This window comes from Triturus cristatus, chromosome 4_2, assembly GCF_964204655.1.
Source record: "Triturus cristatus chromosome 4_2, aTriCri1.1, whole genome shotgun sequence".
Lineage (NCBI taxonomy): Eukaryota > Metazoa > Chordata > Amphibia > Caudata > Salamandridae > Triturus > Triturus cristatus.
Genome location: NC_140586.1, coordinates 89,249,022 through 89,825,737, shown reverse-complemented (window position 1 = coordinate 89,825,737; position 576,716 = coordinate 89,249,022). Strand labels below are relative to the sequence as shown.

General features: G+C 46.5%; 2 protein-coding genes and 1 non-coding gene across 3 annotated transcripts; all 3 read right to left on the bottom strand.

Moving 5' to 3' along the window:
* Positions 1 to 76,218: 76,218 nt before the first annotated feature.
* TRNAA-AGC (transfer RNA alanine (anticodon AGC)) lies at positions 76,219 to 76,291 on the bottom strand. Its single transcript has one exon. It is a non-coding gene; the product is annotated as a tRNA-Ala (tRNA).
* Positions 76,292 to 99,979: 23,688 nt separating this feature from the next.
* On the bottom strand, positions 99,980 to 401,872 carry LOC146833058 (beta-1,3-galactosyltransferase 2-like). Its single transcript, XM_085600682.1, has 3 exons — positions 401,750 to 401,872; positions 171,432 to 171,571; positions 99,980 to 101,007 (listed from the first exon to the last, which is right to left on the bottom strand). The coding sequence occupies exon 3, from the start codon at positions 100,943 to 100,945 to the stop codon at positions 99,980 to 99,982; it is 966 nt and encodes a 321-aa protein (XP_085456808.1). The 5' UTR covers positions 100,946 to 101,007; positions 171,432 to 171,571; positions 401,750 to 401,872.
* Positions 249,386 to 291,433, bottom strand: LOC146833059 (beta-1,3-galactosyltransferase 2-like). The gene is made up of 2 exons (XM_085600681.1): positions 291,353 to 291,433; positions 249,386 to 251,744 (listed from the first exon to the last, which is right to left on the bottom strand). The coding sequence occupies exon 2, from the start codon at positions 251,680 to 251,682 to the stop codon at positions 250,714 to 250,716; it is 969 nt and encodes a 322-aa protein (XP_085456807.1). The 5' UTR covers positions 251,683 to 251,744; positions 291,353 to 291,433; the 3' UTR covers positions 249,386 to 250,713.
* Positions 401,873 to 576,716: the final 174,844 nt, after the last annotated feature.

Genomic DNA, 576,716 nt, shown 5'->3' with positions numbered 1-576,716 from the left:
ATGTGAATGCGGTCTTGCGTAACCCTTGTGTAGGAGGCAGTACTTGTCGGTTCTTTATGGGGAGCCCTTGCCTCATCCGCCATTCCGGATGGCCCTTGAGCCAGGTTTTCCACTTAAAGGAACTTACGCCTCGCCGTACCTCTTGCAAAAAGTCATCAGTGTGTATGATACACACCACCCTCCTGGGTTCGATTATGGATTTCTCGCTAGTACATGTATCCGAAAGCGTGGTGTCTTGCCTGGTCAAGGCATCCGCCTTTTTACTTTGGATCCCCGATCGAAAAGTTATCATGAAATGATACTCAGCAAAGCAGAGCATCCACCGGAGTTGACGGGGGGTTAGATGACGAGCCGCCTGCATAAATTGTAAGTTTCGGTGATCCGTGTACACCGTAACCTGATGAATCGCCCCCATCAGCCAATGTCTCCATTCGAGAAACGCTTCCTTGATCGCCAACAGTTCCTTCTCCGCTATGGTGTAATTCCGCTCCGCGGAATTGAACTTCCGTGACATGAAGGCGATAGGATGAAGACAACCTGCCTGTCTCTTCGTGTCTTTGCGAGAGTACTGCTCCCACGGCCACTTCCGAGGCGTCTGCTTCCACTATAAACGGCAAAGATGGGTTGGCATGCTTGAGAACCGGAGCTGTAGTGAAGGTGGTTTTGAGTCCGTCAAATGCCTCCTGGGTGTCCTCGGTCCACACAAAGGGCACCTGTTTTCTGGTCAGCCGTGTCAGAGGGGTTACCAAATCAGAAAACTGATGAATAAATCGACGGTAGAAACTGGCAAACCCTAAGAGGCTATGAATTTCTTTCACTGTACGCGGAAGGGGCCAATCCGTAATGGCTTTCACTTTTCTTTCTGCTATGATCTGGCCTGAGGGGGTGAGCATTACCCCTAGGAACTCCACAGTGGTGACATGGAACTCACATTTCGTGATTTTGCATTACAAGGAATGTGCTCGAAGGGAGTGCAACACCCTGCAAACGTGATCCGTGTGTTCTTCTTTATTGTTGGAATATATCAAGATGTCGTCGATATAAACCACGACAAACCGGTCCAAATATTCCCGCAAGACCTCGTTGAGAAAGAACTGGAACGCAGCGGGGGCGTTACATAACCCGAAGGGCATGACTAGGTATTCGTAAAGCCCATACCGGGTCTTAAACGCTGTTTTCCATTCATCCCCTTTCTTAATTCGAACCAGATGGTACGCCCCACGGAGATCCAATTTGGTGTATATGCCAGCCGCCCGTACTTGTTCGAGAAGCACCGGGATCAGGGGGAGAGGATACTGATTCTTCACCGTAATCTCGTTTAGCGCCCTGTAATCGATGCAACAGCGCAAATCTCCGTTAGCCTTCGGAATAAAAAACAAAGGGGAGGCTGCAGGTGAACGAGATGGTCTGATGAAGCCTAGCGCTAAGTGTTTGTCTAAATAGGTCCGAAGATAAGTAGTTTCGGGTATCGTAAGAGCATAAACCCTTCCGCAGGGAACGACCTTACCGGGTATCAGGTTTATCCGGCAATCGTACTCTCTGTGGGGAGGTAACTCCTCTGCCTTGGTATCACTAAATACATCAACATACTCTGCGTAGCAGGTTGGCAGCTCCACTTCCTTTTCTGCAGCCGTTGCGACGTGATGGATAGCAGATAAGATTTGGGCAGACTGAGGACCATGCGGGCTACAATGGGTTTGACAGTATTCTGAGTCAAATTTCAGCGTCTTGGTAGTCCATCGAATATTCGGATCATGTCGTTGTAGCCATGGTAGACCTAAAATTATCCCATAGTCTGGTGCGTCTATGATTCCAAACGACACTGCTTCGCTGTGTTGTTCTTCGTACGCTAATTCGCAATCTGGTGTGCTATGGGTGATGGGGCCAGAGTCTAATTCTTTGCCATCCACGGCATACACCGTTTCTGGTCTATCTTTGCGTACCAAGCGAATTCCTATTCTTTGAGCCTCTCCTTTGTCCATGAAGCAGCCCGTGGCCCCTGAGTCTATCATGGCCATCACAGGAGTGCTTGTGTGGTTTATTTCCAAAGTCATCGGGATGAAGAAATGGTCTGTTTTGGTAAAGACTAGGGTGTCCACAGAAGGGATGGACTGACCGCTTGAGACCCTCCCTTCGTGCGTACTCAAGCTTTGAAGTTTCCCTCCTCCTTGTCAGTGGACAGGGCTACCACCTGTCCTTGTCGAGCTCTACTGGTCTTCGGTTTAACGGGACACTCCCTCAGGAAATGGCCCTTCTTCCCGCAGTAGAGACACAGACCTTGCTTCCTGCGATAGACGTTGTGGCCGTCTTCTCCAAGGGGAAAACACGGTCGCCATTGGGATTGTGGCAGTCTTTTTTCTTATGGTCTCCTCGTCGTTCTCGCAATCGATGATCCAACCTGAGGGTAAGGTCTATGAGTGCAGAACAAGTTCTAGGTTGGGGGTCTATTTGGACTAATACGTCTTTTAAATCGTCAGATAGACCTTGATAAAAGATCGCCGACTGCTTTGCTTCTGGCCAGTCGGTTTCCGCGACCAGTCGTCGAAAGTTGTTCAAATAACTGAACAGCTCAGAGGACCCCTGTCGTAGTCCTAACAAGTCTCTATCCGCCGAAAATGTTTCTGCTCTTCTGTCAAATGTCTTTTCAAAACACTCACGGAATTCGTCCCAATCATACAGCTTCGGGTCGTCTCTTCTTACAATGGGGACCGCCCACTGGGCAGCCTCGCCACCCAGATACGAAATTAGAAACGCCACCCTTGCTTGGTTTGTGATAAACATTTTAGGTTTGCAGGAGAAATGTAGGAGCACCTGTGTGAGAAACACTTGGACTCTTTTATATCCCCATAGAACCTCTCAGGGGGGGCTAATGGGATTTGTGCCGGCATTTCTACTACCAATGATGGTGGGTGCGAGGTACCTCCTACATCAAAGGGGTTTCTTTGTATCCTGTCTATTCGGGCATGCAGCGTCGCGGTTCCTTGTCGCGAAGTAACCAAGTCCGCTTGGACCAGTGCTAAGGCGGCCATTACGTCTTCTAGAATGGCCATCCTAACAGTCAACACAACCGGGAGGAGACTAATTCGTGGACCAATTATTCTGTCGCGCCTTCCAAATCCGAGTCCTCAGGGCTGTGTCGATGCTCTATGGGGGCCCACCTCTGAATCGACCCAAGTCTGGCGCATATAGAAATACACAGACTCTTGGGGCAATTGAGCGGGGGAAGGAAAGGATGGGGACTGCGGGGAGGGAGACCTGTAAAGAAAAAAAAGGTTGGCTCGGAGAATGTTCTTAGAGAAACCCAGGGGTATTGAAGGAGGCAAGCCAGGAGTGATTCAGACCAGACATCAAGTGTCACCACTATACGTCTTCCTCCGGGATGAGTTGGAGTTGGTTCCTGAGTGATAGCAAAGAAAACAAAAGAGACAACACTACCGCATATTAAGCGCACTTCTGCAGCATTATATGAGGGAACTCTCGTTTTGCTTATAAGGCCCACCGGGCGTTTAGTATCCAAGGGAGCTTTAAGATTCAAGCCCCACGGCACTATTGATGCGTGTTTATTCAGCTCACACACCTCCTGTCAATAGAACAAAGGTGAAAAGTACAGAACCGATAACCCCTTTGCTCTCAATTCAATCCATAGATCTGGGGGTGTGTTTTTCCATTGCTCGAAAGTCACTTCACACTCCCACTCTTACTGATCAAAACGTCACTCTGAAGTACGTGTCTTTTCCTTGGTTCGGTAGGCACCGTACCTTTCCGCACTCACACTGAACAATTGCGCAAATGTAAATGCGTAACTTTCCCAAAAGGCACGAATCGCACCGCACACACACCCACGCTCACTATTAAGGGCACACATCCGGATGTGTGTCAATCGCGGGCACTATACCCTCCCTGCACCACTGACCACGTCTGGCCGTTTTCCAACAGGGAGAAAGTTGCCCAAGTGCCACTACGGGCGACAACTCCCCTCTGCAATGTAACCGCTTAGGAAAGCGTGTTACCGCCAACAGAGGAGATAGGGTGACCGGAGCTATCCGTCACCGGACTGAAGCAAAGAGCTGGTGGTTTCAGGAGTCAGCACTCCAGAACCCTCTTACCCCGTTAGAAGAGAAGCCGGAGTTCCAATCTGCGCGGGAACAGGTTACAGGGAGAAATAATCGGCAACGCCGTCCGGGGCTCCAGCCGCTTTGTTCCTGTTTTCGGCTCCGCCCCTGCGTTACGCACGCCACGTCCCGCTAAGGATTCTGGGGAATGTAGTTCCTGGCCGGAAACACGCTTTTACAGCTAGCGTTATAGCCGGCCAGGGAATCGTGACAGGGCCAATGAACTAATCCAAGAGGGTAAGACCATAACCAATACCTCTATACGCTGTGCCTTAGACGCAGCAGACACAGCTTCCAGGGCCATTAACACCAGTGTCCTACTCCGTCGACACGCTTGGCTGAGAGTGTCCGGCTTTAAACCCGAGGTACAAGCCTCTATATTAGACCACCCGTTCGATCAGGAACATTTATGCGGGCCAAAGATAGATGAGGCCCTCGAGAAGATGAAAAAAGATACAGATACGAAATCTATGGGAGCCCTACAGTCACACCCTCCTAGACGCTCCTTTCGCTGCTCTTCCTTTCGTGGCACGGGCAGAGGCTACTCCTCAGATAGCTTGTCCACGTCCTACAAATCCCCTCATCAGTCCACCTTCACAAAAGGTTATCAAAGAGGCGGATACAGAGGAATTAACAATAAAGGCAGAGGCAAAACAAATACTACCCGCTCTGCCACACCGCCTACCCAATGACTTGCCCCTGCTCCCCCCAGACCATCCCACTCCGGTCGGGGGCAGACTACAAAATTTCCTTCACGTCTGGGAGTCCATCACATCAGACCAGTGGGTGATCCACATTATTCGTTCAGGGTACTGCCTAGAACTCACATCTACCACCCCAACATTCCACCCAGGCAACGCCCAATGTCACAAGAACATTCTACGTTACTAAAGCAGGAGGTGATTTCCCTCTTACAAAAACACGCAATAGAACAGGTCCCCCACAATAAGCAAAATGTAGGGGTCTACTCCCTATATTTTCTAATACCAAAGAGAGACGAGACTCTACGACCCATCTTAGATCTCTGACCTCTAAACACATACATACATTCGGACCATTTTCACATGATAACACTTCAGCAGGTACTTCCGCACCTCTCCCAGGACGACTTTCTCACCACACTGGACTTGAAAGACGCGTACTTTCACATTCCGGTACACCATGCCCACAGAAAGTACCTCAGATTCGTAGTGGATGGGCAACACTACCAGTTCAAGGTGCTCCCATTCGGGGTCACAACAGCACCACGGGTATTCACCAAGTGCCTAGCGGTAGTGGCAGCACACCTCAGAAGACAGCACATTCACGTCTTCCCGTACCTGGACGACTGGCTGATAAAAGCCGCGTCCTACAACCAATGTGTACACCACACTGCCACTACAATCCAGCTACTTCACCAACTAGGCTTCACGGTGAACCACCAAAAGTCCCAGCTAACGCCATCCCACATAAAGCAATACCTCGGTGCCACCATAGACACCTCAAAAGCCATTGCCTACCCCAATCCGGCAAGGATCGCAAGCATTCAAGCTTTGCGTCAAAAATTCATACTTCAACACTCCCTCCCAGCAAGAGTGTTTATGCAACTAATAGGGATGATGGCCTCTTGCATTTTTATAGTACCTCATGCAAGACTCCAGATGCGTCCACTCCAAGAGTGCTTAGCGCGCCAATGGAACCAGGCCCAGGGGCAACTGACAGATCTGGTGTTGGTAGACGGTCGCACCCATCGCTCTCTGCAGTGGTGGAACACCACAAATCTTTCCAGAGGTCGACCGTTCCTGGACCCGGTTCCACAAATAATCCTGACAACATACGCATCGCTCTCCGGCTGGGGAGCTCATCTACTACACCTCACAGTGCAAGGCACATGGACGCCGCAAAAAAAGTTACTCCACATCAATCATCTGGAGCTACTGGCAATCTTTCTAGCCCTAAAATCCTTTCACACACAAATTTTAGGCAAGGCAGTCCTTATCCGCACGGACAACATGACCGCCATGTACTACATCCAAAAACAAAGCGGCACACACTCTCCACAGCTCTCTCAACTAGCACAGAGCATATGGAGATGGGCAATTCCACACAAAATCTTTCTCCTAGCCCAACATGTCCCAGGAGTCCAGAACACCATGGCAGATCTGCTCAGCAGACAGACGCAGCAGATCCACGAGTGGGAACTTCACCCGCAAGTTCTTCACCCGTTCTTTCAAATGTGGGGGCATCCACAAATAGACCTATTCGCCACCCACGAAAACAAAAAATGCCCAAGCTTCGCCGCCAGATACCCAGACCCATTGTTCAAAGGCAATGCGATATGGATGAACTGGTCAGGCAAATTTGCATACGCCTTTCCACCTCTCCCACTAATTCCATTAGTGGTGCGAAAGCTACAACAGCACTCCCTCACACTCATTCTAGTAGCTCCAACATGGGCCAGACAACCATGGTACACCACGTTGCTGGAACTCTCAGTAGTGCCACACCAAAAATTACACCTCTCACCATGCCTCCTAACCCAGAACCATGGAGAGATCAGATACCCGGACCCTTGTCAGCTCAACCTTGCGATCTGGCTCCTGAAATCCTAGAGTTCGGATACCTTAACCTTCCCCCCGACTGTATGAATGTTATCAGAGAAGCTAGACGTCCTACCACTAGAGCCTGCTACGCTGCCAAGTGGAAAAGATTTGTTGTTTACTGCCATAACAACACAATCAACCCTCTAGACTCATCCATACAGCACATCATATGCTACTTACTACACCTACAAAGATGTAACCTAGCATATACATCCATTCGGCTACACCTCGCAGCAATTGCTGCTTACTTACAAAACAGACAGCACCTGTCACTTTTCAGAGTGCCTGCCATTAAAGCCTTTATGGAAGGCCTAAAACGAATAATTCCCCCCAGAGTGCCACCCTCACCTGTGTGGAACTTAAATATAGTGCTCACAAGGCTAATGGGACCACCTTTCGAACCCTTGCATAAATGCGAACTGCAATTCCTCACATGGAAAACAGCTTTCCTTGTAGCCATCACCTCCCTTAGAAGGGTCAGTGAAATACAAGCACTTACTATACAAGAACCTTTTCTCCAAATGCACCCGAAAAAGGTTCTCCTACGTACCAACCCAAAATTCCTACCCAAGGTCAGCTCACTCTTTCATCTAAACCAATCAGTTGAACTACTCGCAACCTCAAACTGTTGCAGAAAGGGCTCTACACACACTGGATGTTAAAAGAGCCTTGCTTTACTATATCCATAGAACACAACCTTTCAGGAAGACAAAGCAATTGTTTGTCTCTTTCTCCCCACCTCATAAAGGCAACCCCATCTCTAAATCAGGGATAGCTAGGTGGATTGTAAAATGCATACAGATTTGCTACCACAAAGCAAAACGCACGCTATCTGTTCCCCCTAAAGCCCACTCTACAAGAAAGATAGGGTCTTTTATGGCTTTTCTAGGGAACATCCCATTAGATGATATCTGCAAGGCAGCTACATGGTCAACACCGCACACTTTCACTAAACATTACTGTGTAGATGTGCAAACCAAGCAACAAGCTAGTGTGGGCCAGGCTGTACTGACAACACTTTTTCAAACCACTGCAACAGATACCGGTTGTCGCCGCTAAGGTTGGGAACTGCTATATAGTCTATGCAAAAGTGTGTAATCTGCAGCTCATATGCCTCAAACGGAATATGCTACTTATCAGTATGCATCTGTTCTTGGCATGTAGAGCTGCAGATCTACACACGCCCACCCGCCTCCCCGGCTACCTGTATCTGTTCTGGTCTATCTTATTTAGATACAACACACATAGGTTTCTTCACTGTTATTACTACGCTCCATCTTTCCCTGCTGGCGAAAAACAATCTGAGGATGGAGCCGAAGCCCATGCGCAATACGAACCAAGGGAGGAGTCACCGACCTCGTGACTTCCAAAGACTTTCCAAAGGAAAAACAATCTGCAAACATCTGGGCCCAACACCAGATGGCGATCTATGCAAAAGTGTGTAGATCTGCAGCTCTACATGCCAAGAACAGATGCATACTGGTAAGTAACATATTCCTTTTCACTCGTAGGTATGTTTTTAGTTAAGATTTTACATTTCTGATATATGTAAATGGTGATGGTCGAAGGTCATGGGGTGGAATGTAATGAAAGAGCAACTCTTGTTGTTGGTCACCCTATGATGATCTCTGACTACCACCATTTTACCTGACTTTAGTGTGTTATTTTACCCTAGCTTTAATGTAGGACAGTCCTGAATATGCCTGCTTCTCTTGTGTCTTGTGATCTTGCTGTCTCTTAGTGGGAGCTGTATATTATTGACTTTGACATGGCCTCATGTCATTTTGCTTTCAGACTTCACCTTGCTTCAAACTTTTCTGTGTGCACAGTGGTGCTTGCAAGTTGTGTGGATGAGAATTATAGGTGCTTACTATTGGCTTTGACATAGTCTCATGCCTTCTTGTTCTCTGACTTTGCCTTGCTTCTGCATGCAAAGCAGTGCCTGCGATTCATATTCAAGGTCTTTCTGCTTCTCACTTGCTTTTTGCACCTCACTGACCAGAGTGAACTGGATATTATCTGTGGAATGTACAACTCTGTCTCAGAGTCAAAACACGGGAGCTTGGCCAGCCTCCGTCTTGGCCTTGACGCAGACTGGTACTAGCCAGCTCGGTTTTTTCCAATGAGAAAGGGGGGAGGTTTTCTAGAATCTTTGCTTCACGTTGAATAATGGTATCAAAGCTGGGTGCCTTCGGGGGCCAGGTGAAAGTTCACCACAGAATAGACGTATTGCTGTGGAGGTGACGGAACTTGAGTCCTGATTAAAACTCCTACCTGGGCTTTTGACAGACTTCCCAAAGCTTGAGTTGGCAGGATGTTGCAGAATCAGTCGGTGAGGTGTTCCTAACCATTTATATGTATATATTTTCTATTCTTTGCTATTTGTATATATACTGCATTTTATTTTACTTGTTCATTTAAAAGTGTTTGATACCTGAGGATCTGCATTTACTGATATATTATTTGGCGTACCCTTTTAAAATATTGCATTAATAAACTTGTGTGTGTTATTTGAAAAAGCACCTGAATTTGTCTTTTTGACTCCAGAGTGGGAGTGCTGTGCAAATGTGTATTATTTAGAAGATGCAGTGGTAAATCTGCCTCCGAGGTGGGAATGCAGGGTTTGGGTGTGTCCTTTAAGTGAAAAGCACATTCATTACAAACCTTAACTCACTTTTCCATAACTTCAGTATTTATTGTGGTTAAAGCACCAGCTATGTTAATAGCCAAACAATGTATCAACATAGACAGCTTTCTAATCTTAAGATCTTCTAAACCTACACCTACAGAAGATATCCTAGCACCAAATATGTAGCCTGCAATTTGTGAAACACCACATTTAGGGTCTGATTACAAGTTTGGCGGTCTTTTTGGGACCGCCTGCGCATCGGCATTGGATTGATCGCCACGCAGTTGGCTGTCTGACCACTGGATTACGATGTTTGCAGTCTGTCAAAAGAAAGACCGCCGGAGAACAGCTAGCTATTCGGAGACCACTGCGACACAGGTAGCAGCTGCCATAGGATGGTACAGAGAATTCCCCACTGCCGGAATTATGAGTTTCCTTTACGACAAGCCATCCATGGCGGGAAGAACACTGACTTTGTGTCAAATGTAATCGAAGGAACTGGGGAGCATACTCACCCATTTCTTTTTCTTCCCTTCAGTCTCTCATGTGGATCCTTTCCTCCAGGGCCACCCTTGTCAGCAGCATCGTGACCCAGAAGAAAATAACACTGTTGGCGCCAAAATCTAGGTAAGTCTGTTCCTTACTATTTCCCCATTAACTGAACAGAGCACATATGGTCTGGACTATTTTCCCATTGACTGGACTGGGCACATATGGTCTGGACTCCAGCAATGAGATGGTACTCGTAGTAGGTATTTTTCACGTGTCATGCATATATGTACATTTAAACATTGTGCAAAAATTATGCAGTCAAAATATACACACGTACATCGGCACATATGAAAAAATATTCCCTGTCATCAGAAACACAGCCGCTGGGTCAGCGGTGGTCTTCTTGGGGCCACAGCCTTATGGTTGTCTGACCGACAAACTGGTAATCAGGCCCTTAGCCTTTCCAGGAGCTACTGCTGTTCTATCGGATCACTGACATAATATCGATGCATTCAATAACAAAATAGAAAAATATTGGAAAATAAATATTGTTAACAAAAATATTGTCTTCCTATACTTCTCTAATAGAACAACAAACATTGACAGCATAAATATCATTGTTAAAAATATAGATATTTATTAATTTCCAAAACACAAATATTCTAAACAAAAATATTGTCACAGTAAACATATAATAAGTCAAAAATATTGATTCACCTATTATTGTCTACAATAATATTGCCAAAATAATAACATTATCTTTAAAAGATATAACAAAAACACTTTTTACGTCACATATTATTTAAGATAAACAGAAAGCATTAGTTTTAGTTATGTTTAAATTAAAAATAAATATATTACATCACCAAAAAATATTTACAATTCACCCCATAAAAATATATAACTAAAATCATGACAATACAACCCCAAAACTTATTTGCATTAGCTACAAACATTTATCCAATTTAGATATTAATAAATATTAATATTTAAATAAAATTATAATCAAAAATATCAAACTAATATCAAGTATTATGAATAAAATCTTAATTAGCATTTAGCATAGAAGGACATAACTGATAAAAAAATACATCATAACCCAGTAGAAAGATATAACAAAGTAGGTATACATAAATTAACAAAAATATAAACTCACCCCAATAGCAAGTAAAAATAAACCTAACGACCTCAAACTCTACAAAGTACCAACAAATTAACATTTAAAATGATACTGCCACTTTTTTTTCTTCCAGCAGAAAAGAAAGCACCTGCTCCACCGTAGAACACCCCCGGAAAATGTTTTAAAACAATGTGAAACATCTTAACAGAACATACATGTAAGTATAAAAAACATAGAAGCAGTTACATAATTTTGTATGTAAATAACAAATGTATAAACTTTATAAGATTTTATGTATTTATACTCTCACACAACTTTCAGATACAATGACAGAGAGAGTTAAATATATAAAGTCTCAGAAAAGAAAGCAGTTACTAAGGGCCTTATTATGATGACTGTGGGACCGTACCGAAAGGCCGTCGGTGGTAGTCCCACCGACATCCAGAATCGTGGTCCAACTGACGCATTTCGATGCAGCAGCCCTAGGTCACATGGGCTACACCTACAACCAAGAAAGTGCATCAACAGAAAATGTGAATTGGAAATGTACCATATATTATTCTAATGCATGCTGCGGGAGGGCCACTACAAAAGATAAAGTAGTAATTCATATAAGGGAGCATAACCAATTCCCAAATGTGAAAGATATAGTAAAAAAAAAAATGTGAAAGATATAGTAAGGGAGGTATTAAAGGATGCAAGAGAGGCAAATAGTAGCTCCCAGGAACCGTCAACAAAAATACTAAAAGATATACTGCCTAAAGTCCCTGAATACATCACAGGCCAACTACCACCTACGCCCACTTTAAAATGTTCTATTGCACAAACTGTATAAGCCACCAGGGATACTCCTCCTGACTCTAGAAGATTCCAATGCATAGAAATACCTGAACATTTAACAATGACATCTAATGAGGATCCTTTCCTTTCATATAGCAACCTAAACAATGATAAACAAATTATAAATATTCTCAACACCTGATAACTTTCTAAACCTACGCCATTGTCGAACCTGAATGATGAATAGGACCTTTAAAATGTGTCCCAAACCATTCAGTCAGATATACACCATACATTGTGAATATCAAATCACAAATATCCCTTTTATGTGTGTCCTACTGCCAAATAAACACAGCAGCACTTACTATGACCTGTTAAACCACATTAAACGTAAAACAAATAAATACTATCCGCAAAAAATAATCATAGACTTTGAACAAGCCATGATTCAAACCCTTTTAAATCTTTAACCCTGTCATTTCAAAGCATATGGAGACACCGCCAACAATCTGTTCAGAGGGCAAGTAGCTTGTGATTTATGAACACTATTTAGTTGATTGCCGGTGAGTGCTGGAGCATTTTAAAATGGCGCGAGTCGCCTTTATAATTTAGCCCAAATGTTGCCTCTCTTTGAAATAATGACATGGATGGTTAAACGTGCCGCCGTGATTGTAACTATAGACATAAAAGTGATATATTCTTCTAAGTTACCTTAATTTATTTTTATCATAACTTGTGGGCATGTGGTGCAGAGGGATAATGACAGAATTAGCTACATTTGTCTTATCAGTGCTCAATGAAACATTTTAAATCGTGCGAGTTACCTTTTGAAAAGGGACTGAATGTTCCCTCTCTTTTGGACACAGCGACGTTGAAATTACTCATGTTTATGACAGCCAGGCTACAGAATCCTCCCAGAATGCCCGGGGCACAATGCAGGCCTGTTGGCCACGCTGCTCTGCGCACTGCTAACCTTATACCCCGGAAAATGCAGTGAGTATACTATTTTCATTTTTCTCCTGTTTTGCTCTAGCTGTCCTTCCTCCCCTGCTACCAATGGGAGAAAGCAGAGGTGGGGCAGCAGCACAGTCAGTGCATCAACAGGGCAGGCCTTACCTCTCAATCTCCGGTGCCTGCTGCTGGGCTAGGAGGGGGTCACTCACATTACTGGTCGCTGCTGGAGGACTTGGTCCATTTTCTGCGATGCAGGGACCCCAAATACTGGTGATGGAAAACACAAAAGTAAGGGCGAGTATTCCACACCCACATTAGCAGAATATATATGTACCCATTTCCCACCTTTGTTTGGGAATGAACAGTGCCTCGCCCGGGGCAGACACAAGGAAAATAGTTGATTTTGGTGTATTTCCCAGATGGGTTCTTTCAATTTATTCTTTCCAATACTGCGCTAGATCCTGCCCCAAGTATAATCCGAATGTGCCCCTGATTTTACAATTTTTCCACTTTTTGGAAGCAATCGGTATGTGAACCATTCCGCTTATTTTCCGTATTTGAATAAGAACATTAATTTTATCGGAAACAATGAAAAACGTTACTTGTATTTATACTTTATACAGCATATGTAAGTGTGCAGTGCCCTCTAGTGGCGATTTTTTTTATTAATGCATGTTCTTCACTGTACATTCACCTAGCATTCAAAATTTAGTTTATTAGATCACATCTACTCCACCTGTTTGCAGAACTCAGCGGAATTTCACAGAGTTTTTTGGTAGATTCCGTGGAGTGAAACTCCGCGAACTCCACCCAGGCCTACTTGTTACGAGTTTTGGGGTCCATGGACCGCGGCCCATGGTCCGACCAACGCAAGCTCGGCAGTCTGACTGCTGAATTACGAAATAGGCTGATTGGCTTAGTGATCATTGTGGCTGAAACACTGACACCACCAACCAACTCTGACCGTGACAACCGCGGAATGGACCTAGGAGGCATGTGGGACGCTCGGACCGGCCCAATTGTGAGTTGCTTTATAGCTGGTGTGACGGTTGCGGTCCAGCCACCATATCCGAGATGGCAGAAAGGGAGCGATATAAGGCCAAAATGCACTTCTACTCGTTTACTACTGTCATGGAGCACATTGGACACGTCCTGCTGCTGCTGTATGTGCTCGACCACATTCAAAACCTGCTCCATCGCGAACGAAATTGCTGATAAGTCATACAACTACTAGTTTCCGCTACAAAACAATGCCCCACCATGTACAGGAAAGAGAGTTTGGGTCCCTAAGTAATTTGCACGTTTTACGGGACACTGTCTGGGATTGTTTTATGTGTGTAACAAGAGGGAGAGAGAGGACTAGTTAGCTAGTCCGAGTCCTCGAGGGTTTATATGTGATTAAACAAAGAGGACTAGCTTAAGTTGACCAAAGTGTTACAGTACTCAAATTAGTTCTGTTACGGGCACCTTGTTGGTGTATTCATGAAGCCCTCACCCACCAACCTAGTTGGTGGCATGCTTCATCATCGGGCCCACCCAGTGACACCTAGTATGTCCCGGGTGTGCTACGACGCCTGATTACAGCGGAGCTGGTATATTGCTGAGAGTGCAGTGAGGTTGGGTGAGTTGTGATTTAAAACGGCTTGGTGGTGGTCCCAGTACCCGAGGGTAAATTAAATTTTAATAACTGGGCGTCTGAAGGACGCAGGGGGCAGTAACTTGCCACCCTCACGCGTCCTGTAGCCTTACTTTTAACCGCTGGTGACGGCCCAGTTATTAAAATTTAATTTACCCTCGGGTACTGGGACCACCACCAAGCCGTTTTAAATCACAACTCACCCAACCTCACTGCACTCTCAGAAATATACCAGCTCCGCTGTAATCAGGCCTCGTAGCACACCCGGGACATACTAGGTGTCACTGGGTGGGCCCGATGATGAAGCATGCCACCAACTAGGTTGGTGGGTGAGGGCTTCATGAATACACCAACAAGGTGCCCGTGACAGAACTAATTTGAGTACTGGGATTGTTTTATAACAATAATCAAAAATACATCTGTAGGATGCCCTACTAGGCTAAAGCACTGGTACTACACAGGCACACTGTACACAAATGGACATGTGTTTATAAATTATATTCAGTGACAGGAATGTGTGCATTATGTTGTATTCCACAACAGCACCTCATCATCAATATCACACCTAGTAATGTCTGTCACACTTCTTTTGCCCATTATCAGTTGTCTGCCACGTTACTATTGATCTTCACTGTTCATGCAGCTTATCATTTCTCAAGTGTTGATAAAGTGAGATTGAAGTGACTACAACTACCATAAGGCCCTATCACTCCAACTCTAACCAAGATGCTAGACTCTTTTTTACCCTTCTCACTTGTCTCCCATGTTACAACTGATCTTTAATGTTCATGAAGCTTACCATTTCTCAAGTATTGGTAAAGTGAGATTGAAGTGGCTACAACTATCACGAGACCCTCTCACTCCAAGTCTAAACAAAATGCTGTAGTGAATGTGGCACACTCACATTGCACACATCCCAGGTCCTGTTTTGATGTAAGGAAACATCTATTTGCAATTGAAATGAAACACACCTTCTCTGCTACAACTCTGGGTTGCATTCTCACACATCACCCACATGAAAAGGCAATATCAGCCAATGGGATGACATAGAATCAGTATGAGAAGCATTCTAAGGGCACAATGGAAACACTCCCTGCAGGATAGCAAGGCCTTCTATTAGGGGGCACCCTGAAAGGCTGAGGCCCAGGGGCACAGTACATTTTGCACATATCTGACAAATTCTATGTGCACTAGACCTGGGAACTGAAGTATACCAGGAACAAAAATAGCATAACCAAGTGCCAGGCATGTGAGGGCAATGGGTAAGTTGAACCTATGAAAGCAAACATAGCACTAACAGCATCTGGCACACATCTAGATGCAGAAGCTGTAAGGTACACACTGCAAAATGGATGCATATCCATGCAGAACTTCACAAAGGTATGACAGGTTGACACCATCCATGTTTGGATGCACAAAAATCTAACTTCAACACATCAAACACATATCCAACCTACACCATAGGGAGAAGTGCAACCTAAATGATATTGACAGTGGCCAGGCCAAGCTGAAATACTTACCATATAACATGTCACACAATGCAATGCCTGCTCCATTTGGATGTCATCCCATATAGACATCCATCCAACATTTTCCCTTGTCTTGTGTAACTCCAGCACTGGCTCCAAGGTCACATCAAACAAACCACTGCAACTGGATCAGCAATCAGGGATGAACAAACACAACTGTACTCACACATCACTAACTATACAGTAACATCAAATAGTCAGAAAAGTAATGGCAGGACCAATGTGTTCCAAACTGTGAAAGTTTTTAATGCATGGATGAAAAGAATCATCAAATCAAACAAATGCCAATGGGCAGTCCATATTTAATAACCTGTGTCACAGCACAATGCGTGCCAACACACTTGCTCTTTCTGACACTGCCAGGGAACCTCCTGACAAAGGGGCATCCATTGAGCATAGTAGGCACTTCGAGATGGTACTTAGCAGGGGGGGGGGGGGGCAGAGGTTTAGGGATGGTGGTTTATTGTTGGGAGGGGTCTTCTTGGATGTGGTAGCTTTTGGGCCGAGTTTAGGGTGGTGGGGAGGCTGTTTTTGAGGGGTGGAGTGGGAGGTGGAATTGATGGAATTACGTTTAGGAGGGTTTTTTGTTTTGATTTCTTTTTTGGGCTGGGTTAAGGGGGGTGGGGAGGCTGTTTTTCAGGGGTGGAGTGGGAAGTGGAAGGGATGGGTGTGGGGGCGGTTTATGGGACTTTGGGAGGGGGGTCAGGTTTCAGAGGGGTAAAGGCAAGGGCAAACATAACATTCTCTCGGGGAAAACGTGTATGGTGTTCAGGATGGATTTCGGGTTGAAAGGAAGAGAGAGTGAAAGATGGAGATGGGTCTGCTATCTGCACAGAGTGTTGTGTTGGTGTCTGTTGTGTGGGTGACTGTAAGCCTTTGCGTTTCTTTGGTGGGAGTGATGTGGATGTGCTGGGTGTTGTGTAGGGGTGGACAGAAAACTCTGCTCCGCCTGCGGAGTAGGCGAAGTTTTGCCAACTCTGCGCTCTGCTGGGAGCACAGAGTTCAGCAAAAAACTCTGCTTCTGCCGCTTGGGGGAGTTTGCCCCCTCCACCCACCCCTGAAGTTGAAATCGTTGGGCTCGGACACATTTAGCCCCTCGATGTAGCTACCGGACTTCTGGAAGCTAAAGGCGAACCTGGCATCCCGAGCATGGACCTGTTGCATAAATGGCTCCACCTGTGACAGAACCCCTTGTAGGGCTTGGGATGTGCCCTCCCTGATGAGCAGGACTCGGACCTCCAGGAAGTTCTGAAGAACCCCAATGTCCAGCTGGCCCAAGGCTCATGTCTAGGGATGGGACTAGTACAAGGCCCATCTGGTCTCGGGGCCTGCAGGAATGGGCCAGGGAGGGCAGGAGTCCACCTTATATACCGACATATCAACACTTTTACTTTCATTTGTGGGAAGATTCTGCCTCAGGGCAGTGTCATTAAATCAACATTAGAAACGCCGGTGGCCAACGCTACCCCTAAGGCTGGCATCGCCACTGCCACCGACAGGTGATGCTGAGACTCTTAACATAAGCACTAGAAGGAAACCAAAATTTCAATCACCCCCTAAGGGTGAAGAACCTCTATGTCACACACCTAAAATTGTATGTCATAGAATTTTTACATTTTACAAATGAACTATTTACAAGAAAGACAGGTTTTTCAAAGATGGTTGCCACAGATGCCATCTTTGCCTGCGTTACATTAAAGTATTACCAAAATGTATGCAGGTTTGCACTCACAGGCGGTCATCATGAGTCAGCTCTCGCTTTCACCATACTCCCCGCTCCACATGCTGAACCTTATGTAGCCCCTCTGCTCCCACAAAGCACTGCTCCAACTGTGTGGGGGGGGCAGCTGCAACAGTACCATCCCACAAGGCTCCTTTCCAGCACTGAGTGTTTACCCTTTCACTGTGGACTGTGGAGCCGTGTGCCCTGCATAGCCCCTGGGCTCTGATCAATACTGTGCATAGGAAGTTCATAAGTAAGGAAGGTGCACTCTGATAGAAGTCAAGCAAAACGAGACAAGTATAGTCCATCAATCTTCTTTTTATTCAAGGTTGCTATTTAAAAACTGGCACACAGCCAATGCGTTTTGTTCCCTGATGCCAAGGGAACTTCGTCAGTGCTTACATATAAAGTAAGAATTCAGTATAAGAACAAAAGCTGACAGATGCATGTCATCAAGGTAAAGATTACAAAGCGTATGAATATATCCCAGTTTATTGATTCCAATATGTAGTCTTCAGACTATATGAGGTGTGTCAAGGAAGATCACACAAGGCCCATATTCGGCTCCCATATATAGTAGAGCAAGTATAAATAATTCCTGCTATAAGTTTCTTTAAACCGATAGAGGTGCAGACGGCAGCATGATAACCGGTATAGACCTTGTGGATGTGGAGTAGGGAGTGTGGTGAAAGGGGGAGCTGACTCCTGATGACCGCCCGTGAGTGCATACGACTTACGTACACGCATGTATGGCAGGTATATTTCAGTTTTTTTGGGTGATATTTTAATGTACCCCAGCAAAGATGGCATCTGTGGATACCGTCTTGTGGGACAGGGAACTTGAAGTAGGGTGAAGTGGAACTCCGTGGAATTCCACTGAGTTTTTATGCAACTCTGTAAAATTCTGCGCAGTGCAACTCTGCGAACTCTGCCCACCCCTACTGTACTACACTCCACGCCACTTTACTCCACACGACGACAAACCACGCTACGCCAATCCACTCTATGACACTTTACTCAACTCTACGCTGTGCCACTCCACCCTACTCCACTCCACTCTAGGGCACTCCACTCTATGCCACTATAATCTATGACACTCTACTCCACTCTATACCCCTCTGCAATATTCTACAGCTTTAAATGCCACTCTAGGACACTTTACTCCACTCTATGCCACTCCACTCTATGCCCCTACACTCTACGCTCTCCACTCTACAACACTCCATGACACTCACCTCAACTCCACTCCACTCCACGACCCTCCATTCTATGACCCTCCACTCTACGACGCTCCACTCTGACACTCTCCGACACTCCGCAGCACCCCTCTCCAGTCTACACCACTTCACAATTCTCCACTCTGCAACTCCATGACATTCTATGCCACTTCACTCTACTCCACTCAACACTACAGCACTCCACTCTACGACACTCCACTCTACAACACTTCACTGCACTCCATCCCACTCCACTCCACGCCACTCTCCTCTATGCCACTAACTTTTAATCATGCTAAATAGCAGCCACACCAGACTACAAAATGGCTCTGGCATAGGCAAGAGCCCTTGCATAGGTGAGACCTATTGGCTTTGCCAATACTTGTTTGTCATAGACAAACACAGATCATGTGTGTGTGCCAATGACAGAGGCCTGTCTCATGGATTAAGGTCTTGTTGGACCAGGGGGGGGCCCAAAAGCACCCCCCTCAAAATGGTGGGAGGCTACCCACTTCATCAAGAGTTAAAGAGCACGAGCACAGTGGTGGCAGCATACCGTGTAGTGATCAGTAGAAGACATCAGGTCCTTTTTACCCTGGGTACCTGCATTGAGGCCTACAGGCTCACTCATCTTTTAAAAAGTTTGGTTGCTGTGTGCTTAACTCATCCTTGGCCTACATCAGTTGGCTGTAGAGTGCTGCTCAGCGCAAAAGTGGTGACTCTGCGCTGGATATATGTGTAACTGGGACGGGTACAGTACAGGGAAAGAGTATTGCTGTGCAGTACATGCATGGTTAGTGCATGGACTGAGAGTGTGTATGCCTGTGAGAAATACATTACATATAGAGATACAGTGCTGTGGAGTACATGAGCAATGAAAGAATGTGCTGATTGTCTGTGTGCTTGCGAGGAATACAATGCATGAAGTGTGAAGTATTGTGCAGCGAGAGCATAAGGAAATGTTTTTGCTGGCAGTGTGTGTGCTTGCAAATAGCACATCATGGCACAATACAGAAAGTATACAGTTGTGAGCAGTGTGTGCAGAGGGATTGTGTGACCAGGATGTATGTGCACCTGGGGTGGAAAAATAAGTGGAGGTGCTAGTACTGACAGTATGTGTGCTGTGTATGTACACTAAGTTCAAGTGTGCCGCCAATGGTACATTACATGGATGATCCTGGGTTTTCATTTTGGGAAGCCTAGGCCTACCTGGTGAAGGCATGAGGAGTAGAGTAATCCCCCAGACAGATTTGTGAAGGATTGCTGCATTCCTGTGAGCTGGGTGGGACACACTGGAGGAAGGGAGAGAGAGACTCACCATATACTCATCAAAAGGTTGCTCTTTGATTCAGTGATAGGTCACAAGAAAGGGGCGTGGGCACATCTCAGGAAGGAGATGTGGCTAATAAGGGAATCATAAAGAGTAGGCCTGGGACCCCAGGATTAACCTTTTGACGCACATACCACTGTGACTGACATTCAGTTGTGAACTCTAGTCACTCCCATGGCCTGTGTTATGGGACTATCTGCTTCGGAATCTCTCTTGCTATGACAGACAGAGCCTTTCAAGAGGAAGAATAGCGATAAGTATACACTTCAAAAGAAGCAGGACCCCAACATAAAACTTCAGAGACCCAGAGCCTAAATCACATTTGTTGTCTGGAAATAGACTATAAGAAGGGGAGGCTGACTTCAAAATTTGTCATCTCCCAAGCAGTCACAAGCACGCTTTGTGAGAAGGGGAAGCTCTGTCTTTGACCAGGACTGGAGGCCATGGCCTTCTAGATTCCCTGCTGGGTGAGGGGACATGACCCAGGGAAACCAAGACCACCTGACATGGATCCAGGAGCACCAGCGCCTGCCTGCTTGCAAAGATCAGTGTTCCCTGTGAGGAAGAGGAATGTGTTGGAGGAACTGAGGTCCAGTGGGCAACCCTATTGAGAGGACTGCCTGTCCAAGGTGTGGGGAGGCTATACACTGATCGGATCCTTGTCCATGTGTAGGAGTTGTTCTATAGCTCCCGTATGCCAGGAGAGGGCCACTGTGAACTGAGCCATGCATCATGGGCTGTGGGGGGAGTGCCAAGCTTGTACCGCTTCTTTGCATAGACCCCGTATGCCAGAGGAGGCCACAGTTGAAGTGATTGTGCCGCAAGTACGGCAAGACTCTTGTTTGCCTTAGCGGTAATCCCATCTGCCAGGAGGTGCTCCCATGGTGTGGGTGATTGCACCGAAGTGGTGTGAGTGCTTTGCCCAGAAGTACCACTGCAACCCTGCATGCCAGGAGAGGCAGCTGGCACTGAATTTTGCTAAACGTTTGGGCCGTTGCCCAAGAAAGTACAAGCTTCAACCTGCGGGTTGAGCCAGGGCATCAAAACCAACGATTTGCCAATGACCAACCCCAAAGATTTTGGAGGACACCTAGGAGGACATGGCACCTTTGCTGGGAACCTGTTGGAGTGTGAAGATTAACCTTCCTCTCCCCAAGACTAACTGCGCCTACAGAAGCTGGGAGACTCTCCGATCACTGAAGAAGCTGGTAGGGACACTTAGGCTCTCTCCTGAGCGACACTGCCAGATGATGCCACGTGCTGCCGCGTGGTGCCAGAGGCTGCCAGGTGGTGCTGCATGTACTGCAAGCAGATTTCTCCAAGCAGGACCAGAGCTCCAAATGCCCGCTGAAACGCCGGATGCTTCTGTTCTGCAAAAGCGGGTAAGACTTGAATGGGGCCTGCTGGGCCACAGGGGACTCGCTGCTAAAGGTGCTGTGGCACCATAGACACTTTTGACTATATCTTAAGAGTCAAAGGGGAACCTTTGAGTAAGGCCTACTAGTGAGCATTTCCCTGGATGCGGCCACCAGTGAATGGGGAATAACCCCAACCACATTGCAAGGCAGAGGGTGGAACAGGGATTTGCCAGTCAGTTACTAGCAGCTGACTTCTAGGGGATTACAAATGTTATGATCTCTTTGAGCGTAAACTTAGAATTCAAATACTTCTTTTTCATGCAAAAACAAGTTTATGACTGGACAGTGATTTATTGACATTGCTGATTGCACTTTGACTTATGAATGGTGTTCACTAATCTGTATCTACACTACCCTCCCAGGGATCCTTTGACAGCTGATCCACAGCTATCACTGAGAGTCAAGCGAAATAGGGGGTTCTTGACCCAGTTGCTTAGGCTCCATAGTAGGGCAAGCTCCAGGACATCAGGAGCTAAAGGCCTCAGCCAACAAGGTTGGGCTCAGTAGCCCCTGCGTGCCCATGGCCCTCTGAAATGGGTTCTGACATCCTTTTAATTCTTCCCAAGTATTTACTCCAACCATTAATATGTTTGCAACTGGTCATCATCAAAGTTGATGGTGCCTCATGATTAAATGTACGGGACTCAAGAAATCAATATCTAGCCCTTTTATTCGCATAGCAGTTTCCAGCAGTAACAAAATCCCATTTGCTCTTGTGGGCTGCACATTTTACAACTGATACCTCTTTAGACAGCTGCAATGCCTCTACTAAATTCATGACGTAGTTTCCATTCCTTATGGGGGAACCAGAGGAGGGTAGAAAAGCCTTCTGTGACCACAACTGTCTGAAGTCGCAGACCACACCAAAACCATTTTCAGGGTAAATGGTGACACTCAGGGAGAGATTTACTAAGATTCTATGCCGTGTTTATGTCACAAACGTGATGCAAATAGGCGCAAAATCTTTTTTTCCAAATTTACTTTCCATTGCTACATTTGTTTAGCGCTGGAAATAACAGAAAAGTAAAGCAAAGCAGCACATGGCGCTACTTTGCATTACTTTGCGCCATGGGGTGTACCAAGGGTGGTGCATGGGGGTTCTCATGCAACCACCCAAGGTTTCTCAGGCTAAACCTAATTTACTAAATAAAGTAGATTGGGTTTAGTGTGAGAAAACTGCGCCATTTGCAAGTAGGCGCTAGGAAGGATAAATGCTTTTATTTCTCCTTCCTTTTCCGACTTTGCATATGTATGCACTGTACAGCACACATACTAAGTTGGAAGAGGTTTAAAGTGAGTCTCAGCCTAGTATTTTGTACTTGAAGGGTACTTTTCCAGTACAAAACCAATGCTAGACTCAAGGAGACACTCTTGAACCATGGTGCAGAAGTGTCTACGTGGCGTACTGCAGCTGATTTCAGCGCTGGCGCTAGTGAGAGGGAAGGAGAGTGCCTTATTGTATTAAATAGGGCACTCTCCTCCTCTCTCCTCTTCATGTAGTGCAGCGTAGCATTTGCGGCTGCTGCAGAGCACTACGTGAAAAGTTGCAAATCTCCCCGTTAGACTGTTGGCAACGTATCATGCACTGACAAGGGCAATCAGTACAGCTACCTTTGTGAAAGTTACATTTCACACACAGAAGGCTGCCATGACATCAATTATGTCATCTCGTATGTCAGGTCTTGGCTTGGTGAACAACTCGGTAACATCAGCACAGTCGTAGCCAACTTCGTCGTTATCTGAATCACTCTGGAAAGGGCAAAAGTGTAGCAGTATTCAGAACTTTGCACCTCCTAAGGGAGTAATTTTTCTGCTGACAAAATTATTTGTTCATATTTAGTCAACCTGCTGTTCATCATGTGCTTAGTGTATTTGGCGTTTCAGTGCGTGCAATGAAATTCGTTTTTATTTATTTATTTAATTAATTACATTATTCCGGTTGGCCGTGAGCCGGAGTTTATTACCCCCCACCCTGCCCCTCCCCCACCCCGCCTCTGCAGAAACGGTTCTCTTTTCATGTCCCAGGGAGGTTGTTGCGTTCCTCCGCTCTCCGTTTGGCAAAGGTTCCTCGCTTCTGCCGGCATAGACTAGGTGACGGTTCCCTCGCCGTTCTGGCGGCCTAGGCTTGGAATGCCCTACCGCTGGTGCTTCGCAGTGTTGAAGATCCGGTGGTTTTTAAAAAACTGTTAAAAACTCATCTTTTTGTCTGAGTTTGGTTATGCTTTCAGTTTCTCTATGCTATGCTCGCGCCGGGACACTCCTTGGAGTAGCTGTTCGCGTTAGAAGACTAATTAACATAACATAACATAAACTTACAACATTTTTACAACTGCACTATAAGAACTCTTCTGCCTCTTATCAAACCCGATGCACCCTAGGCACTATGATTTGCAAATCAATTCCTGCATCAAGCTGGCATGACTGTTAATGTGGGTGTGTGCCCAACATTTGCTGCTGCATGATATCGCACCTCTCCTTTCTGGGTGTAATCCGAAACTCGATTCACCCCTGGACTTCCTTGTTAGCCTTAATCTTTTACCTAGAAAACACCTTTAAATATTTCATGTAGCACTGAGATATTAATCTGTTTAAACCTCTAACTGCCAACAAATCAACTTTGATCAATGCTGCTGAATAAGCAATTCAAGTCTCAGAGCCAAGTTTTATGAACAGTGAACACACAATGGGACGTGGCATGTACTTACTGTTTCCTCGAAGAAAAAAAAACCTTTAATGGAGTAATTTAGGAGCCATGGAGACCAGTTGAGCAGGGCGCAGCCACCTCGCAGGTGAAAGGACCAGGGCATACAAAGTGCTTGTGAAATATTTAATTGAACAATCAAATGTAAAATCTCCGTTATTGCTGTTACAAGCAAAATACGACTTCTCAGGTCTATTGAAGTGCCAGAGAAACTTTAACAATTGTTGTTTAGTTAATACACTTTTGTCCCAAAGAACCAAATTTCCAATAGAGAGTAGTCTTATACAACTAAATCATTAGTTTGTGTACACACCCACCCACCATTCTCTAGGTGATTCCTCTGGGTGGGCAGGAGTGGTGAGTGACATAGGAATCTCCTAGTAGAGCCTAGAGAACTGGGTGTCGTATCCAGTGGTGGCTGCCTCTGAACGGGGGTGGTGAGGTGGGGGATTGGGGGTTGCGGGTGAAAAAATAAGTAAGAAATAATCTTACCTTCTTTGCCGTCGCAGGGCACCCCTCTCCCACCGCCGCACGCCTCTCCTCTGTCTGCTGGCCGCACCAGAAGCACCCAGGCTTCCAGACTCTACCAATCAATTATGATGCTGCCTGAGCAGTGTCGTGATTGGTCTGAGTGGCCTGTTTGGCCACTCAGGCAGTGCCTGGGAGGCTAGGCATGTTCTCCCCTGGGCTGTGCAACACAGTCCAAAGGAGAACATGCCAAGTGCACATGACGGTTTGGCTGGCCTTAAAGGGCCGGTCAAGCTGTCATGTGCACGTAGGGTGGGAGTACAAACCACTCCTGCTCCCTCTGCGGCGAGTCAGCCCTGCCCTGCCCGACCTGGCTGGAGCAAAGAAAAATAAAATGATAATAACTTCTTGCTGTTATCATTTTCTTTTTCTTTTGCACTGTTCAAGGAGCAGTGGGGTGACGCTTCTCCGCCTTAGAGGAGTAGCCGCCACTACTTTCTTTACATCTACTTTTAGAGGGATTTCCGATCACCTTTCAAATTTTTACAACTGCACCATAAGAAATCTTCTGCATCTTATCGAACCCAATGCACCTTATGCACTATGATTTGCAAATTATTTCCAGCATCAAGCTGGCCTTCCTGTTAATGTGGGTGTGTGCCTAACATCTGAACCTTGCACCTCTGCTTTCTGGGTGTGATTGGAAACTGGATTTACCCCTGGACCTCCTTGTTGGCCTTAATCTTTTACCTGGAAAGCACCTTCAAACATTTCACGTACCATTGAGATAATAAGCTGTTTAAACATATAATTGCCACCAAATTACCTACAATGAATGCAGCTGAGTACGCGATTCAAGTCTCAGTGCAAAGTTTCATTAACGGTGAACGCACAATGTGCAGTGGCATGTACTTACAGTTTCCTCGAAGGAAAAAAACCTTTAATGGAGTCATATAGAAGCCATGGTGGCCAGTTGAGCAGGGCGCAGCCACCTCGCAGGTGGAAGGATCAGGGCTTGTGAAATACTTAATTCAAAAATCAGATGTAAAAGTTCAGATATTGCTTTTACAGGCAAAATAAAAAAATTCAGGTCTATGGAAGTGCCAGAGAAACTTTAACAATTGTAGTTTAGTTAATACACTTTTGACCCAAAGAACTCAATTTCCAATAGAGAGTATTCTTATACAATCTAATCATTAGTTGGTGTGCACACCCACCCACCGTTCTCTAGATGATTCCTCAGGGTGGGCAGGAGTGGTGAGTGTGACATAGTAGGCTCCCAGTAGGGCCTGGAGAACTGGGTGAAGTATCCAGTGGCAGCTGCCTCTGAATTGGGGGTGGTGGGGTGGGGGGTTGTCGGGTGAAAAACTCAAGTACTTTTTTCGCCCCCGCTGCAAGCCTCTCCTCCATCTGCTGGCAGCATCAGAAGCACCTAGCTTTCCAGACTTTCTCAGCCAATGACGATGCTGCTTGAGCTGCATCATGATTGGTCTGAGCAGCCTGTTTTGCCGCTCAGGCAGTGCCTGGAGAAGCTGGGCATGTTCTCCATGGGGCTGTGCAACACATCTCAATGGAAAACATGCCAAGTGCGCATGACGGCTTGGCCGGCCCTAGAGGGATTGTCAACCGTAATGTGCATGTAGGGAGGGAGTGCAAACCACTCCTGCCCCCTCTGGGCGAGCCAGCCTCGCCCCGCGCAACCTAGCTGGAGCAAAGAAAAATGAAATGATAATAATTTCTTGTTATTATCATTTTATTTTTATTTTGGTCTGCTCAAGGAGCAGTGGGGTGACTCTCCTTTGTCTTAGCGCAGGAGCCGCGTCTGCCTAGCACTTGCTTCAAAATGCCCAGATGTGGATTCAATGACAGGCTTAATTTGGGATACCGCCTCAGCTTTGAAATTGTATTGGGGGGGGGGGGGGGTCGAAGCTTCTCTTGATTAGGCTTAACTGTGATTCTTACTGGTTAAACGTTTTTACTCAGTCTAGTGTATCCTGTAAAGTCTCAGGCTTTCTCTTTCACAATACATCTTAAATCAGGAGATAAGTCTCCCTTTGTTGGACTGAGAACAACAAAACTGCTGCGTCTTGTGATTTCAACTTAAAGACTGCATCATCCCTGTGAGTCTGAAGGTCTACACTGTCAGGTGTGCATATATCACACAGCTTCATTTGCAGAGTAAATTCCTGCCCAATAGGAGTCAGGGCGACCAGAGGGCTGCCCTCTGGAGTCATTGAGAGAGCTGAATTCACCTCCCACGACCAATCCTTTCTTTACTATCAAGCTCTTTATTAATACGAACAGCACGAGAGCAATACAAGGATTGGTTCTGGTTATGATGGTTTAGGGTGGCCTGTCCTCACGCTCAGAAGGGATTGTGGGGGTTGGAGTGTTACAGAATGGGGCCAATCATTGTGTGACCTGATTTTGAAGCCATATTGTGATTAGTTGTGCTTCTGCCTGGGTGATGCCAAGCACAGGGCCAGTGAAAGCAGTGTGCATGAGGGGAGTTGAGGACAGCAGTTGCTTTGTCATTTTCCTGTCCAGCCCCAGTGCACATGCTTCCTGGCCCTGCCTGAGTGGCAGTCCAGGCTTGCTCTTCTTCATGCAGTGTGTAGTCAATCTGGTGGGTCATGCCAATTAAACCAAGCAGAATCTAGTGAAGAGAGGCACACAAAATGCAGAGTTGAAACTTCTGCTCATTGTGTGAAGAAGGGCACATTCTTGAAGCAGATGATACATCGAAATAATTTAAATTTTTGATGTGCATAGGAAAGATCGTAAGTGCCAGCCTGCCACCCTACACCCAGATGCCATGAACAGAAGCATTTAGATGACTGATATACATGTCACCATCTCTGCTCTAATTTAAAATAATATACACAGGAAATGTGGATAATATTTTAATATATTCAGAGTATGCTGAAACGGTTCTCTTTTCATGTCCCAGGGAGGTTGTTGCGTTCCTCCGCTCTCCGTTTGGCAAAGGTTCCTCGCTTCTGCCGGCATAGACTAGGTGACGGTTCCCTCGCCGTTCTGGCGGCCTAGGCTTGGAATGCCCTACCGCTGGTGCTTCGCAGTGTTGAAGATCCGGTGGTTTTTAAAAAACTGTTAAAAACTCATCTTTTTGTCTGAGTTTGGTTATGCTTTCAGTTTCTCTATGCTATGCTCGCGCCGGGACACTCCTTGGAGTAGCTGTTCGCGTTAGAAGACTAATTAACATAACATAACATAAACTTACAACATTTTTACAACTGCACTATAAGAACTCTTCTGCCTCTTATCAAACCCGATGCACCCTAGGCACTATGATTTGCAAATCAATTCCTGCATCAAGCTGGCATGACTGTTAATGTGGGTGTGTGCCCAACATTTGCTGCTGCATGATATCGCACCTCTCCTTTCTGGGTGTAATCCGAAACTCGATTCACCCCTGGACTTCCTTGTTAGCCTTAATCTTTTACCTAGAAAACACCTTTAAATATTTCATGTAGGACTGAGATATTAATCTGTTTAAACCTCTAACTGCCAACAAATCAACTTTGATCAATGCTGCTGAATAAGCAATTCAAGTCTCAGAGCCAAGTTTTATGAACAGTGAACACACAATGGGACGTGGCATGTACTTACTGTTTCCTCGAAGAAAAAAAAACCTTTAATGGAGTAATTTAGGAGCCATGGAGACCAGTTGAGCAGGGCGCAGCCACCTCGCAGGTGAAAGGACCAGGGCATACAAAGTGCTTGTGAAATATTTAATTGAACAATCAAATGTAAAATCTCCGTTATTGCTGTTACAAGCAAAATACGACTTCTCAGGTCTATTGAAGTGCCAGAGAAACTTTAACAATTGTTGTTTAGTTAATACACTTTTGTCCCAAAGAACCAAATTTCCAATAGAGAGTAGTCTTATACAACTAAATCATTAGTTTGTGTACACACCCACCCACCATTCTCTAGGTGATTCCTCTGGGTGGGCAGGAGTGGTGAGTGACATAGGAATCTCCTAGTAGAGCCTAGAGAACTGGGTGTCGTATCCAGTGGTGGCTGCCTCTGAACGGGGGTGGTGAGGTGGGGGATTGGGGGTTGCGGGTGAAAAAATAAGTAAGAAATAATCTTACCTTCTTTGCCGTCGCAGGGCACCCCTCTCCCACCGCCGCACGCCTCTCCTCTGTCTGCTGGCCGCACCAGAAGCACCCAGGCTTCCAGACTCTACCAATCAATTATGATGCTGCCTGAGCAGTGTCGTGATTGGTCTGAGTGGCCCGTTTGGCCACTCAGGCAGTGCCTGGGAGGCTAGGCATGTTCTCCCCTGGGCTGTGCAACACAGTCCAAAGGAGAACATGCCAAGTGCACATGACGGTTTGGCTGGCCTTAAAGGGCCGGTCAAGCTGTCATGTGCACGTAGGGTGGGAGTACAAACCACTCCTGCTCCCTCTGCGGCGAGTCAGCCCTGCCCTGCCCGACCTGGCTGGAGCAAAGAAAAATAAAATGATAATAACTTCTTGCTGTTATCATTTTCTTTTTCTTTTGCACTGTTCAAGGAGCAGTGGGGTGACGCTTCTCCGCCTTAGAGGAGTAGCCGCCACTACTTTCTTTACATCTACTTTTAGAGGGATTTCCGATCACCTTTCAAATTTTTACAACTGCACCATAAGAAATCTTCTGCATCTTATCGAACCCAATGCACCTTATGCACTATGATTTGCAAATTATTTCCAGCATCAAGCTGGCCTTCCTGTTAATGTGGGTGTGTGCCTAACATCTGAACCTTGAACCTCTGCTTTCTGGGTGTGATTGGAAACTGGATTTACCCCTGGACCTCCTTGTTGGCCTTAATCTTTTACCTGGAAAGCACCTTCAAACATTTCACGTACCATTGAGATAATAAGCTGTTTAAACATATAATTGCCACCAAATTACCTACAATGAATGCAGCTGAGTACGCGATTCAAGTCTCAGTGCAAAGTTTCATTAACGGTGAACGCACAATGTGCAGTGGCATGTACTTACAGTTTCCTCGAAGGAAAAAAACCTTTAATGGAGTCATATAGAAGCCATGGTGGCCAGTTGAGCAGGGCGCAGCCACCTCGCAGGTGGAAGGATCAGGGCTTGTGAAATACTTAATTCAAAAATCAGATGTAAAAGTTCAGATATTGCTTTTACAGGCAAAATAAAAAAATTCAGGTCTATGGAAGTGCCAGAGAAACTTTAACAATTGTAGTTTAGTTAATACACTTTTGACCCAAAGAACTCAATTTCCAATAGAGAGTATTCTTATACAATCTAATCATTAGTTGGTGTGCACACCCACCCACCGTTCTCTAGATGATTCCTCAGGGTGGGCAGGAGTGGTGAGTGTGACATAGTAGGCTCCCAGTAGGGCCTGGAGAACTGGGTGAAGTATCCAGTGGCAGCTGCCTCTGAATTGGGGGTGGTGGGGTGGGGGGTTGTCGGGTGAAAAACTCAAGTACTTTTTTCGCCCCCGCTGCAAGCCTCTCCTCCATCTGCTGGCAGCATCAGAAGCACCTAGCTTTCCAGACTTTCTCAGCCAATGACGATGCTGCTTGAGCTGCATCATGATTGGTCTGAGCAGCCTGTTTTGCCGCTCAGGCAGTGCCTGGAGAAGCTGGGCATGTTCTCCATGGGGCTGTGCAACACATCTCAATGGAAAACATGCCAAGTGCGCATGACGGCTTGGCCGGCCCTAGAGGGATTGTCAACCGTAATGTGCATGTAGGGAGGGAGTGCAAACCACTCCTGCCCCCTCTGGGCGAGCCAGCCTCGCCCCGCGCAACCTAGCTGGAGCAAAGAAAAATGAAATGATAATAATTTCTTGTTATTATCATTTTATTTTTATTTTGGTCTGCTCAAGGAGCAGTGGGGTGACTCTCCTTTGTCTTAGCGCAGGAGCCGCGTCTGCCTAGCACTTGCTTCAAAATGCCCAGATGTGGATTCAATGACAGGCTTAATTTGTGATACCGCCTCAGCTTTGAAATTGTATTGGGGGGGGGGGTCGAAGCTTCTCTTGATTAGGCTTAACTGTGATTCTTACTGGTTAAACGTTTTTACTCAGTCTAGTGTATCCTGTAAAGTCTCAGGCTTTCTCTTTCACAATACATCTTAAATCAGGAGATAAGTCTCCCTTTGTTGGACTGAGAACAACAAAACTGCTGCGTCTTGTGATTTCAACTTAAAGACTGCATCATCCCTGTGAGTCTGAAGGTCTACACTGTCAGGTGTGCATATATCACACAGCTTCATTTGCAGAGTAAATTCCTGCCCAATAGGAGTCAGGGCGACCAGAGGGCTGCCCTCTGGAGTCATTGAGAGAGCTGAATTCACCTCCCACGACCAATCCTTTCTTTACTATCAAGCTCTTTATTAATACGAACAGCACGAGAGCAATACAAGGATTGGTTCTGGTTATGATGGTTTAGGGTGGCCTGTCCTCACGCTCAGAAGGGATTGTGGGGGTTGGAGTGTTACAGAATGGGGCCAATCATTGTGTGACCTGATTTTGAAGCCATATTGTGATTAGTTGTGCTTCTGCCTGGGTGATGCCAAGCACAGGGCCAGTGAAAGCAGTGTGCATGAGGGGAGTTGAGGACAGCAGTTGCTTTGTCATTTTCCTGTCCAGCCCCAGTGCACATGCTTCCTGGCCCTGCCTGAGTGGCAGTCCAGGCTTGCTCTTCTTCATGCAGTGTGTAGTCAATCTGGTGGGTCATGCCAATTAAACCAAGCAGAATCTAGTGAAGAGAGGCACACAAAATGCAGAGTTGAAACTTCTGCTCATTGTGTGAAGAAGGGCACATTCTTGAAGCAGATGATACATCGAAATAATTTAAATTTTTGATGTGCATAGGAAAGATCGTAAGTGCCAGCCTGCCACCCTACACCCAGAGGCCATGAACAGAAGCATTTAGATGACTGATATACATGTCACCATCTCTGCTCTAATTTAAAATAATATACACAGGAAATGTGGATAATATTTTAATATATTCAGAGTATGCTGAAACGGTTCTCTTTTCATGTCCCAGGGAGGTTGTTGCGTTCCTCCGCTCTCCGTTTGGCAAAGGTTCCTCGCTTCTGCCGGCATAGACTAGGTGACGGTTCCCTCGCCGTTCTGGCGGCCTAGGCTTGGAATGCCCTACCGCTGGTGCTTCGCAGTGTTGAAGATCCGGTGGTTTTTAAAAAACTGTTAAAAACTCATCTTTTTGTCTGAGTTTGGTTATGCTTTCAGTTTCTCTATGCTATGCTCGCGCCGGGACACTCCTTGGAGTAGCTGTTCGCGTTAGAAGACTAATTAACATAACATAACATAAACTTACAACATTTTTACAACTGCACTATAAGAACTCTTCTGCCTCTTATCAAACCCGATGCACCCTAGGCACTATGATTTGCAAATCAATTCCTGCATCAAGCTGGCATGACTGTTAATGTGGGTGTGTGCCCAACATTTACTGCTGCATGATATCGCACCTCTCCTTTCTGGGTGTAATCTGAAACTCGATTCACCCCCGGACTTCCTTGTTAGCCTTAATCTTTTACCTAGAAAACACCTTTAAATATTTCATGTAGCACTGAGATATTAATCTGTTTAAACCTCTAACTGCCAACAAATCAACTTTGATCAATGCTGCTGAATAAGCAATTCAAGTCTCAGAGCCAAGTTTTATGAACAGTGAACACACAATGGGACGTGGCATGTACTTACTGTTTCCTCGAAGAAAAAAAAACCTTTAATGGAGTAATTTAGGAGCCATGGAGACCAGTTGAGCAGGGCGCAGCCACCTCGCAGGTGAAAGGACCAGGGCATACAAAGTGCTTGTGAAATATTTAATTGAACAATCAAATGTAAAATCTCCGTTATTGCTGTTACAAGCAAAATACGACTTCTCAGGTCTATTGAAGTGCCAGAGAAACTTTAACAATTGTTGTTTAGTTAATACACTTTTGACCCAAAGAACCAAATTTCCAATAGAGAGTAGTCTTATACAACTAAATCATTAGTTTGTGTACACACCCACCCACCATTCTCTAGGTGATTCCTCTGGGTGGGCAGGAGTGGTGAGTGACATAGGAATCTCCTAGTAGAGCCTAGAGAACTGGGTGTCGTATCCAGTGGTGGATGCCTCTGAACGGGGGTGGTGAGGTGGGGGATTGGGGGTTGCGGGTGAAAAAATAAGTAAGAAATAATCTTACCTTCTTTGCCGTCGCAGGGCACCCCTCTCCCACCACCGCACGCCTCTCCTCTGTCTGCTGGCCGCACCAGAAGCACCCAGGCTTCCAGACTCTACCAATCAATTATGATGCTGCCTGAGCAGTGTCGTGATTGGTCTGAGTGGCCTGTTTGGCCACTCAGGCAGTGCCTGGGAGGCTAGGCATGTTCTCCCCTGGGCTGTGCAACACAGTCCAAAGGAGAACATGCCAAGTGCACATGACGGTTTGGCTGGCCTTAAAGGGCCGGTCAAGCTGTCATGTGCACGTAGGGTGGGAGTACAAACCACTCCTGCTCCCTCTGCGGCGAGTCAGCCCTGCCCTGCCCGACCTGGCTGGAGCAAAGAAAAATAAAATGATAATAACTTCTTGCTGTTATCATTTTCTTTTTCTTTTGCACTGTTCAAGGAGCAGTGGGGTGACGCTTCTCCGCCTTAGAGGAGTAGCCGCCACTACTTTCTTTACATCTACTTTTAGAGGGATTTCCGATCACCTTTCAAATTTTTACAACTGCACCATAAGAAATCTTCTGCATCTTATCGAACCCAATGCACCTTATGCACTATGATTTGCAAATTATTTCCAGCATCAAGCTGGCCTTCCTGTTAATGTGGGTGTGTGCCTAACATCTGAACCTTGCACCTCTGCTTTCTGGGTGTGATTGGAAACTGGATTTACCCCTGGACCTCCTTGTTGGCCTTAATCTTTTACCTGGAAATCACCTTCAAACATTTCACGTACCATTGAGATAATAAGCTGTTTAAACATATAATTGCCACCAAATTACCTACAATGAATGCAACTGAGTACGCGATTCAAGTCTCAGTGCAAAGTTTCATTAACGGTGAACGCACAATGTGCAGTGGCATGTACTTACAGTTTCCTCGAAGGAAAAAAACCTTTAATGGAGTCATATAGAAGCCATGGTGGCCAGTTGAGCAGGGCGCAGCCACCTCGCAGGTGGAAGGATCAGGGCTTGTGAAATACTTAATTCAAAAATCAGATGTAAAAGTTCAGATATTGCTTTTACAGGCAAAATAAAAAAATTCAGGTCTATGGAAGTGCCAGAGAAACTTTAACAATTGTAGTTTAGTTAATACACTTTTGACCCAAAGAACTCAATTTCCAATAGAGAGTATTCTTATACAATCTAATCATTAGTTGGTGTGCACACCCACCCACCGTTCTCTAGATGATTCCTCAGGGTGGGCAGGAGTGGTGAGTGTGACATAGTAGGCTCCCAGTAGGGCCTGGAGAACTGGGTGAAGTATCCAGTGGCAGCTGCCTCTGAATTGGGGGTGGTGGGGTGGGGGGTTGTCGGGTGAAAAACTCAAGTACTTTTTTCGCCCCCGCTGCAAGCCTCTCCTCCATCTGCTGGCAGCATCAGAAGCACCTAGCTTTCCAGACTTTCTCAGCCAATGACGATGCTGCTTGAGCTGCATCATGATTGGTCTGAGCAGCCTGTTTTGCCGCTCAGGCAGTGCCTGGAGAAGCTGGGCATGTTCTCCATGGGGCTGTGCAACACATCTCAATGGAAAACATGCCAAGTGCGCATGACGGCTTGGCCGGCCCTAGAGGGATTGTCAACCGTAATGTGCATGTAGGGAGGGAGTGCAAACCACTCCTGCCCCCTCTGGGCGAGCCAGCCTCGCCCCGCGCAACCTAGCTGGAGCAAAGAAAAATGAAATGATAATAATTTCTTGTTATTATCATTTTATTTTTATTTTGGTCTGCTCAAGGAGCAGTGGGGTGACTCTCCTTTGTCTTAGCGCAGGAGCCGCGTCTGCCTAGCACTTGCTTCAAAATGCCCAGATGTGGATTCAATGACAGGCTTAATTTGTGATACCGCCTCAGCTTTGAAATTGTATTGGGGGGGGGGGGTCGAAGCTTCTCTTGATTAGGCTTAACTGTGATTCTTACTGGTTAAACGTTTTTACTCAGTCTAGTGTATCCTGTAAAGTCTCAGGCTTTCTCTTTCACAATACATCTTAAATCAGGAGATAAGTCTCCCTTTGTTGGACTGAGAACAACAAAACTGCTGCGTCTTGTGATTTCAACTTAAAGACTGCATCATCCCTGTGAGTCTGAAGGTCTACACTGTCAGGTGTGCATATATCACACAGCTTCATTTGCAGAGTAAATTCCTGCCCAATAGGAGTCAGGGCGACCAGAGGGCTGCCCTCTGGAGTCATTGAGAGAGCTGAATTCACCTCCCACGACCAATCCTTTCTTTACTATCAAGCTCTTTATTAATACGAACAGCACGAGAGCAATACAAGGATTGGTTCTGGTTATGATGGTTTAGGGTGGCCTGTCCTCACGCTCAGAAGGGATTGTGGGGGTTGGAGTGTTACAGAATGGGGCCAATCATTGTGTGACCTGATTTTGAAGCCATATTGTGATTAGTTGTGCTTCTGCCTGGGTGATGCCAAGCACAGGGCCAGTGAAAGCAGTGTGCATGAGGGGAGTTGAGGACAGCAGTTGCTTTGTCATTTTCCTGTCCAGCCCCAGTGCACATGCTTCCTGGCCCTGCCTGAGTGGCAGTCCAGGCTTGCTCTTCTTCATGCAGTGTGTAGTCAATCTGGTGGGTCATGCCAATTAAACCAAGCAGAATCTAGTGAAGAGAGGCACACAAAATGCAGAGTTGAAACTTCTGCTCATTGTGTGAAGAAGGGCACATTCTTGAAGCAGATGATACATCGAAATAATTTAAATTTTTGATGTGCATAGGAAAGATCGTAAGTGCCAGCCTGCCACCCTACACCCAGAGGCCATGAACAGAAGCATTTAGATGACTGATATACATGTCACCATCTCTGCTCTAATTTAAAATAATATACACAGGAAATGTGGATAATATTTTAATATATTCAGAGTATGCTGTTGTAGACCAGCAACATTTCTGATGCACCGGTCCCAAACTGCTCTGTGTGCAAGATGTGCTCAGAAAATGCTATTGGGAAATCACTTTGAGCTGTACTTTTGACAATTTTAGGTCCAGGTGCTGTTGCTTGGAAGATGGTATGTTATTTAAAAAAAATAACTAAAAGGGCTTAGAGCCTGCCCATTGCTTACCATTGGTTGGTTTAATTGTCCCTCTCATTTTCTTGCTTCTTAATGGTCAGTGCGTGTCAGTTTCCCTTTTTAGGTCTCGGGACCATCCGGTCTGCCGAAGGCAGAACCGGAAGTCCGGAGATTTAATGTTTTGGAGAAGAGGGGCTTGAACCCGCCCCTCTTCTCCACTCTTCTCCATTGGCTGGCCTCTTGAATGCTGGCCAGCCATTGGAGAAGAGGTTTGTCTCTCCGAACAGGCCCCGTCCTTTTCGGATTCGGGGGCGTGTTTTTTGCTACTTTTCTGATTATCTCCTCCAGCCAATGGCAAGAGGAGAGAAAAAGAAAAACACGCCCCGAATCCGAAACCGCCGCTGCCTTTCTCCGAGGCATTTCTGCTTCGCCTCGGAGAAAGGCGGCGGCACTGGGACTGATTTCTTTAGGTTTTAATTTTTTTTTCAAACAGGCATCCCCTCTCCTCGCTTCTTCCGTCCCTGGCCGGTCTCTGCCTCCTGGCCGCCCTCTCCGCCTCGGAGACCGTCAGCCCGCAGAGGAGCTTGGTGTGGGGACCAGGGCTGCGGGCGGACATCGTCATGCCCGTCAGGTACTTCTTCATCCAGGCCGTGAGCCCCGAGGGACGGAACCTGCCGGTCGGAGCGGGACGTGGGGTTCCATGGGGTGATCGAGTCCGGGATGATCTGGCGGCCCTCGGGTAACTTGTATCGGTTTCTCTCAGAAGGGTTTCAAATTAGTGGCTTTTGTTGCAGGACAGCGGTCTGAAACCCTTCTATCGATTCCGGCCCTTAGCTCTCCGCTCAAGCATCCACAATGCTGAGAGGATGGCTCAGTGGGTTTAGCGACTAATGATGGGGATCTCTGTGCAACCTGCAACCAGCCGGTTTGATTGGGGATGCTGAGCATTTATTTGTATTTACGTTACAGCGTTTGGGAGCTGCAGCCTGAGGCACACAGTCATCGGCCAGCAGGAGCAGCGCAGGGGTCCTTACCAGGGCTGCCGATGTGCACGGGTGCGCCGTTGGCCGTCTGCATGGGATGCGTGGCTCCCACAGCCACGTCCAGTTTATCCTCAGGCACCGGCCTCATGGTGACCACCAGCGGGCAGCGAGCGGAAGCTGGCAACGCTGAAGCAAGGCACCGTCGTCTGACAGGACAGGGAAGGAAAGAGCACAGAGTGAATGCACCGAGGAAGAATCTCAGACTTGTCATAATAATCGCATTATAGGTGGGCAAGCCGGAGAATTCACAGAAAGCCACACGGAGGCCTCAACCCCCCCCCCCCCCCATCCCCCTTGGGGTCTCGGAGAATGGTGCTACAGCGACGAGGGGGATGCAGAATAAACAGAAGCTACAAAGTCTCGGCTCGGCTCTCTTTTGTCTCAAGATTCCCAGGTGACCTCGGGCTTAGCCAGAGCCGGTCACCAGGCTCGAGCGAATCCGAGCCTTCAGTGGCTTGCCCCCCACTGAATGCCACCCATACAAGTCGTTTGATTTCCATGACAAAGAGAACATGGAGCGACACACAGACATGTTTTCAATATACATATAATGGCACATAAGCACTATAACAAGTCATACAACTGGTTAAACATAAAAAGCATTGACAATACATTTTAAAACAGGCACTTCACAAAGCCAATCAAAGAAATTGATAAATGGCCACGCAAAAGAGAAGAATGTTACACAATAAATGCACAAACCTTTACGATTACAAGGGAAAATACGCGGTTGGTGTGGAAGGGGGGAAGGGGGGCGTTGTGGGGGTATGTTGGCTCAAGGCAACAGAAATGTCTGGCTAATGCGAAGAACAGAGTGACTGCTCATTATACTAGAAATATTAGTTCATAACACCCCAATGTTACTCATTTTATCACTCTCACAAAGATGAAAGGCTGAGCCTGCCCTGCTGGGATTCAAACCTGACACCCACAAGACACACACAGATCACAGCAGCAGGCTCGCAACGCGTGGAGTGGAGCTGCCCAAGAGTGGTCTTCCCCAGCGAGTAAAGTGGTCTCTTCTGAAGGACAAGTCCCACCCGAAGCATTCTGGGGGATTGACTGGCCCACAACGTAGAATACCAGATTCATAAAGTCATTTTATTTTTATTTCAATAAAAACATCTCTCTCTCTCATTTTCTAATTTAGCAGATCAAAATTATCACTGCGCAGGCGCCATCTTTACCCCTCCTGGCAGCTCTCTGACACCATGAAGTCGAAAGATGGGTACAAGTTACTTTATGTGGATGCGTTGTCATGAGTACTCCACAAAAAGTAACACGTGTCCCTCTCTTCCACTTCAAATATTAGAGAGGATATAGAGAGTTTGGATTCTTTTTTTTTCTTTTTAAACGTCACAGGTATTCAGTCTCTAACGTCTGACACCTACCTTGCACCCATATGGATCTGGTGTAACTGGTGTAAAAGTGCTAGAACGTGCAAAGTATATGAAAACTATTTGAGGAGGAACAGCAGACAGTACAATAAATAAAATATTCCACATTTTTGCTCTTATTCATACATTGTTTTCTATGAGTATTTGTGGATTACTCCTATGTTACCAGAGATTTACTCCTGAATGTTCATTGCTGATTCACGAGGAAAGTTTATGAATAATTGTTCTTTAATTACATCCCGCTTAAGCCGGAGAAAGACAAGTCTTCCAGTATAAAAAGCTTTGCAGTTTGTGCCGCATAAGCCCTAATGCATGTGTAATTTACACGATACATTCATTGCACAATGGTTTGGTTTATTAGGAAAGCAGGTGTAAAGTACGAATGAACGTGAGGTCATCGACTGCATAAACGCAAATGCATATATAGTTTAAATATTAGGACGTTATACACATTTGAAAAAGTTTAAATTCCACACATGGGATATTACACAGTCCAAAAGCCTTCTTACTCATTTAATGTGGAATTGTGTGCATTATACGAGTACCCTCTATGGTTGGCCAAGAAGGACTGAATCCCCAACGCATGACTCCATGCACAATACAGTGCCTGCGCCTCGGTGTAGGTGTAAAGTACACCAAGCATGCTTTACACACATGCAGCGTACGGCAACGAGCATGTGTAAATCACCAGGGTACTGTAATACTGCACAAGGAGCAGCTGGAAGGGTCAGAAAGTGCTCAGGGAATATCAATGCGTTATGCGCCACAATGCACGTACAGGAAGGCGCTATATGGTCACGAAAACATGTAACTCACCGGTGCACCACAACAGCACACGTCGCGTGAGTCCTCACTGCAATGTAAATTATAGTTTTATAATGCACACGTGCCAATGCATACATTAAACAGATATATAAGATGAGGACTCAAGCTGTGATTTAGCAACGTACATATATGCCATACGCTGCGTGGATCGCAATGTAACACCTACTGACCTGCATAGAGTAACTTACTTCCCCCTAATTAATGAAGGTAGATATATTTGCAAATACGAGGCGTGGCTCCGACATAAACGTTGTGACCCTGGACAGCCACAAATGTGACAGCCCTTCTTGTACAATGTGCCTCTGGGGTGTGGACACGCCTCCCAGATCTGGAATGTCAGGTGTTTAACCCCTTGGCTGCGGCAGGAATTCTGCCGCAGCGCTGGGGGGGTTTGGGGGCAGCGCGGTGGGGCTGTGCTCATGACGGAGCCACTCCGTCATGAGTCACGGTTGAGCTGTGCTCATGACGGAGTGGTTCCGTCATGACTCCGCCCACGGCGCTAATCGCCCGCACAGGCGGGGAATTAGCGCCGCGTGGGAGGAGCGGCCGCCAACGGCCGCGGCATGACGGAACCACTCCGTCATGAGCACACGGCACCCGTGGCTCATGACGGAGTGGTTCCGTCATGAGCGGGGAAGGGGTTAAAAGTAAAATGTGTTGCACGGGCGGGTGTGCCGAGCAAACCGCCGTAAACCAGCAATGACTTTGGAGACGGGCTAAGAGGAGCTTTAAATATTGAGTGGTGAATAAAGGCGCCATCTGTTCCGGCCGTAAAGCTGTCATGTACCGGGAGATGGGGAGGGGGCGGGGCAGGGAGGGGGCGGGGGCTGCGAGGGACGGGGCGCGGGGAAACGTTCCTTAAATGAAGAAACATTTCACAGGAGGGGGTACACACGTTTCCCTTAGTTTGTTTTGAATATATTACCCGACTGTCAGTCTCCAGCTCCGTCCTCCCCACAGCTTGCTCAGTAACGCGCAAGGATTTTATGGGCTTCGTTTAAATGATCATTTTGCCATTGGCGCGCTCCCTGTTTTCTACTTATTCGTGTAACTTTCAGTCTCGACAGGGAGTTGCTGCCTCCTTTCACCATATAGAACCAGCAGCCCAGCGCTGTATGCTCTGTGTGTGTGGGTGGTTTTGTGTGTGTGGGCGCAAATGCAATAGGTCTAGCATTTGAGAGTGTCATGAGCAATGCCAATAGCTCTAACTTTAACAATGCCGAGACCATTGCATTGTAAATGCTTGTTTATTCATGTGTTTGTCCCTTAATGAAGCATGGGCCAGGTACAAGTAATATGTTAGTGTCCTTCCTCTGCTTGTGCTCCGATCGAGGTACCTTTTTTCTCCTCTCCCTCCTGCTCCGTTGCTTGTTGCCATCGTCCTTCCTGCCCCATTGCTTGTTGCCCTGTCCACACTCATTGCTGTTGCCATGTCGGTCCCGCACACACCGTTGCTTGTTGCCCCATTCCTCCCATTCTGTTGTTTGTTGCCCCGTCATTTCACCCCATCCCTCTCGCCCTGTTTTCCTGTCCCTCCTGACATGTTGCTTGTTGCCCTGTCCCTCACAAGCCCTCTGTTCCAGCATTGTTGCTAGTTTCCAGAGTTGTGCTGGAGTCAATGGACTGTGTAAGAAACTGGGCCTCTAAAGCTTGTGCATAAATATCAGGGGTCTCCTTTACCTGAATGAGGAGGTCTTTATGTCAGAATGGGCTCTGGGCATGGACGGAGACTGAATCAGCTTTTGGTTTGGGAACTGCTGTGGTTTGTCACAGGAATTATACAGATCTCTTTGCAGTTGTACATTCCAAAATAATATACAGTCAGGTTCTAGACATCTTGCCTCAAGGCAGCAAAGGATCAGGGCCAGCTCATCCATTTATCCTTAGTGTTCATGAAGTAAATGCCATCTGACTGGGTAATAGCAACTACCATTCTTTGCGGTGCCTAGAAGGCGTGAAATGTGCAGTATGAAACCTTGTATAAAATCTAGTTTGTATTTTCAATATTCAGTAGTTCAGTAGTGTTGAAGTTTTTTGCTTTTTTATTTTTGTGCATTATTAGCAACATGCATAACGTGGATTTCCTCTCAAATTTACATGTTCACACTGACATAGAGCTAATGCATTTGAAACAAATTTGCTGTGGTTTGTAAAAGTGTGTTTTCCTGGTTTATATTATTTAGGCCACAATTTAGTACTGAAAGCCATCTTGTCCAGAATGGATCATTCCTCCTGTATGTTCACTGTTCGTTATTTCTGCAGTATACATTAAAGCGGAGTCATGTTTGTTTATTTCCATTGACGTTGTTCTTGCTTTTCTCAAAGAAAACATGTCAACATCAACACAATAATGTTGCATTTTTCATAGCGCTTCCGCTAGCTCACTGTACTCCATTAATTCACAATAGTTTGTTGTTGTTCTTGTAACTAATTAGTCCTGCCCTCTCAGGATGACATTAGCATCAAGTAGGCATAATCAATATTCATGTAGTGTGATAGTGCTTAGATGCTCAGGCAATATAAGGTTTTATAGAACTGTGATCTGATTTGCTAAGAGTATAATTCTTTTGCTCAAATTGTGATGATTTTGCAGAAACGAATGATTTCCTATGCAATTAAACTGTATATAAACTCCAGATTTTAGGGGTGATCCAGAGCTTTCCTGTGATGCTTCTAGAAATGCTGACTATATTCTTATTAATTTTGTTGCTCACTTTGGACTTAGAATATTTAGATTTTGCACTTTATTCTCTCTGTCCTATTACAGAGAACATTCCTGGCAATTACTTTATGCATTTGCCTTTATGATTTCTGTACCACACCTTTTGAAGTTTTGTAATAAACCCTTAAAATGTATCAGTGGCCCAGAACTTAGTTATTGAGTGTGCCCCCAGTTAATTGTCTGTAATTTGATGTGCTCTATGGCACCTTATCTTGGAGCAACATCACCTCATGAAAGTCAGGTTTAACACAGTCTCCAATTCCTCCATCGGTGGGTGTCTTGTTGAGCTAATTGTTTGGGGTGTCAAACATTAGAGGTTCCCTGCCCCCACAAAATGGATGTTAGCAGAGGATGGTTGTGAGATAAGATCGCCTTCTTTCTGCTTTAAGGGATCTATTTTTGCCCTGTTCTTAGATTTAGTTTATTTTCCAAATTGTATTTTCCTTGGTGGATTACTAGCTGAGTTTCTGACCTGTAGTGCTGTTCCTGAGCAAAAAGTATTGTAAGTATAAATAGGGTGGAATAATTCTTGTAATTGAGAGTGTTCGGGTGTGTTATTGAAGTATTGCAGTTTGTGTTGAGTGATGGATGATTATCATGCATCATTTAAGGATTTTAGATATGCAATGTTGATTCTGGGTTCAATTGATGGTTTGATCACAGTGTTATTGATGTCCTTTTCTTACTCGTGATTTGCGTTGAAGGAGTTTTGATTTTATTATTTTTTGATTTGTAAATCGGATTTGTCAAAATCAAAGATCTTGAGATATTGTTGTTGAAACTGTCTTCAGCAAAGTGTCTTTGAGTGTGTTTGTGAGGCACCACATTCAAACAGATGCTGATTTTTCTGAATTAATACGTTTCTTTTCTAAGGTTTGAGTGTCTAATTAGATTGGTGTTATTTGCTGTTTGGTGCACAGGAGTAAGTACACTGGCAGGCGGGGGATTGCATCTGGACAGGAGTCTGCTTTAGTGTCAATAGAGTTTGCAAGTGCCACGAAGATGATAGTCTTGTGTCTATTGTTTGCGATATTTATTTGATTCCAACTTGCTATTTTCCTCCTATTAAGGTTAAGCACTCAAGAGTGCTGTACATTAAACGAACGTATATTTTCATATGCCTAAGAGTAAAACCCCCCTGAATGTCATTTTTACTGTGAAAAGGCTAGTAGCCCCATTGGCAAGTAAAGGATTATGTGCTGACAACCCAGCCTTGCTAATTCCTCAATGAGACTACTAAAGTTGGTACTTTAGGGTATCAAAATAATCAATACATCAAACCTGTAGTCAAGTAAAAAAAGTTGCCACTCTGTTGCCCAAGATTTCCAGTGGCCATGCACAGATGCTGGCCACAAGACAGCCCTTCTGCCCTCCTGGGGGGGAAGTGTGAACAACTTCCAGGAAAAGAAACAATATAGAGGCCTGCTGGCGGAACAGCTGTCATCTCTCCCTGACATGAAGCTACGTAGGATGTGAGCCCAAAAGGCATTCTTCAAAGGAAAACCGCCTTAGAAGGGCTCATTTCGGACACACACAAGAGGGGCTGCTCTTTCGCTCTGTACACAGGTTGACGATGGGGACAGAGATGGGAAAACAGTTGTCAAACTGTTTTCCGATTGGTGTTTAGCTCCCAGGTGGCGGGTAGACTACTGAGCTCCACACACCAAGAGATGGGTCTGCCATCTCATGAGAGGACAGAATACTGCATTCTGGGATATCTAATTGGCTAGTAACACCTGGCATCCAGGCCTCAGATCACGTCTTCACTGGAGAGAGGATTGAAGAAGGACTGCTCTGCTGTTCCCTGAACTTGGCAAAGAGAGGCTGCACCTAAGACTGTACTGCGTCTACTGCTCAGGGGCTAGCAAAGATAGGACTTTGCCTGTGTTGCCCTGCTCGGGGAAAAATTATCTCTGAGCCCCAGATATAACAGGGAATTCCAAGAATCAATTGGCTGGCTTCCAGTTACAGCTTCAGGGCCACACAAGTCGAAGAAGCCCACCTTGGCTAGTCAGGAGCTGCAAATGCTTGATCGCCACCGACATGCAGCCTGGGAGACCGAGTGTCGATGCTCAAAGGTTCCACCCATGTCTGCTGGACCCAGGAGAGTCGCCAGAGTGCAATTTTGGCACCCAAGAAGGACACTAACCTCCACTAAAGGGAACTGCTGGTTTCAGAGATCAGTAGCCCAGTGGCAACTGGACTTTTGCTACACCCATCAGAGCTTTGAGGGACATCAACCCCTGTGGCCAAAGTCACTCCACCTAGACCGTGGACCAAGGGGTAGCCCCAGGAAGCCCCTGTTTACCCCACAGCATCCTTAAAATCCTACAGCATCCTCAGCATCCTGCATCCCTTGTATCAGGACAACTCCATTGATGTCTATTGCAGTTCCCCCATAGACTCTGGAACTAGACTGGAGACTGCTTTGGTGATATAGTAACTGTTCTTCACGTCCTCACTGGCCCTCTTGAGGTGTTCCCCCCTCCTGGAGTTGGTCACTTAAAGTGGGTCGCCGTACCCAAACACAACTTTATAAATGTTTTACAAAGTTTCCAAACTTTCTGTTAACCGTGGTAGTTGAAAATCACTCATTTACGATTTACTTAAAAATCTGTATCTTCAGAACCCTCCAGTGGATTTTGTTTGCTGTGGTATCTAAATATTCATTCAAATAAGATCTACTTTTATAAATCAGTGTTCGATTTCTTTCAAGTTGTGTGACTTTCATATTCAATTGTTTTGGTACTTCTAAATGCTTTGCACTAGTTCCTTTGTTTAAGCCTCGCTGTTCGAAGCCACAGCTACTAAGGTTTGAGCTAAGGTTTTAAAAATGAGCGTGACTGGACCCAAGAGGGTATTGTGAGTGTATTACACAATGACGTCCCACAGCCACAACATATAATACAACACCTTTCACACTCTTTTTTAATTATCTTGTGAATTCTAGACCTTCTCCATATACTGAATGAATAAAAGACAGATCCAGGTCCCCACAGTACCTGATATGGGTGAAGCAAGAGAGGATATAAGTGTGCAGCCACCGGGATTGACAGTGCCTACAGTAATGGATGCATCAGCCAGTGCTCAACCAGAGAACACATTAAACACTTTGTCAAGTACTAGCAGAGATCCTACTACTGCTGTCTCTCCAGATTCAAATGGCTTGTATGCTTTTGTTCCTGATTATCCTCCTAAACAGAGGGGAATTCATATTGGAGTTTTAAAGATTAAATTTGGAGACGTTTTACAGGGAACATTTGATTTAAATAGACTGATGTCTTATTATGTGGATGAAATGAGATGCTTGATCAGAGAAGCAGAAATATTGTGAGTAAAGCACAATATAAACTTGAAGACTATATGGTTGACATGAGCAGAATGAAGAATTTACAGGGAAACTATGAAATGGATTTGACTAAAGAAGAAATAAAAGAATTAGGTTTGGTGACTACTAGCTCACAATAAGGATCAAGTTGAGAAAACTAAAAACTCAAGAGATTTGAAGAAGTACAGGGAAAAGAGGAAAAAGAAAGTTACTACTAAAAGGAAAGAAATAGTGGCATGAAGAAAAAGGAAAGGTGATTGGTAGTAATTTAGAACCAGACACAGTGACAGAATTTCTCTGTGCATTGAGGGAATTATGTGCATGTAACATGGACTAGAGGTGATCTTCGTGCATTTACGAGAAATGTTCCAAAACTGCAAGGGGAACTTGACAAATGGTATAAAGGGGTTCATAGATTGGAGACAATTTCAAAAATGCTTTGGATTCATTTGGATACGACATTTGAGAAAATTGATTCTAGTGCTCTGTGAACTAAGCGTAAGATTACAGTTACTTGGCCAACTAGGGAACTAGTTAGAGGTACACTTAGCAATGCTCCCTCAGAATTGTTTGCAGAAAAATGTTGGGCAATGAGAGATCATTTGAAAAGGAACGTGCCAAAGAACGAAGTGAACTGGGCAAAGATTTTAGGAGCTACACAGGAGTGGAAAGAGTTGGTGCATGCCTACTATGAAAGGCTTATGCAGATTTATAGAAATGCAGCAGAGATGAAGAGCCTGAGAAACAAGGTGTCAGCGGACTCGTATAACCTTTTGTTATGAGTTTGCACATTCAGCAGAGTCTGATTTGTTGGATATTGATGAAATCCTGAAATATGCGAAGTATAATGGTGATTGGTTTGAAGCTAAGCAGAAAAGGATTAAAAAGTAGTTACTAATCACACAGACAAAGCAGATTCAGAGAAGTGGCAAGAATGGAGGGCATCTCATGCAAGGTGGGCAATAAGTTATGCAGATGCAAGGTCGTGGTATGGGAGTTGTGAAAAATACGAATATCAATTTGTTGAAGAAGAGCACTACTTGTCATGTCTGTGGTAAATTTGGGCACCGGATGCGTGAATGTAGACAAAATCCAGATAGATTCCAAAATAATTTGTTTCCCCAATGTAGCAAAATGTAATTAAGATACATCACAGTCAATTGCCCCAGTCCAGGCATCTCCCATGCAGAATATGCGAAATCAAGGGAAGTTGCATAAGAAAATGCCTGTAGTTTCAGAGATGCAGTAGAACATGAGAAATAAAGGGGCAGATTTACAAGCCCCTTGCATCACTTTTGCGTCATTTTTCCCATGTTAAACATGATGCAAAAGTGGTGCAAGGGGCTTGTAAATCTGCCCCAAAATGCCTTAAAGTTCATGGTGCCAGCACAATCCACTAATTCGGACTAATGATTTCCCTTGGTTTTCCCCAGAGTACAATGCCCAATGATGGTGCCTGAGGAGGGAGGAAGAGTGCATGCTTAGTGCAGTCATGGAAGTAGACTGGAGTGGTCCTGATATAGACGATGAGGTGAATTGCCACTTGTATCATTTCTAATTGAAACTGGTGCTACCTGCTCCACTGTTCCTGCAGTGGAGTTTCCAACCCTGCATTTCTCTAGGAGAGAAGTCCAAGTTGTAGGCATTAGCGATAAACAGATTTTTAACCAGATTACAGTAATTGTTCCTGTTAACATAGGATCGATGGAGAACAATCATCAGTTCAATTTGTGTGATTAAAGTCCTGTTAATCTACTGGGCAGAGACTTGCTTTGTAAAATGAACTAGAACTGTGTGATTTTTTGCACACTGTAATAAGCCTCGCTCTTTATATAGTATACCAAAAAGATGTATGCTGTTTAAGAATCCAGGTATCTCTCATAAGTGGACAGGGGCTTGTTTTAACAATCCTAAGGTGCTCTATTTGTGGTAGTGTGGCTGAACAGCCTTAGGCTTATCAGTGGGAAGTGTTAGGCATTTGTTGCATACACAGAGTCAATAAATTATATGCACACTCAACAATGAGATCCATACCAATTTAGAAACATGGCATGTATTTTATACATATTTCAACATCAAGAACATTGTATTTGGGTAAGTACTTTTCAAGTTATCACTTTTACAGTTTTTAGCAATGTTAGCAAACAGTGATTTTTTTATGCGGCAGTGTTTTCCTATGGAGAGAACGACATTTACTGCATACATTTGCAATAGGAGTTTAAGGGTCCCCTTTAGGTCATGAGGTGTTAGGGGGCCACGGTCCCAAGTTCCACAAGCAGTTTGGTTTTACCTGCCCTGGTGTGTCCAGGTGAGGAGGTGCTGTACGTGTTGATAGCCTTGCGCACTACATCATGGGCAAAGAGGGAGACCGCCTAGAAATAGGCTGCAAAGGGGGACTTGGGGACAAGTGTGGTCACTCCTAATGGGAGGCTCAGTTTGTGAGAGTCCTGGGAGCAAGGGGGAGTAGTCAGTGTTTGTGGACCAGGGCCGGGGAGCTCGGGAGCAGAGACTTTTGGTCGACTAGCACTCGTGCGTCATAGGCGGTAACGGTTCTTGGTCTGGACCTGCAGAGGGGGAGGAAACAAGACAGCTGGGCCACTCCCAGTGCTGGTCTCTGTGGCACTGACATCCCTCCTCGGTCTTCAGATTGTTAGAGTATGGATTGGACTCTAAGCAAGTGTTGGTCTCAGCAAGGGGTCAGGTAGCCCAGGTATTGGTGCAGGGAGGCTTGTAGGGTTCCTGATGTGTCTCCAAACTTTGTAAGGAGGTGGATCTGACCTCTTTGAGTATGCTGACCTCCTCCTTGGTGGCTATTACATCGGTGGAACCGGTGGTCTGGAGCCTTGTGGAACTGGACGTCTTGGTCAGTGCCTGCAGGATGCAGGGAAGTGGCACCTCCACTCCCAGGGAGATGATGGCCAATGTTTGAAGTACTGGCAGCCCTCTGAGGCTTTTGGAGGATGTAGAGCTGGAGGATGAGTCGGGTCTTTGAAATTGTCGAGTATGAAGCACGCAACCAAAAGTCCACAGCAATCTTCAGTTCTCGATTTGATCAGCCCATCAGTGTCCTCTTCTTCTCTAGTCAGTTACATCTAAAGTTCTGGTGTCTAGGAGCCACCTAAATAAATAATTAAGGGGGATTGGGGGCTGTAGAGTAGTAGCTAATGGGTCAACCTTTGGGGTCACCACACCCCATATTTAACCACTTCCTTTGGGAAGTGGACATAACCCTGTCTCAGTGTTACCATTTCTGCCATCACCAAAATGGCAGAATTTTCCTAGAGTGGGACACATCAGGCAGCTCACCTTAGGGGTATGTCTGACCTGGTTGTGTTCCACACCTCTTCGCATAATTAATTTCCCACCTGTCATGGTGCTAAATGGGCCTCACGGCTGGGGGTGGCATCCCCAGGGCTGGGGGACGCCGGGGCTGCATATTAAAGGTGGCAGAGGCTTTGAAGCCTCTGTCCTTGGTATGTATTCTGATTTAGTAGCCATCCTGCTGGAGGGGGTGTAAACACCTCTTGCTAGAGCAAGAATTGTTCCTGACCTCTGAGAGCGGGGCTCTCAACTCCCAGGGGGTCAGAAGCGCATATGTGGTGACTGGTTGGACTATACCAGTCAGTCAGCACACTAGAGGACCAATAGGTTTCAGGGGGTACCTCGAAGATACCCTCTGGGTGCATGTATTAATAAATACATCACTGGAATCAGTGTGAGTTTATTAATATCGGGTGTTTGATACCAAGCACCTTTGGTTTCAGTGAATCCATCATGTAGCTGGGGAACTCATAATCACCAGTGCCCAGGACATATACTCAAGATGGCTTCCCTGGTCACTTGCAATGTCAAAGAATCAAATTATATAGTGCTTATATGTGTATTTTTCTTAATGCCATAGGATTTTGCTGCCTTTTTCAATAGGATTTTGCTGCCTTTTCCCCCCACATGTGATATTTAATATATTGTGAAAGAGTTAGTGATATAATCATCTCTCTTTGTTTTGTTCACCTGCCCCGATCGGACCATTGTTTTTCTGTATCAAGAATCAACTTAGGCATCACAAGGGCATATCTGCTCATGCAGATGTGTCCACACATGTAATATAATGCATCCTGCCTTATGGCTGTAAGGCCTGTTGTAGGGGTGACTTACATAAATTGCATATAGTGTCCATGTGCATGCCTCATAGGAGGTGTGCCATGCCGTGTTTTCACTTTTGTCTGCACCATTTCATGCAGTCTGCAATGGCAGTCTGCATGAGTGTGGTGATGGGTCCCTTAGGGTGGCAGAATTCATGCTTCAGTCCTTAGGGACCCTCTTTAGTACCAAATGCCCTAGGTATCAGTGGTACCATTTAAAAGGGACTTACAGGGGTGCTAAAGGCCTTTGCCAATTGGGGATCAATTGTGCAGTTTTAGGGAAGAGATCTGGTGCTGGGGGGCTGGACAGCAGGAATCCCATGCACTTCTGTCAAAATTGCATCAGATACCAGGCACAAATTGAGGATGGCCATGTCAAAAAGGGCCACTTTCCTACACACACCAGATGGTGTTGCAATCAAAACTCAAGGTGAAGACTCATGTTCTTATTTAGAGTTTAGCAGACCGGTTACTCCGTCACAAATGTGACAGATATCCTTTTCCTCCATATCACAATTGCCATTGGATATAATGCACTGATAGTACAGGGAACTGGATATCTGTCACATTTGTGGCAGAGTAACCCATCCACCAAACTCTAAATCGGGCCCTCAGTGTTTAAATAAATCACAGGAGTCAAGAGTTCAGTTGTTCTCAGTTATCAATATAGATCACTGATCTCACAGGACTCTCATGGGATTGTGAATAGTAAATAGGAGTAGATTAGTTCTCAATGCACTCTATTAGTAAGAATGCATATGTTGTTCCTTGTTTGGAGATGAAGTGTGTAGGAGATTAGTACTGTGATGATTAGAATGTTAATTTTTTTTTTTTTTTTAAATCTCACAAGACTCTTGAGGGAGTGTGAAAAGTAGAAAGGAGTAGGTGATCTTTTTTTTTTTTGACCTCATCTCACCAAGAGACATCAGCAGATTTGACAAGCCGTCTTACTTTACACCTGGACGTCTCTCGTCCCGACCTGCCTCACGTAGTAGAGGCTTGGTGTAATCATAGGACCCAAGAAGGAGATCATCACTTAAAAAGTCGCTTAAAAAGTTAGCAATCGCAGGCGCCATGCCCAGCTTAACAGCGTGTGCCAGATACTATGCGAGGTTTCCTTACTACCTTCTTGTTCTGGGCGTGCCATGGTCAACGCAGCTTTGAGCCAGCCCTCTCTGTTGAGGGGGAGCGGGTCTTTCCATTTTATACAGATCTCCCTCCGAGCTAGCAGTATAAGGTATAACATCAGCCCCTTAAGAATCTGTGGTAGTGCCCTGGCGATAAAATCGTTCCCCCCAAAAAACACCAAATGAAGATTGATCTCAACATTAATTTCGAAAATGAGCGATAAAGACTCCCCCACATCCTTCCAATAAGATCTTAACTCCGGACATTCAAAAAAGATGTGAATATCGTCTGCATTAGGTAGTTTACATCTAGGGCATTTTGGGGGAGGCAGCGGAGCAAACTTAGTTATCTTAGCCGGGGTGTAGTAAAGTCTATTAAGCACAAAGAAATGATTATTTTTTAAACTAGCTGGTTTGATATATTTATAAAGCAATTTAAGGGATGGCTCAAAAAAGTCTTCAATATTGTGGGCAAAGGGTGATTGATTCCAAACCGATGTTTGAGGGGGCATATCCGAATCATCTGCTTCAAGGAACCTTGTATACCACGTACATATTTCTTTCTTTTTTGGCTGGACGTTTTGCAGTAGCCGCTCAAGTTCCCAGTTCCCAGAGATTTCCCCCACTTCTGCGTCATGCCACGATTTAAGCTAGAGATACTTAAACTTAGAGAGTGTGGGGCCTATCTTAGCTCTTAAGAACTCCCATGGAAGAATCCCATCTATGTCCACCAGATCCGACCATTTAACTACACCAGTCTTTTAATCGGGACCGCAAGCTATTCCCCAGGCAAAGCGGGGTCCCGGGGGAGTCCCATATGGGAGCAAAATCGGAGAAAATCCTATACCCCATCTACGTCTCACTTCATACCATGTCGTCAAAGCGGCTTTAAGAACCTTGAGACGGACACGTTTGAAAAATCTTGGGGCCTCAAACTTGTATAAAAACCCTCCTCCTCCACTTCCTCCCTCACCCATTGCCATCTCACCCAGGAGCCTGCCCCATGTTGTATCGTCTGGTATTGAAAGCAACATCCTGATACCCTTAAATTGAAAGGCCGTTAAATACCAACTGATGCCCGGGAGAGCCAAACCCCTTTTAAGAGTTTTCTTCTCAGTTTTTTCCAGGACATCCTAGCACTTTTATGTCCCCAAATAAAGCTCCCAATTTTCCCCTGGATCTTACTAATGCTCTTATTGGGGAACATTAAGAGGACTGCATTGAATAGGTACGTCAGCTTGGGTAGAATACTCATTTTCACCAGATTGACCCTCCCATAGATTGTCAGGGGGAGATTCCTCCATCTGGCGAAGAGGTAATCAATTTCCTTTTCGATTTTTTTCCAGGTTGATCAAGGGTATTTTATTCAGGTCCTTAACAATTTTTATGCCCAGATAATTAAATTCATTACTAATGGGGCCTCCCCTATAATCGATATTCCAGCACATAGCTTCAGTTTTCGCTGAGTTAGCTAGGTACCCTGAGATTGAGCCAAACTCCTCCAGCAGATTTTCAAGCCGTGGAATAGTTGCCTCTGGATCACTAGTGTAAATTACAACATCGTCGGCATACAATGCTATTTTACACTGATAGTTTTGTGATTTAAAAGGGCTAATTGAATCCTCTAGCCTGATAGTTTGTGCCAACGGCTCGATGTAAATGTTAAATAAGAGAGGGGACAAGGGGCACCCCTGTCTGGTCCCCCTCTGGATGTCAAAGCTGGGAGTCAAGGTGCCATTCAGCAGGATCTTCGCGGAAGCTCCCTGGTAACAATTCCTTAAGGTCTGTACAAATACAGGGCCCATACCCATACCAGTGAGAACCCCCCAGAGATACCTCCAACACACCCGATCGTAGGCCTTAGCAGCATCTAAGGCCACTAGGAGTAGGTGATCTTTGAATACACAGTAGTAGGCAACTGTAGGAAGGAGTAATACTGCAGATGGGGTCTATCAGAATCTACGAATTATGCCAATCACTTGGTAAGAGTTGCGATCAGAGAGTACAGTCTCTCTCACTCCCTACTATGCACACCTATTATCAGAGAGAGGGCTTTTTACAGGTAGGACAGTCCTTCTCCACTCACTACTACACACACCCATCATCTGAGAGAGAGGGATCAGTGGAGAGGGGAGTCTCTATGAGAAGCCCCTACTATGCACAACCTTTATCTGAGAGAAAGGTCTGACATTCTCCACACTATACTATGCACAGCTGTCAGTCAAGAGAGGGGGTCTCAGCCGAGAAGTCAGTCTCTCTCCACACACCCTACTATGCATATCCGTGATCTGACAGGGAGCTGTCATTGTAGAGGGCAGTCCCTCCACACATCCTAATATACAGACCTGTCATCCAAGAGGGAGGTCTCAGTGGAGAGGGCAGTCCTTTCATATACCCTACTATGCATACTCGTCATTTGAGTGAGAGGTTTGAAAGGAGAGGGCAGTCTCTTCTCACACCCTACTATGCACACCCATTAGTGAAGAGGTTTGTCCCTCCCATGTAGTACTGTTACCCTACAAGTATGTTGCGATCTTGCAAGAGTCTCGCAAGAGTAGAGTGCAAGCTTCAGGGAGCAACGCTTGCCGAATGAGGTTGGTGCGATCTCAAGCGACCCGTGTAGAAAATTACTGGCCATACCATGAGATGTTTTACAATCCTGCAAGAGTCTTGCAAGATTGCATGGTGAGAAGTATAAGAAAAGGGCCAAGGCTCATCCAACAGCTACCATACTTATTCCATGGCCGGATAAATACTGTGATGTGATTGTGTGGAGAACCAGAGATAGCTCAGTTTGTCCTTGGCACTTTAAAGGAGAAGGAAGTCTGTTTGAGCTGTGCTCAGCAGCGAATTTATGTGGAGCTGAAAGAGACTGGTGTCTTTATCTGCATTTAAAAAAGAACTTCAAGTTCAGGTATTTAATGATATATTTTATAAACTTTGTTGTGTAGTGAGAGTAAGTGTACTAATGTTGGTTAACTTATTTTACGCCATGTTTACAGAGTGGAGAAAACTCCCAATCTGGCGGGCGTCAGGTGGTCGACTTTGGCGGTGCAGGAGAGGAAAGATCGGTGACGCCCCTCTCCCACACCATCATAGTCACAATCCGTCCCTTAATACTTATTACTTTAAACTATATATATATATGTATGTTAAAAATATATATTTTTGTATGCTTTCGACAATATTAATCGATATTTTGTTTCCGATATTTTTGTACTTAACATTATAAGTATAGGGACACGATATTTTGGTAAACAATATTTTTGATAGAATATTTATGGCAAACGATTTTGTTTACTTTGTAATTTTATCAGTGATCCCAATACTTTATTACTCTGTTGTTTCCAACACACTTTATTATTTTTAACCTTGTGTAAAAGATTGTTTGCAGAGCACGATGGAGGATTAACTTTATGAATAAGTGAATATTCCCTAAAACATCACGTTTATATATGCAATCAAGGGCTTTGCCAAATGGCTGACTTTTGAATATTTAGGAAAGCAGGCCCTGTTTGTGCAGTGTGTCCGCTGAGATAAATGACAGGCTGTGAAGTATGCAAACTCCACAAAGAATTTTCCCAACTTTCATGGCCATCCACTGTGCAGACTTTTGTCTTAAGTTTCTCAAAGTTTGAGGTAAGTAGTTGGGACTGGGAGCACCATAGCTTTACAACAAATATGCTTACTGAAAACTGCAGACCCACACTTGCTTTTCAACAACTTTTTTACCTCTTCTCAGTTTGGCTGCTGTCTATAAAAAAAGGCTACACGTATATTTATTAGATCTTGTGTACCGTCTGTTCTAGACCTTTTGTTTTCTAACAGTTGGACTAGAGGCCGCCCATTGCTTACCATTGCTTGGCTTCATTGTCACTCTCAACTGTTTGCTTTTTATTGGTCCGGTGCCCTAGGCTTCCTTCCTCTTCGGGTGTTTCTCCCTCCTCTGGAGCATGAATGCATTACTTATGTCCTTGAACTGCTCACTTTTTTGTGTTCAAGCACTCTACCAGAGTGCATTTTTTCAGCTGGCTCCCTTGTGTACTTCTACCCACTCTGTATTTCTCTCACCCTCCTTGGTCTGTGTTGCCTGCCCCCACCTGTCATCCCTCACTCTCTGGCCTGTGTTGCTTGCCCCCACACTCCCTCACTTCATTCCTCGTGAGCGTTGCCTACCTCCATTGCACAAGTTGCTTGTTCCCAAATTGATCGACCTCCATCGTTGTTGTTGCTTCTTGCCCCCAGTAACCCTCTGACCCTCTGTGTTGCCCTCCCACCTGCCAGCAATAAAAAAAGCAATAAAACATGGTCAGCACTGGCCGCATTCTTGTGCATTGTGTTAAGCCATGCTGTACACCAGCCTCGCTCTTCTACAACATGGATAAACATTGACAAAGCCGATAGCACCCGTCTTGTAGGGAAGACCTATTGGCTTTGCCAATGCTCGTTCTTTGTGAAGCTGTGAAATAATTGAATGTCTTGTCAGGGATAGTAAACACTATATATATCCGATTACAATAAAAATGCAATGTTAATCGTTAAATTGTGCAGCACACGTCATGCAGTCTCTTCAAATGTGTTTTAGGAGTGTCTGTTTATTTTTTAACATGCCGAAGCGTTTCACCTTAGTAGATTATATCACTTAGTTGAATGGCTTTTGTCAAAAGCTTATTAGAAGCATGCAAGTCCTCCCTCTTACAACAAAACCATTTGAGAACTAAGGGGCATGTCAGTTGTCATGTGCACCCAATATGTTGCCCAGATATTTATACAGAGAGCAATATTATGATTTATTAAATCTAACTCAAGAGATTTTTGTAAAGCACACATCTTAAGTTATGTATTTGTGGATCAAATCTGTTTTATTGGTTTTGCACAGTGCAACAAACTGGAGAAAACCTATCACAATAGATCATTATACATGAGCCATCTCCTCCCATGAAGGATTGACAGTGCCATTATATGCTTTTGCAAAACAAGAAGGAAACAAAACCAGGTTAACGATCCCAAAGGTCCCACCCATTCATCTCGTTTTTAACCAGCTACCAATCCCAACCACTCTGTATACCATGGAAGGACTTGTCCCTAGTGGGAAACCCTCCTCGTGACAACCCTAGTACCTGGATGAATTCTAGTACATGTGGATTCCCCTCTCTGGGTATCAAACAGAGCACCTTGAGGTATTTGGGACAGGTCAGTTCGTTGAACTTGGAAGAGAGGACAGCAATATCTGGGACTCAAAGCTCTGGGTATCACTCCTGATTCTGTGATGCAGAGTGATAGTTTCTCTATTCCTAGTTTTTGCCAAATCTTGTCGACCCATGCAGTGTGTGTGGGGTCTTGGTCTCTTCCCCAGAGGGAAAGAATCGTCAGATTTGGCAGATCCTCTGAATATATGATGGGATTGGGCATTCCAAGAATGATTTCTACCAGAAATCTAGGGAGCTGTGTTCCCATGTGTGTATCGATGTCATCAGGGACCCTTTCCCAATAGTGAGATAATTGTGGGAAGGTCCATGATAAGTGGAGCAGCATACGTGTGGCCAACACAGCACATTATGGGCGGGACAACCTTTATAGTCGGGCTGGGGTAAGAGACCAGTGTGTCAGTATCTCAATAGCAGTTTCTATGCTAGCCTCATGATCTGCAGTGTGTTGCATACAGTAGTACACATCCTTTTTCAAAGGGGTGTCCTTATTTCCGCCTCCCACCGTAGCTCTCCCGGGTTTTTCTCTTTGGGGGTGCGTTGTGTAAGGAGGGTTCTGTTATAATGCGGTTATTCCCGTTTTTCAGAAATATCCATTCTTCGAAGAGGTGATCTGTCTGTAGGGTCGGTCTGATGGGGGGTGTATGACCCAGTGTCAGGTCCGTAGGTACTGGGGGCATTCCATTTCAGTGAGTCCACAGTCAGCCTTCAGTTTGTTGAAAGGGATAGTCCTGTTTTTATCAATGAGTGGCCCTATTCATTTACAACATACCTGTTGCCATTGGGAAAGATCGGTTGGGTGATGGCCGGGGTGAAGTCGGGGTTTCCCAAGATTGGTGTCATCGGTAAGGGGAAAACTGTAGGAGAGTAGGGTCTGCTTTCTATGTTCACCCCCACTTTTTGCTTTTGCTTTACTGGTTTTCGACTTAGATGTGACTGTGGGCCTGCTAATCAGACCCACAGCCCTGCTGTTCTCTCTCTAAATTACTACTATGTACTTTAGGTGCATAACCCATTTGGATAGGATCATCTTATTGGCCCCTGTACAGTGTACCCTAGGTACCCAGGGCATAGGTGTACCCTAGGCCTACCAGGGGCTGCAGCATGTATTGTGCCACCCCTGGCCTGGCCTTCCATTTTGACACAACTGGCTGATCACTCAGCTGGGGCAGGGTCGTGTAATCACCCCTTGCTTAGGTGTAGTATTCCTATACCTAACTTACATATAGACACATGTGTACCTATCAGTCACTCCTATGGCAGGCCTTGACAATCCTGGAGGCAGAGTGCTTGGTAACATGTGAGATGGTGCTCTAGCATGAGCTGAGCCTGTCTGCAGCTTTCGGAACCATGTCCTTATAGCTGTTCTATGATATAGCCTACCATATACTCTTAAAGTACCTTATAATCTTAGACGGTTATGGTAACTATGGTTTGGCTTTATCAAAACATGTCGTGTAAGGTGTCTAACACTCGGGAATAATACCCCCATGCCATTTCTGGACATGAGAATATTATTCCCCCCTTCTAGAGGGAAAGACATGTTAAAATCATACTTCAACTGTTAGCCTCTGACCAAGGCCTCAGCATCACAAAATGGATGCTGCTGCCACGACACAAGTCTGACCTCCTGCAGCTGGGAGTGATCCCAGCCAGGGAGGCCTGGACAATAGGTTTCCTGCTTGGGGAGGTGCTAGCACCTCCCCAGACAGCCTTTAGTGTATTGGGGCAGGGTGGGCTGAAAGGAATGAGACATGCCTGGGGCACACAAGGTGTTCCTTGCATAGTCCAGTTCAAACCGGCGCTGGGGCACTCCAGCCCCAGCTCTGGCGCGAAACTGGACAAAGGGAAGTGGGTGTAACCACCCCCTCCCAGGTCCCACCCATAAGGCGTGACCTAGCAGGTATCCCAGCCCCCCAGATTAGTATAAGAGTGGGAGTTGGGCCTCAAGACTTTAGATTATCCTGAACCTGCAAAACTGAACAGAAACTCTGGACCTTCGACATTCGACGAAAGAAGAAGACTGAAGAATCTCCCTTGTAGCCAAGGAGTGGCTACCCTGTGCAAACAGGCACCATCAAGAGACTACCCTTTGCTTTGTGAAACGTTCGACGAGGAACCGACTGCAGAGCCCAACCAGAGCCTTGATTTCCAGACTTCTCCGACCCTCATCCACATCTGCAGCAGAGCTGAGATCCGTGGAGGCGACGAGCGACGTGGGACCGGCTACCTGGGAAAAGTGGCTAGTAACTTACAGCGCAGCTTCTGAGGTACCCTCGAAGTTGTGCACCGGGGATTGAGAAGCCCCAACCCCAAGCACCATCTGCACCGAAGACCAGCCCCCCACACTCCACGAGTCCTGCGTGGGGCCCTTCAGCATTTTCCTGCTTGCCGCGTCTGTCCGGTTGCTTGCCCGCTGGCTAGTGGCCTCTGTGACGACGCTCCCTGAAATCTTCTGCGCTGGTTTGGCTCCTCCAGACTGGCTCCCGCTTCTCTGCAAAGAAGAAGCACCCCAGACCTTCCTGGTCTACACCAGAAGCAAGTCCCTTGTTCTTCGTGGGTTCCGCTTGCCAAGGCTTGGTGAGTCCTAGTCCAACTTCGACGCCGCCGACAGCAAGAGCCTTCGTGGGACAGCTCGCCTCCTGATCCTGGTCGTCCTCGACGCTTCCTGGTCCTCCTGGCTGCAGCGACAAGCTTCACCTTCACCTGCAACTCTTCACGACATCGCCTGGTTCCTTCCTGGTTCCACGTGGTCACTGGCTAGTGACCTTGACTCTGTCCCCTCTGCTTGCAGGTTTCTTCTCTTCTTGATCCCAGCCTTGGGATCCACCGGACACTCTTCACTGACTGCCTGTCAGCATCTTTCTTCAGGCATCCATAGGAGTCGACGACGAAAACGACGCATCTTCACCCCTATGCACCCGCAGCCTGTGGGCTAGGTAACTTGGGTACTCCGGTGCTCATCAGGATAGTGACTATCCTAGTGTCTAGTTTTCAAGTCTCAACTTCCTAGCTACTCCGGAAGTGTCCTAAATCTATCTATTTCTAAACTGTAACATTGCTATTGACTTTTACGCATTACGCGTGAGTGTTTCCACTCTGCACACGAATCCCGTGGGCCTCCCACTTCCTAACTAACGCTAGTGTAGTGTAGCCCCAGCGATTCCCTAGGCCTGTTGTACTTACCTCTAAACTCATAAAGAGTGCTGAGGGTTTGCTTAGAATAAATACACTTTATTTTATATATATATCTGTTTTGGTGTCCTTTCATTTGGTATTCAAGGGATTATATATGGTATCACAGCTGGCTTCACATGCCATTCAGAGTTTAGCCTAAGACTGCTCTTGTCCATGCTACCACTAGGATAGCTGGTCTATAAGGTTGACTTTACAACCAATCACCATAAGGGTATTTGGACTGATATAAGGTGTACACTATAACTAGTGACATCATACATCAGGCCAACTTCTCACATTGGTGAGCAGCGGTTGGGATCTGAGCTTGCTGTTGTAATACCATTGTAATCTTGAGATACTAAATTGAAAGATCACACAGATATTGTCTAGGTACATATAACATAGATTATTATACTTAAGTCCTACTGGACTTTGTAGTTGTAGGTTGAAGGGAATAACACACCCTGACTACAACTACTAGAAAGGTTTAGTAGATACAACTAGTGTAGGTAGGTGCACACACCACACCCTCACTAGATCATGCCTCTGGGAGGAGATCAAGTAGATGCTCTCTCAGGAGGGGCAGGTCTGCAGAAGACCCCCTCTAGGTATGATACCTTAACATTCCAGGAGATGAGACAATTGTGTACCTCCAGAGGAATAAAACAGGGTGCAAACCCTACCCTCCTTCAGTTAAGACAACTCCTAGAGGAGTATGATGCTCAGAGGGCATCACAGGAAGGTGCCCTAGGCACAGAGGAGGGTCTACCCACCACAGAGGAGTCAGATGGGGCTTCAGATGGGGAGGTAGACAGCCAGAGCCAAGTAAGGAGACTTAGCCAGGCTAACTTAAGTTTACATGGGAGTTTGCATGGGGTCCCCCCATACAGACCCACAAGTAGACATTCACAGAGAAACAGGAAGGACAGATCCCCTTCAGGGGAATCCATCCACTCCCATGTCTCTAACATCTCTAATGCTTCCTCTCACAGGGGAATGACTTCACCTGAGAGAAAGGAGCATGCAGCCAGAATGAGGGAGGCTAATCTGAGGATTCAGAGGGAAGAACTTGCCCTTGCCAAAGAGAAGCTTGCTCTGGCTAGAGAACAAAAGTTAAGTGGGTTAGAACCCACTGGTGGCAGCAACATTCCTAGAGATAGAGACAGGCACTATGATAATAGAAACCTGAGCAAGATTGTCCCTCCCTACAAGTGTGGGGATGACATCCACAAATGGATAACTGCTTTGGAGAGAGCTTGCAAAGTACAGCAGGTACCCCAAAGTCAGTGGGCAGCTATCTTGTGGCTCTCCTTCTCTGAGAAAGGAAGAGACAAGCTCCTCACAGTTAGTGATGAGGATGCAGATAATTACACTGTCCTGAAGAGTGCTCTGATTGATGGGTTTGGCCTAACCACTGAACAATACAGGTTGTTGTTCAGGGATACCCAGAAGACACAGACTCAGGACTGGACTGACTTTGTAGATTGTGCCACTAAGGCTCTGGAAGGCTGGCTATTGGGAAGTAAGGTTAAGGACTATACAGGATTGTATAATTTGATCATGAGAGAACAAATACTTAACAACTGTCAAAACCAGCTATTGCATCAACACCTGATTGATTCTGATCTGACTTCTCCCCAAGAATTGGGAAAGAAGGCAGATAGATGGGTCAGGACTAGAGTTAAGCAGAAAAACCAGAACCAGGGCGGTGATCAGAAAAAGGCAGACCAGAAGGGTAATGAGCAGAAACAAAAAGACCAGAAGTCTTCACCAGGCCCCCAAAAGGCTCAGGGGGAGGGTGGTTCCAAAAAGGATAAGAAGAAAGAAGGCCAAAAGAAACCATGGTGCAACTATTGTAAGTCTACCTCACATTGGTTTAGTGAGTGCACCAAAAAGGATAAGCCCCCAGCCACCATTGCCCCTAAGGCAACTGTACCCCCTAGTTCAGCTGTAAGTGGTGGTTCCCAGCAAAAGGGTGTAGTAGGGTTAACCCTGGGAACTGAGGAGGATTCTGGCCTAGTCAGAGTACCTACTCAGGCTGTCCTGATCTGTGATGGGGACTTAGCTTTGTCCTCTACTGTAGGCCCCAGTAACCTGGGCAAGTACAGACAGACACCTTTTATCAACCAAAGAATGGCTCAGGCCTACAGGGACACTGGGGCTAGTGTCACCATGGTGACACCTGCTTTTGTGGACCCTGGACAGATCATACTAGGTGAGAATTACCTAGTGACCAACGCTAGCAATGCCACTACCTCCCATAGTGTGGCTATTGTTAACTTCTCCTGGGGAGGGGTAACTGGCCTCAAGAAAGTTGTTGTTAGTTCAGACCTTCCTGTAGAGTGTTTACTGGGCAATGATCTTGAAACTTCAGTTTGGTCTGAAGTGGAGTATAGGACCCATGCAGAAATGCTGGGGATAGATGCACATGTCCTTGCTGTGACCAGGTCACAGGCCAAAAAGTGCAACACTGAACAAGTGCTGGATCCTGAAACTATGGACCAGTCACAATCCAAGAGAAAGAGCAGTAGGGTTAAGGCTGTGCCTTCCCCCCTGCCTCAGGTGGTGGATCAGCCCTCCCAGGAGGATGATTCTGAGAGCCCTGAAGGAACTGTCCTAGAAGAACTTGAACCTGATCAGGTTGAGTTTCTTGGGACAGGGGGACCTTCAAGGGCAGATCTGAGGCAGGCTCAATTAGACTGCCCCTCTCTTGAACCCCTCAGACAGCTGGCTGCTGCTGAGGCTGCAGGGAATGCTCAAGGTACCCATAGAGTGTATTGGGATGAAGGGCTACTGTACTCAGAGGCTAGAGACCCCAAGCCTGGTGCATCCAGGAGGTTGGTCATACCACTGAAGTTCAGAGGCTTCCTTCTAACCTTGGCCCATGATATTCCCCTTGCAGGACATTTAGGCCAGAACAAGACTTGGGACAGGCTTGTCCCTCACTTTCACTGGCCCCATATGTCAGAAGATACTAAGGAGTTTTGTCGCTCCTGTGTCACCTGCCAAGCCAGTGGCAAATCAGGTGGCACCACAAAGGCCCCCCTCATACCACTACCTGTGGTGGGGGTCCCCTTTGAAAGAGTGGGCATAGATATTGTAGGACCAATGGACCCACAAACAGCATCTGGGCACAGATTCATACTGGTGATAGTGGACCATGCCACCAGGTACCCAGAAGCAATTCCCCTGAGGACCACAACAGCTCCTGTTGTGGCAAGGGCCCTGCTTGGAGTATTCTCCAGAGTGGGCTTTCCAAAGGAGGTCATTTCTGACAGAGGTGCCAACTTTATGTCAGGATACTTGACTGCAATGTGGAAGGAGTGTGGTGTTAACTATAAGTTCACCACACCCTATCACCCACAGTGCAATGGGCTTGTTGAGAGATTCAACAAGACCCTAAAGGGAATGATAAAAGGATTACCAGACAAGCTTAGGCGAAGATGGGACATCCTTTTACCCTGCCTTCTGTTTGCTTACAGAGAGGTCCCACAAAAGGGGGTTGGCTACAGCCCTTTTGAGCTTTTGTTTGGGCATCCTGTAAGAGGACCCCTGTGTTTGGTGAAGGAAGGATGGGAGAGACCTCTCAGACAACCCAAACTAGACATAGTGGATTATGTACTTGGTCTCCGCTCCAGGATGGCAGAGTATATGAAGAAGGCTTCTAAAAACCTTGAGGCAAGCCAAGAACTCCAAAAAGCTTGGCATGACCAAAAGGCTGTACTGACTGTTTACCAGCCAGGGCAGAAAGTGTGGGTGTTGGAGCCAGTGGCCCCAGCAGCACTCCAAGACAAATGGTCTGGACCCCACACTATTGTTGAGAAAAAGGGAGAAGTCACCTACTTGGTGGACCTTGGGACTCCCAGAAGCCCCCACAGGGTGCTTCATGTCAACAGATTGAAGGCATATGTTGACAGGGCAGACATGGGGCTACTCATGGCTACAGATGAGGGGCAGGAGGAAGAGAGTGACCCTCTCCCAGACCTGTTGACTCAGAACCCTGATGATGGCTCAGTTGATGGTGTGGTCTTTTCTGACAGCCTCACTTTCCATCAGCAACAGGACTGCAGACAAGTTCTGCAGGCCTACAGACATATGTTCTCTCTGACCCCAAGTCAGACAAACTGGTGCACCCATGAGGTGGACACTGGTGACAGTCTGCCTGTGAAGAGTAAAATCTACAGGCAACCTGACCATGTCAGGGACTGCATAAAAGTTGAGGTACAAAAGATGTTGGAGCTGGGAGTCATTGAACCTTCAGAGAGCCCTTGGGCTAGTCCTGTAGTCCTTGTGCCAAAACCTCACACCCAAGATGGTAAGAGAGAGATGAGGTTTTGCGTGGATTACAGAGGTCTCAATGCTGTCACTAGGACAGATGCCCACCCAATACCTAGGGCAGATGAGCTCATTGACAGACTGGCAGCTGCTAAGTTTTTGAGCACATTTGACCTAACAGCAGGCTACTGGCAAATCAGACTAGCTGAGAGTGCAAAGGCCAAAACTGCTTTCTCGACCCCAGGAGGACATTATCAATTTGTGGTAATGCCCTTTGGTTTGAAGAATGCACCTGCCACTTTCCAAAGGCTGGTGAATCAAGTCCTTACTGGGTTGGATGATTATTGTGCAGCTTATCTTGATGATATTGCTGTCTTTAGCTCCACCTGGGAGGATCACCTGGTCCACCTGAGGAATGTTTTAGAGGCCCTGCAAAAGGCAGGCCTCACTATCAAGGCCACTAAGTGCCAGATAGGGCAGAGCAAGGTTGTATACCTGGGCCACCTAGTTGGTGGGGGTCAGGTTCAACCACTGGAGAGCAAGATCCAGACCATAAAGGACTGGGCTCCTCCAACTACCCAGACTCAGGTCAGAGCTTTCTTGGGCCTGTCTGGGTACTACAGAAAGTTTGTTAAGAACTATGGGTCCATAGTGACACCACTTAATGACTTGACCTCCAAGAAGATGCCAAAGAAAGTTCAGTGGACAGCAAGCTGTCAAAAAGCATTTGATGACCTGAAGCAGGCCATGTGCAGTGCACCTATTCTGAAAAGTCCAGACTACTCCAAAGAGTTCATTGTCCAGACAGATGCTTCTGAGTTAGGTGTGGGAGCTGTTCTTTCACAACTGAATGTAGATGGTCAAGACCAGCCCATTGCTTTTATAAGTAGAAGGCTGACCCCTAGAGAGAAACGTTGGTCAGCTATTGAGAGGGAGGCCTTTGCTGTGGTTTGGGCCCTGAAGAAGCTGAGGCCATACTTGTTTGGCACTCACTTCAAGATTCAGACAGACCATAAGCCCCTCTTGTGGCTAAATCAGATGAAGGGTGAAAATCCCAAACTTCTTAGGTGGTCCATTTCCCTACAGGGGAAGGACTTCACAGTGGAACATAGACCTGGGACTGACCATGCCAATGCAGATGGACTCTCCAGATATTTCCACTTAGAACATGAAGACTCAACTGGTCAAGGTTAGTTTAATGTCCCTAAGTTTGGGGGGGGGGGGTTGTGTAGGAGAGTAGAGTCTGCTTTCTATGTTCACCCCCACTTTTTGCTTTTGCTTTACTGGTTTTCGACTTAGATGTGGCTGTGGGCCTGCTAATCAGACCCACAGCCCTGCTGTTCTCTCTCTAAATTACTACTATGTACTTTAGGTGCATAACCCATTTGGATAGGATCACCTTATTGGCCCCTGTACAGTGTACCCTAGGTACCCAGGGCATAGGTGTACCCTAGGCCTACCAGGGGCTGCAGCATGTATTGTGCCACCCCTGGCCTGGCCTTCCATTTTGACACAACTGGCTGATCACTCAGCTGGGGCAGGGTCGTGTAATCACCCCTTGCTTAGGTGTAGTATTCCTATACCTAACTTACATATAGACACATGTGTACCTATCAGTCACTCCTATGGCAGGCCTTGACAATCCTGGAGGCAGAGTGCTTGGTAACATGTGAGATGGTGCTCTAGCATGAGCTGAGCCTGTCTGCAGCTTTCGGAACCATGTCCTTATAGCTGTTCTATGATATAGCCTACCATATACTCTTAAAGTACCTTATAATCTTAGACGGTTATGGTAACTATGGTTTGGCTTTATCAAAACATGTCGTGTAAGGTGTCTAACACTCGGGAATAATACCCCCATGCCATTTCTGGACATGAGAATATTATTCCCCCCTTCTAGAGGGAAAGACATGTTAAAATCATACTTCAACTGTTAGCCTCTGACCAAAGCCTCAGCATCACAAAATGGATGCTGCTGCCACGACACAAGTCTGACCTCCTGCAGCTGGGAGTGATCCCAGCCAGGGAGGCCTGGACAATAGGTTTCCTGCTTGGGGAGGTGCTAGCACCTCCCCAGACAGCCTTTAGTGTATTGGGGCAGGGTGGGCTGAAAGGAATGAGACATGCCTGGGGCACACAAGGTGTTCCTTGCATAGTCCAGTTCAAACCGGCGCTGGGGCACTCCAGCCCCAGCTCTGGCGCGAAACTGGACAAAGGGAAGTGGGTGTAACCACCCCCTCCCAGGTCCCACCCATAAGGCGTGACCTAGCAGGTATCCCAGCCCCCCAGATTAGTATAAGAGTGGGAGTTGGGCCTCAAGACTTTAGATTATCCTGAACCTGCAAAACTGAACAGAAACTCTGGACCTTCGACATTCGACGAAAGAAGAAGACTGAAGAATCTCCCTTGTAGCCAAGGAGTGGCTACCCTGTGCAAACAGGCACCATCAAGAGACTACCCTTTGCTTTGTGAAACGTTCGACGAGGAACCGACTGCAGAGCCCAACCAGAGCCTTGATTTCCAGACTTCTCCGACCCTCATCCACATCTGCAGCAGAGCTGAGATCCGTGGAGGCGACGAGCGACGTGGGACCGGCTACCTGGGAAAAGTGGCTAGTAACTTACAGCGCAGCTTCTGAGGTACCCTCGAAGTTGTGCACCGGGGATTGAGAAGCCCCAACCCCAAGCACCATCTGCACCGAAGACCAGCCCCCCACACTCCACGAGTCCTGCGTGGGGCCCTTCAGCATTTTCCTGCTTGCCGCGTCTGTCCGGTTGCTTGCCCGCTGGCTAGTGGCCTCTGTGACGACGCTCCCTGAAATCTTCTGCGCTGGTTTGGCTCCTCCAGACTGGCTCCCGCTTCTCTGCAAAGAAGAAGCACCCCAGACCTTCCTGGTCTGCACCAGAAGCAAGTCCCTTGTTCTTCGTGGGTTCCGCTTGCCAAGGCTTGGTGAGTCCTAGTCCAACTTCGACGCCGCCGACAGCAAGAGCCTTCGTGGGACAGCTCGCCTCCTGGTCCTGGTCGTCCTCGACGCTTCCTGGTCCTCCTGGCTGCAGCGACAAGCTTCACCTTCACCTGCAACTCTTCACGACATCGCCTGGTTCCTTCCTGGTTCCACGTGGTCACTGGATAGTGACCTTGACTCTGTCCCCTCTGCTTGCAGGTTTCTTCTCTTCTTGATCCCAGCCTTGGGATCCACCGGACACTCTTCACTGACTGCCTGTCAGCATCTTTCTTCAGGCATCCATAGGAGTCGACGACGAAAACGACGCATCTTCACCCCTATGCACCCGCAGCCTGTGGGCTAGGTAACTTGGGTACTCCGGTGCTCATCAGGATAGTGACTATCCTAGTGTCTAGTTTTCAAGTCTCAACTTCCTAGCTACTCCGGAAGTGTCCTAAATCTATCTATTTCTAAACTGTAACATTGCTATTGACTTTTACGCATTACGCGTGAGTGTTTCCACTCTGCACACGAATCCCGTGGGCCTCCCACTTCCTAACTAACGCTAGTGTAGTGTAGCCCCAGCGATTCCCTAGGCCTAGGCCTATTCTATTTCCGTGACAGTGGTTCTTATACCACTTATTTAGTATATGGTTTGCGTGGCCCCTAGGGTCTAACTGTATTACTTACCTGTGTGACTTACTGTATGCATTAATAAGACTGTGTTGTACTTACCTCTAAACTCATAAAGAGTGCTGAGGGTTTGCTTAGAATAAATACACTTTATTTTATATATATATATCTGTTGTGGTGTCCTTTCATTTGGTATTCAAGGGATTATATATGGTATCACAGCTGGCTTCACATGCCATTCAGAGTTTAGCCTAAGACTGCTCTTGTCCATGCTACCACTAGGATAGCTGGTCTATAAGGTTGACTTTACAACCAATCACCATAAGGGTATTTGGACTGATATAAGGTGTACACTATAACTAGTGACATCATACATCAGGCCAACTTCTCACAAAAACCATCAGGCCCTGATTCAATGTCACCATGTCCCCACACTGCCAGTGTGGCTTCATGTGAAGGGTAAAAAGTAGAGGCCACGTGTCCTGTGTTTTTGAGGAACCAGGGGACTTTCCATACTTGTGCGGTCCCATTCCACCATTAAGCGGAGTAGTAGTACTGTGAAAGATTGAGCACTCCTAGGCAATGTTACTTCTAATTTTTTTCCTCTGTGTGTGGCAGAGTAAGGTCTCTGTGCGCTGCAGCCAAGGCTATGTGCGCCAAGAACGCGACCGAACGTGTAGATCATGGCTTTAAGTGGGATGAAAAAACGAGGGGGTCTCTCAAAGTTGCGTGACCGATGCAATTAAGGGCGTGGCTTTAAAGCATTTAAGCTAAAAAAATCTGTGCTTAGCATACTGTGCCACCCAACTGATATTTTGCTTCTTCTGTCATTGCATCCAAATACATAATAAAAGTAACATTACACCTACAAGAAGCCAGGACTATTAGCTTTGTCAATGGTTGTTTGTTGCATAAAGTTGTATATAATATTAAAAATGCTTCAGCTCTTGTGGTAGAGGTTGTGGCTTAATTTTCGAGGTGCCAACTTACGAGATAGGTTTTGAGTATCGGGTCAGCTTTACATCCTGTGATTCTGGGCAAATCAATTAATCTCCACATGCATACCAAAAAAATAAAAAAAATAATGTAAAGCCCTCCAATACTTTTGGGTTGAGTTAACACTATATAAAACTTGCAGAATTTCTTTTCTAAATGAGGGGCTGATGGTTTGCCTTTTGAAAGTATTTATGTGAAATGCAGCCCTTGACGGGCGCTGTGATTAACATAAATACTTTCAAAAGGCACACAATCAGTCCCACACGCGCTCTAGTTAGAAAAGAAAGGCATCAAGTGCAGGAGTATTTTCTGCCTTTCGGCGCACAAACGCTCTCCCCGGATGTGCTGTGTGTGTGTGTGTGTGCTTCACACACAGCACTGCGTGCTCGGGAAGACAGAGGTGCGCGCACACCTTACCGGGAACAGTGGTTATAACTATGGCACAGAGTCTCCTGGCTACTAGGAGCAAAAGGCCTGCTGTTTGTAAATGTGACACTTTGAAATGGGAGAGAATTTTAATGAAGAGTTCACCATTAAGGTAACTTATAATTTTAATTTTCTCCCATCTAAAAGCAGCCAGAAACATAATTTTGTTCACAGCTCCAATATTGAGTTGACAAGGACTTTTATTTAATACTTAGACATGTCAGTGCTTCCTTTGTTCACCTCTGTGCCCCAGCTGCAGCCTGGGTCATAAATCTGACTGAGAACTGCTTGTTATCGGCTCTTAGTCCCACGTTGTTTAATATATATCTGACGCCCTTGGCTACTCTTGCTGTGTCCCTGGGTACAAAAGTCATCTCCTATGCAGATGACATGCAGCTTCTTTTCGCCTTCAAAAAGGGAAATGACTTAGATGGCAAGCTTATCTCAGTGTCTCGCCAGGGTGTTCCATTGGCTGGACATGCACCATCTGAGGTGCAACCCAGATAAAAGCGAAATTGTGATTTTCGGAGATGTCCCTCATAATTTAGTGAAAACCCGCTGGCCGAGCGATAAACCACACCCTGGCTCCCCCCAAAATTGTGTAAAGAACTTAGAGATTAAAATTGACAGCTCCCTCTCCTTCCAACCGCAGGTTCAAGCCCTCGCTGGCTCTGACATCAGCATGCTCTGCATGCTAAAAAAAAAATTCTACCTCTTCTATCAGAGTCTGCTGGGAGAAAGGTAGTGCAGGCCCTGATTACTATGGGAATGCTCTTTATCTTGGTCTCCCTGATTACCTCCTTAACAGACTGCAGGTGATGCAGAACGCAGCGGCGAGACTGCTACTCAGACTCCACTGTCTCCCTATAAAACAAGCATTGGCATAGCCAATAGATCTCGCCTTTGGAACCTTATAAGTGTTTCGCCATGCAACAGTTGATGTTGTTGTAGCAAGGATATTGTGCTGCATAACTAAATACTTATAATGTCCCAAAAGCGAGACCTATTGGCTATGCCAATGCTTATTTAGGACTTTTGCCCTTACAGTACCTTGTTACATCTGCTGTAGATTGAAGTCGTCGTGAGACACCGTGACTTGAGACCCATGCACCTGTTAAAGGAACTCTGCGCCTGCTCTCACCATGACAGGACACAGGCCACTCACCTCCATACACACAACAGGGGAGCACGTGTCTCGGAGGTTCGGAAGGAGACGTCTTGTCCTCCTATCGTTTAACATAGGTGGGCAGCAGCTGCAATTCCTGGGGGCCTGCAGGAGTTGCCGTTATCCAGTATTAGGGTATCTTTCATAGATTCACATGCCTGAATCATTCCCCGTCGTCGGGAATGGGAGTCACCGGTAAGTAACAAAGTAATGTCCAGAAGACATAAGACAGCCATAGGCCTCAGAGGCCTTAGCTTAGTAAGCTATCCACGTCCTTATGTAAAAAGGACCAAATTTTGGCCAGAGCCAATCAGCTAACACCACCCTCTAGAACCTTCCTGGTAGGTGCTCTAGTCCCTCAGATTTTCTACCGCACGTCGTGCTAAGGGAGTCTCCACTGAGCTCTGCTCATTTCTTTGGATTTGACAGTATTTCTTCTCAACTTTCTGGATTTTCAGCATGGCTGATACACCTAAGAAGGGTTTATTCAGGCCCTGCGCCTCTTGCGGAAAGAAGAGGCTACATATCGACGACCAACACAAGGACTGCTTGTATTGCCTCTATCCCAGTCACAGTTCTAAGGACTGCAAGGTATGTCGGACTTTCTCTTCTAAGACCTTGAAAGACCGAGAGGGGCGCCTTTTAATCTGGCTGCAAAGGCTAAAGGACAAGGAGGATGTGGTGTCCTCTGAGGAGAGTGAGAGTTCCTCAGTTGCGTCTCACTCCTCATCTAAAAGACCAAGGGTGGCATCGCCGGGCCCTTCGTCGCAGCCACCTCAAAAGAAGACGCAGAAAAAGTCTTCAGAGGTCCAGGATTCGCCTGTTCCAGGGAGCTCGTCTCCTAAGGTGATGCCCCACACCTTCAAAAAGCCTATTGCCACCTCGTCGACGACAACAATGTCGACAGTAGCGTCGACGAGAAAATCTCATTCGACAGCGATTTCAGTTACATCGTCGACGACGACTCTATCGACGATGACATCCCATTCCATGTCCTCGACGACGACAACTCCATCGTCGACGGCAGGCAAGACAATTCCGTCGACGTTAGCCATAAAAAAGTCGTCGTCGAGTAAGCTGTCGACGGGAGGGTCGACGAGAGCTTCATCATCGTCGACGACAACATCGTCGACGAAGCTACCGACGACGAAGACACCGTCGACGACGAGGGTACCGTCGACGAGAATATCACCGTCGACGCCGTCGTCGACGTCATCGTCGACGTCATCGTCGACGAGGAGACCGTCTTCATCATCCTCGTCGTTGACGACGACCCCGACGACGATCCCGTCGACGGCATTGATACCTGTAACGTCGGTTACAGCTATACCATCGAGCCCCTTGAGGGGTATGGACACGGACGACCAGAGTACATTTGTGCATGTACAAATAACCAAGCGTGCATTAACTCCGGCCCTCACTTCGCCCAGTAAGGTCTCAACCTTGCCTCCCACTCGCCTCTTTGAAGAGGAGGATTCGGACGACGCTAGTCTCTTTCCTGCGGCGACTAGTCCATCACAGCTCCATGTAAAGTACCAGGATGTCTCGGATTACGAAGACAATCCCCAGGATTATGAGGAGGTTCCTCATCAAGAATACATGCCGCCTCCACCTTCCATGGTGTGTCTACCGGCAGCCTTGGTCACAGACCTTCAGCTCTTAATAACGGACTATAAGCAGCGTTTTCCGACTCCGGCACCTCCACCGATGCCTGCGGGGCCTTCCACTACACGGCCACGACCGCCTCCACTGCTTTTGGAGAGGACGGCACCTCCACCTCGGCCCACCTCGGACGACGAGGAGGAGGAGGAGGAACCTGAGGAAGGAGAACTCCAGGACGTCCAATCCCAACAAGATGAATGGGACGATTACATCCTTCCGGCTCCTGTTTCGCCTGTCCCTACCACAGCCGACTCACCGCCCGACGACATCGGCTGTTTCCACAACATCATTGAAAGAGCGGCCCAGCGCTTCCAGATCCCGATGCCTTCGCATCAACAAGACTGTTTCTTATATGACTTTAAGGAACCCTTCAAGAAGTCCGTCCGGGCAATTCCGATAATTGATTATATTTGGGACCAGGGCATAAAGATAATGCAGAACCCTTCATCAGTGCCACCGGTTCTACCACGCCTGGACAAGAAATATAAAGCTCCGGACACTGCTCCGGTTTGTCTTACAGGCCATCCAAAGCCGGACTCGGTTATCACTCAGGCTGCGCAGAGGAGGTCAAACAACCCAGCTGCGCTGTTGACAGCTCCGCCGGATAAAGAAGGGCGACGTATGGATAACATAGGGAAACGTTTCTCCTCTATGTCAGCCTTGACAGTGCGTGCCTCCAACGCTACTGCACTATTGGGACGGTACAACCGACAAATGTGGGCGGACATTGCCCCATATCTAGCGGATTTGCCTTCTGACTTAAAAGAAGAGGCAAGGAAGATTCTGTTGGAGGGTGAACGATCTGCCACGGAACTGATAGACTGTGCAATGGATATTGCTTCCACAGGTTTTAGACAGCTGGCTGGGGCGGCTGTTCTCCGGCGCCAGGGTTGGCTCAAGGCAACTTCTTTCAGGCCGGAGGTCCAGACAAAAGTCCTGGACATGCCTTATGATGGCCAGCTTCTATTCGGTTCTCTTATTGACGAGGCATTGCAAGGTATCAAAAAAGATACAGATACTGCCAGAGCCCTGGGGTCTCTGCAATCTCGGAACCCTTCCTTTCGTGGGTCAAGAGGAAGAGGTCAGACTTCCTCCAGAGGAGACTTTCAACAGCGTTCCTCTTTCTCCTCTTCCCAGCAGTACTGTCCACAATCTCAGCAGCGACAACAGTCGTCTTACCACAAAACTTCCTTTCGTAACAGAGGAGGAAGACAAAAGGGTGCCGCGCGGCGGCAATGACTTCCAGATGCAGCCGGTCTCAAACTTGTCTCCACCCTACAAGATTGGCGGAAAAATCTCCCATTTTCTCAAAAATTGGCAAACGATAACTACGGACCGATGGGTCCTCCAATTAATACAATTCGGCCATTCCCTGGAATTCATACAAATTCCTCCTCAAACTCCTCCCCGCCAAAGGGCTCACAAAAACCTACGCCCATTACTCCAAGAAATAAAGATTATGCTTCTAAAGGGAGCTATAGAGAAAGTTCCCCTAAGCCAACGAGGGAGAGGGTTCTACTCCCATTTCTTTCTCATCCGAAAGAAAGAGAAAAAATGGAGACCCATATTGGACCTCAGAAATCTCAACAAATTTCTGAAAAAACAGTTGTTTCGAATGATTACCATACAGGAGGTTTTGCATTTACTCAACGCAAACGACTACATGGTGTCGGTGGACCTTCAAGACGCCTATTTTCATGTCCCAATACACCGCAACCACAAGAAGTTCCTGCGTTTCATGGTGGCGGGCAGGCATTACCAGTTTCGGGTTCTGCCATTTGGGCTCAAATCGGCACCACGCATTTTCACCAAATCCCTAGCACCAGTGGCGGCGTACCTACGCCGTTTCCACCACCAAGTCTTCCCGTATTTAGACGACTGGCTTATCAAGTCCCCATCACAAGAAGGCGTGATAAGATCTTCCAACGCTTGTCTGACACTCTTCGAGTCACTGGGGCTCACTCTCAACCACGACAAATCTGTCCTGCAACCATCCCAATGCATGCAATTTTTGGGAGCCACACTAGACACCATCCACAGGAAAGCATTCCCGTCACAGGAACGCCAGGACAAACTTCAATCTCTGGCACTCCAGGTAATGACAAGAAAGACACTCTCGGTGCGCCTCTTCAAATCCCTCCTCGGGATGATGTCCTCCTGCATTCTATTAATCCCACATTGCCGCTTACGGATGCGACCCCTACAAGAGGCTCTGTCGAACCAGTGGATCCAGTGTACAGGGTCTTTCGACGACGTCATCCAAGTAACCCCGGCGATCAAACAGGCTCTGCAATGGTGGGTTCGCCCCAAGAACCTTTCGCAAGGCTTGCCTTTCTTGCTTCCTGCTACTCCTCATATAATCACCACGGACGCCTCCTTGGAAGGCTGGGGAGCTTTCCTTCAGGAGCTACAGATAAGCGGAAAGTGGTCCCTTTCGGAGAAAATGCTTCATATCAACCTTTTAGAGCTCCGAGCAGTCTACCTAGCTCTGGTGGCTTTCCTCCCGAGGATAAAGAACTCAGTAGTGCTTGTCCGGACAGACAACACCACGACAATGCACTACCTGAACAAGCAGGGAGGGACTCGTTCACTGACACTTTCGCGCGAATCGCAGAAAATCTGGAACTGGCTGCTCCGCCACAACATCTCTCTCCGAGCAGATTATGTTCTAGGCACCCACAATGTGTTGGCAGATTATCTAAGCAGGAGGCAGGCAGCGTGCCACGAGTGGGAACTGGATCAGCAGGTCCTCAACAATATCTTCGCCCAATGGGGCACACCTCAGCTGGACCTATTCGCCACCCAACGCAACGCCAAATGCCAATACTTTGCAAGCTGGCATCCCCAACCAGGATCCCTGGGGAATGCCTTTTCGATAGCATGGTGCAACGTCTTTGCATACGCCTTTCCGCCATTTCCCCTGATCCCCAGGGTACTACGGAAGATGAAGGCGGAACCTTGCACTTTGATATTGATAGCCCCAGCTTGGCCACGCCAACACTGGTTCTCGGAACTTCACCTCCTCTCCCAGGAACCTCCGATCAGGCTGAAAACGTTTCCATCTCTTCTGACGCTCAGCGATCAGCAGATTCAACATCCGTATCTAGCCTCTCTCAGGTTATCAGCTTGGCTCCTGAGTTCAGAGAGTTTCGGGGCCTAGACATTCCTCCAGACTGCAGACGAATTCTAGCTCGGGCTCGAGCAGATAGTACCAACAAGACCTACTCACTCAAGTGGAAAAGATTCTGTATCTGGTGTAAGACGAATAAGTTGCATCCTTTCTCTTCCACCCCAGGACAAGTCTTACCCTACCTTTTACATCTGGCAGAATCTGGTCTTGCTCATGCCTCCATTAAAGTTCACCTAGCTGCAATCTCACGTTTCAGAAGATCTTCTTCCGGCCCCTCTTTATGGTCTCATAGACTCATAAAGCAATTCATGAAAGGACTGTTTCGCACATACCCTCCAGTAAAGCCTGTTCCACCGGCCTGGCACCTTAACATAGTTCTAGCTCAACTAATGAAGCACCCGTTTGAGCCCATCCACAGAGCTGACCTTAAATTTGTTTCCTGGAAGGTGGCACTTCTACTAGCTCTTACCTCGGCAAGGCGAGTGGGAGAGCTCCAAGCATTCTCTATCCAGGACCCATTCCTGCAATTCAAAAAGGATAGAGTCCTTCTCCGCACAAATCCAGCTTTCATTCCCAAGGTTCCATCTCACTTCCACCTCAACGAACCTATTGTTTTACAATCATTCTTCCCAAATCCACAAACAGTGGCGGAACGAACTCTACATTCACTAGACATTCAACGTTGCTTGAAATTTTACATTGAGAGAACGAAATCTTTTCGTAAATCAAATCAGCTATTCATAGCCTACAGCAGACCTCGAAGAGGGCTTCCGCTCACAAAACAGAGCATTTCCCGCTGGATTTCTTCGGCCATTTCTTTCTGTCACCAACAGGCAGGACGTCCGTTGAGAACAACGGTCCGTGCCCACTCCACAAGGGCCATGTCTACTTCCATGGCTCTTTTTGCTGGGGTGCCCATTGTGGACATTTGTAGAGCGGCCACATGGAAGACGCCGCATACCTTCACCAAGCATTACTGCCTGGATGCGGAGATCATGAAGGATGCGTCAGTGGGCCAAGCGGTACTACGTCATCTTTTTAAATAGAGGTGAGCCCTTTCTTTCATCCCACCATCCTGAGTTTATGCACATTTCGCACTATAATGTATGCATTACTTATTCATTGCTTTACAGTAGCACTGTTGTTTATCTCAGATAGATGTGGTTATCTAATACCTGTATGTTATCCATATCTTTCGAAATGTGCTTTTTTCACTGCTTGCTACTCTGATTCAGGCATGTGAATCTATGAAAGATACCCTAATACTGGATAAGGAACGCGTTACTTACCTGTAACTGCGGTTATCCAGTATTGGTATCTTTCATAGATTCACATGCAACCCACCCGCCTCCCCTGGAAGGGCTCTCTCGGATCTCTCAGTATACAGCTGCTTAGCACTGTGCTCACGAAAATCTGAGGGACTAGAGCTCCTACCAGGAAGGTTCTAGAGGGTGGTGTTAGCTGATTGGCTCTGGCCAAAATTTGGTCCTTTTTACATAAGGACGTGGATAGCTTACTAAGCTAAGGCCTCTGAGGCCTATGGCTGTCTTATGTCTTCTGGACATTACTTTGTTACTTACCGGTGACTCCCATTCCCGACGACGGGGAATGATTCAGGCATGTGAATCTATGAAAGATACCAATACTGGATAACCGCAGTTACAGGTAAGTAACGCGTTCCTTACTGTGGGTTCATGCAATCAATCAGCTTGCAGGTCTCATAGTGATCCAGCTCTATCCTCAGGCAGTGCCCAGTTTCCTTGCTGCTGCACCTTCTGATTATTTGGAAGATAATTCAGTTGGTGACAGCACAGGCACCCACACCCCATCCTCCCCCTCCGGTTTTGACTCCATGAGAAGCCCATACTAGTCCCCATAATTTTTTTTCCTCTTTACACACTACGTTTAACATAACCAAATGAACCATTTTCCAAACACCGACGGTTGGTTTTGGCAAATTTAACGTATAAAATTGCACAAAATGTTTCTTATTTTAATAATAGCACCTAAATGAGCACTTAATCACATAACACTCTCTGAAAAACCAATAAGTGCAATTAAATGAGTAAAAGGCATAAAGTTGGAGAATGCGGGTATCGATCCCGCTACCTCTCGCATGCTAAGCGAGCGCTCTACCATTTGAGCTAATTCCCCTTCCGCCTAGCATGCGGGAGGTTTCTGATGGATACATCTGCCAGTGGATTCCTCACCTTGTGAATATCCCCTGCGCCAGCAACATTCGGAAACTTTTGTAGCAGTCCACGCCGATGGGGTCGACGACGACGTCACAGAGACACGGCTCCGCTCGCAACTCCGCTGACGTCACCGGCTCCATAAGAAGACCTCATCGGCGTGATAACGTCAGTTCCCTTTTTTCCGCGCCGTCGAAGCCAACGGATTTCGGGAATCGCTGTTGTTAGCGTCATTGATACTTTGTGTATTTTCGTTGTTTTTCCTGTCTTCTTTGAAGATGTCGACAAAGAAGTCTGGGTTTAAGCCTTGCCGGGAGTGTGGCAAGCATATGTCCATCACTGACCCACATGAGGACTGTGTGTGGTGTTTATCCTCGGACCACGATGTGGATGGCTGTACCAGCTGCCGAAAGATGAGCACGAAGGCTCTGAAGGAACGGGAGGCAAAGCTCTTTATTGCCAGAATGAAGAAGGACAAGAGAGGGAGAAGGAGATCGAGATCGAGGTCTCGATCGAAGTTGAGGTCGGCGTCGAAGTCGACTTCGGGGCATGCTTCTCGAGCTAAGAGGCACAAGAAAAAGAGAAGACACTCCTCTCTGCACCATTCAGATAAGAGCAACGGCGCCGAAGCCGAAGTCACCTGCTCGGCGTCGAAGGGACTCTGTTTCTCCTTCTCCTGTGCCGGGTTCGCCTGCTAGTCATTCATCTCCGGTGGTCTCTTTGTCTCCGGCTTCGCCAGTTCCAGCCCGGACTCCGATGCCGGTTCCATCTCCGGCTCCGGTTCCGTCTCCGGCTCCATCTCCGGCCCCGGAAGATCTTCAAGCCCCGGGTGAGCCTGCGACGTCGTTTATTCCACCGTCGGCGCCGGTTGGCCCGAGTCCGGTGGGGTCTGGCCAGTATCCTGCTTTCCCTGGGCCAGGTCAGGACCCCTTGCATTACTTAAATGCGATGTATGGGGTTTTTGCTCGTGCCATGTATGTCCCTGGTGCACCTGCAGGTCCGACGGGTCCTTTGGCATTTAGTTTATCCTCAGGCCCCTTTCTATCCATTTTATCCAGCGACGCCGTCTTGGAATCCTCCGGCTCCGAGAACGTCGACGCCGCTTCCATCCTCGCCGACTCCGGCTCGACCTCGTTCGCCGCCGATGGCTCCGCCGGATCCACGTTCGACGCCGGCACCGGCGCCGTCGGAGTCGATTACGGCGCCGCCGACGCCGAGGATTCGAATTCGCTCCAGAAGGGAGACTCAAAGGATTATTGAGGAGCAGAGATACCTTCAGGAGGAAGCGGAAGATGGAGAATTGGTGGAGTCGGATGAGGTTTTTGACGAGCTTAAGGAAGCTAGTGGCTTGGACCTGTCTCCTGAGTGGGAGATTACTCCGCCATCAGATGAGCCATCCAAGGACGTTGCACCCTACCATGCAGTCATAAGAAGAGCTGCGGAGTTACTTGATCTCCAACTTCCAACAACGGAGTTTAAGTCGAACTTCTTGACTGAAGCCTTTGCTTCCATTTAATGAGGCCATTGCAGAACCTGTGTTGGAGGTGTGGCGCAAACCTTTTTCTGCTCCTGCGGTGTCTAAGACTATCGCTAGGAGATACAGAGCGGCCCCAGGGGATCCAGAATTTTTGTCGTCTCATCCATCGCCTGAGAGCTTGGTAATTCAGGCGGCTTGTTCTGGGAAGTCTAAAGGAGCTTATCCACAGGTCCCTGGGGACAGAGAGGCAAAAAGGCTGGACCAGTCGGCAAAGAAGGTGTTTTCATCAGCCAGCATGGCTTTGAAATCGACTAACGCCACATGTCTTTTGGGACGCTATGTACATGCGCTGATGGATTCGGCTAAGAAACTGGTGCCGAAGCTGCCTGATGAGGATAGATCTGGTTTTAACGACATCTTGGCTGATGCTCAGGCGGCTGCGCGGCAAGTGATCCAAAGTGGGCTGGACACTGCAGATTCTGTTGCAAGGATTATGGGGTCGTCTGTTGCAACTAGAAGAAGTGCTTGGTTGAGAACTTCGGAGTTCTCTCAAGATGTGCAAGCAACCCTATTGGATCTACCGTTTGATGGGTCTGACCTGTTTGGAAAAAAGGCAGATGCTGCTCTGGAAAGATTCAATGAGAGCAAGGCAACTGCTAAATCTTTGGGACTCCAGTCTCAGTCGAGAGGGTCTTTTAAGAGGTACAGAGGTTTTGGAAGGACATCTTTTCGAACCTATAGGCAGACTCAGCAGCAGCAACAGCAGCAGCAGCAAGGTTCCTCGTCGAGAGGTTACAGAGGAAGAATCAGGGGTCGCACACGTGGCCGTCAGCTCTCCTCCTCCTCTTTCTCTTCCTCAGCCCCTCCCACCACCGCAAAACAGCCCTAGATCCGCCATTCCGGATCATGCTGGTCCTGTGGGGGGCCGGCTTACCCATTTTCTACAAGATTGGGAATCTGTAACTACAGATCTCTGGGTTCTAGATCTTGTGGAAAATGGGTATGTCCTTCCCTTTCGGGAATTCCCTCCAAATTACCCTCCTTGCCAAGGGGCTTGCTCGGAGGACCACCGTCTTCTCCTGCAGGAGGAAGTCCTGAAGTTGTTTCAGAAAGGTGCGATAGAGGTGGTTCCAGAGCAGGAGAAGGGTCAGGGATGCTACTCCCGGTATTTCCTGATTCTGAAAAAGGACGGCAGATTGCGTCCGATATTGGACCTCAGGATCTTGAATCTTTATCTAAAGCAACAGAAGTTAAAGATGCTCACCCTTGCTCAGGTTCTTCAAGCGCTGAATCAGGAGGACTGGATGGTGTCCATCGACTTGCAGGATGCGTATTTTCACATCCCAATCCTGAAGTCGCACAGAAAGTATCTCCGTTTCACGGTAGGGTCGCAACATTATCAGTTTGCGGTCCTCCTGTTTGGTCTTACTTCTGCACCTCGGGTCTTCACGAAGGTGATGGCAGTGGTGGCAGCCCATCTCAGAAGGTCAGGGGTCTCGGTTTTCCCCTATCTGGATGACTGGCTGATCAAGGCGGAGTCTCCAGAGAAGGTGCTGCATCATCTGCGGGATACAACTCAACTGTTGTACAACTTGGGTTTTTCGATAAATGTGCCCAAATCTCACCTGGTGCCCTCTCAGCGCAACCTGTTCATAGGTGCGGTACTAGACTCTACTGTTTGTCGAGCATTCCCTCCTCCTCAAAGGATTCTCGACATACAGGAAATGATTCCTTTCTTTTACAACGGAGCGGTTGTTCCGGTCCTGAAGGTCCTTCGCCTGCTCGGTCTGTTTGCTTCTTGCATTCTGTTGGTCAACCATGCACGCTGGCACATGAGGGCGCTCCAGTGGTGCCTCCGCAAGCAGTGGTATCAGCACAAGGGAGATCTCAGGGAGTCTGTGAGGATCTCCAGAGAAGCTGCGGCGGATCTATCTTGGTGGGGCATGGAGGGCAATCTGTCTCAAGGAAAGCCTTTCCATCTTCCTCCATCGGTGGCCACAGTGATAACGGATGCATCCACCTTAGGGTGGGGTGCACATCTGGGGGATCTGGAGATCAAAGGTCTTTGGTCTCCAGAGGACAGGTTGCTTCACATCAACCTTCTGGAATTGCGGGCGATACGTTTGGCGCTCAAGGCTTTTCTCCCTTCCCTTCGCGGTCAGTCTGTTCAAGTCCTGACGGACAACACTACCGCGATGTGGTATATAAACAAACAGGGAGGAGTGGGGTCTCTTTGTCTCTGCAGAGAGGCCCTGCGTCTATGGTCCTGGGCTCAGGACCATCAGATTTGTCTGATGGCAAATCATCTGGCCGGGGTGCTGAACGTGCGTGCGGACAGTCTGAGTCGGCAGTTCTCTGCCGACCACGAGTGGAGGCTCCATCCGGAGGTGGTTCGTCACGTCTTTCGGACGTGGGGAACTCCTCGGGTGGATCTATTTGCCACCCGCGAGAACGCGCACTGTCCGTTGTTCTGCAGTCTCCAGTATCCGATGCAGGGAGCGTTGGGGGACGCGTTTCAGCTGAGTTGGGGCTCAGGACTCCTTTACGCGTTTCCTCCCATACCCTTGATTCCTCGGGTTCTGAGGAAGGTTCGCCAAGACCGGGCCCAAGTCATATTGATCGCCCCGGATTGGACAAGAAGGGTGTGGTACACAGATCTTCTCCACCTCTCCTCGTGCCCTCCGCTCCGTCTCCCTCTGTGGGCAGACCTCCTCTCGCAGTCGGAGGGGCAGGTTCTACACCCCCACCTCCAGAGCTTACACCTTCATGCCTGGAGATTGAACGGGGCAACCTGAATTCTTTCTCTCTCCCGCCGGATGTGGTGGATGTTATTTTATTGGCCAGGCGACACTTCACCAAATCTATTTATTCATATAGGTGGTCTAAATTTGTTCTCTGGTGTGGAGAGAGGTCCATTGATCCTTTGAAGGCTCGTCTGTCTAATATTCTACAGTTTGCCCTTTCTCTTGCTCAGCAAGGCTTTGCTGTGGCTACTGTGAAAGGATATTTATCGGCTCTATCGGCTTTCCTTTGTTTGCCGGATCAGCCGTCGCAGTTCAAGTCACCTATTGTTCTTCGTTTTTTAAAGGGCCTTACAAACAAGTTTCCTCCTACTCCCTTTATTGTGCCTCAATGGGACTTAAACCTTGTACTAACCTATCTTATGGGTTCTCCCTTCGAGCCCTTACACAAGTGTCCCTTGAGGCTGTTGTCCTTTAAGACAGTTTTCCTCGTTGCAATCACCTCAGCAAGGAGGGTAAGTGAGCTTCAAGCTCTGAGTTCAAAACCCCCGTTCTTGACCATTCATGCTGAACGAATGGTACTCAGGACCAGGGCTGCGTTTTTGCCTAAGGTGGTAACTCCCTTCCATCTGGGGCAGTCCATTACCCTTCCTTCCTTCTATCCTCCCCCTCACCCTTCCAAGGAGGAGGAGAGACTTCACCGCTTGGACCCTAAGAGGGCGGTGAGCTTCTACCTGGACAGGACAAGGGACTCCAGGATTGATGACCAGCTCTTTGTGGGCTTTTCTGGCTGCAGGAAAGGTCGAGCGGTGCACAAGCGCACCCTTTCCAGGTGGATTGTCTTGTGCATCAAGATATGCTACTCCCTAGCTGGTAAGGAGCCTCCGGAGGGTTTGAGGGCTCATTCTACCAGAGCAAAGTCTTCCACATCTGCCTTAGCTAGAGGGGTTCCGGTGGAGGACATTTGTAGGGCGGCAACTTGGGCATCCCTCCACACCTTCGCAAAGCATTATTGCTTAGACACCGAGGTGAGGAGGGACGGACACTTTGCTCGTTCCGTCCTTCAGGAATTTCTGGTATAGAAGGGTGGACACCCTCCTCCGGGAGTGGGGACTGCTGTGGAATCTATTCTCAAGGTGAGGAATCCACTGGAAGATGTATCCATCAGAAGAACAAGTTACTTACCTTCGGTAACGCTTTTTCTGGTGGATACAGTATCTGCCTGTGGATTCCTCACTGACCCACCCGCCTCCCCGTTGTCCATCCTTCTTTACCGGTATTTCTATGCCTGTAATTCTATTGATGGGTTTCAAATGTGTTTATCACTGTCAAAGGCATTATTTTATTTCTTGTGCTTTGTAATTTATTTTCCACACTGAGTGTGTTGATATGCATATTGTGTACTGTGTATACTGTGTATATATATTGCTGTCAGTCCGTTCCGTGTGCCTCGAAGGCACGGAAAGAAGGGGCGGAACTGACGTCATCACGCCGACGAGGTCTTCTTATGGAGCCGGTGACGTCAGCGGAGTCGCGAGCGGAGCCGTGTCTCTGTGACGTCGTCGTCGACCCCATCGGCGTGGACTGCTACAAAAGTTTCCGAATGTTGCTGGCGCAGGGGATATTCACAAGGTGAGGAATCCACAGGCAGATACTGTATCCACCAGAAAAAGCGTTACCGAAGGTAAGTAACTTGTTCAGCGGGATCGATGCCCGCATTCTCCAAGCTTGTTCATTTTCATCTTAAATCACATTTTCCTTCCTAAAATTAGCCACTAGACAGAGGTTTGCTCTGTAATTACCAGTTGCTCAAACTGTTGCCATCGAAGCGTCTGACACAGCTCGTCTGCATATCGTGTGCTCGTGTATGGCTTCAATGTAGAAACCAACCCCATGCACAAATTACGTAATAGGAGTTTGGCATTAATCAAAGTGACTATGTTGTGCACACAAGTGGCAGAACGGGTGGACTTTGCCACACATCACATTTACTTCAAGTTTACCTCACTTATCTGCAGTGCACTTTAAACGAGCCTCTGCAGGGTGTTGTTTTGTAAGGGTTTTCTGTGCACAATACGGCAGGTCCGCGTTTTATAAATATTTCTGTAAATTGACAGAACTGGCAAAATATGAGATAATCTTATTTGAATCATTGAACCTGCTGCTATAGAAGCGTCTGGCACATAAGGCTGGCGCATATTGTTTCCTGTAGATGGGGGCGTTCATTTAGCGTTCTGCTGTAATCAACCCTATGCACCAATTATGTAATAACAGTTGGGAATTCATCACACTGAGCATGTTCTGCATACGAGTGGAAAAGCTTGTGGTATTTTCTACACAGGCATCACATTCACAGCAAGTTTATCTCACTTATGTGCAGGAGACTTAAAACTGCCATTTGCAAGGTGTACGGGTTTTCTGTGAACGTAATGGTACCGTTGCGATTTTACAGAAATACAGACACAAATCGGTTTATTTATGTGTGCAGGAGGGACGGCAGAGCCCAGCATATAAGGGGTTATTTGTGTGTGATGTTTGGGCACACCACGGTTTGTATAAAATAGAACCGGTGAGTCTGGGGGCTCGGTAATTGGCATCCGATCCAACAGTGCTTAAAATGGACAAATAAAAGTGCAGGCACTCTGTAAGAGAGTACCTGCTTGTTTCCGAGAAGTGTCTGTACTCTCCAATTAAAGCCCCCAGACTCACTAGTCCTATTTTATACAAACCGTGGTGAGCCCCGCCATCACACACAAATAACCCCAATATGCTGGGCTCTGCCCTCCCACCTGCACACATAAATAAACAGATCTGTGTCTGTATTTCTGGCGGGCTTTTCGGCGGGGTCTTTATACCTTTCCTCTTTCTCTACAGTACTCCTTTAATTAAGCGTGTTTCAATCCTACCTCCCCCACCCCTCTCTTTTCTCATTGCCTCTTTATCAGCCTGCCTGCATTTCACAAACATCATTGGATGCCAGTGCTTTAAATGGCCGGGTGAAAAAGAGGCAATGAGAAAAGAAAGGGGTGGGGGAGGTAGGATTGAAACACGCTTGATTAAATGAGTGCTGTAGAGAAAGAGGAAATGCAGGAAGAAAGCGCGGTGCAGGGCAGATTGGGGGGCTTTTGTTTAAGTATGCATGTTAATTGCAGCCCCTTCACGAGCTGTGATTAACATGAATACTTGAACAAAAGCCCACAATCTCTCTCGCAGACGCGCTTTACTAACTAAAGAGCACAGTAAGTTTAAAAAAACAGCGTGTACTTTCTGAAAGTACACGCTGTGTTTTAAAACTTACTGTACGGCACTGGTCTAGGTATGTGATCGTCCAGCGCCTTACACTCCCAGCTTACCTTTGAAACTTCTCCCCAGCACGTACTCCTGTCATGGACGACCAGAAGTGGGAGCGTGGAAGGAGAGTGGGTTGGGCACATGAGGGGACATCTAAGCGTACTCGCAACTGCAAACATTTGAGGAATTAGTGGACGCATATAGGTTATCACAGGGTTCCTTTTTATTACATGCCTTGCTGACACGCCAATCCGTGCAAGCATGGGACACTGATCGGGCAGAGCCCACTATATCACACCTACTACACACACTGCTCACACACGGCCGCGGCCAACGAGCCATAACAGCCATTTATACCTCCATTAGATTGGATGATCTCCCCGTTCTGCCGACATTGCGTGAGTATTGGGTTAGCGAACTGTCCACCACCCTGACTGATAAGCAATGGTTGCAATGTCTTAACCAACCAAAATTTATTTCTGCCAACCCTACTTAATTTAATTATTTACATCACACGTACCTCACTCCACACAGGTTGGCACGCATGTACGCCGCCACCGTGTACATATGCCCCAGATGTCGGGACCAGGGAGCCACATTCACATGGTGTGGAACTGCACTACCATTCAAACATTCTGGTCTGAGGTGGCCACTGTGCTTACAGAAGTGGTAGGAGCACGGTTGGAGGCGGAGCCCCTTCACTTTTTGTTGGGAATCATGAGACGCAATTCGTCCTACAAGGGACTGAACACATTTCTGGATCTTGCTTTGGGCTTGGCCAAGAGCAAGATTGCCATGACATGGAAGGCACAAACGGGTCCCAAGGTCAACGCGTGGCTACTTGATCTTCGTAGGGCATTGGTCTCGGAGGGTATAAATCAGCAAGAGACTGCGGCCTGGGCGTCAGTCCCCTCAAGACAAACCCCTATACAATGGCACAAATATTTATCTGTGATCGAGACTAAACTCTCTGCGGACCCCCCCTTCCTAAATTTGCTTGCTTCCGCTGTGACCCGTGGCTTCTCCTCCTCTTCGCTTCCCCCCTCACGTCTGCACCCCCCCCTTGATACACACACCTATACACGGCCCATTACACCCCTGCAATTATACATATGCTACTTATTATTGCATCAGATCGACAAACGCACTCACGATGGTACTTCCATGTAGAGATCAGTTCTTATTTTTTTTTCTTTTTTATTCATTAATTCTTTTATCTTTATTCTTTGTTGTGTTCCTCTTGTTCAAGTTTATAATTTACTTTGCAACTGTATGCAATCTACTGTAGAACTGGTTTTGAGGAACAATGGCCGATTCTCTTTTTGGTGCTCCTGATACAATTTGACTGCGTTTGGCACTGAGGAGTGAAGCAGCAAGCCAGCCAGCAAAATGGACACTAAATGTTACCTAAATGAGTGTCTCCTTATAACCCTACCTATGGCATTCGATTTTATTGCTATTTTATAATGTTAAAAGCCAGATTGAATCGTCATGCCGATGTTATTGATGTTACTTTATTGAAATTAATAAAAATCATTTTAAAAGTATGCAAATGTTGATCCTGTTGGAGTGATTTTCCTGATCTTCGGCGTGGGCTTGTAGGGCAGCATACCGTTCTTGGAGGCTTAAGACTTCTTGCTGCAGCTGTCACACTTCTTTGCCTCTCATGGTTTTCATTGTCCTTAAGCGTGGAAACTCTATTGCCAACCACCTCTAGATCTTGTTTCATCTCTCACAGATTTCGCAAGAGCTTGTGTTTCATTTTTTGGAGTTCTTCATGGATGAAATCAAAATGAGACTCCACGAAGGCCCCAGTGATGGATGCAGTGTCATCTCCCCTGTGCTCCGTAGAGTGGCATCCTAAGGTAGACTGTCCTTCCTTACGGGTTCTACTGGTCGAGCACGTGAGCAGATCCCTTAGGGTGTGGCCTTTTTTGCCTTCAGACATTGCCATGCTTGGAGCACTGGGCTATTGAAACAGTACTAAACTGTGTCTTCATTGTTGGGGCTAAGGGGCCACGGGGTCGGGAGTGGTAAGGAGGATCTCGCTTCGTGTCCTAACCATCATGGCTGTGTTAAGCGCATCCTTGGCAGTATGCCTTTGCCACCCAGTCTACACATACATTGTGGTGCCCTATTAGGTGGCTCGCTATATGAAGTAGGCACAGGCTCTGTATGTCTATATCCCAGATAAAGGATGGGTGGGCTTGCTCTTACCACTTTGTGTGCTCCTTCTGGGTCTGGGCACTCTTTTCTGTTCTGTGCATCGATTGCCTTGCATATCTTGACTCTGTGTGGGCAGTGATCTGCTGTCTCTATTGGCTGGTAAGGTATATCGAGTGGCGTGGTCAGCGGTGCCGGCAGCACAGGCCTCAGATTTCTGGTCAGAGGCAGCCTGACCCGCTGCGTGTTCCGTCTACACTCAAGGAAGGCACCGTGCCTCGCTGGGCCGACCAGGCTGCCTGGTGGCTGAACCTGAGAGCCTAAGGGGATTACCCAATGAACTGCCCTCATTCGCACCCACAGGCCTACCACTCTGTTACTCTCCTCGGGGTTACCATGGTCGGGTGAGGCCACGCTGGTCTCAACACGCAGCTACGCAGGCCCTACATGCCCTGAGGATGACTCCTGCAGTGCAGGGGGACCTTCACACCTCAGTTGCAGCATTTCTTGCCCCGTGCTCATTGCCATTATGGTGTTATTTTCAGCCAGAGGACGGAGTGGAAGAAATAGCGTCTTAGGCGGTCGCCATCTTGACCACACCCCAAGTCATGGGTCACGTATTTGAAGGGGCTCTCATGTGATAACGAAGTGAAATAATGCTCAGTAAAATAAAACATTTGCCTAGGATCACACAATATTGGGCAAGCATAGAAGCAGAGTTTATCCCACGTTTTTTGGTTTTACTTTGTGCAATTCAGCCACTACTAGATGGGCATCTCTTTTTCCTATTTTGGCTCAAAGTGTCTTTTAATTCTTGGCACAAGAGTTTAAAGCATGGGTGGCAAACTGAAGGCACATAAAGCATAGGCTCATTTTGGGGTGAAGGAGTAGGAAGCAGGCATCTGGCTCAAGTCCCCCTCTATCTCATAATTCTATGAAATGTAGTGCTTTTCATGCTACTTTAATATCCAACACTCTGGCAGGCAGGGTGCCAGGCATGCGCCTGGAGGAGTTTCCGCCTACATTTTGGTATACAGCTACATTTGAGGTGAGATGACAGTGTACTTGCTACAGACAATATATTAGGTGCAGGCACTATTTCTTTGTAGACATAGTCAAAAATGTAACAATAAAACTGAGGATCGAAGTATGTGACAGGCATCCAGAAGAAGTGCAGAGACAGCCATGTGTGCAGGTAAGATCCTTCATCGTCATCATAAATCTTTATTCAGAAAAATTGACATAATAGCACATAGTAAAAAAATAAAAATAAAATATCAATTGCATAATACAAAATCCCCCATTATGATCAAGTGATTTGAATTAATTGAAATACATAAAATTCATTCAATGTCAAAACATAAATAGATATAAATAGTTACATTCATAGTCGTTAAAGAATGAACAATGAAAATCGATTAAAATACATATAAAAATCAATTCTTAGAGCAAAATTCTTCAAGAGGCTAACTTCTTTTGTCTAGTTCTCCACATATATGTAACAAAAATTGGGAAACAGTAAATATAACCAGCTCACAGGCATTTGTTCTCAACATCTTGGTTGCAAATCTTATACCTTCAATCCCCAGGTTATTACAAAGGGGCAAAATCCACTTCTTCCTATATGCATGATAACCTGGACAAAAAATAGCAACATTGTCAATTGATTCTGTGACCATAGGATAAAAAGGACATGGCACATCTGGATCAACAGAGATGTGCTTTGGTGAGAGGAGGCTCAATTTTATCCAAATTAACATCAAAGGAGTAAACATGTTTAAACTCAAGAAAAGCAGCAGTGAGAGAACCCAACCTCCCATTATTTTGGAGAACAGTATCTACAAAGCACTGATGTAAACCCTTAAGGGTCGACTTTGAGATCTTGCAAGCGATCGATCTCATGGGTGGTCCACAGAGTCTCACATTCCAGCTTTAGGCAACTTTTTATAAACTCCAAACAAGGGATCCTAGCAGCCTCAAGTAGCTTCAAAACCTCCACCAGTCCCAACAAATATGACAACAGATCTGCAGATGCCAAGCCCTACACCAATACAACAGTGATCGAAGACCCACTTTATTGGTAAGTGAAATATGGAAGAGGTCTGACCATAGGGGGAGAGATGAGATGTGTGCTGATGGGGGGATTAGTGAGGTGACCTAGGAACCTGTTCTCAGCTAGCTCCATATCATTAACGCTCACGTGGCCCCAAAGCTCCCCACCATACAATGATGCTCCAAGGGCTTGCAGATTGTAAAGCTGGAGTGCTGGGTAAACAGGGCGAAATGTAGAGGTTCGTAATGCCCTTAAAATACCCACTATGTATTGTTCCAACTTGAGTCTGCACTTCAGGGTATGTGGGATATTGGGATCTAATCAAATTGCTGCCTAAGGGGGACTCCTACATAATCAAATGTACAAACCCTTTACAAGGTGACCAATAAGTGCAGGATGTGAGCGGGGCATCGGGCAGGGATTGAAGACCTTACACATGGGGAGCAATTCACTTCTTCCATCCACTCATGCAGTCTCTCCAAAATAATGAGTAGTTGCTGCTACATATGTAGGTAAAGGCCATCGCCATAACCTATTTTCGATAGTACTAGTGAGGTGACTACTGTTTTCTTTGAATCGGGAGGAATATATGGGAGGATTTTCTTTTTTAGTCCTTAGTTTATAGAAGGAGGTATAGACGACAACATTGACTTGATCACAAAAGGTACATTTATTATCTACTATCACTCCAAGATTTCTAGCCTTTTTCACTGGAATCGGAAGGATTCCCAATTCCTGCAGCCCCCAGGACGAGGACAAGAAAGTGACCTGATTTCCAAACAGGATAACCTCCGTCTTCTCAGAATTTAATTTCATGCAGGTGTTATTCATCTCATTGCTCACTGCATGTATGCAGTTATGGAATTTAGTTCTGGTGTTGTCACTGCTGGAAAGAAAAACAACAATCTGAGTGTCATCAGGATGCTAACGAGAATGCAAAGGATCTGATGAGTGTGGCCAAAGAGGTGACATAATGTTAAACAACGTTGGGCTTAACGAGGATCCTTGTGGCACCCCACACTGTAGTGCAAAGGGTATGGAGACAAAGTCCTCTAGTGCGACAGATTGTTCTCGCTCAGACAGAATGGATCTCAGGAGGTCAAGTGCAGCCCCTCTGATCCTTATAGTGTGAAGAAGGTCAATCATCAGTTCGTGATTGACCGTATCGAATGCTGCCGATGGATCGAGCAAGACAAGGGCAGCTCTTCCTCCCTGACACAGGGCAGACCTTATCTCTTGTGTTTCCATGGTCAGGCAGTTTCGGTGCTGTGACCACTTCTAAATTCGAACTAGTATAGGTTTCAAGCTTGAATTCATACTCTTAGATCCATCAAGGGCTAGCAACCCACCCTCTCCCAGTGAAGGAAGGCGTCAATCGGTACTATCAAGGTCAGTTAAGGGGAGGTATCTGTTTGCAGTGGAGACCTAAAAAACCCCAGGCTCATCCAATTGTGCTGGCAAAGAGACAGTTACAACCCACTGCCTGCGAGGAGCAGGTTTGTAGAAAAACCCTAGGGGAACAACACTGACGGCTGCTTCCAGCTTGCTGATTCTGGATCCAGATTGGATTAATCGCGGGGCCAGACCCAGCTGTCTACAGTTAACGAGGAACCAATCCTCCCAACTCTCCTCACTAGTAGAATATCATTGTACTCAGAAATGGAAAAATCAGTTTGTTGAGACACCCAGTGGCATACCTTTGTTTTTAAGCTGTAGAAATGACTCCCAGTTGAAGGAAGAGGCGGTACTCCAATCATTACTGTCACATATGGACAACAATCAGGGGGCAAATCCAGGCACCGCTGTGTGTGGGGTGGGCATCTATACAAGGTTGTCGCTTGGGCGCTGGTTGGTAGGGGTTTATTAATCCCTCCTTGCCCTCGTTAACTATAACCATCTGATCCAGATCTCCAAGTTTTCATGTTCTCGGCCCCCATATCGGATGTCGCCTAGTTATCAATCGTGGAAAGTGGACCAGTGGAGGACAGGCGCCATGTGTCGGCAGTACATCTAGCGGCATCAGAAGCGACCCAATTGATGCTGGAATGCTGGGCAGCGGGGAGCTGAACAGGGGGCTTGCTAGATACTGGAAGAGCCAACAATACGTAAAGTTTACTTGAAAGATCCAAAATATCATCCTCTAGTGATCGTATTCTATGCACCAGAGGAACAATTGAAGCAGGTGCAATAGATTTGACTTTCTCCATGGCACTCACCCAATCAAAGTTTGACAGTGCACCGTTCCCCCACTGACTGCAATGACGTGGGCCCTGCGAGAGTGCAGGAATTGTCTGCGGGATGAGCAGCCGATCTATGTTTTGAAGCTGACACAGATGACCGCAAGGATTAGTGTTTGTAGGAACAGAGCAGCTCGGCAGACTATTTGATATACTACCAGGGGAGAACAGCAGAGCTTGAGCTGTGGCAGCAGCAAGAGGCACACTGTAAAAATTACTGGAACCACCATCAGAGACTTCGAGAAGATGAGGTGCCAGACTCGATATTGGATTGCTCAGCCCCATGCCATGATTGAGGGATAACCGCCACTCAGCCAAGTCAATTTCCTTAGTGATAAGACCTACAGCACAGGCTAAAACGGAATTAATCGTAGTGCCCAAGTGAGTCTTTTTAGTGCCACTGTCCTTATCCCCGATCTGTTTCCTTTTACCCATGATTCCTGACTAGGGTGCACAGGGAGCACAGATGATGAACTAAGGCAGCGGAGCAAAGCAAACTTGACAGATAGACTCACCAGTACTACTACCAGCCGCTGCCATGAGGGGTGGCCCAACCCAGCCTCTTCCTGGCGATGGCAGGTGAAGACAGGCTGGGTCTTGGCCTTGTCTTTACCCATGCACACGCCAGGGTATGTCCCATGCTGTGAGATCCTTATGGCGCTTTTAAGCGTTATGTATAGCCTTCTGGCCCTGCTTGCTGCAAGGGTGGCTGGGAGATGTAGTCCCACCCTAGTCATGAGAGAAAGCAAAGTTTGGCAATCCAGGCTGGGGAAACCACTGTTGTTGACACCAGCGCTGCGGGATCCTTATAGCGCTTTTAAGCATGATGTGTAGCCTTCTGGCCCCGCCTGCTGCAAGGGTGATTCAGGGACGTAGTCCCACCCCAGTCATAGATGAAAGTAAAGTTTGGCAATGCCTGCTGGGGAACCGCAGTTGTAAGAGAATTAAGGGCTAGATGTACGAAGGATTTTTGCACTCGCAAACGGCCATTGAGATGTTTGCGAGTGCAAAAATGCTTTTTATGTTTAAATCTTTTATTAGTTTTAACACAAACAGATTGTCATGGACAGCATCAGCAACTTCGCCTACAACCCTGCGGGCCGGCTTTCTACTGTGGCCGGGGGGCGGCCTATTCATGCTCCTACCCAGCCCCGTGGGAGATCAGTGGTAACACAGCATGTCGCCTACAACCCCTCAGGGCCGGCCGCGTATCCTACAAAAGGAAGCACTGTGGGCTACTATCTGTGTATCGGATATTCTGTGCCATCAGACCCGCAAGGCCCCCCTCGACAAGTAGCTCTAATGTGGCCGGTAGGCGCCCAATCCCTGCAGCGGGCTTTATGGCTGAGACTGGTCCAGCAGGACTGTTATCTGCCATGACATTCAGAAAACCAAAAGAACAAAATCCAATCCCTTCTCAACACTCCCCTCCCTCTCCCTGTCTTGCCCTCCCCCCTCCCCATTCCCCCCTCCCTCCTCCCCAGTCCAGTGCGTGCTTCCAGCAAGCCTCGCTCAGCTGCGTTGCCTCGTCTGGGTATCTCGTCCCGCCCCACCAGCACGCCCCATCAAGGGGTGGTGTCCTCTTGTGTAGTAAGCCTCAGTAGGCGAAGGTATCTGGCGCAGGTGAGTTCCCTGAATTCCGTGACCAGTAAGGACCGGAATAGCTGCCAGAGGTCATTAAACGTCTCCGCGTCTCCTGCCAATGTCAGTGAGAGTTTCTCCATGCCCAAGACATGCCATAGTCTGTGCAGCCAGCCCACGATCGTAGGGATGGTGGGAGAGCGCCAGTGCATTAAGATGTTCTGGATGGCAGATCCCAACGCTATGGCGATCTGTCTGCCTCTGCGGGATTTCAAGGGGTACATCAAGTCGTTGGGGAGGCCCAACACTATGTAGGCTGGGAGGCGCGGCAACTCAGTCTTAAAGTGAGAGTCAACCTCGTCGAGCACCTCCTTCCAGTAAGCTCCCAGTAAGGGGCACTCCCACAGGATATGTGTCAATGTACCCGTCCGCCCACAGCCCCTCCAACAGGTGTCTTCCTTACTACTGTCCATGGCGTGTGTCCGTGCAGGGGTGTAATACCAGTATGTGGAGACCTTGGTGAAGGTTTCTGTAAGTCCCGTGTGATACGCCGAGTGCCTAGCTCTGTAAGCTATCCGCCCCCATTCGTCGTGGCTCAGGGTCCTTCCCAGCTCCCCCTCCCATCGTTCCCGCCCTGGGTTGTAGAAGTGCGAGGGGGGTACCTGGAGGAACTGGTATAGGTCACTGATGAGTTTTGAGTCGGACGTGCGTGTTAACAACCAGCGTTCGTAAGGAAGAAATCGTCTATTCGCTGTTTCGCGCACCTGTGGGTGAAGAGCCCAATGGCGAATCTGCCAATACCGCATTTTCTCGGTTTCCGGCAATGCGTAGTCCCGTCGGAGGTCTGTGAAGGAGATAATCCCTTCTGCATTGTACATATGGCACAGGGCTCTACATCCCGCCGCTCGCCAGCGGCTGAGTGCACCTTTCTCCATCCCCGGCGCAAACTCAGGGTTATCCGCCAGAGGTGTCAGCGGAGAGGGGAACGTGGTCAACCCATGGAGGAGATTCGTAGCATCCCAGACTTGGAGAGGCACTCTGGTGATAAAGGAGGCATATAAGTTAGCAGGGCGGTGCGCTCTGCGGAAGAACGGTATCTCCTGCAGAGGTCGCCCCGCCACCGCCTGATCCTGGAAAAGCCAGTGTTTGTCTGACTCCCATCTGCTCCACTCTACCAGGTGTCGCAGCTGTGCCGCGTGAAAGTATTTGCGGAGGTCCGGGATGCCGAGCCCCCCCGCCTCCGGCGCCAGCAGTGAGAGTGCTCTCCGCATTCTTGGCTTCTTGCCTTGCCAGATGAAACGTCCCAGATCCGACTGCATCTGCCGGAGCCAGCCGGCTGGTGGGCGTAACGGGAGTGCCCGAAATATATAGAGGAACTGCGGTAAAATTGTCATCTTGACCGCCGCCACCCTTCCGAGCAGCGACAGGGTGCCACGATCCCAGCGTGCCAACTCCTCCCTGACCTTCCGGCCCAAGGCCGTGTAGTTGGCCAATACTATTGCGGGTAGCGTTGGAGCTAGAAGTACTCCGAGATAAGGCACCGGTTCCCGGGTCCAGACTATAGGGACTCGGTGTTGCAGAAGGGCTCTGGTCGCCGGTGCCAGGGAGAGATCTAAAGCAACCGACTTGCCCATATTCATTTTAAATCCTGCCACCTCTGCAAAGGAGGTCAGTTCGTCAAGGCACGCTGGCAAGGCCGAGAGCGGGTCGTCAATGGAGAGTATTACGTCATCAGCATATAGGCTAACTGCATGGCTGAAGCCACCGAACTTCACTCCTTTCACTGCCGGGTTATCTCGGATCCGCTGAGCAAAGGGTTCCATATATAATGCAAAGAGTAATGGGGACAGCGGGCACCCCTGTCTCGTGCCTCGTTCAATGTCGAAGCTTTTCGAACTGTACCCGTTGACTCTTAGTATGGCCGTCGGGGATCTGTAGCAATTAAAAATCATGTGGCGAAATTTGTCCCCCACCCTCGCCAACACCTGCTCTAGGTACGGCCAGTGCACACGGTCGAACGCCTTTTCGGCGTCCACTAGCAGCAACATCCTCTCTCCCTGGACACGCGACGCTTTCTCAATGAGATGAAGGATTCTTTTGGTGTTATCGACCGTTTGTCTCCCGGGGATGAACCCCGCCTGATCCGGGTCGACAAGCCCCGGCAGGAGAGGGGCGAGGCGCGCTGCCAAGATCCCTGTGTACAGTTTGAGATCGATATTGAGAAGAGATATTGGTCGATAGGAGCCGCAGTGTGACTTGTCTTTACCCGGCTTAGGGATCACCGCAAGGGACGCCCGTAATAGATCCGGCGGGATGGCTCCTGGCGTCGCAAAGGTGTTGAACAGACGCGTGAGGATGGGCGCCAGCAGTGTACAGAACGTTTTATAGAAAAGCGACGTAAAGCCATCCGGCCCCGGGGATTTACCATGTTTAAGGCGGGCAATTGCGGATATCACTTCCTCCGGTTTAATGTCCCGCTCAAGAGCCTCTGTCTGGGAGGGTGTTAAGGACGGCAGGGAGACCGAGTTCAAATACCTTCGAGTAGCGGGAGCATCCGGGGTGTCTCCAGCGTAGAGGTTCGCATAGTACCTGCGGAAACGCTCCGCAATGCCAGCGTCGTCTGTGACCGTGGATCCCGAGGGGTCGGTGATCGCCTTCACCGTGTGTTTCTGGCGGGCGATCCTGAGCCTACTCGCTAGTAGTCTGCCACATTTATCTCCCCCTGTATAATAGGCATGTTTGAGGCGCAGAGCCGCGTATTCCGCGCGGTCCATATCTAAGGCTGTAAGGAGTTTTCTCGCACCTTGAAGTTGCCGCCATATTCTAGGGGCCCCTGTCCGGCTGTGCATGTGCTCTAGTTCACGGACCTTCCGCGTAAGCTCCTCCCGCTTCTCTCTCCGGTTGGCGTTGTCCGCCGATGAGATCGCGATAAATTCCCCCCGGAGTACCGCTTTCAGCGCTGCCCACTGAGTCGCTCGTGTCGTGTCTGAGTTCTCATTATGTGACAGGTACTCCCTGACCGTCTTCGTCATCTGCGTGACCACATCGCGTCTGCCGAGGAGTGTGTCACGCAGCCGCCAGACCCGTGGGGGACAGGAAGTCGGCGGGAAACTGAGGGTAGCCGACACCGGAGCATGATCCGAAACCGAGATCACCCCCATGTCTACGGCCGTCGCCAGCGCCCGCACCGGCCCCGAGACCAGGAGGTGGTCCAGTCTCGCATACGTCTTGTGTGCGTGCGAGTAGAACGAGTAGCTTCGTTCCATGGGGTGCATGTGATGCCAGAGATCCCAGACATCCATCTCTGCCATGATAGCCTTACATCCCGCCGAGAACTCACCCGCCTGTGGAGAGCGGTGGGCGGATCTATCGGCCGCCCCATCGAAGACCATGTTAAGGTCGCCCCCTAGGATCACACACCTGTCCTGCGCCGTCGCTGTCTCCTCCAATGCTGAGCGGAGGAACCTTTCTTGCCGTTCGTTCGGGCTATAAATGGACCCGATCGCCAACGTGAGACCAGCCACCCGGACTCTGTAGACCAGAAGCCTACCCTTCATTTCCGCATGTTTATGGAGCACCTCCCCTTTAAAGTGCCGGGCTATGAGGATCGCCACCCCCTCGGTTTTAGTATTGTTAGAGGAGAAGAATTGTGTAGGGAATGCTGGGGAGCGCTGCCTAGAGCAATCCCGGGATAAGAGGTGGGTTTCCTGGAGTAGACAGATATCCGCTCCGGTGTTTTCTAGGAGGGATAGAACAGCACGCCGTTTTATTGGATTGTTTAGGCCCTTGACATTAAGCGTGACAATTTTAAAAGGTGTCTGTGTCATGTAGGAATGTCATCAATACCGCCGTGTCTCCTGAGCCTCGACAGATGGTAGCGTGTACGCCGTTATGAGAACGGCCGCCTCGGCCATGCACTGGACTGCCCCCCCCACATCCCCAATACTCACTGTGCCCCCCCCATGTGCCCCAAAGTCCCCCCTCCCCTCTCCCCTTCCCCCAAACGCCACGCAAAACTCCCTAATACCCCAACCGCCCCTTCCCCAACAACATGCCCACAACACCTCTCTTCACACCCCCAAGTTCAGGAATATCAATGTCCAAGTCCGGCTCCCTGGTATAGTACATCCGTGGACGTCAGGCCCCTACCCCTTCCCCGCCCGTCCCCCCCCCCCCGCCCCGACCCCCAAACCTGCATTTCGAGAAAGGCTGTGTTGAACTCCCCCCGGAGCGTTCTCAGGCAGTCAGCGCAACGTCACCGACACCTGTGTTTCCTGCCACCTCCATGACCGCGTCGTCCATGCCGGCTCTGATGATGGGTGAGGCCGGTCGCAGGGTCCGCCCCCGGGGTCTGCGCCCAGACACCTCCGCCAGCCGTCCTCTCGGGAGCGACCCTGCCGCTGCTCGGCCGTTTCGTCGTCTGGTGCGGCAATGCCCAGGACTCCGCAAGTCTCCCGCAGGGAGCGTAGTTGGTGCATAGTTCCGTTCCAGCGGAAGATGAGTCTAAAGGGATGTCCCCAGGTATAGGGCACGCCTTGTGCCCTTAAGAAGTCCGTGGCCGTCTTGAACGCTTTCCGCTTCTGCAACGTGATGGCTGACAAGTCTTGGTAGAGGGCCACTTGATGGCCTCGGAAAGTCAGGGGCTGCCTCTTCCGCGCCTCCATCATGATGCGTTCCTTGAGCGGGAAGTCCGGGAGGAATGCCAAAATGTCCGGAGGCGGCGCCGTCGCTCCGCGCCGGGGTCCCACTCTGTGCGCTCTGTCAATCCGGATAGGGAACCCCTCCGCCTCTCCCAACACTTCTCGGAACAGGGCCTGCAAATATCCCGCCATGTCCGTCCCCTCGGCCTCAGACGGCAGTCCCCGAACCCTTATGTTGTTCCGCCGAGACCTGTTTTCAAGGTCCTCAGCGTGTGCCTGGAGATCGATCTGTTGGTCTCTGAGGCGCAACACTTCTTGTTGTAGCTGTTCAAACTCCTCGTCTCTTCTGTGGCTGGCGTCTTCTACCACGACAACCCGGTCTCCCAGGCCGTCCATCTCTCGGCGTAGCTCCCGCACCTCACCTGCCACCTCGTTCTTCAGGGTTTGGAAGTCCTCCCTGAGAGTGCTGAAGAGCGACTCCATAAAGGACCTGGTGATGGGGGGCTCTCCACTTCCAGCGTCCTGTGCCCCACCGGAGGACCCGGGAGACTGCTGCCCCCGATCTGCTCGCTGCTGGTGTCGTCCTAGCAGCTCGGGGAGGGTGCGTTCCCCCCTCTACTGCCGGCCATGGCTTCTGTGGCTCTCGGCCTCTCACTCCTAGGGTCCGCTTCCTGCCGCCACCGTCTCTGCGGCCCCCCTCGTTCTCTGCTCGGCCTCGACTTTAGTGCGCGGCCCTGTCGCTCCTCTGATGTGAAAGGCTACCTCGGCTCCCGCCAGAGGCCGCCTCTGGCTTCGTCCTGCTCTCCTCCTGAAGGCACCGCCACTGCTCTTCCCAGCCGTGCTGCACCTCTGGGGCTGTCGGGTCGCACTGTTCTCCGCCCTGTTCCCCTCTCCTGCCAAGAGGATCTCTGGGCTCCAGCTCCCCTCCACCTCACCACACTCCTCAGGCTCCGAGAGCCGCTCTGCCAATGCGCGAGGGGGGCTATTGGCTACTGTCGGTCACTCCTGCTCCCGGTTGCCGGCGGCAGAGCCCCCCCCACGAGCCGGGCCTCCAATTGGGTCTCCCCGGGTCTCGCCCGCTATGCTCCCTGCTGGGTCGTCGCGCCTTTGCAGTGGTGTCGCCAGTATCGTGGAAGACCCCCCCCGGCCAGGGGCCGCCCCCGGGGGCCCGTCGATGCTCCCTCGTACCTTGGGTGAGTCTGTGTCGCTCAGTGCTGGAGCCCGCGCGGGCCGCGGACACCCCCGGCGGAGGCCGCCCACGCCGCTCCCTCTTGCAATCGCCGGCGGAAGAGCAGCTCCACTACCGGACCGGGTATCACTCCTCGCGTTCACCGGGCTGTGTTCCGCGCTCCGGGTCGACCTCCAGCAAGGGCCCGAGGCCGCCGCCACTCGCCTGATGGTCCCACCACGGGCCCGGGTACTCGCGTGATGCCGCAGCCGGACTCAGCCTCACCCGGCCCGGCGCGAAGCTCCGCCCCCTCTCGGCTCCTCAATTCCGGCCGAGCGCTGTCCGTCTCTGGGCCGCCGTGGGTGCTGGAAGCCCCCCACTGGCTTGCTCTCGGGTTCCTCCGCCCCCGCCGCTTGTGCTCTCTGGAACCGGGGGGAGATTCAGCGAAAGAACCGAGGCTGGGGGTCTAACGGAGCGGGAGCCGGCAGGAAAGGCGTCCGCTCACCCCGCCATCTTGGCCACGCCCCCCCAAAAATGCTTTTTGAGACGTACCAAACCCAAATTGCTATTCAGTAACTTGCTACTAAATCACAATTTGGGTGTTACGATTCGGTATTTGGAAGGCGTGTGTTGAGGGTGTCCCTCCCTAACACTGGATAGGAATGTATATACAAATGTTTTGCGACCGAAACTCGCGTAGCATTTGCAATTTACCGGTTGGGAAAATATTTTTTAAGAGCATGCAGTGGTCCACTGCCTACACTTAAAAAATGAAACTTCAAAGTTTCTTATAAGAAAAATAGGCTGTGTTAAAATAAAATAAGATTGGTTTATATAAAAGCAATCACAGAAATGATGGTCTGCTGAACCCAGCAGGCCACCATCCCTGTAATGGCAGCGAATCCCAGTGGATCACAAATTGGTACCTACCTCATTAGGTAGGTCAATTTGCGATGGGTAATGTAACTCAAAAGATTATCATACAATAGGACTAGTGATTTTCTAATTGCGATTCGCAAAAAATCGCAATTAGGGAATCACTACTTGTATTTTCGGACATCTAGCCCCATAAACTGTGGCACAGAAAAATTTGCAGACTACAATAACTGTTGAAAACATTTAAAGCTGCAATATATGGGGCACTCTTTCTGGTTTTTAAATATTTTAAGACTACACCTTCAGAATTTCTTAATAAACCTTATTGTTTTTTCACCATATTATTTAACAAAATTAGCTCCAAATTGACCCTCCCCTCCTGAACCCCTCTAACATCAGTGGCAGCACTCACTTCCCTCACTAAGTCACACTCACCCACAAGTTTTATACCCCACAACTTTGAAAAGTCACTAGCTGCTGTTGCTCAAGCTGTACATCACCACTGAGTCCCAATAAGACTGAAATATGCCAGGGATTGCCTGTGCTCCCTCTGTAGGGGGAGATGGGTTAGCAGTTGAGTTGGGTGGTTCCCATAGGAGAGGGGCCAAGAACATTTTTTATAGTTGCTCCCTATCTGTAATGTCACAGATGAACTAAGATTATGGAATGGTTGTCCCTGAATCATTATCAGTGATTTAAATAGGATCAAGCATTTCGATTCACCACTTATGAATGCTGTCTTAATGAGTGACCCTAAGTGACACAGGTATGTTGACACATCTCTCTCAAGCTCATACCACATTTCAGTAATGTGCGGCAATAGAATTGACATATATCTGGGTTACCTTACGTTCCTGTTCGGTATGGCCTATATGGCCTATCGGTTCTAGCTTAACTTCCCCCTTTCAGGGAGGACCTAATTGATACGATTAGAGCCTTTCTCCAACCATACAAATGAATTAAAAATGATGGAATCAAATGAACCCTGAGTAAATAATTATCTGTGTTTGAAATTAATTCAAGCATCTCCATCCATCACTTATGTACTGAATCTCCCTTGATGCACTTCATTGATGAAGTCCAAATTGGCTGAAACACATCTTGGGGGCTTGTGTACTCATTCAGCATGGCTCGGCGATTCAGGCTGGGTTGTCCCTATTAGTGTGTGGCCAAGACTGCTGAGTAGGTAACAATACTTCAGTTTGATTTAAGCATTTCCATTCAATATTGTTGTGTTGTCTAATCTCCCTGAAAGTGCAACCTTATAGGTAATTCATTGAATGTGCAATTTTTCATCTGACCAGCTGATGTCCAAACGTAAGAGCATGCAGATTCTTCTAACTCCTTTGGTTTGTCATGACTTTTTGAGGTCTTATATTTGGCCAGAATAGTATTCTCCAGTTTTCTTTTGTTTGTGCAAAGCTCAGCAGCTCTTTAGCGCCTCCACAAAATCTGGCCAGAGATGTTCAATTTCCTCCTTTGTGTAATGATGCACTGTGATCAACTTGGTAAACTTGCACCGCTCATACTCTATTCGATTTAAATTAAAGAAAGTATTTGGGGAATTGGTGACCTGTATCTGCAGTTTCTCTAAGCACAATCCCATGAATACATCCTCCATGTGGATGGGTCTCACTTCAGGAGCAATATGGTAAATCTTTGCAGCCAGGTCACCTGAAAGCACATACCCTGTTCCTGAGCAGTATGTGGGGTAAACATCTTTGGGGTAGACATCGCTTGACACAAACCATTTTGAGTTTTGGTTACGAAAAGGCCTGGCCCACCTTATGACAGAGCCAGTGAAGTAGCTCTTCTTAGCAGGAAGATTTGGCTGGAGAAGATGGTTCACCAGAAATAACGGATTGAAGAACATGTCAGAGTCAATTTTCATGACATAGGTGGCATTGGGGCAATAGGTGGCCACCCACTCCATGCCCATCATGGTCTTCAAGGTCAGGTTGTTGTACGTGTCCATGAAGTCCTGCTGTATGATGTCCCCGAACTTAGCGCTCTCATTCTTCAACAAGGCCTGCTTAGCTGCAAAGACGGCAGGTGGTTGAGGAGCACCAAGAAGAAATATCCTCATGATGTCAATGCCGGGCATCAATGTCTCGTTACCCCACGTCTTCCGAATTACATCCCGGGTGGTAGATTCTTCTGGTATGGAGGGTATTAACAGCAATAGAAATGGTGTGCGGCCTACGCACTTGTGAGCCTCATCAAAAAGGAATGAAAACTTCTGTGGTGGTTCCTTCGACACTCCGATGCTTGGTGTGACAAAAAGTTTATTTATCGATGTGGCTTTGTGTATACTGTAATTTTGCCAGCTAACCAAAAATGAGACGACCATAACCACTCCGATGTAGACCTTTTTGGACATTTCTAGCATTTGTTACTGACACAACCTCCTTTTTCCCTTTTCTGTCAGAATGCTTCAGGTTGGTGGTGTATCTATAGTGCATAAAAAGAACAAAGTGTTACAAGGGAAGAACAAAGACAGACATTCAGATATAATACAAGCAAGCAGCAGAGCACTATTTTCCAACAGAAGAGGCTTGCTGCTGCTGAGAAATAATGGTTCTGGGAAATGAGGATATCCACTACAGTTTGATGGATTAGGCAATCTGTCAAACTCTAACTCTAGGCCCTTCATTTCAGAATGCCATGCACTATATCACTGTGTTTTTATAACTCAATACATATGGAGAATTTTACTTTAAAATTAGTGATGTTTAAAATTGGCATAATCTGCTTTTGCGTAATTATGTGAAATTATGGCAAAATTACACAAAATATAAATCTGTCATTTGGAGCCATATATTAGTACCAAATGCATTCTTGTGGCAATATTTGGTGTGAAGATGCATTTAAACAACAGCACTGCAAACAAAAGCTGTTGTTCCTGGGCATTTGCTGTTAATTTGTATTGCGAACACTGCAAAATTACGCCATATGCCATAATATTGGGAATTTCATGAAACCAGAGTAACATACAATTCCTGAAATTACTTGAATTACACTAGGGTTATTTAAATTTGGTAAAGACCAATTTACAACATATGGTTTATGTTATTGTGGTTGGGAAGATCTACCCTTGGGTGATGTTGAGCATTTTTATTGCCACAGATGACTTAATTTGTCCTTATAAAATGAAGAGCCTGCACTACATATATAAAAACACTGTCTCTAGGCTTATTATTACTACTTAGTTAAGACTTTACTAGCCACCAGTAATTATTAAATAACACAACTGCTGTAGATGAAAACAAAATCTTCCCCTCTCAATAAATTACAGGAGTCTTCTGGTATCGGCGTGAAATATTTAATTAAAAACTGCAAAGATCATTGGAGTGCATTCTGGTAAGAATCACCCTAAGGGCTTTCTTAATTACTCAAGCATTAACATTTTATATATACTCAAATTCTCAATAGAATAAACATGAGTTTTCACAGCTAATAAACATCAAGTACATGTGGCACTATTTCTGTTTCATTACTACAACTCGCGAAACGCATGTACACATCACCCTTCAAATTGATTATTATTTGTTATTTAAGAACAAGGAACTTTAAATAAGTGTGGCAGTAACATATGTTTTCCATTTTCTGGATATGAATAATACATTGTTAACTAATCGTTTCCTTGACTAAGTGTGAAACCTTAAAATCTGAATCTCTCATTTTCTTAATTTAGCTGTGCTTCATTCATACTCACCTTTGATCTGTTTTCAGCCTGATTCTGTCCCTGACGCTACCTGCATAAACATTAGGTCACAAAGCTAAAGTTGAGACATTGTAGGCTGCGTAAACATGCAGAGTCAGCTTGCTCGAAGGTTTTCAGGCAATAGTTAATCCTTAAGTAAAGTCTACTCAGAATAGCACATTTTGTTGTTCAGCCTTAAAACGTAGAAACTGCACAAGACACCGAGGCTGTCAGATTCTTGCCTAAGCTCATTTGTGTGTTCTTTCCAAAGATCTATTTACCTCTGGGCGTTCCTTGTTTGTGATCTTCCCTATAAAAACCTATGTAGCCATTGTTCAAGTGTGCTCCTTTCCTTGAGTAACTCCATGGTGCTCGTTGGATGGAGACCCATTCTGAATGCTTAATAAATTACCTATGGTTTGTACTTCGCTCCACTGTTGATTCATCCTTACTTGATAAGTGGCAAAGTGGTGATCCCTGCACCAGCAGGTTATTATTTAATCTGCTCCACAAATTGGCGTCCAACGTGGGGCTCCATCAAGCGCTTGCAGTCGGACCAGTGCAGGAGATCAGGTTGGTAAGACGAGCTTCGCTGAGGAAGCGCCCCACCTGATGAGATTAGTGTTGCTCGTGGTCCAAGGTGATTTTTCCGCTCTCCAACTCTGATCTTCCTGGCGGCTGCTAGCCTTGACTGGGGCCTTCGGTTGGGGATTTTCTTTGGATCAGGGAGGATCGACAGGTGGGAGGCAAAGACTACGCATGAGGTAAATCTGTATTGAACAGGTTCATTTGGTTAGGATTTGTTTGGTATTTGCTTGACTTGATATTCGTCTTGACTTGGTATTTGTTTGGGAATCCGTTCGGAATTGGTACTCCGTTCGGAATCTGTTTGGAATTTTGAAACCTAGGATCTGTTTGGTATTTTGAAACTTAGACTCTGTTTTGGAACTTGCTATTTGTTTTTGCTAACATTTTTCCTTACAGGTAATGTGAGAATATTTTTTATTTCTCTCTGTTTATAAGTTTTAAAAAAAATATCTTATATAACATGCCTGTGATTAGCACTCTGTGGAAGTTTTGTTGTTGCTGCTGCGATAAGCAGAGCATTTTGGAAGCAAGTTAGCCGGCGCCACCAGAAGGTATGCCAAATTTTGAGATGTACATCAAATATGGTATTTGATCCATCATGTATAAATGCATTTTGGAACAAATATACAAAAGGGGATCCCCAGTTACAATGGCCATTAGAGGGAACCATGGACCCTCACAAGCTTGAGTATTTAGAGAAACTATTGTTTTTAAAGAAAGTTAGGCCAGCTATGTTTGACAGTTTGCGTATGTGGAGAAAAGAAGTGAGGGAGCGGCAGCTCAAGGCAGAGGAGGTACAAAGGAAACAGGAAAGGAAAACAGAGTTTCAGAAGTATAAGGAATTGATGGATAAGGAAGTTCAGGAGAAAAAGTAATGTTTAGATAGTGAGCATAGATTATTAATATCTAAGGAATATATAGTTAGACCAACTGTAGCACTTCAGGTCCACCAAGAAGATGGGGATTCAGATATAGATAGGTTTTTGATAGAACGACCCCCACCCCCATATGTACCTTTAACACCTCTTCCCCCTGCACCATTGAATGTTGTTCCCCTTGTACCCCCGGTTCCACCTCCTTTGCCTGCGGTTGTTCAACCCCTTATTTTTCAACCAGTACTGGTACACTCTTTACCCTTTCCAACTCAGGCCACTGCACCCCCAACCCAAGCCACTGCACCCCCATCCCAAGCCTCTGCGCCTCCACCTCAGGCCACTGCACTTCAAATGTCTAATGGTTCTGTACTTTCTGCATCTGTTCTAACCCCTCGAGTTCTTCGCTCTACTGTACCTCAGTTTCGTCAGGATGCGATGAGATTGATGGTATTAAATTGGTTAAGTGATTTAGAAATAGAAGTAGAAGACATGATAAACCAGATTCAGGATTTTTCTGAAGGTGAGCTTATTTGTCTTATAAATAAGCTCTCGTCAACTTATGGTTCAATGGGAGATGACTACAGGGCGAAATGGCCCGGATGATGTTAGAGCAATTAATAGACAGTGTCAGATAGGGGCCTTCCCTGTAGATAGAATTAATAATGTTATTGCAATGATAATTGGATCATTTAATGAACTTTCTTCCTCTCCTTGAATAAAGACCTATGAGGGAAGCTGCGCCACAGTTCATTCCTGGAAGAGGGAATGAGGATAATGATGACCCAAATAGTCCTAATGCTAGAGCCCATTTTTTATAAAATTGGATATATACGCCCTGGAAAAGGATGGATGTACTTACTTTAAAAGCCTCCTTACCAGACATAAGGAAAAATCCTAGGGGATTTTATGATCATGTATAGGCAGCCATTGATTCCTGTATCATGATTTTAGCGGATGTCGATATTTTTTGTTTGGTATGATCCTGCCACCAGATATGTGGCGACTTACCTGGAAACAGGATCATGCTGTTGATTTGGGAGGAGATTGGACTGCCATTATAGCAGCTGATAGAGATAGGAAACTTGGTCAGAAACCTAGTCAGCTCATTGTGGATCTACCATGGTAACATACTTACTTATATAAAAACGATGGTTCCAGCTAGGAAAATAGATTGGGCACTCCGTACTGCTTGTAAACAGAAACAGGGAGAGGCCGTCCCTGATTTCTTTACTCGCTTTGAGGAAATTTCCTCTAATGTATGTAATAGCCCTATTCTTCTTGTCCTTAAAAGGGGGGATGAAATACAGGATAAAGGTTTATCAATTTGTGATTGATTTGAGAGAAAAGTAACAAGATAGTAGTCACTCAATATCCTGTTGTTTCCCAGGTAAAGTTAATACACCTATGGGATTTTCTGACATCACCGTTCAAAGCCCTATTTCACAACAACTAAATGTTAGTACAAGGGTCTCCGACATTTTCTGTGACAAAAGTTACTAGTAATGTAATATGAGCACCCCATCCAAGAGTATCAGCAGTGATCACATTGGTGCATTAGGCAGGGTTTTCAGCAGTAATGAAAAAAAAAAGCAAGGCTTTGACAATTTAAACTGAAGAGCTGCATGTGTAGTGCATGCAAACCAGAGCTACAATACCCCTTGCGCCAAGGTATAAAAATGAGTAATAAACATCTCCAACTGAAATAATAGTTTTAAACACATTTTTAAAATGTTACCTATTTTCTCTGTAGACATCAGTTTATGAGTTGTGAAAATATAAAGAGATGTTGTTTTGAATGCCTGAGTTTTATTTTTTAAAATACAGGTTGGACCGTACACTGGTAAGCTACTCGTTGGAGACATAGCAATACAGCAGAAGGTTTGAAACAAGTTACAGTGAAATTATTGCATCACTTAGTATCCTTGGGACATAAAGCATCTCTTTTTCAATAACAGTATTATCAACAGAAGATCACCTATTTAGGTCTCTTGTGTCAAAGGGGGGGGGGGGGGTGAGACGATACACCAACATAGGATATAATTGGTGCAGAACTTGCAGAAACCACTGACTCAATCTAATATCTATGCGTTTATTACCAAATTTTTCATAAATTACAAACCCCCTGCTTGCCTTAACATTAAAGCACGTATGCATGCCGTTTTCTTTGGACTAATCAGTGTGAAGCTGTCTTTTTGCAATTTAGAAATGCTTTATGTAATGCTCCTGCTTTAGGTAAAACTTGATTATTACAAATTTTTGCATGTAAAATATGTTGCAACTTGGCACAGTCCCATGTAAGAAGGAATAGGTCATGTGCATATTTCTCCTCCACATTGGACCCCACTGCGATAAAGCAATCTGAAATGTATATTTAAGGTCACAATTTGAACAGTTATAGTACCACATTTAGTGGATATCTAAAAATTTATTCAGACCCAGCACCTGACCAGTGCAATATTAACAGGGTATGAGTTGATACTTTTTGCTCCAAAACATCACTCTGAAATGCTGTAACATTTTGAATCCACCCACTGTACTACCCCTCTTGTAGTCCCAACAAGATGATGATTGCATATTTTATTACTGAGAAGGAGACTAAGGGACGGGTAGACCTGACGGATACTCCTATATCTGATCCACCAGGGGAACTGTCCGTGGATGGTGCATGTTACAAACTACCTGATGGCTCTAGTACAGAGGCTTATACAGTTACTCCCTTGAAATCTGTGGTTGAGTTATGGAAAATACAACAAATGTCAACGCAATCTGTGAAGCTGACAGCTTTGACTAGAGCTTGTGAATTAAGTGAAGATTTGACTGTAAATATCAATATATATACCTTTGGAGATGCCCCCTCATTTGGATGACTTTGAAAAGAAAAAAGAAAAAAAGAGGTTTTATTTTATTTTGCATGGTGATAAGATACAGTATGGGGAATGAACAGTAATGATACTGGATACCTTGATGTTACCAAAAAGAGCTGCTATTGTTAAATATGTTGTCCACAAGAAAATTATAGATGAGGTAATACAGGGAAATACTTTTGCCAATGAAACAGCTTAACGATCAGCCTATTTAGAGTATAGTTTAATGTATATTGTAGGGACAGTTAGATGGACACCAAAAGTGACTATGTTTAATCAAACTCTAGATTTTATTAGGGAAGTACAGGAAGAAGCTACGGAGGAACAGAAGGAACAATGTAAAAAATATAGGTGCCAGGATGCAACAGGATGTTGGATAGATCTGTCAGGAAAGCAAAGATGAATGCTTCCAAATTATTATGTGAATGTTATTGTTACCATGGCCCTCATTTCAGCCCATATCAGTGCTAAAGGAATAGTGGCCATGTCAGATCATGTATGGTTCAATTATCTGATTTCCAGGGTGGCAGAGTTCTATGTCAAGAAGTGCACGATGTGCCATACTTATAGCACAGGAAAAGGTACCCCGTTTCAACAGGATATTTTGCACCCCCAGATCTGCCCTTTGAAGGTCTTGCAACCAATTGAGGTGGTTATGGGGAGGTCAGCAAATGTATAGGGTGTACCAAGATCAAGGACATCTGACATTGAATTTACCATTCTTGTTGATTACTGTGTTGACTAAATATCTGCATTTGATCCATTCACAGGTGAAGGCCAGTCTCTCTCCCAGTCTTAAAGGTCCAGGTCACAAGCTGAGGCCTAGAGACGGAGTCTTTACCCAACAGTTTCAGAGGCCAGTGCAAGTTCTCTTCACCACCCAGACTGCGCACAGGACACAGACACCAGCTCCATGCCAGTGATGTGGAGAAAGTAAGCGCCACTCCCTTTGCCATATGATCAGTGGATAACAAGAGGAATACCTGAATATGATCAGATCTCTCAGCAAGTGCCTTTTGGAGATGCTGATCTTTTAAAACATGGTGAAGTGGTGTCATTGGAATAATAACTTGCTGCCATCATGCCTGACCCAGATGAACAGATTCTGTTTGAACATCCTGACATTGTTCAGCCCTGATACAAAGTCCATCACCAACCCCTTTTGTACCGCTTTGTTTGCCATAAGTTGGCAGGGTATGCTCAGACGTGAGTCCCTTGCTCACTTTGCCACTGCATTCAAGCAAGCCTGGCTGAAGACGGCTGAAATGCCAGAAACCAGTCCTAGGAAGCTTGTTTCCGGTCCAGGGAAGGCATGGTTTGGCAGTTCGGGCTGGACTGTTCCCATGAGGCACAGGGTCAGACTGATTTGCATATGGCCATGTCTGAACTGGGGTGGCAGAGTGGGCTAAAGAACGGTGATGAATCAAACCCAGATCTGTTGACTGGGTGTGAGTGTTTGATTGGTTCTGATGCTCCGTCCATCACCACCCCCTTTTGTACCGCATTGTTCGCCATAAGTTGGCAGGTTATGCTCAGACGTGAGTCCCTTGCTCACTTTGCCACTGGATTCAAGCAAGCCTGGCTGAAGACGGCTGAAATGCCAGAAACCAGTCCTAGGAAGCTTGTTTCCGGTCCAGGGAAGGCATGGTTTGGCAGTTCGGGCTGGACTGTTCCCATGAGGCACAGGGTCAGACTGATTTGCATATGGCCATGTCTGAACTGGGGTGGCAGAGTGGGCTAAAGAACGGTGATGGATCAAACCCAGATCTGTTGACTGGGTGTGTTTGATAGGTTCTGATGCTCCGTCCATCACCACCCCCTTTTGTACCGCTTTGTTCGCCATAAGTGGGCAGGGCATGCTCAGACGTGAGTCCCTTGCTCACTTTGCCACTGGATTCAAGCAAGCCTGGCTGAAGACGGCTGAAATGCCAGAAACCAGTCCTAGGAAGCTTGTTTCCGGTCCAGGGAAGGCATGGTTTGGCAGTTCGGGCTGGACTGTTCCCATGAGGCACAGGGTCAGACTGATTTGCATATGGCCATGTCTGAACTGGGGTGGCAGAGTGGGCTAAAGAACGGTGATGGATCAAACCCAGATCTGTTGACTGGGTGTGCGTGTTTGATTGGTTCTGATGCTCCGTCCATCACCACCCCCTTTTGTACCGCTTTGTTCGCCATAAGTTGGCAGGGTATGCTCAGACATGAGTCCCTTGCTCACTTTGCCACTGGATTCAAGCAAGCCTGGCTGAAGACGGCTGAAATGCCAGAAACCAGTCCTAGGAAGCTTGTTTCCGGTCCAGGGAAGGCAAGGTTTGGCAGTTCGGGCTGGACTGTTCCCATGAGGCACAGGGTCAGATGAATTTGCATATGGCCATGTCTGAACTGGGGTGGCAGAGTGGGCTAAAGAACGGTGATGGATCAAACCCAGATCTGTTGACTGGGTGTGCGTGTTTGATAGGTTCTGATGCTCCGTCCATCACCACCCCCTTTTGTACCGCTTTGTTCGCCATAAGTGGGCAGGGCATGCTCAGACGTGAGTCCCTTGCTCACTTTGCCACTGGATTCAAGCAAGCCTGGCTGAAGACGGCTGAAATGCCAGAAACCAGTCCTAGGAAGCTTGTTTCCGGTCCAGGGAAGGCATGGTTTGGCAGTTCGGGCTGGACTGTTCCCATGAGGCACAGGGTCAGACTGATTTGCATATGGCCATGTCTGAACTGGGGTGGCAGAGTGGGCTAAAGAACGGTGATGGATCAAACCCAGATCTGTTGACTGGGTGTGTTTGATAGGTTCTGATGCTCCGTCCATCACCACCCCCTTTTGTACCGCTTTGTTCGCCATAAGTGGGCAGGGCATGCTCAGACGTGAGTCCCTTGCTCACTTTGCCACTGGATTCAAGCAAGCCTGGCTGAAGACGGCTGAAATGCCAGAAACCAGTCCTAGGAAGCTTGTTTCCGGTCCAGGGAAGGCATGGTTTGGCAGTTCGGGCTGGACTGTTCCCATGAGGCACAGGGTCAGACTGATTTGCATATGGCCATGTCTGAACTGGGGTGGCAGAGTGGGCTAAAGAACGGTGATGGATCAAACCCAGATCTGTTGACTGGGTGTGCGTGTTTGATTGGTTCTGATGCTCCGTCCATCACCACCCCCTTTTGTACCGCTTTGTTCGCCATAAGTTGGCAGGGTATGCTCAGACATGAGTCCCTTGCTCACTTTGCCACTGGATTCAAGCAAGCCTGGCTGAAGACGGCTGAAATGCCAGAAACCAGTCCTAGGAAGCTTGTTTCCGGTCCAGGGAAGGCAAGGTTTGGCAGTTCGGGCTGGACTGTTCCCATGAGGCACAGGGTCAGATGAATTTGCATATGGCCATGTCTGAACTGGGGTGGCAGAGTGGGCTAAAGAACGGTGATGGATCAAACCCAGATCTGTTGACTGGGTGTGAGTGTTTGATTGGTTCTGATGCTTCGTCCATCACCACCCCCTTTTGTACCGCTTTGTTCGCCATAAGTTGGCAGGGTATGCTCAGACATGAGTCCCTTGCTCACTTTGCCACTGGATTCAAGCAAGCCTGGCTGAAGACGGCTGAAATGCCAGAAACCAGTCCTAGGAAGCTTGTTTCCGGTCCAGGGAAGGCAAGGTTTGGCAGTTCGGGCTGGTCTGTTCCCATGAGGCACAGGGTCAGACTGATTTGCATATGGCCATGTCTGAAATGGGGTGGCAGAGTGGGCTAAAGAACGGTGATGGATCAAACCCAGATCTGTTGACTGGGTGTGAGTGTTTGATTGGTTCTGATGCTCCGTCCATCACCACCCATTTTTGTACCGCTGATACAAAGTGTGGCCAAGGGCCGAAAACAACTATAGACTTTGACTGAAGAAACTATCTCTGGAGAGATAGCAACCCACCGCCAACGTCCTGACCAGTACATAAGCTTGCCAGTGAGGCTTTGAAGCAAAAGACACTTGGGACTTAATGCTCTCTGATAGTGTAGTGAGGACATTTCGGGAGAATTGAGACTACATTGCTCTGTTTCTGGCTGATCGTTGCTCTACTCTTTGTTACCTTGGCAATCAAACTACAAATACTACAGTAAGAGGAAGGAAGGTTAAGAAACATACAGGTTGGATATAAAAGATCAGTATAGGGAATAGTGTTAGGTGTTCTTCTGAAATAGATATTTGTATATAGAATACGTTGAAATAGGTAGAGTTGTCGGTCATTAAGGCCCTTTAGGAAGGTGTTTTTGACCTATTATAATAGAAGTACATGCCCCGAATGCCCCCGCTAAAAGCCGACAGTTTTGGATTAGAAAGAGAAAAATAGGGATATTTGTATGTTTTCTATTGTTAATATTGGGATTTTTCTTTGGGTCTATTTTTGAGGCTTAAAACATATTACCCTGTTCATAGCCTAGTGCCCCCTACTTCTACCGCATCTGAACATTATCACTTCACCTTGTCCTCTCTTAAGGATTCACACTGTCAAATACATAAAACGCCCTTCATGTTAATTGAGCCACACAAAAGCTTCATCAAATAACTGCAGAATTAAACCCAGGAAAAAGGAACATGGATTTGGTCAGAATGGTGTTGAGGTATTGTTTCTGCTTGGGGCTGGACATAATTAAAGGGAATAGTGATTATAGGAGCCATCTTTCTCACTTGCTGTTGCTGCATTCAGCATGCCCCTGTGACATGTACAGCTTATATAGCTACCTGTAACAGTATCAAGCCTTTCCCAATTAATGTTCATGAATTAAGTAGAGAAATGATGGTACAACTTGAAATTGATGAAAGAATGAAAATTGATATATGTACCTTCCTTATGGATTCAGCACAGCTGAAAAGGAAGGACTGTGAAACCTTAAAATCTGAATCTCTCATTTTCTTAATTTAGCTGTGCTTCATTCATACTCACCTTTGATCTGTTTTCAGCCTGATTCTGTCCCTGACACTACCTGCATAAACATTAGGTCACAAAGCTAAAGTTGAGAGATTGTAGGCTGCGTAAACATGCAGAGTCAGCTTGCTCGAAGGTTTTCAGGCAATAGTTAATCCTTAAGTAAAGTCTACTCAGAATAGCACATTTTGTTGTTCAGCCTTAAAACGTAGAAATTGCACAAAACCCCGAGGCTGTCAGATTCTTGCCTTAGCTCATTTGTGTATTCTTTCCAAAGTTCTATTTACCTCTGGGCGTTCCTTGTTTGTGATCTTCCCTATAAAAACCTATGTAGTCATTGTTCAAGTGTGCTCCTTTCCTTGAGTAACTCTATGGTGCTCGTTGGATGGAGACCCATTCTGAATGCTTAATAAATTACCTATGGTTTGTACTTCGCTCCACTGTTGATTCCTCCTTACTTGATAAGAACCCGTGGCGAAGTGGTGATCCCTGCACCAGCAGGTTATTAATCAATCTGCTCCACATAAGGTCCAACTGACCTCCCTATCATGAAATACAAAAATGCATGTTGTTTTGCTGAAATGCAACCCATCTGACCTTATGTTCTAGCTTTTGCTGACCAGTTCCCCCCTCCTTCCTATTTTCCCAGAACTGTTGTTCTATTGTTTCTCAGAATACCTGTAAAGTGGTTATTTGTCACCAATATCAGCTCCCACTCCTCCTTGCTCAACTTGATTCCTACATAGCTGCAGGCTGCAGTCCAGTCTATTGTTCAAAACCACATCCTTCATCCCCGAAAGTAGCACTAACATGTCTAACATTTTTCATATAGCAAAGTAACTCAGTAATTTATTAAAAGAGAGAATAAAAAAGCAATAGAGAATGTATTGTAATGTTTACTTCCACGATCCCCCATTTGATCCATTAAAGATTACATAGATTGCAAAGATTACCATTATTTTATTGTTTTCTTCTCTTTCCTGTTCCTTTTGTATTGCTAGAATTTGCTTGATCACGGTCAACTGTATTTCTTGCATATCTTTGCCAGCTTTCTTTATAAAGCATTTAATAAGGCACACAAATAATTGCAGCAAATATAATGCCTCCAATCACTGCAAACACTATCTCTCTACTGTAAGTTTCCCAGCTACCCAGCCAACAGCTGTTTGCCACAGATGTGATGTTGGCAGTACACGCAAGTTCCTAACTGCATCGTTAATGTCGCAAATTGCCTTGAGTTTGATACCTGAATAGCCTGGGATGAAAATGCAGCATTCTAGTCCAATTATCTTACAAAGCCTACCTTTACTAGCTAGTATGTAACCTAGTGCCATTATATTGTGTACTACCTTTGAGCTCATTGCTATCATTTCTGCTGTCATGTTACTTTAAATGTATGTAGTAGAAGTAGCTATATGTTCTAAAATATCAGAGTTCACCCATATTCCTGGTATCATCACATTCAGGACATCAACAATCCCTTACCCTCTTCAGTCTCTTTGGTCCTAACTTGCGAACTTACCCAACATGACGCAAAACTGGATTATCGTGAGCTAGGTAACAGGATTCTCCCCAATCCTTGGGCAGCATGGAGAATACTCTTTAACTCCACAAACAAAGTAGAACTCCTTGATGGCCAGGGGACACCTTTTTGTGCATTATTTGCTAAGCTATAGATCGAGGCACATTGACTGTAGCCCGCAGTCTTTATCTCCCTATTTTAATGCACAACTCTCCATGTCATTTCTAGTGAGCTTCAAAAGTGAGCAGTCCTGGGACAAATGTTGTTGTCAAATTGACAATATAGATGCATCCCATCTATCTGTTGAGCATGATCAGCACAATTATATGAATCAGAAAGTGTTATGGTAGTTGTATTTTCATAATGGTTCTTCAAAATGTCTTTGTACAAGAAAGCTGAAGCACAAAAGGGAATAGGAGAATCCAGTATAGGTATTTGACTACTAGTGCTCTCAGGTACATGTGCACATATCCAACAGTCGGAGACATTTAAAGGTTTCTGATAACCCTTCACCATATGTACAAGAAAGTATCTTCAAAACTTGGGTCTTGTAATGTTATCATGGGTAGAATTTCTCTCTGCTGCCTACCCAAAAGACACGTATTAATACAGATAAAAACACCACCATATATTTTCACCATTGCAAACCCAACATAATGCCAAATAGTATTATGCAGTGTCTCTTTTTTCTCTTGATATCCCTTCTCAACTCTTCACCATCATCCGGTATTGGTGTCAGTTTTTAAGTCTTGCTGTTAGTCCAAAGATAATAAGTCTGGTGCTCGTGGCCTTTGGCCATGTGCGGTGAGGGTTGGTTGCAGGCCCTGGCCTGCGACCAGTCAGGCCATGTGGCAAAATCCCACAAAGACAGCCAACCCCACGCTGTGCAGCGCCTCCGGTTGGGTGAGCTGGGGGGTTGGCCACAGGGTCTGGCCTGTGGGCAAGTCCAGTGGCCAACCCTCCGCATTCAGCAATCCCCATACTGCACACAAACTTTAGCTGTGCGCTGAAGCGTGATGGCCCATGGCCAGGACCTGTGGCCACTCCCCAGACACTCCCTTCGTCTGTCTGCAGATGGAGGTTGAGCCTTTGCTATGAGGTGTAGGATTGGTCTTTGGCCATAGGCAAACATAACAAAAAAGGGAATCGGGCCATGCGTCCCTTTTCTGAGCCTCATTAGGCACCGGAACCCAATCCCCCAGGGCCCTAGGTATTTTAAAGGGGAGGGCGCCTGTAAGGCCCCCTCCCAAGCCTTAGGCCCTGGAGACCCCATCCCCCAGGGCCTTTTTTTTAAAGGGGAGGAGGCAACATGCCCCCCTCTCCGAGCCACATTAGGCCGTAGGGACCCCATCCCCTGGACCTATGTACATTAAAGGGGATGAGGCCATGTGACACCCCCTCACTGAGCCACTTTTGGCCTCGGGCACTCCATCCCCAAGGCCTCTTCTTATAATAAGTGGATGTCCTAGCACCGACCATACACTCGTTAGGGGCTGTGGGGGAGTCCATAAGCGCCTGTGGCCCCAGCCAGCTCCAAGCATGCTGCGGGAGCTAGCATTGCTCCCACCCAGGATGGAGCAGCAATTTATGCTTTTCATTCAGGGCATGAGCAATAACTTGAGCAGGTCAAATGTCTGCTCCCAGCTGCCAGGAACATTTTTAAAGCGCCTGCCCTCTGGGAGCAGACTTTGTGTTTTCTCCCGTTTGGTAGGAGTTTTAAAAATGTTCCCACCGCCTAGGAGGGAAAGTTTCCCTGCCCTCATCAGTTCGGGCAGGGAAACTAACTAATGTGTCCCGGGTGGGCTCCCATGGGCACAGTATGTGAGCCGGACCCAGGGGATGGGGTTCTCAGGGGACATTAATAGCTCAGACAGGGGGACAATGCCCCTCTTGGACCCCACCACCAGGCCTAGGGGATCAGAGTATCTCTACCCTGCCCCTTCTGTCTTAATTTGTGTTTTTTCTATGTTTGGGACTGAGTCCTGAGTTCCAAGATGACTGCCACCACTTCCTGGTTGAGGTAGTGGTAGCCAACGTGATCTCAGTTTGGGATCTGTCAGCTCCGTGGATCCTCTGCGGAGTGATATATATAATTTCTTTGCACCTTAATTTATCTAAAGGAAAAAATGGAAGCATGAACCTAAATGTAACTACTCAGTGGCCACCGCCACTGGGTAGTTATGTTTAGGCCAGCTGCTGCAAAGCCTTTCTTCGAGCAATAATAGGCCACCCTCCCTCAGGACCTAATTTAATAAGGGAAGAGGAACACGAAGCCCCCCTTCCTTGAGCCATTACAGGCCCTGGGGAGCCCACACTGGGACCGAACTTCACCATGATGCGAGCAGGGAAACATAACATATATTGCGCCCACCCGGAGGAGTAGCTTTTTATGTTAAATATCTTGGTCTGTTCCCCTGCCCACATTAGTGTGGGCAGGTGAACAGATCAAAAGTGTGCTCCCAGTTGGTGGCTGCATCTTCAAAGCACCAGCCCGCAGGGAGCAGGCCTTGTGGTTGCTCCTGTTGGACGGGAGTTTTGAAAATGGTCCCATCAAGCAGGAGCAAACACAAGTTTCCCTTCCTATGCCGGTGCCAGTGCCGGTGTCCTGGAGTGGGCTTCCAGGACATAATATGTAAGCTGGCCCCAGGGGAATGGGGTCCCCGAGGCCAGGGAAGGCTTAGCAAAAGGGGCAGCACGGCCCTCTTCCCTTTTTGGAAAGTTAGCGGCCCTGGGGGATGCGGTTCCCATGGCCTTTTGAAAGCTCACAAAGGGCAGCTGCGTGGCCTCCTCCACTTCTTTGGTAAATTTCGGCCCTGAGGGTGGGCTTCCCAGGGCCTATAGTGGCTCCGGGAGGGGGGCACCTTGCCCCCTCCCCTTATTGAATGAGGGCCTAGGGCTGGGCCACCCCAGGCCTATAATAGCTTGGAGTGCATGGCCCCCTCCCCCTATGGAATGTGGCACTGGGCTCCTCGGGGTCTATAATGACTTGGCAAGGGGGCCCCCTCCCTTTTGATGTAAGTAGTGGCCCTGGGTGAGGGGGTCCCAAAGGCCGTTTTATGGCTCGGGGAGTGAGCCCCTCTCCCCTTTTTAAATACACAGGGCCCTGGGGATGGGCTCCCCAGGGCACAAACAGCTCATGTTTGTGGCCCTGGGGTTTGCGGAAGGCAGCGCTACTTGTAGAACGCACATTGTGATTTCCTCCACTTTATGCACTTTACTCAGCTATTTGCACATTTTGGGAGGCACTCAGGTCATTGGGAATCAGACAGGTACGAGTTGCAAATTGAGGCTCACAGACATAAAAAGTAAGCATCATTTAGAGGAGGATTCTATGGACAGCCGTAAGGTGCATCCGGTAGTAACAAGGAGGGATCAGGTCGACCCTAAGATCAAAAATCCTACCCGAGGGTTGTCATGTGCATTGTTAAATGCGTGGTCACTAATTAAACATAAGCATGAATTTGGGCTTTTTGTTAACTCCCACGCCCTGGACCTTATTTACGTCATGGAAACCTGGGCTGATGAAACCTCAGGGCCAGATTTAGTGATAGCTATCCCACCAGGGTTTGCAATAGCCAAGAAGGACCATTTGGACAAAAAGGGAGGAGGTCTGGCAGTAATCTATAGAGATCAATTGAAAGCATCTTTTAAAGTTATTCCCACGGACACAGAAGCCGAGGTGCCCTCCTTTAACATAGCAGCCCGTCACGTGTTCTCATTCAATGGGTTGCTAGTGTATAGACCGCCTGGATCCAGAACTAACTTCATGCAAACTATGGGCCAGCTCCTAGAATATAAAGTAAACTCACAAGATTTCACTATTCTAGGCGATTTTAATTTCCATCTAGATAACCTTTCTGATAAAGATTCTCAGGCCCTGATGGACCTAGTGACAGGTGCAGGCCTACAGCAAATTGTAGTAGGACCCACTCACACAGCTGGACGCCTTTTGGACGCCGTTATTTTGGATTGTCCCCTGTTGAAATATAATAACAACTTACAACTTCACTGGTCCGACCATTTTGCAGTGATCCTAACCCTCACTCTGCCTCCTTCAACGGGCTATAAGCACGGTCCAGCTAGTAGCCATAAAAGATACTTGTGGCAGCGTATAGATAAAACCGAATTTTCTACTCAATTGAGTCAGAACAAACCCTGCCTCTCCAGAGATCCAGAAGCAGCTTATTTACAATATCATAACTGGATTTCAGCAGCGGCACATACCACCATTGCCCAGAGAGCTGGGGAAACTAGCAGGACAGCACCTACTGAACCTTGGTTCTCTGAAGAACTAAGGCTATCAAGAAGACTCTGTCGTAGTCAAGAAAGATGCTGACTCAAACACTACGATCCCAGGGAGAAATAAATATATAAGTCAAGACTGGCACAATATAAAGAATTGATTAAGAAAACTAAAATCAGCTATTTTTCAGAAAGAATAGAAGGAGCAAAGAATAACTCCAAAGAGCTTTTTGCAACGGTTTAGAAACTCCTCCATTTGCAGGAGACTAGTCAAAGCACAATAGACCAAGCTTTTTGTGATAGTCTGGCCTCCTACTTTTGTGATTACGTTTCTTCCATTTATAACACCTTAACCTTACGCTCTGTAAATGCCCTGAATGTTCAGGCTCCACCAACAGATACTGTAAATTTACTCTCAGACTTGTCCATCCTATATCCTGGACTCAATCCATCCTGTTTTTTAAATTTTACATCGATCTCTTACGAACAAACCTCAAAACTTCTTTTAGCCACTAAGTCTGGATCCCCTTTGGATCCATGTCCTGCTAGAGTAATTCATATGCTAGTGGAGACAGTTGCACGTCTACTCATGGAGGTTTTTAACACCGCTATTGAAACAGGGACCTTCCCCATGATGTGGAAAAAAACATCAATTCTACCTCTGTTAAAAAAATCAAACTTGGATAAAACAGATGCTGGAAATTATCGCCCTATCCCCCGTTTACCTCTACCAGCAAAGATTCTAGAGAAACATATGCATCATGAATTAGTCCCCTTTATTGAGAACAATCAAGTTCTGGATTCCGCCCAGTATGGTTTTAGAGCACAGCATAGTACTGAGCTGGCCTTAATCACCGCAACTGAGGAAATTAGATTAGCAGTTGACAAAGGACGTTCGGCAGCTCTGATACTACTAGATTTATCAGCTGCCTTTGAAACGGTAGATCATGGTACTTTAATATATCGGCTTCAAGAAGCAGGGGTAGCAGGCCCAGCTCTGGCACTCATCAGGTAATTTTTGCTTGATCGTGAACAATTTGTTGAAGTAGGAGGTTTTAAATCAAAATGTTTCAAGCTCCCATGTGTGGTGCCACAGGGCTCATCCTTGAACCCCACCCTTTTCAACATTTATGTCGCTCCTCTGGCACGTATGAGCAACACTCATGGTTTTGAATTGGTATTATAAGCAGACGACACTCAGATTATCATATCGATCTCGAGCAAAAACCATGATACAGCCCATAATTTTTAGGAGTGCATGAGATGTGTCAGTGACTGGCTGGCCAAGAACTGCCTTAAGTTGAACTCAAATAAAACAGAGGTTCTACTTTTTGGTAGAGTTACATCATTCTGGTCCTCAGAATGGTGGCCATCCGAGTTGGGGACTGTTCCCACCCCAGTTACCAAGGCCAAAAATCTTGGAGTCATCATAGATACCACCTTATCCTTTTCCCATCATGTAAAAATGCTTACTGCATCTATTTGCTACACTCTGAAAATCCTGAGGAAAATTCTTCCATTTATACCGGCAAATCTGCAGAAAACAGTGGTGGCAGCTTTAGTGTTATCAAAACTCGATTATTGCAATGGGCAATACTGGTTGGCGCAAACAAAACAGTAGTGAAAAAACTCCAGAACTCTACAGCTAGATTGCTTTTTGGACTAGCTAAATATTCATCAGCTAAACATGCTCTTAACACTCTGCATTAGCTACCTATGGAGAAGGGCATCAGGTTCAAAGCATTATATATTGCCTTTAAGGCATTACAGAATTCAGGCCCTATCTACCTGATAAAGCGCTTCCAGTGGCATACCTCAGCACGTACACTTTGGTCGGCCTCACTGAAGTTGGTGACAGAGCCAACCTCCTGTCTCCAGAGATGGGGTGGTAAAAGCTTCATTAGTATTACAACTAGATGGTGGAATAAGCTACCTTTTTATTTAAAGACTTCTTGTGACCTACTGTCCTTTAGGAATGGACTTAAGACATGGCTTTATACTCTATAATCTTGTTCAAGGACTGGAAATCTAACATCCCATTGGTGTTCTGTGTGCCAATTCCTCAAGCGCCTAGACGCCCTCGGGTAATAGTGTGCTATATAAAAATATAAATAAATGGAGGGGGGCCACATTGCCCCCCATCCTTTATAAATACATTGGGCCCTGGGGGTTGAGGTCTCCGGGGCCGAATATGGCTCAGGGAGGAGGCTGCTTGCCCCCTCCCCTAAATAAGTAAATTGGGCCGTGGGGATGGGGTGCCCAGGGTAGACTAAATCTCAGAGACAGCACCCTGCCCCTTTTATATAAATTTTGGCCTGAGGGGATGGGACCCCCGGGGCCTAATTAGGCTTATGGAAGTGGGCTGCAATCCTTCCTATCTTTGTTAATTACATCCCAGTGGAAGGGGTCCCTATGACCTAATAAGACTAGTGGGAAGGGGGCCGTGTGACCTCCTCCCCTTTTTAATTAAATACAGCCCTGGGGATGTGTCCCTAGGGCCTAATAAGGCTCAAGAAAGGTGGCCACGTGGTCTCCTCCCCTTTATAATTTAATGCAACCCCAGAGGATAGGCTTTTCAGGCTCCCGGAACCCAATAAGGCTCATGGAGTGGGGGCCATGCGGCCCTCTTCCCCTTTTAAAAACAGATGGCCCTGGGGGATGGGGTCCCTGGGACCTAATAAGGCTTGGGGAGTGGGGCTGCACATCCTTCTCGTCTGTTTAATTGTATTTGGTCCCAGGGAATAGGGTCCCTGGGCCTTTCAAGGCTTGGGAAGGAAGGCAAAATGGCTATCTCCCCTCTCTATTAGAACTGGGATAGGGTCCTCAGGCCAATTAGAAGTAAGAGAGGGGTGTTCCATGCCCCCTCTCATTAATATATATATGCTTTGCCCCAGGAGATGGGGTCCAGCAGCCTGAAGGCTAACCCTAAGCTGTGCACGACAAAGAATTTGGGGCCTATTTACAAGCCCATTGCGCCATCGGTGCGTCACTTTTTTTAGATGCACCGGCGGCGCAGTGGGCATGCCCATATTTACACGGGTGAGTACAGTCACACCCCATGACTTTTCATGGCCTTGTAAGTATGGGCCCCTTTCGCGCATTACTCTGCGTGAAAGAGGCGTTCCATGGGTGTTGCTGTAGGCGTTCCCACGCAACATCCATGGAACTTGACGCATTCCCAGATTTGCCCAATTGTTTTTAAACTGGCAATGCATCAGAATCCTATGCCCCCCACGCAGTGTGACTTTACATGGCCTTGTAAATATGGGCAGGCACACTTCGCTGCGTCCAAAAAAGTGACGCACCTGCAGCACAATGCGCTTGTAAATGAGACCCTGAATATATAATGTGCCAGATTCCCTTTCTCAGATTCAACAATTTCCATCGGCTTCTTACTACCCATTCTTACAGAATCCCATATGTGGCATGCACTATAACGGAACAGGAAAGGAAACTCTTTGAACCTTTCTAAGGTTCTGATATTTCTCTGTTCAGTGGCAGAACAACTTAATCGCCCTTAATCACCTCAGCACAGCAACCTGCCAGGATGTGGAGGAGGCGTGGCTAAGCTGTTTCGCGCATAAAGTACTTCTTAGCATCCCACAGCATGGCACATATGCAGATGAGGTATGGTATGGTGACCAACTGACATAGAGGTCAATTCTAGACAGGAGTGTAAAAAATTCAGGACAAAGGGTCAATTTTATGGACACATCCAAGGAGAGGCCTTACTCCATTACTTTGTCAGTGCATTTATTTACTAATTTCTACATAGCACTATTTATTCTCTATGGCCTTTATGGGATTTTCTTTAGGTATGCTACATTTAAGTGCCACATTATGTCCTTGTTCAGTAGTAAATTAATGCCCTTGAGCACGCTGTCAAAGGCATCACCCCTATCCAGATTTACCCAAACTTTCTTGGAGAGAAAGCAACAGCAACATTTTGATTATGTTTGTAAACATTTTAAAACTTATGGCAAACAGTGTGGAAACCATTAGGGTAAGTGACTACCTGCTAGTTTAGAAAAGTTGAATAAAAACACCTAGCTAACGTCAACCTCCACTCAAAGTTAAACCAAAATTAAATTAATGAGGCTGGGCAGCTGGGGTGAGCAACATTCTCACACCTAATATCAAGATGTGAGGTACACAAAACTTGTCTGTAGTCTTACAGCACTAGAGTGTGCTTCCGGGACTCTACATTTAGTTCAAAACTGGGAGCTTAGCATACCAGACAAATAAAACCAAAGAGCAGGATGAAATCGATATCAGTTTGGAGATCCATAGCGACTGATTCAAAGGGTTGTTGCTAAGAACCGGACAAATAAGTAAGAGAAAAACAATTCCTTCAATTAGACAAGTCAGGCCCGCCATGAGTATCGGAAAGTATTTTGTACCTGGGCATTTGTCTCAGTAGGGAGGAAACAGAAGAGGAACTGTCAAGTGGATGAACAAGCAGCACCCATCCACCCTGACAAACTTTGCTGTTACAATGGTCCACTGGTTGTGCCTGTGAAGAGTGAGCAGGGGCCAGACCCCTTGGAAGGCTGTACTGGGCAATTGCACACTCTGTCTATGTCTTAAAATGGTTCTGCAGTTGAGCCAAGGCCGAATCAGTGATCTGGCTCATCCTTAAGTGCCAAAGTACATGCAGAATCTTCAAAATATTCTGGATGTAAATTACAGAAGCAAAATGTAAGAACATAATAAAGCTTTTATAATATAAGAAGTGTTTATTTTACATATGGTGGTGTTTTCTTCTTTATATTCAGTTAAACCCCTGATTGACCTGGAAATCGGTTACCTTTCGATATCTAGGGATTAATATCTACTATTACTCCCTCTGATTTGCAGGATGAACATCTGGGCAGAGTGACGCAGTCCTTCTGATTCCATTTAGCTTTTTGGTCTTCTCTTCCACTTTCAGTAAAGGGTAACATTGCACCAGTGAAGATCGTGGTGGTACCCCAGTTATTGTATTATTTTGAAAATCATCACCTGCTCATCCCTTGTTTCTTCTTCGTGCCACTCAACAACTCCCACGTCTGTTTGGAGGCTGGTGCGTCGCCGGGCATCTCTTTTCACTCTAAAGCTACCCCTCACTGCATGTGGATTCACTCGTCTGGACTTAGAATGCCATTATTTAGCTGCATAGTTCCAATATGTGTTTTGCTGGCGCTCTGGTCACCGCCTGCATCAGATGGGGTTTACCCGTTAAGACTTTAAGGAGGCTTACTGCACTACTCATTGTTTCCTATGGACCATTCTACCCTACGTGAACCAGGGTTAGTCAAACTCGTCCTTCTTTTACCTTACTAGAACCCGCAAACTCACTAACACGAAGAAACCCTGCACTCCTGCAATACCTTTGCTAGGCCTCCACACTTTCACAGGATGGCTTCACTCAAGGCAGCTCCATCAGGGGCATGCTGCAGGCCTCTCAAAATAGGGTTTTTTGTTTGTTGACAGTGGGTTACTAAATTTCCAATCCCTTATGCCAGACTAGATTCTTCACCCGGGTCAATTCCTTTCTTACGAACACCTTAAACAATCATTACATGTCCTATTTCACATCTGCCACCTAGCACCAACCCCACATGAGGTTTAACAAAAGCACTACACCATAGGGACTAGCAACAAAATGATAAGAAGGGTGTACTGAGCTTTCCTGCAACATGGAGACCAGTACAGAGCTAACTGTGAGACTGGCATGGCCAAACCGCTGCAGGATTTGGAATGGGCTAAAGTATTGAAATATCCCCACGTAGTATCCCACGCGCCTGTTTTAAGTATATTTAATTTAATATTCAATGTAATATTCTTAATGTAGCCTACCTAACACCTGTCCCAATTAACAAGATATATCCAGGAACTGCAGCTGCATGTCTTCGCTGTATGCAATTAGGTGCCGATTTGCTTCATATGCTTTGATCTTGCCCCACATTTCTTTCATACTGGCAGAGAGTTCTCTAGGTGCTATTGACCATGATGGATCGTGTACTAACGAATTTCCCAGAAGTGGTCCTATTGGGCATATTTCCCATCCTATGTTCGAGAAACCCGCCACCAAGTTCCTCGACCTGGCTCTTCTTCGAGCAAAATGCAATATTACTCTGCTCTGGAAGGATTCACTTCCTCCGGCTCTCATAAGTTGGGCCAAGGTCTTGCTCTCTTGTTTTCGACGTGAGAGAACTTTGTTACACAGGGAGAAATGAGCCGGTCTGTTAAAATATTTTAGTGTTCATGCATGGAATATTTTGATAGAGAGCTTAAAAACTGCACCAAAGATGATACTCTCCCTCCATAAACCACCCGACACATGCATTCTTGGTTTGTATACAGTAGGTATTCTTGCCACATCTAGGAAACTACTAAAGGCAGTGATTTAAGGGCGCCTATCTTCGACTGCTGTCAGGATTTCCCCTCTAGAACACTTTCTATTAAGCACCACAGGGTTCATTGCTCTGCTTCTCTACGCTGATAGTTAAAGCAACGGCAACTGGTCAGGTGGGCGAGTAGGGACAGTGTTCCATGGGTCAGTTTGTTACACAGAAACAAAGTAAAAATTGTATGCGAACTCTTCATAGATAGCCCAGGACTGTTCTTCTGTAATTGTAAGATGGAATCTATTGTTACAGACCTGGATATTATCAAGCTATGTAACCTCTTGTTGGCATGCAACAATAAAACATTTTTAAAAACATACGGTAGTGTTTCAGTTAAGTGCATTAGATCACAACATTGCATTGACCTTGATTTGAAGTAAAGATTTCTAAACATGAACTTTAAAACATTCTTTAACCCTCCCCTTTGACAACACTAGGAGTAAACAAAGTGAACCAATTATCTAGTGTCCCTTACATATGGACAATATTATTGTCATGGATGGTGAAACATTCCAGGCTAATAAAACATACATGTGATTTTTTTGTACACAGTCCTTAAACTGAATTACTTGAAGGTGCTCACGAATGTCACTATCAAGTAAATTAGACTCGTGAAGTAAATTGATTTGACTAAGATCACACAATTTAGCCATGCAGGACATCTGGGATTTGAACAAGGCCTCCCGGTCACACATAGTGCACCTACGCCACTGTCTAGATTAATTTATTTTTCTCAATCCTCTTTAAAACCAGAAGGCAATGTTAATCTGACACAATATCTAAAACAAACAAGAATTGGCATAGCCAATAGGTCTCGCCTTTGGGACCTTATAAGTGTTTAGTCATGCAACAGTTGCATAACTAAATACTTATAAGGTCCCAAAAGCGAGACCTATTGGCTATGCCAAGCAGACGTGCGGACGCTTGAGGTTCCAACAGGAGCTTGAGCCTGAAGCCTGGCTCGAGCTCCTGTTGGAACCTCAAGCCCATAATGAGCCGAGCTTTCATGTGGCTTCTGCCTGCCTCATTTCCTCTCCCAGGAAGTGGCCTTAGGGACAGGGCTGCCGACTTTGAAAATGGGGAACCAGGTTTGAGTCTCAGCATCAACACAACATCCGGTGATTCTGGGCAAACCACTGAATCTCCCCATCCCTATAAACAATTAATGTGACTTTGTGGAATGTAAGTGGTGCTCATGTAAAGGGCTCCAAAACCTTGGGGTCGAGTTTACAGGATACAAAAACTGCCAGAAAATATACAAAGAAGTAAACACAAAACCTTAACATAAGGAAAGACAAATGGCATTTCCTGGCTGATTTGTACAGAGTTAAATTAGAAAAACAGACTAAATCGTGGCTCTCCTGCTTAAATTGTGTGATCTTAGGCAAATATTTTACTTCACCAAAACTCTTTTTTTTCATTAATGCGTATGAAAGCACTTTCAAATTCGTGAATTCCGAATAACAGTTGTACAAAAACAGATTGTATTTGATTTAATAGACTTCAACGTGACGTATTAATGCCAAGGCTGCACATGCCATCGGAAATACACTTCTCTCGAATTTGATTGCATTTTACATGGTGTTTGTTATATGATTTACATTGCAAACACATACGCCCATCACAAATCTATTCAATGCAGCAGTTGAAGTGCATAAAAAAAATGTACGAATACTGCCATGGGGATGGGTAGGTGAGCACGCCGGTGGAATCAAAGATGTGGTTAAAAAGAGCAAAATATCCTGTAACCATTTTGTTGATCTCTCCCTGTCAGGTAACTAGATATAAAATAACACTCAGCTTAACTGAAAAATATATAAAAGCTAAACTAATCAGTGGAAAATGCACTATTTAATGTTATGAAACCTAAATTGGTTAATGCAATCCCCATAGGTATATGTGTGCAAACAGAGGCCCAAAGAATTGAATCCTGTTTGGTGCAGCAGGGAAAAGTGACTTGTATATTTTTAGTGGTCCTTGAAGGCACAGTGCGTGTTATTTTAAATGTACATTATACACAGTATTACAGGCTGCCACTGAATGCACATATAAATTTAAAATAAAGATAAAAGTTCAATTTTATTTATAACTCTCCATTAAATGCACGGCACCCTCTCAAAATAAAATGTCTGTGTCATCAGGAACCTTCACGTGACTTCATCAATTAACGCCTCCCAAGCAGCCTTAACGTTTGCCAATTAACCAATTGCACTCATTTGCATTTCTTTGGGGAAGCAGACACCATGACAAGAACACTCATTTCTTTTAGCTGTCTACCCCTCCCTCCCGAATGCAATACAGGAGACTCCCTCCCTTCCACTTGAGCTGGGGAACCTCTATTGTGGAAACTAACTCTTATTCTTTAGCTAAAATTATGGACAAATGCCGGCCATTAAGACATCAATCGCGGACAACAGATGGTAGGGATAATTTACAGAGTTTGTGAAAATTACGGACGGTTGGTCACACTAAGACGAGGCACGGGACAAGACTGGGCCCAGTGCGTGCCTGTTAGTGCCTGTTAGTGCCTGACAGAGGCTTGGCCAGGCCACCCCTCTCTCATCCCGTCATTGACATGTGTGAACGCAAGGCCAGGAGCCATCGTTTCTCCGATTACTAGAGAGAAAGCCATTTATCGTTTTCTGCAGCGGGCTGTAGGGGTTCATCTCAAAAGAGATTGAACTGACTGAGAGGAGGTTGTCTTAGAAGGAAGTGTCTTTGCCCCTTAGACTACTCTCCAGGTGAAGATTCTTGTGTTGATACCCAGAGTGCTTGCACTGCAAGCAATGCAATTGTATCTTCTGACTCGCCTTATATTGCAGGGTCTATCTCTTTGGGTTATCCTCGCCTATTGAACCCGTAGTAAAACACCAAGAGAGGGGATTGTGAAGCAGGGGTCAGCTTGCTGGAAAGTCAGGTAAAATCACAGAAACAATGGGTCAGTCAACTCTCCACTCATCTGCCCTGCCAGATGTTATGGACAGATTTTTCACAGGATGCATGCTCTTATGGGGGGACCATTGCTTTTAAACACAACAAGGTACTGGAAGATTCCAGTTACCTAAAGGGTATGAGAGGTGGTTATAAGTAGAGTATATCCTCCCTACAAGTAATTATATTCACAAAAGATACTCTAGTTGACCACTCACTGGGTGGTGGTACTAATAGGCCCATAAAGGGGGTCAGAAGAATTAATTGAATTAAGGGGAAGAGGAGATGTGACAATTCTTAAATAAAGGTTGTACCTAACCCAACCATGATTGTGGGGGAAAAAAGTTTTTCTTTAAGTTACCCTCACACACCCTAGTGGTGTCATGCTTCATCATCGGGTCACCCAGACCCCTAAAAGTCTGGGTGGGCTCAACCACAGTGTTGGGAGCTCTTTTAATATGTCAAAGACAGAGGGGGTTTACTTAATAAAATACCTCAGGCAGATCCCCGGTTTCCCTTTATTCTTGGGTCTGTCTGGGTCATTAAAATAAGTTAAAATGGGTCTTTATTGGAGTGTTATGGTCCTAGGACCCTAGTGCCGACATGTTTCAGTCCAAAAAGGCCGTAAAGGTCCAGGACTTTCTTCAGGGCAAAATTTGAACCCCCCTATGTGAGTGAAATTACTGGGATGGGAAGTCCCTATCCTGTCAGTAAGGTGGGGGTAGAGTAGCTGCTCCTCGTGATATATCTTTAAGAAGGGTGTGTGTCAACTGCCAGGCTCCATCCAATTCGGGGAGGTTGACTGTTTCTCACAGGACCAAAATAACAATGAGGGCGGTCTATATTAAGATCGGTCACCCAGCATGCTACCTAATCTGGTTCTGGTCCTCGGCTTTTGGGACCATTGCTTCCCATTCGTGATAGGCTGGATCTTCCGGAACTTAAGCTGAGCCACTTGCTGACCAAAAAAGATGCAGCCTCCTTGTTACCAGTCACTTCCGGTGTATCTTCTGGATCATGGCCCTGTTCCTTGAACTCAGCTTGTGCGGGGGTTAACACTTCCATAAACTCTGAAGGTCTGTCAGGTGAGTCTAGAGGTGGAGTTAAAAAGATGACCATACTTGCCTGCAGATTCACCATTCCCTCACACAAATGAAGTTCAGGTATGGATCAATTCTCTGATTGTAATGGCACCAAATCATCTCATATACCCGGCTTTCTTAACCTACCCCCTCTGCATTCCCCACTGCATGCCCGTATGGTGTACTTTTGACCAATGTGCCATACTAAATGGTGGTCAACGTGAGGGCTACAACCAACTTCTGAATGAATAAAAAGTATAAAAAGATCTTGGTCCCGCACTCCTTATTACTACTCATTTAATCCAAAGGTAATCCTTAGAGGGGAGCAATCCTGGCTTGCACTACGTCCTAAAGCGCCGAATAAACAATGAAACAGTCGCTGATATGAACGATATCAGTCCCAGGATGCATCGCGAAATGTACTACAAAAAGACGGAACTTTAATTATGTCAATTATCAAACTTTTTTGCCACAAAGTATTTGAACATCCGCTGCTAATTATTGTAAATGAATGTGTTGACACCGTTTGATGTTTTATATAACTGTTATTTAAATGGTGCAATTTCTTATACTCTAGGGAAGGGCGGGACATTTTGAGTTACCAAGGAGGCTTGTTATAATTAACATTTACACGAGAACTGCTAGAGTTCTATAGACAAAATTGGAGGGTTATGGGAGTTGAAGTTTTTACAGGCTTGCTCAAGCAATTGAGCCATAATGTGGGAGTGGTCACGTCGTTAATAAGTTCCGTTCCACACGTGGGCGAAAGTGTTATCATTAGAAGAGTAAAGCGGGAAGTGCTGTGTGCACATTTGAATATGAAGGTATCAAACATTAGTTTGTTTGATCCTTGAGGAACAGCAGACCTTATCTTTGTAATTTTGATTGGGCAGTGATTCTTTCCATGAACTTCCCATAATGATGGTGTAGGATAGGTTACTTGGTAACACATGTTAAAAGCGCTAGTCTACGTTTTAAAGGGAAAGTGATATTGTACAAATTATTCAACAATCACAAATGGTGTATAATGTCGATCGTTGTAATTAGTCTACAAAATACTGATGTCAATTCATTTGATTAATATTTTTTCAGAAAAGAATCCCTGACGAAGGGCCGTCATGGCCCGAAATGCATTGGATGATACTTTTCACAATCGTTAATTGAACTGGGTATTTCGACAAGCTGTATTAAAGGCGATTGGGCATTATGCAGGCTTTTGAATATCGAAATCACCTCGTTCTGCAACCTCAGTTTTACAAATAATAAAACTATGGATTATCGATTAAACATTGGATACGATGATTTTTGATCTCACATGGCGCGATGCATCCTGGGACTGATATCGTTCATATCAGCGACTGTTTCAACTTCTGAATGAAGCCATTCACTGGCTGTCTGCACATAAGGACCTTTGCAATAGCAATCAAATAATTTCAGTTCCCTGAGTTGGTCTTTCAATAAAGTCGTCAGGTGGGGATTGTGTCGTAATAAATTTCAGAAATCCCATCTATGTCCAAAATATGTTACTTTACAAAGCATGAACTACTTCTAAACACAGTTGCATTTCTGCATTACTGCTTGTGTTTTTTTTATAGACCTCTGACCCAAGTGGTACATTTGACCCAAAGACCAGCTGCGCTTAATATCCACTCTGTAGATTGCAATTCTAACTTTCATTTCCACCAGGTCTCGATGTCAGTGCACAAAGGGTCAGATGTACGACCACGCAATTGCGAGTCGCAAATTGGGATGTACAACAGTGTCTGAGATACTGTTTGCGATTCCCAATGGGGTCGCAAATTTCATGCCTCATGCATATTAATGAGGCTGTCGTAATTTGCCACTCCACTGGCGATGGATGGCTGCTGATGTCAGCAGTTCACCATGTCTGGGACTGCTTTTCAATAAAGCAGTTTTTTTTAATACAGCCCGTTTTCCATAAAGGCAAACGGACTGCATTTAAAAAATAAAAATTTAACTTTTCTGTTTCATTTTTTAAGGGCAGGCAGTGGTCCCTGGGACCACTGCCTGCCCTCAAAACATATTTTTAGAGCCACTCACAAAGGGGAAGGGGTCCCCTGGGAACCCCTTCCCGTTTGAGAGTGGTTTACCACCCTTCTGTGAAGGGTGGTAAACTACAACTGTTTTGCGACCGCAATTGCTGTTGCAAAACAGTCATACATAGCTTTTGGGCTCACTATTAGGAAGGGAAGGCCCCTTCCTAATAGCGAGTCGCAAAACACTATTTTGCGAGTCGCAAATTTTTGTGAGTCGCAAAAATCCATCATATATCTGACCCAGAATTGATTGTGATTGCGAATGTGGTTGAAGCAGATTGACTCGATCCTCCTCTGGTCCCAATCTGTTCTGACGCAGATATACCTTCCCTGCCTAAATCTGATGTAACAAGGGTGGCTTGAGGCACAAGGATCCCCTCTAACTCACTTAATTTCATTAGTTGAACCATAGCAGCATTACCCTCAAAGTGAAAACAATCCGCATGGCTTTTCTCCGATTACTAGCTTTGATGTAATCCTGATTCAGGAGACGTGTGTACTACCCCTGTGTTTAATGATGGCTTTTTATGCTATTCTAACTCAGTTGTTTCTTCAGACTCAGGGCCAGCAAAGACAAGGCTCACAACTTGGTTCAAACGTTCTCTGAACTCGAAAACTACTCCTATTGAGTTCAGTAGGAATGTTTGTCAAATATGTTTTTTGTGTGAGGGGTATGTATGAATTTAATTTCTATTTAATTAACTTCTTTAATGATGATTTTGGAAATCAAAATAATCCAAACTCTGTCCACATTGTGGACAAATTATTGTCCCATAAGAATGTTTTTAATATAATAACTTGTGGTGATTATAATTAGGGCTCTGGGTTTTATGGAATTTATATTTTTGTCATTTCTGTGTGTATTTATCCATATTTTTATTGGTGCTAATTTTACCTGTATTTATCAATATTTATTTTAGGTTTTGTGAAAAGATGAAGCTGAAATGTGTATATATCTGCATTTATTTAACCAGTTAATGTGCGCTCGTGCCTGAATGCCAGACAGTATTCAATGATATATACACACTCAGATGGTAAAATACGTACTTGTAAGGAAATATGTAAATTTTAGTATCAATGTTGTGCAAATCTACTGCTGTTTAAGGCTCTTTACTAAAATCCCTATGTGTTTTTAACCCCCTTGCCTGTCAATCTGCACTATTATTGGCCTGGCAGTCATGACTGACAGCATTTAGAATCACTCAAAAACAACTCAATTTCCGTTTTTATCCACATTTAAAAATAAATACAGACAGGAAAATAAATGGTTTTCTGTCTGTATTTATCTGTAAAAATCAGGGAGCCTTAATTATAATGCTCACCGCAGTGACATTCCAGCACCTGGCACTATGAGCAGATTGCCAAGGGGAATCATGCTGTCATTTTACACTGATCCAGGGGTTAGTCAATACACAAGAAATAGACAAGTCCATAACTACAGCTTTACCTGCCTATTTTGGGCGTGATTGTGCTTCTACTATAGATGATATATTTTTGTCACATTGGCTTTTCAAATATTTCGTAAGCAGCAATATTCTACACATGAGCCAGACCCTCAGCATAACTTTTTGAGACTAATGGCATCTTTTCTAACACTTCTCTATTTTCAGAAGAAAAAAAAACCCAAACCTCAGCACTTTTATGATCTGCCTCGGTGCCACAACTAGTCCTGATCAAGTTATGGAGTCATATACTGTTTTGTGCTGCTGTTAAAAACACGAGCCCCTTTGTCGGCAGTAGCCCTGGGTTGGTCTGGAGCCCAGTGCCGTCTCAATGCATGGGCACGCTGGGCAGTTGCCCGGGTGGCCCACGAGCATAGGGGCCCCATGCACACCAGAATTTAACACTAGTTTTCCATTAAACATTTTTATTCCTGTGAGTGGTTGTGTAGGCAGGGCCCAGTGCACTTCTTTGCCCGGGGGCCTATAGTGCTGTTAAGACAACCCTATGGGCGCACCCTGTTCCTCTGGTATTAGACAACTGCGCGAGGCCTTGGCTAGAAAACTAGGAATGAGAGAACAGGCTGCAGCGTGCCAGGAGTCTATTATGTTTCCCCTCAGGGCAATTTTGTCTTATTAATATATTTGCTCTTGTCCCTGTGATGGTGTTTCCAACCAAACTTTGTTGCACTTTACCTTATTTTTCACATTATTTGAGCCTTTTGCAGTGCCTTTTGAGGACCCTTATTGAGAAAGTGCAATTATAAAAAATGTCGTGCGGCCTTGTGTTGTTTGTTTCAGATGCTTGCTTAAGAATTTATTTGCTCTGCAGTCGGTGCATTTTTAAAATCTGCAGTTTGATGCTGAAACTCTGTTATTTTATTAGATGTTGTATATTTGTTTTTCTAAATCTGTTTGTACTTTTTATGTGTGTCTACGACACCTGAAATAAAGTTTTTGATGATAAAGTCTCAGAGACATGGAGACCAGAAAACAATCTGTACATCAATGTGAAGGTAAAGGTGAAAGGAAATTGTGAAGCCACACAAACACAGTTTCAGTACATCAAGCAACTAACATCTAGTGACTCATTGTGGCACAGACACCCCTCATTATATATTGGGGTGGGGAAGACTCTGAGGTTATTAAATAGGTAGGAAACACAGTGTGAGGAAGGATGAAGGGGTCACATGTACAAAGCATTTTTGTAGCCGCAAAACCTGGCACGACCGCAAAAATGCTTTTTCAAATGCACATAAGGCAAAATGTAATTTGGTAAACTGTTACCAAATTGCAATTAGCATTTCAGATTAATTATTTGGTTGCAGTGTGTTTAGGGCGCCCCTTCCAAATACCGAATCAGTATAGTGTGCATTGCTGTTTTATGACCGAATTCCTGGGGTAAAACAGTAATGCACACTATACTAATTCCAGTCGCAAAATTGTAATACCTTATCACCAGGTTAAAAGTGGTGGTAACCCATTCTCAAATGGGAAGAGATCCCGTTGGGACCACTTCTCCTTTGCAAATGTTATAAAAAGAAACTGAAACGTTTCATTTTCTTTTTTATAAACCGATCCCGGAAACTAGCTGCATTAAAAAAAAAAAAAATTGCTTTATTTAAAAAGCAATCACAGACATGGTGGTATGCTGACCCAAACAGGCCTCCATCCCTTTGATGGTGGTAATTCCTAATGAGTCGTAATTTGTGATCTACCTCACTAATAATCATGAGGTTGGTCGATTTTATATCTACTAAGAATCAGTATTTGTGAATACAAAAATTCACACATTTGGAAACAGATTTCCTAATTGCAATTAGGAGAAAACTGAAATCAGAAAAATGGTATTCCTAATGTTTGTACATCTGGCCCCAAATTCCTAATGAAACTTCCCATGGAAAAAACACACAGGGGCATATTTACGAGGAGCTATCACTTCCGCAGCATAATTTTTTGACGCAGCGGCGGGCACAATCAGTGCTCCACACTGCTCCGAATTTACAAACTGATGCATTGGGGCTCAATGCATCAGCTTGTAGAGGCCTGCGTCACATTATACCTGCGCCAGGTATAATAAATGTATGGTACACATTCCCATGTTAAATGCCACGTAGAACTGACGCAGTGAAATTTACAACTTTTCACTGCGCCACTCTGCAACTTAACTGCATCAAAATCCGTATGCCTTCTCAAACCAGGCTTAGGAATTGACACAGGGCTTTTAACATGGGACTTGCCTCTGTGTTCTGATGAATTTCTGGAGTTGTAGCAGTCTTACGACCAACTCCAACAATGAGTCACTTTAGCACCAAAAGATGGGTCAGAATTTTCGACGCATCCGTGAATCAGCACTGTATTGTACATTTGGTGCTCTTAGGGCATTTGTGGCAGGTGCCAGAAATGTGACGCATCGTTGCTGATATGTCAGTTCTTGTAAATATGCCCCACAGTCTTTAAGGAGAGGTTTGAAACATACAAATGATGTTACCCATGGAGAAAATCGATTCGCTCCATATGATACGCTATCCACACGTCTAACCCTTGTGAACACTAATGAAGTAACACCATAGAAAAACAAGTAGACACAGCAATCACATCTGACAGGCCCTTCTCTTCAAGAAAGAATTAGGCTAGCATCTTTGAGTATGTTACTCAAGCTGAATGAGAGAGCACCGCTTACCCGTTCATAAGTCAACATTCCATTAGAAGTTCTAGAATTGTAACCTAACACATCATCCCCCTACACAATTATGGTTTCTAAATAAAACCTATCCAATAGAACAGATCAACAGAAAACTAAATAAATATTAGGAAAAGTTGTAATATGAGATATACCATGTAAATAATATTTACTATAAAGATTACACATAATCATGAAATTTCACGGGAGGGTCTTCTGCCCGATGAGGTTTTCTAGGACCTATCAGCAATGTTCTGAGGTTCCAAGATCGAATTACCTTCCAACTCGGGTACTGTGGTTTGAAGAGACAGTTGTTCTTCATTCCACCATTTCCCATCTTCAAGCACTACAACACACGACTTGGCCTGCACCACTCTTTTAGTATTTGAAAGAAGACGCAGGCAAGGATCTTTGAGTATTTTATTCATGCTGTGAAGAAAGCTGCCGGCAGAGCACAGACCACAGACCAAAGAGCACGGCTGCAACTGGCTAATCATTCATAAGTCGACATTCCATTACATTCTAAATCTGTAACCCAAGGGTCATAAAACCCCGCTTCACCTTTTCACATTGCTCCCAGAGTCATAAATACCAAATTAGACAGGTGTTGAATAACTGACCCGAGGATGACAATTATCTCCTTGCAATGCAAGAGCCTCAAAGGAAATTCTCACACCTTATTTGGTGTGCCTTAGGAGTCTTGTATGAAGAGCAGCTCACTCATTGGTTCCCCCTGAGCTCCTCCCTCCAGCTATCAGATCCAGGCGCTATCCCTGCACGCCTTTCAAAATTGTGCAAGAAAACAAACTCTTCATCTCTCAACAAATTCCTCTAGTATCAACATGAAATAATTAATAACTGCTATGCTCACTGGAGAGAAGAGCTCTCTCGATTCATTACACAAGCATTGACATGTTTCTACAAACCCAAATTCTCAATGGAATACGTGTGATTTTACACAGCCAATGAAAATTTCTGGATATAAATAATACATAATTACCGAGACATTTCCTTGCTCGAGGTCCAATATGACCTGTGCCAGCCCATGATTCAGAAACTCAAAGGGGCAGATTTACAAGAAACTGATACATCTTTATGGATGCGTCAGTTTCCCTGCGCGAAAAACCCTTGCACCACCATAGATGCGCCGTATTTACAATGTGGCGCAAGGATTGACAGATGCATCAGAAATTCTGACGCATCTGTTGGTGGAAAAGTCACGCATTGCTGGAGTTGTGTCGCAAGCACGACGCAACTCCAGCAATGCGTGTTCGGGCCTATTCCCAAAACACTGCGTCACTCCTTACGCCTGCTGGAAGATTTTGATGCAGTGGCGTCCTTAAAGTCACACAGTGAAATCTTGTAGATTTCACTGCGTCACTTTTACGAGGCTTTCCTGTGTGGGAACGTCTACCCTGCATACATTATACCTGACGCTGGTATAATGTCACGCAGGACTTTACAACGTGACGCATCTCCCTAGATGCGTCACGTTGTAAATTGGCCGCATTTTTTTACGCCGCCGTTGCGTCTTAAAAGTGATGCAACGGCAGCGCAAAAGTGTTGCAAGGAGCTTGTAAACATGCCCCAAATTGTTTTGCTGAAACTCCACCTATCAGACCTTCCTATTTTCCAGAACTGATGTTCTATAGCTTCTTTGGATCCATGCTCTGAGTCCACTCTCACAAAAGACAACTCCTAAACTTCCTTGCTCAACTTGATTCCAATATGTATTCAGACTGCTGTCCAATCTCTTTTCCAAACCACATTGTTCATCCCTGCACATAGCACTATGATGCAGGAGTGGCCCGTGCAGGTAAGAGCAGTGGGGCGGGAAGGGGAGGGGGTTTCGACAGACGCTGCAGAGGGAAAATTAAATAAATAATTACTTTTCCCTTGTTGTCTATTGAATTCCCATCCCTCCCCCCTCCCCCCCCCCACACACACTCTGCCCCATCGTTCTTACCTGCACGGGCTACGCCTTCTATGATATCTAACATTTTTCGTATAGTAAAGTAGCTCAGTCATTTCTTAAAAGAGAGAATGCAAAGACAGGACATGGGGCAGAATTTCAGGTGCTCTTTAAACAAAGAATTGGAGAGCTAGCTTCTCAGCTCCTCTGAACATGTTTCCCTGACATGCCAGTAACTAGCTGAAAGGTGACATTTGAATTAGCACTTTTTTTACAGGGCTGATTCCATTACTCAAAAGCAGGGTTCCTTGTACCAGTTACCACACATTAAAAACTACAGTCCTTTCTGAAAGTGATTTATATTGAACTCCAGGAAGTCTGTTTTGGTAACACGTAACTAGCTGCATATTGGTGTGTTTACTTTTGCAGTTCAGACTTCACCTTTATTCTACATATGTGCAGTCATATTTTCTCTTTCATGGGAAGGAACAAGAGATCACGGTTGGAAGATTTTTTCGAGAAACGGTAATTGTGTTGCTATGTATTATAATGAAAAAATACCCTCTACTGTACTGTATAAGGATATTGCAAGTCACTAAAGAGTATAATGACCTTATGTTACATGGGAGCCTGCCATCCCCGTATGAAAGCCGGTCTATAGTTTTCTTATTACAGTTGACTTGTGAGGTCTCTAGTCGCCTGTAATAAAGAAATTACATAGCATAGCTGCTCCACTTTAATAAGTTATGACAGTTGAGTTCTGATATCACAATTCTTGCTACCAAAGTCAGCAGCTAAGAGGAAAGACAGGAGATGGAGAAAAATTCAAGCTGCAGTTTAAATATCGAAATCGAGGCTTGGCTTGTATTTATTCTAATCTGCTTTTGTACATAAACAGTGATCAGCAGGGGATGTTTATGGCACTATGTTTAGGAACGCTTTAGGGTACTGTCCGAAGGAGAGAATCTCAATGCATATTTTTTCACATTCCACGCTACAACTTTTTTAAAATTCTGACTTACGTCAAACTGGTTCTAATATCTTTTGCAAAAGCTAGCTAACTGCTTTTGGTGTGCTTAATTTTGCACTACTCTTTTGCTTGCCATGTCAACCCCAGTTTGGACCCAGCCATATGCAAATCATTCTTGACCCTGCTCCTCATGGGAACAGTACAGCCCAAACTATCAAACCAGGTCTTCCCTGGACCGGAAGCAAGCATCCTGGGACCGGTTTCGGGGTAACACCCCTCATCAGCCAGGCTAGCTTGAATCCATTGGCAAAGTGAGCAAGAGACCCACATCTGGACATTCTCTGCCAACTTAGGGTGAACAAAGCAAACACAAGGAGATGATGGACAGAGCACTGAAGCTTTTCAGACACTCACCCCCAGTCACAGATCTGGGTCGAATCCATCATCTTTCTTTTGCTCACTTCGCCACCCCAGTTCAGACCCAGCCATATGCAAATCAATCATTACCCAGCTCCTCATGGGAACAGTGCAGCCTGAACTGCCGAGCCAGGTCTCCCATGGACAGAAAACAAGCATCCTTGGACCGGTTTCAGGGTATCACCCATCATCTCTCAGGCTAGCTTGAATTCAGATTACTTTTTGCTCCCAGAAGTGGAAGCTAAGATATTTAAATCATTTCACCCAAGAGTGTTTACTACTCTAGCTCAAGGAAATTGTGTCATGATTTTCATGATTTAGTATGTCTCAATTTAAAATTACCATCGTATATTTGTGTAAATATTCATCTTATTTGCAATTATTTAATATCATACAAACCTCTTGCTGTTCTATAATCACTCCCTGTATCATATAATCTATACTCATTCAGCTTACAACGTCCAATGCCCTTCTAATATATAGTCTTTGTTAAGCCACAGTAGGTTGAAAGATTCAAGATCAAGAACATGCTATGGCTCTCCTTTTTTCAACTGGGCTGTTGTTCCATTGCCCCTCTAATCGGTGGTGGCACCTTCGCCAAGGTGGAGGAGTGTTTCCCCCACAAGAAAAATATAATGATAATAACATTGTTATTATCATTTATTTTTCACTATTGTAGTGTGCTGTAAAAGTGCGGGTGGAAAGCACACTCTAAAGTGTGCATGACTGTTTTGCTGGCTATCTTAGGCTGGCCAAACAGACATGCGCACTTTGTATGTTCTCCACCAGGCTGCATTACACAGCCTGGCGAGGAACATACAAAGCCTCCCGGTCCCCGTCTGAGTGCCGAACCATGACGCTCAGACCAATCACAACGCTACATTGTGATTGGCTTAGGGGAGGGAGCCTGAGTGCTTCCTGTTCCTGCTTGCATCGTTGGCGAACAAGACGGAGGAGAGCCGGCAGCGGGGAAGATAAGTGGATTTTTCTTTATTTTTTCCCCCTTTTCTTTTTTTTAACACCACCACCACTACTCCCTGGTAGCAGTCGCTACTGCCTCTAATATGATATTCACTCTGTTTTTATTAACTTTCAGATGTTCAAAGATTCTTTTCTTTAAGGGCCAAGGTGGTAGGTCCAGTTCTGCTAAATAATTTTTGCACCTGCAGCTGGGAGTGCACTCAACTTTCCTTGCGACACGTAGAGGGGAATATTGTGATTTTTTTTCCAGTGGGCTCGCCACCGGGAGTGCACTATATTAATTAAAAACAAATGTTATAGTTAGGTGTTGAAATGAGTTAAAAAACTAATGCTTAAAAAAACAAAAAAGCCAGTAGTAGTTCAGCGAGCTAACTATAACTTGCGCCTCAGTCATGCACGGCTTAAGACCTCACATATTACATCACTCTTGACATGTTAAATGACATCACTGATGACATCTCAAATGACATTGATGACATCACTGAGGGCATCATTCAACCTATTGCAATCCATTGTACCGTACAAACTAGTGCAGCCTTTCAAGTATATAAACAACTGCTACATGGCTCTGAATCATGTAAAGCATAAATTACATGAAGATATATGCTTGTGTAAAATAATTATACTATAGCCCACTCTCTCTACACATAAACACCATTACGTACAAGATTACGTAGAAAGCCCCTCCTACACTCATTCTTCTTCCTTTGTTCAGCTCTTTGTGAAGAGACCACTGTGCACAACTATTTACTGAGAGTCCAATCTTTTCAGACCCAGAAGCCCCATTAGGTGGCTATTCTCCTACAATGCACAGCCTTCACCCTGCGCACTACTCTTTACGTTGATGTCACTAGGTCCAAGCCAAACACACGCACACACACACACACACACCCCTGTGCACACACGGACACACACACACACACACACACCACTATTTGGTGCAGAAACCCCTACTATTCACAGCCTTCAACTTGCGCACAACACTTGATGGATAGGACACTCCTTCCAGACACCCAAGCCCCATTCAATGTCAAGTCGCTATGATGCACAGCCCTCAATGTGTGCATGGATCTTCACCATCAGCGTTGCCTCTTCACACAGCCAGTGCCATTAGGTGGCCAAGCCCATAGTACACACTCTCCTAACAGAAACTCCACACTATTCTAACACACAAACCTCTTTAGTAGGCCAAGCGCATTGCAAAAATTACGTCTATTAGGAGTACAGAAGGTAAGGAAAATGTGTTGTAAATGAAGCTTTCTAAATATATTTCAGTGTGATAAGTGTATAGCAAAGGCTTACACTCATTAGATGATATCATCATCATCATTGATGTCATTTGATATGTCATCAATGGTATCATCAATGATGTCACTGAACATGTCATGAGTGATGTAATATGTGAGGTCATAAGCAATGTATGGCGGGGCAGAGGCTATAAATAGCTCGCTGAACTACAACTGGCTAATTTCTGTTGGTTTTTTTTGGGGTGTTTAAGCGTTAGTTTGTAACTATAAAGTTACTTTAATCTTTGTTTTTTCAGTGAATGTCTAGGGGTTTGTTAACATAAACTAAGATCTTATTACCATACCCAGTTTAACCATTGTGTTTTCCACTGAAATCCTGGGTTTTTGAATGTCAGGGAAGAATATATTACCATACTTGGCTATAATGTCTATTTAACCTTTGTTGTTTTTTATGAAATTCTAGGGTGTATAATATATTTAGCCAACATCTCCATTGCGCTCAGTCTTCTGCCATTCACAGTAGGTTGTTGCCACAGACTAACACACTGTTGATGGCTAATCCCCCAACAGCCTGCCATCCTTGATCGGCTTGCTGCCCCACCCCTGCTCCCCTCCAGTTTGCCTTCCATTCTCCATCTGCGTGCCTCTGCCCTCTCCTCCTACCTTTCGTGATCAGCTTGCTGACCCTGCACAATTCTTGCCTGCCCTCTGTTCTCCTTGTGCTACCTCTAGCCCTGATGCCTGCCCTGTCTCCTGCCCTCCATGGTCCGAGTCTGTGCCCCTACTCCATCCCTCCTAACCTCTATGATCTGTAGTTTTGAGTTCGCCCCGCCTGCCTGACCTGAATGGTCTGTTGTGCTGCCACTCCTCACCCACCCTGCATGGTCAGCATGCTGTTCCTGCCCTTGAACCTCTGTCCTCCATTGTCCATGTGCAGGTCCTTGCACCCTCCCTTCCATGATCCTTTGTGTTGCCACTACCCCTCTTGCCCGCCCAGAATTGCCAGCTTGCTGCCCTCGCCTTCCTCCTCTGTGCCCCCAGTCATCCATGTGCATGGTCCTCCCCCCCCTCTTATCCTACATGGTCTGTTGTGTTGCCACTTCCCCTCCCTCCTGCCCTCCATGGTCCGCTGTGCTACCACCCCCCTTCCAGTTACCCTGGATGGGCCATGGTGCTTCCACTGCCCCTGCCACCTGCCCTGCATGGCCAACTTGTTTCCCGCCACTACCCCTCCCCCTCTCTCTCCTACCCCCGTTGTCCGAGTCCATGCCCCTATGCCCTCAATGGTCTGTTGGCATGCCCCTGCTCCTCCTGCCCCTCATTATCTGTTATGCTGTGGCTGCCCCGCCAGCTTGCCCTTCTTGGTCTGCTTGCTGGTTTTGTCTCCCATGCCCTCCGCTTTCCATGTGTATTCCTCTGCCCCTCCCTCCTTCTCCATAATCCGTTGTGCTGCCACTGCCCCTCCCACCTGCTCTGTTTTGCTTGCTGCCCTTGCCCAGTTCACCCTGTCCTCCGTTGTCCATGTGCGTGCCACTGCCCTCTACCTCTTGCACTCCATGGTTTGGTTTGCTGCCACTTCCCTCCCTCGTCTACCCAGTGTGGTCTGTTGTGCTGCCACCACCCCTGCTGCCGGCTCTGTGTGGTCAGCTTGCTGCCCCTGCCGACTATCTCCTGCCCACAACTTTCCATTGTGGTGCCACTGCCCATCCCTCCTGCCCCTGTGGTAAATTGTTTTGCAACTGCCCCTCAGATTCACCCTGTCTGGTCCGTTTTTCTAACACTGCTCCCCTTCCCCCATCCCCAGCGTGGTCAGCCTCCTCTGCCCCTATTCCTTTTTCCTACCCTCTGTTGTCTGAACCTGTGCCCGTGCTACCTGCATTCCCACAGTTCTGTAATGAACAGGGCTAACATTCTGTCATCTTGATGGAATTAAAACTGTAAAACCTAAAACATTTCTTTTATAAATATTCCAAATAAGATTGTTCTTTTCTGATAGAAATTAGTTCTCATCCAGGGGATACTCATCAATAGTCATAATCTATGAATAATCCCCGCCCACGTGCGGGATCCCGGAGCATATAGAAAATACATATATATACATATGGTCCAGTTGAAGGCACATCGCCGAAACGCGTAGACCGTTTGTATCCCCTACCTTGGTGATGGAATAAATTATAAGATAATCTAAAACTGCTTCGAGTCCTGATTGGGCTGCTGTGGATGCCTGCTACTGCCGGACGGGCAGTTTGGTGATATTCTAAATATATACATATATATGCATATGTGAAAACATATACATGCAGCCTAAAAATGTTTCAAACATGGCAAAGCTGTAAATTACATAGGTTTGCATTGCAGTGCCCCCTAACCCATAAGGAAAAACGGAAGCACCAAGCCAATTGTCACACAACAATGCTTTATTGCCATAAAGCAAACCTGTAATTGCAGGCATTTGCCTGTAGGCTGCAGTAGAGTATCAAGAAACAAAGAAAACTGACACCTTGCCTTTAAGGCATTAGAGTAGGGGGACCGTGCCTTTAAGACCTGCAGGAGACCCCCTGCTCCCATGATGCACCACAGGTGGCAGTTGGGCCAGTTCTTTTTTCCGGCTCCTTCTGTGAGGATCCTGGAGCTTCAGCTCTTCAGTTTTTTGACTGAAAGTTTGGTAATTCGGATTTTTTCTGAATTTTTGACATTTTCTGGCTCCTGAAGGTGTGTTCTGCTGGTTTCCTGAAGAATCATATTTTTTCCAGTCAGAATGCCTGCTTTATTCAGGAAATGCCCTTCCTGTGGCAATAAGATGGCACTGGCGGATCCACACTCTGTGTGTATTGTGTGTTTGCCAACTTCACACAAGCCTGACCGGTGCCCCCACTGCCAGAAGTTTTCCAAGCGCTCTCTGCAAGATAGAGTGCGCATTAAGCTACATGCCCAGCTGGAGAAGGAGAGAAGCCGTCGTGAAGGCGACCATTCATCCTCAAAACCACCTTCTTCAGCTTCACAATCTCAAAAACGGCGACACACCACCTCTCCTGACTCCAGAAAGACCAAGGTTCCAGGAGATTCGCCGTCGACGTCGAAGGTACTGTCGAAGAAGCAGAGGACGACTTCTGCGTCTAGGGATTCATCTCAACGTCGAGATTCTCCGCCGCGAAGAAGTAAGTCGGCGTCAAGGCGCTGTCCTTCAGGCTCCGGTGAGATCTGGACTGTCTCCGTCAACGTCGAGGCTTCCGTCGACGTCGAGACACTCTCCGTCTCCCTCGAGGGGGTCGGCGTTGAGAGATGCGGCGACGTACGTCTCGCCGCGAGTGGGTCGTTCGACGTCAACACAAACCCCCACTCGGCGACATGAAAGGTCGACGTCGAAGTCACCAAGTCGACGTCGTGGAAGGTCGACGTCGTGGTCGCCAAGTCGACGTCGAAGTCATCAGGCCGACCTCAAGCACCTGTTCGGCGACGAAGATAGACGTCTATGTCTCCGCCACGCCGTAGGCGTTCGGCGTCGAGACCGCCATCGAGGGCTGAACGCCATTCTCAGCAATTGGCACCGATGGTGACACAAACGTCATCGACGTCGAGGGGTTCAACGTCAAAGGATACAGCGGCAGTGGCCACGGAGAGAGGAGTGAGATCTAGATCTTCTGGAGATCGATCATCCTCTCCAGGCCTGCATATCGTGCAGATCTCTCCGGAAGGATCACCTAAGGCACCAGAGAAGTTCGGACTTTCTCCTCGCTGGTTGGAGGGTGTGGGTACAGGTGACTGCAGAAGTCTGGGCTCGGACTATTCCCGCACGTACTCTCCCTCCAGGATTTCTCCGCACAGGAGCAAGTCTCCACAGGGTAGTCGAAGGCCGCCTTCTCCGCGCCGGTCTCGATCCAGGGACTGTCCCTCTTCGCACAGAAGGCCAAGATCTCCTTCAAAGCACAGATCACGGTCCAGAGCTCACCACAGCGACCGCCCCCACAAGAGGCGATGCACCAGATCCCCCACCTGTTCTTCCTCCACAAGGTCCTCGGTCCGGGACTACTCTCCGACCTTGTCTTCTACACCTCCGTCACGAGTGTCCCCAGTTGATGATATCACTACTTTCTCTGACGTCCTGGGTAGAGGTGCGCAGAAATTGAATATCATGCTGCACACCCCTCTGGCACCCACTTCAATCATTTTTGATACATTGCATCACCGGTCAGCACCCAGACCTTTGCTACCATTGGTGCCAGGATTGTTGGAGCCAGCTATGGCCACGTTTCTCACCCCCGCTACGGTGGGCTCTGTGCCTTCAAGAATAGCTAAAAAGTATAAGGCTCCTGCGGAGGACCCTTTGTTTCTGAGGGCGGACCCGCCAGCGGACTCAGTGATCGTGGCAGCTGCCATGAAGTCCCATTCTGCCTCCGTGTCGTCTTCTGTTCCCCCAGAGAAGGACAGCAAGCAAATGGACTCGTATGGCAGAAAGATGTGCAACACTTCTGCCTCCCACATGAAAGTGGCTAGTGCTTCAGCCCTGCTAGGGCGGTATGATCGTTCTCTGTGGGATTCCCTCTCCAGATTTGTTGAGAAACTGCCAAGAGAAGACAGGCAGGATTTTACTGAAATCCTCCAGGAAGGTGGGATTGTAGCCAATCAAATCATCAGTGCGGCTGCTGATGCTTCCGATCTCGCCGCACATGGCTATTCGCATGGCGTATGTTCTCGGCGATCAGCCTGGCTAAGGCTAACGGGCCTCAAGCCTGATGCGCAGAAGAAGATTCTTAATCTGCCATTTAATGGGTCATCTTTGTTTGGGGCTCACGCTGATGATCAAATAACCAAAATGAAGGCGGAGTTGGACACCGTTAAAGCGGTGGGACTGGAAAAGCGCAAGGAATATCGCAAGCGCTTTCGGCAGGGCGGCAAGCGTGCCTTTCATCAGCGCGTTCAAACACCCCAATGGTCCTCTCAAAATCAACAGAGGTCCCAGTTTCAACAAAGGGGCCGTGGCAGAGGGAGAGGAAGTTCAAAGCAGCAACAGTCCTCCACCAAACAGCCCTCAAAGCAGTGAGATTTTACTTCCTCCGCGCTCGTTCGCCACTCCGGTAGGAGGAAGTATCAGTGTTCACCTGGCAGAGTGGGAAGCTATTACAAAAGACAGATGGGTGCTGAATATTGTACAGCATGGCTACTTCCTGAGGTTCAAGTCTCCCCCTCTGCAGGTATCCCCACGGAGGCAGTACCTCCCTCAAATCCAAAAACGGCTTTTACTGGACGAAGTAGCCACTCTCCTCTCCAAAAACGCCATAGAGGAGGTTCCGCTCCAACAGAGAAATCAAGGAGTATACTCCCGGTACTTTCTTGTTCAAAAACGAGGAGTGGTCAACGAGTACAGACCCATTCTCGATCTCCGTCTGCTCAACGGATTTGTCAGGAGAGAAAAGTTCAGGATGCTGGCTCTACATCAGATCTTCACCAGGGGGACTGGATGTGTGCCATCGACCTACAGGATGCCTACTTCCATATTCCTGTCTCAGTGAAACACCGCAAATTTCTCAGGTTCCAGATCTCTCGTCTGCACTATCAGTATAGAGTTCTGCCATTTGGCCTCAAATCGGCTCCAAGGACATTCTCAAAGTGTATGGCGGTGGTAGCTGCCTTCCTCCGCAAACGGAAGATATTCGTCTACCCTTATCTAGACGACTGGCTCCTGAAGAGTTCCACTCCTGCTCGACTCCAGAGCCATCTCTCGTTTTGTCTCAATCTTCTGCACTCGCTGGGATTACAGGTCAACTACAAAAAGTCTGTCCTCAATCCCACCCAGCGGATTCACTACCTGGGCGCCTCTCTGGACTCCGCAAAGGCTAGCGTGTGTCCTTCGGAGGAGAGGTTATCATCCATGCTTTAGAAATGTCACACGCTTCTCAACGCGGCACTTCGCACAGCCAGGCAAGTGTCGTCACTTCTGGGGTCAATGGCTTCGTGCATTTACATTGTACCCAATGCACGTCTTCACATGCGACCTCTGCAACAAGAACTAGAAGATCAATGGTCGCAGAGGTCCGGCCGCTGGGAGGATCGCATTTGTCTTCACCAAGCTGCCAAAGACTCCATCAGATGGTGGATGAAACGCTCCCATCTACTTCACGGCGTCCCTTACCATCAGGCGCCTCCGGCACAGACAGTGGTCACAGATGCCTCCATGCAGGGCTGGGGTGCTCATATGGGCCAGCTTCAAGTACAAGGTCTCTGGTCCAATACCGAACAGAGTTATCACATCAACTTCTTGGAGCTACGAGCAGTCCATCTAGCTCTCAAATCCCTGTATCCGTCCCTCCAAACCAACCATGTTCAGATTCAGACAGACAACACAACAACTATGTTCTATCTGAACAAGCAAGGAGGCACCAGATCACGAGTCCTATCTCTGGAAGCTCAGTCCATCTGGCGATGGCTTCTGGCGAGAGACCTGTCCATCATTGCTGTTCACCTGGCAGGGACCCTGAACGTGCAGGCAGACGGTCTCAGCAGAGACTTCGTCGAAGCGCACGACTGGGTGCTCAACGAAGACGTCGCTCAAGAGATCTTCCGGTTGTGGGGAGTACCGGACATAGATCTTTTCGCAGACGCGGCAAACAAAAAATGCCCCGTCTTCGCCTCCAGGTTCATCCCAACGGGGATCTCAGGGGAACGTACTTTTGATCAGCTGGTCACGGACATTGCTGTACGCTTTTCCTCCTCTCCCTCTCATCCCAGCTGTAATACAGAAATTCTACAGGACCAGAACTCGGATGATCCTGATTGCTCCGGAGTGGCCCCGTCAGTGGTGGTATCCGGATCTACTCCAGCTGTCAGAGGTGCCACACCGGAGGTTGCCTTGCCTACCGAACTTGCTGACCAAGGACCAGGGGAGAGTGTTCCATCGCAACCTCCCCTCTCTTCGCTTGACGGCATTGCTCCTGAATTCATCCAATACGGACACTTAGATCTTCCAGCGGACTGTATGAACATCCTCCGGGAGGCAAACAGACCCTCCACTAGGAAGTCTTATGCCTTCAAGTGGAAGAGGTTCTGCATTTGGTGCAGAGATAACGCCCTTGATCCGATCCGGGGTCAAGAACAGGTTATTCTCCCCTACTTATTGTACTTGGCAAAGTCTGGGTTGAAGTACGCTTCCATCAGAGTCCACTTAGCTGCTATCACAGCTTATAGGAAATCTCCTACCCAGGTCTCATTCTTCCAGATGCCGGTAGTCAATGATTTCTTAGAAGGGCTTAAGAAAGTATTTCCACCAGTGAGGTCTCCTACCCCTTCCTGGGAACTCAACATTGTTCTCTCTAAGTTGATGGGAGCCCCTTTTGAACCGATTCATAAGGCATCCTTGCAGCATCTGACCTGGAAGGCTGCCTTCTTAGTAGCCACCACTTCTGCCCGCAGGGTGAGTGAAATTCAGGCCCTCTGCTGCAAGGAACCTTACACTGTTTTCCATGCTAATAGAGTGGTGCTACGTACTCATCCGAGCTTCCTGCCCAAGGTGGTCTCGGACTTCCACATTAATCAGGTGATCACGTTGCCCACCTTTTTTCCTCAGCCAACCACTCCCCCGGAGAGAGCTTTACATTCTCTCGACCTCCGGAGGGTATTGAAATTTTATCTTGCTAAGACCCTTTCGCTTAGAAAGTCTGACAGACTCTTTGTCAATTACGGTCCAACGAATACCGGGCTGGCTGCCTCCAAGAGGTCCATTTCTAGATGGATTGTCTCATGTATAGCCTTGTCCTATCAACTGTCTCACAAGGTTCTGCAGGGTAGACCAAAAGCACACTCTACTCGAGGGAAAGCTTCAACTGTAGCTCTCCTTCGCAACGTTCCCATGTCTGAAATTTGCAAAGCGGCTACATGGCGCTCAGTACATACTTTTACACGCCATTATTGCCTAGATTCAGACGCACAGGCCGACGCCCAGGTGGGGCAGGCCTCTTTGAGGAATTTGTTTGCATAACTGCTATGCTAATGTGATATTAATGCATGTTCTAAATGCTTAACTGCTCGTCCGCGAGACTTTGGGTATGGGCTTGCTACTCTATTCATAGATTATGACTATTGATGAGTATCCCCTGGATGAGAAGGATTAGTTACTTACCTGTAATCCTAGTTCTCATCCAGGGGTATACTCATCAAAGTCATAAGCGACCCACCCACCTCCCCGGAGGAACATTTTTTCTCCTTAAGTTAGTGTTGCAGATCTACTCAGGTGCGAGTGCACCGTCAAAAAGAACTGGCCCAACTGCCACCTGTGGTGCATCATGGGAGCAGGGGGTTTCCTGCAGGTCTTAAAGGCACGGTCCCCCTACTCTAATGCCTTAAAGGCAAGGTGTCAGTTTTCTTTGTTTCTTGATACTCTACTGCAGCCTACAGGCAAATGCCTGCAATTACAGGTTTGCTTTATGACAATAAAGCATTGTTGTGTGACAATTGGCTTGGTGCTTCCGTTTTTCCTTATGGGTTAGGGGGCACTGCAATGCAAACCTATGTAATTTACAGCTTTGCCATGTTTGAAACATTTTTAGGCTGCATGTATATGTTTTCACATATGCATATATATGTATATATATGTATTTTCTATATGCTCCGGGATCCCGCACGTGGGCGGGGATTATTCATAGATTATGACTTTGATGAGTATACCCCTGGATGAGAACTAGGATTACAGGTAAGTAACTAATCCTGTTAGTGCTTTAAAAAGCTTAAATGAGGACACATTTTCTGTGCTCGCAATTAATGAAAAAGGGCTTTAAAAATAGTTGCTATTTTACTATTTTACTGTTTTTTTTAAATCCAGTTGATCGCTTGATTAGTTTTTGTATGAGTTACTTAAGCGTTTTGCCCATTTCTACCATTGGGCTAAATTTGGGGGACATTCATGCTATACTTGTGCTTTTTTTCCTCAGGCAGCCATCCTAGGAGACTTTTGTTCTCAAACTTCTTCATTTCTAAATTTACTGCAGGATCCTCTGTGGGAAATGCTTCCAGTTTTACAGCTCTGATTCCATGAAGATGGTGATTGTTCAGGTGATCCACATATTTGTCATAAATACAGAATGTTATCACTGTAGTTGCTCATTAAAACACTGTGGTAAACCCGCAGTTGATCACCACGGAGTTAACTGATAGACTGCCAATGGTGTTGAAAGTACATGTTTCAGTTTGCGTGTCACAATTTATTTTACTGAAATGGGTGATGAAGATATTTGAGAACTCATACTGTTGCCTAATTTTGCCTAACCATCATTTATATCCCAAAACAATTCCCCTCATTTTGTGAATTTCTAAAAGATTCTTTTCTGTTTTACAGCTTTGATTTAATCAGGGTGGCTTCAGGTGTGCCACACTTTTGCAATAAATAAGAATGCTAGTGCTGCCACTGCCTCTCAGAACAGCCCTGCGTAGTTAGCTCGATGCCCCTGCCCCACTCCTCCTGCCCTCCATGGCCTGTGAGCATGCCCCTCCCCTACCTCTGTTCCGCCATGGTCTGCTGCGCTGCCACTCCCCCTCTTGCCTACTCTGCCTCTTGCCCTTCATTGTCTGACTCCGTGCCCCTACCCCATCCCTCCGGACCTCTGCGCTCTGTTGTTTTGCCACTGTCCTCCTGCCGGCCATGGCAAGGTCTGTTTTGCTAGCACTTCCCCTCCCGCCTTCCCAGAGTGGTGAGTTTGCTTCCTCTGCTCCTTCCCTCCTGCCCTCTGTTGTCTGAGCCACTGTTACCTCCTTTCCCACAGTGTTCTAAGGAACAACTAGAGTGTTAACATATCTCCTCGCCTTGAAAAACTAATTTCTCTCTCATCACTTCAGATTTGTCTGTATGTGTCTCTTTCCAATCTCATCTAATCTTGTTCTCCCCTGTGTCAGTCCCTCTGTTCCTCTCCCTTCTTAGTTTCTCTTCATCTCTTCTAGCTCATTTGTCTCCCTCCCATCCCTCCCTCTTACCTGCTCTTTCATTGCTCCCACACCTCCATTTATCTATCTTTGCTTCCCTAATAATTCGTCCACCTCCTTTTGTCTCATTCCCTCTCCTTCATTTGTCTCGCTTATTTCTCACATTCTCCCTCAGGTGCTGCTATATTGTTGGTGGTATCCAGAGAGACAATCTTTGTTGGTCCCCCAGTAACCTCCTTCTTCAAGGATTACATCACAACCACCCTTCAATGGTGCCCCTAATCTCTTTTTAGCCCCTCTCCCACAATTATTTATTTTATTTAGTGCTACTCATTCCATTGTATACTGTACCTCACAAACATAGTATGCCCAGAAAATTTGTCAAACGCTTGTGTAAATCAATGTTTAGGAAATGTTACTAAAGATAATGAGGACTACAAGGTGTAGGAGTCACTTGCCATCCATACTGGTAGGCATCATATTTTAAGAGGAGTGCTTCATCTGGAGAAAAGAAGGTCCGGAATAACTAAGTTCTTAATATTCGTAGTAACTAAAATTGCTGTGCTGAGCTGTGTTGCGTGAAAATGAGAGAGCTCAGCAGCACTGTATCGAGTAAGATATGGTTCTTTTGCTCTCTCGCCAAGTGGTGGGTTACCTTAGGTTGCCTGGTGCCAATGCACATACCCTTGGACCACAGTGCATGGTGCAGCACACATGCAAGGTTGGAAAGGTTTGTAAAAAAAGAAATCTTTTCTCCAACTTTACATCTGCCTTGAGGAGGCATAATTTATTGTTCAATCCCTTTCTACCCAAATTACCAGATAGGGGTAATCCTCAAAATCCATGAGTAAATGCATGGGAACGTCCAGGTACCTCCTGTGATATGCCTACATAAGGTAGAGTAGTGCATAGTGCTACTTTGTGTTACTTTAGGGCTACTATCCAATGCAATTCAGGATTTATGCTGGAAAGTAGGCCCCAAAACAACATTTTGCACTAGGTTTGCATCACTTTTGTGATGCAAACCTGGTGCAAATTGTTAGTAAATTCACCTATAAATGTAATACAATGATAGGGGTGTCAAACTGATAAAACTGTATTGCTACCCAAAGTAACCCTTTTCAGCAACCGTAGCATGATGAAAGATTGACGGAAAAACAATAAGGTTATAAACCTATGTTCGCTTAGTGTACTGTATTGGAAGGTTTGTTATTTATGAACACCAAGTAACTAAAGGATATCTGTGACAATATCAATAACCCACTACGCTCTTAGATTAAATTCTAATCTGAGATCTGCATGTCACAGTTTGTGCTTTGCAGCAGGAATATTAGCCCTATATGTTACTATATTGTGAGTCAAAACCCTCAAGTGCATTAACCACCAGAGCTATCATACCATTATAATTATCCTCTGAAAAATGAAGCACACACAAAGATCACTGCAGGTTGTTCTTAGCTCAGTTAAAGCCTGTCACGAATAACTTGCGTACTTGGCGCCCGCTGTGACGGCACCGGTTGCACTGCCCTAAAGCTGTCACTGCAAATAAGAGCCCTCTCTACTGCATTGCGAAACGTATCCATTCTGTACCATGTAATAATATTGTAAATACAAAACAACTAACAATAAAAGTAACATCAGGGCAAAAACAATGATCAAGCTGAACAAAGCTATAAGTGGAAAGTGATAACAGACACTATCAAATAAAACAGGGACAGTGATGTCCAGACCTCTGGGCGCCTGCAATCACAACTCAAGCTCTAAAAGCGGGCTCCACAGGCTATAGTAGAAAGTAAAATGCAAGAAGGTCAGGAAAATGGCCATTAGTTGCAAAAAAGTAAGAATTATAGCATTAAATGGGACCCTTAAAGAGCAATTTAACATGGGCCCCTGGAAACAGGAGAGCATGCTGAGATACAGTGAAGCAATAAAAGATAGTCATGAGTATGCCATCATCCTTACATGCTGTCTTTACATTACACTTCCTTCAAGAATGGTTATTTTTTGGATTCTGTTAATCATAGAATGGATACATCTCTCTTAAAGAGTTCATGTACATACAATGTGCTACAAACAATGGCACATTGAAAATATGTCTTTGAAAAGTATTTACAGTAGTATGCAGAACCGCTGTCTGCAACTACTACTGATGTCTGCTACCTGAAGCAGTAGAGGGTGATCTCTCAAAATGTAACATATTATAATTTGGGAATAAATTCTACCTGCCCTGGGCAGGCTCTAACTACTCCATTCTTAGCTTTTATTATTTATTCATTTTCAAATACATTACACAGCAACACATTAGATAGTATAATACTCATGACATTGCAGATCATTCAACATTGTTAGCACTACAACTAGAGACTTGCCAAACATTTATGCAAGGAAGATTATAGGTTAAATTACACAAATGTACAGCCCTTACATTCCATACCAAGTTAGTTCTTTATTGGGCTTAGGAGGTTCTCTCAGTTTCTGCCCCATTACTAAGCCTGTGTCTGTGATATCAAATTGTGTGAGAGTGAGCATCTATATCTCTAGGTCTTGATATAGGTAGCATGAGTGTGGTAATACATGTCCGAATCATTGTTGCAGTGTATTAAATACTGTATTCACTCATTCCCCTTGGTAAGTAGACCCCCTACCCCAGCGCATCCCTACTCTATGCTTTGCTAAAAAAAAGTACCAATGCTGTTTATTTCCCAAAGATATTTCCCTCAATAAGACTGAATCTCAGGACACGACCAAGCGAGGTGTATCAATTCTTCGACACTATCATGAGATCTGTCACATTTCAGATGTACAATCTGTCTTTTGGAAATTACCATTTTGTGTGTGGTGTACCTCCAGCTTTGTGCCTGGTCTGTTTATGCTGGCTATAGCACTCTGTGCACTTTACACCTGCTAACCAATGGTAAAATGCTCCCCCTTTCAGCATGATGAAATTAGCATACCCCTAATTGGAATATTTAAGTTGATTCTAAGTTCCTAGTATATGGTAGCGAGGCGTTCCCAGGGCAGTTAAATGTCACAAGTGGACTATTTCTCCTGTTGTGCCTTCAACTACAGTGGAAGTCTAAACATGATTGCAGGCCTACAATTTGCAGCCTAGCTGGGCAGGTTTAAACTGCAAATTCAATCAAACAAAATAACCCCTTTTGACAAGCCTAAACCCTTTAAAATATATTTTTAGGTCACTACTAACTCTAAGTGAGCCTTACTGCCCATAAGGTTGGGGCATGGTATTTCAAATGTAGGACCTGTAAAGGTTTAATGTTAAATATGTCCAAGTGAAAAGGCCCAAAAGCAATGTTCACAGTAGTATGTAGGCTGTCCTAAAGGAAAGCATTAGGATCCAACATTACTTTAATAATGTTATCTCCAGCTAAGAAAACCTATAAAATGAATTCTTGGACATTTGAAATGTCTATTACACACCCAATTAACTGGTGGAGTCGGATTTGTAAGAAATATTTTGTAAAAGAACATTTAAGAAAGGTACATTTGCCCTGCTTAAAGCCTCTGGAAGGTTCACTGAGACCATGCCCAGTGGTTATCTGACATTGTGGAGCCCTCTTTGGCTACAGTCTGCTGCAGTGACCTGACTAGTAGAATCTTTGAGTGAGTTTAAAATTGATAAGTCTGTACTTACTTTTGAAGGAAATAAGTCCACTGCTCATCAATGATTGAACGGTCTAGGTGTGCCTCCCATTGTAGTCAAGCTCCATGCAGCCCTGGTTTGCTTATAAAATGTACCTCTTTGTAGATGCAAGACATAATGTGCTGTGGGCTGTTCATTTCTATCTGCAGGTTTCGTGATTTAGATACTCTAGTTCCGTCAGGTAGTCTGGGAGAGTAGTCCCAAGGACACATTTAAGCATTTAATAAATAAATGTTTCTTGTGAGGTCGGGGTGATGACATCCTCCTTGAAGTACTCAAGTGTCATAAAAATATTATCTTGAAATAGATTATAACTTCTGTCAGCGGCTGACCAACTCAACATTTCAAGGGCAATGGCAAACATGCACACTATTGCATGGACATAATAGGCGAGGAGAGCATACCTACCCACATTCTTTCCAGGCAAATCTGCTGCACCTTACTGAGCTCTGGTCCACCTGTGGATTCCACTTGAAAGAAAAAGCACTGCTGCAAGTGACAGTGGCAAGATCGCATCGTACTTAGACGCAAGGTGGAGGGGGTTTGGTGGTCTTTGGATTTCCCAACATCCATCTGCACAGGAGTGGCCTCACTGGAGTTCCCATAATTCATTTGCACAGGAAGTAACATCACTTCTCCTGTTATCAGTACCTACTTAATTGGCTGCCATAGCGTGGATGTGCAGTGTGCGCGCCACTGGCGTGCCAAAGCCAAGCCCTTCTCTGCCCATCCATGCCTAGACCACACCAAGTGCCAGAAACTCTGGTCCTTCCCCTCCTGCCACTACCACTCTGCTACCCTCTGCACCCTTAACCTCAACTGTCCCTCTACATACAGCTGCCTCACCTCACCACACAACACCGAGGGAGCATTCTTCTGCACTTTCTGCAAGTTTTCAAGCACTTGCCCACACCCAGCACTCACCTCACTAACAGCCCACCCCACTCTCTCACACTCACATAGTTCTGCAACCACCCACATACAACTCCACACTCGCATGCATGCTCCTCAACACCCATTCATTCACCAAACAACCACTGACATCTGGGACCTGCTACACAATAGTGTCGCCGACCTACTTTTCCTCACAGAAACCTGCCTGTACCCTGCATCGGAACCTGACAGCACCACAGCCATCCCCCCAGATACAAGATTGAAAGGCAAAGTAGTCTTCACAAGCCCAGAGGTGTGATTGCCATCATCCACAAGAACACAGTCAGCTCTACCACATCCACGGACACGTCGTCCTCCAACCTGGAACGCCTGTCGTTCAAGCTTCACTTCACAGCCAACCTCACACTAAGTGGTACTTCCAACTACAGACCACCGGGATCACACACCAACTTCACCAGCACATCATGGAGTTCATTGCACTACTCACCCTCAATGCTACTGATTGCATCCTACTCTGAGACCTAAAGTTGCACCTGCAAGACAATGCCGACCCCAACTCAAGGGCACTCAGTGAGGACCTTGAAAGCCTGTGCCTCACCCAAAAAGAAAAGGGACCTACCCACATTCCCAGACCCTCTTGGACCCTGTTTACACAAACTTCAACAAAATCCGAGGTGACAAACCCACACCAGTCCCCTGGACAGGCCACACCCACATCAAGATCCGCATCTTCGTCCTGGTTCACTGCACATGTACCACCACTAGACCAGCCCACCAAAACTGGAACAGCATCACTGACAAGGACTAGAACACCGCTCTCACTCACTGACCTAATAACAGCAACAGCCTCCCCAAACCCATCAAGAATTTCAACAATTGGATCACATCCTTGGCACCCCTCAAACATAGCAATACAGCAAGATCCAGTTGGTACACAGAGGAACTCAAACTGATGAAACACCACTGCAAACAACTGGAGTGCAATTGGACAATGAGCAGGGGCAATGCAGACAGGAACAGTTTCAAATCTGCCCTAAGATGCTACCACCAAATGATCTGGACCACCAAATACGCAGCTCTGATGGAATGCATAGATGCCAGCACCAACAGAAGAAAATAAATATTTACCATTATGGGAGATTTCACCTCACCATCGGCCACCTCCAGCTCCATCACCCCCTCATAGGACCTCTGCAGCAATCACTCTCAATTCTTCAGCAACAAAATCACTGCCATTTACAGCCACTTCAGCCCGCAGCCAGACCGACTGATCTCGCCAAACATGATCTTATCCAAAGAACCAATGGTAACCACATGGCCCATCATCACCCCAGGAGATACCACGCCACCTTGAAGTCCACCCACTCCGGTCCCTATCAGACCCCTGCCCCACCACGCTACTCTCCAGAGGACCGAAAACTACCAGACCAACTTTATCCTTATCTAACGCCTGCATGATATTGGAATCCAAGGACATGCACTCTGATGGATGATTTGCTCCTTCCTGACTAGAAGGACCCAGTCAGTCAACTTGGCACCGTACACCTCGGAGGCCCTTGACCTCATCTGTGGAATTGTGCAAGGATCCATCCTGAGCCCGACCCTCTTCAACGTATACATGATCCCTTTAGCCAGCATCATCCACCCACACAACATCAATCCCCTCTCCTACGCCGATAACACACAACTCATTCTCTCCCTCACAAACAAGATGCCCAATACCTGGATCAAGTTTTTCACAACCAGGACATGAAAAACTGAAAAGTACATGTCTAAATGTTTTATATACTGCACCCTGCCCTGTGGGCTGTTTAGGGCCTACCCTAGGGGTGACTTATTTGTATTAAAAAGGAAGGTTTAGGCCTGGCAAACATTTTATTTTCCCAGGTTGAAATAGCAGTTTAAAACTGCACACACAGGCTGCAATGGCAGGCCTGAGCCATGTTTCAAAAACTAGTTGAGTGGGTGGCACAATTAGTGCTACAGGCCCACGAGTATCATATCTTTTACAGACTCTGGACATATATAGTAGCACTTTACCAGACACTTACAAGTAAATTAGCACTGGTTAGCAGTTGTAAAGTTCACAAAGTCCTGAAAGCCAACAAAAATGTGTTCAGAAAACAGGAGGGTTGAAGGCAAAAGGTTTTGGGGTGACCCTGCAGAAAGGGCCAAGTTCAACAATACCCAAATTGCTTCAGAGTCATATAGAAATTCAGTTCAAAATTGAGAGCCGATAGATCTTCCTGCTGGGTAAAATGAGATAGGACCAATGTATACTGGGTTGCTTACTGACCCAAGCTAGCTTGGTCATTAGGCTTTTTGATGGGGTGAAAAATGTGTGTGTGTATTAGGATTATTGAATAATAGATATACTATCATGAGGAGTACAATCATTATTAATGTAATCCAACCAACCAGGAACAGTGGTAATTTAATCCAGCTGTGAGTTTTGTCTGTCAATTGTGCCCACTTTAATTCTCAAATATTGTATTGAATAGTTCTACTGTAGTGGAAGTTCCAGAGGGCAGCACGCTATGATGTGTGTTAATAAAAACATCAGGGTTTTTTCCAGTTTATTTGCAATGCTAATATACCTCAAAATGATTATATTTGCATATGATGGGGGAAACATACATTTTTGGATCTCTAATATATAATAGGATATCATCTACATATGCAGATATTAAGTGCTTCTTGCTGGAAAATCTTTAGCCCTAATGTGTAATATATTCCTAAACACCACACGCTATATACTAGTGGTGACAGGGGGCATCCCAGCCATGTGATTCTCCTTACATAGATAGTATTATATATTGGTCATTTACCCAAGTCTAAGATGTAGGATCTGTATATAGTAGCATCACCCATTTTATTACGTTATCCCCAATTCCCAGTCTCCTGAGCATGGCTACCATGTATCTAAAAACTCTGCAGCAGCATTTGTACTTGGTCCTAGTTTGAAAACAAATGCACACAAGTTATAAGTAGTGGATCTTCCTGGTATGAAACTATCTTATTCAAGCAACACAAGCACTGTAATTTAATGGCAAGTATTGAAGAAGTTGTATGAGGGTGGTCACCCTCTTCAAAGTCTCCAGCCACAGCATATTTTCCTTAAAATGTAATTTCTCGCTTTGCCGTGTCCTGAAACCCCTTGAGCTTAAGTATGATTTTGTTTAATATTTTATAATCTCCTTAAACAATGCCCGAGCTTCCAACATTCCACATCTGTTTTCAAATTGTTCAGGCTGTCCTGAATCACTTTCAGAATGTCTAGTTGTGCGACTGTACTCTCACTTTGAATGTATTCTTTAAATGCCTCCCAGACAGTGCTGTATTTATCTACCACATCTAGGATAATTCAAAAGTATTCTGACAGCTGTGCCCACTTCTGCTTAATATACATTGTGAAGTAGGTCCTCGGATAGGAATCTCCAAGCATCAAACCAGTATATTTTCCCTGAAAGTACTAATCTCATAAAAAGTGGTGAGTGATCAAGGTACCGGCCTGCTATATGTGTGCATTCTTGAAAATATGAAACAGCTTCTTTGGATACGGGCACTTGTTCTATATTTGAGTGCATATTGTAAACTATAAAGTAAGTGTGAATTCTGTGATATGCGGGTTTGTGTCTCCATACGTATGTCAGTGTTTTGGTTTTGAGTACATCACCTAATTTTTGGTGATAGCTGATAACCTCCTAGGGGCTCTTGGAGACCTATCTAACCCGGTGTTGAGAATAGTTAAAGTCTCCTTCCCATACCACTGGCCTAGTATCAAAGTAATTCTCTAACTGGTACAGATCAGTATAGAATTGTGGGTTGTCATGAATAAGACCATACATATTCATCAGTGTGACAAGCACTCCTTCTTTCTCCCCCAGAGCTACAATATTTCTCTCATTAAGGTCTGATATGGTTTTAATTATTTGGATGATTATACTCTCCCAAGCCATATCAATACTCCCCTAGCATGCCACCTTTAGGATGTGCATATGTATGTACCACACATCCTTGTTTTCTGTTTTTGTACTATGTGGTGTAAGATGAGCTTCCTCAAAGAAAGCAATTTCTGTGTTTTTGAAGATATGCTGCAGCTTTTCTGGCCTTCCAATGACCATCTAACTCTCTTATGTTCAAGGTGATTAGATGCAGAATGGACCCGCTTCATTTACATACACATTGTTTCCTACCTGTAAATGTTGGCCTTCACTTGACCATGTTTCATGTTCGTTGCCTAACAGTCTGCCACTAGTTCATAACTGTGCATAATTACCTCTGAAAAATGTCATAACCCATTGCCCATCCCCCCTCACAATTTGATTCCCCAACTGACATTGGTAGCAGCCACCCCCCTTTCGACACTATTGCACTCCCCCAACCCTATCATTGCATTGGTTTTTCAGGTCACGCTCAGGGACTCTGGAAGCCGATCCCCATTCCCACCTATTCACAGCGACGGGCGTATCCTGTGACTTATGGCAAGTTCCCAGCCCATATTGTTTTTCTAGTCACATTTTCTAGTCAAACCACATGCCAAATGCTTAAAACGATCTACCTGTTGTTCTTTACATATTTCTAGTAGGTAGTTCTGCTAATCGTGGCAAGGCTGTATTGTGCTTTCTAATTACTGAACAGTGAGTAGCGTATTTCACCTGTAAATATACAGTTAAACTCACCTATTCCTCTATCCTCTTCTAGAGCAAACTATAAACAGTGTATGAGATCTGTTAGCAATAAAAGGTAATTAAGCTAAGGATACAATTAGTTACACTTCAACCATTATTATCCATTTTGCCTGCCTGCCTCTCATCATCAGTGTCCTTCATTTTGTTGCTGCATTCTTTCATGTATATTAGGGCTTTGTGTGCCAGTTGTGTATCTGTGTAGATTTCTGGTTTACCCCCAGGGCAACTCTGAGCAGAACAGGGAAAATCATACTGCAGTTCATAGCTTTGTGCTTCATGTGAACGTTCTGCAAAGTGCAGAAACAAGGAAAGTGTGACTCCAGAGTATTGCAAGTAGCATTTTTCTTATGCTATTTGGAGTGTAATATCTCTTCAGGTCAAAAGTGCTCCGAACCACAGCTTACCTGAAACCCTGCACGCCAACAAGAGACTCTGCATTACACTTCTGTCGGAGGGCGGGACTGCGAGGACCAGCTTGCTTAGCGCCCTCCTCACCATCGGTGCAGCTGGGTCCTCTTCCCAATCACTCCCTGCTGACAGCGCGGCAACGACCCGCTCGTGATTATAAATTGCTGCTCCATTCTTTGAAGTGGGTGCTCTGAACCACAGCTTACCTGAAACCCTGCACGCCAGCAAGAGACTCTGCATCACACTTCTGTCGGAGGGCGGGACTGCGAGGACCAGCTTGCTTAGCGCCCTCCTCACCATCGGCGCAGCTGGGTCCTCTTCCCAAACACTCCCTCTCTGAACCTCCTCATAAATACCGAGTACTCCATTCGCTTTAGCGGAACGCGCGCGGAACGAAGCACGGAGCGAAGACCGGGCAAAGAGCGGGCCGTTCGAGGACGTAAGAGGCAGGGCCTGGGCCCCCTACTGAGGAATATTGCTGTATATCTCTTCACGAAATTGAATCCCGAAATGTCTTCAAGGGAAACGAGAAGTAAAACTACACTGGCTGCTGGGGCGGTTAAAGGTACTTTGGACACTTATTTTGCCAAAGCAGGTTCACTTTTAATTGATGAGATTTCAATTTTAGAAAGGCGAATATCCCAAGAAATTGACTGGGTCAGGAGATCCTCTCTAGGCCCCCTTGCACTTGCTATTACGCCAGAACAAAACTGTGTTTATACACCATCAGTGACTGGAGGGATGAATGGTACATCTGATCCAGTTGGTACACGTAGCCCCATTTCAATTGCTACTGACTGTGATATGTCCGATAACACAGAGTTAAGCATTTTACCCCTCCCCGCTGTTAGGCCTCCCTCGCCTCCCTCTAGTACTAATCCGACTCTCCCTAACATAGATACAACTATTGAGAGAGCTTGCCATAGTGCACAATTTCTACGATGGGAAAGGGAGGGAGCTATTTCTAAAAGAAAAAGAAGGGTTGAAACCATAGGGGGGCGTAAGGAGAAAGCACCTAAGTGCAACTCCAAAAACGAGGCCAACCACCAGAGTTTAACAAACAAGGGGTTGAATCAGCCTGGGAAAAAAAAAGGTGCCATCTACCCGTACCCCGGCCCAATCCCCCCCCCAGCTCAAATATTACAACGAGGGAAGAGGTCCTTACCCTCTTAGATATCCGTGCTCTTCTTAAGGAAATTTTTAATCCCCTAGAAGATCGTATAACTAGGATGGAATCATTTTTATCGAACATCCATAAGGGACTTACACAACTAGTGGATGCAAAGCACATATCCAGTGGTTTTACCAGTGGAGTTATGACCAACAAGGAGAGTGAGTCTACAATTGAGTCCCTATCTAAGAAAGGGCTTCCTTTAACTCAGTTAAATCCAACGCAGCACTCCCTCTTAACTGCACCAGAAACCTTAGCACCACACATTGTAACATGTGCAAATGTAAACTCTCAAGATGATCTGGTTGCGCCTCTAGCAGGGGCACCTGCAAATGATTCACAGCACAGGATAGTAAACTTGCCACCGGAGGCTATCCCATACGTAGTGATCTTAGCAGGTATCCCTGAACTAAAACCATCTATTAGAGAACCTGTGGGGGCCCTAAAAAATAAGGTAATTCATTGGCTCTCCATCAATAGACCCCTTCCAGAAGGCAAACATAGTGAGGTCCTTATGGTGAGAAGAGTCCCATGGTTAGGCACCACCAGGAAATCTATCCAGGGCGACTGTGTTGTGATTAACTTTAGGGACCCCGTTACTGTTACGCACATATGTAGTTGGCCCCGGTATGATCAAGAGTCGTCCATCCAAACCCTCCCCCTATCATTCTTTTACCCTTCGGCAAGGTATGGGAAATAAGAGGAGGGGTGGGAATTTGTGTCCAGAAGAGGACGTAGATGGAGGCCAAACGTAATGAGAGACTACCCCAGTCATAGAATTCCGTTGAATGATTATTTTCCCACATTTAACAGATTTAGCTACCTAGATATGGTGGACTGACTGGGTAGGATAGGGCTAGGGGAGGATCCGGGTCACAAAAGGCCTTCGTTTTATAACGCACAACCAGCCACCCCTTTACAGGAAAAAGTTCCAAGAAACTTGGGCAAGGGAAGACCTTTCTTGTACAGGCTTTGCTGCATTTTCTAAAAATGCAAAGTGGAGGGGCAAAGGCCGTCCTTCGGGGGGCCATGCAATTTGGGTGGCCACGGATCTGGGCTGCAGGGCTACTGTCTTTTCATTGAACTCGGAGGACATTCTGGCTATACTACTGGAGTGGCCGAACTCCCATAGTCTTCTGGTACTGAATGTATACTCTAGGCCAGATAACATCTCGCAAGAATCGTGTACCATCGAGGAGCTTGACCTTGCCTTAAATGCAATCCCGAAAGGCACCCCGTATGTACTAGGTGGCGATTTGAACTGCCACTTTGAGCCACTCCTGGGCTCTTTGGATGGATTGGCTCAGGATGAGGATCTCGCCTGGTCCATACCACTTTCGCAATTACCGCCCCCTAGAGTTTGGTCCCCTTTGGCCCTGCTAATTACATCCCTCACTTTGAAGCATGGTCTCAGGGCCTGCAACGGAAGGTTAAAATCTGATATTCCACCAAGATGCACCTTCCAAAGAGAGGGTAAAGCATCAAGACTTGATTATATTCTGGTTCCTCTGCCCTTGTGGTCACATATAAGAGATTTTCGGGTAATACCAAGAGAAGACAGTGACCACAATGCTCTGGAACTAGAGTTTTACCATTCTGGTCTGGAGCCTCGGGGGAAGAAAAGGGACCAACCCGAGTCGGGGCTATTACTCTCGAATAATAAATGCAGAATAAAGTGGGAGAAACTAGCAGCTAAACCAGGGACGATATCTAAGCTGTACGCTTTACTAATCCCTACGTTTGAGATGGTTCAGGGTTTAAGCATGCAAGGTAATACCCCGGGATTATTTAATCACTTGGGGCAACTTCATGCTGATCTTATTAAATCTACATCGCAAACTCTCACTAGAACATCCAAAAGGGCTAATGGGCCTGCTTTGGGTCCCCTCTGGTACAATACTGCTTGACGGAAGGCCAAAACCGACCTCCTGACTGCAGTTAAGGCAGGGAAGGGCCGTGTGGAAGTTAGGGACAGTAGAATGGCATACAAAACCCTAATTAAGAATGCAAAAAATGAATGAGAGCATCAAAAATGGGAGAATCTTACTACTTTTTTATTACGTGGGGATTTGCGCAAATTCTGGCGTTGCGTGAACACAGGGTCGGAGGAGCTGGTCTCCGCAGTAGAGCCCAACATCTCAGCTAAGACCTGGCAAGATCACTTTCAGTCCCTTTACAAGCTACCTGATGGGACTGGAATTAATTCCGCCCAGACGGAAAATAACAGTTCACGGGGGCTGTTATTTACACTAAAGGAGGTCAGAATGGCTATTACTGGTCTGGCAACAAGCAAGGCACCAGGCTTGGATGGCCTACCAGGTGATTTATTTAAACAGGAACCAGATGTTTGGGAGCCCTACTTCATGTTTTTATTTAATTCTATTTTGGGGGGCATGGAGCTGCCTGATACTTGGCTGGGCGCAGAGATTGTCCCAATATTCAAAAAGGGATTGCCCCTGCTCCCAGCCAACTATAGACCTATCAGCCTCATTGATGTCCCCCAAAAGTTATTTGGCAGACTTATCCTCAATCGCTTACAAGATTGGATTGAGGAGTGCGGAATTATGAGTACATATCAAGCTGGCTTTAGAAAAAGCATTTCTACTATCGACCAGATTTTCCGCCTGAATCTTATACACTGGAAGACTGTGCTAATCGAGGGTGGCAGCTTATACACGGTTTTCGTAGATCTCCGTGCCGCATTCGATTTAGTGTCCAGGGACAAACTGTGGGCTGTCCTGATGGACCTTGGGGTTCCACTTGATATTCTGTCGATTCTGAGAAGATTGCACCAGGGAAATTTCGCCAGGGTTAGGTGTGGAAGAGGAGGAACTCTCACGGACCGCTTCCCCGTTGACAGGGGGGTTAGACAGGGTTGTGTGCTTGCGCCGACTCTTTTCTGCCTCTTTGTCAACGGGGTGATTAGCCATCTGAACGGCTTGAGAAACACTGATGCTCCCAGGCTAGACGGCAGCAGGGTCCCCGCTATTTTGTTCGCGGACGATACCCTGCTGCTTTCTAAATCCCCCATGGGTATACAACGGATTCTGGACGGATTCGCGAATTTCTTTGTGACGCGTGGATTGGAGATTAATGCTTCCAAAACCAAGTACATGATCTTCAACCCACCTTCGTCAACACGCGCTAATCCTGTTCTAGGGCCCTCTAGGCTAGAGAGGGTCTATACATTTGAATATCTGGGGGTCACAATTAATCCGTCCATGACCTGGGACTCACACCGAACCAAGGCGAACTTAAAATTGACCCAAATGATAGGTGGCATATCAAGGATGACACGAGGACTGACCTATCAGCCATTTTCTCCTCGCCTTCAAATTTATAGAATTCAGGCAAAAGGGGCAGTGACCTATGGAGGCAAATTATGGGGGCATATTGCCACCCAGAGAATGCAGGTCACGGAGAATAATTTTCTGAGGCAACTGACAGATCTTCCAACCAGTACCCCTCTCCTTCCTCTTAGACTTGATTTAGGTCTTAGACCTATCACAGAGGAGTTGGGTCTTAAACCCTTAACTTACTGGCGCAAACTTTGGTGCACGCCAGAACTGTTAAACTACAGAGCTGAGCTTCAGGAGATTATGCGACTTGCTAATTCTGCACAAATTCCTTGGCTTAGATATATTAAACAAACATATGAGTCATTAGGCAGACCGGACCTCTGGTCCGATCCTGAAAACACCTGCCCTAGAATCTCACGCAAGTCTCTTTCCAAGGTTTATTTTGAGCATCATTTACGCGTCTTAATTAAGAATGTTCATGAGGGGTCCTTAACGGAAAACTTTTTGGGGTACAAAGACTCCTACCATCTAGAGCTTGCATCTGACAATATAGGCCCCCCCGTTAACAAGGAAGCTTTTCATGCAGTGGCGGTATAGTACCCTGCCTCTTAAAGCGCATACTGCTCGCTGGACAAGTTCTGAGTCTACATCACAATGCCCAGCTTGTGCCCATCCAAGTGAGACTGACTTACATATTATATTCTTTTGTCCTGCTTACAGAAGTGCAAGGAAATATTGGCTTGTCCCCCTCCTTAAAAACCTGGGCTTTAGAAGGTACCTTCCAGCATTCAGAATCTTAAAAAAAGATCTGTCGGCCATAATTGTATTCGCAGTTGCAACATTTTTAACAGCAATGTGGTTCAGTCGTAATCAATGTATTAAGTTATTATTAACTGAATGAATTTGTTTTACAAACTGGCTAATTGTTTTGTAACTGATTTGTTTTACTACTCCTTAAATTTTTTATTTTGTAATTCTTTTATGGTCCATGCGACCGAAATAAAGATGTAAGAAGAAACTATTATTAGCTTGTGTTTTTACTCGAGTATGAATGATTATGAGAAGCTATTTCTGCCAAATAATTCAGTCAACACTGTTTCAATAATGTTTCCATGTTGTCAGTGTTGGTGGATTTCGGAAGGCCAACTCTTCTTATGTTATTTCGTTTGGATCTTGCCTCGAGATCTTCAGCCTTTATGTGTATTGACTCAGTTGCTTTTCCATTTTTTGGTACTTTTCATTATCTTTGACTTTAGAGATCCAACCTAAAGCGGGCACTGGCATATTTGCCTCACTATACAGTAGGGGGCAGCTTCCTTTACTGTTCTCTCCTGCACCGCCATGCCCACCTCCGTTATTCTTCTCCTTCTGTAGTTGGCACCTCTTTAACTGCCTTAGTGCGGCTCTACCCTTCCAGATGGGACACCAAGGGGCAAATTTTCCAACATTTTGTGCTGTGTTTGCATCACAAAAATGAAGTAAACCAGCACACAATGTTATTTTTTTCCAACACAAAACTTGTTTTGCCCTGGAAAGTAAAATTTAAATTGCCTAAAAATAAAGCAAAGTACCAGGAAGCTCTGTTTTGCATTATTTAGCATCAAGGTTCCCATGCAACCACCCATGCTTGTTAACACAAAACCCTATCTACCAAAAATTTGAGACAGGGTTTTGCATCAAAATTTAATGCCATTTGAAAACAGGCATTAAAAGGAAAAATGTGTTCATTTCGCCTCTTTTCCGACTCTACATGCATGCTGCGCAGTACATACAAAGTAGGACATTTTTTAGAAGTTGTCTAGGCATTGTATTTTGTACTGGAAGGGAACCTTTCCAGGAAAAAAAATCTATGATATACTCTCACAAACACCCTTGCACTATGGCGCAAAGCAGCACAATTCTCTGCCTGCACTAGGGAGAAGAAGGATCATATCTCTGTAGTTATGGTGCTCTCCTGTTCCCTCCCTGTCACACTACGCAGCGCAGTGCAGCATGTTTGCCTGCTGGGTTGAGTTGGGTGACACTTTAGTAAATCTACCCCCAAGACTCTAACCATCACTATCTTGCAGCGCCATACTCTGCATCAGTTCAGTCCAGTGGGCTGTAGTGACGCACGTCATTTAAAGAGCAGTCAGGGCAGGTGGTTTGATGGTTTTAGTTAGGCTCCCATGTGGAGGGGAAGAGAGAGAAAGCTATTCTGTTTTTCTTGGACTGGATGGTACCCCAAACTGAGAATATTAGTCAGATGAATGTTATGACTGAATGATCCCCACCATTCCATGTTTGGTGAGTGCAAGAATGGTTGAAAATAACTTATGTATATCATTACAAATCACAATGGGTGAGGGGGGGGGGGGGGGGGGAATGCCCCTGACCCCTTTCTGTTGCAACTGGCAAACGATCGCAATTTTGTGACAAAATGCAATTCACGTTTGCGCACTGCAAATTGTGATTTTGCAATCGCAAATTCAATGGCACTGGCTTTGTGAACGCGAAGTCTTGTGCATGCACTAACCCTCTTAAGGATTGATTCAGTCCTTTTGTGCAGCACTGGTCGGATTCCTTTCACCTCAAAGTGAAGGATATTTTTTAGCAATTCTAAGACTATTACTGTGGCAAGGATTCCAGACACTATTAACCCGAGTCATCAAGTCACGCTCATGAAGCTTGAAAAATTTACTTCTTCTAGGTAGGAAGTTATAACGTTGACCAAAATGTCAAAGTCGGGATTGCCGTGCGATCCTTGTCCACCTAGGGTGATTAGCCTAGCAGCAGAAACTATTGTGACCACTTTGACTGATATTTTACAGCAGATGTGTGTCACAGGTATTTTACTACCTTCTAAAAGAAAGCCTCAGTCCTACCCCTTCTTAAAAAAAATCTCTTGAACCCCAGATTACGAGAAACGTTCGTCCAAATTCTTGCCTCTCCCTCCCAGCGAAAAGTATTGAGAAAGTGATGAATATGCAATTATTTGCACATATTCAGCAAAATAACTGTCTGGACACCACTCAATTTGGCTTCTGTGCTGAACACAGCACTGAAAAGGCTTTTATCAGAGCCACCAAAGAAATTCGGATGTCTTTGGATCAAGGAGGGAGAGCTGCCCTCGTCCTGCTTGATCTATCAGCAGCCTTTGATACGGTCAATCATGGGCTGCTGATGGATCGTTTGAGCAGGATACGGGTTTCAGGAGTAGCCTGGGAACTGTTGAGCTACTTTCTCAGAAAGTGGGAACAAGTTTATAACCTAGGTGATTTTACATCACCGGATACTCTCTTACTTGTGGGGTTCCACAAGGATCATCCCTTAGTCCATCACTTTTCAATATATATGTCACCCCTCTGGCAGAACTTATAAGATCTTTTGATTTCTCCCTCACATCATATGGAGACAATACACAAATCGTCGTATTTCTTGGCCCAGGGGCTTCAGGTTGTGATCGTAGATTCAATGACTGTATGCAGGCTGTCAGTTTGTGGATGGCCAGAAACTGACTTAGACTTAACTTAGTTAAAACTGAGGTCCTGATCTTTGGGGTCAAACCATCTTTCTGGTCTCCATCCTGGTGGCCATCTGAGCTTGGCTCTCCTCCTATTTCTGTTAGGACAGCAAAAATTCTTTAATGATTACACTGACTTTTTCTGATCAAGCTAATGCAGTCACGTCAGCGGCATTGTATACGCTCAGGTTTCTGAAGAAGATTCTGCCTTTTATTCCTGCCCAATTGCAGAAACTAGCTGTCACTGCTTTAGTGCTGGCAAAGATCGACTATTGCAGTGGGTTAATCTTAATGCCAATCAATCTGTTATAAATAAGCTGCAAGTGCTGCAAAATGCAGCAGCCCGGTTTCTTTTTAAAATTCCCAAATATCAGTCCATTTCTAGATTTTGGAGAGAACTGCCCCGACTTCCGGTCAGACAGAGAATTGATTTTAAAGTTCTCTGCATCATGTTCAAAGCATTGCATGACCAAGGACCAGCTTTCCTGAGAAAAGCTTTTGATTGGTACAGGCCAGGCAGGTCCCTTTGCTCAGCCTCTGCCAAGTTGGTGACATTGCCCAGATTTCATTGCATGTCCTGGGGCGGCAGAGACTTTGTGCTGTGAGCTTCCAAGGCTTGTAATGCGCTTCCACTATACATTAAAATCATGCCGAGGTATTAGCTTTCTGGAAGGTCTTAAAATGGGGCTTGTCTCTGCACAATAACCGTTACAGTGTGGGGAATCATTTGGTTGATTCTCGGCTAGCGCCAAGACGCCCTATTGGTAATCGAGCTCTCTATAAAAATAATTAACATAATATAACATGCAGCTTTAATTTAAATCCCCATTGTTCAGCTGAGTCAATTTTGTTTGAGAGGAAGAAAGTAGAGGTATGTTTTCTGAGTTGGACTTAAGCTTCAATTTTTCTGCCACAATTGTATTTTAGACGTGAATCAGTTTGTATCAGAAGGTTGCCTGACCAGTCCCTTTTGGGTATGCTTTAGGGCTACGTGCTTATTAGTGAAAAGAGATTCTGTGCTTCTGCCGGACTTCTGCAGCCCTCACATATGACAACCAATGCTTCCTACATAGGTCACACTATTGACATACACTTTGCCAGCAGAAGGGTCCAGGCATACCAGCTAGATTATCAATAAATAGGACCTATCAAACTCACGCGATTTTGCATCACTTAAATGCCAGCCACACAGCATAAAAGGTGCCTTTGGCCCTCATATATGACACGCAAGTCTGCAGCAGCATGATGGGAGCACCCTTCTGGCCCTCATTATTTATTTTATTTGTCGGATTTGTATAGCGCATAGCTGCCCCAGCGATGGGGCGTCCCAGCGCGACCAAAGACAATAAGGGTGACTGACGGGAAGGCAGTTATGCGAGAGTTGGGAAAAGCCAGGTCTTGATAGCTTTTCGGAAAACCAAATGACTCTGGATCTCTCTGATCGAAACAGGAAGCAGATTCCAGAGTTGCGCCGCAAGACACCTCATGCATGACGCCCAAAGTTTTGCACAGTATGTCAAACTTTAAACAGGGCACAAACACATACTAACACATATGGCTAATGAACATTACACTCCACTGTGACACAGACGTGCCTAAGTGTAGCTCCAGTATTGATGGGTATCTGGGCTAAGTGGTGGGATTTGGTCATGGACAACAAAATAACAAAACAAAAAAAATAACGTACCTGCATCCACGCTCTGATATGGTATTGATATTGTGGGGATGTTGGTTGCACTGGAAAATTGTCGCCTGTCAAGTTAGCGTAGTATATACCGATTCAAATTATCATGTGGTGCAAAAGGTGAGGGAAAAACACCCTAGAACCCCCAATAGTGTAGGGACAAAATGCCCGTCATGTAAATAATAGCTTATCCTATGTACACGCTTCAGTGTTCAATGAGAGTTCATCATAGATTTAAAGCAAAGAACAAGCATTGAGTAATGTCTCTTATGGTCCTTTCTTTGTCTTTTATTAAAAAAGGAACGTCCAGCCAGCCAACACGTGTTTTGTCATTGGGGATTCAATGACAAAACATGTGTTGCCTGGCTGGACGTTCCTTTTTTAAATAAAAGAACAAAGAAAGGACCATAAGAGACATTACTCAATGCTTGTTCTTTGCTTTAAATCTATGGTGAACTCTCATTGAACACTGAAGCATGTGCATAGGATAAGCTATTATTCACGCTCTGACATGGCTCTGACGCTCTGATATGGCTCCGTGCAGGGCATGTACAGGCTCCCAAAATCACCCGGGGGGCCAATCCTGACGCTGCATTCAGGCCTGAACACCATGGTTTTGCGCTCCCAGGTAGACTGGGAGCCTGGGCCTGCTCTCTCCAACCCGGCAACGCAGCTGGAGTTGGAGAGAGCTTCCGTGCGCATGACGGCCTGAGACAACCAGCCAAACCGTCATGCTTACTGATTACAGTGTAAAACACTCCTTTACAAGCCTGTTATCTCTGGCCCCACCCCAAGCCTCGGCTCTCACAGCCAAAATAAAATGACAATAAACAAGCTTTTATTATCGTTTTATTTTTCATTTTTTCTTACTGCTTGCAGGGGGGCAAAGCTCTTCCGCCATAGCTGAGGATCCGCCGCTGGGTAGCTCCAAGACCACAGAAAGATGATTGGAGAAGTCCTTTAGTCCTACACCCGACTCTTCCTACTTAAGTCACACCATAAACATCCAGTTTCTCAACAATGTCTGGTTGATAGGGTTGCCACAAACACAGCAAGTACCCAATACCACTTCAGGGCCACACCAGTGGTACGACTCTACTCTGTAAGTGATGTAACGGTCTGCAAGAGGCAATCATGTGTACAAAGGCTCAGTGAGCATATGCTAGGCATAACCTATGTGTGTCTACTACTTTCAGATTCCCATGCATGTCCACATATCCCTGTGTCTTGGGGTGGGGGGCATTGGATATAGTGGGCTTCAGTGTTTGTGTGGGGTCAGAAGCTGTGTGGTCAGCGTCCTGGCATCAGTCGGACACATTTTCTAGCTGGTTCATGCCTTAATTTGGATATTTCTGCTGTTAGTGATGTTGCCTCGATTTAGCCTTTGCTATGCAATACAGTCAACTCAACCAACTACATTTGTGTTGTAAAAATAGCCCAAAAATGTATGAGTTAAACAAAGAGCATTTACTCAAATTCAAGTTTGACTTTGCTGTCTCCCCAATACATTTAATTCCACTGACAATGAGCAACACAACACTGGGTAACTTCTTAAATAAGCTAAACGCATGTTTGAATTATAATTAGTGACACTTAAACTGTTTTATGAGAACCCCATTCCTAATATATCTGCCCCTGTTTTCCAATCAGGAAAAACTGGCCTGAGCAATTGTCACTTAAGACCCCCAATGACCTGGGAAGGGTATGCTGTATTAACATAAATTAAGCTTACTTCTCCCCTGATATGGAGGAGGGGAAAGGTGGGTGCTGCAGAGGCCTAGTGCATGGAGATTATTAGAAAAGACCCCTTGTTCGCAAAGCCGCACTAAACACACACTGATTTTTCCACCAGAAATAAAGTTGTGATGGCCATACGTTTTTTTTATGAGACTCAGGGCACTCCTTAAAGTTGTACCTTTACAGAGGAACCGCTTCTCATTGAATTAGAAAAAAAAGTAATAATGACAAAGGAGTCCTACTGTTAAAGTGTTTTTAAAAATGTGCAAAATGTGCACATTTAGTGTGACAAGTATTTCTTATAATTAGTGTTTTTAATAATGTACGGAGTAAACTAATGATGCACTTGAAACAAGTTACCTTAGCCATGTAGAAGAGTAGATAATGACATAATAGTTATGCCACATTTTAATTCAAGACAACATTATTTTTAATATGGACGCAGTTTCTGATGTTCTAGTCTACTTGTTCCTGCTCATTCAACCTCCCATTGAGTTTCCCAGTGCACATCTCTCCCCTCACCTCCACAGAGCATCAAGTGTATGACTTCAATATCATAGCGATATACAACATTGTTAGAAAGGCTGTATTGTGATTAGATCTTCTATTATACCCAAAGTATCATTTCCAAGGACTTCCTCTGGAGGTGTTATTGTGGATGTGCACATTTTATGCGCCATTGCTAGATGGATGTTTCATTTTGTGTTGATCATCGCTGGAGGGAAGCTGATGAGAGAGAAGATCGAGGATTTCTCTTCCCTTAAGAAATGGGTTAGTGTCCGTATGAGTGGAAGCCAGGCAATTCTCGTAGGATTGGGCTCTGAATCTCCCTGGGTTGACTATTTTCTGCCTCCCCCATATAAGGAGGGCAACCCAACTCCCTCTGGGTCTCCCTGACTCACCGCTTCTGCCGCCCCCCCAACACACAGACAGAGGTCCTAGGGAGGACGAACATGTACTGGTTTGCTGCTGCCACTGTTGTTAGATGCTGTTTTATTGTTTGAGTTTTTTCTTTTGTTACTGCATTAACTGCTTTCTATTTAGCCTTGACAACCAATTTTCACACTACAATACACAGGCAACATATATGCTGCGACGCACATGGTTGGAAATTGCACCTGCTTTACCTGCTGTAATGGGCAATTGGTGGACCACTGTATTGTATGTTCCATTTTTACTGTTGGCTGTACTGGATTGCATTGGTGTGCCTTTTTTTGATGCAAACCTGTGCCTCATCCTGCTTCATGGTATGCTGTGCGATCGATTGCTGGATGAAAAACAAGATAAAAAAAAAGAAAAGGGTTAGTGTTTAAGCTTTTAGAAATGATTTGGTAGTTTCTGATTTGCCAATGCAACCTTAACCATGATCATACTCTGCTGAATTTGCAAAACCTGTTAATGGATACTGTGATTCGTGTACCAAAACTCTCGGGCTTTAGCTGTTCAAGTATAGTCTTAGCTTCCTCAGATCGTTCCTTTTGGGGTCCTGTAGGATTTTAAAGTTGTCCTTAGGACTGCTGTGCTGAAGACTTTATTTTCTATGTCCATTTGACCTCCATTTTTTATGGGATGTGTCAGTACTCTTTATGAGTTTGACACTTAGAATTCTTGCTAAAATTCTGACTTTGACACTTAGGGCCCAATTTGGATGCCAGGTGGAAAGCCTACGGCCAGTGGTCAGAGGATCTCCACCCAACATCCTTGGTTTCCCTCCAACTGCCGTATTTCGATGACGGCGGTCGGAAGGAAACCATAGGGTAGATTCCGCTCCTCTTCTGATGGGCTCTGTGAGCCTGTCAGGACAGGAGTGGAATAGTATCCCTATAATGATGGCAAATCCTGGCTCTGCTCCACTGTCGGGATTACGATGTCTATTTCCGACAGCCAATCCATGTCGGCATTTGTGACATGGGTTGGCTGTTGGAAACTGACTTTGGGGGCCTTTGGCAGGGCCCCCTTCCCTCCTGGCCCTCTGCAATGGGGCCAACTTCCCTCACACATGTGTCAGGCACCGCATTTTTCAATGGAAGCTTGTGCTGCAGGCCTTTTCTGCCTGCCGCACAAGGTTCCATTGAGAAATGGAGGTTCCGAACAACTTATGGGCGGTCGCATCAAAAGTTTGGGCAGGTCCTTTCTGCAATAGTATTGGTCAGACAGAAGTGCGCCCGATATCGTAATAAGGCCCTTAGGACCTCATTATGATTTTGGCAGTGCAGGAGCGGGACCGCCCTGCTCCAGCACCGCCAAACCCATGTACAAACTGCCCACCAGATCAGGAGTGTTCTCCTATCTGGCGGGCGGTTCTTTGGTGTTCCCAGTGCGGTACCTTTAAAATGGGCACTGCACTGGGAACGTCAACGGCAGTACCTACACGGCATGGACTGCTGCAGTCCATGCCGTGCAGGTACTGGTGTGCATGCACACTGGGGGGCAGGTGTTGTGCCCTCCTGTGTGCATCTGAATGGCACCGAGGCACCGAGGCCCTGTAGGGGCCCCTTTGTTTCCCCACCACACACTTTTTATGACGGTCGTACTGCCATGAAAAGTGTGGCAGTGAGAAATCTCGTAATATGCTTGGTAGGGCCTCAGCGGCCCCACCACACATATTACAGCCTCAATACCACCGCAACACCAGCCAGGAATTTCTGATCCCTGGTGGCTGTGTTGGTCCCAGGGCGGGTCTACTGCCCTGGTCGTAATGGGGGGGTTTGGAAGACCACCACCACTGCGCCCCGTGGGTCTGGAGGTCCATGGACTGCCAGACTCATAATAAAGCCCTTAGAATTCTTGCTTAAATTTTGTCTAACTCGAGATTAATGAGTTTTATGATATAGCGTTATAATTAATTCTGTATTTGAGCCGTTATGGCATTTCATGCATTGTTATTATTCTCTATTAAAAACATCCTTCTCTTGGCCTAGAACTCAGGGCCATATTAATCAATGTTTTTCGTCACCCTTTCGCCATGCAAGGTAACACAAGGGCAACACAAAACCTAGATGAGATTTCCCAAGCCATGCAAAGCCATCTTGCTTGACCATGCAATGCTGAGTAAATTTGGAGTAACAGAAGGCAGCGCAATTCACTGACTTTAGTTACACTGCCAAATGGAGGCATTCCATGTGTACAGCATGGGTGTTCCCATGCATACACCCATTGATTTTGGCGCATTCCCAGATTTACCATGTGTGGTAGACCTGGGAATGTGTCAAAATGCTACACCTTCCCAGACGAGGCATGCCTAGAAGAAATATCTTTATTTATCCTAGTTTTTCCTCTTTCTGCATGTGCTGCAATCTGCAGCACATGTGGAAAGAGGAAAAAGCCTCAAAGGATGATTTTGTGTACAAGAAGGCGTCACTTCTTGCACAAAGCAATCCTGCCAGCACCACACGCACCCGTTGGCTCTAGGCTATCATAAGTTCTCCAGCACAAGGGCGAGAGAAGGAATGCGCGTTGATAGATATGTGCATATTCCGCCCTCTCCCTTTCACAAAGCGCAGCAAGGTGTCTTGCTGTGTCGCATTGCATGGAAAATGTATAAATATGGCCTCAGTCTTTCACGCGTCTAAATACTCATTTCTTTTTAACTCTTCTAAATTTTAATGTTCTAATGAGCGGTGCAGTCTCTAACCCCTAGATCAACTGGAGACGCTGGAGCTGAAATACTAGGTAAATGTTGGGTTTGAGATGATTATTGGGGCTTGACTCCCACACTACTAGGAAAAGAGCGTTTCTGTAGTAGGGGATCTCTGTGTATAGTCATAATCTATGAATAATCCCCGCCCATGTGCTGGGACCCCGGAGCAATCAAAAATATCTCTTAAGCTGTCCCGCATTTGCAAACCTGCAAAGACACTTAAGAGACAGACAAAATAATACAGCCTAATCACAACAAGGCTGCACTGGCCAGCACTTCCTCTGAAGTGAACACAAAAGCCAAAATAAAGTTTAAATGTCATTTTTATTCACATCTGACATCCTCCTTTATTACCACACACTCCCTTCACCAAAATCCCTTTAAACAATAGAGAGGAAGGGGTGGACAGACAAGCCCTATAGGCTGTCATTATGTGTCTGCTAAAGGGATACCGTGCCTTTAAGAAACTCTCCAGAGACCCCCGGTATCCCAGGATGCACAGCCAACACAAGTTACTTTCAGTTCTTTTTTCCGGCTCCTGCTAGCAGGACCCTGGAGCTTGAGCTCTACCCTTTTGGGTGGTTTATTTGATTAAAATTGGATTTTTTGGATAAATAGTGTTTTCATTCGACGTCTAGAGCCTTTGTCTACTACTGCCTGCAATCTGGAGCAGTTTTGGCCCACTCTTAGCATGGCTTTGTTCGATAACTGCCCTGAGTGTGGGAGGAAAAAGGCCAAGACGGACCCACATGATGTTTGTATCCTCTGCTTGTCGCCCTCACATGTCCTAGCTACATGTGCCATCTGTAAAACCTTTTCAAAGAGGACCCTGAGGGACAGGGAGAAGATTCGCCTTCAGGGACAGGAGCAGCAGAGGACCGGTGGGACTTCGGGGCATGGAGGTTCTCATTCTCCCTCCTCCGCCCATGCTTCAGCCCCTGGAGGGACCTCCGGGCAGAGCAGGGAGCAGAAACGGCGCCTACCGGCTGGTAGGTCGCGTTCGACGTCGAAGGCGACGACGTCGACGGCGAGGGAGAAGGCACCGGTATGTTCGCCGTCGATCCAGGGCTCTGGGTCGCGGCAGCCTCGGCGTTCGACGTTGAGAGAGGGGCCGGCGAGACCCAGGACCGGGTCGCCGTCGCAGGTGTCACGGTCAACGTCGACGACCCATCGACGTCGTACCGAGCCCCATGGAAGACTTCACTCGCCACCTTCGCCGTCGACCCACGGCTCGACGCTGACGGAGTCGACGCCGAGATCCCGGCGCCCGCCGTCCAGGCGGAGACGATCGCCGTTGAGGCACAGGTGACCGTCGAGGCACAGGTCGCCGTCGAGACACAGGTCGCCGTCGAGGCACAGGTCGCCGTCGAGGCACAGGACGTCGACGTCGAGACACCAGCGTTCGATGTCGAAGCACCAGAAGTCGACGTCGAGGCAGAAGTCGACGCCGCGGCGACGGAGGTCGAGGCGTGGTTCGACGTCACGGAGGCATGGTTCGACGTCGAGGAGGCATGTTTCGACGTCGAGAGGACGCTCGACTGCGAGACGGCGTTCGACGTCGAGGGCTAAGAGACGCCGGATGAGGTCGACGTACAGTTCGACGTCACGGACATCGGGGAACACGTCCTCAGTGATTACGATCTCCAGTCGGGGATCGGGGAGACGCGGACGTTCCCCGTCGGTGGCTTCCACGCGGGACAGGCCCGCCAAGAAGAGGAGAGTGGCCACGAGCCCGGACAGTTCTGGTGCGGGCTCTCCTGCGAGGAGTGATGGGGCTTCGGAACATCTGTCCCCGCTGCGTACCCAGCAGCCGCCTCTGCCTCCTGCGCCCGATCTTCCACCGGCTCCTCCACCGGTGCCTGATCTTCCTCCTCCTCTTCCTCCTCCCCCTCCTCCGCTGCCTCTGCCCGTGCCTCAGCTGCCTACATCTCCACCGCAGCCACCGCCTCCGCCCCCGAGGGTTCCTCACAGGCAGAGGTCTCGCTCTCGCCCTCACAGGCGATCACGGAGTAGGCGCAGATCGTCCACTCGCTCTGGACATGGACGACGGAGGTATCGGTCTCGTTCCAGAGGCTCGAGGGGCACAAACTCTTCTGGGACTGGACGGTTTTCGCCCTCGCTGTCGGAGACGCCTCCTACCCGCGTCTCGCCGGTGGATGACATTGCCACGTTCCAGGAGGTGCTGATGAGAGGGGCGGCGAAGTTGGGGATATCAGTCACTACCCCGATTCCCACGACTTCTGTGATCTTTGAAACTTTGCATAAGGCTCATCTGTCGCGCCCCCTCCTCCCGTTGGTTCCGGGGTTGGAGGAACCTGCAATGGAGGTGTTCTTGACGCCGGCCGTGGTGAAACCGGCGCCCTCGAGACTGCTAAAGAAGTACAGGGCTCCTGACTCGGACCCGGCGTTCCTCAGGGTGGATCCTCCACCGGACTCTGTTATCGTGGCGGCGGCTCGTAAACAACACTCTAGGACGCCTTCATCCACGGCTCCTCCGGATAAGGAGAGTCGCAAGATGGACTCCTTGGGGAGGAGGATGTGCTCCACGTCGGCCACTACGATGAAGGCCGCTAGCGCCTCCGCTCTGTTGGGGCGCTATGACAGGTCTCTTTGGGACTCCCTGCAACAGTTCGCTGCCTCCCTGCCTAGAGACAAGAGGGAGGACTTCCAGGAGGTGCTGAACGAGGGCATGATGGTCTCTAATCAGATCATCAGTGCGGCGGGGGATGTGTCGCTGCTGGCGGCCCATGGGTACTGCCACGGCATACACATGAGGAGGCATTCCTGGCTGCGGCTGACCCCGCTCAAGCCTGAAGCACAGCAGAAGATCGCCAATTTACCATTCTCTGGCACGACGCTGTTCGGGTCGCATGCGGATGACGAGATGGCCCGCATGAAGGCTGAGGCGGAAACTCTGAAGGCGGTGGGGCTGGAGAGGCCCAAGGAGCAGAGGAGGTCCTTCCGATCCTCGGGCAGGCGCTACGCCAAGCAGAGAGGTCAAGGGCGTCAGTCGGGCCACCAACAACAGCCCCAGCAACAACAGCTGTTCCCGAGGCAGTCCTTTCAGAAGCGCCAGAGGGGCAGAGGACAGCATCAGTCCTCGTCGGGGAACAAAGGCCCGGCCGGGTCGAAGCCCTGAAAAGTTACTTCCCCCTCATCCGTTACCCGCTCCGGTGGGGGGAAGTATTCAACACTACCTGGCAGAGTGGAGGACAATAACGCAGGACAAGTGGGTGCTGAATATTGTTTGCAATGGTTACTGTCTTCGTTTCACCAGCCCGCCTCCACAGATTCCACCAGTGCGCTCCTCCTACATGGTGAGGGAGCTCCAGCAGGAGGCAGACGTTCTGTTAAAAAAGAGGGCGATAGAAGCGGTTCCTTTGCAGCAAAAAGGAAGAGGTCTCTACTCACGGTTCTTTCTCGTAAGAAAAAAGGACAAGAACGAGTTCAGGCCTATTCTAGATCTGCGTCAAGCAAACAAGTGGATCCGCAGAGAAAAGTTCCGTATGTTGTCCCTGCATCAGATTTACCCTCAGTTGCATCGAGGAGACTGGCTGTGCGCCATAGATCTGCAGGACGCTTACTTTCATGTGCCGATCGCACCAAAGCATCGCAAGTTCCTGAGGTTTCTGGTAGGCAACAACCATTACCAGTATTCAGTACTCCCGTTTGGCCTGAAGTCTGCGCCACGGACGTTCTCCAAGTGCATGGCAGTGGTCGCGGCACACCTGCGGAAGACCAAGGTGTTTGTGTATCCATACCTGGACGATTGGTTGATCAAAGCGTCCACTTACCAGGAAGCCCAGTGCCATTTCAACAGGACAGCTGCCTTGCTGCATCGCCTGGGACTGCACATCAACATGTCGAAGTCAGTGCCGATCCCTGTGCAGTGTCTCCAGTACTTGGGGGCCTCAGTCAATACCTTGAACGCAAGCGTGTGTCCTTCGGAGGAGAGACGCTTATCGATCCGTGGGAAGGCTCGGCATCTCAGCTCAGCCCGCTCTCCTACGGTGAGGACGGTGTCTTCCTTACTGGGGTCGATGGCTTCTTGCATCTTTCTCACCCCCAATGCACGTCTGCATATGAGGCCCCTCCAGGAATGTCTGGAGGATCAATGGGACCAGAGGCGGGGGCGTTGGGAGGACAAGATCCAGTTGTCTCAACACGCTCGGCAGTCTCTGAAATGGTGGTGTGCCCCAGAGAATATCTGCAAGGGGACTCCTTTTCACGAGGATATTCCGGTCCAGACCATAGTGACCGATGCGTCTCTCCAGGGCTGGGGAGCGCATTCGGGCCCTCTTCAGATTCAGGGGATATGGTCGCAGAGGGAGACGACTTACCATATCAACTTTTTGGAACTCAGAGCGGTACACTTGGCCTTGAAGGCGTTCCATCCCTTCTTCAGGACGAACTCCCTGCTGGTTCAGACGGACAATACTACGACCATGTATTACCTCAACAAGCAGGGGGGCTCACGTTCACGCACCCTGTCTCGGGAGGCACAGGCGATCTGGAACTGGCTGGTGGCCAGGAACCTGACGATCACGGCGACCCATCTGCCGGGGGTGCAGAATGCCCAAGCAGACGCACTCAGCAGGCTCGTTCAAGAGAACCATGAGTGGGTGCTAAACGACGACGTGCTAAGAGACGTCTTTGCAGAGTGGGGCACTCCGGATATAGATCTGTTCGCTACGGCAGAAAACAGCAAATGCCGCGACTTCGCGTCCAGGTACTACCAACCAGGGACGCTGGGGAATGCCCTATGGATCAGCTGGTCCAACAGCTTTCTCTACGCCTTTCCACCCATTCCCCTGATCCCGGCGGTGCTGATCAAGCTGTCGCAATCCAGAGCCAGAATGATCCTGATTGCTCCGGAGTGGCCGAGACAATGGTGGTTCACCGACCTTCTTCACCGGTCTGTTCTGCCACACAGACGCCTGCCGTGTCGGCCGGACCTTCTCACGAAGTTCGGAGGACAGATGGTTCACCCCAATCTCTCGTCCTTGAGTTTGGCAGCATGACTCCTGAGCTAGTACAGTATGGACACTTGAACCTACCTCAGGACTGTATGGAGATCTTGAAAGAGGCGAAGAGACCGTCTACGAGGACTTCCTACGCCTATAAGTGGAAGAGATTCTGCTTATGGTGCAAGGCAAAGGACTTTGACCCTACATCCTGTAAAGAAGATGTTATTTTGCCTTATCTGCTGCAGTTAGCTCAATCTGGGCTTAATTTTCAGTCTATTAAGGTTCATCTCGCAGCTCTGACTGCGTATAGGAAAGGCCCTTCTCAAACCTCATTTTTTCAAATCCCTGTGATTAAGGATTTTTTGGAGGGTTTGCGTAAGGTGTTTCCCCCTGTTAGGAGACCTTCTCCACCATGGGAATTGAATGTGGTGTTATCTAGATTGATGAGGGAGCCTTTTGAGCCTATCCATAAGGCTTTGTTGCAGCATTTGTCTTGGAAGGCTGCCTTCCTTGTGGCCATTACATCGGCCAGGAGGGTGAGTGAGATTCAGGCTCTGTGTTGTCAAGAGCCGTATACTGTTTTCCATGCTTCTAAAGTAGTGATGCGTACCCATCCTAAATTTTTGCCTAAGGTGATATCAGATTTCCATGTAAATCAAATGATAACTTTGCCTACGTTTTTTCAGCATCCTTCCTCTCCGGCGGAGAGGTCTCTGCATTCACTTGATGTACGTAGGGTGCTGAAATTCTACCTGGATAAGACAAAAGATATCCGCAGGTCGGATCAACTGTTTGTTAATTATGGTTCGGTAAGAACTGGTTTAGCTACCTCAAAACAGTCCATTTCCAGATGGATTGTTTCCTGTATTCAGCTTTGTTACCAAAAAGCTAATAAGACATTGGGGGGTAAGCCTACGGCACATTCGACTAGAGGCAAGGCTGCTACTACAGCTTTGCTTAGGAATGTTCCCATTGCTGACATTTGTAAGGCTGCCACCTGGAAGTCGGTCCATACGTTTACGAAGCATTACTGCCTGGATTCTGATGCTAGGGCAGATGCGCAGGTTGGACAGGCTTCGTTGAGGAATTTGTTTGCACAGTGATTTGTTGGTGGTTGGGCTTACTCCACCGCTGCTTGTTGGTTGGGATGGGCTTGCCATTCTATTCATAGATTATGACTATACACAGAGATCCCCTACTACAGAAGGAGTAGTTTCTTACCTGTAACTCCAGTTCTGTAGTAGGGGTATCTCTGTTATAGTCATAAGCGACCCTCCCTCCTCCCCGGTGGAGTACCCTGATAGTGTCAGGCCTGTTGTTATACACCTTCAAAAAGAACTGAAAGTAACTTGTGTTGGCTGTGCATCCTGGGATACCGGGGGTCTCTGGAGAGTTTCTTAAAGGCACGGTATCCCTTTAGCAGACACATAATGACAGCCTATAGGGCTTGTCTGTCCACCCCTTCCTCTCTATTGTTTAAAGGGATTTTGGTGAAGGGAGTGTGTGGTAATAAAGGAGGATGTCAGATGTGAATAAAAATGACATTTAAACTTTATTTTGGCTTTTGTGTTCACTTCAGAGGAAGTGCTGGCCAGTGCAGCCTTGTTGTGATTAGGCTGTATTATTTTGTCTGTCTCTTAAGTGTCTTTGCAGGTTTGCAAATGCGCGACAGCTTAAGAGATATTTTTGATTGCTCCGGGGTCCCCGCACATGGGCGGGGATTATTCATAGATTATGACTATAACAGAGATACCCCTACTACAGAATTGGAGTTACAGGTAAGAAACTACTCCTTCTCTAAATACCTTACTTAGTTATTACACTAGATTAGCTACATACTATGCATGTACTCTAATATATCTTTATCAGTATTGCACTCTGACCACTAAAATGACACCTGACGTGACTGGGTTTAAAATAAGCTGAAAAACCTGTGTATTTTGGTGTAAGGCTCAGTGGTGGCTCCTTGAGGGAGTGCTATGGGGCGGTTAGGCGGGGCAGGGTGTGAGTAATAAACTCCAGAATTGGGCCGAACGGAGTTGAGTAAAGAAATAAATAAACAAAACTAATGACATTGCGCGCGCTGCAACGCCAAATCAGCGATGCAGAGCGCAATGTAATTCGTTTATTTATTTATTTCTTTACTCAACTCCGTTCGGCCCAATTCTGGAGTTTATTAACCCCCACCCTGCCCCTCCCCTGCCCCGCCTCACCGCACCACAGCACTCCCTCAAGGAGCCGCCACTGAGCCTTACACCAAAAATACACAGGTTTTTCAGCTTATTTTAAACCCAGTCACGTCAGGTGATGCAATCCTGCATTTGCAGCCCAGTGCGGCTGCATGTAAGGGAGGGGAGGAGCCCCCCTCCCCGCTTGCTATGCCACTGCCCCAAGCAAATGAGAGTTATCACTATATTACAGAAGGGGGCTCAGCAGCCAATTGAAATCTGCTGAAAGGCTATGCATGGGTCAAAGTACAAGAGCTTCCACAATCACCGCTACTGTATTTTTTTACATTCTTTTTAACAAAATAATTACAACAAGCATTGATAAAATATGAAAATGACACATGCCTGGAGCCTTGCCCATTCCAAAAGGACCACAAAAGCGCATACTTGGCGATGCATAACAGCCATTTTACTATTTATAATTTATCATTCTAATATGGCAGATGGCAATGTCAGGAAAGCAAATTCTAATTAAACATATAAAAAAGAAAATGTGCGCAAGCACAAAAAATTGACCCGAACTGCCAGGACCTTATACAATGAGGAAATAAATATTCCTTGGTGTCACAAATACAAGAATAAGGCGGAAACACATTGCATCTACAGAAACCCATTGAATCTACAGCAGGTACCTGAAGTAAACAACAAAGCTATGTAATGATGTTCAGGGGGTGGACCCACATCATCAGTGTCTCTGCATGATTCCAGCTCCTATTACACTGGTGGAAATATGCCAGAGCATAGGAGGACATGCTGGAGGGCAAATGCACATATTATTTGCCCATCTAACATGTTACTGTTAGAATAGTATGGATCGCTGTAAGCAGGCAGAATGTTCTGAGCATTAAGCAATTGCTGTTCGCATATTTGTGCGCCCTTTAGGTACCATGGGGCATATCAGCAACAACCGGCGATAATTATCGCTAAGCGCACTTAGCGCTAGGATAATTATTGACAGCTATCGCTGGATTCTATTGCGGAGATAGCGTGCTATCAGCAACGCTTATCTCCAAAGCGATAGAAATCCATGCGTCAGCTACAAGACAGTGCGATTATCGCTGGAAATCCAGCGATAATCGCACTGTGACAGGCGATACCTTGCTGATAGGGCAGGGTGGACTTAGCCATGTAATCCACCTCCCATTGGATTACATGGCTAAGTCAGCTTGAAAGCAGGCGTACAGGAACCTGCATTAAGCGCGGTTAGCGCTTCTTTTCCAATCGCTAAGCAGGTTAGCGATTCCCTTGTTAATTGGAGAAATGTCAGTTAGCAACATTTCTCCAGTTATTTTGGGAAGGAACGCCCACTTTGTATCTCATTAGAGATGCATAGCTGGGCGTTGGGAAAAAGGGCACTAAGGCAAGGATTCACACAATAGTGTGACCTTGCTGATACTGCGATAAATTTATCGCCGCTTTTCGACCAAAAATGGACGCTAAAGCGGTGATAATTTTATTGCGCCGGCTTGATGATATGCCCCCAAGTTCAGATCCCTGGATAGCAACTCTGTACTCTGCCCTTAAATCGAGTACAATTAAATTGCGTAATAACACAACCTTTATTTAGGTTAGAAAGGGGAATATTGCGTTACTAGGTGCTTCATTCAAAGTTATCTTCCTCATAATTTAATAATAATTATAAATTCAGTTATATAGCTACATGTTCTCTCAATTTTCATATTGAATCAAGGGATGATAAGTGTATTTTTTGGCACCATACAAACATTTTTACAAACGTGTTATCCTAAACTGTAAACAAAAATGCAGAAGTGCTCTGGATAACCTGATAGATTTTTGTAATTCGTGTGCTCCTTCTGTTCTGTGCCACTAGAAGGAAAGGCATTTTGCAGCTTACAGTGATTTACGCCTAGCTGCATTTTGTTTTCTCTCCAACGCATGATAAAGGCCATACCTTAGACCAGATTTTTTCGTCTCATACTATTGAGCTTGATAATCCTTTAGCTCTGACCTGGTCAGATCACTTTCTGATCACCTTTTGGATGTCTGTAGAATGCCATAAGCTATGGCCACTACCTAACACGCAATTTAAGGAAACCAGATCTTTTAAAAATATTACCCCTGCTACCTTAGCGGAAATTTTAATTCACCACCCTATTCCAGTAGAAAGCCTTCTTGAGGATGCAGTAGCCACTCTTGATAATTGGCTTTATACATGGACACTCTACCTTGCTCCTCCCAAAGCATACAGGGACACGCGGAATAGCCCCTCGGCCCCCTGGTTCTCGGAGGAACTGAGGCAGAGTAAAAAAGCCTGTAAGTGTCTTGAGCGCTCTTGGAGGAAAAATTATCTTCCCCAGAACAAGCTCATATATAAACAGGCTCTTAAAGCTCACTTCTTGAAGGTCCGCAACGGGAAGAAAAGGTTTCTGGGAAATAAAATCGAGTCCGCTAACAACTGCAGTAAGGCTCTTTTTAAAGTAGTGAAAGACTTTACTGCCCCTGGTGTTACCCAGAATCCTTTCACTCCCACTGCCGAATGGACTGCAAATATTGCCACATTCTTTTATAACAAGATCAAGTCCATCCAGGACTCTTTTGCTGTGTCCCCACAGTCTGATTCTGCGAGTCTCTCCGATTTTTTTGGTGACCCCCAGACAGACGTACTGGAAGAATTTCCCCTGTTGTCCCTGGAGGCTTCCTTAACCATTATGAAAGCATTGAAATCTGGCTCGCCTTCTGACCCGTGTCCCGCTAAAATATTAGCATCTGTGGCAGAAGTTGTAAATCCGGCCGCTAATCATGTGCTCAACTTGTCATTGAGCACTGGTACCGTCCCTGCGAGATGGAAACGGGGGAAGGTACTTCCTCTTTTAAAAAAACCTACGGCCGATCCAGCAATCACTAACAACTACAGGCCTATCGCACTGCTTCCTTTTTTCGCTAAAACCCTGGAAAAATATGTGAATGCAGTTACTACTAAGCATTTAGAAACCACCAATGCTCTTCATGCGAGCCAATCTGGCTTTAGAGCTAATCATAGCACGGAGACAGCTCTGTTAGAATTCTCTGAAAGCATTAAGTACACTTTGGATAGAGGAGGTAAAGCAGTTCTTATACTGCTTGATCTCTCCGCTGCTTTCGATACCGTGCCCCATGACCGCCTCCTTCAGAGACTGAGGGAGTGTGGCATGCGGGGCACGGTTTTCAACTGGTTCTCCTCTTTCCTTCAAGAGCGTCAACAATCTGTTTGGTCTCCTCCTTTTTCGGCTGTTATTCCCCAATTAAATGTGGGAGTACCCCAGGGCTCTGTGCTGAGCCCTACCCTTTTTAATTTATATATGGCCCCACTGGCCCCTCTTGCTGAAAAATTTGGAGCCAAAATTTTAACATATGCTGACGACTCTCAAATTCTGTTTACTAATGGGAAAGACGAACCTTTTAACGAATCTCTAATCAGGGAATGTTTGTCTAACATTTTTGGATGGTTTCATTTGAACCAGTTGTCCTGCAATTTGGCTAAGACTGAAATTATTTTTTTCGGACACACCCCTGGGGACGAGTGGAGAAATTTGTGGCCTCTGGATCAGCCCTCTCCACCCAATCCTGTGACTACAGTGAAGAATCTTGGAGTCTTACTGGATTCTGATCTCTCCATGCAATCGCAGGTGAAATCTGTGACAGGCACTGGTTTTAGGCTTCTTAAAATGATGAGGAACTTTCTCTCCCTTCTCTCTATGCCCCATAGACAGACCGTTGTCCAGACTCTCATCATTTCCAGATTGGATTACGCAAATGTTCTTTATTTGGGTATTCCAAAATTTTTGCTGTACCGTCTGCAACTGATCCAGAATGCCGCGGCCAGGGCTGTCATGAGGGTTGGGCCTAGGACACATTTGTCCAGCCTTTTTAAAACACCCCACTGGCTCAGAATGGAACCTAGAATCCATTTTAAGGCATTGGTCCTTGCTTTTAAAGCACTTCATGATATAGGGGCCTCGTACCTTAAAAAGAGAATCACCCCATACTGCCCTGTGAGGACCTTAAGATCTTCCACTCTTTATCTGCTTCTAACCAGGAAGGGTGGTCGATCCTTTCAGGTGATTGTCAGTAAGTTATGGAACACCCTCCCTCTGGCCCTCAGAGGCGACTCTGAACTCCTTAGTTTCCGACAGCATCTTAAGACCTGGCTGTTTCTTCTTTAGACCGTTCGTTGTCGCCTGAACTGGTCATCAGGTCGTGTTGTGGTAAATAATTTAATTACCGGGACTTAATTTGATACAGAACATAATAAAAATAGCTCAATAAATAAGAGGCAGAATCCGTGGTATTAGAGGTTAGGAACGGGCTTTATTCCAATGGACGATTTCGAAATCGTGGACTCCAGGTTCCATCACCACGGAGGCTCAGGAAGTGAAGTACATACATTATTGATAATTAATCACTTTTATACAATAGGCATTACAGTGAAGCAAATGCGAGAGGCGTAACAATTGATAGTGTGGATAAAACATACATACGTAGCAAAAGTAGGTGTAACTGGGTGTGGCTAAAGTACGTCATCAGATGTGATGTCATAATAGGGTGGTCCCATGAAAGAATTTCGCAATGTCAGCAGAAATACTTGGCAGAAATGCGCGCACAGCAGCATGACGTGTGATTGACGTGCGACTAGGGGGTGAAGGGGACTTGACATTTAGCTCTACATGTGGCGACAGATGTCTGGAGGGTCAAGTCAACCTAATCCCAAATCATATCTAACATCCTATGTTTAAAGAACTATGTTATCCAAAAGAGAGGTCTTTTAGAGTAGAATCTTATTCTATACTGACTATACTGACTGTTAGTGCGTGTACAAGCGTCTAAGTGTCTACACTAGATGCGAGGGCAGAAGTCTTCCATGGTAATAGGGCTATGAATTACTTGTATAAAGACAGAGAAGCCGGGCCTCTGCTCGGTAGCTGGCAGAATGTTTACTTAAACTACTAGACAGGAATGCATTGGGGCAGGGAACGGAGCAGATAATTTCGAAGGTGAAATACAGTTCTTGGCAGGCAGCAAGCTGATGTCAGGCACTGTGAGCCGCGCAGAGGATGAGACAAAGTTCATGGTCACAGATGCGAGTTCAGACTGGAGCTTTCAGAGGCAGAAGGCAGAAAAGCTTGATGACAGAATCAGGGCCTACTTGCCTGGACTGTAAAATGGCATAAGTGAACCATATAAAGGCGGTGGCCTTTCGTACTTAGGAATGGAATATCCGGCCCATTCATGGCAGATCTGAAAGAGGACATGTTAACGGTGGACGCACATGTATTTGCGTCTTCATAACTGGAACTGGAGGGAACATACATGTACTTGTAACATGCGAATAGAACCGTTGGGGTCCAAGATAGGGGACATAACTGACCAGAAAAATCCATATTTCCACATTCCCTCCTTGTCCCCTACTTGCCCGTCAAGAGATATCAATCTTCATCAATCCATTGATCTGTTCATAAAACATCATTTGTTCTTCTTTCTTCTTCCGGGATCTTGAACGAAAATCTTGATGTGGAATACACGATGTGGCACACAGACCACAAATCGCTGGTCCACATTGTAGGCATAAGCAGCAACTGAATAGTATGAGAAAGCCAATACCTAGGAAGGATAGAACTCTCCATCCCCAGGCTGATAACACGCTCCAAAACCACCCGGACCAAGTCCAAGTGCCTGGATTCTGGTGTATCTGGCTCACAATCTTATGAAGGCGCGTTATAGCTTTATATACAAATGGCGAATTTTCTGGTATGAATACGCAACAACTTGATCCGATGACCCTACAAGCTCCGCCCCTATCGGCCAGGATGACGTCAAGGACAAGACGATTTTGAAGTACAACAATCCGCATAGCAGACTGCTCTTCTGTTAAATTGCCTAAGGCGGAAATAGTTTAGTTCACTACTGCTTCAAGGGTTCTAGTTAATCTACGTATCAGCTTACTATTAGTAACGGTACCTATATAGGGAAAGAGACCTTTATTGAAATCTGTGTATTTTTCCCATGCTGTTTCAGTGTAATCGACTATTGGGAGATCTCTCCTTTCTCTATTGTGTACTAAATGAGTATTTCTGTGATAATCAGGAGGAGCTAGAAAAACAGGTGGCAAAAGGAATCCAATGTAGCAGGTACCATCCCAGTCTAGAGGCAAACGTACATATGCCGTCTGACCACATATAAAATAGGAATGGCGGGAAGCTCTAAATGTCGACTTGCCTTGATCACTGAATTCTATTACAATGGTGCATCTACTATGGCCCATATGTATGGAACCATTCTTTCTTACACATAATTCACCTTTTACTGGAAATACTGACATGGCGGGCAAACTTGGATTAGCTTCGGATTCGACATTCAAGATCAGGATATTAAGCGTAAAATTACCTAATCCATATACTTCATTTTCTAGATCAGTTCCTGTTCTTTTGGGAAGTCCCTCCTTGTTGGGGTGGCAGACTTTAAGTAAAACTAAGTTCAGATTTCCCCATACCCCGTTGTCTTGATAAACTGCGGAGTTCGAATCTTGGGAATTAAGTAAACTAAACCATGCTCCACAGGAGCCGTTGTGTGTGAACGGGTATGGAAAAAGAGGTAGAATTCCTTTATAGTTCTGATAGGGAGGGAGTCGGCCACATATCCAACAATTTGTAGCATTGCTAACCTGATGGGAATGATGTAACATACTAATAAAAGTGTTATTGCGCAGCGCAAATCTGTATGACAATTCATGCGGAGGTAATTCACTAAAAGAATGTTCAGCAGTAACATTATAAACATGTCTAAAAATAGGATAACATATGTGCAACAATATACTTGCAGTAATTATTAAAAGACTTAGGAAAAACAAAATCAATAACGTCACTGTGCAATGACTACGCAGTGATTTACAGTATGCATGTCGTTTCAACATTTTTCGGGTTCTTTCTCTATTCAGATCTAAGGGATACATGTCAGAGACAAATTCAACCGCTTCACCTTGGAGAGGACTTAAACAATCAAATTGCCCGACTGGTTAGATCTGAGTTTTAGTTTATATTGTTCGTGACTACTTGAGTCAACCAAAGGAAGTTTTGAGTCAATGGGTGAAGACACGCGAGGTGTGGTTTTTACATCCGATGGTAGTCCATAAAATTTCTTGATATGACTTGAATGTACCCAGCCTTTTCTGCCTTCGATCTTCACGGCTGTCCTTGTGGTGAGCAAGACCAATTGCGGCGACCTCCACCTAGGATCCAGCTGAGTCTTTCGATCAAAGTTCCTCACTAAAACGAGATCCCCCGGAATTACGTCGTGGGGTTTCACCTCAGTGTTGTCAGGAAAAGCTGCAGCTACCTGTGAACGACAAGATTGTAGTGCAGACATCAAGGAAGCCAAATAATCTGTCAGCATATTACAGTCAATATCAGTTATTTTACGTGGTATAGGCGTCCCCCACATATTTGGTGGTCTGCCAAAGATCACCTCATACGGGGATAGCCCTGTTCGAGAGTGTGCTACCATTCTCATGTAAAAGAGTGCAACTGGTAATGCTACTACCCAGTCGACACCTTTCTCCCTGCATATTTTGGACAATCTAATTTTCAGGGTCTGATTATGTCTTTCCACGAGACCTGCTGCCTCGGGGTGTCGGACACAGTGGAATTTCCACTGATAGCCTAACAAAAGTGAAACGTGTTTCATTAGTTCGGATGAGAACGGCTGGCCGTTATCTGAGTAGACAGCACGTGGTAAACCGTATCGTGGGAAGAATTCTCGAACCAACTGTTTGGCAGTAGTCGGGGCAGTGTAATCTGAAACCGGGTATGCCTCTGTCCAACGGGAAAGAGCACAGACAACTACGAGAACATATTTGAATCCTCGACATCGTTCCATCTGGATATAATCCATCTGGAGAATTTCAAAAGGGTGATCAGGAGGCTGAAATCCACCCTGCTCTACGGGAATGCTTTTTCCTGGGTTGAACTGACAACAGATCATACAGGTACGAACTTTTTGTTTGGCTGCTGCTCGTAAATGTTTGTTGAACCAAATGTGTTGAATGCTGTCTAGCATAGCTTTTTCTCCTAGATGTGCTGGACTATGGACAGTGTTAATAATGACTTGGACCATTGAATCAGGAAGGAACCACACAGATTTTTCCTTCGTCATCCATCCTTGATCCGTTTGGATCCCTCCTAATTCAGTCCATTTCCTTATTTCGTCTGGAGTAGCATGTGTCTGTATGTCCATTACATCAAGAGCGGGATCCTTAACCATCATGCAATGTGTTGGTTTCTGGACTATTGTCTTTGTCATGTCGGATGTTTGAGTTTGAGCAGTCTGTTTAGCTGTTCTGTCAGCTAGATCATTGCCTTGAGAAATGATATCAGTAACTTTCGTATGAGCTTTGCATTTCATAATCGATATTGCAGTGGGTAAATGTATTGCATCTAATAAGGCATGAATAAGGGGTCCGTGCTGAATGTGGGCACCGTGAGAAGTTAAATAACCTCTCTCTCGCCACAGCACGCCGAAGTCATGTACAACTCCGAATGCATAACGTGAATCAGTGTATATGTTGACTCTTTTATTTGTGGCTTGAATACAGGCTTGTGTCAGAGCGATGAGCTCTGCTGCTTGAGCGGACAAGGTATTTATACACTTTGTTTCAATAATTTCAGTGTCTGTTGTGACTGCATAAGCGGCCACTAACTCTCCTGTACCTGTTCTCATACATGAACCATCTACATACAACGTCAGGTCTGGATCTGACAATGGGACATCTGTCAAGTCTTGTCTGGGTTTCGTCGTTATTGTAATAACTTCAATACAGTCATGAGCTAATGGGTCTGTACCGTTTACAGGTAAAAGTGTGGCAGGATTCAATGTGTTACAACGTCTGATTTCTATATGTGGCTGAAACAATGTTAATTCGTAACCTGTAAGTCGTGCTATAGTCAAATGTTGTGTTTGCGTTCGATTCACAAGAACCTCTACTGCATGTGGTACTTGGACTGTCAATAGATGTCCTAACACTATGGCATCGCTTTGTCTGATTGCTAAAGCTGTCGCTGCCACTGATTTCAGGCACGCAGGCAGAGCCTGAGCTACGGGATCTAATGTACTAGAAAAATAAGCACACGGTTTGTGTGATCCTGCTTGTTCCTGTGTGAGTACTGACAAGGCAGTACCTTCTCGTTCTGTGACAAAGAGTGTAAAATGTTTTCTATAACATGGTGTTGCTAAAACAGGTGCTTGGCATAGAGCTTTCTTTAAGCTTTCAAAAGCTAGTGTGTGTTCCTGAGTCCAAGGGAGGACAGTCGATGTGGCTGCCTCCTGTGTTGTTAATTTAATGAGTGGTTTTGCTAGAAATGCATACTGAGGGATCCACTGCCTACAATATGAAGTGAGGCCTATGAAAGCCCGCACCTCCTTTTGTGTCTTGGGTATTGGCATATTTGCAATTAGCTGGATGCGATCTGGTGTAAGCTGCCTTCCCTCCTTGGACAGCGAGTGACCAAGGTAAATAACTCGCTGGACACAGAATTGCAGCTTAGAAGGGAACACCTTGTGTCCCTTTGCGGCTAGAACTCGTAAAACCGTCAGTGATGCTTTTTCACATTCAGGTTCGCTTCGGGCGGTGATCAGCAGATCATCGACATATTGAAGCAGAGCAGTGTTGACTGGCATGTGTATACTGTCAAGTTCTCGTTTCAGTGCTTGGCTATAGATGCTGGGGCTTTCTGTAAATCCTTGAGGTGCGCGTGTGAATTTAAAGCTACGTCCATTTAAACTGAATCCGAACAAGTATTGACTTTCTGGATCTATTGGGACGCTGAAAAAGGCATTCTTGAGATCAATTACAGTAAAGAATGTTGCTTCGGAATCAATAGCTGTCAGTAATGAAGAGATGTCTGGAACTACGGGGTATTGTGGTACAATACATTTATTTAATTCGCGCAGATCAATAACCAATCGATATACTGGGGGAGCCTTTGGATCAGTTCGTTTAAGAATCGGAATTATCGGTGAATTACATATATTGGAGTCGGTCTCCACAACCACTCCTTGGCCAATAAGCTCGTCAATGATTTGCAGTAAAGCCATTACAGCATCTGGGGGTAACTTATATTGTCGCATTCGTGGTAGTACCACTCCTGCCTTTAGTGTGACTCGATATGGTGTAATGTTCATGCAACCAACATCTGTAGGGCCTTGTGCCCATAAATGTGTGGGTAAAGTCTGCAGTCGGGAATCCATATCTCGAGACACATAGTGACCTTTGAAATCACGTAAAAACAATCTTACTCCTTCCGGAGAACAACATATTATAGCTCCTAGAGCTTTCAGTGTTTTTATACCTAACAAGTTTTCTGGACATGATTTAGTAAGCAATAAATCTGTAGTTCTGGTCAAGGGTCCTATCGTAAGTGGAAGGGGCTGTGATACTTCATTAACAATAGGTTTTCCTGAAAAACCAAGGGAAATATTCTGTGAGCCTGAGAGGGGTGCCCCTGGAACTTCACTACGTTTTATAGTTGTTCGACTTGCCCCTGTATCAAGTAAAAATTTTCTATCTTGGCCTAATAATTCACTATGTACATAAGGTCCTTCTTGGTCTACAGGGACCTCGATAAGGGGTAAGTCAACTTCCCTCTCTAGGCTGGTTCATGCGTATCGTTGATAATCAGGATAGTCATACTGTGCGGTCTGGTACAGCTGTCGTGTCGTGGTTTGTGTGGCAGCAGCCGGCAGCGCTGGTGCGGCTGGCACAAACTGTATAGACTGTTGTGGAGCTGGCATGGCCTGTGCATGCTGCGGTGCTCCTTGTTCATTCTGATCCTGTCTAGGTGGCCGTGGTCTTTCTTTTGTAATACCTGTGGCGATATTACGCTTCAGGACTGGGCAGTCGTGTATGTAATGACCTGGTTGTTTACAATAGTTGCATGTCCCTTTTACAGGTCCTGCTGAAACACCGGACTGTGTCGTACCCTTTTTATGACCTTCAGCTGGAACTGTCTGGGAGACTAGCATTTTCATTTTTGTGTCTTTCATGCGTCTTTGTTCATGTTCTTGTTCTTCTCTAATTCTATTGTAATGATACTGTAACATTTGTAACATTTGTGATGGGGTATTACCTTGCCAGGTACTCTCGAATTTTAATACTCTATTCTTCACTTGGGGCAAGGAATTTTCAACTAATTTTGTCACAAACAGATGTGGGTATGACTCGCTACTTGCTTTTCTACCACTATTTATACCAAAACATTTTTCGAATCGGGCATAGAAATCACTAGTGTCTTCATCTTGCTTTTGTTTACAGGCTGAGATTGCACCCCAGTCTTCCTTTTTCGTAGTTAATAAACGTGGCAGTACCTGTACTAGTAAACCTGGTAGTGCTTTAGTTTTGTCCCCAAGCCCCGAACCTGGACCTCGGGCCTTTTCTTCATTTTCTAATGCTGTCCAATCTATCTTTTGGTCTCCTACCTCCCACTCTTTTTCCTTGAGTTTTTCATAAATGCCAGCAGGCATTAATACCTTTAATATTGTCATAATGTCGGGATAGGTATACTCTCCCATGAGTAACATGTCTTTAATTTCTCGGTGGAAACCCGCTGGGTCTTTGTCATGACTGGGTACCACTTTCTTCATTTCTAACAATTCTATTTTCGATATGGGCGTATATACATATACACGTTTAAACTGATTGTCCTCGCCCTTTATTGGGTGCACTTCTCGTAAGGGATTCTGTCTGTCCATGTAATACATCGGTCTTTCCTTGATGGGCAGTGAAACATGTTCTGGACATACAAAAAGAATGTACTGCTTTCTGGATTCTAGTATTTCCTTAATTAACTTAGTACCTGAACCTCTCCATCTATTCGTGAGTAATTCAGTCAATATATCAGGTAAGGGACCAGGATCTGAATGTTGGCTTTTATATAGTATAAGAAGTTGTTGAATCATATAAATCCCAGCTAAACGCTGTTCATCTGGGGTGAGGTTCAAAAATGTGTGTGCTACTGTATCATCACCATATTTTCCGGGACTGTCAACCCAATGAACGGCTGACCTGGCTAATTCTTGTTCATCCATAGAATCGAGTAAATGATAACCCCTTCGTTCTCGCAGTAATTTGTCAGCGGCTTGGAACGAATGCTCGGGGGACCTCATTTTTATTATAGGTGTTTGGAAATTCCTGTTATTATCTGGACATATCGGACGTATCGGGTCAGTAAAACATCTAGTACTATTACAAGATCTTCCTCTACCTACATAGGCTATGGTTTCTGACTGTCCTGTGGACGGTCCTGATCCTTCCTCCTCCTCGTTTTGTTCAAACTGGTCTACCGCTAATCTTTCTTCGTGTAGGCGTTCTATTTCTTTACGGATCTTTCTGCACATGGCTATTATACATTTTTGCCTATCATGTCTCCCTTCTGATATATTCTGGCTCCATCTGGTAAGAGTTTGCATTATTTCCGGATCTACCCCCGGTCGGTCTTGATTTCTGATCACACAATTTATGAGGAAACGTAGCAGTTCCCCCTGTACCTCCACTTTCTGGTATTCCATAGCTCTGTTAATACATTCAGAATCTCGCCCTGTTTGGACATAATGATATATATTATCTAGATGCACAGTCATTCCTGGTAACTTCCCTAAATACACCGCGGCTCGTCTGATACGTAATGATGCCATGATCATTTCGTCCTCTTTGCCGGGCACAGGGTCATATCTACAATCTACTAGAAGTTCCTTAAGCGTGCGGGAATTTATGAGTTTGGGGGTACGTGGATGTGCTGACTCTTGAAAAGTAAGTTTATTTACTCTGGGTGGCGTAGAAAAAATGTTGGTAGCACCTCCAGTAGCCCCGTCTGGAGTATCGGGCGTGAAAGGATTCGTAGAACGCGATACAGCAACTATAGGTGTGGACACAGCTATAGAAGTAGCTGTAGGAACAGATGTGGAAACGGACGTGCTTGCCGGATTTTGTGTCAGGTTTTGTTGTTGTAGAGATACAGATACAGGATCTTGGCGTTGAACCTCCCCGGCCGACGGTCTATGTGGGGCGGGGTTAGCATACTCGGGAGCTGCGTCATCTAAATATGAGGAAAGAAAAACATCTTCTGCGGTTCTAGGATGCCCCTTAGAATGTACTTTTATTGGAAATAATGGGGGTGGCAAGTCTTTTGGTATCCCCGGAGTAGCCTTAGGTAATCCCTCGGCCAGAAGGGGATACATACCCCTCATAAGGGCGTTTCTTTGTCTGTCTACTTGTTCTGATTTCACTCGTGTACCTTCTTCAATTAATAGATTTTCTCGGACTTTATTTGAATTCTCTTTACTCTTCTCTTCCTGTCTACGTGCTTTTTCTGTCCGTCTATACGATTCTTTACGCCATAATTCAATGGCGTCTTTCTGTGACTGTCTGGCTTTCCTTTTCCATAATTCTTCCTCTACTTTCACGATGCAATCTGCATCCCAGGTCCCAGCTGCGGGCCACCTCTGACTTTCTGGTAATTCCTTAGTGTAGTCTACCCATAGGTCAAGAAATAATATAGCGTCTAAGCCGTGTTTATGATACATGAAGTACCCTGGAGTGTCCCTAGGAGGGATGGGAACAGCTTCTTCGAGTACCCCTTTTCTAGTTGTGATCTGTCTTAGTTTCGAAAAGAGCGGCATATTGAGAACTGGTCTGATACTTGGTCTTGAAAAAACTTAATACAATAAACCACGATAATGAACAGTCATTCACACCACAATATGCAGGACGTATTAATACATTTAACATTTAACATTTTAAACGAGCAACAATGAAGATGACGATCTAAGAAATCTTAATCACAAAACATAATTCTCGACATTAACGGAATTATTCTGAATTTATATACTTGATATACTAGATATACTGCTAAACAGTACAGATACACTGCTAAAACAGTGCAGACCGGATTTGTGTACCCAAACCCGTCTGGATCGGCACAACTTATGTGCACGCCAGAACGCCTCCCCAGTAATGGTACTCACCGGGTAGCTCGGAACGGAAGGCCTCGGAACGGAACTGAACTGAACTGGACCGGACTGGACTGGACTCGACTCGAAAACTTCGGACACGTCGGGACATCGGAAACCTGGTGGGCCTCTGTATACCTCGGATCTTGCTCTCTCAGCTAGGCTCTGGTCGGGATACTTCGCACTTCTCACCGCCTCGTCTGGGTGTTGATCGCAGCCTCAGTCGCCCCCGCTTGACCGGAGGGAGATACAGGAAATCCTGCTGGTACGCGTTGTTGTCCGTCCAGCTGTGGCAGGAGACCGGGCCTGCAACGCACCGCCGGCGCGTGAGATGAGAAAGTGTCCCTATTCGGGCGCCATTCTTGTGGTAAATAATTTAATTACCGGGACTTAATTTGATACAGAACATAATAAAAATAGCTCAATAAATAAGAGGCAGAATCCGTGGTATTAGAGGTTAGGAACGGGCTTTATTCCAATGGACGATTTCGAAATCGTGGACTCCAGGTTCCATCACCACGGAGGCTCAGGAAGTGAAGTACATACATTATTGATAATTAATCACTTTTATACAATAGGCATTACAGTGAAGCAAATGCGAGAGGCGTAACAATTGATAGTGTGGATAAAACATACATACGTAGCAAAAGTAGGTGTAACTGGGTGTGGCTAAAGTACGTGATCAGATGTGATGTCATAATAGGGTGGTCCCATGAAAGAATTTCGCAATGTCAGCAGAAATACTTGGCAGAAATGCGCGCACAGCAGCATGACGTGTGATTGACGTGCGACTAGGGGGTGAAGGGGACTTGACATTTAGCTCTACATGTGGCGACAGATGTCTGGAGGGTCAAGTCAACCTAATCCCAAATCATATCTAACATCCTATGTTTAAAGAACTATGTTATCCAAAAGAGAGGTCTTTTAGAGTAGAATCTTATTCTATACTGACTATACTGACTGTTAGTGCGTGTACAAGCGTCTAAGTGTCTACACTAGATGCGAGGGCAGAAGTCTTCCATGGTAATAGGGCTATGAATTACTTGTATAAAGACAGAGAAGCCGGGCCTCTGCTCGGTAGCTGGCAGAATGTTTACTTAAACTACTAGACAGGAATGCATTGGGGCAGGGAACGGAGCAGATAATTTCGAAGGTGAAATACAGTTCTTGGCAGGCAGCAAGCTGATGTCAGGCACTGTGAGCCGCGCAGAGGATGAGACAAAGTTCATGGTCACAGATGCGAGTTCAGACTGGAGCTTTCAGAGGCAGAAGGCAGAAAAGCTTGATGACAGAATCAGGGCCTACTTGCCTGGACTGTAAAATGGCATAAGTGAACCATATAAAGGCGGTGGCCTTTCGTACTTAGGAATGGAATATCCGGCCCATTCATGGCAGATCTGAAAGAGGACATGTTAACGGTGGACGCACATGTATTTGCGTCTTCATAACTGGAACTGGAGGGAACATACATGTACTTGTAACATGCGAATAGAACCGTTGGGGTCCAAGATAGGGGACATAACTGACCAGAAAAATCCATATTTCCACAGTGTGTGAGTGTTTGTTGTCAGGCAGGCAGGTTACTTTTAGCGCCGGGACACTCTTTTTGAGTAGCCTAGCGCTCTATAAATCCGTCTTAACATAACATAACATGACATAACAATGAAATGCTTAATATTGTCAGGTTTATTGTTGCTTCTGCCATCAGACCTCTCTGAATGCTAAAGCAAGAGATAATTTAAGTGGAAACCCTCTGCCATTTAACACGATACTCTCCACAAGCCCTCCACCATAGACTGATTAATGATAATAATAATAATAAATATGTCAACAAGATCCATACTAAAAATAAGAAGCAATTTGGAGTGAGGTGCTGTTGCTCTGCCTCTTCACCGGCATGTGATAGGGCAGCAGTTCAGTTAACCCGCCTATGAACAACTTGCCTTCTTCATTGTTGATGGAGATATTGTTAATGCAGACGCCATATCAAACATAGTAAGAAGCGGCTTTGCATGCTGTAAACTCATGAGAAGCACCACAGGAATGTGTTTTACATTGTGAACTGTGTGGCAAATACAATAGGATTTCACATTGTAAACTCTCTTGCAAATGCAACAGGGAGGCGTTTTACATTCTGAATTCCAAAGCCTTCATCATAGTAGGGACTTTACATTGTTTGCCGCGGAGACCTTTTTACCCAGATCTTTTGTTCAAGAAGGGCTGAAGGTGTGTGATTTTCAATATGTACATTTTTAATTTTATGTTTAGTATTAAGGTATGTGTAAATTAAAGTAACTTTTCTCTTTAAAAGTAAAGTATTGGAAAACCATTGATTTATAAAGTGTTATTGTGAGTTTTGTAGAGTAATGTTATGTTATGCAGATTTTTAGAGAGTGCTACCATATGGGTATGAGTTTCTAACCCACACCACCTTCCAAAGTAAGCCGCAGACTTCTCTGCCTTGCTACTCTGGGGCTTAAGTGTTGAAAGGCAAGTACTTGGTGGTCATTTCAGGTCCAATAGTAAGATGACTCACTACCACCAGATGTTAAAGACTCCAATGTTAACAATTGGAGCAAAGTAAACCCAAGTTGCCCTGAAACCTCACAGGAGCAATTCTGACATGTTTACATAAACTACAATGAATGTGCATTGTTATTGCCTACAAAGAATAAGTCATGCTACTGTCTACTACACCAGTGCCTCTACTGCAACAATTCAAGCTCCAACAGCTGTAGTGTTAGTTGATGATGAAAAAAGCAGAAATAGCACAGTATGCTGTTTGTGCCAGAATCCGCAGGTCTCTGTCACACAATGTGCTGTGGAGTTGCTATTCATAAGAGTGTACCTCATACAAATGTAGTGACAAGGAGGCGGCACATGGAGTGGTCTGGTGGGTGGAAACTCTTGCAATAATCAAACAAATGGACAAGATGTATGGTGTTTTCCATGCTTTTCCTCCAGTTGTGACTGCTTTATGCAAAGTTTTAACCATTGCTAGACTTCTTGGCCTCACTTTCCCAATGAGTGATGACAGCGGGGACTTTGCCGTGCTCTGCTATTATATAGTGCTCTTCTGTGAGCCACAAAAGATGGGCCCTGTGGCACATGTGATCCTGCCTGGTGGAGACCTAGCTGCTCCTCCTACCTAGCACATTCTAGTGCACATGTGCCGTATACGCGAAAGGCAATTTGCTACGTATGTGCACTATGTGTGAATGAACACAGGTGAGTTTGAGTGGCTTTACTGCTGCTAACCTGGGTCAAGCATTAGCCAAGGACGGCAGCTGCCAGGAATTCGCTAATGACTGTCTTTACAAAAGTTAGACAGTCATGTTGTTTTTAGGTACACTTTGCTTGAGTTCTGCATTTCTGATTTAGTTATTGGTAAGAATTAAGTTCGATATTTCTCCCTACATATTACCACTTTATTAAAGCAATAGGTAGTGAAAAAGTATGATAAGATTCTGTATATTTTTTTTAAATGCACAGTACTGCCTTGTGAAAACCTCGGTACTAACAAAAAATAATATTAAATAATAAATGTGTGTTGAAACATTTAATAAAATACAGATATGGTATACTTAAACACGATAACACAGTTCTTCCTAAACTGATGTCAAAATATGTAGTAAAGTATGAATACACTTCTCTACCTATTAACACTTTAATAAAAGTTGTAATAGATAAGGGACACAGACTAAATGTGCTGAAAATAGCATGGCTGCCTTTTACCTTTGGTAAACACAGCCATTAGCCAATAATATATTGCCTTATCATGCACATAATAGCGCAGCATACCCTGGCACAATATATAACTATGTATTTTAAAAATTATAAGTTTAACAATACTTGCACTATTCACACATACTACCAAAAATTAACATTTACACCAAATGATCTGTTTACTCCCACTTTACATCTACATGTGTTCACACACTTTCACTCTATGTCTGTTTCAATTACCACACTCCACTGCATGCCACTCTACCCTACAGTATTACATTCCATGCCACTGCACTCTACATCACTCGTCTATACGCCACGCCGCTCTACGCTAATCCACTGTATTCCACTCCACTTACAGCACTCCACTCTACACCACTTCACTGTATGCTATTACACTCTATACCACTCCATTTTATGATTTTCTAGTGTACTCTGATACACTGTACACCCTTCCACTCTATGCTATTTCACTGTACACATCCCCATTCTACAATACTAAACTCTATGCTCTTCACTTCAGTGTACACCACTGCACTGTTCGCTATTCCTCTGTACACCACTGCACTTTCTGCTACTTCTCTATACACCACTCCACTGTATGCCAATGCACTCTACAACAATCCACTGTACGCTATTACAATGTACATCACTCCATTCTATGGCACTACACTCTACGCCACTCTACTCTATGCCAATCCACTCCATTGTACTACACTCTATGCTATTCCACTATATGACACTTGACTCTAAGCCACTCTACCCTATGCTGTTCAACTATATGCCACTCTACTCTACACTGCACTGTACCCCAGTAACACTCAGCGTTGTTCCAGTCTACAGCACTCCACTAAATGCTAATCCACTGTATGCCACTACACTACACTCTCCTGTATTCCACTGTATGCCACTTCACTGTAAGTTACTCCACTCTATGGTATTTCACTCTACAACACTCCACTCTACACAACTCCAGCCTACTTCATTCCACTTTATGCCACTACATTGTGCCTCACTCCACTTTACGCCACTCTACCTTACGCTATTTCATTGTATGCCACTCCACTCTGCGCTATTACACTCCATCCCTCTCCAATCTACCCCACTCTAATGTATGCTATTCCACTGTATGCCACTCCACTATATGCCACTCCACTCTACGTCCCTTCACTCTACGCTATTCAAATGTATGCCACTACACTGTACCTCACTACACTTTGTCAGTCCACTCTAGAATACTCCAGTATACATTACTCCACTCTATGCTACTCCACTCTATGACACTGTACTTTTGCAATTGCACTCTACGCTATTCCACTCCACACCAGTCCACTCGACGCCCCTTCACTATACTCTATTCTGCTCTACACCACTACATTCTACGATACTCCAGAGTGGGACACTCCACATATGTTAGTCCACTCTGCGCCACTCCACTCCATGCTAGTGTACTGTATGTCACTACAGTGTACCTCACTCCACACGCCTCTCTACTTTACGAATATGACTCATTACAACGAACGCGTTGTCACAACACAATGCCAATACTACACAAGTCATTACATCGACTTGCAGTAGATGGCGCCGTAACATTAGAAATGTATAATTTACTATTCCAACTCCAGCCTACGCAACAGTAGGGAAGGTGTTGGAATCGTAAACTATACTATTCCTTATGTTAGAGCGCATCCAACTGCAAGTCGATGTAATGACTTGCGTAGTAATGGCATTGGGTGGTAACAACGCGGTCGTTGTAACAACTGCGTTGTAATTGCATAGCGGTCTAATGACCGCGATGTAAAGGTTGTTTCCCCTACCTTACGCTACTGCACTCTATGCTACCCCAATATATGCTACTACACTCTACCACACTACACTCTACAGCACTACACTCTTCACCACTCCACTCTTTGCCACTCAACTGTATGCTATTTAATTCTCTGCTCCTCCGCAATGCACTACTCCACTTTACTGCACTCCACTGTACACCACTCCATTGTATGCTATTCCACTAAACACCAATCCACTGTACCACATTCCGCTCTACTCCCCTGCACTGTACTCCACTGTATTCCAATAAACTCTACCACAGTACACTTTCCTACACTCTCCTCTACTCTACTGTACCACACTCCACATAATGACACTAAGCTCAACAGCAGTAAACTCTATGATTTATAAAAAAAAAAAATATATATATATATATATAACCTACTGGCGGTTGCCAGTAGGTAGTTATAGTTAGGACCTAGTTACCACAGGAAAATCGTAACATTCTTTATATATATATACCAAGGCCACTGTGTTGGCTGAAACGCGTCATGATGACCGACTGCACATCAATATGAAATAAAACGTTGAAATTTGGCATCCAGTATATTGAAGTTGTCCGTATTTCCTGTGTGTGGAAACAGCGCGAAGGAATGGTAGTTTGATATATATATATATATATGTGTTTAAAACAAATAGTCTGTAGCTGATGCACTCTGGATTAGCGTGTGCCGGTGTCGAGGTCAGACAATACCTCGTCGGTAATTTCTTCAAACAAAAGAAGATATATATATATATATATATATATATACAAATTTTAAAAAAAACAAAGGTTATAGTTAGGAAAACTTTATTTATTCTTTCTATACAAACTACACTTAAAATACACAAACAGTACAAATTCTTCAGTTATAGTTATACCATAAATTTATAACTTATGCATCACCTTTAAATTACTATAATTTAATTTATTTTTTAGCTATAAACAAAATTTAAAGTACAGAAATTTCAAATTTTAACATCATAATTATACCTTTAGTTTATAATTTAAGCAAAACCTTCAAATTATTTAAATTCATGCGCCTCCATACACAGTGTATTCAACTTGTTAGCCACGCTACATTAACTATAACTCGCCACTCTACCATGGACTGTGTTCTCACAAAAGTTTTAATTTGAGATGTCATAACTGTTCATGTAAATAGTATTATTTTAAATTATACAAATGAGATAATACAAAACAGTGGAAGCAGTGCATGGAGAAGGCGCCAGGGTGCTACTGCGCCTCCCAGTTGTAAGCCATACATGAATGGGGATTTGTCCCCAGAGATGACCTGGTGACAAGATTAGAGCGGTCCCTGATGGGGGAGCATACACACAGACACTGCATAAATGGTAAATTATTCAGGGCCAAGCTTCGGGATTTGACCAAGGCTGTGCTGGAGGCCTGGGACAAGGATACAAGGTATGTGGGATGGCATCAAAGTGCTCTCAGGCCATCCCTCTTTGGTACGGCATCAGACTGAAGGAAATGAGAAAATTGACGGAATATATAAGGGGGGACATGATTGACACTTCCGCATCGGGAGATCTAGATTGAAGAAACATTTTGAGAACTGCAGGGAGACTATGAGTTAGACTCTTTACATGAGTTCCCTTACCTCCAAATATAATACCCCCTTAAGGGGAAGCATTGGAGTGGGAAACCCAAGAAGATAACAGTCCCATTGAAAATAGAATTTTGACTGAAGAACTGACTAAGAAGGCAGTCTCCTGCATATATTGCAGCATCACCAATAGACCCGACAATCTTGTGCATTTTAGGGACAGTGGGGAATCTAACCTAGGCCATGTGGATGATGTAGATGGGGCAAATGCACTAATGTACCCATGTGAAGTAATGATTAAAACAAGTTTAAAGTTTCTTTAGTTGAACATACTTCACCGAGTGTCCTATAATCATACCAGATTATTCAAGATAGTGAAGGCACCTTCCCCTAACTGCCTGAGATGCAACGCAGTAGAAGGTTCCTTTGTCACAATCTTTGGTAGTGCCCTCTCATAGCGAAGTACTGGCAGGACGTGGTTGAGGAGCTCTCGATAAGTTAAAGGGTGTCAGTTCCAGCTTCCCCGCAGTTCATTATTCTGGGGATACTGGGGGGTGTGGACCTGCCTATGAAGCAGCTTCTTTTTCGCATTTTGGGGTTCATTCTAGCCAAGAGAGGCACAACAAAACGTTGGGAGAGTCCTGTGGTGCTGCCTAAAACACCTGGATAATGGCCATGGTCTACTGTATGGAGTAGGAATGGTGGTGTACGAGGCCTGGGGATGCCCTGGAAAGTTTGATAAAGTATGGGGTGGCTGGAGAATCTTCCATTGGCTTGACTGGAAGGGGGAGTACCTCTGGGGACTCCTCAGTCGGGACTGACCCTCAAATTGATGGCTCGGAACATGGAAAGGGGGACTCAGTGGCCATCCCTGCTTGCAAGGAGTGCACCATCTGCCACAGCTAAATTGTGAACACTCTTGGGCAACCTATGTGACTTGTTTGAATACCGTGATCCAAATGGGGGAGTTGTATTTGTATCTTGCAGTATAAGAGTACAATTAATGGTGGACAGTTGTTTATTCCTAAACAGTAAAAGCAACAACACAATTAAAAAAAAAATTTTTTTAGGATAGGCATAAACTGAGCGCAGATGATAAAGGGATTGATGAAAAATCTAAATAATGATGGCTAGTCTCCAGGTAACCTTATGGGATAAATTTAACACAAATCCCTTCCTACTATATTGTCAGCTTCTTATGGGGGGAAAGAGAACAAGCATTTGCAATGCAATAGGTCTCGCATTTGCGAGAGTTTAAGCCACTGGTATTGCCAATGACAATGCCTTTTATTTATCGGTTAAATAAAAGGCATTGTCATTAACAATGCCATTAGCTCAAACTCTCGCAAATGCTAGACCTACTGCATTGAAAATGCTTGTATTCGGTGGGCAGCCGCATCGGAGGATTGAAAATCTGCACGTCATATGGAGGGCTCAGGCTCAAGCATTACAAGCTCGGTGTGCAATGCTTTAACAAGTAGAAAACCATTACGTGGAACGCAGTTATAAATCACAGCCCTGAGAGGGGGTTGCTTTGAGGGGGCCATAACATAAATCCCTCGAAGTTAGTACAATCTAAATACATAGGTAGTATGATCTATGCGGCCAGCCCTTGGAAGAAGCTACATGACGGTTATTTTGAAAAAGCGACAGCACCTTTAAATTTACTTACTTGATAGAATGCCATCAAAATAAAGTGTAGGTAAGATAGCCTCGCCCCACCCCTTCTCCTACCTCTAAATTATCCAGAGGACATTAGTTAAATAGGTAGTAAAGCCTACGCGACTGAATGACACGTTTAGCACAACTGAGAACTGATGCTTAAATAGAGAATGATGTGCAAAATATTCTCTTTATAATAGCATCCTGCTCCTTTAGACACGCGTTGTCTTCTTTGCAGTGGGGATTTTTGCACAGGCAGGATTCCGAGTGCTATCAGTAAGCCATCTTCTTATGTTGACTTCTGCCCTTGTTTCTAGTTACAGTCACATGGAGCAGCTGATAGCTTCGCATTCCCTTCACCCCCACCCCAGAGATGAAGGCTGGCTGCAGTTTTATGGCAGGCTGCCCTTCCTGCCCGAGCGGGGTGTGGAGGCCATAAACGCAGCTTGGAGTCTGGTTTGATCTCCTGTAATCATAGGAAGCGCTTGTCTGTTTGCTCAAATGTTGTAAATTTCAGAAATGAGCTTTCTCAATGGCTGTGAATTTTCAAAGGGCACCTCAAGAGGACAAGAAACAAGCCAATTAAAGATATGGGTGGAGCTTCAACTCCATACTCGAATACGGCATGCCTCTCAGAGCAGAGCATGCGTTGCCCAGACTATAAAAAAAAACGGATCTTCAGAGAAAACACTAAAACTGTATTAGATGGGTGTGAATGCGGAGGACTGTTTCCTCAACATCGTCCAAGTTCGTTTATTAGGGAGCTTGATTTGAATATTTGTGAAGGTTGGAGTGCCATGGTACCTGTAGCGAAAGTGAAAACAATGGTCTGTGCCACTGAACGTGCAAAATGAAAACTAAAGGCTTTGTGCGAGACACAAATCAATGTGACGCCTGACATGGTAGCACCGGCCCAAAAGTGCCTGTGCTCCCTCCGTTCGTCGAGATAAATGCACTTGGATGCCATAGTGAGTTTTCCAGGCTTAGTACTATCAGCTGCAGCCAGGTCCAGCAGGTCAGTAAGCGATCATTCAGTCATCCGATTCTCAGAGCTCGATTTGTACCGAAGTACTCCAGCCTCTTAAGCAGCCATGGGAATCTGGTCAGTCGAGAGACAGCATGAAGATAAGCAGAGCTGTAGCCACTACAATAGTCACTGCCTGATAACATCATGGGTCGGCATGTGTTTACATTTCTGCAAGGCATTGTCCAACCCTTTGGAGAGCTGACTGTCCCTGGCTAGTCTATGTGGCGACTATAAGTCGAGGCCTCTCGCTTACCAGGGCATGAGCGCAGGCGGGATGTAGGTGGCATTGTTGTGGCTGACGAGGTGACAGCGCTCTTGGAGACCATCTGTTGCAGCCTGTAGTGCACTGCAGTCCTTACTGCCTCTGCTCGCCTTGACGAGTCTGCCTGGGCTGCTGCTGAAGCTCTGGAGAGGGTCTCACAGCTGATACAGGCTATCCACCTAGGTGAACATGCAGGATCGGTGGCAACATAACAGTAACCAGGGGCTGTCACAAGGGAAACAGCTCTTCCAGCTTCACATCACCTAGAGCCACAACTGTGGAAACAGAGAAAGGACTACTGAGACAACAGCACCGTGCTGAAGTGCTGTCTCACTACTGCTGCAGCCCAGCTAGGCCACCGCCATGGCACCATCCATCGTAGCCTGAGGAAGAGGAGAGTAGACTGAGCTGTGACAACAGGCTCAGCAGTGTTATGATGCTCTAAATTAAATATACACAAGATAAATACTAGAGAGTGAGTGACAGTCTGACAATGACTAGAGAGCGAGCCATGGTAACTCCGTTCTTAATTTGTTTGTCGAAGAGAAGTTTTGCAGGCTGCAATACGTTATGTTTGACCCGAGGTGGAGCTCAGGGCTGAAAGTGAGGCTTGGAAAACAATTCGTTCAAAGCCGCGTGTAAGAGAAACAAGACAAGCCCGTCGGAGCGTGGCGCGCGCGCTTGGGGGCGGGGGAGCGCATTCCAGGCGGGGGAGCGGACCCTTTGAAGTGCTCCCAAAAAGCGGATTGCATGGCGGCACGATGCGCGTGATTGTGCTTGTGCTAGCCATGCAATCCGCTTTTTGGGAGCACTTTTAAAACCCGCTTACAATAGTCTTGCTTTGCGATCGCTTACGCGATAGCAAGGCGAGACCTAAAAATTATCAATATTTTTAAGACTAGGTATGCTGTTCTGACTTGAGGCATTGCACGTTTTATTTTTGATTGAATCATCAGAAATCACGATTGCACAATTACTTTTTATTAAGATTGCCCCAAAAAGATTCTTTTGATATAATTGACTTAACGTAAAGTGTGAGATTATATAATTATTTCGGAAATACATGCTATATCGATAACAAATTATGCTAAGGAACTTTAAGTCTCCTTTTTGTTATACTGTGGTACGATATAGCTTGAAATAACCCTCGACATGTAAATCTTACTTTGATTTTATCTTACAAGCAGTATATCTATGATAATGATGTTCTCATCCTTGAAATGTAGAATGCAGCTTACTCTCTTTATGAATACATTGAATTTACGGTTGATATACCGAGACTTATTAAGAATTACTTGTATACGTGTTTTCTACAACTTTATTTGTTTTATGCTCTAATTTGTAAATACTATGGGGGCTACAATAACTGATGGGTGATAATAGACTTTGCATCCTAAACCCGCTCTCTATTTGACAGCTGATTTAATGCGCACTTCAGGTATTGCACTTCATGACGATTGCTGTCTTTTTTTTAAACAGTGAGGTGAGTGATCGCAGTTAAAGCTTAAGAGTGGTTATGCAGTTTTGCAATGGCACTGATGATGTTTGATTTCCTCTGCTATAAATGGTAAAGTGCAGACTTTGTTAAATCGTGGGATTCGACTTTATTAAATTGTATTTGCAAGCACAGTTAATTTTTCTTTCTTCCGCTTATATTTCTATGAGAGTTTGTTTTGAAATTAGAAAAAAAAATCAATTTATGGATGCACACTTCAGCAGGCTTCAAGAGGTGCAAAGATGGGCTCAGACAGAAGACTAAGGGCCTAATTATGAGTTTGGTGGTCCGATGGACTGCCAAACAAACCCATGGTGGCAGTGTGGGTATCGCTGCACCAGCGGTCCAATCGCCCTGATATGAGTTTGGCGGCCGGAACTCCAAAGGACCGCTGCAAGCGCCGAGGATCTGTGATCCCCTGGCAGTGTTGCAGCGATGTGAGCCTGCAATATGCTGGTGGTGCCGCTGCGGGACCACGAAGCATATTAGGAGTTTCCTCACATCTACCCTTTTCATAGCAGTGAGCATGCCATGAACAGGGTGTTGGTGCGAAACTAAAGGGGACCTACCGGGCCTCCTGTTGCCTCAGGGCAAGGGGATGCATGCAGTGGGCCTCATGTTGTGGCCCCTGTCTGCATGCACCTGCAGTTCCTGCACGGCATGGACTTCGCAGTCCATTCTGTGCAGGAACATGATTTGGCGTTCCCATTGAGGTGCCTTTCTAAGGCTCAGATATGAACCATTGAAAGGCACAGCAGTGGAACCACCAAAGCACCACCCGCCAGTCCAGGAGAAAACTTCTAATCTGGCAGTCGAGTTTGGTGGTGTGGGAGTGGGGAGCTGGAGTGGCGTCCTGCTCTCACACTGCCAAATTGGCCCTAATATGCAGTTGAGGACTGTTTTTCTAAGGGGCCTGAAATCAAGGGTCACTCAACAAGTTTGGATGATGTCAGAACTTCTGTATCAGGAAGGCCTTTGTTGCCTCTATCTTTTCTTAACTTTTAGGGTAGGCAAAGGGTTGTGACATTTTGAAAAGTTTACGGCTGGCCACTCACTTTGAAGAGTTTGGGCTGCAAGGGAGTAAACTGCCATGACCTTGGGGTAGGAGAAAGGGTGAAGATCCACTGTAGGGACATACACTCACTTCTTACTGGAACTAATGGTGACTTGCATTGTACAACTGGAATGCACCTGGAATCTGCTCAAGTCAAAAAATGTTTCAGTTCACACAGTCTGCAGGGATTGGACAGGAGCGGACTTGTCCGAAGGAATCTGCTGTAACCTGTTTGTGAGAGGGATGTTGCATGCCCACAGAACCAAGCCCTGATTTTCAAAAAACATCAGGGCAGCCCACCTCCTGTTTAATCTTTAGAAATGAAAAACCAGATGGAAGAATTCTTCCAGTTGAACAGATCAGTAACCAGTGAGACTGGGCGATACTAGTTGTTGTGTAGATTGTTTGCTGAACTTGGAAATTAGTGACAAAGCCAACTTCCACTAACAGTGAGCTGCTACACTGAAGGAAAACTCTTGGGTGGGTGACATGGGTGTGTCAGTGACAAGAACAGAATTTGCTATTCCCAGACTATACTAGGTTCAGCAGCAACCTTTAACCAGGTGAAACAGAAATAGCAGCCAATCAAGCCAGCCTGAAAGCTCTATTTCAAAATAAAGCCCACCAGAGAAGAGGCATGGCCTTGGGTTGAAGAACGCATCACACTCTTTAAAGGCTTTTGAGAGAGGGATCAATGCTCAGGAAACACCCAAGCCAGGTCATGTACCCTAAAGAGCAGAGGAGCCACTGTAAACATAGAGCTTGCTCACAAATAGAGAAAAGAGGGTTGATTTGAGCATAGAGCAACACATTCCAGATCTCCATTAAAGGGTTGTCTGAGAAGCAGGTCCAGCCGGTTCGGGTAAGAGCGGTGGGGAGGGGCGGTTGTGGGAAGTTGATAGGCGACTGAATGGGGAGAAAAAAATAAAAGATTAATAAAACTACTTACTACTTACTACTGCTCGCCGGTTCGCCAACTCAGCAATACGGCGAGCACAAGATTAGTGGTATTATTTATTTTTGTATTTAATTTTCATGATTCCATCATCTGTCGACTCTACCCCTTCCCCTGCCCTGTCCAACTCCCTCACCACTCTTACCTGAGCCGGTCACGCCTGCTGTGAAGAAAACAGAGCAAAACCAAAGGGGATGATGGACGGAGTGTTGAACATTGCAAGCACTCACCCCCAGTCAACTGATCTGGGTTTAATCCATCATCATTCTTTTGCTCACTCCGCCACCCCAGTTCAGACATGGCCATATGCAAATCAGTCTGACCCTGTGCCTCATGGAAACAGTCCAGCCTGAACTGCCAAGCCATGTCTTCCCTGGACCGGAAACAAGCATCCTGGGACCGGTTTCTGGCTAATCAGCCTTCATCAGCCAGGTTAGCTTGAATCCAGTGGCAAAGTGAGTAAGGGACCCACGTCTGGGCATACCCTGTCAACTTAGGGCGAACAAAGCAAAACCAAAGGGGATGATGGACGGAGTGTTGAACTTTGCAAGCACTCACCAAGAAGAAACCAGAACATGAGACACACGGACACCTAGAACAGATCTCAACAAAGAGGCGATACATCCAGTATCATGTATTTGAATTTTACTGTTAATCATCTCCTTTCAAATGGTTGGTCACTGAATTTGTAATATTCAAAATAAAGGGGTGTAACTGGGTGTTGGGCATCTGGTAAAGATATGGGCACAGATAGGAGACAATGACACTTCTACAATTTCCTCAGTGAACCAGGGAGGTGATTTTAAATTTAAACTCAGCAGAAGTGTGTGAAGGCGAGTTGTGGTTAACAAAGTTAAGCGGCAAAAATGGTTACTGAGGATAAACTTTCGTGAGATGAAGACACTGTTATGGGCGACAGATAATACAGAGTTGGAAGTGTAATGTAAGAAAAGGCGCAATTGTGGAGAGAGAGTCAACTGGTTGCTTCTATAGTTTGGTTACAGTTTACAGGCAAGGACTTCATCAGCTGTGCAACACTTATGCCTCCATCAACAACCTGTGTGTCACGGGGTAATGTACGAGAGCAGTATCATGTGATGCTGTGGAATGTCAACTTGGTTAATAATAAAATCAATAGAGGGGCAGTTATGTCATATGTTAAATGACATGCCCCTGCCTCATTGTTTTTTCAAAAATTTGACATGAATTGCACATGACTTGCCATACATGATTACAGCAGGGTGCACCGCTCGGCCTTCACCGGGGATCCATGGGGGTTGCAAATCAAATATGTAATTCGAAATAAAATCAATAATGCTGTAGCATGTTTATTTTGTTTGCCATTTAAAAAAAATATAATAAATTCATTTCCATTAATATTTAACAAATACATATTTTTTTAATTGAATAAACGTTGTACAATTTCCCTGTACTTTACCATAAAGAGATTGGTGCCCAAATTGCGGAGAGTTCCAACTACATGTGAAAAGTTACAAAAAGTAGCTTTACACTAATAAATTAGGCTCCATCCCCTGAATTTAGAGTTTGGAGACATGTAAGTTTACACTTTGTAACACTTTTACACTCATAAATGGTGAACAGTCAATGTGGTAAATTTACTATGAGGTGTAAGAATAAATGTACATGTGCAAATTACCTAGTGGAGAGGCTCTTTAATGTGTATGTGAAATGAGCTGTGGGATGATCATGGTAGGATGAGAACCAGTCCTTGACTGTGCACTAGGATGAGATGCACAGCTGGCCTTAGACACTGTTAAGGTCTAGCATCCACACTCACATGGAGGAGGTTGTCAAGGTATGTCTGAACATGTTAACTCTTATCTTTTCCATATCAAGAAAGAGCTCATTTGATATTACAAAGGTCTGCACTGACAAGAAGCATCCCCTGTACGTGACTTTTGGAATCTAGGGACGAGCATCTGAACCCAATGAGGTACTTCTGGTGATCCTTTGCTATGGAGTGATCTTCTCTTCTGGGAACACCAGATCATGGTGCCATATTGTATGGGCCATACAGAGGGTCTTAAAGATAATCCTCCCACAGATTGGGAGCTAATGAAGGGATACAATTACTGCGGCAGTATAGTCATGTTATTTGATTACTGTCACGCCAGGCTGCTACATTATTTAAGTCTTGCAAACAGAGAGCTTCTAGTTGTCTGTTGTCAAAGACCTATTGCGTACAATACTAATACTAAGAGTGGGCTTTGGGTCAGCTCATTGCTTGTCATTTGCTGGCTTTCTTGCCAATCTTATTTACTTGCTTCTCATTAGATGGCTTTCCTTCCGAGTCTTGACCTTTCCCCCAAACCCTGCCTGCCCCCGAAGCACAGTTTCTTTACCATCCTTTTGTTTGTATGACTTGTGTATTTTCACGGCTCGCATAAGGGATTTTTTTTTCTTTGAGTATTCTATAGGTGTGCATGTGTTTGCTTTCTGTCTTCCTCAGATGCTGCTTCCTCCTCACCTCCCTGGGCCAGCACTCTTCCAGCTTGTCTGTAAAAACACATCAGTTATATTTTTAACTGGCTTTGACTAAAAGCCATTTTATTGGGTTAGTTTTGTTTTATCACTGGTGTTCCACATGTTGCATAAAAACCCAAACTTTGGCACACACAAACAGCATTCATGGTGTTGAGGGAGGGACAGGCTGCTGCAATTATTCATCCTGAGGCCAAAGGTGTGCTAGGGGTGACTGTTAGGGAGGTCTCTTCTCCACAGGACCATAACTCTGCCTCAGAGCTACTGCAGAGCACTAAATGGTAAGAATATTTGTTCCAAATCGAGTCATAAATTAGGCCTTGTCAAACCTTCTCCCTGTAAATTCTGAAACCTCTATATTAACAACCTCACGCAGCTGTTATATTAATTCAAGTACTTGAACCTATACCTGTGTATTCTTTTTTTACACAATAGTTTATTATAATTTCATATTTTTAACATAACATTTGCAAAGTAAACTTTGGCACCACATTTCTGCTTTCCGCTGTTACCCCGTAAGCTAAAAAGTCACATACACATTGTCAACTTTAAGGCATATTAAGTAATGTAGTAGATCAGGCAGTTTAGTTGTCAATATTTCCAGAAGTCCGGGGGACCCCATACCCTTTGATGTTTACGAGTGTGTCCTCTCCATTTGAAGATTTGCTGCAGTGGTTCATACCTACGATCCATACTGTCAGGGAGGGTGGTTCGGTTGAACTGTAGTATCAAGCAATGTGTTGTTTGGCCACAAGAAATCCAATGCTCACCAGTCTTCTCTGACTTTGAGAATCATCGCAGACTTCCATAACCCCCAATAGTCAAACCATCATCGTGGGGAGTTGCCGTAGGCTGTCCAGGGTATCATGTATTCCCTTCAAATAATAGGGGAATGGCAGGGCATATCTTGCCCTTATGGTAGAATGTCCCTTTAGAATCACCACAACATGTACATATCATTTTGGGAGATCTCCCCATTCTCCACACTTAACAGGGCTGTAATATATCCAATGGAAGCAGTTGAGCTGAGTTATATATAAGCAGAGGGAATGCTAAGCATCTGAGTCACCATCCTGGCCTCTAGCCATTCATCATCCTTGACTGAACTCACGTCTTTCTCCGAGGCTGTCCTCACCCCCTTAGGAGCATCACGGATATTAAGTATAAGGGTACATGTAGAGTTGGTTATTTACCATTATTACCAAATAGACTGAGCGGGTTGTAGTTTGGAACCTCTTCTAAATCTCCCTTATGCGTATGTAACGCATGACCGAGCTGGAGCTAGTTAAAGAATTGTGATTTGTGCAAATGAAATCTTCAAAGAGCAGGATGTGATTGTAGTCCCATATATCTCACAATCTGTTAATTCCAATCAAGTCCCATGCATAAAAGCACTACAGTCACACCACTTGTTTCAGACTGGAGGCAGCCCACAGGGGAGTCTGCGTGATGAGTTTATTAAGCCACTTGAGTGGGGCAGAGCTGATCACTTGTACTAAGGTGGGGAACTATCTCCATATAGTTTCTCAAGGGACACCAACTCTAACTTTCAGGAGTTGTTCCATTCACCTAAAAACCAGCCTCCAGTTGGTACCATCTGTGCCGCCCAATAGCATAGTCTAAGGTCTGGGGAGCCGAGGCTCCCCTTATACAATTGTTCATTTAGTGTGGGATACCCTGGGGATTTTGCCCGTCCAAAGGAATTTGAAGACAGTGATTGGGTATTTTGGTAGAAGGTGGATGGAAGGACATATGGGTAGTTTTGTTACATGTAAAACAAATGGGGTAGAACTATCATTTTATAAAGTGCTACCCGTCCCTTAAGTTAAAAGCCAAAATGGCCCAAGATTCAAAGTCGGCATGGATTTGTTTACAATTGGAGCAATGTTAGTACTGCAGGCTGTTTGCTGATCCCACGTGATATGTACAGCCAGGTAAATTGAAGGGACTGTTCACTGTCCTAAATTGAATGGAGGTGGCCAACCTGTTCAGTTGTACATATTGAATTTTTGACAAATCGACCCTAAACCTAGATGCCTTGCCATACATGCCATACACGCTAGCATCCATGTCAGATGGAGTAGGGAAGCATGAGGTGTTGGAGATATAGGAGTGTGTCGTCAGCACAGAGTGCCACTCTGTTCCCTGGAAAGTTGTCTATTTACAACTGTAGATCTACGCATCTCTCCTGATCCATTCTGCCAAAGGTTCCATCACTAAGACAACAAGCATTTGCAATGCAATAGGTCTCGCACTTACGCAAGTTTGAGCTCTTGGCATTGTAAATGACAATGCCTCTTATTTATGTTTTGGTATTTAAAACATAAATAAAAGCATTCCCATTTACAATGCTAAAAGCTTAAACTCTCGCAAATGCGATACATATTGCTTTGCAAATGCTTGTTTTAGAAAGCTGTGTTGTAATTGGCTAAACACGTAATGCTGCCTTTAGGCTATTCTATCAGTTCAGTCTGTTTTAAATGTATTCACACCTTGTGCTTCAAAAAAAAAAGAAAGATGTGCCAAGCAGTGTGGCGTGGTGTGAAATGTTGCAATTGTTTCTTAAATGTACTTCTGTTGGAGACTGAGGCAGCACACTTAAAAGTTGGGATATAAGGATGTAGGGTATAACAAAGCTGCATGTTCCTTTGTCGTGACCCGTGGCTTAATGTGTGAGCAGTAACTGAGCCAGTGTACAACTGTTGACTGTTATCAGTTCCTCCCTGCCCCAAGAAGTCTGGCGTGGTGTCAAAAGTTCCAATTGTTTAGACTGTGGCAGCATAATAAAAGACATGTGGCCTGGCACTTAAGATTGCTATCTCCTTGAGAAGTTGCTGTTCTGTCCCATAGGAGCAGTGAAAAGAGAATTCCATTCAGGTAGAGGGAAAACGGAAGGTTTATAAGGAGAAAAGAGCAAACGCTTTATAAGTGTGCTTGGAGAGGAATACTAACATATATGAAGTTGAGGGCAAAAAGGAAACAAATACTATTTTTGAACAAAGTATTTAACAGCCCTGAAGTCTGATTTTTAATTAATAACCCCGTGTAGATTGTAATGAATTATAGGACATGTAGTTCCTACTCTCTGTTTCAGAAAGAATCCACCCTTGGTAACTCACTGTAACCAAAGGGAACGTAGTACAAATTATATAAATAAAAAAATACCAGCGCAGAGCAAAGTGTACTGTTCTGTTTCACATCTCACACCTGCCAAATCGTCTATGCCTTGCTGTATTTGCTAGATTTCAACTCGATTGGGGTTTAAACCTTTGTGCAGTCTGTGCATAGTTACAGCATTTACCAGCATTATAAATAAAAGACGCTCGTAATGATAATTCTACATAAGTGCATAGGCAATAGGTCTCGCCTTTGGGACCTTATAAGTGTTTAACCATGCAACAGTTGATGTTGTTGCACCAAGGATATTGTGCTGCATAACTAAATACTTATAAGAACCCAAAGGCGAGACCTATTGGCTATGCCAATGCTTGTTATTCAAAGGTCGGGACTTTTCTGGGGGTTTCCTGCAGGCGCGGCTACCTCGGTGATGTGAGCTGTGCTTGTGAGAGAAGGGAAGGCGGTTATCTTCCTCTACAGTATTCGTGTCTTTCCTCATCATAGCTGCTGTGCTCGCGTTCAAGGGAGGAATTTCAGGAATCCTTCTCTTCCCATGACCCGTGAACTGTTATGAATGCTTGTTTAGGGTGTGTTTTGTGTACAGGGCTGCACCTTTCCCGGTGATCGTCTCATAGAGGGAAATGGTACACGTAAACTTGCTTAGGATCACACATTTATAACTAGCGGTGAATCCGAGATTACAAACAGAATCGTTAAGGTCTGCATTCGGCAATTTCACCACAGGAACCCATATAATCCTTTTTTTTTTAAAAAAAAAAAAACATAACTCTTATGCGCAGAACGTGCATTTTAACGTTTTAAGGTGCCACAGACAAGAGTATTAGGAACTGTTAGTTAAATAGAAAGTGCGCCCAAGACTTTTTACACTTTCATTCAACAATAGATATGAGCATTGCGTATTTTTATAAAGAGCTTAATTTTGGGATTGGACCAATTTCTAAGCCTTTTGCTTCTGCTTTTAGCGAATTAAACAACCAGGCCATAGGGCTACGGTTCTGTCTGCCAAGGATCACGATATGCACCTAAAAGGGGATGCTGGGATTAGAGTTCCATAGTGGCCAATGTGGTTACTGGACTCGCCCCTATTTCATTTAGCGGGGTGTTCTTGCTCTACAATATTGTTGTTCTCCATGCATTTACCACCGTTTCACATTTGAATAACGCTCCTAAAATAGAGGTGCGATATTTTCATAGCATTAATGCCTGTGTCCTGCTGTTTCCAAGGGTTCCCTAGTTTGAGAGATGAGAGGACGGAATGTAAGTTGAGGCGTGATGTGCCCAGGATCACACATTGTACGTCGCCGGAGCAGCCGTGATTCTGGTTCTATGTGTGGCACACTGGCTGTAGGCTGGGCAGGGTCGTCAGTGGTGGGCCTGGGGCAGGTGGGCATGGGTTGAGCCGCCAGCGCAGGATGCCCATGTGTGCCCGTTTCTCATCTCGTCCAGTTTGCTGTCTCCCAGGGTCCGACTGCCAGAATCCAGCCATTTGCGAGGGTTGCCAGATGCCCATCTCGGACCGTTTTCTGATGAGGGTGAACAAGTGGTCCTGGCACGAGGAGTGTTTGCAGTGTGCAGTGTGTCAACAGCCCCTCAGCACCAGCTGCTACTTCCGGAACCGAAAACTCTACTGCAAATAGGACTACCGACAGTAAGGAGCATGTTAGAGCTGGCATCAGCGTAGCCCCATGCCAGCTGCCTGCGCCCGTGCCCACTGTGCCAGGGCTGTGCCGCTGCGCTCTGAACGCCTTCCAGCGTCCACTGCCCACAACACAAACCGCATCACCAGTCCTTTATTACACACGGGGCTTTCACAACACTTCTGCAACCCGCGCCTCCTTGTGTCATGTGTGTGCCCGGAGGTCCTGTTGTATTCACTTGTATAGCGCACAATGCAGTTCGTGATGTGTTGTAGCGCTTTACGTCTTGGAGATAGACATTCGTGAAGCAGCCCCATTGCAATAATCTGGAGTTTACCCATCACCCCTGCTTAAATTGTGGGGTGCAAAATACACAGCAAGGCATGGGTAGTGTATATGTACCTTTAAGGGTAGCTGTATGTATGCGGTTAGGTTTTGTACGTATACGGTTAAGTTATGTACATACGGCGAGGTTGTATACTTGCGGTTAGTTTGTGTAGGTATACGGCTAGCTTGTGTACATATGGCTAGGTTGTGTCGCTTAAATCTAAACTTTTCATAACGCCACAATTATGGATAAACACATTATAGCCTCCATAAACTTTAGTTGGTAATGAAATTGCCTGCCAGAGAAAGGGCGAATTGATTTAATTAGAAAAAGTTTTTACTGGACAAACATTATTTGAATTATGAATGGAGCGGGCGTGCTCAGCGTTTAACATAGGTTTCAGTTTATACAGCAGCTGGAGTCGTGCAAAGTGGCGCCTCGAAGCAGAGTCCCTAAAGCACGGGTCAGTATCAACCCGTAGGCACGTGCCTCTGTAGGGGCAACGAGGGGTCATCTGGCGATACAACTCTTTCGTTTGAAGTTTATGATAGAACAAGAAGAGGAGCGGTGTAAATTTACTTTCGGCGATGTGCGCGGCCGCCATAAAAACACAGCAGGGCACTGGGAGGCCGTGGGCCATATGGTGGTTTTACAGTGTGACTGTCCTACATAGCACGCTCTGTGGCAGCCTCAGGAGAAGGGGGATGGGGGGGGAGCAAGGAGAAGAGCGATGATGACAAGTATGAGGTGTCGTGCAGCCTGGGGATTGCGGGAGGGGTGGAGGAGCAAGGAGAGGAGCTGCGATAACGAGCGTAAGGTGTAGTGCAGCCTGGGGGTGGGTGTGGGAGGGGGAGGGGTGGAGGAGCATGGAGAAGAGCGGCGATAACGAGCATGCGGCCGGCCGGGAAAGTGAAAGCAAATGGTGTGCAGGCTGCCAAATGGTGCGCGCGCCCGGCACACATGCACTGTATTCGGAGGCCTGAAAGCACTCGTTTGCACTTCCAGATCCCCCATTTACAAAAGCTCTCGGGAGAGCAGCGCTAAAGCGCTGTCTCAGACGAGACCTAAAAAGGGGGGGAATAGGCAACCCTGAAGTTTGTCTCTCTCTATAGCAAAGGGTGGAGAGAGCATCCAGTTGATCCTTACCTATGGGGCACATCTGTGCTATTTTTAAACTTGAACAAGTGCAACTGGCCTTTTTGAATTCTGTTCAGATATTCTATTTCTTGAGTGAAAAGTATTGGAAAAGCAAATCAGGCCCTTTATGAAGTTTGAAAATATTGAATTCAAGGTTCACTTTTGAGATACCTTAAGATAAATGTTTGGTTTTCCTAAATTATTCTGAATTTGTTATGGGCTTTTTATATTCTGTTCAAAGTTTCCTGCATGAAAAGTATTTGAAAGACAAATCATGCCATTTATAACAATTGAAAATATTGAATTCAAGTTTCATTTTTGAGATATGACAAAATATATGTTTCGTTTTCATTCAGTATTGTGAATTGTTCTATTCTTTAACTTTTTTTAAACAAAGCATGGCACTCTCATTATGGAGGCTACACCTGTTGACTTTGCCAGTGCTTGTTGTATTTGTTTTAAATGTGTAAACATACGCTGCTTTCTCTAGAGACAAGATCCATTCTAGTCAACCCCAAGAACTCAGGCCTGTATTTGATTCTAGAAATTCAGGAAGACGACCATCCGACTTACAACTCAGTGGAGATTACTTTTCTAGTCCATCTCTACTCACACCTCCTCTTCCATTGGCGTCAGTATAGGTTGAAGGCAGACTGTCATTTAACCAGAGTAGATTACAGGAACCATTATCTTCTTGAGTTACTGGGTTGCCAACTGCCATTCATTATGGTGGGATACTCAGTACTACTCCAAGTATCAGGGACAGGAGGCTAATACAAAGCTAAGGTTATCATCTGGTTTGGGACCAGCGCTTTGGTACCGCTGGCACTGCCCTTACCACCATGGCCACCTGGCTCATGAAGAAAGCAACAGCAGAATGTACCATAACCACCTGCCTCGTGAAGAAAGCAGCAGCACAAAGTACCATGACCACCTGGCTCATGGAGAAAGCACCAGCACAAAGTACCAGGACCACCAAGCTCATGAAGAAAGCAGCAGCACAAAGTACCATGACCACCTGGCTCATGAAGAAAGCACCAGCACAAAGTACCAGGACCACCTAGCTCATGAAGAAAGCAGCAGCACAAAGTACCATGACCACCTGGCTCATGAAGAAAGCACCAGCACAAAGTACCAGGACCACCTAGCTCATGAAGAAAGCAGCAGCACAAAGTACCATGACCACCTGGCTCATGAAGAAAGCACCAGCACAAAGTACCAGGACCACCTAGCTCATGAAGAAAGCAGCAGCACAAAGTACCATGACCACCTGGCTCATGAAGAAAGCAGCAACAGAAAGTGGGCCCAGCTCTAGTTGCTAAGTTTACTTTCTGTAGTTTTCACTTCTTCTTCATACCATAGTGCTTAGCAAAGGCATGCAGATGAACGACTTTTGTGAAATCACAAGCATTCTCAGTAGTTTGTCTGAAAAGTTGTGCCAGTCACAGCCTTCTAGGAACACTACTGATAGACATGTCACATCTTTAGACTTTGGTATTATCACAATGTGAAATTTTATGCAAACAAAAACTGCAGATTGGCAGAATCCAGTGCCTATGCGCAGTTGCAAAGTTTTGTTTTTTTCTGTTTTTCTCTAAGGGGAAAACGTTTTTACTCTTTGAAAAGGCCCTTTCTTTACTCCACATGTAGTATGGAGCTATTCCGTTGCACTATCCACTCGAGCAAGGGATTTACTACAGCCCTTTGCAGGAGCAAGTCTCTAACCATTGCACATGTAAGGTTCTCTTTTGAGAATATCTGGTTGGCCTAAATTCAGCCATTTTCAAACTTAAATCTACAATTACGGCCAAAATTCCTTCGTCAATCAGACTCATTAGCTTTTTTTAATGCATTAGATCCATTTGATTGCACTATAAAAACTATTTACAGTCATTTGTAATGTCATGCCACAAATTTTTTTGTCCTACTCTTTGTCCGTATCTCACTCTGGTGATAGCTGAAAAGTTGAGCAAGGCAAAATTACAAAATGAATGATGAAAAAAACACCCCCGTTTAAATAGGTATTTTTAGAAAAAGCACTGCTTCCTTGAAAAATTCTCTCATTTTAAGAAGAGCAAGACGGTGGAGGTAAGCATTCGAATAAAGGCAGTACATGATTGGCACACAGATAGCCAATCAAGGAATTATGCATTTATTTTGTTTGTGAGGTTGCAGATTTTAGGTTCCTAGTATTTATAATCCCTTTTACGTGTTCATGATAAATCATTAGAAAATGCATCTGCCTCTTCTTAATGAGGGTTTGCAAAGTTTCATTATTTAGGGCTCGCTTACGAGTCTGGCAGTCCATGGACCGCCGGACTCTCAGGTGCGCAACAGTGGTGGTCTTCCGACCTACCTATTACAATTATGGTGGTCGGACTGCCATTGTACCGCCACAGCTGCCAGGAAACCGCTGTTCGGTCGTTACAATCAATCAGCCACTTATCACAGCATCAAATTTTTAAAGTTGGTCTTTTAAAAAGTGAATTTGGATACAATTTACAAGGGATATTCTTCTTAAACAGACAACTGTCATACAATGTTGATGAAATGAGATATGTAATCAAAGAAGATGCAAGGTGTGCAAATGAGGCACATGACAAGCTTGAAGAAATAGCCAATGAGTGTGAGGTAGATATCAGGAAATTTATAAATATTTGAAAAAGGAACAAAATGGATTTGAGCAATGATAAAATAACGGAATTGCGTTTGATGACTTTAAGGGCTCACATTAAAGATTTAGTTGAAAAAAACACAGGAATGAAGGAATTTAAAGAAATACAGAGAAAGATGGAACAGAGGGACAGCAAAGTTTTAGAGACAGGGAAGAAGGTGAAGGGGTCAGCTAGTAATTCCGAAATAGGGACAGTTTCAGAATTACCATAAAGAGGCATACATGGATAGAATTATGTGCATTGAAAAAGAGCTGATCTTTAAGTGGTACTGAAGACGAACCATCTTTAAACATTAAAAAAACTGTTAAAGAATAGAAAAATTGAATTGTTTACATTTTTGACAAATCTAAAAAGAAAAAGAAAGAAAATCATATAAGAAGATGGCCTAAAATGTGCAGGAACATATTGAGATAAAGAATGTTCAAAATTGGTATGTGTGCACTTTTCTACTATCTTCTGAAGGTGAAGGAGTGACCTAATTACAACTACCAATTTTTGTATAGCTTGTGTGTAATAGGTTTGTTAGTATCTGTAACAAAAATTAGCTTTTGTCTCCTTACTTATTGGACTTTAACATCTTGTTGGAAGATCTACCTATCTCTGAAGATGAAAGTGTTAAAAAGTGTCTTAAATATGGTAAATTTCAGAATCCAATTGCACAAATTAAGCAGAAAAATACTAATCAGGAGTATTTATGTGGTTTGAGTAATGAAGGCGGTGAGTTTATTAAAGAATACAATAAGAGGAGAGTTAACATTGTGAGGGATGGAGGAGAAGAGAGAAAGATAAGACAGCAGATTAAGGCTGAGCAAGATTTTAGATTGTTAAACTTGCATCCAAGATTGTGAATGGAACATGAGAGAAAGGGTGAGATGTGTAAGGTGCATTGAGAAACTACCAGAATTGGAAAGCTTGAATATGTGGGAGAGAGTGAATGTGAGAAACGTTATGCTGTAAATCAGAGGTCTTCAGACTGTTTCACTCTGAGCCCCCCTCACCCAAAACGTTTTTAAGTCAGGCCCCCCCGTCCAAAACTTAAAGGAAATACTTGGTTGGGCGAAGGGGCAGGGCTGAGCACATGGGGAGGGGCGTATGGAATCATTTAAGGGGTAGTTTTTTATTATCTCATAAGCCACAATAAATGTGAGACTTATACATGAGAAATTACATTAACAATTTGAAATTGGGGGCCACCAGCGCTAGCGGGCAACCAAGATGGCCGCGTAGGTGCGAGGCTCCCGAGGACCTCCGCAACCTCCTACGACTATCCTGAATTTATCCTGTCTCGGACGAGGGGAATGTGTTGGTGAGCCTGAGCTGAGGTGGCACCCGTTTCCCGTTGTCAAATCGGACCTCGGACACCGGAGTGAGCACCGATTGAAGTCTGCGGCCTTCTCCTCGCCAGACCCCGGATTTGCGCTGAGGGGTGACCCAGTGACAAAGTGAACAACAGCGGCGGGCCGGGCCTGGCGAGTCGCGTACCCCGCACTTTCGCTTTCGCACCCCCTTGCCGTCTCTGCGGGGTTGGGTCGCGGGGCTCTTTGTGTTGGTGTGGTCTCGCGGGGAGGCTCGGCCTGCCCGCCGGCTGTGACCCACCCCGCCGATCTGAGGTGGCCCCCCCCGGAGCTTGTGGCCCTGATTGCCTGCTCTTCACGACGTGGCTGGTGCGACCGGGGAACTGGTGGCCATGGCCACGAAACACGATGGTGATCGGGCAAAGACCAAATCGACCCGGCGTGGCACCACCCATCAGGCCAACAGTATGGACCGCTATACCCTCCAGAAGGGATCTCCCGGCGGACCGCACAAATCCCCTGAGGGCCCTCCTGATGCCCCGGACCTGCCCACGGATCTGACTCTGCGTGATGTCATGGGCGCCATTGCCGAGATGAAGGCCTCGGTGGGCCAGCGGTTCGACACACTGGCACAGAAGATCGACTCGGTCCTCGTGGATGTTGGCCTGGTGAGGGCCGATCTTTCCAAGACCAACGACCGAGTTGATTCTTTGGCCCACACCGCATCGGGCCTTACTACTGAGGTGGCGGCACTACAAACAGAGGTGCGCCGGCTTAGTCAGGCGAGCGCGCTTATGGATCGGCGCCTGGAGGACTCCGAGAGTCGGGCCCGGAGGAACAACATCCGCATCATCGGGGTGCCCGAGGGACAGGAGGAAGCGGCGGCGGACCTATTTGTGGAAGACCTGATCGCTACCCATCTCCAGCCACGGGGGCTGAGTAAATTCTTCGCGGTGGAGCGGGCCCACAGGGTTCCCGGGGGAAGGCCGAAGGTCGGAGCCCCTCCGCGGCCTCTCATTGCCCGGATTTTCAACTTTCGGGACAGAGACGCTATCCTGCAAGCCTCCAGACTGCATGGGCCGGTTAAGCTTGACAATATGGAGGTGAACTTTTACCCTGATTTCACCCCAGCGGTCCAGAAGCAGAGACTGAGCTTCCAAGGCGTCAAGCGCCGTCTTCGGGACCTGAACCTTAAGTACGCTATGCTCTTCCCAGCCAAGCTGCGAGTGGAGGTAGAGGGTCGCACGCACTTTTTTGACCGTCCCGAAGCGGCCGGAGACTGGCTGGACACTCTGTCTGGGGATCGTGATCTGGGGGGCGGGGGGGGGGGCGGCGGGGGGAGACGGCCCACTGGATCGGGACTGAGGGGGTAATATTCTGCTTCACTCTGGACAAAAATGATGCCACTCTCGATTAAGCGTCTGTCTGTATAATTTCCCCTCCTATGGAGGTTGTGTGGGGTCTACTGGGGGTTCTCCTTCCTCCTCTAGGGGGTTTAGCTAGTTTTTACTATATATATGGGGCGACAGGCACACTGCACGTTGGGGGGGCTGTTCGGGCTCATGCAGGGGTGCAGGGAGGGGGGAGTTTTGTTGGGGTGGGTGGGCAGGGATGGGGGGTGTTGTTCGTTTTTACCACAAGGCAACAGTTTTATTGTGCTTGCTCTATAGTGCTCTCGGGGGGACAAATGGTGGCTTCTGTCTACGATGGGGGGTAGGGAACTAACTTTGTTGTCCTGGAACGTGAATGGACTGGGGGACAGGATAAAGCGAGGTGTGGTCCTGCAGTTCTTGAAGCGAATCTCGCCCGATGTAGTTTTTCTGCAGGAGACACACCTCATTGGCAACTCCTTCTGCGCCATGAATCGGCGTGGCTTTCGCCTAGTGGCCCATTCGGGCTTCACGTCTGGCTCAAGGGGTGTGGGCATCATGGTTAAGAACTCGCTCCCGTTGGAGATTGATGAGGTGCTCCATGACGACAGGGGACGTTACGCGGTCTTGGTGGGAAGGATGGAGGGCAAAGTGGTCGTTTTTGTGTCAGTATACGTCCCGCCGGGGCTGCAGTCGACTACCTTTGCGGACCTGGGGCGCCTCCTCCTTGACCTTCCGGGCGGGATTCTGGTGGTGGGGGGGGATTTCAATGCGGTGGTTTCTGGGACTGTGGATCGTCACCCCCCTAGGGACCTCCCCCGGGCCCAAGCGTGGCTATCTGGTCTATTGGACACCTTGGGATTGGTGGATTGCTGGCGTTTAAAACATCCCACGCAGTTACAGTATACCTTCCATTCGGGGGCCCATGGTAGTCTCTCACGACTAGATTATGTCCTGGTCCCGGCGGCCTATGTTGGGAGGGTGGGAGAGGTGCGTCATTTGGCACGGGGTATCTCGGACCATTCCCCGCTCCTGTTACACCTGGATCTTTTTCCGAGGGGTGAGGGTAGGGTGGTCCCGATCAATCCCTGGTACCTGCGCGACCCCGAACTAGAACAACAAAAGGGCCCGTGGGTCTAAGGAGATCTACCTAACGATGAAACCTAGAAAACAGTTTGTATACCCCAGTAGAGGATCCTATCTACAAGGACCAAGTCCCATCACCCACCGAGGTGGCATGCTTCATCATCTGGGACCTCCCGTTAACCACACCTGGTGTGGTTAAAGAGCTACTACTCCTTTAGTTACTTAAAAAAGGAGGAGCTCAGGGATGTTTTTAACTATCCTACACGGGGGGAATCACTCCCAAAATGGAAGGGAGCTGCCTGTGGTGTAGTGAAATGAAGTGCAGTGTGTGAAAAATGTGAATTTAAAATTGATTACCACGGGAAAACTGCTTTGTTAAATATCCAGTGATATCAACAATAAAAAGACGCAGAAATAATAGAGTAAAGCGTGTGCACCAAACAATACGGAACACGTACTCTAAGTGTAGGTCTACATGTTTCAGCCAACTAGCGTCTCAGAAAGATGACCGTGGCTTTCTTCAGGACCATAATGATACACTACTGCAATGTGATAAAGTGTGGAAGGGAATAAAAAGGAACGATACATCCAACAGTGGTACCTGCTTATCATTGGATCTACGGCACCATCTGGGAGTATTCAGGTCACCTGTTAAAAAAGACAGAATGGTCTCTGTTCAAAATAAAGTTATTGTTGACCTAGGACAAACATACAAACTGTTGCAAACTGGATCGAAAGGACATGGTGGTAGATCTATAGCACACGTTACATAAATGAACGTCTGTCTAAACAAGGATCAAAAATGCCTCCTTACCCGTCAAGAGACCCCACCATTCGCGCTGAATTGATTAAATCCCTCCAGCGCTATTTTGACGAGAATGTGGGGTCCGTGCCGTCGGCTGTCTCACTGTGGGAGGCATTCAAGACAGTACTACGAGGAGAGGCCCTGTCCCTCATTTCCCACACCCGGAGGCGCGAGCGGGAGGAGGTGACCCGGGTGGAAGCTGAGATAGCCGAGTTGGAGGGTAATCTAGAATGTGGGGTGACGGATGCCGTATTACATGTCCTCCAACTCAAGCAAGCGGCCTATAGGGCCCTCGTCACGGAGGCGGCCAGGGGCCTCAGTAGAGAGACACAGGGGAGACTGTATGATGTGGGTGATAAGGCGGGTAAATTGATTGCGTGGCTGGACAAAAAGGAGAGAGCGAGTCGTGTAGTCCCGCTGATAGAGAAAACGGATGGTGTGTGTGTTACTGAGCCGGAAGAAATTGTCTCCTGCTTCGCGGATTATTTCCGTGGGGTATATTCCCCGGTGTCTTCCCGCTCTGAAGCGGATTCCCGTGCCCTGCTCAGGGACATCGCGCTGCCTTCCCTTTCGGAGGAGGACAGAGTGTCGTTGGACGCCGCTCCAACCTCCGACGAAATCGCCCTCGCCATACGTTCGGTCGCTTCCGGCAAGGCCATGGGTCCTAATGGCCTCCCCATCGAGTTGTACAAGTTGCGACCGGATACGCTGGCTCCACATCTCCGATCGATGTTCCTGGAGGCTCATTCGATGGGCTCCCTCCCGCTGGACCAGCGTCTGGCTACAATCGTGGTTATCCACAAGGAGGGGAGACCTCGGGACCGGGTTACATCCTATCGGCCCATTTCGCTACTAAACGCGGAGCCCAAAATTCTCGCCAAGGTCCTGGCCAATCGGCTGGTCGGCGTGGTGAGCGAACTGGTTCACCAGGATCGGTCTGGCTTTATTCCCCATCGTAGCACGGCCCTTAACTTGCGGCGTTTGCATGGGGTGCTCGCACGTGTTCAGTACATCCGGGAGCCGGCCATTTTGGCGTCCTTGGACGCCACTATGGCGTTTGACACGCTTGAATGGCCATACATCTGGGCGATGCTTGCGAAGTTTGGCTTTGGCGCTGGGTTCATCAGTTGGGTCAAATTGCTGTATTCGGGCCCATTGGCGCAGGTGGTGGTGAACGGTAGAGTATCGGCTCCGTTCGAGCTGGGCCGGGGCACGCGGCAGGGCTGCCCCTTATCGCCGCTCCTTTTTGCGCTTGCCTTGGAGCCCCTGGCGGAGTGGCTGCGGTGGGAGCCTTCCATCCGTGGTCTCCGTTGGACCCCCGAGTATGAGGACCGCGTATCCCTATACGCTGATGACATCCTTCTGTACCTAGCTTCCCCACGTAAATCACTGATAGTACTGGTTGATGTTTTGCATTCATTTGGTCGTAACTCCGGCCTTGTCATCAACTGGGCTAAATCGTGTGTGTATGTTCTCTCTGGGGAGGCTCCTATTCTCCCGCGGGGCTGTCCGATCCAGATCGCCCCGCAGGGATTTCGGTACCGGGGTGTCTTCATTACTCTGGACCCGGAGGCCCGGTATGATCGGAACTTGCTTCCCCCCCTCCTGCGCCTGAAGGAAGATGTCACGCGCTGGCGGCGCTTGCCGCTTTCGCCGCTTGGCCGGGCGGCATTGTTTAAGATGATGTCTCTGCCGCGTTTCCTGTACGCCTTGCAGAACACCATGGACCTCGTCCCAGCGCGCTACTTCCGTGAGGTGGAGAGTTTGCAGCGCCTCCTGTTCTGGGACGGGAGGCCGCGTATCGCGCTGGCGAAGCTGACGCTCCCATGGTATGACGGAGGGATCGCCCTCCCGGATATCAAACGGTACTATTGGGCCTCCCAGCTGGCTGCGATTAATCACGGCCTGTAAGGGCCCGCCTTAAACCCGGCATTCGAAATGGATAAGATGCTACTCCCGGGTGGGGACTATAATCGAGCGCTCTACTCCAGCGCGCCCGACGCTCGGCTGACCGGCCCCACGCGTGTCATGGTGCGAGTGTGGCACGCGGCCAATGTGGCGATGGGGTGGAAGGACCGTCTGACCCGGGCATCGCCACTATACGCGTCCGAGCAGTTGGGCTCCCTGTGGACCTCGAAGGGCTTCGAGAAGTGGGACATGATAGGCATCAGCAAAGTGGGGGATCTCTGGACGAGGGGAGGATTTAAAACGTTTGAGATGCTGCAGACGGAATTCCAGTTGCATGACAGAGAGTACTTTCGGTATTTGCAGATCCGTCATGCACTGGGCTCCGTCTTCCCGGACGTTGCATCCATCCCGGAGTATTCCCCCCTGGAGGATAGAGTGCTGGATGGACACGTTCCGGACAGCACGATCTCACTGATCTACAAAAAACTGATCAATGACCGCTCGGGATTGCTGACTGCCCTTCGTGAGGCTTGGGTTGCCGATGGACTGGAGCTGGACGACGAGGACTGGACCTCTGCGGTGGCCTCCCCGAAAGAGGTGGCCATACCAGCCCGCCTTCGCTTCGTCCAGCTCAAGATACTCCACAGAGTCTACATGACGGGGCCAAGGCTCCTGCGTATGGGTTATGCTGTGGACGGGTTGTGTAAGCGTGGGTGTGGCGCTTTGGGGACCTTTCTACATATACTGTGGGAATGTCCGGAGGTGGAGCGATTCTGGCGTGGTGTGCATGAGGTCCTGCGTGTGGTTACGCATGTGGTGCTGCTACCCGAAGCGAGGAGATGCCTGTTAAATGTGTGGGAACCTACCGACTACTCGGTGCCACAGACGTGGTGGGTGACTCTGGGATATATGGTGGCCAAGCGTGATATTGCTCAACTGTGGGGATCCCAGAGGTCCCCGACTGTCTCGGCCTGGAAGGAACATATGGATTGGTGCATGTTTCGGGAAAAGGTGGTGTATGTGGCGAGAGGTAAGCCTGGGACATGGGTGAAAGTATGGGGCCCCTGGAACGCCTACCGCGGGGGAATTTGTGCTCCGCCGTTATTGCCCGATCCGTCGCCTGCCCCATCCCCTTAGCCGACCCATCTTCCTTGTTCCGGGCATTGAGTTTACCCAGCCCTAGTCCTGATCTCTTCCCCTTCTTGATACTCCTATGGACTGGTAGGGTCCCCCTCTCAGGGGAGCACATGCTGCTATTTCGGATTGTGGATTGCCTTGTGGGTTTGTTTTTCTGGTTGTTTTTTCAGTTTAAAATGAAACCGTACAGTGGGGTCCGGATGGTGTGGCTATCAACGCTGCTAACTCCTGTGCATCTTCCTCAGCCGCAACGCACGCTCTACAATGTGTAGCATATGCTCCTTTTGTCTACTAGCGGCCGGCCGGAAGGTTGTAGGCCCATCGTTGTATATTTTTTTGAGTTTTGTAATAAACGGTTTGAAAAAAAAAAAAAAAACAATTTGAAATTGACAACAAAAGCACTACTCCCATTGTTTGGGGTCTTGTGAACTCCTCACATTCCTGGGTCCCAATGCGATTGCATCTTCTGCAATAATAATAGCGGCAGCCCTGAGTATCAAGCTATCCCCGCTGTATCTTTCACTCCTTCCCCCTAAGCCTGGTCCTCATTCGGATCTTAAAATAGCCTCTGTCATTTGCATAATAAAATGAGCTTTCATGTGTTGCCCACCTCTTTGCAGCAAGGGTGGTCTCAGCCAATATGCTATCCATCATGCCTAAATTGTATAGTAAGACAGTCATATTTGTGATGCAGTAGGACCTGCCTCACTACTGACAGCCAATTCCTTATAAAGCAGGCAGTCTCCTCTACCCTTTGTTGAACAACCCCTTCCTCCTTTGCTGCCCCCTCTCTGAGGCTCAAGCTAAGGTGTCTCCTCTGCTCCAATATTGTTCTTTCTTGGGACATTGGTTCAATGCCCAAAGCAACACTGACACAGCAAGGGTGCACTGAGCACTAATACCAGCAAGGAATTGGTAAAACAGCCATGATAGTGGTTTAGTTGGGTCCTACCACCCATGGGCCCTGGTGCCACAGCACCTTCAGCACCAATAAAACTTACTCCTCTGCCCACACCACTGGGCCATCACTTCTAGACCCAAAGCAGGCTGCCTGACCCTTTGTGTCAACAATCAAGTAAGAAGACCCTCACCCAGTTACTCCCTCCCCCCCACCCCGTTACTCGGGCCCTGTTCCCTGTGCAGCAAGTGGGACTTGGACTGCAATACTAACAAGGAAAATGCATTCCATGCCTCTTTTTGCTAGTAGCATGCCTTAATTAGGGTGCAGATGTCCATCATACCATTGCCAGAGTGCCAGTGCACCTGCTGCACTAATGGCAGTTAAAAAAACAAGAGTCTGAATTTCTCAAAACCTTCTTCAGTGCAACTCTTTGAGGAAGTGGGAAAGCTGTCTCTGTCCATTTGTAAATGAAAACAAGCATTTGCTCTGCAAAAGGTCTCGCATTTACGCGAGTTTGAGCTATTGACATTGCAAATGACAATGCCTTTTATTTTTGTCTTTGTTTTTAAAACACAAATAAAAGGCATTGTCTTTTACAATGCCAATAGCTTAAATTCACGTAAATGCGAGACCTGTTTGCATTGCAAATGCTTGTTTAAAATGCAGGTAAGGCACCAGTTTGTGGATGTGCGTCTGCGAGAGTGCTGCCTGCAGATCCCCTTTCTGGCCTGGTACCGTCATGATACTTGGTGCATTCCTGCTGTCACCGTTTACCAGCCAGGGTACGGCCAGGTTTATAAACAGACAAGGTCAATCCACATTTATTATTTGCTGTTCTATATAGCGAGAACTCGGTCCAAGGGCTTCTGAGCGCTTTACATGAGCCCCAAACTTACTCACACAAGGTCAAATTCATATGTGTAGGCTCAAGGAGAATCCGCGGTTTGCCCAGAATCACACAATGTGGAGCCGACGCAGGGTCTTGCACCTGTTTACTCCGTTCCAAACTTGAGCGCTTTGCATGAGCTCTAGTTCGTTTCACACAAACGCATTCATTTTGGTAGGCACGGGGAGATTCAGTGATTTGCCCAGAATGACAGGATGTTGAGACCCGAACCCAATTCCCCAGGTTTGACGTCGACCCGCTCTAGTGGTTAGGCCACATCCTCTCCCCTTCGCACGCTGTTATGCTTAGCAAAGTTATTGGGAGGTGTTTGCGGGTGTTAAGAGTCCAAACTTTGGATGGTGGTAGAGTGGGCCTCTAAAAATGGATCTCTGTGCCTTAGACTGCAGTTTTAACCAGTCCCTTCCAACTCAAACCCTGAGAGTTCCATACTTTATTTGCTGTTGCTAGCAGTTTTCAAGATCACACAATGTAGGTTTAAATTGCCGATTTCAAACCCTAGCCTGGTAATGTGTACCAGCAAAATAACACAACAAGCTGAAGTATGTTCTTTCAGATGTGCTGGAAGGTGCTTGCCGCAGAAGTGCTCTGACCCGTGCACTCCTGCACTTAGGGGAGAGGATGTGGTCCGTCGGCTGCGCTGCCGCCTCTGCTGCAGGAAACCAGGGTTCGAGCCTCGAGGTCGCGTCCACATCCTGTTATTCTGGGCAAATCACTTAATCTCCCCGTGCCTCAATGTGTAATGTAAATACGGTTCTATGTAAAGCGCTCCAATACCTTCGGGTCGAGTTCGCGCTATATAAATATGCACAAAAAAAAAATCGTAAAATTGGCACAAAGAGGAAGGCAAGAGAATCAAGGGGCTGTCACCGCGCTGTTTATGTGGGACGTTTCGCGATAAATTACGAAAGAATCTCGGTGTTTTTTAACATCTCAGAGCCCTGTGGCTTTGACCCGCGCGTTTCCTTCTTTCTGCGGCACAGAAATGAAGACGTTAGCAGCACTCGTGGAAGAAAGCACAGCGCCTAGACTCCAGACCGGGGTCTTTCGACCAGTTCAGAGACGCCCAAATGGGATTATTTCCCGCAACAAGTGCTGCTCTCGGCGCTTTGCCAGCTGTGAAAAAATTAGAACAACGGGGTTTCGTTCCAGTGAAGTCATTTACACACACATGCACACTTACTGCTAACACATCAACTACACACGTTACCACTACACACACACAATTGCGTTCACGTCACACTCCCGAAGGTGTAAATACGCACAGTATATATACTAACACATCACACACATATACACATGCCTCACGCGCATATATATGAAGTGTTATGCTTAGCGCTGCTTTAAGAAAGGCGCCCATCCAGGCACTGCATGCATAGCCAGGCGTGGCGGGTATTTGTAGGAATCTAGTTTCAGGTAGGTTCAGTCGCACTTATTGCCACGATGGTCGTTTGATACCTGTGCAAGCAGGCTGTGTCTGGGCAGAGGCTAGTGGGAGGGAAGGGGTTGGGGCAGCTGGTCGGGAGGAGGATGAAAAGATGGGGGTTGAGAGCAGGTGAGTAGAGAGATTTGAAATAGGATGCAGCAAGTCAAGGGGAGATGAGAAAGAGCATGGTATGTAGGGGCATATAGATGCAAGGGGGAGTACAGAAAAAGTCGAATACATGGCGATGAGGTGGGTGACAGACTTTGGAAAGCCGAGGATGTTCTTTTGTGCAGCGCTTCGAAGACACTAGCGGGGTTTAAACGAGGGCAGGAGAGGGGCTGCGGGTCTGAGCCAGACTGCTTGGGTTCTTCCAGACCCCATTTATAAGGCTTTGGTAAATCTCTTCAGACTTCCATGCCCTTATCCAAGCACTCATTTGTCAGCATCATGCCTGTATATGGTCATTGAACTACGAGGTGACATGCTCTTTATAATGTGCAATTGGGCACCTATTCTCCTATTATAATAGCATTATATTAACCACTTGTGTATCTAGCTACACAAACTTCATTTCCGGCCATGCTTAAATAATGGGTAGTACACAACTCAGCATGTTACCAGTTTAGCACCAGCGGAAGTAACACAAGCACCTGAAGCCCCTGCGGTGTGTGTGTGTGCGCACATGTGTGGTGGGGGGCGGCCTTTCAGCCCAAAGCCTATGACTATCTCTGAGCTATGGAAGCCTGAAGGGGCCTGCAGTGATTTCGCATGGAGGCACCATCATTGAGTTATGCCAACACTCAGCAGCAGCTGCTTTTTCTGCACCTTGCAGTACAAATTGCTTTTTTTTGCTATATTTCACACAGTACCACAGCTCTATTATTTCCCCAAAAATGAATCCCCAGATGTGCACACTGTTTACAAATCTTGAATCAAGATCTAAAGTATATATTCGGACAAGCAGCACCCCGTCTGACCCTCCACTGACAGGCGCCCTGCTTTATAGCACTGACTTTATAACACATTTCTGGATGTAATGTAACCGATGTTGCACAGTCAGCACGGTGGCAGCGGAGCATAACAGTCACCAAGAACTCCGTCTGTCAGTGGAAAGGGGTCTGTCACGCAGCCATGAATGTGAGCGGCACGGGTCCGTCTCCAGCGGGGAGAATATTTTTCAGGGTCATGTTGTCATGACCACGCAGCGGAGAAATGGACACTATGGATAAAGTGACTCACCCGGGTCACGTTGTACGTAAATCTACAGCCAGTGCACCGAAAGCTGCACAGCCTTGTTTTCAAACGTTCAGATTGGAAAAAGGCATTTTTTATCTTGTGTGAGTTTCAGGAAAATGCTGCAGCGAGAAGCTAAAGAAATAAACATTAGGAAATAACGGCAGTGTAAAGAATAAAACCAGTGGTGCGCGCGCACCACAGAGGAGCGGGGGCTAGGGAGCGCGGCAGCAAAGCAAACGCGCGCTGCTGCGCGTGCTGGCCACCGACGGAATGGGTGGAGCAAAGGCGGGACATGCGCCCGACTTTGCCCAATTGCGTGCTGGCTTTTTTTTTTTTAAAGCACGCGAAAGCCAATGGCAGCTGCGGAAAGCAAAACCACACACACGAGCATGTGAGCAGCTTTCAGAACCCCATACAAAAGGGCTCTCGCTGCGCGAGCAGTGTTGTGCACTGCAACGCAGGCGCAATTCCTAAAAATGGACTTTGCTCCTCCCTGCCACGACCTCGACTCAATTTGTTTTTTACAAAAACAGTTTCCATACAATTTGTTGAAATCAGCCATCCCTGAACTGTTAATGGGGACCTGAAATACATGGAGTGTGCGGACGTGGAGTCTCTAAAGTGCTTTAATTGAAGAAGTCACTTGAAATATCATGATGGCAAGCATTTATTATTCCTGAGAGATAATGTAAAGATGCTGATGTGAGAAAGTGCCATCTTTCTTGCATGGTATGCCACCACTTTTTGCTGAATTGCTGAATGTACTTTGATTGAGTGTGCCCTGGACTCCTGCCAATCAGGTGCCCAGGGCCTATGTTCCTTCCCTAAAAACCTAAAACCCAAATTGGCAAACCCTGGCCACATGTCATCCCTTGGTAAATGGTTCCCTAGGTACCCAGGGCCTTGTGACCAGGAAAGGCCTCTAAGGGCTGCAGCACTCATTGTGCCACCCTTAGAGGCCCTGTACCCTAACACACACACACTGCCCTTGCAGGCTGAGTGTCTGGGTACAAGGCAAAACAAAGAGTCGACACGGCACACATCCCTGTGTGCCATGCCCACCACCTACACTGCCCTGTCATACTTCAGCCACCCCTCTAGCTGGGTGCCCTATGCCAGTGGTGTGGGCACAGGAGCAGGAGCCCTGTGCCCCTACAGTACCCAGGTCCATTCCTGGGCACTGTAAGTGCAGTGCTGCCATTCAAGAGTACATGGTGCTGAGAGCTCGTCAAACACGAACTCCACAGCACCATAATGGCAACACTGAAGACTGAGAAGTGTGGTATCAAACTTCTCAGCACATTAAACCCACACTGATGCCAGTGTGGGATTTAATGTACCAAGCACCCCAGAGGGCATCTTTGAGATGCCCCCTGAAACCTAACCTACAATCCACGTCTGGTCTGAGAGGCTGCCACACAGCAGACATGTTTCTGGACCCCTGGGTAGGAGAGCCCCTGCTCTCCTGGGCCTGCAACAATGCACACCCTGAGCGAGGTGCTAGATCTCCTCCCCAGGATGGGCAGGGGGAAGCTTCAAAGGCATGCCACCTCTGTGAGCTTCCCCAGGCCACTGCAACCCCCCACTCTGGCGGGAAGCTTGGCCGGAAACCCCAAATAAGGACAGGGGATGTGCCAGCCTGCCAACCCCACCCCTCAGGTGGGGGAGGCGAGGTGAAGCACATCTCCGGGCTCTTGCCATCTTGAGGATGGGAAGCCCTGCCCAATCAGGACTAGGCTACTGCCCCTCTCCCACAGGAGAGAGGCAGGATAGGGGGTGTACCCACCCCAGGACAGGGACCCATTGGTCCCTGCCCTTCACCTACCTGTAACGCCCCTAAATCTAGTATTTAGGGGCACCCTGAACCTTCCTTCCCCAGATTCCAGATTCCGAAATCCGAAGAAGAGCTAGAAGATTGAAGACCTGCCCTGCAGCTGCTAAGAAGAGGAAGACACCAACTGCTTTGTCCCAAGCCCTACCGGCCTGTCGACCCTCGAACCTGCTCCTGCGCCAACCCGGCATCTCTTGTGGCCAGCAACCTCACAAACCCTGGAGGACCTGGCTACCTTTTGACTCTAAGCCCCCAGGGACTCCCATGAGTAGAGGCTCTACTCAAAATTCACTTCTAATCCCTGGCAACAGCCCGGAACCGCGAACCAAGCACCCGCCAACCCTGGCCTGTGCCGGAGTGAACAAAGACCCCGAGGACGAGCCCACGGCGACTGTGACCCCGAGTCCGGCACCCAAGGACCTCCCTCGACACTCCTGAAGAAGCCTCCAGCCTCAGAACCAGGTGCCCCCCAACCACGATCAACAGAGGGTAAGATTCCCGACACCAAAAGGCACACCTGCACCCGGCGCCCTGCGGCACCCTGTGCCCAATTCCGGGGTACCTACCTATCCTCCAACTACCCAACTTACCTCTCGAAGTGGTGGTGGCACCTGAAGAATCTTCGTCCCCGAGCTTGCAGTCTTTTTCTAAACCGGAGCTTTCCCATTGAAATCAATTGAGCGCCCGAAGGCTCAAAAGCACCCTGCACCCAGCCGCCCGAGTGGCCCTGGCAGTGCAACCTCTACACCTATTTACTTCCCCACTTGCCATGAGTAAGTGATCAGGAGCCCAACTCCCACAGCCGCGTGGCCTGCTAGTCAGCAGCCACCAACCAAGGCCACCCTACCTCTCATAGGATAACATTGGGCCTAACTCTCTCTGCACCCGGCCGCCCCCGTGCCGCTGAGGGTGAACCAACTGTACCTACCTGACCCTGGGAGACCCCTGGATCTATGCCCAGAACCTTAACTCTGCCAGTCGAGTACTTACCTTTAAACCGATAACTCAATTTTCTCCCTAGGATAACATTTACTGGCTTTCCTGAAATTTCTTCTAAGTGTGGACTTTTCAAAACTTAAAATATTCACCAAAAATCAGCCAAGTAACGAAAACAAAAATACTCACCTGCTATTAGGAGAGCTCCCAGTGCTGGATCTTGGTGCCCAGCACTGACTCTGAAAAATACTCACAACTGTACTTACCAGTAACCCAAATTTCTCCCATAGGAAATCATTTACTGTTTTTCTGTGAAATTTCTTCTAAATGTCAATTTCTGAAACCTTTAAATATTCTTTAAAAATCGTATAATTTCTGAAAACTTAATTACTTCCCTGTTTTGGATAAAGGTCCCAGTACTGATTCTAGGCACCCAGTACTGGATTACAAAAGTAACGAAAACATACTATACCTGCAACTTGAATTTTCTGCCATAGGGAATCATTGACTCTTTTCTATGAAATATTTTCTAAGTGTCAACTTTTAAAATAGCAAAATATTGTCTAAAAATCATCACAGTAACAAAGTCGACTTGTATCACTTGTTTCTAACTACTGTCCCAGGACTGAATCTAGGATACGGCCCTGGAATCACAAAAGTAATCCTATAAGTAATCTATTACAAATAACTTGAAATTTCCATTGAACTCAATGCATGATTGTGTTTAAAATAGTGTTGCCTAGTGCAACCACTTGTAACTTTCTACAAAAGCCAATTGCATATTGAAAAAGTATTTATATAAAGCATCTCATTCTGAGAAAGTATATTTTAATACCTTTTGTTGGTTCTAAAATAAAACAAGCATATATTTTTTATATATAAACCATTGGCCTAGAGTTCAGTTATTGAGTGTGTGAGACCATTTGCTAACTGAGTGTGTGCAACAAATGCTTTACACTGTCCTCTGATACTGCCTTACTGCTCGACCAAGCTACCACTTTAGAGAGTAAGGATATATCAAACTTTAGCCTCTGCCAAACCTCTGGGGACTGTGGACTCTGTACAACCTGTACCTATTTGGGAACAGTATATACAGAGCCACTTTCTCACAGCTGATTTTTGGAAAGTGTCTGTGGGAAGTTGGCCTGGCATATGCTGGTCACTAGTAATAGTGGCCACCTTGCACCAGTCCAATTCGACTCTTATGGTAGATAGGTTTAAGACAACCTTTTAAAGAAAGCTATCCTAGTGGTAGCTGTGGAGGATTTTATTTGCATATCTTCAAGTTTAGGCCCCTGGTGTATGGCCCCGGTGGTAGTCGACAATTTACTTAGCGATCATAATTGTATAACTATTGAGGCAATACTCTGGAAGGAGAAGCAGGGTCCAAAAACCTGTTCAATCGCCAACATTGAACCATTTCGCCCAAATGGAACCAGAATCAGGTGGAAAGGTGACAAAGCAGATTTTTTGTCTGATTCCATTATTAAAAATTGTCTAGCCGACATTGTTGTTATTTTAGAGAGCGAGGAATTAACAGATGAAACTGTCCTTAAGTTTATTGACATTAATTTTAAAATTGAAAACAAATTTACCAAATTTTTTAAGGGCAAGACATGTCAACAAAGGGGGTGGTTTGACCATGCTAGCACTATCGCCCTTAAGGGGCTTAAAGTAGCATTGGCAGCAAAACAAAGGGATAGAACAGTGATCAGGGAGCTTAGAGCCATCTATCAGGTTGCAATCAAATATAGGAAGACCGAATTAAGACAAGAGGCTTGGGATAAATTAGATCAGGCAGCCGAAACATCGGATTCTTCCTTATTTTGGGCAACAGTCAATAGTCCCTTTTTAAAGGATGACAAAATGCCAGAATTGACGGCTAATGTTAGCTCAGAAAGCTGGGTTTCCCACTTTTCTACCATTTTTGAGTCGGACAAACCAAGGGATGTGGGCGGGGACAGCTAGCTTGTTGTTCCTTTAGATATATCCGTTGATGAAGTACTGGGAAGCATTATCGCTAGTAAGGGTGGTAAGGCCCAGGGGCCCGACGGGGTGCCTGTTGACTTATATAAAAAAGAACCGAAACTGTGGGGCCCGTTGCTAGCTAACGTGTTTAATGCTGCTGTTTGTAAAGGTGTCCCACCTACTTGGGAGGAGTCGATTATTATTCCTATCTTTAAGAAGGGAGACAGGGGGGATGCAAAGAACTACCGCCCTATCTCCCTTCTTGATTCCTCAGTGAAAATTATGAGTAGGGTGCTTATGGTCAGATTAGAGGAATGGGCCGAATCTAATAATATATTGGCCAATTCTCAATTTGGATTTAGGAAGGGACGCGGTACCATCGAACAGTGCCTTAACCTAGAACTATTAATAGGGAAGTATACAAAGGCCAAGAAAGGTTCTCTTTTTCTCTGCTTTGCAGATTTGAGCAGTGCCTTCGATATGGTGAACCATAATATTTTATGGGTAAAATTACTCGAAATGGGGGCACTCGAGGGCATTGTTTATTTCTTGGCCCGGTTATATGCCAATTTAAGCTCTAGTGTTCGCTATGGCCCAGGAGGGGAGCGCACCCCAAAGATAAATATTAGATGTGGTATTAGACAAGGGTGCGTGCTTGCCCCTTTACTTTTCACTCTCTTTATTAATGATGTAGATTCTGTTTTAAAGTCTGTAGCGGCAGATGCACCTAAAATCAACGATTTTAACGTCCCAGTTTTACTTTATGCGGACGATGCCGTGATTTTGTCCAGGACCCCTATTGGCCTACAACGCTTAATGGATAGGTTTTCCCGGTTCATTAAGGAAAGAAAGCTGTTGATCAATAAAACGAAAACTTATGTTATGGAATGTGGATTAGGACGCAAAAAACCCCATCCACATTTTATTGATGGGCATAAAGTGCAAACGGTAGATTCTTTCAACTACCTTGGTATTACATTCTCTAAGACAGGTAGCTGGATAGGCGAGATCGCCCTCGTTAGGGCCAGAATGGCGAAATGTGCCCACGGGATATTCAAGTTTGCAACTAAAATAGGGGACAAACGGATTAAGGATATGTTAAAAATCTACCAAATGAGATGTCTCTCAATTGCCCTCTACGGTGCTGGTGTTTGGGGACATGCTACGGCTGGGAGCCTACAAGTGGAGGAAAACCTCTTCCTTAAGAGACTCCTGTGTTTACCTACTTCGGCTTCCAACGATTTGGTGCACAGGGAGTTTGGAATACATCACCTTTCAGATTTAATCGCCCTTAGACCATTAATGTTGTGGCGTGCCATCTGGATTAAGGAAGAGACCTCCTTAAATAGAGCCATTATTAAAGATTGTCTCTCTATTGATAACCACCAAAAGATCCCATGGATCAAATTTGTTATTAGCTGTTTCTCGGAGATTTATGGTTTTAATCTAAGAGAAGATTGTTGTGTTGCCTCAAGCCTGTCGAAAAATGAGATGAAGACCATCTTTATGAGCCATAAGTCTGAGAGGCATGGGAGGGCCAGTGGTAACTTAACTACTTGTTTGCTCTACGGAAGATTTTGTGAGACGGCAGGTTATCAACCGTATTTGAGCTTCGTTACCAGACCATCCCATCGGTTTGTTTTAACAAGACTACGGTTTGGGATCGTGCATCATTTGGTGGCTTTCCCATGCGCCAAAAAACATCCGGTTGGCCCATGCCCCTGTGACAATATTACTGCACAAAGCACCACGCACTTTTTATTGTTGTGTAAACTTTATGGTAATTTCCGCTCAGCCTTTTTAAAACCCATTTTTAAGAAGTATGGAGTCAGAACTGTTAATGATTCGATGAAACTGTTTTTTAACCCCTTGTGTGCCCATGACGAGCTGGACTCGTCATGGGCCGCGGTTGCGCTGTGCCCATGACGAGTCCAGCTCGTCATGAACCCCGCCCGCTAATGCAACGCCCGGCACAGGGCGGGGAAAGGGCGTGGCACACAAGGGGTTAACCCGCCATCTGATGTATGTTTTTTCACTGCCACCTTCCTTCTTCAAGCAATCTAAGCAAGGCCTAGTATGATTTTTTTAATTGTTTTTACCTCTCCGATTGCTGTATTTGTATTGTAAAGTTTTGCATCAGGGATTGCTATTCTGTTTTTTATTGTATTTATATGACCGTTGTATCTGTATTGTAAATGTTTGTGCTTTTATGGACTTTGTGTTTAAGCTCCGAATAAAGCCTTATGAAATGAATGAGTGTGTGAGACCATTTGCTGACTGAGTGTGTGCAACAAATGCTTTACACTGTCCTCTGATACTGCCTTACTGCTCGACCAAGCTACCACTTTAGAGAGTAAGGTTATATCAAACTTTAGCCTCTGCCAAACCTCTGGGGACTGTGGACTCTGTACAACCTGTACCTATTTGGGAACAGTATATACAGAGCCACTTTCTCACAGCTGATTTTTGGAAAGTGTCTGTGAAAAGTTGGCCTGGCATATGCTGGTCACTAGTTATAGTGGCCACCTTGCACCAGTCCAATTCGACTCTTATGGTAGATAGGTTTAAGACAACCTTTTAAAGAAAGCTATCCTAGTGGTAGCTGTGGAGGCAGCCTTCAGGCTAAGTATCAGAGGAATGTAAAGCAGCTTGTTTTACCTTATAATCTCTTGAATTACCAAATGAAAGGACACCACACAGGTATATATATCAAATATATATGTATTTATTACTAGACACACTCTACTAATCTCTTTATGAGATTAGAAGCCAGATACACATTCAAATGTCAACGTTTCAGAATAAATTAAGCACAAATATGGCTGGAGCCCTAGGGGCGTTCCAGACCATATTAAAAAAAAATGGTATAAGGGTCTCGACTTGCAAAATGACAAGGCCTAGGGCCTGGGGAATCGCTGGGGCTTCACTACTGCAGTGTTAGCAGGTAAGTAACAGTCCCACGGGAGACGCGTGCAGCACAGCCGCGGGTTCCCTATTGATTATAATGGTGCAAGTCGCGGTTGGATATTTAAAGTTCTAGGGTACTTCGAGGAAGTCTACAAGCAAGCTACTTACAAGGTAAGTACGTCGAGGGCCTCACCCAGGGAAGCCGGGTGCATAGATGTCTTTTGGTGTCGGGTCGCGTCGCTGTTTTCTATGGAGTCCAAAGAAGACTTGCTGCTTGCGTCGACTGAAGAAGTGTCCGATGGAATCCAAGGGTGGATTCAAGATGGAGTCGACCTGAAAATTGAAGGGACCGTGTTCAAAGTCACTTGCCAGTGACCGGTGGCCAGGAAGATGGCTGACCACGGATGTCAGGTGATTTCAGGTCGTTGATGGTGTTTTGACTCTTCGCTCATGGGGTCCAGGAGAGTTTGGCGATGACCAGCAGCTGGATTCGGAGTGTCCCACGACGTCTGTGGCTGATGGTGGTGTTGGCAACTGGATTGGAGCCAACAAGCCTTGGCAACTGCAAGTCTCGTGTAGACTGAAGAAAGTCGATGGTGCAGACCAGCAAGGTCTGAGGGACTCACCCGGCGAGGGAGACTGAGGGCAGGCCTGGAGCAACCAGGGGAGCCCTTTTAGTTGATAAGAAAGTCTTCGGGTGACCCACAAGCCAACGGGCAAGGGATCGCGAAGGCGCCTCTTCAGGAAATGCTTCACAGGAGCCCACGGTCACTCGGGATGGGGCAGGCCTCTGATTTTCGCTACAAACTCTGCTGGAGGCTTGGGCCACAAATGTTCCAATGCACAAGTCCGTAGGACGTCGTGAAGGGTTTGCACTCGACAATAGTGCACGGTCCCCGGGTATTGCTGTTCCTCGTCACTCGTGGGGTCCACTCACCACAGCTCTGCTGGGGACTCACAATGGCTGTCGAGAAGTCAGGAAATCCACTTCTGGGGCAGCAGGGACTTCAAACTCCGACGGGAGCGGGAAAGTTTGCAACCGTTGATTAAGGTTTTTGGTGCCTGCCAAGCAGGGGAGTCACACCTTGACTCCAAGGGAGATTCTTCTGTCTTCCAAAGGTAGTGGAACGTCGAAGGGCCAGGATTCTTCTTTGCAGAGCGTCGTCCAGGGTTATCTGATTTGCAATGGCAAAGCTTGCTATTTTATAGTGAAGATAGGGGAGGTATTAGCTCTATGACCACTCCTCTAGGAGGGTGAGGGGAGGGGGTGGTTACACCCACTTCCCTTTGTCCAGTTTCACGCCAGAGCAGGGACAGGTAGCCCCTGAACCTGTTTGAGCTGGTATATGCACAGAGAAGCCTACTGCTCCCCCAGTGCAGGACTTCAAAGCACTCTAGGAGTGCACCCACCCAGCCCCAATACATTAAATCCTGTCTGGAAGGTGGTGACACCTCCCTGTGACAGGATGCCTTTTGTTGGGCTTCCTCCACTGCGAGTTTCAGTCAGCAGCAGGAGGGCAGCCCAGTGTCTGTGCTGGTGGCATCCATTTTGTGATGCCAGGGCTCTATAGGATTTCTATTGTTTTACATGTCGTCCCCGCTAGAAGGGTGGGATCATGCTCCCACATCATGGACTGATGTGGGGGTATGATTCCAAGTTGTTTGACACCTAACACGACATGTTTTGATGCAGTCATTCCAAAGGTAGCATTTTAATGCACTTAAGAGTATATGGTTTAACCGCATCCACAAACAGCCATAGAGAATAGACTCTGGTAGCTGCAGAGGGACCCTGCTCAGGCAGAGGCACCCCCTCACATTGTAAACCAAGCACCCTGCCCTCAGGATTGATGGGGCCTGCCATAGGGGTGGCTGATAGGTTTATATGTGTGTGTATGGTGAGATATAGAAACCGATATCTCAGTGAGGAGTGCTAACACTACCTCACACAGGCTGCAATAGCAGGCCTGTGGTGTCAGATTGAGAATACTTCCCAGGGGTGGCATTATACATGCTGCACCCCTGGTAGGCCTGTGAAGTACCTATGCCCTAGTTACCTAAGGTACCATATAATAGGGGCTCATAAGGTACCACAGTATCCAATCACTAGTGCATGTTATGTTATGTTATGTTAATTACATTTTAATGCGCACAGCTGCTCCAGCGAAGGAGCGTCCTGGCGCAGGGAAAGGAAAACACCACATAACACAGGATCCGTCGACACGGAATAAAAAATAAAGACAGGAAATAATTAAAACAGAAGGGTTTTCAAAGCTCTGCGGAAGGACAAAAGGTCGTTCGAGAGCCGAATTTCCAAGGGAAGAGCGTTCCAGAGGGTTGCGGCTTTCACACGGAAGGAGCGACCCCCCATCCGACTAAGTCTGAAACGGGGGACGACCACCAAGGACTGTCCAAGGGATCGTAGAGAACGAGTGGGAACGTAAGACGAAATCAATGAGTTAAGTATTCCAGGTGCCAACTCTCTCAGAATTTTAAAAACCAGGCAGAGAGCCTTAAATTGGATTCGCTTACATATCGGGAGCCAATGCAGGGAACGCAGGGTGTTAGAAGTGGGGCAGGATCGAGGCAGACCAACCACCGCCCTAGCTGCCGCATTCTGGACTCGTTGTAGACGAAGAATCTCGGCTTGGTTTACTCCTAATAGGAGAGAGCTGGCATAATCCAGCCGCGAGATGATCATAGCTTGAATGACCAGCTGTCTTGTGGGGGCATCGAAGAAACGCAGCAGGGGTCTTAGCCCGCGTAGTACTCCAAAACAGCAGGCCGCCACTCTCTTTGTGTGAGTCACAAAGCTAAGCGTATGGTCAAGCCAGACTCCGAGATTCCTGAGTTCCAGGACAGGGACCGGCGCTGATCCCAGCTCTGGAGGCCACCATTCATCCCCCCAGTGGTCCGCATCCCTTCCAACGATCATCACCTCAGTTTTTGACGCGTTCAGTTGGAGACAGTTGTTATTCATCCAACTGGCCACCTCTCTCAGCCCACTTCGGAACCTAATGGCATCCCGCTTGGCATCCCCGCTGATCGTCACCGCCAGCTGAGTGTCGTCAGCGTAGGAGACCATGGTAAGGTCCCATTGCCTGACGACCTCAGCCAGCGGCTGCACGTACAGATTGAAAAGCGTGGGACTCAGCGAGGAGCCCTGCGGAACCCCCATGTCCAAAGGATGATACTTGGACTGAAAAGGAGGGGTGGCAACGCAGAAGGAGCGATCACTGAGGAAGGAGCGGCACCACTGCAGAGCTGAACCACAAATGCCAATGTCCTGCAGGCGGTGTAGCAAGATGCGATGGGAGACAGTGTCAAAGGCAGCGCTCAGATCGAGTAAAATAAGCGCTGCCGTTTGACCTGCATCAAGCACACCTCGCAAATGCTCAACCATTGCTAGAAGGGCCGTCTCAGTGCTGTGACCAGCACGAAACCCATTCTGCGTTGGATCCAGGACATTCACAAGGGTCATATGCTCCGTGAGGACCCGATTTACATGGGCCTCCATAACCTTGGCCGGCCAAGGGAGCAAAGATATAGGGCGGTAGTTTTCAGGTCTCGAAGGATCCAAAGATGGTTTTTTTAGGATCGGGGAAACCACCGCTTGCTTCCATTTGGCCGGAACCAGGCCAGAGGTTAGGGAGAGGTTAATCAGGGAGCACACCACAGTGCGACCCTGAAAAGCAGCGTCCCTGAACAGCGCAGATCTTACCGGGTCTGCAGGTGATCCAGACTTGACTCGCAGGGCCCACATTGCGAACTCCTCATCGGAGACGGAAGGAAAGGAGTGCAGCGCTGGACAGCTGCTAGAGCCGCTCCAGGGGATCACAGGAGGCGGTGTGCTAGGAAACGCCAGATAGATTTTCCTGACTTTATCCATAAAGAAGGTGGCTAAGGCTTCACAGTGGGCGATGGAACTGTCCAACTGTGGAGGAGCTCTCTTTGCCATTAAATCTTTTATGGTTTTAAAGATGGTTTTAGTCGGATTAGGGCTGTTTCTAAATTCGGCTGCGTAAAACGCCGCCCGGGCCCTGCATATGGCTCGATGGTAAAGCTTTACTAGGGCCAGGTAGATGGATTTCTTATCGGCATCGTACGACTTACGCCACACCCTTTCCGCCCGTCTGCAAGAGGACTTCAATGCACGCAACGTGCTGTCATACCAGGGGCTGGCCTGCCGGGGACTGGACTTGCTGGAGATGATAGGTACCAGGACGTCCAGCGCCCTGGTAATCCAGTTACAGAACCGGTCATAGCCCGAGGTGGCATTCAGCAGGGGGCCCAGTGGCTCAGCACCCATAGTACGATGAAGGTCCTCTAACCTCAGCTTGTTCCAATGGCGCCGGGGAATCCGCAAGGGGGGCGGTATGGTAGGATTGGCAGGGAGAGGAAGCCAAGCAGACACCAGATGGTGGTCAGACCATAACACAGGATCAACCGCCACAATCCGAACTTCCGAGAGAGTGGTAAAAAACGGATCCAGGATGTGGCCGGCCACGTGAGTAGGCTGAGAAATAAGCTGGACCAACTGCAAAGCCTCTAAGTCTGCCAAAAAACCACTAATGGCCGGCGAATCTAACCTGTCAAAGTGGAGATTTAGATCACCCAAGATGGAAAAATTTGCGCAGCCACTAGCCAATAGGCTCACCGCCTCAGGAAAAGCACCTCTAAAAGCAACATCGCTGCCTGGAGGGCGATAAACAACCATCCCTGACAGCGAGAACTGAGGGCTGATGGAAACCTTAAACAGCGCGCTCTCACATCCGGCAATCTGCAAGATCGTCCAGGTGCATGTGAAGGCGGATCTAATAAATAAGGCGATCCCTCCACCTCTAGAGTGGCGGTTAGATCTAAAACATGAGTAGCCCGGAGGACAGGCGAGATTGACTATGGCGTCGTCAGTATCTTGTAGCCAGGTCTCCGTTACGGCCAGCAGATCAGGTGTCTTATCCACAATGAGATCAGCCACCGACAAATGATGTTTCACTAGAGATCTGGTATTCAGATTTAAAAATCGGAGTCCAGACCCCAGACTGTCGGGCAGCGGAAAGAGACCAGGGGGAGCTCGAGAGGCAGGAGGAGAGGCGAGCTCGCGAATACCTACCGCCTGGCCCAATGACCATCTATTACAAACACACTGACACGGGCCACACAACGGATGGTAGGGTGTGGCAGGGCAGCGTGGAAGTGTATCTCTAATGGCGCGAAGCGAGGCGTCGGAGTACTTAATCATCCTGACAGAGCGAGAGCTACGAGCACAAAGATATAAACAATATTACAAAACGAGATGGAGTCCCCAGCGTACCGCGCGTACTTAGCGCGGACGGGCGCAGACGGGCAGACTCTGGCTCGACTCCGGCGCGAGTCAGGCGCTACCGCTGCGCGTCACCGCTGCGCTAGCAGGGTGAGCTTTAAGTACCAGCTCACCTGGGCTGCAGGAAGCGCTAGAGCGCTGCAACAAGTGGCCCAGGAGGCAGGAGACCACCCCAAGATGGCAGCCAAGCGCCGCGAGGAAGCTGCAAGTAAGTGAGGATTCCGCGAAAAAACGCGGTGGGGGCACAGTTAAAATGCAAGTATGAGGCCAGGGACTGGTCTAATTAAAAAACGAGGCTCCAAACTAAACTAATATAAACATGAAATCAGGCTTTGTTAAAATCGATAGTAAGCGCAACGCGCGTTAAAAGTAGCGAGACAGCGACTGATATCGCGCATGCAGGCACCTTTCCCAAGGAAGAGCACTAGAAGAGCTCGCCTTAAGTACCAGCTCACCTGGGCTACAGGAAGCGCTAGAGCGCTGCAACAAGTGGCCCAGGAGGCAGGAGACCACCATCTAATATGCACACCAAGTCGTTTAGAGAGAACAGAGAGACTGGGGCCCTGATTAGCAGGGACCCAGCCTGACTATAGCCAGAAACCAGTGTATACATCAGAAAAAAAGTGGGGGCAACATAAGTGCCGATCCTACTCTCCTACAGTGTCTTTTTAATGGACTTATAAAAATGTCTGCACTACGTGCAATCTCAGTAGCTATTATTAATATGTATTCTTAGAAAGCATTTGTTTTATCATAAATGCTAAACCATTTTGTGACACATTATCTTATACTGTGTGTAATACAATTTTAAATTAATGACTTAAATATTCACAGTGCTTTCTGTTACTTGCTGGGACCTCATAGCACTATAAATGCATAAGTCACTATTCTGCACTGCACCAAGCAGGGTTCAAGTCTGTGACTCTCTTGTACAATGCCAGCTTTAGTGTTGGTGGCACCCAGTGGGACAATCTGTATTGGCGCCCTCAAACAAATCTCCTTCTCCATGAATTCCCTCACAAGTACCCTCCACCAGTGCCCCTCATCTATTCCATAGCCTCTCTCTAACATGCATTTGATATGTTTTTTATCGCTACTCATACCAGTGCAGGGTATCAGAGCACTTTATATGACACACACTTTATACAGAGCCAATGAATATATCCGTGTAAATCAAACTATAGAAAATGTTATCTAAGCCAATGAAGATTACAAGATGTTGGAGTCACATGTCGCCAATAATAGTAGGCAGTATGCTGTTTGGTTTGGAGAAGCACACGTTCAGGATTTAAAACTTACCACAGTGGTTGGCTTTACTAATAGGAATTCATTTCTACCCAAATTAACCCTTTTTTATTTCAAAATCTTTTTATTGAATTTAATCGGAGCGTCACAGTAATAAAACACATGGCAGGTACATTCATACAGTAAACAGGTCAAGTGTTATAGATATCTTCCAGGTAAACACAGCTTGTGAACGAGGACTCGACCCAGTACACATCTATGCTTGTACGCCCCTTCTTAATCCACCCATGTATACTGTCCATAATGAACCCTTTTTTATCAACATTAGAATAATGAAGACTAGGGAAATCATAACTTTCTATTCGACACTGTGCAGTTTGTATGCAGCTCTACAATGACAGTTTATAGGTCACTGCGCTATATGAGGTTTTTAATTTTTGAACTGCAAGTAACAAAAGGATGTCTGTCACAAAAGCAGTAAGCTACTGAGCAATCCACATCAAGTTCAGTTTGGTGATTTGCGTGGTACACGTTCTTTGCAACAGGCACATTAACCCTCTGCGCTACTTTATCATGAGTGGAAATTGCCACTAGACAGAATTCAACCTCTCTCCAGCAAGAACATTATTCACCAGCGGTATCGAGACGTTTTTATTGTTGCCTGAAAGCTACTGGACACACAAGGAACTCTCTAGCAGGTGCTTTGTAAACCTGTGTTATTTCTAGCATGCCCACCCCTCCTCCCCACACACCCCGAGGTCAGCGCCAGGTGCGACTGCACCAGTTGCACTGCCCTAGACTTCTGCTCTGGTCTCACAAAAATACATCTGCAATGATTGCAATAACCAATTAATTATTCATAATATAAAAAGGTGCATTTTCCAGCAAATAGTTTAATTTACATGTATTTTTCATTTAAGGTGGGTGCATTAATTCATATGCAGTTGCCACGAAAGAGAAAAAGCAATAAAATACTTATAGAATATTATGTTGCTTTTAGCCATGTCTTAGCCCCACCACAACCAGGCTCAGGGTCACACAAACATCAGAAATATCGCCCAAAACTGTTTTGCTTCCTGTTATCCGTAAATACTTTACACAGAAAATGTTAGAAAAAACACTTAAAATGTGTTCTACAGCTGCCTTAATGACTCCTGCCAGATAATTCAAATTTTTAAAGACCGAAAAGCCATGTCAAAAATGAATTGAGACCAACTTAAATAAAGTTCTACTTAATTGTGTTTGGGCCTTTCCAGAATCATAAAAACTGAACAGATGGCTGCCATTTTCTCTGTGAAAGGTGACAAACCTAACTTCAATCGCTTCATGTTAATCAGTGATACTCAAAGTACAGACCAGAGGCTACAAGTAGCCCTCTTGAACTTTACATGCCGCCCCTTCGTCAACATCAGCACTGGGCTGCTGTTTCCTCAACTCAGCTAACATTAAAAGATATTAAATAAATGGGCAAGCTTTTATTTGAAAGTTAGTTGCAGTTAAAGAGTAAGTAACATGGGTGTCCTGCACCACTTAACTTTAGGAACACCTTCATTTTTAAAGACATCTTGCAGAAAATGTGTAAGAATATGATAAAGCCTCTTCAAAGTTCAAAATGTGTATTTCATTAACATACAGAACCATTTCACCTTAGTAAATCAGATTATATCAGTTCATTGAGAAGCATTTTTTATAAATGTGATACTTTTCAAACATTAATTTAGAAACACCCCCCCCCCCCTTCACCATAACAACAATTCCAATAGTGACCTAGGAGGTAACTCAGTGTTATGTGACCCCTTTGGTTTGCCGGGGCTGCTATTGTATATGAGCAATATTAGAGTTTATTAAATCAAACATAGGAGAAGGTTTTGTACCTGAAGTCATGTATTTCAGAGTCCTCTTATATGTGATAATGAATAAAGGAAGGAAAGTGATAGAAAACAACATTGCATTGAGACTGTGGTCTCTGTGATTTCATATGCGAAAATAAAGTATAAAACTCCTCAACTTTGGGGTGAGCTAGAAGACTTTCCTATTCTACTAGGGATGCTGTCCATTTTTCTATTGATTGTGCAGCCCATTTGGGATTTATAATATTCCTAATTTTTCCATCCTCTGTATAACTGCATTTAAAAGCCTTCATGGCATTGACTGTGTACGGCTTTAATTTTGGATTCTGTAATAAACCCCTTCAACTTGTCTGTGAACTAGAACTTGATCATTGAGTGGACCCAAATCTTGTATTAATTGATTTTATTTTTTGATGCTGAAGGAGATGACTTAATGCGGGGACACATTTTCTCAAGAAATAGAGTTTTAACACCACCTCCGATCCAGTGAAATGTGGGAGCACTTATTGAGATAAAGTTTGGGTGTCTCAAATTGGAGTACTCTTTTGTTCCCACACATGCATCATACAATGTCAACCTTCCACAATTCTGCCTCCTATGTCCCCAATTCAGTGGACAGTAGGGAATGCGCCCACTTCATATCATGTATATATGAGCTTGCACAGGCAGAATCAACAGTTGATTTAGCTGTACCAAGGTCATAGCCTTGTCATGCCCACAGCCCACAACTTAGTAGGGTTTGGTTCTTACACCAATGGTGAAGGAGCAATGGATTTATCAGCATCAGAACATGGTTCCATCCACCAGCATTCAGTGTGTGGTTGTATAAAGAAGTAAGAAGCTGATTGGGTTCCTTGACCTACCATTCCCTTATGCCTAGCTGAGTACTGTATCACACACTGCACTCTCCTAAAAACCCACAGGAGAATCCTCTAACATGCTTGCTCTGAGACTTGCTGACAGTTTTCAATTTTCTGCCAACTGAAGGCTCTCGTTAAATTCAAGATTTTGGCGCCTCTTTTATCAGATCTGTGTGTATTGTGCCAAACATTGCTTCTCTTCATCACAACACAGGCAAATTCCCCAAATGTTTGATAGATCAATAGTTCTGTACCTACAATTAGTGATGGCACGTTTCAAATTGTGCTATTTCTTTCACATTCACATTAGAGTATTAATTGTACAAGTAGGGACACAAGTGGCAGAATATGGTTGAACTTGAGGTATTTTATTTAAACATTTTTGGACTCACTTTGAGTGGTATACACATGGCAGAGTGGTCACCACAACCAACCTTCAGGTCCACACCTTCTTAAGTTGGTCAACATTTCTGAATTTGATTTAGGCTCATTAGTTCACATCAAGGCTACCACTTCCATTCATCTCTCTATGCAGTGTGAGTATGGCCAGACATGCGTCTCACCTCACTCTTCCACTGGGACTCAAGCTGCACATCACCAATGAGCCTCAAAAAATGGAAATATACATTGGGTTGCTTGTATTCCCTTTTAGAGGAGGAGGTGTCCTTGCAATTGGGTTGGATGGGGCTCTATCATGAATGATTTGCATATTGTTGGTCTCTATCTGTCAAGGCACAGATGACCTAAAATTATGGAATGGAATGCCCTCTGGAGGAATTACTAATGGATTAGAGAGGACCAAACATTTCCATTCACCACTTATCTGCTTTCTGAATGAGTGGATCTTGGGAGAAACAGGTATGTCCACACGTAAGTCTTGCGCTTACTCTGCCACAGGAATTTCAGCTGCACTTCACTTATGTGGTGCAATAGACCTGACACTTTTGTGGGGTTGCTTGAGTTCCCATTCAGTATGGCCTATGAGTTCTGGCTGTACTCTCTATTTTAAAGTGGAACTAGGACGCACTTGATATGATTGGGCCCTTCCCAAATCATACAGACAAGATTAAAAAGGATGGAATTAACCCAGATTATTAATTATGTGGTGTTTATAACTGATTCAACCATTTTCAGCCTCACTTATGTACTGGGTATGCCCAGATGTGGATCCCAAGCTTGCTGTGCCCATGGGCCTCAAGCCTCAACTCACTGATGAAGCCCAACAAGTCTAAAACACATCATGGGGGCTAGTATTTCCATTCAGCATGGCTGGGCTATCCCTACTAGTGCTGAGCCAAGACTAATCTACAACTGATTGGATGCTGTATCTAAATGCTCGGGCATGTTAAAGAATAATGCACTGGAATTCCAGCTGAGTAGATACTAGTGCTTCAGACATTCAACATTTTTACATTGTCTAATCCCATTGAATGCACATAAGTCTTAAGCAATAAATTAACTAATTAAAAGTGCAATATTTCATCAGACCAGCTGATGTCTGGATGTAACAGCCTACATGCTAATTCTTCCAACCCCTTTGGTGTCAAAGTGTGATCTAGCATGGCTTTCTCAGGTCCCATATTTGGCCAGAGAAGTGTCAGCCTTTCTCCTTACAAAGCTCAACAGCTCGTTACTGCCTCCACAAAGTCGGGCCAGAAATGTTCAATTTCTTCCTTTGTGTAATGATGCACAGTGATCATCTTGGTAAACTTGCACCGGTCATACTCTAATCGATTTCCGCTGAAAGCAGAATTGAGGGAATTGGTGACCTCTATCTGCAGTCTCTCCAAGCAAAGTCCCATGAACACATCCTCCATGTGGAGGGGTGTCACTTGAGGGGCAATATGGTAAATCTTTGCAGCCAGGTCACCTGAAAGCACATACCCCGTCCCTGAGCAGTATGTGGGGTAAACATCTTTTGGGTAGACATCGCTTGACACAAACCATTTTGAGTTATTGATACGATGAGGTCTAGCAAATTGTATGACTAATCCAGTGAAGTAGTTCTTTTTGGCAGGAAGGTTAGGCTGGAGAAGTTGGTTGACCAGAAAGAATGGATTGAAGAACATGTCGGTGTCAATTTTCATGACATAGGTGGCATTGGGGCAATAAGTGGCCACCCACTCCATGCCCATCATGGTCTTCAAGGTCAGGTTGTTGTATGTGTCCATGAAGTCCTGCTGTATGATGTCCCCAAATGTAGCGCTCTCATTCCTCAACAAGGCCTGCTTAGCTGCAAAGACGGCAGGTGGCTGAGGAGCACCAAGAAGAAACATTCTCATGATGTCAATGCCAGGGATCAATGTCTCGTTACCCCACGTCTTCCGAATGACATCTCGGGTGGTAGCTTCTTCTGGTATGGACGGGATTAACAGCAATAGAAATGGTGTGCGGCCTACGCACTTGTGAGCCTCATCAAAAAGGAATGAAAACTTATTCTGTGGTGGTTCCGTCGGCACTCCAACGCTTGGTGTGACTAAAAGTTCATTTATCGATTTTCCTTTGTGTATACTATAACTTTGCCAGAAAACCAAAATTGAGGCAACCATAGCCAGTCCGATGTAGAGCCGCTTGGACATATCTGGCATTTGCTACTATCACAACCTTAGTTTTTGCTTTTTTGACAGAATGATCCGGTTTGGTGGTGTATCTGCAGTGCACAAAGGGAAAAAAGTGTTACAAGGAAAGAACAGAAGATAGACTTTCAGGTATAACAAAAGCTAGCAGCAGAGCACAGTTTTCCACCAGGCACAGATGTGGCTTCTTGCTGCTGAGAAATAATGATTTTTGGAAATGAGGCAGGAAGTATTTTATGACTTTTGCCCATATTTCGAGCATAGTCGACGGATATGCTGTCACAAACGTGGCGGATATCCTGTCCTCTATACTACAAGCGTATTATAGCCTACGACACTTACGGCAGACGGGATATCTGACATGTTTTGACGGAGTAGAAAATCTGCCAACCTCTAAATAAGGCCCTTTGTCTCCAGAATGCCCTTTAACACTCAAATTGTAATCAATACATTTGGGAAATTCTTCTTTAAAGTATATTGCTTATATAATTGTTGTTGGGCAGATTTAACTCTAGGGAGCTGTTGAGAGCGACCTTTTTTACTGTCACAGATAACTTGCTATCTCCTTATATCATGGAAGCCTGCAAAACATATATAAAAATAAGTTTCTTATTACAATGTAGTTGTGACCTTACTAGCCACCTGTAATTCGAAAATGGCATCGCTCCCCTATTGTAATAAGTTATTACAAATTACGTCACAATGCCTTCTGCCTAAATTAACAGTGTGAGAGTCAGGGCAGAATTACAGATGTTCTTTAAACAAAGAATTGGATTACTAGCTTTTCAGCTCCTTTGGACTTTTTTCCACTGACATTCCAGTACATAGCTGACATTTATATTAGAACTTTTTTGCAGGGCTGCTTTCATTACATGAAAGAATGTGTCTTTCTGTTTGTTACTACACATTGTGAACTACAGTCCTTTTTTAACGTGATCTATGTTAAACTTCATAAACGTTTTATTTTTGTAATACGTTACAAGCTGCATATTGTTATGTGCAATCATATTTTCTCTTTCATATGCTTTCTAGAGTGGAAGGGTAAAAGAGGAAGTACTTTCCATGCGGTAAGGAGCATACCATAGCAGGTAGCGGTGGTTTTCCTACCTTGGGTTCTAAAGGTAAGATCATGGTCGAGCCAGATGCCCAGGCTCTTTATTTCCTGTTTTGGCATCGGTCCAGGCCCCATGCAGGACGGCCACAGATTGTTAGAGTTAAAAATTGCTTGGTTGCCCAACAGCATGAGCTCGGTCTTGTCACCGTTGAGTTTGAGGTGGGAGGAGCTCATCCAGCTGGCGACTTCTTTGAGACATGAGCAGAGGTTCGTGGGAAACTGCTCTTCCTGGTTCAAAGCCACAATAAGCTGGGTATCGTCTGCGTAGGTGACTAGTTGGATTCCAAAAGGGGCTACTATCTCTGCTAGTGGGGACATGTACACATCAAAAAGTGTAGGGCTCAAGGAATAGCCGTGGGGGACCCCACATTGGAGTGGCACTGGTCGGGACCGGGTGTTGCCTTCAAATACCTGAAAGAATCTTTCTTCCAGGGATGATTCCAACCAGGACAGGGCCTTGCCTGTCACTCCCACTTTTTTGAGACGGTGTATCAGGATGCGGTGGTTCACCGTGTCAAAGGCTGCACTAAGGTCCAAGAGGATGATGGCTGAGGATCCTCCAGAGTCAAGAATCTTTCTTGACTCCTCCACCACCGCTATCAGTGCAGTCTCAGTGCCCTGGCCGGGACGGAAGCCGGTCTGGGAGGAATGAAGCAGTTTAAAGGTTTTGAGGTGCGCGGAAAGTAGGCGATTGACGTATTTTTCTGCGACCTTGCTAATTCCAGGGAGTAAGGAGATGGGGCGGTAATTGAAGTAAATGAAGTGGCAGAGCGTGTCGTTAGCCTCCTTGGCTTAACGACACACTTCGCCACTTATGAAACGCAGGGCTGCACCATATTTACAAGAATATGGTGCAGCCCTGCGTTACCCCATGCCCTGGCGCTAAATATAGCAACCTAGCGCCAACGCAGGCACCCTTGCACTTTCGTGCAAGGGTGTCTGCATTGAGGGGAAGAATGTTTATGTGCAGGATGGTCCCCCTTCCTGCACATAAACAATCTTTAAATGCCGTTTTGTAACTTCTATGTGTGCTGCTTAATGCAACACGCATAGAAGTTACAAAACAGCATTTTTTTTAAATTAATGTTTATGTTCAGGAAAGGGGACCTTCCTATACATAAACAATCATTGGTGTTTTGCAATTTCCATGTGTGCTGCACAACGCAGCACACATGAAAACAGCAAAAACGAGGAGAAATCAAACATTTCTCCTCGTTGCGCATGGGTAAGACCAGGTGTTCCCTGGTCTTAATTTTGGTGCTGCCCCATATTTATGCTGCTCTTGTAAATATGGGGCAGCGTAAACATCAATGGGTTTTGCTGTGGAACGCCCACCACAACACCCATTGCCATCTCCTTTCATGCTAGGTATGAAAGGGGGCCTTATTTACAAGGCAGCGTTAAGCCAAGTTAAGTGACTTAATGCTGCCTTGTAAATAAGGCGAAGCTCCTATTGCCACCACAACACCATTAAAAGTGACGGTCTGGTGGCGATAGGCACTTGTAAACTTGCCCCTTTGTCTAATTTCCTTATTATAAGCGATTTATGATGTCTCTAGATGACTGTAAAAGAGAAAAGACATAGCTGCTCAACTGTAATTCAATTCAAAAATCTTTATTCGGATATTGGTATATCCATAAAAGCACAAGTCTCATAATAACAGAAGGGAGTACACAAATCCTTTAGTCGTAAAAATAATAAGGTAAAATCGTACATAAGAAAACATATAAAGACAAGTAAAAATAGTTAACAATAAAAAGCCCTATAAATCATTTGAGGTATTGTAAGCTAATTAAAAACAAATCCATAGACAATATCCATTAAGTTCATATAAAGCAATATATCAAATCAGTTCAATAAAACGAGCTTCATAAAGTGCACATTGTGTTTAGGACGCGTACTGCAATTTTTAGAAAAGTGCCTACACAAACAGTTAATTCATCATCTTCCAACTTGCGAATTTCCATGTAGGCTGCATCTAAATGAATAGGCAAGATTGTTTTTAAAAATGGGATCAGAAATTGTTTAGTGTATTCTTTGTAGAACTTACAAAAAAATAGGAAGTGGAGTGTTGTTTGCCCACTCCTATCATCATTTGGGCATGGTAATTGATCTAAATTAGCAGCATACCCCGAAGGGAAAAACAATAAAAATTTAACTGTGCCAGCCCTTAAACGGAAGAGGAGTCCTCTCTCCCAACGACGTATTGATTTTAAAAGATAACTAGATGGTATGTTTGATACATCCGCAATGGGCATATAAATTGCTACAGACTATTCTGGGTGTCCCTTTCGTGTCTCATAGTTCTGTTATGTTCATAAAGAGCCCCCCAGAAGACTTTTTAATTTGTACCATCAATTTTGGTGGGGTTTGTAAAAACCAATGCATGGGTAATGCTACTCAAGCTCTCCCTTACTGCGGCAAGCCATGGTATTTCTTTTCCCTTGTCACACTTGAGACAGTCTCCTATTATCTCTCTGGTGAGGGACGCTGCAGGGTTTTTCCAGATAGCTAGCCAAAAAAGGGCAGAGCGAGCCTTTATTTAATCTTCAACATAGTGCAATTTTAATTCGGCATGGCAAATATATTGTTAGGTGGAGATTGGTGCTCCCAGGATTTTTCAACAGAATCTATTTTCTTCAAGCCGGATACTATTACTCTTTGTGTAGCCCCATACCGCCGCACCATATGTCGCTGTTGGAATGCACTGTGTTTTATAACTTTTGAAGAGCGCTAACATTATCCCTGCCCTTTTGGGCTGTGGTAAACCAAGAATTGAATGAATAACTTTGGAAAACTTATTCTTGCTATGTACCACATGGTCAACCCAAGAACTATTGGCAGAAATAAATAGCCCCAAATAGGGAAAAGTGCTGGTGCATAGTAATTTTTGAATGTCTACAGTAATAGTGTTTAAAAGATACTTTTTCGGCCCACAAGACATGATAAATGATTATTTTTTAAATGTGTCCACAAATCTAAACTACCCATAAAATACACAAAGCCTCACACTAAAATACGTAAGGCATTAGGTGTTCGACCCATTAGGACCGCATCGTCGGCATACAGTAGGGTGGGGACTGGCTTACCATTAATTCTGGGGACATCATTAGTAAGTAAGATCAAAGATTTATGTAAAACATTAATATTTAGAATAAAAAGCAGTGGGGCCAGGACACACCCCTGCCTTCACCCCTCTGTTGACTCTAATGTCAACAGAAACCTCCCCACTCTTATTGATCCTCACACGAGCTCTCAGGTCCTTATGCAGGTAGGCTAAAAAATGAACTAAAACCTCATCTAAACCATATTCTAAAAGGGTAGATCATAAACAAGACCAGTTAACAAAATCAAAGGCCAAGGTGAGATCCCTAAAAGACAAATATACAGGGGATTGCTGGGCTATAGTATACTTCCCAATAATTCATTTGAGATTCAGGCATTGTTCGTTTGTACCTACTTTACTTCTAAATCCCAATTGGCACGGTTGTGAAATACGATCCTCCTCGGCCCATGTCTTTATCTTGTTATACAAAATCCTCCTTAAGATTTTCATAGTATTATCTATCAGGGAGATTGGCCTATAACAGTTAGGCTGGGAACGGTTGCCCCTTTTGAAGATTGGTACAATAGTACTTGTTGACCAAGTACTTGGAAGTGGGACATTAGTTAAATTATTAAAAACATTTAATAAAAGTGGCGCTCAGAATTCAGGTTTAAACTTAATTAGATGAATAGGCAACCCATCAGGTCCTGGGGCTTTATTTCCCATACTTCGATTAATAGCATCTTCAACTTCCTGTAAAGATAGGGAGGCCTGATACTCTAGTGACGCCTCATTCTGTGTTGGTACTGAGTAGATCGTAGAAAAATGGGCAACCCTTGTCTCACTAGTTATATTGCAACTTATCGAACACAATGGTTGGCCAAGGGATCTCATGTCTTTAATCGCAGCCCAGAAAGCATTCCCATTATTTAGTATGGCGGTATGTGCTAGTGCGTCCCAGTGCTCATTCACAAGTTCTTCTTTCCTTTGTGAGACGGCTCCCTTATACTTTTTCCTTATTGATTTAACAAGGGAAGGATTTCTGGGGGTTGTTGAGAGTGCCCTACGAAGCTGTCTATTAATTAGTGAACATTCACGATTAAACCATCTTGGTCCATGTTGTACTCCCGGGATTGGTATAGATAGTATGGATTGAATTCCCTCACATAATTTTGAGAAGGCACCAATTACCTCTGGGTTAAAGTCATGTAATGACAAAAACTTGGGTAGTCCCTAACCATCTTAGAAAAGAGATCTGTGTTGTTGACCCCTTGACAAACCAATCTTAGGTTATCTGTAGAGGGTGTCATGTTCCTGGCACCACACTCATTATTGTATATTGGCTTTGGAGCAATTCTCAGTTCTATTGTAATAGGGTTGTGATCGCCATGAGTAGTCGGGACAACCTTGGCTTTCATTAAACAATCCTCAAGGATAGGGGAAATAAAAACGTAATCTATAGTAAAGACACTACACCTTCCTCTAAATGTTGGTTCGGGGAGGTCTTTTTTGTTGGTTACCGTAGCAATTGCCATCACATTGATTAGATTATGATTTAGCAAATGATCACGTAATTCAGTGCCCCTATTACATCAATGTATCTTAGTACTGGATCCTGTAATGGAGGTGATATCCCTAGGAATGTTGGCGTTAAAATCAACCCCCAAACAGATACCAACAATATTACCAAATCTGTTGTGTTGTTGTAGTGATTAAATAAAATTAAACAAATTAACAAAATGTATATTAGGTGCAGAATAAAAATCATTATTATAAAAATTAATTAAACATATAGACACACCCCTTCTATATATTAATGCTTGAAATTGATCATCTCTAGTGTCGAAAACCTTTGCACTACCTCCAGCAGCAATATTGACCCAGATTGAAAGGCCACCAGATGGATGATCAAGCTTAGGAATTGGTGCAAGGATATTAAATCATTCAAAATCTTCGATATATAAATCTTGCGTAGCCCAGGTCTCCTGAAACAAAAGAATATCCTGCTCTTGTACTATATCTAGCCAATCTGGTAAAGATATTTTTGACTCTAAACCAGCGACATTCCAACTTAATACTTTTAAATTGCAAACATTAGTTACTTTATTTAACATAACATATTCAATTGGCTCTAGGAGATGCACATCTATATTCGATGTGAAAGTGGATTCATTGTTTACCAAAGGTGGCATTAGTCAATCCTGGTTATCCAGACCAGACAATGGTAGGAACCTGTTGTGCTTGAATGGGTGGGGGGCATTGTTTAACAAGGGCAGAGGGACCGGCTTATAGAAATAGCCCAACGGTGATGGGTAGATGTGTGTGGAGTTGGTAGTAAAGTCTTCCTGTGCCCTCAATAATGATCTAACCATGGACAGCCTGTGAAAGTTAATCACTATGCAGTCCCCCTCGATGTTCTTCGATTACACCCCTGCCCACCCTACTCCTCCTACTATGATGATGTTATTCATATCTGACACCTTAAACCTCCTATGTTTGGATAGCCAGTTCACATATTTATTGTGTAATTCATGCCAAGTCTCTCCCTGTTCTTTCTTAAGGGTTGGCACCCCTGCCAGCACTAAACATGGGGACATGCTTCTGGCGGCAGTCCTTAGTCCTCCATATTGGACTCGTAGTGTCCCTTTCTCCTGAGGTTAGGGAAGCTACTGCCTGACTTTGAGTTCTCCCCGGATAGGCTAATCACTGGGTCGGACTGGCTAGTGGAGGGCAGGTTTTGAGCAGTCCTAGATATGTTTCGGGCATTTTTAAAAGACGGTCGATTTTCATGCTCATCATTGAGCTTGGGTAGAAAGAATTCCTTAACTTTGCTACATGTTACACGTGAATTATCAGGTGAGGAGCCTTTGAGCAGAGTTGGGATTGGGATCAATGGATCAGGTCTCGACCCAGCATCAATTAATAAGGACAAACCCTCCCCTACAGTAGCAGCAGTCTGAGTAGTCTCTAGTTGTACACTCATTTTGTTCATTATGGTATCCAAATGGTCTAAGCGTTCCCAAAGCAAGGTGAAGTTCTTGTCTATCAACTCTTTAATTCGTTCAAAAACAGTATAAACAAAGGTATCAAAAAGTGAGTCCCTGATGACACTTTTTATTTTATTTATTTATTTTTATCTATAAAGTTTTATGCGCGAACATAATCCCGAGGGATAGCAGAGCGCTTTACAATAGGATGGGTGGAAGGACATAGATGCAAATGTATGTGTTGATATAGAAGATGTAACATCAGTCTGTGTGCTAATAGAACTCATTTGTGCCACATCTGGGTTATGGACAATCAATGGAGGCTGTCTCCACGAGCTTATGATGGTACGTGATGAGCTTGAACGAGTGGGTTGTTTTCTTTTAGACCTGGTGGGCTTCCTAGGCTTCCTTTTGCGCTTGGCCACTGGAACTGTAGCGGGCGCTAATGTGTCCATGTTTGACTGCGATTCAGGCACATCAGCACCCTTAAAGCTGCCACTAGAGAGAGCTATATTGTTAGCACTAGTTCCCTGGGATATCGTGGAGCTGGGTGTAATTATAGGAATATGACTGGCTGCGGATTGGGTAGCTGAATCTACTGGCGACCCTCCTGCTGTTGGACCATTCAGTAATGCCTCACTTCCCAGGGATAAACGTCGTTCCGTGAGTTCAATTTCACTATAAACAATGCTAACAACCCTTTCTAACATGCTATCCATACTAGTGGTAGCAGGGCGCAGTGTCAGTGTGCCTGTGAGCTTTCCCATGATTAGCACTTCAAGACTGTTTCGATGTAATGGAACACTCACCTCAGTCACTTAATCACTAACTGTTGGTAGATGAAAGAGGGGTAGCCCAGCCCTACCTCTACCTGGCGCTGATGGGCCCGCACGTGTTCCCCGCTGCGGGAAACCGGCTGCGTCTTTATGGCTCTCGCGTATACTGGTGCATCACGTTGGCGGTGTCAGCCGCGTTGTTAGCTGGGGGCTGTAGTCCCTGTTTACGGGAGGGGGCAGTGAGTGATGGTGCTGTGGTTCCTGCGCTGCGGGAAACCGGCAGCGTCTTTATGGCCCTCGCGCCTCCTGCTTCACGTTAACAGCGTCAGCCGCGTTGTTAGCTGGGGACTGTAGTCCCTGGTTACGGGAGGCGGCAGGAAGTGATGACGTTGTGGATCCCCCTCAACTGTAATAAGTTATTACAGCTGAGTTCTGATGTCCCTGCCAGAGCAAATAGCCAAGAGGAAAGGCCACAGAGCAAAATTATAGCTGCAGTTTCAACAACGAAAATATGAACCGACGTGACTTTTCCTTATTCTACTTGTTTTTCTACATGAAGAGTGATCACCAAAAAGTAAATACTTATGGCAATTATTGTTTGCAATACTAGGTAACTGTAGGAAAGAGGGTATCCGTATGCTTGTTTCTACACATTCTTAACTAGAGCTTTTTTTAAATATGACTTAAATTAAACTGATTCTAATATCTTTTTGCAACAAATAGCTAACCACTTTTGGTGTGCTTAATTTTCCACTAGAGATCATTCAGAACAAAACACTAAGGAGTTAAGCAGTTTGGGGCAAGATTGATGGTGTTACCATTTATTATAAAGAACAAAGTGCCCCATCATACATTTTACAAATTTTGGAAGTCACCTGGTAGTTCCGTGACTATATATAGGAAGTCTGCCATCTGCTGCATTCCTTTATATGGTCAAAGAACTCCTCGGTGACTGCCAATATTCTTATAATGAACCACAGGTGTAATTTATCCCATATATAAAGGACCTTAGGGGCATATTTATCAAAGTTTTGAGTCACTCTTGCACCACACAAGGGCGACGCAAAACCTAGGGGGCAAATATATCAAACTTTTGTGTCACATTTGTGCCTCGCAAGGTAACAAAAGGGGGGATGCAAAACCTAGATGAGAATTACCAAGTCAAGCAAGGTCACCTTGCGTGGCCCTGTGGTGCTTGGTAAATGTGGAGTAACGCAAGGCAGTGCAACTCTCTGCTTTGAGTCACTCTGCCACAGGGAGGTGTTCTATGGGTGAAGAGTGGGTGTTCCCACGCATCCACCAATGGATTTTGACACATTCCCAAATTGACCTGAGTGATAGACCTGGAAATGCGTCAAAATGCTATAACAGAATGCAGCACACACAGAAAGAGGAAAAAGTCTCAAAGGATTGTTTTTGTGCCAAAAATTCAGGCAGTATTGTTGCAATGGGGCAAGGGTGTCTGCATTTGAGCTAGGCATCTAAAAGTGCACCAGCAACAAGGAGACAGCAGTAATGCAACAAATCGTGATACATATGGAGCATTCCTGCCCTCTCCCTTTTCACTCAATGCAGCATAGCATATTGTCTTGTTACATTATTTTAAAAAATGATACAAATGAAACTGATATATCAGGGCATTAGGATTTTTAAAATTTTATTTTTAGAGTGTTATATAGCGCAAACTCGACCCAAGAGAATCAGGTATCAGAGCACTTTACATGAGCACCAGTTGCATTGCAGACAGACACATCCATTTTTGTTAGGCACGGGGAGATTAAGTGATTTGCCCAGAATCTCAGGATGTTGAGCGTCCCTGCCGAGACTCAAAGCCAGTTCCCTAGCTTCGGGGTCGACCGCTCTAGCCATAAGGCTACATCCTCTGACCGATTTGTCGCTCTCTGGAACAAAATGCAGAGCTAAGGTTTAACAGGGCAATTGTCGAGACAAATAGGTTACTATTAAGTTGATCACATCTTCCACTCACGCTGTAATGGAGAGCAAATTTGATAAAAATATCTATCCTCCTGAAATTCACTTTTCTTTTTGATACTGTCCCCATACATTTTAAGACATGGAAGATTAAACTAGTTTATATGTTCCTCCAAGGCTACTAGATTTGCAAGGAGAAAGTTGCACAGGAAATATGACAAGGGTGGCATCACGCTGCCTGATTTTCAACTTTACGCCTGGGTCTTCCAACTAAAAAACTCCAGGTCATTGCTGTATGATGGGAGCAGGTCTAGGGGTAACCAACTAAGGAAAGCCTTGTTAAATGAGATGAAAGGAGGAGAGACTAAGTTTATGCACAAATTTGGTGACATGAGGTACTTCAAGAAGGAGAGGCTAAAAGTCCTGCTGGCGGCCGCCCTATCGTGGTCACAGATCAGACGAGCAACACAGCTTTTGTATTATATTAATTATGCCCCTGTGTGGACTGTACGGGCACCCACGATTGCCTGAAAGATAAGCTAGCTGTAGACTTAAGAGAAGCAGGCATTACAGGGCTGGGCCAGATCCTCCAGGATGGAGTTTCAGACAGTGACAAAGGGTGCTGTATCGAAATTTAAATTCTACCAGTTGCATAGCTGGGCTCGGGCTCTGGGAGAGTGACACAAATTAGTTGGAGGAGCATTCAATTAACGGGCCTCAATGGAAGAAGGAGGTGGCAGTTTGGTATGAGTTAATCTTGGATATCTCGGATGAAGACCTTGGTCTGGCCACTTCCTTGTGAGGGAGACATACTGCCTAACCCAAGGATAAATCAGTTATGGCAAGTATCTTTTCACTTTTTGTACAGCACGGTTAAATCCGTGTATCTCAGGATAAACCATTTATTTTCCCTCCATAAAGTGTTCTGGTCACCTAAGAGACTATCAAAGCTGCGGGGGTCAGAAAAGGCATGTTATAAGAGGTATGGTCTGTGGGACGCTAATAACTTTTATATGTGCCTTTCATGTTAGTGCTCTGTCCCAGTATTTAGCAGTTCTGGGGAGAGGTTGGAAGGTGCTGAGTGCCATCTTTCAGATCCACATGGACGTAAGCCCCGAACTAGTTATCTCTGGGTGGTCACCTGAAGTGGGAGTCCCCCACGGGGTGTTCTACTTAATTCTGCTGGGGAGAAGAGAAACCTGCAAGAGGTGGATATCCTCTGTGCATCCTACTAAAGCTGAATGGTTCAATTCTGTGATATGTGTGTGTAAGATGGATCTGAGTTGTCCCCACTCCAAAAAATCTAAAGTGTGGGCCCCTTTGACCACATGGCTTGGAGAAGACAGAGAGTAGTTCTCAAGGATAAATAGGAGGTGCCTGGGTGTTAGTTGCGCTCTGTGCTTGGTCGAAGATTACAACCAATTGGGGTTATATCAAGGTGCCGGGTATATTTCAGCTCGTAAAAGTCAGAACCCTCTTCCCACACTGAGAATCCTAGTATCCCTTAAGAGTGGATTACTTTGGTAGATGGAGAGCTAGGTGGTCAGCTGGAAGTGAGAAAGGCAAATGAGGACCTGAAAAAAGATAAATAGGGGCCTCTGTCTTCAGCCTTGTTCCTAGTGTATATGGCCAGTTGGCCACATGACTTGCGCTATTCTTAGGGCCTTATTATGAGTATGGCAGTACATTGGACCACCATATTCGCGGCGGCAGTCCAACCACCACCACACTGTGGGCCCGCCCGCAGTATTACGAGTTGAGAGGAGGTTGTGCAGTGGTCAGGGAGCTGCAATTTGCTGGTGGTGCCCGCTGCACCAGTGAGCATATTATGAGTTACCTGTCCACCGCCCTTTTCATGGCAGTGACCCCACCATGAAAAGCGAGGTGGAGAGGCAACAAAAGGGGTCCTAGCAGGGCCCCCGTGCGGCTCCTGGGCCTGGAGGTGCATGAAGGGAGGCACATGCTGTGCCTCCCTTGAATTGCACCTCTGTTCCTGCATGCTGTGGCATGCATGCCACACTGTGCAGGAATGTGCTGCAAGAGAGCGGGCTGCATGTTAAGATCCCCTATGAGCCTAGCAGCCCACCACTGCAGCACCTTCCGCCCAACCAGGATTAAAGTTCTGATCCGGCGACCGGGTGCAACACTGCTTAGGTGGTCCTCCAGTAGACGGAGTGGTGGTGGCACCACTGGAGGACTGCCAAACTCGTAATAAGGCCCTTGATATATACAGTGAAGACTATTTTATGTCATAAATAGCGTGCCGCTTGTGGGTATGTAATTCAATATATTCCACGGCCAATAGCCAAAATATAACATCAGATTATCGTTTGACACCATTATTTAAAGAAATTCTTTGGCAGAAGCACAAAAAGTGCTCTTTACAAGGTTAGATTAAATTCCTCACTTGGCGCATAGTGAGTGTTGAATTAAAAAAAAAATCCATGGCTAAATTTAGCTCCCTATCCAGCCTTGGTTTAATAAAAGAGCCTTCCTCATGATCAAATAAGAATGATCCCCAAATCCATAATTCCAGCATATAAACAGTTTATTTTTTCCTCAAATAGATGTATATATGAGGTTCAATCTCTTTAATGACCCACTGCATCCATCAAACTGAGGACAGGGCAAAGTTGCATGACATTCAATGGGAATGTCGTTGCAGTGAGAATTCTCCTATGCAAAGCTTATTGAAGGACACAGTTTCCTTGAGCAAATTAAAAAAATTCTGGCCTTTTGATTGGCATGGAGCTACGCAATTCAGTCTCCACCCTTATGAGTCATAGAACTGCAATATTTACATGCATTTAGTACTATATACTCTATGGCCCTAATTAGAATGTCGGTTGGAAAGCCTCCGACCACAGGCCGGAGGCTTTCTGACCGACATCCTTGGTTTGAATCCTGACCTCGTATTACGATTACAGCAGACCTCCTCTCTCCGCAGCCTCCAGTTGAGGGCAGAGGCGTCGCTTATGGTGCCCTCCTGTAAATCCCTGCACCGTGTGGCTGGCACAACAGGGATTTAAAATGACCCCCATTTCTCTATTGGAGCTTGTGCTTCGGCCGGTTTATGATCGCCGCACAATCTCCCATAGTGAAATGGGAGTCTGAGACCGCACCATGAGTGGTCGCATTGTAATTGCGGTTTCAGACCACTGACCCGAGGTCGGTCGGTCTCGAAACCGCAGGGATGTCAGTCGAAGGAAACTCCGATCGACATCCTAATTAGCCCCTGTGTGTCTTAACTTTATTAACGTGGAGTGAAGCATTCATATGTACTACTGAAGTGAATTAACTGAAAAAGACTAAAGGTTTATAAGCGTGTACATATTAATGGTTAGCTTGATCATGAAGAAATGTAGTTCTAACGTGTGTTTACACTTTTGTTTAAAGTCGTATTGCATTTGTGGAAAGTGCATTGCATGTGTAACCATGAACTCATTAATTTACGTTTGCATCTATTTTTGTTGCATTTTGAAGCTATACGTACACATATAATCATGGGTATTTGGACAAAATATTGAAAATATTGTGTAACATAAATATTGCGTGAAGAATATCGTGATACATAAATATCGTTGTATGTAATGTTGTTGAGAAATCGATTTTAGATGTGGTATTTAATATCAATGCAGATAATATCAATGTAAATAATATTGTTGTAAATATTATCATGTGTTAGTGAAAACTAGTGTGTAAAATTATGTAATTTTTGTTATGCATTTGTTTTTATTTATAGTACATTATTTCAAATGTTGTAGTTAATGATGTAGTTAATTATAAAAAAAAATTGTTTTAGTAATTTAATTAGTTGATATTTTGTTTTTTTAGTTAATATAAATAGGTATATATTTTAAGGAGTGAGATGTTGGGTTTATAGGGAAAAAGTGTGGGGAGTATTTCAAGAATGTATTGTGATTAATTTAGAAATGTAGAAATGAATTAAAAAAAGTTGTAGTGGGATGTTTGGGTTCTAGGGGAAAAGGGCAGGGAGTATTATAAAATATACATTTTTGTGGTTTCATTTTCATTTTCATGATTGAGTAGGATGTTTGGTGTATATAGGAATAGGAAGGCGTGTATTTTAAAGTTTTAAATAATAATAAATTTGAAACGAGTTATATATTGTGTTTACATTTTTAGAAGTTGTATACCATTTGCTATTACTTTTAATGAAAATATGTATTACTGTTTATTTTTTGTGTTTAATTTTGATAAATGTAATTTATTTAAAAATTCAAATTGAAATTGTTTTGTACAATTCATATTGCATGATCGTTTAAAAAAAAAATTAAATATTTTTAAATGCATCAATGTGGGACCTTTTTAATTTTTTGGGGTGATTTATTACAATATTTTAAAAACTGATAAGTTTAACAAAATAATTGAAAACTTTTTAACCTTTAGAAATTTGTTACAAATATTTGAAATTTAAAAAACAATTGTAACATGTATTTAGAAATATAATTTACTGATTACAATATTTTAATGAAATATTAACCATTTCAAATAAGATTTATGAACACATTTTAACCAAATTGTGTAATATATGAAAATGTTACATTTAATTTTATTATGGTATTTAAATATGTTCTTTTTACTGTCAACACTCTTTCCTGGTTTATGTTATGGTTCAAGTGGAATTATTAAATGTTGGAAATTTTATTAGTGTGATAGTGTAGTGTGAATTGTAAATGTTGTTTGTTTAATGTAAGGTCGTTTTGTGACTTTAGTTAATATGTAGCGAGAATTTTAAAAGTTGCTTTTTGCTGTTGGAATTGTTTGTTGAGATAAGTTGTATTGGAATGAGAATGTACAAAGTTGCTTTTTTTTTTACTGTGCAACACCTTCCTTGACTTAAGTTATATTGTAGTGGGAATATTGACAGTTATACCGTTGGTGTTTACTGACTTCCCTGAATTAAGTGATATTGGTGTGGGAATAGTAAGCTTTGTATGTTTAATGTGGAAAGCCTTCAATGACATAAGATTTATTGTACTGGGAATGGTTAATGTTTTTTTGTGTGGAACACCTTCCCAGAGGTTAAGTGAAATTGGATTCGGAATAGTAAATATAGTTTATTGAGTGTACAGATACTTCCCTGAGTTAAGTGACACTGGAGTGGGAGTAGTAAATGTTGCCCCTTTTGGTGTTGAAAACCTTTCCTTAGATAAGTTGAATTGCAGTGGAAAAGGTGAATGTTGCCTGTTTAGTGTTCAGCACCTTCCCTCAGTTAAGTTAGATTGGAGTGTGAATAGTAAATGTTGCCCCTTTAGTGTCTAACACCTTCCTTGAATTATTTTATGTTGGAGTGGGAATAGTATATTTATTTAACCATTGTAATGTCCAAATCCTTCCCTGAGATAAGATTTAGTGCATTGGGAATGGATAATGTTGCCTCTTTAGTGTATAGCACATTCCCTGAGTTAAGTGATATTGGAGTGGGAATAGTAAATGTTGCCCCTTTACTGTCCAATACCTTCCCCAAACTATTTTTGTTGGAGTGGTCATAGTATATGTAACCCTTTTAGTGTCCAAAACCTTCCCTGAGATAGGTTTTAGTCCACTGGGAATGGATAATGTTGACTTTTTGGTGTGCAGTACCGCCGCTGACTTAAGTTATATTGGAGAGGTAATAGTAAATGTTGCCCCTTCAGTGTACAGCACCTTTTCTGAGTCATTTTCTGTTGGAGTGTGAATAGTATATGTTATCCTCTGTTATCCAAACTCATGGTGGCGTGACGATGGCTGTCTGGCCACCACTGCACCGGCAGTCTGACTGCCCGATTATAACTTTGAAGGTCGGAACGCCATTGGACCGCCGCTACCACCAGGGAATCATGGTCCCTGGTGGTGGCGCAGCGGTCAGGGGCTCACAATATGCAGGCAGTGCTGCTGCAGCACCATCATGTATATTATGAGTTTCATGACTGCCAGCAGTCTCATGGAGGTTCTTACTCCATCGCACTGAAAGGGGTCGTGAAACAAAGAAGGCCCTTCAGGGCCTCCCATTGCCCCATGCATGTTGGTGCATGCAGGGGGCACATGTGCCCTCCTGTGTGCATGCAACCCCCAGTTTCAGCAGTGCGTGAACTGCCTTGGTGCTCCCACTGCTGTGCCCATTTTCAGAGGCACCGCCGAGGGACTGCCAAAGAAATGCCTGCCAGGCACAAGAAAACTCATAATCTAGCAGGCAGTGCTCAGACAGGTTTGGCAGTGTGGGAGTAGGGTGGCGGCATGGTGGGCCATCTCCCACACCGCAAAAGTCGTAATCGGGTCCTTAGTGTCCAAAACCTTCCCTGAGATAAGATTTATTGCATTGTAATGGATAATGTTGCCGCTTTAGTGTCCAGGATCTTCCCTGACTTAAGTTAGAGTGGAGTAGGAATAGTAAATGTTGCCCCTTTAGTGTCCAACACCGTCCCTGAATTATTTTATGTTGAAAAGGGAATAGTATATGTAACTTTTTCAGTGTCCAAAACTATTCCCTGAGACAAGTTTTTGTGCATTGGGAATGGATAATATTGCCTTTTTAGTGTGTAGCACCTTCCTTGTGTTAAGTGAGATTGGAGTGGGGATAGTAAATGTTGCCCATTTAGTGTACAATACCTTCCCTGACTTATTTTATGTTGGAGTGAGAATAGTATATGTAATCCTTATAGTGTTTAAAACCTTCCCTGAGATAGGTTTCATTGCATTCGGAATGGATAATGTTGCTAGGATCCTGCTGGTGTCAGCTGGTGTCAGCGGTGTTGTGGGGGGATGGTGGCTGTCTGACCGCCAGAATCGTAATCAGGCAGTCGGACCACGTAGAATACACCAGTCGGACAGCAGCATGGGTTCTGCAGTCTCGCGACCGTCGAAGTTGTAATATGCCTTATAGTTTTTAAATATGTTTTTTTTAAAGAAAAATGTAGTTAGTGCAAGTATCTAGACTTTTAAGTTATATTTATTAGAACATTTTTTTTTTAAATAGCATATTACATACTTATTTGTAGTTATTAAATTAATACACAGAAAATGTTTCAGAATACATTTGTTGACAGATCTATTTTTTTATTTTTTATAACATTGCTATTTTGAAAATATTTAAACAATATATTTTACATACAAATAAACGTTGGTAAGTATTATACATTTGTTTTATATATTCAATAATATTATATGATGTATAATATTTAATATATTTTTTCTTATTTCGAAATTTATCAAACATATAGAGTAAAAAACTGTTTTTGAATACATTTTTACTGATATACAATATGTACATTTTTTAGCATTGTAAACTTTTTTAACATTGTAACATTTTGTTAGACATTTTTAAAGCTGGTATTTAACAAACAATTTTTAAATATATATTAAATAATTTTATATATGATAATATTATTTAATATATACTTTACAATTTGTGTAACAATTATTGATAGAGTTTTATATGTATTACATTTGTAATTTTTTTTAGCATTTTAGTAAACATTTTCAATACATTTTTCATGTTTTTCCCCTTGCTTTCTATCGGAGATAGTCTTTCTTTTTCCCACTAACTACATTTAGTACTCTATACCTGTTAATTTTAGGTCATTCATGGAGGAAAAAGGTCACAGTTGGGAGCTGCTTTTTGTAGGTGAAGGTAGGTTTAATTTGAACTATTTTTAAGGTAATGTAAAGGTAGGGGGAGGTAGTTGAGTGATATATATGGTATGTAGGGTGTTATTTTAGAGTTTATTGTGGGGTGTAGTGTTTTTTATAGTGTTTGGTGTTGCATTACTATATGTTTTGGTACAGCATGTATAGGTTTGTGCATTGTTAGTGGTAATGTATAATTTAGTGTAGAGTTGAATTATGTTGTGTGATGTTTGGAGATGTTATGATTTGTGCGGGATGGTGTTGTGTTCATTTTTTGCAGGTGTTTTTCTGATGGAGTTGGATGTCATTTTGTTTTTTCAAGAAAATGTTGATTAGTTTATTATAACCTAATTTGTTTACTGTAGATTACTTGTTTTTCGGTTTTCCTGGAGTGGTTGGGAAATGTTACATATTTGTAATTATGTGATAATAGTTTGTTGGATAAATTGTTTTTGGGAAAATATATGATGTATTTTTAGAAGCATGTGTAGGTAGTTTTATTTTTATGTATTAAATAATTTGAAATAATTTTCATATAAATATTTTTATTATGTCAGTGAGTATTTCAAAATGTAGCAATATGTCTTATAATAACATTATTTTATTATCTCTAACAAATACATTTTCAAATTTTTGTTATCTATTATATTGTAGGTTGGATGGTTGGTAGATTATATCTGTTGTTTAGAGGATAGATTTCATTTTCATTTCTAGGTAGTCTTGTCCTTTGTTGTTTATAATTAGTCTAACTTTGAATTGTAAGTGCTCATACATTGTTCTGGTTTGTTTGGTTAGTTTAGGACCTATTCATGTTACAGATTGTTCTAGTTTAAGGGCCTGATTCTGAGTTTGGCGCAGCAGCGCCTCTCTGCTGTGCTAAGCCCGCAGATGGACTGCTGGCCGTATTACGAGTTTTAAAAGTACAACTCATAATACGGTCAGTGGTCCTTTGGCCTTTCCCAAAGCGTTGCCTTGAAAACAGGCGGCCCAATGGGAACGGCCAAAAAGTTACAGCACGGCATGGACAGTGATGTCCATGCCGTGCTTGAACTGGGGGGAATACAGGCAGGGGGCACATGTTGTCAGGGGGGCACATGTTGCCATCTATGGCTGGGGGAAATGGGGGCCCTGTAGGGCCCTCCTTTATTCCTGCACCTCCATCCCTTTCATGGCAGGGCTTCACCATGAAAAGGCTGTCGGTCCAGGAACTCAAGATATGCTCAGAAGGACTGCGCCAGTCCCTGCTCAGTATAATGCCAACTCTTCCCTGGCAAGGCCCGCGATGCAATTTTCAACGCTGTAACCGGCAAAATGGTGGACCGCCACTCCTACGAGAGATTCCACGAATCTGGCAGTCACAACACCACCAGACTCTTAACCAGGCCCTACATTCTTGGTAGCTTTGTTATTTTTGTAAGGCTTGTAGTAGTTTGTGTAGGGTAGGCCAATTTCTTCATAGTGTGGACTGGAAGGTATTATTCCATCCTTCCACTGTTTTGTTTGTTTTTGGTTCTTGTGCTAAGGTGCTGTCATACATATTCCACAAGTGTATATGGAAGTTTGGCTGGCGTCTGTGTCCTGACCTGTGTAGTCTCTTTACCTATGTGTCTTCGAATTTTGTCTTTATTATTGTGGTAATAGGGACTTTCTAGGGATTTGCTAATGATATGTTGTAATGGTTGGCATCTTCAATTACAGGGAAATAGGCTAGAGCTATTCATTTTTTCCTTTCAAATGCAAATTGACTGTTAGTGGCATACTCCACACTTAGGCCCTCATTACGATGTCAGGCGGACGCCATTGCAGGAAAGAAACCACCTGACCATGGGTCGGTGGTTAGGCATTCCCAATTAAGATTCAACCCCACATAGCGGGGTCAGAAACTTCAATTTTTTAATGGGAGCTTGTGCGGGAGCTGAAAACACCCGCAGCACGAGTTCCCATTGAAAAATGGATGTTTATAAACATCCCTGGGCTGTTTGGCATGCACCTCACAGCACCTGCCACACAGTGCAGGGATGCTGAGGTGCCCCCAGGCCCAAATGTGGAGGGCCAGGGGGGAAGGGAGCGATGCTAGGGGCCGCCAAAGTCCATTTTTGACATCCAATCCATGTTGGAAAGGCCGACATGGATTGGGTGACGGAAACCGACATCTTAATCACAATGGTGGAAACGCTGTCTTTAAGGCATTATCAGGCCTTTCTGACTGACCAACGGGCTCCTTGTGCCCATCGGAACCACGTCAGATTCTCCTTCCGGTTTAAACTCCAACCGCCATCATCCTAATACGGCGGTCGAACTTTAAACCTACCATGTCGGGTGGAAAGCCTCCGACCAGCGGTTGCAGGCTTTCTGCTCGAAATCGTAATGAGGGCCTAAGTGTAGATTTTCTGTAGGTGACACCATATATTTTGAAATGATAGTAATATCCTTCTATAGCTGTGAGGGGGTAAATGTTTTGTATACTTTGGATCATAGCTTGCTTGAAATCAGTAACAATTTTTTGGGGGTAGTAGTTTTTTTCGCTGCTTAAGTTGGGGGTAGGAGTTCTATGTAGGTACTGGTTTGTTTGTTTGGCAATAACGCACACACAAAAGGTATGTTAGTTTTATGAAATTCACCATGTATGGTGTAAAGTTGATGGAATGATTTGGGACACATTTAAAATGTGCCATCCGTCATCCATGTTTAACATTGGCCTAGTTTTATAAGTCTGTAGAGGTAGCAAATATTAGTATTCATTTGTCATGAATTTATTTATATACAATAGGCATTGCTCCTCTTTGTGTATTAATCCAAGCTCAGGGGAATTTTTATATCTCTATGGGCCTCATTATGAGTTTGGTGGTGCGTGACTGCACCGGTCCCACACCGCAAAACCCGTGTAGGAACCACCCACCAGATCAGGAGTTTTCTCCTGGTCTGGCGGACAATTCTTTGACGTTCCCAGGGCGATGTCTATGAATTAGGCACTGCAATGGGAACATCATAGGCAGTACCTGCCCGGCATGAACTGCTGCACTCCTTGCTGTGCAGGTACTGGGGTACATGCACACGGGAGGGCACATGCTGTGCCCCCCTGTGTGCATCCACATGGCTTGAGGCACCAGTCTTTCCTCTCCACCACAGTGTTCATGGCGGGCTCACTGCCATTAAAACCCTGGCGTAGAGGAAACTTACAATGTGCTTGGTGGGCAGAGGGCTGTCCCACAAAGCATATTACGGCCTCAGGACCGCCACACAACTGCCAGGGAACGGCATTTGGAAAGGTTGTCCGGTCCCAGGGAGGCCCGACTGCCTTAGTCGTAATAGTGGCGGTCAGGAGACCGCCACTGTGAGGCTGGCAGTCCGTGGACTCATAGTAAGGGTCACAATGTTTTAGGAGCAGCTCAGGTTTCGCTGGTAGGTTTTTTGGTTCTGGTTATAATGCATTTTACGGTGGATATGGAAGGTAACTGACATGTTATATGTTCTGGTACATGGGGTAGAATATCTTTCAAGGATTTGTGTTGTAGGAGCTAGTACTTGCTTCTTTTACATTTTCTAACACTTCTCTAACTTCTACTTATGTTACATTGGGTATGTGGTTATGTTCTTTAACACTAAATACTGTGGTTTCTCTGGTAGTCGCCCTCCCATAACAATCGTAATATTTGGTACATTTCTAATTAATATGCTGATGAGAACTTTTTTCTTGATTGTATGTGTATCCCATTTTACATAGGGCCTGAATACGATGTCGGAGGGACTGCCACAGGCCGTCGGTGGCAGTCTGCCCAACAGACAGCACTTTGGTCCAACCGCTGCATTTTGATGCATGTGGTTGGACCGTCAGCAATCGGAGGACGAGCACCGCCTCCACCATGAACTCAAATCCTGAGGGGGTGCAAGTTTGAATCGCAGTCCCGACAAGAGGTGGTGCCGAGGCAGGCACTGCTGGTGGGACTACGATGTTCCTTTCTGACAGCCTTTCATGGTGGGAAGACAGCCATGGAAAGGCAGTTGGAAATGGACTTTGAGGGCCCCAAACAGGGCTCACAAGGGACGGGGTCCTGTTTGAGGCCCTCAAAGTCTGTGCCCCTGGGGGCACATGCATTGCCCCCCACGCACCCCATGCATCACATACTGCATGGCACACAGTGCATTGATGTGACCAAAGTGCTCATTTACACTACGGCTTGTATGATGAGCAAATTCTGACCATCAGGTAGGGGGGCGCATCGTAATTGGGCAGTCTGCGAGAGTGGTCGGTGGTCCGACCACCCAATATCATGATCAGGGCCAAAGTAAGGGGTCTATTAAGATGGCAGTTGGAAAAGCACTCCGACCGCCATGGTAGTGGGAAAATACCACCCGCTAGGACCACGGCATAACCGCCGGTCCAATTAGTATGCTCCGCAGTCGAAATCCGACCGCGCCAATCGGATTGCGGCTTTTAAAATTGCAGCGGTTGCTGCTGCCAGCAGCACTGCCCGATGTCCAAAAAGGCATGTCCAGCATATCCCTGCACTGCATGGCAGGCACTGCACAGTGCCTGGCACCTGGTACAGGGACAACCATAGGTACCCACACAGTGCACCCAAACACATTGGGGGCCCGCAATGGGTCCCCGGAGACATTCTCCGCATGCCTTTCCATGGCGCTTCCACCGCTGCAGAAAGGCTGGCTGCCGCCGGCATCATAATCATGCCGGTGGAGTCTGGCCCTGCACCGGCCCCATTTTAGCGGTCCAGCTCCGCACGCCACCATGCTAATGGGACCAGCGGTTTTCTGAGTTGCGATCGCGGGCGGATGACCGCTGCCGACCCGGCGGTTGCCACCGTCGGCCCGGCGGCGGACATCCACCCTCCATCCTAATTAGTTTCCTCCCTTGTGAAGTAATACATTTGGCGCCTTCTGCTATTATCTCTTAAATAATTTACAGTTGAAAACATACTATTGTTTCTTTGCAAACTTACATATATATTGTCTTTTGAACGTTTCTGCTGTTGGAAAAAGTTTCTGCAATCTGCTGTTTTTAGACCGGTGGTTTTATCTGTTGGAACAAAAAAATTTTGTATTGCTTATAACGCTTTTTGGATGTTTGATGTTTGAGGGGGGTTAGGTTGATGGTGTTGTACCTATTGCTGTTTTACTGGTTTTAAAGTTGTTTTGTATATTACTTTTTTGTCTGCTTTTCTTGGGTGCTTTGTGCTGAAGTTTGTTTGAAGATGGAAGAATCTGTAGAAAAGGATAAATTGTTAAAAAAAAGTGAGTTAATATTTCTTTATTTGGATATGTTGCTTTAAAGTTTACTTAGTTTTTTTTTTAGTTTAAGCAGAAAATGTACTTGGTTCAGTTAATATGGAGTGTATAGGGTGAAGGGTTCTCCGTTGCAAGGAAAATACAGCAGAATTACCTCCTCTTCATGTGTTTGGCGGCGCTCCCACCAAGCCATAGCAACCAGCAATGCCCCGGGGGTGGGCACCCCGGGACATTGCTGGAGCTGGCCCTGGGGGGTGGCGGTCCCCATGGCCATGTAGGGTTCCACGAGGGGGAGCTGCGTGCCCCCCCTCCAATAAAAGTAAAGCCCACTGAGGTGGTGATCCCCGGGGCTGAGTGGGCCACACGGCCCCCGTATTTAATTTTATAGACATGCCCTGGGGAGGTTGTGGTCTCCAGGGCTGCATGTGGGGGCCAGAGCCCCACCACGCATTACTTTCAATTTAGCCCTGGGGAGGTTGCTGTCCCTGGGGTTGCAGGGGAGTGTGGCCCCACTGCCTTCCTCATAATTAGCCCCGGGGAGGTGGCCGTTCCTGGGATTGCGTGGGGGGCCAGAACCCTCCCATACATTTATGTTTACTTTAGCCCGGGGAGGAGGTGGTTCCTGGGGCTGTGGGGGCAGTATGGCCCCCACATTTTACAGAATTAGCCCCGGGGAGGTGGCGGTCCCAGGGGGTGTGGAGAGGAAATAAGGGCCTTGCCTGCATTAATTGAATTCCTTGCCCCGGGGAGGTGGTGGTCCCCGGGAGTTTTATGAAAATGTTGTGGAGATTTGTCAAGCGGCACTAAGAAATTGAAACTATCAATAGTGTGTTGGTGAATTCAGATCAAACAGATTTAATTACAAAATATTGAGAAGAGATGACAGACAGATCGTACGCAGAAGGATATTATCAAAAAAAGGAAAGCACACAAGTTTCAAAGGGACGAAATAGATTATGAAACTGGACAAATATTCATGTTTTCTCAAAATTGTGACACAATGAAAAAACAAAACAAATAGACTATGATATTGTGAGACAGAATTATAGAATCAGTGGATCAACATCCAATATGGTATCAGCCTCAGATCTGAGCTCGGCCCTTGAAAGCAAATCAGATTCAGAAGGGAGTAGAACATCAGATGGGCAGGCTGAACAAGTTAACAAGTTAACTCTAGCTGAAGAGTTGGAGTTTTTTAAGATGTGACAGATGCCAAACGTTACGACTGAAAGTTCAGAATTTCAAAACAAACAAAGGAGAAAAAAAGCATCGAGAGAGTAGAAAACAACACAGGGACATAAAGAGGCAAAAACAACTCGGTACCAAGTGGAAACGCAATTAAATGGATCAGATAAGGACAGCAAAACAGTAATCAACTTATCTGATGTCGTTTTGTATGAGGCGGAGAAACTGCTGGCCTTAGGATTAACCTATTGTCCAGAAAGTTCCTTTAGTTATAGTCAAACTAGAATTGATATTTACAAATACACCAGGAAACTGAAACTTACAAAATACCATCTCCAAAAACCAAATAGCCAGCCTGCTACCACAACTACAAGAATGGTTCAGAGATATAACAGCAATCAGGATAGCCTACAAATTTCGGACATTCACTGAATGCAGGACCTGCAGGAATTGCAAAACGAGTATTTAGGGATCAGTTCAATAACATCTACTCAATGAATGGGAGTACAATAGGCACTGGATACATTTGGAATGACTTGCACACCTTTTAAACCCAAATCAACACTTATATCTTTGATGCCGCAAGATACAATTGATGTGTTCAATGAAAAGATAATTGAACAAATAAAAAGTTCAATCAGACAACTCAGAGAGCACGAAAAAAGCAAAGTAATCATTACAGGAGAAATGAGAACTTGATTAGGAAACTGCAAAACAACAACCAGATCATAATACGGAACGCTGACAAAGGCGGAAATATTGTCATTCTGGCCAAGGTTTTCGTACATGTTGAAGGCATATAAACAATTGAAAGATGTGCAATGCTACATGAAAAGCAATATGCAGTCCGTTAGATCTCTCTACAATGAATTTTAATTGAAACTGGCCACATGGAAAAACAACCCTATTAACTATAGATGATTATAAATTCCTGCGGAATGAACATCCGATTATGCCTGTGTTATATTTTATTGAAAAAGTCCACAAAAATAGAAATCCATCTCCAGGCAGACCTATCATTTCTGCCTGCAACAGCTTATTTGAGTGCACCTCACAATTTGTGGACTTTTTCTTACAGGAGTATGGACGGAGACTATCGTCCTTTGTCCAAGATACAGGAGACTTCTTAAAAAGGATATATGATATCCCATGGAGTCAAGAATATCTTCTTATGACTCTAGACGTGACTTCTCTCTATACGAGCATTAACCATCAGAATGGTCTAAGAGCTGTTAAACATTTTCTCAAGAGCAGGCCGTTAAAACTTTATGAACACAGCAAGATGTTGGTTTGCATGATAAAATGTTGTTTCAAAATCTATTTTTTTCTGATCAACAAAGAAATATTTCAGCAGGTATGCGGAGTTGCCACAGGTGCCTGCTTCTCCCCGAGTTATGCATGTTTACACATGGGTTGGTGGGAGGAGCGGGTACTCATGGTAGACCACAGCAAGAGTTGGGACAGGCATGTAATATGTTGGCTCCTCTACATTGATGATTTGTTTATAGTTTGGAGGGGAACGCAGGAGACCGCTGAGCCCTTTCTGACCAATATTAATGTTAACTCAGTTCACTTAAAGTTCACAGCACATAATTGAGCAGTCGGTTGATTTTTTGGAGGAGAAAGTTTTTATCAACACAACAAACTTGAGTCCCGACTGCATAGGAAGGAAACAGCCGGAAACTCTGTACTTCGTGCTAGTGGCTTTCATCCCCAACATTTAATCAATAGCATCCCGTACGGAGAAATGTTTAGGTTAAAAAGAATTTGTAGCCGGAGGATGATTTAAGGACCGCCCAACTTGAATCTAAACAAATTCCCGGCTCAGGGATATCCCATACACACAATTGATCAGGCTATAGTAAAAACCGTGGACAAAAATAGGGAGAGTCTGTTATTTGGAGGGAAAACTAGCTGTAAAAAGAATAATGATAACCCAATAACAACGAAAGCAGGAAAGAAGCTAATTTTGAAGCACAGCAAACAGGAACAGCAACTTAGATCTATACTTAGAAAACAATGGCTGATAATTCTAAGTGATCATACTATTGGACCAAAACGCCCCCCCCCCCCACCCAAAAAGAGACAGCTTTTTAGAAAAGCTGTATCCATGAGCAACATACTGGTTAAGAGCAGCTCTGAACATATTGAGACAGGAAACTGGTTAACATCCAAGAAAGGATTCTTTAAGTGCAATTCCTGTGGAGCCAGTCAATTTGGGTCCAATACAATACAATACCGTACTTCTTTTCATGACAAGCCTGTTAAAATTGAAAAAATCCTCACTGGCAGCACAAAACTGCAAGTCCACAAACGAATACTGCAGCATATAAGAGCCATAACGAACTCAGATTCTACATATCCGGTAGCCCGCCAAGGAATACCACAATACCAGTCTTATTCACTTCAGATATTTTGTGATAGATATTGTGTTAAAATTAAGGTCTAGCGGGTAACCAAGAACTAATAATAAGATGGTTGGAGACAATGTACATTTTATAATCTGGATACCAAGACTCCCCACCGGCTCAATACTAGTAAAGGATCTATGAACCTATCTCTGAAAGACGAATTTTCTAATTACGCTAAGACAGACGGTTACAGAAGTGACCAGGACTGCAGATATAGAAATGAACACATTATGGTGCCGATTCCGATCCGTTAAAAATATTCCCCGTACGAATCGTATCCGGATTTTTTTACGTACGAATCGTACAAGTCCCGTACAAACTGGCAAGTACGATTCGTATGTAAAAAAATCCATACGAATCGCATTGGGAAAATTCCCAGACACGTCCTTGGGTCGGAAAAAGTGTCCGACACGTCCCCGGACATTTTTACGTACGAATCGGGAAAATGAAGTCCGAGCGCGCAAGTACGATCCGTCCCGTCCGTCCGAATGCACAACCGTATGGAAAAAAACACCGTACGGAGCGAACTCCCATAGCAACCATGGAGACGTCCAAACATGTGCCCGCATACGTGCCGAACACCCACCCAGCCAACCCCCCAAGTACGCGCCGTACCCCCAGCCCCCCTTGTACGCGCCGTACCCCCAGCCCCCCATGTACGTGCCATACCCCCAGCCCCCCCCCATGTACGCGCCGTACCCCCACCCCATAGGTACGAAGCGTACCCCCACCCCCGTATGTACGGAGCATACCCCCACCCCCGTATGTACGGTGCGTACCCCCACCCCCGTATGTACGGTGCGTACCCCTCGTATGTACGGTGCGTACCCCCACCCCCATATGTATGGTGCGTACCCTCACCCCCCCCGTATGTACGGAGCGTACCCCCACCCCCGTATGTACGGTGCGTACCCCTCGTATGTACGGTGCGTACCCCCACCCCCCCGTATGTACGGTGCGTACCCCCACCCCCATACGGGGGTGGGGGTAGGGCGCGGAGATGGAGGGGTGCTGGGCTACGGCGCGGACATGGGGGGGGCTGGGGGTACGGTGCGGACGTGTAGGGATGGGGGTACGGTGCAGACCAGGCCCCCTTTTCGCCGTGCATCGTGGCGTACTTGGCTTTTCCGGCACTTTTTGGGTCCCGTAAAAAAATTGCCGTGCGAAGTGCTGTGGGTACGAATCGTACTTGCTGGTCCGTAAAACGCTGCCTGACTCCGTGCGAATGTCGCGTACGCGGTGTCCCGGATCGGAATTGCGGGTATATGTCGGTGTTTTTTACGATTCGTACGGAAATGGTGTTTCCTTATGAATCGTACTTGCATGTTTGTAAGGTATTTTTCCCGGGTACGAGTCGGACGGAGAAAACGCTCCGTACAACGATTCGTACCCGGTTTTTCCAGGATCGGAATCGGCACCTATGTGTTGCAGAAAGGGGTTTTAAAACAAGCTGCCACAATGACATCTTTATTTTTCTTTCATTTTTTATTTTATCGTGTTTCACTTTTTGCATATGTCACTTTATAGGATTGAAAGGTGCGGCTATATTATTTGAAAATGCCCATAGGGGCACTAGTATGTTGATATATAAAAACATATATCGTGGTACAATATATCAATTGTCAAAAAAGCTTTGCATATTTAGAAAACCGCTAAATTCCAAATAGAATTAGGCATAACAAATGCGTCTGTAGAAGCAAATATTATGGCCATTCAAACTTAGCTCACATTCCGTTTAAATTAAAGTTTGGGCATCTATTATCCATTTGACACTGCAAGCAGGGATTGGAAAATCAAAATTGGTAATGTAGTTGCCTTAATTTTTCTGGTCTGAAATTTTACGATTACCATTAACTGATTTTTTCTGTACAATATTGACAGTTTCTTTTCTGTGGCTTTTTGTTACAGTTAACTTCTTTCTTCTGTAGGGGGAAATTTAAATTTATTCCGCAAAGTTTTGTGTTGTATAAAATAGGCTTAAACTGGTCTGGGGTTGCTTGTGTTCCGGTTCACAGTGAAGCTTGCCTGGTAGTTCAAGCTGGACTGTTCTTATTATAGCCTTATTGCCCGCCGTAGCGGCTATTAAAGGCTTGCTGCATCGTTAAAGGCCCGAGCCGAAGGCAAGGGACTTTAACAAAGCAGAGGGACTTTAAAAGCCGGTATAGCCCTGCTACGAAGGGCTATAAGGCTATTAGAACATTCTGCCACTAGAGGGCAGAATGTTCTAACAAAACAAATCCTTCAGGGAGCGCGAGGGGATTGAAATCCCCTCAGGCTCCCTGAAGCCTTTGTTCACAGCCAGAGCTGTGAAAAAAGACACATTGGAATGTTGGTGCTCCGGGCTTATACCAGCCATTATAAGCCCGGAGCACTCCATTGTTTTCAATGGACCTCCCAACATTCCAATGTTCTAATATAGCATAACCAAGGCTGATTTTCACTGGACTGGGTCTTGTCTGAGGTGGCTTGGTAGGTAAAACAATGATGGACTGGGATACATCCCTGATTAACTACCAGTCGCGGAGATTAATTCTAGCATTCAACTCTTCACTTTTTTGTATCCCTTTGGATAATCTTCACACTTCATAAAGATTTGAAGTTTGTCAAATTCACTAATCTTCACCTGCAGGCAAAACATCTAGCAAACAATAAAATGTTCCTACTATAGCATTTTTTTTTTACTACAAAACATACTTTTGCTAAGGTTTTAGCAGGAAATGATTTTATAATAACTTCGATCTCGGTGATATATTGCATTTACTTTACACTTGGTCCCCATATGCGGATGCTGTGTGCATGGACGTTTCCTAGGATTACTCTTGTGTGAATCCAATGTTCGACCCTCAACAAACACCTCTTGAGCTAACCTAGCTGTCTCTGTTTCCTACCTCACTGACCAGCTTCATATGAGGCTGACTCATCATTCTCTCGAATGCAACTAGATATATTCAAAGCAATTATTGAGCATTTGGACTTCAGACAGTACAAGATATTTCTCAAAAGCAGTTTATAGATGAGATTTTTTATATAGTAACAAACAAAAAAGGTAGCGCGATTCCCCAAATATAAAATGTATCCATTTTTGCATTTTTTAAAGATAAATCAGACCCAAAGGGGCATCAGAGCTGTGTTCAAGGAGGACCTAATGTAAACATTTTCAGGCGATAGCCATATTTTGTCTTGGGAAGCTTAAGAGTAGGTTTACGTAGGTAGCCTTTTGTTTTCAGATTATCAGCTGATATTGAACAATATACGAAAATATGAAAGGGCTTCAGGGAGAATGGAGGCACTATTTATGTCATGGCGTTCAACGTTGATTTACTAAGAACTGGTTATGCCAGAATTTAAAAAACAAAGATTCCTATTTAGATTGATCTACTTTATTTATCTGTTCACAAATTATTGGCACAGCATTTTATTAGAGGAAAAGGGTTTCAAAAGCACAAAAATAAATTATTGTGACATGTATGGCTATCCTGAAAACCTGAAACTATTCTAGAACTCATGGCCTAAGTTAGTCCCCCTTGTGCCAGTTTAAGGAGAAGGCACAAAATGGTGGCCTGTCCATACATGCAAATTATAAGAAGGCCGTTTGTACATCAAGACTGACCGCTCGAAATGCCTGAGTGGAATTGCAGTTTTGAGTAGCATTGAAAATTATGCCCGCATAGCTGAGTGAAATGTGTGATGTTATAATTTCATGAAATTGCTAAATCCAGAATTGTTTTTCAGTGACTCCACTGTGGGATTCTATCGTTTTTACTGTAAACTCTACCACTAAAAAGTAATTCACAGTGTTAATTTAAGAAATATTATGCAAAAATATCAATTTGCGGATATTTACCCCAGCAAAAAACTAATTTTGCAGATGTATTCTCTACAACTTGAAAAAATCCCCTGCACTGCTCTGCCTTAGCGGAGGAGCTGCAGCTGATAGCACCTGGCGGGCCAATGAGCAGGGGGAGTGTAGATTCGCTTTAACCAGTCTTAGAGTTTGGCAGGTCCTGCAGATATGATTGCTATTAAATTATTTTTTTTTAGTTTGTCCAGGAGCTGTCTAACACACGAGATGATGCATATGTCTTAAAAGTACGGTGTTCCCTATTCTGGGGGTCCTTCCTGAAAAGGATTCATTGATTGCTTGTTTAAAGGTCAGAGTTTCCAGAGATGGTTTCACCTTGTTTCGCTTTTTGCACCTGTAACCGGCAGCTCGGGTCTGACACTTCATGGCTTCTGAGGTGGGCTGCTTTGTACATCAAGTACGATGCTTTGAAGGTTCTTGTAGTGTCCTGAGGAGTGGACACTAGGACCTGGGAGAGGTACAGTTCTGAATAGGGACGTGTGAAGTGACTCACAAATATATATACATCTATACAATGGAAAAAACAGAGGTTAAAGTAACGTTATAGCTAGGCAAAATGTTCAGTAACAATGTAACTCTAAAAACCACTGAAATTCATCAGTTATAGTGATCTCAAGGAACTATAATTCATACCCTAAGATTACAACTCGTGTCCACGCCACCTGTTACGGCCCTGGGGACCCCATCACCCTAGGCCATATATATTTTAAATGGAAGGGGGGCATGTGGTCACCCTCCACGAGCCTCATTAGGGAAGTGGGGGTCCATGTGCTCCCCACCTTCCCTGAGTCTTATTAGGCCCGGGGATGCCATTCCCCTGGGCCACTACTTAAAATAAACAGGAGGGAAGCCGCACGTCCCCTATCCCCAAGCCTATTATGGCTCTCCGCACCCCATTCCTCAGGGACGTATACATTGATTGAAAGGGGAGGTGGTCATGCGCCCTACCCCACATCCGAGCCTTATTAAGCCATGGGGACCCCAACCCCAGGGCTGTTTTTTTATTAAAGGGGAGGGGGCCACATGGCCCTATCCAGAGCCCTGTTGGGCTCTTGGAGCCCGATCCTCAGGGGCCACTACTTAAAATAAAGGGGAAGGGGCCATGCGTCCCACTCCCCTCCCCGAGCCATTATCAGCCCCGGGACCCCATCCTCCAGAGCCCACGTTACTGTGTCCGCATTACGGTGCCCTGGTGCCCACTCAGGGCACCCGCCATATCTGCGTTGGGGGACACAGGGGAACCTCAAAGCCCCTGCAGCCCCAGCCAGCTCCCTGCATGCAAGAGGAGCCAGCATTGCTCTGCCCGCAGGGTGCAGCTACTTATGCTGCTCCCTCCGGGCGGAAGCAGTATTTTAATCAGTTCCCTTGCCCGCATCAGTGTGGGTAGGCACACAGATCTCAACTTTGCTCTCAGCCGGTGGGAGTATTTTCAAAGCTCCTGTCGGCTGGGAGCTGAGTTTGTGTTTGCTCCCGCGTGGCAGGAATTTTGAAAATGCTCCTGGCAAGTAGGAGCAAACACAGGTTTCCCTGCCCCTAGGCAGTGAAACTGCTGTATCCCAGTGTTGGGCTCTCGGGAAACAACATGTAAGCCCGCCCTAATAAAACGTGAAACAAAAAGACACAAGGGGGAAGGGTATGAAAACCCTGCCCCCGTGGACCTGGTGGTGGTGTCCCAGATGCAGTGGGCATCTATGGCACATTTTACTAAGAATTGCGTAGGTGGAGAAAAATCAGGAGATAGTCTACTACCTTTAAAATAGAATATCCTAATTTATTGTAACTAGGCACAAGAAGATAAAAGTTTGTACTCCCCTATTTTTGAAGATGTGTATCTCGTTACTACATACCCGCTTGGGGGGATTCTAGAGCAGGCAAGGGTGTCAAAGGATGAGTGCCTAAGTCTGGATGAGCGCTATCACCCTCTTTTATTATTATCAGGACAAGATGGCATTTAAAGGTCTGCCTGGGGAGTTTTAGCTTTATCCAGCCGCGATCAAGTCTACTCACGCCCGTTTTTTCCAGTTCTATAGGCCCTCATTTAGACTCGAGCTATCCCTTACTCATCTGGTACTGGCACCTCATAATCAGCCATCTGTGTGGTACCAGTTATTCTGTGGGCTGGAATACTGCATTGGTTTACCCCAAGTACCTCCAATTGGGGGGTTCGACTCGACCGTACACGGGGGGGTTCGACTCGAACGTACACGGGGGGGTTCGACTCGAACGTACACGGGTGGGGGTACGACTCGACCGTACACAGGGGGGGTTCGACTCGAACGTACACGGGGGGTTCGACTCGATCGTACACGGGGGGGTTCGACACGTACCTACGGGGGCTGGGGGGGGGTCGGCGCGTACCTACGGGGGCTGGGGGGGGGGTACGGTGCGTACCGGGCCACCTACTCTGGTCGATTCGCGCCGTACTTCGCTTTTGCGGCACTTTTTGGGTACCGTGAAAATATTGCCGTCCGGACTGCTGTCGGTTCGAATCGTAATTCCTGGGTCGTGAAACGCTGCCTGAAAGCGTCCCGACGTCACGTCGCAGCATTCCCGGATCACATTCGTATGTATATTTTCGTCGGTCGGTGTTTTTTACGATTCGTACGGAAATGGTGTTTCCATGCGAATCGTAATTCCATGTTTGTAAAGTTTTACGACCGGGTACGAGTCGGACGGAGAAAACGCTCCGACCGACGGTTCGTACCCGGTTTTTACCGGATCGTAATCGGCACCTAAGTCTTCACCTCTTCTATTTTTTCAATGAGGATATCCTCGCCATGTAAGCATACTACTTAGTAGCAAATGTGCGAGGAACCAGGTTGAGGGGCTGGTTAAAGGGGTCTGTTAATATTAAATCGAAGGATTTGGTGAGGAGTACATAGGGTTTAATGAAAGGTTAGGGAGGACTTTAGGGAGCGACATGCACCCACCCACAAAAGAGTAAGCCGTTTGCTGTTCCCAAACTGCACTTCTAAAGTTACTAGAGCCCAAAAAAGACCCAAATCCCAGTAAATAACTCCAGGTCAGAGCTAGAGTAAGTCCAGCACCACTCAAGGGCAACCACTGGTACTGCAATGCCCTCCCATAGAAAATAATGGAGGTAGGCACATGAAATAAAACTCTATTAGAAAGAATGTTAACATGAATTAAATTATTTAAAATAGTTACAAATAAATGTATAAATTGAATGTAATATTCAAAAACATATTTATTATTATTTAAATATAAAATATTTTACATTTTTTTATTTTATTAAATAATGTTGCATTAATTTGATTAAAATATAATTAAATTACTTTTAATTCATTCTCCATCACTTGTAATAATCATTAATGTGTAATACATTTGTTTACATTTAGCTGAAATTAACTTTTAATTTATACTTCAAAAATGTATTAATTTTAGTTTAATATATTTAATTTCAAAATTAAGTTACTAGTGTTGTAACATGTTTTCTTTTGTTCTACGTTTAAAAAAAAATATATATATATATATTTTTTTTTTTTTACATTACTGCATGTCCTCTCTTTTCAACCTACCCTTGGAGTTGTACTGTCAAAATTTCTATCTTGTTTGAATTAAGGAAAGCATAGTTCAAATAAGCCAACGGGTGGCAGCCATAACTCACAACACCATCTAATACTTCCTATTAATTCACACACTTCCTAAACTGCAGAGCAAGGTGCGGGTTAACTTAGTAACATCTTGGCTAGACCTTGGGCCACACCCAACAAACATATAATACATATATGTACCACAAAGCATAAAATATCCCCACTTAATGTAACCTACTACAGTAACCAAACAACGCTAAATATGACGCAATGCTTAAAACCCGGAAAAGAAGGAACCCAACCCAAGAGGCACTGTGCAGCCATACCACTGGCAGAATGCACATTTTATAAATACATAGAACATAAAACCTGAAATCTGCTTGCTACTTCGGTTTCCACCATTAATTTCCAATTGATCACTCAACCTGGTGTGCGATTGTAGCAGAGAGCACAGACTGTAATCCGCATTTACTTTACCATTACCAGAGGTTGAAGTAATTTTTGCTGCATGGGTTAAGTTGGAGATTGTCAGTAGAAGTTAAACAGATGTGCTTCATAGCTTAGCTTTCACTACTATCAGCAAAGTCTGGTCTAATGTCCAAAGAGGCATGCAATAAATTAAGAAAGATGGTGTTTGGAACAGGCAGAGATTTGGGAGACCCCCAAAGAGAGCTTGCATTGGTCCTCATGCCGCGCTACTTTATGCTGTTTTCTCTCTAATTATCGTTTCCTTCTAAGGAGTCTTGGAACAGCGTTCAATGCAATGCCTCAAGGTTGTCCCTATTGCATTTCATTAATCGGTGCAAACAGATTAATCATTCCACAAGGCTCATTCATTTTTTTTCTCACTTAAGACAGTGTCTGTTGTGAGACATAGCTTTATCTTACAGTGGGCCTATTGCTTACCATTCGTTGTATTCATTGTCACTCTCATTTGCTTGCTTCTTAATCGTCAGCTTCTGTAGGATTTCCTCCCTCTTCTTGTGTTTGTCCCACCCCTGGAGCATGGAAGCATTACTTATGCATGTGTGGGTGTGAGTGTAGGTGTGGGTATGTGTGTGTGTGTGAGAAAGAAAGAAATAATGTATCTGTGTTTTGTGTGTGTGGAAGAGAGAGTGTGTGTAGGTGAGCGAGAAAGTGTGTTTTGTGTGGGTTTGCGTATGTTTGTGTGTGTGTGTTTTGTGTGTGTGTGAGAAAAAGAAAGTGTCTAGGAGTCTCCAACCGGTCGATCGCGAGCTACCAGTAGCTCGCAGGTGCCCTGTCAGTAGCTCGCGATCTGTCTTCCACTTTAGTAGCCTATCATTGTTGTTTTGTTTGTTTTTTAGGTCTTTTGAAGATGCTTCTCTCCCGCCGTAGGAAGCAGCTGCTATTTGAGCCTATCTGGGGAGGGGTGAAGTTGTTGACGTCAGCCAGCGCATGGGCAGTGTTTGCTGCCCTCAGAGAACCACTATGCGCGCCTATTGCTGCATGTCTCTGTTCTATGATCCTGTGCACTTTTGCGGCCGGAGCGGCAACCTTGAAGGTATAATTGGATCTCCATGCTGAAATACAGATGTAGTGTCAGCCACCTTAAGCAGAACCAGACAGACAGCAGGTATGTGGGTAAGAGGCGCTTTATTTTTTTTCAATAGATGCCTGTGCATACCGTTATTCGAGGCATCTAAAATAAATAAAACATGAGCAGTACTTCGAACAAGTAAATTTGGACCGAATTCCTTCCGAATGGCTTTGGCTGTTGAAATTATGTAGCTCTTGTTGAGCTAAATTGTTCATTTTTAGCTCTGCTTTGCCGCCTTATTCTTCGGGTGATAAGACTGAGCATACTACCTCCCCATGCGACTTTCCACAAGGAGAATCGCAAAATCCAGATTCCTCTCGGGCTCGAGATCGCGGGCCGCCTTTTCGCAGTCTGCCCTACTCCTGACACGAGATGAGGCTTATCTGAAAGTGTCTTTTGTCAGCATCTTTCATTTTGCCGGGCGTGGGATGCCCTCATTATATTTTATTTTTACCCTTTGTTATTGTTTATTAATTTCCCAAGCCGATAGCTCAGATCTGCTGCTTGGTGGCTCTTTGCTACCAGATAAAGCAAACTTTTAATTAGCCAAACAAATCACTTTTCTTAAGAAACCAATCGGAGCACAAGGGAAAGGCGAGCTGCTGTGATTCCTGAACAGCAGCTGAGGAGCAAACAGCGAGTCCGCGGCTGTCTTCACAGCGGTCCTGCCTTGGGATGCAATGTGCGGGGTCTGTGAGCGGAAGGGAGAAGAGAGCCCCAGTCGTTGACAGTTCTGCCTCCCCTGGCTCTCATTGGGCAGGCAGCGCCTCTCTGCTGGGATGCAGCAGCCTCTGGGTCTGGCTGGGCTCCCTCCCACCTCCTTCCTCGGCCACATAGGAGAGCGAGCCCGTCAGTGAGTGCAGGGAGAGCGGGGCTGGGGAAGGAGATGTCACCTCCAGTGAGAGACCACACCACCACCTGCTGCTGTGAACCAGGCATAGAAAGGCGGCAAAAGCAGATGAGGGGAACCAGGGCTTGTCAATTTTACAGCATTAACACTTGCCCTTGGGGTTCTAGTGCTCAAAGATTCCCTTCGCAACTTTAGGCTCCTGCCACTGGCACGGCGTGCTAGAAATAATTCATTTTCAGAATCCGAGCATGGAAACTGATGATTTGTTGGGTCATTCAGAAACATTTCTACCCACACTGTGCACCGTGCGCAAGGCGCCCTTTGATACAGATGAAATATGTACAGTGTGCTGTGTAGCATTCAGATCACTTTCCGATCTATGCTGGCTCGTGCCGGTACATTCTTAGAGTAACTATGCACGTTACAAATTGCTATCATCATCTCTCGCGTGCATGTTCCTACCCAGCCTTCCCCAGCATATCCTGGTTCATGTAATCCAGTCTGGACCGGACCCCTCAGACCCCGCCGTTCTGTTCTGTTGTGTGTTTTGCGCCGTTATTTCGAGGGCCTCCTGCTACTATAAAAATCCTGTTTGTAAAACACAAAACCGATTCTTCCACCTCGCCTCCAGCTTATCAAATTCACATAAAGTACATTTAAATCTAGTTTTTGCATCACTCACCCATGCATGGTTTACGTAGGCTCCCAGGTGTAAATTGCTTCTGTCTTAACCTATGCCTAGAATATACATTTTATGTGAATCTGGCACTTAAAGTCACCTGAAGCAGTGCGTATTTCTTCGAATCTTGCATCAAACCTTCTAAGGTAGTTATAAATGTATTTTGGTGCCATGCCCATTCAGTCTTTGGCCTTTCTGCTAAGGTAGCTTTCATTTACAGAGGCAAACACTTGCCTATTGGTTACTGGAAACCCTAGAAACCAATTCATTTCACACAGGTTTTCCAAACGTTTAGAGAAGAGAATAAATAAGCGTAGACTTTTTTTTTTATCATTCAAACTCTTTGTATCCCTGTCCTGCACTATTGGTCCACCCAGTCCCTATGTTCTTTTTTTTCTATTAACTGATAGGTATCACAATTGGTCTTTGGTACATTATTAAACTCTGTTCCTGAATGGTTATGGAGCAGTTTATTATCAGATGATGTGGAGTGGTTTCAGGATTTCCTGCATCCCAAGTTCATAGTTATATTTTAGTGACCATTTTATTGCTCAAGAACCGACTTTTATAATCAAGCTGGTGAGTTGGTTGAAAACATTTTACCAAATGAAATTTAAATATGATTTAAAGTCAAATTTGATTCTGCGCCCAGGACCAGAAATCCTTAAGCAATATGATATATCTATTTGCAGCAATGTACACTGTTTCTATCCATTTATTATTTGATGGGCGGAAAGTGGAGCTATGAGAGTTCAAGAAAAATGCACCTTGTTTCGAATAGGAAGCATTTCATACAGCTGTATGTTCAGGACTCTGGTGAGTGTCATGTGATCCACTGACCAGGATTTGAAGATTAAGACGCATTTGTAGAAGTAATAGCTTTTAATCATGAAATAATCATGGACTCCCACCATCCTTGATGACAATTCTATGATAATGAACTAAGCGGCAAGTCATGTGAACCATACATGTGGAATAGGTTATTATTACATGGAACACATTTATGGTCTGTTAGGAGAGAATTTGTACAGTGCAAACCATGAACTCAGGCATTTCAAGGTCTAGTCATGTGATAAAGTAGAAAAAGTAGGTATGATGTAATAAAATATTTGTATTGCAGCATTTGTTACTTTATACTGCTTACTGCCCTGCAAGCCAATCCATGTGTAGGGTTTGTGGTGGGACAGGTGTTTTCTTTATTTTGTGAGCCTATGTGGGAAGTGTTCCATGTTGTGCATGATGACCATCGAGGTTCGATTACCGAGTTATGGAACATAGTAGTTTGGTGGATGAAAAGGTGTGAGAGACAGATGTGCAGGTTATGGTTTTTAGTATGATTGCAGCTTTGAACAGCACTGCACGTCCATATGATTTCTTTTGGTTGTAGTCAGGGCCGGACTGGGAACCAAAACCGGCCCTGGCAAAGTGCTTGGCGGGCCCCCCGGGCTTTGGGGAGCCGCCGAGCTCTTTGCCAGAGCCAGTTTTTGGCCGATTTTGTTACAGGGCAGATTTTGCAGCTATGCTGCAAAAACGGCCCTGTAACAAAAACGGCCCCCACGGGCCCAAAACCGGCCCCCACCCGTGCGGCGCACCGGGAGATTGCCCGGTGCCCGCTACTGGCAGTCTGGCCCTGGTTGTAGTCTTCTTAGCTAGTTATGGCAGAGGTCAGGAGTATGCAGTTTGTTGAAGAGGAAAGCCAGGACTTATACCAGGCTCTCTGGTTTCATATTGTGCATTGCAGACACGAAATGGGTATCTGTTTATCCCTCGTCAATGAAGCTGTGTGTGAAGGGACTTTGGGAATGATTCACAAGTTGCTTGGCCTTCAGTAGCTCACAATCATTTTCACGGATCAGAAGTAGCTCTCACTACAGAAAAGGTTGGAGACCCCTGAATCACTCTCTCCACAGCACCACCACACTACTGCAGCACTGCCACTCTCTCCACACTCCAGCTTCAGCCCTAACACTCCCTCCATTCATTGACAACTCTCTTCACAGCCCTAGCAGCGCCTCCACGGCCCAGAAACTCTTCAAGAGCCCTGCCAGTCCCTCCACTGTCCTTTGACTCAGTGGTCGGCCCACTACTGTCTGCCATTTTAGTGCAACCATTCTCTCTATCTCGCCGCTACCACCCCCCATGTCCTGAGGCTCTCCAGTGCCAAGAGACCCTGATCGGGGTGGGTGGGTGCTATATAAATGCAGTCAGTCATCACACCGACGCTCGTTCCGACATTTCCTCCAGACTCACGTTGTTCCCTCCACACCCTCACTATTCCCTCCACAGCGGCAACCCACTTCACAGTCGCCCCACTCTCTCCATGTTCCCACCATTCCACCCGCAACACCGCCAGTCATTCGACAGCCCCGCCGCTTCCTACAGCTCTTCACTCCCATCACAGCCCCACGACGAATTCCTTCCACAGCCTTTACCGTCGCTCCACCTCAGGACTGTTCCCATCACAGTCACCAAGGGCGTGCGCGTGCCTCTTACAAGTGCAGCGGCACCGGGGGCCCTGGGGTTTAAGGGACCCACTGGACTTTAATCTTCGTCGTCTGCTGGGCCCCTTTCCTTGGGCTGGGAACCGTTGCTACGTCACTATCAGTCCCTGCATTCTCTTCACAGCAATATCACTTCCTTGTTAGCATTCCCTCCACAACCCCACGATAACCCCCACCCATCTCACCTCTCACTAGTCCTTATCTGCAACAATCCCTCTACTCTGGCCACCCGTCTCTTCCCAGCAGCTTGTTTTCCCGCTTTGAGGCGCGGATTATGGCGTGCGGTGGCGGCGAGGGTGTGCCTTCAGCAATCTGCCGGTGGCACGCGGCTGCTAGACCCGACTCACTCTTACCCGCCATGTCAGAGGCTGGCGACACCCCACCTGGACGCTCTCGGGCCTGCCCCGACCGGGTTGGTGGCTCCTCCCGACTCCGGCATGGTCTCACCACGAAGAGAGGTACTCACGACCAGTCGAGGGCCTGGGCAGTGCCTGCTGCGTCCGCGCTGCCAGGTAACTGCGGAAAGCAGGTGCGCCGAAACATCACCCCGAGGCGCCATAATCCGAACAACAAAGGAGGCTGTCATTAGCGGGCCCAGAGGGAGTTCGTGTCCACCCACTGGCACCGGGATCAGCTAATGGGCCCAGCTTCCTGGAAACCCACGGCCCAACAGGGAGCCCATGACGAGCGCACGACAACCGGTGTGCCACACGAGGATCTGTGAGAAGTGGGCCTCAATTGGCGCAGAGGGCACTGAGGGTGTCAACCGGAGCATTTCACCAGGCCTTTAATCAGTGCTTAATTTGCTTTAAAAAAAATATATATATATGTATATATATATATGTGTGTATAGATGTGTGTGTATGTATATATGTCCCAGGGCCCTCCCCAGGAAGCCACAGCAGCTTGCCCCTCCTATTGCCCGTGCCAGTGCTGCCAATGGCAGTACCATCACGACTACTGACCATCACACCCCCCCGAGTGTGACTATTCAGACTATTCCAGGCCCACTGGGGCTTGGTTAGCAGGTATTAGTCGTTTTGAACGTATATAGTATTATTTTCAAACAACGGTTGTTGTGCTCATGTCTAGTTTAGACAAACAGCAGATAAGTGCCAGTGTTGGCCATTAAGTGATGGTGCTAAGCACCAGAAACCACCGGCTCAAATTTAGCGCTGCCTTTAATATACCAACAACTGCCAGTAAACATCACCAGGCACCTATTAAAACGAAGGCAAGATTGGGAGGCCATGGATGGCGTTGCGACTATTGTAAAACATATTTTAATTGATACGCATCAATTCAGCGCGCACTCGCAGACAGGGGCCACTACTGATTCGTATCTTGTAGTCAGCAAAGGCCCTGGCGCGTGTCGTGCATCTACGAGTCCTGTCATTGCACACACTGAGCCAGTAGTCCTAGGTACAAAAGAGGACCTAATTTTCCACACTTGGGTGCACATGTGCAAGAGGAAAATACCGTCACTCGCAGTGAATTTTGCCAATGGCTGAAGAGGGCATTGCCCATGGGTGTTTGCTCTAGTGGGGGGAAGAAAATGAATGACACTATAGCAAACCAATGGATGAAGAGAGCTGGTTGAAAATCCTTATAAGCACATTATTGTAAATAAAATGTTATTAAAATCGAAACGCCAGATCTAAGAATCGTAAGATTTTGGCTTACCCCAGCTTTAATAATAATATGTGCTCCACTCAAGGCAGACCGTGTCGCTGGAACCAGTGGGAAATATTGGACGAGAGGCCGTTTCCTAACATGTCGGCTCAAAAATGGCGTCCCGCTAACCAACAAGAGTCATACCAAAGCGCTCCAGGCTGACGATGCAGGTCTGAGAGGAAGCCAAGTGGCTCTGTTCAGTTACCTACCAAACTTGTAAGCGCATAAAAAGGAACTAAATCCTTGTATTTAAAAAAAAATGGAATGGAACCTCAACACATCAACAGACCTGCCAACCTAAGAATATTTCTAACCATGTGAGTGTACAGGGAGAAGGGGACGTGGCCTTTAAGAGAGGGTGGGGCCATGTCAAGTGGGGCTTTGTAACCCTTGCTCTGCTGTAACAGCCACAGCCAATAAGGAACACATCTTGCGCCACCTACTATGTCCTGGGACGGTGTTTAATTGGAGCCCAGGTGTGTAGAGCATGCACACTTCATCTGGATACCCCTTTTGAACACAGGTTCCCAGCTCATCATCTGATTACACCTGTTCACTTTGTGATGAGTCCACCAATCAGGAGTTTGAAGCAAAGGAATTATGTTTTTAACCTCCTTCGCCCTGGGATGAGCCAATGAGGAAACAGAATCGGGCAAAGGAATAGAATTTTAGGAACCTCTGCCTGTAGCTGTTTCTTGGAAACACAATCTCTGGGAAGAGTCACCTAGCCCCAGACTTCTTCCAGGAAGTGGGATGACAGAATTGCCAAATGAAGGTGTTGGTACCTCCGATACAGCTACCTTCCTACTTGTCAAACAGCTTCTTAAAACAAAACCTATATTATCAGACAACAGTTTGTAGGGACTTCTAGAAATGTTATTTATTTGGTGTATGGAATGCAAAAAGACAGGAGATTCTTTGAGAAACCTTCGAACCAGTGTCAACATAGATTTAATGTTTTCAAATGTACTGTTATGAGGTTTGGGATGAAAAACAAATGCATGTATGATACATTTGTAATATGTTTTTTGCATTTCTATAAGAATACATTGAGTGTAATCTAAACTATGCTATTGTGTACCACGCCTTCTCTATTAACACCTTTTAGAATACAGATGGTAGTAATGATGAGAACTTGCCTAATCCTGTGATTATATCTCAACCCTGGTTGGTGTTTTGATCGCAAGGATCTCCACGGTTTCCAGGGAAGGCATTAAGGGCCACATGTACATACGAATTGTGACTCGCAAATTGGCCACAAATCATTTGGTGAATGCAAATATGGGCCGTACGTGATGTATGACAGTCATTCGCATAATGGAAATAGCGATGCAGCCAATCTGCAAGTCTGGTATTATTTGCGACTAGAAATTGCAAGTTGCAATCAGGAAATCCCTAATAGCGAGTCGCAAACTTATGTACAAGCGAGTCACAACTTGCGACTAGTCACAAATTGTCTTGTTTGCACATGCAAGTTACCACCAATTTATTTCATGTGGTAACAGGTTGCAAAGTAAAATAGCAGCCCGAGAATGCATCAGGGGCTTTTACAATTTCTGTCCTGTACGTGAAAGCGAGGAGAAAGCGCATACTGGCTGCTCAGCAGAGGAGGCAGAGACAGGAGAGGATATTCAGAGCCAGGCTGACCATGTTTGAGAATACAGAGGAAGAGATATTTGAACAATGCAGGCTGAGTTGCAATGTCATTTTGGAGCTAAAAGCCCTCTTAAAGCCTCACCTTGAAAGCAGTAAGCAGCAATGCAATCCCCACCCATGTTCAGGTTTTGTGCTTCCTTCACCTATTGGCCAGTGGCTGTTGCCAAAATGTGATAGCTGTGGCCGGAGGAGTGTCGCAGAGTGCTCTTTCGCATTTTTTCCGCATTTTCCTAGATGCCATACTCCTACACAAACACCAACACATTTACCTGCCCAGGAATGATGTGGAAATGCAGACTGAGAAATTGCAGTTTTTTTGGATAGCCAGATTTCCCCAGGTCATAGGGTGTATAGACGGGAGCCATGTGCCCATATGTCCCCCATCCCATCTGGAATACCTATTCGGGAGCCACAAGAACACCCATTCCCTGAACATCCAAGTGGTCTGCAATGCACACAATATCCTCACAGATACTGTTGCAAAATATCCAGGGAGCGCACATGACTCGTACGTGTTCAGCCACAGTGGGATATACAAACGACTGGAAAGAGCATAGTTTGATGAAGGTTACCTCCTAGGTACCGGAAACTAATGATAACCCACATACATATTTGCCCAATCATAAGTCTTTGTATGCTGTCTTACACAGATAATTGCTCTGTCAGGTGATAGTGTGTATGCCCTGAGGCCCTGGATCCTCACACCCTACCTGTCTCCTGCCAACCCACATGAACAGCAGTGGTTTCTTCCCTTGGGTGGGTAAGCGTTGCGCCCCACTCACAGCGACACATTGCCATTTTATTTTGTATCTTTGTGTGTGCAGCAGCAGCCAGCCTTTCCCAAGCCCAGAGACGTACGGGTCATTGCCGACAGGAGAAGTGGCTGGCTGGATACTCCAAAGTGCGCATGTCACTTTGGCCGGCTGTCTTGACCTGGCCAAAGTGATATGCGCACTTTGAAGTTCTCGACAAAGCTGCCTTACGAAAACTGGGTGGAGACCAAGCACAGACCTACAGGGCCTGAAGTAGTGTCCAGCCAGCCTGCTCCATCCAATCCTGCCGCTGCTCTCACAGTATGAGAGCAGTACCAGGATTGGCAAAGGGAGTTGGGTGGGCTCATGCTGCAGGAAAGAAGAAGATCGGGACCGGAACGAGGAATACAGCCAGTCAAGTGACTTATTTTCTTTTATTTTGTGATGTATTTTGTTTGTGTATGTATTTACAGTGCCAGCTACTGCGCCAGGCCACATGCACCCACTGATCTTGGACAGTTTGCTGCGCTGTTGTGGCTTGTGCTGGTGAGATGTCTGCGCAGTAACCAGCAGCAGGAGTGCACTGGTTCCTGTGGTGATGTCCTCTTGTTGTCTACCTTTGCATCTTAAAGGTAGGAGCACACACTGCACCCGGGGCTCTGGTGACACTGCTTGCTGCTTTCTTGGTGATTGTGTGACGTCCTCATTCATGTGTCTGTGCCCTCCACACCCCCCACCTGTCCTTCTCCCTCATCTTGGGTGGCATCAACAGCCTCACACCTGTGAGCACCCTGACGAGAGAGGCACTCCGAGTACAGAGGGAGCTTCACCCCCAGGCTGGTGCAGACTTCGAGCAGCTGGCACAGGTTGTCTGGCAGAACAGTGCCTCGTGGCAGAATGTACGCAGTGTTTCATCGAATGAAAGTAAAGTAAATGATCTACTCTAATGACACGCAGGGAGTGTGATGTGGGGAGCCTGCCAACCTAGTGGTTGTGGGGAAAGCGGTCCTTCAGTTCCTGGTCTGAAACTTGACTCTACAGAGGGCCCCCATAACACCCACCCTAGCACTGAGAGGGACCCAGCATACTCCTGACCACCAGAGGAATGGATTCCTGCATGGACTATAGATGGTATTTACCCATCTGACTTACCTACGAACTATCCCTCAGCACAGCGAAGGCTGACCAGGCACCTCCACCAAGGTGAAGACCCTCAAGACCTGAACTTCAAGTGCTCGTTCACCTGCTGCAGTGCCAGCTGACATGAGGCACCTGACATGCAAGACTGATGGGCTGGGGATGCGAGAGTGGGAATATGCAGACAGTCCAAAAGAGGTGCTACTCTGAAGAACAAGCACCGACAATGCAAGGCAGGGACAGTACCTCAAAAAATGTGCAGCCAGACGTTGCAAAACAGGCACTGCAAAGCAGCAGCGGTGTGCCTGCCCCACCACTCCCCATAGCTGGCAGCAGTCACTGCACATGAAAGGGGATATACCACAGCACATAGGCGCACCAGGTCGGTGATCGAGCGAACATTTGGACTCCTCAAAAGCCACTCTAGGTGACTGCACAAGTGTGGGGGTGCCTTACAGTATGCGCCCGAGACAGTTTGCTAGATTGTGGCAACCTGTGCCATACTTCACAACATTGCCTGCAGGAGAGGCCTACCCATTGAAGTAACTGGAAGGGACTCCTAGTATTAGAATCCCAGCCCACCTGCACAGCAGACAGCCGAGGCAAGCAGATCAGCGGAAGGGAGAAGGCACGGGGACCACGTAGCCAGACACTACTGTGTACGGTAAGACATGTCCATATACAAAATACTTTGTTTGATTGCTCAAACTTAAGCTCCCTTTGATGACAGATTTTAACACACATTGATAGACAACCAGTCCATCATCAGAAATCAAAAGTCCAGAGAGTGAAAATGTACGTCGGTTACATCACTGCCTATTGAAGTGAAGAACAGAAAATAGCAAGCACTGACTTGCACCCATCAATTACTTTTTGGAAGTGCATCTAGTATGTGAACTGGTAACATGTGGAGGTGCAGGACAGGCTTTAGGGCGGTGCGCCTGGTGTAGCTGCACTGGGTGCTGACCTGGGGGGTGGGGGGGGGAGGGCGCCTTGTTTAGCAATAACTTAAGATTTAAAAGCACCTGTTAAAGAGTTCCTTGTGCGTCAATCTTTCAGTCTGCAATAAAAATGTCAAGATAACTCTTGTGATTAATGTTCCTGCTGGAGAGACAGAGATCAGAGTTCTGTCTAGTGGCATTTTTGACTCAACATAAAGTAGCGCAGGGGGTTATATACCTGCTGCAAAGTGAGAGAGGGGCTAGGGAGAGATGAGGGGCTCTTTTGCTGGGTGGTAGTGAGGAAATCCGTGGAGGAGGTCATGGGGAATGCGGGGGGGATTAGAAAATTATTGTCGCACTTGGCACCACCGGTGCTGAAGCCATCCCTGTGGAGGTGCCGGAGTGTGTCTGCCACTGCATCGCAGAACACAGGCATCAGAGACAGACACTGCTAATGCTTGACACCTTACAGTACGGATTCTTTGCAGCCACCACGCTTGCAATGTAGGTAGTTTGGATAGCCTCCACTGCTGCAGTTATCTGGGCAAGGCCCGTGAGACATCACTACTGTAGTGGGCTATCGCCACCTGTAGGGCCACTGTGCGCTTAGACAGTGTTGTGGTGGCCTGTGCAAACCTCCCTATGGCCCTTGTCATGGCATCCATTTGGGCACCCCTGCTCCTCTCCCTGTACCTTTGCAGGCGCCTGTCCTCTGACAGCTCTGTGCAGAGTCCAGTAAGGACACCTGTTAGGTCATTCATTTTGCTGTCCGTGCGGGTCTGATTGTCTGCCAACTGCTTAGATAGGGTACTGAACCCCAGTGTCAATTTTTGATTGATCACCCACATTTGTGTTTGCTGCAGGTGCTGAATCTGCAACATCACTTTCTTCAGCCCACCATACAATGTATACTGCTCAGAACTAGCCTGGGACCAAGGTGCCTGCTTTGTGTGATGCTGCCGACTCCCAGCCAGAGTGAAGCGCTGCTGTCGGGACCTGCTGACTGGATGGTGGCTTGGTGTGAGTGGCTGTCAGCTATCCTGCCACACTACTGCTGTTGGCTGGGAGGAGATGGGCACAGTGCTGGACTGGCCATGTGATGTGGAGGGCACTCTCTCGGTCACTTCAGTTTGGTCTTCTTCCATCTGTCTCTGGTCTTCTCCCTCATCTTCTGGCCCTTCAATTACATCCAAAGGTGTATCTAATTGGATAATAGGGATATAAGTAAATGTTGCATGTGATACACATTCTCATTGGACATGCTACATTCTTCATCATTTTTACGACACTGACTACACTGTTTATGTCTATGACTACATTTCCCATAATGAACCATGTGTGATTTTTCTACAAGTAAATGGACCATCCACATAGGTATGTTTACAGTTGAATTACATGCATGTGGTCACCACATTTAAGGGCAGAAAAGTTGGTGTTGTTGAAATTTAGCACTTACTTGGTGATGGTAGAAGCGCAGACGTGTCCAGGCTCCCAAATCCTACTACAGCCTCTGGTTCAAGGGTCGTCTCCACCTTTGACTCCATTGCTGAGGGTGGGGATGCAGTTGAGGGAACACCTCCTGTTCCAGAGAGTCCCGCAGGCGTGTTGCAACCCTATCTTTTGTCCTGGAGCGCAGGTAATACCACTTTTTCTTTAATTTCCTCCTCCAAGCATTCTGCCACTACCACAGCATTTATCCTCTGCTGCATATCTTTCCAAATCTTTCTTTTATGAGATTCTGGCACAGTCATGAAGGCACACCCAAAAAGAAAGCTATTCGGTATTGTTTCAGTAATCTTCAGCCAATATTTAAAGTTCTCTTTCTGCCAACTTAAATTTCCTCTTTCTCAGCCCTGCCTCCTTCTCTGGCTTTTGGCTGGCCATTTCTGGTTGTGAATTTGGGTATTTTTTAGCCTGCTCAGGTCAGTCTGGGGTGTGCAGTAGTTCTCACCTCCTTACTCTGCCTGCTCTCCTGGCTTCTCCTGGGGAGCACTTCCTGTGTTTGGGGTCCTTCCCCTGACCCAGGAAGCAGAAAGGCATTTTTTTTCAAATGCAGTTGCTCATTGCGATCTTATTTGCAGATTGCGACCAAATAGGAAATTGCTATTTGCGATTTCCTATTTAGTGGTGCAACTCGTTACTGAGTTGCTAAATTGGGCAAATATGGGAACGTACATGCCATTTTGTGATTTCCTAATTGTGAATCACTAAAAGTCGCAATTAAGAAGTCTTAAATTTGTGCGTTCGTACATGTGGCGCTAAGGGTCTAGCATTAGATTCTGCGACAATAATAGGACCGATTGTTATCTTTGCGGTGCATTATGTCAACTGATTCACTTCTAAGCACTTGAGATGATACAGGGTTTTGGCTCCAGACCTTCCACGTCAGCTTATCACGCTCATATGTTTTGTGTTTAGCATGCATTTAATCATAATGCCCTACATCTACCAGAGGGAAATCTAGTTCAACTGTGCCCTGGAGAAAGAACAGGGGGAAAGAAAATAGGCAAAAGATGGCAAAAGAAAAGAAAGTGAGACAAGGGTAAGAGGGGGTATAGAAAGAGGGGGAGGTAGAAGGCGATGACACATCTGGAGAGAATAGAGCATCATCTGCAGACAATACTTTTCAATGCAGACTAGACACTCCAAAATAAGGAGGCTTTCCAAAAAGAAGCGCGGAGGGGAAGGACAAGCAGGGGTCGTAGGTGAAGGGATAGTGACTAGCTAGTAAAATAGATTTTCAATGAAGTCTAGTGATGTTTCTGAAAGAATGGAGGAGTTGGCTCCATAGATCCAATCCTACTTTTGCCAGCAGTTTGCCGCCCAGTCTGCGGAAGCCTCCATAAGCCAGTCCACAGAGGCCAGTCGGGCGCATTGGGACCTGCTTCTGGCAGAGCCCTTTGGGACCAGATTCTCGTAAGGACCTTCTGGTTTATTGATTCTCAGACAGCCCATCAGCGCCAACCTTTCACGCTGCCCTCCAGCCGCAGCAGCTCCCATCAATCTGCCAGTCCCAGGTTCTCACACTGCCCACTAGAGCCAGCATCTGTCACTGCCAACGAATGCCGGCTGCACACATTGCCCTCCAGTGCCAGCTTTGCGTGCTGTCTTCCAGTGCCAGATCACACTTCCCCTCACACCTCCCTCCAATACCACCTTCTCCCAATGCTTACCAATGCCAACTCCTTACACTAGTCTTTAGTGGCAACCATTCGCATTTCCCATCAGTATTAGCTTCTCAGCATGCCCACCAGTAGTGGCATCTCACAGTGCCCCTCAGTGCCACACCCTCACACAGCCCTGCCAGCTCTTCACCTCACACCAGCTGCAGCTCTTCACAAGTATACTGCCCACTAGTGCATGCCAAGCATGCATCTGGAGGTTGAAGGGGTGTGGCAGATCCCATTCCCAGCCAATCATCTACCCATGGACCGAGAATGCCCACAGCTGTGCCCATGTTGGGCTGCTAGCGGATAAGGTTCGAGGGAGCTCGACCAAAGGCCTCCTTTCCTATTGTTCATGCACATCCCCCACTGATCAGAAAAGGGAAACTGCTGCCAAAGAACTTGAGAAAGTAATGTAACCATAATCTAATTTTCCTTCCACTGAGCCAGGTGTACGAAGTGACCCAGTGAGTCGGAGCAGGGGCATCTTAAGGATTTCGGGCGACCTGGGCCAAAGGTAATCTGGGGTCCCCTGTTCAGAACAGCTTTGAATTTATGATGCAGTTTCAGCCCATTCATGCACTTTTTGGCTAGGTCACAAACAGTGCACAGATACACTTGTCCAAATTCTAAATCATCATAGTGACGTGTGTTTTTAATATTATTATACAGCAGCAGCTCACTAATATTATTGCAACTAATCTTTCTGACCCCCACCCAATTTTCATATGTGAGGTCCTGTTTTGATGTAAATGAAACTTTGTTTATGGATGTTGGATGGTGTTGAGTCTCTGCAGAACAGAGCTGGCTCTATCAGGGGGCCTCCTGAAAGGCTGGGGCCCTGGGCCCACTTTGCCCATGCCTTAAAACATCTCTGAGTCTAAGCCTAGTCTTAACACACTCGAGATAACAACACACACAGCAGTGTGTTTGCACTTCATTTCACAACCAGTTCACTGGAAGGGGTGCCGGGGCAGCTGTTTTCGGGGACTGAATTTGCAGTATTTAACAGCCATCTTGTAGGTGTATGTGTTGTTTCTGCTGCTGTATCTGCTATTATAGGTTAGATATTGAACTCTGAGCTGCTTTGATAGCGGTTGTTTTTCAGATCTCACTGAGCAAGGTGTGGGAGCTGAGTATGAAATATTGTCATGCCATAGTATCATAGCCAGAAAATCGAGGAAAAAAATAGAGACAGGTAAGTATGTCTGTAAGCTAGCTATATCTAACCACATCTATATATCTTTATGATTATATATTGGCATTGTAGAGCATTGAGTCTATACTGGCAGGCGGTGTGGCCGGAGATGACCTTACACTTCTATAAAATGTAGGAGGCATACTGAACCTTTGCCCTCAGTACCATAGATAGTGGGCGACATTTTTAGCAGCGGCTATGATATATATATTCAGTATATATATATATATATATATATATATATATATATATATATATATATATATATATATATATATATATATATTTCCTCCAGAGTTTCCCAATGTTGACGCCGGCGCTCACTTTTAGGGCGGTGCAGTCCTTCCGACAGGGAACAGTCGGTTTAAATATTTATAAAGAACAAAGGCGCTGCCGGTCGACAGCACCCTTCGTAGTATAGGAATGCACTCACTCGTGTGCTTTAAATTCAAAGGCGCTTTATTTACAAAATCGCTCCTTCACCCAACGCGTTTCACCTCCACCTGAGGCTTGATCACGGGATGTTGTTTTTTCCACCCAGCCTTCCTTTATTTCCACTCGTTGTGCACACACCCTCTCACTGTCCAGTGGTGCATTGTGGTACTTGTAGTGTGCACGTTAATTCAGGTATTCTGTTTTATAGTTTTTTTCGTTTTTTTGTGCTCTAATGTGGTGTAATAGTGTCCCAAGGAAGTGCTTTCTCTTGGTTGTGATTACTTGTTGTCCACGAGGCCAGTGAATCGGAAATCAGTATAACCATTCATGCTCTCTAGTGAGCTGTCTATTATGTTCACAGTTTCAGTTTTAACAGGTCTCCATCGGTCATTTCATCTCTCTGGTGAGTTATTATTTTTCATTTTTCACCTGGGCTGCATCTGCGCTCTCTGGTGAGGTGTATTTGCAGCTTTTCATCCTGTTGGTCGGTTTTTCTGTTGAGGAGTTTGTTAATGAGTTGTTATTTTCAGATGTGATTACAGATGTACATGTAATTCCTCATTTTGATTCAAACCTCTGGGGTCAAGGGTTCTGAAAGTTATGATATGGCGGGATTCTTTCTGTCTTAAGATCTTTATTCTATCACCTCCTCTTTCTGATTGTGATATTTGTTCCAGAGCCCAGAATTTTAATGACTCCCATTTGCCATCATGATGTTGAGACATATGTTTTGCTATGGCATTTGTTGAATCTTTGTGAGTTGTTGCTCGGGTGTGCTCCAGTATTCTCTTTTTAGCTTCAAAGATTGTGCTCCCGATATACCTTTTCTTGCAGGGGCATTCTATCATGTAGACCACATGAGTACTTTTGCATGTTAGATGTTGTTTAATTTGCCAAATTTTGTTTTTCCCCATATCTACAGATTTTGTAGGTATTGCAATTTTGCAAACTTTGCATTGCTTGCAAGGCCAGAAGCCTATTCTTTGAAGCCAAGTTGTAATCGGGGCCTCTTGAAAGTGGCTGTGTATGATTTTATCACTTATATTAGTTGCTCGTCGATAAGTGATGTTGGGGTGGTCACCGATGATATTGGCCAAGGTTTGATCCAATTGAAGGATTCCCCAGTGTTTTTTGATTATTGCTGATAATTTGTTGTTTTCTGCACTTTGTGTAGTTATCAGCCTTATGGTTGTTCCTTCTTTTTCTTTTGATTTTGATTGTGGCTGTAGAATGTCTGTTCGATTTAAAGCTGATACTCTGTTCAGACTTTTTTTTACCACATTCTTCGGGTATTTCCGTTTGAGGAATCGTTCTTCCGCCTGTTTACTGTGTTTCTGGAATTCACAATCTTCTGAACAGTTTCTCCGCATTCTTAAAAACTCTCCATATGGGATGCTCCATTTGAGGTTTTCTCTATGGAAGCTTTCTCCATGTAAGACTGCGTTTGTTGCAGTTTTCTTCCGGTGTAGCGTCGTTTGGAGAGAGTTATTTACTACGTAGATTTCTGTGTCCAAGAATTCAACTCTTTCAGCACTGAATTTGTATGTGAATTTGAGTTTCATTGGACTGTTGTTTAATCTCTCAAAGTAGGCTGTGAATTCCAGTTCGGTTCCATCCCAAATGATGAAAAGATCGTCTATGAAGCGCAGCCATAGTACAATCTTTTGTCGAAATTGATAATTAGTCGTGTTCCATGCCTCTCTTTGTTCAAACCACCCCATTGTTAGGTTCGCGTAGTTAGGCGAAAAAGAGAAGCCCATTGCACATCCCTTTGTCTGTTTGAAGATTTGTTTTTTGAACAAGAAGATATTGTTATGTAGACACATGGAGATCATCTCATTCAGCATTACATTATGCTCTTTGTAATGAATGCTTCTTTTTCCCAGGTAAAAATTTGCATGCTTCCATTCCTATGGTGTGCTCAATGTTTGAATATAATGCAACCACATCCATAGTTATTAGATTGTACGTTGAGTTCCATTTTATTGATTGCAGTTTGTTTAGAAGATCCATTGTATCTCTTAAGTAGGAGCTCAAGTTGGTTACAAGAGGTGCCAGGAAGTGGTCTATATATTCCGAGATTGGTTCCAGTAAAGAATTATTTGCTGAAACTATCGGTCTTCCTGGGGGGTTGGTTTGGTCCTTATGGATCTTGGGCAGACAATAGAAGGTTGCCATTGTGGGATGTTTTTTGTTTAGATAACGGTATTCATCTGCATCCAGTAGGCCCTTTTGAAACCATTTCTGTAGATTGTCCTCTAGTTGGTTTTGGATTTCATTAGTTGGGTCTTTATTCAGTTGTTGATAACATGATTGGTCCGTTAATTGCCTTTCTGCTTCCAATATGTAATCTCTTTTATTTAAAATCACAATGTTTCCCCCTTTATCTGCGGGTTTTATTTCGATTGTTTTGTCCTCTTGTAAGTTTAACAGGACATCCTTCTGTTTTTTAGAGAGATTGTTTTTCTTGTTGCAGTGGTTCATTTTATATAGGTCTTCTATTATTGCCTCATGGAAGACGTCAATCTTATTCCCGGCTGGTAGGTTAGGGTAATATTTAGATTTCATTTTGAGGCCACTCTCTCCTGCCCCTTCCAGTAGTTGCAGTTCCTGTAGTTCCCCATCTAACATGCAAAAGTACTCATGTGGTCTACATGATAGAATGCCCCTGCAAGAAAAGGTATATCGGGAGCACAATCTTTGAAGCTAAAAAGAGAATACTGGAGCACACCCGAGCAACAACTCACAAAGATTCAACAAATGCCATAGCAAAACATATGTCTCAACATCATGATGGCAAATGGGAGTCATTAAAATTCTGGGCTCTGGAACAAATATCACAATCAGAAAGAGGAGGTGATAGAATAAAGATCTTAAGACAGAAAGAATCCCGCCATATCATAACTTTCAGAACCCTTGACCCCAGAGGTTTGAATCAAAATGAGGAATTACATGTACATCTGTAATCACATCTGAAAATAACAACTCATTAACAAACTCCTCAACAGAAAAACCGACCAACAGGATGAAAAGCTGCAAATACACCTCACCAGAGAGCGCAGATGCAGCCCAGGTGAAAAATGAAAAATAATAACTCACCAGAGAGATGAAATGACCGATGGAGACCTGTTAAAACTGAAACTGTGAACATAATAGACAGCTCACTAGAGAGCATGAATGGTTATACTGATTTCCGATTCACTGGCCTCGCGGACAACAAGTAATCACAACCAAGAGAAAGCACTTCCTTGGGACACTATTACACCACATTAGAGCACAAAAAAACGAAAAAAACTATAAAACAGAATACCTGAATTAACGTGCACACTACAAGTACCACAATGCACCACTGGACAGTGAGAGGGTGTGTGCACAACGAGTGGAAATAAAGGAAGGCTGGGTGGAAAAAACAACATCCCGTGATCAAGCCTCAGGTGGAGGGGAAACGCGTTGGGTGAAGGAGCGATTTTGTAAATAAAGTGCCTTTGAATTTAAAGCACACGAGTGAGTGCATTCCTATACTACGAAGGGTGCTGTCGACCGGCAGCGCCTTTGTTCTTTATAAATATTTAAACCGACTGTTCCCTGTCGGAAGGACTGCACCGCCCTAAAAGTGAGCGCCGGCGTCAACATTGGGAAACTCTGGAGGAATTACAAAACAGACGCGAGGCAGCCGTTACGAAAAAAGGAAATCCTTGCATTTGACTGAAGCGTTGGGAAATATGACGAGATAAAAGCCATCAAGCGACGGAATATTTCAAGTTGAAAGCCCCTCAATTGGAAATACGATAAGGAAAAGCCATTAAGCGACGGAATGCTCTAAAGCGGAGAAGAAACCGCTCGGTGAACTCAGCTTTAAAGAATCAAACCCACAAGTGTCTGATTACTCATAAATCAAAACGAATGCCACGGAGCATCGGACTACAAACGACGGGTAAGAACTCTCTACCTGGTTATTTCCTGTCTGTTTGCTTTCTGCTTTCCTTAGCTTGCATTCGAAGAACATAATGGCTAAATGCTTAATAACTGAACTGGCATATGCGTGCAGGATTTAAAAGTGAAAGAATAATTATTTTCCCTGCACTTCTCGCTACCAGCTAAATGCTTAAAAACTGAACTGGCATATGCGTGCAGGATTTAAAAGTGAAAGAATAATTATTTTCCCTGCACTTCTCGCTACCAGCTAAATGCTTAAAAACTGAACTGGCATATGCGTGCAGGATTTAAAAGTGAAAGAATAATTATTTTCCCTGCACTTCTCGCTACAAACCAAGACCAAACAGCATTGCAAGGCTTCAAAACGTAACAAAAAGGGCCCCTAATAATATCTTATCAAAGATATTCATACTAATTTCCTCTCTTTGAAGCAATAAAACTGTATTGTTTAGATAGCATTGCTATCAGCTCACGGCTTGGATAACAATACTTTCCAGAAGCTATAGTGATTTTAATCGAGTATAGCCTGGACAACTAAGTTAAACCAGCAAGGAAACAAACAAAAAATTGAGGGGATTTTGGGACTCGTGTGAATCAAAGGCGCCGACAAACAAAATAAAATAAAATACGATATAATAACAACAAATACAAATACGCTGACAATGGAACAACGCGAAGCCAAACGGAATGCGGAAATCTCCGATTTATTCACAGTAACAACTACAACAAGAACGGAGAGAGGAGAAATAATGATCAGATGTGATAATAAGGACAAACTAAGATATTGGGAAAGATTGTCCAAAAAAGAGATAAATAAATGGTGGGAGCTAATAACCCTGCAAAAATACATAGAGGTCAAAAGAATCCCAAGAGGCCTGCGCCTCATGCTCATGCCAAGTCATCAGGACACAAGCGGGGAACTCCTGCAAGAATGGGGGGAACATCTATTGGAGTCATCAATGGGACTAATACTGATCCTAGTAAAGCATATTGATAAAGCTTTAAAGGAAACGAGAAGTGAGCTAAAAAGCCTGGAGGAGGAAATAAACAAACTGACTTTGAGTGAGGAGCTTCAAAAGCTCAAGTCAGACATCCTGAAAAACTTAGAAAAGCACGAAGAGCGAGTGAAACTTCGCAAGCAACATAAATTCCTCCGAGATAAGATAGACTTTGAAGAAGGTAGAATCTTCACATTTGGCAGACAATATGAAGAACGCAAAGGAAGAACACAACTAGAAATGACAAATCAGCAGTCATCCAGCATAGACTCCCTAACCAGTACAGACATCAGTGATGCAGAAGACCCCCAGCAAACAACAAATCAGAGAAAAAAGACCAATTTTTTAACAGAAATGAGAATGGCTTTGGAGCAACAAAACAAAACCAATCAACCACGAAGAGGAGGAGCCAGAGGCCGTGGAAGAGGAGCGCAACGAGGAAGACAAGGAGAGGGCAGAGAGGGAAAGGAGGACCCACCACAACAAAAAACAGACACGTGGTCCAAGGACCGGTTGAGACAACCAAGGAAACAGAAATAAAGAATTTCCAAGAATTAAACGTAATCAACCTATCACAAAAAATCCTAACACCAACAGAGAGCGAGGTTCTAAAGAAAGGATTAAATTTCTGCCCCACATCACACCTCGATATCGCCCAAACAAGAATAGACCTTTACAAATATACACGAAAACTAAAATTGGCAAAAATCTATGCAGAGAAAACCAGCAATAGAGAGCAACCCACCACAAGACAAATTGAGAGTAATCTTCAAGTAGAAGACCTAAAAAATTTAGAACTACTTGTGACAATGGGGGCAACTACGGAGTCCCAGGAGAGAGAAGCGATTGGGGAACTACAGGAACTGCAACTACTGGAAGGGGCAGGAGAGAGTGGCCTCAAAATGAAATCTAAATATTACCCTAACCTACCAGCCGGGAATAAGATTGACGTCTTCCATGAGGCAATAATAGAAGACCTATATAAAATGAACCACTGCAACAAGAAAAACAATCTCTCTAAAAAACAGAAGGATGCCCTGTTAAACTTACAAGAGGACAAAACAATCGAAATAAAACCCGCAGATAAAGGGGGAAACATTGTGATTTTAAATAAATACATATTGGAAGCAGAAAGGCAATTAACGGACCAATCATGTTATCAACAACTGAATAAAGACCCAACTAATGAAATCCAAAACCAACTAGAGGACAATCTACAGAAATGGTTTCAAAAGGGCCTACTGGATGCAGATGAATACCGTTATCTAAACAAAAAACATCCCACAATGGCAACCTTCTATTGTCTGCCCAAGATCCATAAGGACCAAACCAACCCCCCAGGAAGACCGATAGTTTCAGCAAATAATTCTTTACTGGAACCAATCTCGGAATATATAGACCACTTCCTGGCACCTCTTGTAACCAACTTGAGCTCCTACTTAAGAGATACAATGGATCTTCTAAACAAACTGCAATCAATAAAATGGAACTCAACGTACAATCTAATAACTATGGATGTGGTTGCATTATATTCAAACATTGAGCACACCATAGGAATGGAAGCATGCAAATTATTCCTGGGAAAAAGAAGCATTCATTACAAAGAGCATAATGTAATGCTGAATGAGATGATCTCCATGTGTCTACATAACAATATCTTCTTGTTCAAAAAACAAATCTTCAAACAGACAAAGGGATGTGCAATGGGCTTCTCTTTTTCGCCTAACTACGCGAACCTAACAATGGGGTGGTTTGAACAAAGAGAGGCATGGTACACGACTAATTATCAATTTCGACAAAAGATTGTACTATGGCTGCGCTTCATAGACGATCTTTTCATCATTTGGGATCGAACCGAACTGGAATTCGCAGCCTACTTTGAGAGATTAAACAACTGTCCAATGAAACTCAAATTCACATACAAATTCAGTGCTGAAAGAGTTGAATTCTTGGACACAGAAATCTACGTAGTAAATAACTCTCTCCAAACGACGCTACACCGGAAGAAAACTGCAACAAACGCAGTCTTACATGGAGAAAGCTTCCATAGAGAAAACCTCAAATGGAGCATCCCATATGGAGAGTTTTTAAGAATGCGGAGAAACTGTTCAGAAGATTGTGAATTCCAGAAACACAGTAAACGGGCGGAAGAACGATTCCTCAAACGGAAATACCCGAAGAATGTGGTAAAAAAAAGTCTGAACAGAGTATCAGCTTTAAATCGAACAGACATTCTACAGCCACAATCAAAATCAAAAGAAAAAGAAGGAACAACCATAAGGCTGATAACTACACAAAGTGCAGAAAACAACAAATTATCAGCAATAATCAAAAAACACTGGGGAATCCTTCAATTGGATCAAACCTTGGCCAATATCATCGGTGACCACCCCAACATCACTTATCGACGAGCAACTAATATAAGTGATAAAATCATACACAGCCACTTTTAAGAGGCCCCGATTACAACTTGGCTTCAAAGAATAGGCTTCTGGCCTTGCAAGCAATGCAAAGTTTGCAAAATTGCAATACCTACAAAATCTGTAGATATGGGGAAAAACAAAACTTGGCAAATTAAACAACATCTAACATGCAAAAGTACTCATGTGGTCTACATGATAGAATGCCCCTGCAAGAAAAGGTATATCGGGAGCACAATCTTTGAAGCTAAAAAGAGAATACTGGAGCACACCCGAGCAACAACTCACAAAGATTCAACAAATGCCATAGCAAAACATATGTCTCAACATCATGATGGCAAATGTGAGTCATTAAAATTCTGGGCTCTGGAACAAATATCACAATCAGAAAGAGGAGGTGATAGAATAAAGATCTTAAGACAGAAAGAATCCCGCCATATCATAACTTTCAGAACCCTTGACCCCAGAGGTTTGAATCAAAATGAGGAATTACATGTACATCTGTAATCACATCTGAAAATAACAACTCATTAACAAACTCCTCAACAGAAAAACCGACCAACAGGATGAAAAGCTGCAAATACACCTCACCAGAGAGCGCAGATGCAGCCCAGGTGAAAAATGAAAAATAATAACTCACCAGAGAGATGAAATGACCGATGGAGACCTGTTAAAACTGAAACTGTGAACATAATAGACAGCTCACTAGAGAGCATGAATGGTTATACTGATTTCCGATTCACTGGCCTCGCGGACAACAAGTAATCACAACCAAGAGAAAGCACTTCCTTGGGACACTATTACACCACATTAGAGCACAAAAAAACGAAAAAAACTATAAAACAGAATACCTGAATTAACGTGCACACTACAAGTACCACAATGCACCACTGGACAGTGAGAGGGTGTGTGCACAACGAGTGGAAATAAAGGAAGGCTGGGTGGAAAAAACAACATCCCGTGATCAAGCCTCAGGTGGAGGTGAAACGCGTTGGGTGAAGGAGCGATTTTGTAAATAAAGCGCCTTTGAATTTAAAGCACACGAGTGAGTGCATTCCTATACTACGAAGGGTGCTGTCGACCGGCAGCGCCTTTGTTCTTTATAAATATATATATATATATATATATATATATATATATATATATATATATATATATATATATATATATATATATATATATATATATATATATATATATATCCATGCCATACATATTTTGGTCATCGATATCTTCTGCAATATTAAGATATCACAATATTCCTATACTTGAAATTGAAAACTACCATTCTTAAGTAAGATTATATGTGGCATTAAAGCTGAATGCCGCTGAATAATAGTTATTTCTGGTTGTCTTGCCACTTCTATGTAAAGTCCGTTACATAAAAAATGTTTGTTAAACGGGAGGTTTGGGAGACCGAAGGGCATCCAAGCTGACTGGGATTTAATTGTATAACTAGAAGTTTTTTACACTGCAGTCCACAACTTAGAACATAAGAAAACTCTAATAGGATCCTTGGAAGAACTGCTGTGTCAAATATTTCAATATAAATTAGGCAGGGGAAATATGAGACTAGTAATTGTGTCTCACCCCATATTTACTTTAAATGCCTTGATATAGATTATAAATAGAAATAAAGGAAGCGATGGGCAAATAGCAACTTGTCAGTTTGGGACAGAAACGCCTCCTGCATGGTTCTGGAGAATACATGCATCCAGGGGCGTAGCTTCAGGGGTGGTGTTTGAGGTTTGACCACCCCCCACCCTCAATATAAATGTATTCTCTGAATTGGGTCTGACCTTTGATGCAAAACAGAAAAGAGAAATAGAGACCGAGTTATACATCTGTTGGCTGGATTTCAAAATGTGAAACCAGATAACCTGGAATCAATAACGGCTTCTGTACTTGTGCAAATTGTGTGAGCCTAAGTAAACATTTAAATCCACAAAGCCTCCTTTTCTTTATTATCATGTATGAAAGTATTTTTATATGCTTGAGTTCATGGTGTGTACTGTACAAACACTTCATGTGCGAAATAATCTTATGTTCGAGGGTGGAACGCTTCTGCATCACAAAGAAATGCACTTTTTAAATTTTAAGGAGACTGTATCATATTTTTACATTATGTTTGTTGCCTGATACACATGTCAAATGTTTTCTTGGCTCGGCTCAAGCATGGGCTCTAAGAGCCAAGCCACACCCGGCTCGGTTCACCCTAATAATTTGCTGCACGTGCACCTTAATTTGCAACTCAGGCTTAGTACATGGGGAAATAAGCCAATTGATAAATGATTTGTACATGTGAGGACTGGAAACAGAGATTTCAGCCTACATGTGCTGTAGGAGAGTGGCATCGACTGCATAGTTGCCCCCAACTTTTTGCTGATGTTTTGACTGTTTTTTTGCTCTAGCCAGGCTGTGGCCCTGCTATCCAGGACCCCAGCCTATCTGCTTCCTCTCTAAACTGATGTGAGTACTTTAGGTACATACCAATTGGATACTGAGGACACCCTGTGAGCCCTTGTAGATGGTACCCTAGGTACCCAGGGCATGGGTCCCTCAGAGGCCTACCAGGGGCTGCAGCACTTATTGTGCAACCCCTGGGACAGCGATAGAAACTGACACCACCAGACCACTACTGAAGTCTGGGTAAGGTGGTGCTTGCACCCCTTACAGGGATATAGGTATCCTGTATCCCACTTAAATACAACACATATATCCTCATAGGTCACCCCTAAGGCAGGCCTTGCTAATCCTACAAGGCAGGGTGCTGAGATAAGTGTGAGGGAGAACCCCTACCTGAGTAGGGCCCCACTGCAACCTTCATTAAAACTATTGCGAGGTTGTTTGTAGTGCAGCCAGATCATATACTCTTAACCGCATTATAAGTTATCGCGATAGTGTGATAACTTGAGAGTGGCTGCACAGAACCATGTCATGTTTGGTGTCAAACATCGTGGAATCATACCCCCAATTTAGCCATGGGAATGAGGGCATGATTCCCCCCTGCTAGAGGGGTGATATGGTAAAAGCGGCAGATTTTAGACACCAATTTAAAAGAGCACACGTAGTACAAAATGGATGCTACCCGCCACCCACACGATTCTGGCTGCCTGTTGCTGGGCAGAACTCCAGCCACGGCAGCTGGACAATAGGGATCTTGTTGCAGGGAGGTGTCCCCACCTCCCCAGACAGACTATGTGGATTGGAACTGGGTGGGTGCACCTTAGGATGTCTTTCAAACTTGCACGTAGGCTTCCCCAGTGCCTACTTCTGCATACACCGCCTCAAACCGGTTCAGGGCCATCCTGTCCCCTGCCCAGGCGGGAAACACACAAAGGGGAGAGGGTGTAGCCACCCTTTCCCGCCTGAACTCCCATTGGTGGGCTCTGATTTAGACACTCCCCTAATCCCTGGATAAAGGTGGGTGCAGGGTCCCCAGAGCCTCAGATTAATCTTGGACGAGAACTTTGCTTCAAAGACTTGAACCTTCGACGAGCTGCCGCACAGCTGAATGGAGTATTCTCCCTTGGGGTAAAGGAGTTACCCCCCTGCTTGGAAGGCACCCGAAACACTGCATGTGACCCGGTTGGAACTCCGCTGCTCCTACGGACAACGAAGACTTCTGCCTACCTTGAGGTGGGTTCCCAAGCATCCCAGAGGCCAGTGAGTGTGCACAGCAAAGCTCAGCTCCATGGACCCCGTGGGTGCAGAGATACCCAATACCCCAGGACACCGGCCACCTCTTGAACAGCACACGAACCCGACCAGTGGGGAAGTTGTGCTTTGGCCCATCATTGAGCCAACCTCTCAGCATCACTTGTGCCAAAGGACGACGCTCCAGCCCGCTCCGGGGACCTGTGGGCTCATCTTTACGCACTCCAAATTGCTGCCTCCCGCGGTCCCTTGTCTCTCGACTGGTGGGCCCTAGCGGAGGTCAATCTTTACTTTAAAGGGCTCCCCTGGTTGCTCCAGGCCTGCTCTACAGTCTCCTTGCTGGAGACCTCGCTCAGACCTCGTGGGTCTGCACCGTAGCTGTTTTCTGATTTTTGTGTGGGTTGCGGTTGCCAAGGCTTACTGGATCCAATCCGGACACTAACACCGCAGCGGCCTTTATCATTCGTGGAACAGTCGCTCTCCAGAAGCTGGCCTTCCTTGAATCCTCCTGGACCACGTGGCTGCTGATCCAAGCTACCCGTCTTCAACCTGAAAACACCCGACATTGAAGGGCTCTTTCTCCAAGGGCCCCTGTCACTGGCTAGTGACCCAGACTCTGTCCCCTCTGCTTTCAGGTTCTTACCTTCAAGATCTACATCTTCAATCTGCACGACATCGACGAGGCTTCACGCCAGCAGCAGTTCTTCACATTTTTCCATTGAAAACGAGACATCGACCCGACACCGAAAACGACCTATGCACCCGGCTTCTCTGGGGCAGGTAACAGTGGTAACTCGGTACTATCGTGGGTGTGGGTCCTCCAAGAGCTTAACTCTAAACTCCTGAACTTGAATTCCTGCTAGAAGTGTCCAGATTCTTGCAATTTCCAACTGCGACATTTCCCATAGGGTTTAATAGGGATCCCGACTGTAGTTTAAAGACTGTACGCGCTTCCCGTGGGTCCCATTTCTCACTACCTTGGGTGGTTTCGTAAGGGGCCAGCGATCCTAAGTGCCCTAGGCACTGTCTGCAGAACTGTCGTGGTTCTTATACCACTTTTTTAATATATGGTTTGGTCCCCCCCTGGGGCCCTGTGATTCCAGTGCTATTTATTGTTGTTATAAATGCTTTATTGAATTGTATCTTTACCTCCAGCCTCACAAGAGACTACTGGGATTTGTTCTTAGAATAAATACATATATTTTGAATATATACCTGTGTGGACTACTCTTTCACTTGGTTATTCAAGAGGTTATCCATGGTAAAACAATAAGCTTAACACTCCTTCAAGACTTAGCCTGAAGGCTGCTCTCCACAGCTACCACTAGGATAGCTTTCTTTAAAGGTTGTCTTTTAACCTATCACCTTAAGAGTCGAATTGGACTGGTGCAAGGTGTCCCCTATAACTAGTGGACAGCATATGCCAGGCCAACTTCTCACATGCACCGATTTGAGAACTTTACTATCAAGGCTTTTTGTAGCAACAGCAAAAAAGAGTGTGTGCAGTAAAAGTACATTTAAAGTAAGTGATCCCAGAGCAGGGACGCCAGGCCATTGTCTTGTACATGACCATAGTCATGAGTTACCAGGGAAAACTACCATGCCTAGTGAGAACAAGCTGGGACGTAGCTTCACGGGCGGTGTTTGGTGTGTGACACCCACAAATGCATTCATAGGTTGGTAGTAAGGTCTGGGGTCTCTGATTCTGCTTCTGCTATGACTCTGTCTGTTTTTCTCCTTGTTCTCATTAACTAAGAGGTTTTAACATGTTCATTTTTTGGATCGGGATCTTAAAATATATAGTGATTTGTTTACCAGAAAAATGAGCAAATCTGAACCCATAGAAGAACTCCTAGAATGGGTGAAAATGTACTACTTTTTGGAGTTCACAAACATTGGCAGTAATAGGCTTGGGAAGCTGTGTCAGTCTCAGGTTTTCAGGATTTTCACTGACAATCAAACACCCAAAAGGTGATGGGATGAATGCTTGCAAATAGCTCAGCCAGTAGCAATCGCTCGGGGTAGCATTTCAAACCATCATTTTTCAACCACTGTGTCACTCTAGGCATAAGCCTTCCTAGCAAATCAGTACTTAGCATGTTCCTGATGGAAACAGTACATCCAGAACATTGGTCATCTCACTCCTCCACCCTGCAGCCCACTGCTTTTTTAGTTGGGATATTTGAGGTTCACACCTCCAGAAACTTGTTGACTAAGCTACGCCCCTGCATGCATCCATGTTTGACTGCTTGGAAAGTCATGGCATGTCTCTGCAGGATTTAGATTTTGCAATATTTAGCTGTGAGTCCATAAATAACTCTTTCTTCTTAAAGTAAATGCACTGACTGAATCAATAAAGTTATTTTTTTCTGAGTTGTGAGTTTCTACCTCACACCACCTCCCTGAGTAAGCGTTGGACTGTTGGGCCTCCTTGATATCCCCAGGGTGAAGTATCAAGGAGTGTATGTTTTGCTCAGTTTTGGATCCTTAAGGGGACCATAAGGCACCGCAGCAAAAGGTTCCAACTGACAAAACTGGAGCTTAGCAGGCCCTGACTGCTTGTTTATTACATGAACATTTTCCCGGTGGGCTGTAACCACTGGAGTCCCGATTTGTGAGTGCAGAGGCCCTCTGCAGGTGCCTCTGCCACTTTCTCTAGCTTCTCAGCAGCTCTGTCAAGTACCACCCTTCAGGGGTTAGACTAACGCTTTTTAGGTCTCGCCTAGCAGCGCGCATACGCTGCTCTGCGAGACTTATTGTGAGGGCTTCAAAAAGCTCACCACACACACGCTCGTGCGTGTGTGGCCTATTGCTTGCAGTTACCCGCTCAGTGCCATATGTTTTGAATTATCGTGCCCAGACACAGGCGCGGTAATACAAAACATATGGCCTGGTGCTCGCTCTCACGCGCACCACTCGCGGGACGCTTCATTCCGTGTGTTGTTGGTTACAAATCACCCGTAGCTAGCCTTCTTGGTTCTTTTTTTGTATGCTGCTTGTATTGCCCTTTCGTGGTTAGAGCACTTGCATAGGAGGGAGTTACAGGATGCCGAGTTAAGTGAATTTATGTAGTAATGAAACTCTGAGACAGCGTGTCCTAAAGTTCTTGGCATATTGAGGTTATAGCCTTCAGTGGAACAAAGAAACGCTTGGTTATCGACACTTGTGAAGTGAAATGATGTTCTGTAGTGGTGCTAGCTTGTCTCCTGGCCCTTTCAGAATGTTCGTTTGTGCTGGGCTGATTTCTGGCATTTTGTCTGAAGGTGGAATCGGTTTGTATCCAGCTTGCAGGTCCAAGGTTTCAGTCTGCATGGTGTTAGAGTCTGAAGTTCACATTGGGTCTGTTTAAAGTCCGGAGTAGATGCCAATGTAGACCTCCTGTTGTAGGAGAAAAAATCCCTGACTTGACTGCTTTGAGGCAATGCCTGTTTGGTGTATCCATTGCTGTACACAGCCCAGCCGTCCACTTTTATCTGTCCCAGACTGATCCTGCTTTCGGGTATTTCTTTATATGCACTGCCGAGATCGTCCTTAGTGTTGAAATTGATTTTATTGCAGCATGTACTAGTAGTTAAAAGTCCCCAAAACCAGAAATGACTACACTTTTATGTGAAAGACTGATGGTTCAATGGTTATTGCAAGCAAATCATGTTCACATACTATCGCTTTCCATAAGATCAAGCGTTTATATCGAAACAGGTTCTATACCATCTCACTTAACAAACCACTGGGTCATTCTGCTTCCCTGTGGAGGCCTACTACATCCTCTTTCCCGAGGTCCTTGGCAGTAGGTGTTCTTTTGGGCATTACTGACGGCTTGTAGGTTGGATTTTCCCATCTTTCTCTGCAAAACGTTACATTTAGAGGCTTCACATTGATGAGTGAGGAGTGAAAGTGTTGAACAAAAATTTCTCGCACTTGTGCATATTTCCGAATTTAGATTTTTCTGCTGAAAAGACAAGTGTTTAGAGACGTGCTGCATGACCGACATGGGGTGGCAGGTATTTCTGGGGCTTAACGGCCCTATTCATCGCTGCCTGATTTTTCAAGATTTCGTTGCATGCTCCTTTCTTCCCTCCTCACCCTTTGTGCCAGTTCTCATTTTAATAGGCAACATGTGTGTAGAGGAGGCGTGCTGAGCTATTTGTGAACAGTAATATGCGTGAAATATTTGTGAAAACTGCCCAGGCTGGAACTGGTGCTTGGGAAAGACGTATGCCAAGTTTGCAGGAATCGCTCGATAATTTAAAGGTTTCTGTGTATTGCCTGAGCAATCTAAGGCACTTATGATCGGCTTCATGAGCTTGGTGTGACCTCTCGTATTTCACACATGCTTTCTTTTTTAAGGCAAAACCTAGTGTGTATGTGGCACATGTTGTGGTACAAAGTACCTCTAAAGACTGCATTTGCCAGTAACTAGACAGGTTATGGTCCACAATTGTGATGCATCTAATTACGGATATTTCCAGCTGGGAAAATTTATTTTTTTAAACTGTTTTGGAGAAAGGTGGCGGATCTTGTAAGTGATGGGTGGGATGAGTTGTGATCTTCCGGCCTAACCTGTGCGAAATATGTGGCTCAGCTTTGTGTACTGGCTTCCAGTGGAAATTCAGGTCTTTCGGCCATCTTTCAGCTTGAATCATGGTGGCTGTCCAACTGCAACTAGTTCTGGTCACGTGGACCTCCTCTTATAACTGCATTGTTTTTGCTCTTGTCTGGAATGTAAGCGTTCTGGGCATTGGTTAGCATATAATTGTGTTCACCCATCTCCTAATCTCTTAAGCTGGTTCAAAAATTGTAGGCCATTCCTTAAGGACATAGGTATCAGAAGCTCTAGTGTTGGTTGGGTTATGTTCTTTGACCCCTGTTCCCATATTTTCTCCATCTGGTTTGTCATTTACTGTGCATGGAACTCCCATGTATCTTTACTTTTTAGAGTCCTAACTCCTGAGGTGTTTGGGTTGACTCCTAATCGACCAGACAGCCATACACTGTTGAAGTATGTGCAGCATTTCTAGATTATATGCTCCCCTGCTGTCCAGTACCTAGTTTATTGGGTTAGCATGCTTTTGTGGGGATTAGCTGGTTATCACTTACTCCCTAACCACCGAGCTGTGGGTCCAGGTATGGCATCTGTTTATACCTCCATGCTGTAGGAACCTGGCACTCTAAATAGTGCACTAAAACGAAGTACATTGTGTAGAGTCCAGGGAGACCCAGAATAATATACAGAGACAAAAGTAGTTAATACTAACGCTCTATTTGTTGTGGTTTGGGCGATCAGTTTGGCTTATCCGAGGGCATTGTTAAGCATTTGTTGTACTTGGAGGCAATAAATGAGCCCTACACTCAAGAATAAGACCAACTTACAAAAATAACTGACTTCTTTTTTTGTGTGTTTTGAGGTCTCGCCTAGGCAGCGCGCATGCGTTGCTCTAGGAGATTTGATTTAGAAATTGGTCAGCTCTTTTCAAGCACTTGTGCTTGTGCTTGTGCTGGCATCCACCATGCGGGAGCGAGCAGCGGCGCACGCGCTAATTGAAAACAGATGGCCCGCGCACCGCTGCTCGCTCCCGCAAGGTGGATGCCAGCACAAGCACCAGTGCTTGAAAAGCTTGAATTAGCGTAGTCGCTTTCACCACGCTAATTCGAAACAGATGGCACAGTGTGCGCGATTGGTAATTAGCGCGCTTGCCACGCTGCCGTGCTCGGGGTGCCGGAAGCGGTGTGTGACCAGCGCTTGATTTTAATGAAGAGTATCCAGAACGTGTATATGTTTCTTTATTTTTAGAAACATGTGTATTATGGATAGCTTTGGGCTCCCTTTTGCATCAAAGTGTCAAATGCCAAAGAATGTGCTGCCTAGTTTGCATTTTCTGCCCCACACAATTTATTCAAACATTCGAGTCTCTATAATGCTAGTAGCTCTGACCTTTCTGCATCTCAGTGACACCGGTTGAATGAGTTGAGGTCTCTAAAATAATTATCCCGCTGTACTCATCTATATTTAACACTGTACTTGACTGCTTTGGTCTAGTCATGTAATGAATTTATGTCACACCTCAGTGTAGATGATTTCAAAAGATTTTATACAGTGGGCGCTAAATGACGCCTAACAACTTTTGTGGTATGTTCTTCATGTGCCATTTACTTCCAAATGAAATGTAACTGGCTCACGTGAAGATTGTTGTGATGGCGCACACGGCGAATGTGGAATGAACCTCGAGACATTTTTCAAATAAAACTATCAGCCGTTATTGAAACAGTCTGTGCGGGTTTTCCCTGTCCTACTCTACCACGAATAAGTCTGCCGTTAAGCCTGGCTCTTTTGACAAGCACCTCCCCGCTTATGAATATTCATGACACTAATGTAGTGAGTACACTGAGACAGGCCGTGATGTTAACTTAGACCCAATAGCTCCCTGCACCGGGCTGGTTTGAAACATCAGGTAGCAAAAGTATGAAAGCACCATGGCAGCGCAGAGTTCAAAGGTGAGGGAGAGGAGGTCAAGCTAGTAGTTGCAGGCGCGCAATGCCCATAAGGCTCAAAGGACAGCCTTTACAAACCAATTTAAACCAAATCAACCAGAATTCCCAGGACTGAATATGTGGGACGTATACCTCATAGACCATATCCACATAGCTTATATTACTATTTGGGTTGTGCACTGAATTATGTTTGTATTATTTTCCTATAGTCCCAAATAAGCCGCCTCAAATCTCCACACACAATACTATTGCAAGTTACCGGAGCTTCAGAGTATAGTCTTTCAGATATCGGTCTGGACCATCCTATATACCCTGCTTTTTCATTCTTTCACTCTATTGTAAATGTTTTCGTTTTAAATGAAGTCAAAATTTGGCATGTGCGATCGTCGCCTAATGTGGTGCCTTCTTTTTTTTTAAATTAGTGGAAAAAACAAGCATTGGCATAGCCAATAGGTCTCGCTTTTGGGACCTTATAAGCATTTAGTTATGCAGCACAATATCCTTGGTGCAACAACATCAACTGTTGCATGGCTAAACACTTACAAGGTCCCAAATGCGAAACCTATTGGCTATGCCAATACTTGTTAGAAGTGGTGTCCGTATCTGTGCACTCAAATGCATTAGTAACGCATTATAGCTCCTCTGGGACCGTCAAGAAGAGCTCCAGAAGCTGTAGAATAAAAAGCGGCCAACGTGGCTGACTCTGGCTGCACCGGCTCTGGCTGGAAGGAGCTGCTGCTCACTGAGCCTGGTTGGCAGGGGAGAGCTTTACAAAGTGTTACAAGTTATTACTTAAAATTTCAAATGACTTCAGCGATCGCGACAAGACCGTCCTCTCTGGGACAGTTGGTCATGAAGCGATGTCCGTAAGTGGAAAAAACATAAAGAGCGGGATCCATCAAAACAAAGCCTCACGTGGACCAGCGTCCGTTGTTTTCTAGCACCAGTGACCACACACTGTAGACAGAGATAGTCCCTCTGGCGGCAGGTCTTTGGTTTTACCAGACTGCCATGTTCGACTCTCAGAGTGCTCTGTGGTGGTGAGGTCACACTGGCAGGCACCAGGCACTCTGCGCATAATGCTTTTCCCTCTTTGCAGCCGGCCTCCAGCCCACCGGACCATCCACAGTCTGTGCAGGTGAGAGCGGTGGGCGGTGGGGCCGGGTTGGGGGGGGATTCGACAGACGACCACGAGCAAAAATTAAATTAATAATTAATTTCCCCTCGTAGTCGTCTGTCGAAACCCCCCTCTCCCCAACTGGCCCACCGCGCTGCACTGGAAATAACTTCGCCCTCACCTGCAGCCTTTGTTCATGTATGTTGGGGGATAGGCTCCATGTCTGGGAGCTGGCTTCTGAGCCCACACTTTAAAAGTGTCAGCCTGCTGACCTGGCCTGAGTTGAATCTACTACATGGCTGTCTCACTCGAAGCAGCCCCGAGGCTGTGACTGCAGCCCTAGTGTGACTGGCGCTCAGCATAGATGCTGAATGCAGAGCGATGATGCAAGCAGAAGCAAGCAGCCCTATAAGAATTTAGGGGCATATCAGCAAGCCGCAGCGATAATTATCGCAGGCCACGTTTAGCGTGCATAATCCTATCGCCGGATTCTATCGCCCGGTCATCGCAATATTTACAACACGCATCGCCGAGGCGATAGAAATCCCGGCAATAGCGGCGATAAGCAGGAATTATCGCTGGATCACCAGCGATATAACAAAGCGTTAGGGAAAACATTGTAAATAGGGAGAAGTGGACTTAGCATTATGATCCACCTCCCATGCAACATATAGCTAAGTCGGGAAAATAGCAGGCCTAAGGAACCGGCGATATACCCGGTTATCTCTACTGTTAATGACGCTAGACGGGTTAGCGATTTCCAAGTAAATAGGGAGAAGCTGTGGTTAGCGATTATTCCCGCTGAATTTAGTGGGGAGCGCCTACCTCGCATCTCATTAGCGTTGCGAAGCGCTAAGATGATGGGTGCTAAGGCATAGATTCACGCGTTAGCGTGTCCATGCTGAAAGGGCGTTAAAATTATCTCTGTTTTTCGTCTGAAAACGGACGCAAAAGCGGCGATAATTTTGCCGGGCCTTTTTTTTAATCCAAATTTGTTTATTGGCTTTCATAATCAAACACAGTGTACAAATATGCCCTTTAAACATCAGAGGTGGTCTAATAGAAGCTCAGAGCTACAGGGTGTGAATCAGCGACCAGCTGTAAGACCCTCCCTACAATGTCCGCGTGCAGCGTGGCCCTAACAGCAGTGACACAAGAACAAGGGTTCGCTTCTCCCTACTTAGCCAGTGAGCACAGCAACAGCCACATAGGTCAGAGCAGGAGGTCAGCACAAAAGAGCAGCCCAGAGTCCATCGCCCTTCTTATGGGAGTATTTCCGTTTTTCCCTAGCATAATATGTATTTGTTTGCAGTTAGGTGTGTTCAATATTGTATTCTGTAACTTGTTCAGTGTCTGCTTTTTGTTTTTTCAAACAGCAGTGTGCTTTTTGTCATGAAGATTATTTCTGTGTTTTTCATGCTTGAAAGTATAACACCCACTCGTATGATTGCAATTAAATCAGAGACACTGGAATTATGCGATTGTAGAACCACGGAGATTGTCACATAGTTATCAATTTGCCACATTTGCCACACAATCCATCATCTGCTGTATAATCTGCGGACTTAAAAAAACACATAATTGTTTGTAGCTCAAACGGTTCAAAAGTTATTACAAATGCAGCGATGCGTGCTGTACCACAGTGGAAGGCCCTTTGCAAAGCTGTACTGGTTACCTTTCTGTTGCTTATTGCTATGTTTGGGTATTAATCTTAGACTAACGAGATGCAGCCAATGCCCATACAGTGTTACCAAGTTTAGAAATGGCACAACAATTAAGTAAAACTATTACAAAATGTGCCGCGTAATTTGCCTTTTCTTGCCACACAATTTACTCAACCTTGCTGCATAAATTGGCCCTCTCCAGCCGCATAATTCCAGTGGCCCTGCTTTAAATGCAATGACAGTCTGTATGCAGGGACGGGGTACAACAGGCTACCAACGTGTACTGTTAATGGAAAACAAAATTCAGTGTCCCATAATGGTAAGCGGTGTTGACAGTAAGTCAGGACTGGTGGGTGTTCCACATAACATGTGGGAGGCTGATCAGGAAAAGCAGATTCATTTTACGTCACTTGAAAGACAGCCCTTGCATGTTTTAAAGCTGGTTTTAGTTGACACAGGAGTGGTATGCATTTATTTATATTAAGGTTTATCCCTGTATCGGTTCTTAGTTATCAAAAACCGAAAGTCAGTTTGAGAAATATTTGCAATGCCAGACACCTTAGTGAGTTTTGGGGTGAATATATCCGCGTTGAGTGATGTGCTTTCATAATACCTGATGAGCTAGCACAGTGGTTTGTTCCATTGCCCTCCCCTGGGGAGAGCAGCTCATAAACTGGAGATGTCAGGTGCAGCGTCTGGTAGGGCCGACTCTGCCTTTCATCCATCAGAGGTCAATAAAACAAAAACTGTTACTGTAATTGTAATTTCTTCTATGAGATAGAGACAGGAGTGTGTGTTTTAGAGGAAGATAATGAGGGCCAAGGACAAGTAACAGGACCCTGACATAGCTGTGAAGCAGCCTTGTGTCTTCTTTGTATATCTCTTTTGGTCCATCTTGGCTTTTCAGTCATGCCTGCTTCGTATTGAGAGCCTTTTAAGCCACTATCGCACAAATGGGGTTAATGGCAGTTTCTCACCCTTTTTATTGCGGAAAAGGGTAATTTCTGAAAGCTTTCTTATTACATGTAGATATTTTCTTTTCTTCTTGTGATGAGGGGTCACTCAATGTGTCAATCATGAGGCATTGAATTATATCACATAAGCACCCTGAAAATATGGCAGTGTCACACATATGCAAACTGAAAAGTTGGCATCTATGTCTTAGGTAAGTACAGAAGGCATAAGAGGGGCGAAAGGAGAAAGGGGGGGGGTGAGAAATGAGAGAGGGGTAAGGGAGCTGAGGTGAGCTGGTTTGAACGTTTTAGCCCGGGCTGCCTTTGGTTCCCAGTGCAGCCCTTGAGCTCAGTAACCCCTTATTGCCTTGTGACCTCTTCCCAAGCACCCAGCTTATTCCACACATGCCAACATTTCGAACTAGGAAAGAGGAAGATGCAGAATATAGAAACAAGTGAGAGGAATTTATTTTCCCCATTAACTAACATTGAAAACGAGACATTGTTTTAGGTAGAAGACGGCTAAAACAAAAAACATTTCCCCCTGAATCGGGTCTGTTGGCATGTATGTAATACCCTTATTCTATCACAACCACAAATACAGATTGTTGCAATTGGCACGTGCTAGGCTAGAACACCTAAGGTAAGAATAGAGTTAATACAGTAATCTTAGCCCTGCAGGAAAGGCCAGCTGCCGGGAGTAGGCCAGTTGCGCCATCTGCAATAAAGGGAGTGGCACAATGAGCAGAAAATCAAGCACTGACCTGACCTTTTTTATTATATGGGCCATATTATCAAGAACAGCGATAACATTATCTCCGCTTTAGCGGCAGGAAACTCCTGCTAAAGCGGCGATAAGGGGCTTGATAATATGCCCTATAGAATTCCAATAGAAGCCCGGGTTATGGTGAGAAGAACATCAAACCTGGGCTTCTATTGGAATTTTCTAGGGCATATTATCAAGCCCCTTATCGCCGCTTTAGCTGCAGTTTCCTGCCGCTAAAGCAGCAATAATGTTATCACCGTTCTTGATAATATGGCCCTATGTTTCACTAAGGCAAAGCACAGGTATATCACGAACAGCAGCAGCATAAGATGTCCTATCTCAAAGAGCAGGTATTGGGTATGTGGCAGAAAGGCAAGGTTCCATCACACACAGAACAGGTACGTCACAGGTATCAGAAGTTCATGCTTACACAAACATATGCAGGCACAAGTGCGCACATACACATGCACGCAGACACACATGCATGACACAAGCTGCAGAAGCTCATGCTTCCAAGCACACATATAGCATGGGCACAGCAGTGCTAAATTCCCTCCCCCTCTCACGCGCATTCACGCGCGCGCGCACACACCCATCCACAGACACACACACCAGGGCAGAGCAGACTCCCTCAAATCCACATAACAGAGACAGTCAGCTGTATCACATAAAGCAAGCATCCGTGTGTCTTGTGAGTTTTTGGATACTGAGGCGATAGCCTCATTACTCCACATTCACTTTGAGTTTTTTAGTCGCTGTTTAGGTTGTCTTATTGATGTGTGAGGCTTTGTCACAGTGGAGGTTGGATCACAAGGTCAGCGCTGTAATAGGCCGCGGGTTGCGGTCAATTTGGTTTGCGGAAGTGTCAGCAAGTTTTATCGCAGAGTCTTGTATTCGTCTGCCAAATGCACATAAAGCAAGCACTGTGAGTTTTTACCTTTTATACCGGTAGTAAAACAGAGTATTGATAGGACCTGTCACCCATTTTGTATTTTGCACAAGTTTACATTCATGAATTTAAGGAAGGCCAAGAGGCAGGAAGTATGTATCTTCAGCTAGGAAACCTTGGAAGGTAAAGAGGGAGGACGATTTTATGTATAGCTGACCCACATACAATGGTAGTTGATTACACCGAACCTGTAAATATGTACGTTTTCTTTTTAATTATTGAGTTTTGTATTTTATTCTTTCTTTTTTTTTTTCTTGCTAAAAGGAAGACTCTAATATGAAATTGTAATTAACTATATGCAATAAACACTTACACTGTGAGTTCTAAGCTGGGGCAGTCTCTGCCACAGTTTTTGGCTGATTGGTATTAAGTAGTTGAAGAGCTGCCTTAAAAGGTGGTAAGTTGTTGCTTGTCACAGCAAATGACAAAGCCTGTGCTGCTCATGGCTGGGAATGTATTAGCATGTGTTGATCTACCTAAAGTGAACAACCGACATTAACAGAATAGCAGACACATCAGAATTAAAAGACAACAGGCCACATAACAACAAAATAGTCAAAACAGAGTGCAACACAAAAACCACCATTGGTATTCAATGTATGCTCCTATGGAACAAAGCTATGAACATTCTTTTCTAGGGGAGAAGTAGCCAAGCACCATGGTGAGCAGAAGAACACGATAGAGGCTCATGGAGGGGGTGATGAACAGGACAAGGGTTTGGGAAAGAACGTCCACCTCTTCTCTATCCTTTGGAAAATGGAATCAGTGTGATAAGAGTCCAAGACAGCTTGCAGTGGAGATTGAGGGACTGTTGTGGGAGGTAAACAAATATGTCGGGTGGGAGGCCCCAAGGGACTTTTAGACGTAGTGTATGCTCAGAGGCATCAGTGGCTGGTGGGGGCTTACGACGTTGCAGGTAGAGGTGGGAGTCTGAGCTTCCTCAAATGAGTTTGGGAAGTTTACACAAAAAACTCTTTTTATAACAATCATTGGCCGGGCCAATAGGCCTAGCTGATAATTGAAAATACATCTTTAGTCACTGATGAGTTTAGGCACTCAATAAGTCATCATGCATGGACATTGTCTTTCATTCTTGCATTCATACATTCATTCATCCAGCCACTGACTCATTCTTGCATTTGCCCATTTACCCATCGGCAATAATATAGGCATACAAACCTCTACAAGAATTTGGAAAATAAATTAATAAAATAAGATTAGGAAAAAAGAAAATATGGTGGCACATAAATTTGGCAGGCATATGATTGAAATACAAAAATAAAATTAAACTTAGTAGTGGGTGGCCATCTTCCAATGGCATTGTACATAGTGTATCATCATTTTACCGTTCCAACATAGTTACTAGGTTTAGAGGCAATGATTTGGTCACGTTGGAGTAGAAAAACAATGACATACTATGCACAATAGGGTGCCAAGGTCTCCAGTCAGTAAATATGGAGCTGGGCAACTGCTTAATTTTATAGCACATTCCTGTTGAGCTAAGCGAAGGTGGCCAACATAAAGCTTCTAAACATGGTGCCCATAATGGAACAGTAAAACAGTGATACACTATTGACAATATCATTGCAAGTAGGCTGTACAAATAGTGACTGTAAAAGATAGAGCACATTGCAGATGAAATTGGGGGAGTGGAGCAAGAAAGCAGTCTGGTAGGAATGTATAGGGGCTGCAGTATGCTCAAAAAAGGAGAATGAATGAAATGAAAGAGGACCTATAAAACAAAAACATAGAACACTAAAGAACTGGCTCCTGACAAGGAAGTACACTCAGTTTCAAGGCAATGTGCACATGTGACTAGGCCAAATGTTGTTAGTCAGAGGGCAATAGAGTGAATGGCAGAAATGGGTGAACAGATTGCCACATGCAGTAGGATGTGATGGGGAGAAGCAGCACAAGAATGACACTTGAACAGACAGCACAGGGTGGACCCAAAGACCCTTTGTGCATGTATATGCATGTATGTAGATGTTTTAATGTTTTTTAACAAGGGCATGCTGGACCCTATTCAACTTAAAAAGGTCTAACAAGGATTACCACATTTCTAATCTTCTACACCAAAGGTTTTACCCGGCGCTTCACCAGCACCAAAACCCTTGGTTACTAATTTTATCTGTGAGATTCCATATTACAAAATCTCTGTGTAAAACTTTACCACAGTCCTATAACAATTCACCCATGCAGGATATCAACTTTAGCACATGTACTATACATAAAGGGGCTTTAGAACATCACATTTCAGCCACTGGTCTGTCTGAGTGTCATTCACATTCTGTTTCCGCACATCTCAGCATACAGAATGAGATAAGAGGTCAGTCCACTGTAGCAATTAGCTCTATTGCCTGTTAGTTTTGGCATGTTTGCCTACTCACATGTGCCCACCTGCCTGAAATTGAGTGTGTGTCAGTGCTCTGATTTTTGTACCAGTCCATTAGTTTTCCATGTTCTCTTTTTATGTATCGCTTATATAGATCATTTATAGATAATTTTCTTTCTTCTCTATTTAATTTAGTTTTTCCCCATTGGAGGGCTCAGCAGCTCCCCAGAAAATGCTACATCACATGCTGCTCATTCTATCTGCAGTACATCGCATCCTATGAGGCCAATGCTTCTAAACTGGGTGGCGCTCTTGGAATGTTATTGTCCATAGCATGTTATTGTTTTAACGGTCGAAGATGGCGCCAATATTTACAAACAACATGCTGACCAACCTGGATCACTAAAGCAATGATACTCTATGCACGATACCATTCCAAGTTGGTGACCCACTATTAAGTTTAAGTTTATTGACATATTTTGAATTGTAAGCATGCCTGTCACATTTATGCAACATTGCTCCCACTGTTATAATATTTAACTTGCATATACTTGTAGATGGCATGAGTTTTTTGATGTAGATGTCAAGTTAGGTGAATACTATGGTGGATACATGAATGGATGAGTGAAGAGTGCATGTATTGAAACTCACCAGTAGCCCAAGAGGTACTTTCAGCTATAAGTCATCCCTATCTGCATTGTCAATGCTTGTTGCTTTTGGGAGGAACAGTGGCAGAGGCGGGGGGCTCAAACAGGCCTTGTTCTGGCTTCTAAAATTTGACTTCATATGGGAGTGCACAGAAAAGGCATTAGTCTCTACCTACCATCTCTGGTGGTTCTTGGCACACTCACAGCCAGAACACCATCAGATTGGAGACAAAGAAATGCAGAAAAGTAGGCAACCAGCCTTGTCTTTCTCTGCATCCAAGATCTGGAACAACATCCCTGTTTCCACCAATACAGTTCCAACCCTTTTCCAGTTTATAAAAGAGTTGAAGACCCACGTCTCTGAAGAACACTACATCACAAGGCTGTAACAGTCCACTTCTCCATACAGAACTCGGATACCTCTCAATAATTTTTTGACTGTACTTTTGCCTTTGGCCCTGTACAGCGCATCACTGTCATTTGGCTAGTCATGCTTTAAACATACATACCTACATGTGTAATGTTTTCATGAATTTCTAGATTTATAGAAAAGAGCCTTGTGAATGTGGGGTGTAAGGAGGACATCTGGTCAGTAACCGTGTCAAATACAAACATACAGTTTCACAGCTTCTAGTGCATTGGGGAACCCACACTTGAGACACATTTCATAGCTCTTGGAGTGATGTTTTGCCTCTGGGGCCATCTCAATAGTATAGTTGCTATGCAAAGTGTACACATAGTGCTGACAAGGAAGTGCCTTTCTGGATAGTTCAAGTTTGATCCTCTTGCACACCAGGCAAGACCAGCTGGCCAGTGTTGACCAACTGGCACCTGGCATGGAAAGTGGCAGAAACTAGGGCCTGCACAAACAATGCAAAACCTAATCACAGGGATAATTCTCCCAGCGGTACCAGGCATGGCCACTTTCTCATATCATCTCCAAGCACTGCAAGGCACTCCTAATGATACCTGCAATCATTAACCTACACTTGAGTCCCAGTAAATTACTGACATACCTGCTTGGTTACTTCCCTATTTATTAATGTTTATCTTCTTTCTACTCGCATGCCTTTATTTGCCCAACAAAACATTACAACCAAGACATGATCCAGACATTACTGGAGCACAAAGACCCCTTCTTTCAGAGATACCAAAATTTCCAGGTCCAGGCATGACTAGCTGCTCCAATTTTCTTCTTTGATATCTGGGACTTGGAGTCCTGGTTTTATAATGGGATCAATAAATCTGCAACTGCCAGAATGCAAAGAAAAATCCTGGAATGAAGCTGAGAGTCACTGACGGTCCCTGAAGAGGTGACAGGGCTGCCTCTTTGCACATGAGGAGTTTTCCTCAGAGAAGACCACTTTACAAGTGCTATTTTGTTCCAGAAGTGGGAGATTAAGGAGTCTACAGTGGATGTTAATGGCCTGTAGGTGGATATTTGCAACACTTGGTATGACACAACGTTTAGAAAGGGTGTAATGGCTGAGTGATTTAAACACTTGCTTTGGGCTTTCACTGCGAACTGCAGGTCTAAACTCACAATCCTAGTAAGGTCAACTCAGCCATCCAGCCTTCTGATATTGGTCAATTTCGTATGATTAACTCGGACAATGGTAAGGTCTTTGCAGCTCTTCAGCCATGCTAGCAAGCAGTATACAATAAGTGCTGGCAAAGCCAGTAGGTCAGGCGGTGGCTGCCAGCCTTTTCAGTTTTTCATTCTTGTCTTTTTTAATGTTTTTTACAAAACTTTATTGTTGGGGAAGCTGCTGGGCCCTCATCAATCTAAAAACGAAGACAATGCTTTAAAGCAAAAATATTTTTGTTCTCAAAAAAACATATTGCCATAGTAGTCCCTGTCAATGAGCTGAACTGCTTTGTGTTCAGATGGACTGCTTGTGAAGAGACATAATGCTGTCACTCACAGTGAAGGAAGTGCAGTGAGCTGACACAACTGCCCAAAGCTGATCCTGTAGTGCAGAATGAAAAGGGCTAGCTGAAAGCCCCTATCTTGTCACAGGTATGCACATATTTCATTAACAACATTGTCATAGGAGCCTGATGGCAACTATTGCTTTGGGCAAGGAAATGATAGATCTGTGATGTTCATGTACTTGAAGAATTAGCACTATAATATATAGCTTTTACTATGAAGGAGATTGTGGATTAAAAGCCATCTGTTCAGTAGCTTTTGAGAAATTAGGTTAAAAATGTATGTATATATCACGAAACCGAACCACAGAAAAAACACCCAGAAGATCTGTGGTTCCCCGAGCAAAAACTACATGATCTGATTGGCTGGCCACAACCTGAAGTAAAAGTTGCATCTGCCATGTTAAACCTTGGGGTACCATGACCTCCTCCGGTTCAAATTAAAAAATAATCTTTTTGTTTGCTGCACCACAGAGCGACAAAGCTATTGCGGTGCTCAGCGTGACCCTCGTGTGATTTTGCTGTGGAACTGCGGTTGCGCAGCACTGGTGCTAAAAAAGGGGGGTGAACCTTGGGCGCCTGCAGGGAGGTGGATGAAGTGCCTTTCCACAGGCCAGACCCTGTGCCCCTCCACATGCCCTGCATGACGGCACAGGGTTGTTATAATAAGTTATGGTAAAAAAATTACTTTATGTGAAAAATAACTTTAAAATTCACTGAAAACACTAAAGGTTGAAGGTGACGTTATAGGTAGGTATGGTAATAATATCTTACCCTCGCCATGCAGTGTTTATACTCTCATACATTACATCACTCATGTCATGTTCTGCGACAGCATTGATAACATCACCGATGGCATCTGAAATTACAGCATTTATGACAACACTGCGCATGGCGAGGGTGAGAGTTATAGTTACTTTGTTTTTTTCTGTGAATTTCTGGGTTTTATTTTAATGTAAAGTAAGATATTATTCCCATAACCTAACTATAACGTCACTTTATCCTTTGTTTTTTCCCAGTGAATTTGTGAGCTGTATTTAACAAAAACACAATATAAACGATGTGTTAAACATGGCCCGTCTATGGGGAATTCACCCCCAAACTTTTGGCTCTTTCCTCCTAGTCTTAGCCGACTCTCACTGGATGACCTTAGGAATCTGGGCACCTCCCACTGTACCGAAGAGGGAAGGTGCACGCCATAAACAGGTACACCACATACACTGGCTAGTAGTGGGACGTAGCACTGTGTGTCACCTATCGAATAGCCTGTCAACACTGTATCAGGCCTGTCATAGCAGGCCTGTGGGGTTCCATTACACCTCTGCCAAGGTTAGCATCACTAACACCTCAGCCTACCTGAGTTGGTCGTCCCTTACAATGAGGGCATCCCCAAGGGATGGTCTCATGGGCAGCGGGTGGGGTGGTGGGCCATTAGGTCGGGTGGGTACTATGGATGTTCTCTGCCGAGGTAGTGGGGAACTCTCCACGTGAGTCTTTCCCTGCCTTGGAGTTCGGCTCTTCCAATCGGATACTCCTGTTGCCGATTCTCTTGTGTGGCCTCAGGGCCCTGAGCACATCCTCACTGTCAAGGTAGTGGGGATGTGCTTGCACATTCCTACACAGGCTAGGAAGATGCGCTGACATGATGTTCAGAAACAATGGCCGGTCTGCCAATGCAGACCAGGGTGAGCGCCGTTGTACCTAGGGGGTGTTAACTATGCGCCCAGCCTGCCATTCCAGGCCAGTACATAACATTAGTTCATTTCTTTTGGATATCAGAGTTGTTCGTTTTCTAAACTTGTCTCTCAAAGGTTGCAATGGGGTGCAGTCAAATCTTAATTACTGGATAATTGTAGTGTGGAATACCAAAGCAGAAATATCAAGCAGACGCAATATTGGACCATAATATCAAAACCCAAAATGTTGAAGAGGCAAATTTTCAAAGGGAGGTATAGCTTTACTTTCCTAACTCCACTTCTACGTAGCTCAAAGATATATATATATATATATTTTAAAAAAAATGTTTACGATTAAAACTGAGTTTCTATCCCGAGGATAACGCTGGTGTAATCAGGCAGACATACGCCCCCTCACTTACTAACACAGACAAGCAGTGCAATATCATTTTGTACAATTCTTGCAACATGTCGAGTCTACAAGAGAGGGAGGAAGCGGCACAAGACATCTTCAGACAAGAAACAGGGACAACTAAAGCACAGTCAAAAACAAGCACGGTGAACAGCAGTGCGGCACCAAATCTCGTGATTCTATACCAGACACTGGAGAAAGCACCCGAAAGAGAACTAAGAAAATGGTGGGAAGCCACCTCACTACAGCGATATATTGACTGTGACCGAATACCAAGGGGCCTTCGTATTTTTACGGTCCCTTCTTATGAGAACCCTGATCCCCAGCTCCTCAAGGAAGGGGCAGAGCATACCACCGAATCTGCCAAAGGGATGGTAAAAATATGCATGGAGCGACCGAGAGAAATTTCTACAAGAAATAGAAAAACTAGAGGAGCTGATAAGCAAGGAAAAAGATGCCAAACATAGCGAAGAATTGAGGAATGCTATGATGAAACGGTTGAAAGATTACGAGGCTGTTATCAGACGCCGCAAACAGACGAAATTCCAAAGGGATGAACAAGATTACCTTACGGGTCGCATTTTAACATTTGCGCGTAAATTGTATGGACCCCGAAAGAAGTTGAACCAACAAGGAATAGTGGGCGGAGCAACCAGAGACACCTCAGAATCAGAGGTAGAAACCTCAGAGTGAGAACAGCCAACGGTCATAGAAGAAAGAAGAACCAATCAGGAATCCCCTTATTTTCAAGAATACCAGCTCATAAGGGAAACAAGACCGAGACCGGCCCAACAAACTCACCCTCCTCTGGAGAAGAAATCCAAAAAGCGGAAAACAAGGAGGGGGAAGAAATGACGAAGAAGAAGGACCTACCCCAAGAATTACACGCAGCAAGGGGAAGAGGGGCAAATGGTAAATACGACAGCCAAAGAAGAAGATGACAGAACAGTGATCAATCTGTCGAACAAAGTATTAACCACAGACCAGATAAAAATGTTACAACTTGGTCCCACATTCTGTCCAACAGCAGGCTTCAACTATACGAATACTCGGGTTGACCTTTTCAAATATATAAGAAAATTGAAATTACAGAAAGTTTTCTTGTTACATCCGGAAAAACAATCTTCAAGAAATGAGAATGAAGATTCATGCAATAAAGGCGTAGGAACTAACCCTCTAGTGGGTCATGATCTTGAAACCTTGCTTATATTACAGAATCTCGATACATCAAATGAGGAAATGGAAACAAACTTAGATGATTATCTAGAAGGGGTAGGAATAAGGCAAACTGGTGGACACAGTGAATTTACAAGAAAATCGAGAACTGTTCCACAAATGCCCTATGATGCAATAGATGTTTTCAATGAAGCTGTCATCATGGATTTAAAAAATCTAGCCAAATCCAATCTTCCTCAAAAACGAGACTTTAATCTTTCAAGAAAGGAATGGGAAGCCATGAAATCCCTAAAAGAAGACACCACAATAGAAATTAAACCCTCAGACAAGGGGGGCAATATGGTTGTTTTCAATAAAGAAGACTATCATAAGGAAGCAATGAGGCAATTGAAAGACTTAGAATGCTGCGTTCCAATACAGAGAAAATATTATTTTCAATGTATTAGTGAATATCACCAAAAATTTAAAGATTGGCGTGAAGAGGGAATGCTGGGACAAAACGAATACTTGTTTCTCCATTGTGATGCCCCCATTCTACCTACTTTTTACCACTTGCCAAAAGTGCACAAAGACTCTAAACAGCCACCCGGAAGACCAATAGTAGCTTCAATTGGGAGTCTTTTAGAACACACGGCGATTTACATTGACTCTTTTCTGGCACCTTTAGTTAAAGATTTGGCCTCATATGTCCGGGATACACAGGATTTCTTAAGACTAATTGATGGCACCATGTGGGATAAAGACATGCTCCTCATAACTTTGGACATAACAAGCTTGTATACGTGCATAAGGCACGATGATGGAGTCAAAGCTGTGGAGTGGTTTCTCGGAAAAAGAGAATTGAAATTTTGTAAACACAATGAGATGCTCCTTGAAATGATTACCTTTTGCTTGAATAACAATATCTTTATTTTTTCAGGCCAATTATATTGTCAACAACGCGGGACAGCTATGGGCACGTGCTTCGCCCCCAGCTATGCAAATTTATTCGTAGGCTGGTGGGAGAAGCACGTGGCCTGGGGAGAGATTAATGAAATGTGGATGGATAAGATAGCATTATGGGCAAGGTACATCGACGATCTCTTTGTTGTTTGGCGGGGCAGACGCTCCTCGGCTGAGGACTACGTAGCCTCGCTAAACAACAATGAGCTGAATCTAAAATTCACCTATGATATCAGTGATAGATCAGTGATCTACCTTGATCTGGAGGTTTATGTAGAACACAATACACTATTAACCCGGCTGTATAGAAAACCTACAGCTGGAAATGGAGTTCTACACGCAGGCAGTCATCACCCAGTGAGCCAAATAAAAAATATACCCTTCGGAGAGCTACTACGATTGAAACGGAACTGTACCCCCCAGGCAAGTTATAAAAAAGCCAAAGATGAAGCTCTGCAGTGATTCAAAAGAAGGGGTTATACCAGGGGAGACCTGGCACAGGCTGACACTAAGGTGGAGAAAATCAATAGATTAGATCTATTAGTAGCAAAAATTCCTAAAAAAACAGCTGATAGTTAGACCAATAAGAAAGATAACTGGCTACAATGAAAGCTCTAGCAGTATAGTACAAATTTTTAGAAAAAAATTGGCATATCCTACAAACAGACAATATTTTAAGGACTAAACTTCCAGAACACCAATTAATAACATACAGGAGGTGGCCCTCCGTGGGGGATCATCTCATCCACAACCATTTTACCAATACCCCGAAAACTCAAAACCGAATGAGCATTGTGGGATTTTTTCCATGCAAACGCTGAAAGGCTTGTAAATTTAGCAGCAAAATCAATACTTACCAGGGGATCCGAGGCCTGTCTGTAAGATAGAGAGATTTCTGAATTGCAATTCGGAATACACGGTGTATTGCTTGACATGCCCATGCCAAAAACGTTATATTGGAAGCACCATAAACGCCACAAAAAAACGCATCTTGGAGCACATGCGTGCAATTACTAATAAAGATGCGACCTACCCTGTTGCGCGCCATTTTGAGAAATATCATCAAAGCAACAGGGACCTCCTGCAATTCTACTGTATAGACCAAGTGGAAAAACAAGAAAGAGGAGGAGACAGGGTGCGCCAACTAAAGGCCTTAGAATCTAAATATATTATAGATCTACAAAGCAAGGCACCCACAGGTTTGAATAACGATGATGTGCACATCTGGAGTAAAAAGTAATTTGGAAGAAAAAGAAAAAAAAACAGTAGTTGTTGTCTTAAATAAAGACCTAGAACACACTAGATATCTCCCATCTGTAATAGACTCGACAGATCTAGTAAGCCCATTCAGGGCAACATAAACGGTAGCAATATGTAGACACAGATATACTTTGGGTGTATTTAATAATTTATCACATGAATTTACATCGAGGTATTATTCTCTAATCAAGAAATACATATAAAAAAATTGAGGAATTAGAATGAACTTATTCTATCATTGTGACATCTAACCAAGATTTTACACAAAAAATACTGATTGCATTGTCAACTTTGCAAATGAATTGCACTAATTATGAGAAGCGGATTAGAAATGGATTCATTTGTATAAATCCCAGAACAGCTAGCTGTTGTCGATTGTTGCTATACCAAGAATGTCTTTAAGTTAAGCAGAAAGCATTTTATTTTAAGCACTTTAGGAACACAACATGTTTAAAAATGGCCGCTTTGCTTCTTTGTAAGAATGCACTGTTAGTCCTATTTTTATTTACATGAAATAACCACGTGATGTTTGATGAAATTAAATACGCGCACAACAATGGAGGAAACTGACATTGAGAAAGCCGATAGGTGAACGCGTTTGTCAGAGGAGGGGGGGGAAGTTTGCTAAATAAACACCAGCGAGGAAATCATCCGTGTGTGCGCTCCGTTTTTTACAGCGAGCAAAAGGCAGCTGTGTTGTGTATATATATATATAACTGCTCGAAGTAAATATATATGGGAATAGGTATTGAAAATGTATACATACTTACCTGTCAATATTTTGGGGTTCAATATTCTGGTCCCCATATTGTGTCCCCTCGGTGTTCCTGCTTTGATATTCAGAACCCACACCTTGCAGGAGGTGGTAAATTCAACCCCAAAATTTTGCTACATGACTCATAGTTCACTCGCCCCTAAACAAGCAACATCTGATAACTCTCTTTGTGCAAAATGTCTCTGCAAGTGCAATGTGTCTCCACACGTGCAAAGCATCCAGGGAAGTTTTAGTGGAAAGTTGACCACAATACATGTGTTTATTGGTCCAACAAAACATTACAGCCAATAGAATGCCAGAATTTTATGGAGCACATAGGCCCATTGTTTGGTTTTGTCTTGGTTTGTCAGGGAAGCCTCATTTTGCAGGTGTTTTTATGTGTTTGCACTTCAGAAGTCTGGAACTGGGCCCTTTCAGAGTGAGAGGGGTCAGTCAGGGTGATGGGTGAACGCAGGAACTAGCAGTGCCTTCTGCCCACACTTACTATAACAAGGGAGTAAACAGAGAGCGGGCAGTCATGCGTAAAGTGAGTGATGTTGGGAGGAGAAAGGCATTGAAGTGGTGTGCTTGAAAGGTACACATCCATCAGGTTTATTGTCCCTGTCGAGAGTTTTGCTCAACGCAGTGTACTCGCTCCACAAATATGTGTTTTTGCCATAAGACTTTTGAATATTTTTTCATTTTTGGCCTACAGATAGCATTAGCTGTTGTGCCAGCCTCATGAAATCAAAAAAAGTGTAAATAAACAAGCATTGGCAAAACAAAATGTCAGGTCCTCGCAAGTAAAAAAAAAAAAAAACTTCATCGCAAGAGTACATTTCACAAAAATAAAAATCAGAAGCAAATGCCACTGATTACATGTGGTGGCCACATGATTCCAATAAAAAATGTCAACACAAAAAATACTTCATATTACTGTAAAAGAACAGAATGTGCGCATCCTGGCAGGCAGGTGTATTTACAACAGGTATATATATAAATCCTTTTAACTATAGCAACTGACTCCCCTACCTCACCGCGGAGAAAATGGATCAACCAAGTGGAACAGATTTATGGTTTAATACATTTTTCATTGATTTAGAACACATACAAATTAGCACATATCTTTGTGTCCCCGTAAACTATTCATACTCCAGGTTGTCCTTCTCAAGACAATAATACATCATATTTCCACCACAGCCCTCTGGATGCCAAAATATCGAGTTTTTAACTTTGGGACACAGAAATATTGGAAAAAACATTTTGTGATACAAAAATATTGTAATGAGAAATATCGTTGTCAAGAATATCATTTCTTTAGGTAAGTGCAAGTGTTAAGAATATCGTTGTTTTTAATATCGTTTTCAATCATATAGTAGTTAAAAATATTGTTTTTGGATTATATTAATGTTTTTAGTGCATACATGAATTTTATGTACTATTTGTATAATTGTTATTAATATTTTTATGTATAGATATTTTAAGTGATATTTAAAAATTAAATTGCTAATAGTAATTTATAGTGCTGTAGCGTGTTGTTGGGTTTGTAGGGAGATATGGTGAGAGGTTAATTAAGTAATAATTCATTATGAATTAATTAATAATTTTTTAAGTACGTATATGATTGATATTAATTTTGTACATTATGCTATATTGATTTATGCACGTTTTATTGTAAGTGTTGGTTGCTAGGTTAGTAGGGTTAACGGGTGGGTATTTAATTAAGTAGTAATGTAATATAATTAGTGAATAATTTTTATTAATATTTTCATAGATGAATAATTGTTTATTGTGTAATAATTATATATTTAAGATATATTTTAGGTGTGGATGTTGGGTTTGTAGTGATATAGGGTGTGAAAATTATTAAGTAATAATTCATTAACAATGTATTAATTATTAATTAATTCGTTGATGAATAATTATTTAAATTTGATATATACTTATCTGTTTAAGTTATATTTTAGGTATGGGCTGCTAGGTTTGTAGGGGGGAAAAATGGAAAGTTAATTAAATTGTAGTTAAATAATTATTTTTGATTGATAATTGATTATTTAATTGTTGATTATGCAATTTGTTAATTTGTTTTTTATTTTCGATATATATATATGTTATGTACATTAAAATTGTTTATATTAAGAGTTTTACATTTTTATCATTAAGTAGGGTTATTCAAATATTTAATGTGTTTGAAGTGAAGTACTCTCCCTGCTGTTGCACAGACAAGAGTGGAAATAGTAAACCATTCCAAAGTCTGTAAAGTACAGACAGGAGTAGGAAGAGTAAATATTACCCCTCTGAAGTCCAACACTTTATCCACTGTAGTACAGAGTGGAGTGGGAATAGTAAGTCTTACCCCACTGAAGTCCAACGCTTTCCCTACTGTTGCATATACTGGAGTCGCAATAGTAAATCTTCCCACCTCCGAAGTCCAACGCTTTCCCTACTGTTGCACAGACTGGAAGGGCAATAGTAAATATCGTCCCTCTGAAGTCCAACACTTTTCCTTCTGTTGCACAGACTGGAGTGGGAATAGTAAATTTAATCCTTCTGAAGTCGACTGCTTTCCTTACTCTTATAGTATTTTTAGTAAATGTGTTTTTTGAGGTTTTAAATTTGCAATATTAAATTTATTGTCTAAATGAATTAATATATTTTTGTTATTGAATTGTTTATATTTTCATGGTCTTTTTGTGTATGTATGATATATATATATATATATTATCTACTGGCGGTCGCCAGTAGATAGTTATAGTTAGGACCGAGTTCCCATAGGAAATCTGAAAATTCTATTTTGAATAACTTTGGCGCCGGTTGACTTATCTTCGTGAAATATTCAAAACTAATGGGGCGCGCCGCTCAGCTCCTACCCTGAAAGTCTCGGGGTGATTCGTCAAGCGGGGGCTGAGGAAAAAGGGGGGTCCCAAAACGCGTTTTCCCCATGCATTTTCCCATAGGACCTATAGTCGAAGGTACAGCCCGAACGGCTTAACAGAATTACTTGAAATTTGGCAAAGAGGTAGTCCTCAGGTCAGGCATGTGCCTTTTGCATATATGGTGTCAATCTGTTCAGTAGTTCCTGAGAAAATTGCAGTTAAAAGTACATAAATATCTATATGCGCGCACCAAATGTGCGCAAGCGTAATTCTGATTGGTGGTTAGATGTCAGTCAACATTCCAATCGGTCGAAATCAGGAAGTGTCGGACGCCATTTTGTGTGTGACAGTGAAAAAGAAAGGTGGAGAACGTGAAAAGGGGGCAGGGTAGAGAGTTCCTGACCCCCTAGCCTTTGTCAGGGGGTCCCTGAAGGACCCCGAAGGGTGAAATTTTTTTTTTTTTTTTTAAATCGAGGGGTGCGCGCACCCCCCAGCCGGTATTTTGAGTTTTAAAGGCAGAAGAGAGCTAAAAACACAAGTGGAGAACGTGAAAAGGGGGCAGGGTAGAGAGTCCCTGACCCCCTAGACCTTCTCAGGGGGTCCCTAAAGGACCTCGTAAATCAAAAAAAAACATTTCGTTTAATAAAAAAATTGTGAAAAACCCTTAAAAAAAAAACATTTTAAACTGTTTATAAGTTTATAGAAGATATTAACTATGCTGTTCAACTTTATCCAAATTAAAAAAAAAAGAGCTGAGCCATTCCATATTACAGGATACAGTCAATCTATAACTATATACATAGGTAGTTTATTGTAAAATAAATATATAAAAAATATAATAATACATACATAAATTAGCATTTAAAAAACCTTACAAATTCACTGAAAAACCATAGGTTTCACACACGTTATAGTTAGGAATTAGCATTTAAAAAACCTTGCAAATTCACTGAAAAAACCATAGGTTTCACACATGTTAGCTGGACATTTCACTCGTACAAAACCATTGAAATTCCCCCGTTATAGTTAGTTCAGCTAACTATAACTCGCGCGACCGCAATCCACTGCTGATGACGTCACATATTACATCACTCATGACATGGTCAGTGACATCACTCATGACATCACTGATGACATCTCAAATGACTCACTTATAGAGTCAGTTACGCACCTAGAAAATCATCCATTCACACACTTGTACAGCCACTCATTCTTCCACAGGCCTTTCCCTATATATATTATACATAATTAAACTTTACAGAAATACACACTCACTGGATGACGTCATCAGTGATCAAACGATATTGTTTACCTCGATATTGTGTCAGTGAGCTGCCAGTGAACCAATAGCTCCTGCAGTCCCTTGATCACTGTCCAAACATTCGCCTGTAAATTGCCCTTAATGTATGTACTCTAGCTGGTTGGCTTAAAAAGCAAAACTAAAGTGAAAAACCACAGTTCCCTGGATGATCCTTCTTAGTAAAGCCCAATCAGTTGTTTTGTTGTTGTAGATTTTATGCTCATTTCTGCTACCCTATGTATAACACTTGAGGCCTGGCACATTTCATCTCTTTAGTTCCTCACTTCATAATCATTATCAAAATGTGTGCATGCATTACATTTTAATAATTCTCATTATTGCCTAATTTTGTGTTTATGAACGTGGAGCTGGAGTAAAGCTCTGTAAAATTATTCGGACTTGCTAAAATGTGTTCAATAATCAACCTCAGAAGTCAATGGTGTTATGTGGTAGATAAAAACAGAGACAAAGCAGCAAGAATTGCAGCATGAAGAAGGTAAAAACACACCTAGAGTGCCAAAAAAAAGAAATACAAGAAATGCATTAGACCGCAAGTGCAGGTAATAGGAGAAGCTGACGTCACACAATGGCAAAAATTACACATACCTGAATACAAAACAAAATGCCAGCATTGCCCACCGAACCACAATGCAGGCAACTATTTCAAGAAAAGGTCATTGGGAGGTAGGTTGGAGTAGTGAGGTATCACAGTTTTAATGATTACCTTTTATTGGTATTCCTATCACTTATCCATGAAGGGTAACAATGCCACCTGCTCAAAATAGGCTCATTGTTCCGATGGAAAACTGGCGGACTGTGGAGGGGGGAGCGGGTGTGGGGTGTTGTTTGCTTCCTGCACTAACAAGACCACATGCTAAGCCTTCTCGACCTGGCAAAGTGTCATGGAAAGCAACAGAAAAGGTACCTAGCACCACCAAAGTCTATGCCTTGCAGGAACTGGGGTGCATGCACACAGGGGGGTGCATTTGTGTCCCCTGCATGCATCCCATTGCACATGGGCAACAGGGGGGCCATGTAGGGCCCCCTTTGTTTCAGTACCGCCAGCCTTTTCGTGAAAGAAAGACCTCCATGACACTGCTGGCGGTCCTGAAACTCGTTATATGCATGGCAGTGCCACAGTAGCACCACTAGCATATTACTGAGGCCCTGACTGCCGCAAACTGCTGTTCCCTGATGGCTGAGGCATTGCAATGGCAGTCTGATCGCCCAACTCGTAATGGCGGGTCAGACCACTGGTGCGGTGGTGGCTGGACTCCCACCGCCGCGCCCCCGCAAGTCTGGTGGTACTCAGACCGCCAGACTCGTAATTAGGCCCTAAATAAAAAAATCAAAGAGGGACACATGGGTTGAAGAAAGAGGGCAAAAGCAGCACACAAGGGAAAGAGCAACACAGGGGTTGAGAGAAGTGCATCAGGGTGAAAGCAATACGTAGCATGGGTGGAGTTAGAAGTGTACAAGCGAGACAGCGAGCAGCACATGAGGAAGCGCACAACATTGAGCGCAGTCGTGGGTATTTGGTGGGGAAGAAGCACCCACGTGAGAGAGGAGTAAAAGACATGCACTCTCCTGGAGTGCTTAACCAAAAACAATTTGCAGTGGAAGGACACTAGTTAGCCAATCATAAACATGGTAAGGGGATAACGTGCTGAAGTGAAGGGAAAACCCCTAGAATAGGAAGGCAAGCCATTAAATAAGAACCAAGCAATTGAGAGTGAAAATAAAGCTAACCGATGGTAAACCATGGATGGGCTGCTGAACGTTCACAAGAGAACCTTTGCAGCTAGGCAGTAGGCTCTGTCTAGCAGTCCAGACTAAAAAATGGAGAAAAAAAATCAAAGGGATCACTGAGATAAAAGCAAGTACTGTGACACAACAGAAAAGAGGGATGATAAAGAGAATAAAGTCAACAGAAAATACAGTGGGGGAAATATACTATATCAAATATTCCAGAAATGGGAGCATTAAAAATAAATGCTGCAAACCAAAAAAAGAGTCAACTGTTTCAAACAAAAGAATTGGTAGAGATACTTTAGTGCCATTTACTGCAGCCACGATCCCTGGAGTAATCTGGCAAAGGAGGATAGATTTATGCAGCAGGTAGCCTACAAAATATGTGGCTCTAAACGCATTCTGTGGGCGCATTATTTCACTATTTCAGCATTTTAACATATGTTAATATTGTCTGGACCAAGGTTTAACCTTGTTAGAACTAGATTAACAGCAGAAGGACACCAGGTAGCCTTTGCAAAGAGTCTGCCACTACGTGCCACCACTTATAACACGTTTCGAGAAACTTTCATGCTTTTTTGCTGGAAATCATTTTTTGTTGTTGAAATATAACCAGCAGATGGTGGATTTTGTGGCAAAAGCGGTGTGAATCATAATGATGCAGGAAACACCGCGGCCTCAGAATCGCCTGCTTTACTAGCTGTGATTACAGATAAGGGTGCCGATCACGATCCGGTAAAAAAATTCCCCGTGCGACTCGTATCCGGTCTTTTTACCGTACGAATCGTACAAGTGCCGTACGAACTGGCAATCACGATTCGCATGGGAAAAAGACCATACGAATCGCATTGGGAATAATTCCCCATACGTCCTCGGGTCAGAAAAAGTGTCCGACACGTCCTCGTACGATTCACCGTACAAACGTGAAAAGCGAAGTCCGACCGGGGAATCACGATCCGTCCCGGGCGTCCGAATGTACAACCGTATGGTTAAAAGACCGTCCGCACCGAACTCCTATAACAACCATGGAGACGTCCAAACAGGTGCCCGGTATGTGCCGTACCCCCCCCAGCCCCCGCATGTACGTGCCGTACCCCCCCCCAGCCCCCGCATGTACGCGCCGTACCCCCGCCAGCCCCCGCATGTATGCACCGTACCCCCCCCAGCCCCCGCATGTACGCGCCGTACCCCCCCCAGCCCCCGCATGTACGCGCTGTACCCCCCCAGCCCCCGCATGTACGCGCCGTACCCCCGCCAGCCCCCGCATGTACGCACCGTACCCCCCCAGCCCCCGCATGTACGCGCCGTACCCCCGCCAGCCCCCGCATGTACGCACCGTACCCCCCCAGCCCCCGCATGTACGCGCCGTACCCCCCCAGCCCCCGCATGTACGCACCGTACCCCCGCCAGCCCCTGCATGTACGCACCGTACCCCCCCAGCCCCCGCATGTACGCGCCGTACCCCCGCCAGCCCCCGCATGTACGCACCGTACCCCCCCCAGCCCCCGCATGTACGTGTCGAACCCCCCGTGTATGTACACCCGAGTACGTGTCGAACCCCCCCGTGTATGTACACCCGAGTACGTTCGAGTCGTACCCCCACCCGTGTATGTACGGTGCGTCGCGCTGGGGGTACGCACCGTACATACACGGGTGGGGGTACGACTCGAACGTACTCGGGTGTACATACACGGGGGGGTTCGACACGTACTCGGGTGTACATACACGGGGGGTTCGACACGTACTCGGGTGTACATACACGGGTGGGGGTACGACTCGAACGTACTCGGGTGTACATACACGGGTGGGGGTACGACTCGAACGTACTCGGGTGTACATACACGGGGGGTTCGACACGTACTCGGGTGTACATACACGGGGGGTTCGACACGTACTCGGGTGTACATACACGGGGGGTTCGACACGTACATGCGGGGGCTGGGGGGGGTACAGCGTGTACATGCGGGGGCTGTGGGGGGGGGGGGTACGGCGCGTACATGCGGGGGCTGGGGGGGGTACGGCGCGTACATGCGGGGGCTGGGGGGGGGGTACGGCGCTTACCGGGCCACCTACTCTGGTCGTTTCGCGCCGTACTTCGCATTTGCGGCACTTTTTGGGTGCCGTGAAAATATTGCCGTCCGGACTGCTGTCGGTTCGAATCGTGATCCCTGGGTCGTGAAACGCTGCCTAGAAGCGTCCCGACGTCACGTCGCAGCATTCCCGGATCACATTCGTATGCATATTTTCGTCGGTCGGTGTTTTTTACGATTCGTACGGAAATGGTGTTTCCGTGCGAATCGTAATTCCATGTTTGTAATGTTTTACAACCGGGTACGAGTCGGACGGAGAATACGCTCCGACCGACGGTTCGTACCCGGTTTTTACCGGATCGTAATCGGCACCAAGGTGTAAATGGTTGCGTTTTAAAGCAGTACAAAGGTTACTGAGACTAAGCGGCGAATAGATAAGGCGCAGTCGGAAAGGGAGACTGGCGGAAGAACACACAGGTGCCGATTACGATCCGGTAAAAACCGGGTACGAACCGTCGGTCGGAGCGTATTCTCCGTCCGACTCGTACCCGGTTGTAAAACATTACAAACATGGAATTACGATTCGCACGGAAACACCATTTCCGTACGAATCGTAAAAAACACCGACCGACGAAAATATGCATACAAATGTGATCCGGGAACGCTGCGACGTGACGTCGGGACGCTTCCAGGCAGCGTTTCACGACCCAGGAATTACGATTCGAACCGACAGCAGTCCGGGCGGCAATATTTTTACCGCACCCAAAAAGTGCCGGAAATGCGAAGTACGGCGCGAAACGACCAGAGTAGGTGGCCCGGTAAGCGCCGTACCCCCCCCAGCCCCCGCATGTACGTGCCGTACCCCCCCCAGCCCCCGCATGTACGCGCCGTACCCCCCCCAGCCCGCGTACGTTCGAGTCGACCCCCCCCAGCCCCGTACGTTCGAGTCGACCCCCCCAGCCCCCGTACGTTCGAGTCGACCCCCCCCAGCCCCCGCATGTACGCACCGAACCCCCGTGTATGTACACCCGAGTACGTGTCGAACCCCCCGTGTATGTACACCCGAGTACGTTCGAGTTGTACCCCCACCCGTGTATGTACACCCGAGTACGTGTCGAACTGTACATGTCGAACCCCCCGTGTATGTACACCCGAGTACGTTCGAGTCGTACCCCCACCCGTGTATGTACACCCGAGTACGTGTCGAACTGTACGTGTCGAACCCCCCGTGTATGTACACCCGAGTACGTGTCGAACCCCCCCGTGTGTGTACACCCGAGTACGTGTCGAACCCCCCTGTGTATGTACACCCGAGTACGTTCGAGTCGTACCCCCACCCGTGTATGTACGGGGGGTTCGACACGTACAGTTCGACACGTACTCGGGTGTACATACACGGGGGTTCGACACGTACTCGGGTGTACATACACGGGGGGTTTGACACGTACTCGGGTGTACATACACGGGGGGGTTCGACACGTACTCGGGTGTACATACACGGGGGGGTTCGACACGTACTCGGGTGTACATACACGGGGGGTTCGACACGTACTCGGGTGTACATACACGGGGGGTTCGACACGTACTCGGGTGTACATACACGGGGGGTTCGACACGTACAGTTCGACACGTACTCGGGTGTACATACACGGGGGGGTTCGACACGTACTCGGGTGTACATACACGGGGGGGTTCGACACGTACAGTTCGACACGTACTCGGGTGTACATACACGGGGGTTCGGCGCCTACATGCGGGGGCTGGGGGGGGTTCGGCGCGTACATGCGGGGGCTTGGGGGGTACGGTGCGTACATGCGGGGGCTGGGGGGGGTACGGCGCGTACATGCAGGGGCTGGGGGGGGTACGGCGCGTACATGCGGGGGCTGGGGGGGGGTACGGCGCGTACCGGGCACCTGTTTGGACGTCTCCATGGTTGCTATAGGAGTTCGGTGCGGACGGTGTTTTTACCATACGGTTGTACGGTCGGACGCACGGGTGGGATCGTAATTCCTCGGTCGGACTTCACTTTTCACATTTGTACGGTAAATCGTCCGAGGACGTGTCGGACACATTTTCCGACCCGAGGACGTGTGTGGGACAATTCCCAATGCGATTCATATGGACTTTTTCCCATGCGAATCGTGATTGCCAGTTTGTACGGCACTTGTATGATTCGTACGGTAAAAAGTCCGGATACGAGTCGTACGGGGAATATTTTTACCGGATCGTAATCGGCACCACAGTGTAACTGTACCATGACCATGAGCCTGGCCGAATTGCAAAATTCTACCCATTCACACATTCCAGGCCCCACACCACATATATAACATCAGACGACAAGAGCTGGCCTACGTGCCCAGGGGCAGACATTTCCAGAAAATATGTCTGGCACAAAACGTGGGAAACGACAATGAAATCTCTGGGATAATTTGCTCGGCAGTGCCACTTTGCCTGACCCTCTGCAAACACCGCAAAAACCAAAGGAAATGATGGACGGAGTGTTGAACATTGCAAGCACTCACCCCCAGTCAACTGATCTGGGTTTAATCCATCACCGTTCTTTAGCCCACTCTGCCACCCCAGTTCAGACTTGGCCATATGCAAATCAGTCTGACCCTGTGCCTCATGGGAACAGTCCAGCCCGAACTACCAAGCCATGTCTTTCCTGGACCGGAAACAAGCTTCCTAGGACCGGTTTCTGGCATTTCAGCCGTCTTCAGCCAAACACCGACAGACCCTGCTACTGCCACCAGCCATTTCTGCCCCATTATGGCCCTGCCTGGCCAGCAATGGCGGCTTCTGGCAGCCATGTTTTATTGGCCCATCAAAGCATTACGACCACGACACTGTCAAGATGTTACAGCGCGTGCCGCCCCCTTGTTTGCCTTTACAAAAGCCCCCTCAGTTGGGCCTTCTGTTTCAGAGGTCAGTGCTGTCAGTGTGGGGTAAGGTAAGGCGGGTTGGTGTGCAAGCGTGGGGATTGAATGTGGCTTGAAGGTTAGAATTAGGGTTTGGGGCAGATCATTAATGCAAGGATACCGCCTTATAGTTAGGGCTGGGAGAACAGTTAGATGGTGATAGGGTGGAATGGTTAATGGTAGGAAAGAAATTGAAGGCTATGGTTGGAAATGGAGTTAGAAGGTTGCGGATAGGGTCATGGACAGGGTGAGCGGGTTATTTGGTTTCCTCAGAGATGAGGTTAGAACATTTGACTCAAAGATTAGTGGTTACCATTAGAAAGTTAGATGATTGCATTTGTGCTGTAAAAATGTATTTTATTATTCCTGGAATAATATTAACTATTTTAATGTTTTTTTACATTTAAATTGTACATTAAGATTTTTTTTAACATAAACTTCATTTTATATCCCTATACGTTCCCTTAAGGAGCTCTCCATATGTGTTGTGGGGGTCTCTGCCAACCCGTCAGAACTTAAAATACGCTCCTAGAGTTAATTGTCATAACTTTCCAGTCATAAATACAGTCATAGGAGGCTCCACCCCTTCCTTTGAAGGGGTCGATACATGTAGGTCTATACCTAAGTGTAACTCTCCACTCGAAAATGGTGAATAACAAAAAAGTGGAATTACACATAGGTGTAGTAGTAAATATACACGAGTAAATATACACATGTATATTTACCAATGTGAATCAGGCTCACAGTTAAGATTAGGTTCAAGGGTAGAAATATTGTTAAATGGTAGATATTAATATGTGTTACAGTTAGATTTAGAGGGAGAAGATGATGGTTAGAGGATCAGACACACAATTAGAGTTAGGATTACATGTTTAGGGTTAATACTGGTGTTAGAGTTTGATGATTTAGATCAGGGTTCTCCAAAGTCCGCCCTGGAGGGCCGAATCCGTTCCAGATTTTTAAGATAACTACATTTATCTAAATGCTGATATGGATATGCTAAAAATCTGGCATGGACCGTCCCTCCAGGACCGAGTTTGGAGAATCTTGGTTTATGTGGTTAGAATTAGGGTTGTAGTAAGAGTTGCACTGTTAAAGTTAGAGTCAGAGTTTCTTGGGTCTGGCTATAGATAGGCTTGGACTTAGGGTTTCATGATTAGTTGTAAAGTAAGTGATTGTGGTTAGAAGGTTTCATTTTTTTAGAGTTAAGGCTAGAGTGCTGGGGAGAGGATTTAGAGGGCTATAGGTTATAGCAAAAAGGCTAGGGTTGTGGGTTGTGTTAGAATGTTCGGGTCAGGCAAGTTTCAAAGTGTGATAGTGGGCTAAGGCAGGGTCACAGGTGCACCAGGAACAAACAGGGCTTATTAACAAGTAAGTTACAAGCAGGGCAGCCACAGCAGCATAGACCGTCCACTCAGCAGATCCAGTAAAATCTCCCAACCAAACCTAAACATTTCAGCATGCAAGATAAGAAACACCCTTGTAGTTAGGGTAGGGTTGATGTTAGATGATGAAGTTTAGTGCAAGGCTCAGTGTTGACGTTAGGGTAATGTATGGCTGATGGTCAAGGGGCTAAGCTTAGGACTCAGGTAAGTGTTGTAGCTTTAAGGTTAGAATTAAGAGTACGGTATAGTAATGGTTATGGTTGCAAAGCTGAGATTAGAGTTATAAAGATACATTTACAATAAGGGCTAGTTCTCTAAGATAATAGTTTTAATATTACGGTTGCAGTTAGGCCCGGGCAATTTTTTTGTTTTATTTAGCGGAATGTGGGAATGAAAGAGCTGCGATTTGTGAAACTTTGCTTTAGCGTTCTACCTAACAGAAAGGAAAAGGCTCCCGGCGAACAGCCACGGAATTTATTTATTTATTTATTTATTTTTTTTTTAAAGTTTTTATTGAACAATAATTCGATTGCAAGCACGGGCCTACAACCACCAGGGCCGGCCGCTAAGTACAGAATAAAATATACATTTATCAAAGCTGCAGTCGGTTCCCGGGGCTCGGCCCCGTAGTGACTCCGGATAGTTCTAAAGGAACAGGAGACTTAAGTCCAACAAACACAAAAAACTAAAAGAAAAACAAAAGGCGAGGCATAAAGACAAACAGTGCAGGTCAGGCTTCCTCCGGGGAACTCCAGTTCAGACCCTTAAGCAGCACGCGAAAGGAAGGAGTACCGGGAGGCTGGGGACGGGGGGGGGGGGCCAAGGGAAACGAACGTCCATATGTAGTCATTCCAAAAGGTGCCCGGAACCGTCAAGGGTCAGGGGGACATGGCGATATCGGTGTCCACCAGGGGGGGCGTACAGATACCCCCGCGATATGCATTCCATTGCCCCCAGATTCTGCCCCATGCCCCCGGCTTACCACGGGCAACATACACAGTCTTCTCCCTGAACATACACCAGTCCATATTCTCCTTCCATACTGACACGGTGGGCGGCCGCTGGGCACCCCAAAGCTGCGCTATATCTCTCTTGGCAATCATGTTCCCCAGGGCCGCCCACCGAGTCTGAGCTGCGCTATAATCATTGGGCTCCCACACATTCAGGACACAGCGACGCACCTCCGGCAGCAGCACAACCCCAGTGACCTGTCCCATAACCGTATGTACCCGGCGCCAGTAGTCCGCCACCTCGCGGCACTCCCACAGGATATGGAGAAAGGTGGCGCTGAGCCCACAACCCCGCTTACAGAGCCCATCATCGGAATATCCCATCGAGACTAAGCGAGGACCCGTCACATACACCCGGTGAAGAATCTTAAGCTGTACCAACCGGAGACGGGCCGGAATGGCGACCTCCTTGGGGGACGACAGTGCAGACTGCCAGTCCTCGTCGTCCAATTCCACCCCATCCCCCGTCCAAGCCTCCCGAAGGCGCACCAAGAGGTCAGCCCGATGATTAATCAGTTTCTTATAAATTAAAGAAATAGTACTGTCAGGGACATGTCCGTCAAGTATGCGGTCCTCGAGGGGCGAAGAAACCGGGATCTTGGTCCCCTCTCCAAAGACTGAAAGCAGGGCGTGTCGAACTTGGGCATAGCGGAAGAACTCCCTGTCCGTAAGCTCATATTCGGCCTGAAGAGCCGCGAAAGTCTTAACCGCGCCCTTATGCCACAGGTCTCCCACTTTGCTGATACCAATCGTATCCCACTGGTCAAACCCCTTCGTAGTCCAGAGGCTCCCCAGGCGATCGGAGGCAAACAAAGGAGTAGCACATGTCAGTCGCTCACTCCAGCCCGTGGCCGCAGTGGCAGCCCTCCAGGTCCGCACCGCAATCTTAGTAGGACCCGTAAGGGTCCGGCCAGCCGAGCGGGAGTAAAGCGCCCTGTTATAGTCCCCGCCGGGAAGCAGGAACTTGTCCATCTCATACGCCGGATTCAGGCCAGGCGCATACGTGGCATGGTTGATGGCCGAAAGCTGCGCGGCCCAATAATACCTGCGAATGTCGGGAAGCGCGATGCCCCCGTCGTACCAGGGGAGAGTAAGCTTAGCAAGAGCATTACGCGCCCGCCCGTCCCACACCAATCTCCTCTGCAGGCTCTCCACCTCCCGAAAGTAGGCCACTGGGATGACGTCGAAGGAATTCTGGAGTGCATAGAGGAACCTGGGAAGGGACATCATTTTGAACAGCGCGGCCCGACCCAGCGGGGACAGGGGCAGCCTGCACCACCGGGCCGTGTCCTCTCGCAATCGCCGAAGCGGACGCAGGAGATTCTGCTCATAGCGAGCCACCGGGTCCAGCGAAACGTATATCCCCAGGTACTTAAAGCCGCTCAGAGATACCTGGATCGGAAGCCGAGGCGGCAGGAGAGGAGGACCACCGGAGATCGGATAGACGCAGGATTTAGACCAATTGATCGTGAGGCCCGAATTATTCCCAAAGGAAGTCAAAACGTCAAAGAGGACGTTGAGCGACTGCCGCGGTGAGGTGAGATATAGGAGAATATCGTCCGCATACAGCGAAACCCGATCCTCAAAGCCCGGGGCCCACCGGATCCCCCTAAGCGAGGGCTCCCAGCGGAGCCAAGCCGCGAGTGGCTCCAGGGCGAGAGCAAAGAGCAAAGGGGACAAAGGGCATCCCTGCCTCGTGCCCCTGCCGAGGGCAAAGGGCCGAGAGACCCGCCCATTCACCACCACCTGAGCCATGGGTCCCGTGTAAAGAAGCTTCACCCAGCCAATAAATCCTTCCCCAAAGCCAAACTTAGCCAAGACAGCCCAGAGGAATGGCCACTCGATGGTGTCAAAAGCCATCGTGGCATCCAAAGAAACCAGCACGGCCGGTTCGGAGAGGAGCTCCGCCCTGGCAAGGGCGCCGTGAAGACGCCGCAAGTTAAGAGCGGTGTTACGATGCGGGATGAATCCGCATTGGTCCGGATGAATAAGATCGCACACGACGCTCAACAGACGATTGGCAAGGACTTTCGCCAGGACCTTAGGCTCCGCATTTAGCAGTGAAATAGGCCGGTAAGAAGTACAGCGGTCTCGCGGCTTGTCCTCCTTGGGGATAACGACTATCGTGGCCAAACGCTGGTCGGCCGGGAGGGAACCCGCCGCCAGAGACTCATGGAACATGCGACTGAGGAAGGGCGCAAGCTTGTCAGGGCGCAATTTATATAGCTCAATGGGCAGACCGTTGGGACCCATAGCCTTGCCCGAGCGAAGGGAGCGGATCGCGGTCGCTATTTCATCCGCCGACAAGGGGGCGTCCAGCCGCTCACGGTCTTCAACGGACAGGCCGGGCAAGGCGATATCCCTCAAAAGAAGGCGAGAGTCGTCCTCATCCCTGTCAGTCACTGGGGAGTACACAGCCCGGAGGTGGTCGGCAAAACATTCCACAATTTCGTCAGGCTCCGTCACACACACACCATCCGCAGCACGCAACTCCGGGACCACACGATTCACTCTCTCCTTCCTGTCCAGCCACGCGATCAACTTTCCCGCCTTGTCCCCGGCATCGTACAGTCGACCCTGCTGCTCCCTATACATAGTTTTGGCCGCGTCAGTGACCAGGGACCTATACTCAAACTGTTTCAGGCTGAGGGCATGGAGCCCGTCCGGAGTGACATTCGCCTCCAAGGCCGACTCCAGCCCCACTATGTCAGTCTCCAGCCTCACCACTGCCTCACTCTTGACCCTCTTAGCCACCACTATCTGGGAAAGGGCGTGTCCGCGGATCACGGTTTTAAAGGCTTCCCACAGGGATATTGCAGACGACACCGACCCCTCGTTATCCAGGAAGTATTGGTCCATAGCCTTGACCAGGCTGTCACGAGTCGTAGGGTCTCGCAGGTACCATGGGTTAATGGGAGCGATCCGCCCTGCAGACCGCGGCCCGGTGTCGAAAAGAAGCCACAGCGGAGAATGGTCGGAGATACCCCGCGCCAGGTGCCTGACCTCACGAATCCGACCAGTCTGCGCCGCGGGCATAAGGAAGTAGTCTAACCTAGAGAGACTCCCATGCGCCCCCGAGTGAAAGGTGAATTGACATTGGGTCGGATGCATTAATCTCCAACTATCCACCAGGCCGAAGGTATCCAGCATCCCACCCAGCCATGCCTGGGCAGCGGGGAGGGTCCTTGGTGGGTGACGATCCAGTTCACCCGAAACCACAGAATTAAAGTCCCCGCCCATGAGCAGGAGGCTGTCCGGAAGGTCAAGCAGCATTCGACCCAAGTCAGTGAAGGTGGAGTTCTGGAGGCCCGGGGGGACGTAAACTGAAACCAGGGCAAGGGGCTGCCCCTCCCACCTCCCAATCAAGCACACATAGCGCCCTCTGTCATCCGAGACTATCTTAGTGATCTCCACCGGAAGTGAGGTTCGCAGGAGAATGCCCACCCCCCTGGAACCAGTTGTGAAGCCAGAATGGGCCACGAGGCGGTATCCCCCCCTGTTCATTGCATGACAAACATTACCAACCAGATGCGTCTCCTGGAGAAACACCACATCAGGAGTCAAACGACGCAAATATTGCAGTACTACACCCCGCTTGATACGGTCCCCCAACCCATTGACGTTCCATGACATAAGCCTCAACCCGTCCCCCCCCATCCCCCCCAATAGATCAAGGGTCCCCCAGCCTGCAGCACAGTTCCCAAATGTGGACAAAAATCAGTACCTCGCCCTGTAAACAAAAAACACACAGCAAAACAACCCCACCTCCCCCCCAACCCCACCCCAGGACCAACTCCCCCCACCCTGCACCCCTGCGGGCCAAAAAACCCCCCCAACTTGCAGTGTGCCTGTCGCCCCTCTAACCCCATTCTACGAAAAGACCCCAGAGGAGGTAAGGGACCCGTCCCCGCCCGCCCCCCTCACTGGTCCTGGTTAAACACAATATGCAAGTGAAATAAGACCCGACTGTACAGTGCAAAACGGCAAAATCAAGGACCAAAAGTCATTCTAAAGGGGACCCGTCACCCGCGGTGCCCGCAGAGGGTCCGGGACGGCCACCTCCGTCCGGCAGAGAGTCCAGCCAGTCACTTGCAGCCACGGGAGAGTCAAAAAAGGCTGTCCGATCCCCATGTTCCACTCGGAGTTTTGCAGGGTAGAGCATCGAATACTTTAGGCCCAGCTCGCGGAGACGACGCTTCACCCCTTGGAATCCCATCCGTTGTTTCTGGACCAGTTGCGTGAAGTCCGGATAAAAATTGATGGTCGAGTTCTCATGACGAACCGGGCCGTGGGTCCGTGAGGCCTGCAGAATAGCGTCGCGGTCCCTGTAGTAGAACAGTTTGGCCACGATAGGCCTCGGGGGGGCCCCCGGCCGTGGCCGACCGCCCGGAACTCGATGGGCCCGCTCCACGGCAAAGAACTTACTTACAGGATAAGTTCCTCGACCACGAGGTCAACCGGGCGGCCGTCAGAGGACTCCGGTACACCTATGACGCGGATGTTGTTGCGTCGGGCCCGTCCCTCGAAGTCCTCAAGCCGCCGGGCCATATGATCGTTGACCACCCTGATGTCTCCAAGCGCGGCCCGCAGATCCGACACCTCCGCACCGAGGGTGGAGGTCCGTGTGTCGAGAGCCTGGACCCTCTCGTTAGTTTTGGAGAGGTCGGCCCGGATCAGGGTGACATCAATCGCGACAGTGTCAATCTTACGGGCCAGGGCCTCATATTGCGTCGCGATGGTTTCCCTAATACCCTCAATGGCGCCCATAATGTCCTGCAGGGATAGTTCCGTAGAGACGGTCGCGCCTCCCTCCGCAGTATCCGAGGGGGGGCCAGCAGCGCCAGAGGGCCCCCTGCCCTGGGTGTATCGGTCCATGTTATTGCTCTGGACTGCTCCCCCGCGGAGGGAAGCCTTGGTCTTACGGCCCTCGGGACCCCCTTTGCCCCCCATGTGAACACGGTCACTCAAGGGGACACCCAATCAAGAGGTGTAAGGGCACCAGCAAGAAGACCACAAAATGTCGGTAGAGGGGGTCCGAGGCGATAGGCACTCTAGTAGCAGGTGAAAGAAAACCTCATTCAGAGGCCCAGGAAGCACCTCGCCACCCCGAGCGCACCCCCCTGCCGGTCTCCTGAAGTGCAAAACCGAAACCGAAAGTGGTGGATCGGCAACTGGCACCGCGCTGAAGCCGCTGTTGTTCAATTGCAGCCCGGCCCCTCGGGTCACCTTCACCCCGGTCACCTCCGTCGGGTGGGTCCCAAAAGTTCCGACGGCGACAACTCAGGATTCCCAGGTCCGATTTGAGTTTTGAAAAGAGATATATGCTCAGCTGGTCTTTATCTCCCAGATTCCATAAGCCACGTCAGGATATTCTCAGGATAGATTCCGAGGAGCAGAGAGGGTCCGGGGAGCCCTGTGCTCACGCGACCATCTTGGATGCGCGCTAGGCTCCTCCTCCCACGGAATTTATTGAATGTATCGTCTTTGCGTGGTGGGTTGTGAATCAAGCAAACTACCATGAAACTCTGAAACATTCCCCAAAAAACCCTAAACAATGAAGCCATGAAATTCTGTAGAATTGCGCGAGACATACTAGGTTCGCAGAACCTTCAACAACTCTTTCCTGTTGCAAAAAGTCTTTACTGGCAGGTTTTACACGTTTCACATTTTGGTCGAATATTTCCCTCATCTATGGGTATAGTTAAGAGTTTAATATTAGGTTTAGGGTTCGAGTTAAGTTAGTTATTATTTGAATCACATGGTCAGTGTGAAGGTCGGTTATAGGCTTAGGGATTAATGTAACGCTTTAGGGTTAGAGTTAAGGTAGTTAGTTTGAGTCAGGGTGAAAGGTCCATTTTAGGCCTAGGGATGAATGTAACAGACTTAATGTGGCTGGAGGTTGTGTTAAGTCTAGGGTTAGGGATAAGGTTACGTGTATGGTACTAGATTTAAGGTTAGCACAAGGGCTAGGTTTAGGGACTAGTAGTTACGCATGTGCCTTGGTGCTGACTTAGGCAGTGAATGTTAATGTTAGGGGTAGGATGGTTGGGGGATTAGCTAAAGGGTAATTGTCAAAGGTTTGTGAAGTAAGTACACCGAAGGTAAGTTGTGAAAAGACTTTATTAAGTCAAAAGTTAACAGGCACTCCAAGCAGCTGGCTGTCATCGCATCTGTGAAGGCAGTCTGTCAACATTCCAAGGCTGCCTTCACTCCAACATTCTAAGCTGTACCAAACGTTGATAAGGGAAGGGGGGGAACATGGAACCTACCAAGTGGCAAGTTATAACACATCTTCCCCCTTTAATGTAGACAGTACAAAAAGGATGAAAACTGAAAACCTGGACCAGACCTAGAGGGAAAGAAATGGTTAAGAATATACAAAGATCACACCCTTCTGAAGTCCTTGAGCCATCTAGGGGGATTGCGTTGTCTGAATCCCCTTCCCTCTTGGGTTCCCCTCGCTCTGGATCCCGTTCCCAGATTCCCACTGCGCCCCACCTGGACAGACCCCCTCTGTCCTGTGGCAACCCGATCCATGCTCCACTTCCGCCCATCCTCCATGATGACAATGTTTCTCTTGACCTCCCTTATTTTTTCTGGAGCATAGAACTTGTCCTCCTTACTTCCCCTTGCCACAGGTTTGCGAATATACACTTCCTGTCCTCTGCTGAAAGATCTTTCTTTGGCGCCCCATTTGTTGTCATAGGAATCTTTGTACATCTTTTGCCTAGCTTCCACCTTCCTACTAAACTCTTCTTGATCGACCACCACAGGGTCCTTGGTCTTCAGCCAATTAGGTGATAGTTTGGATCCTGCTTTCCTTCCCCTCAACAGTTCGAAGGGTGTGTGTCCCGTGGATAGACTAGGTGTCGTGTGGTATGACCAGAGCATGTCTCTCAATGCTGCTTCTATGTTCCCCCCAGACTTAACTGCTAGTTGGATACATTCCTTCAGCATGCGGTTGGCTCTTTCTACTTTGCCATTGGCTCGCGGGCAGTACAAAGGAGTACGTATATGCTTTATGGACAAGTCCCTTAGGAACTCTCTCATTTCCTCTGACACCAGTTGTACTCCGTTGTCTGTGATCAATGTTGAGGGTATGCCTTCCTTCGTAAAAATGTCACTCAGAAATTCAACTATAGCCTTGGTGTTGATGCTGGTTACAAATTTGTGAGAGACCCAGTTAGAATAATAGTCAATGATCACCAAAAGGTACCATTTCTGCGGCCCCTTTGCCCTGATAGGGCCCGTGATGTCGAATCCCAACTTGTCCCATGGGGACTTTGGAACCTCCACCGGACTAAGTGGAGCTCTCCTGGTGTTTTTTGACTTATCGCTAATTTCGCACGCGTAACATTCTTTCACTCTCTCTTCCATGCTGGAATCCATGCCTGGGAACCAATAATCTGATCTTAATCTAGCCTTGCATAGACTCCTTCCCAGGTGACCTTCATGGGTTAGGTCAATAATTTGCTTCCTTAACCCCTCCGGGGGAACTAGTCTGCCTGCTTTGAGGAGATACTCCCCTTCAATTGACAGTTCGTTGCGTACATTCCAATAGGGTCGTAAGTTTTCCGGCAAGCCTCCACATTTGTTAGGCCACCCTCTGACTACCCATGTTTTAACTTCTCGAAGGATATTGTCCTGTTCCATGTGGCCATCCCACTGCTCTCTTGTCATGGCCGGGATTTTTATTTCCGAGACCCTCTCACGGTCTTCTTCCTGTCCTTCCACTGGAGCTCTGGATAAGAAATCTGCCACTTTGTTCTGTTGGCCAGGAACGTACGTAGTTCTGAAATTGTAGCCTTGTAACCCCAGCACCCACTTTGCGATGCGGGGAGTGATATTCTCCAACACTTTGTTTCCGAACAGGTTGACCAAAGGCTTATGGTCGGTACATACTACGAATGGTAAACCCCAGACATAAAAACTGAAATGTTTGATAGCCCAGTACACCGCCAGAGCCTCCTTCTCAATGGTGGAATAGTTGGATTCCGCCCCAGACAAGGTCCTTGAAGCAAATGCCACTACTTTTACTGTATCATCCACTCTCTGTGAAAGCATGGCCCCCACACCTTTACCACTTGCATCAGTAGTGATTACAGTGTCCTTTTTTACATCAAAGTTACCGATGTAAGGTGCCGACACGATAGCCTCTTTAATCTTCTCAAAGGCCAGCTCCTGATCTTTCTCCCACTTGAATGGTGTGTTTTTTTTCAAAATTTCTCTGAGTGGATGGGCTATCATAGCAAATTTTTTTATGAACCTAGCCATGTACTCGGCTAGACCCAGAAAAGACAGTACTTCTTCCTTGCAAGATGGCATGGGTGCTTTTCTTACTGCCTCCACCAAGTCTATTTTGGGCTTTATCCCCTCCTCCGAGATGGTATGCCCTAGATAATCCACTGTGGTAACTCCAATTTTGCATTTGCTCTCCTTGGTGGTGAAACCAACCTCTCTTAAACATCCAAGAACCCTTCTCACATTTTCATCATGTTCAGTATCACTCGCCCCATAGATCAAAATATCGTCCTGAAAACACATGGACTTAGGACAATCCCTCAACACGTGCTGCATAGCTCTTTGAAACGCTGCTGCCGCTGACGCCAACCCAAAAGGCATTCTCATAAATTTAAAATTGCCAAATGGTGTGGTGAAAGCGGTCAAGGGTTGAGAATCGGGGTGCAGACGGACTTGGTGGTAGGCCGATGAGAGGTCGAGCACACTAAAGAACTTGGCTCCCTGTAAAGTACTCAACATTTCATGTATCCTTGGGAGAGGATGCCTGTCCACCACAATATTAGCATTAAGCGCCCTCAAGTCCACACATAACCTAATGCTTTTCCCTCCTTCCTTGCTTGTAATGACAATGGGCGCCAACCATGCAGAGCATTCTATCTCTTGTATGACCCCTTGTTTTAACAACTTCTCCAACTCCATTCTTAAAGGCTCTCTCATTAGCAGGGGAATAGACCGTGTTTTGTGTACAGTAGGTGTTGCTCCAACCTTGAGCTCAATCCTATGCATGTAGTTTTTTAGCACCCCCAGTTTCTCATTAAACACCTCTGGAAATTCTTTCACTAGGTTAGACCCCACCCCCGGGGATTCTATAAGAAGCACCTGCTCCTGGTTGTTCGGATCAAGTCTTATACCTAATTCTTTCTGATGTTTCCACCCTAATAGACTTGAACCTTCACGGGTGACATATACCTTCCCCACTGTATGCCTGTCTTTGAAGGATATTCTCATTCTCACCATCCCTTCCAACTGGATAGGTACTCTATTGTACCCTGTAGGGGCTATGTCAGCTGACTCTAAAGTGATGTTGTGTTTCGCAAATTTTTCACTGAACACTTGCTTGTCTATTAAGGTGAACGGAGAGCAAGAGTCTGCAAACACCTTAAATTTCTCTCCATCTAGTTTTATTTCGCAAGTTGGGTACTGTGTACTTTGTTCCTCACTTTCGTCTTCAATTTGACAAATAAAATTTTTCTCTTCCCCCACTACGTCTTCAGGGTGATCTACCATGTGAACCTTTGAGCTCCCTACATTACATGTTTTAGCAAAATGGCCCTTTCTGTTACATCTTCTGCAAGTGACGTTCCTTGCGGGGCATCGCCAATTGTTGGCCAAGTGATTGTGGTTCCCACACCTGAAACATTTGAGACCTTCCATCTTGTTGCTCACCCCTTCTCTGGACTTGCTCTCCAGTTTGCACACAGTTTCCCCCTCCGATGCCTCTTTAGACATAGACTTATCTTTCCTATCTTCTGACACTTTCATCTCTCTCATACATATGGCTGTATGTTCCAGACCCTTTGCTATGCTTATGGCTTCCTCCAGATCCGGATTCCTTGTGAGCAACTCCTCCTGCACCTTCTCTTCATTGGTGCACCTTACTAATTGGTCTCTGATAAGTGAATCAGTAAGCGCCCCAAACTCACATGTAGCTGCCATACCTCTCAACACAGCAATGTATGAAGACACTTTCTCCTCTTTTCTTTGCACCCTTTTGAAAAATTTGTGTCTTTCTAAGACTACATTAATTTTCACTTTAAAATGTGCTTCTAACTTACGCAATGTGTATTCATAAACATCAACACCTTCATCCTCATCCTGAACCTCGTCCTCTACTAATCTCCCAGTAATGTCCTCGTAAACTTTTCTTCCCTGTTTTCCTAAATTATGTAATAGTATGTGCTGTTTCCTAATGTTAGAGAAGTTCCCTCCACCTATGGCTATCAGGTATGATTTAAAAATACCTTCCCACCTTTTCCAGGGGATGTCTGGTTCCCCTAATTCATTTAAAAATGGTGGGGGTTGACTCATTCCTGCCCCCGCCATGGTCAGGTACCGTCTAACGCAGAGAAAACACTAGAATATTTAAGGAACTAAAAAGTAGGGAAAGAATATTAACCTATAAGTAGAGGTGAGTGGCAAAGAATCTAAAGGTTTGGGGTATGGCTGCTGGAAAATAGGCTCCTGGAACTCTCTTCAAAGGTGATACCCTCCAAAAACCACACAGAGAGTCTGCTACACTAAAAGAAATGCCTAACTAAAGTTCAGTCCCCTTTCTATCTTCACAATAGACTCCCAGCAGTCCCTTCATGTGTTTCCTGTCACTCCTCCTGCCTCCTGACGAGATCAGCGCTTTCTTCTGAGGAAAAAGATACCAGCGCAGACTGCATTCGCTGAGATGCCTCTCCTTCACGGACTGCTTCCCTCGCCGTGATGTAAACACCGCTGCCTTTAGATACAACAGCCAAGACGCGCCTCACTTCAGCATACACCGGCTACTCACGGACCGTCTCCTGTGCGCCTCCAGCGTCGCGCGGGCCTGGGACCTCCCCTGAGGTATTCCGGTGACAACCGCTGCACAGCACAGACGCTCCTCACGCTGACCAACAGCAGCTGCTCACCGCCAGTCTTCAGTTTTCTTCCTGGATAGCGCGTGACAGGAACCAGACCTGAGGCGTCACGGCATCTACCGGTGCAGGTTACGCCAACAGCAGCTATTCACAGCCAGTATTCTGTTTTACTCCTGGATCGCACGTGACAGGAACCAGACCTGTCACGGCATCTGCCGGTACCAGTTACGCCAATATGCTGCTGGTTAAATTCTCGCCTCTGCAGCCGCTGCCTCACCAGCCTCACCAGTTCGGACAGCTCCACACGGGTCGCTCAGGAGTGGGACACCCCAGCCGTCAGGCAGCCGCTACAGCCAGAACACTTTCCCGCTGTCCGTGTGCTACAGACTGCGCCTCTCGTGTCAAGTCTCATAAAAATTCAGGCTGCATTAATTCATCACCACGACAGCCTCTCATGAAGAGTTGACAATCAAGTTCAAATACGTTGAGCGCACCACTGCACTGCCTAGTGGCGAAGGTTTACGTAAGCGCTCCGTTACCCAGCTGTCACACGATGCTTCTCATCTAAGTTGCCAGCATGCCTTAATTTTCGCAGGGAAGAGTGCCACGCTGTCCCTGCCACAGCCACAGTTCTCCTCGTCGCCAAGATGAAGTAAGTACACCGAAGGTAAGTTGTGAAAAGACTTTATTAAGTCAAAAGTTAACAGGCACTCCAAGCAGCTGGCTGTCATCGCATCTGTGAAGGCAGTCTGTCAACATTCCAAGGCTGCCTTCACTCCAACATTCTAAGCTGTACCAAACGTTGATAAGGGAAGGGGGGGAACATGGAACCTACCAAGTGGCAAGTTATAACAGTTTGGGTTAGGGCTTGGGTTAGCTAGCTCTGGGGGATTTATGTTTGGTTAGAATGAGAGCATTTGGGTAACATTTAGGCTCAGGTTTCCTGTGAGGATGTCTGGTTCGGGGGTTGCTTATAGGTAGGTACTCTTAAAAAGATGCCAGGTTAAATTACCACAGTACAAAATATACAAAAAGCATCTATCGTGGTATTAGCTGTGCTTGCTTTCTGACTGTTTCTCTGGTCGCCAGCCTTTCGTACTCATACCAAGTTTCATTTTCATTCCCCAAGCCAACGGAATATTGTTTGTCAATCTGTGTTTGCACACAAAGGCAGGGTTTGCATATTTTTCCAGAGTCGCCAGGTCCAGGTCTGTCGCTGTGCTTTTCTCCCCTTCCTCTTATCTGTTGATCCAGTCAAATACCAGCACACACGACTATGGCACAAAGCGTGTCATGCAAACAGCCCCGCACCTCCACCTGGTCGACAGCTCAGAAGCAGGCGGGGTGGAACAGAGGTGGTTAGGCTGCAGTAGGTGGCGTGAACTGATTATATGGCGGCGAGCAATAAATAGAGGACACATAATTAAGAACAACCATTTACAAGTTCAAGGGGGTCAGCCTTTTTTAGTGTACACCCTTACTGTGTTGAATATAGTTTTATTGCGCAATACAATGTTTTATGTATTCAGCCGTGCTGAGTGGGGCCTTTGTTTTTCGTTGGTGGCTGGTAGTTGAGAAACAGCAGAATCTTCTAAGGTATCACAACCTCTTTAAATCTTAATCTTAAATAGCAATGGAAGTAGCTGTGCGGCCTGTTCTGGATTTGTACATAGAAGTACTTTGCATTTTGGATCTTGTAGTTTTCATTTGATTTTGCTATTGTAAGTATGCGCTTAAAGATGCTGCCATGCGGAATGCCACTGGCCCAGAACAGAGAGGACTAGCTGATGGTGCCCCAAAGGACATGGTGTTTTTGAAAGTTGTGCAGTTGGGCATGTGCGGCTTCCTTCTATGTAACACTAAAACCACCATGACTATATCTCAGATGATCAGCCGCAGGTGCTCAACACCCATTGGTCAGAGCAGCCTCCAGCCCCCCCCCCCCCCCCCTCACCCACACCCCGTCAGCTGCCGTCAGCTGGGCTGACCGGGCTGGAGTTGGTACCTGCCAGCCTGACCTTCAAGAAGTGTGACCAACCGTCTGTAAATTTCAAGGGGCGTCCGTCATTTGAATCGCACGTCTGTTGTCCATGATGATCCTTTTTACGCCTTTTGTCCGTACTTTTGGGCATTGCGGGGAGCAGCGCTGTACCCCAGCGAGAGCGTCAGCTCCAGATGAGGCCGCCTTGCACTGCTCCTCCACGCCCAAGAGCAGCCCCACCCCGCCCATTGTTAGTCTGTATGCCTGCTGATTGTCACATCCAGAATGACAATGCGCCAGTCTGGGCTGTTAAAGCATGTGGTGGCCTCCTCCTGCCTCGGTCTAGGGCAGGGCATTCTGTTTGAACAGTACATAAAGAAAAGGTTGCACCTCACGAGATGGAAGAAATGTACAGAATCCAGTTCATTAAAAGAAGCCAGCAAAATAAGTTAAAAAGAGGGTTTTATAGTTCTTCCAGTCTCATAATTTTAGAACTGAAGCATTTTCAATATTATATACAACAGAGCCATAGTTGCTGCTTATATATTTTAGGCAACTGACAACCATTGACAAAGCCAATAGTCCTAGCTTGTTGTAGGTGTGATGTATTATATATCTGGATACAATACCAGAAGTAGCAGAATGCCAGTCGGGCAGCACACTATGATAAGCACAGATTTTTAGTTTATGTGTTTTAAGCCATGCCCTTAATTACATCGGACATGCCCTTTGGAGAGACTCCCACGTTTTTCAACCCACTTAAAGCCCTGGAAACAACACCATGTCACAGTCACCTCAGGTCCTGGCACTGGGCATCATGCATGACTTCCAAGTTTCAGATTGCCTTTGTGCAGGGGCATAGTGAACTCTCCCCTGTCCCAGCCTTGCTTTGGGAACAACAGCAAGGGTGAAGTTCTTGATGGGCCTCTTCTGTCCGCAACTCTGCAGACAAAGGCTTAGCTCATAATTAATGTGAAAAGGTGGGTGAGTGAGTAAGTGAAGGAATGGGTTAATGGATGGATTAGTGAAGGGATGAATGGATGAGCAAAAAGGTGAATGGATGGATAATCAGCAAAAGGATGGATGGATGAGTGAGTGGAAGGATGCAAGAGACAAAGGGTAAATAAATAGATGTATAAGTGTAATAGTGGATGTATGGGTAAAAGGGTGGATGGAAGCGTAAAAGGGTGGATGGATGGGTAAAAGGGAGGATAGAGGAGTGAAAGGATGGATAGATGAGTGAAAGGATGGATGATGGGCGAGTGAATGGGAGGATGGGTGAGTGAAATGATGAATGGATTGATGAATCGATAAAGGAAAGGGTGAATGGTTGGATGAGCGAAATGGTGGATGTAAGGATGGATGAGTGAGTGAATGGGAGCGTAGATGGGAAAAAGGATAGATGGATGAGTGAAAGGGTGGATGGATGAGGGAAAGGATGGTTGGGTGAGTGATAGGGTCAATGGATGGATTCATGAGTGGATGAATGGATGGATTGTTGGGTGGATGGATGGGTGAAAGGATGGCTAAGTGAAAGGGGGATGGAGAGAGGCTGAATGGATGAGTGAAAATATGGATGGATGATTGACAGGATGGATGGGTGAATGGGTGTATGGATGAGTGAAAAGTAGGCTGTAAGGATGGATGAGTGAAAGAATGCATAGATGAGTTAAATGGAGGGTGAAGAGCTGGAAGAAAGGATGGATGGATGGATGAGTGAAATGGTGAATGGATGGACGAATGGAGGGATGAGTTACTGTGTGAATAGATTGATGGATGAGTAAATGAAAGAATGGCTGGATGGGTGAGAGGGTAAATGGATGGATGGATGAGTGAATGGATGGATGGGTGAAAAGATGTATGTATGATGAATGAATGAGTGAAAGGGTGGATGTAGGGATGGATGAGTGAAATGATGGATGGAAGGTAAGATGATGGATAGGCTTGGAAATGGTTGAATAGGTTTGGATATGGATGGGCACACAGATGGAAGGACAGAATGAATGGTGAAAGACTGAATAATGGATGAAAGAATGAATGGATGCCACACCCCTGGGTGACTCAACCCACCATCCCAAACCGACACATGAAGTTAGGCAGCAAGCACAGAATTCGGGCTGGAAATGCTCCTTCTGCCTGCCAAAAAGCAGAAACAAATTCCTTGTACGGTGCCGTGATACCACAAGAGATGTTCCACTGTTATGCCACTGGGCAGCGCTGCTCTCATGCCACTGGAAAACAGCACCAGCAGCTCCCACCTACCCCGAGGCCATGAGGTATGCATGAGGACACCACTCTGTGCAGCCATTCTGCGGGGAAAGGCGGGCAAGATAACATAACCTGCACTTGCAGACAGCAGCACCAACATGACTCAAGTCCCTTCCACCACAAATGTTTTTTTCTTTTAGTATTTTGCACCCCTAAGAATATTGTGCCCAGGACAATACATTCACTTTCACATTTATGAGTCATTGTCTCTATATAATATGTGTGTGATGTAACGTACTCTGACACCCTGCCGTACATATTTCGGATAAGTAGCTCTCATTTCAATTTAGATGCCACTCATAAATCATGACTAAGGCGATACAGCACAAATTGCTGCATCGCCTTACTCTGTGCCTTGGAGGCGTTCTATGGGCGTTGCAGTGAGTTTTCCTACGCAACACCAATGGAATTTGACGCTGCCCCAGATTTACAAAGTCATGTAAACCTGGGGAAGCGCCAAATTTGTATGCTTCACAAGATGACGCGTAATGAGGAGAAATATGTTCATTTCCCCTCATTGTTTCATCTATCTATGTGTGCTGCATTCAGCGCAGGGTGAAAGGACAGGAATGCACCATAGTGCAAAAATATGATGCATTCCTGCCCGTTCACTTTGGCATAGGGCAGCACAGCTAGGTGTCTTGTTGTACAGACCTCTACCAAAATCCCGTAATTAAGCCACGAAGAGGCAAGACAGTTGTGCACCCTAAATATGGCCTAGATTCTTATTATACATGTAGCAGCATTATAGCCTATTAAATCAAATACAAGACTTTTTATACAGTGCTCACATATTTCAAGGTGCTGCCATGTGCAATAATAAAAGGAGGTATGGTGAAATTAAATATTGCCGAGGATCACACTATTTAGTCAAGCAAGGAAGCTGGGATTGAACTCAGTTTTTCTGGTTTCTCGTTGTGAATTTCAGACACTAGATGGCTATTACTTTCTCCTGTTTTACATCACAGGTCAATGCTTTGTTATTAATTCTTGCTGCATGAGGTTAGAGTGTGAGTGGCAGTGGCAGTGACAAGCCTCAAGCAAACTTGGTTCTTTTTGGTCTTAAGGTTCTAAGAGGACCTTAAGGTGAGCCAGAGCAAGGCATCTGTCTCGAGCCTAGCTTGAACCTTCAGTCACTCAACCAACTCTAAAGCCCGCTGTACATGGATTTGAATTAGAATTCCAACAAAGGCATCTTACTGTTTCATCCTTGGGATCGATAAAATAGCTAACCCCATCCTGCAAAACTATAAAATATCCTGTAGCGTGTGTAATGTAGAACACACATTTATATATTTAACCTAAACAGTTTTCAAGCAAGGCTAAGTTTACACTGTGTTGTATACTGGAACCCCTATAAATAAAAGTCTCAAAAGTACAGAAGGGCATCAGTTATGTTGCTTTTTTTTAAATCACAGCACTTGCAGATATCTTAATTATGTTGTGAGCTGTGGAGTAATGGTTAGTCATTCAGAATTAGGTACAGCTTTAAAGGCAACATCAGTGATGCTTTTCTAAAACGTTTGAGATATATTTTTTAAGTGTTGTAGTTTGCAGTGCCCACCTTTGTAGCATGCTTAAAACTTTGTGTTATATGAACTTAAGTGGTTAAAGCCACCAAATATGTTTGGCCTAGTTAATTTTGAAATGTATGGTAGCTCCTGGTACAGCACATATCTACATCGCAAGCCCCACAACCACAATACTTTACCCGGGTAAATTTCAACAGGTTTCTCTTGCCAAAATGTACCTAGGACACAACGATAAATTGAGACCCCCCTTCTTAGTATCTAACTTAACATGTGCAATAGATAGCACACTCTCCCCCAAGGCATTTGTAATCAGGGCCTAAGTAAAATCACGTAGTTCACAGAACAAAATTGTGCAGTCCTAAAATGTATTTTGGGAAAAGATATATGTATGCAATATTGTTAGATACACTTAAGCTTGGAATGGAGCCAAGAGGAGTGAGAGATGCAAATACCTACCACCAGTACATAGGGGACTGACTCAACTTTGTGGGGGTGTTAAGATTTGGAACTGCTTTGCATTAGGGGTGTCACCTTTTACGGAATAGCCAGGTATTTATTGCGTCCCTGAATCTGAGGTGGTTTGGGATGCTTCTTATCTTTGCTGGGAGTGAGTTTTAACATGTTGCTTTGTGGACACAGAAGGAAGTTCCACCCGTGTGTGTTGCCGCCTGAAGGAAATGAATGAGGGCTGGGATGCCAGTTTTTGAGACCAGATTTCCAGTCTGTGTGTATCAGTGAAGCTTTGGTTAGATTCCCCTATTGGCAATGAAAAGTGATTTTGAAAGAAGAACATCTGACCAGGTATTTTGAGAGCAGGAGATACTAGGGCAGGCTAAGAAGAAGCCCTTGGAAGCAGGAGCTGTCCACCTTCTACATAGGGCCTCAAGGCAGATCTCTCATGATCCTCGCTATAATAGTTACATTTCACTGAGGAGACAGCAGGAGGGAATGAGGACAGAGGCCAGCATGGATGTCTTGTCTTAGGCTCTGTTAGCAGGAGGGGCAGTGCTTAAAATGGATAATACTTTGTGAAGGTATTTTCTGTCTCTGCAGTAATTGCTTCCTGCGCAGATGAGCCAATATGTTAACTCAAATTAGGCTGGGATTTGGTTTGCAGGGCTAAGCGATTGTGCCCAATTTCCTGCCTGCCACAACAAAGCAGAGACTAGTTTGCCTGCAGTCCAGTCTTTTTCTCACACTATGATTACTCCAAAATGTTATGCAATTGTTCTAATTTAGCCCCATCATTCTTCTTATGCAACAGACTCATGCATCCAAAGTTCTTTCTGGGATTACTTCATCATACTGCTACTAAGCTTCCACCCCAAGAAGTCATATTTCATACGTAATTTGCTTCTCACAAGAATTCAACAGAAATCTGCAAACATTATCAGTAAATACATTATCATTCTTTGAACACTGTTGTGAATTATTTTCACAGATATTGTTGCTATTTAATAATCTGCTCCCATTTGGGGGTACATTGCAGTTTTGAAAGTCAGCCCTGAGCTGCCATGGCATTTATTCACTAAAATGGCAGCAATAGCTGCAGTGGCATCAAAGGTTGATCCTTTTACCCTTGCTTAGCTCCACAACAGCTACTTATTTGCTGCCCAGTGACTAAGTAGAGGGAGTGGAATGTAATAAATACATAAGACTTTTAAAGCTCTGTTTATTTTCTGATCCTTTCACTTAGACAAGGGGTCCTGAGTGCAGTGCGAAGAGTGCCAAATGGAAAACTATGTTAACATCTCTTACCCGTGGTAATCCCAGATTGCCACCCATCTGTGATGTGGGGGTATCATCTATAATCAAGCTTGTGCGCTCAGTTTCTATCCTTAATGTATGTTATTGGAGCAAATCTAATCAAACATGGGTTGTGTTTCTTGCTAAGCATTTCAAATTCAAAAATATTTGGTGGGAGTTGTCACAAAGTACCAAATAATATATATTCAACATTCTTTGTGCTATAGCGCTAGGATATGTGGCAGCTTCCCCCTAACAGCTACAAAGCTGTTTACTATAGTAACATCATATTCAGAAAATAACATAAAAGTATTGTATGCAGGTAAATAAAGCATGAACAGACCAGTAACTAAATAAATGTGCTTAAACTGCATTATTTGCTTCTAATTTTCAAAACCTTCCTTTGGTGGAAGGATGGTGAGATATTGTGTAAAACTTGTCAAATATTTTTTTAAGGCTAGTTAGGTTGACACAACTGGCCCAGAGTGTTTGGAGTGTACAATTTGCCAGAGATTGTGATGTAAATTAGAATCTAGTGTTTCATATTGCATTGCACCAGGTTTACTAGCCTAATGTGTATTAAAATAGAACATTTGTCATTTACTGTGCTTAAATTCCTTGAGAGACCCAAAATCATGTTATACCAAGAATAATGTTACTGACCCTGTGTGCTTTAAAATGCCCTATTTGCCTCATGTAGTCTCAAAGAATGACGCAGTGTTTTACGCACTACATCGGAAAAGCGAACGGAGCCCCCTACAAGTAATTGTGATTCGGCTCTTATGATGTCTCTATCTTCACTAATCCATGTGTTAGCCCCCCCCCGAAATTTGAGTCTAGTTGCGCTCCTGATCAGCCATATGTAAACCAGGAAGAGTGAAGCAGAGTATGCTCCTGTGCGTTGTTTGTGGGTAGGTGATTGTTGGATGTTTATTACTTTTGGGCATCGATGTATGCTCTTGTTTTTGTGCCTCCATGTGTTTTGTTTGACCGCACTAATTCATGCATGTGCATTGTCTCATTGCAGGGATACATACCTGTATGCATTTTGGCTGATTGCATGTGTGGCCCTTTGTTGTCTGAGTGTATAGGTACCTGTATGTGTGTGGTCTGGGTGCTGGGATGCATGTAAGTGTCTTGTGTGAGTGTATCGTTTCCTGCCTGTGTGTTGCCGGTGTGCCTCTGTGCATGTTTTCTGAGTGCCTGGGTAAATATATGCTATGAGTGCATGGGTGCCTGTAAGTGTATGTCTAGGTGCTGGGATGCCTGAGTTTCCTTTTTTGAATGCATGTGTACCTGTATGTGTGTTGTCTGAGTGCATGTATACCTGTATGTGTGTTGTCTGAGTGCAAGTATACCTGTATGCGTATTGTCTGAGTGTATCAATCCCTGGCTGTGTGTTGTCTGGGTGCAGAAGTGCCTCTATGCATGCTGCCTGATTGCATATGTGTGCCTGTATGCGTGTTGTGTGAGTGCATGGTGCTTCCATGTTATCTGAACACCTGGGTGGCTCTATGTGTATTGTTTGAGTTCACGGGCGCCTCTCTGTGTGCTGTCTGAGTGTACATATGTCATCTTAAAATGGTCTTGCTATGTGCGCATGTATGTGCGCACCATACAAAAGAGAAACATACTGCCTTTGTCAGTGCTTGTTTGGAATCCGCCCAGCTTAGATCAGATAGCAGATCTGTATCAGTGTGTACAAAGCCCTAGACAAAATGACGCTTTGTTTTTTGGGGGCTTCCTCCCCAAGCACGATGGCCATTCTGGAGACACTTAATGCTGCTGTTCTCCTGTAACCACTTGTAGTGATGTCATACAACACTTGCCGTGATGTCATACGCAAAGACCTTAATGTTGCCCCTGCATTGAAGGCCCCGCAAATAACAAAGGAACTATATACCGCAGTTAGAGAGATATAGTTCTATGTCTACATCGCCCCCTGTTCTGTCCAGAAACCACCCACACCGTATTGTGCATCCATGGTGATAGAGCCTCATTTGCCCTTCAAGTCTCCTAAATATAACACTGAACGATTTGGTCCAGACCACATAAATTGCACTGATGTTGGACACGCCAGAGCTCAGGAATTTTGAAAATACATTTGTACCATCCGACTAATGAAAAGGCAATATTTTCACACTAGTTGGTCATGGCAAAATTGCCCAACACGCGAGCAAATCTCACCTACACCAGTATATTCTGTGTAATGTGGCCTCTGAAGCTGGAGATGTTTTTTTTTAAAAAAAACAAAGTACATGGAGTTGTGAAGCGTTTGGATTTGAACACAGCATCAAAGTATTAGCCCAAAACGTACAAAATGGCAGATAATGGTTCTGCAAAGGTCAGTGCCAAACACAATAAAGGCTGGGTTGATTTCTTCATATTTTGAGATTCGGAAGGGCCAGGACCTGACATTTGAATACGTTTTTGTGCAGAAATCTTGATAGGAGTTGGCCTAACGGCTAAGGCGGCCGACCTCGAATCTGGGGAACTGGATTCGAGTCTCGGCAATGATACTGAACACCCTGTGATTCTGAGCAAATCACTTGATCTCCCCGTGCCTATCAAAAATGAATGTGTCCTCATGTAACGCAACTGATGCTTTGTAAACCGCTCTGATACCCGATACCTTTGGGTCAAGTTTGCACTATATAAAACTCCGTAAAATAAAAAATTAAATTGCCAATTTGGTTTCTGTTCAATATAATAATCATTTAGAAATAGTTGTGCCAGCTCTAAAAATACGTTTCCATTTATTTTCAGTTTTTTACTGTTTCAAGTTTATTTTTCAAAGGGCAAAATAGTGCCATTGGCTGAAACTCCAAAAATTTTGTTGTACTTCAGATAAAAATACTGGCCGTCTGTAAACTACTGGCCCGGTCGCAACCCTGTGTCTAAATTGCTTACCGTATCTGCCTTCAGCCTCTTCCCCCCAGCAGCATCACCAGGCTCAGCGTTCAGCAGCAATGCATGCGACAGGTGGGGGACCGCGTTCAGACCAGCCAGGCTTCCCCATGGAGATCCACCTAAGCATTGCACAGTCTGTCACAGGAAGAAACCAAGTACACTGTGCCGTCCTTGCGTTACAGAAATCATGCCACTCCTCGGAGTATTTATTATTTTTTAATAAACACGCCATAGAACATATCAACATAGCATTAAAGAGCAAAGGAGGGGACCTGGCTGCTGCTGGCAAGGCGGGTGCGTCGCATCTGTCAGGGGCCTCTAGGGAGCGAGGAGACAACAGGTAAAGTTGTCCACTGCCTGCCACTGCTGGACACCCAGGCGACCTCCCCCTGCCAGTGCCGGGCAGCCAATAGCAGTGCAAACTCAAAGTTGCTCCCACCATTGGTCACAGGTTCACTGTGGTCGAATCCGGCCTTCACCTGTGCCGGGGGCCTGCTAGCCTGTGGCATGGGCCCTCATTTCGCCACAGGTGGGGGACCACATTCAGACCTGTCAGGCTTTCAACTCCGCCCCCCCCCCCCCCCATGAAGATTATCTAATCATTGCACATTCCGTCATTGAAAGAAACCAAGTACACTGTGCCGTCCTTGCATTAGAAAAACCATGCCATTCTCAGGCTGTGTTCATTATTCATCATAAACGTGACATAGGACATATCAACATAGCATTAAAGAGCAATGAAGGGGAAATATTTACATTATTTACACAGCAACAGCATTTCAAGCAACCAACACATTCAAGCCTACAGTTAAAGAATACATGGGCAGAGTCATGGTTGACTACCCTTCAGGTCTCATTCTCTGTGGCATCACTTATATTCAGTTGTCCTGGACCAAGGGGGAATATGCCTTTCTGGTGGTTCCATTTGTTGTCCTTACAAGGCAAACCCACCTGTTCCCTCAGTATCGAGGAAACCTGGGCCAGAATCAAACTGGTCCCCCAGCAGCATAATTCACCATGCCAGAGGTATCCTCAGACCATCATTCGGAGACGGGCTGGGCCAGACCTGGACCTCCCAATCCCTCGAACATCCATCGGGCAGTGTATGGTAAGGCTATGGACACTTGGTGTAGCAGATGCCAACTGCCCTTCTCTGAAGATTGTGTATCCCTGCCCCGAGTTGGGACATCAGCTTAAGGCCAATTCCCTCTTGGATTCGCCTGTACCATGCCAAGGTTGTCCACCTGTTTTGTAACCAAATAGGACTCCTTCACCGCCACAGACCTGGTGGTTTATGCAAAATTGTGATATGAAAACTACATGTTGACATTTTTGTCCGGGCATATTCAGGGGGTCGTGGAAGGGGCTTTTGCTTTCCTGACTATCCAAAGTGCATATAACATTTTATCCACTGAAAACATTCTTTCTGAGTGTCCGCTCCTGAGCTTTGTGTATCAGCCTAATGCATTCTGGTTGTTGTAGTCTTGGTTCACTTTCCTTGAACTAATCAGACTAGCACACTTTACAGCAATGATTTCTAAGTGAAAAGTCTGGGCCTGGAGCTAAGGTGTCTGCGATTACATGGATTCAGGTGGCCACCCTAGTTAGTGCCATATAGGAGGTAGTTAGAGCCCTAGGTCTGGAGGTGGCTAAGCAGTTGTGAGAAGTTGGCCTGGCATATGCTGTCCACTAGTTATAGGGGACACCTTGCACCAGTCCACCCAAGGTAGTGAGGAAGGGGACCCACGGGAGACGCGTGCAGTGGTATAAACTACTGTCGGGATCTCTATTAAACCCTATGGAGAATGTCGCGGTTGGAAATTACAAGAATCTAAACACTTCTAGCAGTAGTTCAAGTTCAGCAGCTTTGAGTTAAGCTTTTGGAGGACCCACACCCACGACAGTACCGAGGTACCACTGTTACCTGCCCCAGGGAAGCCGGGTGCATAGGTCGTTTTCGATGTCGGGTCGCGATCTTGTTTTCAATGGAAAAAGGTGAAGAACTGCTGCTGGCGTGAAGCGTCGTCGATGTTGTGCAGATTGAAGATGTAGATCTTGAAGGAAAGGACCTGAAAGCAGAGGGGACAGAGTCTGGGCCACTAGTCAGTGACCAGGGAGCTCAGGAGAAAGAGCCCGTCAATGTCGGGTGTTTTCAGGTTTAAGACGGGTAGCTTAGATCAGCAGCCACGAGGTCCAGGAGGCTTCAAGGAAGGCCAGCTTCTGGAGGGCGACTGTCCCACAAAGAATGAAGGCTGCTGCGGTATTAGTGTCCGGATTGGATCCACTAAGCCTTGGCAACCGCAACCCACGCAAGGTTCACAAAACAGCTACGGTGCAGACCCACGAGGTCTGAGCGAGGTCTCCAGCGAGGAGACTGTAGAGCAGGCCTGGAGCAACCAGGGGAGCCCTTTAAAGCCCTTTAAAGTAAAGATTGACCTCCGCTAGTGCCCACCAGTTGAGAGACAAGGGACCGCGGGTGGCGTCAATTTGGCCCAAGTAATGCTGAGAGGTTGGCTCAATAATGGGCCAAAGCACAACTTCCCCACTGGTCGGGGTCGTGTGCTGTGCAAGAGGTGGCCGGTGTCCTGGGGTATTGGGGTTCTCGGCACCCAAGGGGTCCACGGTGCTGAGCTTTGCTGTGCACACTCACTGGCCTCTGGGATGCTTGGAAACCCACCTCAGGGTAGGCAGAAGTCTTCGTTGTCCGTAGGAGCAGCGGAGTTCCAACCGGGTCACTTGCAGTGTTTCAGGTGCCTGCCAAGCAGGGGGGTAACTCCTTTACCCCAAGGGAGATTTCTTCATTCAGCTGTGCGGCAGCAAGTCGAAGGTTCAAGTCTTTGAAGTCCAAGATTAATCTGAGGCTCTGGGGACCCTGCACCCACCTTTATCCAGAGATTAGGGGAGTGTCTGAATCAGAGCCCACCAATGAGAGTTCAGGCGGGAAAGGGTGGCTACACCCCCTCCCCTTTGTGTGTTTTCCCGCCTGGGCAGGGAACAGGATGCCCCTGAACCGGTTTGAGGTGGTGTATGCAGAAGTAGGCACTGGAGAAGCCTACGTGCAAGTCTGAAAGACATCCTATGGTGCACCCACCCAGTTCCAATCCACATAGTCTGTCTGGGGAGGTGGGAACACCTCCCTGCACAAGATCCCTATTGTCCAGCTGCCGTGGCTGGAGTTCTGCCCAGCAACAGGCAGCCAGAGTCGTGTGGGTGGCGGGTAGCATCCATTTTGTACTACGTGTGCACTTTTAAATTGGTGTCTAAAATCTGCCGCTTTTACCATATCACCCCTCTAGCAGGGGGGGAATCATGCCCTCACTCCCAAGGCTGGATTGGGGGTATGATTCCACGATGTTTGAAACCAAACATGACATGGTTCTGTGCAGCCACTCTCAAGTAAACACGCTATCGCGATTACTTACAATGCGGTTAAGAGTATATGGTATGGCTGCACTACAAACAACCCAGCAATAGTTTTACGAAGGTTGCAGAGGGGCCCTACTCAGGTTGGGGTTCCCCCTCACACATATCTCAGCACCCTGCCTTCTAGGATTAGCAAGGCCTGCCTTAGGGGTGACCTATGAGGAAATATGTGTTGTATTAAGTGGGATACAGGATACCTATATCCCTGTAAGGGGTGCAAGCACCACCATACCCAGGCTACCGTAGTGGTCTGGTGGTGTCATTTGGTATGGCTGTCCCAGGGGTGGCACAATAAGTGCTGCAGCCTCTGGTAGGCCTCTGAGGGACCCATGCCCTGGGTACCTAGGGTACCATCTACAAGGGGCTGATAGGGTATCCTCAGTATCCAATTGGTATGTACCTAGGGTACTCACATCAGTTTAGAGAGGAAGCAGATAGGCCGAGGTCCTGGATAGCAGGGCCACAGCCTGGCTAGGGTCAGAAAACAGTCAAACCATCAGCAAAAAGTTGGGGGCAACTATGCAGTCGATGCCACTCTCCTACATAACCCCCCCCCAAATGCAGGGACATTAAACTAACCTTGACCAGTTGAGTCTTCATGTTCTAAGTGGAAATATCTGGAGAGGCCATCTGCATTGGCATGGTTGCTCCCAGGTCTATGTTCCACTGTATAGTCCATCCCCTGTAGGGAAATGGGCCACCTGAGTAGTTTGGGGATTTCACCCTTCATCTGTTTTAGCCATAGGAGGGGCTTATGGTCGGTTTGAACAATGAAGTAAGTGCCAAACAAGTATGGCCCCAGCTTCTTCAAGGCCCAGACCACAGCAAAGGCCTCCCTCTCTATAGCTGACCAACGTTTCTCTCTGGGGGTCAACCTTCTGCTAATAAAAGCTACTGGTTGATCTTGGCCCTCTTTATTCAGTTGTGATAATACAGCACCTACCCCCACCTCAGATGCATCAGTTTGAACTATGAATTCTTTGGAGTAGTTGGGGCTTTGGAGCACTGGAGCAGAGCACATGGCCTGTTTTAGGTCATCAAAAGCTTTCTGACAGCTGACAGTCCACTGAACCTTTTTGGGCATCCTCTTAGAGGTTAAGTCATTTAAGGGGGTCACAATGGATCCATATCCCTTTACAAATCTTCTGTAGTAACCACTCAGGCCTAAGAAAGCTCGGACCTGAGTCTGGGTGGTTGGAGCAACCCAGTCCATGATGGTCTGGATCTTGCTCTGTAGTGGTTGAACCTGGCCTCCACCTACAAGGTAGCCCAGGTACACAACCTGACTCTGCCCTATCTGGCATTTGGTAGCCTTGATAGTGAGTCCTGCTTTTTGCAGGGCTTCCAAAACTTTCCTTAGGTGGATCAGGTGATCCTCCCAGGTGGAGCTGAAGACAGCAATATCATCTAGATATGCTGCACTAAAGTCATCCAGGCCTGTGAGGACTTGGTTCACCAACCTTTGAAAAGTGGCAGGTGCATTTTTCAAACCAAAGGGCATTACAATAAATTGATAGTGCCCACCAGGGGTTGAAAATGCTGTTTTGGTTTTGCAGATTCAGCTAACCTTATCTGCCAGTAGCCACTGTCAGATCAAATGTGTTCAGATATTTGGCTGAGGCCAACTTATCTATGAGCTCATCTGCTCTGGGAATGGGATGTGCATCAGTCCTAGTGACTGCATTGAGTCCTCTGTAGTCTACACAGAACCTCATCTCTTTCTTGCCACCCTGGGTGTGAGGTTTGGGTACCAGGACTACTGGGTTAGCCTAAGGGCTATCTGAGGGCTCAATAACTCCCAATTCCAACATCTTTTGGACTTCTGCCCTTATGCAGTCCCTGACATGGTCAGGTTGCCTGTAGAACACATTCTTCACAGGCAGACTGTCCCCAGTGTCCACTTCATGAGTGCACCAGGTGGTCTGACTTGGAGTCAGTGAAAACATATGTCTGAATGACTGGAGAACTTGTCTGCAGTCAGACTGTTGCTGAGCAGTGAGGCTGCGTGCCAAGGCTACACCATCTACTGACCCATCATCAGGGTTGTGAGAGAGCAGGTCTGGGAGAGGGTCACTCTCCTCCTCCTGTCCCTCATCAGTTGCCATGAGCAAGCCCATGCCAGCCCTGTCCACATATGGTTTCAGTCTGTTTACATGAAGTACCCTGTGGGGACTTCTGGGAGTGCCAAGGTCCACCAAGTAGGTGACCTCTCCCTTCTGTTCTAATATGGTATGGGGTCCACTCCATTTGTCTTGGAGGGCTGCTGGGGCCACTGGCTCCAACACCCATACCTTCTGTCCTGGCTGGTACACCACCAGTACAGCCTTTTGGTCATGCTAGGATTTTTGCAATTCCTGACTTGCCTCAAGGTTTTTTGTCGCCTTCTTCGTGTACTCAGCCATCCGGGAGCAGAGACCAAGTACATAGTCCACAATATCCTGTTTAGGGGGTTTGAGAGGTAACTCCCATCCCTCCTTCACTAGACAGAGTGGCCCTCTTACAGGGTGGCCAAACAAAAGTTCAAAAGGGCTGTAACTAACCCCCTTCTGTGGCACCTCCCTGTATGCAAAGAGAAGGCAGGGCAGAAGGACATCCCATTTTCGCCTGAGCTTTTCTGGGAGTCCTTTGATCATACCCTTTGAGGTCTTGTTAAATCTTTCAACAAGCCCATTGCAATGAGGATGATAAGGGGTGGTGAACCTGTAGTTAACACCACACTCCTTCCACATTGCCTTGAGGTAACTACTCATAAAGTTTGTACCTCTGTCAGACAAAACCTCCTTAGGGAACCCTACCCTGGAAAAGATTCCCAGGAGGGCTCTTGACACCACAGGTGCTGTGATGGTTCTAAGGGGAATAGCTTCTGGGTACCTGGTGGCATAATCCACTACCACCAGTATGAACCTGTGCCCAGATGCTGTTGGTGGGTCAAGGGGACCAACAATGTCAATCCCTACCCGTTCAAAGGGAACCCCCACCACAGGTAGTGGTATCAGGGGGGCCTTTGTGGACTTACCTGCCTTGCCACTGGCCTGGCAGGTAATGCAAGAGCTACAAAAACTCTTATAGTCCTCACTCATTTGAGGCCAATGAAAGTGAGTGACAATTCCGTCCCAAGTCTTATTTTGGCCTAGGTGTCCTGCTAAGGGAATATCATGGGCTAGTGTGAGTAGGAAGCCCCTAAACTTCTGAGGTATGACCAACCTCCTGGCTGCACCAGGCTTGGGGTCTCAACCCTCAGAGTAAAGGAGTCCATCATCCCAATATACCTTATGGGTTCCACCAGCATTCCCAGCAGCCTCAGCAGCAGCCTGCTGTCTGAGGGATTCAAGAGTGGGGCAGCTCTGCTGCTCCAGGCTCAAGTCTGCCCTAGAAGGTCCCCCTGTCCCCAAGAACTCAACCTGATCAGGTTCAAGTTCATCTGAGACAGTTCCTTCTTCAGGTGTCAGATCCTCTTCTGCTACAAGAGTCTCTTCAGACTGGCCCTGGGGGGAAGGCACTGCCTTACCCCTGCTACTCCTCCTCTTGGAAGGTCCTTGGTCCATTTTTCCAGGATGCAAGGCCTGTTCAGTTTCTGTCAGCTTAGCTTTTGACCTTGTCAGGGCAAACACTTCTGCAGGGATACCTAGCATTGCTGCATGGGTAGTCAGCTCCACCTCAGCCCATGCTGAGGTCTCCAAATCATTTCCTAGCAAACATTCCACTGGTAGGTCTGCACTCACCACAACCTTCTTTAGGCCAGTTAACCCCTCCCCAAGAGAAATGAACAACTGCCAGAGCATGGTTAGTACTGACATTGCTCGCATTGGTCACTTGGTAAGTTTCTCCAAGTATGATTTGGCTAGGATCCACAGGGTCCTTAGTCACCATGGTGACACTAGCCTCTGTGTCCCTGTATGCTAGAGACTCCCTTCCATTTATCCTAGGCTGTTGTTTGTATTTGCCCAGACCACTGGGACTCAAAAATAGGGACAGGTCCCCATCACAAACCAGCACAGCCTGAGTAGGTGTTCTGACTAGGCCAGAGTCCTCTCCAGATCCCAGGGTCAACCCTACTATACCCTTGTTCTGTGTACCACCACCTATAGCTGGACTAGGGGGAACAGGTGCCTTAGGGGCAGGTGTAGTGGTACTGGTGGAGTCTTTGGCCTTGTTACAGTCTGAAGTCCAATGGGTTTTCTGCTTACAGTTTTTACACCATGGCTTCCTTGGCTGTTTAGCTTTGTTAGATTGGGAATTTTCTGATGCTACTTTTTGGGGGCCTGTTGAAGACTGCTGGTCTTTTCCCTTTTCCCAACCCTTCTCAGAGTTTTTGGTATCTTCCTTTTTAGTTGCACCCCCCAAGGGCTGGACCTTTTGCTTGATCCTGGTTCTGACCCATTTGTCTGCCTTCTTCCCCAATTCTTGGGGAGAGGTCAGATCTGAGTCCACCAGGTGGTGATGCAATAGTTGATTTTGACAGTTATTAAGAATCTGCTCCCTCATGATGAGATTGTACAATCCTTGATAATCATTTACTTTACTGCCATTTAACCAACATTCCAGAGCCTTGGTAGCACAATCTACAACGTCTACCTAATCTTGATTTTGTGCTTTCTGGTTATCTCTGAACTTTAACCTGTATTGTTCAGTGGTTAGACCAAACCCATCTATCAAAGCATTTTTCGAGATATAATAATCATCTGCATCCTCTTCCCTAACAGAGAGGAGCTTGTCTCTTCCTTTGTCAGCAAAGGAGAGCCATAAGATTGCTGTCCACTGATCTACTGGGACCCTTTGAACTTTACAGGCCCTTTCAAGTGCAGTGATCCATTTATGGATATCATCCCCTGACTGATAGGGGGGCACAATCTTATGCAGGTTCCTATGGTCAGGAGCTTTCTCTCTAACTCTAGGGGTATTATTACTGCCACCAGGGGTCTCTAGACCCCACTTTCTTGAAACTTTCTGAAGCTCCAGGGACTCCCTATCTAATGCTAACTGTTCTCTCCTGAGCTGAAGCTTAGCTTGCTCAAACTGGATCAGTCTGCATTTCCTCTCTTGGGAGGAGTCTCTTCTCTGAGAAGAGGCAGAGGTCCTTTTGGATCTCTCAGAATGGGTAGACTCCTCTGAGGGGGATCTGTTCCTTCTGTTTGGATCCACCACTCTCCCATTAGGGATGGAAGGGGTACCCCTTGGGCCTCCACTTCCATGTATAGAGTGGTCTGGTTCTTCCAGGTCAAGTTCATTATCCTCTTCCTGGTCCTCATCAGAGTCCACCACCTGGGTGTCCTCTTCTGTGGGATGCCCACCCAACCTGTCTACCCCATCAGACACTAAAGTCTGCTTGAAGTCTGCAATGAGCAGAATTTCTCTGAGGCGTTGTGTGTTGGCACCTTTGGTTGTCTTCAAATGTCTAGCAGTGCACATCTCCCTAAGCTCAGCAAAAGTGAGATTGTCATACCTGTCGACTGGGACCTTTGAAGGTCCTTCCAGGGCCTTATGGGCTCCTGATCCTGAAGACATTTCTAGTGTAGTGGATTGTTGCATCTACCTACACTAGGTGTGGCCTACTGAACCCTTTCTTGAGTTGTAGTCAAGGTGTGCTAAGCCCTCTACACAAAACTCCTAACTTCAGTAGAACTTATTGTATTCTAAGATGAATTTATATGTACCTTTAGTACCAAAGTGGCTTTCACTTTAGAAATTCAATTTGTTATCTGGTAAAACAATGGCAAGCTTGAATCCAACCGCTGCACACCAATGTGAGAAGTTGGCCTGGCATATGCTGTCCACTAGTTATAGGGGACACCTTGCACCAGTCCAATTCGACTCTTAAGGTGATAGGTTAAAAGACAACCTTTAAAGAAAGCTATCCTAGTGGTAGCTGTGGAGAGCAGCCTTCAGGCTAAGTCTTGAAGGAGTGTTAAGCTTATTGTTTTACCATGGATAACCTCTTGAATGACCAAATGAAAGAGTAGTCCACACAGGTATATATATAAAATATATGTATTTATTCTAAGAATAATCCCACTAGTCTCTTTATGAGACTGGAGGTAAAGATACAATTCAAACAAGCATTGATAGTTACGATAAATAGCACTGGAATCATAGGGCCCCAGGGGGGGACCAAACCATATATTAAAAAAGTGGTATAAGAACCAAGACAATTCTACAGACAGTGCCTAGGGCACTTAGGGTCGCTGGCCCCTTTCGAAACCACCCAAGGTAGTGAGGAAGGGGACCCACGGGAGACGCGTGCAGTGGTATAAACTACTGTCGGGATCGCTATTAAACCCTATGGAGAATGTCGCGGTTGGAAATTACAAGAATCTAAACACTTCTAGCAGGAGTTCAAGTTCAGCAGCTTAGAGTTAAGCTTTTGGAGGGCCCACACCCACAACAGTACCGAGGTACCACTGTTACCTGCCCCAGGGAAGCCGGGTGCATAGGTCGTTTTCGATGTCGGGTCGCGATCTCGTTTTCAATGGAAAAAGGTGAAGAACTGCTGCTGGCGTGAAGCGTTGTCGATGTCGTGCAGATTGAAGATGTAGATCTTGAAGCAAAGGACCGGAAAGAAGAGGGGACAGAGTCTGGGTCACTAGCCAGTGACCAGGGAGCTCAGGAGAAAGAGCCCTTCAATGTTGGGTGTTTTCAGGTTGAAGACGGGTAGCTTGGATCAGCAGCCACGAGCTCCAGGAGGCTTCAAGGAAGGCCAGCTTCTGGAGGACGAAAGATGAAGGCCGCTGCCGTGTTAGTGTCCGGATTGGATCCACTAAGCCTTGGCAACCGCAACCCACGCAAGGATCACAAAACAGCTACGGTGCAGACCCACGAGGTCTGAGCGAGGTCTCCAGCGAGGAGACTGTAGAGCAGGCCTGGAGCAACCAGGGGAGCCCTTTAAAGTAAAGATTGACCTCCGCTAGGGCCCACCAGTTGAGAGACAAGGGACCGCGGGAGGCGGCAATTTGGAGTGCGTAAAGATGAGCCCACGGGTCACCGGAGCAGGCTGGAGCGTCGTCCTTTGGCACAAGTAATGCTGAGAGGTTGGCTCAATAATGGGCCAAAGCCCAACTTCCCCACTGGTCGGGGTCATGTGCTGTGCAAGAGGTGGCCGGTGTCCTGGGATATTGGGGATCTCGGCACCCACGGGGTCCACGGTGCTGAGCTTTGCTGTGCACACTCACTGGCCTCTGGGATGCTTGGAAACCCACCTCAGGGTAGGCAGAAGTCTTCGTTGTCTGTAGGAGCAGCGGAGTTCCAACCGGGTCACTTGCAGTGTTTCAGGTGCCTGCCAAGCAGGGGGGTAACTCCTTTACCCCAAGGGAGATTTCTTCATTCAGCTGTGCGGCAGCAAGTCGAAGGTTCAAGTCTTTGAAGTCCAAGATTAATATGAGGCTCTGGGGACCCTGCACCCACCATTATCCAGAGATTAGGGGAGTGTCTGAATCAGAGCCCACCAATGAGAGTTGAGGCGGGAAAGGGTGGCTACACCCTCTCCCCTTTGTGTATTTTCCCGCCTGGGCAGGGGACAGGATGCCCCTGAACCGGTTTGAGGCGGTGTATGCAGAAGTAGGCACTGGAGAAGCCTACGTGCAAGTCTGAAAGACATCCTATGGTGCACCCACCCAGTTCCAATCCACATAGTCTGTCTGGGGAGGTGGGAACACCTCCCTGCAACAAGATCCCTATTGTCCAGCTGCCGTGGCTGGAGTTCTGCCCAGCAACAGGCAGCCAGAGTCGTGTGGGTGGCGGGTAGCATCCATTTTGTACTACGTGTGCACTTTTAAATTGGTGTCTAAAATCTGCCGCTTTTACCATATCACCCCTTTAGCAGGGGGGAATCATACCCTCACTCCCATGGCTGGATTGGGGGTATGATTCCACGATGTTTGGTACCAAACATGACATGGTTCTGTGCAGCCACTCTCAAGTTATCACGCTATCGCGATTACTTATAATGCGGTTAAGAGTATATGGTATGGCTGCACTACAAACAACCCAGCAATAGTTTTACGAAGGTTGCAGAGGGGCCCTACTCAGGTAGGGGTTCCCCCTCACACATAACTCAGCACCCTGCCTTGTAGGATTAGCAAGGCCTGCCTTAGGGGTGACCTATGAGGATATATGTGTTGTATTAAGTGGGATACAGGATACCTATATCCCTGTAAGGGGTGCAAGCACCACCTTACCCAGACTACAGTAGTGGTCTGGTGGTGTCAGTTTGTATGGCTGTCCCAGGGGTGGCACAATAAGTGCTGCAGCCCTTGGTAGGCCTCTGAGGGACCCATGCCCTGGGTACCTAGGGTACCATCTACAAGGGGCTGATAGGGTGTCCTCAGTATCCAATTGGTATGTACCTAGGGTACTCACATCAGTTTAGAGAGGAAGCAGATAGGCTGGGGTCCTGGATAGCAGGGCCACAGCCTGGCTAGGGTCAGAAAACAGTCAAAACATCAGCAAAAACTTGGGGGCAACTATGCAGTCGATGCCACTCTCCTACATAAGCCCCCCCCCCCAAACGCAGGGACATTAAACTAACCTTGACCAGTTGAGTCTTCATGTTCTAAGTGGAAATATCTGGAGAGGCCATCTGCATTGGCATGGTTGCTCCCAGGTCTATGTTCCCCTGCATAGTCCATCCCCTGTAGGGAAATGGACCACCTGAGTAGTTTGGGGTTTTCATCCTTCATCTGTTTTAGCCATAGGAGGGGCTTATGGTCGGTTTGAACAATGAAGTGAGTGCCAAACAAGTATGGCCCCAGCTTCTTCAAGACCCAGACCACAGCAAAGGCCTCCCTCTCTATAGCTGACCAACGTTTCTCTCTGGGGGTCAACCTTCTGCTAATAAAAGCTACTGGTTGATCCTGGCCCTCTTCATTCAGTTGTGATAATGCAGCACCAGCTTATAGGTTTAACTTCTGCCTTTGCTATTTTAACAGGTTTAGGAACTGCCGGGTGGGGCTGGAGCAAAAAACAGGCGCAGGCACCACAGTAAAAGTAGCCTTGTTAGTGAAGTAAATAACTAAAAATAAAAAGTGGACTATCAAACAAATCAACAGTAAAATCTGGTCCACCTAGACATGAAACCGGCCCACAACTGCTAAAAAAAAAAAACAGCTCACACTGATCTGTCAGACCAGCCCATTGGGTTCTGCCTGATTGCCCTGTAGGCCAGTCCGACCCGTCCTATACGTGTATATAGACAATATGTGCTCGAAGACATAAGGAGGAGCTAAAGATGTCGCACAGCGTCTTTGTATACTTGACAAATGGTATAGCACCTGAATGCAACATAACATGAACATAGCATAAGGTATATTCATAAAACACACGTTACCCTCAGAGCATCTCGGCGCCGAATAACAAACGTATCGTTTTACTTAATTCAATGGTACTCATTTTACCGATCTCGGAAGGATCGAAGTCTAAGTGGACCCGTCGGGATTCGAACCTGTGACCTTGAGGTCAAACACTGATTTTTACAATGCAACATGAGCTTGTTGCGCACCACAATTTGAGCAGTTCAAAGAGAGAACAGAAACATAAGAATTCAACAATTGCGATACAATTCTCGATCGATTAGTCATTTATTTTTCTTATGGAATAAATTGACAGTCTTTGCTCTGGTTGATGGTGTGACACTATGCTCGAATCACAGCAGCCACATTGATTGAAGGGTAACAGCACATTCAAATGTAGACTGCAAAACAGCCAACATGTTTTGTCCTGTTTAACCCTGGGCGTAGGACTACGCTACGCTCACGTAGTTTATGTAGTTTGCGCAACTACGCACTACGCAAATTGCACGTAGCACAGTGCAAAAACGCGTAGCGTAGCGGCCATTTTTTGCTTGCTCGCGGCCCTCAACGTCAAGGTGGTGACCGCGAGCGAGCAAAATAACATCCCGATGAGACTTTTTCCACTTTCGCAATCGGCAACATCAAGTTGCCGATCGCGAGCGTGGAAAGTAAACCTCCTGGCGAGATTCTCAATGCGGGGAGATCAGGTTTCTCATTGCGAGTGGTCGCGTATGCTCGCGACCGGTCGCGATGAGAAACTACCCGTCTGCGCTGAGAAAGCTGCCGCTTGAGTACAAATGTGCAATCAGTGCGAATAGCATTTTGCACAGTGCACTACGCAGTTCGCGTAGCTGCGCGTAGCTTGCGTAGTGCGAAGTGCACTACGCGTAGCACTACTACGCGGACTACGCCCAGGGTTAGTTCTGTTAATCGGACTCTGTCAAGGCAAGAGAATTTTGGAACAGTAGGACTGTGATGCATCTTGTCACGTGACTTCATAATATGCTGTCAGTGTCTTTATTGCTCGATAGTAAATGGGGCGTGTCATCACAGGCCATCACTGCTCAGGTGTTCCAAACTAGAAAGATACCTACGGGCCCTTAGATCTGTCAACCTAAAATAAGGCTGTCCATAGCATTCAGCTATTTGACACCATTAATTCTCTAGTGTTGGGGTCAAATACATTGGTGTGCAAATGGCAAGTTTGGGGGGCCAAATGCACTACCATACAGGGTACACGAACGAAGTCTAGAGCATTTTCATATTTTATAGTGAATTTTTACCTCTACAGTGCAACTAAATACCGAGCATTTTAGGTAATATACCTCATTTTTAGGGCAAATGCATACTTTTAGTTATGGCAGAGTCCCAAATGTTTATGGAATATCCGTTCTTTCAGAGCGAAAGCCTAGAGTTTAGGGCTGCATCCAAATTCTAGGACCTTGCAGATATTTATTTACTGAATGCCTGTTTATGTAGGCAAACATAGGTTAAACATACTGCTAGCCGAGTATAAAAATCCAGGCACTCTGGGCTTCAAGGCACACTTCCTATTGGAGAAATTGAAAATAAAGTGCAGCCGTGTTACGACATACTATCTTTTTTTTTAAAGCGACAGTCACCAGTACAGCAAGTGCACTGTACATGGAAATCAAGAGGTGCAGGCACTCATTACTATCCCATAGTTCCCGCTTCTGAGAAGTTTAGGTACTCTCTCATTAAACTATTGCATCTCTGCTTAGAAGTGCTGATACCCTCTTTTTCACAGTAAAGAACTACAGGTACTCAGTACCTGAGCGCCCCTGCCCATTTAAAGCACTGCCTACATCAGACGGCAGTGATACATTAGGTTCAAATGCAAAGCTGCCTTGAACCTATCATTTTTTTGCACAGTGAAAAAATATGTTCATATTTGCACTTTGGGCTCGTGAATCAAAAGCAAATTGGCACCGCTGAACTCTTGTTGCATCGCTGTAGCCTTAAAGTTCTTGGAATTGCTAGTTGCTGGGTGTAACAGAAGACAGGCATAGCCGCCATATTTGAAGTAGGAGAGGATGCAGAATGGATAGTATTTAGATTAAAATATACATACCTTAACTATTATATACTTATGTCAAATTAGGCTGACAAATTATTTTAGTTTAGTTGTAGCTTAATTCCATAAAATGTAGCTGGCTGCTGGCTTTTTGTAAATTTTTTCTGTCTAAATATATACATATATACTAAAAAATAGACCTCTTGGAAATGCGTGGGGAGATGCAAGCCAATATTTTCAAGATATTCCACATAGTCCAAATGAGCATATATTCCAGTTGCCATAGTGCTGTGTGCAATCCAATTCATGGCACTGTAATAACCTCCTACAAACAGAAAAAACTGTCCTGGTAATACAATTAAATCGCATCTGTTAGAAATGAACTGTTCCATCGGACAATGCCAACTCTCAAACAACAACAAAAAGTAAACATTTATTTTTAAAAGCAGTCCTTTTAGAAAAACTAATTATCTCTATTGAAAGGCAGTCCCAGACATGGCAGTCTGCTGACCCCAGACGCCACCATCTCTATGATGACCTTCAATTGGAGTGAGTCACAATTTGTGACCTACCATATAAATATTAATGAGGTAGATCGGATTGAGAGCCACTCCAAATCAGAATTTTCCAAACTGGACTTGTTTGTAAATAGGTTGGTTCAGAAAATGATCTGCTGTTTGCAAACAAATACTGGTCGCAATTTGCCACCAGTATTTCGTGAGGAGTAAATAGTACATATTGCCCATAGTTTTCTACGTTCACTGAACATTTTTATTACAGATTAAATTTAATTGAAATCAATTTCTTTAAAAGTGTGAGACAACAAATGTAATTAAACAAAAATAAGAACATGAGAAAAGGGGCTCTCTACAACAGTTGATTTCAGCAAATTCGGTATAATGAACTCCAAGGATAGTGGTGTATTTGTGGAAAGAACTTTATTCTGGGCTAGAGATTGTCTACAGATGACTCTTCTGAAGAAAACGGAAATGTCTTCAGCAAGCTAGCCCATAATATAAATCTTCCCAAATTACTCCACTTTACTTTCATGCTCACCTACACAAACTATTTTTTAACACAAACACTGAAAAAAACCCTGCTAACCAACTTGTACAACCAAACACCAACATAAAACAAACACAATGGATTGATGGGGCACTCACAAAATCATACGCAAAGGCACCCAGAGTGAGACTCCGCAACAATGATATAATTGCAGTTGTAAGCACACTACAAATGCACATAACATACACCTTCAAGCTGCTTTGTGTAACCCACGAAGCAATACATGGAACAAGATGACTTTTTATCAGGAATGTAATCGCCAAATACGTTCAACAAAGGCACCTTCACTCAGGATTGGCACCTCACCTCAAAACCCCAGCATACAAGAAAAAAACATGGGTGGTACTGTTGAAGCAGCCAAATTATCAATTTCATCACTACCAAGCTCAAGAGCCAAAGAGAGCTATCTTATCTTCAGAACCTACTTAAGCGTTGACTGTTTCCAACATGACCACCACACTCAAACACAAATATACAGTATATGCTTGTGCATGTTGTTGTATCTTGACTCCAATGTATTTCTTGCTCTCTCTGAGGGACCTTGGTGTGGTGTCATTCTACGGAATGTTAGGAGTGATACCTCCCCATTACAGTTTAACCGCTGCCATTCACACTGCCCTCGAGGCTCCAGAGCGTGCGCTTACACTCAACGCGCGTAGCCTTACCTTTCTCACCATGCCTTCAAGTTGCCTTCTGTGACGTCCGCAGCCCCTTCAAGCTCCTTCGTCTGGCTGTACCATCCTGAATAAAACCCCTCTGAACTACATCTACCTGCGTGGACTTGATCACTACACATGTAAATATGTATAATTGAATTATATGTATGTATATAGATATGTGAATTTTTGTACAAATATATACTACTTATGATTTAAAATAGATAGATATTCTTTAGGTCTGCTTAACAAATGTACATATTACTTATGGTTTATATATGTGAATATGTGTATATATTAATATATATATATTACCTACTAGCAGTCGCCAGTTGGTAGTTACGGCTAGGACCAAAGTTTCCAAAGGAAAAGTGTTTTTTGTTTTACCAATAACTTTGGAGCCGCTTTAAGAATCTTAACGAGTTTTTCCAAAAACCTCCCCTATTTGGTTCAACTGCTGTGTTGAAAGTTTAGGGGTGATCCATCAAGCGGGGACCGAGAAAAAAGGGGGTTCACAAAACACATTTTCCCTATGTTATGTCTTTTGGATTTTTCAATTTTTGAACACGACTACAGCCTGAACCGCTGAACGGAATTACACAAAATTTTGCATATAGCTAGATGTTGGTCCGGAAAGCGTGCTTTTTGTGATTTGGTGTACATCAGCTCAGTAGTTACAGAGATATTTAAGTTTAAAAAATATAGATATCTGGTAGACCAAAATCTTACTGAAATGCTGCTGAAATTTGATTGTCTGCCAACACTTCAACCAGGATGTGTTGGCAGCCATCTTGGGACTCGGTTGAACCGAGTCCCACCAAAAATGTTTAAATAAGAAAAGGGGGCAGGGTAAGGACACGCTGACCCCCTAGGGCTCTTGGTGGGTCCCCCTCAGGGCCAAAAAAGCATTTTGGGGGGGGGGGGGGGGGGGGTCGGAATCCGCAGATCCCACTGAAAATTGTTTTAAAAACGAAGCATGGACTCCTGCTCTTCATTCGTTATCTGCCCACTGGTGAGCAAAGTCCTGGGGGAGTTTTTTAATAATGGAATGGGTGCATGGGCTCCCCCTCCTGGGGATCATTATGTCCCAGTGATCACGATCTTCCTGTGGCTTCTTAAAATAGTAATGCGGGAAGGCCCTTATCGCCTCCCCCGCTGCCCCGGGGACCACCACTTCCCCGGGGCTTATTACCTTTGCAATGGGGGGGGGGCCTCCTGGACACCCCAGCCCCAGGGACTGCTACCTCCCTGGGGCTTTATTGTAAATTATTGTGGGGGGTTGCATGGACTCTTCCGCAGCCCCAGGGGCCCCCAGTCCCCTGGGGCTTTGGTTTAATAAAAGCGGGGGACCACGTGGACCCCCCGCAGCCCAGGGGACTGCCACCTCCCTGGGGCTTTAATTAGAATTAGTGTGGGGAGCCACATGGCTTACCCACAGCTCCGAGGACTACCACTTCCCTGGGGCAAATACAAAGAAAAGAGGGGGGGGGGGGGCGCGCGGCTTGGCGGAAGCACTGCTCATGCCAAGCCATAGCAAACAGTGCTCCGCTTTGAGCAAGCGAGAGCATTTTGCTCTTGCTTGCTCAAAATTTAGCACAATTTGCTTTGACACACAAGGAGCTGCATGTTAGCAGCTCCCACAGTGTAAAGGCAATGATGTCTCCAACAGGACGTGGGGAGCCATCAAAGGCAGTGGGTGCCCTGGATAGGGTGGGAACAGGGCACTGACACTACAGACCGGGCCCCAGAGGATTGGGGTCTCCGGGGCTGAACCTAGCCCGGGAGGGGCCACAAAGCCCCCCTCCCTTGTTTCATAAATACATTTAAAACAAAAATAAAGGGTAGGCCTTGGGGATGGGGTACCCGGGGCCAAAATTGGTCAAGGAAATGGGGGCTACGTGGCCCCTTTCTGTTAATTATTATTATTATTTTTTTTCAAGAATTGCCAGGCCCCAGGGATGGGGTTTCTGGAGCCGTAATCAGCCCAGGGAGGGGGCCACACAGCCCCCAACCCCCATTCTTAAAATGTCTGGCCTTGGGGGATGGGGTCCCCAGGGCCAAATATGGCCAAGGAAAGAGGAACCACACAGCCCCCCTTCATTTCTAATTAAATAAAAGAATATTCTACCGGCACGACGCAATAGGCCCTGCACCCTTTCTGTAACCTTTCCAATCGCGCCTCCTGGTGTGTTTCTGGTTGGGGGATGAAGTCTCCTTGGCCGTTAAGGGACCTTAGGGGCCAACAAGACCTCCTTTTACCTCCAGTAAGTCCCATGCAGCAGGATTTCTGAAAGGTGGTCAGAGGCTACACCCACTTTCTCCACCACTCTGCAAACGCACCTCTTTGTGCACTGCTGGTGGGGGGATGATGTTCCTTTGCATCCTGAGGACTAAAGTGGACTTTTTCCCTCAACCAGTAGTGCGCCAGGAGGAGCATTTGCAGAGTGATGGAGAAAGGGGGCATGACCACCAACAACCTCTTAGCAATGCAGCTTTATGGGACTTACTGTAGGTAACAGGAGGGTTAGTTGGCCCCCAAGGACCCTCAGGAGTAAAGTGGACTTTATCTCCAACAAGTGGGGCATCCAGAGGTGCGTTTGCAGAGTGATAGAAAAAGGGTGTGTGGCCTCCAAAGACCTCCCTGCTTACTGGATGTAACAGGAGGGATAGTTGGCACCCAAGGACCCTCTGGAGCCCAGGTGACTTCACCCCACAGCCAGCAGTGCACCAGGGGGTGTGTTTGAAGAGTGGTGTAGAAAGGCGGGTGTGGCTCCCGAAGTCCTCTCAGCAATCCCGCTGGGCCTTACTGTAGGTAACAGGAGGGATTGTTGGCCCCAAGGACCCTCTGGAACCAAGAGGACTTCATCCCCCAACCATCAGTGGGCCAGGAGTTGTTGGCCCCCAAGGACGTCCATGTGAACCAACTACCCCTCCTGTTACCTTCAGTAAGTCCCACACCGTGGTATTGCTGAACGGTCCGCATTTGCAATTCATCGCAAAACAGTTCCAAAATATTTGCGACCATAGATATACAAATTTGGATTTTCTTTAATATCTCCATTTAAATACATTTCCACCAAATACCAAAAGGGTGCTTTCTGAACCAAGAGCTACCTTTCTGCCAAATTTGGTGTAATTCTGTCCAGCAGTTTGGACTGTAGTCGTGTCTAAAACCTCTATGGAAATTATCATGGGAAATACACTTTTTTTTTACCCACACCCCTTTTTCTCATCCCCTGCTTGGCGGATCACCCTGAAATTTTCCATGCACAGCCAAAATCAGGGATGGACATTTTTGAGAAAATTTCTTAAAGATTCATCAAACAGCCCCTAAGTTATAGGCAAGTAAATAAACACATTTCCTATATATGTGTCTGTGTGTATATATATATATATATATATATATATATATATATATATATATATATATGTTCCAAAAAAGCTCCGAGCTTTAAAGCAGCACTCCACAAAGGTAAGTTGAACACAACCTTTATTGATGAAAGCGGCGCGAAAATGGCCCAATTAATCCTTTTCCCTGACGCGTTTCAGTGCTTCAAGCACCGTAATCATAGGGCGGCAGCTGGCAAAACATGAGATGGACTTCCACGTTTATTACCCTTATGGCACTCACTTTCAGGTAGGCGATATGCCGGGAGTAGAGGTCCCAATTCTTCTATTCAGGTATAGTCATTAATATGCCAGCGATTTTTCTGCCGATTTTCAGTCACTTTAAATTCACAGCCCTCCGGTGGGCCTCAGGCCATTTCAACCGCTTTCCTTTTTTGCAAACCCTTGTGCTGCATGGAGGCTGCAGTCGAATACTCAGCCCCACAGACCTTGTCCAATTGAGGAGGCGGTGCTTGCTTCCACGGCCGGAGGCGCCGTGTCATCACTGTTCCAAAAAAGCTCCGAGCTTTAAAGCAGCACTCCACAAAGGTAAGTTGAACACAACCTTTATTGATGAAATGGCCTGAGGCCCACCGGAGGGCTGTGAATTTAAAGTGACTGAAAATCGGCAGAAAAATCGCTGGCATATTAATGACTATACCTGAATAGAAGAATTGGGACCTCTACTCCCGGCATATCGCCTACCTGAAAGTGAGTGCCATAAGGGTAATAAACGTGGAAGTCCATCTCATGTTTTGCCAGCTGCCGCCCTATGATTACGGTGCTTGAAGCACTGAAACGCGTCAGGGAAAAGGATTAATTGGGCCATTTTCGCGCCGCTTTCATCAATAAAGGTTGTGTTCAACTTACCTTTGTGGAGTGCTGCTTTAAAGCTCGGAGCTTTTTTGGAACAACATATATATATATATATATATATATATATATATTACCTACTGGCGCTCGCCAGTAGGTAGTTATAGTTAGGACCACGTTTCCATAGGAAATCCGCAACATTCTATTTTGAATAACTTTGGCGCCGGTTGACGAATCCTCGCGAATTTTTCAAAATAGGTGGGGCGCTACGCTCCGCTCCTACCCTGAAAGTCTCGGGGGGATTCGTCAAGCGGGGGCTGAGATAAAAGGGGGGTCCCAAAACGCGTTTTTCCCATGCATTTTTCCATAGGACCTTTAGACACAGCTACAGCCCGAACGGCTGAACAGAATTACTTGAAATTTGGCAGAGAGGTAGTCCTCAGGTCAAGGAAGTGCCTTTTGTAGGTTTGGTGTAAATCTGTTCAGTAGATTCTGAGAAAATAGCCTTTAAATCAATATATATATCTGAGCCAGCTTACGGTGCGCTTACGGTGCGCTTACCGTACGCGTACGGTGGCGTGCGCGAGCGCGATTCTGATTGACTCTTAGATCTTAGTAAACATTCGAATCGGCCGAAACCAGGAAGCGGCGGCCGCCATTTTCTCTCTCGCACTGAGAGTGTGGATTAAAATACAAAGCACAAAAACATGTAAAGGGGCTGTTTGGACAGCTCCAAAGCACCTAGCCATGTTGAGGGAGTCCCCAAAGATCCCCCAAGGCCAAAAACTGAATTTTTATTTTTTCGCTAATTTCGCCGATTACGCTTACCGTACGCGTACGGTAAAAAAATATTTTAAAAAAAAAATTATCCACACTCTCCCCACCCCGTGTGCAAATGGGGCCCGAAGGGCACCATTTGTGCATGGCTTATAATTGGTGAGAAAAATTAAAATATTACCTTTCAAAACGAAGTGCATCATATGTCCTCCATGTGCGCACGGTGCGCGAAGCGCATCGTGCGTACATGGCCCATCTAGCGTAACGTGGGCACGCGGTGCGCGTAGCGCACCGCGCGTGCACGGCACTGACTGCGTAAAGTGGGCGCGCGGTGCGCGAAGCGCACCGCGTGCTCACTGTGCGCGCACGGTGCGCGAAGCGCACCGTGCGCGCACGGAACGAACTGCGTTAAGTGGGCGCGCACGCCACGAATGGCGTAAAGTAACTTAGCATTTAAAAAACCGTACAAATTCACTGAAAAAACCATAGGTTTCACACACGTTATAGTTAGGAATTAGCATTTAAAAAACCTTGCAAATTCACTGAAAAAACCATAGGTTTCACACATGTTATAGTTAGCGGAAATTTTACTGATAAAAAACCAATGAAATTCCCCCGTTATAGTTAGTGCAGGCAACTATAACTCACGCGACCGCAATCTTCTGCTGATGACATATGTGTCTTTATGAAAAAAAAATATTTGTAATATATGTATAGCTAAAAATTTATGGAAGAAGACATGGGCAAATAAGTGTCTAAATACAGTATTAGCATCAGCAGAGGATTGCGGTCGCGTGAGTTATAGTTGCCTGCACTAACTATAACGGGGGAATTTCATTGGTTTTTTATCAGTAAAATTTCCGCTAACTATAACATGTGTGAAACCTATGGTTTTTTCAGTGAATTTGCAAGGTTTTTTAAATGCTAATTCCTAACTATAACGTGTGTGAAACCTATGGTTTTTTCAGTGAATATATATATACACATACACATGGATAGATAGATAGATAGATAGATAGATAGATAGATAGATAGATAGATAGATAGATAGATAGATAGATAGATAGATAGATAGATAGATAGATAGATAGATAGATAGATAGATAGATTTGTACATTATTTATGTCTAACATGCATATGGAGGTTAGTCAACAAGCGGAGACGGACTCAGGCAGTTTCCTCATCTTGGAACGATTAATGAGCAAGTATTCACGGACTGCTTTAAAGCTGACGCCTGCGGCTTCATGTTACCAATTGATGAGCCATATTGTGAGCTTCATGGTGAAATGCTCTATCCTCGTGTTTTGCCATGACATGCTCATATACTGATGCAGCAATTCAATTACAGCACACATAACTGTCAGTGCTTCCCCCTTACCGGGTTCCCGCGTGGGTTCCCTGTGAGTACCCTCCCTTTCATTTTCTCTTCCTTGGGTTGCACTCATCTCACTCTGACAGCTGATTCTCAATTCAGATGTCCCTGCATTGCTAGGTCCTTGTTAGCAGGGTCGAAATGTCGTCAACAATTTCAAAGTGAACCATTTATCAGCCTCTGTTACTGCATTAGAAAGCTGTGTCCATTTGCACTATGCACGTGATCCTGAATTTCAATTCAAATTGTATATATAAACTTTTGAACTTAAAAACCTCCTGCAGTATATAGTGTTATATCTGTCTTTGACATCCCCCTACCCCTTTTACCACCATTGAGCATATGAGTTTTATTTTCTATTAACTACATTTGTCCACAGGAACCATTGTTTCTGTTTATATAACATGCATGTGGGTCACTGCATAGTTTTCATATACGTTATTTCATTAGATGGTCATGGGTCTCTGCTTATTTTATTTATCTATCACAATACGTAAATATGATCAAAAGAATTGTATCTATAAATGGTTCACTATTAAAATATTGAGGAAAACATTAAAAACAACTTATAAAAATACTCAAATAAATTACCTTTTACATACAGCAACACCTGAAAGTCTGAAGTTCTATCTATCCATATTTGCACATATGAAACTTTATGCAATACCATTTTATATCTCTTTTTCATTTTCCTTTTACATGTATACCATTTCTATGTAGCTATGTATCTACATATTTATGATGTTACTAGATAGAAATGAAAGAAAGAAAGTAAGAAAGAAAGAAAGAAAGAAAGAAAGAAAGAAAGAAAGAGCAAAAAACCTGCAACCCCCTCTAACGCACTACTCTATGCCTCATCCTATACCTCTCTCAATATATCCTCTACCTTCACTCTCTAACTCATCCTAAACCTCATTCTGCTGCTATGGTCTCCCTGAGATGCTTTTTTGGCTCCTACCTCCTCTATTCATCCTCGACTCACCCCAAACCTTATTCTTCTACTATGATCTCCGCTATAACCCTTTGTGACTCATCCCTCCTCTATCCCTCCTTAACTCATCCCAAACCTCATTTTACTAATATGATCTCCTTAACAAACCTTTCTAGACTCTTCCCTCCTCTATCCCTCCTTTATCCTGTTCAGTCAAACTAACCGACTCCCATGTCCACTGCTCGAATTAACAATTTATATTTCCCGATACTAATCCACCACTAATCCTGTGGGTTCAAGAGTAGTGTGTTACTTTCCTAAAAGCACTTCAATGCCTCGTCAAGGGTAGTAAGCACTAAATAAAAATATTATTGCAATTACAGTAACATAGCATAACTTAACATAACACAACATAACTTAAAATAGCATACCATAACATAACACAACATAATTTAAAATAGCATAACATAATTTAATATAGCATAACATAACTTAACACAGCATAACATAACTTAACATAGCATAACATATTTTAACATAGCATAACATATCTTAACATAGCATAACATTATATTTAAATGGGCTTGTTTCGTTCTTGCATGCGCAGGTCCTAGACAGTGTTTGCATGGCTACGCAATGGCTGACAATACTAACACAATGTTCAGTAAGTATGTATTGTGCTGTTTCTTTCAAGGGCGTGTTTCAAAGGTTCACAAGAAAATGGTGTGGAAATGAAAGTAATTACTAAAATAAAATATGTGATCAAATACTTCTTTTGTTCAAAGGGTTTGTTCGTGGAATATAAGTGCACGTGTGAGGGCTGTGTGAACCATTAGGCTGGAAACGCATATTATGGTCTTTGATGAGGGAAGCAGTGCGATGACTAAGGGTTGTATTCTGAAATGTGGGACAGAAGGCACTGAGTTGCGAGTTCTTAGGACTTTTGAGCAGCTGATGATGGATTATTAAGTTGTAATAAACTTGTGTCAACATTTCCTGTTTCTTTTGAGTGATTCCGGGGAGTGAATTCCATTACATGGCAATGAGGAGATCTGCGCTGGTTCCCCGCCATCTTGACCAATAGGAATTTCATCTAGGCTCTAATATGTTTCTCTCTTCAATTCCTAAATTATGGAGAAAGATAACTTGCTTCCTTGCAGGAGAACACCCCTCTCCCCCCCCCCCCCCCCCCGAGTGGAAATTAAATTAGTCAAATATTTTCATCATTGAGAGTATAGAACATACCTCAGGAAGGGTAAAAGAGATGAGGAATGAAGAACTCAATGTTGTGGAGATAGCCAGAGTGGGCGATAAATCTCATGAAGGCACATCGAAAGAGAGGAAATCGAATACTAAGTTCAAGTGTTACGGTTGTGGGAGTCTTTTTTTACAATTCTAACAGCACACCACTATGTGTTTGTTATTTTATTGATGCTATTATTTTTTTTGGGGGGGGGGTTATTGGTGCTATTAGTATTTTTTTATATTGATGGTATTATATTAATTTGTTTATAGATGCTATTAATATTTTTTTATTGATGCTATTATTTTGGGTCTTTTATCGATGCTATTAGTGTCTTGTTTTTTATGCTAGTATTTTGGTGATTTTTATTGATTTTGTTATTTATTTATTTAATTTTTAGTGATGCTATTAGTTTGCTGTTTTTCTCATTGATGCTTTACCTTGTTGGATTTTTTTGCTATTATTTTGGTGATTTTTATTGATTCTGTAATTTTTTTATTATTTTGTATTGATGCCATTAGTTTGCTGTTTTTTTATCGATGCTATCATTTTAATACACATTTTTCTTCTTGCACGCCATGTAGCCAGCATTGTTATGCTCTTAAAATGTACAGGCTTGAGCCAAAGCTTCAACTAGGCCAAATGTAATTCATAGTTCAGCTCCTCAGGTGTGCCAAGCCCAAAGTGCAAATAAGTACATGTTTCTATGTGCAATAGGGTGACCAACCGTCCGTAAATTTCACGGACAGTCCGTAATTTCGGCCGTCTGTCCGTTGTCCGTGAAGGATTCTTTAACGGACGCTATTTGTCCGTAATTTTAACCAGGCACCGGTCGCACCACCCTAAATGTATGTGTCTTGTAAACTGGAGCCTTGGCCCTTGCAGTGAGGGCTTGAAGGGAGGCGCGCAACGCCATGGGGCTCAAGTGCTTCAAAGCCCCCCCCCCCCCCCACCTCCCCCTTCGTGTGTGTGCCCCCATGCGCGCACACACAGACAGTTTTAGAGATTATCGCAGTTGTACCTGAGTACTTCACAGGTCTTTAAAAGACCATTTACATGTTAACGAGGCATTGTTTCTTTTTTCACCCCTTCATCTCCAACAGGGGCATGGCGGAAGGCGACAAATCCTTTCTTTGGCCGCGGTAACCTTTGCCCACTGTCCTGCTGCGTGGATATTCTTTTTCTATGCAGCGCAGGAGAAAAGAAGTTTGTTTGTTTTTATTCACCTTTCCCAACCCCTGCAGCTGCTTATCACTTCAGGCTGCGACACTAAGTTTGACTAATGGAGTAGGTAGGAGAATGTGTCACTATTTGTATTTCTTTTTAAATTCTGCACAGGCGCAGCAGGACATGTACTTTGTGTGTGCTTCATTTAATCAGTTTTTATCGTTATCATGGCTGATGCAGGACAACAATAGGACAATAAAAAAAATGCCCAGATAACGCTGGCTATTAATGATCCTGCTGGAGAGAGCAATCATTTCTCTGTTAGTAGTTTTAAATGCAGATGAACTGTATTTTATGTGGAAGCTCAGTGGGTTACTGCATTTGTCACAGAGATCCTTGTGCTACTTGTAGTTCAGAAGTTACAATCCTAACATAGGACAGTGACCAATGAACTGTCATCAAAGAGCTGCATGCAAACCTGAATGGTATAGTTAGAACTTCGCGTTTTTTGTTTTGTGATATAGTTAGAACTTCCTCAGTCTTTCATTATTCTAATGTTGCTAAAATGAGTATGTTTGGTCAGATATACATTTTTATCAGTAAAGCCAACCCCTAACCACTGGAGTACTCTTTAAATCCTGAGTTTGTGCTTCTCCAGACCAAACCCTCTTAAAATAACTGCCCACCAGTATGGATGACGTGATTCGTACACCATGTAATCCTCATTGGCTTATGTGACATTCCCTGTAGGCTGATTTACATACTTGTATGATTCGTTGTCTCTGTATAATGTGTGCGTGGTGTAAAGTACTGACACACACTACACTGATATGAGTAGCGCTACACAACAAATGAAATGCATATGAGAGAGTGGCTACGTAAAGCTGAGGGGCACTGTTGGAGGGTGGCAGTGAGGGAATCCGAGGAGGAGGTAGTGGGAGGGGCTATGAAGCAATGAGGGGCACTGTTTGAGGGTGTCAGTGAGGGAATCCGAGGAAGAGGTCATGGGTGGAGGGGGGAAGAGGGGGAGCTAGGGAGAGATGAGGGGCACTGCTGGAGGATGGTAGTGAGGGATTCTGAGGAGAAGGTCATGAGGGGGAGGGGCTACAGAGAAATGAGGGGCATTGGTAGAGGGTGGCAGTGAGGGAATCTGAGGAGGAGGTCATGAGGGGGAGGGGCTATGGGGAGCTGAGGGGCACTTGTGGCGTATGGCAGTGATTATTGGTGCGGCGCCAAAAAAGACTTTCGCATCAGCACTAAAGCCGGCCCTGTCATGGCCTTTCTGTTTTTGTTTATTTAATTAGCAGTTGGGTCATAAGGGCTACTGTGGAACATACTTTAAAGGGCATGCTAATTATATTTACTGCTATATTCAATGTTTTAAGTTTGAAGGTGATTTTACTGTTTTTACCGGGAAAAATGAAAGTGGAGCCCGATGATGCCTGATATGGGGCTGGGGCCCAAGGTCAGCTGTGAGATAAGGTGCACAGGAGAGGAGTAGTGGATAATCAAGCCTGCAAGGCAGTGCGTTGCGGAGTCTGGGGCCAGGTGGAGGTAGTAATGAAGACGGATCCTCCATGAAGGCTCGAACAGAGGGAGCCCAAGTAGTGTCACTTGCCTGATACTACCACCTCAGAAACCTCCTCTTCCCATCAAAGGAAAATTCCATAGAAAAAACAGTTTTTGAGAGTGATAATATTTAGAAAGAGATTTGGAAAAGAGTGCGATTTACTGGGCCTTGTAAGACTAAGAAGAGATAAAGGAGGGCCCTGAAGCAGGCCTGCCCAGACATATTTGCGACAAATCGAGCCCGCAGTGGCGCACCCAAATGCACCCTTGGCCCACCCATATAAAAATTCCTGGAGCCGGGCCTGACTCCGATGCCGTTGAGGTCGGGTGTAACAGACTCCGATGCAGTACCAAAGCTCAGATACCCAGCAGCATTGGAGAGGCACAGCGGGATGGCAACCCTCACACCTTCCGCCCTTGATGAGCTGTTAGGTGTTTGAAGGTGACTGAGAGGGGGGGCTGAAGCTTCAGGCGCAGGAGCATCTATTCAGATGCAAACAGCCCTGAATGGTCATGTGTCTGCAATTTAGAGGGGCCTCACACATTCCCTTTCTGCCCAAGGCCCCAAACGTCCTAGAACCGGCCCTGATTACACCAAGGCAGCACGTGGTGGTTCTCGTCACAGAGCTTAATTACTGTCACTAAACTTTAAGCAAACCTCGGTTCTTCAAGCATGCAGTCTATAATGTAATAAAATAAAGAAATGGCACAATCGCACCCACACTGATTAACAAAGTATGGAGGACAATCAGTTAAATCAGTTCTCGTGGAGTATCTCCTTTAAGTACTGTACACTATCCTGGGCGTAGTTTGCGAAGCAGCGCTACGCGTAGCTACGCAAAGTCACTTCGCACTACGCGAGCTACGCATAGCACTTCGCGAACTGCGTAGTACCCTGTTCGCACTGTGCAAGATGCCGTTTTCAATGATTGCACAGTGCGGACAAGCATCCGGCACTGTGCAATCATTTAACACGGCATCTTGCACAGTGCGAGCTGTAGTTTTCTGTAGATTTTTACTCGAGCGGCAGCTTTCTCAACGCGGACTGGTAGTTTCTCATCGCGAGCGGTCGCGAGCATACGCGACCACTCGCAATGAGAAACCTGACCTCCCCGCGTTGAATCTCGTCGGGTGGTTTATTTTTCACGCTCGCGAGCGGCAACTTGAGGTTGCTGATCGCGAACGAGGAAAAAGTCTCGCCAGGATGTCATTTTGCTTGCTCGCGGTCGCCAACTTGACGTTGAGGACCGCGAGCCAGCAAAAAATGACCGCTGCACTACGCTACGCTGCGCTACGCGTGTTTGCACTGTGCTACGTGCAATTCGCGTAGTGCGAAGTAGCGCGAACTACGCAAACTACGCGCGCATAGCATAGTGCTTTGCCCAGGCTTACTGTACATCACAGTGGGGGATGGCAAAACTAACATTTTGGAAAGAGAGCCTGTCTTCTCATTGTCCTGTCCAGGAGGGGGTGAGGTGCCCTACCCCACTCTGGAAGAGACCAAGATGATACTAGAATACTGCATGACCACCCTGGTGGATCCTGTTCCCCCTGCTGTGATGGCTCCTGCCCCCCCCCCCCCCCCAGTGATGGCTCCTGCCCCCCCCCCGTGATGGCTCTTGCCCCCCCCCCCCATGTGGTGGCTCCTGTCCCCCCACCTGTGATGGCTCCTGCCGCCCACCCCTGTGATGGCTCCTGACCCCTCCCCCCCTCGTGGTGGATCCTGTCCCAGTCCTGGAATGGCTCCTGCTGCGAGGGTTAAGTTCTTGATGGGCCTCTTCTCAAAAAGGCTCAGCTCAAAATTAAAATTAAAAGGTGGGCTAGTGAGTAAGTGAAGGGATGGGTGGATGGCTGGATGAATAAGTGAAAGGGCGAATGGATGAATGATAGATTGAAGAGATGGATAATGAGAGAGGATGGATGGATTGATGAGTGAGTGGAAGGATGGATGAGAGAAAAGGTAAATAGCTGGATGTATGGGTGGAAGGGTAGCTGGATAGGTAAAAGGGTGGATGGATGAGTGAAAGTATGGATGAGTGAAACGGTGGATGATGAGTGGGTGGATGGATGAGTGAAATGATGGATGGATTGATGAATTGATAAGTGCAAGGGTGAATGGATGGAGGGATGAGGAATGGGTGGATGTAAGGATGGATGAGTGAGTGAAAGGTAGGGTAGATGGACAAAAGGATGGAAGGAGTGAAAGGATAGATGGATGAGCGAAAGGATGGATGAGTGATAGGGTCAATGGATGGATTCATGAGTGGATGAGTAGATGGATGGGTGGGTGGATGGATGGGAGGAAGGATGGCTAAGTGAAAGGGTTGTTGGGGAGAGAAAGGGAGGATGGATGGATGACTGAAAGGGTGGATGGGTGGAAGGATGAGTGACTGAGTGGATGGATGAGTAAGTGAAAGGATGGCTGGATGGGTGAAAGGGTAAATGGCTGGATGGATGAGTGAATGGATGGGTAGAAGAGTGGATGCATGAGTGTACAGACGGATAGGGTGAAAGGGTGGATGGATGGATAATGGATGGATGAGTGAAAGGATGGATGAAGGGATGGATGAAGGGATGGATGAGTTTAAATGATAGATGGAAGGATACATGATGGATAGGTTTGCAAATGGTTGAATATGTTTGGATATGGCTGGGCTTACGTATATACTATTGCGCGACCTCCTCTGATGTGTCTGTAAAATGTACCTATTGTCCTGAATTTTGACCTCCTGTCCTGAATTTGTGTCCTGAATTTTGACCCTTTGTCCTGAATTATTACACTCACCGTCCTGAATTCGCACCAATGCCAGTTGGTCACCCTAATGTGCAAGGAAATGCCATCCGAAGCAGTGGGAATCAGAGAGCAAACGAGCAGCAACACAGCTGCGTTTCTATTGAATTTAATCTGGCGTCCGTGCTATTTATGATAGTATGAGCTCTTTTAACGCAAAGTTTTGTAGGAAAATATTTATTCTTTAAGGGAAATCAGAGCAGATTGTCAAGATCCTTGAAACTGGCATGGATCGGGGTTCGACTGTTACATTTAACATGACAGTGATTTAACAAACAAGACAAAGGAACCCAAAGACATTTAAAATTATTGAAAAAATGTACTGTTACGGTCAGAGCATGGCAAGCGCAGCGAACACTTTGGACTAACACCCGGCGCAGAATGACTAATATTAGAGGATGTGCGAAATTCGCGTGATTCGCGTTTTAATTTTCACCTGGAGCTATACCTTCGATCACGAGCTCCGAGGCACGTGCGTCTAGTGCCTCGGCCAACTGCATGGGTTTGCCCGCCGTACCCACAGTGCTAGCTAACGCGCTATGAACCCGCGGGACAGGAACATCAACAGTTACCTACAAAACAAGGCATAATTAATATTGTTGGGCGAGGCCTCGCCCGCCTTCGTACCTGGCATCTCAAGGGCAGCGTGCGGTCGGTGGTAGGCGCCGGCCCAGGGAGAGGGCCTCGGTGTGCTCCAAGAGGGAGCTCCGCGCAGGTCCCTCCTTCCTCCCTGCCCTTCTCAGAAGGCAGTGACTCTGAAAAGCCTCTTTTTTTCTCTCTTATCTCTGACCAGTCTGCTTGCAGGCACATAATCGTGCAATGGCACCTGCCAGGGACACACCTTTCCGGGGCATAACAGGACTGCACCTGCCTGTCACGGAGGGCTACCTGGGTATTACACGCCCTGCATGCGTGTGTAACACCATGCGTGGGTGTAACACGCCTCGCCTGGATGTAACAGACCTTCCATGCTTGCAATAGAGCCATGCCTGTGTGTATCACACCCTGCCTGGGTACCACAGACACTGCCTGCTTGTAAAAGAGCTGCGCGTCTATGTAACACACCCTGCTTGACTTTGAGACCCTGCCTGGGCATTAAAGACCCAGCCTACCTGCAGGGTGGGAATGGGACAGATAATAGGCCTTGGCGCCAAATGAAACGCGGCCCCTTTCAGCGAATCAAACGGTCCACATTTGCAAACCAGGGCAGTTTTCTACTAGTAAAGGCACGCTGTATAAGCGTTTTGCGAGGTATGAGACACTGCATGGATTTGTGCTTGCTGCAAGCAATGTTTATGGTAATATCAGAGAAATCAACAGTAAAACTCGGCCCACCAGACCATATACCAGCTCCACAAACAGTCACCAGTCCAGCCCATACACAGATCTGTGAGAGCAGCTCTCTGGGCACTGCCAGATTGCCCTATGGGCTAGTCCGACCCTGGCTGCCTGTCAAAGATCCTGGCATCTCTGTAACACACCCTGCCTGGCTTCGCCAGCTTGATAATCACAAAACTGCCTGTGAGTCTGTGTCCCGATTCCATGCAACACACCGCAGCTGGATATAACAGAGCCTCCGTGCTTGGAGCAGAACCATGCCTGTGATTCACACCCTGCTTCTGTGTAACAGTCTCCAGTTGGATATAACAGACTCTGCATGCTTGTAATAGAACCGTGCCTCTGGGTACCAAACCTTTCCCGGATATTACATGTCCCTGGGTATCAAACTCTTCCTGGGCATGACCCAGGGTATCACACTCTGCCTGGTTAATACATGCCTGTGTGTATCACGACCAGCCTGGGTAATACATGCCTCTGTATATCGCACCATGCGTGGGTCATACTTGCCACTGTGTATCACATCCAGCCTGGGTAATACATGCCTCTGTGTATCACATCCTGCTTTTGTAATACATGCCTGTGTGTATCACAACCAGCCTGGGTAATACATGCCTCTGTATATCGCACCATGCGTGGGTCATACTTGTCTCTGTGTATCACACCCAGCCTGGGTAATACATGCCTCTGTGTATCACACCCTGCTTGGGTAATACATGCCACTGTGTATCACACCCAGGCTGGGTAATACATGCCTCTGTGTATCACACCCAGCCTGGGTAATACATGCCCCTGAATATCGCACCATGCCCGGGTAATACATGCGTCTGTGTATCACACCCTGATTGGGTAATATATATGCCTCTGTGTATCACGCACAGCCTGGGTAATACATGTCTCTGTATATCGCACTATGCCTGGGTCATACATGCCTCTGTGTATCACACCCTACCTGGGTAATACATGCCTCTGTGTATCGCACCATGTGTGGGTTATACATGCCTTTGTGTATCTCACCCTATCTGGGTAATACATGCCTCTGAATATCACGCCATGTCTGGGTAATACATGCCTCTGTGTATCACACCCTGCTTGGGTAATACATGCCTCTGTGTATCACACCATGCCTAGGTAATACATGCCTCTGTTTATCACACCCTGCTTGGGTAATACATGCCTCTCTGTATCACACATAGCCTGGGTAATACAGGCCTCTCTGTATCACACATAGCCTGGGTAATACAGGCCTCTGTATATCACACCCTGCCTCTATCGTATTGTACTATATTGCACATACAACCCCTATGTGGGGCGCTGAAGTGCTTGCCTAAATGGGTATCATGCCTCACCAAGTATGGTGTGTGTTGTCTTTGTTTTGATCCTATATTTCCATGTCGTGCATGATGACCACCAAGGTGAGGTTATTGTGTTATGGGATGCAGCGTTTAGCAGTGTGATAGACGAAGAAGTGCGAGACAGAGAGAGATGCTCAGTTTATGGTTTTCCGTAAACTGGCAGCTCTGACGGTCCTTTTATGGCATTTCTGATGCTCATAGCCACTTTGCTGGTGACTGCACTAGAATTGTTCGTTCTCATTGTACGGTACTGTATCACTTATGTAGCGCTGACTACAGCCTATTGTCTGGTGACGAAGTGCTTGTACACGTGGCTAGCATGTTACACTGTGTATGGTGTGTGGGGGGAAGGGTGTCACATTTGTTTCTGACCCGATGTGAAATTTGTGTCCAGGTTGTGCTTGATTACCACCAAGACGCTTTTATTGTGTTATGGGACGCATTGCTTAGTAGTGTGATGGAATATGAAGTGTGAGAGACAGGTGCACAGTTTATGGTTTCCAGAGACCAATAGCTCTGATCTACTTTATGGTGTTTCATGAGCTTACAGTCCTTTAACTTGGTTACTGCATTCTGAGATTTTTCTTTATGTATATGATCCTGAGTAGGCATAGGCTGGAGGGAAATATTGGCCTGTCTGGAGATCTGCTGGCATGGACTTTATTACAATCATGATTGTCATTGTGAGGAGTCAGGGAGTGGTTATCATATGTGGTTAGTTGGGACCTGCAGTGGTGGAGGTACGTGGCAAAGCTCTTCAGCTATTCCGTACCTGTTCAGTGGATGATGGGTCGTTTATTGCAATCGACTGCTACAGAACTGGTGGATAGATGTAATCCGTAGGGGTTCTGACCTAAGTGAGTGCAAAAGGATCGTGCAGTATAAAGGAATCATTATGGAACCTGTATGAACTTCAGTCCCTGCAGGACCTCTGAGTGTTTTAGTATTCATTTTTAGAAAGGGCCAAGTGTGTTATGCATGAATTTGCATTCCTGTATGATTCAAAGGCTAGACAAAGGTCAGCCATTCATGGCTTACTCAGACATTAAAAGTTGTGTGGTGGTCGGGCGGTTCCATACCTGTTGACGTTAGAGTGTAGAGTGTTTGTAGTGTTATTGTTTTGGATCCTATCTCAGGGCTATGGGATGGTGTAGTTATCTTGGAAATAGCAGTGATTTTACTTAAATTCTGAGCTGTAAATGCTCCTGGGTGCTTCAATGCTTGTCAGGTAGTGAGTCCCAGGGTTTGTCGGATTGTACTGAGAAAGCGATGCCTCCAATAGATTTCTTCTAATAAGGCAGCATGGCGATCCGTAATGGAAGGCTCGAGCACAGTGTTCTGCTTTGTTTGTATTGTTTGAATTTAATTTGAATGCATAGTGTTCCTTTTCCTTGTGAGGGAGGCTGTGTGGATGATGCAAAGTACCATAACATTTCTCATCTTGCTAAAGGCATCCAGTGAAGTGCTTGGAGGATGGTGTCATGCGTTCTCAGGGGTGGATGTGGGAAAGCAACCTTGAAGTAACATTATGGGTTAATTACATTTTGCATATGATGAAACTGGAGGAGCAAAAATATAGTCTTTTGACATAGTTGAGCTTGGATATTGCAAGTGGGAGGCTAGATTGTAGCTTCTGTTATTATCCAAGGTATTGGAAGATTCATCCCAGTTTTTTTCACTGCGTAGAAGGTGATCCTTGTGACCTTGTTTTTTTTAGTTTTATATAGCGTGAACTGACCTGAAGGCATTGGACTGCTTTACATGTGCACCAATTCTATTACACAAAGACACATTCATTTTTGATGGGCACAGCGAGATTACGTGATTAGGCCAGAATCATAGACTGTTGCTTCAATGCTGAGATGCGAACCTGGTTCCCAAGCTCCAAAGTCAGCAGCTCTGGCCGTTGGGCCACACCCAATCCTCCCTATTCTCTCCTTGTTCACATGTGTTATCAAGGATAGGTTTGAATCAGTGGTTACCTCTAGGTTTCTTACTTGTCTTGATGTAGTTGGAAGGTCCATGAGTTCTTTAGGCCATACGCCAGCATACTTGTGTGTCTCCCATTGTCCAAAGGTTCTAATCGTTGTCTGTGAGGTGTAGAGATTTAGGTGGTTAGTCATCATCCATGCATTTAAGGCATTCATTATGTCTTAATCTGTAGTGGTCTTTTGAGCAATTCGTTTTTAGAATTAAGTATAAGCTACTAAATTGTAGCAAGTGAGGTTGAACAATCTAATTAGGTCTGGTAAGGGAATTAGGTAATGTTGACTGAGAAAAGAGATATGAGAGACTCAAGAGTACAAGTTGGCATGACACGCATAATTGGTTGTAGTGTAATTACATGAAATTACAACAAAAAAACACAGAATTGTGTGAGGCACATAGCCCTGCCTTCAGAGATATTTTCTCAGCGCAAAATGCACCCTCGTGTCCAAGATTACCCAGAGGATTGCATTTTGCTCTAATAAAATTGTGCTAAATGCAACAGAACAGGACCAGCAGCAGCTGCTCGATCTCTGTTCCTGTGCTCGTGGATTGGCATTTTTGCCCCAGATTACTCTAATTTCTGTGAAACAGTGTAATCGTGTGAGTTTTAGTAATTTTACATCACAAGAGCATTATGAAATTACTGAAATTACTCAGATTACTCCACTGTAATACAAATTTTGCTCAGGCGTCCTCTTAAATATTGGATGCAAGGGACTGATGTGAAAGGTGGTAGGGAGAGGTGGGCGAGCCATTAAAGGCTCGAACAAGGTGCAAGCCTGAGGCCTGGCTCTGGCTCAGCTCGATGTACTCTTGGGCCCTTGAGTTCAAAATGAACCGAGCTTTCATGTGGTTTCTGCCTGCCACTCACGGTCTACCATCAGGCGCAGAGAATTGAAAAACAAAGCATAAACCTTTGGTGTTGAAAAGGGGAGAAAGAGGCAGTAGCCATCAAGTGGATCAATTGCATAAAGTGAAACCAGAAAACCTGGGACTAATCCTGGCTTTCCTGCTTGACTAAAGTATTTAACTCTTGTTAAATACTTTATTTTGCAGTGCCTCCTTTTTCTTTGTTATCACATTTGAGGGCATCTTCTAATCCACGAGTTCATGGTATGCACTGTACAAAAATAATCCTATGTATGAGGGTGAAATGCTTTTGGAACACGTGTGCATGTTAAAGAAATACCATTTAATTTTAAAGACACTGTCATATTTTCATATTATGTTTTAAAGAAAATTGTACCTCGGCACTCTAACAATTAACATATAGTAATTTCAGTAAGAAAGTGAATGAGTGTGACAAAGTAGCCTGTTTAAACAATTCTTGATACTGTTGTTGGCCAGTGAGCACATGTTACAGTGAGCACATTTAAAAAAGCCTTTCAGTTTAGCAGGTAACCAAGTGATGGTGTTTGGTCTGGCTGGTAAATAACTTGACAAAAGTCAAAGAGAAAATTCCCCTTTTGGTAAAACAGAGCTTCTATCCACACATACACAACTATACCCAGTCTCTCACCAGGATAAGACACCAAAGATAATCCCCAGTCCAATTTACATATGAAAAATTCAATGTATTTTATTAAAAATATATAGTCATATGGCTTCACATCGTCAAGAATTCATATAATACAAGATTAAAACAGTAAAAAACTTCAATATAGTAAATGAACACATAAAACAATACACACACAACAAAACAATACAATGGGAGACACAGTTAGAAAAAATATTATATTCTCATGTACAGGAGTAAGGAAACATATGATCAAGATCAGCTATTTTCCTAGTTGATTATCTCAACATTCAGTAATTCGGAAAACAGATGTCAATACAATCTATAATCTCCCTCCAATGTTTGCGTCGACGCGTTTCGGTGGAAATCAAGGAATAAACGACCACCTTCTTCAGGACAAATATTCTATTCTCCCATGCAGTCAATGTACAATCTAAATCAAATAACAGAATATACATATTAAAAACATTTACAACACTATTTTTTATAAAAAATTATTTTCTATTCATAAGTGTAGAGTCCAATTAAAACCACACCCTATTCCATCATTAAACTATACACCAAAATCTATAAGGCACAGAGTTGATTCCTCACATAGAACAAAACACATGCATAAAAATGCTTTTAATAACAGGGTGTTGTTCTCCTGGTGATTTCCCATAAACTCATTCATTCACACTACACCCAGATCCAATAATATCTTACAATCCTACTGCTTTTATAATGTCACATCCATCCTCATATCGTCAATTTTTGTACCTTATGTATGGGACGTATTCGAGTGATGGATACTCAAGGGATCTTTGCTTCCTCGTATCACCTCATCAATGTCACTCAGTGGAGTCACACACAGATAGATTGACCCATCAGTCTAAAGAAATTAAGACACTTAAGTTTTAGCTGGAATCTTAGATCTCTAGTATTTGAACATTCTAATGCACCTGAAATAGATCAGATAAATAACTTGTGCAGAGAATGTCCCTGAGGGTTTTACTTCTCCTGTGTATTATCCTAGGTTTCTTGGTCAGATGTTTAGTCAAGGATTCATCCAAAGTAAGAAGATGCCAATGCTTGGATACAATTTTGTAGATGGCGTTACTTTCGACACGAAAATCCATAATTAAACCTAGTTTGTTTTTATTTCCTATGTGCCTGTCTCTGTGTTTTTTCTTGAGGAATGTATTTCTGGGTGTCTTCATTATTCTCTTTTTAGCATGTTCTAATATGCCTGGGGAATAGCCCCTGCATGCAAAACGTTCCTGTAGATTGTATAACTCTTGGAAAAAAATTCTGTCTTCACTGCAATTTCTACGTATGCAAGTCATTTCTCCCAAAGGTATGGCTTTAATTTGGGCTTTCGGGTAGGCACTAGTCGAATGTAACACTGCGTTGCATGCATAATCTCACTAAACAAGAACAAGTGGCCCGTAAAACAATGTCCACCAACTCAGATTTGATCATAAAAGAGGCGGACAAGGGAGGAAACATAGTGCTTATGCAAGAGAAGGATTACATAGGGGAAATAGATAGACAACTACAGGACCAACAAGCTTACATCAAATTGTTTACCAATCCATTGAAGAAGATTTCCACCCTCATAGAATCTAAACTCACAGTATGGCAGCAACATGGCCTCATCTCAGATGGGGAGGCCAGATACCTATACACACCAACACCAAAAGCTCCATGAATTTACACTCTCCCTAAGATTCACATGTCAGACACATTCCCTCCAGACAGAACCATAGTTTTGGGTATCGGATCACCCACAGAGCATCTATCAGAATACATCGACATTTTCTTGCAACCCTTTGTATTAAATCTTCCCTCATATCTCAGGGATACTGGGGATCTCCTCAACAAATTGGAAGACATTGAATGGACAACAGAGCTTTCTTTTGCCACATTGGATGAGTGTGCTTTGTATACTAGCATCTCCTGGGAGCAGGGTTTACAAGCCCTAACTGATACTCTCTACCAAAGGGATGCCACCCTACATGGACACACAGAGATGGTCATAGACATGACACGGGTGGTTTTGGAAAACAATGTTTTCCTACACCAAGGCACTTGGTACCAACAAGCAATAGGTGTGGCAATGGGCTCCAAATTTTCTCCATCTGTAGCCAATCTATACATGGACAGATTCGAACATAAACATTTATGGACCAATGTACCCCCAAATCTGACTGCACACATTGTATATTGGGGTTGTTATATTGAAGACGTGTTTGTCATTTGGGCCGGAAGTGAGCTAGAATTCACAGCACTAACAAAGTATCTCAATGACAACTGTTTCAATTTAAAATTCACTTCCAATTTTAACAAGACAGAAATAGAGTTTTTGGACACCACAATCTACACAAAAGGCCCTAAAATCATGTCCAAATTGTTCAGAAAGAAAACAGCATGCAACGCAGTGTTACATTCGACTAGTGCCCACCCGAAAGCCCAAATTAAAGCCATACCTTTGTGAGAAATGACTCACATACGTAGAAATTGCAATGAAGACGGATTTATTTTCCAAGAGTTATACAATCTACAGGAACGTTTTGCATGCAGGGGCTAGACATGTTAGAACATGCTAAAAAGAGAATAATGAAGACACCCAGAAATACATTGCTCAAGAAAAAACACAGAGACACGCACATAGGAAATGAAAACAAACTAGGCTTAATTATGGATTTTCATGTCGAAAGTAACGCCATCTACAAAATTGTATCCAAGCATTGGCATATTCTTACTTTGGATGATTCCTTAACTAAACATCTGACCAAGAAACCTAGGATAATACACAGGAGAAGTAAAACCCTCAAGGACATTCTCTGCACGAGTTATTTACCAGCCAGACCAAACACCATCACTTGGTTACCTGCTAAACCGAAAGACTTTTTTAAATGTGCTCACTGTAACATGTGCTCACTGGCCAACAACGGTATCAAGAATTGTTTAAACAGGCTACTTTGCCACACTCATTCACTTTCTTACTGAAATTACTATATGTTAATTGTTAGAGTGCCGTGGTACAATTTTCTTTAAAACATATGCAATAACAGGTTTCCTAGGAACACTTGTTTATTACACATCCTTGGTAGTGGGATGTTCATGTCACCTTGAAGGGCACCGTTATTTAAACCAATGATGTATTAATAAACAACGAAAACTACACAAACTATAGAATTTGATGTGCGACTGTTGGAAGCCATCACTACCCTTGCGTGATATTATATTTTCATATTATGTTTGTTGCATGATTTGATTCCAAGGGCATGGCTTGTGAACGGGCTCTTCATGCCCAGCCAGGCCCCTGGCTCTGCTCTGGCTCTCCGTGTTAATTTGTTGGCTCGCCCACCTCTAGTGGTAGGTGCACCAGGCTTTCTTTGTCTTTGAGGTATGAGGTAATTGATTTCTAAGTGGGTTTTCATATTTTGAGATGATTGGGTCTTTTCAGTTGGGGTGGAGAGTATCAAAAGGCACTGATAGGTCAAGGAGATAGGTCAAGGAGATACAGATCAGCCACTCCGTTCTTGATGACTGTGAGCTTTAGGTCATCCCATATCGTTATTCGGGTTGACTCTGTAGCTCTACCTAGTCTAAATTCAGATTGTTGGTATTTCGCGTCACATTTGTTATGCAAAATTCTTGAAAGTGGCGCAAATGATCAGAACCAAGTGGCAGTTGCTCAAGGCTCAATTTGTTTTTAGCTATTTTCTTAGCCTGCATGTGTCCTCACGTGAAAAGTTGATCCAAGCTTGTATTTCGCACTAAAATGTAGAGCTAAATTCACGTAATTTCTCATAACTGTTTACAAAATTCATAAAATTACATGAAGGCAAATTACACATATTTCAAACACCCCTTTTTCTGAAGGATCTGTTGAATGTGTCTTTCATCCATGATTTCCTTCACTTGCATTGTTATAAGTTGAGCTGTCATTAATCCATGTCGATTTCCTCTTGTGTTTAACCCGGGGTGGGATCTTTAATGATATCTGGCTGTAATGCTGGGAGTAACAGAACAGAACCTGCTTACTTGTAACTGAGCCCTTACTCTGTGTTTCACACTCTGCCTCTCTGTAAAATGTCCTGCCAGGCATTAATACCCTGTCTGGACATAAAAGACCAAACTGCCTGTATAACACACCCTGCTTTTCTGTAACAGGACTCTGACTGTCTGCCTGTTTGAGATCCCGGCCTCTGTGTAGCACAGCTTTCCTGGATGTACCAGACCCTGCCTGTGTGAAACAGAATAAATAAGCTGGAATACTAAAAAAGAGCCCTACCTCTGTGTAACACATTCTGCCTAGTTTTGCAGTCTGCATGAGTATTAAATGACCCCACCTGTCTGTAACCGGAGCATGCCTTTGTGTAGCATGCCATATCTAGCTTTAGTATCCAAACTAGGTATGAGTGTAACATGACCGTCTACCTGTAACAGTCTTGTCTTCATGTAGCATACCCTGCTGGCAATCATAACCTGTCTGAGTATAAAAGAGTTCTAACATCCCGTCCAGAATGTTTTCTGTCTCCCTTGCTGTAATACACACACTGGCATTACGACCTGTGCCACTCTAGTCCTGTGTGGAGCTGTCGGAGTTTCGCTCTGTGGAATTCTGCGGAGTTACTGAAAAACGTCGCCAGTTTCCGCGGAGTACCGCGAGCGGGCGGAGTATTGCTCAGCTTTAAACTAAAGCTCTTACAAAGCTGCCCTTGGCAAGAACAACCTTCCTCTCTAATGTCCCTGCACCCCCCCCTCACAAGTCAGGCTCCATCCTTGGGATTTCAGCAAGTTAGCAGCAGTGAGTCCAAGGCACCATGAACTGCAGAGAGGCAAGGAGAAAACAAAGTATGTTTCTTCTGTTCCACTTATGAATCCCATTGCTTTTCCTGAAAGCCATGGAGTTCCTGTAAAAGGCGTGCTGCTGACAAACAAGGGTAATGCTGGAGACTGTGCGAGTGTCAAGGGGCGCCCTTTATCTCCTGACACTGTCCGAATTCAATATATAGGTCTTTGCTCGTCTGTGAAATCTGCCCCATTTGAAACACTCAAACCTTGAATGCCACAAAAGCGCCTTGGAACAGAAAGACGCTTTTCAACTATGATAGGGAGGGAAGAAATCTACTTTCAACCGAAAAATCAAGAAGACTGAAGCATCTTTTATTCCTGCCCCATTAAGAATAAACAAACTTTAGAAAGAATGGGGAAGAAACCTGTGGCTGAACTGAAAAAGATATGTTCCGCAAACATCCTTTTAGATGGTATAGTTGCGTCTAGCGCCTTAAAGACACTTGCAAGCACAAAAAAATTAAAACAATGAACAAGCTCCTTAAATATAAAACTTGGGAAAGAAATCATGCACAACATAAAGTATATTCAGCAAAACACCTGCAAATTTTGTATTTTATTATATAGCGCCTTGTGCTGATTCAGCGCTCAACGTGCGCGACAGATGACATGTGTTTTACTTTCTGAGGCTGTTTCCCTTCACGTCTCTGTGGAGAGCACTAAAGCAGTTTGAAAGACGAGGCACTAAGCTAAAAGGACCATGGAGGACAGAATCGGTGGACAGGTGCAGGACACAGGCAAAAGAGGGCAGGGAAAGAGGCTTCACAGCAGAGCATGCAGGTAGGCCGGAGGAGCAGTTGCAGCACAACAGAGCATAGAGGGCAGAACGAAGTGGCAGCAAAAAGAATCATAGTGGACAGGTGGGATGGAATAGGGGCATGGAACTCGGACAGGCAGGGTAAAGGTGGCAGGGACAGGCGGTAGTATACTGACCATGCTAGGCAGGTGGGAGGTGCAGTAGCAGCTCAACAGAACACTCAGAGGAGATGGGAGGGGCCGTGGCAGGTCTATGGAACATGGAGAACAAAAAGGAGGGAGCAAGGGCAAGCACACATGACATTGGAGGGCGAGGAGGGAGGGTAGGGGCAGCAGGCTGAACACGGAGGCTAAGCATGAGGGCAATGATGGGGTATAGAATTTGGCAACGGAAGGCAGGAGGAGTGGGCAGGGACTTCAAGGTCAATGGAGGGCAGTGCAGCACATCAGACCACCCAGGGCAGGAGGGAGGGGGCTGGTGCGTGGACTTAGCAGGGCAGTGGCAGAACATCGACCACACAGGGCTGTAATGAGGGAACAGAGGCATGGACTTGGACAATGAATGGCAAGGAGGAGGGGGGCAGGAGCAGCAAGCTTGGGTGCGGACAGCACAATACCAGGCTAGGCCCTGCGTCCAACTCCTCCCGTCACTGTGCATTGCAATGGGCATTTTACTTAACGTTAAAAACACTCTACAAATTAACTGAAAAAACAAAGGTTAGAGGGGCATTTTAGTTAGGTTCAGATTTTAATTGCACAAAACCACAGAAATTCCACTATTATAGTTAGAGAATATTTTAAACAACTATAACTCATGCCCTAAGGTAACTATAACTCGCGCTCTCACCATCCACTGCTAATTACCACAGATATTACATCACTCATGACATCTTCTATGATATCATTGATAATATCACTGTAGCATTTGCAGTAAAATTATTGATTAGATAACTTTACATTGAGAGGGAGCAAGTTATAGTTACCTTAGGGGTCGAGTTATAGTTACTTAAAATAACTATAACAGCTGAATTTCTATGGTTCTGTGCATGTAAAACATGAACTTAACTATAATGTCCCTGTGATCTTTGTTTTTTTAGAAAACAATATATATATGTGTATGTATATATATTCACTGAAAAAAACATAGGTTTCAGGGACGTTATAGTTAGTTGGACGTTTCACTCTTACAAAACCAGAGAAATTCCGCCGTTATAGTTAGTTCAGCAGTGCAGGAGCCGGCCCTGGGGGGGTGGCGGTGCCCACGGCCACCGAGGGCTCCTGGAGGGGGGCCATATGGCTCCCTCCCTCCATTTTCAAAGCTCCCGGGAGTCCGCAACCGACCCCCCGTATTTAAATATTAAGTGCCCCGGGGAGGTGGTGGTCCCCGGGGCAGTGTGGGGGGACTTGAGCCCCCCCACACTTATTATTTTGTATAGCCCCGTGGAGGTGGCAGTCCCTGGGGCTCGGGGAGGCCCGCGAGTGCCCCTGCCCATTTTCATCAATGCCCCAGGGAGGTGGCGGTCCCTGGGGCAGCGTAGGTGGGTTGGGCCCCCCACGCATTTATTCTCAAAGCCCTGGGGAGGTGGCGGTCCCCGGGGCTGCAGGTGTTCCCGCGGGACCCGACAAATCAAATACACATTGCCCCCAGGACCTGGCCCACCCAGGGGCCTCATTAAAATGAAGCGTGGGAGCTTTTTTCTCGGCCCCCGCTTGACGAATCACCCCAAACCTTTCAAGACAGGAGCTGACCAGAGTGGGCCACTAGTTTTGAAAATTTCGCGAAGATTCATCAAACGATGCCAAAGTTATTGGGAAAACAAAAAACGTTTTTTGAATAGAAACGAGGTCCTAACTATAACTACCTACTGGCGACCACCAGTAGGTTATAGATATATATATATAGATATCCAAAAAGCAAGTTGTTCGTAAAGCGCCGGTCACGTCCACCTGGCGGGGTTGGTGCAGTGTCACGGATATGGATCTGTGTTCTAAATCAATTAGACACGCCTCCCTCCATGAAAGGAAGCACAGACCCGCACTCAAAGTTGAAAAGTGAAATAATTTATTGCAACTTTGAATGCAGTTCTGCGCCTCCTGTCATGGAGGGAGGTATTATATATATATATATATATATATATATTACCTACTGGCGGTCGCCAGTAGGTAGTTATAGTTAGGACCACGTTTCCATAGGAAATCCGCAACATTCTATTTTGAATAACTTTGGCGCCGGTCGACGAATCCTCGCGAATTTTTCAAAATAGGTGGGGCGCTACGCTCCGCTCCTACCCTGAAAGTCTCGGGGGGATTCGTCAAGCAGGGGCTGAGATAAAAGGGGAGTCCCAAAACACGTTTTTCCCATGCATTTTTCCATAGCACCTTTAGACAGGGCTACAGCCCGAACGGCTGAACAGAATTACTAGAAATTTGGCAGAGAGGTAGTCCTCAGGTCAAGGAAGTGCCTTTTGTAGGTTTGGTGTAAATCTGTTCAGTAGATTCTGAGAAAATAGCCTTTAAATCAATATATATATCTGAGCCAGCTTACGGTGCGCTTACGGTACGCTTACCGTACGCGAGCGCGATTATGATTGGCTCTTAGATCTTAGTAAACATTCGAATCGGCCGAAACCAGGAAGCGGCGGCCACCATTTTCTCTCTCGCACTGAGAGAGATGATTTACAAACAAAGCACAAAAACATTTAAAGGGGCTGTTTTGACAGCTCCCACACACATAGCCATGTAGTGGGAGTCCCCAAAGATCCCCCAAGACCAAAAACGGAATTTTTATTTTTTCGCTAATTTCGCCGATTACGCTTACCGTACGCGTACGGTAAAAATATATATCCCTCAGTGAAAAACGAAAATATTTAAAAAAAAAATATAAAAAAAAAAAATGATCCACACTCTCTCCACCCCGTGTGCAAATGGTGCCCGAAGGGCACCATTTGTGCATGGCTTATAACTAATCCGAAAAATTTAAATATAACCTTTAAAAACGAAGTGCATCATATGTCCTCCATGTGCGGACGGTGCGCGAAGCGCATCGTGCGTACATGGCCCATCTAGCATAACGTGGGCACGCGGTGCGTGTAGCGCACCGCGTGCCCACCGTGCGTGCACGGCACTAACTGCGTAAAGTGGGCGCGCGGGGTGCGCGAAGCGCACCGCGTGCTCACTATGCGCGCACGGTGCGCGAAGCGCACCGTGCGCGCACGGAACGAACTGCGTTAAGTGGGCGCGCACGCCACGAATGGCGTAAAGTAACTTAGCATTTAAAAAACCGTACAAATTCACTGAAAAAACCATAGGTTTCACACACGTTATAGTTAGGAATTAGCATTTAAAAAACCTTGAAAATTCACTGAAAAAACCATAGGTTTCACACATGTTATAGTTAGCGGAAATTTTACTGATAAAAAACCAATGAAATTCCCCCGTTATAGTTAGTGCAGGCAACTATAACTCACGCGACCGCAATCTTCTGCTGATGACATATGTGTCTTTATGAAAAAAAAATATTTGTAATATATGTATAGCTAAAAATGTATGGAAGAAGACATGGGTAAATAAGTGTCTAAATACAGTATTAGCATCAGCAGAGCATTGCGGTCGCGTGAGTTATAGTTGCCTGCACTAACTATAACGGGGGAATTTCATTGGTTTTTTATCAGTAAAATTTCCGCTAACTATAACATGTGTGAAACCTATGGTTTTTTCAGTGAATATATATATAGATATATATATATATATATAGATATATATATATATCTACACACACACACACACACAAATACGCTCCAGTCCCACCATTTATGCGTGCCGAACTCAACTCATGGCGGGTGCCTATCCATTGCGTGAAGGTGGATTTCACATTTAAACATCAGGTTCCAAGAAATGCGGGGCAATCACAAAGTGTTCATTTCCATTATTTATTCAGGGCAGAGGTGTTTCGGCGGAATGCCTTCTTCAATGCCTCATAGAATAATAATAAAACAGCATGCAGTAAATTATTAATTTCAAATAGCACATGTGAATTGGGCAGTTAAGATTTGTAATCAAAAGAGGACTGCGATCTCTCTCCACAGTATTTCTAGATTTTGGGCGCCATGGTGGAGTGGCTACAGTTGGGCTCCATGTATATTCGATATTGCCAGGATATCAATGCCACATTTCATCATTGCATCGCAGAGTTGGGGTGCCAGCCACTGTCTCCACAAAAATGCAAACAGTAGTCCTGTAGTGCAGTCCTCCTAATGGTGCTCCAAATAAACTGTTTATAGCAAGAACTGTTTCTCCTCTGTGCCGACACCTCTCGCTATTCCTTGGAGCCTGATATATATATATATAAATATATACACACATATCTATATACATGTATATACATATATATATCAAGAACCCTGTGGGATCGAAACGCGTCATGCTGGTGATGTGGTGCAAGGGAGCGGAATAAACTCTATTGCACGTACCTGTGGTCCGTCCTCCGTTCTTGAAAACGCCGGGAGAAGAAACGGCGTATGGAGTTTGTTTCATATATATAGATGTTTCATATATATATATATATATATATATATATATATATATATATATATATATATATATATGTATATCAACAAACCGCAGAGCATGCAGTATGCAAAACCTAACCCTTCGTCACTAACCACCCATGATATTGATACATTACATGCAGTTCATGAATTAGGCAATGTTGAACAATTTTTCAATGACCAGTTTTTAAACCTCATCAATACTGACACTGATATTGGAATGAGATGTGGAACACATTTTAAACCCAAATCTGTCTTTATTCCTCACATTAATAATGATGTCATCAATTGCTTTGAAAAGGGTATGATTAAAGAATTGTAGAGAATTGAGAGCAATAATTCCAATTGGGTCCAGAATCTCAGAAAAACACACAGAGAGGCGTTAAAAAGTCCAGAAGACCGGACAGACATTGTAATTAAAAAATCATCTAAATACGTTGATTATTTCCTGTAACCTGTGGTACAAGGCTTACCATCCTACATCAAGGATATGGGTGACTTCTTGAGAATTATTAATGGAGTCACGTAGAATGAAGAGTATCTTTTGATGAGTACGGATGTGTGCAGCCTGTACACGTGTATCCCCCAGAATCAAGGAATTGATGCATGCAGGCACTTCCTAAAAGGAAGATCACTTTCTATTTTGCTCCACAAGGAGATGATTCTGGAGATGATTTCTATCTGTCTTAGAAACAATTTCTTTCTTTTTAACAAGCTAATGTATAAACAAACCCAGGGACCGGCGATGGGAACTTGCTTTGCAGGTCTTTACCTCGGCTGGTGGGAGGAGCAAGTTGTCAGAAACACCAGACAGTACAAAGACCACGTCGTCCTCTGGGCCAGATATATAGATGAAATCTTCTGCATTTGGCATGGCAATGAAATCCAAGCACAGGAATTTGTAACTCTACCGAACAACAATTCACTAAATTTACAATTCACTGGTGAAACTAATATCAACACTATTGAGTTTCTAGATTTGAAACTAGAGATTAAAAACAAAAAAAAATAACAAGTAAACTATTTAGAAAAGCCACGGCAGGTAATAGTTTATTGCATGCTCAGAGTTGCCACCCAAAAAAATCCTCATTCACAGTATTCCGTATGGTGAGCTCTTACGAGCCAAAAGGAATTGCAGTACGGAACAGGGTTATTCCGTGGAAGAACAGGTTATGATTTAGAGGTTTCAGGCACGTGGGTACAGTAGATCTGTCATCAATAATGCAACCCAAAAGGTAGCTAACCTTGAACAGGAGGACTTGATGCTCCCTAAAAAAGAAAATGTGAAGAAAGATGAACAAATACGCTTCATCACCTCTTACCATAATCAAGCTTGGGAGGTACGAAGAAGTCTCCAAAAATTCTGGGAAGTGTTGAAGACTGATGAAGATCTCAAACAAAGTATAGGAAATCATCCATCAATTACATTTAGAAAGGCAAAGTCTCTAAGAGACTCACTAAGTAGGAGTACCATTTGAGAAACCAAAAAAAACAATTGTGTTACAAGGCTTCTTTACCTGCAACAAATGTAAAGCTTGTAAATTCAGTCAAAGTTGCAAAACAGTAAAGATATGTAACGATGAGCCAGCATTTAATATTTTGAAATATTTAACATGCAATACAGAGTACGCTATCTATGCTCTAAAATGTCCTTGCAACCAATTTTACATTGGAAGCACAATTCAAAGAACAAAAAAGAGGATTTTGGGGCACTTACGTGCCATTAACAAAAACGACAAGCAATACCCAATAGCCCGCCATTTTAGCTTGAAACACAACCAGAATGCTAATCTTTTAAAATTCTATGTCTTAGATTGTATACCCCAGAGAGAGAGAGGAGACAATCAGACATCAGAATTAAGAAAGTTTGAGTCAAAAATGATTATTAAATACAACACCATGTGCCCCACAGGTCTGAACCTGGATGAAGAAATGTCAGTTCACTTAAAGTAAATAAGAGTACTATTAGCTGTACCCGTACTGCATCAGTGTTTTTTAAGGTTTTGTAGTAGTTTTTATTTTATCTTGTATTCAGTGTACAGTAGTTCAACTTTTAATATAATTATTATTTGGTTTGTTGCAGGATATTTGAAGCTGAGTGCAGACAAGCATATTTACCTTGCAAATTACTATAAGTAAGTCATGTATTATCAGGATTGCTCACTTGAGCTTGACAACAAATATAGAAATAATAGGCTGTTGTTTGGTTCTATATAATCATTATTCTGTGTTATCATAACAAATTTGGCATTGTAAGGTCAATTAGTTGATCGGCCTATATATTTCATGATACACAGTACAGTTACCCACTTGGGTTGAATTGAGTGTAACTGAATCGATTTGGGTTTACAGGTAGGTAAACTCATGAACAAGTTATTTGTACCATGTTATGGATTAATGACCATTGAACCCGAAACAAAATTGCGTTTTATGTTTGATAATTCATTTAAACATTGTATTCCTGTTAGTTTGCAATGACAATTGACAACAGTTGTATTAGGGTTGCATTTAAGCTCTGGCATAATTACTCTGCTTTAATTTTAAATGAGATCTGAATTGTCTCATAAAACATTGGTTTGAACAAAAACTTTATTGAATGCACAAACCATGAAAGTGTGTTTACAATGTTTATTGTGTTGAACAAAAATGCACACTGTCACTTTAAAAGCACGATTATTCACTTGAAACCTTGCCCGTGAAACGCATAGGGACTTTTGTTGTGTGGAATAGACACAGCTTTTTCATCGAGGCCGCGGCACCAGTGTGTTTTCTTACAAAAATGATTTTTTTCACTGGATTGTGTGGTGATATATATATATATATATATATATATTATACACACACACACACACACACACACACATTCTCTTCATGAATATATATTCACTTAAAACCCAAATATGTATGTCTGTATGTAGACATATATATTCTCTTAAAAGACCAAAAGTTGCAGGGACTTTCTAGATAGAAAATAGAATTTAAAAAACTGTAGAAATTCACTGAAAAAAACAAAGGTCACAGGGACATTATAGTTAGGAAATAGAATTAATTTTTTTTTAAAAGTCACTGAAAAAAATAAAGGTTACAGGGTTGATAGACCTGGCACCATTGGCGTGGGTCTCCCTTCCATTTTTTGCTCTTGCCTCCCATGTTTTTGATATGTTTTTTCTGGTCTAGATGCTTTGGGCACTTTGCCACTGCTATTCAGTGCCACAGTGCAAGTGCTCCGTATTATAAATTGTTGTAATGGATTATTGACTCCATGATTGGCTATTTGATTTACTTGTCAGACCCTAGTACAGTGCACCATGTGTGCCCAGGGCCTGTAAATCAAAATGCTGCTGGTGGGCTTGCAAAGCGATACCAAAGGGGATAATGGACGGAGCGTTTGAGCAAATCAAACACTCACACCCAGTCAACTGATCTAGGTTTAATCCATCATCATTCTTTAGCTCACTCCCCAGTTCAGACATGGCCATATGCAAATCAGTCTGACCCTGTCCCTCATGGGAACAGTCCAGCCGAACTGCCAAGCCATGTCTTCCCTGGACCGGAAACAAGCATCCTGGGACCAGTTTCGGGTTTATAACCCTCATCAGCCAGGCTATCTTGAATCCAGTGGCAAAGTGAGCAAGGGACCCACATCTGGGCATACCCTGCCAACTTAGGGCAAACAAAGCAGCACTGGTTGTGCCACCCACAGAAGCACTTGTAAAGTGTGGCTCAGGCCTGCCATTGCAGAGCCTGTGTGCAGTCTGGGAGTGCCAGGTCGGCTTGGCAAGTGCACATACTTGCCAGTCCCTAAACCTTCCCTTTTCTACCTGTTAGTCACCCCTACGGTAGGCACAAGGTACACCTGTGGGCAGGGTGCATTGTATGTGAAAGGTAGGACATGCCCTGATGTGTGTGGCATGTCCTGATAGTGAATTACAGCCAATTGTGTTTTTCTATTGCAAGGCTACCTGTTTCCATAGGCCAGAATGGGCAGTTTGATTATACCATCTTATAATCCTAACTGACCCAGGGAACAAGGTAGAAAACGAGTTTAGTATTCCTGAACTCAGAAGTTAAAATACATCTTTTATTGTGGGTGATTTTTACATTCTGTGTTTGAAAATACCACTTTTAGAAAGTAGGTATTTTCTTGCCTAACCACCCAGTATGCCTCTGCTAGGTTTGTGTATTCCATGTCTGGTTTGTGAGTGACAGGGGGCTGGCGAGGGCTTTGGCTCCAGCACTCTGATGAGTCAGGACTGGGCTGAATGGACCTGGGTTGAATAGAGAGTGGGGGAGGAGATTTCTTTTCACTTGCCTGAGCCTACATTGAATAGAGAGTAGGGGGAGGAGACTTCCTCTCAGCTACCCGGGCCAGGTCTGCTTTCAACAATGCTGTCTCCACCTCCTGCCAGGAAGCTGCACAAGGAGGACAGAACTGGTTTTGACTAGATACAGACACTCTCTACCTTCGGAGAACAAAGGATTTAGTAGTATAAATATTGGGGCCCAGAACTTTAGATCACTTCTGGGAAAAGAAAGCTGAAGGAGTAGACTGCCCCTGTGCTGTTTGCTGTTTGGGGTTGGCCTGCATTGGTTACTTATTGCCAAGGAAAGGAGAAGAGGAACTTTGTGTGTACTTTATCATCTTGAGGAAGATCTCCAAGGACTTGAAGTTGAGCTTGCCTCTTGTTCTGAAGTCTCAGGGACACAAAGACTTCACCACCAGCTCCCCTGAATTTACTTTATGGGAATTCTACCTGCAGAGAGGTGCCTGCTGCTGTTTTGGGGACCTCTAGAGACTGCGTATCGCTGGGAGCTGGAAGCGCGACGCAACGGGGAAGAAGCATGTCGCCGCCGCAGCTGTTGCCGTCACATCGCCGAAGAAGCGTGCCACAGCTGTTTGCCGACGCATCGCCGAAGAAGCGTGCTGCATTACCGGAGAAGTGTGTCGCCGCCGCAGAGGTTGCCATCGCATCACCGGAAAAGCGTGTCGCAGGGCCTGTCGTGGCTCAAGAGTCCACCGAGTTTGCCGCACGGACGTAGGGCATGCACGCATCGCATCCAAGTTGTTGCATCGCATCAAAGATGCCATCTTGTCGCATCGCACCAGATCGTCGCATCGCATCGAGGCGCCATCTTGTCGCATCGTACTGGGACGCAGTAAGAAACCCCACGCAAGGAAGTGGCACGTCAAGTCCCCTGCGCAGCAGAATGGAACCAACGCATCCCCTCCCCTGGGTGTAAGGAACGGCGCATCACCTTCCCTGCGAGCCTTTTTGTTTGCATTGCGTAACGCATCTAAGGTACTTTGAGAGTAAAGTGTCTCATTTACCATCTAGATTGAACTAAGCTATTTCTACAATTTTAAAGTCATAGTCTTGATTTTGTATTGTGGAATTTTGTCGTTTGGTCTTTTGTTAAGTCTAGATAAAGATTACTTATTTTTCTAAACTGGTGTGGTGTCCATTTGTAGAGTTTTCACTGTATTACTGTATGTGTTCACAAGTGCTTTACACACTGCCTCTGAGATCAGCCTGTCTGCTCGTGCCAAGCTACCAAGGGGGTGAGCAGGAATTATTGTTGGAGTGTATCTCCCTTTCCCTGACTAGAAGCAAAGGTTCCTATTTGGACAAAGGTGCAAACCATTGCCAACTACAGACACCCATTTCTAACAAGGGTGTTAATTAGGCTCAGATTTCACTCACAAAACCAGTGAAATTACGTAGTTATAGTTACCTGAGCTAACTATACTTTACGCCCCCACAATGCACTGTTTATGACCTTGCATATTACATCACTCATGACATGGTCAGTGACATCACTGATGACATCTCAAATGACATCACTGATGACATCACTGATTGACATCATCCACAGAACCACTCACACACCCATTCACAACCCCATTCAAACTCTCATACACCTTCTCATACACCCAAACAACCACTCACATACCCATTCGCAGACCCATACAGGTACTTACACAACCACTTAGTTATCCATAGAGTTACTCACACACACACCCACTCACTCACTCATAGAGCCTGATCATACAACCAGTCACTCACCCATACAGCCTGTCACACAGCCACACACTCATCCATATAGCTACTGACTCACCCGGTTATTCACCTATACAGCCACTCACACACACACTCACTCACTGATACAGCCTCTCAACAGAGCCACTCACTCTCCCATATAACCATTCACACGCTTACACACACACACACAACCACTTACATATCCATTCACACAGCCATATAAACACTCACACGGCCACTCACTCACCCATACAGCCAATCCCACAGACACTCACTCTTCCATATACCCTCTCACACACCAACTCATTTAATCAAACACTCATTCAAACACCCAGTCACTCACTCATACAGCCATTCAGAAACCCACTCACCCATACAGTCACTGACACACCCACTCACCCACCCATACAGCCACTCAGTCACCCACCCATACAGCCACTGGCATACCTGCTCACTCACCAGCACAGCCACTAAGTCACCCACACAGCTACTCAGACACCAACTTATACAACCACACAGCCACTCACACACCTGTACATTCACTCAGACACCCACTCACACATGGATACACATTGTCACAGTGACTCACATAAACTATATTTAAAAAAGGAATAACTCATTAGTAGTACACAAAGTATACTAATGTCACTTTTATGATATCTTAGTATATACATTTAACACACAAAAACCTTTAGAAACACTCACAATCACTGGATGATGTCATCAGTGATGACATTTGAGATGTCATCAGTGATGTCACTGACCATGTCATCAGTGATTTGGTATATGAAGTTATAAGCAGTATATTGCAGGGCTGCAAGTGATAGTTAGCTCAGGTAACTATAACTGCTGAATTTCTCTGGTTTTGAACTAGTGAAATCTGAGCCTAACTATAATGTCCCTGTCACCTTTGTTTTTTCAGAGAATTGCTAAGGTTTTTAAATTTTCATGTCCTAATTATAACATCCCTGTAACCTTTGGTCTTTTAAGTGAATATATATGTATATATATATATATATATATATATCTATATACACACACACACATAAGTAGTAAATTATCAAATTCAGGGAAGCCCAGCCATATGACGGACTCCCACAGAGATTCTATCAAGAAATATTCAGGGGCAGACGAGGGAAGTTGAAAGCACTAGCTTACCATGGAAGGAGGCCACCCATACAGAGGAATACTGGGTGGTGGCATGGCTGGCGTGACTGGTGCTGCTCGGTGTTCCAGTACATCGGAACGGGACATTTGAAATGGGGTACTGAGGCCCGCATATTGAAGTATAAACAAACGGGAATACCGAAGCGTCAGTAACACTCTGGGATGATTGCTGCCTCTCAATTGGCCCCAGACTCAGCCAATTACAGTGCTGGACATTTTAAATTATGCTATTGCAGTGCAGATTTCATATGGTTCAAGCGCATTGAAGAAAGCACAATGCTGAAACGCGTCTGTGAGAAATAAACCATTCGAACAACATCCTGTGAGTGCACCTACTTTTCATGGGTTGTTAACTAACAAAACGGATCCCACATCTGCTTTCAGGCTGCACCCGTCGTGAGTTCAGCAGCCCTTGTGGGAAGTTGTAAACGGATCTATTGGAGTTTGCTTGAACAGCCGCTGTTAGACGCAGTCGACAATTGCAGGATGTGAATGATCAAATTCAGGGAAGCCCAGCCATTTGACAGACTCCCACAGTGATTCTGTCAAGAAAAATCCAGCGGCGGATGAGGGAAGTTGAATGCACTAGCTTACCATGGAAGGAGGCCGTCCATACAGAGGAATACTGAGTGGTGGCATGGCTGGCGTGACTGGCGCTACTCTGTGTTCCAGTACATCGGAACAAGATATTAGAAATGGGGTACTGAGGCCCGCATATTGAAGTATAAACAAACGGGAATACCGAAGTGTCAGTAACACTCTGGGATGATTGCTGCCTCTCAATTGGCCTCAGACTGAGCCAATTACAGTGCTGGACATTTTAAATTACGCTATTGCAGTGCAGATTTCATATGGTTTAAGCGCATTGAAGAAAGCACAATGCTGAAACGAGTCTGCGAGAAATTAACCATTTGAACAACATCCCGTGAGTGCACCTACTTTTCTTGGGTAGTTAACTAAAAAAACGGATCCCACATCCGCTTTCAGGCTGCACCCGTCGTGAGTTCGGCAGCCCTTGTGGGAAGTCATAAACAGACATATACACATATATAGATATTTGTTGAGCAGACCCAAAAGAGTATTTATATATTTTAAAAACCACAGTTACTATGCACATTTGTACAGAGAAATACACATATCTAGATACGAACATATAAACAAATTATAAATGTTTACATACACAGGGATATGCTGTACATTAGTGTTTGAGTATCCAATTTTTGAGTAGTCTTCTGAAGATAAAATAGTTATCTGTGGAACTTCTGTTTAGGGTAATGAATTCCATACCTTTGCTGCTTGAATAGAGAAAGATCTACCACCCATGGTCTTTTTCTTATATGATGAGGTTTAGAGGCTAGGTGCCTATTGAGAGTGGAGGTTCCTTTGTTGAATGTATTTGGTGATTTATTTTATGATGAAAAGGGGTCCTGTTCCATGTATTTCCTTGTGACTGACACAAAGCAGTTTGAAGGTGGATCTTCTAGCAACCAGTAACCAATGTTGGGCCCTCAAGGAAGGGGAGGGTATTTATTCAGTAAGATTGATTTTATATATTTTTTTTCTACAACACTTTCACGAGATAGCCAAGTTGATGATAGATATAAATAACTGCAGTACACAAGAGAGACATTTCCATAAAATTGCTAAGGACCACAGTGACACGCATTTCAAATATTTGCGAACAATAAATCAACACTGTGACAAGTACTGACTCTGGGCAATATAGACTATTACATTTTTGAAGACCTAAGTAGTCCTACTGAGACCAAATCTTGGTACTTTGCGTTCACAGCTTCTTTTTGCCATAGTGCTGGATCCGCTAACTACTAACACTGCAAACTGTAATTTTACATCAAGTAGAGAGTTACACTGGTCTTCAGGATCTGAAATGACCAATTTGGGTTCATGGGAAAAACCCAGAAATTGAAGGCTGATGTATACTTTCGGCTCAAAGTGTTCTGGACGTAGACTTACCCAACAATTAACATTGCAAAAAAATCATAAAGCACCTCTTACAGGAATTTTTTTTAAATTTGATTTGAAGCTTAGTGTTCTTCTTTGGAACAACAGTTGTCAGACACTTAGGGGCCGATTCCGATCCTGGAAAAACGCTGTACAAATCGTGGTATGGAGCGTTTTCCCCATACAACTCGTACTTGTAAGGATTCCCCTACAACCTAGGAAGTACGATCCGTACAAATAGACGCTCTCCATACAAATTGTAAAAAAGACCATACAACTCGTATATACAAGCGATTCCGATTCGGATTGCCCTGTACGTGATGTTCACATGTATTCCCGGCAGCAGTTTACAACCTGTCAAGTACGATTCGTACAAACGGCACTCCGTATGGCTCTTTTTTTACAGGAGCCAAAAAGTGCCGGGAAAACATTGTACGCCCCGAAAACAGTACGAGACGGACCCCCCATGTATGCGTCGTACACCCCATGAATACAGGGGTACGGTGCGTATGTACAGTGTGTACCGATGACACAGAAAGTGGGGTACGGTGCGTATATACGCGCTGAAGGGGTACTAGTCGTGTACGCACCGTACAAGCACCGTACCCCAAAATCGCTTGTGTACGCACCGTACCCCAAAAGTGCGTATGTACGGTGCGGACCCCAAAATCGCGTATGTACGGTACGTACATGCGCGATGTTGGGGTACGCTCCATACACACGCCTCGCATGTGGGGGGACCCCTGTATGCCTCATACCCCTATACGACCCGTACCCCGGTATGAGTCGTACCCCCAGAACGAGTCATACCAGGGTACGAGGCGTATAGGGGTTCGCTTACTAGCCCGGTACGAGTCGTTCCCCGTATACAGGCCATTTTCCATACAAATCGCATGCTTACAACCCGGTACGAATCGTACTTGACGGGTTGTACAGCCTTTTTACAAATTGTATGGTCTTTTTTATAAGTCCGTGTCGTACAGCTTTTCCCGATCCGATTTGTAAGGATCGGGCCGATCTGTATGTATTTTTCCCATACGAATCGTACTACACGGGTTGGAAGAGACTTGTACGATTTGTATGGAAAAAAATACGGATCCGATTTGTATGTAAAATAAAAGTCCAGGATCAGAATCGGCCCCTTAATATTAATGTTCAAATGTAAAGCTCATGTTTGTAGCAAGGATATCCACTAATCATGGTTGTTAAGTAATGAAGATGTGTGCCCTTTTGGCTAATTTAAACCAGAATTTAATCAAAATCGATTTGAAGTAGACAGTTAAACTCAACTCTTTTGCCAGTATTCCACCAGATTAATTTTGTTCCGATGTGCTTCTCTCTAAGTGAAATGATCTCCCCACTCCTGCAAACAGGTCCTTTAAAGGAGGTGTGTTCGGCAGGAACCAAGAGGTAAACCACTATCCATTATTCCTGGACAGAAATCGAGGTTGTGCAATATAAGCGTTAGTGGCGATGGGCATGTAGTGACACCTCCTCATGGACAGTAGCATTCCAGTGTATCAGTGTCATCTGAGTAGTATTTAAAAGTGCTCCCTGGTCAGGAGAAGCCATGGGAGGACATGTAGGGGTTTGACACAGTAGGCCGCCTCAATCTGTACCTACAATGTGTTGCTGGTGGCGTTATCAAATCTATCATAGGGTGCAATTGGCTAGACCACTGACCTGGTCAGTGTGACTGCTCTCCCCTGAGGAGCTCCACCACTAAGTGCTGCCCTGAGAGAACTGTGCTCTCCTTTCTGCTCTAAGTTCGAGGCTCTTCTCCACCCGCAGGCTCCTGCCTGCGCTTCATCCCTGGTGGTCCTGTGGGAGAGCACTCTGCTGTTCCACTTTTTTCTGTGCCCTCTTTTTCTTTTGCTCTCTCTTTTTGCTCTCTCTATTTCTCTTTTTGCCCCTTTTCTCTTTTTTCTCCCTCTTTTAGCTACCCCTCTCTTTTTCCTGTTTCCATTTTCGCACTCCCTGCGCTCCCTGCGCTCCCTGCTGCTTCTGCCCCCACGGCCCTTTCCCCCTCCAGCGTGTCCTTCCCACTCCCTCCTCCCAGCTGACTGCCCTCCCCGACCCCTACTTAATGGCACCCGATACACGACCAGAAGAGCTAGACCACTGACCTGATCAGTAAGACTGCTGTTCCCATTCGCAACTCCACCGCTAAGTGCTTCCCTGAGAGACCTGTGCTCTCCGTTCTGCTGTAGGTTCAAGGCCCTCCTCCACCCGCAGGCTCCTGCCTGTGCCTCACCCCTGGTGGTCCAGTGGGAGAGCACTCTGATCTTCTGCTATTCCGCTTTTTTTCTGTGCCCTCTGTGCCCTTTTTCTCTTTTTTGCTCTCTCTTTTCTCTTTTTGCTCTCTTTTTTCTTTTTACCCCCTCTTTCTCTTTTTGCCCCCTCTTTCTCTTTTTGCTCCCTCTTTCTCTTTTTGCTACCTCTCTCTCCTTTTGCTCCCTCTTTTTACATTTCGTGCTCCCGTCGCTGCTGCCCTGGCGTCCCCTCCCCCCTCAAGCATGTCCTTGCCGCTCCCGTCTCCCATCTGACCGCCCTCCCCAACCCTACTAAATGGGGCCGCTGCACAGCCGCGCCACTGGCATGCCAAAGTCAAGCCCATCTGAGCCTGTCCATGCCCCGACCATGACCAGCATCAGGGACTCTGGTCCTCCGTCCCGCCTCCACTACGGCTCCAACACCTTCCGCGCTTTCAACTCTAGACAGCAACAACTGCCAGATTTCAATGCTGAGCAACACCCAAGGCCCTATCTCCTGCCGACACTGCCACTGCACCTTGACCCACCTCCAGCACCCAGCAGCAGGCCATCTGCCTACCACACGTCATCGCACACAAACCACTGAACTGCATGCTTCTCAACGTACATTCCCTACACAGTCATGCCATAGAAATCTGGAACCTCCTTAACACCTACACGCCTGACATTGCTTTCCTCACAGAAGCCTGGACCAACCTGGACATCGCAACCGCCATTCTCCGACGGATACAAAATCCTGAGAAAAGACCGCCCCGCCCAGAAGGAGGAATCGCCATCATCCACAAAAGCTCCCTCAGTATGACAACCACTGACGAGGACGAGGACGACGCTACGACCCTCATGGAACATATCCACTTCCAGATCCAGACCAACCCTAAAACGACTCCCCGCAGAACCCTCATCTCCAGGCCGCCTGGCCCGTGTGCTTCTTTCACCGACACCATTGCCAACCTCATCGCACCCCACTCCCTCACCTCCACAGACTACACACTACTTGGGGACCGAAACTTCCTGCTGGACAACCACGCTGACCCCAACAACACCGCCTAGAGAACCTCACCCACCAGCATAGGGCTGAAGCAACTCATAACAGCCCAACATACACAGTGGGACACACACTCAACCCCATCTTCGCAGAAGGAAACAGCATCTCCTACAGCCACACCACAGAACTCCTCTGTACAGCCCACCGCTGCATCCACTTCTCTTTCAGAAAACCAACCGTACACAAGCACGCCCACCACCACCCCCATAGAAGCTGGAACAAAGTCACAGAAGACCAGCTCGCCTCCGCCCTCACCAGCACCCCACCACCGATGACGCCTGATGCCAACATCACAGCACTCAACCTCCACCGCTGGATCACGAACTGCGCTGACACCCTCACCACCATCATGAAAGCCACAGTGGGACACATCAAGAAAGCAAGCTGGTTCACCCCTGCACTCCAAGAATCCAAACGCTCCTGCTGATGACTCAAAAAGACATGGAGGAACAACAAAACCCCAGAAACACACACTGCCTACAGAGCAGCCACCACAGCACACCACCACCTCATCAAAACCACAAAAAAGAACTTCCTCCAAGACAGAATCCTCACCAACGCCCACAACTCCAAAGAACTCTTCTCCATCATCAAGGAATTCGCTAAACCCGGCAGCGAAACAACAGACGTACCACCCTCCCAAGACCTCTACAACCGACTCAGCACCTCCTTTCACCTCAAGATTAAGACGATCTACAACAACTTCGACAACCAAGATTCATGCACCGCCCCAACTCCCACCCCCAATGGCGCCACCCAACAGACCCTGCTCACGTGGACCCGCTCATGACAGAAGACACCTTAAAGACCACGAAGAGCATCCACTCTGGAGCACCCTCAGACCCCTGCCCACCCCACATTTTCCACAAAGCCACCACTGTCATCGCACCCGAGCTATGCCCGACGATCAACCGCTCCCTCGAAACCGCCACATTCCCCGACGACTGGAAACCCGCCGAAGTCTACCACTTCCTGAAGAAACCCTCTGCAGACTTGACGGACCTCAAGAACTTCAGGCCCATCTCCCTGCTCACATTCGCAGCCACAGTAATCGAAAAGGTCGTCAACACCCAGCTAGCAAACTTAATCGAATCCAACAACATCCTGGACATCTCCCAATCCAGATTCCACAGCAAACACAACTCAGAGACTGCCCTACTTGTTGCCACCATTGACATCCACTCCTTCCTCGACCAGGGACAAATGGCAGCCCTCCTCCTCCTGGATTTCTCAGCTGCCTTCGACACCATCTCCCACCGCACACTGGCCAGCAGACTACACGGCGCCGGCATCCGCGGAAAGTCCCTTGACTGGATATGTTCATTTCTCACAGGAAGAACTCAGCAAGTCAGACTCCCGCCTTTCCAGTCGAAACCAACAGAGACCAGATGTGGAGTACCCCAGGGATCCTCCCTCAGCCCCACCCTCTTCAACATCTACATGGCCCCCCTCGCAACCATTGTGAGAAACCACAGGATCAACATAGTCTCCAACGCCGATGACACCCAGCTCATCCTCTCCCTCAACAAAGAATCCAACATTACCATTACCATTACCAGGCACAACTTTCAAGAAGGGATGAAAGTCGGCACCACCTGGAAGAAGAGGATCTGCCTGAAATTCAACTCCAAGAAAACAGAAGTCCTCATCCTTGGTCCCATTCCATCTGCCTGGGATGACACCTTGTGGCCCCCGCCCTCGGAAACCCCCCGACGTACCATTCACAAAACCTCGGCATCATAATAGACTCAGCGCTCAAGATGAACCGCCAGATCAACGCGATATCCTTGTCATGCTTCAACACCCTCCGCATACACTAAAAAACGTTCAGATGGATCCCTTCTGAATCCTGAAAAAGGGTCATGTAAGCCCTCTTCAGCAGCAAATTGAACTCTCTATACCGGAATCAACAAGAAACTACTTCACATGCTCCAGACCATCCAGAACGCCGCAGTCAGATTAGTCCTAGACATAGCTACTCACCCACATTTATAAGGCCCTCCACAACATCGGACCAACATACCTAAACGACCGCCTCTCCTTCCACGCACCAAAGAGACACCACTGATCAGCCGACCTCTATCTGGCCACCATCCCACTCATCTACATGAACGGGAGGGAAGTCCTTCTCTTACCTCGCAGCCAAGGCCTGGAACGACCTCCCCCTCCGGCAAACACCCGCACTTCTCCAGTTCAGGAAAGACCTCAAGACCTGGCTCTTCAGATGACCCCAGCACGCTACGGAGCCGCCCCTCCCCCTTTTAGCGCAACAAGACCCTTTCAGATGTGTAGCTGCTCTTTACAAAACCCTGATTGATTGATAACTTGCACACAGACAGGAAGTGTAGCGCCTCATACAAATCTGGTGTATCTGAAAAATGGTGAGTAATTATATGAGAAATAACTGTTTGAAATGGGTAAAGAAGACTACTAAGGAGGTAGCAATAGTCTAGGATTCACAGGACCAGAAGATCCTGCGCCTACCTCGCCGCCAAGACCCTGCCCCTCCACCTCAGGCAATCCGCGTCACTGACCCATTTCAGGAAGGATCTCAAGACCTGGCTCTCCGACTGAATCTTCACGCCCAGATGGATCAGCTGCCACCTCCCCGCTGCACCTTGAGACCCTCACGGGTGAGTAGCTGCGATTTACAAACTCCTGATTGATTGATTGAATGAATGCTGAAAAGACAGAGACTGTAGTCCGATCTCGGGCATGTTGATCAAGAGTAAAGACAGACACCTTAGAAGAATGATGTCAATTTGAAGACGAATGAAAACTATAATGAATGAATGAATGATAGTCTTGTAGTGCGCAAACTTTGCCCAGAAGCGTCAAGGCGCTAATAGGGTTGATTTGGCATTGCTATCCCTCAAGTGACTATCGTATGAATTAAGCAAATTGATAGGAACACAACTCATTAGTTGAGAGAAAAGTGAAAAAGGTTATTTCCAGAATATGTTATCTTTTACATAGCAGTCAGCGTGTTTATTTGGGTTTTGAAACCATAGGTGGCTCTACTGAACTCATAAAAGAAGGGGATGAATATGGGGTATTCCTTTAACTTAGCTTCCCCGCTATTCGTCCTGCCAAAGCTTCAAATCAGTTGGCCTTAATGACCACTATTCATGGATTATGCACCATTAATGGAAGATTAAAATCTGACGTCCCCCAAAATGTATCTTTGACTCAGATAGGTACATCTGATTCATTAGCCATCGTTTTTGATCAAATGAGACTGGCACTTTCTAATTGATACGTGGGTTGAATTACATGATAAGAGCCATCATACATCTCACATTGCTTTCTTAAAGATGGTTATTGCTTATATTGGTAAAGGGAAACCGAAGAAAACTAAAGGCAGTGCCAGGATTGAGGAGACCAATAATAGGAGAAGTTTCAAATGGATGACATAATCAGCAAGAAGCTAAACCCCTTTGTGACTAGGTGCACTCGGCGCGCTAGTAGTGCATATGGCACCCAATCTTGGTTTAATGCGGATTGTAAAAAAACTAAGAACACTTTTGGCTTTTCTGAAGGGAAACAATATCATTAATATCATTAAAAAGCATACAAACGTCAAAGCCTTATTAAAAAATCAGAAAGTAGCCTAGATATCAGATTTATGGAGTCAACTTTTAGAAGCATCAAGTTCAAAAGTTAGCTGAACATTTTGCATATTGTCACTCATGGGGGAGGGGAAGTAAAGTCCAGACCTGAGATACATCTATAGGAGGCTTGCTGGTTATCCTGTTTTCCTGTAGGTTACTCAAACTTGTATCTGACTCTGATATTGTCCCCGAGAGCACTAATATGATATGTTCTTGTAGTAAGACAGATATGAGTTCTTTTGAACCTTTTATGGCAGGAATGGCGCTGAAGGCAGTGGAACATCACTAAGCTCCAGGGTCTGATAAGATCCCTATTGATCTCTTCAAATCTGAACCTGTCATCTACACTTGAAAATTCTTTAATTTCCAGTAGCAAAATACCTGCTTGCTGGTTAGGTGTGGAAATTACACCAGTCTCTAAGAAATGGTGTAAGAACGACCCGATGAACAATAGGCTGTTAATAAAGTACGCTCCCATTGTCGGGTGGGCTTTAGAAAAAGTATCAGAACAGTTGATCAAGTGTTTAAGTTGAGCCTGTTAATTTGTAAATTCATTGCCTGAAAGAGAGCATCTGTGTGATTTTTTGTGGGGTTTTTTCACCTAAAACCTTAATTCCACAACATTCCACAAAATCGCTCGGAATCAGGGCCCGACTGTGAACAGCAACCAGCCCTAGCATATTGCTGCTGTACCATCAGGGCCGGACTGGCCATGGCGGGCACCAGGCGTTTCCCCAGTGGGCCGCCTGGTTGGGGGCCGGTTTTAGGCCCTGGTGGTCCGTTTATGTTACTGGGGGCCGGCAATATCGGCCCCCTGTAACAAAATCGGCCGAAACCGGCCCTGCAAACAGCTCGGCCGCACCTCCCCCCTAGGGGTCCGGCCAAGCAGTTTGCCAGGGCCGGTTTCGGTTCCCAGTCCGGCCCTGTGTACCGTCCCTGGGAGAGATGGGTGGTGGGGGGGGGGGGGGGGGGGGGGGAGGGTTGCTAGTAAAAAGCACTGCTCCCGTATTTGTTACAGGGGGCCAATATTGCATCTCGGCTGCAAAACCAGGCCTCAGTGACAAAACCAGCCACCACATCCACAAAACCGGCTCCCATCCCTCTAGCCCACAGGGTGAAATGCCTGGTGCCCGCTACGCCAGTCCGGCCCTGCTCGTAATTGTTCATCGGCTGCTATATCTAGCCGTCAAATCCTTGAAGATTTGTTATCTATTTTGATTTCGCTGCACTACAGTTTTGCAAGAGTTGGGTTCGTTGTGAAACAATAATGACTTTTAAAGTAAGACGAGGTGTTTGGCGAGCGTGTGTCTTGGCAGCTACTCTGTTTACATTATGTATTAATGGTGCAATAAATTGGCTCAGCCAGCAGTCTCGTCACTCTGTTATTCCTTGATAGCACTTTTCAAGGTTCACGAACTCCAGGGAGTGCACAAAACGCATTAGATCATGTCGAGTTTTTTGCAACAATGGAAGATTGAAATTTCATACTGTTATTTATGTAAAAATCCTCCTTATTTCAAGATTTTATTTTCAAAAACTTTTTAACTTGGCTATTTAGAAATTTTACTATGTTAAATCTTCATTTTAAGAGTTTCAACGAGAAATGTCATTTTTTCCCTTACTTTTGGAAGTGTTGAAGTGAAGAAATAGTGTAAGCTCATCATACCTTTCTTCAGCAGCTGGCACACCCAATGCAATGAAAACAAGAGGGTGCTTCGGTTTGTCCAGTCCTTCCAAAACATTTTACTGGGCTCGAGTCAAAAACTACAGATGGAGCCCCACTTCTTCCCTTCATGCCAGATAGCACAAGCACCTGATTCTAGTGATATAACAAGCACTGACAAAGTCGATAGTTCGCTAATTTGACACCAATGGGCTTTGGAAATCATTTTTACCAATGCTGTTTAGCATCCTTAATGCTGTGCAGCAGGACGGCTTTAGCGCTGGTGGCGCCCAGTGTGACAATGTTTGTTGGCGCCCCCCCCATCCGCGGGGGATGGGGCGACCACCTCCACCAAGAATTCCCTCATCACCACCTTTTAACAGTGCCCCTCAAGTCTCCATAACCGCTCACTTTCAGATGCATTTAATTAGTTATATAGCGCCACTCATACCAGTGTAGGGCGTCGGAGCACTTTGCATCACACTCACATTACACAGAGGTAATCAATCATACATGTGTGAATCAGTGTATAGGAAATGTTACATAATCGATAGGACTACAAGGTGTAAGAGCGACATGTCATCCATACTGGCTGGCAGTATAAGTTAAGAGTGCTTCGTCTGGAGAAGCACAAACTCAGAATTGAAAACGGAACACCATAGTTGGGGATTCTCTTTAATAATAACAATGGAGGCTCCTCCGCTAAGGCAGAGGAGCGTCACCCCACAGGAAAAATAAAATGATAATAACACTATGTTATCATTTTTTTTCTGTACTGGCTCTGTTTATGTGTTGGGCGGGGCAGGGCTGGGCTGCCCACAGAGCAGGGGGAGGAGTGGTGAGCACTTTTGAAGTTTGCGAGACGGTTTGGCTGGCCGTTTTGGGCCGGCCAAACAGTCATGCTCACTTAGCATGTTCTCCACCCAGCTGTATTGTACAGCCTGGTTTGAGAACATGCACAGGGTCCCGGTCCCTTTCTGAGCACCGAACCACGGCGCTCAGACCAATCACTACGCTGCTGTCATGCTGGTGACAGCAGCATTGTGATTGGCTTAGGGGAACCAGGGAACCTGTGTGCTTCCTGTTTCCTGCGTCGGACGGAGGAGCTGTGCCAGCTGGCAGGTAAGTGGATTTTTTTCTTTTTCTTTTTTTTACCCCCCTACCCCACCACTACTGCCTATAGGCCGCTACTGAATAATAAGAATCGATTTCTACCCAAATTAACCCGTTTTGCAACATTAATCTATGCTTCGATCTATACTTTGCAGTGGGCTTGCAGTTCTTTGATGACAGTTAATAATTCACTGTTCTATATTAGGATTTTAACTTATACACTGCAAGCAACAAAAGGATGTCTTTTAGAAAAGCAGTAACCCAATGACCTATTTACATTATAAATACTTTGTGATCTGCATGGTACACGTTCTTTGCAGCAGGCATATTCATGCCTCTGTGCTATTTGGTGATCAGTCACAACTAAACAATACTCCTGTCTCTCTCCAGGAAGAACATGAATCACCTGAGTTATCTTGATTTTTGTTATTGTTGCCTGGAAATTGCTGGAGGCCATGATGGCGGCAGCAGGCGCTTTTAAAACTGAAATTAACTTGCAAACACGGCGCACCCTGAAGCCAGCACCTGGGTCGGTGGCACCGGTCACACTGCCCTAGAGCCAGCCCTGCTGTGCAGCATGGCTAACATAACAAAATAAAAAGGCCTAGAACAGGAACGGGTGCATCATTTTGTAGGTACACGAAACACGCATGTGCATGCCTTTCTTTTTAATAATCGATCAGTGTGTGAAAGTGTTTTTTCTTTTGAAAGTTGGTAAGAAGAAGCAGCTTAGGCGGCAGTAACATGGGAGGGGAGTCGGAAGAAACATAGGGGAAGTTAAAAGAGTGGTAATAACATGGGGGCCCTAGGGACAGAAGCAACATAGGGGGCATGAGTGGGAGGAAGTGACACGGGGGTGCGGTGGAGGAAAGCAACACAGAGGGCATGAGTTGGGGCAGGGATAAGCAAATGGACAAGAGAGAGAGAGCAATGTGGAGCTGGTGCAGAGAAGCAGAAGTGTGAGAAAGCAATGTGGGGGGCGAACCAAAATAGGGTGATCACATCATGGAGGGAGGTAAGGCAGAAGCATAGGGGTGAGAGAGAGCAACATGGAGCATGGTTGGTGGAAGAGAAGCACACTGGAGAGAGAGCTGTAAAACACATGCATACTCGTTGAGTGCTTAAGACAAAATAAGTAAAAGTAGTGCTCTAAAAGTGAGCAGTGGAAGGATACAATTAAATTGGTCCCTGCGCTATGGGTAGGACAGACACAGCATGGAAAAGGGAGATCATTGAATAAGAAGCAAGTAAATAAGAGTGACATAAAGCTACTCTTTGCTAAGCAATGGGTGGACTGCAAGCCACTTTATGTTCTTAGTAAGCCCACAATATGTCCACCTAAAAATGTTGTCAGAGGAAAGCGAAAACACTGAAAAATGTTGTCAGAGGAAAGAGAAAACACTGACGTTTCAACATTTGGTACTATTTTGTGATGGCATCATCATTAATAAATACAAAATGGCAGGTTGGTTTTATTGATCTACTGCACCACCTGTGACCACCCTAAGTGTGTGAGCAAACTGATGTTCACATAAGAGAGCATGGAAGCCTGCCTCCTAAGCCTACAAAACATACTCATCTTCATGACCCTCTGTCCACTTGACCACCAGTTCCGCTCAGGAGAGTTTCTGTGCTTTTAATGGCAAACTTTAGCAACTCTTGGATGGACTGCTGTATTTTAAGCATAGCAACCAATGTTCCCTATGAAACATATAGTTATAACTGAATATTCTGCACATATATTAGTTCAGACATTATAGACTATGAAATACTACCACTGGATGTTTACCCATAAGAAATGAGCAATCAGTGAGACCTTTTTCATCACTGAACCCCCCCCCCCCCCCCACACACATGTGTGTGTCTTTTGTTGTGATGGGCAGTAGTATCTACCTTCCTAGACTGAGTTTCATCCTATTGGTGACAAGCATCTATTGACGCATGGCAATAGATTCCAAAGACCCAGAAGAGGGCCCATGAGATTTGTGAACATTAAAGGAAAAAATTGCAAATAATAGGACAGTTTGATATGGGTGACACTATCAAGTAAATGGTGCTAAAACCCCTTTTGCAGTCGCTTGACGACACTGGTAGTGGTTATATTGCCTCAACATAGGTTGCTGTTGTTCTGTAATTCTATTCCCACCATTGTCAATATAGTCTCTGAAACCTTCTGATATGAGATTGGAATTAACCTAAACCCTGCATGGGTCTGTACATTAACACAAACTACACACCCTCAAAATTTCTCTCCTGTGCATTTGATTGAGGCGCCTGCTAGAAGGCTCTTTCTGGAGCTATTAGTGTAGCTTGGTTCCTTAAGTACATGGACAGTCAACACTTCCTGTGCATGCTCTGTGGGCGTGACTCCTTCAGCTTCTACCATACACCTTACAATGCCGTAAGAAAAAGTAGCAAAAGAAAACAAGAACATTTCTGCATCCAACAATCAAGTGGTTGGCATTATTAAAGAAAAAGTATAAAACATTTGGGGGGATTTTTTAATCCCTAAAAGGCCTACATATATTAAGTACAATATTGAATAGAATAGTGAACTGATCGTTTAGCTGTTTGAGATGAGTTAAAAATATACGACTGCAGAGTCCTATGTGTAGCTTGCAGGCTCATTTGAATCATAGCCAAGGCACTTCAACACAAATATTTAATTTTAACCACAGAGTTGAATTAGAAACAACTGAATTGTGACTCCAGAAAACAGTGCTGAAACTTGACAGACAGACCAGTGAACAAGGCATGGGACACGTAATGAGCTCTATCCATGCCAAGTTTGGAAAACATCCAGCATGCTTGTAGAGGCTGTGAAGTGGTTTATGAAGTCAAGTGACAAGTAACAACCCTCCTGATTTAGGCAGAATACTCTTCGATAATTAATGCTGCCTTTTGTCAGTTTAAAACTTCCTTTACCCAAGGATTGAACAATCTAACTATGCAGCCAGACCACACCACCAGGTGTACCATTCCATGCAGAATGATTGCTTTAACTGCCTTTCGCTCCCCAGAGGTGAGACCGCTCTCATATGAGGAATATGCTTACCCAGCTATGCCCTCCATTTAATTAGTCTGTAGTGGGCACTTACACTTATTTTCGTAGATTGTGGCTCCTTTTCACCAGCAGACCATGACCTAGAGTGAAAAAGGGAGAGACAGAAAGGGAAGGAAGAAAGAGAGATAAGAAAACAATGATGCATGCAAAAAAGGGGATGAAAAAATAACCTTTAAAAATAAAGGAAAGTCAAAGCAAATTTAGGGTAGTGGAAGAAAAAAGTAATTGCAACCCTGGCATTCAGCAATGAGACCTTAAAAAAAGTTGGGGCCTTCATTTTGTTTCTACAAATTGCACAGGGCCGCCCAAAAGGTTGTTACTTACACATATAGCAGCAAATATCTCTCAAAGTCTTATTGTGGGCATAACTATTTGTAAACCACCCTAAACTTCACCAGCAGAACTGAAGGACAGCTCATCCTGGACTCCGTGTCACCAGAATACACCATATACACTTTAAAACAATTAATAAACTATTATTTTTAATTTGTTAACATTTTAAAATTATATAAAAAATAAGAATATATATCAATGATTTAAAATATAAAAAACAAAAATCTATAATAAATTAAAACATTAAACTATGAAAAAATATTTAAACTTAAATTTGACAATACAATAGGGAAAGTGTTGGATAGCGGAGGGGTAAAAATTACTATTCCAACTCCAGTGAGTGCAACAGTAGGGGAAGTGTTGGACAGCAAAGGGGCAAACATTACTATTCCCACTCCAGTGAGAGTAACAGCAGGGAAAGTGTTGGAAAGCAGAGGGGCAAACATTACTATTTCCACTATAGTGAGTGCAACAGTAGGGAAAGTGTTGGATTTTGGGGGGGTAAAATGTATTATTCCCACTCCAGTCTGTGCAACAGTAGGGAAAGCATTGGACTTCACAGGGGCAAGATTTACTACTCCCACTGTGAGTATATATAGCCCTTCTGCCTGTAGGTAGTTATAGTTAGGACCAAGTTTCCATAGGAAAAGCATTTTTTGATTTGCTTATAACTTTGGCGTCGTTTGACGAATCTTTACAAAATTTTCCCCAAAAAATCTTTTTTCAGACCAGCTCCTATCTTGAAAGTTTTGGGGTGATTTGTGAAGGGGGGGCTGACAAAAAAGGGGGGGTCCCAAAATGTGTTTTCTCTATGCAATTTCCATAGGAAACTTTAGACAAGGCTTGTAGGACCTGGGGTCACCGGGCCCTAAAGGCGTAGCGTGACTCGAGCGGTTGGGCACCCGAAGGCTTACGTGTGAAGCAACCATACAGCACACACATCCCCTGAAGCAGAAAGCGCACACAATAATTGACACCACACAGTAGGTTCACTTAAAAATCAATCAAGTTTATCTAGTTCAAATGAGGTTCAAAGGCAATTGATTAGATTCTCACTGGCAGTAACAGTATACATTCCAAAGCAGCTCAGTTTAAAAGCAATTCATTAAACATTAACTTGGCCACACCTGGCTACCATAAAACATCAGGTTCTAGGGAGATAGTGCTGTGCACAACAATTAATAGCGCTTAAAAATCAGGTTGCATAAACATGGCACATAGCGCTGCACAGGGCAATTCAATTGCACTGGGAACCAGGCCCTAAGAATATCGCGCCGCACACAGCAGGTCAACAGCGCTTGGAATCAGGCTGTCTGCAAATGGCACTGTAATTAGCAGTTTGCTAGCGCTTACAAGCAAATTATTAGCCCCTTTAGCTCAGGCTCTAGGAACGCAGCAAGTTCACAGCGCTTCAAATATGTCATTTGGCCCAGCGCTGCACAGATCCCATGAATAGCGCTAGATAGGCCAGTTCCACAATGGGGCCCACAGTATGTTCAGGGAGCCCTTCCGAGGGTGCGAGGTGCTGGCAACCCAGATCCCGGGTCCGGGGGAGGGCCGGGGCTCACTGGGCCTCGTGAGGAATCTCCCCAGGGGAGGGGCGAACTGTGGGCCTCCTTACGGCCTTCCGCCCGCCTCCCCCAGGGGTTACCTTGTGCTTCGGCCTTCACTCGGCCCTGGCGACGGGTTCTCAGGCGGGATCCCTCCTCCTCGGTGCTTCGCTCTGCAGCGCGCTCCCCGGCGGGGACCTCGCAGGAATCCCAGGCCGCCCGGCGATGTCCGGGCCGAGGGCCTTGCTCGCGGGCTTCTCCCGCCAAGTGGAGTGGTGCGGGGAGCGGGGGACAAGGCGCGGGGCTCCCGGTCGGGTTAGACGTGACCGGGGAGCTCCGCTGGCGTCACGAGGGAATTCCTGCCTTGCTTCCGGGGTCGCGCCCGCAGCCGCCAATGGCAGTGCGGTCTGCGGGGGCGCGGCCCAATCGGCCAATGGGGTTACGGCGGGGGCGGCGTTTAGCAGTCCGCCCCCGTCAGGTGATGCGAGTGCGGGGCTTCAGCCCTACGCGGCCTTCGCGGTTTCTCGGCTGCCCTCTCCACAATCCGATCACGATACCTTGGCTGCGACGGCAGCGGCGGGGCCCCGGGCTTCTCCGCGGGCCCCGGTGACGACAGGGGGGCAGTTTCCCGGCCCCGGGCTGCAGCGGTGAGTGCGCCTTGAATCCCCACACCCGGGGGGGGCAGAAATTAAGGGGTGACTTCGGCGACCAGCGCCTGGTACAGGACGGACTAGGGGGATCCCAGGCAAGGTCGGGGAGCGCAGGGGTCACAGCGCTAGTACCTGGTTGATCCCCCAGCAGTCCAGCAGGGAGTCTTTAGTAATAAGTTTCAGTAGTCAGTTTCCGCCCTCAGCTTCAGCCTTAAATTCCGGCGGTCAGCTTCAGCAGAGTTTCAGAAGTAGGTTTTTGCAGTCTTGGTGGCGCAGTTGGTTCTCGCGCCCTTAAAAGTTCTGTTCCTTGGGGGGGGGGGTGAGTTGGTGACTAGTTCCCTCCTAGTCAGGCTTGGCAGGTCATTCCGGGGTCTCCCTATCGCTGGGCCAGATCAGTGGGTAGTACAGGATCCCTCACTCACTTAAAGGGCAGTGCCTAAACCCTGTCACCTTCAGAGGCATAAGTCCCTGCCTAGGCCCTACCGCCTAAAACTCCTGCGTGGGTTCCCCAGGTCTGCTTTACCCCAACTAACTAGAAAAAGTTCCCTCCCTCTGTTAAGTAGCCCTAGGTCAGGTGACCACCTCCTAAGGCGGCAAAAGTAAAACCCCACCCTCCTTCTAGAAGGTTCCAGCACATTCCAGGAGCTTCCCCACTCTAGGTATAGGACAAAAAAGGCGGGCTGGTGTCGCAACATTGTTGTGGGGTCCCAGCCAGCTCCTGGCAGCTAGGGTGCTACTAGAAAGGCCACTCCGCAGTAGCAGGGGCCTGTGGCAGCCATCTTAGGGGAAGGGAGCACCTGCACCTTAACACTGATTGGCAATGAAAAGGCGCCCGGAGACCTAAGTCCAACACAAAAATGAGGGTGGAAAAAAATGAGGCACGATGAAAAATACAGGGGGAGACCACCCTAGGGTTGACAGGTCTAACACGCGTCTCCCCCAGCCGAAAGAGGGGAGAGCTACCCAACCTCTAGGGAGTTCTCATCGCTAAGGCGGAAAAACCGGGAGAGACCGTCAGCATTGGCGTGGTCAACTCCGGGCCGATGTTCCACCCGAAAGTCCATCCCCTGTAGGGAAATGGACCACCTCAGCAACTTGGGGTTTTCGCCTCTCATCTGCATGAGCCAGCGAAGGGGGCGGTGGTCCGTCTGAATCAGGAAATGAGATCCAAAGAGGTATGGCCTCAACTTCTTCAGAGCCCAGACCACCGCGAAGGCTTCCCGCTCGATGGTGCTCCATCGCTGTTCCCGAGGGAGGAGTCTTCTGGAGATGAAGGCCACAGGTTGATCTTGGCCTTCTGTGTTGAGCTGCGAGAGCACCGCACCTATGCCGTGCTCTGAGGCGTCCGTCTGTACAATGAACTCTTTACTGAAATCTGGGGTTGCGAGTACTGGAGCGGTACACATCGCTTGTTTCAGCGTTTCAAATGCCTCCTGGCAAGCAGCGGTCCATATGACCTTGCGAGGTTGTTTCTTGGACGTCAATTCTGTCAAGGGGGCTACGATGGTGCCATATCCCTTGACAAACCGGCGGTAATACCCAGTGAGGCCGAGGAAAGCTCGGACCGCAGTTTGGGTCTTGGGGGGCTCCCAGGCCATGATGGTCTCTATTTTGGCCTGGAGGGGTTGCACCTTACCTCCGCCCACCAGGTGTCCCAGGTACACGACAGATCCCTGTCCAATCTGGCACTTGCTGGTTTTAATGGTTAAGCCAGCGCGTTTCAGCGCCTGCAATACCTCCTGGAGGTGTTGCAGATGGTCCTCCCAGGTGCTACTGAAGACAGCTATGTCGTCCAGGTATGCCGCTGAGAAGGACTCCAGGCCAGATAGTACCTGATTCACTAACCGCTGGAATGTGGCCGGAGCATTTTTGAGCCCAAAGGGCATCACTCGGAACTGGTAGTGGCCCTCGGGGGTGGAGAATGCTGTTTTCTCCCTTGCTCCATCGGCCATGGCAATCTGCCAATATCCGGATGTCAGGTCAATGGTGCTGAGGTACCGGGCTGCTCCCAGCCGGTCCACCAGCTCGTCTGCCCGTGGGATGGGGTGAGCATCTGTCTTCGTGACAGAGTTCAACCCCCGGTAGTCCACACAGAACCGAAGTTCTGGCGTCGTACCCGGTGGGGCCGCTTTCGGCACCAACACCACTGGACTAGCCCACGGGCTGCTGGAAGGTTCTATCACCCCCAGCTCCAGCATCTTTGCCACCTCACGCTGGATGCTATCCTTCACTCGGTCAGAGAGCCGGTAAGACTTGTTCTTCACCGGGGGGCTGTCCCCTGTGTCCACATCATGGGTACACAGATGAGTGATTCCAGGCGTGAGGGAGAACAACGAGGTGAACTGTCCCAGGACAGATGGCGACAGTCCCTCTGTTGCTCTGGGGTCAAGGATGGGGAGAGGACTACACCTTCTACCGAACCATCCTTCTCTTGGACCGCAAGAAGGTCAGGAAGAGCTTCACTCTCTTCCTCCTCGCTCCCATCCGTCACCATGAGGAGAGCAAGCTCCGATCGCTCATGGTGCGGCTTCAGGCGGTTGACGTGGAGCACCCGATGGGGCTGACGGGGGGTCTTCAGGTCAACTACGTAGGTGGTCTGGCCTCGTCGCTCCACAATTTCGTATGGACCAGTCCACCGGTCCTGGAGGGCACACAGCTCCCCAGGTTCCATGACCCACACCTTCTGTCCAGCGTCCAACTCTACCGTCCGAGCGTTGCGGTCGTACCACTCCTTCATGACGGCCTGGCTAGCCTCTAGATTCTCTGAGGCCGCCTTCCACAGCTTGGCCATCTGGCTGCGGAATGCCAGCATGTAGCTGACAATATCACGGGGAAGCTTCTGCGAAGTCTTCTCCCACCCCTCCTTCACTAGGCTGAGGGGCCCCCTAACGGGATGGCCATAGAGCAGCTCGAAAGGGCTGAACCCGACTCCCTTCTGCGGCACCTCACGGTAGGAGAACAGCAGGCAAGGGAGGAGGACGTCCCACTTACGCCTCAAGCCCTCTGGCAGGCTCCGGATCATTCCTTTCAACGTCTTGTTGAAGCGCTCTACAAGTCCGTTAGTCTGGGGGTGGTAAGGGGTGGAGAACCGATAGGTCACTCCACACTCCTTCCACATGGCCTGCATGTAGGCCGACATGAAATTCGTGCCCCTGTCCGACACCATGACCTTGGGGAATCCCACTCGGGTAAAAATCCCCAACAGTGCCCGCGCCACCACCGGTGCAGTGATGGTCCTCAGAGGAATAGCCTCTGGGTACCTTGTGGCGTGGTCCACCAAAACCAAGATGAACCGGTGTCCCGCTGCGGTCGGAGGGTCCAATGGCCCAACAATATCGATACCGACCCTCTCAAAAGGGGTCCCGACCACGGGGAGCGGTTCCAACGGGACCTTCAACTTAGTCCCAGTCTTGCCACTGGCCTGACAAGACTTGCAGGTCTTACAAAAGGTGTCCGAGGCAATCCTCATCCTGGGCCAATAAAAATGGGGGACTAACCGTGCAAAGGTTTTGTCCTGGCCCAGATGTCCGGCTAAGGGTATCTCGTGCGCTAACTCCAGCAGGAAGGCCCGGTAACATTGGGGGACCACTATGGCCCTCGAAGATCCATGTACCGGCACCCTGGGCTCACTGTATAGGAGACCATCCTCCCAATACACATGATAACCTCCCAGTTCCTGACTGGCCACTTGGGCTTCGGCCTGCCGCCGCATGCCTTCAAGAGTGGGGCACGTCCTTTGTGCCTGACAAAACTCCTCCCGGGTAGGTCCTCCTTCCACATGCCAGTCAGCAAGGGTCGGCAAGTCCTCCACAGGAACGACATCTACCTCCGCGGACTCCGGGGGCACCTCTGCGGCCTCCCCATCCATCTCACGGGGCATGTCCTCCACCACCTTCTTCCTTCCATGTTTGGCTTTGGGTTGGGCCATGATTCCAGGCTCCAACCCAGGGGGAGTTCCATGCCGGGCAGCCATGGACCGCGTGCTTACGCAAGTCCACCCTGGCAACCCCAGCATCTCTGTATCAGCTCAAAACTCTACTTCTCTCCACTCGGTGTGCTCCAGGTCGTTCCCTAGCAAACACCCCACAGGCAAGGCAGGGCTCACCGCAACTCTCAGCAGGCCTTTGACTCCTCCCCACTCAAAGGGAACTTGAGCCGCTGGATAGTGACTCACACTGCCGTCAGCCAATACGGCCGGATGGAACTCCTCTGGGATTACTTGCTCTGGGGACACCAGCCGCCTCACGACAGTGGTCATGCTGGCCCCTGTGTCCCTCAGAGCCTCCACCCCCTCCCCGTTAATTCTCACCTTCTGCTGGTATGTAGCAGTATTCGGGGGCAGGGACACTACGGGAACCATCTCCCTATTCCCGAGTGAAACCAGGGCCAGGCCTGTCCACTCCCCTTCCCTATCTAAGGGCAGCTCCACCCCAAGCGCTAGACTACTTACCCCGGGGCTCTTCCCGCCCGTTGGGGCTGGGGGTCGCTTGCGACACTTGGGATCTCCCTTGTAGTGTCCAATCTCCCCACATTCGTAGCACCGCACAATCCTTGGCTGCTGACTCCTGTCAGGGTAAGTGGGTCTTGTGGAATTGGACGGGGGTGGGGTTCCTACTCCCTTCCCAAACTTATTTTGGGGACCTTTCGAGAACTCCACCTTTTTATCTCCCCCCTCTTTCTACTGGGGGAAACCCTGTCCGCCTTTCGAGCCATCTCCCCCGGGGCCCTTGTGAGACACCCGGGTGCTCACCCAAATATCTGCCTCCTCCGCAAGCTCACGGGGATCCGTTATCTTGCGGTCCACCAGATGTTGGCGCAGCTCCGGAAAGCACTTATCCAAGAGGTGCTCCCGTAAAAAAAGATTGTACAAGCCCTCGTAATCCTGTGCTTCGCTGCCACGCACCCAACCATCTAGCGCCTTACGGGCGTAATCAAAAAAATCCACCCACGTTTGCGTGGACAGCTTATGGCTGCCACGGAACTTCTGCCGATACCTCTCGGGGTTGAGGCCAAATTTCTTAAGCAGGGCTTCCTTCATGGGGGCATACCTGACCTGATCTGCCTTTGCTAAATACAAAAGGGTGTCCCTGACATCGGGAGGTATGTAGCGATACAGGCCACCCCCCCAGCTACTCTCAGGTACCCCATGGGCTGTCAGGGCCACCTCGTATGCCTCTAGCCACTTGGCGATGTCATCCCCCCTCGTTTAACTGGCAATCACATCTTTGGGCAAATAGAATTTTGACTCCTGGGGAGTCTTTGGTACGCTGCCACCATCGTCCCTATTGGACGCATTCAACTGGAGAGCGCGCAGCTCCAACTCTTTAAGCTGAAGCTCGTGCGCCAGCTTCTTTTCTTCCATTGCCCATCTCTTGTTTTCTCTTTCCTGCTCTAACTTGGCTAGCTCCCACTTCAACCGCCTCTCCTCCCTCCTGTCCTCATATTCCTCTGGAGACGCGCTTCTCCTGGACCCTGCCCTACTGCTGGCCCCAGAACGTCTCCCTGGTGGCCCATTTTCGGACACATCCCCATTGATCAGGTCTAGTACCTCTTGCGCGCTCTCCTCCTGAGGGGCATCCTGCGCCTCCTGTCCCTCATCCCCTCTTCCCTCTGGGTGGGCTTCTACCCATGCCCTTAAGGCGGTGCGGAGTTCCGGTCCTTTGACCTTCCGCACCCCAGGCACCCCCATCTCCTGCCCGAATTCCCTCAGTTGCCTCACAGTGTACCCCTCGAGGTCAGCTAACCGGAACTCCATTGTGACAGGCGGGGACCTAGATACTAAGGAAGAAGAGGAAAAAAATCCTAGGATGTGGGGGACAGTTTCCGGCTACTGGGATTCTACACCCTCAGTCTGGACAGTGGAATTCACTCCATGCAGTAATCAACAGTTGAAGAGCTTAACCACAACAGGCGTCTAATTGCGGCGCCCTCCGCTTCACTGGAGGGTGCTGTATGGTCACAGGTCCTTATCCCACCGCTCGCCAACAATGTAGAACCTGGGGTCACCGGGCCCTAAAGGCGTAGCGTGACTCGAGCGGTTGGGCACCCGAAGGCTTACGTGTGAAGCAACCATACAGCACACACATCCCCTGAAGCAGAAAGCGCACACAATAATTGACACCACACAGTAGGTTCACTTAAAAATCAATCAAGTTTATCTAGTTCAAATGAGGTTCAAAGGCAATTGATTAGATTCTCACTGGCAGTAACAGTATACATTCCAAAGCAGCTCAGTTTAAAAGCAATTCATTAAACATTAACTTGGCCACACCTGGCTACCATAAAACATCAGGTTCTAGGGAGATAGTGCTGTGCACAACAATTAATAGCGCTTAAAAATCAGGTTGCATAAACATGGCACATAGCGCTGCACAGGGCAATTCAATTGCACTGGGAACCAGGCCCTAAGAATATCGCGCCGCACACAGCAGGTCAACAGCGCTTGGAATCAGGCTGTCTGCAAATGGCACTGTAATTAGCAGTTTGCTAGCGCTTACAAGCAAATTATTAGCCCCTTTAGCTCAGGCTCTAGGAACGCAGCAAGTTCACAGCGCTTCAAATATGTCATTTGGCCCAGCGCTGCACAGATCCCATGAATAGCGCTAGATAGGCCAGTTCCACAATGGGGCCCACAGTATGTTCAGGGAGCCCTTCCGAGGGTGCGAGGTGCTGGCAACCCAGATCCCGGGTCCGGGGGAGGGCCGGGGCTCACTGGGCCTCGTGAGGAATCTCCCCAGGGGAGGGGCGAACTGTGGGCCTCCTTACGGCCTTCCGCCCGCCTCCCCCAGGGGTTACCTTGTGCTTCGGCCTTCACTCGGCCCTGGCGACGGGTTCTCAGGCGGGATCCCTCCTCCTCGGTGCTTCGCTCTGCAGCGCGCTCCCCGGCGGGGACCTCGCAGGAATCCCAGGCCGCCCGGCGATGTCCGGGCCGAGGGCCTTGCTCGCGGGCTTCTCCCGCCAAGTGGAGTGGTGCGGGGAGCGGGGGACAAGGCGCGGGGCTCCCGGTCGGGTTAGACGTGACCGGGGAGCTCCGCTGGCGTCACGAGGGAATTCCTGCCTTGCTTCCGGGGTCGCGCCCGCAGCCGCCAATGGCAGTGCGGTCTGCGGGGGCGCGGCCCAATCGGCCAATGGGGTTACGGCGGGGGCGGCGTTTAGCAGTCCGCCCCCGTCAGGTGATGCGAGTGCGGGGCTTCAGCCCTACGCGGCCTTCGCGGTTTCTCGGCTGCCCTCTCCACAATCCGATCACGATACCTTGGCTGCGACGGCAGCGGCGGGGCCCCGGGCTTCTCCGCGGGCCCCGGTGACGACAGGGGGGCAGTTTCCCGGCCCCGGGCTGCAGCGGTGAGTGCGCCTTGAATCCCCACACCCGGGGGGGGCAGAAATTAAGGGGTGACTTCGGCGACCAGCGCCTGGTACAGGACGGACTAGGGGGATCCCAGGCAAGGTCGGGGAGCGCAGGGGTCACAGCGCTAGTACCTGGTTGATCCCCCAGCAGTCCAGCAGGGAGTCTTTAGTAATAAGTTTCAGTAGTCAGTTTCCGCCCTCAGCTTCAGCCTTAAATTCCGGCGGTCAGCTTCAGCAGAGTTTCAGAAGTAGGTTTTTGCAGTCTTGGTGGCGCAGTTGGTTCTCGCGCCCTTAAAAGTTCTGTTCCTTGGGGGGGGGGGTGAGTTGGTGACTAGTTCCCTCCTAGTCAGGCTTGGCAGGTCATTCCGGGGTCTCCCTATCGCTGGGCCAGATCAGTGGGTAGTACAGGATCCCTCACTCACTTAAAGGGCAGTGCCTAAACCCTGTCACCTTCAGAGGCATAAGTCCCTGCCTAGGCCCTACCGCCTAAAACTCCTGCGTGGGTTCCCCAGGTCTGCTTTACCCCAACTAACTAGAAAAAGTTCCCTCCCTCTGTTAAGTAGCCCTAGGTCAGGTGACCACCTCCTAAGGCGGCAAAAGTAAAACCCCACCCTCCTTCTAGAAGGTTCCAGCACATTCCAGGAGCTTCCCCACTCTAGGTATAGGACAAAAAAGGCGGGCTGGTGTCGCAACATTGTTGTGGGGTCCCAGCCAGCTCCTGGCAGCTAGGGTGCTACTAGAAAGGCCACTCCGCAGTAGCAGGGGCCTGTGGCAGCCATCTTAGGGGAAGGGAGCACCTGCACCTTAACACTGATTGGCAATGAAAAGGCGCCCGGAGACCTAAGTCCAACACAAAAATGAGGGTGGAAAAAAATGAGGCACGATGAAAAATACAGGGGGAGACCACCCTAGGGTTGACAGGTCTAACACGCGTCTCCCCCAGCCGAAAGAGGGGAGAGCTACCCAACCTCTAGGGAGTTCTCATCGCTAAGGCGGAAAAACCGGGAGAGACCGTCAGCATTGGCGTGGTCAACTCCGGGCCGATGTTCCACCCGAAAGTCCATCCCCTGTAGGGAAATGGACCACCTCAGCAACTTGGGGTTTTCGCCTCTCATCTGCATGAGCCAGCGAAGGGGGCGGTGGTCCGTCTGAATCAGGAAATGAGATCCAAAGAGGTATGGCCTCAACTTCTTCAGAGCCCAGACCACCGCGAAGGCTTCCCGCTCGATGGTGCTCCATCGCTGTTCCCGAGGGAGGAGTCTTCTGGAGATGAAGGCCACAGGTTGATCTTGGCCTTCTGTGTTGAGCTGCGAGAGCACCGCACCTATGCCGTGCTCTGAGGCGTCCGTCTGTACAATGAACTCTTTACTGAAATCTGGGGTTGCGAGTACTGGAGCGGTACACATCGCTTGTTTCAGCGTTTCAAATGCCTCCTGGCAAGCAGCGGTCCATATGACCTTGCGAGGTTGTTTCTTGGACGTCAATTCTGTCAAGGGGGCTACGATGGTGCCATATCCCTTGACAAACCGGCGGTAATACCCAGTGAGGCCGAGGAAAGCTCGGACCGCAGTTTGGGTCTTGGGGGGCTCCCAGGCCATGATGGTCTCTATTTTGGCCTGGAGGGGTTGCACCTTACCTCCGCCCACCAGGTGTCCCAGGTACACGACAGATCCCTGTCCAATCTGGCACTTGCTGGTTTTAATGGTTAAGCCAGCGCGTTTCAGCGCCTGCAATACCTCCTGGAGGTGTTGCAGATGGTCCTCCCAGGTGCTACTGAAGACAGCTATGTCGTCCAGGTATGCCGCTGAGAAGGACTCCAGGCCAGATAGTACCTGATTCACTAACCGCTGGAATGTGGCCGGAGCATTTTTGAGCCCAAAGGGCATCACTCGGAACTGGTAGTGGCCCTCGGGGGTGGAGAATGCTGTTTTCTCCCTTGCTCCATCGGCCATGGCAATCTGCCAATATCCGGATGTCAGGTCAATGGTGCTGAGGTACCGGGCTGCTCCCAGCCGGTCCACCAGCTCGTCTGCCCGTGGGATGGGGTGAGCATCTGTCTTCGTGACAGAGTTCAACCCCCGGTAGTCCACACAGAACCGAAGTTCTGGCGTCGTACCCGGTGGGGCCGCTTTCGGCACCAACACCACTGGACTAGCCCACGGGCTGCTGGAAGGTTCTATCACCCCCAGCTCCAGCATCTTTGCCACCTCACGCTGGATGCTATCCTTCACTCGGTCAGAGAGCCGGTAAGACTTGTTCTTCACCGGGGGGCTGTCCCCTGTGTCCACATCATGGGTACACAGATGAGTGATTCCAGGCGTGAGGGAGAACAACGAGGTGAACTGTCCCAGGACAGATGGCGACAGTCCCTCTGTTGCTCTGGGGTCAAGGATGGGGAGAGGACTACACCTTCTACCGAACCATCCTTCTCTTGGACCGCAAGAAGGTCAGGAAGAGCTTCACTCTCTTCCTCCTCGCTCCCATCCGTCACCATGAGGAGAGCAAGCTCCGATCGCTCATGGTGCGGCTTCAGGCGGTTGACGTGGAGCACCCGATGGGGCTGACGGGGGGTCTTCAGGTCAACTACGTAGGTGGTCTGGCCTCGTCGCTCCACAATTTCGTATGGACCAGTCCACCGGTCCTGGAGGGCACACAGCTCCCCAGGTTCCATGACCCACACCTTCTGTCCAGCGTCCAACTCTACCGTCCGAGCGTTGCGGTCGTACCACTCCTTCATGACGGCCTGGCTAGCCTCTAGATTCTCTGAGGCCGCCTTCCACAGCTTGGCCATCTGGCTGCGGAATGCCAGCATGTAGCTGACAATATCACGGGGAAGCTTCTGCGAAGTCTTCTCCCACCCCTCCTTCACTAGGCTGAGGGGCCCCCTAACGGGATGGCCATAGAGCAGCTCGAAAGGGCTGAACCCGACTCCCTTCTGCGGCACCTCACGGTAGGAGAACAGCAGGCAAGGGAGGAGGACGTCCCACTTACGCCTCAAGCCCTCTGGCAGGCTCCGGATCATTCCTTTCAACGTCTTGTTGAAGCGCTCTACAAGTCCGTTAGTCTGGGGGTGGTAAGGGGTGGAGAACCGATAGGTCACTCCACACTCCTTCCACATGGCCTGCATGTAGGCCGACATGAAATTCGTGCCCCTGTCCGACACCACGACCTTGGGGAATCCCACTCGGGTAAAAATCCCCAACAGTGCCCGCGCCACCACCGGTGCAGTGATGGTCCTCAGAGGAATAGCCTCTGGGTACCTTGTGGCGTGGTCCACCAAAACCAAGATGAACCGGTGTCCCGCTGCGGTCGGAGGGTCCAATGGCCCAACAATATCGATACCGACCCTCTCAAAAGGGGTCCCGACCACGGGGAGCGGTTCCAACGGGACCTTCAACTTAGTCCCAGTCTTGCCACTGGCCTGACAAGACTTGCAGGTCTTACAAAAGGTGTCCGAGGCAATCCTCATCCTGGGCCAATAAAAATGGGGGACTAACCGTGCAAAGGTTTTGTCCTGGCCCAGATGTCCGGCTAAGGGTATCTCGTGCGCTAACTCCAGCAGGAAGGCCCGGTAACATTGGGGGACCACTATGGCCCTCGAAGATCCATGTACCGGCACCCTGGGCTCACTGTATAGGAGACCATCCTCCCAATACACATGATAACCTCCCAGTTCCTGACTGGCCACTTGGGCTTCGGCCTGCCGCCGCATGCCTTCAAGAGTGGGGCACGTCCTTTGTGCCTGACAAAACTCCTCCCGGGTAGGTCCTCCTTCCACATGCCAGTCAGCAAGGGTCGGCAAGTCCTCCACAGGAACGACATCTACCTCCGCGGACTCCGGGGGCACCTCTGCGGCCTCCCCATCCATCTCACGGGGCATGTCCTCCACCACCTTCTTCCTTCCATGTTTGGCTTTGGGTTGGGCCATGATTCCAGGCTCCAACCCAGGGGGAGTTCCATGCCGGGCAGCCATGGACCGCGTGCTTACGCAAGTCCACCCTGGCAACCCCAGCATCTCTGTATCAGCTCAAAACTCTACTTCTCTCCACTCGGTGTGCTCCAGGTCGTTCCCTAGCAAACACCCCACAGGCAAGGCAGGGCTCACCGCAACTCTCAGCAGGCCTTTGACTCCTCCCCACTCAAAGGGAACTTGAGCCACTGGATAGTGACTCACACTGCCGTCAGCCAATACGGCCGGATGGAACTCCTCTGGGATTACTTGCTCTGGGGACACCAGCCGCCTCACGACAGTGGTCATGCTGGCCCCTGTGTCCCTCAGAGCCTCCACCCCCTCCCCGTTAATTCTCACCTTCTGCTGGTATGTAGCAGTATTCGGGGGCAGGGACACTACGGGAACCATCTCCCTATTCCCGAGTGAAACCAGGGCCAGGCCTGTCCACTCCCCTTCCCTATCTAAGGGCAGCTCCACCCCAAGCGCTAGACTACTTACCCCGGGGCTCTTCCCGCCCGTTGGGGCTGGGGGTCGCTTGCGACACTTGGGATCTCCCTTGTAGTGTCCAATCTCCCCACATTCGTAGCACCGCACAATCCTTGGCTGCTGACTCCTGTCAGGGTAAGTGGGTCTTGTGGAATTGGACGGGGGTGGGGTTCCTACTCCCTTCCCAAACTTATTTTGGGGACCTTTCGAGAACTCCACCTTTTTATCTCCCCCCTCTTTCTTCTGGGGGAAACCCTGTCCGCCTTTCGAGCCATCTCCCCCGGGGCCCTTGTGAGACACCCGGGTGCTCACCCAAATATCTGCCTCCTCCGCAAGCTCACGGGGATCCGTTATCTTGCGGTCCACCAGATGTTGGCGCAGCTCCGGAAAGCACTTATCCAAGAGGTGCTCCCGTAAAAAAAGATTGTACAAGCCCTCGTAATCCTGTGCTTCGCTGCCACGCACCCAACCATCTAGCGCCTTACGGGCGTAATCAAAAAAATCCACCCACGTTTGCGTGGACAGCTTATGGCTGCCACGGAACTTCTGCCGATACCTCTCGGGGTTGAGGCCAAATTTCTTAAGCAGGGCTTCCTTCATGGGGGCATACCTGACCTGATCTGCCTTTGCTAAATACAAAAGGGTGTCCCTGACATCGGGAGGTATGTAGCGATACAGGCCACCCCCCCAGCTACTCTCAGGTACCCCATGGGCTGTCAGGGCCACCTCGTATGCCTCTAGCCACTTGGCGATGTCATCCCCCCTCGTTTAACTGGCAATCACGTCTTTGGGCAAATAGAATTTTGACTCCTGGGGAGTCTTTGGTACGCTGCCACCATCGTCCCTATTGGACGCATTCAACTGGAGAGCGCGCAGCTCCAACTCTTTAAGCTGAAGCTCGTGCGCCAGCTTCTTTTCTTCCATTGCCCATCTCTTGTTTTCTCTTTCCTGCTCTAACTTGGCTAGCTCCCACTTCAACCGCCTCTCCTCCCTCCTGTCCTCATATTCCTCTGGAGACGCGCTTCTCCTGGACCCTGCCCTACTGCTGGCACCAGAACGTCTCCCTGGTGGCCCATTTTCGGACACATCCCCATTGATCAGGTCTAGTACCTCTTGCGCGCTCTCCTCCTGAGGGGCATCCTGCGCCTCCTGTCCCTCATCCCCTCTTCCCTCTGGGTGGGCTTCTACCCATGCCCTTAAGGCGGTGCGGAGTTCCGGTCCTTTGACCTTCCGCACCCCAGGCACCCCCATCTCCTGCCCGAATTCCCTCAGTTGCCTCACAGTGTACCCCTCGAGGTCAGCTAACCGGAACTCCATTGTGACAGGCGGGGACCTAGATACTAAGGAAGAAGAGGAAAAAAATCCTAGGATGTGGGGGACAGTTTCCGGCTACTGGGATTCTACACCCTCAGTCTGGACAGTGGAATTCACTCCATGCAGTAATCAACAGTTGAAGAGCTTAACCACAACAGGCGTCTAATTGCGGCGCCCTCCGCTTCACTGGAGGGTGCTGTATGGTCACAGGTCCTTATCCCACCGCTCGCCAACAATGTAGAACCTGGGGTCACCGGGCCCTAAAGGCGTAGCGTGACTCGAGCGGTTGGGCACCCGAAGGCTTACGTGTGAAGCAACCATACAGCACACACATCCCCTGAAGCAGAAAGCGCACACAATAATTGACACCACACAGTAGGTTCACTTAAAAATCAATCAAGTTTATCTAGTTCAAATGAGGTTCAAAGGCAATTGATTAGATTCTCACTGGCAGTAACAGTATACATTCCAAAGCAGCTCAGTTTAAAAGCAATTCATTAAACTTTAACTTGGCCACACCTGGCTACCATAAAACATCAGGTTCTAGGGAGATAGTGCTGTGCACAACAATTAATAGCGCTTAAAAATCAGGTTGCATAAACATGGCACATAGCGCTGCACAGGGCAATTCAAATGCACTGGGAACCAGGCCCTAAGAATATCGCGCCGCACACAGCAGGTCAACAGCGCTTGGAATCAGGCTGTCTGCAAATGGCACTGTAATTAGCAGTTTGCGAGCGCTTAAAAGCAAATTATTAGCCCCTTTAGCTCAGGCTCTAGGAACGCAGCAAGTTCACAGCGCTTCAAATATGTCATTTGGCCCAGCGCTGCACAGATCCCATGAATAGCGCTAGATAGGCCAGTTCCACAATGGGGCCCACAGTATGTTCAGGGAGCCCTTCGGAGGGTGCGAGGGTGCGAGGTGCTGGCAACCCAGATCCCGGGTCCGGGGGAGGGCCGGGGCTCACTGGGCCTCGTGAGGAATCTCCCCAGGGGAGGGGCGAACTGTGGGCCTCCTTACGGCCTTCCGCCCGCCTCCCCCAGGGGTTACCTTGTGCTTCGGCCTTCACTCGGCCCTGGCGACGGGTTCTCAGGCGGGATCCCTCCTCCTCGGTGCTTCGCTCTGCAGCGCGCTCCCCGGCGGGGACCTCGCAGGAATCCCAGGCCGCCCGGCGATGTCCGGGCCGAGGGCCTTGCTCGCGGGCTTCTCCCGCCAAGTGGAGTGGTGCGGGGAGCGGGGGACAAGGCGCGGGGCTCCCGGTCGGGTTAGACGTGACCGGGGAGCTCGGCTGGCGTCACGAGGGAATTCCTGCCTTGCTTCCGGGGTCGCGCCCGCAGCCGCCAATGGCAGTGCGGTCTGCGGGGGCGCGGCCCAATCGGCCAATGGGGTTACGGCGGGGGCGGCGTTTAGCAGTCCGCCCCCGTCAGGTGATGCGAGTGCGGGGCTTCAGGCCTACGCGGCCTTCGCGGTTTCTCGGCTGCCCTCTCCACAATCCGATCACGATACCTTGGCTGCGACGGCAGCGGCGGGGCCCCGGGCTTCTCCGCGGGCCCCGGTGACGACAGGGGGGCAGTTTCCCGGCCCCGGGCTGCAGCGGTGAGTGCGCCTTGAATCCCCACACCCGGGGGGGGCAGAAATTAAGGGGTGACTTCGGCGACCAGCGCCTGGTACAGGACGGACTAGGGGGATCCCAGGCAAGGTCGGGGAGCGCAGGGGTCACAGCGCTAGTACCTGGTTGATCCCCCAGCAGTCCAGCAGGGTGTCTTTAGTAATAAGTTTCAGTAGTCAGTTTCCGCCCTCAGCTTCAGCCTTAAATTCCGGCGGTCAGCTTCAGCAGAGTTTCAGAAGTAGGTTTTTGCAGTCTTGGTGGCGCAGTTGGTTCTCGCGCCCTTAAAAGTTCTGTTCCTTGGGGGGGGGGGTGAGTTGGTGACTAGTTCCCTCCTAGTCAGGCTTGGCAGGTCATTCCGGGGTCTCCCTATCGCTGGGCCAGATCAGTGGGTAGTACAGGATCCCTCACTCACTTAAAGGGCAGTGCCTAAACCCTGTCACCTTCAGAGGCATAAGTCCCTGCCTAGGCCCTACCGCCTAAAACTCCTGCGTGGGTTCCCCAGGTCTGCTTTACCCCAACTAACTAGAAAAAGTTCCCTCCCTCTGTTAAGTAGCCCTAGGTCAGGTGACCACCTCCTAAGGCGGCAAAAGTAAAACCCCACCCTCCTTCTAGAAGGTTCCAGCACATTCCAGGAGCTTCCCCACTCTAGGTATAGGACAAAAAAGGCGGGCAGGTGTCGCAACATTGTTGTGGGGTCCCAGCCAGCTCCTGGCAGCTAGGGTGCTACTAGAAAGGCCACTCCGCAGTAGCAGGGGCCTGTGGCAGCCATCTTAGGGGAAGGGAGCACCTGCACCTTAACACTGATTGGCAATGAAAAGGCGCCCGGAGACCTAAGTCCAACACAAAAATGAGGGTGGAAAAAAATGAGGCACGATGAAAAATACAGGGGGAGACCACCCTAGGGCTGACAGGTCTAACACGCGTCTCCCCCAGCCGAAAGAGGGGAGAGCTACCCAACCTCTAGGGAGTTCTCATCGCCTAGGCGGAAAAACCGGGAGAGACCGTCAGCATTGGCGTGGTCAACTCCGGGCCGATGTTCCACCCGAAAGTCCATCCCCTGTAGGGAAATGGACCACCTCAGCAACTTGGGGTTTTCGCCTCTCATCTGCATGAGCCAGCGAAGGGGGCGGTGGTCCGTCTGAATCAGGAAATGAGATCCAAAGAGGTATGGCCTCAACTTCTTCAGAGCCCAGACCACCGCGAAGGCTTCCCGCTCGATGGTGCTCCATCGCTGTTCCCGAGGGAGGAGTCTTCTGGAGATGAAGGCCACAGGTTGATCTTGGTCTTCTGTGTTGAGCTGCGAGAGCACCGCACCTATGCCGTGCTCTGAGGCGTCCGTCTGTACAATGAACTCTTTACTGAAATCTGGGGTTGCGAGTACTGGAGCGGTACACATCGCTTGTTTCAGCGTTTCAAATGCCTCCTGGCAAGCAGCGGTCCATATGACCTTGCGAGGTTGTTTCTTGGACGTCAATTCTGTCAAGGGGGCTACGATGGTGCCATATCCCTTGACAAACCGGCGGTAATACCCAGTGAGGCCGAGGAAAGCTCGGACCGCAGTTTGGGTCTTGGGGGGCTCCCAGGCCATGATGGTCTCTATTTTGGCCTGGAGGGGTTGCACCTTACCTCCGCCCACCAGGTGTCCCAGGTACACGACAGATCCCTGTCCAATCTGGCACTTGCTGGTTTTAATGGTTAAGCCAGCGCGTTGCAGCGCCTGCAATACCTCCTGGAGGTGTTGCAGATGGTCCTCCCAGGTGCTACTGAAGACAGCTATGTCGTCCAGGTATGCCGCTGAGAAGGACTCCAGGCCAGATAGTACCTGATTCACTAACCGCTGGAATGTGGCCGGAGCATTTTTGAGCCCAAAGGGCATCACTCGGAACTGGTAGTGGCCCTCGGGGGTGGAGAATGCTGTTTTCTCCCTTGCTCCATCGGCCATGGCAATCTGCCAATATCCGGATGTCAGGTCAATGGTGCTGAGGTACCGGGCTGCTCCCAGCCGGTCCACCAGCTCGTCTGCCCGTGGGATGGGGTGAGCATCTGTCTTCGTGACAGAGTTCAACCCCCGGTAGTCCACACAGAACCGAAGTTCTGGCGTCGTACCCGGTGGGGCCGCTTTCGGCACCAACACCACTGGACTAGCCCACAGGCTGCTGGAAGGTTCTATCACCCCCAGCTCCAGCATCTTTGCCACCTCACGCTGGATGCTATCCTTCACTCGGTCAGAGAGCCGGTAAGACTTGTTCTTCACCGGGGGGCTGTCCCCTGTGTCCACATCATGGGTACACAGATGAGTGATTCCAGGCGTGAGGGAGAACAACGAGGTGAACTGTCCCAGGACAGATGGCGACAGTCCCTCTGTTGCTCTGGGGTCAAGGATAGGGAGAGGACTACACCTTCTACCGAACCATCCTTCTCTTGGACCGCAAGAAGGTCAGGAAGAGCTTCACTCTCTTCCTCCTCGCTCCCATCCGTCACCATGAGGAGAGCAAGCTCCGATCGCTCATGGTGCGGCTTCAGGCGGTTGACGTGGAGCACCCGATGGGGCTGACGGGGGGTCTTCAGGTCAACTACGTAGGTGGTCTGGCCTCGTCGCTCCACAATTTCGTATGGACCAGTCCACCGGTCCTGGAGGGCACACAGCTCCCCAGGTTCCATGACCCACACCTTCTGTCCAGCGTCCAACTCTACCGTCCGAGCGTTGCGGTCGTACCACTCCTTCATGACGGCCTGGCTAGCCTCTAGATTCTCTGAGGCCGCCTTCCACAGCTTGGCCATCTGGCTGCGGAATGCCAGCATGTAGCTGACAATATCACGGGGAAGCTTCTGCGAAGTCTTCTCCCACCCCTCCTTCACTAGGCTGAGGGGCCCCCTAACGGGATGGCCATAGAGCAGCTCGAAAGGGCTGAACCCGACTCCCTTCTGCGGCACCTCACGGTAGGAGAACAGCAGGCAAGGGAGGAGGACGTCCCACTTACGCCTCAAGCCCTCTGGCAGGCTCCGGATCATTCCTTTCAACGTCTTGTTGAAGCGCTCTACAAGTCCGTTAGTCTGGGGGTGGTAAGGGGTGGAGAACCGATAGGTCACTCCACACTCCTTCCACATGGCCTGCATGTAGGCCGACATGAAATTCGTGCCCCTGTCCGACACCACGACCTTGGGGAATCCCACTCGGGTAAAAATCCCCAACAGTGCCCGCGCCACCACCGGTGCAGTGGTGGTCCTCAGAGGAATAGCCTCTGGGTACCTTGTGGCGTGGTCCACCAAAACCAAGATGAACCGGTGTCCCGCTGCGGTCGGAGGGTCCAATGGCCCAACAATATCGATACCGACCCTCTCAAAAGGGGTCCCGACCACGGGGAGCGGTTCCAACGGGACCTTCAACTTAGTCCCAGTCTTGCCACTGGCCTGACAAGACTTGCAGGTCTTACAAAAGGTGTCCGAGGCAATCCTCATCCTGGGCCAATAAAAATGGGGGACTAACCGTGCAAAGGTTTTGTCCTGGCCCAGATGTCCGGCTAAGGGTATCTCGTGCGCTAACTCCAGCAGGAAGGCCCGGTAACATTGGGGGACCACTATGGCCCTCGAAGATCCATGTACCGGCACCCTGGGCTCACTGTATAGGAGACCATCCTCCCAATACACATGATAACCTCCCAGTTCCTGACTGGCCACTTGGGCTTCGGCCTGCCGCCGCATGCCTTCAAGAGTGGGGCACGTCCTTTGTGCCTGACAAAACTCCTCCCGGGTAGGTCCTCCTTCCACATGCCAGTCAGCAAGGGTCGGCAAGTCCTCCACAGGAACGACATCTACCTCCGCGGACTCCGGGGGCACCTCTGCGGCCTCCCCATCCATCTCACGGGGCATGTCCTCCACCACCTTCTTCCTTCCATGTTTGGCTTTGGGTTGGGCCATGATTCCAGGCTCCAACCCAGGGGGAGTTCCATGCCGGGCAGCCATGGACCGCGTGCTTACGCAAGTCCACCCTGGCAACCCCAGCATCTCTGTATCAGCTCAAAACTCTACTTCTCTCCACTCGGTGTGCTCCAGGTCGTTCCCTAGCAAACACCCCACAGGCAAGGCAGGGCTCACCGCAACTCTCAGCAGGCCTTTGACTCCTCCCCACTCAAAGGGAACTTGAGCCACTGGATAGTGACTCACACTGCCGTCAGCCAATACGGCTGGATGGAACTCCTCTGGGATTACTTGCTCTGGGGACACCAGCCGGCTCACGACAGTGGTCATGCTGGCCCCTGTGTCCCTCAGAGCCTCCACCCCCTCCCCGTTAATTCTCACCTTCTGCTGGTATGTAGCAGTATTCGGGGGCAGGGACACTACGGGAACCATCTCCCTATCCCCGAGTGAAACCAGGGCCAGGCCTGTCCACTCCCCTTCCCTATCTAAGGGCAGCTCCACCCCAAGCGCTAGACTACTTACCCCGGGGCTCTTCCCGCCCGTTGGGGCTGGGGGTCGCTTGCGACACTTGGGATCTCCCTTGTAGTGTCCAATCTCCCCACATTCGTAGCACCGCACAATCCTTGGCTGCTGACTCCTGTCAGGGTAAGTGGGTCTTGTGGAATTGGACGGGGGTGGGGTTCCTACTCCCTTCCCAAACTTATTTTGGGGACCTTTCGAGAACTCCACCTTTTTATCTCCCCCCTCTTTCTTCTGGGGGAAACCCTGTCCGCCTTTCGAGCCATCTCCCCCGGGGCCCTTGTGAGACACCCGGGTGCTCACCCAAATATCTGCCTCCTCCGCAAGCTCACGGGGATCCGTTATCTTGCGGTCCACCAGATGTTGGCGCAGCTCCGGAAAGCACTTATCCAAGAGGTGCTCCCGTAAAAAAAGATTGTACAAGCCCTCGTAATCCTGTGCTTCGCTGCCACGCACCCAACCATCTAGCGCCTTACGGGCGTAATCAAAAAAATCCACCCACGTTTGCGTGGACAGCTTATGGCTGCCACGGAACTTCTGCCGATACCTCTCGGGGTTGAGGCCAAATTTCTTAAGCAGGGCTTCCTTCATGGGGGCATACCTGACCTGATCTGCCTTTGCTAAATACAAAAGGGTGTCCCTGACATCGGGAGGTATGTAGCGATACAGGCCACCCCCCCAGCTACTCTCAGGTACCCCATGGGCTGTCAAGGCCACCTCGTATGCCTCTAGCCACTTGGCGATGACATCCCCCCTCGTTTAACTGGCAATCACGTCTTTGGGCAAATAGAATTTTGACTCCTGGGGAGTCTTTGGTACGCTGCCACCATCGTCCCTATTGGACGCATTCAACTGGAGAGCGCGCAGCTCCAACTCTTTAAGCTGAAGCTCGTGCGCCAGCTTCTTTTCTTCCATTGCCCATCTCTTGTTTTCTCTTTCCTGCTCTAACTTGGCTAGCTCCCACTTCAACCGCCTCTCCTCCCTCCTGTCCTCATATTCCTCTGGAGACGCGCTTCTCCTGGACCCTGCCCTACTGCTGGCCCCAGAACGTCTCCCTGGTGGCCCATTTTCGGACACATCCCCATTGATCAGGTCAAGTACCTCTTGCGCGCTCTCCTCCTGAGGGGCATCCTGCGCCTCCTGTCCCTCATCCCCTCTTCCCTCTGGGTGGGCTTCTACCCATGCCCTTAAGGCGGTGCGGAGTTCCGGTCCTTTGACCTTCCGCACCCCAGGCACCCCCATCTCCTGCCCGAATTCCCTCAGTTGCCTCACAGTGTACCCCTCGAGGTCAGCTAACCGGAACTCCATCGTGACAGGCGGGGACCTAGATACTAAGGAAGAAGAGGAAAAAAATCCTAGGATGTGGGGGACAGTTTCCGGCTACTGGGATTCTACACCCTCAGTCTGGACAGTGGAATTCACTCCATGCAGTAATCAACAGTTGAAGAGCTTAACCACAACAGGCGTCTAATTGCGGCGCCCTCCGCTTCACTGGAGGGTGCTGTATGGTCACAGGTCCTTATCCCACCGCTCGCCAACAATGTAGAACCTGGGGTCACCGGGCCCTAAAGGCGTAGCGTGACTCGAGCGGTTGGGCACCCGAAGGCTTACGTGTGAAGCAACCATACAGCACACACATCCCCTGAAGCAGAAAGCGCACACAATAATTGACACCACACAGTAGGTTCACTTAAAAATCAATCAAGTTTATCTAGTTCAAATGAGGTTCAAAGGCAATTGATTAGATTCTCACTGGCAGTAACAGTATACATTCCAAAGCAGCTCAGTTTAAAAGCAATTCATTAAACTTTAACTTGGCCACACCTGGCTACCATAAAACATCAGGTTCTAGGGAGATAGTGCTGTGCACAACAATTAATAGCGCTTAAAAATCAGGTTGCATAAACATGGCACATAGCGCTGCACAGGGCAATTCAAATGCACTGGGAACCAGGCCCTAAGAATATCGCGCCGCACACAGCAGGTCAACAGCGCTTGGAATCAGGCTGTCTGCAAATGGCACTGTAATTAGCAGTTTGCTAGCGCTTAAAAGCAAATTATTAGCCCCTTTAGCTCAGGCTCTAGGAACGCAGCAAGTTCACAGCGCTTCAAATATGTCATTTGGCCCAGCGCTGCACAGATCCCATGAATAGCGCTAGATAGGCCAGTTCCACAATGGGGCCCACAGTATGTTCAGGGAGCCCTTCCGAGGGTGCGAGGGTGCGAGGTGCCGGCAACCCAGATCCCGGGTTCGGGGAAGGGCCGGGGCTCACTGGGCCTCGTGAGGAATCTCCCCAGGGGAGGGGCGAACTGTGGGCCTCCTTACGGCCTTCCGCCCGCCTCCCCCAGGGGTTACCTTGTGCTTCGGCCTTCACTCGGCCCTGGCGACGGGTTCTCAGGCGGGATCCCTCCTCCTCGGTGCTTCGCTCTGCAGCGCGCTCCCCGGCGGGGACCTCGCAGGAATCCCAGGCCGCCCGGCGATGTCCGGGCCGAGGGCCTTGCTCGCGGGCTTCTCCCGCCAAGTGGAGTGGTGCGGGGAGCGGGGGACAAGGCGCGGGGCTCCCGGTCGGGTTAGACGTGACCGGGGAGCTCCGCTGGCGTCACGAGGGAATTCCTGCCTTGCTTCCGGGGTCGCGCCCGCAGCCGCCAATGGCAGTGCGGTCTGCGGGGGCGCGGCCCAATCGGCCAATGGGGTTACGGCGGGGGCGGCGTTTAGCAGTCCGCCCTCGTCAGGTGATGCGAGTGCGGGGCTTCAGGCCTACGCGGCCTTCGCGGTTTCTCGGCTGCCCTCTCCACAATCCGATCACGATACCTTGGCTGCGACGGCAGCGGCGGGGCCCCGGGCTTCTCCGCGGGCCCCGGTGACGACAGGGGGGCAGTTTCCCGGCCCCGGGCTGCAGCGGTGAGTGCGCCTTGAATCCCCACACCCGGGGGGGGCAGAAATTAAGGGGTGACTTCGGCGACCAGCGCCTGGTACAGGACGGACTAGGGGGATCCCAGGCAAGGTCGGGGAGCGCAGGGGTCACAGCGCTAGTACCTGGTTGATCCCCCAGCAGTCCAGCAGGGAGTCTTTAGTAATAAGTTTCAGTAGTCAGTTTCCGCCCTCAGCTTCAGCCTTAAATTCCGGCGGTCAGCTTCAGCAGAGTTTCAGAAGTAGGTTTTTGCAGTCTTGGTGGCGCAGTTGGTTCTCGCGCCCTTAAAAGTTCTGTTCCTTGGGGGGGGGTGAGTTGGTGACTAGTTCCCTCCTAGTCAGGCTTGGCAGGTCATTCCGGGGTCTCCCTATCGCTGGGCCAGATCAGTGGGTAGTACAGGATCCCTCACTCACTTAAAGGGCAGTGCCTAAACCCTGTCACCTTCAGAGGCATAAGTCCCTGCCTAGGCCCTACCGCCTAAAACTCCTGCGTGGGTTCCCCAGGTCTGCTTTACCCCAACTAACTAGAAAAAGTTCCCTCCCTCTGTTAAGTAGCCCTAGGTCAGGTGACCACCTCCTAAGGCGGCAAAAGTAAAACCCCACCCTCCTTCTAGAAGGTTCCAGCACATTCCAGGAGCTTCCCCACTCTAGGTATAGGACAAAAAAGGCGGGCAGGTGTCGCAACATTGTTGTGGGGTCCCAGCCAGCTCCTGGCAGCTAGGGTGCTACTAGAAAGGCCACTCCGCAGTAGCAGGGGCCTGTGGCAGCCATCTTAGGGGAAGGGAGCACCTGCACCTTAACACTGATTGGCAATGAAAAGGCGCCCGGAGACCTAAGTCCAACACAAAAATGAGGGTGGAAAAAAATGAGGCACGATGAAAAATACAGGGGGAGACCACCCTAGGGCTGACAGGTCTAACACGCGTCTCCCCCAGCCGAAAGAGGGGAGAGCTACCCAACCTCTAGGGAGTTCTCATCGCTAAGGCGGAAAAACCGGGAGAGACCGTCAGCATTGGCGTGGTCAACTCCGGGCCGATGTTCCACCCGAAAGTCCATCCCCTGTAGGGAAATGGACCACCTCAGCAACTTGGGGTTTTCGCCTCTCATCTGCATGAGCCAGCGAAGGGAGTGGTGGTCCGTCTGAATCAGGAAATGAGATCCAAAGAGGTATGGCCTCAACTTCTTCAGAGCCCAGACCACCGCGAAGGCTTCCCGCTCGATGGTGCTCCATCGCTGTTCCCGAGGGAGGAGTCTTCTGGAGATGAAGGCCACAGGTTGATCTTGGCCTTCTGTGTTGAGCTGCGAGAGCACCGCACCTATGCCGTGCTCTGAGGCGTCCGTCTGTACAATGAACTCTTTACTGAAATCTGGGGTTGCGAGTACTGGAGCGGTACACATCGCTTGTTTCAGCGTTTCAAATGCCTCCTGGCAAGCAGCGGTCCATATGACCTTGCGAGGTTGTTTCTTGGACGTCAATTCTGTCAAGGGGGCTACGATGGTGCCATATCCCTTGACAAACCGGCGGTAATACCCAGTGAGGCCGAGGAAAGCTCGGACCGCAGTTTGGGTCTTGGGGGGCTCCCAGGCCATGATGGTCTCTATTTTGGCCTGGAGGGGTTGCACCTTACCTCCGCCCACCAGGTGTCCCAGGTACACGACAGATCCCTGTCCAATCTGGCACTTGCTGGTTTTAATGGTTAAGCCAGCGCGTTGCAGCGCCTGCAATACCTCCTGGAGGTGTTGCAGATGGTCCTCCCAGGTGCTACTGAAGACAGCTATGTCGTCCAGGTATGCCGCTGAGAAGGACTCCAGGCCAGATAGTACCTGATTCACTAACCGCTGGAATGTGGCCGGAGCATTTTTGAGCCCAAAGGGCATCACTCGGAACTGGTAGTGGCCCTCGGGGGTGGAGAATGCTGTTTTCTCCCTTGCTCCATCGGCCATGGCAATCTGCCAATATCCGGATGTCAGGTCAATGGTGCTGAGGTACCGGGCTGCTCCCAGCCGGTCCACCAGCTCGTCTGCCCGTGGGATGGGGTGAGCATCTGTCTTCGTGACAGAGTTCAACCCCCGGTAGTCCACACAGAACCGAAGTTCTGGCGTCGTACCCGGTGGGGCCGCTTTCGGCACCAACACCACTGGACTAGCCCACGGGCTGCTGGAAGGTTCTATCACCCCCAGCTCCAGCATCTTTGCCACCTCACGCTGGATGCTATCCTTCACTCGGTCAGAGAGCCGGTAAGACTTGTTCTTCACCGGGGGGCTGTCCCCTGTGTCCACATCATGGGTACACAGATGAGTGATTCCAGGCGTGAGGGAGAACAACGAGGTGAACTGTCCCAGGACAGATGGCGACAGTCCCTCTGTTGCTCTGGGGTCAAGGATGGGGAGAGGACTACACCTTCTACCGAACCATCCTTCTCTTGGACCGCAAGAAGGTCAGGAAGAGCTTCACTCTCTTCCTCCTCGCTCCCATCCGTCACCATGAGGAGAGCAAGGTCCGATCGCTCATGGTGCGGCTTCAGGCGGTTGACGTGGAGCACCCGATGGGGCTGACGGGGGGTCTTCAGGTCAACTACGTAGGTGGTCTGGCCTCGTCGCTCCACAATTTCGTATGGACCAGTCCACCGGTCCTGGAGGGCACACAGCTCCCCAGGTTCCATGACCCACACCTTCTGTCCAGCGTCCAACTCTACCGTCCGAGCGTTGCGGTCGTACCACTCCTTCATGACGGCCTGGCTAGCCTCTAGATTCTCTGAGGCCGCCTTCCACAGCTTGGCCATCTGGCTGCGGAATGCCAGCATGTAGCTGACAATATCACGGGGAAGCTTCTGCGAAGTCTTCTCCCACCCCTCCTTCACTAGGCTGAGGGGCCCCCTAACGGGATGGCCATAGAGCAGCTCGAAAGGGCTGAACCCGACTCCCTTCTGCGGCACCTCACGGTAGGAGAACAGCAGGCAAGGGAGGAGGACGTCCCACTTACGCCTCAAGCCCTCTGGCAGGCTCCGGATCATTCCTTTCAACGTCTTGTTGAAGCGCTCTACAAGTCTGTTAGTCTGGGGGTGGTAAGGGGTGGAGAACCGATAGGTCACTCCACACTCCTTCCACATGGCCTGCATGTAGGCCGACATGAAATTCGTGCCCCTGTCCGACACCACGACCTTGGGGAATCCCACTCGGGTAAAAATCCCCAACAGTGCCCGCGCCACCACCGGTGCAGTGATGGTCCTCAGAGGAATAGCCTCTGGGTACCTTGTGGCGTGGTCCACCAAAACCAAGATGAACCGGTGTCCCGCTGCGGTCGGAGGGTCCAATGGCCCAACAATATCGATACCGACCCTCTCAAAAGGGGTCCCGACCACGGGGAGCGGTTCCAACGGGACCTTCAACTTAGTCCCAGTCTTGCCACTGGCCTGACAAGACTTGCAGGTCTTACAAAAGGTGTCCGAGGCAATCCTCATCCTGGGCCAATAAAAATGGGGGACTAACCGTGCAAAGGTTTTGTCCTGGCCCAGATGTCCGGCTAAGGGTATCTCGTGCGCTAACTCCAGCCGGAAGGCCCGGTAACATTGGGGGACCACTATGGCCCTCGAAGATCCATGTACCGGCACCCTGGGCTCACTGTATAGGAGACCATCCTCCCAATACACATGATAACCTCCCAGTTCCTGACTGGCCACTTGGGCTTCGGCCTGCCGCCGCATGCCTTCAAGAGTGGGGCACGTCCTTTGTGCCTGACAAAACTCCTCCCGGGTAGGTCCTCCTTCCACATGCCAGTCAGCAAGGGTCGGCAAGTCCTCCACAGGAACGACATCTACCTCCGCGGACTCCGGGGGCACCTCTGCGGCCTCCCCATCCATCTCACGGGGCATGTCCTCCACCACCTTCTTCCTTCCATGTTTGGCTTTGGGTTGGGCCATGATTCCAGGCTCCAACCCAGGGGGACTTCCATGCCGGGCAGCCATGGACCGCGTGCTTACGCAAGTCCGCCCTGGCAACCCCAGCATCTCTGTATGAGCTCGAAACTCTACTTCTCTCCACTCGGTGTGCTCCAGGTCGTTCCCTAGCAAACACCCCACAGGCAAGGCAGGGCTCACCGCAACTCTCAGCAGGCCTTTGACTCCTCCCCACTCAAAGGGAACTTGAGCCACTGGATAGTGACTCACACTGCCATCAGCCAATACGGCCGGATGGAACTCCTCTGGGATTACTTGCTCTGGGGACACCAGCCGCCTCACGACAGTGGTCATGCTGGCCCCTGTGTCCCTCAGAGCCTCCACCCCCTCCCCGTTAATTCTCACCTTCTGCTGGTATTTAGCAGTATTCGGGGGCAGGGACACTACGGGAACCATCTCCCTATCCCCGAGTGAAACCAGGGCCAGGCCTGTCCACTCCCCTTCCCTATCTAAGGGCAGCTCCACCCCAAGCGCTACACTACTTACCCCGGGGCTCTTCCCGCCCGTTGGGGCTGGGGGTCGCTTGCGACACTTGGGATCTCCCTTGTAGTGTCCAATCTCCCCACATTCGTAGCACCGCACAATCCTTGGCTGCTGACTCCTGTCAGGGTAAGTGGGTCTTGTGGAATTGGACGGGGGTGGGGTTCCTACTCCCTTCCCAAACTTATTTTGGGGACCTTTCGAGAACTCCACCTTTTTATCTCCCCCCTCTTTCTTCTGGGGGAAACCCTGTCCGCCTTTCGAGCCATCTCCCCCGGGGCCCTTGTGAGACACCCGGGTGCTCACCCAAATATCTGCCTCCTCCGCAAGCTCACGGGGATCCGTTATCTTGCGGTCCACCAGATGTTGGCGCAGCTCCGGAAAGCACTTATCCAAGAGGTGCTCCCGTAAAAAAAGATTGTACAAGCCCTCGTAATCCTGTGCTTCGCTGCCACGCACCCAACCATCTAGCGCCTTACGGGCGTAATCAAAAAAATCCACCCACGTTTGCGTGGACAGCTTATGGCTGCCACGGAACTTCTGCCGATACCTCTCGGGGTTGAGGCCAAATTTCTTAAGGAGGGCTTCCTTCATGGGGGCATACCTGACCTGATCTGCCTTTGCTAAATACAAAAGGGTGTCCCTGACATCGGGAGGTATGTAGCGATACAGGCCACCCCCCCAGCTACTCTCAGGTACCCCATGGGCTGTCAAGGCCACCTCGTATGCCTCCAGCCACTTGGCGATGTCATCCCCCCTCGTGTAACTGGCAATCACGTCTTTGGGCAAATAGAATTTTGACTCCTGGGGAGTCTTTGGTACGCTGCCACCATCGTCCCTATTGGACGCATTCAACTGGAGAGCGCGCAGCTCCAACTCTTTAAGCTGAAGCTCGTGCGCCAGCTTCTTTTCTTCCATTGCCCATCTCTTGTTTTCTCTTTCCTGCTCTAACTTGGCTAGCTCCCACTTCAACCGCCTCTCCTCCCTCCTGTCCTCATATTCCTCTGGAGACGTGCTTCTCCTGGACCCTGCCCTACTGCTGGCCCCAGAACGTCTCCCTGGTGGCCCATTTTCGGACACATCCCCATTGATCAGGTCTAGTACCTCTTGCGCGCTCTCCTCCTGAGGGGCATCCTGCGCCTCCTGTCCCTCATCCCCTCTTCCCTCTGGGTGGGCGTCTACCCATGCCCTTAAGGCGGTGCGGAGTTCCGGTCCTTTGACCTTCCGCACCCCAGGCACCCCCATCTCCTGCCCGAATTCCCTCAGTTGCCTCACAGTGTACCCCTCGAGGTCAGCTAACCGGAACTCCATCGTGACAGGCGGGGACCTAGATACTAAGGAAGAAGAGGAAAAAAATCCTAGGATGTGGGGGACAGTTTCCAGCTACTGGGATTCTACACCCTCAGTCTGGACAGTGGAATTCACTCCATGCAGTAATCAACAGTTGAAGAGCTTAACCACAACAGGCGTCTAATTGCGGCGCCCTCCGCTTCACTGGAGGGTGCTGTATGGTCACAGGTCCTTATCCCACCGCTCGCCAACAATGTAGAACCTGGGGTCACCGGGCCCTAAAGGCGTAGCGTGACTCGAGCGGTTGGGCACCCGAAGGCTTACGTGTGAAGCAACCATACAGCACACACATCCCCTGAAGCAGAAAGCGCACACAATAATTGACACCACACAGTAGGTTCACTTAAAAATCAATCAAGTTTATCTAGTTCAAATGAGGTTCAAAGGCAATTGATTAGATTCTCACTGGCAGTAACAGTATACATTCCAAAGCAGCTCAGTTTAAAAGCAATTCATTAAACTTTAACTTGGCCACACCTGGCTACCATAAAACATCAGGTTCTAGGGAGATAGTGCTGTGCACAACAATTAATAGCGCTTAAAAATCAGGTTGCATAAACATGGCACATAGCGCTGCACAGGGCAATTCAAATGCACTGGGAACCAGGCCCTAAGAATATCGCGCCGCACACAGCAGGTCAACAGCGCTTGGAATCAGGCTGTCTGCAAATGGCACTGTAATTAGCAGTTTGCTAGCGCTTAAAAGCAAATTATTAGCCCCTTTAGCTCAGGCTCTAGGAACGCAGCAAGTTCACAGCGCTTCAAATATGTCATTTGGCCCAGCGCTGCACAGATCCCATGAATAGCGCTAGATAGGCCAGTTCCACAATGGGGCCCACAGTATGTTCAGGGAGCCCTTCCGAGGGTGCGAGGTGCTGGCAACCCAGATCCCGGGTCCGGGGGAGGGCCGGGGCTCACTGGGCCTCGTGAGGAATCTCCCCAGGGGAGGGGCGAACTGTGGGCCTCCTTACGGCCTTCCGCCCGCCTCCCCCAGGGGTTACCTTGTGCTTCGGCCTTCACTCGGCCCTGGCGACGGGTTCTCAGGCGGGATCCCTCCTCCTCGGTGCTTCGCTCTGCAGCGCACTCCCCGGCGGGGACCTCGCAGGAATCCCAGGCCGCCCGGCGATGTCCGGGCCGAGGGCCTTGCTCGCGGGCTTCTCCCGCCAAGTGGAGTGGTGCGGGGAGCGGGGGACAAGGCGCGGGGCTCCCGGTCGGGTTAGACGTGACCGGGGAGCTCCGCTGGCGTCACGAGGGAATTCCTGCCTTGCTTCCGGGGTCGCGCCCGCAGCCGCCAATGGCAGTGCGGTCTGCGGGGGCGCGGCCCAATCGGCCAATGGGGTTACGGCGGGGGCGGCGTTTAGCAGTCCGCCCCCGTCAGGTGATGCGAGTGCGGGGCTTCAGGCCTACGCGGCCTTCGCGGTTTCTCGGCTGCCCTCTCCACAATCCGATCATGATACCTTGGCTGCGACGGCAGCGGCGGGGCCCCGGGCTTCTCCGCGGGCCCCGGTGACGACAGGGGGGCAGTTTCCCGGCCCCGGGCCGCAGCGGTGAGTGCGCCTTGAATCCCCACACCCGGGGAGGGCAGAAATTAAGGGGTGACTTCGGCGACCAGCGCCTGGTACAGGACGGACTAGGGGGATCCCAGGCAAGGTCGGGGAGCGCAGGGGTCACAGCGCTAGTACCTGGTTGATCCCCCAGCAGTCCAGCAGGGAGTCTTTAGTAATAAGTTTCAGTAGTCAGTTTCCGCCCTCAGCTTCAGCCTTAAATTCCGGCGGTCAGCTTCAGCAGAGTTTCAGAAGTAGGTTTTTGCAGTCTTGGTGGCGCAGTTGGTTCTCGCGCCCTTAAAAGTTCTGTTCCTTGGGGGGGGGGGTGAGTTGGTGACTAGTTCCCTCCTAGTCAGGCTTGGCAGGTCATTCCGGGGTCTCCCTATCGCTGGGCCAGATCAGTGGGTAGTACAGGATCCCTCACTCACTTAAAGGGCAGTGCCTAAACCCTGTCACCTTCAGAGGCATAAGTCCCTGCCTAGGCCCTACCGCCTAAAACTCCTGCGTGGGTTCCCCAGGTCTGCTTTACCCCAACTAACTAGAAAAAGTTCCCTCCCTCTGTTAAGTAGCCCTAGGTCAGGTGACCACCTCCTAAGGCGGCAAAAGTAAAACCCCACCCTTCTTCTAGAAGGTTCCAGCACATTCCAGGAGCTTCCCCACTCTAGGTATAGGACAAAAAAGGCGGGCTGGTGTCGCAACATTGTTGTGGGGTCCCAGCCAGCTCCTGGCAGCTAGGGTGCTACTAGAAAGGCCACTCCGCAGTAGCAGGGGCCTGTGGCAGCCATCTTAGGGGAAGGGAGCACCTGCACCTTAACACTGATTGGCAATGAAAAGGCGCCCGGAGACCTAAGTCCAACACAAAAATGAGGGTGGAAAAAAATGAGGCACGATGAAAAATACAGGGGGAGACCACCCTAGGGCTGACAGGTCTAACAAGGCTACAGGTCAAACTGCTGAAAGGAATTACGCCAAATTTGGCAGGAAGAAAGTTCTTGGTCCAGAAAGCACGCTTTTGTTTGAATGGGGTAAATCCATTCAGTTGTTTTTGAGAAATATCAAATTTTACTGATATTGATATTTGAGAATTGTGACATCTGATTGGCGTTACGAGCGTACGGCTCGTTGGCTGCAAACTGTTGAAACTAGGAAGTGTTGGCAGCCATTTTGTGACTCAGTTGAAAGGCATAGGGGGGAAAAAAGAGAATAATTGTATAAGAGGGTATAGTAGGAACACTGTGGACTTAGTTTAAGCAGTCTGTACGGTGCAGAGGCAGGGAGTTTGAATGTTCCGTAGGCCGTGGAAATCACGTTCGCAGAACAAAGGTGCAAGGTATTGCAGCAAGGTTGCGTAGGCTCTGGAAATCCCGTCGGGAAAACAATGCGCTGTATTGCGGCAAGCAGTGTGTAGGGTGCACACACAGGTAGTGTTAATGTTGCGTAGGCCGTGGAAATCACGTCCGCAAAACAACAATGCGCGGTATTGCGGAAATGTTCAGTAGGCTGTGGAAATCATATCGGGAAAACAACAATGCGCCGTATAGCGGCCTTCCTTTAATATAATGCGCAGTAATGTTTACTTATAATGCGGTTGTTCACTTTTATCACGGATAGTGTCACTTTGTTAGAGGAAATGTAATATTATGTGGGAGGGCGTATTCTGTCCCTGTGCGCGGAACAAAATTAACATTTAATTGGCTGAGGTGTTCCAACAACGAGCTCAATGTTCTTTGGCTGCGAACCATTAAAAGTAGAAGTGTTGCCAGCCATTCCCTCCCCATCCGCGGAGTAGCAAGGACATCTGATTGGCTCACATGTTCCAAGCAGGACCTTTATGAGCTTAATGTTCATTGGCTGCGAACCATTGAAAGTAGAAGTGTTGCCAGCCATTCCCTCCCCCTCCGCGCAGTCGAAGGGACATCTGATTGGCTGATGTGTTCCAAGCAGGACCTTCCCAAGCTTAATGTTCATTGGCTGTGAACCATTGAAAGTAGAAGTGTTGTCAGCGATTCCCTCCCCCTCCGTGGAGTATCAGGGACATCTGATTGGGTAACGTGTTCCAAGCAGTACCTTCCCAATCTTAATGTTCATTGGCTGCGAATCATTAAAAGTAGAAGTGTTTGCAGCCATTCCCTACCCCTCTGCGGAACACGATGCTGCTTATTGGCTGGGAACGGTTCACTGTTGTGAGCCATTTTGTGACGCACTTTAAAGGAGTACGGGAATACAAAGTAGTAGAGGGGAGGGTAGGAACACTATTAACTCTGTTCAGTGGTCACAAGGTGGTGTACAGGGACTGTGAAAGTAAAAATTGTTTTTTTTATATTTTAAGGGCCATTTATATAGTTTGCGTGGGGCGTACAAATCACAGCGGGAAAATAACAGAGTGTGTTGCGGTCTTCTTTTTATTAAGTCCGTGGGTGGGATACTTCCCAGAAGCACTATTTACTTATAATATGGTGTTTACTTTTCTGACGGGGAGGTGTGGTTGCGCTGCAAAAATTTCAGTCTAGGTTTGAAACAGTTTTTATTAAGCAATTACAAATATACTTTCTTCGGAAAGTGTAGCTGTATATATCAGAGGGGTGACAAATAAAAACGCAATTCATCAAATACCCCTTAAGCGTGGCCACACCCTCCCTTTTTTTTGTCGCCTATAGTTTGTAAAAGTGTTGCCCCATATTCTTGTTAATATATGAGGGCATGAGTTACTTTTAGATAAAGTAGAATAGAAGTGCTGCAAGAAATACTCCCGCACTACATCATCTCAGGTCACAAGAACAATAACAAGTAATAAACAGTTAAACACAAATGACTTCATATTACATAGAAATGTACGCTTCATGATTTTTTACAATTTCTATTCTGTAGAACTCGGGAAAGTTCTGTCGTAGTGCTTAGAGGTTGCTCACTGCTCCGCTAACAAATCACGTACTCCTTTAAGAACATTTAGGATAGTGGTATTATAATATACACTACTGGTCTTATATATTCTATAGGGAGAAGGTGAATAGGAACAGCAACAGAGAAAAAGAGAAATACCAAAATATCATTCAGAAATGTCAGGTTTATCAAAGGTATTCTGTAAGAAAGTATCTATGCAAACAATCTTTTTTTAAACTGCAATTTCGAAAAATAATCTCACGGTAAAAATATCTGATCAACTAAGTTATAAAGGTCAGTAAGCTGTATGTCAGATGGTTTACTCCTGTCGCCAACAAATCTCCAACTCGAGTTGTCTGAAAAAAATGACACTGTACTACAATATACAGAGTGTCACTGATGCCAGACAATAGGAAAAGGAAAATAAAGTCATGAACACCAAAACAAGATGAATAACGAAATATTTTCCAGCGGTGAATATGTTCAAAGCTTCTTTTCTCCGGGACTTCGAAATCTTTCGTCTTCGCGTCGACGGGTCATAAACTCCTCTGAGATCATAATGACTGTGAATATTACAATATACATACTCACACTATATGATCCCAGGGGGGAAACAGAGTAAGAACCAGAAGCTGCTGACGTTACTTATAAATCTTTAGTCTTTGCGCCCAAGGGTCACCAACACGTCTGAGGTCAAGTATAGTGTCAATATTATAATATACAAAGTCACACTATATGAGCTCAAACGAGCCAGAAAAGGAACAGTGTTTGCTCTATTTTGTCTGTTTCTCAAAACAAGCTGCTGACGTTACACATAAATGGCAAATACAACCAATAACACTTTTTTCTAAATACAAATCTTTAAATATTGACAAATAGCTCGGTATTATAAATATCTACTATGCCATAATCAAACAACTTACAACTCCGTAATATGTTTTGTTGTCGCAAAAGAAGAATCTGACGCTACGAAAGGGAACCTGCCTCACAGAATGGACACGCGTGAATAACGAATTGATCAACAGGTGTGGTTTATATACTTTTTGGTTATTGAGGAGTCTATGGAAGGAAAATGCGGCTCCGCCCATTTAGATGTCACGTTTTACAGATAACACGTGCTCACGTTTTCACTGTTTAACTTGTGCATGTGTTGGGAAAAGTAACAAAATGTGAAGCGGTAAAGGTTTCGATTTCGATCCTCACCAGATTAAGCTTGTTAATATGTACATATGTTGAAGAGCTTAAAAACTGTTACCTGGCAAACCGTGTCATTTCCTTTCTCGTGACTAAAAACATCTATTAATTGCCGTAATTCTAAATAGAAGACATTAAAAAAAAATCGTTCAGAATAGAAGAAAAAAAAAATAAGTACTAATATTTCTCATCACTATGGTTTTAAATTTTAAAATTTGCCAGCATTTGTAAAGCGTACAGCTACCCCCGGAGAAGTGTCCAGGCACTCGGGGGCGTCGGGAAGATTAAGCAAGTTGTTGCCCACAGTGACATAGTGGTGGGCCAATCTGCCGCTAGATCCGGGAATCGAACTGTGAACGCTGTTGTTCGATATCATAGCTGCTGCGTCACACTTTTTCCACTCTTATATGTTAATTACTGCTACGTACGTTTTAAACATTGTTAAATTATAACTTATAACAGACTACTTTTACAGTTCGTTTTTCACTACGAAAAGTATGCACGTCTTTTTAAAATTTACTTAAAAACAATATAGGTTTCAGGGACACTGTAGTTAGAAATTAGCATTTATAAAACCTTTGAAATTTGAGATTTCATCAGTGATGTCACTGACCATGTCATGAATGATGTAATATGTGACGTCATGAGCAGTGCATTGCTGGTGCGCGAGTTATAGTTAGGTTAACTAACTATAACGGTGGAATTTCTATGGTTTTGTAAGAGTGAAATGTCCAGTTAACTATGACGTCCCTGAAACCTATGGTTTTTTCAGTGAATTTCTAAGGTTTTTTAAATGCTAATTTCGAACTCTAATGTACTGAAACCTATGATTTTTTCAGTGAATTTCAATTGTTTTTTAAATGCTAATTTCTAACTATAACGTCTGTAAAACCTATGTTTTTTTCAGTGAAAAAAAAAATATATATATATATATATTCACTGAAAAAACCATAGGTTTCACACATGTTATAGTTAGCGGAAATTTTACTGATAAAAAACCAATGAAATTCCCCCGTTATAATTAGTGCAGGCAACTATAACTCACGCGACCGCAATCCTCTGCTGATGCTAATACTGTATTTAGACACTTATTTGCCCATGTCTTCTTCCATACATTTTTAGCTATACATATATTACAAATATTTTTTTTTCATAAAGACACATATGTCATCAGCAGAAGATTGCGGTCGCGTGAGTTATAGTTGCCTGCACTAACTATAACGGGGGAATTTCATTGGTTTTTTATCAGTAAAATTTCCGCTAACTATAACATGTGTGAAACCTATGGTTTTTTCAGTGAATTTGCAAGGTTTTTTAAATGATAATTCCTAACTATAACGTGTGTGAAACCTATAGTTTTTTCAGTGAATTTGTACGGTTTTTTAAATGCTAAGTTACTTTACGCCATTCGTGGCGTGCGCGCCCACTTAACACAGTTCGTTCCGTGCGCGCACGGTGCGCTTCGCGCATCGTGCGCGCACAGTGAGCACGCGGTGCGCTTTGCGCACCGCGCGCCCACTTTACGCAGTTAGTGCCGTGCACGCACGGTGGGCACGCGGTGCGCTACGCGCACCGCGTGCCCACGTTACGCTAGATGGGCCATGTACGCACGATGCGCTTTGCGCACCGTGCGCACATGGAGGACATATGATGCACTTCGTTTTGAAAGGTAATATTTTAATTTTTCTTATATGTTATAAGCCATGCACAAATGGTGCCCTTCGGGCACCATTTGCACACGGGGTGGAGAGAGTGTGGATAATTTTTTTTTTTATTTTTTTTATTTTTAAATATTTTAGTTTAACTCAGCAATAATAAGCCATGCACAATTGGTGCCCTTCGGGCACCAATTGCACACGGGGTGGGGAGAGTGTGGATAATTTTTTTTTTTATATAATTTTTTACCGTACGCGTACGGTAAGCGTAATCGGCGAAATTAGCGAAAAAATAAAAATTCCGTTTTTGGCCTTGGGGGATCTTTGGGGACTCCCTCAACATTGCTATGTGTGTGGGAGCTGTCTAAACAGCCCCTTTACATGTTTTTGGGCTTAATATTTTAAACATCACTCTCAGTGCGAGAGAGAAAATGGCGGCCGCCGCTTCCTGGTTTCGGCCGATTCGAATGTTTACTAAGATCTAAGAGCCAATCAGAATCGCGCTCGCGCACGCCACCGTACGCGTACGGTAAGCGTACCGTAAGCGCACCGTAAGCTGGCTCAGATATATATATTGATTTAAAGGCTATTTTCTCAGAATCTACTGAACAGATTTACACCAAACCTACAAAAGGCACTTCCTTGACCTGAGGACTACCTCTCTGCCAAATTTCTACTAATTCTGTTCAGCCGTTCGGGCTGTAGCCCTGTCTAAAGGTCCTATGGAAAAATGCATGGGAAAAACGCGTTTTGGGACCCCCCTTTTATCTCAGCCCCCGCTTGACGAATCCCCCCGAGACTTTCAGGGAAGGAGCGGAGCGTAGCGCCCCACCTATTTTGAAAAATTTGCGAGGATTCGTCAACCGGCGCCAAAGTTATTCAAAATAGAATTTTGCGGATTTCCTATGGAAACGTGGTCCTAACTATAACTTCCTACTGGCGACCGCCAGTAGGTAATATATATATATATATATATATGTCCCCACAAAATCCAATGATGCGCTCTCAGTCACCAAGAAAAGACAGGATCCGGGAAAGTGTCGAAAAGAGGTGTTTATTCCTCACAACGCGTTTCAACTCGTTGCAGAGTCTTGATCACGTAAGGAAACAACAGTGAGTGAGCAATGGATAAAGTTTTTTCGAGGGGTAAAAAGTAAAGAGGGACAACATAATATGTTACACTGGTCGTGTAGTCAACCTGGTAGACATCTTGCAATGGCAACACACTCGTGGATCACAACGTATATACATGTGAGCACAGGTAAAATACCACAAGAATATAAACTGTAAACAGTATTGCACCCACATGTTCGAACGTGGTAAATATACAGGCATGATCCTGAGATAAAACCAGACAAAATCCGTACATCATTTTGAACGTAAAGGCAAGTGCCGGTGAGCCCAGAAAGAAACGAGTTGTCTGTTTAAAATCATTGGCAAAAAGTGTTTAAATACACATTACCCCAAGAAAATTATAGAGACCTGATCTAGTCAGGAAACAAAGTGCATGAACAATGATTTCAGGATAGAGGAGGGACAACATACTGTATAGCATAGTAGGGCGGACATCTTGTATAGGCAATTCACTGAAGAGTATACAGGACGGAGTCAACGTAAATACGGCTAAAGTCACTGTGTATACTGGTGTGCGCAAAATCTATGATGTAGATCCTTTCCCTGGGAAGCAGCGGGGGCCCGTGGGTTGCCGTACACCAAGCTGGGTGGCCGTTTGGGATCATTGGGCTGTGCTGAAACGGGTAGTACACAAGATTCTCTGATTATACCCGTCCGCCAGCCCACCCCATCACTCTATTGAACCGGTCTTTGACAGTTCTCAAGCGCTCACGGGGCAAGAGGAACCTGCTATTCTTGCAGGGGCACCAAGAAATTTCCAGTTCTGTTCGGCACGAACAATCACTCTAGGGGTGTACTAAAGACATGGAGGAGGAGGAAGAAAGGAGAGCAGCTGCTCAGGCTATGTTCGCCAAGAGGCAACCCAAGGCTGCCATAGGAGGGGCATTAGACACTAAACAGCCAGCAGATGACAAATTGCGTAAGCTAGAAAAGCTCAAAAGACTAGAGATCTCCAAGTGGTGGGAAGCGATTTCCCTACAGAATTACATAGACCAAGACATGGTACCGAGAGGTCTGCGAATCTTTACCACCCCCACATATGAAACTCCGAACCCTGAGATGTTATGCGAATGGTCCAAGAATTCTGCATTAAGTTCAAAAACTATATATATGTATATGGCGGCGGTGCTGGGCACAAAATAAAATCTTCATTCACAGAATCTGGGTTCGCCTCGTCTTTCCAACATACGGATTGTGGGCGAGTTGTGGCGATATATATATATATATTCAGCTCCAGGGGGAATGTCCAACAGTAGGGCCGCACTCTAACACGAACCAGCCTTTCCCCAAACAGCTTTAATTGGTACAAAACTGTCCAGCTTTCCAATAACTTTAAAAGCATCAGACTGCTGCCCGACGCGTTTCGGGGCTTCCCTTCTTCAGTGGCAGTGCAGTCTCACAGCGCATGTCAGACTACGCCTCCTTATTTAGCCATATCATACGCCAGTGATTGGACGCTCTGTATGAGCAGTATGTTGCCCTCTCGGAGATGAAGTCCGTTCTTTCATCTTCAGATAGTAGCGCTGTGAAAATTTCATGCTAATAAGGCTCGACATGAGCCCCGGAAAGCGGGCGGTTCTTTATCCATGCTCCGTGTCCCACACAGTGAGCCTTTAAAATGTAAAGCTCCGTGGCCCCCTTCTTTTGAGGTGCTGCTGGCCCGGCGGCAGGACAGCCGCCTAAATATTCAGCTCCAGGGGGAATGTCCAACAATAGGGCCGCACTCTAACACGAACCAGCCTTTCCCCAAACAGCTTTAATTGGTACAAAACTGTCCAGCTTTCCAATAACGGTTGTGCACACCGTTTCCGTTAAAGCGTCTGAAGAGAAGCATATGGAGCTTCGAAACGCATCAGGCAAATCCACTACGGAGCGGCTCCTACAAGCGGATCCCCGTCCCTACCTGCACATAAATCAAGCTGCTGGTCGAGTGCTACTTACAGGTGGACAACCTTGGAGCAGAATATAACACGCGGCGTCCAGCCGCGGAGTATGCACCACCACGGAAGCCTTGGGGGCCACGAAAGTGGAACAGCAGCCGTACATAGGATCGAAGACAGGCCCACTTGCAGGGTCCATACAGGACTTGATTATGTGCTTTCCGCACTACACTTCCCATAATGCACAGCCTCATTTGAGCCTCCCATTGGTGGGTGTGTCATATGTTAAATGGTGAAGTGGGTTAGCGGTTGTGCACACCGTTTCCGTTAAAGCCTCTGAAGAGAACCATATGGAGCTTCGAAACGCGTCAGGCAAATCCACTACGGAGCGGCTCCTACAAGCAGATCCCCGTCCCTACCTACACATAAATCAAGCTGCTGGTCGAGTGCTACTTACAGGTGGACAACCTTGGAGCAGAATATTACACGCAGCCGTCCAGCCGCAGAGTAGGCACCACCCCGGAAGCCTTGGGGGCCACGAAAGTGGAACTGCAGCCGTACATAGGATCGAGGACGGGCCCACTTGCAGGGTCCATACAGGACTTGATTATGCGCTTTCCGCACTACACTTCCCATAATGCACAGCCTCATTTGAGCCTCCCATTGGTGGGTGTGTCATATGTTAAATGGTGAAGTGGGTTAGCGGTTGTGTACACCGTTTCCGTTAAAGCCTCTGAAGAGAAGCGTATGGAGCTTCGAAACGTGTCAGGCAAATCCACTACGGAGCGGCTCCTACAAGCGGATCCCCGTCCCTACCTACACATAAATCAAGCTGCTGGTTGAGTGCTACTTACAGGTGGACAACCTTGGAGCAGAATATAACACGCGGCCGTCCAGCCGCAGAGTATGCACCGCCCAGGAAGCCTTGGGGGCTACAAAAGTGGAACAGCAGCCGTACATAGGATTGAGGACGGGCCCACTTGCAGGGTCCATACAGGACTTATGTGCTTTCCGCACTACACTTCCCATAATGCACAGCCTCATTTGAGCATCCCATTGGTGGGTGTGTCATATGTTAAATGGTGAAGAGGGTTAGCGGTTGTGCATTCCGTTTCCGTTAAAGCCTCTGAAGAGAAGCATATGGAGCTTCGAAACGCGTCAGGCAAATCCACTACGGAGCGGCTCCTACAAGCGGATCCCTGTCCCTACCTACACATAAATCAAGCTGCTGGTCAAGTGCTACTTACAGGTGGACAACCTTGGAGCAGAATATAACACGCGGCCGTCCAGCCGCGGAGTATGCACCACCCCGGAAGCCTTGGGGGCCACGAAAGTGGAACAGCAGCCGTACATAGGATCGAGGACAGGCCCACTTGCAGGGTCCATACAGGACTTGATTATGTGCTTTCTGCACTACACTTCCCATAATGTACAGCCTCATTTGAGCCTCCCATTGGTGGGTGTGTCATATGTTAAATGATGAAGTGGGTTAGCGGTTGTGCACACCGTTTCCGTTAAAGCCTCTGAAGAGAACCATATGGAGCTTCGAAACGCGTCAGGCAAATCCACTACGGAGCGGCTCCTACAAGCAGATCCCCGTCCCTACCTACACATAAATCAAGCTGCTGGTCGAGTGCTACTTACAGGTGGACAACCTTGGAGCAGAATATAACACGCGGCCGTCCAGCCGCGGAGTAGGCACCACCCCGGAAACCTTGGGGGCCACGAAAGTGGAACTGCAGCCGTACATAGGATCAAGGACGGGCCCACTTGCAGGGTCCATACAGGACTTGATTATGTGCTTTCCGCACTACACTTCCCATAATGCACAGCCTCATTTGAGCCTCCCATTGGTGGGTGTGTCATATGTTAAATGGTGAAGTGGGTTAGTGGTTGTGCACACCGTTTCCGTTAAAGCCTCTGAAGAGAAGCATATGGAGCTGTCGTAAATAAATTATTACAAGTTCAGAATTTCTAGATATCAATATAATTATGCATGAAGCAAGAGGCTGAGTCCGTGGTATCAGGTTCAAAAGGGCTTTATTCAAATAACTCGAGTTATAGGGAGAATAGTTCCATCACCACAAGGGATCAGGACCAGGGTTCTCAAAAAGGTATTCTCAAACTTTATTCACAGAGTACAGTATATATATATGTTTGTAATAATATACGTAAGCAAGAGTGCTTCAGGCGGAGCAAGAGAGAATGAGATAAGAGCATGTGGGTGTGTAAGTAGGCGTGAAGGTGGGCGTCCACTCGATGATAATAGGTAAGTGTCATAGGTGGGTGGATGCCTAGAGGGGGTTGCGTGATCAGCTGGAACTTTACTGGAACTTTGCCTTACTTGTGCTCAACTCGACCATGACGTGTAACTGACGTGTGAAAGGGTTGCTATGCAACCGGGGAGTCTGGAGTCTGAAAATGAGGCCTTCAGTGTCAGGGCGACCAGCACATCTTGTATTATCTGGTATCTAAAGTCTGGAGCAGGGACTGATTCGTGACATAGGTTGCCCATCACCAAGGGCCAATGTGGCATTTATTTCTTCGTTTACAGCTGAAGTCTTGCACGGGGGCTATGGGTTTTTCACTGACGTGAGCTTTGTAATCACACAAAAAGAGACAGGAAGGCTAGGCTTTCTCCTTTGCAGATGGGTCATGTTTATCCCTCCTTCTCCAGGCAGGAATGTGGTTTCGGTAGGAGTAAGCAGATAACCGTGCTCAATACTGTCTCGGACAGGGCCCCTTTGGCTGAGGCCCAAGTGTGCAAGGCCAAGGATACGCAGCTACAGCTTTCAGAGCGTTCTGAGGCCTGAAGCCTCTTCTCGGCTCTGGCTGGGCAACAATAATGGAAATGCGGGAAAACATGATGCAAAACGTGTAGGCCTCAGAGCAGATTTGTCGTTTCTCTCATGGGAGACTGGATTATGGCAGGCCACGTTATAGCATAAGCATCATGATAGACAGGCCATGGAGGGGAAATACATAGGTGACATGTATGTGCACATGAGTGTGGGGGAACACACGGGGACACATAGGCCTCATGATATTTTATTTTCCTCAGAGCTTCGAAACGCGTCAGGCAAATCCACTACGGAGTGGCTCCTACAAGCGGATCCCCGTCCCTACCTACACATAAATCAAGCTGCTGGTTGAGTGCTTCTTACAGGTGGACAACATTGGAGCAGAATATAACACGCGGCCGTCCAGCCGCGGAGTATGCACCACCCCGGAAGCCTTGGGGGCCACGAAAGTGGACCAGCAGCCGTACATAGGATCGAGGACGGGCCCACTTGCAGGGTCCATACAGGACTTATGTGCTTTCCGCACTACACTTCCCATAATGCGCAGCCTCATTTGAGCCTCCCATTGGTGGGTGTGTCATATGTTAAATGGTGAAGTGGGTTAGCGGTTGTGCACACCGTTTCCGTTAAAGTCTCTGAAGAGAAGCATATGGAGCTTCGAAACGCGTCAGGCAAATCCACTACGGAGCGGCTCCTACAAGCGGATCCCCGTCCCTACCTACACATAAATCAAGCTGCTGGTCAAGTGCTACTTACAGGTGGACAACCTTGGAGGAGAATCTATATATATATATATATATATATATATATATATATATATATATATATATATATATGTATATCACCAACTCCACATGGCCTCTCAGGGCGGCCAGTGCTTCAGGAGCGAGGCTTCCTGAAAATATAACCCAAAAGTTTCCTTTTGTCTTAAAAGGAGGGCACCAACTGTGTTTGAAAATCATTTTAATTAATGCAGATATGCAGAGGCAAGAGGCTCACTATCCCAATGTTTCTGCTCTGGACGAGCCTTGATCAGGGGAAAGTCTCTCTGTATTTCAAATGCCCACGTGACTTTAAAACGCAGGCCGTATTTATCTTGCAGAGTGCGCAAGGGAACCTAGTAAAACATCTTTAAGTGAATGGAGAATAGCGTAATTCAATAAAAGTCATTTCAGTATTCAACGCTTAACGCCTTCTTTGCAATTCATGTTGTTCCCCTTGCGAAAAGAAGTCCAGTGTGCCCCAATGCACTTTCTGCTTTGATATCTCCACTTCTTTTCCTTAAGCCACAACAGCCAGCAATATAGGAAATTCATCTGTCTGCATCCCTTACTTTCCACACAGTGAGAAATCATTTATTTTCTCAAGGGGGCAAGCTGGTCAGGCTCCCACACATTAATCACCAACTCCACGTGGCCTCACAAGGAGCCCAGGACCTTGACAGGGCGGCCAGTGCTTCAGGAGCGAGGCTTTCTGTAAAATATAACTCAAAGGTTTCTCCTTTTGTCTTAAAAGAAGTGCACAGGCTCCGGGTGTGTTGGTTTGAATAGATATATAGATATATATATCGCACAAACTCCAGCAAATGAAGCGCACACTCAGGAGGTACCACAAGTGCTGGTTACCTGCACTAGGTGGTACCTCCTGAGTGTGCGCTGCATTTGCTGGACTTTGTGTATTTGCAGGCTCTACCGGTTCAGCGCACCACCTTCCGACGGGCTGTCGGATCCAGAAGGAGCAATTTGTTGTTGCAATTTATATATAGTGGGAGTTGGCTTGCAATTGCATTTTAATTATGTGAACAATATTCTGCAATATACCATGTAGGATTGCCCAATGGAGTAGGAGGCACTTGCCTATAGACAACTGTGGTCGAACAGCAGTACAGTGTGAGGCACTACACTAATGCCATATCAGTGATTATGTTTACATTAATTGTGGATTACACAATCATCCAATCCTGTAAAGATGCACTTTATGCTGAAATTCAAGTCAAATTATTCTGCACTTGCGCTTTATTATAACAAATATTCAGTCAACTAGGCACTTTATATACTAAAGCACTTTATATACTAGGCACTTTTATTTGGAGAATTGACTTAGATCCACAGAAAGAAAACAGAGCAACAGAGCGAACCCATTATTAATCTGGTTATTCAGTGCTAATGCCAGAACACCCTGAACCTATAAAACCATAGGTGTTCGAGCCCGTTACCAATACACCACTAAACATGTGCGCAACTGTGAGGCAACTTCTATAAGATAAGTAGAATGGGAAAAGTGGAAACTAAATTGTGCAATACTTATGGAATCTAAATAGCGGTAACACATAAATGATCGTTTTTTTCACTGGTGGAAACACAAATTATAATTTACAAGAAAACATAAAAAGAGTATAAAAATTATAAAATGTTTTCAAAAAATGAAAAGACAAAATATAGATAAATCGAAACAATGTTTTGTACAAATAGAAAAAAAAGAAAAAAGTAAGAAATGAACCTAAGTGATGCATATCTGTTGTCAATGTCTATGCAATCATGTGACCACACTTGCTGACATAAATATAACGTAGGAGTATGGCCCCCTGTGTGATCAAGGCAGGGGATCCTGCCGAAACGCGTAACAGCATATATAAATAAAAATAACCTATTAAGGAGACTGGAGCTGCTGTGTCGGTGTCTGGCTGATCGAATTTGCATGCCGGAGTTGGACTTTGATATTTTGCCGCTTCTTGCCAAGTGCGGCTACACCGGTGCACCCTTCCGTTGGAGAACTCACGGAGACTTGGCTGTTGTGTAAGGGAATGTGCTGCATAACGTGAGAACCCCCCCTGCTGGAGAAACACGCGTTTGTTGAAAACGCTCGTAGCCGTGTGGAAGAGCTGCCGTGGACTGTGCGTCGGAGGACACCTGAAAGCAGGTACACGTTTGCTCGGCTGCAGACACACAGGAAAACATGGATTGGGGAAAGGAGCCTAGGACATGGAAAGTGTCCTGATACGCAAGCTCCAGTAGAAAGGTTTTAAAAGTGATTTAAAACAAAGGAATAGTGCTGATGACTGGAGCAACAGATACTTATCTGCATTGATTATTTTAAGCAAAGACATACACGACAAAATGGAAGACTGGGTCAGGCTTCGTGAAGAGGCGGTAGGAGCAGTTTTTGACGAGGAAAGACCGGGTACCAGTAATATAAATAATTAATTGACAGCAAGCAATGCATTACAAGAAGGAAACTTGCAGACAATAATGCGCAGGCTTGAAAAATGACACTGCACTACAATATACAGAGTGTCACTGATGCCAGACAATAGGAAAAGGAAAATAAAGTCATGAACACCAAAACAAGATGAATAACGAAATATTTTCCAGCGGTGAATATGTTCAAAGCTTCTTTTCTCCGGGACTTCGAAATCTTTCGTCTTCGCGTCGATGGGTCATAAACTCCTCTGAGATCATAATGACTGTGAATATTACAATATACATACTCACACTATATGATCCCAGGGGGGAAACAGAGTAAGAAGCAGAAGCTGCTGACGTTACTTATAAATCTTTAGTCTTTGCGCCCACGGGTCACCAACACGTCTGAGGTCAAGTATAGTGTCAATATTATCATATACAAAGTCACACTATATGAGCTCAAAGGAGCCAGAAAAGGAACAGTGTTTGCTCTATTTTGTCTGTTTCTCAAAACAAGCTGCTGACGTTGCACATAAATGGCAAAAACAACCAATAACACTTTTTTCTAAATACAAATCTTTAAATATTGACAAATAGCTAGGTATTATAAATATCTTCTATGCCATAATCAAACAACTTAAAACTCTGTAATATGTTTTTTTGTCGCAAAAGAAGAATCCGACGCTACAAAAGGGAACCTGCATCACAGAATGGACACGCGTAAATAACTAATCGATCAACAGGTGTGGTTTATATACTTTTTGGTTATTGAGGAGTCTATGGACGGAAGATGCGTCTTCTCCCATTTATATGTCGCGTTTTACAGTTAACACGTGCTCACGTTTTCACTGTTTAACTTGTGCATGTGTTGGGAAAAGTTACAAAATGTGAAGCGGTAAAGGTTTCGATTTCGATCCTCACCAGTATAAGCTTGTTAATATGTACATATGTTGGAGAGCTTAAAAATGTTACCCGGCAAACCGTGTCATTTCCTTTCTCGTGACTAAAAACATCTATTAATTGCCGTAATTCTAAATAGAAGACATAATAAAAATCATTCAGAATAGAAGAAAAATAACATCCGTGCTAATATTTCTCATCACTATCGTTTTAAATTAAAAAATTGCCAGCATTTGTAAAGCGTACAGCTGCCCCCTGAGAAGTGTCCAGGCGCTCGGGGGCGTCGGGAAGCTTAAGCAAGGTGTTGCCCACAGTGACATAGTGGTGGGCTAACCTGCCGCTAGAGCCGGGAATCGAACTGTGAACGCTGTTGTTCGAAGTCAGGTATCATAGCTGCTGCGTCACACTTTTTCCACTCTTATATGTTAATTAGTGCTAATTAAGTTTTAAACATTGGTAAATTATAACTTATAACAGACTACTTTTACAGTTAGTTTTTCACTACGAAAAGTATGCACGTCTGTTTAAAATTTACTTTAAAACAATATAGGTTTGAGGGACACTGTAGTTAGAAATTAGCATTTATAAAACCTTTGAAATTTGAGATTTCATCAGTGATGTCACTGACCATGTCATGAATGATGTAATATGTGACATCATGAACAGTGCATTGCGGGTGAGCGAGTTATAGTTAGCAGAACTAACTATAACGGTGGAATTTCTATGGTTTTGTAAGAGTGAAATGTCCAGCTAACTACGACGGCCCTGAAACCAATGTTTTTTTCAGTGAATTTCTAAGGTTTTTTAAATGCTAATTTCGAACTCTAACGTACCTGAAACCTATGATTTTTACAGTGAATTTCAATTGTTATTTAAATGCTAATTTCTAACTATAACGTCTGTAATACCTATGTTTTTTTCAGTGAAAATATATATATATATATATATTTATATTATGCAACAAAAGAACCTCGATTCGAAGAGGCACTCCGAGTCAGACCTAGTAAGGCAAGGCGGCTTCACTCCCATTCGGAAAATTTAATTTAGCCTTACGCGTTTCGGAGCGGGCATGCTCCTTGATCACAGGCATTACCATATGCAGGCACAAAAAAAACGAAAAGAGCACTTTTACCAGCACGTGCTTTATTACGTCCCTCATTTAGTATCAGGTGTGTCCACTTGTGTGACATGCTGGGATTTGCAGTCCAGTGTTACCTTTAGTAGGTTTTTTGTGCCTCTCGTTAGCACTCCCAATAGTTGGTTCTGTGTCTTCACATTATTGATGGATTTTTCTTCGCCCTCCAGTGGTCATCCGCACAGTGAGATCTGCCAATTAGTGCACCGTCTGATTCCCCAACCGGAGACTTGACACAGTTCTATGTCTCTGTGGCCCCTCACATGTAGAGGGTGGTGCACTCTTCACGGCTGGAACGGCCGTATATTATTATTATGCAACAAAGGAACCTCGATTCGAAGAGGCACTCCGAGTCAGACCTAGTAAGGCAAGGCGGCTTCACTCCCATTCGGTAAATTTAATTCAGCCTTATGCGTTTCGGAGCGGGCATGCTCCTTGATCACAGGTGTTGGACCTGGCCCTTTTTGCAGGGTCATCCCTAAACTTTTTGCCTTCCTCCTGTATTTTTTCTGACCTGGTGTTGGCTGTTTTATGACTCTGGGCACCTTACCACTGCTGACCAGTGCTAGGGTGCATATGCTCTCCCGATGGTAAAATGTATTATGTGAATTGACTTCCATGTTTGGCTTATTTGGTTTACTATCAGTCCCTAGTAGAGTGCACCAGGGGTGCCAAGGGCTTGTATATCCAAATGCTGCTAGTGGGCTTGCAGCACTGGTTGTGCCACCCACAGAGGCAGCGGGGTAAAATGTGTCTAAGGTCTGCCATTGCAGAACGTGCATGCAGTCTGGTACTGTCATGCTGACTGGGCAAGTGTCCCCACTTGCCAGTCCCTAAACCTTCCCTTACCTTCATATTAGTCACCCGTATGGTAGGCCCTAGAGCAGGGTGCATTGTAAGGATAAGGTAGGACATGCCCTGAGGTGTGTGGCATGTCCTAATAGTGAATTACAGCCATTTTCGTTTTTCACTATTGCAAGGCTACCTGCTCTCCATAGGCCAGAATGGGCTGCTAGATTATAACACTTTATTATCCTAGCAGGCTCAGGAAGCATGGTAGAAATTCATGTTTAGTATGCCTGAACTCGGAATAATAAAATACATCTTTTAGCAAAGGTTATTTTAATAACCTGGGTTTGCAAATGCTACTTTTAGAAAGTTAGCCTTTGCGTGCCTAACCATTTCAGTCCGCCTCTGGAGGGGAGGGCTATCTTCTTTGTGTGTAGCTTGAGTGACAGGGCTGGGAAGTTCCAGGAGACAGGCTGGGGCTGCCAGGTGGTGAATAGAAAGATTACACCAGGATGGGTGGGAGGAGTGCACCTTGACTCTGAATAGGACAGTGCTCTGCCTCCACAATGCTGGCTCCACCCCCTGGGGAGCGTCTGATGTCTCTGCCCTGCCTGCTGAAAGAAGAAGTCAGAGTCTCAACAACAAAGTGCTCCTCACTGAAAAGAACTGGACTGGGATTATGCAAAGGCCCCCCTAGCCTGTAAAGACAAAAGAAACTGAGTATAAATGTAGGAGCCCTGCTCCTAAGGAATCAGATCCTGATTGAACCACGAAGAAACTCTGCCTGACTAGAAGGACCTGGAAGAAGCTGAAGGAGGAGTAACTTTCCCTGACCTGGGGGATTGGCCTGCAGTTGGTGCCTTGCTGAGAAAGGAGAGGAAAAGACTGAAAGAGACTTTGCACTTTGTTTTTCAACTATCTCCAAGGGCTTGGAAGAGAGCTTGCCCCCTGAACTGAGTCCCAGGACCATTGGACTAATCTGCCTTCAAAAACTGAGTTGCCTGGACAATTCTTGCTTGTTTCCCGCTGGATTTGGCCCCAGTACGCCTCGTACTACATCCGCCGCGAAGCCGTGTCTTTGCCGCCCGGCACCGTGTGTCTACGCTGAACCAAAAGCGTTAGTACACACCGTATCCCTCCCGGCTGCATTGCACCTAACCTTCCCCGCCGATTCGAGACGTACATCCCTGGCTGCCGAACCCTGTACGCCGGACTCCATCTTCGCTGTCCCGCAGCTACGGTCCGTACGCTGCTAACGTACTGCCCATGCCGTACTCCGAGCCGAGAAGCCGCAGTACGCTGATCATCCCCGTACGCTGTACGGCGCCGAGAAGTGTCGCCGCTGATCCGCACCGAAGGTACGGCCCTAACGCCGACACCACGGACTCTGCAAGCTGATCCGGATCATCTGCCCGTACCCCTGAAGGTCCCGTACCAATGCCGCGTCCCGACACCGCGACCGGACCAGACCGAGTACGCTGCCGAACTACGACCCGGATCCATCAATTTGTCCCGCACTGTCCGTCGCGGACCCCACGAACTAAAGGTACTTTGTCCTTTTCGCACCGCAGTGTGCACGTCCTGGACCCCGGAGTCCGCACCGATTGTTTGACTCGTACTTTCTTTGTTTTTAATGCAGACGAGTCGTACACCTAGGTACGAACCGTACAAAGCCTGAAAAGAAGCAGAATTGAGTAAAGGAAGCCTATTTTTGCATTTTAAGCCTTTGTGCAAGAACATTGAACTTTGAAATAATACTGTGGTCATTTTAATCGTTATTCTGGTCTTGTGCTAAGCCTTATATAAAGAAACTTATTTTTGATATAACCTTGACTGGTGTCCATTTGTGGTGTGTCATTGCATTACTGTATGTGGTCACAAATGCTTAACCTATGACGCCCTGAGAATAGTCTTGACTGCTTGCGCCACACTACCTAAAGGGTGAGCAGGGGTTATTTAAAAGGGTGATCCCCTTACTCTGACTTGGAATTGAGAGTCCCTGCTTGTCGCAAGTGTATACTTGTGCCAATTAGAGACCCCCATTTCTAACATTGGTGGCAGCGGTGGGATTTGAATTTGCATTTGTGATTCATGTACAGTGATTGAGTGAACGCCATGTAGTGAGTTCAGACCGATAATGCAGCCACACAGTATTGATTTTTGTTTTCCTAAAGAATCTCCACTTTAAGAAACCATGCCTAGCTCAGTCAATGGAGGCGGAGCGTCCTCTATATTCTCTGGGGTTGATGACATAGATTGGGAGGAGAGGGCACTGCTGAAGTGCACAAAGGAAGTCTTGAAAGGATACCTCTCCAAGTACAGAATTAACCAAACTGGATTGAAAAACAAGGAGCAGTACACAAAGGCGCTGAGGGCCTGGTACAAATCAAAGTTCCCAGAGAATGTGCTGGAGGTGATACCCCCAGAAGGTGCTTCTAAGCCTGGCAGAGGCCTGTCGCCAGAGGAGATGGCCAACAGGAGGGCTGCAAGAGCACATGAAGTGGAGATGGCAAAACTGAGAATGGAAATGCAAAGACAAAGGCTGGCCATGGAGCATGAAGTAAGAATGAGGGAGTTGGAGCTCAAGGCCAAGAGTTTAGACAACTCTCCCTCTGGTGGCAGCAATATTGAATTTTATGGTGCTGAGAGAGTAGTACGCACACCCAGAGATGTGGCGCCTGACTTGAAGGAGGGGGTTAACATACACCAGGAGGTTCAAGGGCATGAGGTAGCTCCAGTAGTGCGCAGTATCCCTGAAGGGAGTAGGGTAACTGGCGCAGGGGTTCATAGTCCTAGTGGAGGGAGGGACACTCTACTGACTCTAGCTGAGAGGTACAGGGAGAGGGGTTCCACCGATATTGAAGTCCTGGTGGGTGAGTGTAAAGACCGCCCAGAAGAGTGTGGGTTGTGTGACAGAGACAGTCAGATACTGTCTTGCCAGTCTCAGGAGAGTGGTGTGGAGTACGTGTGTGAGGCACTGGATGGTAAGGTGAAGGATAGTTTGGTTAACCCTGCTAGGGGGCTGTGTGATCCAATTGTGGGAGAGCATATTGTAAGTCCCTGTTTTCCAGAGCTATGCCAACACCTGTGTGAGGGTGAGTTCTCTGACCGCAGAGGGCTCACATTGGAGGCAGACCTTTTGGTGGAGTCCAGAGGGTCTGGAAAGGCATTGGGGAGTGACCCCGTGGGGAGTGGCTCAGGTATCTTCCACCCCAGAGTGATGGAAGTGGTGCAGAGTAGCCCAGCTAGGTCCCATGGTAGTGGGAGGGGTGTAGGGGCTCACGTCCTGTCTCAGTGGAGAAGGAGTGAGTGCGGGTCTGCGTGCCCCCAGGTGCCCGAAACCCAGTCTCAGAGCCTGGATGGTTCTTTAAGGGAACACCAGGCGGGGAGCCTAGGCTGTCCTGATGGTCCGCCCGTTGAGGGGGATCCCCTAGTGTCTAGTGGACGGGGAGTGTCTGTAAGCAGGCCTCCGTCGGTTCTGGTATCTGGCAGTACCGCTCCAGTTGGGAGGGTGCAGAAGTCCAGAGTGATGGGTGAGAGGGGGAAAGAGTCCCCAGTGGAAGAACCAGTGGGTCAGGGGCCAGCCAGAAGGGCTGAGTCACCAGTGAATGACCATGGTGACACCACTTCTGTCCTGGGGGATCTTCAGGCACTGTCAGATGGACAGGGGTCGGGAGATCAGCGCCAGGCAGACAGTCACACGACACATGAGTTATGTGTCATCCTCAGGGGGGCATGCGTGCTCCCTGGGAAGTCCTGGTGCACCAGGTGAGCGTTCAACCGCATGGGTTGGACCCAGGGTTGGGAAGCCAGGTTCAGGTGTTGTCTGACCTGGAGGGTGGGACCACTGTAAGCAGTGTCCTGACCCATGTTGCTTCTAGGGGTACCCCGCCAGTTGGGAGTGGGCAGTACTCTGGAAGGGGGTGCAGAGGGAGGGAGTCCTCGCCTCTGACCCCGGCTCAACTGAAGGGTTTAGACCCTAGGTTGGAGGGCCAGGTTCAGGGTGTCCCCCCTGACCTGGACGCCCAGTTGCAGGATAGAACCCCTGAACTGGTGGGCGAATTGCGCAGGACACCTGCCCCAGGTGCCCTGGCAATTCTGGAAGGGGGTACCACCCCAGGTGGGAGGGTACAGAGCCCCAAGAGGAAGGACCGGGTGTGGGAGAGGCCACCCCAGTCTTTAGTCCAGCCGCCGGGTACAGTCCTGGGGCTGGTGGGTCAGTGCCAGGATGTCATACCTGACCTGACAAGGGGGAGAATGGACAAAGGGTGCCAAGCACCTGGGGCTACTGCCCCCCGCTCCCTGGCGCCACAGAGGTTTGAGAGCCCTGAGAGGCATACGGACTTGGTCTCATCCCTGACTACTGTCAATGGCCACAGTAGCATTTTGCTGTCTATCTGTTGGGACACACCTGTGGGCCAGTTAAGGTTAGGTGTTGCACAGGTGGTGTCCACAGGTGAGGAGAAGGGTTCCCCATGGATTGGCTTGGTGGGCCCTGAGAGTATGGACAGAGGGAGTCCAACAGGTTCAGATTGGCGTAGAACGGGAGTCTGCCCCCGCAGTTGCGGGCCAGGTCCTTGTTCTATCGCCCCAAGCAGGGAAGACTATCACGGTGGTGATTGGTCTACCCTGCGTTTTGGCTGGAAGGGGGTTGTGTTGGACCTGGCCCTTTTTGCAGGGTCATCCCTAAACTTTTTGCCTTCCTCCTGTATTTTTTCTGACCTGGTGTTGGCTGTTTTATGACTCTGGGCACCTTACCACTGCTGACCAGTGCTAAGGTGCATATGCTCTCCCGATGGTAAAATGTATTATGTGAATTGACTTCCATGTTTGGCTTATTTGGTTTACTATCAGTCCCTAGTAGAGTGCACCAGGGGTGCCAAGGGCTTGTATATCCAAATGCTGCTAGTGGGCTTGCAAAACAAAAGGAAATGATGGACGGAGTGTTGAACATTGCAAGCACTCACCCCCAGTCAACTGATCTGGGTTTTAATCCACCACCGTTCTTTAGCCCACTCTGCCACCCCAGTTCAGACATGGCCATATGCAAATCAGTCTGACCCTGTGCCTCATGGGAACAGTCCAGCCCGAACTGCCAAGCCATGTCTTCCCTGGACCGGAAACAAGCTTCCTAGGACCGGTTTCTGGCATTTCAGCCGTCTTCAGCCAGGCTTGCTTGAATCCAGTGGCAAAGTGAGCAAGGGACTCACGTCTGAGCATACCCTGCCAACTTATGGCGAACAAAGCAAAACAAAAGGAAATGATGGACGGAGTGTTGAACATTGCAAGCACTCACCCCCAGTCAACTGATCTGGGTTTAATCCACCACCGTTCTTTAGCCCACTCTGCCACCCCAGTTCAGACATGGCCATATGCAAATCAGTCTGACCCTGTGCCTCATGGGAACAGTCCAGCCCGAACTGCCAAGCCATGTCTTCCCTGGACCGGAAACAAGCTTCCTAGGACCGGTTTCTGGCATTTCAGCCGTCTTCAGCCAGGCTTGCTTGAATCCAGTGGCAAAGTGAGCAAGGGACTCACGTCTGAGCATACCCTGCCAACTTATGGCGAACAAAGCAAAACAAAAGGAAATGATGGACGGAGTGTTGAACATTGCAAGCACTCACCCCCAGTCAACTGATCTGGGTTTAATCCACCACCGTTCTTTAGCCCACTCTGCCACCCCAGTTCAGACATGGCCATATGCAAATCAGTCTGACCCTGTGCCTCATGGGAACAGTCCAGCCCGAACTGCCAAGCCATGTCTTCCCTGGACCGGAAACAAGCTTCCTAGGACCGGTTTCTGGCATTTCAGCCGTCTTCAGCCAGGCTTGCTTGAATCCAGTGGCAAAGTGAGCAAGGGACTCACGTCTGAGCATACCCTGTCAACTTATGGCGAACAAAGCAAAACAAAAGGAAATGATGGACGGAGTGTTGAACATTGCAAGCACTCACCCCCAGTCAACTGATCTGGGTTTAATCCACCACCGTTCTTTAGCCCACTCTGCCACCCCAGTTCAGACATGGCCATATGCAAATCAGTCTGACCCTGTGCCTCATGGGAACAGTCCAGCCCGAACTGCCAAGCCATGTCTTCCCTGGACCGGAAACAAGCTTCCTAGGACCGGTTTCTGGCATTTCAGCCGTCTTCAGCCAGGCTTGCTTGAATCCAGTGGCAAAGTGAGCAAGGGACTCACGTCTGAGCATACCCTGCCAACTTATGGCGAACAAAGCAAAACAAAAGGAAATGATGGACGGAGTGTTGAACATTGCAAGCACTCACCCCCAGTCAACTGATCTGGGTTTAATCCACCACCGTTCTTTAGCCCACTCTGCCACCCCAGTTCAGACATGGCCATATGCAAATCAGTCTGACCCTGTGCCTCATGGGAACAGTCCAGCCCGAACTGCCAAGCCATGTCTTCCCTGGACCGGAAACAAGCTTCCTAGGACCGGTTTCTGGCATTTCAGCCGTCTTCAGCCAGGCTTGCTTGAATCCAGTGGCAAAGTGAGCAAGGGACTCACGTCTGAGCATACCCTGCCAAGTGGGATGGGTATTCCCAGACGTGGGACCCGTGCTCACTACGCCACTGGAGTCAAGCTATCCTGGCTGATGACGGCTGATAGCCAGAAACCGGTCCTAGGATGCTTGATTCCGGTCCAGGGAAGACATGGCTTGGCAGTTCGGGCTGGACTGTTCCCATGAGGCACAGGGTCAAGACTGATTTGCATATGGCCATGTCTAAACTGGGGTGGTGTAGTGGGCAAAAGAACGATGGATTTAACCCAGATCTCTTGACTGGGGGAGAATGTATGCATTGTCAGCATTCCGTCCATCATTTGTTTGTTGTAACGCTTTTCGCCCTAAGTGGGATGGGTATTCCCAGACGTGGGACCCGTGCTCACTACGCCACTGGAGTCAAGCTATCCTGTCTGATGACGGCTGATAGCCAGAAACCGGTCCTAGGATGCTTGATTCCGGTCCAGGGAAGACATGGCTTGGCAGTTCGGGCTGGACTGTTCCCATGAGGCACAGGGTCAAGACTGATTTGCATATGGCCATGTCTAAACTGGGGTGGTGTAGTGGGCAAAAGAACGATGGATTTAACCCAGATCTCTTGACTGGGGGAGAATGTATGCATTGTCAGCATTCCGTCCATCATTTGTTTGTTGTAACGCTTTTCGCCCTAAGTGGGATGGGTATTCCCAGACGTGGGACCCGTGCTCACTACGCCACTGGAGTCAAGCTATCCTGGCTGATGACGGCTGATAGCCAGAAACCGGTCCTAGGATGCTTGATTCCGGTCCAGGGAAGACATGGCTTGGCAGTTCGGGCTGGACTGTTCCCATGAGGCACAGGGTCAAGACTGATTTGCATATGGCCATGTCTAAACTGGGGTGGTGTAGTGGGCAAAAGAACGATGGATTTAACCCAGATCTCTTGACTGGGGGAGAATGTATGCATTGTCAGCATTCCGTCCATCATTTGTTTGTTGTAACGCTTTTCGCCCTAAGTGGGATGGGTATTCCCAGACGTGGGACCCGTGCTCACTACGCCACTGGAGTCAAGCTATCCTGGCTGATGACGGCTGATAGCCAGAAACCGGTCCTAGGATGCTTGATTCCGGTCCAGGGAAGACATGGCTTGGCAGTTCGGGCTGGACTGTTCCCATGAGGCACAGGGTCAAGACTGATTTGCATATGGCCATGTCTAAACTGGGGTGGTGTAGTGGGCAAAAGAACGATGGATTTAACCCAGATCTCTTGACTGGGGGAGAATGTATGCATTGTCAGCATTCCGTCCATCATTTGTTTGTTGTAACGCTAGTGGGCTTGCAGCACTGGTTGTGCAACCACAGAGGCAGCGGGGTAAAATGTGTCTAAGGTCTGCCATTGCAGAACCTGCATGCAGTCTGGTACTGTCATGCTGACTGGGCAAGTATCCCCACTTGCCAGTCCCTAAACCTTCCCTTACCTTCATATTAGTCACCCCTATGGTAGGCCCTAGAGCAGGGTGCATTGTAAGGATAAGGTAGGACATGCCCTGAGGTGTGTGGCATGTCCTAATAGTGAATTACAGCCATTTTCGTTTTTCACTATTTCAAGGCTACCTGCTCTCCATAGGCCAGAATGGGCTGCTAGATTATAACACCTTATAATCCTAGCAGGCTCAGGAAGCATGGTAGAAATTCATGTTTAGTATGCCTGAACTCAGAATAATAAAATACATCTTTTAGCAAAGGTTATTTTAATATCCTGGGTTTGCAAATGCTACTTTTAGAAAGTTAGCCTTTGCGTGCCTAACCATTTCAGTCCACCTCTGGAGGGGAGGGCTATCTTCTTTGTGTGTAGCTTGAGTGACAGGGCTGGGAAGTTCCAGGAGACAGGCTGGGGCTGCCAGGTGGTGAATAGAAAGATTACACTAGGATGGGTGGGAGGAGTGCACCTTGACTCTGAATAGGACAGTGCTCTGCCTCCACAATGCTGGCTCCACCTCCTGGGGAGCGTCTGATGTCTCTGCCCTGCCTGCTGAAGGAAGAAGCCAGAGTCTCAACAACAAAGTGCTCCTCACTGAAAAGAACTGGACTGGGATTATGCAAAGGCCCCCCTGGCCTGTAAAGACAAAAGAAACTGAGTATAAATGTAGGAGCCCTGCTCCTAAGGAATCAGATCCTGATTGAACCACGAAGAAACTCTGCCTGACTAGAAGGACCTGGAAGAAGCTGAAGGAGGAGTAACTTTCCCTGATCTGGGGGATTGGCCTGCAGTTGGTGCCTTGCTGAGAAAGGAGAGGAAAAGTCTGAAAGAGAGTTTGCACTTTGTTTTTCAACTATCTCCAAGGGCTTGGAAGAGAGCTTGCCCCCTGAACTGAGTCCCAGGACCATTGGACTCATCTGCCTTCAAAAACTGAGTTGCCTGGACAATTCTTGCTTGTTTCCCGCTGGATTTGGCCCCAGTACGCCTCGTACTACATCCGCCGCGAAGCCGTGTCTTTGCCGCCCGGCACCGTGTGTCTACGCTGAACCAAAAGCGTTAGTACGCACCGTATCCCTCCCGGCTGCATTGCACCTAACCTTCCCCGCCGATTCGAGACTTACATCCCTGGCTGCCGAACCCTGTACGCCGGACTCAAGCTTCGCTGTCCCGCAGGTACGGTCCGTACGCTGCTAACGTACTGCCCATGCCGTACTCAGAGCCGAGAAGCCGCAGTACGCTGATCATCCCCGTACGCTGTACGACGCCGAGAAGTGTCGCCGCTGATCCGCACCGAAGGTACGGCCCGAACGCCGACGCCACGGACTCTGCAAGCTGATCCGGATCATCCGCCCGTACCCCTGAAGGTCCCGTACCAACGCCGCGTCCCGACGCCGCGACCGGACCAGACCGAGTACGCTGCCGAACTACGACCCGGACCCATCAACTTGTCCCGCACTGTCCGTCGTGGACCCCACGAACTAAAGGTACTTTGTCCTGTTCGCACCGCAGTGTGCACATCCCGGACCCCGGAGTCCGCACCGATTGTTTGACTCGTACTTTCTTTGTTTTTAATGCGGACGAGTCGTACACCTTGGTACGAACCGTACAAAGCCTGAAAAGAAGCAGAAATGATTAAAAGAGGCCTATTTTTGCATTTTAAGCCTTTGTGCAAGAACATTGAACCTTGAAATAATACTGTGGTCATTTTAATCGTTATTCTGGTCTTGTGCTAAGCCTTATATAAAGAAACCTATTTTTGATATAGCCTTGACTGGTGTCCATTTGTGGTGTGTCATTGCATTACTGTATGTGGGCACAAATGCTTAACCTATGACGCCCTGAGAATAGTCTTGACTGCTTGCGCCACACTACCTAAAGGGTGAGCAGGGGTTATTTAAAAGGGTGATCCCCTTACTCTGACTTGGAATTGAGAGTCCCTGCTTGTTGCAAGTGTATACTTGTGCCAATTAGAGACCCCCATTTCTAACAACAGGCATTACCATATGCAGGCACAAAAAAAACGAAAAGAGCACTTTTACCAGCACGTGCTTTATTACGTCCCTCATTTAGTATCAGGTGTGTCTACTTGTGTGGCATGCTGGGATTTGCAGTCCAGGGTTGCCTTTAGTAGGTTTTTTTGTGCCTCTCGTCAGTACTCCCAATAGCTGGTTCCGTGTCTGCACAGTATTGATGGATTTTTCTTCGCCCTCCAGTGGGCATCCGAACAGTGAGATCTGCCAATCAGTGCGCCGTCTGAATCCCCAACCGGAGACTTGACACAGTTCTGTGTCTCCGTGGCCCCTCACATGTAGAGGGTGGTGCACTCTTCACAGACAGCTTTTTTTGTGCCTGCATATGGTAATGCGTGTGATCAAGGAGCATGCCCGCTCCGAAACGCGTAAGGCTGAATTAAATTTTCCGAATGGGAGTGAAGCCGCCTTGCCTTACTAGGTCTGACTCGGAGTGCCTCTTCGAATCGAGGTTCCTTTGTTGCATAATATATATATATATATATATCACCAGCTCCACATGGCCTCTCAGGGCGGCCAGTGCTTCAGGAGCGAGGCTTCCTGAAAATATAACCCAAAAGTTTCCTTTTGTCTTAAAAGGAGGGCACCAACTGTGTTGGTTTGAAAATCATTTTAATTAATGCAGATATGCGAGGCAAGAGGCTCACAATCCCAACGTTTCTGCTCTGGACGAGCCTTGATCAGGGGAAAGTCTCTCTGTATTTCAAATGCCCACGTGACTTTAAAACGCAGGCCGTATTTATCTTGCAGAGTGCGCAAGGGAACCTAGTAAAACATCTTTAAGTGAATGGAGAATAGCGTAATTCAATAAATGTCATTTCAGTATTCAACGCTTAACGCCTTCTTTGCAATTCATGTTGTTCCCCTTGCGAAAAGAAGTCCAGTGTGCCCCAATGCACTTTCTGCTTTTATATCTCCACTTCTTTTCCTTAAGCCACAACAGCCAGCAATATAGGAAAGTTATCTGTCTGCATCCCTTACTTTCCACACAGTGAGAAATCATTTATTTTCTCAAGGGGGCAAGCTGGTCAGGCTCCCACACATTAATCACCAACTCCACGTGGCCTCACAAGGAGCCCAGGACCTTGACAGGGCGGCCAGTGCTTCAGGAGCGAGGCTTTCTGTAAAATATAACTCAAAGGTTTCTCCTTTTGTCTTAAAAGAAGTGCACAGGCTCCGGGTGTGTTGGTTTGAATAGATATATAGATATATATATATCGCACAAACTCCAGCAAATGAAGTGCACACTCAGGAGGTACCACAAGTGCTGGTTACCTGCACTAGGTGGTACCTCCTGAGTGTGCGCTGCATTTGCTGGACTTTGCGTATTTTATACACTGGCAGGCTCTGCTGGTTCAGCGCACCACCTTCCGACGGGCTGTCGGATCCAGAAGGAGCACTTTGTTGTTGCAATTTATATATAGTGGGAGTTGGCTTGCAATTGCATTTTAATTATGTGAACGAGATTCTACAATATACCATGTAGGATTGCCCAATAGAGTAGGGGGCACTTGCCTATAGACAACTGTGGTCGAACAGCAGTACAGTGTGAGGCACTACACTAATGGCATATCAGTGATTATGTTTACATTAATTGTGGATTACACAATCATCCAATCCTGTAAAGATGCACTTTATGCTGAAATTCAAGTCAAATTGTTCTGCACTTGCGCTTAATTATAACAAATAATCAGTCAACTAGGCACTTTATATACTAAAGCACTTTATATACTAGGCACTTTTATTTGGAGAATTGACTTAGATTCACAAAAAGAAAACAGAGCAACAGAGCGAACCCATTATTAATCTGGTTATTCAGTGCTAATGCCAGAACACCCTGAACCTATAAAACCATAGGTGTTCGAGCCCGTTACCAATACACCACTAAACATGTGCGCAACTGTGAGGCAACTTCTATAAGATAAGTAGAATGGGAAAAGTGTAAACTAAATTGTGCAATACTTATGGAATCTAAATAGCGGTAGCACATAAATGATCATTTTTTTCACTGGTGGAAACACAAATTATAATTTACAAGAAAACATAAAAGGAGTATAAAAATTATAAAATGTTTTTAAAAAATGAAAAGACAAAATATAGATAAATCGAAACAATGTTTTGTAAAAATAGAAAAAAAAGAAAAAAGTAAGAAATTAACCTAAGTGATGCATATCTGTTGTCAATGTCTATGCAATCATGTGACCACACTTGCTGACATAAATATAACGTAGGAGTATGGCCCCTTGTGTGATCAAGGCAGGGGATCCTGCCAAAACGCGTAACAGCATATATAAATAAAAATAACCTATTAAGGAGACTGGAGCTGCTGTGTCGGTGTCTGGCTGATCGAATTTGCATGCCGGAGTTGGACTTTGATATTTTGCCGCTTCTTGCCAAGTGCGGCTTCACCGGCGCACCCTTCCGTTGGAAAACTCACGGAGACTTGGCTGTTGTGTAAGGGAATGTGCTGCATAACGTGAGAGCCCCCCCCCTGCAGGAGAAACACGCGTTTGTTGAAAACGCTCGTAGCCGTGTGGAAGAGCTGCCGTGGACTGTGCGTCGGAGGACACCTGAAAGCAGGCAGCCGCGGTGCGTCCATTGGGGCGTAGGGGCGTAGCCCCACCAGCCAGCCCTGCTTGGACCCGCGGCTGCAGTGCTCACGTAACTAGCAGTGAGGCAGCGCTGTCAGTTTTCCTTTCCTTACAATAGCGTGGGACCGGCCGATGAAGGGGGTGGGGCCGGGGGCGAGCTCTCCGTTTGAGTGACAGTGCACACTGAAGGCCAGCGGCGCGTAGGCGCATACTCGAGTTTGGATTATGACCCTGCCAAACATGCGCACTGTCAGCCAGTCAGCCAGTGGCTAGGAGAGCGAGGGAGGGGGACCCGAGAGGCCGAGGGTTGCTTCATGCAGCAGCCCCCGGTCTCTCCTATGGGCGAGCCCTGTCTGTGCCCACGGTGCTGTAGCCAATTCAGGCGCTGCTAATGTTGCAGCGTCTCTGGATTGGCTGAGAGACACCGCGCAGCCTGCAAACCAGGCATTGGGTGCCACGCAGGGTATGGCCAATCACTGTGGCTTATGCGAACAGTGATTGGCCATCATCGTTAGCAGGTGCGCACTGGCAGTCCGTCGTCACCGCGCCACACACACCTCGCGTGGCGGTGTACTTAAAGGAATCAAACCGGACAACGGATTTCAGCCTCAACGGACTGTGGACGGAGGGAAATTGTGTACACGTGGTCATCCTACGACACGTGTGGCCTGAGGTTTTTCCTGAGGGCGGCCCTTGTACAGGTTGAACCGTAAGACGTGTTGCGTTGTTTTTCATCCATGACTGTCCAAACTAGTGATACCTGTTTTCTTAGCTATGTAATGGTCACAATAATGTATGCCTACAACCCTGCCTGGCATTTCTAAGAGTTCAAACTACAGAGCGCCGCGCACGTCTTACCTTCCCCGCTGTCTGCCGCAGAGCACAGGCTGCGGGGCTTTCATCACCAGTGTACCTGAGGCTTGTCAGTGCAGGAAGCAGGTTCAATGACGCGTTGAGTGTGGTGCGCGAGCCCTCTCGGCTGACTTTTTATAAGGGCTCGGACGGCCCTGCTAGATGTCAAGGTGAGCTCCTCCTCCAGTAGCGGCTATTTCCTCCCCCGCGGCGAGGCCTCCAGCCCCCCCACGGCCGGTGTCCGGTGTGAACATCTCTCAAGGAGCAGCACATCGAGTGTCGCTCGCATTCCTTTCACTTCCGATAAGCACGTATAAATAAATCTATCAGGGCGCTGTCACCTCGTGCCCTGTCAGCCTTGTACTGTACTTGCCAGCGCCGGGAGAGATCTCTGCCACCTTCATGGTTCAAAGACCGAAATACGACATCCCAGGCGTCTCGCCTGAGACAGCACCATTAGGAACTTATCTGGGCTCCCAAGACCCTGGGTGACTTTTGTACTACTACTAATAAAAGCTGGCTCCCTCCTTGGAGTTACGTAAATGTTCGTTTCTACATCGTTTGCGTCTCCACTTTGCTGTCACACAGCTTCAAGCGCTTCGTAGCGCTGTGAATTAAACATGATACTACTAGCCTGCTCGGTTTATACTTTATAAGGGGTAGGTGGTCGCTATACGCTTCCAAACCTTATGGCTGACTGGAATCTAAATTCTCAGAATGGCTCAGCGAGTTAAACTCTAGCTGCTGTAGGAGATGAGTTCCAACACTGTGAAAACCAACTCAGCCTTCCATCCTTCTGAGGTCGATAATTTGGGTGTCATGAAATAAGATCCGGCACCTAGAAGAGGCAGAACGGTTGCACGACGCGGTATATAAAAATACCTCATTATTTAGACATTCATATTAATATCAACGACTTTTCTGGTAATCAAGTGTGACTGGGGTTGTCTCTACCTAAATAAAATATCATTTGTAAGTGTTAGGAACCGTGCTTGGAAATGGAGGCAGGCTCAGGCAGCTCAGTGAGTCGATGGTCAGGGTGGAACCGCGGTGTCCGTCTGAGTTTGGACCGCGGGACGGGAGGTGGCGTAGTGGGCAAAAGAACGATGGATTTAACCCAGATCTCTTGACTGGGGGAGAATGTCTGTATTGTCAGCATTCCGTCCATCATTTGTTTGTTGTAATGAAATAAGATCCGGCACCTAGAAGAGGCAGAACGGTTGCACGACGCGGTATATAAAAATACCTCATTATTTAGACATTCATATTAATATCAACGACTTTTCTGGTAATCAAGTGTGACTGGGGTTGTCTCTACCTAAATAAAATATCATTTGTAAGTGTTAGGAACCGTGCTTGGAAATGGAGGCAGGCTCAGGCAGCTCAGTGAGTCGATGGTCAGGGTGGAACCGCGGTGTCCGTCTGAGTTTGGACCGCGGGACGGGAGGGGGCGAGCTCCAGAGGGCCCCCTCCAGCACTGTGCAGGGACGAGCCTGAGAGCTCCTGTTTGGGTCCGGAGCGTGGGGGGGCGTCCATGTACTTTGCATACCCCACCCACGTTCGTTACGCCACTGGCGAGAGGGAGACCGGCGCGGGGGGGGGGTCACCCGGATAGGAGGGTCCCCTGCGACCCAGGTGATAGCCGCCCTTCCTTATAATGATTTCATCCTCGGAATGTTTACACTCGCGTTCCTCCGCAGAGGGTGTCTAGTTAGTTAAGATATTTGAAATATCAGAAACTGCCCTGCTCCATATGTTAATAATAACTGTAAACATGCTTTACCAGCGCGGCGCCCGTTTCACGAGCGCCGCGCTGCTTTTACTTTCATTCTCGTGTCTTTTCCCAGCTGCTGCATCCCACTTTCTCTGCTCTCCCTTCCGACTCGAGCCACACCTTTCGTAGCTCATCAAACTGTATTTTTTTTAAATAACTGTGAACATGCTTTACCAGCGCGGCGCCCGTTTCACGAGCAGCACCGTGCCGGTTTTACTTTCATTCTCGCACATACAGACAGGGCAACAAATAAGGTGACAGTAATGTCCACAGCCCCTGGGTGAACCTTGATGCAAAGCTATGGCCACATGAGACCAGCAATCAAAGGGAGTCGGAGCGCTGACCATGTGACAACCCCTTGCAGTGGTTGCTTTCATTTCAAAACAAAGAGCTGACTGCCCATTGTTATGCCTCCGTAATTGAACAGTTACATTCTTAAATCTTATGCATATTTTTATTCCACACGGGTTAAACGAATTCTGTGAGTCATCTATTTTTAATATGGGGAGTAAAGGCCCTTTGAAGTTGCTGTAAAGGAACAGGTTTTGGCTATGTAATTATTTCTCGTTCAGCTATGCCCTTTGTTCGTATTAAAGGTTTTCCGCCCGTGTTTTACGGCAGAATGTTCTTTGTTCGTAGCTCTCTGAAACTTCCATCAGCCCAAAGAATATTTTTTTTTTCCTGGCCCAGTGAAATTTCTTCCAGCCCAGTGATGCGTATGCCCAGCCCATTGACGTGTATTAATCAGAGTCCAAAATATTTATTATTCTCAACCCAGTGAAGTTTATGTCCCTCCAAGCAACATTATTCACAACCCAGTGGAGCATTTATTTTTATTCCATGCCAGGTGTCGCCGATCCAGTGACTTGTGTCTCTGGGCTAACTAACCGTGTCTATCGACATGTGTTTCCGGTTCAACAACTTGTCTCCCCCATGGCGCATCTATTCGAGGTCCAAGGATGTTTATTCTTGGCCCGGCGAATCTGTTTATGATTTTATTCTTGGTCCGCTGACGTGGGTCTTTTGGTGACATCTAGTTCCTCTGTGATAGCGCGCCTAGAGTGTTGCAATTCCATTTAATTTATTCCTGGCTCAGTGACATTTAATGTTTACTCTGGACCTTGTAAACTTTCTCCTGGCTTGGAGAATTTGTCATATGCTAGCACATGTATTCTCTTCCCAGAGCTGTTAATTACAATCCAGTGATATTTATTACTAGCACAGTTAGGGGCATATTTACAAGGGAATGTCGGAGCGTGGCGTTAAGCACAAAATGCTAATACCACGCTCCGCCACCTGCGGAACGAGCCTGGCAACCATTACACTGCTGTGCAACTTCTTCTACTCTTAGAGCTGAGATTTCCATGAGTCTTATAGTCTGAATTCAGCACCTGAGCATAATAGGACAGAATGTATGAAGCTCTGTGGTAATACTGAATAAGCAGCTACCTATGTTATGCCATCTATTAATGTAATAACTACACTTTCACAATTGCTTTATTAACCTTCCTGCTTTCTCAAATTTGCTTGAAAATGCACGATTTTTCTTCTTTTTTTTCAAAATTTTCGTGGGGGGGTAACCCCCCCAAACCCCCCTTTTGGGGTTCGGGCTCGCTCACTACGCTCGCTCGCAACGGTGCTGTATGCTAATTCGTTTGCACCCCACCACTTTAAAATCTCACCCACCGCCCCTGAAAGCAGGTACACGTTTGCTCGGCTGCAGACACACAGGAAAACATGGATTGGGGAAAGGAGCCTAGGACATGGAAAGTGTCCTGAAAGGTAAGCCCCAGTAGAAAGGTTTTAAAAGTGATTTCAAACAAAGGAATAGTGCTGATGACTGGAGCAACAGATACTTATCTGCATTGATTATTTTAAGCAAAGACATACCCGACAAAATGGAAGAGTGGGTCAGGCTTCGTGAAGAGGCGGTAGGAGCAGTTTTTGATGAGGAAAGACCGGGTACCAGTAATATAAATAATTCATTGACAGCAAGCAATGCATTACAAGAAGGAAACTCGCAGACAATAATGCGCAGGCTTGAAAAGCTTAGACAAACGGAAATCTCCAAATGGTGGGAGATTAGATCACTGGACAAATACCTAGAGGTGGGAAGGGTCCCATGCAGGCGTGCAACTAGAGCCAAATTTCGGGGGGGGGGGGGGGGGCTGAAAAAGATTTCGGGGGGGGTGGCTAAGTCTTCCAGCCGTAGGCAGAGTGGCCGTAAGAAGGGGTGAAAACACAACAAAAGCCTCATTAACGAGTAAATGGTCTTTTAAAGACCTGTGAAGTACTCGGGTGCGTCTGCAATTAGACGGACGCCAGCCCGCGAGGCTGTCTCAGCCGGGCTGACACACATGACGGGGGGGGGGGCTGAAGTCCGGTGAGCCCAATGGGTGTTGCGCGCCTGGTCCCATGTGATTTAAGAATATTCATAGCTCCTACTTTCGAAAACCCAGATACAGAGATGTTACAGGAATGGACCAATAACAATGCTGAATCTTCCAACAACATGATGCGGATTTTAGTCAAATTCGCTAAACGTGGCAGAGAGAAGATCATGGAAGAAATTAAAAAACTGCAGCAAGAGCTAGATGCCTTGGTGAAACTGGATGAGGCAGTGATATTTGAAAAGGAGTTGATGATTAAATTAAGTAAACATGAGAAATCGATTAAAGAAAGAAAGGCAATCAAATTTACCAGGGATCGTATTGACTACCAGAGAGGTCAAATATACACATTCGCTAGATGTTTTGACTCCCTGCGCCACCAAAAATTGTCCAGTAATGCAAGCACAGAGAACAATAGTAAGGACATGAGAAGAATGGCTGATACTACCTCAGAATGGTGCTCTGAAGTGGACACAGACTTAGAGGATGGAGTCAAGCTACAAATACAAGTCAACAGGATAAACCATCCACAGTAATTGATAAGATGCGTTTTTTAGGACTGGACCAGACTATAAATGCCAGACAAAGACCACCCAAAAGAGGGAGGGGCTGGGGGTTCTGAGAAAACGCAATAGAAGAAGGAGAGGGCATGGAATTGCGCTCAGGAGTGAAAACGAAGGACAACAGACAGAGCAAGTAAATGCAGGAGCCATTACAGTCATCAATCTGTCCGTCCTGGAGCTGTCCAAAGAAGAAATCAGCACCCTAGGTTTAATCTGTCTGCAAAATAACCAATTTCAATTATGCACAGACACGGGTGGATTTTTACAAATATGTGAGGAAATTTAAGTTGAAAAAATATTTTGGGAACCGATCTGGCAGTAAGACCAAGACGCCAGAGTGTATCGACCATGAACTACAGAGTAACCTGGTAATAGATGGCCTAAATTTACTGAAAGACCTGGAACTACTGGAGATGGAAATTGAGAATCCAAACACAGCAATATCTTGTAAGGACACTGTGGACAGACTGGGTATAGACATTTATGGCAACATCATAACTGATTTTAGGAAGAAATCAACGTTTGTACCAACCACCCCTAGAGATTTGATTGATACTTTTTTTGATCGAGTGAATAAGGATTTAAAGGAACTATCAATGAAATCCAGTAAGAACTTTTGCAAAGATATGAAAGAAAATGAGAGAAGGTATTCACAAATCACGGACAAATTAAAATCCAGAACAGACATTGTAATCCGCAAATTGGATAAGGGTGGTAATGTTGTTTTTGGCCTTTGTGTAAATATAACGAGGAGGCAAGATTGCAGCTGAGGAAAACTGATTGTTACAAAAGGGTAGCACAGAGTAATCTCTTAGAGGTAAAAAACAAATACCACAAGGACTTAGCCAGATGGAGGTGGATAGGGCTCATCACTGTGGGCGAATACCAATACCTCAAGGTAGATGACCCAATACCACCAATCCTGTAGCTAATTCCAAACATCCACAAGGATATGCATACCCCTCCAGGTAGACCAATAATATCGGCTATAGGTAGTTTGTTCAAAACCTCATCCAGGTACATTGACCATTTTTTGCAAGATATGGTAAAATCCATGCAGTCCTACAAACAGGATACCGGGGATTTTCTGCAAAAGCTTTACAGTGTCCCCTGGGAAGAATCTGATCTACTAATGACATTGGATGTGGCCTCGTTAAATACAAGTATAGCACATAGTGATGGCCTAAGAGCACTCAGACACTTCCTGGGCACCCGACCCATTAAGCTATACCAACACTCTGACATGCTGACCACAATGGCTGAAACATGCCTGGAAAACAACTTTTTCCTATTTGGGCGAGACACCTACAGGCAATTGAGGGGCACAGCCATGGGCACCTGCTTCGCCCCCAGCTATGGGAATTTTCACATGGGCTGGTGGGAGGAGCAGGTGCTCAAAGTGGAATATGAAACAGAGTGGAAATACAAAATAAAGGTCTGGTGCCATTTTATCGATGATCTGTTTGTCATCGTGAAGGGGTCTGTAGAGGGGGCCAAAGCCTTTATAGAAGCTCTTAACACCAACTCCCTGAACTTGACTTTTACCAGTACTATTAGTGAAACTCATGTGCACTTTCTAGATCTTGACATTTTTATCAAAGAGGGCAGCTTGCACACACACACTTTTAGAAAGCCAACTGTGGGGAACTTTATTCTCCACTCGAGTAGTTTCTGCTCACAAAAATTGAAACAAAACATCCCTTATGCGGAGCATCTCCATATGAAAAAGAACTGCAGTGACAGTATCTCCCACAAGCAAGCACAAACTGACTTAATACAGAGATTGGGGCTATAGTCAGAAAGTCTTAAATCAAGCACTAACGAAAGTGGATGAGCTACCGAGAGAGGCTATTCTATGTAAAGACAGAGCAGGGAAAAGAAAGTAGGCGCCAATAAGGATGCAACCAAAATGATAACCAGATACAATGCCTATCATACTAGGGTGAGAGACTGTATGAATAGGCATTGGCATCTGGTTGGAGAGGATCCAATATTGAATGGTTTAGTTTCCAGCAGACCCCTGATTTCCTTTAGGAAAGCAAAATCGATGAGTCAGCAACTGGTTAAGAATAGCCCAGAGATGATGGAAACGGACAGTTGGCTTAAGGCAATCCCTGGTTTTAACAAGTGTTTAAAATGTACGGCATGCAAACATGGGTAAACAAAAGAGAGATCCAGCTACCATTAATGCACAAGCCATGGAAGATTCCACGCTTTTTAAATTGTAAAAGTGACCATGTAGTTTATATTTTGCAATATACCTGCCCCAGGGTCTACATGGGTAGCACAATCCACATGGCTCACATTAGAATCCTCCAACACCTCAGGGCTGTGAAGAATAAGGATAGGACTTATCCGGTACCCCAGCACATCAATGAGGTTCATGATGGTAATGAGAGCGAGCTATCGTATTTTGTAATCGATTCAGTACCCAGGAACAGGCGGGGGAAACTAAGAGAAAAAACTCAGATAGCTCAAATCAAGATACATTTTGATGTTTGATAGTAGACACCTCGAGGCTTAAATGCAGAAGAAGATATGTTTGTACACCTTGGATAGTAAAATCAATTAGACTGGCCAATTGAGCTCAAACAATCTGTAATTAATTTGTGTATAGTAGTGTATGATTATAGTGTTTTATAGAATGTTTTTATGATTTTTTAGTAAGAGTCACGTAAACATTTGGGTTTTTAAGATCATACCCTTGTATTTGCACATTGCCCTTTTTAAGTATGTCTTAATATTTTGCACAGTAAGCTGTACTGGCAGATCATAAAATACGAAGTTGGGAGGGACTTGAATCATTAATGGCCTTTAATGTTGCACTAGCACATTTTTGAAAGATGAAGGAATGCGTTTTTTGCACTTTATGTGAAGTTTCTAACAATATTTAAATTAAGGCACTTGCACTTTATAGTGGGAGTTGGCTTGCATTTGCACTTTAATTATGTGAACGAGATTCTACAATATGCCATGTAGGAGTGCCCAATAGACTAGAGGGCACTTGCACATAGACAACTGTGGTTGAACAGCAGTACAGTGTGAGTCCCTACACTAATGCTATATCAGTGATTATGTTTACATTAATTGTGGATTACACAATCATCAAATCCTGTAAAGATGCACTTGCACTTTATGCTGAAATTCAAGTCAAATTGTTCTGCACTTGCGCTTTATTATAACAAATAATCTGTCAACTAGGCACTTTATATACTAAGGCACTTTATATACTAGGCACTTTTATATAGAGAATCGACTTAGATCCACATAAAGAAAACAGAGCAACAGACCAAACCTATCATTAATCTGGTTATTAAGTGCTAATGCCAGAACACCCTGAACCTATACAACCATAGGTGTTTGAGCCCATTACCAATGCACCACTAAACATGTGGGCAACTGTGAGGCAACTTCTATAAGATAAGTAGAATGGGAAAAGTGTAAACTAAATTGTGCAATACTTATGGAATCTAAATAGAGGTAGCACATCAATGATCGTTTTTTCACTGGTGGAAAAACAAATTATAATTTACAAGAAAACATAAAAAGAGTATAAAAATGATAAAATGTTTTAAAAAATGGAAAGACAAAGGTGCCGATTACGATCCTGCAAAAAAATTCCCCGTACGACTCGTATCCGGTCTTTTTACCGTACGAATCGTACAAGTGCCGTACAAACTGCCAAGTACGATTCGCATGGGAAAAAGTCCATACGAATCGCATTGGGAATAATTCCCCACACGTCCTCGGGTCGGAAAATGTGTCCGACACATCTTGGGACGATTTACCGTACAAATGTGAAAAGTGAAGTCCGACCGCGCTAGTACGATCCATCCCGTGCGTCCGATGTTACAACCGGATGGAAAAAACACCGTCCGCACCGAACTCCCATAGCAACCATGGAGACATGTGCCCGCATATGCGCCGAACACTCCCCCCAGCCCTCCTATGTACGAGTCGAATCCCCACCCGTGTATGTATACCCGTGTATGTATGAGACGTACCCCCACCCGTGAATGTACACCCATGTATGTACACCCGTGTATGTACACCCGTGTATGTACGAGACGTACCCCCACCCGTGTATGTACACCCCCGTACGTACGGCCCGTACCCCCACCCGCGTATGTATGGAGCGTACCCCCACTCCAACCGTGTATGTACGGCCCGTACCCACACCCGCGTATGTATGGAGCGTACCCCCACCCCAACAGTGTATGTACGGACCATACCCCCACCCCAACCGTGTATGTACGGCCCGTACCCTCACCCGCGTATGTATGGAGCTTACCCCCACCCCAACCGTGTATGTACGACCCGTACCCTCACCCGCGTACGTATGGAGCGTACCCCCACCCCAACAGTGTATGTACGACCCGTACCCTCACCCGCGTACGTATGGAGCGTACCCCCACCCCAACAGTGTATGTACGGACCGTACCCCCACCCCAACCATGTATATACGGCCCGTACCCTCACCCGCGTACGTATGGAGCGTACCCCCACCCCAACAGTGTATGTACGACCCGTACCCTCACCCGCGTATGTATGGAGCGTACCCCCACCCCAACAGTGTATGTATGGACCGTACCCCCACCCCAACCATGTATGTACGGCCCGTACCCTCACCCGCGTATGTATGGAGCTTACCCCCACCCCAAACGTGTATGTACGACCCGTACCCTCACCCGCGTACGTATGGAGCGTACCCCCACCCCAACAGTGTATGTACGACCCGTATCCTCACCCGCGTACGTATGGAGCGTACCCCCACCCCAACCGTGTATGTACGGACCGTACCCCCACCCCAACCGTGTATGTACGGACCGTACCCTCACCCGCGTATGTATGGAGCGCACCCCCACCCCAACCGTGTACGTACGGCCCGTACCCACACCCGCGTATGTATGGAGCGTACCCCGACCCCAACATTCTAAGTACGGAGCGCACCCCAGGCCCCAACACCAGCACCTTCACCCAACATCGCGCATGTACGAGTCGTACCAAGCCAGACACAAGGACAGCACTGTACAACAAAATTGCCGATGTACACACCGTACACACGCTAAAAACACACGTACACAACCAGGACAAAGCAAAACAACACAAGAATACACTATTCGAATGGCACAAAGCCACAAAACATGTCCAACAAGCACAAATACAACACATTCACTGACCTGCAACTGCCAAAATCCCAAACAGAGGCCCAAAACACAACCACTCCTTATAACACACCCACCCAAAGTTCAAACACAGCCACACCCACCAATGGACCAATAAAAAGGGCCCACAGACACAAACCATGAGCCTTTGCAACAGACTCACTGCTGCCAGACCCCACAGACAACCTACAGCACCATACTTGAACCTTTACTACACCTTACACTTGCACACCTTCACACACCCACCTTCACAAACACCCCCTCATCACATTCACACGCACACCTGCACAACCACACCCACACACCCACAACCATCCACACCCACACCCCCCACAACCATCCACACCCACACCCCTCACCATGCCCACTAACAAGAATCCAAAGTTCACTAGCCAAGAGTTGGAGGTCCTTGTCGACGAAATCCTCAGAGTCGAGCCACACCTCTTTGGAACTTTGGTCAGACAGACCAGCATTTCCGAAAAAACAGCCATGTGGCAGACGATTGTCGATACTGTGAATGCTGTTGCGTCCACCAGAAGGACCAGGCATGAATGCAAAGCCAGGTGGTACGATCTGCGGAGGAGGGTCCGAGCCAAAATGACCGACGACCACAACCAGGCCAACATCACTGGAGGAGGGCCGCCCCGCAGACACGTACAATACCATCCCTGGGAGGAGAGGGTGATGGCCATGCTGCCGGTGGTGGCAGTGGACGGAGTAGATGGACTCCAAGAGCCGGGTGAGTACACAAACAACTCACCTCACATGGGGGGAACGTCATCCACAACCAAACTCACAATCAGGCACGCAACCACCCCAAGCTATCGCATGACTCATCCACACTCCATGAACACGCACATGCCACTAGCGCCACCATGCCCCATGCACCCAGCTGGACAGTGTGAGTCCCTACACTAATGCTATATCAGTGATTATGTTTACATTAATTGTGGATTACACAATCATCAAATCCTGTAAAGATGCACTTGCACTTTATGCTGAAATTCAAGTCAAATTGTTCTGCACTTGCGCTTTATTATAACAAATAATCTGTCAACTAGGCACTTTATATACTAAGGCACTTTATATACTAGGCACTTTTATATAGAGAATCGACTTAGATCCACATAAAGAAAACAGAGCAACAGACCAAACCTATCATTAATCTGGTTATTAAGTGCTAATGCCAGAACACCCTGAACCTATACAACCATAGGTGTTTGAGCCCATTACCAATGCACCACTAAACATGTGGGCAACTGTGAGGCAACTTCTATAAGATAAGTAGAATGGGAAAAGTGTAAACTAAATTGTGCAATACTTATGGAATCTAAATAGAGGTAGCACATCAATGATCGTTTTTTCACTGGTGGAAAAACAAATTATAATTTACAAGAAAACATAAAAAGAGTATAAAAATGATAAAATGTTTTAAAAAATGGAAAGACAAAGGTGCCGATTACGATCCTGCAAAAAAATTCCCCGTACGACTCGTATCCGGTCTTTTTACCGTACGAATCGTACAAGTGCCGTACAAACTGCCAAGTACGATTCGCATGGGAAAAAGTCCATACGAATCGCATTGGGAATAATTCCCCACACGTCCTCGGGTCGGAAAATGTGTCCGACACATCTTGGGACGATTTACCGTACAAATGTGAAAAGTGAAGTCCGACCGCGCTAGTACGATCCATCCCGTGCGTCCGATGTTACAACCGGATGGAAAAAACACCGTCCGCACCGAACTCCCATAGCAACCATGGAGACATGTGCCCGCATATGCGCCGAACACTCCCCCCAGCCCTCCTATGTACGAGTCGAATCCCCACCCGTGTATGTACACCCGTGTATGTATGAGACGTACTCCCACCCGTGAATGTACACCCATGTATGTACACCCGTGTATGTACACCCGTGTATGTACGAGACGTACCCCCACCCGTGTATGTACACCCCCGTACGTACGGCCCGTACCCCCACCCGCGTAAGTATGGAGCGTACCCCCACCCCAACCATGTATGTACGGCCCGTACCCACACCCGCGTATGTATGGAGCGTACCCCCACCCCAACAGTGTATGTACGGACCATACCCCCACCCCAACCGTGTATGTACGGCCCGTACCCTCACCCGCGTATGTATGGAGCTTACCCCCACCCCAACCGTGTATGTACGACCCGTACCCTCACCCGCGTACGTATGGAGCGTACCCCCACCCCAACAGTGTATGTACGACCCGTACCCTCACCCGCGTACGTATGGAGCGTACCCCCACCCCAACAGTGTATGTACGGACCGTACCCCCACCCCAACCATGTATATACGGCCCGTACCCTCACCCGCGTACGTATGGAGCGTACCCCCACCCCAACAGTGTATGTACGACCCGTACCCTCACCCGCGTATGTATGGAGCGTACCCCCACCCCAACAGTGTATGTACGGACCGTACCCCCACCCCAACCATGTATGTACGGCCCGTACCCTCACCCGCGTATGTATGGAGCTTACCCCCACCCCAACCATGTATGTACGACCCGTACCCTCACCCGCGTACGTATGGAGCGTACCCCCACCCCAACAGTGTATGTACGACCCGTATCCTCACCCGCGTACGTATGGAGCGTACCCCCACCCCAACCGTGTATGTACGGACCGTACCCCCACCCCAACCGTGTATGTACGGACCGTACCCTCACCCGCGTATGTATGGAGCGCACCCCCACCCCAACCGTGTACGTACGGCCCGTACCCACACCCGCGTATGTATGGAGCGTACCCCGACCCCAACATTCTAAGTACGGAGCGCACCCCAGGCCCCAACACCAGCACCTTCACCCAACATCGCGCATGTACGAGTCGTACCAAGCCAGACACAAGGACAGGACTGTACAACAAAATTGCCGATGTACACACCGTACACACGCTAAAAACACACGTACACAACCAGGACAAAGCAAAACAACACAAGAATACACTATTCGAATGGCACAAAGCCACAAAACATGTCCAACAAGCACAAATACAACACATTCACTGACCTGCAACTGCCAAAATCCCAAACAGAGGCCCAAAACACAACCACTCCTTATAACACACCCACCCAAAGTTCAAACACAGCCACACCCACCAATGGACCAATAAAAAGGGCCCACAGACACAAACCATGAGCCTTTGCAACAGACTCACTGCTGCCAGACCCCACAGACAACCTACAGCACCATACTTGAACCTTTACTACACCTTACACTTGCACACCTTCACACACCCACCTTCACAAACACCCCCTCATCACATTCACACGCACACCTGCACAACCACACCCACACACCCACAACCATCCACACCCACACCCCCCACAACCATCCACACCCACACCCCTCACCATGCCCACTAACAAGAATCCAAAGTTCACTAGCCAAGAGTTGGAGGTCCTTGTCGACGAAATCCTCAGAGTCGAGCCACACCTCTTTGGAACTTTGGTCAGACAGACCAGCATTTCCGAAAAAACAGCCATGTGGCAGACGATTGTCGATACTGTGAATGCTGTTGCGTCCACCAGAAGGACCAGGCATGAATGCAAAGCCAGGTGGTACGATCTGCGGAGGAGGGTCCGAGCCAAAATGACCGACGACCACAACCAGGCCAACATCACTGGAGGAGGGCCGCCCCGCAGACACGTACAATACCATCCCTGGGAGGAGAGGGTGATGGCCATGCTGCCGGTGGTGGCAGTGGACGGAGTAGATGGACTCCAAGAGCCGGGTGAGTACACAAACAACTCACCTCACATGGGGGGAACGTCATCCACAACCAAACTCACAATCAGGCACGCAACCACCCCAAGCTATCGCATGACTCATCCACACTCCATGAACACGCACATGCCACTAGCGCCACCATGCCCCATGCACCCAGCTGGACAGTGTGAGTCCCTACACTAATGCTATATCAGTGATTATGTTTACATTAATTGTGGATTACACAATCATCAAATCCTGTAAAGATGCACTTGCACTTTATGCTGAAATTCAAGTCAAATTGTTCTGCACTTGCGCTTTATTATAACAAATAATCTGTCAACTAGGCACTTTATATACTAAGGCACTTTATATACTAGGCACTTTTATATAGAGAATCGACTTAGATCCACATAAAGAAAACAGAGCAACAGACCAAACCTATCATTAATCTGGTTATTAAGTGCTAATGCCAGAACACCCTGAACCTATACAACCATAGGTGTTTGAGCCCATTACCAATGCACCACTAAACATGTGGGCAACTGTGAGGCAACTTCTATAAGATAAGTAGAATGGGAAAAGTGTAAACTAAATTGTGCAATACTTATGGAATCTAAATAGAGGTAGCACATCAATGATCGTTTTTTCACTGGTGGAAAAACAAATTATAATTTACAAGAAAACATAAAAAGAGTATAAAAATGATAAAATGTTTTAAAAAATGGAAAGACAAAGGTGCCGATTACGATCCTGCAAAAAAATTCCCCGTACGACTCGTATCCGGTCTTTTTACCGTACGAATCGTACAAGTGCCGTACAAACTGCCAAGTACGATTCGCATGGGAAAAAGTCCATACGAATCGCATTGGGAATAATTCCCCACACGTCCTCGGGTCGGAAAATGTGTCCGACACATCTTGGGACGATTTACCGTACAAATGTGAAAAGTGAAGTCCGACCGCGCTAGTACGATCCATCCCGTGCGTCCGATGTTACAACCGGATGGAAAAAACACCGTCCGCACCGAACTCCCATAGCAACCATGGAGACATGTGCCCGCATATGCGCCGAACACTCCCCCCAGCCCTCCTATGTACGAGTCGAATCCCCACCCGTGTATGTACACCCGTGTATGTATGAGACGTACCCCCACCCGTGAATGTACACCCATGTATGTACACCCGTGTATGTACACCCGTGTATGTACGAGACGTACCCCCACCCGTGAATGTACACCCGTGTATGTACACCCGTGGATGTACGAGACGTACCCCCACCCGTGTATGTACACCCCCGTACGTACGGCCCGTACCCCCACCCGCGTATGTATGGAGCGTACCCCCACCCCAACCTTGTATGTACGGCCCGTACCCACACCCGCGTATGTATGGAGCGTACCCCCACCCCAACAGTGTATGTACGGACCATACCCCCACCCCAACCGTGTATGTACGGCCCGTACCCTCACCCGCGTATGTATGGAGCTTACCCCCACCCCAACCGTGTATGTACGACCCGTACCCTCACCCACGTACGTATGGAGCGTACCCCCACCCCAACAGTGTATGTACGACCCGTACCCTCATCCGCGTACGTATGGAGCGCACCCCCACCCCAACTGTGTATGTACGACCCGTACCCTCACCCGCGTACGTATGGAGCGTACCCCCACCCCAACCGTGTATGTACGGGCCGTACCCACACCCGCGTACGTATGGAGCGTACCCCCACCCCAACCGTGTATGTACGACCCGTACCCTCACCCGCGTACGTATGGAGCGTACCCCCACCCCAACCGTGTATGTACGAGACGTACCCTCACCCGTGAATGTACACCCGTGTATGTACACCCGTGTATGTACACCTGTGTATGTACGAGACGTACCCCCACCCGTGTATGTACACCCCCATACGTACGGCCCGTACCCCCACCCGCGTATGTATGGAGCGTACCCCCACCCCAACCGTGTATGTACGGCCCGTACCCACACCCGCGTATGTATGGAGCGTACCCCCACCCCAACAGTGTATGTACGGACCGTACCCCCACCCCAACCATGTATGTACGGCCCGTACCCTCACCCGCGTATGTTTGGAGCTTACCCCCACCCCAACCGTGTATGTACGACCCGTACCCTCACCCGCGTACGTATGGAGCGTACCCCCACCCCAACAGTGTATGTACGACCCGTACCCTCACCCGCGTACGTATGGAGCGTACCCCAACCCCAACCGTGTATGTACGACCCGTACCCTCACCCGCGTATGTATGGAGCGTACCCCCACCCCAACCGTGTATGTACGACCTGTACCCTCACCCGCATATGTATGGAGCGTACCCCCACCCCAACAGTGTATGTACGGACCGTACCCCCACCCCAACCGTGTATGTACGGACCGTACCCTCACCCGCGTATGTATGGAGCGCACCCCCACCCCAACCGTGTACGTACGGCCCGTACCCACACCCGCGTATGTATGGAGCGTACCCCGACCCCAACATTCTAAGTACGGAGCGCACCCCAGGCCCCAACACCAGCACCTTCACCCAACATCGCGCATGTACGAGTCGTACCAAGCCAGACACAAGGACAGCACTGTACAACAAAATTGCCGATGTACACACCGTACACATGCTAAAAACACACGTACACAACCAGGACAAAGCAAAACAACACAAGAATACACTATTCGAATGGCACAAAGCCACAAAACATGTCCAACAAGCACAAATACAACACATTCACTGACCTGCAACTGCCAAAATCCCAAACAGAGGCCCAAAACACAACCACTCCTTATAACACACCCACCCAAAGTTCAAACACAGCCACACCCACCTATGGACCAATAAAAAGGGCCCACAGACACAAACCATGAGCCTTTGCAACAGACTCACTGCTGCCAGACCCCACAGACAACCTACAGCACCATACTTGAACCTTTACTACACCTCACACTTGCACACCTTCACACACCCACCTTCACAAACACCCCCTCATCACATTCACACACACACCTGCACAACCACACCCACACACCCACAACCATCCACACCCACACCCCCCACAACCATCCACACCCACACCCCTCACCATGCCCACTAACAAGAATCCAAAGTTCACTAGCCAAGAGTTGGAGGTCCTTGTCGACGAAATCCTCAGAGTCGAGCCACAACTCTTTGGAACATTGGTCAGACAGACCAGCATTTCCGAAAAAACAGCCATGTGGCAGACGATTGTCGATACTGTGAATGCTGTTGCGTCCACCAGAAGGACCAGGCATGAATGCAAAGCCAGGTGATACGATCTGCGGAGGAGGGTCCGAGCCAAAATGACCGACGACCACAACCAGGCCAACATCACTGGAGGAGGGCCGCCCCGCAGACGCGTACAATACCATCCCTGGTAGGAGAGGGTGATGGCCATAATGCCGGTGGTGGCAGTGGATGGAGTAGATAAACTCCGAGAGCCGGGTGAGTACACAAACAACTCACCTCACATGGGGGGAACGTCATCCACAACGAAACTCACAATCAGGCACGCAACCACCCCAAGCTATCGCATGACTCATCCACACTCCATGAACACGCACATGCCACTAGCGCCACCATGCCCCATGCACCCAGCTGGACAATGCCAAGTCACAGGCCACAGAAAACACCAACACAAGACACGGTAAGCCGGATGGCGGGAGTGTGGGCCCCAAAAATCACATAGTGCAACTCAGAAGCAGACAACAATGCCCTCTGCCCATATGGCCTAGGTTACAGCCAGACAAACAGTGTGTCCCCACACAGGAAAGACTTGCCAGCAAATGGCGGACGCCTTGCATTAAGACATGGGGGTGAAGGCACGTTTTTGCACATGACAGCAGCTAATGAACAGCCAACACTGTGAAAGAGTGGCAGCACACACCACCACAGCAGCAGCGCAGACACAGACACTACACCCAATGGGTGCCTGGAGATCAGAAACAAACTCACATCAACAAGCCAAGGGCCATTCAAAGATCTGCAAAAAGTGTGTGCCTAGGAAGCTGGGCTGAGGTGACAGAGGGTGACACACAGAGGGAGGGAGAGGGGGAGAGAGAGGGAGGGAGACACAGGGAGACGGACAGAGGGAGGAGGCTGACACAGGGAGGGAGGGAGAGGGGGACAGAGAGGGAGTGAGAAAGGGACACACAGGGAGACCAATTCAGCCTTGGGGGGTGTGGGAATGTCTGCTCGTCAGCAGGTGGACTGCGTGCATGTAGACAAGGGTGGCCAGTGCCTGAATCCCCCTCTCTTCTCCATGGCAAAACACTGGGCCATGTCTCAACCTGTGCACGAGCACAATGACAGCTACCTGCATTATATAAGTGTGTGGAACAACTCCATGTGCCCACGTACAGTGCAACACGGAAGGCGCCAATGCATGGCTCGCCACACCTGCTCACTCCACTGCTGACTGCAGTCACAATTGACGCAGCAAGTAAGACTGTGCCACACATAGGTAAAGTCTCAAAAGCTGTGGCCAAGGGACATACCCATGCACAAGTGCACTGTGAGTGGAATGCAAGACATATCCAAATACCCAGAGGAAATGTGCCAACTTAGAAACTAATGAATGTTGCATGGAACAAAATTAACATTGTCTCTCTCACACACAGGTCAACGTCGTGGATCACCCCCCAACACTGGGGGGGAAGACTCACAGGACCCGGCTCTGCGGGATGACGGACCCACCGGCAGCGACGACTCTCACCACTCTGTGGACGACCCCGACCAACCTGGCCCCTCTGGTGTCCAACCACCTGCAGCACCTGCGTCAGGTACAACTGGGCCAACCACCACCCCCACTCCTGCCACATCCCAGGAGACACCCAGGATCCCTGCCCCACCACCACAATGCAGCCAGGCTGACCAGGAGGGACACGGTGTACCGGGCACCCAGGAGGAGGCAGGCGACAACGCTAATGCCACCCCTCAGGGGTCCCGGAGACCCGATGTGCCCACAAGGGCAGGCCAGGTGCAAGTGGGCAGGGGTGGTGGGAGTGGAGGACGGCGGAGGCGCGAGCCTGACCAGTTGGCTGCGGAACCGGTATATTCCCATTTCAGAAACATCCTGGACACATACCGGCAGGACACCACGGGCATGGGCCAGGTTGTGTCCACCCTCAACGAGATGAAGGGGACCCTCGAGGAGATCAAGACCCAGCAGGCCCAGCAACATGCGGAGCAACATGCCTGTCTACTGCGACACCAAGGGCGGATGGAGGACAGACAGGCTGAGCTCGTGACGGTGTTCACGGGAATTCACCGTACACTCCGTCGGATGGCCGACAACATGAGCAACCCTCCCTGTGCCACCAGGCCAAGAACATCACCACCCACAGGGAGGGATCAGGAGGAGGAGGAGACATCCGACGGAGCATCCCAAACATCGTCACGGCCTGCTTCTGAGGGTTCCCGCAGGAGGGCGGGTCGTCCACGGAAAAGACCGTGAAGGTCGGCGCAACAGCACCATCTCCCAGGACACCTGGCCTGGCACCTGGCCCACTGGACCAACAGCAGCACATCAGCAAAAGACATTCTCTGCCACATGGACTTGCTGGTCACTGTCTGACCAATGTTGACAAAGACTGTGGCATGGACTCTGAGGATTTCCAATGGCAAGGACACCAACTCCCCCAGTGAACTTTGGATTCCACACACCCGGAAAGCCCCTCATGTCATACCCCCCTCCCCCCACGTACCCCAACAAAAATAAAAAGTTACACGATAAAGAGATGATGCCTACATTTTGCATTATTACCTTACATGTGTCTTGTAAAGTCTAACCATGCCTGAGTTCTCATATGACTTCAACCATCCACACCCTGGGGCCTGAGTCTGGCACAGGACACACATGGGTCACAATGTATTAGGCAACACAGACATGGAGCACCTTACACACCCGTGATGGGCCCAACCAGCTGAGGGGGTGGCCGCACAACCGTGCCGACAGACATATTGAGTACAGCGACAGCCATGCGCAGAGGTCAGGGATCATGTGGAGTGTCCTGGGGGGCACCCAGGTATGTGTGGACAGGTGGCAGAACCATGCCCTGCAAGCTTGAGTCAGGTGGATGCAGAGAATGGTGGCCTGGCCAACGTTGGATGCATGGGGATGGCACATGTCACAATACCCACACAGTCATGGACATCATGCACAATACAGAGTCTAATCCCACACAAACAGCTTGCATCTTGCTACTTGACACATAGACACATAGCCACTATCACGGAAAACCATGCCAGACATGCCGTATGCACCGTGGCAACACACCAGCATTGACTGAGAATAGGCACCTTGGAGGCATAGGGACACCTTTATTATTCATGTATTCGGGAATGCAGAGGCAACTCGGAGTACACATACACAGGTCATGTGGAGTAACATGTGGGTCCAACACTGGAACCCCCCTTCTGCAGCACAAATGCGTGATAGCCATGGAACTGGCACACAAGTGTCGGGTAACAGCTAAACATCCCCTGCTGCTCACAGAGAGGCTGCCATGCACCATTGATCCTCTGATGTGGAAGTCCCACAACATGTCAAGCCAATGCAAACCGTATGTGTCCGAGGGCAGTGTTACACACATTGATGCCATCATCACAATCCACTATCCCATCACAGATGACTGGCAACAAGTCTGACCATCTATTCAGGTGTACCCAGCTACATGTAATGTGTCCCATGGTGATGCGACATGTCTGCAGAGGAACCAAACATCGACAGGGGCAGTGTGCACACATCGTAAACAACTGCCACACCCAATACACCCCTGATGCATCCCTTACCCTAAGGAGACTTCCAATCTTGTCCGTGCGTGTAACGCTGAGTCAGCACACGATGACGTGTCCATGAGGAATAGCAGTGCGACACCAATGCAACACGCAGACGGCATGCGCAAGTACCTGGGGATGAGAGACACACAAGAAGTCAGCCACAAAAAGCACAGCCACTTGCATGTGCATGTACTCGACACATGTAAGGATGACAACATGCTAGGTCACAATTATGAGTGGGGAAATACACTCATCACTGGCACCATCACTCGAGTGACACATCCACACACACCTCTGACTCACATGGCATACATGCAGATGGACACACACATCGCAACACATGCCACACGGGGACCAATGCGTGCACACTCAGACACTGGTACTCACCACTAAGCAAAGAAGTCGCGTATGAGCTGACTCCGAATGTCCTCTTGTGGAACCACATCCTCCACATCACTAGCCCCATTGCCAAGCCCTTCGTCCTCCACGGGTGGATGGTCCTGATCATCTTGATCCAGGATGAGTGGCACAGCTTTCTCAACTGCCATGTTGTGCAGCATGCAGCAGACCATGAAGATTTTGCAGCCCTTCGCCGGCGCATATGGGAGTGCGCCGCCGGTCTTGTGGAGGCATCTGAATCGGCTCTTCAGGAGGCCAAATGTCCTCTCTATCACTCGCCTTGTCCGGCCATGGGCGGTGTTGTAGCGGAGCTGGGCCGGCATGCTGGGGTTGCGGAGAGGTGTGATCAGCCATGGCATGTTGGGATAGCCAGCGTCCCCTACATGGAAACCACCTGGACATAAGTAGGACAGGAGAAGCGGTCGTGCTGGAAGTCTATGCAAAATACAGGACAGAGTGTACCCACCAACAACACATGCTTGTTCATTGCGCAGCTGCTTCATCATTTCAGGCACCCTGCTACGCCTCATGATGTAGGCATTGTGTGCTGATCCTGGAAAACGAGCACAGACATGTGAAATCACCATGTTGGACAGACACACCACAAGGGCATTGATGGAGTGGTAGTGTTTGCGATTCCTGTACGCTACCTCCTGTGCCTGTGGTGGTACCAAAGCCACATGTGTCCCATCTATGGACCCAATGACATGGGGCATCCCTCCCAGGGCATAGAATCCACGCTTGACCCCAGTCAACAGTTCAGGAGTTGGGAAATGGATGAACTCATCCAGGTGAAGCAACATGGCCTCTAGGAAATCATGCAGCACACGGCTGAACATGCTCTGGGACATGCCACCAACATGAGCTATGGTATATTGAAAGGTACCCGTGGCAAGAAAATGTAGGGCTGCCATTACCTTCAGCTTGGGTGTCAGTGCCGTAGGATACCTGTGCAGCGGTTGCAGGTGTGGTGCCAGCCTTGCCGTCAACTCCTCAATCAACGGTTGGGGGAAGTGGTAGCAGCGTATACAGTCATTCTCCCGCATGTCAGCCAAGTCCGGAATTGGTCGGGGAAGAGGCGGCGCTCTGCAGTAATTTGGAAGTCACAAGGAAGAGTGAGTGCACTACAACAACAATTTATATGTACTGAGCAAATGTTAATCTGTCAATACACATATGCTACATACGGAGTCAGGTATGTGCCACATGCCCTGGACACGTATGGCTGCCAGGTGACACTCCTACCAAGACCCAGCTACACACGGAGATTGTGAACCTCCACATGCCATGGCATGGGATTAGCTGTGTCCCAGTGTAAGTGAACAGCCAGACGCAACACAGGAGTGACATACATCAACACATCAGCAGAAGTAGGATGTCGATTGCAGAGACAGGTAGCGGAACACTAGAGCCACAGGTCACATGACATTACACTAGGACAGCCCACACACCTTGCCATTAAGTTGTACATGTAATGACTCACCACACATACATTGAGAGGATGTAGACAGGTCCTTGTTACGCTACTCCTTGTCCCATGCATACATACACACCTCACATCCGATACCACATGTGGCCTGGTGTGCGTAACAGTGTGCCATGTCCATCTACACACAGACACATGTTGCTTGCTGCAACAGCTGATGCTTTTGAGGGAACACCAACATCAAGCTAATGGGAACACACCACACATACATGACATAGACACATCGTGCACCGTGGGTAGTCACATGTCTGGTGTGGTAACCCCTGTAGCGGGCATCAGGGGACACTTGCGTGTGTTGTTGACTGTGCCATGCCAGTGACGCTCATCCCAAGTGTGCAGTACGACATGCACACATGTCAAAGGAGTTAAGGGCATGCCTGGCACATATTGCACCTTCACACATAACATCTGTACACATCTCATCATACATCTATTGCCTTTTCGACTCAGGAGTAATGTGCCACATCACAGCCTTTCACACCTGTGCCCCACACATGTAGTACTGCCCAGACAATGCCTTGATGTCCATCCATGGACAAGTATGTCAGCTCTATTCCTTCCTGTGTGCTGCCTGTCACCACTGTGATGTGTGAAAGGCACCGTACATTCGCTCTGAGGGCCTGTGTACGTTCCCTATCACTATGGGAGTGCTGCCGTAGGCCTACCCATAGTGATGGTGAGCGTACGCGCGCATGTACGGTCCGTATCACTATGGGTACGCATACGCCAGCACACCCATAGTGATAGTGAGCGTACGCACGCGTGTACGGTCCGTATCACTATGGGTACGCATACGCCAGCACACCCATAGTGATAGTGAGCGTACACGCGCGTGTACGGTCCGTATCACTATGGGTACGCATACGCCAGCACACCCATAGTGATAGTGAGCGTGCGCGTGTACGGTCCATATCACTATGGGTACGCATATGCCAGCACACCCATAGTGATACGGACCGTACACGCGCGCGTACGCTCACTATCACTATGGGTGTGCTCGCGTATGCGTACCCATAGTGATACGGACCGTACACGCGCGCGTACGCTCACTATCACTATGGGTGTGCTCGCGTATGCGTACCCATAGTGATACGGACCGTACACACGCCTGTACGGGCCGTTGCTATGCATTTGGGATGCCCTAGGGCCCCGGAACGCACCGTACCTGTGTGTGAATCTCCAAATTACATAGGGGACACATGAGGGACAAGTATAAAGGCCTACATGCATGCTGGTTGTCATGGAGACCAAGTTTAAAGTATGAATTGTTTTCTGCAGGTGCACAGCAAAAGTCAGTTTGAATGAATCTACATTGTTGCAATGTGGTTCTGGAGTTGACATCATGCTCAGGAAAAATAAACAATACTAACCCACTGACTGTGCTAGGTTTGAAGGGATTGGAGAAAACATAGGATGCAAATGTGAGTGACCAATCACTCTGTACTCCTGTGCATGAAACAGGCCAGCAAGGCAGATATAAGGCAGCCAGGTCCCATGAGAGAGCACTTGCCTGCACATCTTTGGATTCTACGACCCAGCTGCTGCTCCTGATTCCCTGGAACCATGTCAAGGTCTGTGGAGAGGGCACAGACTTTCACCCTGGAGGAGAACCTGGCATTGCTGGATGTGATCCTCCCACAATACCCCCTGCTGTATGGGCGACCAGGGTATCAGGTGAGTGCAGAGTCCACTGGCACAGACTGTGTCCCTTTTTTGTGACTGTGACTTCTGGCATTGTGTCCAGGTGTGACACACATGCAATGTACTGTAGGGGGGTCCCAGGGGGGGGAATGCCTGATGTCTCCCAGCCAGGGCATGCTGTGGTGCATGTCTGCCGTCCTCACTTGCATTGTGTTTACTGTGACAATCACTGCATGGTGCATGCCACATTCTGCCTGTCTTATCCTCCTGGGAATGTAGCCTCTACAGTCCTCATGTGATTATGTTGTCAGCCCAGTGTGACAGGTGACTGTACCCACAGATGTGTGTTAGTTCTGTGTACCGGTGCTGAGAGTGTCCACATGATGTGTTCGTACCCTGGACATCGGTGTGTGTGTAAGTCCCCTGTCATGTGGGTGGGTGCATATGTGGAGTGTAGCACCCAAGCTGCATGAGGGATGGATATACCCTGCCCATGTGATGTGAGCAGGGAGCAGTGCTGTGTGTCTGACGTGCAGAGCCAGCCCCACACCTGTGAGCCCCCCCCCCGTCTAGTGACACATGTGCAGAGTGAGGTTTGTAGCAGCATTTGGCAATGGCAGATGAATGTCCTGTGCCTGTGTGCGTCTGTGTACTCTGCTGAGGTAGCGTCAGTGGCCTGTGGCATGTGACTGCTTTGAGGTGCTGCACATAATCCTGGTGTAGCTTGTGATGCACAGTGTGAGCCTGGATCATTGATTGTGTCGTTGCCCTCATTCCACCTGTGTCCTTTCAATGGCACGTACTGCTTTTGCCCTTCCCCAGAGGATCATGTCCCTATGACAAAGGTGCAATGCGTTGGATGCATAGTATGCCTTGTTGTAAACAGCAAATTTGTTCTAATATGTGTCTCTGTGACATGTGCCAGGTGTATTGATGTAGTGTCACTTGTTCATCCTCACAGGTAGGCGCCTCTGCCAAGAAGCAGATCTGGATGAACGCCGTCAGTGCCGTGAGGAGGACGGACGGTCGCAAGCGGCGCCTGGCCCAGGTGAGAAAACGCTGGCAGGATATCCGGTGCTGGACGCGGAGGATCGCACGGGTCCTGCTGGGGGACTCACCTGAGACCCATAAGAACCGCGGGCGCCGCCGTCTGACCCACATCCACAAGCGTGTGCTGGCGGTGGTCTTTCCAGACTTGGACAGGCGCTTACAGGAGAAGCAGCAGCAGGAAGGGGGTAGGTACATGTGTGTTTGTTGTGTGTCACCAGCATTTGTAAGTGCACAGTTGCATGGATACACTGCCAGGGTTTAAAGGTGCTGTGCAGATCCTGTTACCCACAGTATAGCGGTGCTCTCCTGCCTCCCTTCCCCTCCTTGCAATGTGTTCCCTGGTCTGTGTGTAGTCACTCCTTCACAAGGTTATCTAGGCTGGCACTTTATCCACGTGAACAATGCCTGTAGCATCATGTGTGGGGGTGGTGTGTAACGGGTTTTGGGACCTTGCCTGTGCCCTGTCCAGTTCAGTACTTGTGGGTTCCATGTCAGTTGGCACTGGTGCTGAGTCCAGACATGGGAGTTAGTCTCTCAAGTGTCATGCCTTACAGCACGCATGTCCTATGTTGTGGCCTGTGACATGATGTGCATGAGTGTGCGATACGCATTGTGCAGGGATGGTGGCGTGTGTTGCAGTCATTCCCATTCAGGACCATGGAGTTGTGTGGCCACTACTGTCCCCTGGGGCATATTTTCCTAGGTGTCATGTGTGTCATCACAAAATGTGGACACTCTCAGTGTCTACAGCATAGGTTGTGCTCTGTGCCATTGTCCCCTGGCACCCTGTAAATTGACGTAAAATGTAGTACAAGTGTCCACTGTACAGCCTGACCTGATTTTCCTTGTTCATACTCACGGTGGCCAGTGCCTGTGTGTCTTGTTACAATCATCTGATGATGACCATTTGTACATGATTATTTGGACAGGCGCACCTTGGGTATTTTGTGTCCAATCTTGCTTTTATCCAGCCCATGTGTATTTCACCCAGACTAAGAGATGTAAGTGCTTCCTGTGTCTCAACAAATTGTCTCATGTAGGGGGTGGTTGGTGCGGGCAAAGCCTACATGTCAAAACCTGATATCTCCTTGCTAGGTCTGGCCAGTGTGTGATGTTTGTCTGGACATACACTCAAGGTGCAGTGAGCCAGTCATGGTGGGCATGTTTTCAGTATTACCTATGCAGCATGTGCCTAAAGTTCATGGATATGGTCCCTGCTCATCCCTATTTTCGGCAACGCTGTGTGGTGCAGATGCAGTGCTGGATTGTCCCCAGAGCCTGGCTCCTCTGTCAAAATCCATTTCATGTTATTTGCTATTGTGTCATGCTCTCCATAGTTTTTCAGTGGCATGGTGGGTCAACCAACTGTGTGTTGCAGGGCCTACATATGTACCTTGTTTTGTAGATGTTACTCATCTTTCTTTTCAGGCTATGCACTGTAACCTATGTAGATTGGACTCATGTGACATATGTATACAGGTGTATGATTAATTGCTGTCTCTTTACCTTGCCCACAGCATCGTCGGGGGACACGGAGGGAGACATCAGCACAGACGGAGCGGAGGGACCGAGCACCAGTGCCAGCGGTGACATCTTGGCTGGCACATCGAGTGGAACTGAGGCGGAGGGGAGTGAGGCCGAGGACCTGTCCAGTGCCACCACAGAATATGAAGCTGACGGGTCCGAGGATGAGCTCTCCGAGTGAGCGGAGGCTGCACCAGCAGCTGACAGCGGCACAACATCTCTCCCCGCCCCCTCCATTGCCATCAGCCGCCTCCCACTTGCTCGTGTCCCTTCCCAGCGTGCCCAGTCACCACATGTCTCCTTCCTGCCAGGCACCGCACCCCCTGCCCCTGTCTCCACTGCTGCCGCCAATGCCGAGTCTGTGGACATCCAGCAGCAGTTGCAGGTTGGTCAGGCTGCGATGCTTAATGTCCTCCATGGCCACAGCCAAGTGCTGAACAACATGGAGGCATACTTGGAGGGCATTTTCTCATCGCAGGCTGACCAACGCAACTTGCTGAGGTCCATTGACTCGACACTGACTGCAGCAGTGGGTGTCCTTCAGCGCTTCGTCCAACCCCCTGACCCATCCACACTTCCCACTCCCATGCCTGTCCCACGTACACCCAGACGTCAGCATGCACCCACCACAACAGACACAGGCACCACACCAGCAGGGAAGGTAAAACGCACACCTCCTGGCACACACACACAGGGTGAAGTAGGCACACCCACTGGGTCGGGGGGCAAACGTAAGACACGCAGCCAGAGTGGGAGTCCGCATTCCACCAAATCCACTCCCTCCAAATCCCCTCCCCTCAGCTCTCCTGGCCACAAATCCAGCAAAGACTCCTTCATGGCCGCTCTGTCCCTGAGCCCCACAGTGACACCACCCCGCAAGCGGTCAAAGGATTCCCCGGTCAGGGTGGTTGAGTCCCCCCCCTGTCCACACCCTCCCCCAGTGGCGCTGCAACCCATCCCTCTGACCCCCCCTCCTTGGGGCCTGTGGTTCCTTCGGGTGCAGGGGAGTCGCTGGAGGACCTTGCTAAGGTGTGCAGCGCCATCCTGGCCTCCGCCTTTGGCGCTGCCCCACCCCCTGTGGTGGAGTCCTCCGTCCCTGCACCCACGACGCCTACCCTTCGCCCTCATGTCCCTGCGGTGCCTGGTCCTTCCCCCCCACATGATGCCCCCCCCCCCTCTGGAAGACGAAGGAGTCTGACTGTGCAGGCAAGCCAGGTGACACGCGTCCCACTCTGTCCCCCACCTGGATTTGAACTTTGGATTGCCCTATGGGCATTTTACATTTTGAACTTTCAAGGGACAAACAGATTTTTGGATGCTGAATAAAGCAATTTATTTTTCCTTAGTACACTACTGTCTGTCTGGTACTGCTGTTGGTCGACCTGCCCCATTATTTTGGGTGGTGATAATGTGTTGGGTGTGTGGGAATTGTAGTCTTGTGCTGGTCATAGGGTGGATCCTGGTATCTGTGTGCCATCACAAGCTGTTGGCTACATAACTTTGTTCATGTAAGCAGTTACTGCATGGTAACATCGTCCCAAGGTGTGTTCCTTCCTCTGTGTAACCTGACATCTTCCCTGCAGGGTCATTCCAATATGTGGTGCTGAGCTGTGTCTACATTGGCTGGGTGTGTGACGGACTCGTTAGACTTGGGCCATGCATACTGAGTGATGTCTCCACCTGCATCTTTCGTGGCGTCCTTGGTGGTCAATGTACTTGTGTATGTAGACTGTTGTCATGACTTCATGTGGACATGTTTTCTTTTCTGCGCTATGCATGTGTATACTCCCAGCCTCACACACATGGGGTACATGTACTGCAGGATCTTTGTGCACCTGACTGACATTTGTGGGCATTGGATCTGTGGGTACTCCACCCTTTTCTTTGCAGGGGCACTGCTGTGAGTGTTAGGCACCCACCCCTCCTGTGTCTGGGCACTGCTGGGAGGACTCTGCACACACCCCTCTTATGACTGGGCACTGCTGTGAGTGTTAGGCACCCACCCCTCCTGTGTCTGGGCACTGCTGGGAGGACTCTGCACACACCCCTCTTATGACTGGGCACTGCTGGGAGGACTCTGCACACACCCCTCTTATGACTGGGCACTGCTGTGAGTGTTAGGCACCCACCCCTCCTGTGTCTGGGCACTGCTGGGAGGACTCTGCACACACCCCTCTTATGACTGGGCACTGCTGGGAGGACTCTGCACACACCCCTCCTGTGTCTGGGCACTGCTGTGAGTGTTAGGCACCCACCCCTCCTGTGTCTGGGCACTGCTGGGAGGACTCTGCACACACCCCTCCTGTGTCTGGGCACTGCTGGGAGGACTCTGCACACACCCCTCTTATGACTGGGCACTGCTGGGAGGACTCTGCACACACCCCTCTTGTGTCTGGGCACTGCTGGGAGGACTCTGCACACACCCCTCTTATGACTGGGCACTGCTGGGAGGACTCTGCACACACCCCTCCTGTGTCTGGGCACTGCTGTGAGTGTTAGGCACCCACCGCTCCTGTGTCTGGGCACTGCTGGGAGGACTCTGCACACACCCCTCTTATGACTGGGCACTGCTGTGAGTGTTAGGCACCCACCCCTCCTGTGTCTGGGCACTGCTGGGAGGACTCTGCACACACCCCTCTTATGACTGGGCACTGCTGTGAGTGTTAGGCACCCACCCCTCCTGTGTCTGGGCACTGCTGGGAGGACTCTGCACACACCCCTCCTGTGTCTGGGCACTGCTGGGAGGACTCTGCACACACCCCTCTTATGACTGGGCACTGCTGGGAGGACTCTGCACACACCCCTCTTATGACTGGGCACTGCTGGGAGGACTCTGCACACACCCCTCCTGTGTCTGGGCACTGCTGGGAGGACTCTGCACACACCCCTTCTGTGTCTGGGCACTGCTGTGAGTGTTAGGCACCCACCCCTCCTGTGTCTGGGCACTGCTGGGAGGACTCTGCACACACCCCTCCTGTGTCTGGGCACTGCTGGGAGGACTCTGCACACACCCCTCTTATGACTGGGCACTGCTGTGAGTGTTAGGCACCCACCCCTCCTGTGTCTGGGCACTGCTGGGAGGACTCTGCACACACCCCTCCTGTGTCTGGGCACTGCTGGGAGGACTCTGCACACACCCCTCTTATAACTGGGCACTGCTGTGAGTGTTAGGCACCCACCCCTCCTGTGTCTGGGCACTGCTGGGAGGACTCTGCACACACCCCTCCTGTGTCTGGGCACTGCTGGGAGGACTCTGCACCCAACCCTCCTATTTCAGGATATGTACGCTTAGAACATACACGGGTGTGGGTTCGCTCCATGCATACGCGGGTGGGGGTACGGTCCGTATGTACACTGTTCGGGTGGGGGTACGCTCCATACATACGCGGGTGAGGGTACGGGTCGTACATACACGGTTGGGGTGGGGGTACATTCCATACATACGCGGGAGAGGGTACGGGTCGTACATACACTGTTGGGGTGGGGGTACGCTCCATACATACGCGGGTGAGGGTACGGGTCGTACATACATGGTTGGGGTGGGGGTACGTGCCATGCATACGCGGGTGAGGGTACGGGTCGTACATACACGGTTGGGGTGGGGGTACGCTCCATACATACGCGGGTGAGGGTACGGGTCGTACATACACGGTTGGGGTGGGGGTACGCTCCATGCATACGCGGGTGAGGGTACGGGTCGTACATACACGGTTGGGGTGGGGGTATGCTGCATGCATACGCGGGTGAGGGTACGGGTCGTACATACACGGTTGGGGTGGGGGTACGCTCCATGCATACGCGGGTGAGGGTACGAGTCGTACATACACTGTTGGGGTGGGGGTATGCTCCATACGTACGCGGGTGAGGGTACGGGTCGTACATACACTGTTGGCATGGGGGGTACGCTCCATGCATACGGGGTGGGGGTACGGTCCGTACTTACACTGTTGGCATGGGGGGTACGCTCCATACGTACGCGGGTGAGGGTACGGGTCGTACATACACGGTTGGGGTGGGGGTACACTCCATGCATACGGGGTGGGGGTACGGTCCGTACGTAGACTGTTGGCATGGGGGTACGCTCCATGCATACCGGGTGGGGGTATGGTCCGTACTTACACTGTTGGCATGGGGGTACGCTCCATACGTACGCGGGTGAGGGTACAGGTCGTACATACACGGTTGGGGTGGGGGTATGCTCCATGCATACGGGGTGGGTTACGGTCCGTACGTAGACTGTTGGCATAGGGGGTACGCTCCATGCATACGGGGTGGGGGTACGGTCCGTAGATACACTGTTGGCATGGGGGGTATGCTCCATACGTACGCGGGTGAGGGTACAGGTCGTACATACACGGTTGGGGTGGGGGTACGTTCCATGCATATGGGGTGGGGGTACGGTCCGTACGTACACTGTTGGCATGTGGGGGTACGCTCCATGCATACGGGGGTGGGGGTACGGTCCGTACATATCCGTACCCACGCTGTGGAATGCTTGTGCGGGCCGTACCCAGGCCTTTGCCACGTGGGTACAGCAGTCCCGCCATTGTTGGGGTGACGTAGGTGTGGGCGTGGTACGACTCGTACCCACGCTCTTAAGGCGTGGGTACGGGACGTACCTGTATTGTTGTGTTACCGGTTCGCGTCGTCAACCACTTCCATTGTGGCGGACGCTGGCTTTGCTGGACACGCCCCCACCCCCTCGTAGTGACCAGGGCCTGGGGGTCAGGTATGTCCAGGGCATGTGTGCTGTGTGACTTGGGTGGGGGTTTTGTGGCCTGCCCCTGCTCCTGCCCCCCCCCTTTCCCCCCTCCCTTTGTTGTTCTGACCTTCTGCGGCATCTGCGTCGTAACCTGTAGAGGAGGTCGACTGCTATGAGGGCCGGGATGACATGTAGGTTCGGGTCCATGTCTGTCCGTCGCGTGCAGGTACTCCTTGTTCGCGTCGTCCTGATTTCCCGGCAGTTTTTGGCTGCCGGAAAATATTCTCCGTGCGGGATGACGTCGGTGCGAATCGTACTTCCTGGTTCGTGAATGGCAGGATGCGTGCGTCCCGACGTCACGTCGGCGCTTTCCCGGATCACATTTGTGTGTATATTTTCGTCGGTCGGTGTTTTGTACGAATCGTACGGAAATAGTATTTCCGTGCGAATCGTACTTCCATGTTTGTATCTTGTTCCGACCGGGTACGCGTCGGACGGGGAATATGCTCCGTCCGACGGTTCGTACCCGGTTTTTACAGGATCGTAATCGGCACCAAAATATTGATAAATCGAAACAATGTTTTGTAAAAATAGAAAAAAAAGAAAAAAAGTAGGAAATTAACCTAAGGGGTGCATATCTGTTCTCTATGTCTATGCGATCATATGACCACACATGCTGACATAAATGTAATGTAGTAGTATGGCTCCTTGTGTGATCAAGACAGGGGATCCTGCCAAAACGCGTAACAGCATATATAAATGAAAATAACCTGATTAAGGAGACTGTAGCTGCTGTGTCGGTGTCTGGCTGATCGAATTTGTATGCCGGAGTTAGACTTTGATATATATATATTTATATTCAGCACTCCATTGTTTCACCAATTTTCCTCCAACACACGGACACGGATCACAAAGTAAGTGTTCATTTCTTCTTTATTTTGATGCCTCCATTACGCGTTTCGGCTCCACTTGAGCCTTTGATCACATGACATGACACTACGGTGCCATTTGTTTGCTTTTAAAGTGACAAGTGTTGCGTGTAAAGTGCAAAGTTCACATTTGTAATGGACATAAAAGAAATTACCCTCAAGCAGTATAATTATACATATTGGCGATGGCAATGCAACAATTGTTTTGCATGGAAATATGTATTTTTTATGTCAACATACATATCAATAAATAAATGCTTAAAAATATATTAAATGCATACATAGGGTTGACTAAAACATTAAAAACCTTTGAATGGTTCTCAGTTTTTTTTAAAGGAAAAATCATTACATTGGTCGCGATATCCTTACATCCTAATACACGTGTATGCCTGTAAAATACATCTCATTCATATGTATTGGTTTCCATTGCATAAAGATGCCACTATGCCTCATTATTATTTTGCTTATTTGTTGATGACTATGCATCCAGTTACCAAATAAAGTGCTCATTTGTGCAAGATAAAGTGCTGACGTATTCAGAGCATTACTCTCGCAGTATGTACAATTAAAATTTCATTGTATTTTAAAAAAATTATCATATTGCACATTTGTCCTTCTAATAGTTATTTTCTATCAATCTCATCTGCCAAAATCACGGTTTAAATACAAAGTGACCCCTTCTGTTGTCAGTTTATTAATTTGTGACTCTTGGAGTGTGCTTATTTGGTCTTCAGCACTTCATATTACTCCTTCTCTTTTTTTGGAAGGTCTATATAATTGATGTTTGAGTGTTTAAAAGGCCCCACATATATGAAATATTAAATATATATATATATATATAAATATAAAACATCCAATATAAATAAAACCTCATGTTACCATCGCACAATCTAAAAGATTAAATCCTAAAGAGAAGTGTAAAGGTCCTCTGTTGCGTTGAGCCCCCCTGGGTGTTTGGAGTCCATTTCTAGAATGTATCTGGTCTCTAGCCTACGTAATTGTATTTCCTTGTTCCCTCCTCTTCTGCTGCGGGGTACTGAATCAATTAAATAATATTGTAAATCCTGGCTCCTTGCCTTATGGTACTCCCTGAAATGTCTCGCCACCGGGTATGTGTTGTCCTGATTGACTATGGCTCTTATGTGCTGAAGTACCCGTTTGTGTGCGTGGAGTTTTGTACTTCCTACATATTGTAGGCCACAAGGACATATCAGTACATAGATCACGTGGTCTGTTTTGCAAGTTAAAAGTTTATTGATCTTATACTCCTTTGTACTAAATGGGGTCTGATATGTAGTTTTATTCACTCCCTGTTGGCAAGCTTTACATGTCTTACATTTGAAAAAGCCTTTATGAGTCTTGAGCCAGCTGCTCCCATCAATCACTTCAGGGCTGGTTTTGACAAGTTTATTCCTCATAGAGGGTGCCCTGCTGTGTGTGATTGACACCTTTTGCGGTAACATTGTTGCTATGACTGGATCATTGAGTGGTTTTGTTAGTTTAAAAAAGCATGTTTTAACTGAAATTTTTCTCCTAACTATAAGATCCCTTTAACCTTTGTTATATATATATATATATATATATATATATATATATATATATATATATATATATATATATATATATATATTACCTACTGGCGGTCGCCAGTAGGTAGTTATAGTTAGGACCCCTTTTCCATAGGAAATCCGCAACATTCTATTTTGAATAACTTTGGCGCCGGTCGATGAATCCTCGCGAATTTCTCAAAATAGGTGGGGCGCTACGCTCCGCTCCTACCCTGAAAGTCTCGGGGGGATTCGTCAAGCGGGGGCTGAGATAAAAGGGGGTCCCAAAACGCGTTTTTCCCATGCATTTTTCCATAGGACCTTTAGACAGAGCTACAGCCCGAACGGCTGAACAGAATTACTAGAAATTTGGCAGAGAGGTAGTCCCTATGTCAAGGAAGTGCCTTTTGTAGGTTTGGTGTAAATCTGTTCAGTAGATTCTGAGAAAATAGCCTTTAAATCAATATATATATCTGAGCCCGCTTACGGTACGCTTACCGTACGCTTACCGTACGCGTACGGTGGCGTGCGCGAGCGCGATTCTGATTGGCTCTTAGATCTTAGTAAACATTCGAATCGGCCGAAACCAGGAAGCGGCGTCCGCCATTTTGTCTCTCGCACTGAGTGTTATTTATCAAACATGATGCCCAAAAACATGTTACGGGGCTGTTTTGACAACTCCCTCCCACATAGTCATGTTGAGGGAGTCCCCAAACATCCCCCAAGAGCAAAAACGTTTTTTTTTTTTTTCGGCAATTTCGCCGAGTACGCTTACCGTACGCTTACCGTAAGCGTACGGTAAAAAATAGAAATAAAAAAAACACTATCCACACTTACCCCACCCCCTGTGCTTTTGGTGGCCGTAGGCCACCAAATGTACAGGGCTTATTACATCAGTAAAAAAACTATATTTTGACAACATGAAATTATAAAATCGAACTAAAAAAAACACTATCCACATTGACCCCACCCCCTGTGCTTTTGGTGGCCGAAGGCCACCAAATGTACAGGGCTTATTAAAGTTGATAAAAACCGTGCACGGAACGCACTGCGTTAAGTGGGCGCGCACGCCTCGAATGGCGTAAAGTAACTTAGCATTTAAAAAACCGTACAAATTCACTGAAAAAACCATAGGTTTCACACACGTTATAGTTAGGAATTAGCATTTAAAAAACCTTGCAAATTCACTGAAAAAACCATAGGTTTCACACATGTTATAGTTAGCGGAAATTTTACTGATAAAAAACCAATGAAATTGCCCCGTTATAGTTAGTGCTGGCAACTATAACTCACGCGACCGCAATCTTCTGCTGATGACATATGTGTCTTTATAAAAAAAAATATTTGTAATATATGTATAGCTAAAAATGTATGGAAGAAGACATGGGCAAATAAGTGTCTAAATACAGTATTAGCATCAGCAGAGGATTGCGGTCGCGTGAGTTATAGTTGCCAGCACTAACTATAACGGGGCAATTTCATTGGTTTTTTATCAGTAAAATTTCCGCTAACTATAACATGTGTGAAACCTATGGTTTTTTCAGTGAATTTGCAAGGTTTTTTAAATGCTAATTCCTAACTATAACGTGTGTGAAACCTATGGTTTTTTCAGTGAATATATATATATATATATATATACACACACATAAAAATATGCTTTTTATACTAGTCAATTAAAAAGATTAACACCTAAAATTTAATATCATGTAAAATATATATATATATATATATATATATATATATATATATATATATATATATATATATATATATATATATATATATATATATATATATATATATATATATATATATATATATATATATATGGGTTACATTATATATATGGTGCATGTCTAAATATGCACACACACATATATGTGTGAGTATTTAAATAAGTATATATTTATATATAGTATTAAATAATATTTACATTGATTTAACTTGCATTATGTTAATGTTATATTATAAAATATTTAAGATTGACTGTTTTAAACTATATATATATATATACATATGTATATATATATATATTTTTGTGGAAGTGGTCGAATTTGCTTACATATGGGATTTATCCCGGTATGTGTCTAAGAGAGAGAATCTCAACCAAGCATTAGTATTTTCTCTATGTCTATACGTAAAGTATGTTTTCTATGTCTGTACGTAGGGTGTCACACAATTTGTTTAAAAGTATCACGTTCTGTTCGTGTCAATCATGTGATCAAGACCGCTGTGACGGTCGAAACGCGTCAGAACCTAATGGAGTTTGAGAGCAAATAAACCGAGCAATTTGGTTGTACCAGCATACTTGTGTCCGTGTCTTGCAGTAACACCGGCTGGTGTTACGAAAGGAGGAATTGATATATATATATATATATATATATATATTAAAAATTATATTTTTGGATGTTTGTTAACGATATTAGTGTGAAACAAAAAAGAAAATTCTATATTTTTGCACTTAGCATTATAAGTATAGGAAAATTATATTTTTGTATAAGATATTTGTGGCACAATATTTCTGCATCTCGATATTGTTGTGTTTGATATTGTGTCAGTGATCTGAAGAACAAGTGACTCACCTTCAGTAACACTATTTCCAGTAGAAACTGTAACTAGCGGAAGATTCCTCACAGACCCTCCAGTCTTCCCATTTCTGTGGTTGGACTCTATTGATTAACAAGATCCCAAGTCTAAGAATCTGCACACTGGTCACACCAATTGCTTTTGAGGCTTCACGTTTGAGGGCAGGGATACTTTCGAAAGCAACTGACATCAGCATTCAGGAGTAATGCCTATATGGGCTTTCTATGTCATTTTTTCAGCGGAATGGTCATGGTGCGGAGCTGCAAAGTGCAATCCACTGGCCCGTAGGGGTACTGCTGAAAAGTTTCCAGATTCAGTTGGATGCCTGGGGAACATTCAAAAGCTGAGGAATTGGTGGGTAGATAGTATCTCTGCCAGAAAGAGTGTTACCGAAAGTAAGAAACTTGTTCGATGTCTCTTTTGGGGGATTTAATCAACTATATTATTGTTCCATGTATAACATCAATCTAAGCCTTTTCTAGTGCACTTGGCAATTGACTTGCATGTGGCTTCTGCCTGCCAACAGTCCTGCAACCTCATGCACCAAACATTAAAGGCTAAGAATTAACCTTTTATGTAAAACCGGAGAAATACAGAGATATCCATCTAGTGGCAGAACTACACAACTTGAAAGCAAAAAACCTGGGATCAATCCCGGCTTCCATGCTCGTCAAACTTTTGTGATTCTAGGCAAATCTATCTTTTGTGTTTGATTTAATGGATTGTAATGTTGCTACATGTACAATAAGAACTTAGGCGGTATATAGGGTGCACATAACAATTGGCTTCTGGGGGATTTAATCAAATATAATATTGTTTCAAGTTCTAAGTCTTTTATGATGCACATGGCATTTGACCTGCATGTGGCTTCTGCCTGCCATCAGTGCTCTAACCTCATGCACCCTGAATTAACCTTTGATGTAAAACAAGAGAAATAAAGAGATGCCGATCCAGTGCCATAATTACATAGTATGAAAGTAGGAGACCTGGAATCACCTCCAGCTTCCCGCTTGACCAAACTGTGCGATCCTAGACACATCTGTCTCTGTGTTTGATTTAAGAGACTGTAATCTTGCTCAATGTACAATAAGAACATAGGCCACTTATAGGGTGCTCATGATAAGTGATTTGCCTCTTAGCTCATTATAAGTATTGCTGTCAAGGAGGATGTATATGGCTGTTTCGAAGTTCATACTAAGTTTATGCTGTCATCTTTAGTAAATGCCTGTCAATGCAGTGATCTGACATACTATGGTGAAACATTTCTGCATTTTAACAAAATACACTTTTTTGAATTGTGAAGTGACTTTCAAAATGTTGTTGCATGAATTACTTGCCAGTTTCATAACTCAGCTCGTGCATGGGCCCTCCCTGTTAATTTGTTCGCTCGCCCACTTCTAAAGAAGCTAGGGTTTGAAAACAAGGTAGGAGGCCCTGGTTATTGTAATGATACACTTAGGTCTCGCCTTTTGAGAGGAAAATATTTCCTTGAAATTGGCAGCCTGCCAAGCAGATGCCGTGTCACAGGGGCAGCATATTGTCCGAAGATAAGATAGAATATTTATTTTGCAGTGGGACGGGGTGAAGTTGGGTTGGGGTAGTAGTACTGACCAAGAACTGGAATGAAGACTTTGATACAGTCAACTCCTTTCCACCAACAATCTCAGTTCAGTTGGGTCGCTTCCTTCCCCTTTCTGTCTGTGTGCGACATGTGGTCCAGTATCAGTGGAAGGCAAGATGCAGGAGGGCTAGGGGGGGGGAAGGGGTGGGGGGGTAGTGTCACAGGAACAAAAAGACCCATATTGTGCCTGCTTACCTTTTTAAATGGTGTGCAGGGAATATTGATCTACTAGCTTCTTGACACTCTGGTTTTTGTGGGAATTTTTCTTTGTTCTTGCTGTTGATTTATTTCGGGCTAATGGTGCTGGGCATGCTGTGAAAAATCGCAGGGCAGATGCGAGGAAGGCCTGAAACAATTTTCCAGCCTTGCTATTGAACTGTGTGTGATCCATATAGCAGTGCTGCAACTGGAAACACTTTACTCTGGGAACATATAAATTGGCCATCACAGTGTGGCAGAAAAAAGGAGGTGGGGTCATGAGGAGCAGAGTTATAAAAAACAGTCTGGCAGTCAACTTATAGATTTAGTTTTTAAAAACACTGCCACGAAAAAATTGGCAGCAAGGAGAAACATGACAGTAAATATGTTCTAGCTTCTTTGGTCGCAAAGGCTGCATTTTAAACTATGGGATATGGTTAAGGCGCATGCTGCAGAGATCGTTGTGTGCCCCAAAAATTTCAGGAAAAATTATAATGGTAAGTAAACTCTAGTGGTTAAAGCACTTGCCAGAGAGATATGTGTTTTGTCTCTTGAAAATGTATGACTCAGAAAGCAGTATAGAGGGTTAATGTATCTCTGAGACCCTTTTGCTACTTGCAGTTCATAAATTACAATCCTAATATAGCACAGTGAGCTCTGAAACGGCATCAAGGACCTGCATGCAAACTGCAAGGCATGGGTTTAGACAGGGCCTCTGGATTTATGTGATTCTGTGGTCACAGCGCTTTCTGCATAATTATGGATTTGCCGCACTGGCCACATAAATGATCATCTGCTGCATAATCTACAGATGTTAACGAAAAAATAGTTTCTAGTTCAAACTAATCAAAAGTTACTAAAATGTTTTTCCAAGACAAAATAATAAAGTAATACTACTACAAATTGTACTACATTAGGCTGCATGGTTTGCATTTTCTTGCTGCATAATTTAGTCAACCCTATGCATAATTTGGTCATCCCCTGACGCATAATTCTAGTGGCCATCGTTTAGACTTTATTGTTTTTCTCAATTTTATGTTGTCTTTCTAAGGGTTTCTTTGGGTAGTAATAAAGTCTATTGTGGATGATAAAATGTTACCCAATGAATATATACTGGAGGATGAGGTAGTTATACCGTTGTCCACTACTACAAGAACATGTTCTAAATTGGCCCTGTCATTCTTATGCAAATTTTCAGCAGACCCCTGTTGAGATATTTTCCATATCCCATTATAGACTGGATAAAGAAAGCATTTTTACATGGTTTTCGAGGGCCCAATAAAAAGTCACGTAGTTCCAGGGCATCAGATAAAAGGGACAAGTGCTTTTGGACCTGAGGCAGCGGCGCCTGCGTCTAACTGGTGCCTCCGCTTTCTTATTTACTATCGTTGGGTAAAGTATTGTTTGTTACTGTTTTCTTTGTAAAACGAACTGTTGCTTTTAACTTTTTTATTCACTTCTTGTGCCACACTCACCCCTGAACCTACCTGGCCTTTCAGTTCACTGCCTAGACCCCGTTCCGCCACGGACTCGTGCCGATTGAGCGGAGGGTCGGCTGGCAGTACACACTTCTGGTCCCCGGAAGTGGTAGGTTAACGTTGTAGCTTTTTTCCAGCCATTTCTACTTAAGCTGGGAAAGGGCGCAGACGCGCGCAGCGGCGCCTGCGTCTAACTGGTGCCTCCGCTTTCTTATTTACTATCGCTGGGTAAAAGTATAGTTTGTTACTGTTTTCTTTCTAAAACGAACTGTTGCTTTTAACTTTTTAATTCACTTCTTGTGCCACACTCACCCCTGAACCTACCTGGCCTTTCAGTTCACTGCCTAGACCCCGTTCCACCACGGCTCGTGCCAATTGAGCGGAGGGTCGGCTGGCAGTACACACCTCCGGTCCCCGGAAGTGGTAGGTTAACGTTGTAGCTTTTTTCCGGCCATTTCTACTTAAGCCGGGAAAGGGCGCGGACGCGCGCAGCGGCGCCTGCGTCTAACTGGTGCCTCCGCTTTCTTATTTACTATCGCTGGGTAAAAATATTGTTTGTTACTGTTTTCTTTGTAAAACGAACTGTTGCTTTTAACTTTTTAATTCACTTCTTGTGCCACACTCACCCCTGAACCTACCTGGCCTTTCAGTTCACTGCCTAGACCCCGTTCCGCCACGGCTCGTGCCGATTGAGCGGAGGGTCGGCTGGCAGTACACACTTCCGTCCGGTCCCCGGAAGTGGTAGGTTAACGCTGTAGCTTTTTTCCGGCCATTTCTACTTCAGCCGGGAAAGGGCGCGGACGTGTGCAGCGGAGCCTGCGTCTAATTGGTGCCTCCGCTTTCTTATTTACTATCGCTGGGTAAAAGTACTGTTTGTTACTGTTTTCTTTGTAAAACGAACTGTTGCTTTTAACTTTTTAATCCACTTCTTGTGCCACACTCACCCCTGAACCTACCTGGCCTTTCAGTTCACTGCCTAGACCCCGTTCCGCCACGGCTCGTGCCGATTGAGCGGAGGGTCAGCTGGCAGTACACACTTCCGGTCCCCGGAAGTGGTAGGTTAACTTTGTAGCTTTTTTCCAGCCATTTCTACTTAAGCCTTGAAAGGGCACGGATGCGCGCAGCGGCGCGCCTGCATCACACCAAAGGTGCACCAAAGGCAAGCCCGTCTGCACCCATCCACGCCTGACCGTCACCAGACGCCAGGACCCCTGGCTTTCCGGAATTCTGCACCCCATTGTACAGACTGACAATATCCTACAACCGCCGAATTAGTCAGTGTTAACATGACGATTTTAAAATATTCTAGGAATGAACTTATAGAATTAAATATTTCTACCTCTCTCAACATAGACGATCATGTAGTAAGTTCTAATACAGTTTTAAAAACTCCTTACATAGTTAGACTTCAAAAGGCCGCATCCCCTAGCATTAAAGACGGAATGACTCCTCTGCAACTCAGTGCCATTTATCTTAATGCCCGCTCTATTCCTAAACATTCCACTGAGTTATGGAACCTTCTAGACCAAGAGGCCCCAGATATCTGTTTTATTACAGAAACCTGGCTTCATGAAAATGCTCTGCCGGACATATATGTAGCCTTCCCCCCCCCCCAATATAAAATAATCAGAGTAGACAGAACTCAGACAAAAGGAGGGGGCCTGTTAATTGCGAGTGCTAATGATCTTGACCTAACTCTCCTAGAAGCTCATGTTGAAAACCATCAAGAAATCTGTATTTTTAAGATAGAGGGTTGCCATAATGGATCCTGGAGGGGGGGCTCTAATGTATCGTCCCCCTGGACCCAAAGGCGACTTTTCAGATAAACTACTGGAGCTTTTAGCTCCTCATGTTCTGGCATCAGATAACTTTCTCTTGATTGGAGATTTTAACTGTCATGTAGATATGCTGTCTAACTCCGATGCAGAGAAGTTGATCTCTAATATGAATATTTTAGGTCTCACCCAACTGGTGCATGAACCTACACACACTGCCGGCCATACTCTCAACCTTCTTTTTACCAATCGGTCCGAGATAACTGTAATATCTCCTGCTCCATTATTGTGGACCGACCACTACATTTTAAATTTTTTAATTCCAAGTATGTTAATAAAAAAGCTCCTGGAAACTGATTCTTCCTTACGAAGACCATGGCGTAAAGTTACCCTGCCTCTCTTTTTAGAGCATTTCTCCCCTGACTTAATTAGTCCTGATATGGGTGTAAATCAGACACTACATATCTTAGAGGAGGCAGTTTTAACTGTATTGGATGTAATTGCCCCCCCTGTACAGGTAGAGACCAAGATAAGAACTGCTCCATGGTATACTGACCAATTAAGAGCTACAAAGACTACTTGTCGTGCAGCAGAACACAAATGGCGTAAGAGTATAGGCTTGGATGACCGTGCTATCTATAAAGAAGCCCATCACAGCTATATGACTGAAATCAAAGTGGCTAAAAAACTGTTCTTAACGGACAGGATAAATAAGGCTGGTAATTCCACGAAGGAATTATATCAAATTCTGAAGGAATTTACAACCCCTAGAAACCAGCCGTCAGCACCCGTTTCGCAACATTGGGTGGATTCCCTTTCCAACTTTTTTGACGAAAAGATTTTAACCATTCACCGATCTTTGACTCTTCATGATAACAGTTTGGATCCAGCCGACGAGCCTGGTGCTCTCGCTGTTCCCTCTCACTTTCTGGATGAATTCACTAATTGTGACCCTAAACTAGTCTCTAGGGCTTTGCTAAAGATAAAATCCGGTTTGCCCAGTGATTCGATTTCTCCTAAGCTATTTTTAACTATCGCCCCTGCATTGGTAGATAACATTACAGACCTTTTTAATAAATCACTTTCGGAAGCTGTTTTTCCTTCAAGCTGGAAGATTGCCCATGTGAAGCCCATTCTGAAAAAGCCTACGGCTGACCCTAAACTCCTCTCTAACTACCGTCCAATTTCTCAACTCCCCTATTTTGGGAAAATATTGGAATCCCTTATCAATCAGCAGCTTGTTGTCTATCTGGTGAGTCACAATCTACTGGACCCCTCACAATCTGGTTTCAGAGCTGCGCATAGCACTGAGACGGCATTGGTCGAGGTCACAGATAACATCAGACGGGCTCTGGACAATCACCAATCAGTTATTCTCGTCCTCCTCGACCTGTTGGCTGCATTTGACACCATCTCTCACAGTATTCTAGAATATCGGCTGTGGGAGATTGGTGTCAGAGGCAAGGCCCTGAAATGGTTCAGAAGCTATCTTTCGGACCGTAAAACCATTGTCCAGACGGGACTCAGTATCTCCTCCACAAGATCTGTTACGATGGGAGTACCACAAGGTTCCAACTTGAGTCCTACCCTTTTCAATCTGTACATGACTCCACTGGCCCCAGTGATTAGGGCTTATGGATTTGATGTCATATTGTATGCCGATGACACTCAGATCATAGTCACACTGGGTCCAGATCCGATTGAAACCATGGTACGCTTTAAAAACTGCAAGTCCCACGTCAATAGGTGGATGAAAAGTAACCATTTCCAATTGAACGGTACTAAATCTGAGATTATGCTCTTTTGGAAAGCGTCTGAGCACTGGTCGCCTGATTGGTGGCCATCCGATCTTGGCACCTGTCCTGTCCCCAAAGAGGTGGTTCGCAATCTGGGTTTTCATATGGACAATCAATTGTCCCTGAAAGCCCAGGTAAATCACATTGTCAGTTCATGCTTTGGAATAATGCGTACTTTGCGGAACGTTTTTAAATGGATCCCCTTGGAAGCAAGAAAGCCACTGATTCAGGGTCTTATTACTAATCGAATGGATTATGGTAATGCGCTTTTGCAGTCCATAAATGAAACATCATTAAATAAGCTGCAGATTTTACAAAACACTGCGGCCAAAATGATCCTGAACCTGCCGCATCAAACATCTTCCGTTCCATGCCTGAGAGCTTTACACTGGCTTCCAGTGAGAAATCGTATTCTTTTTAAGGTCCTCTGCCTTACGCATAAACACCTGTATGGGAAAAGCCCACAATATTGGTCTAAAAAACTTTGCTGGTATAAGCCTCAGAGGGCACTTAGGTCTAGTACCATGTCACTGCTTACCCCTTTCAGAATAAATACTACTAGACAAGGTGGTAGATCTTTCTCATATTTAGCGCCGGCTTCCTGGAATAAAATGCCTGTATATCTACGATCCATCCCTGTTCACAGCTGTTTCCGGAATAACCTGAAGACATGGCTGTTTGATCAGTAACTCTTTTCTTTCATTCTCGACCAGAGCCGCTGCAAGCGCCATGAGACTCTTCGGAGTGACATGTTTTGCGCTAAAAAAATGCCTCTGACTTGACTTGACTTGACTTGAGGTCTTTAGCTATCAATGCACAACTTCCCACCACTCTAAGGTGTTACCACCCCCGAATGTTCAGTCTGCACATAACGCATGTTGGGCCTATTTGCTGTAAATTCCTTGCTGTTCTCTATGAATCGAGTGTGACATTTGTTTGGCCAGACTAACCATCCTTTCCAATTGGGGTCTAATAAGTAATGCTTACTCTTACGCAGAATGCTGTCTATGGTATCCTCATTGTACGGTGTTAACTGCTGCCATTTCTCAAATCATGTAAGAGTGGGAACCTGTGGCGTGTTCACATCTTTTATCTTAGCAAGGCCAAGACATGTTGTCTGTTGCACAGTTTTGTTCAGGAAAATCATTTGTGTGGTATTAAACAAGCTGTAAAGCCTTAGTTCCCTGAACCTGCCAATCTTTAGTCCCCCAGATAGATTTCACATCTATTGTATCTCTCCAAAAGTCGAAACCTCGTTCAGAGAGTTGGGAAATGAAAGAAACCGAGTAAATCAGCTTAGTGTCTGTTAACATATTTTTTTTCAGGAGACAGGGCAAGCATATAATAGAAAGGGGCCAGGTCAGAGATGTCATACCTAGAAAAATAATCAAACTTCTGTGCAAATGCTTTTGTACTATCCCATGGTGGTTTAAGGCAATGTTCCCATTGAATAAAGTTGAAAACCTCACGAGGAATACTAGTTTTGTGTAGAAAATTATGTCCATAATGTTGAAACCCAAACATCTCATCAAAGTTAGCTGTACCATCATATAACCCATCAGAAGAAAGCACAGTTGAATGTTCTAGATCTTCTAGCAATTCACACACAGCATCAATGTCCCAGTTATCAGAAACAGTACTAGCGGTGATAATGTAATTTAAAGAAATTTTAAATAAATGTGGAATTTGTAAACGTTTAGTGGAATCATACACATCAAATGATACCTTATCCCATACAATCACATCTGGAACTGGAACAGCTGAAATGTTAACAAAGGACAAGTCTCTCTGTTCACGGTGTGATGATGTGTGTGGTTTCAGAATCAAGTTCACCATGTGTATTGGAGAGCATTCTGGAATAAAATGTCAATTTAGAAGCAGAAAGAACACTGTCACAAAACAAATTGATAGGACCAGGAAAAGTAATGAAATTGTAATACAAAAGTGTAACCTTGGAGAAACAAAATGTGTTCTTTTCAGCCAAAGATAGAAAGTGAGCATCTTCAGTTCAAAATGCAGGGCTGGTGGGGGCAGAGGTTGCTCCAATGTGTTGGGGAAGTCATCAAAGTCAATTAAGCAACCAGAAGCTGTCTGGTCTATCCTTGGCTGCTCAGCAGGTTGTTTTGAACTTGATGAAGACTCTATCTGTGGTACAGTGATATAGACCTTGTTCTTTTGAGTCTTCCGAATGGAAATGTTTGTTTCTGCACTCGTTGAGTGTACAGCTATCGTTGTTTTTGCAACAGGTACAAGAGATAATTTGTTGCTGTTTAGTGTTCTCTCTTGTTGAAGAGAACAAGCTTCATTCATAATTAAAGCTTCCATCTGACCTCCTGTATGGTAGTGAGAGAAAACTGGTAGCTACCCAGGAGTCCAGGTGGCTTACCATTGAGAATTGGCCACATGGTGTGGTTTGATTGGATCAATGGAGACAAACTGTTTATCTCAATGACAAGGGGCGGAAGAAGTACAGTTGTGTACCTTCAACAGCTAGGATAGGCACAGGCGCTCTATACGATGGCCCAAACTCCTTTTTGTCAACAATCTTTTCTTGGACCTGATCCCTGACATTCGGGATCCTGCCGGGCATTGCCAGAACTACCTTCACTTCTCCAGTGGCGGTGCGTTTTACTTGGACGTTGCTTTGTTCATCCTGGAAATCATTCAGTTCCTGTGAACAGCTAAACGTTCATTGATGTCAAATGGTGTTTCTGCCACCACTGTGCTGACATTGCCGAGGTCTGGGACCTGCATCTTAAACCCAAACAGAACATCATAGGGAGTCCAACTACCCAGGGACTTTCATGGCATATTATTTATAGCCCTCTCGACCCCATAAAGGTGATGGACCCAACTGCGACCAGAGCCTAGGACCCTCGCTGTTAAAGAGTGCTTTAAGTCATGGTGTTTCCTCTCCACTTCCGCATTCCCCTCAAGGTGGCATGGAGACGTGAAACGCAGGGTCACACCCAAACTTCCTATGGCCTCTTTGTAAGCCCGAGAGCTAAACGCCAGACCCTGGTTGGAATGTAAAGTGTCCCGATAAAGACTTGCAGATCCTATAAAATAATTCTGGCATCAGCCAATCTCTGTGGCCAGACCCAAAGAAATCGAGAGCAGGAATCCACTGCCACCAAGATATACTTGGAAGCCCCGTCTGATGATAGGGGGGCCGCAATGGTCCAAATAAACACAAGACAATGGCTTGTCTGAAATCAGTAGAGTTGTCTGTGGTGGACGAGCCATGGTGGAACTGTTCATCTGCTGGCAGATGTCGCATCTGAGGACAAAGTCCTTGGTCTGTTTGTAAAAACGTGGCCATTAATAGCATTGCTTCATTAGTGAAATTGTAGCAGCTACCCTTGCATGTGCAGAAGCCAGACCCTCATGTGCAGCTAGAATTAATGCCAGTCTGGGATCACTGTTCTGTACTACTCTATCCACCACTGCGGGAATCTGAGCATAAGGTGTGGCTTGTGCATCAGACTTGCAGAAGTAATTGAGTAGAAAGCCTTTTGGCAGGTGTGTGTCATTGCGAGTAGCATTGACGGCCACCACGATGTCTCTGTATACTCTATCTATCCTCGTACTAGAACAAATGAGTGCATGATGTCTCTGTCTATACTCGTACTAGAACGAGTGATTGCAGTAACAGCAGCAGTGTGAACTATCACTTTTTCAGCTTCATTCGCCTGCAACGTGAAAGGCAACACGTTGATGGCTCAGTGTAGTAATGAAATGAGCCCATGGCAAGCATTCTTTCAGCTTCGCCACTTGTTTACAAAGAAGCTAGTGCTTTACTGTGCAGCCTTTTGAATTTTTGAATCCATTCTGGCTCCAATAATGTAGATTCTCATTATATGACTGCACACAGTAATACGAATCACACACTATAAGTGTGGGGAATCCAGAATCAGTATTCTGTAGTGCCAGTATTAGAGACTTTAATTCTGCCAGATGTGCTTTGCAATCAACTAGTGACTGCATGTAGGTTTTCTCAGGATGAAATTCTCCTTCATGCCTACGCCTTTTTACAACTGCGCATGCGACTGAGTATTGGAGCTTTGTCCCTACAGCAGGCTGAGCAGAACCATCAGTGTAGATTATGTAGTCATAGCCTTCTAGAGGCATGATTTGATTAGACACAGGATATTCTTGTTCGTAATACAGGAATGCTTGTGTTTGTAGTGTAGAATCAAATCTGTAATCTACATCTGCTGCAGTGAGTGAGTTAACCCAGTGTATTCTTCCTGGATGTAGAGCATTAGTATTTTGAAAGTTTGCTCTAGTGACCACCTCCAGGGTTGGTACCAGGGCCACAACAGGTATGCGTTTCCCTTGAGCCAGGGCTTGCTCTCTTAGTACAGCAGTCTGTACTGCTGTCCGTATTTATTTTTTCAGTAGGTGCAAAACTCATTTCAGCATTGGTATATAAATGTGATTTATTTGCTATTGGTACTGTGGCACCTTCATTGACCTTGACGTATGTGCACCCTAATGTACCCATGATTACACGGATCACCAGGTTTGTAGTGTTTGCACGTGTGTGTAGGTATTTGGAATCTATAATATCAGCTTGAACGGAACGTTAAATATTGACGTGTTCCTGTGACCATTGTGTGCTTGAAAAGTCTGGATGTATCAAGTTGTAGAATGGTTTTACCCATTCTGCGTAATCCGGAATGTATGTTCTGCCAAATTTAAGGAGTCCAAATATGGATTGCAGACTTTTTAGAGTCGTTGGAGGTTGAAGCAAAAAAAAGGTTTGCCAAGCTTTTGGCCTCACTTGACAACTTGTATCGCAAAACATAAGACACTGGGGTGGGTCATTTTTGCAAATGAACTGTATAGCCCATGTAAGCAAACCCCAGGATTATGCAGTTCATTCTGGTCAAGTGTTCCATAAGGTAATCGTCTGTCAAATATATGTCATTGACATAGTACTATGCCTGATGATCAAAATTTTCAAGTAGTTCTGTAACTCTGGCTGATAACAGCCCAGGGCTGTTCTTATAGCCTCAGAGAAATGTCAGAATTGTTACTGAGAGCCTAGTGAGCTGAATGGTGTCAAATATCTGCTTCCAGACACTATATTTTGGCAGAAATATCCATTTGAGATATCTACTGTTGTTTTGTATTTTTTCCACACAATGTTATTCATTAGTACAGCACTGTGTGCGTTTTGTACTGCAAATGTGCAAGTAGCTGTGTTTAAATATCTGTAATCTAATACCTGACAATATGAATGATCTGGTTTCATAACCGGAAAAAAAGGATCATTTATTGAAGAGGTGCAACTTTCTATTACACCTTGGTATTCAAGTTGTTCTAGGAATTCCCTAACCTGCAGTTTAACTTCATTTTTATTGAATATTGTCTTTGAGGTTGTGGGGGTGTCCTCAATGGAATGTCATGGTAATTTGAACTGTCATCCCTTTCCACGTGGTTGTTGTATAACACAGGAGCTAGCACTAGAGCCCACTCTTTGGTGTATGAATGTTTAACTGATTCTGGAATGAGGTCGAAAAAGGCTGGAAAAATGACCGCTTCTCCGTTTGGGCAATCCATTACGAAATCAGGTGGCCAATCCTTTTCGGCAATAAGAATATCATACCCATGGGTGCCTTCCTCTCAAAAGAGGTCCCTAATGAACCTTGTGACAACCCACTCCAACCATGGAAGGACTTTGTTGAACATGGCCCTTTGTTTGCAGGGTCATCCCAGAATGTTTGCCTTCCTCCTGTATTTATTCTGACCTGTTTTTGTTGGTTTTATGACTCTGCACACTTTACCACTGCTGTTCAGTGCTAAAGTGCATGTGCTCTCTCTTGGAAACTTGGTAAGATTGGTCTACACCTGTTTGGCATATTTAATTTACCTGTAAGTCTCTTGTACAGTGGTGTCCCATATACCCAGGGCCTGTAAATTAAATGCTACTAATGGACTTGCAGCGCTGCTTGCGCCACTCACAGAAGTAGCCTTTCAAACATGTCTCAGGCCAATGCCGGGCCTGCCCGCGCAATTTACTGCTGCAGTGACGTGGCATGCAAAGTGGTTGCCACGTCTGAAACTCTCCTTTTACTACAAATAAGTCACCCCTAAGGTAGGCGCCAGCTAGCTCTATGGCCACGGTGCTGTGTAGATAAATGCAGGACATATGCCTTAACTGTGTGGCATGTCCTGATAGTGAAAACAGCCTATTTGGTTTCTCACTGCTGTGAGGCTGCCCCATCATAGGTATGAATTGGGATTCCCTGATATATGCGTCAGTGGTAATTTCTGACATGAGAGGGGTAGCATGGCCATGTTTGGTATGATTGGAATAGTAGTGATAAATCATGCTTATTGGTGAAAGCAGATTTGTCATTACTATTTTAGAAATACTACTTTTAGAAGTGGGCATTTCTGTGTGCTTATTTGTCTTTGTTCCCTGCCTGGATGTGTATTCACCGTCTGGTTTTGACTGACAAGAGAGAGGGGATGTGCCTTCACTCTAGACAGTCACAAGGGGGGCTGAGGTGTGTCCTGCCTTTCCTGGGTGACTCAGAACTAGGCTGAATAGAACTTGGCTGCATTTGTAGTGATGAGAGGAGTGTCCTTTGCACTTGAATAGGCCTGGTCTGCTTTTAGAATGGTGGGAGGAGTTTCACCTGCACCTGAATAAGGCCTGCCTTCTACAATGCTGTCTCCGCCCCCTACAGTTGTCTGGGGCCAGGGCTTGAAATGTGAATTGGGGTGTTGTGCACTTCCAAACAGTATTTGAAGTCCCCCACAGAACAAAGACTCTCTGACTAGAAATACAGGAACTGTGACCCGTAAATAGAGACACTGCGTAGATGGCACAATGCCAGGAGGAACTGCTGTGCTGCCAGGAGAAACCGCCATCTGAACTTGCTTTCTTTGCTGTGCTCACCTGCGGCCTGCTAGGTCACAAGAAGGAAAGCCACTCTGCTGCAAGACAAGGACCCTGATGAGCTGGCCTGCTGGTTGTTTCCTGCTGTAGTGTCCCCCAGTTGTCCTCCAGGGATTGGGTAGGACAGCCATCCCTGTTTGCTAATAAGCACGTGGTATGCGCTTTTGAAATTGTGCTGCACGAGTCCGAGGAGTGGGCTTACCCTGCCTTGAGAGGAGAAAAAGGCTCTCCTTGTCACCGTGCAGTGTGTAGGGCTGCATTTCTCCCGCAAGGTTGAGCAATGGGAGGGGGGAGCTACAGCAACAGAAATGCCATCCCTCTCATGTTCTGGCATTGTTGTTGGCTTTGCTGCAGCCGGGGCTCGGCTATGTGGCCCAAGGCTGCCAAATGGCGCAGAGATAGCGAGGAATCCCATCCCAGGAAGTCCCCTGCATTGCCCAGAAACGCCAATGTCACTTGGGGATGGTGCCCAGCCGTGGTGGAAGGCCGGGCCGAAGAGAGTGGAGGCAACGGAGACTTTGCTCCGTTTTCTGCCGGCCGCCACCCAGAAGCACAAGGAAGTGGGTGCTTCCCACCACCCCTTTCCGAAATGGAGTGGCTACACCACGTGGTTGCCGGCAGACACAGTTCAAAGAGCCAGGGAGATAGGCTCTGGCCAAACTAAGGATCTTGCCCTGCACAGGAGTGGAGAGCCCAGGAGTGCTAGAGTGGAAGACTCTGTCTGACAGAGGCAACCTCCTCAACAGAAAGCCCTCGCCACAGCTCTGAGCTGCCTGGGACGACCACAAATGCCGCAGTCGTCCCCCGGTCCTGACGAGTCAGGGTGGGCGTACTGTTTTGGTTTCTTCTCGGGCCAACGGCCGTACACTTCTTCATGGTCCTGAGGGACAGGGAGAAGAACAGACACTGGTGCTTTCCCAGCACTGAGGTAATTCCCACATTCCCTATAGGGGCCGATGGCCCAGTTGTCTATGGGGAGAGCTGAAGATTGCTATATAGTGCCTAATGGGTACGAATGTGGGATCCCATCTTGATCACGAGCTGGACACCCCTCACGGAGATGTCAGTCAGCTGCTGGGTGAAAGCTTCAGCGTGTAGGGACCTCTCGAAGTCAGCAGAAGTGCCTCCTCTGACTATACCTGTAAACAAACGTTTATAAATAGAAAAAGGCATCCTTGCCTTGGGCTGAGATGGCGATCAAGCTGCCATTGTTTGTAATCTACTGATAGCTGTGTCACCATATGGACATAAATAACAAACTCAACGTATGTGTAGGCCTTATACACAATGCCAAGGCAACATAATAGTGTTTTTGGGAAGTTGATTTTTGTAAGCAAGGTTGGCGTTTCCAGGAATGTATCCCAAAGTGTCACGAATGTAAATGTGTGTCAAAAGTCAATGTGAAAAGTGAAGGCAACTTTAGAAGACAGCCATCTGTGTACATGTAAAAATTGAAATGTTCCTACTAGGCCTAACTGGGACACATGACACCACAAAGAGGTAGAAGTACTAAATAAATGCTGCAATACAATCCAATAAAATAATTACATTAAAAAAAAAGTCTCATTTAAATTATTATTTCTGTAAATACTCATGCAGACCGATACATCCTGCATTCATACATATAGATGATATATAGGGATTGAACATAGTGAAAAGCATGCCTCCAAATCATATTTTCTCTTAGATACATGTTTTTTTTTAGCTGTTTTTTCTATATAGCGCAAACTCGACCCGAAGTTATTAGAGCGCTTTACATGAGCACCAGTTACGTTACACAAGCACACATTCATTTTTTTTTTTGGTAGGCACAGGGAAATTAAATGATTTGTCCAGAATTACTGGATATTGAGCCGCCGCCGCTTGTGAAGTGATAACACTTTGGCAACTAGGTGTGAGGCTTCTGATGGTTCCTTTAAATTCGGGCTTTGTTTTGGGCCCAGCTGAAATCTCAAATAAGTATGCCGCTGTGCTACCGGCACGTTGCTGCTCAGAACAGAAAGTAGTCAATTCTCAGGCCCTGCTCAATGTGTCACAGTGTTGGCCAGTTACTCTTGGACAAGTTCAGCATATTTCAATGGGGCCCAACTTCATGGCAGGGGGGATGGCGTCCACCCCGTGAATATAGGAGCAGGTCACCGTCCACCCACATGTACCCCTGACTTGTGCCTCCTTGATAAGATCTTTGCTCTACAAAAACCTCATTTATATATGGCTAGTATAAAATAAATCTTGCAACACATTTACTAACACTATAGGCTATGTAAATAGAGAACATTAAAAAATGACCCATTTTGGGTAACTCCTTGTATTCTAGAAAGTTTCAGGTTTAAAAAAATATTACTTTCAATAAATGTCACAATTCTGTAACATATTTTTTCATTTTAAAGTCGTTTATCATCTTTTTTCATCACATTTGTTCCCTGAGTTCACATCTTTTGATGGCTTGGGCCGTGTTTTGGCTCTTAGAGGTAAGCCAGACCCCTTTTCTCGGCATACAAGGCTACCCGTGCCCCCCAAGAAATATAATGTCTTCAACGCCCTTGCTTGCCCCCATCTTATTGGAGACCTAAGACCAGGCCCAAATCAAATTCCAATGACATTGAAGGCACCTTAGGGCCCGACTTGTAACTATGGCCACTCAGCCCCTCCCCCGCGGGTGGACAGGATCTGGCCTTCTCTCACCAGTGCCAGTGGCACAAGGGCGAGGGGCACTTTATGGGAACCCCAAATCAGTCAGTCAGCAGACGTACACGGCGCAGCGACATTACCTCACGGCAGTGCTTTTTTTTTTTTAGAGGGAGAGTACCTGCACTTCTCAAGAGTGACGTAGTACTTTTAATTGGAAAGTACCGGCACTTCAAATGAGTGACGTAATACTTTTAATTGAAGAGCACCGGCACTTCTCAGAAACACGCAGACACTCTGGCACAGAGTACCTGCACTTCTCTTTTTCCATTTCCAGCACTGCCACACGGACCAAATGTATGTCATGTAAAAAGTCCCCCTCTTATCTCACCTGTTTGATTTATGCTTGTTTGGTTGAAAGTCGCTTGTTGCCCTCCCTTCCGGCTCTTCCAGCTGCGACCTCCTGGCAAGCACCCCTGTTGGCTCTCACCCGCCCAGTCACTCCTGACTGATAAGTAAACGAGCAGGTGGGAGGCTGGGAGCGCTCCATCTGCGCCACAAACCACCTGGTGCCAGTCACAGGGCGGGGCCGGCAGGGCAGGAGGGGCCCCCCGCCGCACCTACCCAGAAACGGATTATGTAGCCTAGATGGTTATTGCACCCATTGCGGAGTAAATCAGTTAGCTCAGTGTGTTAATATAGCTGCAGTGAAGATCTGTGTGTAACCTTCGGGTCACAGGTTAGAATTCAGACAACACAGATGGAAGGTGTAAATGGTCTGCAGCAAAACTCTGTATGAACCCTGCAGATCATGGCTGGATGGCTCGGGTTTTTATTCTCCAATGGTTGGTTGATACATTGCGAATCGTTAGGCTAGTAATGGAACTGTTGTAGGCAAGGATTTGGTGTTTCATCTTTTGCTACAAAGTGGCATCCTGCTGCCTTTTCTGCCGGTTCTGCATTTTGGCTGAGCAGAAAACGAATCCTGAAATGACCTGGGCAAGGTCAGGGAGGAATATAAATTACACCTGCGCGATTCACGTATTTCAGGAAATGTGCCTTAGGCTTGTGACCGGAGATTTCCCAATATTACACCATTTCACACACCTCAGGCTTTGTGAAGCCGCCATCTTGCAGGAGCCTGGTCCCCACGGTAGTTAGTGCTTGTCAAGCTCATCCCAGCAGTGATTGGTTGACTTTTACTTGGGGCACCTGTGAGGGAAAGTAGTCTCACTTTCTGTGGTGCAGCCGGGTAGGTTGCTCTGCTCCGCTGTGTAGACATGTTTCCGCTCTCCATCCTTTGACCTGGTACCTCCTCATTTAGTTCCCTCGCTGCGTGCAGGTGTTCTGTTCGGATATATATTCTGCATGGCTTAGTTGTCTTTGTTTGGCTTATTCATCGTACCCAGATGCTCTGCTCGGGTGTATGTTGCTGCCTTTTCAGCTTCTCGCATTTGATTTCTTTGCTGTGTGTTCATGCTGTGCTCGGTTCCCTTTCTAGCTCAGTTCCGTGTGTGCAGATGCAGTGATCGTGTGTACCCTGTTTAGTTCAGCTGCCTATGTGTGTGTGGTTTCTTCATTGTGTACATATGTTCTGCCGGCGTGTATGCAGTTTACGTTGGCTATGTGTGTTGGTTTGTTTATGACAGAGGCTCTTTTGCTGTCCAGTTACAGCCCCCCCTGTGTTTGGTTTCTTCGCTGTGTGCTGAAGCACTGCTCGGGTGTATCCTGTGTCTAATTTCCCTACCTGTGTTTGGTTTCGTCATTGTGTACAGATGGTATGCTCGAGCGTCTGCTGTTTGCTTTGTCCACCTGTGTTGGTTTTGTTCGTAGATGCTATTCCGGTGTACGCTATCTAGTTCAGTCTCTTGCGTTGAATTTTTCTCCATTGTGTACCAATGCTTGGGTGTAGGTTGCCTGTACCAACTAACTATATTTGCATATGTCACTCTGTGCAAATGCTATGCTGTCTATTTCCTGTGCTTGGTTTCTTAATTGTGTGCAGGTGCTGTGCTCGGATGTATGTTGGATATTTTAGCTCCAGGTGTTTGGTTTCTTCGTAGTGTGCAGATCATCTGCTCGGGTGTCTGCTGTCTAGTTTCCCTGTGCTTAGTCTCTTTATCGTGGGCAGATTCTCTGCTCGCGTGTGAGCTGTCTAGACTAGCCAGCTACCTGCATTGGGTGTGTTCATTGTGTACAGGCGCTCTGTTTGGGCGTATGGTTTAGCTACGTGTTTTGAGTATGTTCATTGTGTGCAGATACTGTTTGTTTCGAGTGTATGCTTTCTGGTTCAACTGTATTGGGTTTGTTTGTCATGTACAGAGGTTTTATTCCGATATACTCCGCCTAGTTCAGCTATGGGTTTACTTTTTCATTTTGTATTAAACTTTCTGCTCACATTCAGTTTGCTGGCTGTTCAGTTTATCCTTTAATCAGGAGGTATGTGATTCTCGCCCCTGATATGTAGTTTTTTTTAGGTCTCGCCTACGCAGCGCGCATGCGTAGCATAGGAGGACCTTTAGCCGTCGTACAGCTCTTTTTCGAAGCACATACTCGTGCTTGTGGCGGCATTCAGCGGCGCGCCACAAGCACGGGTATGTGCTTGAAAAAAGAACAGACTTTGCGCACGCACGCAGCACTCCCGGGCTCTCTCTCTTTCTCGCGCTCTCTCTCTCTCTCTTCAATGCTTGTTCTCTTTTTACTCCTCCGCTTTTCCTTTCACTCGTTAGACTTCCTCAACTGAAACCTCTGAGAGTTGTTTTGTCATAGGGACGTTTTGGGTCCACCCCGCGGTCTTGCAGTTATAATAAATGCTTTTTGTTGGACCTGGCTGGCGCTGCTTGTGTGTAAGGGCTGCTTAAACTCACGACTTGCGGAACCCGCTTCGCGGGTCCTGCTGCGGAATCTCCTCACCTTCACCGCCTGCTTGTGGTCTCCTGCCTGGCTGCTCTGTGGGGGCGTGTGAGGCTTCAGGGCTGCGAGCGCGAACCGGGACTCACCTTCCCAGGAGTCCCGGTCCCGGAGGCTGAGTCACCTGGCCCCGCTCTCCCTGAACGCCCCGCCCCCAACTTCTTACAACACACCCCATTGGTCTTTGGCCCATAAATATCGGAGAGTGACGCTGCGCGGGAGCGCGCGGGAGCGTCCGGGGCTAAGACCGGGCAAAGAGCGGGCCGTTTGAGGCCGTTCGAGGACTGAGAGGACTGGACTGGCCCACCCCTTTTGGCTTGATATTTTTGGAAGCTAAATCAATAACTGAGGGGAAATAGACCTACCTTTGTCACAGTGCTTTAGCGCTATGGATCCAAGGGTAAACCCGTAGCAAGTCTTCTAAACGTGGGTCACAAATCAGTGGCCCCATGGATGACTTTATAACCCGCACCAACATAGCCATAGACGAAGAGATATCCAAGCTCCAATCCCGGGTCTCGCTAGAACTAGATGCCGCCAGAAGAGTGTCCCAAGTAATTGCACTTTCCAAGAAATCCTCCCTAGGCCACATAGCCACTTCTGTCACCCCTGAGCGCCCAGCCCGCCCACATTGTATAGTCACTCGGGTAGATGTTCACCATTCACCGACCCCGGCTATTCCCCAACTTGCCTCAGGAGGTAAGGATGAGGAAACCCCATCGACACCTCTTAGTGTGCACATCCCTGTCCCCATTGTATCTCTCCCGAACCTGTCTAATAATATCCCCAGTGGCAAACAACCGAAGAGGAAACGCAATTCTCGCTCAGCTTATTTTCGCAAGAAAGCGAAAATTGCTGTTCCAAAAGATCTGCCAATGACCAACATCACAGCATCCAACGCTGGAGTAGAGAATACCCCTAATACTCAGTCATGTAGTGAGGGGCAGGGAAAAAATCCATCTATTCCCCTCCTTAATACCCCAGCAGGTGTGGACCCCGAAGTAGACGGGTTAACCAATAATAATAAAGAATTTATAGAGGTGGTTTGGGACACACTTAAAAAACTTTTGTCACCTCTAGACCTAAGACTATCAAGGATAGAAAATAACTTGTTAGAAATGGAGAAGAGCATTATTGCTCTGGCCACTCTTGGGTTGAAAAGTCTGGAAAACCAGGGCATTATTGCAGCTGACTCAACGCCACAACCTACCGCACCCCAAACCAATCTAGCTCCCTCTTCAGTACCACCCACAATAAAATCTGTCCCCAAACCAAGGACAGTTACGGTGGAGCAAGCTCGCGTTAAACCAAAGGCTCCCCCACGAGGCCCCACACGTAACCTGCAATATCCCAAACACGAAACACTAAATAGACCGATTCCCAGTGAAACCCAGGTTCCCCCAGTCAAAGATAATTTTAGAGGTGGCTATATTGACCTTCCCCCAGAGGCAAACGACTATGTGGTTGTTTTGACGGGTGTTCCCATGATAGGTAATGGCCAATTTGAAAATCACTGGTCGCTGAAAAATAAAATAATGCACTGGTTAAATGTCAACAGACCAATCCCCAATGGTAGAAGAAGTCGCGTACTGATGGTTCGCAGAACCCCCTGGGTAGGGCCAACGCTGAAATCCAGTCCGGGGGACTGCATAGTAGTGACCTTCGAAGACCCACACACGGCGCACCACGTCTGTAGTTGGCCCAGTAATGATGACTCCTTAGTCAAACCCAAACCACTATCCTTTTTTTATCCTCCCCGACCTAACTGTAACCAGGGGGATAATTGGTCATTGGTCCAACACCACCAACGGCCGAATAGGTCCCGGTGCCACCGGGAGACCCTCCTACATTGGAATGGTCTCTCTACTTATAATAGATTTGGTGGCTTAGAGGAGGTGGATTGACTCCCTGTGCAATCACCCAAACAATCCCGAAGGGAATTCTTAACTTCGCAAAGGCATCATTCCATTGATTGTCCTGCACCTGAGCCTGTAATAAGCCGAGTAGGACGATCCAACAATGCAAGGGTTGATGGGGTGACATTGTCATTGGACATAACAGTAAATTGTAGCAGGGAAGATTGGTCAAACTTGCTCTGCATGACCCCCCCTGCATCTACTTCTCTTGAACAGTCGGATTCTACCTGCCTTGCCCCCTATGCGACCTCCAATCTCCAGCAAATCGAGCCACTTGTGAGGTCTCCAAAACTTGTGGGTGCGACTGTTTCTCCTATGCCTATGTCTATTGACCCCATCAAGGTCTCTCCAAAAGCTGACTCTGTCCTAAAAATTCTATCTTGGAATGTGGCTGGTCTTGGTCGTAACTTTGACATCCCCGAATGGAAAGACTTTCTGGAACCCTTTCACATCTGCCTATTTCAGGAAACCTGGTGTTTGGAGCCAAGACACCGAGTGGGATTCTCCACCTTTTTTATCCCCGCAGTCCAGGAACAAGGATCCAAAGGTCGCCCGTCAGGCGGCCTTATTATATGGATTAGTATTACTCTGGGCCTCAGGGTAAAAGAAAGAAACACCCAATCATCGGATCTCCAGTGGCTAACGATAACACACAAAGGGGGAAGAAGTATGGAAGTCTTCAACATCTACCTGAGGGGTGCCAAAGGCGGTGTATCCCATCTACCTCCCACAGGCCTAAACCGCAACCTGGCTGCCTGCAATGCGGACTCCCATATAATGCTTGCAGGCGATTTCAACTGCTGTTTTGAGCCCTTGGCCAGCGAAGATATCTTGGACACTTTTGAGGAGGACACCAGGAGAGGTATTCCTATTTTGAATCTTGACCCGATTCCCAAATGGTCGCAAAACGCAATAGAGATCAATGCCCTCTGTATGGAGCATAATTTGCGACCGACAAATGGCCGATCCAAATCTGACCATATGGGTGCTCACACTTATAACAGACAAGACCATACGTCTAGGATTGATTATATCATGCTTAATTACAACCTCTGGCAACATCACCTAGATATGGAGGTTATAGTGTCGGGTGATAGCGACCACAATCCCTTATCGCTATCTATTTCATCTCCTTGGCAGGCTGGAAGTCAAGGCCCACCCGGTCATAAGTGGAAATCCTCCCACGAATTAGTCCCCGCAAATTGTAGCAGGCGCTTAAAGTGGGCAAAAGTCTTAGCCGATGACACAAGGATGGCCCAAGCCGGGATTATTTTGGAAGAGGTGGAGCCCCGGATGAACACTTTAAGTTTAACCGATAACAAGATCTTACCTCTATTCACTGAGACTGTATTGGCACTGAGTGACTTATTTATTGTTCCCCAAACCACTCGTAGGGGTCCCTCGAAAACCTTGCCTAAACAGTCAGACAAGTGGTATACTGCAAAATGTCGTGAAGCTAAGAAGGAACTTGTTGTGACATTAAAGTCCAAAGACGCAGTTGCTATTAGGGCTGCTAGAAAATTTTACAAAAAAAACATATTTGAAGCTAAACAGGTTTATGATTTCAACTTTTGGGGAGATTTAGTAGAGGCTAGCACTAGGAAGGACGCCAAGAGGTTCTGGGACCTATTAAGATCTAGGGAAAAGCCCATTGACCAGCAGCTAACTTGTAACATTACAGGGGGCGTATGGTTCGACCACTTTTCACAACTGTACTCCGCTCCTCCAGGCCTCCCCCAGCTAGCTTGCCCACCCACGGGTTTATTGCCTAATTCTACAATCAACCTCCCGTGCTATGATGGCCTATTCACTAGCTTAGAAGTAGAGAGAGCAATCCAATGTATTGTCTCGAACAAAGCAGCGGGTCCTGACGGAATCCCAGGAGACCTAATCAAGAATTACCCATCCTTTTGGAGTAGATTAATTGCCTCGCTTTTGAATGAAGTTATGTTGGGTGGAGTCTTTCCTGACTCATGGAGGGGTGCTGAGGTCGTACCTATTTTTAAAAAAGGTTCTAGGGACGACCCAGCGAACTACCGTCCAATTAGTTTATTGGACTCTTCTCAAAAGGTAGCAGGGAAGGTGGTATTGGGCAGGATCATCGAGTGGGCAGATGGAAATCACATCCTGTCAGATCTTCAAGCGGGCTTCAGAACAGGAACAGGCACAATCGAGCAGACGTTCCGCCTTCTAATGATCTATTGGAAAGTGGTGGTGCTGGGAGGGGGCAGTCTGTATTTAGTCTTCATTGACTTGCGGACTGCCTTCGACCTGGTACCACGCGCGCTTCTATGGAACGTCCTCGATGGGTTAGGCCTCCCTCCCTATTTGCTGTCGCTGCTCGTAAAATTTCACGATAGGAATTTCGCCCAAATTAGATGGGGTGCACAGGGAGAGAAAACATCTCGTATCCCCGTGGACAGAGGCGTTCGCCAGGGGTGTGTGCTTGCCCCCACTCTGTTTTCTTTTTATATTAACGGAGTGGTGGAGCATCTTCTACAACAACCATCAGATGCACCCACCCTGGCTGGAAGGAAAATCCCAACGCTCTTGTTCGCGGACGATACCCTCCTAATTTCAAAATCACCAATGGGCATCCAATCGTTGCTTTCCAGCTTTCAAACCTTCTGTGAAGGAAGGGGTTTGGCCATAAACATAGGCAAAACTAAGTTTTTAGTCCTTAACCCGCCCAAAAAACCTGTCTATCCCCCGGTCCTAGATTCTGTCCCACTTGATCGCGTCAAAGAATTTGACTACCTGGGTATACGCATCAGTGACACCATGAGCTGGAAGGCACACCACCAAAAAATCTTCCTTACTCACAAAAGGGTGGCAGGTGCGTTGCTCAAGGAACAGCGAGCCTCATCATCAAAACCTATTGGGGCTCCCCTAGATATCTATAGGGCTAGGGTTGTAAGCGCGGCACTTTACGGTGCTGAGCTGTGGGGCACTCATAGAGTTGACACTCTGGCCCACCTTGAGAACAACTTCCATAAAGACCTAATGGGTTTGCCCCACAGCACGCCAACAATCCCATTGCTGCTAGATGCAGGTACCCGGGCAATCTGCGACCAAGCGAAACTACGCCCACTTTTGTTATGGTCCAGAATTTGGAATGTGCAGGAATTAAGAAGCTACGCAGAAGCTTTGAATGACATTTTGTCATTACCGGGTTTACATAAGATCATCTGGCTTAGGGAGGTAAAAAAGCTGCTCTACAAATTAGGCCTAGGAGAGGCTTGGGCCAATAAATCTGCACCCCCGAAACAACAGCTAAAGAAGGCTTATTGGGCATGGGTAGACAATGAGAGGGCCCGAAGTACAAATCATTGTAAATCTGTAGTTCTGTTTCTGTCGGTCAAAGAGTCACCGTTAAGGGAACCTTATCTAGACACCATTCAGAGCTCATGGGACAGAGCACTGTACATTAAGTTTAGGGTGGGGGTGCTTCCATTATGTGAGTTCATGTCCACTTGGAAACCGCCCGCTCAAACTGTACCCTATTGCCCCTTTTGTGATCTAAGGGTAGAGTCTGTGTCCCACATGTTGTTCGAATGTAGTGTCTATGTAGCCCCGAGACGTAGGTGGTTGAAGCCCCTTTGCAGGTGTCTGGGAACTCGTTCTCACTTGGAAGCCCTGCGTATTTTACGTACAGATGCTAGACCCTTCTTTTCCACTTGTATGGCAAAATTTTTGGGTTGGGCTTGGCGTCTAAGAACTGCAAGAAAACTGTTAATCCAGTGAACGACCCCCCCTACCCAACATGCTGTTCCGGATATGAAATGTTTTTATGTTGATGATTGTTGTTAAAAATGTTTTTTTTTGTGTGAAAAATGCTTTTATGATATGTTTTTATCGAATAAAGATATTTACTACTTAATAAATGCTTTCTGTGAGTTGCAGTAAGCTTAGTCCCCGTCTGTTAAACCAACTGGACTAACTCAAAGGAAAACTATTATTTATTGGAAAAAAGATCAGGACTGCAAGCGTTGTGTCCCAATGACCTAGCATCACGTACATATCCTCCCCTCGGGCGCAGATTTCCCAGATTGATCTTCTTCAACTTTTTCAACCTTATTGCCTCGCGTTCACACAATACACTGCCTCCCGTCCACCCGTTTCTCACCAATGCTTCACAATTGTTTACTCTTTTGCTTCTCCACTGTACCAGATACCAGCTGCAACCCTTCCGTGCAGCAGAATCTTCTTGATAGCACTTCTCCCAGTTGATTGTAATTGCTGTTGTTCACTGCCTCAGGTACTGTTGTTTCACCTCCTTATGCCTCTTCCTAGACCACCACAGTCATTTGTCCCACTGCCGCTCTTACTCCATACCAAGTCCATGGAACCTGTTTCACTCACCCCTCTGACCAGAATTTCACCTGCTTCTCTCATCTCCATTAGACTCCAGTGTACTAAACTTTCGCCCCTCGGGGTCCCAACACGGCCCCGTCATCCTCATGCGGTCACTTTTCACATCCTGCTGGTCACTTCCGATATTACCTGGCTGTCTCTTTTCTCCCACGTTTCGAATTTCATGGTACCTCATATTTATCTACTATGTTGTTCTCTGTTTCACCCCTTGACCCCCCCTTTGCTACCTTCCGGATTGCGCTGACTCTATTCCCTCCTGGTCCACGTTTCTATTATCACTGCTTCTGTTCATGCTGCCTTTAATCAGATGTTTTATTTTTTTGCACAATGTGTTGAACCCATACACAAAACATAAAGCGTAGAAGTCCTAAATGTGGATATTACGCTTAACTGAATTATGTAAATATATTTCGTAAACATTGAAATTAAAGATGGAAGATTGCTGGCGGGGCCTTAAGACATTCCTCTCTTCTGCAAGATGATTACATGGGGACTAAAGGTCAGCGTGAAGGAAGTTTGTGTGACACCACAGCATCACTCAGCGCCACCACCGCATCACTCAGCGCCACCACAGTATCACTCAGCACCACCACAGCATCACTCAGCACCACCACAGCATCACTCCGCGCCACGACAGCATCACTCAGCACCACCACATCATCACTCAGCACCACCACAACATCACTCAGCACCACCACAGCATCACTCAGGGCCACCACAGCATCACTCAGTGCCACAACAATATCACTCAGCACCACCACAGCATCAGTCAGCACCACCACAGCATCAGTCAGCACCAGCACAGCATCACTCAGCACCACCACAGCATCACTCAGCACCATCACAGCGTCACCACAGCATCACTCAGCACCATCACAGCATCACTCAGCACCACCACAGCATCACTCAGGGCCACCACAGCATCACTCAGGGCCACCACAGAATCACTCAGCACTACCACAGCATCACTCAGCACCACCACAGCATCACTCAGGGCCACTGCAGCATCACTCAGGGTCACCACAGCATCACTCAGTGCCACAACAATATCACTCAGCACCACTACAGCATCACTCAGCACCACCACAGCATCACTCAGTGCCACAACAATATCACTCAGGACCACCACAGCATCACTAAGCACCACATCAGTATCACTCAGCATCGCCTTTGCACTAGTACACCACCACATCATCATCACTCAGCAAGACCGGAGTATCATTCAGCATCACCTCAGCATCACTCAGCGTCACCACAGCATCACTCAGCACCACAACAGCATCACTCAGCGCCACAACAGCATCATTCAGCGCCACCACAGCATCACTCAGCACCACCACATCATCACTCAGCGCCACCAAAGCATCACTCAGCGCAACCACAGCATCACTCAGTGCCACCACAGCATCCCTCAGCACCACCACAGCATCACTCAGTGCCACAACAATATCACTCAGCACTACCACAGCATCACTCAGCACCACATCAGTATCACTCAGCATCGCCTTTGCACTAGTACACCACCACATCATCATCACTCAGCAAGACCTGAGTATCATTCAGCATCACCTCAGCATCGTCTGCGCACCAGTCACCACCACCACCACCACCACTACCAACTCAGCACCACCACTACATCACTCAGGACCACCACAACATCAGTCAGGGCCACCACAGCATCACCCAGTGCCACAACAATATCACTCAGTGCCACCACAGCATCACTCAGCACCACCACAACATCACTCAACACCACCACAGCATCACTCAGCGCCACCAAAGCATCACTCAGGGCCACCACAGCATCACTTAGTGCCACAACAATATCACTCAGCACGACCACAGCATCACTCAGCACCACCACAGCATGACTCAGTGCCACACCAATATCACTCAGCACCACCACAGCATCACTAAGCACCACATCAGTATCACTCAGCATCGCCTTTGCACTAGTACACCACCACATCATCATCACTCAGCAAGACCTGAGTATCATTCAGCATCACCTCAGCATTACTCAGGGTCATCACAGCATCTCTCAGCACCACCACAGCATCACTCAGGCACACCACTCAGCATCACCACAGCATCACTCAGCACCACAACAGCATCACTCAGCGCCACAACAGCATCACTCAGCGCCACAACAGCATCACTCAGCACCACCACAGCATCACTCAGGGACACCACTCAGCATCACCACAGCATCACTCAGCACCACAACAGCATCACTCAGCGCCACAACAGCATCACTCAGCACCACAACAGCATCACTCAGCATCACCACAGCATCACTCAGCACCACAACAGCATCACTCAGCGCCACCACAGCATCACTCAGCGCCACCACAGCATCACTCAGCACCACCACAGCATCACTCAGTGCCACAATATCACTCAGCACTACCACAGCATCACTCAGCATCGCCTTTGCACTAGTACACCACCACATCATCATCACTCAGCAAGACCTGAGTATCATTCAGCATCACCTCAGCATTGTCTCCGCACCAGTCATCACCACCACCACCACCACTACCAACTCAGCACCACCTCAGCCTGCTCTTGGAATCTGGCATCTGTTGATTCTCCCCTAGCGTCTGGCCACTGCTAGTGTTATAATACAGGTACTAGTTCCCAACCTTCACCCTCCAATTGTTTATGCCCCCTCAAAAAAAGCTTTAACAAACAACCATTGGAATAGGCAGAAACAAGTTGACAGCATTGCAAGAACAAAAGAAAACTGAGGAAATTATTTATTGTAAATACTTTTTTTAATATGGTCGTTCAGTTGTACATAATGCCTTCTTGGTCATATATAAGGTAACAAAAATGCTTCTGACACTTTTTATTATAATTTTTCAGCATGCTGCACAGCAGCCACACTTCTCTACAGCACAGCTTGAAGACATTGGCAAAGTCAGTAGCTCTGGCTAAACACTTATAAGGCCCCAAAGGCGAGGCCTATTGGCTATGCCAATGCTTGGTATTTATTACTTTGTTGTGTTTGTAAAGCTGTCAACTTGAACAAGGATTGAGGTGTAGCCTACATTTTTCCGCCCCTCCCTCTTTCTGTATCACTTTCTCACGAGTGCTCTCCTTGTGTCTCTCACCCGCTCCCTCTCTGTCTTTCATGTACACTCTCCTGGTCACACTTTCACTCTCTCGTTCTCTCTCTCCTCCTCCTCGCCCTATCTCTCTGTCTCTGATTCTTTTCCTGTCACTCATTCAATATATATACAATTGTTTCTTTCTCTATCTCTCTTTATATACATTACCTACTGGCAGTCGGCATTAGGTAGTTATAGTTAGGATGTAGTTTCCATAGTAAGAGCGTTTTTTCATTTGCCAATAACTTTTGTGTCGTTTGACAAATCTTCGCGAATTTTCAAAACTAGTTTGACGCTCACTTCAGCTGCTGTCTTGAACATTTCAGGGTGATCCGTTAAGCAGGGGCAGAGAGAAAAAGAAGGGGTCCCAAACGCTTTGTCTCCATGTTAATTTCCATAGGAAACTTTAGACACGGCTATAGCCCAAACTGCTGAACGGAATTACACCAAATTTGGCAGTAAGGTAGCTCTTGGTCCAGAAAGCAACCTTTTTGTTAAATGGTGTAAATCCGTTCAGTAGTTGCAGAGATATGTTAAGAAATTCCAAGTCGTATATATAGGGACGCAGTGGATTTGCGACCAGTCCTAATCCCGTGCTGAGATCTGATTGGTTGCCAACACTTTAAACCAGGAAGTGTTGGCAGCCATCTTGTGCCTCGGTTGAACCGAGTCACAAGAAAAGAAAGTTAAAAAAAGAAAAGGGGGCAGGGTAGAAATACCCTGGCCCCCTAGGCCTCTCGGGGGGAGGGGAGGGGGATGTCTGTGGGACAACCCAGGGCCAAAAAAGCACTTAAACAAATTAATTTTGTCAGGAGTTGCGCTGGATCCCCCCACCCCCGAAAAATGTGGTCTCCCGTGTTTTGTTTACTATATACCCCTAGGTGGGCAAGGTCCCGGGGGCATGTTTAAATATATAGTATATATTATAGAATATATTTAGAATACCTAAAGCCCTGGGGACCGCCACCTCATCAGGTCATTTTTTTATATTTATGCGGAAGTTGCCTTAGCGGCAAGACCAGCGCCCAGGGGACCTCCACCTCCACAGGGCAAATTAATTATTTTATAATGATGCAGGGTGCTTCCACCTCACCAGGGCTAACCATAACAAAAAGGCGGGGGCCGTGTGCCCCCCGCAGACCCGGGGACTACCACCTCTCCAGGGCTAAAATAAATAATGATGTGTGGGGGAGCTCCGGCCCTCCCATACAGCCCCAGGGACCGTCACCTCCTCGGGTGCCAAATACATTAATGAAGGGGGTCCATTGCCAACCCCCGGCCCCGGGGGCTACCACCTCTCCGGGGCAAATATGAAGAAGGGGTGGAGGCCGTGCAGCCCCCCTCCTGGAGCCCAAGAAGGCCCTGGAAACCACCACCCGCAAGAGCCGGCCCCATCAATGTCTTGGGGTGCCCACCCCCGGGACATTGCCATTTGCTATGGCATGGCGGGAGCACTGCTCCCACCATGCCATAGCAAACAGAGCTCCGCTTTGAGCAAGTGCGAGCATTTTACTCTTGCTTGCTCAAAGCGGAGCACACTTTTCTTTTGACCACAAGGAGCTGCATGTCAGCAGCTCCCTGCATGTAAAAGCAATGCCGGCTCCAGCAGAAAGTGGGGCGCTGGCAGGGACCGCAGGGGTCTTCAGGCCCGCGGTACCCTATGTAGTGGCCAGGCCCCAGGGCCTAAAAATGGCCAGGGAGGGGGACCGCTCGGCCCCTCTCTCTTGAAAAAGAAAAGAAAAAAAAGAAAACCCTGGCGTTGGGGTTCCTGGGGCTGAAACAGGCCCCAAGGGATGGGGTCCACAGGGCTGAAAATGGCCCAGGAGGGGGGCCGAGCGGCCCGCCTCCCTTTAAAAAAAAAAAAAAGACAGGCCCTGGTGGAAGGGTTCCCCGGGGCTGAAAATGGCTTGGGGAGTGGGCCACGTGGCCCCTCTCAATTACCAAAAAAGACCAGGCCCCGTGGGATGGGGTCCTTGGGCCCCAAAACGGCCCAGGGATTGGGGACCACATTAGCTCCTTTATGGAAAGTTTTGGTGTGATCCACCAAGCGGGGACCAAGAAAAATGAGGGGTCCTAAAACGCATTCTCCCCAATAAGTTTGCCTTAGGAAAATTAAAGATTGATACAGCAAAAAACTGGGGAATTACACCAAATTTTGCAGAAACCTAGATCTTGGTCCAGAAAGAGTTTTTTGTTGTGATTTGGTGTAAATAAAGGGAAAAAATAGATGTTTCACGCCGTGGAAGATTCCGTGGAGCCGACAGATCTCAAGATGAGATCCAATTGGCTGCCACCACATTAACAACGACAGCGGCAACCAAATTAGGACTCGGGCGAGTCATGTTAAAAGAGTAAAAAAAGATATAAGGGGGCAGAGAAGGGGTACTGTGCCCCCTCCAGATCTGGTGGGCCCCTGCCGGGGACAGTTTTATTTTGAAAGAATCTTGTTGCAAATTTGCAGTGTACCTGTGAATCTTCTGCAATTTTTTTTTTTTAAAGTGCGAGCTCCTGTGCATCCCAAAAAAACTCTGTGAGGGGCCAAGGACTGGGGGGTGGCACGTTTGCATAATTAAGGAAGGGGGTGCCTCTTGGAGCCCCCAATATCATGTTAAATTACCAGAGAGGGAAGCGTGTTTCCCCCCTTTTCAAGCCTTGAAAAGCCCATGGACACCATTTCCCCAGGGCTCAGCTTCAGTAAAAGGGGAGGGGGCACACAGCCCACCTCCCTGAGCCTCAATGAGGAACAAGGGACCCCATCCCCTGGGGCTGCTACTATATTACAGGGGTAGGGGAAGCATGCTCCCCCTCCCTGAACCTTGAAAGGTCCTGGGGATTCCATCCCCGAGGACTGACTCTTCTCTTGTGTACCAGGAAGCCCACTCCCAGGACACAGTTTCCCTGCCCTACAGTAACCATAACTAGTGCCCTTGCCATGCACTGCTAACTATCTCACAAATTATATCACTCGTGGCAAGTTCTATGGCATCATTGATAAGATGACTTTAACATCTGAAATGACTTAATTGATGACCCGACAGCACGGTGGGGGCACGAGTTATAGTTATTTTAGGGCATGAGTTCCAGTAACTTGAGATAACCATAACTGGTGAGTTTCAGTGGTTTTGTTAGTTTACAACAGTATGTTGTAACTGACAGTTTTTCACCTAACTATAGCATCCCTTTAATCTATGATATTTTCTATATATATATATGTGTCTGTGACTGTGTGTGTGCGTATATGTATGTATTCACTGAAATATACAAAGGTTAAAGTGATATTATAGTGAGGTGAAAACTTCAGTTAAAATGTAACATTGTGTACTCAAAAACCACTGAAATTCACCAGTTACAGTTAAGTCAAATAACTATTACTTGTAGCATCACCATGCACAGGAATGTTATCAATAATGTCATTTCAGTTGTCATCAGTTATGTTATCAGCTTTGTCATTGAACATGTCATGAATGTTTTAATATGAGAAATTATAAGCAGTGCATGGGAGGCCAAAAGTTATAGTTACTTGAGTATAAAATATAATTTTTTTACTTAAATTTTCACCTAACTCTAACTTCCCTTAACCTTAGTTTTTTTCAGTGAAAATGGGAGGTTTTTTATGGTAGAAACTGCCACAAAGCAAACACTTCACTTCCAGCAAGCTGGAGCCTCCAAACCTCTCCAACTTGCTGGAAGTGAAATTTGTATTTCGTTCCCTGCCTGCAGACAGGCGGGCATGGAAACAGATGAAAGCATTGCTCTTGCACATAGGAAGCTTCAGTTCCAGCAGCTCCCTGTCTGCAAGAGCAATGCTGGCTTTCAGCAATGCTGGCTTTCAGAGGAGACGGGGAGGCGGCTGGGACCCCGCAATCTTTGAGGCTTCATCCTCGGTTCCCAACATGCACACTGGGTGTCTTAGGTGGGACCAGGGCACCCAGGGCGATGTGGCCGTGCCCCGGGGGATTGTGTCCCCAGAGCCTAAATTGGTCAGTGGAGGCTGCCCCCCTTCCCTATTGAAGTATGGCAGGGCCCGGGGGATGGGGTCCCTGGGGCTGAAATCGACCTGGTGTGGGTGCTATCAGCCCCTTTCTCCCATTAAGTCTTGGCTAGGCACCGAAGATGGGTTCTCCGGGGTGGATATCAGCCAGGGAAGGGGGGACACACAGCCCCCTTCCCCATTAAGTTGTGGCTGAGCCCCAGGGTATGGGGTCCCCAGGGCTGTTCTGGCCCTAATGCTCAATTCACAGAAATTAAAACTCAACAGGAAGCACTTACAAATATAAACATAGCAGGTGCCCCAGCTGAAGCTCCACTTCTGTAAATGACAAATGGTTCTAACTCCCGGGCTTGCCGAAGGTAAAGCAAGTGTTCTTTTTCAGCAAATCCCAATTGAAAGACGATCTGAAATGCTTTGTGGAGGTGAATGCATCATTGCTCTACTGGAGGCAATCTGTAGTAACTGTGACAAGTGGGTCCTTTCTTGTCTTTACCTGGTGAGAGCAGATTCCATGGTTCTCCCTTTAAATTGCTACCAAGTATTCAAATGTACAAATCACTTGGAAGCTTCTTCGTTTTGTCCCGTCATCCTTAGTAGTATGCATTTGCCTTCCTGCATTTGCCAGGATGATGGACAGCTTGACAAGCTGATCCTCCAGTGCGTTTCCCGCAGATCTTGGTGAGACATTGTTGATGTCGAGGAATATGAGAACATTTCCACCAAAGAAAGAAGCACTTGCTTTATATAGTTAAGAAGAAATACCCTTGTTTGGTGGGGATTTACGTCTCTGTAGTCTCAGTGTCTTCTCTATAGGAGGATTTATGCTATCACATATTTCTGGATAAAGACGTAGCAGAAACAATCACATTTCCAAAACACATACAAGATCACTGATGACAATTCCTTGTGCTCCATTACGAAATTGTAGTGTAGAATACGTAATGGACATTTACCCAAGGAGGTAGCATTTAGTAATAAACCAGTAGAAAGTACTCCACTTGGGTAGATATCTTGTGCAAAACTGTTGAGTCTTGTTGGATTAACTTGCAGGTGTGGTTCTGTTGTGCTCCAGTCACTCACACAGCTACTGACACACCCGCACAGATACTTAGACATCCACTCACATACTCAGGTACTCACACACCCACTGACAGACCCACTCAGGCACTGATACAGCCACTCACAGACCCACTCAGACACTCACACACCCACTCATAGACCCCCCACACACCCACTCAGAGGCCTGCTCAGACACTCTCACACCCACTTACAAACCCACTGAGAGAGCCACTCAGATACTCTCACAGCCACTCACAGACCCATTCAGACACTCATGCACCTACTCACAGACCCACAGAGTGACTCACACACTCACTTACAGGCTGACTCACACACTCATGGAGGCACTCACAAACCCACTCAGACACTCTGGCACCCACTCACAGACCCACTCAGACACTCACCCAGTGAGACACTTATGCAGCCACTCCAAGGCCCACTCAAACACTCACTGACAGACCCACTCAGACACTATCACAGATATATATATATATATGTGTGTGTGTGGTAGTGACCATTAAACACTGCGCAAACTGTGAAACAGAATATACAAAGAAAACATGTATCTGAAGCAAACATGGGAGAAAAGGAGACCCAATCCAAAATGAGCAGTGTGATGCGCTCAAAAATGGAGACAGATGCTGAAGACGGGGGTATGAATGTACAACACAAAAGAAACATTCCCTCGGTGACTGAGGAGCTAGATTTTTTAAGGCTACACCAACAGTTCAACCTATGCCCAAGGCAACCGCAACAAAATCACAAACAGGAAAAGGCAGAGGTGGAAAAGGAGCAGGGACCCCGAAATAAGCAATCAAGTAAAAGAGAAAGCGGGGAAAGTGAGCAAGAAGTAGCCAGAAAACAAGCAGAAAATTCTGTAATAAACCTCACAGATGTTACGTTGACTACAGAAATAGTGGAAATTCTGTCATTGGGACTCTCATACTGCCCAAAACAAGATATGGACTATGCACAGACTCGCAATGATCTCTTTAAATTAATTTGGTCAATGAAACTAAAGACATTTTTTCCGACTCAGCCCAAGAAATACTAGAATAATCTGGAAGCTCGCAATGGTCAAGTGACCAGGAATTAGGCTCTGCAAGTGTAGGACATGAATTTATTAATGGAATTGAGGCAATTGGAAGCAGAGAATGAAGGGCAAGAAGAGCATACAAGCGAAGTGCCCCTGATTATGGAGCAAGGTCTAGAGACATATGGCGATGCAGAAACCACGTTTAGACCTAAGTCAAAGTTTATACTCATGATGGCTAGAGATGCAATTGATATTTTCAATGATCTGGTAGTAAGTGACTTGAAAACCCTGTTTAGTGAAAGCAGTAAAAGATCAAAGAAAGGCCAACAAGAAAAATAATATCGTGATTTAGTGAATAAATTGCAAACAAGAACAAATTGTATTATGTTGAAATCCGATAAGGGTGGGGCAGATGATGGAGAACTCATGGTTAAAGGTGTTCAAGGATTTGAGTCAATGGAGGGAGCAGGGTCTCCTCAGTCAGGAGGAGTATCAGTTCTTGAGAAAAGATCACCCAGTAAAACCAGCTTTACTTAATTCCAAAAACACATAAAGACTTGGGCAACCCGCTGGGACGGCCAGTCATATCTGCGATTGGGAGTTGCCTGGAATATATCAGTAAATATGTAGATGGGTTTCTATAGGAAGCAGTATTTCTCCTCATCCGCCAATCTAACGCCTGCTTTTGCATGGCATTAGTTTTTGGTGCTGCCTCAGATTTACGGATCCTTGTAAATAGGGGGAAGCGTCGAAAAGCAATGGGTGTTGCGGTGGAATGCCCTCAGCAACACCCATTACACACCCCTTTCACACAGAAAACTGTGTGAAAGGATACCATATTTACAAAGCCACTTTAAATATGGTGCAGGGCATTGCGCCATTGGAACGTTGTCAAAAGTGAAGTCCTGGTGGCACAATCCCCTTGTAAATATGCCCTTAAGTCTCTGGTAGTTTTACATATAGATTTAAGTTATTTTCACCTAGAGGGTATACTTGGCATCTCGATAAGTAAAGGATTCTGGAGCCGGACACAAATTCATCCTGAAAATGTTATTTGGTTGTTCTTTTAAGCTGCTCATTTACAAAACGTTATCTATGGCAAAATAGTGTGACCTCCTCTCTGCCCGAGCCACTTGCCCCATCCTCTGGTATGCAGGACCGCTTAACTTTCTTCCAAAAAACCAGGGCATATTTTTAAAATTGCCAAATATCTCCGCACGGAAATGTCCCTCCTCCGTTTTAGAAAGCTGATAAAAGCATACCTCTTCTAGTTCAAGATGGTCCGCTGTTGCAAGCGCAGAGAGACCCTTCTGGGTGATTCAGCGCTGTATAAAATTATCAAATCAAATCAAATCAAATCAAAGTGTTGGGACACCAGGACAGACAGCTGAAAACCGGGACTGTCTGGGGAAATCCGGGACGTATGGTCACCCTACTTTGCAAGAACCTCTGATGCCATGATGTGGGCTTGAAGGGTCTATAGAGCCCAAACATATGCTCTGCTTATGGACACTAAGGCCTCACCATGTCATGCTTAAGAGGAATTGAATGGGGAGAGGGTGTGGCATTGTGTCTAGAGCATCAGACCTCAAAAGTGAGGAACCCGATTGGAGTCTCTGCATCCGCTCAACAACATCCTGTGATTCTGGGCAATTCATTGCATTTACCCAGGCCGTAAAAATCTGAATGTGTCCTTATGTAATGTAACTGGTGCTCATGTAAAGCGCTCCAATATCTTCGGGTCAAGTTTGCGCTATGTAAAAATGCAAAAATATAAACATGCTCATCTTTCACAGGCATTCTGGCCCCAGAGAAGGGAAGCGCCCTGTTTCCTCTCCTTTCCCCATCCATCACATTTGCTGATATGTTTGCAGAAGAATGAAGTCACTTTTGTTTCTAAGCTGTATTAGGGCTAGTAGGACAGTTTCCTCATTTGTAAAACATCCATTTGTTGAGTGAAGACATCATTAGCAAAGCCATTGAACTTGATGAGCTGATGTGATGGTTGACTTTTAGCTGTGTTTTGTTTGTTATCACAAGAATATGCCCAAAAAATAACAAGCATTGGCAAAGCCAATAGGTCTTGCCAGTGAGAGCTATTGGCAATGCTTTGTAGCCATTCTGTACAGCAGTGTGAATGCTTTGCAGTGTGGTTAAAACTCATTTTTAAAAGTGCTATAAAGCAGCCAGGGCTAATGCACTATTTTTTATGTGCATTAGTGCTGGATGCATCATAGTCTTTTTTAAATTATTTTTTAAGCATGCTGCACAGCAACAACGCTCATACAGCATGGCTACAAATCATTTCTAAAGTCAGCAATTCCCATGCTGTACAGCATGAACAAAAATGCAAAGGTTAATAGTCTCAAAGGGAAGACCTACTGGCTTTGCCAATGCTTGTTTCATAAGGAGGCTGCAAACTGTGCATGCCTATGGTTAGGAAAATAGTGACATTTTGGTAATAGTTTTTTCCTTATTTTCTCTTTTCTTCACATGAACTATTTTTCCATAAAATGGATTCCCTTCCTTCACACAGCCCGTCATAAAGAGACATACTGGTGCACTTTCACACACAGGTTCACAAAACCCATTAAAGAAACACGGCAAACTGCCAAACAACCAACTCAATTCAAAACACTATGTACGTGGAAAGGTATTACTCTCCAATAGCAAACAACATCCACAATACACCTGAGATCATGTGACACAACAGTAAACTCAAAGGGAATGCCCGTAATGGCAACCACTTTAGAATGCACCTGACTCCATCTCAGCATCAGAAACTTGGCAAACAACACAATGCGTAGGTCACTGAGAAAGGTAACGACATACTCTTTCAAAGAAAAGTACAAAGAAAGCAAACAAACTGTTATGCAAACCTCATTAAATATAGACACTAGCTTAACTAAGCGAGTCTTTGGAATCCAACAATACACCCTCTAACAAAATTGCGTGCCGGGGTGTGGGCTTGAACAGGACTATGGACCCGAACAAATGTTCTGCTTATGGACACCTAGGCCTCACCATGTCATGCTTAAGAAGAATTGTATGGGGAGAGGGTGTGGCCTTTTAGCTAGGGCTGCCGACTTTGGAAGTGAGGAACCAGATTCGAGTTTCGGCATCCACTCAACAACATCCTGTGATTCTGGGCAAATCATTGCATTTCCCTATGACTCAAAATATCTGAATGTGTCCTTATGTAATGTAACTGGTGCTCATGTAAAGCGCTCCAATACCTATGGGTCGAGTTTGCGCTATGTAAAACTGAAATAAAAATT

Coding starts and splice junctions, on each gene's coding strand:
- LOC146833058 (XM_085600682.1), bottom strand. CDS start 100,945: ATGCTAGAAATGTCCAAAAAGGTCTACATCGGAGTGGTTATGGTCGTC.
- LOC146833059 (XM_085600681.1), bottom strand. CDS start 251,682: ATGCCAGATATGTCCAAGCGGCTCTACATCGGACTGGCTATGGTTGCC.